At 41.0% G+C, this 530,469-nt stretch overlaps 5 protein-coding genes, 1 long non-coding RNA gene and 3 pseudogenes across 13 annotated transcripts; 5 read left to right on the forward strand and 4 right to left on the reverse strand.

Moving 5' to 3' along the window:
* The first annotated feature begins 17,902 nt into the window (after positions 1–17,902).
* Positions 17,903–74,532, forward strand: MFAP5 (microfibril associated protein 5). 5 transcript variants are annotated; one of them, XM_087926059.1, is made up of 8 exons: positions 17,903–18,049; positions 18,227–18,289; positions 20,386–20,424; positions 23,845–23,883; positions 26,310–26,336; positions 46,648–46,735; positions 65,211–65,284; positions 66,071–74,532. In XM_087926059.1, the coding sequence occupies exons 1-8, from the start codon at positions 18,043–18,045 to the stop codon at positions 66,205–66,207; spliced, it is 474 nt and encodes a 157-aa protein (XP_087782185.1). In that variant the 5' UTR covers positions 17,903–18,042; the 3' UTR covers positions 66,208–74,532. The 5 variants fall into 5 exon arrangements, with proteins under 5 accessions (XP_087782185.1, XP_087782186.1, XP_026569012.1 ...); XM_087926060.1 differs by having other exon boundaries at positions 17,903–17,963; positions 18,226–18,289; XM_026713227.2 differs by having other exon boundaries at positions 17,903–17,932.
* LOC148127190 (uncharacterized) lies at positions 37,057–37,737 on the reverse strand (annotated as a pseudogene).
* Positions 37,995–38,683, reverse strand: LOC148127191 (uncharacterized; annotated as a pseudogene).
* On the reverse strand, positions 49,982–53,666 carry LOC148127192 (uncharacterized). Its single transcript, XR_015742050.1, has 2 exons — positions 53,571–53,666; positions 49,982–51,020 (listed from the first exon to the last, which is right to left on the reverse strand). It is a non-coding gene; the product is annotated as an uncharacterized LOC148127192 (long non-coding RNA).
* Positions 74,533–163,895: 89,363 nt separating the features above from the next.
* On the forward strand, positions 163,896–222,760 carry AICDA (activation induced cytidine deaminase). 2 transcript variants are annotated; one of them, XM_087926057.1, is made up of 5 exons: positions 163,896–164,036; positions 191,055–191,202; positions 210,140–210,410; positions 220,988–221,103; positions 221,372–222,760. In XM_087926057.1, the coding sequence occupies exons 2-5, from the start codon at positions 191,062–191,064 to the stop codon at positions 221,423–221,425; spliced, it is 582 nt and encodes a 193-aa protein (XP_087782183.1). In that variant the 5' UTR covers positions 163,896–164,036; positions 191,055–191,061; the 3' UTR covers positions 221,426–222,760. The 2 variants fall into 2 exon arrangements, with proteins under 2 accessions (XP_087782183.1, XP_026569033.2); XM_026713248.2 differs by having other exon boundaries at positions 163,986–164,218.
* Positions 222,761–236,903: 14,143 nt separating this feature from the next.
* Positions 236,904–390,696, forward strand: PHC1 (polyhomeotic homolog 1). Of its 2 annotated transcripts, XM_087926042.1 has the most exons (16): positions 236,911–237,196; positions 283,658–283,799; positions 303,628–303,786; positions 322,039–322,149; positions 323,486–323,563; positions 335,065–335,214; positions 337,124–337,279; positions 337,800–338,292; positions 339,095–339,810; positions 340,286–340,430; positions 350,386–350,591; positions 351,747–351,861; positions 352,257–352,365; positions 352,508–352,655; positions 387,906–388,137; positions 389,734–390,696. In XM_087926042.1, the coding sequence occupies exons 3-16, from the start codon at positions 303,673–303,675 to the stop codon at positions 389,886–389,888; spliced, it is 2,928 nt and encodes a 975-aa protein (XP_087782168.1). In that variant the 5' UTR covers positions 236,911–237,196; positions 283,658–283,799; positions 303,628–303,672; the 3' UTR covers positions 389,889–390,696. The 2 variants fall into 2 exon arrangements, with proteins under 2 accessions (XP_026569049.1, XP_087782168.1); XM_026713264.2 differs by lacking the exon at positions 283,658–283,799 and having other exon boundaries at positions 236,904–237,196.
* On the forward strand, positions 355,457–378,914 carry LOC148127193 (uncharacterized; annotated as a pseudogene).
* An 805-nt stretch (positions 390,697–391,501) lies between the features above and the next one.
* M6PR (mannose-6-phosphate receptor, cation dependent) lies at positions 391,502–419,245 on the reverse strand. Of its 2 annotated transcripts, none has more exons than XM_087926056.1 (7): positions 419,220–419,245; positions 415,646–415,827; positions 411,689–411,855; positions 411,492–411,601; positions 410,289–410,437; positions 408,232–408,358; positions 391,502–392,984 (listed from the first exon to the last, which is right to left on the reverse strand). In XM_087926056.1, the coding sequence occupies exons 2-7, from the start codon at positions 415,801–415,803 to the stop codon at positions 392,862–392,864; spliced, it is 834 nt and encodes a 277-aa protein (XP_087782182.1). In that variant the 5' UTR covers positions 415,804–415,827; positions 419,220–419,245; the 3' UTR covers positions 391,502–392,861. The 2 variants fall into 2 exon arrangements, with proteins under 2 accessions (XP_087782182.1, XP_026569050.1); XM_026713265.2 differs by having other exon boundaries at positions 415,646–415,804; positions 419,199–419,245.
* A 72-nt stretch (positions 419,246–419,317) lies between these two features.
* On the forward strand, positions 419,318–467,636 carry TMEM52B (transmembrane protein 52B). Its single transcript, XM_087926058.1, is given in 7 exon segments — positions 419,318–419,446; positions 448,595–448,697; positions 449,134–449,177; positions 452,765–452,803; positions 459,831–459,997; positions 465,648–465,848; positions 465,851–467,636. Coding segments are annotated over 6 exon segments (573 nt in total). The 5' UTR covers positions 419,318–419,446; positions 448,595–448,640; the 3' UTR covers positions 465,916–467,636.
* The last annotated feature ends 62,833 nt before the right edge of the window (positions 467,637–530,469 follow it).

Raw genomic sequence — 530,469 nt, forward strand, 5'->3', positions numbered from 1 at the left:
ATTTTCACCCATTATCTCTAAATAGGCCCTGTTTCTCTATATTTTGTTTCTGTCCTTTATAACTTCTTTTCCTTTCTTTCTTCCCTCTCATCTTCTCCCTCCCCTTTTTACCCCCTTGTCTCTCTACTTCTAATTCTCTCTTCTGCATTTCCCTCTTCTGTTGCTTTCTGATTTTATACTTATTTTTCACTCTATTTTTTTTGGAGTTGTTTTTCCTAATCTTAAACTTTCCATTCTCTTTCCCTCCTTTCCATTTTTCCCCACATCTAAGATTACTTGTTCATTAAAGATGGCTTATTCTTTGTTGCAATCTTCTTGTTCTGCAGGCATTTCTTGTCTCTCATAATTCCAAATCTCCATTTCTAAAAACTGAAATACAAAGCCAAAAGAACCTCTCCCTTCTTGTGCATCTTCTTTGTACTTTTTAAGTTCCATTTTCAGTTCTTCTAAAAGTGGAACCATTTTAAACAGTTTTAAACAACCACCCAATTGATTTTAGTCATTCAAATACAATAACCAAAATTCCAGAAATCATCAAGTAATCCAAATAGTCCCAAGTTATTTCTCCTTATTTCTTTTTCCACTTTCTCTTCCTGGGGTTTTTGTTGCGATATTTCAGTTAAAATGTATCTTTTGGAAGTCTTATTGAGATTTTGCTGTAAGTTATTTTTAATTTCAGGCAGTCTCCTCCCTTCCAGATCCTGCCCTTTTATCCTTTTTCTCTCCTTTCCTGTTTTCAAAAGCTTTTGATTATCCAGAAATCTTTATTATCTCTTTGACTTTTTATTTTCAGCATTAAATGCCTATTTATGTCAAAGTGGATTTTTTTCCAATTTCTTGCTTAAGTCTCTTAGCTGTCAGTATAGGGAAAGGAGAAAAAAAAACCCAAATCTTTTCCCTTTCTCTCTCCTTCGCAGCTTAAAAATCTTCTTAGGGAACAATATTATTGTTTTTTTTAATAGTTTCAATTCCAGGGTACCTTATTTGTTGCTTTTGCTGTTTGACCCAGTCAACCAAAACTTTCTCTTCTTATCTTCCTCCTGCACATTCTTTTCCGGTCGAGTTCTTTGTGGTGGCCATTTCTGACCACCACTACAACTGCCTTCGGGAAAGGGAGTAATGGCCAGCTGGGGAGGAGAGATGCGGCTCTCCTCAACCCTGCAGGCAGTCTCCCCCTTCTTCACCACCTCTACGGGGTGGCTTAGCCCCGAAACCAGCTGGGTCAGGGCGCTCCAGCGGTGAGTACAGATCGAAGCCTCGCAGAGATGAGGTTTCGGTCTGTCACCGAAGAAGCTCAAACCGGAAGTCCCATTATCACATCCTTGATCTTCTGCCTCCAGCATCTTCCTGTGTCAATTCTTCCAAATGTAGGTGCCTGCTTGCTTTTGCTTGACACCTGGGATGATCTTCATGTCTTGGATAACTCTACTGGGAATTCCCAACTCCTGACATTTTTTACTTATCCCTCCCAGAACACCATCATGATGAGGCAGCAGAGCAGGATTTGGGGGGGATTATATAAATTACTATTTAATAAATTAAATGCATAAATGAACAAAATATTCTATTTCTGGAACAAGTCGGTGATATTTATTTCTTTATTTATACCTTATTTTTCTTTCAAAGCTGCACTCACAGTTTCTTCCTCCTGTTTATCCCAAAACAACTATTTCAGAAAAACATGGAAGCTTCATTAGATATTATATTCTAATATATATTTGGGAGCACAAGTGTATATACACACCTTCACTGCCATTTTTATTTCAAACTAAAAAAATTTCTGAGCTCATTCTACACATATGCCCATACATACACACATACAACCTTGTCTTTCACATTAAAAAAATAAAATAAAATATGGAAAATATAGAAAATATAGAAAAATACCTGAAAAAATATAGTGGAAAAGTACTCATATAATTGAGTCCTTCAGTGAACAGTATCACCTAATAGAGAGAAAAAGAATCATTTCAAATCCCCATCACAAAAAGAAAATGCCCACCTGACTTCTCATTCAACCCATTCTCACTTTCCTTTTTAAAATGGCAGTGAAAGTCCACATCCTTACACCTGGAAAAATCAGAGCATAATCAACCACTAACTTGGATTTCTTTGGACTAGAGCCCAGATTAGGGAATATATTGGAGGTTCTCTCCTTATTGACATTTTTCCCAGATCTTTTAAAGCTATTGATTCAATGCTATGTCTTATTTAATTTTATTTTAAAACTATTTTATCTTGGAAAGTGCCCAAAATCCAGAACCGGCAACATGAAGAACAGTTGCGTGATTTAGGTTTGGCTCATCTAAAGAAAAGAAGAATTAGGGGTGACATGATAACAGTAGTCTACTATTTGAGAGGCTGCCATAGAAACAATGTGTAAGGTCCAGACTCTCTCTCCTTCAAACGATAAGAATGAACTTCTGAAAGCTGAGCATTTCAAAAAGAATTCTTTATTGAAAAGGAAGTTATCCAGGTACTAGTCAAAGCAGGGTCTAATATGTCTCCAGGCATACAGCATAGATAAAGGGAATTAGAACCCCTCCCTTTAGTTTGATGTGGATTTCATCAATACAAAGAAGCAACATGTTAATTCCCACCCCCTTTTTTTCCTGGATACGTAGTTGAGAAAAATTTCCCAGGAAGTTTCTTTTGGAACTGGAATTTTTATGGCCTTTTCTCCTCTTGTTATCTCTCCAAGTGGTGACAGGTTTCCAGGCATCTAGGCTCCAGTCCCCAGTTGTATATCATGTGCAAGTTATACAGATTCAATACAAGACTTAAGATATTCAGGTTACATCAAAAAGGATTACTTGTATCAACTCCCCCCCTTCTTCTTTCATTGAAAAATGGCAGATACACAGATCTGACATATTGCCCTCCTCAAAAAATTGAGAAATCCACCTGGAAGACATAAAACATGTGTCACATTTATACCTTAGGATGGTTTGTGAGTGTATTTCAGGTAGAACTTCCATAGTAATGTGGGTGCTTTTACATGTCGTTTGGCTACCCACTCATTTTGTGAGGAGAGAAGGTGTTTCCAAGCTAGTAAATATCATGTGGATCCACGGTGAGTGCACAAATCAAGGATGTCTTTAATTTCAAAATGTTGTTCCCCATGGACCATAATGGGAGTTGAAGGGGGGGGGGTCTAAGTTTTGAAGTGATCTCTGGTTTGAGTAGGCTACAGTGAAATACTGGATGAACTTAAGTGTTTGGGAAGTTGAAGCTCTGCAGTAAAAGGATTGATAATTCTGGAGATGGAAAATGGGCCAATGAATTTAGGTCCCAGTTTCTTAGAAGATTGCAATGATTTTATGAACTTTGTAAACAAATACACTTGGACCCAACTTTGAATGGTTTAGGATCACAGCATTTTTGTCTGCTTTGAGCTTTAAAAGCTGCTCTAGCCTTTTGTAAGGCTAGTCTGACCACTGGCCAAATGGATTGCAAATTATTTATCCGCTCCTTAAGGGAGGGAATTTCAGGTTCCTTGGTAGGTAGTTCTGGCATGGGGTTGAATTCTTGTCCTGTGGCTACCTGGAGTGGGGTGAAACCAGTGCTATTGTGGACCGAGTTATTGTATGCTACCTCTGCAAAAGGAAGAAGGTCATTCCAGTTGTCCTGCTGGTAATTAATAAAGCATCTTAAATATTGTTCTAATACGCTATTAGTTCATTCTGATCACCGTTAGTTTCCAGATGATTTGAAGAGGACAACCCCGGATGAAACCTAATAGGTTTAAAAATGCCCGCCAAAATGTGGATGTGAATCGTACACCCCTATCTGAGATAATCCATTGGGGAGCTCCATGGAGGCAATAAATGTGTATTAGAAGCATCTTTGCCAATGCCTTGGCTGTTGGGATCTTTTGGCAGGGTACAAAATCAACCTGTTTTGAAAAAAGGTCAGTTACAACCCAAATAGCAGTATTTCCTGCACTTTCACGGAGCTCCACTATAAAGTCCATAGAGATATCTCTCCTGGGAGCTGAAGGTTCTGCCACTGTTTGTAAAAGTCCAGGGGATTTTCCTTGTCTTCTTTTTGCAGCAGCACAGATAGATCAAGCAGCACAGATCAATATCTTTTTTGAGAGATGGTCACCAGAATTGTGTTTTGATGAGGTGCAGGGTTTTTATAAATCCTAAGTGTCCAGCTATTTTTGAGTCGTGGCATCGTTTCATGAGGTCCATTCTCTGGCTGGCAGGGATGTAAAGATTGTTTCCTACCCAGGCTAGACTGTCTTTGAGTAAGCAAATGTTTTTGTTAGCCTGGAGCCAATCATCCTTAAGTAGTGCCTCCTTAAATTTGGAAGTCATTGCATTGTCAGTGGTTCTTTCTTCCCTTGTGCTCAGTTGATTTTTGTTCAGTTTCTGACAGTTTCTTGAAAATATAAGCATATAGTTGCAACTCTCCATGTTTATTCTTTTGAAGTAGAACTGCTCCAACTGCTACATCGCTAGCATCCACATGAATGACAAATGGTTGTTTAGGGTCTGGGTGTTTCAGGATTGGTTCTGCTGAGAATAGTTATTTAAGTTTTTCGAATGCCAGTTGGCATTCCATCATCCAGATAAGGCTTCGGCTTCTCCCCCCGCCTTCATTTTTAACAAGCTCATGATGGGGAGGGCAATATTTGCAAAAGCTGGAGTGAACTGATGGTAAAAGTTTGCAAAGCCCAGGAAGCTTGCAGTTGTTTGCGAGTATGGGGCAGCTCCCAATCAATGACAGCTTTTACTTTTTGTGGTTCCATCTCTATTCCCTCGTGGGATATTCTGTGTCCCAGGTAATCAATTTTTTCTTGATGGAACTCACATTTAGAGAATTTTGCATACAGTTTGGCATTTTGGAGTTTGGTGAGAACCGCTCGGAGTAACTTTATGTGCTCTTCTTTTGTTTCGGTGTAGATTAAAATGTCATCAAGATAAACTAGAACCCCTTTGTACAGAAAATCATGGAGAACCTCATAATTAGTTGCATAATTACAGCAGGCACTCCTTGTAGTCTGAAAGCGAGCACTTTAAATTGGTAGCATCCCAGTGGGATGTTAAAACCAGTCTTCCACTCATCCTCCTCTCTTATTCTGATGCGATAGTATGCCTCTCATAGATCTAACTTTGAAAAAAAAATCCTTTAGAGAGGTGAGCTAGCATGTCCTTCATGAGGGGAAATGGGTATATATTCTCCATGGATATAGTGTTCAGGGTACGGAAATCCACACAAAGGCGTAGATCTTTCTTTTAAAGATTTAAAATCTTTCTTTTCATGGAATAATACTGGGGCTGCTACTTTTGGTTGGGTAGGTTTAATGAAACCCCTTTTTAGATTGTTTTCAATAAATGCTCTGTGTTCATTTAGTTCTCTGGGGGACATGCAGTACATTTTTGGTTTTGGAAATGTAGCCCCTGGCAGGATTTCAATGGCACAGTCTGTGATGTGATGAGGTGGGAGTTCATCAGAAGCCTCCTCGCTAAATACTTGGGCTAAATCCTGGTACTCTTTGGTGATGTTAATGAGTGCAGCAGGCTGGCCAGCCATGGGTGGTTCTCTGTTCTCTTTTCTTTCCTCCCCGCCCTCTCTGGGATGTTTGCAAATGCTACATGTTTCTGGAAATGTACAGTTCCTCTCTTCCAGTTTATTTTTGGATTCCAGTTCTGTAGCCATGTGAGTCTTAGGACGAGTGGCCCTTCCATGCCTGGGGCTACAATGAACGTGAGCATCTCACTATGGTTCCCCAGTTCTATTTTCAATGGTTCTGTGGCAAAACTGGCAGGCCCCCCCCCCCCTCTCTATAGTCCCATCTAATTGGCAGAAAGCAATTGGGGTTTCCATTTTCCTTAGGTGGATTCTCAATTTCCCTACTAGGGTGGGGTTGATTAGGCACCAGGTGCATCCCGAATCCAGTAACGCTGCTACTTTGTTCCCTTTCCCTTGGCTCAGTATAAACTGTCTTAGGGGGTAGAGTGAGTGGTTTGATTGGGTTGCTTACCAGCAGGTCATCTTCTGGATCACTTTCAGATTGGCTCAGGTCTCCTTGGGGCATTAGGAATTCTTTCTCTGGGTTTGTGGGGGACTGAAACCTCATAGCTTCTCGGCTTCTAAGAATGGTTTCTTTTCCTCGGGGGTTGGATTTTCCAGGGTTCCCCCCGATGGGTGGTCTGGCTTTCTGGCAGGGTTTTTTGAATGGCATTCTGCTGCGCAGTGCCCCTCCTTTCCACACTTAAAACAGCCAGATGGTCTTGGAATCATGGTGGTTTGGGGTTTAAAAAACTCCAGCTTCCCCTGGGGTGGGGATCTTCTCCAAACCCTGCTGCTGCAGTACTGGTTACGGGCCATGTCTATCTCCGCCTCCTCTGCCATCTGGTACCATTCATGCAGAAGGTTTGGAGCCCCATGGGCCAGGCAGCTAGTGTACAGGTTGTCGTTGAGTCCAGCTTTGAACCAACAGACTAGGATATCTTCAAGCCAGTTGACTCGGCCAGTCAGGTTGTGAAATTCCTCAGTGTATTCGGCTACAGGGTGATGGCCTTACTATATGACCCTAATGCGGTCACAGGCTTTTTGATTGATGGGAGGATCTTTGAAGCGGTGGCATAGGGCTGTCATGAATCGATCAAGGTTCCTCAGCTCTGGGGCGTTAACGTTGTGGAGGGTTATCATCCATCTGGTGGCTGCCCCTTCTAGGGCCAGGGTGACAACTTGCACTTGGGGCCCCTGGGTCAGGAGATTCCGCTCGTATTCTTGCATATAGGTGAGGACTTGTGCCAGGAAGAATCCCATTTTCTGGGGGTACCCATTGAATTTCGCCCCCAAGGGTAGGATCTTTCTCTGCAGTTGTATGTCTCTGGGTTGGCCAGGGTTAATCCTCTGCTCTGGAATGGCAAGGGGTCAGGTACTTGGCACTGCTGATGGTCCTCTGGCTTGTTCCATTGCTCGATCATTCTCAGCTGGATCGGGGTGATGGCTCAGTTTCTCTCAATTTCTGGTTCACTCGCTCTCCTTCATTGATGACCTGGTTCATCCCACACATTGAGGCCCTCCAGGGCTTCCCTCATGAGACAATTTATGTACCATTTCAGTTGGTTATCTTCTAGTGGTTCCTTGACCCATTCTTCCTGATCAGAAAGGGCCTCCAGCTCCATTTTCCACCTGGGTTTACGGTTACCACATGTGAGGATTACTCTCTTGGTTCTTCCATCCCAGCTGTCTCTCTTCCCTATGCCTATAGGCCATCAGGGCTTCATGGAATTTTCTCAGGCAGCTTCGATGTCTTTGATGGGATACATAAAGCCAGTGTCTGGCTGGGTAGTTGCCAAACTTTCTCCCCAGCATTCAATTTCCCCTTGCTCCTTGCTATGTTCAGACATTTTTACATGGTTCCCTTGGTAGGCTGAAGTTCTTTTTTGGAAAGAAGAAAATTTCCTCTCTGGGTTGGCCACTATTGCAGACCCTGCTTTCTGTAAGGCCCAGACTCTCTCCCCTTCAAACGATAAGAATGAACTTCTGAAAACTGGGTATTTCAAAAGGAATTCTGTATTGAAAAGGAAGTTATCCAGGTACAAGTCAAAGCAGGGTCTAATATGTCTCCAGGCATACAGAATAGATAAAGGGAGTTAGAACCCCTCCCCTTAGTTTGATGTGGATTTCGTCAATACAAAGAAGCAACATGTCAATTCCCCCCCCCCTTTTTTTTTTCTGGGAATGTAGTTGAGAAAAGTTTCCCAGGAAGTTTCTTTCAGAACTGGAATTTTTATGGCCTCTTCTCCTCTTGCTATCTCTCCAAGAGGTGACAAGTTTCAAGGTGTCTGGGCTCCAGTCCCCAGTTGTATATCATGTGCAAGTTATACAGATTCAATACAAGACTTAAGATATTCAGGTTACATAAAAAAGGATTACATGTACCAACTCCTCCCCTTCTTCTTCCATTGAAGAATGGCAGATACACAGATCTGACACAATGGTTGGAAATTAATCAAAGAAAGAAGCACCCAGTAATTAAGGAGAAACTTCCTAATAATGAGGACAATTAACCAGTGGAACATTTTGCCTTCAGAAATCATGGGTGCTCCATCAGTGGAGGTTTTTAAGAAGAGACTAGAAGAATCACTCAGTGCTGGGATTCAGCTGGTTCATACCAGTTCAGGAGAACCAGTAATTAACTTTCTGAGTAGAAGGAGTAGTTTGACGAAATCAAATGAAGAGTAGTTTGGTGAAATCTCCTTCCAACAGCCTGTTATAGGAAAATTCCAATAAAGAGGAACAGACAAACTACAAACAATAATTCTTACTTTAAGATCAGAGGTTTAGAAGTTCTGGTTTGAGCTTCTTCGGCGACAGACCAAAACCTGCGATTGTGTGCAGTTTCAATCTGTGCTCACTGCTGGAGTGCCCTGAGCTGGCTGATTTTGGGGCTAAGCTGCTCTGTAGAGGTAGTGAAGAGGGGGGAGACTGCCAGCAGGGTCAAGGAGAGTCGCATCTCTCCTCCCCAGCTGGCCATTACTCCCTTTCCCAAAGGCGGTTGCAGCGGTGGTCAGAAATGGCCACCTCAAAGAAGAACTCGACCAGAAAAGAATGTGCAGGAGGAAGATAAGAAGAGAAAGTTTTGGCTGACTGGGTTGAATTGAAAAAGCAACAATATAAGGTACCCTGGAATTTGAATTATAAAGAACAACATTGATTCCAAAGAAGACTTTGAAGTGGCGAATGAGAGAGGGAAGGGAAAGGATTTGTTTTTTTTTTCTTTTCTTCCCTATATTGACAACTAAGAGATTTAAGCAAGAAACTGGCAAAAATCCACTTTGACATTAACAAGTATTTAAGCTGAAAATAAAATGTCAAAAGGATAATAAAGATTTCTGGATTCTCAAAAAATTTTAAAAGAAGGAAAAAAACAAAAGGGTGGGATCTGGAAAAATGGAGGAGATCACCTGGAAGTGAAAGGAATTAACAGTGAAACTTTAACAAGATCCCTAAAAGATACATTTTAACTGAAACTTTGTAACAAGATAAAACCCCAGGAAGAGAAAGTGGAAAAAAGAAGCAAGAAGAAACAGCTTTAGATTATTTGGATTACTTGGTGATTTTTGGATTTTTGGCTATTGGATCTAAAGGACTAAAATTAATTGGGTGGTTGTTTAAAAGTTTTTAAATTGGTATCACTCTTGGAAGAATTGAGAAGGAACTTAGAAAACAGAAAGAAGATGCACAGGAAGGAAGAGGTTCTTTTGGCTTTGTATTTCAATTTTTAGAAATGGAGATCCTGAACTATGAGAAACAACAAGAAATGCCTGTAGAACAAGAAAGGCGGGACAAAGAAGAAGCCATCTTCAATGACCAAGTATTTCTATGTGTGGAAAAGAAAGGAAAGTGGGGAAAGATAGTGGAAAATTTAAGATCTGAAAAACAACTAGACTAGTTTGAAAAGTAATTACAACATTAGGAAGAAACAGAAGAGAGGATTACAGAAGAGAGAATCAGAATTAGAGAGAGAAGGGGTCAAAAAAGGAAGGGAGAAGAAGAGGGGGAAGAGGGAAAGGAAAAGAAATTATAAAGGACAGAAACAGGACATAGAGAAACAGGGAAAGCGTACAAGGATTAAGGGTATAAGCCTATTTAATAGATACAGAGATAATGGGTGAAAACTTAATTGAAAGGGGGATTCTGCAAGGGTACATAAGATAGTATTGTTATATTAGAAATAGAAATGAACTTTGAAAATATGAAACAAGTGTGATTAAAATGATAGATAAAATACTCCTTGTAATGGAATGGAATGTTTAATAAATAAATGAAATAAAGAGAATGAGAGAATGAAATTAGGAAAGGAGGGGAACATTTTAATTATTATAAATGTGTTATAAAGATTTAAGTGAAGAGGACTATGAAAGAAACATGAAAAAATTATGGAAATATTATAAGTGTTCCTAGAAGTATGGCACCCTATTGAAAAGAAATGTTAAAGATGTCAAAGATTATAACTAACATTAATGATAGAGCTGAATTGGAATAGAATAAATATTTTATTTATTATTGTTATACAGTATATATATTTTCTCTTTAAGAACTTAGTGCATATTTTAAGAATGTACCAAGCAGAATTCAACTGGAAGTTATGTGTTATATTGAATGTTATAATTGTAAAGGCATAAATTGAAGTTTAAATAAGAGTTGAATGGATAAAAATTAAAAGATACAAAGGTGTCATACTCCAATTAGTAATTACAGGGAAAAATTTTCTTTAATGAGAAAAGAAAATATGAAATTGAAATAGGACAGACAAAGTATAAATATAATGACTAGAAACTTAGAAAAGATATATATATAATTGTTGTGATTGGAAGGATCGGTCCTGTTGGGAGTTTTGACTCTGATGACTGTTAGATCATGGATTGACGTCAGAACCAGGAAACGTTAATCTGAAGGGCAAGCCAGTTAATTAGCATGTTGCCTTAATAGGTATAAAAGGACACAGCTGAGCTGGTGCCTTTCACCAGAAACAAAATGACTATTTGAGTGAGGACGTTACAGCAAAGAGCTCTGAGGTTGAGGATTTATTGCCAGGACTGGTTTGCCGGACAGAGTAAAGATTTATGCTGTGGTTTCTGCCAGCCGTTATCTTGTAAGACTTCTTTCCGTTTGATTTAATTGTGAAACGGCTGCTTTATGTTTGTTCGTTTGAATTTCCAAGAGGAGACATAACATTATTGTTTCTGGCCCAAACAAACCATCTTTAAAGCAAGATGGATTCAAATCAACTGCAGCGTTTGGTAGAGCAGCAACAACAACAAATTAATCAGCTACTGCAAAGCAATGTGACGCTTCAGAATCAGGTAACACAATTGCTGAATTATGTTTCCAGCTTACCAAGCCCTGCTGCTGTTCCCCCTGCCCCTCCTGTGAGGAAAAGCCCAGTATCCATGCCGGAGAAATTTTCTGGGCAAATGGACAGGTTCCCGGCATTTATGGGTCAATGCCAATTGTTTATCTCTCTGAGGCCTGAAGACTTCCCAACTGACCGGTCTAAAGCAGGATTTATTCTTAGCCTTTTATCTGGGCAGGCTGCTAATTGGGCTACTCCCTTGTTGGTTCAAGATAGCCCGTTGTTGAATGATTTCCAGGGTTTTCTTCAACAAATGAGAGTGATGTTTGAGAACCCAATTAAGATACAAACTGTGGACAGACGGTTATGGGACATTAATCAGGGGAAACGTTCCCTGCAGGAATACGTTGCAGAATTTCGTTTGCTGTGTTTGGACTCTAACTGGAACAAACCGGCTCATATGGCTGCATTCCAGGAAGGCTTGTCTGATGCCATCAAAGATGAGCTGGTCCATGCAGAGAGGGCTTTAACTTTGGATGCATTGATAGTTCAGTGCTTACGAATTGAAGCTCGTTTACAGCAACGTGGACGCAAACGGCTCGGTATGGAACCATCTTCGTTTTCTCGTGCACAACCCACGCCACTGAGAGTTTTCCAACCCATGGTTAATGTTGAGGAGCCGATGGAGTTAGGCGCACTCCGCCCTCGCTTAACGGTGCGAGAACGTTCGAGAAGGTTCCAGGAAGGCTTGTGCCTTTATTGCGGGGGTCTGGGACATTTTGTTAATTCCTGCAAACGGAGAGGGACCCGCAGACCCGTACCTGAAACCACTCTTGGCTCGTCAGGAAAACAGGGTAGACCTGACCTCAAGGAAACCCTAGGTTGGACACATTTCACATCCCCACCTCAAATTGCTGAAGTAAATCCTGGCCCTCCTCGGCATTTACTTTTGGACACTCTAATTTTTCTACAGTCACAGAAGGAGGGAATTCCCGCTGTTGTGTTGGTGGACTCAGGGGCTACAACCAGCTTTATCGACCAAGCTTTTGCTATGCACTATGGGATCCCATTGGTTGCTGTACATCCACCCATTAAGGTGGAAACCGTGGATGGGCGTGAGCTCAAGTCTGGGCCCATTCGTTTCGCCACCCAGCCAGTGCGTATGATCATTGGGGATCATGAGGAGGCAATAAGTTTTTATATCACCTCGAACCTTCATCTCCCTTTGGTGCTCGGAATGTCCTGGTTGCGTTTGCACAATCCGTTGGTGGCTTGGTCGCAGAACGGTATTTCTTTTCCAAGTCTCCAATGTGTAGACCACCTGAGACAATTGGAACGAGCGACGCCTCCATTGGCTGTGGGAGACAGAGTGGGGTTGTCAACGAAACATCGTCAAGTTAATCATCAGACTCGGGGGAAGGGCCCTGCGGTGGGGGATAGTGTTGTGATTGGAAGGATCAGTCCTGTTGGGAGTTTTGACTCTGATGACTGTTAGATCGTGGATTGACGTCAGAACCAGGAAACGTTAATCTGAAGGGCAAGCCAGTTAATTAGCACGTTGCCTTAATGGGTATAAAAGGACACAGCTGAGCAGGTGCCTTTCGCCAGAAACAAAATGACTATTTGAGTGAGGACGTTACAGCAAAGAGCTCTGAGGTTGAGGATTTATTGCCAGGACTGGTTTGCTGGACAGAGTAAAGATTTATGCTGTGGTTTCTGCCAGCCGTTATCTTGTAAGACTTCTTTCCGTTTGATTTAATTGTGAAACGGCTGCTTTATGTTTGTTCGTTTGAATTTCCAAGAGGAGAGATAACATATAATTGAATTTAAAAAGGAATGAGATAATTAAAAGTAAGATTGAGAAAACTAAGGGAAGGGAAAAATTACTGAGAAAATGTTAAAATAGTAATAAGATATGGAATAGAATACAAAGATGAATATGAAATTGAATTTGTGTCTCTATGGAGAAGTGATAACCCGGGTCCATGCTATTCTCAAAAAAAGAAAATTTACTTGTATTATGTTTTGTGAAAACCCAAATAAAATTTTTATAAAAAAAATAAGATAATTGTTTCTAATAATTTGGAACTAAATAAATAAATAAGAGATATAATAGCAATAATGCACTTACATTAACAAGCCATTGCAATGAGGTCCAGACATATAGCAGTTCCTTCAAGGATTGCTATTAGGCAGAGGACACCATTATTGTCTCAAGCTGCATTTTTTATACTTTCTTTTTTACTGACATACATTCCACAGTTTCACTTCCCTGTTCTTTCTTACTGACCGTCACCTTCTATAAACACCTGTGTACATTTGAAGCTCTCAGACACTTGTTACTTTCATTTCCTCATTTCCCAGCGACACGACTTTTCCTGCTCTAAATATATCCATTTAAGTACATACTCTGCAGAAGCATATCACACAAGTCAGCATATTATAGATATCTCTAGCAAATTTTGCAATTATGTTAGTTTAAAACATTGGTTCATCAAGGCCCACAAGACTCCACCTCGGCCTTATTACCTGCAACTTTCCAATGGATATATTCCTCCCCTTTCAATCCTCCCTTTCTGATCATGAGATCAACACAAACCAAAGTGTCCAAAACATTATATGTATATAACTAAAGTCAAAATTTGTGTATAAACATTCTTCATTTAAGATGAAGGCAGACAGTTACTTTGATTAGGAGCATTTCAGCAAAATATCTGTGGAGGGATTGCATTAGGCAGGCTGAAAGGTCTGCAGCCTTTTCATGGTGGCATGCATTGGCTTGCTGTCTGACTGTTCAGGTAGATCTCTTCATTAGTGTCCTGAAAAAGGGTGTGTGTGTTAGCACCAATTTTATTGAAGGGGTTCTAGTCAATGTAGAGGAAGAAGAAGAACAAGAGATTCAGTAAGTACAGAAGTGGCAGTATGAGGAACAACTACCATAAAAGGAATCAAATAGGGCTTGGAGGCTGTAGGTGTGGGGCAGGACAGTGATGATTCAGACCAAAGGCACGAGTCCTTTCCTGATGCAGGCTGTTTCCTGCAATCATTGCTGGGCTTCCATGAAACTGTTCTTTTGCTATTCGTTGATGGTAGGCAAAGGTAAGGTTACTCGATGTAGGCATGGTTTTAGGTGAAGGTTGTATGGAGAGCGGGGGTAGAAGTTGCTAGCACTTGCTTCCCTGTTGGGCAAAGCTTCAGTCTTTGCCTTGTTGCAGCCAGGTGACCTGAGCTGAGGGGCTTCCTTGTCTAAGGCTGATACCTTCTTACAGTGTGAAGTGTGCACCCAAGAGGCCAGATGTTGACACTTCACAGCAGCATTGGTGGTCAAGATGATCTGGAATGGACCCTTCCAATGAGGAGCCAGGCAGTTCTTACATTGAAATACCTTCACCAAGGAGCGCACTTCAAATTTTTTAGCAAGGGCTCTCTGCCCTAATGACTGGCTGGGTGGGTGTGGCTGGGTGGGCATGGCATGTTGGGTGGGCATGTGATCAGGTGGGCATGGCTAGGTGGTCATGTGACTGGGTGGGTGTGGCCAACTTGACACCACTTCTTTGCCCTAATTACCTAAAAAAAGATATATACAAAAAAGTTATTTATTCTTTCATGCATTTAATACTTAAATAAGAGACTGAGTGAAACCAGGCTTAATAGCAGTGACTGTGAGAGGGATCTTGGAGTCTTAGTGGACAACCAGCTAAATATGAGCCAGCAGTGTGCAGAGGCAGCCCAAAAACCAATGCAATCCTAAGTTGCATTAACAGAGGGATACAATCAAGATCAAGCAAGGTGCTAATACCACTCTATAAACTAAAGCCTTAGTAAGACCACACCTGCATCCAGTTTTGGTCACCACACTATAAAAAGATGTTGAGACTCTAGAAAGAGTGCAGAGGAAAGCAACCAGCATAGTTACATCGCAGGGAGTTAGAAGAAGAGAAAAGTTGCTATTATAGTTTAAATAAATGATAGGAGGAGAAGTGGAGAGGAAAGATAGAGTAAATCATAGAGAAAGAAAAAAATGGAGAAAGGAAAGATTGGAGAAATAGGAGGAAAACAACCCACAGCAAACTTGGCATGCAGAGAGAAGCTCAGCTGCACCCGAGAGGCCTACCCAAGAGCCTGGAGGCCCATTGAAGTGAGGTGAACAGAGAGGCAAAACAAACCAACAAAGTACAAGGGAAGTCGGTGAGTGAGTGGGGCCCAGCTCTGGAGCAGGGAGGTAAACTATCCATGGGGCAGAGAGGAGAGCCACTGAGGGCAAAGCAACGACCAGCAGAAGAGAAGTTCCTCATTTCCGACTTTCCTGCTCTAAATATATCCATACAAGTACAGACTCTGCAGAAACATATTGCACAAGTCAGAATATTATAAATATCTCTAGCACATTTTGCAATTATGTTAATTTGAAAGTTTGTTTCATCAAGACCCACAAGCCTCCACCTAGGCCTTATTACCTGCAACTTTCCAATGGATATAGTCCTCCCTTTTCAAGCCTTTTGTTTTTCCCACCTTACGGAGTTAATCCTGTCAGGAAGGAGGCATTCTGGTGTGCCTGTGCATGTTGTTTCTAGCCTAATCCTGCTTATCTTTATTGACCTGCTTAAGTGTTTTCAGAAACTGCCTCTGGGGTTAAACCTTGGTACATTGTAACAGCCCTAAATGGTTCTTGGCAATATGCCCAGACTTTCTATAGTCTGAGAGGCTTCTCTGGAGTTTTTTCCTTTGCTGGTACTTTTATTTTGGGCTTGACATTCTTAAAGGGGAAGGGTTGTTTTAAGCTTTTTACACTGCTTTAGTGGATCCAGGTACTGTCCTTTTGGGTGTACTTCCAACATGGCTGAATCCCCTCCCAGCCACTCCTATCCCCAATTACAGGTGGGAGGGGGCGATCACGCCCCTCTTTCTTCCCTGGATCCATAATCTTCTCTAAATGGAGCAATCTGGCTAGTCTATGGCTTGTTTGTTCGTTTGTTACAAAAAAATTACCTCAGCAATGAGGTAATCTTTTTGGACCGCAACTGATTGCTTGATCAAATTAAGTAATGACTGAGAAGCAGGATGCAAGCTTGGCACTCTCTTTGGTTTTTTTTTACTGCCTTTCTGGGGGCATGTGATCTTATCTTGTGAGGTGAGTGATATCAGCTGTTATCTTTAAGTGGTGCAAATGGATCTAAGGTTTGCTTATCCTGGGTGGGAAAGGCTCCTTTGTCAATTCACTGAGCACAGGAGTCTCTTGTGTCTTGGGATTCTTCAATCATCCAGGTCATGGTTGCCCCAAAGGTGCTTTTTTCAAGAGGCAGCTGGACTTTCTTGGTTGCTCACTGATAGTAAGATTTTTTTAAAATAGGAGGTTGGGGTGTGGATCCTCCATCCAATTTGTTTTAGTTTTCTCTCATGATAATAAGGCTTAGTAGCATGGCACCAGGCCAGGAAGTTTATTTAGATATCTGTGGCATGTACTAATTTTATTGTGATCCCGACAACTTTGTGAGTGCAGAACCTGGGTCCCCTAAATACTTCATTAATTTGTTTCTTTAGCTCGGCATTATGTAGCCCAAGTATGCCCATCCACTTTCTGGAGAGCTTAAATGACCTCTCTGCTAAAGGGTTTCACTTTATGAGCAAGAGTTGGCTGCTGACAGCTACTGCATTTTAACTATTTTAATTCCTCAAGGTGCTCTGGTACCCTGCCTGATTTGTAGGTTGCAGGTATTGCTGATGAAAAGGAAGGACAGAATGGTTTAGATTTCCATGATGGCTGTGACTGTCATTGATCTTCAGTGTGTATTCCCCCATTTCTAATCTAATGATTGGTATTTAGGGCAGCTTTTTGAAAGCAAAGAAGCTTTTTGTAATTTTGTACAGGTAGTCTTTGATTTACAACAGTTCATTTAGTGACGATTCAAAGTTACAATGGCACTGAAAAAAGTGACTTATGACCATTTTCACACTTGTAACCATTGCAGCATCCCCACAGTCACGTGATCAAAATTTAGATGGTTGACAATTGTCTCACATTTATGACTGTTGTAGTCTCCCAGAGTCATGTGTTCCTCTTTTGCAACTTTCTGACAATCAAAGTCAATAAGAAGGCCAGATTCACTTAACAGCTGTATTATTAACTTAAACTGCAGTGATTCACTTAACAAATTTGGCAAGAAAAGTTGAGAAATGGGGCAAAATTCACTTAATAGATTACTCACAGCAACATAAATTTTGGGCTCAACTATGGTCATAAGTCGAGGAGAGGCTGGACAATGTGAGGTGCCCCTGAGTGGGCCACGCTCACCCAGTCATATGACCACTCAGCCACGCCTACCTAGCCAGTCATTAGGGTAGAGAACTGGTTACTAAATTATTTGAATCCTACCATTGCAATCACATACCTGTAATGATATAGCTTCTCCTGCTTGAGCAGAGGGCTGGACTAGAAGACCTCCAAGGTCCCTTTCAGCTCTATTCCATTCCATTCCATTCTATACTTTTTCTTAACCTCCCCACCCCCCAAAAAACCCCAGCAAATAATGTGATCCAAAGCATAATTCTCTGATCCCAAAACATTTTGGTGCCTAAGATGGAAATTCCCGTAGTGGTCTCTGTGAAATTAATTATGATTGAAATTGTTAACATTATATTTGTCTGAATGTTCCACTGCCTGGGCTTGGCTACCTTTCCTGTCTTAAGACCAGTTATGGTTTATTTCTGTTTTTTCAGGAAAGGGTTATGTTGTATAGGAGATAATTTTCCTGGAAAAACAAATGCTTATTCACTGTTCCAAGAGCAGGGTGAACCAGGACATGCATATCAGAGAGACAGTGGGACTCCATTCCTATCCATTTTTCATCCAGTGGGAATAGGAGGAGCTGAAGTCTTTGCAGTTACAATAAACTCTGGAATGAGATCATGAAAGATTCCTCCCCCCACACTTTTCTCCTCATTCCATTGAGATGATGATATTGAAGCTTTCTAACTTTTCTTAATTAAATTTTGAAGACAAACCAAATAAGAACATTTGGGAGTGGTTAGGAACTCTGGCCAAAATAGGGGATTAGTTGAAGGGGAAAGAAGCACATCTGCAGTGAAAAGAAGCAGAGTTCATGGACAGCAGTGAGTGGAGAGGGTTGTATCCCAAAAACAGAGGGTGATTTTCGTAGGAAATTGCAAATGCAATTAATTTAACAAAAATCAGAAAATAAATGAATGGATAGGAGAGAAGGATGGAAAGTAATGTAATGTTATTTTCAACTCAAAGTATTTGGTTTTCAGATAGAGCAGTTGAACAGCTTAGAAAGGAGATTAAGGAACCTTTAATTGCCGTTGTACATCAGTGAGTGAAAGGGAAGGATCTGTAAGATGTAGGTCAGGAACTTCCATTTATTTTTATTCTTTCTCACTTTGCAGGGATGGTGGCCTGTGGAACTCAGATGTTGCTGTGCCTTCTAGCTACGGTTGTCCTGCCATCTGGTGAGTAATGTAACACTGGCAAAGTACAACACTTCTTCTGTTCCACCTTAAATTTGTGTTAGCCAGTGGTATATTTTTTAAAAAAATGGATTACTTCCAGAGGCAGGATTTGTAGAATGACTTAACTACAGATTATGGAGTCTTTCCTTTTCTCTTTAGTGTAGTTTCTATGGTAGGAAAAATGATGGATTGAAAGATTGGAAAATCCATGTGGATTATGATACCATCTCTCCCCTTCCCTGCACAAAATGTGAAGGAGGCAAGATGTTTACACAGCCTGAGACTTACCTGCAAGAGCTTCCTTAGATAAACTTGTGAGTTTATATAGTGTGTGTTCTTACCAAACCAGAGAAGCTACCCTACACCTCAGTATATTGTGAAAATGAATTATCAATTATCATTTATTTTGTTACATACTGAAATGAAACAGTCAGCAGTTATTCAGATTTCAAGAAAAAAGCTCTATGTGTTATTTGCATCTTACAAGTGATATACATTAACTTCTCCCAGAGGATTCTGTAGGAAAAAGGAATATAGTGGGCACTAAGTTGGGGTCCTGCATGGCTGTGAATGTGTGTCTTTAAATGTGGTTGAATTCACAAGTTAAGTTTTTCATAATGTGCCTTGTTTGATTTGGCTCAGTACTTTGTGTGAGCCATGATGTGGTTTAAAAATGTATTGTTAATGCTTAATGCATTAACAAGCTTGTTATCCCAATGGTAGGTTATTCAAGAAATCATGGTAAATAAACCATGGTTTAATATAATGTGTAAATCCTCCTTGTGTTGCCTCTATTGCTTCACTTATACTGCGTGATCTCAGAAATTGATTAAATTCATAGACCTACTTTAAATTAACTGTTTTTGAGCTTTCAATATAATTATTTTAAGAATTTTTTTCTAAGAAATTATTGGGACCTATTCTACGGGATGGCTGGAATATTTCAAACAGAAAATGCTTCGATTTATGACTCAGTAGCAACTCCAATTATTCATTCAAAGACACAGGATGATTAAACTAATATAAAACAATATATAGCTGTGGTTTTTGTTTGCCAATTCCTGAATTCTTGAACATAATTCTACTTTATAATTTCACCCTATACAGGGTGAGTAGTGCCTTTGCATGCCCAACAAAATGTCTTTTCTGAGGAATAATAGTTTCCAGGATATCTTTGCTGAATCCATTTTTTGTTTTTGTTTTTTTTGGAGCTGAGAGTTTTTTGGTGTTTTTAATAAATGTTTATTTTTAAAAGTGTAGATGATGGCATTTGAGCTTGGAAAAAAACACACTGGCAGTAAGTCCAAAGAAATTATGGCACCCCAAAAGCTACAAGCCTATCTGCCAAATATGAAAATTTCAAATTGTCCCCATCTCTGCTTCTATTCAGTATTAATTTAGCTACTAGAATATTATGGGCTGAATCATCTAACACAGAATTGTTGCGTAATTCAAAATTTTCTTTTTCTTCAGAATTCAAGATAGATATGGGGACTTTTTATGTTTGGAAACTATTAGTAAGATAAGGAGAAGAGAGTTAGCTGTGATATTTTACAGTAATGCTAATTTTGATTAGAGAAATTTACTCTCATAAGAATATGGCCATCAAACATTTACTAACAAGGAAAATTATGTCTTTTGCCATCATTATATATTGCAGTCATGATCCTTGACCACTTCCCTTCTTTTGCAAGTAGCAAAGATAGAGAGAACTAATACATCTTCCCACTATGCTTTTCCCCTCATAAAATGAGAAAATTCATTCTCCTGCTCACAGATATTTTAATGTAAAGAAAAAATAAATTATAAGAACCAATTGTGTCATCTATGTGATATCTTGCTTTAACTATATTTTCTAAGTATCTTGGAATAGATGTTGTTCCTTGCAGCTCCCGGATCCAAATGCTACTGTTTACCATGAAAGTTAAACTATACAAAATGAAAACCAATAATGGGATTACAATGGCTAAGATAATACTTCTTTAGCAGCCTGAAAACAGTTCCATAACCCAAAAAGTAAGGGAAAGAAACTATGGCTTTTTTGTAACAATTATTTTATGTTCATGTATATAAATAACATTTTTCTTTCTATTTAGAGTGGCTTTTGCTGGGAGTTGTTGCTCAAACAACAGCAGGTACATTTTAATTGGTTTTGTACTAATACCTAAATTGATTTGTAATTTTGGAAATTACAAATCAATGGAAATTCTGACCTAATTTCATTCATAATATCAAAGAGGTTACTCTTTGATATAATATAGATACTTTGATATCTATAGCCATCAAGGCATCAAGGCTAAGGCATCAAGCTAAAAATCCAGAGACTAGGAATTTTAGTCCTGTTTGTAGGTACAAATCTAGCTGGGCGATCTTTCTCACAGCCCCAAGAAGAAGACAATGGCAAACTATTTCTGAAAAACCTTGCCAAGAAAACTTCAGGCACGAATCTAGGCAATCACCGGGAATCAAGACTGCTTCGAAGATGCACACACATACACACACATTTTTTTGAAAAGTGATTCAAATAACTGAATCCTTCATTCTGAAGAATTATGGGTTTGGCCTCAGTGTAAATCCATAGTTTTGTTTAGAGATGTGAGTTGAAAATAGAGGCAGCTACTCTATATTCTCTTGTACTATCTGCTCTGTTTCCTAAAATTCATATAGTTAGAGATCTGAACTGAAGTTGATCAAACTGTTAAAGATGAAAACTTTTCCCTATGAGTGGAATTTTTGGCTGAAATTGCTACTAAATTTCTTATTTCAATCAGGCTTAGCTGGAGGATGATCTCATGTTTTTCTCTTCAGATTTCATAATTCATTTCTTAATCCACTTTATCCTCTTGTAACTGCACTGTACGGTGTAGCTTAATGATTAAAAGCTTTGCTCTCTTTTTCATTTTTTAAAATTATTATTCACAAATTGTAGTTAAGCTGATTCATTCTTTTCAGCAGCCTGCTCCAGGTAATGAAGCTTCTCTATTAATACCTCCTCTTGTTGCCTTGTCTGGAGAAGGGCTTTCCTGAGTGGGCTGCCACTTTTTAGCAGGTTCTTTGTTTCCCTGGGTCTTTGCTCTTTTTCTTCTTCCTTATCCTGAGTATGGGATTTACTCAAGTCTGCTGTAAGGACTTTGGTGGGGGTGCCTGTAGCCCGATGTTGTGCTTGCAGAAAGACAGCTATATCTTTTCTCAGTGTCTCTACATTGTGTTGGATGGTTGTTAGTTGTTCAAATATTGAGACAACTGTTTATGCTGTGAGAAGCCATTGCTTTGCCATAAACTTTGTTATATTCTCCCATGGTAAGCTCTCCACACCCTGAATTAGTTTGTTGCTAAACCTTTTAGTCTTTATCTCAGTCTCCATATCGACTGTAGCTGGACTAATTGTTTGTGAAAACATCTGGCTGTCATTTTGCCCCCCCCCTCCCTGATCGGAAAAGTCCAGTATCTGCTGTTTTGTCAGATCTCCTTGCAGGTCCTGTTCTAACCTCTCAAGGTTGTTGGAAATGAAGGGGGGGGTGTAATTTTACTCAGGATGGGATTTTACTAGTTCTGACCAGTTCTATAGAACCCCTTGTTAACTTTCTAAGCAGTTCTGAGAACTGGTTGTTAGAAGAAATCTCCTTTTGTTTTTTTCCATCCTTATTACATTCTTGGCAGTATGCCTAGACTTACTATCTCTGGAGAAGATTTTTTTTTCTTTCCTGGTACTTTCTTAAAGGGGAAGGGTTGTTTTAAGCTTTTTACACTGCTGTTGGGAGGAAATACTCCCCTGGAAATACTTCCAGCCAGCATGCAATGATCAGCACTTTGAAGAAATGATTGCGGAAATAAGGTTTTTTAATGACAAGGAACCAAGATGAGTGACATTCAGTAAGGCTTCTTAGCTAACTAGAAAGATTGACATTCAAATGTGAGTTTACATACCCTTTCTAAGTTTTGGTCTAAAACTGGTTTTTGGTGAAGTTTAATTCTGTGCTTGGTGATGTTTAATCCTGTGTTTATTGATGGGATAATTTTTCCTATTCAGCTTTGTTTGGAAGGAAAAAGGTTAGTCTCTGTTCTTGAAAAGAAACTGGGTTGAGAAATCTGGCTAGTTTCTGGGTCTATTTGTTCTGGTAATTGGTTTAACAAGCAACAGCTACTTAATTATTTGTATTGTGTTTGCATTTTTTCCTGCCTCATGGTTTCTTTTTCTGTCTGGGGAAGGGGTCTTCCTTCACTGCTTTAGTGGTATCTGGCACTGTCCTTTTGGGGTGTACTTCCAAGAGGCAGGATGCAAGCTTGGCACTGATTTTTTTTACTGCCTTTCTGGGGGGCATGTGACCTTTCCTTAAATATGAATGATTTCCTTAGGATATCTTGTGAGGTGAGTGAGATCAGTTGGTATCTTTAAGTGGTACAAATGGATCTAAGGATTGCTTCTCTTGGGTGTGCTCTTTCTGGAGTGCTTAAATGACCTCTCTGCTAAAGGGTTTTGCTTTATGGGTAAGAGTTGGCTGCTGATAGTTATCATTGCACTTTAACTATTTTAATTTCTCAAGGTGCTCTGGCACCCTGCCTGATTTGTAACTCTGGCTTGCAGGTATTTTTAATCTAATGATTGGTATTTAGAGCAGCTTTTTGCAAGCAAAGAAGCTTTTTGTATTTTTGTACAGGTAATCCTTGACTTACAAGAGTTCATTTAGTGACCATTCAAAGTTACAATGGCACTGAAAAAAGTGACATGACCGTTTTTCACACTTATGACCATTACAGCATTCCCACTGTCATGAAAGCCAGGCGAGGAGAAGCACCGCTCAATGTGAGTGAAGTTGAGTTGGCCACACCCACCCAGTCACATGATGAAGCCACACCCATCACAGAAGCCACAGAACCAGTTGTTAAAATTTTTAATCCCACCCCTAGTTTTACTTACAGATCTCTTGCCAGCAAAGTGCTCCTCAATTCTTGTTTGTTTTGCAGTCTTCAATGATGGGAGAAATCCCGGGCTGGTACCATAGTGCTTCTTCCTTTTTCCTGTGCCTTATTGACTAATAACAAAAACTTTTCTCTCTGTGCGTGGTCTACACTGTTATCTTTTCCAAAAAATATTATTTAAATAAAAAAGAAGAGTACTAAAAATGGGAGTACTAAAAGTTGATAAAATAAATTAAAACTAAGAGGAGCTTCTGCAAACATGCTCCAGCAGCAGCAGCCAAAGCATAATTGCAATACAAATCTTTACATCACATATATCATAGCTTCTTCCAAAGGGTCTTGGCATACGTAGTTTGGAGAAGATATCAATTCCTCTCTTACTCCACACCTTTTTTCTTTTCATTCATTCCTTTCTTGCTGTCTTTATTTATTCTATTTTTCTCAGTCAGACCAGGAGTCACTTGCAATACAAAAAGCATGAATATTCTAGCTGTATTTCAGAATAAAAAAGTAGAGTGAAAGGGCAATAAAATGAAATGGGAATAAGATTTGATCAGCACATCTGACTATGCTAACATGTTAGTCAAATGTGCATTGCTGTCACTGCTGCATTGTTGCAACCAATCTTGTTTCAGGGCCTCTGGAATCACCCACAGATCCAGACAATGACTTGGGTGAGTTGTTGTTATTTTTTCTACATCTAGGGTAAGCATCTGGGCCAACTCCAGAGGTTGCATTCAGAAGGTTCTGACCAGTTCTGGAGAACAGGCAGTGGAAAATTTGAGTAGTTCAGAGAACCGGTAAATACCACCTCTGATTGGCCCCGCCCCATCTATTCTCTGCCTCCCAAGTCCCAGCAGATCGGCTGGGTCTTCTTTTGTTGCCCTGCACAAGAGAATGGAGCTGGAAAGCACGTTAGTGGGGTGGGGAGGGAATAGGGATTTTGCAGTAACCTTCCCCCAGGAGTGGGGTGGGAATGGAGATGTTACAATATCCTTCCCCTGTCACGCCATATCCACCAAGCCACATTGCGCCCACCAAGCCATGCCTGCAGAACCGGTAGTAAAAAAATTTGAATCCCACATGTATGGCTTTCAACAGAGTTGGAAGGGACCTTTAAAATCTTCTAGTCCAACTCACTACACAAGCAGGAGACACTATACCATTCCAGATAAGTGGCTGTCCAGTCTCTTCTCAAAATCGTCCAGAGATGAAGTCTCAAGTTTAATGAAGTCTGGCTCTCTCATGCCCACAACTTCCCCTATACTGCCAGTTCTTCACGTGGATCCCAGTTTTGAAGATCTGCACCACCCCCTCCAAAAGACTACCTCATACTGTTCCCCAAGGGAAGTGATCCTTGGGGAAAGCATGATTGTCCACAGCCCGGTGCTCTTAAGGATCTGCCATGGACTGCTTATCTTCAGACCGTATCCTTTTCTGTTGACCGGCCTCTGTGGCCTACTCTAGGCTGCTATTGGTGACATGAGACCTTTATTGAAGTGGCTTCAGAGAATACTCTTCTGTGACCTCTGCATCATCACTACTACAGGAGCAAAAAAACCTGAATATTTTTAATTCTACATTTGTTAAGCCTGACACAGGCAGCACACATAGGGTCAATTCCAAAATCTACAGTTTAACTAATCTATATAAAAAAGAATAGAGAAGGGCCTGCTCTCCCCTGCAGCCAAAAGAGGCCTGAGAATCAAATTGAACATAGGAATTTAGCATAACCAAGTGAAGCCAGAAAATTGTCAGCACCAAAGTGACACTCTAATGCATAAAATATTAATTCCATTGTGTAGCACCTTAAGCTGCCCTTGCACTGTCTCAGCTGTGGGGAGACATTGAGATATATGTGGTTGCATACTCAGGAAATGATTAAAAGGTCATTCCTGTGTCTGGGCAAAAAGACTATAGGTTTCTCAGAAAGATAGTCAGGCAAAAGTTGAAGTTTCCCCCACTTTACCACACTGCCACCCCGTGTCACTTTGACTTTTAGTCTGTCAGAACTTGAAACAAATGTTAGCAAATACAGTAGTTAAACCTGCTGACCTGGCCATCTGTCAACTCTCACCTCCCCTCTGTCCAGTCCCAGTACATAATAAGGAAGAATAACTGTAGGATGCTTTCCTGCTGCCTGGTCTTGTCTAATGGAGAAGAGGAACAAAGCCAGGGGAACCCATTTGCATTTAAGTTATGAATTTGGACTTTGAACATGAAACGCTATTTCCACATTTGAAATTTAAATTAAACACATTAATTTAGAATGTGTTATCTCTATGGTATACAAATACCATACAACCATTGAATATTCTGTGAAATCACCTTAAAATATAATATATAGCCCAGCTGTTGCATTGATTTCTCATACAAGCAAGATTCTAGATTTAACTGTCTAGTCTTCTTCAAACTGGGTTTCATTCCTGGTGATATTATGGATGCATCAACCTGGTTTACTGAGCTGACAGTATTTGAAGTGAATAGCATTTTATATCAATATGAATTTAATTTAATTTTAATTTTAATTAATTTTATTTAATTAATTTTATTTAATTTTAATTATTTTACTTACTTAAATTAAATAATTAAATTAGTTATAACTTTAATTACTTTTACTTAATTTTAATAATAAAATTAAAAATATTTTTATATTTTGTATAATTAATAATTAAATATAATTTTAATAATAAAATTAAAATATAATATATAGCCCAGTCAGCTGCCTTCTAGATTTAACTGTATTTCCCATGAATCTCAGTTATGCTTAGCCAGTTGCACAGTATCCTCAGCGGTTTGTGCTGTTAAACATTGTATGTTGTTTGAACTGATTGATAAATAATATTGTGATGCTTATTATTCAATTATAAATGGAATAGTCAATAAATATTTAAATATTTGAAAGGGTTATTTCTGTTTTGGCATTTGTTTTAATGTATTTGATTTATTTGCTCTACAAAACGTCTCCCTCAAAATGAAGTCCATTCCTGGTGTTATAATGGATGCATCCATCTGGTTCACTCAGCTGACAGTATTTGAAGTAAATAGCATTTTATATCAATGTGAATTTAATTTTATAATATTTCCTTTTTTGTTTCAGTTGATAGTGGTCCAACAACATATCCTGGTAAGTTTAGTTTTATCATTTCTTCCTTGGTACCCTCCCTCCCCTAATATGATTTCCTTTCTTAAGCTGAAATTTAACAACCAAGGGCTTGCCTTTGATGTTTTTGATATTTGCATCTTCTTGGAGACTTTGGAGAATTCAATGAATTTTTTAAAAAAAAACTCTGGGAGTTTAGAAGACAAGAACATTTCTCTCTCTCTCTCTCTCTCTCTCTCTCTCTCTCTCTCTCTCTCTCTCTTATATCTATATCTATCTAACGCCCGCTAGAAGCCCTTCTGTCGGTATGTTTTGGAAAGAAGTGGCAATTTTTGTTCCAAACTGATTTTAGTGAGAGTTAAAATAAAATATCTCTTATAGCCACTCAACAAGTGTCAGTTTCTTGAATAAACTCAATAAACAGCTTGTGGCAATTCAAACATTTATTATATAATTTAACATGATATGTTTAATCCATCTACCTTTTTTAAAGATAATACATCATTTACTTGTTATGCTTATAACATTTTTGTTACATAAAATTATTGTTACATAAAAATAAGGTCAGCATGTTCTGATGCCTAAGAATGATTAAGAATGGCAACAATTAGGATCAACTTGGGGTGATGGGAGGGAAATTTTATTTTAATTCTCACTAAAATCAGTTTGGAACAAAAGTTGCCACTTCTTTCCAAAACAATATACCAACAGAAGGGCTTCTAGCAGGGGATGGAATGTACCTAACAAGGACCAGGAGGAATATATTTGGAAAACATCTTGCTAGGCTTATCCAAAGGGCTTTAAACTAAAACTGGACAGGGAAGGAGAGCAATTTATAAGACCAAACCCAAAGGATAAATCTCTCTATAGCAAATCAGACAATGAGGAAGGGAAGGATAAGAAGGAAGGGGTGAGAGGCAGGAAACAAACACATGGTTCAGTATAATAAGGTCTCCTGCCCTGGAAATGGGGTTGGACTAGAACAGGGGTCCCCAACCCCCAGTCTGTGGACTGCTATCAGTCCACAGCCTGTTGGGAACCAAGTCGCACAAGTGGTGAGTGAGTGTGTGAAGCTTCATTTGTGCCTGTCCAAGATCCAGACTGTAAACATGAAACCATCCCACCTCCCACAGCTGGTCTGTGGCTCCAGAAAGGTTGGGGACCACTGGAGTAGAAGACCTCTGTGGTCCTTTCTAGCCTTATGATTCTATGAACCCAGGGAGATATTAGGAAGGATATACCATAGAGGGAAATTCTAGAGCAGGATCCCCCAACCTCCAGTCTGTGGATCGGCACTGGTCCCTGGCATGCCAGCAACCAGGCCACGCAAACAAATGAAGCCCCATCCATGGGATGCAGGTAACATGCAAAACCATATTCCCTCCAGTCTGCAGAAAACCCTCTCTCCACAGAACTGATCTCTTCTAGAGGAAAAAAAAAATAGGATGCATCGAAAACTCTGAAGAATGAGATACTAAAAGTCAAAAAAAAAAATCCACAGATTAAAAAAGTCTCCAGACAAAACCAGCATGGTTGCACCAACAGCTCACTGACAAACTGAGGAACCAATAGGACAAGTATAAAAATGTAGAACAAGGGGCACATAACTACAATAAAATACTACCAAATAGCTCAAAACTGCAAGGATGAAGTCAGAAAACCTATGGGCTAGAATGAACTAAGAATTGCAACAAATGCCAAAAATATCAAAAAGGGTTTCTTCAATATGTAAGGAACAAGAAGAAAGTCAAGATAATGATCTGTTCACTAATGGCAGAAGATGAGAAGAAGGTAACAGGCAAGCTCTTGCCTCACAATCAGGAGGCTGTGAGTTCAATCCTAGGTAGAGGCTAATATTTGGAATAGACTCTCCTGCTCAAGCAGGGGGTGGACTAGATCAGGGATCACCAACCTTTTGGACCTCAGGGACCACCAAATTCATAATTTTAAATCCCGTGGACCAGAGACCCTGGGAAAATCCCCCCAAAAGTCTGCAGGAAAATTCCCCACCCCGTTTTCCTACCGATCATTATTTGGGATTGCAGGATACCGTCTCCAACTCCATTCTCAGGAAGAGAGATAGAGTGACGTTTGGCTTCATGCAAGAAAAGCAGCAGAAGCAGCAGAAGACTTTCTTTCTCTCCCCCAAATTCTGCCAGAAATGAGCCTTTGTGAGACTTGTCGCACCGGAGCAGCCTTTTGGAGCAGGATGCCTTGGACGGTCCCAAAGACTTATTTCTGGTGGAGTTTGGGGGACAGAAAGAAAGACTTTTGCTGCTTTCCTTGTGTGCAGCCAAAAGCAGTAGAAGAAAGAGGCAGAAAGAAGCAGCCAGGTGGCCAGGCGAGGTGTGTGGGGCGAGTGGGGCAAGTTCCCCCATCCGCCCTTTCCCCTCTCCCCTCACTACTTCGTGTTGTTCGCAATGCAGGTGATACAAGCCTTGTGTTCCTGCAGGCCATGTGGGCGGTGTAGCCTTGTGTTCCCGCGCAGCCTGGATTAATTGCTTTGGGGGGGTTGTTTGGGGTGACATTTCTCTGTGGACCACCAACATTTTCTTGTGGACCACCAGTGGTTCCTGGCCCACTGGTTGGCAACCACTGGACTAGATAACCACCACAGTCCCTTCCAACTCTGTTACTCTATGTTCTAACAAGGAGAAAGCAGAACTGTTTAATACCTTCTTTGCCTCTGTCTTCATACAAAAAGAAAAAATACCCCATGGGAGACAGAATAGGAATCTAAAACTAAATACCTAAATAGGCAAGGAATTGGGTAAGATAATACTTATCCAAATTGGATGAGTTCAAATTATTGGAAGCAGATGGTTTACATCCCAGGGTTCTGAAAGAGGTGGCAAATATGATTTCAGAATCACTGAGTTAAATCTTTCAAAGGAAGTATCTTGCAGTATCTAGGAGAACTGTGAGAGGACTGGAAAAGAGCTGATATCTTCAAAAGGGTTTAAAAAAAAGAATTTAGGAAACTACAGACCAATCAGCTTGACATCAATAGCCAGAAAAATCCTGTTAAAGATTGTTAAGTAGAGTATTATTAGCATCTAGAAATGAACAGGATGATTCCTGAAAGGGTTTTGTTTTGTTATGTTTTTATTAAAAAAACAGATCACATCAGACAAACCTGATTGCCTTATTTGATAAAGTGACTAAATCAGTGAAATGCTGTGGATGTACTATACCTAGACTTCAGTAAGGCATTTGCAAAGTAGGCCACAATCTCTTTTTTTTTTTTTTGTAGAAAAACTTTATTAAACAAATAAACAAACACAAAAACAAACAAGTCTTACATTAAAAATTTGAACGTGATATAGTTTCCTAACATCAACCATTGCCATTACCGCTAAATCCAATAGTAGTATTATATAATTTCCATCTACATGCTTTAAATATAAATATAATCATTCCTTATTCTCATGGATCTTCCTCATCTCTAGCCAACCATAAAATTTCTCCCATGATTTATAATAATCCGAATCTTTCTTATTTTTTAGTTCTTTTGTTAATTTATCCATTTCTGCGCACATTGTAATTTTCCTCAATATTTCCAATTCATTTGGGATATCTTTACTTTTCCAATTATGTGCATACGCCAACTTTGCTGCAGTAATTACATAGATCATTAAATACAGGTTTTCTTTATCGTATTTCCCAGTGTTAATTCCTAGCAGAAAGAACTCAGGCCTATATTGTATTTTAATTCCACACATTTCTTCTATCCACTTATGTAGATTTTGCCAGTATTTTGGGGCCTCTTTGCAACTCCACCATAAGTGATTGTTATGACTCCCCTTCGAAATTCAAACGAACAAAACAGAAAGCAGCCGTTTCACAATTAAATCAAACGGAAAGAAGTCTTACAAGATAACGGCTGGCAGAAACCACAGCATAAATCTTTACTCTGTCCAGCAAACCAGTCCTGGCAATAAATCTTCAGCCTCAGAGCTCTTTGCTGTAACGTCTTCACTCAAATAGTTATTTTGTTCCTGGCGAAATGTACCAGCCCAGCTGTGTCCTTTTATACTCATTAAGGCAACGTGCTAATTTACTGACTCGCCCTTCTCATTCGCTCCAGCTGATTTTGCCTTTTCAACCGTCTTCTATTTTTTACATTTAACCACAAATTTTCCAAGTTCTCATCTCCACTAGAAGACTCTCTCAAAACTTCCCTGTCAACCATTCCCGGCTGTTGATCAGATAAGGAACCAGAGGAGGTCAAAGGTCCTGACAATTCTAATACATCAGGTCTGTCATCCTTTGTCACGTCCATCTCCTCATCCTGGTTATCAGTCCAATCAGTAAGCCAGGCCGGTTCATATTGTTCTGCCATAACCTCTTCACTTGAACTCATATCAATCACAGGAGCTGAATCCAAGCCCGGAGCCACAACAAGTGATAATAAGTTCCTATTTCTTTATTACATTTCCAACACATAGTGGAAAGTTTGGGGTTCGTTTTTGCCAATCTTGATGGTGGTATGTGTCATCTATAAAATAATTTATACAAATTTTCTTTGAAAAGGGTATTGCTAGTGTCATTTTTTTGTTTCTATTCCATAATTTTTGCCAATCATCTAGATTAATGCTATAACCAAAATTTTTCATCCATACCACCATCATTTCTTTTATTTTTTCTTCTTCCAATTTAAATTCCAATAAAACTTGATATATTTTTTAAATCATCTTCTGCTCAGGTCCTAATAAAATTTCATCTAATTTTGTCCTAGTTCTACTAATTCCCCATTCTCTCTTATCTTTTAAATATTTTGATTGGAGTTGCAAATAAGCCCACCATTCGACCGCAATTCCTTGATTCTTCAACTCTTGTCTAGTTTGTAGTTCCCCTTTTTCATTTAATATCTCTTCATAGGTGATGATTTTTCCTTGTCGCAAAAGGTGTGGATGCATCAGTGCCTCCAAAGTTGATAGCCAAATAGGTGTTTTCCAATTCAGGATATTTTTATCTTCATCTGAAATTCTAATAAGTCCTGCTTTCTTTAGGTGTCCTTTTAATTTTTCCTCTGCTGGATATTCTACCTCTATATATAGTTTCTCGTAATATTATCTCTCTTTTTTCATCCTTTTGGTACCGAATGTCTCCTTAGTCATTTCTTAATTTAGTAATCCACCTTTTTTCTTTTTCTTTTTTTCAATTTATACGCTAATCAGTGCCCTGGATTATTTGCATTCTCAAATTGGTATTGTTTTGCCATTTCTAATTGGTGGGCTAGCTTTTCTTTCTCTATTAAGTTTATTTTACGTTTTAATAGTTCCATTTGTAACTTAAGTTGTTTCTTCTGTGGTGTCTCTTGTAATTTCTTCTCCAGATCTTTATATTCCTGTTCAAGTATTTTCTTTTGTTGTTTTTTCTCTTTATTTTTTTTTCACCATGTATTTTATTGCTACTCCTCTTATCAATGAATAAATTATGAATCACAATTATGGGGGGGGAAGTATTGTGGGGAAGTAACTTCTTCTTTATTTTCATCAAAGAAAAATTCCAATTCTTTTTTTAGTGTCATGTTAAATAATTTCTCTTTTAGGATCAACCTTTGAAGTGTCCATCCTATACTTTGCTTTTAACTCTTTCAGCTAAAACTGATCTTACTATGATCTGCCAAGAAATTTGTCTCAATACTAATTTCAGATAATTCCGAGTTTAAGTTTTTGGTCATCCACGTCATGTCAGACCATGACTGATGCCAGTTAAAATAGTATGTATATTGTTTTTTCCCCAAGTTTCTTTCTCTCCATGCATCACAAATATTGAAATCCTTCCTCAAATCCAAGAAAATTTGTGGTAATTTCTTTCTTTTCTCTAATTTTGTGTTATTTCCCTTATAATCTAATAATCTATCAACAACTGCATTAAAATCTGCCATAATCCAAAATTCTTCATATTGCAGCTCTTTAAGTTTATAATACAATTTTTGAAAAAATGATTCCTGTGGGCCATTCGGTGCATATATTACTACCAATAGAATGTTTCTATTTCCCAATTCAATTTCAACCATCAGAATCTTACCCTCATTATCTTTATAAATTTCCTTAGCAGGAATCCATTCCTTTATGCATTCCTTTAATGCAACCCCTCTTTCCTTTTATACATCAAAAGCAGAAAAAAAATTCCCTTTTTAAAAAATTTTCTAGCAACTATTTTTGTTTTTTTAAGATATGTAATTCCTATGGTGTTATTATAACAACCTTTAATGCCTGTAGAGTTTTAAACATTTTTTTCCTTTTTACTGGAGAATTTATGTCATTAACATTCACTGATATCAGTTCACACCTATGCCAATTTTTATTGGTTCCTTTGTCTAGTGCTCCATGTAATTCTAATCTCCTTAGGTTCTTTATTTTCCTCTGTAGATTCACTTCTTCCATTCCTTCTCTCTTTATTAGTTACTGTATCTCCTTTTGTATTTGTTACTTCCCTTTTCTTTCATTCTCGCCCATCTCTCTCCTGTATTGTTTCTTCTGCTTCATCTGCCATATTGAGTTGTTGATCAAAAACGTCTTCCACTTTTTCAAGGGTATCCAGCCTAAATCTCTTTTCCTGCCATGTTACCATGATACCGTCCAGCACCAACCACCTAAAATTTACATTATATTTTATCAATTTTGATGTTAGAAAATGATAACTGTCTTAAAGCAAATTCCAAAGAGAGTAAGAGATCTATCTTACCCTCTTTGGAATTTGCTTTAAGACAGTTAATTGTTTAGCCGCATATTCAAGTGATTCATCTCTTGTGTAAAATTTCATCTCGCATGGATTTTTTGACTAGTCTAATATGGACCTCTCTTGGGAGGTTAAACCTCCTTGCATAATTTGTTTGAACTCTATAGAGTTCATCTATCTCTGTAAATATCTCTTCCTTATCTATCCCTAACATCTTTGCCAGTATGACAGCCATGACCTCTAATAAATATTCTCCTTTTTCCTCCTTCACATTTTGAAATCTTAGGTAATTTTATTTTCTACTTCCAAAAAGATTACTGTTGTCTCTAATTTCTTTCTAGTTTATCTGTTAAGTTATTTACCCTTTTTTCTTCTTTACCCATATTTGTCTCAATTTCTACAATTTCTTCTTGATTTTTCCTGACCTCTTGTTGAAAAGCGTCAGATTTTTCATCTAACTTTTGTATCTTTTCCTTTAATTCTGATCTCACCCCCCCCCATCTCATTCTTCATATCCTCATGATTTTTAAGCATCATCTCTTGCATATTCATCATTAAACTTTGTAGGTCTTTTATAGAGTTTGATCTTTCTTTTGGAAGCATTTCATCAATAGCCTTCTGTGTGGAAGGGCTTGCTGTAACTGTTGTAGTTATCGTTTGTGTGGGTATTTTCCTAACAGTACCAATCCTAGATACATTTGAGGTGCTTGACATATTAAACAATCTTGTCACTATGTTATTTTCAATCCACCACTCCTACTTTTTCTTCTTCTTCCCCAATCCCTCCACCTCCCCCACATTTCCTCCTCCCCCTCTCTCCCTCTTATTTCTTTCCCCTTAATAGCACAGTTTCAGTATAATTCTCCTGTTATTATCCTCCAGTAATCAATTTCTATAATACTCTGTAACAACCTTAAAATATCAGTTCTCTCTACTCAATTTCCTTTAAATCTATTATTCATTTATATTAACAGTAATACTATAATATCTTAATGTTATGTCTCACCTGTATCCACAGGTGAGCAATCAAAACTCTAAAGTTCCAAAAATACAAGCAACCGAAAGCAAACCCCAACAAGATAACTGCTGAGGTTTTTCCAGTCCTCGGCAGTAATTCTGAAGTCTGTTTGGCAATCCTGAAGTGCCTATAAATCACAATGCCTCAGAGAATCTTCACAGTACTTTCGCTCCAACAATACACTCTGCTTCTGGCAAATTTTTCAAGCCAATCCGTTTCCTTTTATCCCCTAAAGAGGGCGTGTTAGTCTCATTAATCCCTGGTTTGACGCTTCTTTCCCAATTGAGATTGACGTCTCAATCTCTCACATCAAGCCAAGATCCCTCAAAGCCCTCTTTCTCACTTGAAACCTCTCGCACGTTTTCCTGATTATCTGTTCCCAGCTGCTGTGTAATCAGAGAGGGATCTTCGGAGGAGGACTCTGGCCCCTTCAATAAATTAGGTTTGTCTCTCATAGCTAAGTCCACTTCCTCATCCTGGCTACCTTCAAAATCACTCAACAATGCAGGCTCAAATCTCAGTGCCAGATCCTCTTCACTCAAGCTCACATCTGCTGATGGACCAGATTCAAATCCTGGAGTCACAACATCTTAATATTATAAATCTATTAAATAATTACTTTCAAAAATTCTATATAATATATACTTTATAACAATAATACTTTGTATTAATATTAAAGCCCTGTTAGAAAGTCTTTTAACAAATATTTAAATATATCAGCTTTTCAAATATCTTATACCGCTTAATTTTTTAAGGTATATCAGTATATTGTCATCAAAGAAAAAAGAAAGAAAAGAAGACAAAAACAGGGAAGGGAAGAGGGAAAGGGAAGGGAAGGGAGAGGGGACAGAGAGAGAAAAAGGGGGATAACTAAAAACTTCAATTTCAATTAAATGATTATTAAGGAAGGCACCAATTATCACTCTGAGTCCTTTCCTAACATATCTTCACACTGTAACAAAAAGAGAAGGAGAAAAAAAAAGATCCAGTATTCTAACAGCCACCCTTCTCTCCTCTTTAACTTTGTTGCAAAGAGTTATTATGTATCTTCCATCCAGTCCCCTTTTTTCTTTTTTTCTTCCCTCCCCCTCTTTCCTGATACAGTGTCTCTCTGTCTTCTTTAGATTCACTGTGTCACTATCCAGTCTGCGCCCATTTTCTTAGGGAGATCTTTTTCCTCTTTTCTTTTTAAGCCCCTCCAAAATCTCAATCTAGGGTCCAACCAGAAAAAATAAGCAAACTAATAAAATAATACAAACTAACCAAGAGAATCAAATAAATTAATAAAGTACAATAGAACAAAATCTGGAAAAAAATAAAAAATCACCCCCCAACTCCCACTCCCTGGCCTGATAACAGCACATCACATGAGCCATTTTATAGGCTCCATCCCACTCTGGGTTCCCCAGGTCCACTGGCAGAACCAGGTCTTCAGTGCCTTCTGGAAAAGTATTAGAGAGGGGACCATTCTAATCTCAGGGGGAATGATGTTCCAGAGAGAAGGAGCCACCACAAAGAAGGCCCCTCTTCCTAGTCCCACCAGGTGTATCTCCCTCAGGGATGGGACCTGAAGCATTCCTGCCTCCCCCTACTTCAAGTAGATGTGACTAGCAAGAGATGTTCCCTCAGTTAACCTGGTCCAAAGCCATGAAGGGCTTTAAAGGTGACAACCAGCACCTTGAATTGTACCCAGAAACAAATCAGCAACCAATGCAGCTCCTGCAGGAGAGGTGAAACATGTGCACACCAAGCTCTGCACAAAACCATGTTGGCTGCTGCATTGTGCACCAACTGGAGCTTCCAGATGCTCTTCAATGGCAACCCCATGTAGAGTGCACTGCAATAATCAAGACGGGAAGTAACTAGGGCATGAGTGACTGTGAGTAGGGACCATTGATCCAGGAAAAGGCGTAACCAGGGGTGGGATTCTACCAGTTCACACCTATTTGCTAGAACCAGTTGTTAACATTCTAAGCAGTTCGGAGAACCGGTTGTTAGAAGAAATTACTGGCCTTAATCCTGTAAGGAAGGCAGGGAGGAAACATTCTGGTGTTCCTTACAGAAACTGCCTCTCCATTAACCCTTATTACATTCTTGGCAGGACTAGACTTCCTGTCTCTGGAACTTCTCGAGTTTTTTTTCCTCCTTTGCTGGTACTTTGCTTGTGTGGAGTGACCATTCACAGTTACAAAGGCACTGAAAAAAGTGACATATGACCATTTTTCACACTTACGATTGTTGCAGCATCCCCACAGTCACAAGAGGCCAGGTGAAGGGATGTGTGCCTCGATGTGAGTGATGTTGAGTTGGGCCATGCCCCAGCCAGTCACATGACCACCAAGCCACACCCACCAACTAAGCCACACCCACAGAACTGGTTGTTAAAAAATTTGAATCCCACCACTGGGCGTAACTGGTGCTCAACCTGCAGTTGCGCAAAGGTCCTTCTGGCCATGACTGCCACCTGCTCTTTGAGCAGGAGTCATGAGTCCAGGACAACCCCTAGATTATGCACAGGGTTTGTTTAGGGAAGTGCCACCCCATCCAAGACCAAAGATGGCAATTCTCCCTGAGCCAATGAACCCTAAACCCAGAGCCTTGCAAAGGTTTAGTTTCAACCTGTTGCTCCCCATGCAGCCTCTAACAGCCTCCAGGCACTGTGAGAGGGAGGACACAGCAACATTTAACTCACCACGGGCTTAGACATACAACTGGGTATTATTGTGATACCTCAGTCCATGGCGACAGATGATCTCACCCAGCAGCTTAATATAAATGTTGAACAGGAGCGGAGAGAGTATCGAGCCCTGCAGAACCCCGTAAAGCAGTGGGTGAGGGCTGGATCTCTCCCCTCCAATCAACACTGACTGAGAGCTGCCGCAGAGGAAGGAAGTGAACCAAGACAACACAAGGCCTCCTATTCCCATCCTCTGAAGCAGCCTCAGGAAAATCCCATAGTAAGTGGTATTGAAAGCCGTTGAGAGGTCAAGTAGAGCAAGGATGGATGCATTACCTACATCCCACTCCCACCAGAGATCATCCAAAAGTACGACCAATGCTGTTTCTGTCCCAAATCCAGGCCTTAATCCTCACTGGTAGGGGTTGAAATAATCCATTTCATCCAGAAATTTCTGGAGCTGCTGCATGACCACCTTCTCAACAACCTTCCCCCAAAAGGGAAGATTGGAGACCAGGTTGGAAATTATCCAACTGGGTGAAGTCCAGCAATGGCTTCTTAAGAAGAGGGTAGACCACAACCTCTTTAAAGTACTGGGGCGCTGTCCCCTCCTGTAGGGAAGCATTAATCACTGCCAGAGTCCACCCACCTATCACCTCCTGGGAAGCTTTCACAAGCCAGGAGGGACATGGATCTATAACAGAGGCACTCCCCAGGATCCTGTCCACTTCCTCAGGAGCAACAGGATCAAAGCGTTCCCAGATAACAGGGCAAGAACCTGCCTCAGGAGCTTCCACTGGACCAGCAACCACACTGGCATCTAACTGGGAACTAAGCTGAGCGATTTTGTCTTCCAGAAAATCGACAAATTCCTCAGTGCGCCCCTTCAGGTGGACCTCAACCTCCTCCTTCCCCAGGAGGAATGGGTCACTTTAAAGAGGGTCACTGGGTGATTATCTGCAGACACAATTAGTATGAAGTATTTATACTTTGCTGCATGAATCAACACGAGGTAGGCCTTAGTAGCAGGTCTTACCCATGTTCAATCAAGTTTACCTCCTGTCTTCTGCCAACGGCGGTCTAGACGTCTCCTCATGCATTTCATCCCTCTCAGTTCCTCTATATACCATGAAGCAAAGAGAGGTCTATGGGTGAGGAGAGGTCACAAGGGTGCAATCCTATCCAGAACCTCAGTCACCTTCCTATTCCAAACAGTTACTAAGAGCTTGGCTGGACTGCACAGTACATCTGCAGTTATAACCCTCAGCTCCTTCTGGAACCCAACCAGGTCCATTAGTCAATGGAGGCAGACCAATCTAATAGGTCCTGCCTCCCTGTGGGGTGTGTGTGCAGTTTTTGAGAAACGCATTGTCACCAGACTGTGATCTGACCATGACAAAGGGACAAAGGACAGGTCCACCAGTTCTAGGTCACATAGCCACTGCTCCAAAAAGAACACCAAATCAGCTGTGTGACCACCCTTACTAGTCGGGATGATCTGGGACAGGCCCATGGAAGTCATGGTTTCCATGAAATCTTAGGCTACCTCTGCCCCCACCCCCAGAGAAGGCAGGTTGAAATCCCTCAGAATGATAACCCTGGGGAATTCCACCGCCAGCCCTGCGGTGAGGTCCAGGAGCCCAGGTAGGGAAGCCAAGCAGCAGAGAGGCTGGAACATCAACAGCAATCCCACCTGATCCGTTGAGCCCAACCTAAGAAAAAGGGTCTCACAGCCAGGCACTTGTAGAACAGTGCCTCTGGAAGCTACTAGAGATTCTCTGGAAACAACAGCCATACCTCCTCCCCAGCCCTGAGGTCTAGACTGGTGCCATGCTCGATAACCCAATGGGCACATTTCTACAAGGGGAACACCTCATTCTGGGCCCAGCCAGTCTCAGTTATACAAGCCAGATCAGCCTTCTCTTTGAGGATCAAATCGGCAATAAGGCTAGCCTTATTGCAGGCTGATCTGACTTTTAAAAGCATCAGTAAGACAGGGCCACCACAGATCTGTTGACCAGGAAAATGAAGTGAGGGCAAGGGGGTAGAAATGAGACTGGTACTAAATATTAAACATTATGTAGTCATCAATGGAATGAAATACATGGAGGGAAATACAGAGGGGGGTACCTCAAGGTTCTGTTTCAGGGATAGTGCTCTTTAATATTATTTATGATGTGAGGATAGAAGAAGAGCTCATCAAATTTGTAGATGGAAGTTGGGGGGAATTGGAAGATAGAGTGAAGATTCAGAAAGATTTTGACATCTCGAGCATTAGACCCTAGCTAACAAGGTACATTTCAGTGGTGAGCAAAGTAAGGCCCTGCGCAACATCAGGAAAACCAGATGCATATGTATAGAATAGGAGGTACCTAGCTCAATAGCAGTAACAGTGAGAGGGATTTAGCTATCATAATGGGCAACCATTTAAATATGAGCCAGCAGCATGATGCAACTGCCATATAGTGCATTAGTAAAGCCACAGTTGGTATACTGTGTCCTGTTCTGCTCACCATGATATAAAATAGATGCTGAGGTGTTTGAAAGATTACAGAGAAGAGCAACAAAGGTGATAAGAGATCTGGAGATCAAATTCTTTATTTTTTATTTTATTTGGTTTGTCAATTGCTTACAAGATAATAGGTATACATTATGAATACATGGATACATATAAGAAAAATAAAAGAAACAATAGGACAGGGGCGATAGGCACATTGGTGTGCTTATGCACGCCCCGACCTCTTAGGAAAGGGGTGAGGTCAATAGTAGAAAGTCTAAGGTTAAAGTTTTTGGGGTTTGGGGAAGAAACCACAGAGTCAGGTAGAGTATTCCAGACATTGACCACTCTGTTGCTGAAGTCGTATTTCCTGCAATCAAGTTTGGTGCGATTAACCTTGAGTTTGTATTTATTGTTTGCTCTTGTATTGTTATGGTTGAAGCTGAAGTATTCATTGACAGGTAGGACATTGCAATGTATGATTTTATATACTATACTTAGATCGGACCGAAGGCGGCATAGTTCTTGGTTTTCTAGGTCTAGAATTTCAAGTCTGGTGGAATAAGGTATTCTGCAACGAGTAGAGGAGTGGAGAACTCTTCTTGTGAAATATTTCTGGACTTTCTAAACTGTGTTAATATCATATACATAATGTGGGTTCCAGACTGATGAGCTGTATTTGAATATTGGTCTAGCAAATGTTTTGTATGCTCTAGTTAGTAGTGTAATATTACCAGAGAAAAAAGCTACATAAGATTAGGTTAACAACTCTTAATACCTTTTTGGCTATGTAGTTACAGTGGGCTCTAGCACTTAAATCATTTGAGATGAGTACTCCAAGATCCTTGACAAAGTTTGGATCATCAACAAGGTCTTGACTATTCAGCCTGTATTTTATTTTCTGATTTTTTTTGCCAATATGTAAGACAGAGCATTTATTTGTTGAGATTTGAAGTTGCCATTTGTTTGACCATTCTGATACATAGTTGAGATCTTTTTGAAGGGTAACAGTATTGTCTGTGGTGTTGAATAGCTTTACATCATCAGCGAAGAGAACACAGTTGCTCTTAATATGATCACAGAGGTCATTTATGAAGAGAGTTGGTCCTAGAACACTGCCTTGGGGGACACCACTGTTGACAGGTACAGAATTTGATAGGACGCTCCCAATTCTGACCATTTGTTGTCTGTTTGACAGGAATGCTTCTATCCAGTTATGCAGGTGTCCAGAGATACCATAAGATTTTAGTTTTAGGAGTAGGTTGTCGTGTACCACTGAATCAAAGGCTTTACAGAAGTCTATGCATCTATTGCTTTGCCCTGATCAAGTTGTGTAATCCATATGTTTTTGCAGTGTAAGAGTTGCAGATTGCAGGATAGTTTTTTTCTGAAACCAAATTGTTTATTAGAGAGTACGTTGTTTGTCTCTAAGTGGAGGATAATGGATTGGTTAATAATTGATTCCATGACTTTGCAAGTGATGCAACATTAAGAGATTGGTCTGTAATTTTCAACTAGGCTGGGCTCTCCCTTTTTGAAGATGGGGATGACCGTGGCTTGTGACCATAGTTTTGGCAAGGCGCTGGTCCTGAAAGATTTTTCAACTTTTATGCTTAGAGGTTTGCCTATGGCAGTGGATAGCTTTTTAAAGAAGTAGGCACATATTCCATCCGGTCCAATAGGTAGAGATGGTTTTAGATTGCATAGTGCTTTTTCAACATTGTCTTCTGTAAAATCGATATGTATTAGATCATTGCAGTTGTTTGTGGTTCGACTAGGAAATACTGAGCATGATCCATTGCTGTTTAGAAATACTGAGCCAAAGAATGTGTTAAAGAGGTTGGCTTTGATGGTGTCATCGTTGCAATCTTTACGATTAGGTCCTTTCAGGGGTGGGATGGACCTTGAGTCTTTTAGTTTGTTGTTTACAAAATTGTAGAAAGCGCGGGTGGAATTGGTGCGTAGAAGGTTTTCCTCTTGTTTAATGTGATAATTGGTGCATTCAGTCTTTATCTGGTGGCATAAATTTTTTTATCGGCTTTTGAAGTTGGAAACGTGACCAGATTTGTTTTTCCGCCAAAGTGATTTCTTTTTGGATTGAAGCTTCCTTATTGTTATGGGTAATCTGGTTTTTCTGGTTTTTGGAGTTGTTATTGGTACATATAGTTTGATGACTCTTTTGACTTCAAGTAAAAATATGTTGTAATGGTCTTCAACAGTATTGCATCCAGTGAATAGAAATTGCCAATCAAAGGATGAGAGATCATTGTCTATAAGATCATAGTTGCCTTTTTTGAAGTTATAATTGGGGATCACATCATTGTGTTGATTTATGTGTGGACATATGTTGAGACAAAAGTCAATCATGATGTGGTCACTGTTGGAAAAGGGTTCTTTGTATTCTGTAAATTGAAACTATTGCAGAAGATGAGATCGAGGCAGTTATTCAGTCTAGTATTGTTTGTTACTAGTTGTTCCAGTCCCAGGTTTGTTACAGCATTGTAGAAGGTTGCATGTATAGGTTCAGTTTTACATTCGTTTAGGGTCCAGTTAATGTGAGGTAGATTGAAGTCACCAAAAAAGATAAAAGTGTGTGGGCAGGATGTTGCCCATGTTAGTAGTGAATTTAGCTTGTTTACATGTTCGATGTCATAATCAGGGGCTCTGTAACATAGTAAGAATCTAAATGTGATATTTAAGGACGGTTCACAGACGATGGTCTCAGGAAGAGCAAGCTCTTGGGTAATTTGAATTTTTTTTTAGATGTAAGGACTTTTTATAGAAGAAAGCAACACCACCTCCTCTACGGATTTCACGATCTGATCGGTAAACATGATAGTCTCTTACTGTGGTAATGGAGTCAGGGAGAGAAGCGTTGAGCCATGTTTCACAGACAAATATGATATTGATTTTAGCCATATTTAGTAAGAGGAGAAATTCAGGTATTTTATTCACAAGGCTTCTTTCATTGAGTAGCTTGCATTTAAGGCCAGTTGTGGTTGGAATAGAGGTAGTTAGGAGCGTGTGTGCCTCGTTTTGAGTGATGGTGGGTTGGATGAGGTAGGGTTGGATGTGGAGTTGTGGGTTGTGTGACTTACTTTTGATACAATCAGCGCGGTAGTCAACATAGAGATCCTTCTCTCCATTGTCTAGACCGGTGGTTCCCAAACTTTTTCAGTCCACCGCCCCCTTGGTGCTACAAACTCATCCTCAGTGCCCCCCACCCAGGGGTGGGATTCAAATTTCTGTGGGCATGGCCTAATTTGAAGGTGTGGCTTGCTGGTCACATGACTGGGTGGGTGTGGCTTGTTGGTCATGTGACTGGGTTGGGCATAGCTTGCTGGTCACATGACTGGCTGGCATGGCTTGCTGGCTGGGCATGGCTTGCTTGTCACATGACGGGGTAGGTGTGATTTGGTGGTCATGTGACTGGGTGGGCGTGGCCAGGTGACTGGCAAACCAAATACAAGTGGTCCTCACTTAATGGCTGGTTGTTTAGCAAGTGTTCTAATTTTTGACTGGCATCCCCAGAGTTTTTGGAATTTTGACAGCCATGCACACACATACACACTCCCTTCTAACCCTGCTGGAGCAGGTCATTAGACTAGAATTGGCAAAGCATCTCTGATTAGATTCTAGCAGTGAATAAAATCTAATCAGAGATGCTTTGCCAATTCTTGTTGATTCATTTTATTTGTATCTCTTTATTTTATGTTGCTGAATTGCATTGACATGTGTGTCCCTTCTTGTGCACAACCCAGAAGCTTTTATGATTTTTTGCAGCAAAAATTATCGACCTCTGGCTTTGCTCTACTTTTCAAACATGCCGACACTGCCGCGTTCTAGGTGCCGACCCCACAGGTCCACCCCATTGAGCCCACTGCACTGGAGGGATCTGCCCAAGCAAGTCAAGTCAATGTGGTGAGCCTGAGAGAGGGAGAGAGAGAGAAAGAAGAGAGAGAGAGAGAGAGAGAGAGAGAAGGAAGAAAAGAAAGAGAAAAGGGACAAAGAGGGGGGATGGAAGGAAGGGACAGAAAGAAAAAGAAATAAAGGAGGGAGGGAGGAGAAAGATAATGAGATATCTATTCTAGTCCAATCACCTGCTCCAGCAGGGTTAGAAGGGAGTGTGTGTGTGTGTGTGTGTGTGTGTTCTCCTTGTAATATACCAGTACATTTTGGTTTTGCTTTCTACAGAATTGGCACTGTAATACATTGGGGAAAAGTAATTTTTAGAATGGAGATCTGGTCCAATGAATCCTGTTTAAAGCCTCAACAAAATGTGAGAGCTTCCTGATAGTCTTGACCATGTTTTGTCCACAAAACTTTTAATAGAAGCCAAAGTTGTTTCAATGTGCTGGCAAAGATGTTTCAATGTGGAAAAGGACCTCAGTCTAAACTAGGCCTCATTTCAATGTGATGAATCAGGTCTCTCTCTCTCTCTCTCTCTCTCCCCCTCCCTCCCAGACTGGCTTTGCTCTACTTTCCCAATGTGCCTGCAGGGCTGGAACTTCAAACATGGATAGATGGATGGATAGAGAGAGAGAGAGGCAGACAGACAGAGAGAGACAGGTAGGTAGGTAGATAGATAGGTAGATAGGCAGGCAGGCAGGCAGACCTTTTGTATGAATGTATGGATAGGTAGGTAGGTAGGTAGATCTATATTGGTAGGTAGGTAGGTAGGTAGGTAGACAGAAAGACAGGTAGGCAGGCAGGTAGGTAGGTAGGCAAGAAGGCAGGCAGACAGACAGGCAGACCTTTTGTATGGATGGATGGATGGACGGACAGACAGACAGAAAGAACGAATGCGACAGCAGTGGCACTTTGAGAAAGTAGAGCAAAGCCAGAGTGGGAATTGAATTCAAGTTGCCAAGATTGAGAAAGACAGGCTGAATATATCAACCCAGCCATTCTGTTTTAGAGTTTAGCATGCTGTTTGGTTCCGGGTTAGTCAATGAATAAACCATGGCTAAGATCTTCCTGCTCCTTAATGCAGCTGCCCCTCTGCCCCTTCTGCAGCCCCCTGCAGCTGCCCCTCTGCCCCTTCTGCAGCCCCCTGCAGCTGCCCCTCTGACCCTTCTACAGCCCTCTGCAGCTGCCCCTCTGACCCTTCTACAGCCCCCTGAAGCTGCCCCTTCTCCAGCCCCCTTTGGCATCCAATTTTGTAATGCCAACCTCCCCAGGGCAGCGATGCAGCCAATCTCACCCTCTTTGCTTCAACCCAAGGTCCACTTCCATCGGGCCAAGCAAGGGGAGGTACTCTGCACACACTCAGAGACTCCCAACTTCAGTGAAGCGTTCCACCCAACTTTATGCTCCACCCGGGAGGAGGAAGGCGTGTGGAAGCAGCCCAGACCAGGGGAGGCAGAGGGAATGATCGCTTGAAAACTAAGCAAGCAACCAAGCGCAGGGCTTGGTCAGAAGAACTGGGTTGCAGAGGGAGGCTAGGTTGTAGGTGCGGGACAGCCACGTAGAGCCGAACCGAACCGAGCCATGCACCTTGGAGAGCTGCAGCTATACCCACCTGCATCCTGCACGCAAGCCTGGATGGCTGGAGAGGCAGAAGCCAGGCGGGCGCTGCGCGCTCCCTTGTTCTCCTCCGGGGAAGGGGGCCCTAACGCCAGACCACCCACCCCTTCCACTGCACGCCTTGGGAGGGTTTTGCTTTCGGGCCTTCTGGTGTGCCTCCGCCGCTTCCACCAAAGAGGGCAGCCTGCAAGCTAAGGCACCCTCTTTCCACCACCTCCCACCTCTTCCCCCCCAGGCTTGGCAAGGCTCACCGCGCATGGGTTCCACATTCGAGGTGCCAGCTATGGAGCGATGAAACAGTCAATGGGCTGCGTGGCCAGCAGTCAGTGAACCTGGGGGGCCAGAACCTTGAATGTCCCCCTGCCACCTCTTAGCCCCCCCTTGCCTCTTACTGCCCCCCCAAGGCATCCCACCCCCCCAGGAGGCGGTACCACTGGTCTAGACATTTTGAGTTCCTTGCAGAGTTCACAGGAGCAGATTCTTTGCAGTATGGATAAGTCTGGTCTTGAGCGAAGTTTTGAAGTTCTGGTCTTGAGCGAAATTCTGTCATTAACAGCTAAGGGAACTAGGTAAGTTTAGACTTAGGGGTAATGATACTCCAATACTTGAAGGATATGACAGGAAAATTGATTTATTGTCTAAAACATTTTAGGGCAGGATAAGAAATGGATGGAAACTAGTCTGAGAGAGAGATTCAACATGGAACTAAGGTGAAATTTTCTGACAGTGAAAACAATTTAGTCAGTGGAACTACTTGCCTCCTGGAATTTTGGAAGCACAATTGCTGGTGGCTAAAAGAAAAAGATTGGACTACCGTTTGTTCGGGATGGAATACGGATTCTGTCTTTGGGCAGAGGGTTGTGCTAAAAAACCTCCAATGTCACTTTCAGCCTAACAATTCTATGGTTCTAAACTTCACTTCATCTTCTGAAAGCATTTTTCATCTCAGCTAAGCAAACATGGCAAGAGGGATTCCCTATTACCATTTCCTCTTCCTAAGCCCTCAAAAGCAATTTAAATATGATATGCAATTGTCTTCTCTCCTGCCACTCTTGCAGTGCTGAAAAATATTGTTATTATTAGACTGTTATTCCATCTTTTCTTTATCTATGTAACTCAAGCAAAAACCAAAGAAAACAAACAAATGGCTATCTGATGACACTATCAAAATAGCTGTTTTGAATATAACTTTTACAGAATTATAGAATAATAGTTTGAAGTGAACTTGGGAGCCCAACCTTGTTCAAGCAAGAGACCTTATATGATTCCAGACAAATAGCTATTCAATCTCTTCTTAAAATCCTCCAGCGATGGAGCATTCATAATATCTAGAGGCAGGACATTCCACTGATTAATTGTTGTCACAATTAATAGGAATGCCTGATGGGAATGCTTTGGAGAATATCCTCTTTGTGATAGCCCTTCAATATTGCTATCTTGTCATTCCTAGTCCTTATCTTTATTAGAGTACACATACCACATTTGTGCAACAATTCATCATACACCTTAGCCTCCAGCTTCTAATCATTGTTGCTTTTGTGTTGTTTTGTTCTGTTCATTTCTAGTAATAGCTTTGATTGTTTCTAGGTGTTCACAGATTCATTGCTTGATTATCTTTTCCAGGATCTTCCCAGGTATTGATCTCATGCTGCTTAGTCTGTAGTTTCCTGGATCCATTTTCCCCTTTTTTGAAGATGCCTCCTCTCAGTATTTGTTTGTTTTATTTAAAATAAACTTTTGTTCATTTTAAATAACAGGTTACAATTTCAGTGTGCAAATGCAAATCATACTTGTGTAAGTTGGTTCCAGTTTCTTTAAACATGATGGATTGCAAATATTTAATGTGATTGTAATATTATCTGGCAACCATTTCTGAGGCATTTTTATGCAATTGAGATCATTTATTGGAACTGTGGTTTGCTCCCAGAATGCCGTGAAGAGCAGTTTCCTTGCACACGTCTATACTCTGTTCACAAGCCTGTGAAGCAGTGCATCAGTTATTTGTGTGTCACAAGGTAAGAGAAAAATCTATGCATATTATTTGTTAAGAAAAAAAGACATACTGTTTTAGATTAGGTTATGAAAAGTAGGGTTGATGCTATTAGTGTTGCATGGTATTTTGGCAAGTTAGTGAATCTGAATATTTTAATTTTTTTCTTTTTCTTTTCTTTTTCTTAAATAAAGTTTATTTAAGTTTCATATATTTAAAACATTTAAAAAGAAACAAACATATAAACAAATATATATACATGTATACATTTTGCAGCAGGTATTGAGCATTGGTTACATTTTTCTTTCTTTTTTTCTTTTACCCCATAACATTGATGTGATCTACCTTGTTACAATACCTTCCTCGTTCTTTTAATGTTTTAATTTCACAGAATACTTTATGATTAAATGCACGTCCTTCATAGTTCCATAACTTATTCAGTTGTCAAATGTTGCTTTTTCTTTAACCATTCATACCAACAGTTCCAAACTTTATAGTATTCACTATCTTTGTTGTTTTTTAGTAATTTGGTTAGGCTATCCATCACTGCACACTCATGAATTTTTTTAATGACCATCTCCTCTGAAGGGACAATAGACAGTTTCCAATTTTGTGCATAGCTTATTCTGGCTGCCATTATAATGTGCAAGATTACTGATAGGCAAAATTCTTCTCCCAAACATATACCATTTTAAAAAGCTCTTAGATAGAAGTGTTCATTTTCATGTAGACATTTTCTACAGATATAAGTCTTAAAGATTTGCTATCCCCTACACTCCAAAGTTCAAATTGTTCATTTTTCAGCAGTAAAGAGGGTGAGATGTTAACTATATCTTCACACACACACACACACACACACACACACACACACACACAGAGGGGGGGAGAGGGAGAGTTCTGAATATAAAGTTGATTTTTAATTATCCCAGCTCTTTACCATGTGGCTTCGGAAAGTGGGTACCCCTTCCATTGTACTAGGTATTGTAATCTCCCCTTGTACAATCTGGAATCCAAAATCCCTTTTATTTTTTAATGTGTCTCCCTTGCACTACAATTGGTTTTGGGGTTGCCCGGTCCACTGGCCTTAGCTGGGAGTCTACTGTGGGGTTTAACAAGCTGCTGTGAAAAACCAGGTGCACTTTCCCTAGCAGGCACGGGAGTTTCAGCTCCATTGTAACTGGGTTAATCACTTTCACTATTGGGAAAGGTCCTATAAACTTTGGTCCCAACTTTTTGCAGGGGAGTTTTAGCCTCAGGTACTTGGTACACCTTACTCCCTATTTGGAAAGGCTTTTGGGGGGCTTGATGCTTGTTGGCTTGTGCTTTATGGGTTTTTGCTGCTTCTTGAAGAGCCCACTTCATGTTTTCCCAGGCTTTCTTCAGTGACTCCATCCATTCATTTAAAGAAATGGAGGAGGGTAGCTTCCTAGGGAGTTCAGGCATGGGGATGAACTGCCTGCCACTTGTGATCTGAAAGGTGCAAAGTTTTAGAAAGCTGAAATGGCCTGCTTGCTTTGAATTGTGGCTCCTCTGGAGAACCCTGGAGGCATAAGCTGTTGGGGACATACAGGCTAGTCCTCTCCCTAAGGGTTAGCATTCCTCGGTTATCCTTGTACCATGGATCAGCTGGCAGTTTGATTTTTAGCTTTTGAGTCAAGCCCCTGCCATCTCCGGCTCTTTGTCATGGGCTTGCCCTCAGGTGGTGGTTTGTGTCACTGGTTGGGAGTACTCAGGGATGTACTTCAGGGTAAAATTGAATAAGTTGAAGTATTGTGCCCATTGAACTTGCTTTGGGGAGAATTTCCATGGGGTTCTAAGGGCCTCCAGGTTTTTGTGATCTGTCCAAACTTCAAATGACACTTGGTTTCTCTCAAGGAAGTGGTGTCAGGTCAACAGGGCCCATTGGACTACATAAGCCTCCTTCTCTCATATTGCCCACTTCCTTTCAGTCTCTGTTAATTTTTTGGAGATGTGACCGCAAGGTTGCAGACTGCCCTCTGCATTCTTTTGGAGGAGGACTGTGGCCACTTCCACATCGCTGGCATCTGCTTGGACTATAAATGGATGCTCTGGGTGTTTGAGGATTGGCTCTTTTGCAAATAGTCTTTTAAGTGTTTAGAATGCCTTCTGGCACTCTAGGATCCATTGCAATGGATAACTTGGATGGGGTTTAACCCCCTGTCCTTCAGTTTTTAACAGTTTGGTAATTGGGAGAGCAATTTCAGCAAAAGGGGGAATGAACTATCTGTAGAAGTTAGCAAACCCCAGAAAACTTTGGTGCTGCTTGTGGGTGCAAGGGGGCTGTTAGTTTAGGACAGCTCTGATTTTACCTGGGTCCATTTCTACTCCCTCTCCGGACACTCATTATCCCAGGTAGTCTACACTGGACTGATTCACATTTGGATAGTTTTGCATATAACTTGGCTGTGAGGAGTTTCTTGAGTATCTGGCACACCAGTTTGAGGTGCTCCTCTAGAGTCTCAGTAAAAATGAGAATGTTATTCAAATAAATAAGGACCCCTTTGTACAAGCGCTCATGCAGCACCTCATTTATTAGTGGCAGGGCTTCTTGGAGGCCAAATGGCATTACTTTAAATTAGAAGCTTCCTAAAGGACAATTACTATAAATGCTGTTTTCCATTTGTCTCCTTCTTTGATTTGTACCCAGTAGTATGCCTCTCTCAAGTCTAATTTGGTGAATATTTTTCCTTTCACCAGGTCTTTCATGAGGGGGAGTGGATATATATTTTCTATGCAAACAGTGTTGATTCCACTAAAATCCACATGTAGCCTAATTGACCCATATTTTTTCTCCTTGAAGAGGACTGGGGTGGCCACCCTTGATTTTGCTGGCTGTATAAACCCTCTAGCTAGGTTCATATCAATGTCCTCCCTTAGTTCCTTCATTTCATTATGGGTCATGGAGTATATTTTTTGCTTGGGTACCTTTGCTTTGGGCACAAATTCTATGGCGCAGTTGGTTGGGCAGTATTGCTTTCCCCTTCCCTGAACACTCCTGCTAGATCTTGGTACTCCCTGTGGATTTTGGGCATCCCTGGGAGCTGTTCAGACATGACTTTGGCTTTCTCGTCTTGCTTAGTGTTGCTAAGCCATTGGACAGGTCCCCCAGCAGCAGTTTCAGGGGGAGGAAGTGGGCCTATTCCCAGCCTTCAGTCTGCAAAGGAAGATGAGCTGGAACTGGAGCTGATGGAGATTGAGGGGGTGGCTTCTGTTCTGACCCACGCCCTTTTCCAACAAATCAAACACAATCCAAAGGAAACACAAACCTTTTAATGCTTCTGCAAAATAATTAGCTGTGATAAGGACAAGCCTTGCCAAACTGTGCAAGACTTGCCAAAAGATAACAGATAAGGAATAATTTGCAATACAAGAAACTTCATATACAAACTCAAGATACTGGAAGGTCTGTGAGGCTGGAGTTTCAAAACATCTTTGCCTTCTGCAAAGAACTTTGGTTTCACAGCTGGCTTTTATCTTCTTGAAGGAGGGGCCATTAACCTGCAGCCTTGCTCCTGAGTCACCCATGCTGTTGTAGCTGCTCCTTCCTATGAGCAATCCTGCACTCACACGCACTTGGCACAGGCTCCCCGGGAACCTCCTCATCACTGCTGCCAGCCCCCACAATCTCTGAAGGCAGCAGTCCACTCCCTAATGGTCCTGCCCCCTCATCTGAGTTCTCTCTCTCCTCAGCTGTCTGCACCTGCTGCCGGCTAAACACAACAGCTTCATCTGCTTCAAAGGAATGTGGGGAGGAGTAGGCTGAGGCAGGCCAAGGCCTTTCAGGATTGGGATGGCTTGTAGGCAGGGAGGAATTGGGGCAGGATGACCAAGAGAGACTAAGAAGTGAACATGAGACATAGAGCTCAGATGGTGAGCAAGGATCACCCCTCCTTGAGTGGCGAGAAGATGGAAACAGTGCTGACCCGACAACTTGGGAGGAGAGCACTCCGCCCCTCTTTACAAGGCACACCATTTGTTGGGAACAAACACTGAATTGGTAGAGTTTGGTGTGTGGGTACAGACATTTGGAATTTGCAGGGCTGCTTGCTTCTTCCTTACTTGTGAACTCAGTGTCTTCTTCCTGACTTCGTGAATGCATTATCTTGTTCCTGACTTTGTGGACTCCTTGTTTGTCCCTTGGTTCATGGACTCCTTGTTTGTCCCTTGGTTCATGGACTCATTGTTTGTTCCTTGTTGTTCCCTTAACAATTTATGGCAGGATGTTAGTAAAGCAAAAAGCTGAACATGACAGATCTAACATTTTGCCATCCTTTTCAGAGATGTCAGTCCTGTAGAGGAAACAAAAGTGGGAGGAGACAGAGAAACAAAGAGAAATACCAAATTAACTGATTTTCAGTGAGGTTTGTCCATGTATTGTTCATGGAATTTTCTGAGGATTTTGGAGGTTCGTATACTGTTTTGGAAGGTGGAAAGTCTTTACATGACATTAGGTGTTGGATTTTCCCCTAGTGCGTGTGTGAATCTAGGATTATTTTGACCTCAAAATGTTGCGACCCCTTGATCACCGGGTGGTGGTTTAGTTGCCAGGCATACAGGAGAGGTGGATGCCACCTTTAGTAGACTACAGTGGAACACTGGGTGGATATGTCTGAAAGGTTTTGGAAGTTCAAGTTCACTGGTTACTGGGTTGATGATTCTTTTTATGGGGAAAGGGCCAACATATTTTGGACCAATTTTTTTTTGAAGATTGTCTGGATTGTAAGTTTTTAGTGGATAGACTCTGATTTTAAACTTTTTTGGTTTAGAACATTTCTTGTCACCTTACTTTTTGTATGACTCCCTCACTTCTTCAAGTGCCTTCCTGACTATTGGCCAGGAGTTTTGCAGCTGTGAAATCCATTATTTTAAAGAATCTATTTGGGGGTGGCTTGGGGCAATTCAGGAATAGATACAAAGTCCTGCCCCATGGCCACCTTGAAAGGGGTAATTCTAGTGCTACTATGCATTATTATAAGTTACTTCAGCAAAAGAGGGGAGACTCACCCAATCATCCTGCTAATTACTGTAGCATCTGAAGTATTGTTCTAGGACTGCATTCATATAAAGTGATGTTTCACAAGGTATAGGGCTTTTACAAAGCCAAAGCACCCAGCCAATTTTGAGTTGTGATTTTTCTAGAGAACTACTATGCATTGACTTTCAGGACATACAGTTTGGTTCCTACCCAAGCTAAGCTGTGCATTCATTTGATAGGCTTGGACCCACTTCAGGGATGGGATTCAAATTTCTTAACAACTGGTTCTGTGGGCGTGGCCTAATTTGTGGGTGTGGCTTGGTGGTCATGTGACTGGGTGGGCATGGCCAACTCAATGTCACTCACACGGAGGGGTGTCTTGCCTGGCTTCTCCTCACCCCTCCCCTCCCAGCCAGTCCTCGCTTCGTCTTTCATGTTATGGTGAAATTCCCCTTGATACTCCCAATAAGATGAGATTTTGCTATCAGAAGACCTAATGGACATTTCCAAATATTGTTTATCACCATTCTCTTGGAAAGACTGAGTGGAGAGATTTATAAAGATTAACAGAGTTGGAAGAGACCTTGGTGGTTTTCTAGTCCAACTCCTGCTGAAGCATGAGACCTTATACTATTATGGACAAATTTCTTCTTAAAAACCTCCAGAGATGGCATACCCACAATTTCTGAAGGCATCCCGTTTCTCTGATTAATTGTTCTCACTGTCAGGAAATTTCTTCTTATTTCTAGGTTGGATCTGCTTGATAAGTTTCCATCTCACAGTTACTTCCAGTTGAGCCAGGCACCACCTATTCTATACATTTTTTCTTGTCTGTGTAAAATCTTACTTTACTCTCTGTTAAATATTTAAATTGTTCTACAGTGGTATTCAGTTTACTACAATGATTTTTGCAAAATGCATTAAAGCTTGAAGAATACATCTCTGCTTATACTGATAAAGATGATTCTTTTTGAACATTAAAGCATACAGTCAAGCAAATATTTCCAATCCTTGAAAACACATTTGAAAGGTATTTTCAAAGCAGTTAGTGGATGTCTTACCATTCTTTCTCTTCTCCTCTATTTAAATTTTTCTGCTTTATATATTTTTTTCTTTGGCCTTATTGCAATATTACAAAATTTTCACAGATCATTCACAAAGAACCATTTCTAATTTAACTGGAATACAAAACAATCTTTCTGGTCAGGAATTCCTTGAGTCACACTCACACCCCTCAGCTCCTCAACACTTCTCAATGTTTTTCTTTCCTTTCTGTTATGTGCAGAAATGTGCTTCTCTTTTATTGCTTTTTTCAAATTAACCCTCCCCTGATGCCTACAGCTGCATTTAATTCAGGTAAACCCAAAAGACAATACTTCTTTCCTAAGTTGTCAAAATGGAAAGTGCTCCAAACGGACTTACTCAGGAGGGTAATATTAGCAATTCATAAACATAATTATCTTGCTCTCAGAAAAGATTATTTAAGCAATGCATGATTAACTGCGTAGCACCCTCCTCCCCCAGCCAGCATGGACACAGCCGCGTGACTTTTTCCTGGCCAGGGGAAAGAGGAGATCGTTTCCTTTTCCCCCAGCCAGCACGGACATGGCCATGTGACTTCTTCCTGGCCAAGGGAAGGAGGAGAACGTTCCCTCCTCCCCCAGCCAGCACTGACACGGCCGCGCAACTTCTTTGTAGCCAGGGGAAGGAGGAGAACGTTCCCTCCTCCCCCAGCCAGCACGGACATGGCTAGCTAGCTAGGTCACGGTGAAGCAAGCCAGGTAAGCCTGGGGAGTGGGGGTGGGGAGACAGTGCAACGGCCTGGGAGTCAACTCTACCGGGACTTGCTTATAGGCTCACTTACTCAGAGAGATCAGGACCGCAGTGGAAGGCAGGCAGCAATGGCGGGGTGAGATAAGGAATGACTGCGTGGGGCAAGTGTGCGGGCAGGAAGGGGCAGGGCCAGCCAGTGGCGCAACTTACCGGTTCTCCAAACTGCGCAGACTCATAACAGCCAGTTCTATAGAACTGGCCGAACCAGTAGAATCCCACCCCGAACCACTTGTCTTTCTCTAGTACTACTTTTAGTGCACTGCGCAGGTCCTCTGCTATCTGGAGTATGGCTCTCGAGATGGGATAACTGGTCTGATGATTTCAGGTTAAGAGCTATTGTGGTCGTATAGAAAGAGCATTGGCTAGAACGTTCTTCCCCCCAGCAGGTATCCCAATGTAATATTGAACTAGTTGAAATACTGAACCCAGTGGACTTGCTTGGGGGAAAACCTCCTGGAGTTTTTTAGGGCCTCCATTTTTTTGTAGTCCATCCATACCTTGAAGGAAGTTCCTTCAGGTGAAGAGCGCCCAGTGCACTGTGTACATCTCACACACTACCCATCTGCATTCAGTCTCAGTGAGTTTTTGGAGTATAAATCAATATATACTCAAGATAAACCAAAACTCCCTTATAAAATGCTTATGCAGCACTTCATTAATCACCTGCATGAAAATGGCGGGAGTTCCTTGGAGCCTGAATGGCAAAACCTTGAAATGAAAACATCCCAATGGACAATTAAATGCTGTTTTCCATTCATCCCCCTCCCGGATCTGGATCAGGTAATAAGTCTCCCTTAAGTCTAGTTTGGAAAAAAGTATCCCCTTCACCAGATGGGCCAGCATGTCCTTCATTATAGAGATTTTCCTTACAAATAGTTTAAATTTCTATAATCCACACATAAGTGTAACGAGCTGTCCTTCTCCCAGAACAGGACTGGGGCGGTCATTTTGGGTCTCACCAGTTTGATGAACCCAAGTTTAAATGCAGTGTTTGTTTATTCAAGAAACAGTTTGTTAAGCTTAATGGAGTGGCAAATCAAAGCAAAAAAAAAAAAAAGGTGCTATAAAGGATTTTCCTTTCTGTCTTCAAATAGCCCCCATCATTGCATGTAACTCAAAGTCTTCTATAGATACCTCAATTTGCATATCTTGACATCAAGTTATACAGAGGAAATGGAAACTTTGAGGGTGGGGAGATAAAACTATCCCCCTTTTCAGATGAAGTAAACTAATATTCTGCTCCCCATCCCCACCCCACACCTGATCCTGCAGTTGGGCTGTGTGCTCCCCCTCACACACCCACACCTACATGATTTTAGGTAAGGAAATACGACATCGTTCAAGGCTGGCTGTGATGGTTGTAAGTCAAGGATTGCCGTCAAATTGGAAAGCAGTAGTCCTCAACTTTATGACAGTTCATATAGTGACCATTCAAAGTTACAGTGCCACTGCTGACCATTTTTCACCCTTATGGCCATTGCAAAATCTCAATGGTAACGTGACTTACAGTTAGATGTGTAGCAACTGACTCGCATTTATGATGGTCACAGCGTTGTGGGGGTCACACGACTGTCTGACAAGCAAGGTCACTGAGGGAGCCAGCTTTGCTCAACCATCGTCTGACTGATATAAACAATGATCCACTTAAAAGCGGTGCCAAGAATGGTCATAAAATGGGTGAAAGCTCACTGAACAACTGTCTCACTTAGCAACAGAGATTTGGGGAAGCCAGATTCACTTAGCAACTGTTCAAGTTACAACGGCACTGGAAAAGGGACTTATGACTGTTTTTCACACTTAATGATCATTGCAGCATCTCCATGGTCAGGTGATCCAAATTCGGACACTTGGCAACTGCCTCATAGTTATGATGGTCTGTGTCCCAGAATAATGCAACCCCCCTTTGCACTCTGACCAACAAAGTCCACGGGGAAGCCGGATTCACTTAATGACCATGTGACTCACTTAAGAGCTGTAACTACTAGCTTAACAATGGTGGCAAGAAAAGTCATAAAGTGGGTGAAAACTCACTGAACAGCTGTCTTGCTTTGCAATGGAGAATTGAGGCTCAATGGTGGACACACAGTAAGTCGAGGGATACCCTTACCCTTCCCTTATGAGTGTTTGCTCTCAAATTCTCAATCTGGTCCACAGTGATTCACATCCACTGTTGGAGGATGGGTTGAGTTAAAATGTGTCAAAACTCACTTTAACAATGGTCTTGCTTAGCAACCAAAATTTTGGGTTCAATTGTGGTCATAAGTTGAGGACTATCTCTGCCTCCCTCTGCATGGCAGCTTTGTCCTTATAAACTCCTTCCCTTTTCTGGGAATTTTCTTATCTGTTAGAGGCACCAAATTAACCCAGATAACATAAGGTCTCCTGCTGGAGCAGGGGGTTGGACTAGATGACCTCTTAGATCCCTTCCCAGCCCTGGATTGCTGTGCTATTTCAAAGCATCCTTTGAAGCTACGTCCAGTACCAGGGTTTGTGGTCCTTTTTCTCTTCTTCCTTCTATCCATCCATCCATCTGTATCTCATTCACTTTTCCTTTCCTTTCCTTTCCTTTCCTTTCCTTTCCTTTCCTTTCCTTTCCTTTCCTTTCCTTTCCTTTCCTTTCCTTTCCTTTCCTTTCCTTCCTTCCTTCCCTTCCCTTCCCTTCCCTTCCTTCCTTCCTTCCTTCCCTTCCCTTCCCTTCCCTTCCCTTCCTTCCTCCCTCCCTTCCTTTCTTTCTTTCCCCTTTCTTGGGGCATTGGCAATTAGCTGATTGGTTGGTGGGGAACTGTCTTGGGTGCCCAAACACCCAAGGCAAACTGTACTTCAATGAATGGGCCACGCCGAAGGGCCTGGGACAGAGGGGCCATGACACATTGGCCAGGGTGAAAGGATGGGGATGGACCAGCCAAGGAAAAAAGCTGGTGGATAATAACATGGAGGCAAAACCCTGGAGGAGAAGTAGGAGCCTAAAAGTCCTAGACCCTAGAGGTCCATTTGCCACCATCACAGCTACCTCCTCATTCTGTGGTATTCCAGTCTGGTGGGGTTCCTCACTCTGGATTAATTCATTATTAGGGAACTGGAGGGTATCCTCTATCCAGCCCACCTTTGGGTTCCACTTCTTTAACCAGATTAGTCCCAGAATTAGGGGCCTGTCCATCCCTGGTATCACATTGGAAGCAATGGTTTCCGAGTGATTTGCCATTGTTGGTTCGAGTGGTTCAGTGGCAAACATGGCCGTGGCACCCCCCCACAATGGATCCATCAAGTTGGCAGAACAAGACTGGAGTTTTTAGTGGCATTAGTTGAATGCCCAGTTATTAGGCTTCTCGTGCATGCCAAATCCAGCAATGCTTTAAGTCTCACTTTTCTCCCCATTAATGGAATTAACAGTTCTATAGGGGTTGTAAGGGGTTGTAAGGGATTCGACAACCTCACTTACCAAAGGGTCTTCATAGTCATTCTCTGACTGATCAGGTTCTTCCCCCAGAGGGGTTGGAGTTCCTTGCACTGTAATTAATTCTGGAGGGAACTCAACAATTGCATGGGTTTTTAGGGTGGTGTCTCTGGAATGTGGTGGTGACTTTGAGGGTTTCCGTCCAACCTGCTTGTCTCCTTTCTGGGTGGGCATCCTCACATGGCACTCAGCTGCGTGGTGGCCTTCTCACAATTGAAGCAGGTGGCTGAGCGTGGCAGGGCAGAGCAAGGTTTAGTTCCCTCCCTTCTCTCTTCCGGTGGGGATCTCTTCCAGGAGGGGCTTGTGCAGTACTGGTTTAGAATTTGGTTGACTTCAGCTTCCTCAACCAAGACACACCAACTGTGCAGGAGGACCAGGGCTCCACGGGTAATGCAGGCATTGTACAGGTCATCGTTTAAGCCATCTTTGAAGCAACTCATGAGTATTTCCTCTGGCCAATCTATGTGACAAGTCAGGTCACAAAACTCTTTGATGTACTCAGTGACTGGATGGTCCCTCTGTCTGATGTGCCTTATGTGTTCTCTAGCCTTGCGATCAGCTAGGGGATCCTCATATCTCCGTCTCAGGGCTGTCATAGAGGTTGAAGTTGCAGAGCTCCAGTGCATCTGCGTTATGGAGGTTCACCATTCAACATGCAGCTGATCCTTCAAGAGCCAGTGTGACAACCCTGACTTTAGGTCCCTTCCATACTCCTGCATGTAGGTCAGTACATGTGCGAGGAAAAATCCCAGTTACTGGGGATCTTCCTGTTGAGTCACAGGCCTTGCTTTGCATTGAGATGTCTCCTGGGCGGATCTTCCATGGTGGCAATAGGTTCACCAGTAGCCCCTGCTATTTCTTTAGATTCACCCTGTTGTGTCTGTGCAGCAGCAGACACAGAATAGCCTGCTGTTAGTAGCCTGGGAAAATATAGTTATTTAATTGTCTAATGGCGTGGCAGGCAACTGCTATATAAGGGAGCCTGCCAGCCATTAGCCCTCGTGGTGTTGCAATTGGAATTGAGTACTTGCCAGTAAACATTGATTGCAGATTCATTGTCTCTGGCTCCTTCTTCCCCACAACATAACAACTGGTGATGAAGGTGGGATTTCCAAAGAGCCAGCCAGATCACTACAGGCTGCAGAATCCAACATCCAGCTGATCAGCACTTTCCCCATGCATTTGGAATCAACAAGGAGAGCCTGCAAAGAGAGAGAAGCAGGAGCACTGTCAATTGAAGATCTGGGGAACTTCCGAAGCTACCGCACCTCAGGAGGACCAGCTGAGGAAGCAATCACCATGGCTGATCAAAGAGCTGACAATGTCAGGCAAAGCCATGTGACTTGGAGCATGCCCAGTCAGTTTCACTATAAGTAGACCAGCGCCCCCCAATCATCCAAGTAGATCAGGCCATTCAGATCATCCAAATAAACTAAGTTGTCCAGATCATCCAAGTAGACCAGGCCATCCAGGTCATCCAAGTAGACCAGGCCACCCAAGTCAACCCAAGTAGACCAAGCCACACAAGACAGAAAAAATGGTGAATACCCAGAAGTTCACCCCTTTTGACCCGGAATTAGAATCTTGGGACCCTTATTTAGTACAATTTGACTGCAACTTAGAGGCAAAATGAGCTTACCAACATTACAGACAACCGAAAGAGAGCAATCTTCCTTAGCAACTGTGTCTTCAAGATGGCTCGTGCCATCCTCGTTTCAGATCCCCGTGGGCCATGTTAATACAGAAACTGACCCAGCACTATGCTCCCAAACCTTCCTGCCTTGCAAGGCGGCACACATTTTACCGGAAAGACCAAGCGGAGGGTGAGTCCATAAGTTGCTTTATGTCTACACTCCGAAAAGATGCCTTGTATTGCGAATTGGCCGAACAGCTGGAGGATCTGGATGAGATCCTCCAAGACCGGTTAGTGAGTGGTGTCCAAGACATAAGGCTAAAAAGACGCCTACTCACCAGGGGTACCCTCACACTAAAGGAAGCCCTAGACAAGGCTGTCACCTCAGAACAGTTGGGAAGGTCCATGGAAGAAATCCAAATGGGAAAGACAAACATCCCAAAAACTGCAAGGCAGGCCACCACTGTCTATCCCGAGGAAACTGAGGACATAGGGGGAGATGAGGACAAAATGAGAGTGGCACCCCCCAGGCACAACAGAGACGGGGAGCATAAGATGGCGCAGTGCATGGGTTGTGGGGGAAACCACCCGAGGGCAGCATGCTGACATAAAAACACAATCTGCAGGCAATGCAGAAAAAAAAGGACACCTAGCACACATCTGCCATGCACCTTTTCCAAAAGCCACAGCTCCAAACACAGAGAAAGGCAGCTTGAACCATCCACACAGCGGGAAGCAGAGCCAAGTAAAAGGGAAGAACAGGGAAGGGGACTGTTTCACTGTCCACACAAACCCTCGACCCATGGAAACAATAAGCCACCAATCTGGAAGCATTCCAAGCAAGAAAATACATGTGACTGTTGACATCGAGAGGGCACCATGTAGGATGAAGCTGGATACGGGGTTGGCTATGACCATCATATCACAGACCACACTAGATGACATCCTAGACAAGAAGCTCAAGCCCAGCCGCGTGATGCCCCAGGACTATCAGGGAAACAACATTCCCACCGCAGGCAGCAGCAAATTCTTTGTCAAGAATGGCCAGTTTACTGGATACCTACCATAAGTCATCACCAAGGGATCCTTGCCTAGCCTTTTAGGACTGGATTGGTTTGCATCCTTGGGGGTCACAGGTGTCCATGCAATGACTACAACAATGGCTAAAGACTTGACTAAGGAATTCACAGGTGTGTTCGATGGCGCATTGAGGAAATACAAGAGCAAGCCAATATCCTTCAGCCTAGACCCACAAGTGGCACCCATTAGACTGAAACCAAGACGGGTGCCATTTGCATTGAAACCAAAGATTGATGAACAGCTGGATTAGTTGGTCCAGCAAGAGGTCCTAGAACCTGTTAATCACGCGCAGTGGGAAACCTCAATCATCATGTAACAGCAGCCAGCGCCTCTTTGTTGAGCTGGCTGTAATTTCTCTCTGCCCCTGACAGCGTTCTCGAAAAAAATGCAACAGGCGTGTTTGTGCTGTCTGGGAACTTGTGGCTCAGGTTGGCTCTGAAACCATATGGAGAGGCATCACAAGTCAGGGTTAGCAGTGGGGTCTCATTGTACTGAACTAGTACGCTGTTTGAAGTTAGCATGTCTTTGAGCTGTTTGAAGGCTAGTGCTTCCTTCTGACCCCAGGCCCATGGAGTTTTCTTATCAACCCCACTGCTAACCCTGACTTGTGATGCCTCTCCATATGGTGGAGAGAAATTATTTTCATTTTTTTTGAGAACACTGTCTGGGGCAGAGAGAAATTACAGCCAGCTTGACAAGGAGGTGCTGTCTGCTGTCGCAGGGATTAAAAGATTCCACAAGTACATGTATGGATGGAAGTTTGAACTTATAACTGACCACAAACCGTTATTAGGCCTCCTCGCGGGTGACAAGAAAACACCGCAGATCCTGTCCCCACACATGATTCGGTGGACTGAATTCCTAGCGGCCTATCAGTACAAGTTCATATACCACCCAGGCTCGAACATAAGCAATGCGGACACACTGAGTAGATGCCCGTTGGCACAACAAGTGGAACACCCTCGTGACAGTACTACTAGTCAAGACTCTACAAAGGGAACTGATCATTGCCACTAAGGTGGCCAAAAAATCCAAAGAAGACCCAACCATAGCACAGGTACTGACCTGGGTGTGGGCAGGGTGGCCTAACAAGCCAACAAGTACAGCATTTAGCCCATTTAAAGCGAGGCAACACAAACTATCAGTACAGAAGGGTTGCCTACTGTGGGGGATCTGCGTAGTGATACCCCAACAACTGAGAGAATCGTTGCTGCAGACACTACATGAAGGAAATCCCAGGATGGTCCGCATGAAGGCATTGGCTTGCAGTTATCTGTGGTGGCCATCCATGGATAAAGACATTGAACAGTGGGTCGCCTACTGCAAACCATGTCACCCCCCTGTCACACCACCATGAGAATGGGAGATGCCAAGAGGTCCATGGTTCAGACTACATGTCGACTTCACTGGGCCAATACACAATAAATACTTTTTAATTATCATCGACGCCTCGTCCAAGTGGTTGGAGGTGGCTGTCATGAGCAATACCACTACAGATGCCACAACCAATGTATTATACAAATTGTTCACCACCCATAGCCTGCCAGATATGTTGGTCTCTGACAACGGGCCACAGTTTATGGCCAGGCCATTTGAACTATTCCTGGCTAACAGGGGGTATCTGCCACATGCTCACCACTCCATTTCATCTTGCAGGAAATGGTCAAGCAAAGAGGATGGTCCACACAACAAAAGAGGCCCTAAGCAGAATGGGGCAAGGCAATTCACAAGAAAAGCTAGAGAGATACTTTTTAACCCAGCACATTACCCCATGCATGGCAGAAGCCCAGTGGAGCTGTTAATGGGGAGGAAATTGAGAACACAGCTGGATAGGATACAACCCAACTACGGGGCAGACAATCAACAAAGAGATGAAGAAACAATCAGACAGTTCCAACAAGGCGAAAGGGTGTACAACAAAAACTATGCTGAAAAACCTATTTGGGTACCTGGCCACATACTTGATGTCACGGGGCCCCAGTTGTACCATGTAGAGCTCAGCAACAGTAAGGGGTGGTACAGACACATCAACCAGCTGAGGAGAAACCTGGCATGACTGACTGATAGCAAATTGGAGGACACTGAACTACAGGGGGACAAGGAGAGAGACTTACCGGAGAAGGAGATCGCAGTGCCTGAGGTGACACTTGTCATGAACCCCTTACCAGCTGAAGTCCTCAGGGACACATCCAGTGACTCTGAAATTTGACAAAGACACTGATGTGTGTATTGAGCAACCCAGAGTCTGGGAGGATGGGAGGTCAAATCGATCCTGGAAACGACCAGCCGACTTAAAGGATTATGTCTGTAGTTAAAGTTATGGTATAATAATAAGTAATAAGTTAATTAAGTAATAAATTAAACGTTAATAAAGTATACTAGTTAGTAGTAAGTAATAATAGAATAATAGTATTAAAGTACCAGCTGGATGGTGAGGGGGTGTTGTGTCTGCGCAGCAGCAGACACAGAATAGCCTGCTGTTAGTAGTGTGGGAAAATACAGTTATTTAATTGGCTAACGGCATGGCAGGCAACCGCTATATAAGGGAGTCCGCCAGCCGTTAGCTCTCGTAGTGTTGCAGTTGGAATTGAGTACTTACCACTAAACATTGACTGTGGATCCATTGTCTCTGGCTCCTTCTTGCCCACAACATAACACTCCCTGGGGTTGGGGATCCCCTTCGTTCATCAGTAGCCTCCTTTTGCACTCCTATCTTGCCTGCAGCACAAGCTGGGGTGCCCTGGATCCACATGCCTGGATCCACATGCCATGAGGTTCATGGCTTCCCTCAGGAGTTGATTGGACCGGTCTGGGGTTTCTTTCAGTTCGTTGTTGTGGCTCTAACCCATTGTCTCCTCTTAGTATATTCATAATTTCTTCTTTCACTTTTCTAATCACAGGCATATGGCCAGCTCTCTGCACTCTCCCTAGCTCTTGCTGATTAGTGACTTTTCTTTGTATTCATCACTTTTACTTGTCCCAGCTCATGGAGTTGGGACCCAGCCATAATTTGGGTGTTCTACAGGTTTGATTCTCCAGTGTGGCATGCTCTCAAAACTCCATCAAGTTGATCTCCACTTTGCTGGCAACTCAGAACCACACTTGTAGGTTGTGCAGTCCTATTGGGGTATGCAGTTTTGGTATAGCTCTTGGTTCAGCCCTTCTCGGAAATAGGAAACCAGCATATGCTCAGGCCAGTCCCTCAAGTGGTTAGCTAGGGTGTGGAAGTCTTGGATGTACTCTATCACTGGCCTCTTTCTTTGTGTAAGGGTGTGGATACAGGATTACATGCATCAGGCTACCACAGAGTCCTCGAATCACCCATAGGTTCTGCATGAATGCATCCAGCTCACCCAGCTCTGGTGCCTGCTAGCATGCAGGGACACTAGCCATCCAGTAGTGCTGCCTTCCAGGTTGGATGCCACTGTGTAAACCTGGCCTGCATCATCTAGGTAGATTCCTCCATAACATTCCATGTGATGCCACATCTGGGCCAAGAAGTGGGCCAGCTTATCTGGATACCCATCTCTTACCACAATGTACTCAGGTGGTAGGGACACTGCTGCTGGTGGTGGAGGAGGAAGAACCCTAGCTTCTCCTAGGATCACAAGGGCTGGGTGCTGCCATACCACTGGCTGCAGGAGGAGATGGGTTGGTTAGCAATTTCACTCGCCTCCATCACAGCCACCACCACTGCAGCACCCTTTGATCTCTAGCCTGCCAAATCTTTCCCCCTGCTGCTCCATCAATAGGCTGCTGGTGGCCATTGGAAGTTTCTACTCAATCAGCTCATCCCATTTGACCAGCTTCAGTTTTTCAGCTCCCTGTTTGGAACCCATGCCTGCTGGCTGAACCCCTAACCCAATCTGCAACACTGCTTCTTGAGCCAAGGTTTTCCCCAGCTTCCTCTCCTCCTCCTCCTTGTCTGTCATTGGTATCACAGGCTTACTGACTTCGTAGTGGTGTCCAGGGTAGGCACTACCATGAGAATTAACTTAATGTCAACCATCCCAGTTGGCACATTCTAAAAAAGGACCTCCTGGCCTTGATTTTACCAAGAATAAACTTTATTGAAAAATCCATATAGGTACAGAAAAGTCAGTTCTGACATTTTCCCATGAAAACCAGTATAGGTAAAAACTCCATTCTTCTCTGGGCCATCCTTAGCTCATTGTCCACCAATTAAATGCAATTCTTTTGTTTTGGGAAAACAATCTGTGTCTTTTAAACAGTTCTTAGAATTTGACCTTGGTAGGTAACTGTTCTCATGTGGCAGAAACCTCTCACGCATTCTTTAGCCCTCCCTGCTCCCTAGGAATCCTCCTGTTTCTGTTTTTCAAACTATGAGTTGAAATGAGGTGCAGGTAATGATGAAACTGAGAGTCAGCTTTGACACCTGCCTGCTGCTCACACAAATGGAGTGAGCACAGATGCTCTTGCCAACTGCTCATACAAGTGGATGCACATGCAAGCTCACTTGCCATTTCTGCAGCCCAGTTCCATACATCTCAAGGGCTAGTAATGGGCCATGGGCCAGAGTTTGGTGACCTCTGGCCTATCTCTCACTGATCATTGAGTACTGATCACTGAGTCTGATGAGGACATACCCCTCTCCTCTGGTACCTATGCACTGTTGTTCGGGTCCATTCTTGCAATAGATGAGTCCAGCTGTTCCACTAGAATCTTCCCCCTTTGTGTATTAGATCTCAGAACATATCAGCTTAGAGCCCTGGCTTTGAAAAAGAAAAAGCCAACAGGCTCTCTGCCACTTCACTGAACACCCCCCGCCCTTCAAATGCCAGTTGGCTGTTATTTAGCTCCAGTTGATGTGCAACTTGTTTCTTGAAGAGAGCTACTAACTCATGTTCAAAAGAAGCCTTCTAAAGCCGGTTGGCATCAGTGCAAGGGAGGAGGGATGCAGTAAGAAAAGCTCAGTCACCACCACCCCATCACGCCACTCCACCCCATGTAGTGCTGCAATTAATGAGTGATTTTCTTAGTGATCAATAACATTGAGGAAGATGGCCAAGCCAAAAGAATGTAACAGCCCCTTTACTTAGTGCAATCTATGGAGGAACTTAGGAAAACACACTCTAGCCATGAACACTGGTTTTTGGAAAATTCAGAAGCGTTTGGCATTTGCAGTTCAGAAAGCAAAATCTAAGTTTGTTTTGTTTTTTTGACAGTTTTCATTAGCTAGAAAACTCTTTACTCTGCAGAAGTCTTGCATCTGCTAAGCTAGGATACTCATAGAAGGAAAACAGCTGGTATAAGATGGTGTGTTTAAGCAAAGGCATAACTATCTCTTCTCTTTATACTGCTTTCCCACTCCAAAAGATACACTTTAGCTGATTGGGTGAGCTATGCATATTTGTGTGTAAGGTAAAATAGGTCCTTATATTAGCAATTATAGTAGGTTATACTTTGCTATTTAAATGCTGGGTTCTCAGGGATTTTTTGTTTGTGTTGTCTGTCCTTTTTGTCCTCTGCACTGCTGGTGGCAGTGTCCGTCGGGCATACATAATAAACAAGGAGATCTGCTCTCGTATTGTTTGCAAAGAAGATGAAGCCATGCAAGGTAAGTGACATGAGAAAAAAGGATATTTTTATCAAAAATTCCAATATTAGAACAATGCATAGAAAGAAATGATTGTGTCTCTTTTAAAGGAGGAAAAGTCATTCTTATCAGAGCTGTATGGTTATATAATTCTAGTAACATTCAATTGTCAGTGAGACAATTTAAGAAGCCTGCTAACAAATGGGGGGAGATGCAGAAATGCTAAATATGCAGAATAGGCAAGGGGTGGGGGGGGGGAGAGGGGGGGAAGGAAGAACCAGGATTTGTTTAGGTGATTATTAGGTACATACTGTTTCCAAAACAAGTTTCTGGATATTCTCCAGTTGTGTCACAGTGATTCTAAGTGTATTTGAAGTGTACTACATTCCTAAACAGATATAAAAATAAATAAAATAGAACAGTGGTCAGCAAAGAAAAACATTAGATTTGCTTGAAGATTTTCAAACTGCTCTGAATATTCCTCAATGACCAGAAAAAAAATTAAAAATGCGTAAAACACATAAAGAAAAAAAATATTTAAAATATTCTATTTATATTTGTTTTTCCTGAAACCTGGGAGACTTTTATGCAAATGAAATATTACAGACTTCAGGACAAGTACCTGTGAAATTCACAGATTGAAAGCTATCCTTAAAATATATGTATTAATTAGAAACTGAACTGGGTGCCCTCCCCCACATTCATATTTAGTCATGATTTTAAAGCTATGGATCCATAAAATTATTCTTGCAAATGAAGCTGCATGTGTCAAATGATTAGCTCTTTCTTTTTCTGGTCCATGTCTAGAGGAGATTTGCCGCCAGCTGGCTGGCCTGCCACCACGCCGCCTACGCCGTTCTAATGAACCTCGAGGACCATCTTGTCGACAAGCAAAGGGCCAATCTCAGAACACGCTTGATTCTCAAGTGATCAGGAAGCTGTAGGAATGAGATGAACAAAGAAGAACTGAGATCATACTGGAAACCCATTCCAAACTTACCTTTTCACACACAATTCCTGTCTCAAAGGGTGCTTCACTAGCATAGGGACCTTTCATATCAATAGGTCATCTTTGAGATGTTAGTACTTAGACCCTCCTGTGCACCTGCTTCTAGGTTATTTTAACCTTGGACTCCTTATATAAGTCCTACCCAAAACCCACCTTAAAATACAAATACAAAATACTTGTTTTTTTCAGTGACTTCCCACCCAGTTTAGAACTAGCTTGTCTACAGAAAATTGCAGATAAATTAATATAATTTGTATGGATGATGCACTTATACTCTATTCTTTATAGGGTTTGTTTGTTACTCTGAAAAATTAAGGATAATAACCATATATTGAATTTACCACTTGTATATCTTATATACCTACTTGAAGAGGAGACACTGAAACTATAGAATCATAGAAAGTAAGGATCCATATAGACCAGGGATGTCAAACTTCAAGGCCCGGGGGCCAGATCCAGCCCAAAAGGTGCTTAGATCTGGCCCACGGGGCTGCCCTGGAAACAGTAAAGGACTGGTCCATGGTGCCTCTGCAAGTGAAAATGGAGCTCACAAGGGCTGCCCATGGCTCTCCTGAGCTCCATTTCCACTGGCAGAGGGTAGCAGGAGTCCGTTGCAGCTGAAAATGGAGCTCAAAAGCCCATTTTCTCTGGTAGAGTCCTCGGGCCACCACATATGCCCCTTACACAAGTGATGTTGAGCTGGCCACACCCACCCTGGTCATGCCTACTCTGGCCCCCCAAGGTCAAACACAACCCTGATGCAGCCCTCAATGAAATTGAGTTTGACACCCCAATATAGACCACCTAGTACAGGCATCCACTACTATAGCATCCCTGATATAAACACTCTGTATAAACACTTCCATTAAGAAGAAATTACTATTTCCTGAGGCCATTTGATCTACTCACTTCTAGGATATTTTGTCTTAACATCCAATCAGAAGCTACTTCATTTATCTAACTATTTTTAGTTCTGTATTTTGGATCAACTTTGAAAAGATTCTACATAACAGCAGTCATTCAGATGTTTGAACAGCTACCATGTCTGTCTAATCTTCTCCAAGTGAAATATATCAGACACTTTCAACTACTTCTTGTAAAGTTTTCCTCCAGGCCCTAATTCATCTGATTGTTCTCCTCTAGACTTGCCAGTGTGACTGTCAGTGTGAGAGTAAGTGTGATTGTCTTTCCTAAGACATACCGGTAGTACCCAGAACAGGATGCAACATTTTGTATAAAATCTGAAAGAAAGAACTTTTTTATTAAACCTCTGCTTACTCCTCATATTTACTCCTCAATATATGGATAACATAACAAAGTGGTTTCCTTATATGTCTTCTGAAGCTGCTTCAACAAGGGTCAGCAATAAGCATTGCTCATAGTTGACAATTAGCTTTAGTCACCAACACAATGGCAATCAGTAGTAATCAGAAATCTCTCCTTCTCCTTGGCCCTTTCTCTCTTCTGCTTATGCTCTTCTGCAGTCTATTTCAACTTTCTCTGCCAAATTCCCATTGCTCTCCATCTCCTCTTATAGCTCATTACATATCCTATAAACTTATCACTGGCTTTGTGTGAGAAGAAAATTCTGCTTCTCTCAGAATGAGATGTAGATGGGGATGAAATATATTGAGAATTGTCAACTAAATACTTATACTGCTATTGCAGTGGGAAGGAGGGACATTACTTAAACATCTATCTCTGTTTCATAAATCTTGTTCACTGCTCCACAGTAAGGAGACTGAGAATATAACATTGCAGGCTGAGAACCTAAATTTATGTTAGGTTTAGATTAGAAAGGCCCAATCAAACAGCAGAATTAGGAATAAATTCTAGTGTTCTAAAAGGCAACTTTGGATCGTCTCTCACTGCTTCAGATTCTAAAACTACCATTCTATGGCTGCATCTAGAAATAACTTTGTTCTAAGTGTGATGGAAACTGATATTCGAAATATCTCCATTCCTTGATTTTGCCCATTCTCTTTAGTCCATCCTAAATGCATACTTGAGACTGGTTTTCTATTCCCCAGCCCTCCCCCCACCAATTAATTGATGGCTATCACATAACATTTTGATTCTTAATGCTGTGCCAAAATTACTGCTATCCAACGGGCAACTATTATTTAAATTTTAAATCAAAGTGAAGTTGCACTGGAGACAGGAAAGAGACAAAAGCAAATGATAGAAGAATTGAGAGAAAAATATTGGGATACTTGAATATATAGTTATATTCGATTGTTCACTAGGATTCCAAAGATCTCTCTCAAAGTTACTGCTATTAACCCAGGTGACCCTAATTTATGCTTGTACATTTGGTTTTTCTTGCATAAGTATAAAACATTACTTTTCCTTCCATTGAATTTCATTTTGGCAGATAGGGCACACCAGGCTCTGTGTTCAAGTCTTTCAAGATCCATTGATCCAGATGACACTAAACTTGCAGGAATGGATCTCGACAGACTTGAATATTGGGCCCAAAATGAAATTCAATAGTGAGAAAATAAGGTTTTACATCTAGGCAAAAAACAACAGCCAAATGTATAGGCACAGATTAGGTGAAATCTGGTGGAATAGCAGTAACTGGGAGAGGGATGTTGGAGTCCTACTTGGTAATATGAGCCAGCAGTATGCGGCAGCAGCCAAAACAGCCAACACAATCCTAGGTTGCATTAACAGTGGAATAGAATCAAGCTAGGGGTGGGATTCAAATTTTTTAACAACCGGTTCTGTGGGCATGGCTTAGTTGATGAGTGTGACTTGATGGTCATCTGACTGGTGTGGCCAATCCAACATCACTCACATTGAGGGGTGCTTCTCCTCGCCTGGCCTTTCATGACAGTGGGAATGCTGTAATGGTCGTAAGTGTGAAAAACGGTCATGTCACTTTTTTCAGTGCCATTGTAACTTTGAATGGTCACTAAATGAACCCTTGTAAGTCAAGGATTACCTGTACAAAAATACAAAAAGCTTCTTTGCTTGCAAAAAGCTGCTCTAAATACCAATCATTAGATTAAAAATACCTGCAAGCCAGAGTTACAAATCAGGCAGGGTGCCAGAACACCTTGAGAAATTAAAATAGTTGAAGTGCAATGATAACTATCAGCAGCCAACTCTTACCCATAAAGAGAAACCCTTTAGCACAGAGGTCATTTAAGCTCTCCAGAAAGAGCACACCCAAGAGAAGCAATCCTTAGATCCATTTGCACCATTTAAAGATACCAGCTGGTCTCACTCACCTCACAAGATATCCTAAGGAAATTGTCCAGATTTAAGGAAAGGCCACATGCCCCCCAGAAAGGCAGTAAAAAACATCAGTGCCAAGCTTGCATCCTGCCTCTTGGAAGTACACCCTAAAAGGACAGTGCCAGAAACCATTAAAGCAGTGAAGGAAGACCCCCTTCCCAGATAAAAAAAACCCATGAGGCAGGAAAAAATTCAGACACAATAGAAATAATTAAATCACAATGGTAGTTTTTGCTTGTTAAAACAATTATCAGAACAAATAGACACAGGAACTAGCCAGATTTCTCAAGCCAGTTTCTTTCCAGGAACAGAGATTAACCTTTTTTCTTTCCAAACAAAGCTGAATAGGGAAAATTATCCCATCAATAAACACAGGATTAAACGTCACCAAGCACAGAATTAAACTTCACCAAAAACCAGTTTTAGACCAAAACTCAGAAAGGGTATGTAAATTCATGTTTGAATGTCAATCTTTCTAGCTAGCCAAGAAGCCTTGCTGAATGTCACTCATCTTGGTTCCTTGTCATTAAAAGCTTCTTTCTGGCAGCTCTGCTTCGTTATTCAATTATTTCTTCAAAGTGCTAACTCCAAAAGGGGAGTATTTCCTCCTAACAGCAGTGTAAAAAGCTTAAAACAATCCTTTCCCCTTAAGAAAGTCAAGCTGTCAGATTTCCAAGTGAAATGGCTACACATATGTCAATTTCGGGCTTCACACAAGCAAAGTACCAGCAAAGGATAAAAAAAAAAACTTCCAGAGAAGCTTCAGAGACAGGAAGTCTACTCCTGCCGAGAATGTAATAAGGGTTAACGGAGATGCAGTTTTTGTAAGCAACAACACCAGAATGTAAGGAATGCTTTCCTTACAGAATTGGGCATGTAAAGTAGAAAAAAACAAAAGGAGATTTCTTCTAACATCCGGTTCTCTGAACTGCTTAGAAAGTTAATAGCCAGTTCTAGCAAATAGGTGTGAACCAGTAGAATCCCACCCCTGAATCAAGCTTATATGAATAGCTGTCATCATCATTTTAGCCATTGTCTATTCACTGCAGGATGATGGCCGCTTATGCGGTCTTGAGCTTTCTTTTGCCAATTGGACCTTGCTAATGTCGTCAATCCATCCATGGATGCTTTTTATCTAGTGGGATCCATTCTATGATTGCTTTGGTCCACCTGCCATCAATTCATCTTGCTATGTGACCACTGATTTCCATTTCAATTCTTTTACTGTCTTGATATAACAGCATTAGTATCTCTTTATAAAGCCTTAGTAACACCACACTTAGAATACTGCATCAAGTTTTGGTCATCATATGATAAAAAAGATGTAAAGACTTTGGAAAGAGTACAAAGAAGAGCAACAAAGATGATCAGGGGGCTGAGGACAGAAGAAGTATTCAGCAGGTTCTGACCAGTCCTGGAGAACTGGTAGCAGAAATTTTGAGTAGTTTGGAGAACTGGCAAATGCTACCTCTGGCTGGAGATTTTACAGTATCCTTCCTTTGCCATGCCCACCAAGCCACACCCACAGAACCAGTAGTAAAAAAAATTGACTCCCATCACTGACTGAGGCTAAAATATATGAAGAAAGTTGCAGGAATTGAGTGTCTAGTCTACTGAAAAGAAGGACTAGAAGTAACATGATATCAGTGTTCCAATATTTGAGGGGCTGCCACAAAGAAGGTAGGGTTAACTTATTCTCCAAAGCACCAGAAGACAAGACAAGAAATAATGGATGGAGACTAATCAAGGAGAGAAGAAACCTAAAATTAAGAAGAAATTTCCTAACAGTGAGACCAATTAACTAACAGAACTGCTTGCCTTTAGAAATTGTGGGTGCTCCATCACTGGAGGATTTTAAAGAGACTGGACAGCCTTTTTTTCTGGAATGGTAGGGTCTCCTACTTGAGCAGGGGTTGGACTAAAAGACCTCCAAGGTCCCTTCTAATTCTGTTATTCTGTTTTGTTAAGTGAAAAATACTATCGAGCAGACCCTGTAAGATAGAAGGATGGTATAATAAAAGCTTTATCTAGAACTTCCTTGGCAATAGGTCTGTATAACTAATGCAGTATGGCTGGAAATGGACAATTGTTTCAAAAAATTGAACTGGATATCGTAGAGTATTTCTTATTGTTTACTCTCTTCATCATTATCTTTGGGCAATTTGATAGTGGAGAGACATAAACAGGAGTTACCATATCTTGAGTTGTGGGGATTCCATATAAAAGTGTGGAGACTGCCTTATCCTGAAGCATGGGCATTGGTCCATCCTACCCAGTCCTGTTTTCTCTGATTGATAGTAGCTGTCCAAGATCTCAGGAAATCCTTTTACACCCCTCCCACCTTCTCTTTTTTAAAATTTAATTTGCTAAACTGTTTTTCCCTTCTCCTTCCTTCTTTCCTTCAGAAAGAATCTTCTTTCTGAAAAGAATGTAATTTATCACTGATTTTTGTCTTCAACTGTAAGAATTTGAATAAGCAATTAATTTTAAAATCCTACAGAAAAACTGGATGTTTTTCTGTGAGAATTTAGAGTTCCTTGGTGAGACCCTTCATATGACATATATAGAACTCTCACCTTTCATTTTTTTCCAGTAACAATGGTTTCCTTTACAGTTATACCAAGCACAGCAGTAAAGGAAGCATTACTAGTCCTATTATTCTGGCATTTAACATGCCTTCTGCCTTTTAATTCTATTGAGCAGATAACAGATAACCAGAGTTGGAAGGGATCTTGGAGGTCATCTAGTCCAACCCCCCGCCCAAGTGGGAGACCCTACACCATTTCTGACAAATGGCAGTCCAATCTCTTCTTGAAAGTCTCAAATGATGGCGCTCCCACAACTTCTGAGGGCAAACTGTTCCATTGGATGATTGTTCTCACTGTCAGAAAGTTTCTCCTTGTTTCCAGGTTAAATCTCTCTTTGTTCAGTTTCCATCCATTATTCCTTGTCTGGCCTACAGGCGCTTTAGAAAATACCTTGATCCCTTCCTCCCTGTGGCAGCCCCTCAAATATTGGAAGACCGCTATCATGTCTCCCCTGGTCTTTCTCTTTACTAAACTAGCCAAGCCCAGTTCCTGCAACCGTTCATTGTATGTTTTAGCCTCCAGTCCCCTAATCATCCTGGTTGCTCTTCTCTGTACTTTTGCTAGAGTTTCAACATCTTTTTTATAATGTGGTGAACAAAATTGGATGCAGTACTCTAGGTGTGGTCTTACTAAGGCTTTATAGAGTGGTATTAGTACCTCACTTGATCTTGATTGTATCCCCCTGTTAATAACTTAAGATTGCATTAGCTTTTTTTGGCTGCTGCTTCACACTGCTGGCTCATATTTAGCTGGTTGTCCACTAAGACTCCAAGATCCCTCTCACAGTTATGAATGTTGCCATTGGATCCTAGAAGTGCATCTCATTTATTTACCAGTGCTAATCCCAGATCCCAGTGATATGGCAGAATGGCATTTGCTTAGTACTGTCACTATGTGATACAAATCTACAAAAGATGACATTGTCTGAGCCTTCTGTGAATGAAACCTCTTGCTTTCAGATGGAATCTAAATGTTTGATTATATCAACTTACTAATAAAGAGAAAAGCAACAGTTGAGCAGCCACTATAATATCCTCTTGTATTGATGAAATTGAATAATGCAAAATGAGTAGTTCTAGTGGTACCTCCATGGCATTTGTGCAGAAAAGCTTCCCAGTGGATTGTATCACAAGACCTCATCTCCACTAATGTAGTAGGTGCAAGTTCAGTTTAAAGGGCTAAAATAGTTGCTTCTTCCGGCAGCCCCACTAATGAATTGCATAAAATACTTATAGTATGTGCCAGAGGTGGTATTCAGCAGGTTCTGACCAGTTCTAGAGAACTGGAGCGGAGATTTTGAGTAGTTCGGAGAACTGGCAAATACCCTCTCTGATTGCCCCCCCCCCTTATTCTCTGCCTCCTGAGTCCCAGCTGAATGGCCGGGTCTTCTTTTGTTGCCCTACACAGGAGAACAGAGCTAGAAAGCAGGTTAGTGGAGTGGGGAGGGAATGGGATTTTGCAGTATCCTTCCCCTGCCACACCCATCAAGCCACACCCACCAAGCCATGGCCACAGAACCAGTAGTAAAAAAATTTGAATCACATCACTGGTATGTGCCATTTTGTACCAGCAGAAGATCTTGAAATAAACACATAAGAAGGAAGTCATCCATTCATCACAGAAAGAAGCAGGGGCAAATGTCTGTACAAAAGCAGTATTTCAAAAACAGGTAATATGGAATCATTTTCTGTATTGTGTTTGTGAGGACAAGTTGTTTTAAAATACTTTGGCAACTTTTGATGCCAATGTATTTTAGAACAGATCACATGACCACATCATCTTCTGCACTCGATAACTCTTGACTGAATTTATGAGTAATTTGTATTGTTTATTATCAAGAAATAGGAAAACTCATTTTGTGATTGCCTGCTCATATTCCCAAGCAATTCTTATTTACTGTAGCTAATAAATGAAGAATTAGTATATGTGACTTTGGCTATATGTTAGGAATTGTCTTTAGCTTTTGATAGTAACAATAAGGAGAAATGGGTTTTTTTCTTATCACTTTAGGAAAAAGAATTGTCTGTTGCATTTCTGCATAACATCTAGTTACTATTAAGCTAGAGATACAGTTCTAATCAGAAAAAAAGAGAATACTCTGTCACATAGAAAATATCTACTTTAAAAAAAGTTTTTACTTTTATATGAGAAGCTGGTGTATCTATGTTGTTAGAGATACATATATAATAACTTTAAATCTGTTCTAAATGTGAACTATAGAATCAGATGTACTTTTAAATGTATTATATAGCGATTACACGCCATATTTTGAGAGAACACAGGTTATTTCTTATGCAGCTTCACTGGTCTACTTTATTCAGTTAGGATGATGAATTTTAGTGGAATTTGTAGAAAAGAGAAACTATATAAATAACCTGTACTTTGTAGAAAATTTACACAAATATATTAAAAGATAATTTGAGTTCTGATTCCTTTTGCTCTAGTGTATGATCTGTCCTATAGTTTTATTTTATCACAGTTCACTAAATAACTCAGTCTTCTTCCCAGAAGCAGCAGAATTCAAGGAGTAAACCAGGCGTCCAGGCTCTTCAAGGCCTCACTGCTTAAAACAAACCACTAAAGAAAAAAGGCACATTCACATCTGTCATTATGAAATAGGTAAAAAGAGGTGGTTCAATTGCTAAATTGGCAATTTTCTGACTACAGCTGTCTCCAGAAAATAGATATGTGCATTAGATTTGAACTGAAAGAAAGAACGGGAGAGGTTCTGTGACTCTCTGAAAGTGATTAACTCTGAATCAATTGAAGATGTTTCTAAAATTGATGGTGACGGTATGTTCGTTGCACTACAGAAAATCAGACAGTGGCTACTTTCACATATCACATGAAGCCAAAATGTGGTTTTTTGATTTTGTTATTAATCAAATTTAGCTATGTAATGTGCAAAGAAAATATAAGAAAATAAAAGTCAAACTTTTCTGAATTGCCTTTATATAGGTTTCCCATTTGATATTAAAATACATGCTGATTTACTTGATGTCATGGCTGCCATTCTGTCAACTTCGCAATACATCTGCCAGCCTGACATTAGTAAGGAGGTGGGGAGTAGAGAGATTGGAATGTGAGTAATGTGAAGCGGGGGTTGAGAGCCAAGCTGTGCTGACCAAAAGTGAATGCACCAATCCAATCCAAGGCCAAACAAAAGAATATGGAGAAGAAGAAGGTGCAAATGTAAGGTCCATTGCCCAAATAACTTAGAGAGTGTGATGTCCTACTCACTCACACAGACACATAACAGTGGCTTAGTGAGTTTATTAATATTTCCCAGCAATTCCCTTCATCAAAAACCTACAACTGTCACAATTAAGTTCAGCAGAAAGCAGACTGATGCTAGTCACAGCCAATGAGTCTACAAGGCACTTGAAAGTTTCAGAAAAGTGCAGAAGGCACTGTTCCTCATCACTGAAAGGCTGCTTTCCTTTTCCTGAAGCCTCAGGGCTGTCCTGCTGCAGCTGTGCTCAAGCCAAATACCTCTCAGTTAACTGTTTGTAGCCATTGACCAACTCTCCAGACATGCCCAGATCTGGTTCATTCTTCTCTGAGCTAACATCTGGAGAGGTATCTGAGGAAGCATCCAGGGGAATCATCACACTATTCCCCCTGGTATGGCCTGTCCTCCTACAGCCTCAAGGACCAGGTTTCTGCAGATAGCATGATTGGAACCAACGGAGCAGTCTAGGGGCATGCATAACATTTGCTTCCTCCCAGGACATGTCTTCAGGGCCATAACCCTTCCAGTCCACTAAATATTGCAGATGTCCCCAGCAGACACAGGAATCCACAATGTGCACCATCTTATATTCCAGCTGTCCCTGCACTAACACCTGCTCTGGTGGGGGAGCCAATGTCCATTGAGGGCTGGCTGGCACAGAAGGCATGAGCAAGAACCAATGGAATACCAGGTGGATGTGCATTCAGACGGGGAGGGTCAGACAATATGCCATGGGTTGATGACTGCTTCCACCAGGAATGGGCCTAGGAAGCAGTGGTCCAGTTTGTGGAGCAGTCACATTGTGGTAATGTGCTAGTTGGAGCAACAGACATGGTCACTGACTGCCAAGAGAGGCACATCTTGGTGTTGATCTGCAAACTTTTTATAGTCCTCCTTGGCCCACTCCAATTGTTCCTGCAACAGTTGGTGTATGGCAGTGAGTTCTTACAAGAAATCTGTGGCTGCATGCACCAGTTAATCTGTGATAGTCAGAGGGAACAGACATGGATTAAACCCATAGGTCCCCAAGAACAGAAACATGCAAGTCAAAGTGTGCTGAGTGTTGTATGTGAACTCTGCCAGCATCAGCAGATCTGCCCAGTTGTCCTGCTGGAAATTAATGAAGCAATGCAAATACTGCTCTAGTATGGCATTCTGTCAGATGGTGCTGCATTCAAAATCCAAGAAAGAAATACTTAGATTCCATTAATTAGAGAAAAGATATCTTTTACTGGAAGTCAAGTGAGGCTGTGGGAGGAGCTGCTGGCTGCCTGTGAAGGAAGCAGAGGGTGAGTAGAAAAAAGAGAGGCAGTGTCCATTCAGTCTCCATTCAAAATCCAAGAAAGAAATACTTAGACTCCATAGATTAGAGGAAAGATATCTTTTACTGGAATTTGAAGTGGAAGCTACAGGTAGAATTCTGAATCTAAGGAATTAGGCGCGCAGATCACATATACAAAGGGATGGAATTGTTCCCACCACCAAAAGTTCAAAAGATTCTTCCAATTAAAAGTTCTGAATATGATCATGTGGGCATCTTCAGGTGGTGATGAGGCCTCTGTCCATTGACCTTGACATATTTTGATAAAGATTCGCAGTTGCGCAAAGGAAAGAAGGCTAAGCAAGAAAATAGAAACTTAAGAGCAGGAATTTATACTCCTCCCCCACTCCTCATTTATACAACACAAGAATGTAACACCTCCAGCTCTCTTCTCAAACGCAACCCCTCCCCCCGTTACTCATGGTAGCCGAAAGATGCAAAGCAGTAGAAAAATAGAAAAGATCTTGAAGGTCATGGGGCCCTTGTTTGGACTTACCATGCAGTCATCTTCCGAGTCGGAATCACTCTCTACAAGGAAGGTCGGAGGTCCCAGCTCCTCCCTTGCCGGAGAGGCGACTTCTACAACCTCTCCTGTCTTTAGTGAGGTTTCGTGAGGCTTGGCTGGGGGGGGGGTGTTCAGGTTTCCTCCCTCCTCTCTACGCCCCCTTTGGATCCAATTTGACCCTGCAGTCTGCAATCCGGTGGCCCTCCTTTCCACATCGAAAACAGGCAGTGGATCTGGGTCTTGACATCACTCCTCCTCTCAGAGGTTTAGGGGCCTCTTGGAAGCATGGGGGGGGGGGACGGCTTTCTCCACCCAGAACCCCCCCTGCATCTGCTTTGGGTCAAATCTATCTCCACTTCTTCTGCCAGCAAGTACCACAGTTGCAAATCATTAGGGTCCCTTCTGGAGATACACATCTGGTATACGTCTTCATTTAGACCATCCCTATAGGCTTTTATCAGGGCTCCCTGGGACCAGCCTCGGATATGGTACGCCAGCTGTCTAAACTCTTGGGTGTAGTCAGCCACTGACCTCCTCCCTTGATTTATGGTTTTCATCCTGATTCTGGCCTTTCTCTCCGCCAGTGGGTCCTCAAATCTTGCCCGCAACGCAGTCATGAATACGTTGTAATTCCGCAGTTGGGGGGAGTTATCATTATGCAAAGTCACCATCCACTCTGCAGCTATTTCCTCCAGGGCCCTGGTAACACATCTTATTTTGGCTGCTTCAGAGGTGAACTCCCCCCCATACTCCTCCATATAGCTCCAGACTTGTGCTAGAAAGAAACCCAAATTTGGGGGATTCCCCCAAATTTCACTTCTAACGGAGGCAGCTTGGGAGCTATGCGTCTTCTAGGGATCACACCTCCCGCTGGGGCCCCTGGGGCTGCAGCCGGTTGCTACGCTGGTGCTGGCTGAGCTATGGGGGTGGGGGCAGCCTGGCTGTCTCTGGTTGAACTTGCTCCCCCTTCCCCCTCATACCTTGGAGCGATGTGAGGCTGACCAAAAGCTTCATTAAGGAGTTGCCTGGCTTGATCCAGCAAAAATTCTCTCTTTTCCTTCTCTTGCCATGGCTCGTCTCTCCCATGCCTTCGGGTCATGGTGATACCAGGGGGGAAGCTCTTCGGGATCCCTCCAGCTGACACCCAACAACCATCTGGGCCTCTCAGCTGGAATTTCCTCCAGAGTAAGGTCAGCTAGCAATTCGGCTGCTGGCACCTCCGGTATCAGTAATGACTGCCCCCGCACAGCTCCCAGATCGTCCTCATCACCAGTTGGAGATGACATGATGTAAAAACCCCTCAGAAGAAAACTGGATATTTTCTCCAGGTGGGCTAGTGAGCAGATTCAGAATAATGTCAGTCTGTACTCCATTCAAAATCTAAGAAAGAAATACTTAGACTCCATAGATTAGAGGAAAGATATCTTTTACTGGAATTCGAAGTGGAAGCTACAGGTAGAATTCTGAATCTAAGGAATTAGGTGCGCAGATCACATATACAAAGGGATGGAATTGTTCCCACCCCCCAAAGTTCAAAAGATTCTTCCAATTAAAAGTCCTGAATATGATCATGTGGGCATCTTCAGGTGGTGATGAGGCCTCTGTCCGTTGACCTTGACATATTTTGATAAAGATTCGCAGTTGCGCAAAGGAAAAAAAAGCTAAGCAAGGAAACAGAAACTTAAGAGCAGGAATTTATACTCCCCCCCACTCCTCATTTATACAACACAAGAATGTAACACCTCCAGCTCTCTTCTCAAACGCAACCCCTCCCCCCATTACTCATGGCAGCCGAAAGATGCAAAGCAATAGAAGAATAGAAAAGCTCTTGAAGGCTGACAGGCAGTTTGAATTGCTCCCATTGCATTTCAAATTTCCAGAGGTTGTGGGAGGAGCTGCTGGCTGCTTGTGAAGGAAGTAGAGGGTGAATAGAAAAGAGAAAGATAGCGGCCTGCGCGCCTAACTGCGCGCGAATCATGTAACTATAAACCAAGAATACCAATAAGACATTTAGAGTAAGCGTGCTTGAGATTGTGATTTTATTTTATTTCAAAATGACTGGCTTAGTTCAGTGTAATACTTGTTTTACAGCTGTCTTTTGCAGTACTCTTTTCAAACTTGGATACTGTTATTAATATTTCCCAGCAATTTGTAAAAAAAATTACCAGTTTACATGGACAGATTACCTATTTAGAATCTCTAATCTGTGCTCTCCAAGCAGAAATTAGGTGCCCAATCCAGCCATCTATTGAGCTGCCATGCTACCAGCCACCACTACCACAAAGATCCTACAGGAAAAGGGCAGTATGGACAACCGTGGGATCTGGCAGGGTGAGAGCTGTGGACCATAAACACAAAACTTTTGCTGTGTCCCAGCATAACAGATACAATGCCCTTGCTGACCTTAATAGGGACACTAAAGTGACAGGTCAAGGTAGTTGTGATAATGATAACTTAAGTAAGTCAGGGATCATGGTCCTAGAAGAAGAACTTACTTTGGAAAAGAGAAAGTGTGAATCTGGTATTACGCACCAGTCACACAAGAAGAGCAAGGCATCCAAAAGAGAAGCCACCTTCTGGTTGGGGACTCAGTTGTAAGGGATGTAAATTTAGGAAAGAATACTGAGGTTTTGAAAGAGGTCAGGTGTCTACCAGGTTGCTACTGCCAGCAGAGACAAGAAGATAGTCAAGAATGCCAGCAAGGGCTGTGATGTTGATGTTATTATACATCTTGGTACAAATAATCTGTCCCAGAATGATGTACTTTCTGTTCAGAAACACTTCCAGAGCTTGGGGTATGAACTTAGTAATATGGACTGTAGGCTTATCTTTTCAGAGGTTCTACCAGTATACAAGGAACAAAAAGGGAAAGGGCAGCGTGTAGCCGAGTTTAATGTGTGGGTAAAGGAGTGGTGTAAAAGGGAAGGCTTTGGTCTTATTAGTCATGATGTCTGCAGCTGGTCCAATGAAAAACTGTACAAAAGAGATGGTTTGCATCCATCAAAGAAAGGGACTGAGTTACTTGGCATTAAATTCACAGATTTCCTGGATAAACATTTAAACTGAACAGTGGGACAGAGAATTAATGGATTCAGAACATCTCTGTCCCCAGCAACCTAAAACTAATAAGGATACCAGTGCATGCAAAATAGATGTTTGTGCAAGTAAGATTATCAACCTTGATGCCAACCAAAACCAAGCATTTAATAGTGAGTGCCATATCATGTGCACTAATCAAACAGGTGGCAAGAAAGTAGGGACAGGCAGGCACAACACAGGTTATGTAGACAGGAAACACAATGTCAGACATAAAAATCTCAAGTGCCTAAAGTCTGGGGAACAAGCAGGGTGAACTCGAACTACGAATACATGAAGGTAAATATGATATAGTTGGAATAACAGAAACTTGGTGGGATGAAACCCATGACCCATGAATATACTGGTAGAAGGATACAAACTATTCAACCCCGCCCCCCAAACCCCATAAAAGAGCAGGTGGAGTTGCACTGTATGTAAAGGACCACTATATTGCTACAGAAATGCATGAAACCAAAGATGAAAATCTCCTAGAATGCATATGAGTCAATATAAAAGAAAAAAAGAATGACATGGCCATATGTGTATATTATAGGCCACCCAGTCAAGCAGAAAAAATAGATGTCCTTTTTGCCAGCCAACTAACAAACATATGCAGGAAACACACAACAATATCAATGGGAGACTTCAATTATCCTGATATCAATTGGAAAACTAATTCTGCACCAAGTGAGAAATTAAATAAGTTTCTAACCAACCTAGCTGACAATTTTGTTGTGCAGAAGGTACAGGATGGAACTAGAGGGACAGCCATACTGGACTTAATTCTTACAAACAGAGAAGAAGTGATAGAGGGAGTTGAAACTGCAGGAACCTTGGGTGAGAGTGACCATGTCATACTAGAATTCAACATAACACAAACACAAGCAGCAGAACATAATGACACCAGAGTCTTGGATTTTAAAAGAGCTGATTTCAATAAACTCAGAGAGAACTTGGGAAAGATTCCATGGATGAAAATCCTGAAGCGGGAAACAACTCAAGAATCTTGGAAAATTCTAAAAAGTATGATCATAAAAGCCCAGACCAGCACAATACCACTGAGAAAGAAAAACAAGAAATCCAAGAAGAAACCAGCATGGCTACACAAAGATCTCTTTGGCAAATTGAAGGACAAAAAGGACAAGTACAAAAAATGGAAAGAAGGACATACAACTAAAGCAGAATATCAGCAGATAGCCAGAAACTGCAAAGATGAAGTCAGGATAGCAAAGGCTCAGAACGAACAAAGACTTGCAACAAAAGTCAAAGATAATAAAAAAGCTTCTTCCAACATATAAATAACAAGAAAAAAATCAAGGAAACAGTCGGTCCACTAAAGAGAGAAGTTGGCAAGGAAGTAACAGGCAACAGAGAGAAAGCAGAACTGCTTAACTCACTCTTTGCCTCTGTCTTCACACAAAAAGAAACTATAGCTCAACCCACCAAAAACATAACTGTAAAAGACAGATCAGAAATAAAAGTTAAAAAAAGCAAAACAATAGTAAGAGAACACCTGTCTGATCTTGATGAAAACAAATCACCGGGCCCTGACGGATTACATCCCAGAGTTTTAAAGGAGCTGGCAGAGGTCATCTCAGAACCACTGCACCATATCTTTCAAAAATCCTGGAGCACCAGGGAACTACCAGAAGACTGGAAAAGAGCTGATGTGATTCCCATCTTCAAAAAAGGAAAAAAAAAACAGACCCAGGAAACTATAGACCAATCAGTCTAACATCAATACCCGGGAAGATACTGGAAAAGATAATAAAAAAACAGATCTGCCAACATCTAGAAACAAGTAAAATAATAACTAGCAGTCAGCACGGGTTTGTTAAAAACAGATCATGCCAAACCAACCTTATTTCATTCTTCAACACAGTGACTAAATTAGTAGACCAGCAAAATACTGTGGACATAATATATTTAGATTTCGATAAAGTAGACCACAACCTACTTCTTAGTAAGCTAGAAAAAAGTGGAATAGATAGCACCACCACTAGATAGATTCGCAACTGGCTGGCAAACCATTAAGGACTACAATGAGTAGTCCTTAATGGGTCTAAGTCTACATGGAGGGAAGTAAGCAGTGGGGTGCCACAAGGTTCCCCCTTAGGCCCAGTACTCTTCAATATCTTCATTAACAACTTAGATGAGGGAATAGAAGGAGAACTTAACAAATTTGCAGATGATACTAAGCTGACAGGAATAGCTAACACCCAAGAAGCTAGGCTCAAGATCCAGATGGATCTTGACAGACTAGAACACTGGGCCATATCTAATAAAATGAAATTCAATATAGAGAAAAGTAAAGTCCTACACTCAGGTAAGAAAAACCAAAAGTACACATATAGACTGGGTGAAACAAGGCTCAATAGCAGTAACTATGAGAAGGATCTTGGAGTCTTAGTGGACAACCAGCTATATATGAGCCAGCAGTGTGCAGCAGCCACCAAAAAAGCTAATGCGATCCTAAGTTGTACTAACAGAGGGATACAGTCAAGATCAAGTGAGGTACTAATACCACTCTATAAAGCCTTAGTAAGACCACACCTAGAGTACTGCATCCAGTTTTGGTCACCACATTATAAAAAAGATGTTGAGATTCTAGAAAAAGTACAGAGAAGAGCAACCAGGATGATTAGGAGACTGGAGGCTAAAACATACAACGAACGGTTGCAGGAACTGGGCTTGGCTAGTCTAGTAAAGAGAAGGACCAGGGGAGACATGATAGCAGTCTTCCAATATTTGAGGGGCTGCCACAGGGAGGAAGGGATCAAGCTATTTTCTAAAGCTCCTGTAACCCAGACAAGGAATAATGCATGGAAACTGAACAAAGAGAGATTTAACCTGGAAACAAGGAGAAACTTTCTGACAGTGAGAACAATCAACCAATGGAACAGTTTGCCCTCGGAAGTTGTGGGAGCGCCATGCATTGAGACTTTCAAGGAGAGATTGGACTGCCATTTGTCAGAAATGGTGTAGGGTCTCCCACTTGGGCGGGGGGTTGGATTAGATGGCCTACAAGGTCCCTTCCAACTCTGATTATCTGTATCTGTAAGTGGTAGCAACAAAAGAATTCTGAATCTGAGAAAATGAGCATGTAAATCACATATACAAAGTGATGGCAACCTTCCCACCCCCAATAGTTCCATTGGCTCATCCAATTAAAAGTTGTGTATAGCATCATGTGGGCATCTCCAGGTGGTGATGAGGCCTCTGTCTGTTGACCTTGACATATTTTGATAAAGAGTTGTGACTGCTCATAGCATAGGATAGAAGCCTAAGCAAGAACCTTTCCCTCCCAACTTATACAGTTCTGTTTTGTAACACCTCCAGCTCACTTCCCATAACCATGTCCCCCCTCCTCCCCCCGTTATTTATGACAGCCAAAAGATGCAAAGCAAAGGAAGAAAATCTTGAAGGCTGACACATTCACTCATTCATCTCTGGTTGACCTTGGTGAGCATGTCCACCACCACCACTACTGTTGTGACTCCTTGTGATATTGAGAAATTAATGATAGTCCATGGATATGCTTCCACAACGGCCCCCCCAGCATGGACAGTGGTCGTAGCAGACACGGGGATCCTGGTGCATTCTTTGCTTGCCAGCACTCCAGGCACCTTACCACATAGGTCTCCAGGTTTTGGCAAATCTGCAGCAACCAGAACACCCACCCCATCAGGTACAAAGTCTTAAACAAGCCAAAATGTCCTGCCACCAGATTGTCATGACATTGGTGAAGGATTAGGTTTTGGGAGGGCTCTTTCAGCACATAAATCCTTCCACAAAACTTCAGTAAGTCGTCCGAGCATGACCAAAGGCCCAATTGTGATAACCCGTAGTCTCTCAAAATAACCCAAAACTGAAAACATACATTAAAGTCCAGTAATGCCTTCAACTTAACTTCACTGTTTTATTAGGCACAGTTTAAAGTCACAAAAGTAAATAATGAGACAAAAGGAAACCAAAACCAAACCGCTTTGATGAGAGTTCCAAAGCAAGCCAAGATAATTAAGAATACATTCCAGGAAGATAACCGAGGAGAGTCCATGGCAGGGGTGGGCAAACTATGGCCCGCGGGCCACATCCAGCCCATTGGTCTGTCCAATCCAGCCCGCCCCTGAAAAAAATCACTGGGCGTGGCGTATTGCCCTGCGCCGCATGGCACCCAAAGCTGCAAAACAGTGCGGAGCGCTCTTGAGGTACGAAAGAAAAGAAGAACTTTGCAAAGGCCTTGGCTGGGAGTTCAAAATCACCTTCGAGTGTGACCTCTCCGAAGGTGAGTCCCCACCGATCCCCCCTTTTTTTCCGGGGCTTCCAGGCTTAAACTTTGCAAAGGCAAAGTTTGCAGGCGGGAGCATCTTCCTGCCAAGGAGCGGGAAGGGTTCTGCCTGGTGGGCGGGCGGGCTGCTTGGAGTGGGCTGCTTGGAGCCACCTAAAGCTAGGCCACTGCTGGTGGAGCCTTGCCCTGCCTTGGTGCCCCATTTCCCGGCTCGGCGGTCCTGCTCGGGCGGCACTTTAAAAGCCTGCTCCCAGCACCCGAGCAACTTCCCAGGAACTTGCGGCTTCCTTTTTCCTTGCGGGCGCTCACGCATGGCCCCGAGCCATGCTGTGGAGGAGAAACCTGGAGCGCCGCTGGGTCGCCTCCTCCAAGCATCCCACCCGTCCACTGGGTGGAACCCTTCCCGCTCCTTGGCGGGAAGACGCTCCCACCTGCAAACTTTGCCTGTGCAAAGTTTAAGCCTGGAAGCCCTGGAAACCCGAGCAACTTCCCAGCAACTTGCGGCTTCCTTTTTCCTTGCGGGCGCTCGCGCCTGGCCCCGAGCTGCGTGGTGGAGGGGAAGCCCAGTGGGGAGGTGGGCTGCTTGGAGGAGGTGACCCGGCGGCGCTCCGGGTTTCCCCTCCACCGCACAGCTCGGGGCCAGGCGCGAGCGCCCAAGAGGAAAAAGCAAGCCACAAGTTCCTGGGAAGTTGCTCGGGTGCTGGGAGCCGCCATCGTGGTGAGCGGCTCGTCGGGCACATACGCGAGGAGGAGGGCTTTTAAAGTGCTGCCCGAGCAGGACCACCAAGCCGGGAAACGGGGCACCAAGGCAGGGCAAGGCTCCACCAGCAGCGGCCTAGCTTTAGGCCCACCTTGGATACCCCTGAGCGTGGTTTGCTCTTTGTTCTTTCCTGGGACTTGCGTTTGGAAAGCGTGGAAAGTAGTAGCAGGAGCAGCCACGGTGTTACTTTTTCTTATATATAATATATATTTATATATATATATATATATTTTCTGAGGTTCTCGTGGGTATTAGTATGTGGATTATTCGGGTTATTCGGGTTTTCTCCCGTGTAAGATTGGAAGTATCTAGGCAACATTTCGATGAAGTCTCATTCATTATCTTCAGGCTTCTGTCTTCGGCTCTGTGCTTCTCTGAGAAGTCTAGTTTTTTTCTATATTCTTTTTTTTTCTATAGTTTTCTATATTCTATATATATTTATAAATATATTTATATAATTATAAATATATTTTTCTATATTCTTATATATAATTTGCTGCATTTTATAATGGGCCATTTATAATATATATATATATTATATAATATTATATAATTATATAATTATATAATTATATAATTATATAATTATCTATCATCTATCTATCTATCTATCTATCTATCTATCTATCTATCTTTGGTTGTTCGGTTTTCTCCCGTAAGATTCGAAGTATCTAGGCAACGTTTCGATGAAGTCTCATTCATCATCTTCAGGCTTCTGTCTTCGGCTCTTGCTTCTCAGAGTGATGTGAGATTGCAGCTGCTTCTTCCTTTTAACTGCTAGTGGGGGTGGGACTTGATTGGGTGGGGGCTTGGCTGTGTTCTGATTGGGTGAGGGTGTGTTCTCATTGGTAGGGGGTTTGGCTGTGTTCTGATTGGTTGGGGGGGTTGGCCGTGTTCTGATTGGTTGGAGGCGTGTTCTGTTCAGGTGGGGGCTTGGTTGTGCTCAGGTTAGTCTTAGTTGCTGGGGGATTTGAGTTGGTGAGCTGTGATCTTGCTGTTTGGCTTCAAGTTCGTGGTCGTGCTGCATCTTCATAGTGGGTGTCGGTTTGCTTCATGTATGGCTCGGAGGGGTTTGAAGTGGGTAGTGAAGCAGCTGCAGTGCAGCTTCTGGTCCATGGTTGTGTCTCATCTTCTGTGTGGGTGTGAGTCTGCTTTCTGCATGGAAGTGTGGTGGTGGCATCTTGTGTGGCCCTCATGGGTGTGCGTCTGGTGTCATTCTTCATGTTAGGTACTCGTCTGTTCATGAGGGCGGGTATGCATATGGCTGGTAGGCGGGAGGTGTCATCTCGTTTATTCATGCTGTGTGGGCGTTTTTCTATCTCTATGGCTTCTCTGATTATTCTGCTGTTGAAGTGTTCGGTTTTGGCGATAGTTCTGGTATTTTTAAAAATCAGCAAGATCCTCCAAATATTTTTAAAAATCAGCAAGATCCTCCAAAAACACAACATTAAAACAGCATTCTGCACAAACAGAAAAATATCCACCATCCTAAGAAACCCCAAAGACAAAATCGAATTAGAAAACCAAGGAGTATACGAAATCCCTTGCACTGCCTGCCCCACCACATACATTGGACAAACTAACAGAAGAATAAGTGCATGCATTGAAGAACATAAGAACTCAATCAAAAAAGAAGAACCGACCTCTTCCCTGGTCCAACACCTCAAAGCCACAGGACATGAGATTGACTTTAAAAATCCACCAGACTATCATGACACTGATGTAAATAAGGCCTTGAAGAGGACCTCCAGGCACGTAAATGTGATCACAGAACTGCAACAGGTCCCCAATATACACCCAAGGAGTCTCTTGTCTCTCATTCTCATCCAATTCTTGATGTCAAGCTGCCACAAATGGGAACAGATGCAGTCTCTGTCCGTCATCGCACCCCTCGCTGCTGAAGCCTAGCATCGATATGAAGACACAGATGCATGAGCTCCTGAAGGGTGCGAGGGCATTCAGTGCGCGCCAACTCATCCAGGAGCTGCAACAACAAACCTTCCTGGAACTGGTCTAATAGTGCTGCCTCATTCCATTGTACGTCCTGGGCAACCACCCGAAAACTAGCAATATAATCCATGAGTGAGCCATGCCCCTGCTTCAACTCTCTCAAACATCTATTTGCTGTTTGGCTCCAAACAGGGTCCTCAAACATGGCCTGGAATTGATGGCAAAACCCAGTGTAATTGTCCAACACCTGGTTGGGCTGGGTCAACAGAGGTGTCACCCAACATGCTGCAGAGCCTGACAACAAACTAGTCAAAGCCCCCACCTTATCCCGGTCAGTGGAGAAGTCCTCAGGCCGAAGCCAAAAAATGCTGGAAATTGGGCCAGGGAACCATCAAATTTATCTGGCACTGCCACTGGGCATTTGCGGCATGGCCAGGCAGCTTGCATCAGTGCAACCTGTGCAATCAAAAGAGCCACTTGCTGGCTTAACTAGGCAATCTCTGCTCTGAGCTGATCCATGGTCACCCCACAAAAAGCAAGTTGAACAAGAAATAAGTTGAAGGGGTGGCTAGAGTCAAAATGTGATGACCCATAGTCTCTCAACATAACCCAAAACTCAAAACATACATTAAAGTCTGGTAATGCCTTCAACTTAACTTCACTGTTTTATTAGGCACAGTTTAAGGTCACAAAAGTAAATAATGAGGCAAAAGGAAACCAAAACCAAACCGCTTTGATGAGAGTTCCAAAGCAAGCCAAGATAATTAAGCATACATTAAAGGAAGATAACCAAGGAGAGTCCATGGGAAGAACGCCAACAAAGATAAACCTCTTTCAAAGGAAACACTACATTTGACTCCAGCAATTCTGACTATGGAGTTACACCCTTATATACATAGCTCCCAGCTGCAAGCCATGAGGAGGATCATGGTAATCTCCTCCCGAGTAGACCTCGCTTTTCCCTGATCCTCTCCTCCCTGCTTGCCCTAGGATGGATAGGGGATGGGCCTGGATCCTCCTCATCCTCAGAGTCAGTCTCCACCAGGGGCATGACACCAATGGGCCTCTGACCAAATCTAATTCTGCTTCTTTGCCCTGGACAAATGAGTCTTCACACTGTGCCAGCTGTCAACCCTGAAGCTAGCTAGACAGTGGCCATTTTCCTGTTCTACAGGGATTTTTCCTTTCTTCAAAGCTTCAATGCTGGCACAGAGTGGAGATAAGGGATAGGGAGGGTGGGTTTAGAGATAGATGGGGTGCTATAACCAAAACAGCATTCTTTTCTCTGAGAATCAAGGTTCTATGTGCAGGTGGTTGGGAGGTAGAGACTGAGGCCAACTAACATTTGGACTGTGTGCTGATTGGACCATGTGACTGACACCTCTGGGGAAGTGAAAAACTTTTGCTTTTAATTTGGGGGGGGGGTGAACGGTGGGAACTGATCTGATTTTCACCAGCATTGTGCCAATTTGACATGCTGTAATAAAATGTTCTTTGAGGAAACCTTGTGCCTCAGACTTCTTTCATTTGGGGTTGTGTTACTTGGTACCATAACATTAAACTGGATCTCCTAAATTCTGAGCTCTGTAGAGCTGCTATCTGGGGTCCTGAGCTCCAGCTGCTTACTCAGTCTACTCGGACAGAAGAAAGACTCAATGAAGATGGAGAAGAAGACCAAGGAGGCCATGGTCAATTGCAGATTCTGCGGTAGCCCATGCCAGAACCTACTGACCCCATCGGGGACTCTGCAAGTGGCCGTGGTGGTGGCAGATGTAGTGCACCAGGTGGTCTACCAATCCATGGACCAGACCAAATGGTCCACCATGGAGGAACTCTACTGGATGGAGAAGGACCTCTGTCAGATCTGTGTATCTGTCATTTATTCAATGGAAGAAGAAAAGGGGGGGGGGGAGACTGATAAAGAAATCCTTCTTGATGTAACCTGAATATATTTAATCTTATATCAAATTTGTATAACTTACACATGATACAACAGAGAGATAAAACACAGATGGCCAGAACCTATCACCTCTAGGAGAGACAGCCAGGAGATGAAGAGACCATAAAAATTCCACAGTGAGATGTGTCCTGGGAAACCCTGGAAAAGATCGTTCTAAAAAAGGGGTGTGGGGGAATTAACATGTTGGCTCTTTGTTTTACTAAATACACATCAATATAAGGGGAGGGGTTTTAAACTCCCTTATCTATCTCTGCATGCCTGAGAGACCTTAGACGCTGCTTTTAACCCCTACATGAATTGTCTCATCTCAATAAAGGATTCCTTTTGATACATTTTGATACTTTCAGGAGTTCATTCTAGTTGATTGAATGTGAAAAAGTTCTGTAGCCTGACACAAAGCAGCCTCTGCAATAGAGGTCAGCCCAGAGAGGAAATAAAAAAAAAACCTTCACTCTACTGAGGGGACCCTGCAAAAAAAAAAAAAAGGAAAGTGTCTGAGTACAGCAAGGACTAAGGGGAAGCCGAAGGCTGGGGAGAAACATCAACAGTTACCCAGCCAGACTCGGTGCACCCCATTGAAGTTAGCGAAGCTGCCTGCGAAACCTCCACAAAGCCCCGGTAGTCTATAGGCATAGGAAAGAGAGACAGCTGGGATGGAAGAACCAGGGGAGTAACCCTCACCTGGGGCAATCATAAACCTGGATGGAATTTGGAACTGGAGGCCCTATTGGATCAGCCAGATGGATGGTGACACTCCACAACATCAATGCCCCAAAATTAAGGAACGTCAACCACTTCATGATGGCCCTATGTCACCGCTTTGAAGACCCTCTCGCTGATAGAAAAGCCCGAGACCGTATGAGAGTTGTAAAGCAAGGCCGTCACCCAGTAGCTAAATACACTGAGGAATTTCATAACCTGGCTGGCCGAGTCAACTGGCCAGAGGATATCCTAGTCTGTTGGTTCAAAATGGACTAAATGATGACCTATACACTGCCTGCCTGGCCTGTGGGGCCCCAAACCTCCTGCATGAATGGTACATGATGGCAGAGGAGGCAGAGATAGACATGACTCGTAACCAGTACTGCAGTGGCAAGTTTTGGAAAAGATCCCCACGCCAGGGGAAACAGAAAGTTTTCAAACCCCAAACCACCATGACTCCAAGAACATCTGGTTGCTTTAAGTGTGGAAAGGAGGGACACTGTGCAGGAGAAGGCTGTTCAAAAACCCCTGCCAGGAAGCCAGATGACCCATCAGGGGAGAAACCTGGAACACCCAGCCCTCAAGGAAAGGAGACTGGCCGGAGAGCTGTGGGATTCCGATACCCCCCAACCCATAGGAAGAACCCCCAATGCTCTGAGGGGACCTGAGCCAGTCCGAAAGTGATCCGGAAGACTACCCGCTGGTAAGCAACCCAATTGAACCAATCACTTTACCCCTAAGACTGTTTATCCCCAGCCAAGGGAAGGGGGAGGAAGTTGCAGCATTGCTGGATTTGGGATGCACCCGATGCCTAATCAACCCCTCCCTTGCAGAGAAATTGGCAATCCAACTGAAAGAATTGGAAAATCCCATCGCTTTCTGCCAATTAGATGGAACTATAGTGGAGGGGGGAGAGCCAGCTAGGTTTACCACAGAACCATTGAAAATAAGACTAGGGAACCATAGGGAGATGCTCACATTTATTGTAGCCCCAGGAATGGAAGAGCCGCTAGTCCTAGGTCTCACATGGCTGCGGAAATGGAATCCAAAAATAAATTGGAGGACAGGAACCATACAATTCCAGAGAGATGTAGTATTTGCAAATAGCTCAGAGGAAAGGATAAAGAAAGGGACAGAGAACAGAGAGTCAGCCATGACCGGACAGTCAGCTGAACCCATTAACATCCCCAACAAGTACCAGGATCTGGCCCAAGCATTTAGCGAGGAGGCTTGTGATGAACTCCCACCCCATTGCACCACAGACTGCACTATTGAAATCCTACCAGGGGCTAAACTCCCAAAACCACAAATGTACTGCATGTCTCTCAGAGAACTAAAAGAACTCAGAGCATTTATCGATAAAAATTTAAAAAGGGGCTTCATCGAACCCACCCGACCAAAAATAGCTGCCCCAGTGTTATTCCATGAAAAGAAAGATGGCTCAGCATGCTTGTGCATTAATTACAAAAAACTGCATGCAATTTGCATAGAGAATATGTATCCACTCCCCCTCATGAAGGACATGTTAGCCCACCTCTCAAAAGGAAAAAAATTCAAAGTTAGACATACGAGAGGCATATTACCGCATAAGAATAAAGGAAGGGGATGAGTGGAAGACAGCTTTTAATACTCCATTGGGATGCTACCAATTTAAAGTGCTCCCTAACTGCAAGGAGCGCCTGCCATGTTTATGCAATTGATCAATGAAACCCTTCATGAATTTTTATATAAAGGGGTTCTAGTGTATCTTGATGATATTTTAATCTACATGGAAATGATGGAAGAACACATCAAGCTACTCTGTGTAGTCCTCACAAAACTCTTAGATGCTAAACTATATGCAAAACTCTCTACATGCGAATTCCACCAAGAAAAAATTGACTACTTGGGGTATAGAATATCCCACGAGGGAATAGAGATGGAGCCACAGAAAGTAAAAGCTTTTATGAACTGGGACCCACCTCATACCCACAAGCAACCACAAAGCTTCCTGGGGTTTGCAAACTTTTATCGCCAGTTCATTCCAGCTTTTGCAAACATCACCCTCCCTATCACAAACTTGCTAAGAACGAAGTGGGGGGAGAAACCCAAACCAAGGCAACCCCTTATCTGAACAATGGAATGCCTAGTGGCATTCAAGAATATCTATTCTCAGCAGAACCGGTCCTTCAGCACCCAGATCCCGAACAACCTTTTGTCATCCAAGTAGATGCTAGTGATGTTGCAGTTGGAGCAGTCCTCCTCCAAAAGAATGGAAATGCGCAATTACAACCATGAACTTATACATCGAAGGAACTGACGGAAACTGAGCAAAGATGGGCCATATGGGAGAAAGAGGCATATGCTGTGCAGTGGGCAATGCTCACATGGAGACATTTCCTGGAAGGAAACCAAATCCCCTTTGACCACAAAAATCTGGAAGCCCTGAGAAACCCACGGAAACTCTCTGGAAAACAAGCAAGGTGGGTTCAATATTTTAAACAGTTTAATTTCACTCTCAAATATTTTCCTGGGAGAAAGAACTTCTTAGCAGATGCACTGTCCAGAAAACCCCAATACAACAGCAAAAAGATTGAGGTTATAAATCCAATGATCCAACGACTCAACTAGCAGCCAAAGTAATCACCTGGGCACAAGAGAAAAAAAAAACTGACTGATGACACAACAATGTCAATATTTAAGGACAATTAAGGACAATGTCAATATTTAATACTTAAGGACGACTGGCTCTAAGCTAACAAAAACACCTGTTTACTCAAAGATGGACTGGCCTGGGTAGAAAACCAACTTTATGTCCCAGCAAGCCAGAGAATGGACCTCATGAAACGCTGCCACGACTCCAAAATAGCGGGACACTTTGGGTTTATAAAAACCCTGCACCTCATCAAAAGACAATTTTGGTGGCTGTCCCTCAAAAAGGACATTGAAAGCTATGTTGCGAGCTGCCCCACTTGTGCTGCTGCAAAGAGAAGACAAGGAAAATCTCCTGGACTTTTACAAACAGTAGCAGACCCTTCTGCACCCTGGAAAGAGATTTCTATGGACTTTATAGTGGAGCTTCCCAAAAGTGCTGGAAATACTGTCATTTGGGTTGTAACTGATCTTTTTTCCAAACAGGTTCACTTTATTCCATGCCAAAAGATCCCAACTGCCAAGGCGTTGGCAAAGATATTTCTAATACACATTTATCACCTTCATGGAGCTCCCCAATGGATTATCTCAGATAGGGGTGTTCAGTTTCACATCCAAATTTTGGCGGACGTTTTTAAACCTATTAGGCTCCACCCAGGTTGTCATCATCAAGTCACCCAGAAATGGATGGCTCGACGGAGAGAGTGAACAGCGTATTAAAACAATATTTAAGATGTTTTATTAATTACTAACAGGACAATCAGACTGACCTTCTTCCTTTTGCAGAGGTAGCATACAATAACTCGGTCCATAGTAGCACGGGGTTCACCCCATTCCAGGTAGCCACAGGCCAAGAATTCAACCCCATGCCAGAACTACCCACCACAGATCCTGAAATCCCCTCCATTAAGGAGTGGATGGATAATTTACAAGCCATGTCGCCAGTGGTAAGATTATTTTTACAGGAAGTTAGAGCAGTTTTCAAAACTCAAGCAGACAAAAAACATTGCAAACCTAAACCTTTCAAGTTTGGGGACCGTGTATATTTGTCCACAAAATTCTTAAAATCATTACAATCCTCTAAGAAATTAGCATCAAAATTCATTGGCCCATTCCCCATCTCCAGAATTATTAACCCCGTGAGCTTCAACTTCCAAAAACACTTAGGCAGATTCATCCAGTATTTCACTGTAGCTTGCTCAAACTGGAGATCACTTCAAACCTCAGACCCCACCTTTCCACACCTCCAACCCCCATCATGGTACATGGGGAACAACATTTTGAAATTAAAGATATCCTTGATTCATGCACTCACCATGGATCCACACAATATTTAGTAGCTTGGAAACACCTTCCTTCCTCGGAAAATGAGTGGGTAGCCAAATGACATGTAAAAGCACCCCCATTATTATGAAAGTTCCACCTAAAATATTCTGATAAACCATCCTGAATTGCAAATATAATGCATGACTTTTGTTTTTTTTCCAGGGAGACCTATCTGTTTTTTAAGGAGGGCAGAATGTCAGATCCGTGTACTGTCATTTCTTCAGTGGAAGAAGAAAAAAAAAAGGGGGGGGGAGACTGATAAAGAAATATTTTCTTGATGTAACCTGAATATATTTAATCTTATATTGAATTTGTATAACCGACACATGATACAATGGAGGGAGAAAAGCCAGATGGCCGAAACCTATCACCTCTGAGAGGCACAGCCAGGAGATGAAAAGATCATAAAAATTCCACAGTGAGTTATGTCCTGGGAATTTCTGGAAAAGTTCGTTCTAAAAAAAGGGGGAAAATTATGTATGCCCTGGGAAACTGTGAAAAAGATCATTTCTACAGAAGGGGGTTTCTATGCCTGAGGGACCTCAGACACTGCTTTCAATTCCTATATGAATTGTCTCATCTCAATAAAGGATTCCTTTTGATACGTTTGGTTTTTCAGAAGTTCATTCTTGTTAATTGAATGGGAAAAAGTTCTGTAGCCTGACACTATGTCTCTTTCCTCCTGGTCAAATATCACCAGGTAGGGCCTATTAACTGGGGCAGGGATAGGTCCCAGTGCAAGCCCAGGTGGCAGCCTTCCCCTCCAGTGCCATTGCCACTGCCAACACCAGCTCTTCCCCTTCCAGCCCTGGTGGCAGCTTCACTATGGTTCCGGGTTGGGTTTGATGGAACTCCAAGCAATCTGGTCTTCTCCCTCAACTGACTGTGGGCACACCTTGACTGCTATGGGGATGACTACCATAGTGACCGAGAGATAGTCACTGACATCAGTGACAATCTGGAAGGGGAGGCCATGGAGTGGGTGACTCCACTACATGATAAAGGTGCCCTGGAGCTGGGGAACATCAGTGATTTCTTGCAGTTGCTAAAGAGCAGATTCAAAGATGTAGCCCAAAGCCAAGAAGCAGAAGCAGAAATCAAAACAGTGAAACAAAAGAGTCATCTGGCTAAAGAATATGACCAGAAAATCCAAAGGGTGGCCAGAAAACTGTAGGACTGGTCCAAGTGCCTCTTAGTGCACTATTTCAAAGAAGACTTGGACAAAGATCTGCTAAAGATCTGCCTCTGCTAGGGAGCTCCTGACCACATCCACAACTGGTATCAGATGGTCATAGTAATGGATCTCAAGTTTGCACCAGCCAAAGAGGAGGCAGCGGAGAAGAAGCCTAGGAGACAACTTGGCGAACAGCCCAGCATCCATCAGACCAAGGAACGACCAAGGGGACCCTCCATGGCAGCAATCAAGTGTTTCCAGTGCTGCCAAGAGGGTTATCAAGCATCCGAGTGCCAGCCCCAGCCCCAGCCCCTGTCCCACAGGCCAGGGCTCCAGCTCCCACAGACCAAAGAAGCCATCCTGGAAAGCTGCAGAGAAAGGAAAGTTTGCCCACCAAGCTGTTGAAGTCTCCCCTTCCCCTCAAGGGGAGGGGGGAAGTCCAATCCCTGGGAGACCATCACCACTGACTGGTGACAGCGACAACAGCGAGGACGACCTGATGGTAAGTGAAGCCATCCACCCCTTCACTATAAAGTCCAAACTAGTGGTGCTAGAAATGGGAGTCCAGGGCGAAATAGAGGCCATCATGGGATGCACCTGTTGCCTGATCCACTGTCCACTGTCCTCTCCACTGTCGCCAAACTTGGCATAAAGATGAAACCCCAAGAAAACCCCATATGGTTTGAATAAATTGATGGGCTGCTGATAGGGGAAATCCCAGCTATGCTAGTTATAGAGCCCATAAGGCTGGAGAAGGGCTGCTACTGGGAACTTATTCAATTCATGGTGATGCCAAAATGACTGAGGCTGTCATTCTGGGGTTGGCATGGCTGTACAAATGGTGCCCCACCATCTCCTGGGAGGAAAGCTACAGAACACTAATGCAAGCCTTGGGCCCCAAAACCTCTCACAGCTTGATGGGAAGAGGAGCTCTCCAGTGCCTGAATAGGACTAGGCAGAGCAAAACAGTTGCTGCCACCTCAGATCAATGCCCTGAGATCCTCCAGATCCCCAGAGATTATCACAACCTGGCAGAAATGTTTAGCAAGGAAAAATGCAACATTTCTCCCACCCCAAACCCACAGATTGCACCATAGAGTTCGGGCGGGGGGGTGGTGGTCAAGCTGTCCAAACCAAAAATGTACTTCATGACAACCAAGGTAATGACAGAATTAAGGGAGTACATTGACACTAATCTAGCCTGGGGATTCATACAACCAGCCAAGTCTAAGATAGCTGCCTCAGTCCTCTTTAAAGAGAAAAAGGATGGGTCAGTGAGGCTCTGCACTGATTTTAGAGGAATAAATGCAGTACGTATGGAAAACGGCTTGGATATCATATCGGCTTGGATTACGAAAGGGGCATCCATGTCTGGGTGCTTTAGTACCGGCTCAGCGGCAAAAAGTCGTTTCAGCTTCTCAAAAGCAGCTTGACACTCCATGGACCACTCTAGCGATCAACTGCACTTCAGTTTCACACACACACACCCTGGTTTTTAGGAGATTTGTAACGGGCAGTGCAATCTTCGAAAAAGCCAGGATAAACTGACGGTAAAAATTAGCAAATCCCAGGAAACTTTGCAATTGCTTTCTGGTGGGGGGAGGGGCCCATTCCAAAACCCCACAAACTTTCCCCAGATCCATTTCTATGCCATCATGTGATATGCGATAGCCTAAATAGTCAATTTTCTCTTGGTGGAACTCACACTTGGATAACTTCATGTATAGCTCTGAAGCTCGAAGTTTTTTAAAAACTGATCGCACTAATTTCACGTTTGAGAGTCTCAGTGTAGATAAGAATATAATTCAGATAACCCCTTTGTATAAATGTTCATGCAAAACCTCATTTATCATTTGCATGAATACAGCAGGTGCCTCCTGTAGACCAAATGGGAGAATGTTGAATTGGAAACATCCCATTGGGCAATTAAAAGCAGTTTTCCATTCATCTCCCTCCTTGATTCGAACTTGGTAGTAAGCTTCTCTCAAATCGAGTTTCGTAAAAAATTTTCCCTTTGGCTAGGTGAGCCAACTTGTCCTTCATCAAGGGGAGAGGGTACATGTTCTTCACTGAAATTGCATTTAAATTTCTATAGTCAATGCACAGACAAAGCGGGCCATCTTTCTTCTTGTGGAATAATACTGGGGCCTAGCAGGTTGGATGAACCCATGTTCAAGATTTTTATCGATAAACAACCGCAGCTCCTCTAGCTCCCGAGGTGTCATCGAGTACAGTTTGGGTTTTGGGAGCTTCACTCCTGGTAAAATTTCAATACTGCAATCATTGGACGATGGGCAGGGGGTGGGGGGGAGCTCGTCCAATGCCTTTTCACTGAATACCTCCTTTAAATTCCAATACTCTTCAGGGATTGTCTCCTCCCCCCTCAGGTTCTCACTGCCCATGGATGCCAACTCTGTGGAATTCTGGGAGTTTGGTTGAGATTGCCCCTTCCCTTCTGGGGGTTGGTCAGTGCATATGCGTAATGATCCCCTCCTCCAATCCACTTGGGGGTTCCACTTCCGGAGCCAGGGCAAGCCTAGTAGTAAGGGGCGCTCCATCCCAGGGGCGACAATATTGTCATTTCCAGTTGACAAAATGCTATGGGAGTTTTTAAAATTCTTAGCCTTAAACCCAATTTCTCCACAACTTCTGAGCTGATTATGTACCTTGTGCACCCAGAGTCTAACAAGGCCAACATTTCCTCTTGGGCTCCCAATGTGGGTACACTTAATCTCACTGGGATGGTCATTGGGCCCTTGTTTGGACTTACCAGAGGGTCATCTTCAGATTTGGATTCACTCTCACCAGAAGAGATCTGAGTTCCCAGCTCCTCTCCTTTCGGAGGAGCGATCTCTACAACCTCTTCTGCTTTAAGAGCCATTTTGTGTGGCTCGACTGGAGTTTTTTCATGTTTTCTTCCTCCCCCTGGCATACCCTTCGACTCTGGCTTGGTGCGGCAGTCTGCAGCCCGGTGACCCTCCTTCCCACATCGGAAGCATGCGGTGGTCTTGGGTTTTGCTGCCAATCCTCCCTTCTGAGGTTTTGGGGCTTCTCAAGGGCTGGTGGGGGAGGACTTGCTCCAACCAAGGCCACCCCTGTGTCTGTTTCAGGTCAGATTGATCTCCACTTCTGCTGCCAACACGTACCAGAGCTGCAGATCACTGGTGTCTTTTCTGGCAATGCAGCTTTGATAAACACCTTCGTTCAACCCATCTTTAAAAGCTTCTATCAGGGCCCCCTGAGACCAGCCTTGAATATGGCATGCCAGCTCTCCAAATTCCTGGGTGTATTCAGCCCCTGATCTCCGCCCCTGATTTATGGTTTTCATTCTAATCCTAGCCTTACGTTCGGTTAGTGGGTCTTCAAATCTGGCGTGCAACGCTGCCATGAACAGATCGTAATTCATCAACTGGGGGGCATTATCATTGTGCAAAGTTACCATCCATTTTGCAGCCGTCCCTTCCAAGCCCTGGTAACACATCTGACTTTAGCTGCCTCTGAGGAAAAGTCCTTGCCATACTCTTCCATGTGATTTCACACTTGAGCCAGAAAAAACCCTAAATCCTTGGGATCCCCTCCATATTTTACTTCCAACGGAGGCACTTTCGGAGCTCGGTGCCTTCTGGCAATTGTTCCCCTGCTGGGGGGCCCTGAGCTGCTGCCATCTGTTGAACTGGGTTGATTTATGGGGACAGCTGTCTGGGCTCGCATAGCTGTGGCTGCCTCCCCTTTTTCCTCTGTCGGAGGAATCAGGTTGGATTCCTCCGACAGCTTCATTCAGAAGATTTAGGGGTTGAGCAAATAAAATATTTTTTCTTTGTTCCTCTTGCCACGTTTCTTCTCCCCGACACTGTCGAGTAATGGTCACCCCTGGAGGGGATTCTTCCCCTGGTTCCTTCTAGCTGACCTCCAGGGACCATTTAGGTTTTACGGCTGGTTTCTTATTGAGATGTAGCCCGACTAGCAGCTTGGCCTCCCCTGCAGCATCTAGAAGCAGGGAAAGTAGTCTTCTAGTGGTTCCCAAATCTTCTTGGCCACTGACTGGACTGGACATTGTTTTCAGACCCCCTTGGAAGAAAAACTATTAATTCTCCCGGTGGGCTGGTAAACTGAGATTCAGAATAATGTCAGCTGGTGCTCCATTCAAAATCCAAGAAAGAAACACTTAGACTCCATTAATTAGAGAAAAGATACCTTTTACTGGAAATCAAGTGGTAGCATCAAAGAGATTCTGAATCTGAGGAATTGAGCGCGAAAATCACATATACAAAGTGATGGCAACATTCCCATCCACAATAGTTCAAACTGTCCATCCAATTAAAGTTGTATGTAATGTCATGTGGGCGTCTTCAGGTGGTGATGCAGGCATCTGTCCGTTGACCTTGGCCTATTTTGATAAAGATGTGTGCTTGTGCATAGCATAGGAAAGAAGCATAAACAAGAAACTCCCCCCCCCCCAACTTATACAGTATATTCTCAAAAACCTCTAGCTCACTTCCTACAACTGTTTTACCCCTCCTCCCCTGTTACTTATGATAGCCGAAAAGGAAAGAAATCTTGAAGGCTGACACTTGGATTATCTAAAAGAAATAGATTAACTTTTGAACTCAAAGACTCCTGGTCACTGGATTTATAGCTTGAAACATGAGGCTTGGCTTATTGTTGGACAATTAGGACAAAAAAAGGCAGACTTGGAAAAATAGAGAAATCTACAGCTGTTGTTGGTCGGAAGGATAGCCATAAAAAACATGAATATCCTACCGAAATTGCTATTTTTATTTCAAGCAATTTTATTTCTGATAAAACTAGGGCAAACGTTCTTTGAGGACTTAAATAAATTGATTCTAACGTTTGTCTGGCAAGGCAAAAAAGCAAGAATCAAACTGAAAATGTTACAAGACACTAAAAATAGGGGGTGGGCTACCAGATTGGGAGTTGTATTACATGGTGTAATACAGTGTTCACATGGTTGAAAGAATGGATAAATTTGAAAAACAAAAGAATATTAACATTAGAAGGTCATGACTTAAAATTGGGGTGGCATAAATTTATGTGGTATGGGAAAGGTAAAATACATAGATATTTCCAAAGGCACTATATCAGGAATGCTCTACTTTCAGTATGGAAAAGAATCAAACAGAATCATTACATGAAAATACTGGTCTGGCTATCCACGATGGAAGCACTAATACATCCAAATGTTCTTGAACTGGAAAAAATCATAAGGTATAAAGATATCCTGAATGAACAAGGGGCCCTAAAATCAAAACAGGAACTAAAAAATAAAGGAATCGATTTGGCCTGGTGGCCACATATTCAAACACAAACGAGACACAAGAAAGATGTAGAAATATATGGATTCTATAAAGAACCCCTAGAACCCTTAGAATTAGATCAGATATTTCTAGGGACAGATGATAAAGTAAAGAAAATATATAATTACCTATTGAACTTTAAAATGGAAGAAAAACATGTAAAATAAACTATGATAGTATGGGTCAAAAATTTTGGATGTACTATAGAATTAGACAATTGGGAAAAACTTTGGGAAAGAAACTACAAACTAACAATGTCAACAACATACAAAGAAAACCTTTACAAAATGTTCTACAGATGGCATTTGCCAACAAGCAGAAAAATGAATTGTCAGAGAAGATAGATCTTCAGGCAGTTAAGAAAGTAAAAGACTTGGAAATTTATTTAACAGCTAGATGTGCAACCATCAAAGAAGACAACTACATAAGGTTAATACAACAAATTAAATTGGACTTGGAGAACTAGAAAAACCTGCAGCTGTCAATGGTAGGAGGAATAGCAACTATAAAATGAATATCCTGCTGAAGCTACACTTTTTATTTCAAACGATTCCTATAAAACTTGAGAAAAAAATACTTTGATGAACTAAATACAATAATTTTGAAATATGGGTTTCCGGTTGTGGCACCACGGCGGTATGTGGTGAGGAGAACAAGTTCAGTTCCCTTGATCCCAATCTGCATGCCTAGAGGCCTCCTGGAGGGCACACAAATCTTGGAGGGATTTGTGAAGGAGTGGGGAAGCCCAAGGAGTAGCAAGGCAGAAGGCAACCGCCTGCTTCATCAAAAGGAAGCCCCTTTTGCTCCGGCATGTGAGTGACCTGTCATTTTTAAATGGCGGACCCAAATTGCGGCAATCACACTGAATGAGGAAGATAGATTTGCAGCAGTGGCAGTGGTAGCAGCATCAAATTGGCTTGCAGTGATCTATTGCTGAAAAGGCGGAGAGTGGCTTCAGAAGAGGGAAAGACCCTAGATGATGGATGGCAGAACAGTGAGTCTCAGGCAGAGGTCTGATAGCTAAGTGGCGACGTGGCAGTGACAGCAGCGGAGTTCGGAAAAAAGAGAATATAGCCAATTTGTTTATTTAACTGAAGTGATTAGATTGGAGGAGCAGATACATCAGGAGGATCAAGATTGTGATATTTGAGACTTGGTGTGAGAAGGAAGATCGGTGGAGGAGAGACACAGCGTGAGGAACAGTCTAACAACTAAAATGACTGTCAGTACTCTAATGGACAGCAGAGACAGAAAGGAAGCTGATACAATAGACCATGACTAAGCAAAATGTGTATGAACTGAAACTGATATTAATTTGAGCAATAATTGGATAAACTGATAAATGATTGATGCTGCTAGATGACAAATGAACTGATTATTAACAGTGGATTTGATTAACTGATTAATGTAATATATTGTATAAAAATTTGTTATGACACCCCTTCAAAATTCTAACGAACAAAACAGAAAGCAGCCGTTTCAAATTAAATCAAACAGAAAGAAGTCTTACAAGATAACGGCTGGCAGGAATCTCAATCCACAGCATAAATCTTTACTCTGTCCGGCAAACCAGTCCTGGCAAAAAATCTCTAGTCTCAGAGCTTCTTGCTGTAACGTCCTCACTCAAATAAGTCACTTTGTTCCTGGCGAAATGTACCAGCCCAGCTGTGTCCTTTTATACTCATTGAGGCAACGTGCTAATTTACTGACTCGCTCTCCTCATTCACTCCAGCTGATTTTGCCTTCTCAACCGTCTTCTGTTTTTTACATTTAACCACAAATTTTCCAAGTTCTCATCTCCACTAGAAGACTCTCTCAAAACTTCCCTGTCAGCCATTCCTGGCTGTTGATCAGATAAGGAACCAGAGGAGGTCAAAGGTCCTGACAATTCTAATACATCAGGTCTGTCGTCCTTTGTCACGTCCATCTCCTCATCCTGGTTACCAGTCCAATCACTGAGCCATGCCGGCTCATATTTTTCTGCCCTGACCTCCTCACTTGAACTCATATCAGTCACAGGAGCTGAATCCAAGCCCGGAGCCACAACAAAAATTAATATATTGATAAAAAGCTGATGGTAATATTTTCAGGTTTTATATTTCTTGTTTAAAAGGTAAATAGGGTACTTGTATATGAATATTGATACATGTTGATAAACTATATTACAAAGGATTTGGGTATCTGTGAAGTTAGAATCAGACTAGAAATTTATTAGAGAGATAAGTATTTTAATGAATTAAGTCAAGGAAGGTAGATTTATTATAATGTACAAATATAGTATTATTTATAGGAATATTATAAATATTTAATAACATTAACAAAATATTAACAAATTAGTGCAAAACTTTGGTCAAAAGATATATGTGAGCATAAAGTATTGTATTGTATTGTGTTGAATTGCATGGATAGAGTGGATAGAGAAACATGTGTGAAAACAACTGTGGATGGTGAAGTGGGAAGAACTATATAGTAAAATAAACAACATGACAAGCCTCACAACGACATCGAAAGGAAGAAAAACAACATAAAGTTCAACATTGTCCACTGCATCACCATCTGGCCAGAAATTGATCGAAGAGATGTTTAGCATGGAAAAGACAGGTAACACCTCTAATATGCAAGTGATGGAACCAACATTGTTAGCCATACAGGAAACAATGTTAAAAATGCAGGAGACGATGTTGAAGAACCATACGGAACTAAGGACAGAGATGGGAGAGATGAAAGGTGATACCCATACATTAGATGAAAAAATAGGTACAATCCAACAATCAGTAGAAAGAAACAAGCAAAAAATAAAAAAATGTAGAAGTTAAAGCAGAACAAATGGAAAAGAAGTTGGAAGTGATGGATAGGAAAGTAATGGCGATGAATAAGGATCTGGAAGATTTGATAGTGCACCTAGAAATGGAGCACTAAGATGAGGTAAGATGAGGCTAGAAAATAACCTTTTTATAGGTTACATAGCTTCATCTCCTGTTTTTTTAGTGATTTTCACACAAAGGAGACTCAGATAGATAGGCTGAGATGGGCAAATTTCCTGGAACATTATCTGTAAAGGTGGCACAGTTCCCAGGTTGGCAGTTCCCCTGGAATAATTTATGATCTTTGAAGATGGCTCAGTTCCCAGTTTACAATGGAGCCCAGCCGGGAATCAAAAATTTAAAACTAGCTGCACTCTATACATGCTCTTAATGAATATTTTGATTAAAGCAGACAATTGACACTAAAATTTGACTCCATCAGGAGGATTTACAACAAGAATGTGAAGAATGCATAGCTATTACCAGCCCAACAGGTAAAATCACAAAAATGTTGCAAATAACTTTTTCTTCTAATTTTTGATAAATACAGTAAGGTGTAAATGGTGGAGTTGTGTAAATCTGATTTTCAATTTTATTTTCAGAATAACTTATCTCTTCAATGTCCCTTGCCTGACTATGTAAGCTGTATTGTTTTGTCTAATGATCCTTGCTTGCTTGCTTAATGACTTCTTCTTTTCCTGTCCGTCCACTGTTTTCTCCTTATGGTGGATGAACGAGAGGAGTGATTGCTTACAGGGATCCTCATGATGATACCTGGAAAGTGTCCTGCTATTTTAACTTTAAAAACTTTTTCTCAATAGCCTTTTGATTTAATCTCTGACTCTCATTATGTGTGTTAATTTAATTTTAATCTTTCAGGTGTTTATATTACGCCCAGGATTGTCCCTAATCTTATGACCTTATTTTTAATTTTGCAACAGCTACTACATATACGTAGTCACTTACCCCTTTCTGGCCCTCTTTCTTAAGGCTATAGCTTTGCTGATTCTTTTTCAGTCACTCTTTTTTCCATCAAAATGCTAGGGGCCTAGCACAAGTTTGCCATATTCCACTTGATCAAGTCAAGCTGATTGTTTCATCATCAACTTTGGCAAATGGATGTTACCTACTAGGCAAGCCCTCTTTTTATAACATGATATTCAGCTTTTTTGCAATTTTGTACAACCTGGAATATAGCCATAATGGAACATGCTCATAGGCCTGTCTCCACAAATAAATAAAAAAGGAGGGAAAGGGTCTCTAAAAAAGTTTTAAAAGTATTATTTACCTTAAATCAATTGAATGCAATTGAATGTTTCCATTTACCTTAAATTAATTGAATGTTTTTATTCAAAATTTAACTATTTGGGGGTAAGGGCGCTAGGCTGTGTTGTTGTGTTTGCTCCTACAGGATCTTTGTGGATTCCAGCTTGTTGTGTCCATCCAGTCAAGGATGTCTACACCAATCCCCGGATCCAGTCCCAGAAATGTGACTTTACAGACGCCACAGTGTCCAATCCAGGCTCATTTGTTTATGCTTGATTGTTTACAGCTGTTATTTGGCAACAATGGCTGTTATTTCACACAGAGACTCACTTGAACAAATGAAGTAAAACTTATGGGTGCAATTGGCTAACATCACACAGAAGAATGTATTTTGCTTATCTGAAACTTATGATATGGAAAATTTGCTTTCTACCTGTTTAGTTCCTGTCTCCATTCCTTCTGCAGTAATTCAAAACTTCAGGATTTGCTGCCTATTATGCAATTGCTTTACACACCCCAATGGTAGCAGTCCCTGTAAATATAACTTGTGCAAAAGTAGTTAATTGTACATCTTCAAGTAAAAACCTCATTGTGATCACATTAGCTGACCTACTTTGAACTGCACAGCTACTGAAGAGACTTCCTTTCACTTTGCTCATGTTTGGCTGTCGCAAGGATGTTTTTTTACATGTGGTAAAGAAACTTTTAATTATATTCCTGCTAATCTTAGTGAAGCACAATGCTGCCTCAGCTGACTGATTCCTGTTTTGCTTTCTAAACAAATTCATCACTCGAATTGTTCTCAACAGAGGGTCACTGTCAGTCTGTGCTCCATTCAAAATCCAAGAAAGAAATACTCAGACTCCAATGATTAGAGGAAAGTTTTTTCTTTTACTGAAATTCAAAGTGGAAGCAACAGGTAGAATTCTGAATCTAAAGAATTTGGCGCGCAGCTCACATATACAAAGGGATGGAATTGTTCCCACCCCCCAAAGTCCAAAAGACTCTTTCAATTAAAAGTTCTGAATATGATCATGTGGGCATCTTCAGGTGGTGATGAGGCCTCTGTCCATTGACCTTGACATATTTTGATAAAACTTTGCAGCTGCGCAAAGGATAGAAAAAGCTAGGCAAGGAAATAGAAACTTAAGAACAGGAATTTATACTCCTCCTTCTCCTTTACAGCACAGAAATGTAACACCTCCAGCTTTCTTCCCCTCCAATTCCCCCCCCCCCATTACTAATGACAGCGGAAGATGGAGAGCAGTGAGAAAGATGCACAGCCATAGAAAAGATGTAGAAGATATCTTGAAGGCTGACAGTCACACTAGATAGCACTTGTGACTCTGAAGCAACCTTACTTAATAAAGCAGAATATATAGTGCTAGCTTTTTCTATAGTGGGTGTGCCAGCAATTGCTGCTCATGCTCATCTTAACATTAACTCTGTGGCATGTAATTTAGCAAAAACAATTAATGCTACTTCTTCAGCTATCTCAACAATCAACCACAAGATGCAAGAGTTGAGGGAGGCTATTCTACAAAATCTATATTGTTTTAATTTGTTTGATGGGTCACGAACCATCCAGCACCAGCTTAATATTTTACACAATTTGGCCTCGGATTTGAAAATTGATAATTTAGAATCTTGGTGGGAAAGCTTTTGGGCTTGGTTGCCCACAGGCTTAATGGGAAAAATGCTATGCTATGTATTCATTATTTGTGCTTTAATTAGTGAGTGCTGCTTTGTTCAATGTCTCCCTTCTCTTTGCAACATATGTATCACAGCTTTTCACCCTAAAACCCTCTCCTATATTGTCTAAGGGTCAAGTATATGCCCTGTATAAACAACTGCAAACATTCTCTTCTATTGATTATTATAAGTCCCTTACTAACCTTTCTTATGAATATGCTTTATCTAAACAAAATAAAAAAGAGTGAAATGAAGTAGCTATTGAGATCCTATAGATGGCACTAGATGCTAGCAGCAAACTGCAGCATTTAGAACCTATATAGGTCTCTTTGTTCTTGGTACAATCTCCTCCTCTATCTGTTGGGTTGGAAAGTCCCGGACTTTCCAGACATATAGGTGATCTTATTTACTAACATCACCACTAGTCTTAAGGATTAGTTGGGAGGTTGTACCAATGTGGTTGAGAGGTTTCACCCATGTGGGATCTATTCTCCAATCCAAATACTGTATCTATGCTACTCTTCCTTGCTTGTAAAAATGGTATAAAAGAATAAATGCTGCCCAAGCAGTCAGACATCTTGGCACACTGCACAATGACTGATCTTTGAAATCCATCAAAGCTGTAATGAGTTATTAGGCAATCAAGAGAAGATCAAAATGAATCAGGAGTTGAAAGAACAAGGAATTAAAATTGATTGGTGGCCATACTTACAAATACAAGATAGATATAAAAAAGCCCTAGAGGAAATTGGATTCAATAAAGAACAACAACAATTAGATAAAATTTTAGCTGGAACAGAAGAAAAATTTATAACTAAAATGTACAAATATTTATTGGGATTTAATATGGAAGAAGAAATTGTAAAGGGTTCTATGATAGCATGGGCTCAAAACTTTGGATATAGTATTGAATTAGATGAATGGGAGAAATTATGGACTAGAAATTACAAGTTAACAACATCTATGGCCTACAAAGAAAATTTATATAAAATGTTCTATCAGTGGCATCTGGCCCCAGCAAGATTGACCAAGATACATCCCAACACAAGCCTAAAATGTTGGAAATGTGGACAAAAGGATGGTATCTTCTATCATATGTGGTGGCTATGCCCCGAGACCAGGAACTATTGGGTTAAAATAAAGAACTGGTTACAAGAGATCACCAAACATCAAATTGAATTCAAACTAGAATTTTTTCTATTAGGAATAATCCCAGGCCAATACCCAAAAAAGATTAAATACATTATATTCCATATCCTGATAGCATCCAGAATAGCTTTCAGACAATTACGGAAAGGAGCTAATATTCCTTCAGAGGATTCAGTTATACAAAAAATAATAGGAATAGAAAGATATGTATAATTCTTTATTGGCCAAGTGTGATTAGACACACAAGGAATTTGTCTTGGTACAAATGCTCTTGGTGTACATAAAAGAAAAGATACATTTGTCAAGAATCATAAGGTACAACACTTAATAATAGTCATAGGGTACAATAAGCAATCAAATTATACTAGGAAACAGTCAATATAAATTGTAAGGATACAAGCGACAAAGTTACAATCATACAATCATACAAGTGGTAGGGGATGGGTGATAAGGAGTGATGAGAGGATTAAGAGTAATAGTAATGCCGACTTCGTAAATAGTTGGACAGTGTTGAGGGAATTATTTGTTTAGCAGAGTGATGGCATTCAGGAAAAAACTGTGCTTGAGTCTAGTTGTTCTGGTGTGTAGTGCTCTGTAGCATCGTTTTGAGGGAAGGAGTTGAAACAGTTTATGTCCGGGATGTGAAGAGTCTGTAAATATTTTCACAGCCCTCTTTTTGACTCATGCAGTATATAGGCCCTTGATTGAAGGCAGGTTGGTAGTAATTGTTTTTTCTGCAGTCCTAATTACTCTCTGAAGTCTGTGTCTGTCCTGTTGGGTTGCAAAACCAAACCAGACAGTTATAGAGGTGCAGATGACAGACTCAATAATTCCTCTGTAGAACTGTATCAGCAGTTCCTTGGGCAGTTTGAGCTTTCTGAGTTGGCGCAGAAAGAACATTTTTGGTTGTGCTTTTTTGACAATGTTTTTGATGTTAGGTGTCCATTTTAGGTCTTGTGATATGATAGAACCTAGAAATTTGAAGGTCTTTACTGTGTTGTCTAGTATTGCAAGAGGTGGTAGTATGGGAGGGTTTCTTCTAAACTCTACCACCATTTCTACATTTCTAATGTGCTGAAATGGATAAGCTCACACTGGAAATGAAAGACAAAGAGGATTCTGATTATTATGCAATATGGGATAAATGGTATGTGGTTAAAAATAGATATAAAGATTAGGAAGAATAGATTATTGTAAATAAAACAAGAGACCTTAAGAAAGTAGTAATGTAGAAGTCAGTGGTAGGATTCAATTTTTTTTACTACTGGTTCTGTGAGCGTAGCTTAGTGGGTGTGGCAGGGAAAGGATACTGTAAAATCTCCAGTCAACGGTTGTATTGCCAGTTCTCCGAACTACTCAAAATTTCTGCTACTGGTTCTCCAGAACTGTTCAGAATCTGCTGAATACCACCTCTGGTAGAAGTGTATATAATAAGGTATATAAATTATATGTATTTATCTATATTAAAATGCTGTAATGAATATAAATAAGATTTGTATTTTTTGAAAACTGCAATAAAATAATAATAATAAAAAACTATAATTTTTGAAATATGTCTGGCAAGGAAAAAGAACAAGAATAAGACTGAAAATGCTCCAAGAATCAAAAAACAATGGGGGCTTTGGGTTGCTGGATGAAACAATGAGTGAAAGAAACAATGATAACATGGAAAAAAAACTTTGGATATACAGTATTATAGAATTAGATAAATGGCAAAAACTTTGGGATAGAAATTATAAATTGACAATGGCAACTACTTATAAGGAAAACCTGTATAAAACGTTCTACAGGTGGCATTTGCCACCGGCAAGGCTAGCAAAAATGTTTAAAGACATTTCCGCCAAATGTTGGAAATGCAATCAGATACCAGGTTCATATTATTATTATTTTTAAGCAAATTTTATTGATTTTAAAGACAAACAAAACAAAACATCATTAGATATTAAAAACATAAAACCTCTTTCCATTATAAATCTTTACAAGGCAGGTAACACATTATTTTATATCACATACTTCTAATTTACCCCATTTCCATGTAGACACATAAATTCCCTTTAACAAATTTCACATTATTTCTCTTTACTCTTATTCGATCACATTTCTTTTCTATATTTATCTGCTATTCAATCATCATATTTATATTTCCCTCTGGCTTGTTTACAATTGTTCTCATCTGGCATTCCTCCGAGATTTTATTAATTCTCAATTAAGCATACGCACACAAAACACAAAAACATAAAACTTCCTTTTAGAAAGTAGCTTGGCCCCAATTACCTCTTTTTGTATGGACTTCAATTAAATTCATGCTCTTCTTGTATACCATTACCTATCTTGTTTACCATTCTGTATCTTCTATATAACTCCTCCCCACTTTTCCCTCTTCTTAATTCTATTTTATATATTTCATCTTGCTTTAAGTCAATACTTTTATATCTTTTGTCCATTTTTTCCCATTTACATCTATCTCATTCCCAATATAAAAAAAGATAATTTCTCCTGAAATCACTAATCAGAGTATGATGCCTTTCTATTATTCCCCTAAATTGAAATTTGAAATAACACCTAAGTCTGATTCTGCTTAGTACATTCTACTATTTCAAAAACAGATACTACAATAATAAATCTATAATAACATCAGCACATTAGCCCGTTAAACTCTATAATTAAACTAATATTTTAAACATTTCCTTTAATATTTTATTAAAACTTAAGGTCATTCATTATTAAACATTTTAACATTGTACTTTAATATTTTAATCTTTTATTGAATCTTATAAAATTCTAATTTTCTATTTTTAATACAAATACAAATACTACAATACTATGTGTACTTTGCAGAATCCCCCCCCCCCTTTTTAAATCATACATTACCCTTTGTCCCTAAATTTTTTTTCTTTTTCCCATCTTGTTTTATACCTTTGTGACTTTCCCCCCACCTTTTCCCTTTCTTTCTTGGCCCACCTAGACTTTTTACCCACTCCTCTCCAAACCTCCACCTTCTTGGCTTCCCCTCTCTGTTGTATTCTTCTTTCCTTTTGCTTTCTAGTATTATATTGTTTTTGCATCTTATTTTTCTCTTTCACAGATATTTTTTTAAGTCTTAAGCCTCCTCTCTTTCTCCTTTCTTTCTTAATCAAACTATTTAGTTCATTAAAAATGGCTTCTTCTTCCTCCGCTTCTTCCAGCTGTTGTTGAATTTGCTGACACATAGCAAGCACCATTTCTAAAAAACAAAGGGCTTCTCCCATAGCGTCCTTGCCTTCTTTCCTTATTTTTACATATTGTTTTTTTAGTTCATCGAGAGATAGAGCCATTATAAACTTTTTCTTCTTCTTTTTCTTTATCCTCTTCTTGTTATTAAGCCAATCAAAATATTTCCAAACTTAAAACAATTCCCCAAAGTCCCAAAGTCATCAAACAGTCCAGGCAAAGCACAAACTTCTTCCTTTTGCAGTTTCTCTTCCTGGGGTAATGTCAATTAGGGGAAAAAAACCAATCTATATTTTAAATCTTTTCTGCAATTAGCTTCTGATCTCTTAATCTTCAAGGCATCTCCTCCAACAAGGACTTAATATAAAATTTTTTTCCATGCCTCTCCCTTCCCACTTGTAACAAAGGGCTTTAAATTTTTACCTTCTGTTAGAAAGCAGATTTTCCATGTCCATTTGTTAGTTCCATAAGGGAGGGAGAGTAACTTTCCCTTTCAGCACTTTCCTTTGCCACTTTAGAAAACCTCCATTGGGAACATTGTAGCATCCAAAAAGTATAGTAGTTTTCCAGGTATTAAATATGTCCTTAAAGTCCCGGTTCAGCCAAGAAAAACTTTCATTTTGAAACTTCCTCCTTCTTCCTCCTGCACATTCTTAAGCCAGTTGCCGGCTTCTTCGTGGCAGCCATTGAGACCGCCGCTCCACCACCTTGAGAAAAGGGGGTTATTGCTGGCTGGGGAGGGGGTCTGCAATACCCCTCAATCCCTGTCCGGATCCCCCCTATCTTCAGCTGCCCCAACAGGGCAGCCTTATCCTCCAGATCCATCGGGATCGGAGGCACCAAGACGGCTAGCACGGCAGGGATCGTGGAGAATCGCGAATCCCTGCCGTCACCGAAGCCTGGGAAACCGGAAACCCAGGTTCATATTATCATATGTGATGGACATGCCCAAAGGAAAAAAAAATGTGAACGAAAATACAATAGATACAAACTCAAGGTTAACCGCACCAAACTTGACTGCAGAAAATATGACTTCAGCAATAGAGTGGTCAATGTTTGGAATACTCTACCTGACTCCGTGGTTTCTTCCCCAAACCCCAAAAACTTTAACCTTAGACTGTCTACTATTGACCCCTTCCTAAGAGGCCTGTAGGGGGCATGCATAAGCGCACCAATCGTGCCTACCATCCCTGTCCTAATGTTTCTTTTATTTTTCTTATAAGTATCTATCTCATGTATGTAAAACTATGTTTATTCTTATATCTGTATCTTGTAAGCAATTGACAAATCAAATAAATACTAAAATACTAAATATATACATGGTTAGAAAAAATGATAAAGCCTTGGTGGCGCAGTGGTTAAAATACAGTATTGCAGGCTACTTCCGCAAATTGCAATTTGGTAATTCAAATCTCACCAGGCTCAAGATTGACTTCGCCTTCCATCCTTCCAAAGTGGATAAAATGAGGACCCAAAATTGTTGGGGGCAATATGCTGACTGTGTAAACTTACTTAGAGAGGGCTGTAAAGCCCTATGAAGCAGTATATAAGTCTAAGTGCTTTTGCTATAAAGTAATACATAGATTTAAAGCCAGAAATATTTTTGTTAGGTATATGACATATATTTATATGTCTACATGTCTTGACAGTGGCAAGAATTGTATTTGCACAACATTAGAAAAACTAGGAAACCCCTACAGATGAAAACATAACTTAAAAAATATTAGATTGTGTGGAAATGAATAGGTTAACATTAAAGATAAAGGATAAAGAAGACACAGAATATTTTTCAACAGAGGCAGGGCTGGCATTGTGGTGATACGATACGCGATCGTGAAGCTCCAAGATTGCCATCGATATCTCTGCCGATGGATGGTCCTTTTGGACCTAAACCATCCCATAGAGACAGTGATAGAGAAGGGCACATCCTGCTGATCCCAGTGAACTGCAAAGTACCTGGTAGATCCAGGAGAAGCCCTTTTTTCCGGCGGCAGAGAGGCAGCCATCAAAACTCTGGAACAGGAGAAAGTTGGAAAGAAAGTGTGTCAGTTTGGTGAGATAATTTCTATTCACTATTGAGAGAACACCCTAAAAGACTAAAAGGAAAGTAAAAACTAAAGACAGAAGAGGTTAAAGCGGTGAGATTAAGCCTGAGTCAAGTTAGTGGGGTTTTTTTTTTAAATTTACTGTTGGATTTTTTACAAACATTCTTGAATTTTAAAATGGACTGGGTTTTCTTTCTTTCTTTTTTTAAATAATTATTTAATAATTCCTTTCTTTTGTTTTAGACATTCTGTCTTTTTCTTTTTTTAATGCCTTATTGTATTTTTTAATTTCTTTTCTTTTTCTTTTGTTTTGAATATAAGGAGAGAAGTGAAAGTCGAGGAAACCACCCAGAGGCTTGGAAACATTGTTTTCTTTTTCTTGTTTGAGTGTTTGATAACTCTGAGAAAAGCAAGAGCTGGTGTTATATTTCAAGGACTCAGCCTCTTTATTGATAAGATAGTGGGATGAGCATGGAGGATTGTTTATACAGATGCTCTTCTCGGATGCTCTCGGTGGCTGGAGTCTGGAGTTGAAAGAAAGAAGATTGCAGTGACCTTGGAAAGAGAACTGTAAATTTTGTTTGGAATTTAACAAAAAGCTTTGGACATTATATAGTGGCAGTGTTTCCTCTTTGACAGCTTGTTTTTTTTCTTCTTCATTTTTGTTTTCTTTTGGTGTTACTTCTCTACTTTCCCCCTTATTCAGTTATTTTTAGCTGGACTGTGGCCTTTTGGAGGAGAAGTCTGTATGCTTTTTTTTTTTAAGAAGGTGTATTCTTTTTTCTCTCTTCTCTTTTGGAAATATTATTTCTATGCACAAACATAAATATTTTTTTCTTTTCTCTTTTTCTTTTTTTTGTTTGAGATCATTAATTGTATTTGGTCTATTCTACTCTATTTAATTGGATTAAGGTAAAGAAGAACCTCAACCTTTTATTTTTTGTCATTGGCCTGCAAAAAAAATTGGTTTTTTTCCTTTCTCTTTTTTAAACAACTGGAACTAATTGGATTAAGGTATACAAGAACCTGAAGATTGTTCTTTTTTTACTGTTATTTGGGAATATATCTGCCCTCCATATAAATGGATTAAGGTATAGAAGAACCTGAAGACCTTGTAATTCTCAGTGATTGTATAGTTTATTAATTGTCTGGAAATGAGCAGAAAGATAATGGCCACTGACTCTTTAATACCAACTTCCTCTTCTTCACCATCTGGAGGTCAAAGATCAATACAGACAATGTTGCAGTAGGAAAAGGAAAAGGAAGTGACATTGCAGATGATTACGCAAGGAATTCAAAAAATACAAGTAAGAACAGAGAATATTGAACAAAGAACAGAGAATATTGAACAAAGAACAGAAAAAACAGATGAAAAAATTGAGAACATCCACCAAATGATGATGAAATATGAGGATAGATTTCAAAAAATTGAAGAAAAAGATGAACAAAGAGATAAGAAAATTGGATATATTGACAGCAGATTGTGCATGGTTGAACAAGACAAGAGTGGAATGTTGAGATGGGAGATAGATAGATCTGAATTTTATCTCAGATTTCAAAATATAGAAGAAGAAAAGGGAGAAAATTTGGCAGAAATAATGATAAAAATCCCGGCAGAAGCATTGGAGATAACCAAAGAGAAGATGGTGGATGGAATAGATGAGGTGTTTTGAGTTTTACAAGATATGCAGTGAGAAACAAGCTACCAAGAGAAGTTCATATAAGATTTACCAAGAAAGCAATTAAAATGCAAATATTACAGATGGCAAGAGAGAAAAGACTGAAATATAAAGACAAGGAGATTGTGGTCCTGAAACAAATACCAAGAAGAGTGAGAGACATGAGAAGAAAATATCAATTCTTGACTAAAATACTACTTTAAAAAGGTGTTAATTACAAATGACTGATACCAGAAGGCCTCATGTTTACATGGCAAGGACAAAGACACAGAATAGATTCAACTGAGAAAGCGGAACTATTTTATGCAGAATATTTTAGAGGGAAAGAGGATGAGATAGGAAGAGAAGAGTCATTAATTGAATTTCAAGAGGAAGATATAGTAGTAACTGAAAAGGAAGAAGGTGTGGTAGGTGGCAATGTGGAATCCAAAGAACAATGAGAAGCAGGATCTACTAGAGCAGCAAACCATTCTTATAAAGTATAAACACGGAAGAATTTTTTTTAACTACAATTAATATAAATGGACTTAATTCAGCTATTAAAAGAAGGAAAACATTTCATAAATTAGAGAAATTAAAATTTGACATAATCTGCCTACAAGAAGTACATATTAAAAAGCAACACAAACAACTATTGATACAGCCAAAATTAGGGAGAATATTTACTGTGTTGACACGATGTAAGAAAAGAGGAGTGGTTTTATGTATTAGAGATACAATTCCAGTGGAACAGATCTATACAGATGATGATGGAAGAATCTTGATGGTGGAAATAATAGACAATAATATGAAAATACTTTAAATAGCACTTTACCCTCCAAATGATAACCAAGAAGAATTTTATAGAAAATTACATATGAAAATAATTGAACTGGACTATGTTAATATTTGCATGATGGGAGACTTCAACGGAATAGTTGATGAGAAATTGGACTATAAAACAAAGAAACAATAAAATAAAGTAGAAAGACTCTTCCAAAATCCTTTTTTAAAATGATAGATGAAATAAATTTAAAAGACCCTTGGAGAGAAAGAAATGCTAAAAATAGACAATATACTTTTTATTCAAATAGACACTCATCATGGTCTAGAATAGATATGATATGGATGTCAATGGAATTGATTTCCAATATATAAGAAATTGATATAGAAACGAGTACTTGGGCAGACCACAATCCAATGACAATTAAATGGAAAGGACAAAGAAGAAGATCTAGATGGACCCTAAACAATACTATATTAAAAGAAAAGGACTTTGTACAGAAAATGGAGAAAGAATTGGCTTTCTTCTTCAGAGAAAACAGAAAAGAAGACACATCAATGCAGAATCTTTGGGACACAATGAAGGCTTATACCAGAGGCTTGATAATAGACTATACAAGGAAAAGAAATACTATGAAAAGACAAGCTTTTAAAACATTAGAGGATGATTTCAAGAGATTTGAAAAAAAAAGTTACAGAAACTTCCACAAAAAAGGACATTAAATTAAAAATGGACACAATTAAACATAAAATGGGGCTAATGGAAAAGGAGGAGGTAGCACAAAAAATTAGAGGTGCTAAACAGAACTATTTTGAAAATGCAAATAAACCAGGTAGAGAGAGAATAAAGAAAAATAATGCAACTAATAGATGACCAAGGGCAAGTTTGCTATGGAAATAAAGAGAGAGAAAAAATTATACTGGATTACTGGTCAACCAAGAGACATCCAACTGCAGAGGAAGATCCCAACCTTGGGGGTAAAATTTGATGGAGACCCCCAGAAACTGGGATTTTTCCTGGCACAAGTGCTCACCTGCATGCAAGAATATGGGCGGGATTTCCCAACCCAGGGGTCCCGAGTATGAATCGTCACCCTGGCCCTTGAAGGGGCAGCAGCCAGATGGATGGTGATGCTCCACAATGTCAATGCCCCAGAATTAAGGAACCTCGATCGCTTCATGACAGCCTTACACCACCGCTTCGAGGACCCCCTCGCTGATAGAAAAGCCTGTGGCCTCATTAGAGTCATAAAACAAGGCCATCATCTGGTAGCAGAATACACCAAGGAATTTCATGACCTGGCCGGCCGGGTGGACTGGCCAGAGGATATCCTAGTCTGTTGGTTCAAAGATGGACTAAATGATGACCTATACGCTGCCTACCTGGCCCATGGGGCTCCGAACCTGTTGCACGAATGGTACATGATGGCAGAGGAGGTGGAGATAGACATGACTCAAAACCAGTACCGCAGTGGCAAGTCTTGGAAAAGATCCCCACCCCTGGGGAAACGGGAAGTCTTCAAACCCCAATCCACCATGACTCCAAGAACGTCTGGTTGCTTTAAGTGTGGTAAGGAGAGACACCATGCAGCAGAATGCCATTTGAAGACCCCTGCCAGAAAGCTAGGCCACCCAGCAGGGGGGAAACCCGGAACATCCAGCCCTTGAGGAAAGGAGACTGGCCTGAGAAGCCAAATAGATGTGAGACTCTGATCCCCCACCAACCCAGAGGAAGAACTTCCAATGCTCCGAGGGGACCTGAGCCAGCCCGAAAGTGATCCAGAAGATGACCAGCTGGTAAGCAATCCAGTTGAACCAATCACCCTACCCCTGAGACTGTTTATCCCCAGCCGAGAGAAGGGGGAGGAAGTTGTAGCATTGCTGGATTCGGGATGCACCCGATGCCTAATAAATCCCTCCCTTGCAGAGAAATTGGCAATCCAACTGAAAGAAATGGAAAACCCCATCGCTTTCTACCAATTAGGTGGAACTATAGTGGCGGGGGGAGCCAGCCAGGTTTACCACAGAACCATTAAAAATAAGAGTAGGGAACCATAGGGAAATGCTCACATTCATTGTAGCCCCAGGAATGGAAGAGCCGCTAGTCCTAGGTCTCACATGGCTGCAGAAATGGAATCCAAAAATAAATTGGAGGACAGGAACTGTACAATTCCAGAGAGATGTAGTATTTGCAAATAGCTCAGAGGAAAGGATAAAGAAAGGAACGGAGAACAGAGAGTCAGCCATGACCAGACAGTTGGTTGAAACCATTAACATCCCAAATGAGTACCAGGATCTGGCCCAAGCATTTAGTGAGGAAGCTTGTGATGAACTCTCACCCCATCGCGCCACAGACTGTGCCATCGAAATCCTACCAGGGGCTAAATTCTCAAAACCGCAAATGTACTGCATGTCCCCCAGAGAACTGAAAGAACTCAAAACATTTATCGATAAAAATTTAAAAAGGGGTTTCATTGAACCCGCCTGTCCTAAAATAGCTGCCCCAGTGTTATTCCAAGAAAAGAAAGATGGCTCAGCACACTTGTGCGTTAATTACAAAAAATTGAATGCAATTTGCATGGAGTATCCACTCCCCCTCATGAATGACATGTTAGCCCATCTCTCGAAAGGATTTTTTTTTTCAAAGTTAGACCTATGAGAGGCATATTACCGCATAAGAATAAAGGAAGGGGATGAGTGGAAGACAGCTTTTAATACTCCATTGGGATGCTACCAATTTAAAGTGCTCCCTAACTGCAAGGAGCACCTGCCGTGTTTATGCAATTGATCAATGAAACCCTTCATGAATTTTTATATAAAGGGGTTCTAGTGTATCTTGATGATATTTTAATCTACACGGAAACAATGGAAGAACACATCAAGCTACTCCGTGCAGTCCTCACAAAACTCTAAGATGCTAAACTATATGCAAAACTCTCTACATGCGAATTCCACCAAGAAAAAAACTGACTATTTGGGATATAGAATATCCCACGAGGGAATAGAGATGGAGCCACAGAAAGTAAAAGCTGTACTGGACTGGGACCCACCGTACACCCGCAAAAAACTGCAAAGTTTCCTGGTTTTGCTAACTTTTATTGCCAATTCATTCCAGCTTTTGCAAACATCACCCTCCCTATCACGAACTTGCTAAAAACAAAAGGGGGGGAGAAACCCAAACCAAGGCATCCCCTTATCTGGACAATGGAATGCCAAGCGGCATTTGAGGAACTCAAACGTGTATTCCCAGCAGAACTGGTCCTTAAGCGTCCAGATCCTGAACAACCTTTTGTCATCCAAGCAGATGCTAGTGATGTTGCAGTTGGAGCAGTCCTCCTCCAAAAGAATGGAAGTGGACAATTACAACCATGTGCTTATACATCCAAGAAACTGACAGAAACCGAGCAAAGATGGGCCATATGGGAGAAAGAGGCATATGCTGTGCGATGGGCAATGCTCACATGGAGACATTTCCTGGAAGGAAACCAAATCTCCTTTGAAGTATGGACTGATCACAAAAATCTGGAAGCCCTGAAAAATCCATGGAAACTCTCCGAAAAACAAGCAAGGTGGGCTCAACACTTTAAATGTTTTAATTTCACTCTCAGATATTTTCCTGGGAGAAAGAACTTCTTAGCAGATGCACTGTCCAGAAAACCCCAATACAACAGTAAAAAGATTGAGGTTATAAAACCAATGATCCAACTGACCCAACTAGCAGCCAAAGTACCCAGGCACAAGAGAAAAAAAAATCATCCCTGACTGAAGACACAATGACGTCAATATTTAAGGAGGCACTACTTAAGGACGACTGGCTCCAGGCTAACAAAAACACTTGTTTACTCAAAGATGGACTGGCTTGGGTAGAGAACAAATTTTATGTCCCTGCAAGCCAGAGAATGGACATCATGAAATGCTGCCACGACTCCAAAATAGCAGGACACTTTGGGTTTGTAAAAACTCTGCACCTCATCAAAAGATGATTTTGGTGGCTGTCCCTCAAAAAGGACATTGAAAGCTATGTTGCGAGATGCCCCACCTGTGCTGCTGCAAAGAGAAGACAAGGAAAATATACTAGACTTTTACAGACCCTTCTGCTCCCTGGAAAGAGATCTCTATGGACTTTATAGTGGAGCTTCCCAAAAGTGCTGGAAATACTGTCATTTGGGTTGTAACTGATCTTTTTTCCAAAAAGGTTCACTTTATTCCATGCCAAAAGATCCCAACTGCCAAGGCATTGGCAAAGATGTTCTTAACACACGTTTATCGCCTTCATGGAGCTGCCCAATGGATTATCTCAGATAGGGGTGTTTAGTTCACATCCAAATTTTGGTGGGCGTTTTTAAACCTATTAGGCTCCACCCAGGTTGTTGTCATCAAGTCACCCAGAAATGGATGGCTCGACGGAGAGAGTGAACAGCGTATTAAAACAATATTTAAGATGCTTTATTAATTACTAACAGGACAATCGGACTGACCTTCTTCCTTTTGTAGAGGTAGCATACAATAACTCAGTCCATAGTAGCACAGGGTTCATCCCATTCCAGGTAGCCACGGGCCAAGCCCCATGCCGGAACTACCCACTAAAGATCCTGAAATCCCCTCCCTTAAGGAGTGGATGGATAACTTACAAGCCATGTGGCCAGTGGTAAGATTATTTTTACAAGAAGCTAGAGCAGTTTACAAAACTCATGCAGACAAAAAACATTGAGAACCTAAACCTTTCAAGATTAGGGACCATGTATACTTGTCCACAAAATTCTTAAAATCATTACAACCCTCTAAGAAATTAGGACCAAAATTCATTGGCCCTTTCCCCATCTCCAGAATTATTAACCCTGTGATGGTAGCGCTTCAACTTCCAAAAACACTCCAAAAACAGATTCATCCAGTATTTCACTGTAGCTTGATCAATGAGTAGGTAGCCAAACAATATGTAAAAGCACCCACATTACTATGACAGTTCCATACTGTGATAAACCATCCTGAATTGCAAATGTAATGCATGATTTTTGTTTTTTTCTAGGTAGACCTATCTGTTTTTTAAGGAGGGCAGGATGTCAGATCCGTGTATGTGTCATTTCTTCGGTGGAAGAAGAAAAGGGGGTGGAGGGTGATAAAGAAATCCTTTCTTGATGTAACCTGAATATATTTAATCTTATATCAAATTTGTATAACCCACATATGATACGGTGGAGGGAGAAAAGCCAGATGGCCAGAACTCTCACCTCTGAGAGGCACAACCAGGAGATGAGAAGGTCATAAAAATTCCACAGTGAGATTGTACTTTGGGAATCTCTTGAATAGTTCATTCTAACAAGAGGGGTGGGGAGGAATTAACATACTGGCTTTTGTTTTACTAAATACACATAGAGATAAGGGGAGGGGTTCTAAACTCCCTTATGTATCCCTGTATGCCTGAGAGACCTCAGACACTGCTTTGAACTCCTACAGGAATTGTCTCATCTCAATAAAGAATTCCTTTGCAATACGTTTGGATACGTTTTCAGAAGTTCATTCTAGCTGAGTGAATGGGAAAAGTTCTGTAGCCTGACACTGGATCATCACATTTTGTCTCCAGCCACCCCTTCAACTTACTTTTGCTTTTTGTGGGGTGACCATGGATCAGCTCAGAGCAGAGATCGCCCAGTTAAGCCATCAAGTGGCTCTTTTGATTGCACAGGTTGTGCAGATGCAAGCTGTCTGGCCACACCGTAAATGCCCAGTAGCAGTGCCAGATAAATTTGATGGATTGCTGGCCCAATTTCCAGCATTTTTTGGGTAGTGCCAGCTTTATATGAGCCTTTGGCCTGAGGACTTTTCCACTGACTGGGATAAGGTGGGTTTTTTTATTAGTTTGTTGTCAGGCTCTGCAGCATGTTGGACGACACCTCTGTTGACCCAGCCCAACCAGGTGTTGGACAATTATACTGAGTTTTGCTGTCAGTTCCAGGCCATGTTTGAGGACCCTGTTCGGAGCCAAAAAGCAAACAGATGTTTGAGAGAGTTGAAACAGGGACGTGACTCACTCATGGATTATATTGCTAGTTTTCGGGTGGTCACCCAGAATGTACAATGGAATGAGGCAGCACTGTTAGACCAGTTCCAGGAGGGTTTGTCATCGGAGCTCCTGGATGAGTTGGCACACACTGAATGCCCTCGCACCCTTCAGGAGCTCATGCATTTGTGTCTTCGTATTGATGCTAGGCTTCAGCAGCGATGGATGTGACGACGGACAGAGACTGTATTTGTTCCCAGCAAGATGGTGCCCCTGGTGGAAGTGCCTTTAGATGAGCCCATGCAGTTGGGGGCTGCCCACCCTCGCCTGACCCAAGTAGAAAAGGATAGGCATTATTGTGATGGGTTATGCCTCTATTGTGGCAATCGAGGCCATTTTGCACCCAAGTGTCCTGTTAAGACATCCACAGCAGCGACATCAGTGGTGGCAGGAAACAAGTATCACCTGGCTTACGAGGGTCTGTAGGTCGGGTTTCAAAGTCCCTAGGCCCACCATCTTCACCATTCTTGCCATCCTCGTCATGACATATTCAACATCTCCACCCCAGTCATTGGTGAAGCATCTTGTGCTGACAGCAAGTGTGTTTGTGCCTGGTCATGGAGTGGCGGAGATCCAAGCCTTGGTCAACTCAGGGGCCATGGCCAATTTCATGGATGCTCATTTTGTCGAGCAGTGGTTCATTCCCCAGCAACAGGTGTCCCTGCCAGTAATGGTGGCGATGATAGATGGTTGGCCTCTTCGTTCAGGACCTGTGGTTGCTGCAACCAAACCCCTTCGCATGTGTATTGGGCAGCATGTGGAGGAAGTCGTGTTCTATGTTGCCGCAGTACCTCATTTTCAGGTGGTGCTGGGATTGGAGTGGTTACAGGCCCATGATCCACAGATTGTCTGGTCATCTAGAACTGTGCAATTTCTTGATAGGAAGTGTGCTAACCATTGCTTGAGTTTCTGTATAGGGGATGTGTTTACACCCGTGGACTTGGATCTCCCTGCTGAATTGGTGGACTTTGCTGATGTGTTTGGGGAGAAGGAGGCAGATCAGTTGCCTCCGCATCGATCGTATGATTGTCCAATTGACTTGTTGCCCGATGCGAAATTGCCGGTGGGTCAGATATATGCCCCGTTGGAACTGAAGTTGGCTCCATTGCAGGATTTTATTGACAAGAACTTCTGGAAAGGGTTTATCTGGCCTTCTACCTCCCCGTTGGCTGCACCGGTGCTTTTTGTTAAAAAGAAATCGAGGGAGCTACATCTGTCCTGTGATTACCGCAAGTTGAATGCGATCACAGTACGGAATCGGTACCCGCTTCCCCTTATCCCTGACCTGATTGAGCAGCTTTGTCAAGCTAAGATCTTCACAAAGTTGGACTTGCATGGGGCCTAGAACCTGGTTTGCATTTGTGCAGGAGACAAGTGGAAGACGGCTTTCCGGACAAGGTACAATCATTTTGAGTATACCATGATGCCTTTTGGAATAACCAATGCTCCAGCTGTGTTCATACATTTCATGCATGATGTTTTCCGTGATTTATTGGATCAGTTCATGGTTATTTATCTAGATGACATTTTAATTTACTCAGCCTCCCTGAAGGAACACTGGCAACATGTGTGGCTGGTATTGCAATGCTTACGCGATAACCACTTGTTCGCTAAGCGCGAGAAGTATCAGTTTGCACAAACCACGATCGACACCCTACCGGGGTGGAAATGGACCCAGAAAAAAATCAAGTTGTTACAGGTGTGGGAATTTGTACAGCAGGTTAAGGATGTGCAGTGATTGTTGGGGTTCGTGAACTATTAACACACATTTATTCCCCACTTTGCTCCTTTGACTGCTCCCCTTTCTAATCTGCTCAAGAAAGGGGAGAGGTTTCATTGGGGTACTGAAGAGCAGGCAGCTTTCGATGACCTGAAGGTTGCCTTTGCTTCTAAACACCCTGATCCATTCCAGCCGTTTGTGGTGGAAACAGGTGCTTCCGATGTGGCTGTTGGTGCAGTGCTCCTCCAGGCCTATGCTCCTGCAGGCACCTTGTTGCCTTGTGCTTATTATTACCAAAAGTTGTCGGCTCAAGAGCACAACTATACGATTTGGGACAAGGAGCTATTGGCGGTTAAGGTTGCTTTTGAGACATGGCAGCACCACCTGGAGGGAGCTCGTCACCAGATCGAGGTTCGGATGGATCATTGCAATTTGGAACACTTACATACAGCTCAGACATTGAACCAACATCAGGTGAGATGGTCAATGTTCTTAGTCCGATTTGATTTCCGGGTGACCTATGTTCCAAGTGGAGGGAATCAAAGCGCTGACACCCTATCCTGGAAGCCCAGGTATAACTGAAGGGAGGACAAAATCTTGCCCCAGATGATGATTCCGTTGGAGTGGTTTGCAGCCATCGAGGAACCTGTGGATCTTTGAGTAAGGATTCAGGAGGCGCAGTGGCAGGATCCATTTGTGGCAGCTCAGCATCGAGAATTGTATGAGAATGGGAGACAAGAGACTCCTTGGGCATATTGGTGACCTGTTGCAGTTCCATGATTGCATTTACATGCCTGGAGGTCCTCTTCGTGGCTTCATCAGTGTCATGATAGTCTGGCGAAGGGATCCTTTGGAGTGTTCAAAATACTGCACCTCATTTCAAGTACATTTTGGTGGTCTAGACTTAAGCATGATGTGTCAAGATATGTGGCTTCCTATGGGATCTGTTGACAGGCCAAGTGTACTCCTGGTGTGCCTCCTGGTCTCTTGTAGCCATTACCCAACACTTGGGGGAGCAATTTCTTTGGACTTCCACACTTAGTTTCCTCAATGTTCTCATCCGCCTGGTCCTGGGGGAGGGGGCCCTGCAGGGGGGATAGTGTCATGCCCCTGGTGGAGACTGACTCTGAGGAAGAGGAGGAAGAACCAACAGGGAGTGGAAGTGTGGCTCCAGAGGTGGAGGAGGAGCCTGGGGAAGGGCAGAGGCCGGCTGATCAGTCAGAGGAGGACCCAGGCCCATCCCCCATCCATCCTAGGTCATGCAGGGAGGAGAGGATCAGGGTAAAGAGAGCCATGATCAGGAGGAGAGGGCCATGATCCTCTTAATGGGTTGCAGGTGGGAGATTTGCATAAGAATGTTGGCCTGCCTGCTAACAGATGCTAGAGACAATTAAGTGTTTTAGTTTGAACGAAAGTTTATCTTGGTTGGTGTTCTTCCAAAGGACTGTTCTTGGTTATCTTTCTGAAGCTGGCAATTATTTATCCCAGTCTGTCGAGGAACTTGACTTAATGTCAGTCTGTGCTCCATTCAAAATCCAAGAAAGAAATACTTAGACTCCATAGATTAGAGGAAAAGATTCTTTTACTGAAATTCGAAGTGGAAGCTACAGGTAGGAGTCTGAATCTGAGAAATTAGGTGCGCAGATACAAAGTGATGGAATTGTTCCCACCCCCCAAAGTTCAAAAGACTCTTCCAATAAAAAAGTTCTGAATATGATCATGTGGGCATCTTCAGGTGGTGATGAGGCCTCTGTCCATTGACCTTGACATATTTTGATAAGGATTCGCAGTTGCGCAGAGGAAAGTAGGCTAAGCAAGGAAATAGAAAGTTAAGAGCAGGAATTTATACTCCCCCCCACTCCTCATTTATACAACACAAGAATGTAACACCTCCAGCTCTCTTCCCAGATGCAACCCCTCCCCCCGTTACTCATGGCAGCTGAAAAATGCAAAGCAGTAGAAAAGATCTTGAGGCCCTCCTAGAAAAAAGACATTAGTCCTGTAAGAGAGAACAACATGAAAACATTGATTAACAATCATATACATTTCTAGGGTTTATCAGGATACTTTGTGTGAAAGTCTTTGATCAGTTTAGGGGCTCTAACATCCTTCTCGTTCACCCACTCAGCTTGGGAAGATGAGAAATGTTTCCAAGCTACGAGGTATTGGAGGCCATCCCTCCACTTACGAGAGTCCAAAATCTCTTTAACTTCAAAGTGTTGTTCACCCTCAATCAGCAATGGTATAGGAGGATCAGTCTGGGTTGGTCTCAAACCAGAAGTGTGTTCAGGTTTCAACAAACTTACATGGAAGACTGGGTGAAATCGTCGCAGAGTTTTTGGTAGTGTCAATTGGACTGTCACAGGATTTACAATTCGCTCAATTTCTTTGACTTTTGAGAGGTTTATAAGTATTTGGTGGACAGGAAAACTGTGTCACCCACTTGATAGGACTTCTGTGGGGCTCTCTTTTTATCAGCAAATTTCTTATGGGACTGATGGGCATCATCCAATGCTTTGAGAGCGACTGGCCAGTTAAGCTGTAGTTGAGATATCCATTCGTCTAATGACTGGATATTAGGTTTTTCACGAGGAAGCTCAGGTATGGGCACAAAGTCTTGTCCCGACACCACTTTAAAGGGGGTGAACCCGGTACTACTATGAACAGAATTGTTGTATGCCACCTCAGCAAACTGCAATAAGTCAGCCCAATTATCCTGTTGATAATTTATGTAACATCTGAGGTTTTGTTCTAGCACAGCATTAGTCCTCTCACAGGCCCCATTGGATGGTGGGCGGAGCTTAAGCCCTGGGTGGAGCCTATCAATTTCAGGAACTCCTTCCAAAAGGTCAAGGTGAATTGAACCCCTCAGTCAGAAATTATACGTTCAGGGACACAATGCAGCCTATAAATGTGCAGTATGAACAGTTTAGCCAACGATTTTGCAGAAGGAATCTTAGGGCAAGGTATGAAATGCGCCTGTTTGGAAAAGAAATCGGTTACTACCCAAATAACGGTGTTTCCGGTACTCTCGGGCAACTCTACTATAAAGTCCATAGAAATGTCTTTCCAAGGAGCTGTTGGCCTGGCCACATTTTGTAACAGTCCTGCTGGCTTGCCAGGAGGCCTTTTTGCTGAAGCGCAGACTGAGCAACTAGCCACATAAGTCTCAATGTTCTTTTTCAACGAAGGCCGCCAAAATTGTCGCTTAACAAGGTGTAAGGTTTTCACAAAACCAAAATAACCAGCCGCCTTGGAATCATGGGCCTGTTGCAGTACTTGGCTTCTCAAGGTCTCTGGTACATACAGTTTTGCTCCCATCCAGGCCAAGCCATTTCTAACTGTACAGTTATTTGAATTCACCAGGAACCACTCATCCAGTTTCAGGGCTTCCTTTAATTGTGCCATCAAATCACTCGACAAATCTGTTTCTTGCTTCTTCTTTTGTGCTCTAGTGACCACCGGGGCAGCTAGCTGTTTGGTAGAAACAATCGGACGTATCACTTCCTGACGAACACTGTTGTATTGAGGCAGTCTAGATAAAGCGTCCACCATTAAATTCCTCCCCCCCGGAATATACTTTAGTGAAAAATTGAACCGTTTAAAATACTGGGCCCACCGAACTTGCTTAGGAGATAGTTTTCGAGGTGTTTTTAAGGCCTCCAAGTTCTTATGGTCAGTCCATACCTCGAACGGGTGTTTCGCTTCTTCCAAGAAATATCTCCATGTCAGTAGAGCCCAGCAAACTGCAAAAGCTTCCTTTTCCCAGTCAGCCCACCTTCTTTCAGTTTCAGTCAGTTTACAGGAGGTGTAGGCGCAGGGTTGCAGAGTTCCCTTTTCATTGATTTGAAGTAAGACCGCCCCAACTGCCACATCACTCGCATCGGCTTGGATCATGAATGGGGCATCCATGTCCGGGTGCTTTAGCACTGTTTCTGCAGCAAACAGTCACTTCCATTTCTCAAAAGTGGCTTGACACTCCATGGACCACTCCAGCAGTTTGCTGGGCTTCGGTTTCACCTTGCCTTTGGTTTTCAGGAGATTGGTGATAGGATTGCTATCTTAGCAAAGGACGGGATGAATTGTCGGTAGAAGTTAGCAAATCCTAAAAAGCTTTGAAGTTGTTTTTGGGTGCACGGGGGCACTCCAATACCGCCCGCACCTTCCCTGGATCCATTTCAATACCCTTGTGTGAAATGAAATACCCCAAAGAGTCGATTTTCTCTTGATGGAATTCACATTTGGACAGTTTAGCATACAATTTAGCAGCTCGCAGTTTCTGTAGCACTGAACGCACCAGTCTCACGTGTTCATCCCGAGTCTCTGTGTAGATAAGGATGTCATCAAGGTAAACCAAAAACCCCTTGTATAAATGTTCATGTAGGACCTGATTGATCATTTACATGAATATGGCTGGAGCCTCCTGTAAGCCAAAAGGAAGAACATTGAACTGGAAACAACCCATCGGGCAATTAAAAGTGGTCTTCCACTCATCCCCTTCTTTAATTCGGATTCAATAATATGCTTCTCTCAGGTCCAATTTCGTGAAAAATTTCTCTTTAGCCAGGTGGGCCAACATGTCCTTCATCAGGGGGAGGGGGTACACGTTTTCCACAGAAATTGCATTCAGGTTTCTATAGTCAACTACCAGATGCTTGGAGCCATCTTTCTTTTCATGGAACAGTACTGGGGCAGCTACCCGAGGTCTAGCGGGTTGGATGAAACCACATTTCAAATTTTTATCAATAAACGATCTCAACTCTTCCAATTCCCGTGGTGTCATCGAATATAATTTCGGTTTTGGGAGCGTTACCCCAGGCAGAATTTCAATACTACAATCTGTTGACCGATGAGGGGGAAGCTCATCTGAAGCCTTTTCACTAAACACTTCCTTTGGGTCCCAATATTCTTTCGGGATTTTTTCCTCCCCCTCCAAGTCCTCGGTACCCGTGGAGGCTAGCTCAACTGGACTCGGAAGGTTCTGTTGGGATTGCCCCCCCTCTTCCGGTCACTGATTGGTGCATATGCGCAATGACCCCTTCCTCCAGTTCACATGGGGATTACATTTGCGGAGCCAGGGCAATCCTAGTATTAACGGTTGCTCCATCCCAGGGGCCAAAATAAAACGCAAAGTCTCTTTATGCTCCCCCATGGTCATCTCTAGGGGTTCCGTTATGAAGCATGCAGGGCAACCCCCTGCCACTGATCCATCCAATTGGCAAAAGGCTATGGGCGTTTCTAAAGTTCTCAGTCTGATGCCCATCTCCTCAACTACTTTCATGTTGATTACACATCTCGTGCACCCAGAGTCTAGCAAGGCTAACATCTCCCCTTTGGTCCCTGAAGTTGGTGCCCTTAATTTTACTGGAATGGTCATGGGGCCCTTGTTTGGACTTACCAGGAAGTCATCTTCCGAATCAGATTTGCTCTCTTCGAAGAAGGTTGGAGGTCCCAGCTCCTCTCCCGCCGGAGGGGCAACCTCTACAACCTCCCCCGTTTTTAGCTCAGTTTTGCTTGGTTGGGGGGGTTTCAGATTTCCTCCCTCCTCTCTGTGCCCCCTTTGGATCCAGCTTGACCCTGCAGTCTGCAATCCGGTGGCCCTCCTTCCCACATCGAAAACAGGCAGTGGATTTGGGTCTTGTCATCACCCCTCCCTTCAGAGGCTTGAGGGCCTCTTGGAAGCGTGGGGGGGATGGCTTACTCCATCTAGAGCCCCCTGCGTCTGCTTCGGGTCAGATCTATCTCCACTTCCTCTGCCAGCAGGTACCACAGTTGCAAATCATTAGGGTCCCTTCTGGAGATACACATCTGGTATACATCTTCATTTAGACCATCTTTGTAGGCTTCTATCAGGGCTCCCTGGGACCAACTTCAGATATGGTATGCCAGCTCTCTAAACTCTTGGGTGTAGTCAGCCACTGACCTTCTCCCTTGATTTATGGTTTTCATCCTGATCCTGGCCTTTCTCTCCACCAGTGGGTCCTCAAATCTTGCTCGCAACGCAGTCATGAATATGTTGTGATTCTGCAGTTGGGGGGAGTTATCATCATGCAAAGTCACCATTCTGCTGCTATTCCCTCCAGGACCCTGGTGACACATCTCACTTTGGCTGCTTCAGAGGTGAACTATCCCCCATATTCCTCCATATAGCTCCAAACTTGTGCTAGGAAGAAACCCAAGGCTTTGGGATTTCCTCCAAATTTCACCTCTAACGGAGGCAGCTTGGGAGCTATGTGTCTTCTGGGGATCACACCTCCCGCTGGGGGCCCTGGGGCTGCAGCCAGTTGCTGCTCTGGCACTGGCTGAGTTATGGGGGTGGGGGAAGCCTGGTTGTCTCTGGCTGAGGTTGCTCCCCCTTCCCCCTCATACCTTGGAACGATGTGAGGCTGACCAAAAGCTTCATTCAGGAGCTGCCTGGCTTGATCCAGCAATTCTCTCCTCTCCTTCTCTTGCCATGGCTCGTCTCTCCCATGCCGTCGGGTCATGGTGATTCCGGGGAGAGGCTCTTCAGAATCCCTCCAGCCAACACCCAACGACCATCTGGGCCTCTCAGCTGGAACTTCCTCCAGAATAAGATCGGCTAGCAATTCGGCTGCTAGCACCTCCGGTATCAGCAATGACTGCCCCCCACAGCTCCCAGGTCGTCCTCATCACTAGATGGAGATGACATGATGTAAAACTCCCTCGGAAGAAAACTGGATATTTTCTCCGGGTGGGCTGGTGAGCAGATTCAGAATAATGTCAGTCTGTGCTCCATTCAAAATTCAAGAAAGAAATACTTAGACTCCATAGATTAGAGGAAAGGATTCTTTTCCTGAAATTCAAAGTGGAGCTACAGGTAGGATTCTGAATCTGAGAAATTAGGCGCGCAGATCACATATACAAAGTGATGGAATTGTTCCCACCCCCCAAAGTTCAAAAGACTCTTCCAATAAAAAGTTCTGAATATGATCATGTGGGCATCTTCAGGTGGTGATGAGGCCTCTGTCCGTTGACCTTGACATATTTTGATAAGGATTCGCAGTTGCACAGAGGAAAGAAGGCTAAGCAAGGAAATAGAAAGTTAAGAACAGGAATTTATACTCCCCCCACTCCTCATTTATACAACACAAGAATGTAACACCTCCAGCTCTCTTCCCAGACGCAACCCCTCCCCCTGTTACTCATGGCAGCCGAAAGATGCAAAGCAGTAGAAAAGATCTTGAAGGCTGACATTTAATATGGTTTGTTTTTGGTTTCTGCTTCGTTATCTGCTCTTTGACTATGAACTGTATTTATTGCCTTTGAAATGTTATTTGAAGTTAGTTTTACTTCTCCACTGTGAACAATTTAACAGTGAAGCCAAGCTGAAGGCATTAAAGGATTTTTAGTTACAGTTTGGATTTTGGTATATTTCTGATATACCCTGGGTCATCACAGATACTGAAATGATGCTAGAAAGCAACATAACGATGAAGGAGTTAACTGAAGCACTTAAAAAACAAAACAATGGAAAGGCACCAGATCCGGATGGACTCCCACCAGAATTTTATAAGACATTACAGGAATCGTTGAATCTTCCATTGTTAGAAGTTATGAATGAAGTCATGTTAAAGAAGAGGATACCCAAAGCATGGTCAGAAGCATATATTACACTTGTCCCAAAGGAGGATGCTGACCCACAACAAATTAAGAACTATAGACCTATTTCCCTGCTAAATTCAGATTATAAAATCTTCACTTCAATATTGGCAGAAAGACTTAAAAGATATTTGAGTAATTTTATTCATGCTGATCAAAATGGATTTCTGCCAAAGAGACAAATTAAAGATAATATGAGAATCATTCTGGACACTTTGGAATACTACGAGGCACACCCTGAAAAACAAATGGCTTTGATATTTTGACAATGTGAATTGGCGATTTATGTTATTACAGCTGGAGCAGATGGGCTTTGATAAGAAATTTATTCAAGCCATAGAAGCTATATATCACAAACAAACAGCAAAGGTAATGATAGAGGAGGAACTGACAGATTCTACTGACATAAGGAAAGGGACAAGACAAGGCTGCCCACTATCACCTCTGTTGTTTGTGTTAACTTTAGAAGTGTTAAATAGAAATATTATCCCCACACATGGTTGGGAAAAATGACAAAGAAACACATAGACCTGAAATCAGAGATATTTTTATTGGGGTTTTTACGGAAATATATAGTAGGGAATTGAAATATTTGATTGTAAATGTATTAACAGTGGCTAGGATTGTATTTGCTAAAAATTGGAAAAATGGGAAAATACCAATGCAGGAGGAAGTTATCAAGAAAATAATGGAATGTGCTGAAATAAGTAAATTGTCATTTGAAATTAGAGAACAAGAAGATAAACAATTTTATAAGATATGGGATTTATTTTATCAATGGTTAGAAACAAAAATATGGAAATGAAATATGTTAGAGAATTTTACAATATAAGGATAATGGAATTATACAGAATATAATATAAAGATGTATTACTATTGAGTGGATTTAGAATGATAATATGAATTGTTATATTATAAATTAATTTAAAATTTTGAATATCTCGCATAAAATGAAAGAATAATAGTTTGGTCAAATAAATGATTAAACAATGATAATAATGTAATATATTAGATTGATAATATAAGATAATATAAGAATTTATACAAACAATTGTAAATGAGGACTATGGAGAGGATGCACAAAAAATTTGTAACCAACCAACACATTGCATGTATGTAACTGGAAGATGGTTTTATGTTTTATGTTTTGTTTGTGTATGTTTGTCCAAAAATAAATTTTTTTTTTAAAAAAAAGAATATTTTTCAACATGGGATTTGTTTTATCAATGGTTAGATAACAGGTAGAAATTAGAAGGTAGAAGAATACCACTATGTATAAGTAAATAATATTATTACTATTATTATGTATAACTAAATTGACCCATACTGTTGTGGTTAGCCGGCAGCAGGTGCAGACGGCTGAGGACTCAGATGAGGGGCCAGGACCATTAGTGAGTGGACTGCTGCCTTCAGAGATTGTGGGGGCTGGCAGCAGTGATGAGGAGGTATCTGAGGAACCTGTGCCAAGTGCACGTGCGCGCAGGATTGCTCGTAGGAAAGAGCAGCTACAACAGCACGGGTGACTTGGGGGTAAGGCTGCAAGGTAATGGCCCCTCCTTCAAGAAGATAAAAGCCAGCTGTGAAACGAAAGATCTTTGCAGAAGGCAAATGTTTTGAAATTCCAGCCTCATGGACATTCCAGTATCCTGAATTTGTATTTGAAGATTCTTGTATTGCAAATTATTTCTTGGCAAGTCTTGGCAAGTCTTTTGGCAAGTCTCGCACAGTTTGGCAAAGCTTGTGCTTATCACAGCTAATTATATTGCAGAAGCATTAAAAGGTTTCTGTTACCTTTGGATTGTGTTTGATTTGTTGGAAAAGAGCGTGGGTCAGAAAAGTTTGCCTTCTGCCCCAAACGAAACCTTTAAAAAAAAAAAAACTTTACTGATTATACAACTAAAATAACAAACACATACACAACATAAAGAGGGGGGAAAAAGGAAAAGAAAAAGAAAGCGAATAAAAGCAAACAATTCCATTATCAACAATCTGTGGTTCCTTATTTGTTATCATTCTTAGTGTCATGTTTACAAATAAGTCTTTTTTTTTTATATAAAATTTTATTAACTTTCAATGAGAATACACAAACAAAACATAAGACATAAGAACATAAAACATCTTTTCTAACAGCTATTTAACAAAACAAATAAGACATCTCATTTAAGTACAATATAGTTCTAAATTATCACATTTCCACACACAGCTTAATATGCATCTTATATATTCAACTTCATATCTCATTACTGTTTTCCACCTTCTTACTATTTCTTCCTTTATTTCTATTCAATTTTATTCATTAAACTTATACTTTCATATATTTCGTATTACTATATTTCATATTGTTACTATTTCATATGTTCTTATCCAACATTACTCCTCAATAGACAAATGTAGACTAACAAACACATAACATAAAAAATATAAATCTTCTTTTTAGAAAGCGGCTTAACCCCAGGTTATAACTTTTGGTACAGACGTAAATTAAATTCATGCTCAGCTTATATACTATTTCATATCTTATTTAAAATTCTATATTTTACATATATCTTCTCCCCTCTTTTCACTCTCTTAATTCTACTTTATTTATTTAATCTCAATTTAAATCATTACACTTGTATCTTTTGTCCGTTCTTTTTCAATTATCCATTTATCTTTCTCTTAAACACAAACTTTTTCCTGTAATGACTGGTTGAAGTATGACACCTTTCTATTTCCCCCGCAAATTCAACACTTAAAATTAAACATTATCTCTATTCTGATTCTGCTTAGTACATTCTACATGACATTTTAAAATAAAAAACATAATAATCTTATAATATATTAAAAATAGTGTTCCATAACAAATTAGTTAATTAAACATTAGTTACACAATCCCTACAATATTCTATTAACACATATTTCAAATACAAATATAAAATACAGTCTCGTGTACCTTTGCAGAATCTCTATTTAAATTATATTTTACCCTTTATCTCTGAAAAAAAATTGTTTATTAACATCTTGTTTAAAATCTTTATAACTTCCCTTCGCTTTGTCCCTTCCTTCCTTATCAAATCTAACCTTTTTACCCCCCCCTCTCAGTCTCCAACTTTTTAATCTTCCCTCTCTGTTGTATTCCCCTTTTCCGTTGCTTTCCATCATTATATCGATTTTTCACCTTACTTTTCCCTTTCTTAATTGTTTTTTTAAAGCTTAAATTCTTGGTTTTCTTCTCCTTTTTACCCTTTTTTAAAATCATATGTCCATTAAAGATGGCTTCTTCTTCATCGTCCCAGCCTTTTTCTTGTTGCATTTCCTGGTAAGCAGAAATCGCCATTTCTAAAAAGCAAAAGATAGATCCAAAAGAGCCATCTTCCTCTTCTCTTAGTCTTTCAAACTGCATTTTCAAATCTTCAAAAGATACCATTGTAAAAAGAAAAGGATTTTTTTTTAAGCAATCCAAATGTTTTCTTAGTCTTTCAAAAGATAGTTAAAGTCCCAAAGTCATCAAACAATCAAAATCAGCACAATCAGCACAGTCTGTTTCACTTTCTTACTTGCTCTTCCTGGGGCAGAATTCAATTACATAATTCCAAGACCTTTTTTGGAAGTTTTATTGCGATTTAATCTCTAATCTTATAAAACTCCAAGCAGTCTCCTTCAACAAACGTTAGTATAAATCATTTACCTCTCTTCCTTCCCACTTGAAGCAAGAAAATTTGAGTTTTAAAGTATCAGTATTTAAGAATGTAATTTCCCCTTGGCTTCAATTTTGAAAGTTAGTACCTTCTGCTGCCAAAACGGGTATTTCCGATTTCCATCTGCTGTCTCCGTGGGAAGGAAAGTGAGGAGAGAAAAAGCTTTTCCCTTTACTCTCCACCGCAGCTTAATGATCCTCTGGGAAACAATATATCACTTGAAAAGCCAAAGTTCCAGGGTATTCAGATGTTAATTGTTGTCCCAGTTCAGCCAAAAGCTTTCTCTGTCTTCTCTCTTCCTTCAGCACACCTCCTGCGCAATCTTTTTCTGGATGCCAGCTTCTTAGTGGCGGCCATTAGACTGCCGCTGCATCATCTTGAGAAAAGGAGGTTAAAACTGGGTGGGGAGGTGGTCTTGCGACACCTCCAAACCCCTTCCCAGATCCTCCCTATCTTCGGCTGCCTCTACAGGGCAGCCTTATCCTCCAAATCCATCTGGATCGGAGGCACCAAGGCGGCGAGCACAGCAGGGATCACGAAGAAACGCAAATCCCTGCTGTCACCGAAGCCTGGCAACCCGGAAGCCCTCAAGTCTTATTGCAAATGTGTAATTACTACCTCTATTGCAATTGAACAATATTTACTAATATATTTCCTATTTTTGTTCTATCCAATCATACCAACATTGCCAGCTTTTATAATATTCTGGTGATTCTTTATCCTTAAGTGCTAGGGTTAGTTTATCCATCTCTGCACAGGCTGTTATTTTCTGAATTATCATTTCCTCTGCTGGAATGTCAGCTTGTTTCCAACACTGTGCGAAGGCTAATCTGGCTGCAGTAAGAATGTGCAATATTATATATTTAGCTTTTTTAGAAAGTTGTCTATTAAATATCCCTAATAGGAAGAATTCTGGTTTTAATTCAATTTGCTCCGTCATTATTTCCTCTAACCATTTTTTTATTCTACGCCAGTATCTTTGGGTTTCAGTGCAGGACCACCACATATGAAAGAATGTTCTGTGTTTCTTTTTACATTTCCAGCAATTCAGATTCATGTTAGGAGACATCTTCGCTATTCTTGAAGGGGAGAGGTACCATCTATAAAAGATTTTATAGGCATTTTCTTTATATGTTGCTGATTTTGTGATTTTATTATTCCTGATCCAGACCTTTTCCCATTTTGATAATGTGATGCTACGTCCTATATTTCTACTCAAAGCTATCATGTTGCCTTTGACTACTTCCTCTTCTAATAGGTAATTATAGAATTTAGTTATATTCTTTTTATCTGGACCTAATAAGATTTTATCTAGTTGTTGTAGCTTACCATAAATTCTGAAATTTTTCTTATCCTGACTGTATCTATTTTGAATTTGCAGGTAAGCCCACTGGTCTACTCATAGCCCTTGTTCTTGGAGATCCTGCCAAGATTTTAAAGTTCCTTGTGCATCTAGAAGGTCTTTGTATTTTATCATTTTATTAAGATCCAAATTATTTGGATGTATCATTGCCTCCATTGCTGAGATCCAAATTGGGATTTTTAGATAATGTTTTTATTTTTATTTTATTCCAATTAGCCAATAAAGAGTCTCTAATTATATGTCTGTGGAAATAATTCTGTTTGGTTTTTCTGGTGTCCCATAAAAATATATGCCACCCCCTCTGTAAGTCATGGCCTTCTAGGAATAGGATTCTTTTATTTGGCAAGTTTACCCACTCTTTCAACCAAAGTAAGGAGGCTGCACTATAGTATAGTTCCCAATTTGGGAGTGCCATACCCCCCCTGCTCTTCATATCTTGCATTGCCTTTAGATTTATCGGTTTTTTGCCTTGCCAAATAAATTTGGTGATTATCCTATTAAGTTCCACAAAATAATTTTTATGTATTTTTATTGGTATTGTTTGGAATAAATAGATAAATTTAGGAAGAATGTTCATTTTAATAGTAGCAATCCTCCCTAATAGGGAGATTTGCAATTTAATCCATAGCTCTTAGTCTTTTTTGACTTGTAATAATTTACTATAATTATTTTCTATTAGGGTTTTGCAATGAGCTGTCAGCCAAATTCCTAAGTATTTAATTTTTTTACCACTTGTAAAAAAAAGAATTTTTTTTTACCACTTATCCTTTCCAATTTGAATTTCTGTTTTTCTGTTAGATTTTTAGTTATTAATTTTGTTTTTTCCTTATTAATTTTAAGTCCTGCAACTTTCCCAAATTGATCTAAATCTTTCAGTAGTTCTTGACCTGTTTCAATTGGTTCCTCAATAAAAAAAACCACATCTGCAAATGACTGCAGTTTGTATTCTTCTTTCTTAATTTTTAGCCCCTTTATTCCTGGGTTCTGTCTAATTCGTGTAAGCAATGTTTCCAACGATAATATGAAGAGCAGGGGAGATGATGGACACCCCTGCCTAACTCCTTTCTCTATTTTTATTGAGCGCATATACTCTCCATTAATTATAATATTCGGCTTTTGTGAGTCGTAAATTGTAATCATGATGTTTTCGAATTTCATGCCTAAATTCAAATTGTAAATTTGTTGAATTAGAAATTGCCAATTTAGGTTGTCAAAGGCCTTCTGTGCGTCCAAGAATACAAGGGCTATTTATTTTTCTGGATGGGCTTCATAGTATTCCAAGACATTTAACACTATTCTTAAATTGTTCCTAATTTATCTATTGGGAAGAAATCCATTTTGATCTTTATGTATATATTCATTCAGTATTTTTTTTAAGTCTATTTGCTATAATTGCAGTAAATATTTTATAATCAGTATTTAACAGAGAGATTGGCCTATAATTTTGTATGAGTCGTGAATTTGAGTCTTCTTTCGGGATCAACAAGGTCAGTGTCTCCTTCCATGAATTTGGCATTCTAGCTGCAAGTAGAACCTCATTATATACTTCCACCATGAGAGGTCCTATTTGTTCTCCTATTTTCTTATATAGTTCCCCTGGAATCCCATCAGGTCCTGGGGTCTTATTGTTCTTTTGATTTTCTATTGCTTGTTTTTAGCTCAGGCCACATAATATCTCTAATTAACATTTCCTTCATCTCCACCCTGATTATTTTATCTTTTGTTGTACCCAAATAGTTTCTTATCATGTCCTCATTTGCCTCCTTCTTTTTATAAAGGTCTTCAAAAAATTTATATGCAATTTCTTTTTTCTGTCCTTGTCAGTGTATGCTCCCTTCAAAATCCAAGAAAGAAATATTCAGACTCCATGGATTAGAGCAAAGTTATCCTTTTACTGGAAATTAAAGTGAAAGCTACAGATGGAATTCCGAATCTGAGAAATTGGTGCGCAGATCACATATACAAAGGAATGGAATGGTTCCCACCCCCCAAAGTCCAAAAGACTCTTCCAATTAAAAGTTCTGAATATGATCATGTGGGCATCTTCAGGTGGTGATGAGGCCTCTGTCTGTTCACCTTGACATATTTTGATAAAACTTCGCAGCTGCGCAAAAGGGGATAGAAGCTAGCAAGGAAATGGAAAGTTAAAGACAAGAATTCATACACCCTCTCCCCTTGCTTACCCACAGTAAAGGAATTCAAAACACCTCCAGCTCTCTTCCCCCCAAGTCACCCCTCCCCCCATTGCTAATGACAGCCGAAAGAATTAAGCCTGGCAGCAGAGAAGATGTAGCCGAAGAGATCTTGAGGCTGACATTCGGACCCCCTAGAAAAAGGACATTAGTCCCTGTAAGAGAGAACAACACAAAAATATGTTAACAATTGCATACATTTCTATGGTTTATCAGGGTACTTAGCATAAAACTTCTTTAGCAATTCAGGAGCCTTAATGTCTTTCTCATTCACCCACTAGGCATAGGATGAGGGAAAATGTTTCCAGGCTACAAGATATTGGAGACGGCCCCTCCATTTCCGAGAGTCTAAAATTTCTTTAATCTCGAAGTGTTGTTCACCCTAGATCAACAATGGTACGGGGGGATCAGTCTGGGTTGGTCTCAATGTACAGGTATGTTCGGGTTTTAGCAAGCTAACGTGGAAAACCGGATGAATGCGACGAAGAGTTTTTGGTAGAGTCAACTGAACAGTCACAGGATTCACAATCCGCTCAATAGGGAAAGTGCCCACATACTTAGGACCCAACTTCTTCGATTTCTGAGTGGTCTGTAAATATTTAGTTGAGAGGAACACTTTGTCACCTACTGGATACGACTTCTGTGGAGCTCTCTTCCTGTCAGCAAATTTCTTCTGGGACTGGTGCACCTTGTCCAAAGCTTTACGAGCGACCGGCCAATTAAGCTGAAGTTGAGATATCCAGTCGTCCAACGACTGGACATTGGGTTTTTCACGAGGAAGTTCAGGTATGGGCACAAAAACTTCCCCCCTGGCCACTTTGAAGGGGTTAAACCCAGTACTGCTGTGGACAGAGTTGTTATATGCCACCTCCGGAGATATTGCTCCAACACGCCGTTAGTTCTCCCACAGGCCCCATTAATTTGGGGGTGGTGGGCGGAGCTTAAGCCCTTGGTGGAGCCTATTAATTTCAAAAATTCCCTCCAGAAGTTCGAGGTAAATTGAACCCCTCGATCAGAAACTACATGCTCAGGGACACTATGCAGTCTGTAGACATGCATAATGAACAATCTGGCTAGAGACTTCGCCAAGGGAATCTTGGAGCAAGTTATGAAGTGTGCTTGTTTGGAAAATAAATCGGTCACCACCCAGATGACTGTGTGCCCAGAACTCTCGGGTAAGTCTACTATAAAGTCCCTGGAGATTTCCTTCCAAGGAGCAGTTGGCCTGGCCACATTCTGCAACAGACCTGGTGGCTTACCAGGTCTTTTGGCTGAGGCACAAATTGGACAGTTTGCCACATAAGTCTCAATGTCTTTTTTCAATGAAGGCCACCAGAACTGCCGTTTCACCAGGTGTAAGGTTTTCACGAAACCAAAGTGACCAGCTGCCTTGGAGTCATGAGTCTGTTGTAGCACTTGGCTTCTCAAAGTCTGTGGTACATACAGCTTCGCACCCACCCAGGGTAAACCATCTCTAACGGTGCAGTTATTCGCATTCACCCGGAACCACTAATCTGTTTTCAAGGCTTCTTTAAATCGTTCCATCAAGTCATTGGACAGATCCACCTCTTGCTTCCTCTTTTGCACTCTGGTGACCACTGGGGCGGCCAGCTGTGTGGTGGACACAATCGGCCTTATCACTTCTTTACGAACACTGTTGTATTGTGGCATTCTAGATAAAGCATCTGCCATAAACTTTTTTCCTCCCGGGATGTATTTCAGAGAGAAATTGAATCACTTGAAATATTGAGCCCACCTAACTTGCTTAGGGGACAACTTCCTAGGTGTTTTTAAGGCCTCCAGATTTTTATGGTCAGTCCATACCTCAAATGGGTGCTTCGCTCCTTCCAGAAAATGCCTCCAAGTTAGTAGGGCCCAACGGACTGCAAAAGCTTCCTTCTCCCAAACAGCCCATCTCCGTTCAGTGTCAGTCAACTTACAGGAGGTGTAGGCACACGGTTGTAGTGTCCCTTTCAGTCTCACCGCACTCTCTGCTATAACAGTTCCTCCTTTCGTTTAAAAGTCTTACAGGTCACTCTCTAAATTTCATATAGTCTTTTCATTTAATAGATCTCCTCCACTTATTACAGCTCCAAGCCAATAATCCAAAAAGAGTCCAGTAAGTTATTAGGTTTCGTTCAAGGAATATTTAAAGTTATGGTAAAGCTGTTTGTTTCCTCATTTCGGATCTCCCTCCCACCCAGTCTCAGATTCGTCCCTCCAATCTTCCCAAAATCCACAAATCAAGTCTCTCACACTTCCTGAAAATTAAGCTTGTTCTTTTTTCCCCCCATTTATTGTCAGTCATTGAAATCTCTTCGATTTTCTTATCTTCTCTAGCCGATCGCTTGAGTCTTTACCCTCTTCCATCTCACAAGCCCTTTCACTTTCACCGCCACTTGTATCTACTTTGTCAGCGGCTTTTGAGCTTCGCTCTGACTAATTTTCTCGAATATTCCACGCTCAATCAAGATAGCAAATTCTTTCACTCGCACTCCTCATTCACCACAGTCTGTCACTCACTCACTTCCTCTTGTATGTAAAGATCCAGACCATTACTAGAAGTCTCTTGATGTCAGTCTCTACAGGGTCTCTCTGCATCGCAATGAGAATTGCCTTTTCTGCACCGCAACTCGAGTCTCCCCACACCAGCACATTTCTCTACAGGATACGTGCACCCCAAGGGTCACTCCAACAGCAAGAAAAGGTAACATAAAACCCAGAGCGAGCTTCAGCACCTCCATTCGTCCATACCTCATCACCGGAAGTCCCCAATGAAACCTATTTTTTTTTACTGCAAGATGGATCAGCTTCAAGCAGAGAATGCTCTGTTGCAACAACAGCCGGCCTTATTAGCTAATCAGGTAGGTCAGCTCCAGGCTCTGGCTGCTCCACCTCCTCCTCCTCAAAGAAAATGCCCGGTTGCTGTGCTGGATAAGTTTGACGGCAACCAGGCTATGTTCCCATCATTTTGGGGACAGTGCCAGCTATTCATTAGTTTGAGAGCAAAGGACTTCCCCACTGACCTGGATAAGGTGGGTTTTGTAATTAGCCTGTTCTCTGGCTCTGCAGCACACTGGGCCACCTTTGTTGGTACAGGATAGTAATCTGCTGAATGACTTCCGGAGGTTTTGTGACCATTTGCTGTTGATGTATGAGGCCATCAAGACCCAGACTGCTGCTTGTCATTTGAAAGACTTGCAGCAGGGACAGCAAACCTTGCAGGAGTACGTCAGCGAGTTCTGGCTGCTTAGCCAGGATTCTGCCTGGAATGAGGCAGCACTTATAGACACATTCCAAGACAGACTGGTGAATGAGTTGCAGGATGAGCTGGCGCAGGTGGATTATCCCTCAACGCATTGATTCACCTGTGTCTGAGGATCGACTTCCACCTGCAGACGTGGAACCATTGCCATGCTTCCCAAGAGACTCCTGTTGTGCATGAGACTCCATTCCCATGAAGCCCATGGACCTAGGTGCCACCAGACCCCACCTGTCTGTGATGGAGCACAACAGATGCACACCAAAGGGTTGTGTCTATACTGCGGTGAACCCGGGCATCTGGCTGGTTCATGCCCCAAGAAGCAACGAGGGGCATCAGCCCCAGTGCCTGTTCCCAGGACCCAGCAAACTCGGTAAGTTCCTGTGTCTGCTTCCCAGACCTGGAAAACCTTGTCGGGAAACAGGCAGAGCCTGATCTAGGAGAGACCCTGGGCCGGGTGCACACAGGACTTGAGTCACGTCCCACAGACATGGATTCTGGACCCCCTCGGCATTTGATCCTGTTGACCCAAGTGTTCCTGGCCAATAGTTCCCAGGGGATTCTGGTGCACACTCTGGAGGATTCTGGCACCACCACGCACTTAATGGATGTGGCCTTCACAGCACAGTATACAATCCCCCAGTGGTCTGTAGAAACTCCTCTGCTTGTCAAGACCATCGATGGCCAGGTGCTTTTGTCTGGGCCTATCAAGGCCAACACCCAGCCCTTGCATCTGACTATCAGCTCGCATGAGGAGGCGATCCAGTTTTACCTCACTTCCGGATTGCATTTTCCTGTGGTCTTGGGCTTGGCATGGCTTTGGACTCATGACCCCCAAATCCCAGAACATGATCACGTTCCCAAGCCTGCAGTGTGTGGACCACACCTGACCATCACCTGTGCAGGACAGGTGATGAGTCCTCCTGAGGTGTCCATGCCTTCGGAACTCAAGGACTTTGTAGATGTTTTTAGTGAGCAGGAGGCAGACCAATTGTCCCCACATTGGCCTTATGATTGCTCCATTGATTTGGTGCCCAATGTGCACCAAAGGAAGGGTCCTGTGTGCCATTTGTATTCCATGTCGGATCCAGAGTTGGCCACGTTACAGGATTTTTTGGACAAAAACTTCACTTGGCCCTCGTCATTGCCTCTGTCTGCCCCGGTCCTCTTCATTAAGAAGACAGGTGACTTGTGCCTGTGCTGTGACTACTGTCCAGTTGAATGGTGTGCAATTGGTACCCTCTGCCTTTGATTCCGGAACAGATGGAGCAGCTCCGGGAGGCTACCATGTTCACAAAGTTGGACCTGTGTGGGGTGTACAATTTGGTGTGGATCCGGCCTGGAGATGAGTGGAAGATGGCGTTCAGTACCAGGTACAGGCATTTTGAATATACGGTCATGCTGTTTGGTTTGACCAATGCTCCCGCCGTCTTCCAGCATTTCATGAATGACATTTTCTGGGACCTCCTTGATCAATTTGTGGTGGTTTACCTCGATGACATTTTGATTTATTCCAAATCGAGGGACAGCCACCTGCACCAATTGCGCCTGGTTCTGCAATGGCTCCGGGAGAACAGCTTGTACACCAAGTTGGAGAAGTGCCAGTTCTTCCAGTCTACCATCGAGTTCCTGGGACATTGCATCTCTCCGGAAGGCATTTCCATGGAGCCGAGTAAGGTTGAGTCGTTGCTTAGTTGGCAACCTCCACGGCAAGTGAAGGATGTCCAGAGACTCCTTGGGTTTGCCAACTATTATCGGACCTTCATCCCTGGCTTCATTTCCCTGACTGTGCCTCTCAATTGGCTCCTCCAGAAAAAGGTTCCGTTCTGGTGGGATGTTCCTGAGCAGCAGGCGTTCCAGGCTTTGAAGCAGGCCTTCATGACAGAGCCGATCCTGAAGCATGCCGATCCATATCATCCGTTCGTGGTGGAAGTGGATGCATCTGATGTGGCGGTCGGTGTGGTGCTCCTCCAGGCTCACGCCTCTGGTGGTACCCTTTTCCCTTGCACTTATTTTTCCAGGAAGCTCAATCCTGCTGAGTGTAATTATACCATCTGGGAGAAGAAGCTACTGGCCATTAAGGCAACATTTGAGGTCTGGAGGCACAATTTGGAGGGGGTGTGCCATCAAGTAGAAGTCTGGATAGACCATAAAAATTTGAAATTTTTAAAGACTGCCTGGAAATTAAATCAGCGCCAGATCCAGTGGTCCCTTTTCTTTGCCCGCTTTAATTTCCATGTCACCTACATTCCAAGTGGTCGCAACCAACAGGCAGACGCACTTTCCTGGAAGCCCGAGTACTTGTCCAGAGGATCAATTCCAGCTCCAGACGGTGCTGCCCATAGTGTTGCTTTCTGCTGTGCAAGAGCCAGTGGACTTACAGGCGCAGATATGGGAGGCTCAGCAGCACGATGCTTGGGAGGTTCAGCAGAAGCAAGAGGTGGGACCCAATTCGCTATCATCATTCGAGGAGGAACTCTTGCACTATTGTGACAATCTCTATGTCCCAGCAAGGCCGCTCCGAAGACTTATCTTGTTGCAGTGCCACAACAACCCTGTGGCAGGGCACTTCAGCCTTTTCAAGATGTTGCACCTCCTGTCTTGGACTTTCTGGTGGCCACAACTACGAAACAACATGCAGTCCTATGTGATGTCTTGCATGCGATGCTGGCAGGCCAAGTCAGTGACAAGAGCTCCTCCGGGACTGTCCCAGCCCTTGCCAATTGAGACCTTGGGGTGCCCTGTCGATGGGCTTCTTGATGGATCTGCCCCCCTCATCGGGATTCACCATGGTGCTCATGGTGGTCAACATGCTGACCAAAATGGCACACTTCGTTCCATGTCGGGGTTTACCCATGGCTGGCGCTACCACCCACATGTTTATCCAGCACATCTTCCAGCTACATGGACTCCCAGATCGGGTGGTGTCGGATGAAGGAACACAGTTTACTGCTCAATTCTGGAAAGGGCTGATGATGGCTTTGGACACTAAAATCTGTTTGTCATCTTCTCACCATCTGGAAAACAACGGTGGGATGGAGAAAGTGATTGGAATCCTGGAGCAGTACCTGCACTGCTTTGTCAATCAGCAACAGGATAATTGGCGGACTACTTAGCAGTCGCAGAGTTTGCATTTAATAACACACAGCACACCTCCATGCAAACCACCCTGTTCCTTGCCAATGTAGGCTACCACTCTCGGTTCTTCTCCTTGACGTCAGTCGACTCACCAGTTCCGGAGGTGAAGGATTTCTTGTCTGAGTTGCAGCTCATTCACCAGTTGGTGTGATGGTATTTGGAGAAGGCTAAGGAAGACTACTAGTGAGTTGCGGACCGCTTTTGGAGAGCAACGCTGCCATTGGCTGTGGGGGATCGGATGTGGTTGTCTACTCAGCATTTTCTGTTAGACCGGCCAGTGAGGAAGCTTGCCCATCGGTACCTTGGCCTGTTTCCTGTAGAGGTGGTGATCAACCTGGTTGCCTACCATCTGATGTTGCCTCACTTGCTACGGGTCCATCTGGTTTTCCTTTAAAAAAAAAAAACAATTTTATTTCGGTTTTCACAAAACAAAGTAAAATAAAACATTTTTTTTAGTGAACAGCTTGGTTCCAGGTTTTCAAATCTCCATACAGATATAATCTCAGTTACATATTCATCTTTCACATTCAATTTCATGTCTTTAAATATTCTTTATTAATTTTTCCCCTCAAATACTTCCCTCAGGCTTATTTTATACTTCTCTCATTCATATCTAAATCTGTTACATATCCTTTTCAAGGTTTTCATATTTTCAGAATAATTATACTTATACTTATATCTGTCCTTTGTACAATTTCAATCCATATTCACATTTCAAACATTACACAACAAAGTTTCCCCTATAGTTGCCCATTAAAGTGTGTCACCCTCATATCTTATAGTTGATTCCCTTTCACATCCCATTAACTATTCTACTTCTAAATTATTCCATTAAACAATTATAATTCTCATCACCTAATAGCTATATTATAACATAAATCCCTTTTTAGTCAGATTCCCTTTAAATTACCTCTAAACCATTTTAAATTTAAAAGAAATAAAAATAGAAAGGAAGAAGGTAATTAATCAATTCAAATTCATCCTTAAAAAAAAGACTAGTATTATTTCCCTTACAATCCTTCTCATAATTCATTTCAATCATATTTTATAAATCCTTAAGATACATTAATATAATTCAATTGTATTTTACATATTTTCATTTTTTATTTGATCTGTTATCGAACATTCCATTAAGTAACAATCCCAGTTTCATCTTCCATTTTAATTACATATATTTTCCTGTTTTCTACATCATTTCTTATTTCTAAAATATTTATACAATCCCTTATCACCATGCAGAATCCTCTATTTTAGTTGTATATTCAGCTATTATCTCTGTGTCTATCAAAGTATTCCGTTTAATTCTTGTTCATTTCCCATATTTCTTTATTTCCTGATTGTTTTTTATAACTTCTTTTCCCCTTTATTTTCCCCCTCTTTTTCTCATTCCAATTTTTGTCCCCCTCCCTCTTTAATGCTTCCTTCTGTAATCCTCCCTTCTGCTCTTTCCTTATATTTTGTTTATTTCTCACACGTTCCTTTTTCTGGTTGCCTCCTCTAATCTCCAATTTTTAAGTCCCCTTTTCCCCATTTTAAATTTCAAACCTCGTTGTCCCAATTTTTTATTAAAGATGGCCTCTCCTTTATTCAAGTCTTCTTCTTCCTCTGAAGCTCTTTGCTGATCCTCATAGTCCAAGACCACCATTTCCAGAGATTGCAGAACAAAGCCAAAGGATTCTCCTTTCACTTTCAGTTGTTCCTTCATATTTTTTAATTCCATTTTCAGTTCCAAGTAAAGTTGTACCATCTTTCAACACTTCCCAGTACTTTTAGACAACCAAATTCTATAAGATTGCTTCCCAGAATAAATTTCAATTATATCCAGTAATAATCCAACGTTCAAAGTTTCCAAAATCATCAAACAGTTCCAGAACAGTTTTTTCTTGCTTCTTTCTTTGTTACAAAGTTCCAAGCTCCACTTTCACTTTCCAGGGGCTCTATTTGATTGTAGCAAAATTTCATTTACTTCGTTATTCTTTAAAAGTCTTTTAAAAGTTCACATTCATTTCTTTTAGCATCAGGTGGCACTCTTTAGTATGTCCAGGTTCCACCCCCCTTTTCCTTCCTCCGCTTTTTGTCCTTTTCTGGCTTTTAAGTTTAAAAAGCTCCTTGTTTGCCTTTTGACACTTTCAATTTCAGCTTTAAGTTTGCTTATTTGGTGTCAGGATCATTTTCACTATTTTCCTCTTCTAACTTTTCTCTCAAAATTCAAAGCCACTTCCAGTTGTCAGATTGTTTTTTCCCCCTCTTCTTTGCCGCAGCTTTAAAAGTCTTTTCCAAAGAGTTCTTAAGTATTTTAGCTCCAGGTCATGACTTGTATTCAGATCTTAATCCTGCTTAGCCCAGTCACCCAAGCTGTCCTCCTTCCCCGTCCTGCACAATTCTTGTCCACTCAGATGTGATGGCCATTTTGGCCACCACTGCATCCACCTTCAGAGAGGAGTTTTATGCCTCGCCAAGGAGGGGGAATGCAGCTCCCCTCAACTCAGCTGGCATTCTCCCCTTTCTCTGCCACCTCTACAGGGTGGCTTCAGCCCCAAATCAGGTAGATCGGGGTCCTGCTGTGGCGAGCACAAACCAAAACTGCAGACAGTTGCAGATTTCGGTCTATTGCTGAGGGAGCTTAACCTGAAGTTCGCTTCATCTGGTTTTCCATCGCTCCCTTCTGGTTCCTGAATGGCCGGCCTGTCCGCTCCACCAAACTGATCCTTCCCCACCAGCACCACACAATGGAGAAAGTCTGTCCAAGTACGAGGTCACCAGTATTCAAGACTCTCAGTGGCTGAAAGGGCAATTCCAATACCTGTTAGAATGGAAGGGGTATGGACCGGAGGCATTCACTTGGGAGGATGTGACTTCCATCCATGCTCCAGCTTTGGTGGATGCATTTCACACACAATTCCCATCTCGGCCACATCCAGACTGTCATGGACATACCAGTATCCTGAGTTTGTATTTGAAGATTCTTGTATTGCAAATTATTTCTTGTTTGTTATCTTTTGGCAAGTCTCGCACAGTTTGGCAAGGCTTGTGCTTATCACAGCTAATTGTTTTGCAGAAGCATTAAAAGGTTTCTGTTCCCTTTGAATGGTGTTTGATTTGTTGGAAAAGGGCGTGGGTCAGAATACATACAGTACATTGTTTATTAAGCACTTATGTATAGCAAAGAAAAATGTATAAATATTTTTTTAAAAATGCAAGCTGATAAACGCCATGGGTCCCAGGAGCCATTCCAGGTCAGGAGCATGGTCTATCACTCAACAAAGTACATAAAATTAAAGCTCCCATACAAAAGCTAGGACTAAAGTTTATTGGGCCTTTCCCTATAGTGAAAGTGATTAACCCTGTTGCAGTTCAGCTTAGTCTCCCTTGCCTGCTAGAGAAAGTGCATCTGGTCTTTCACAATAGTTTGTTGAAGCTAGCAGTAGGTCCTCTGAATAGACCAGTAGATCGGCAGCCCCAAAACCAATCGGGGTGCAGGGGGAGAAGCACTATGAGATAAAAAATATTCTGGATTCCAAATTGCATAGAGGCAGGCTGCAGTAGAAAGGATACCCCCTCTCTGACGCCACTTGAGTTAAGAGCTGGGGTGAAAAGCTGGAAAAGCTGGTTAAGCAGTTTGATGATGAGTACCACCAGAAACCTAAGGGGATTCCAGGAGGTGGATGGGGCGGTTAAACTGATTTGTATTTAATCTCTTTGTGCTTTCTTCTTATTGCAGGAGAAGAAAGCTTTTCACTTGAGTGGGGGCTGCCTTGTCAACCCTGAAGCTGATCTGACCAAAGCCATTTTGCCCACTTCAGTGTTGCCACACTGGAGCTGAGGGACAGGGAAGGGGGATTTGAGATTGAGGGGTTTCTGTAGCCTTGGGAACCAAGGACATTTTCACACCTGGATGGAGCAAGGTGGAGTGATGCTACCTGATTGCCAAACTGCACCACGATTGGACCATTTGGCTGATTGTCTTGAGAAAGGAAAAAAACTTTTACTTTTAATTAGTTGAAAACCGTGGGAGTATTCAAGTTGGCTTTCATCAGATCTATGTCAATATGATATTTCCAATAAAGCTATTCTTTGAGGAATCAACTGACCTTAGAGTTTTGCTTCATATGGATTTATTATTAGGAACCCTGATACTTGTCTTCATAAAGTAGTCTTTTTCTTCTCAGACAAATCTATCTAGTCTTCTTTCTCAAAAAAGTTCTCAGCTTTATTTATATCCAAGAAAAAAAGTCCCAAAGTTGTTCTGTTAGACTTTGTAAATTAGGCACTTCCTGTGAAGACATGGCCAGCAACCGACACACCCAGAGAATCTCCTCTCTCTGCACTGTCATTTTTCCAATTCAACAACAGAAAGAAGCTTCCTTTTGTCTACTTAATTCTCTGAGGTTAAGGAAAGTCCCAGAATCATCCCTCAAGATCCTCCAATAACAGCAACAGCCTACAAACAGTTTTAGAAGCTGGGCTTCCAGAATAACTGGTGAGTGAAGTTGGGAGGTAGGGTCAAAATCACATGTCAACTTGTAAAGCATTCCTGGCCTGCTCTTGAGTTGCCATAGGCAGGAGGGAGGGAAAACTGACAGAGCAGCAGCCACAACCAGAAGCACATTCCACGCACACCTTCTTCAAGGCTGTATCCCAGGCTACTGGGACCAACTGGAGAGGCCTGATTTCTACAGTCCATGAAAGTGCTCTGTTGGAGAATGTGATTCTCACCCTGGGGGAAGGGGGAAACAGGGTCATAGGTGGGCAGAGCTAACTTCAGTGCCAACATGTTGCTCCTAATAAATAACTGGATTTCTTTTGAAACTTGGCTTGAGGCTCATAGTTTAGTTAGGGCATCCGTCGGAACCCTGACAGCAAGTCAGTTCTCTACTTTGAACTAATCAAAATTACCGGAATTCCTGGCTGGCCCTTGGCCTCTTTAGTCACTCCCCGACATCTGGGCTTCTAGGAGAGAAACTCAGGCAATCATGGCAGAGGGTGGGTTGTTTGAAGAGACCTTGCTCCAGGCAACCCTGGGAGAGGCAGAGCTGGCCTCCAGCCAGGGACAGCAAGGAACCAACAGCATAAATACAACCGAACTGCCTGTTATCACCTTTTCAGCCTGAAGTTCTCAGAACATATTTGCACCTTGATATTGGGCTCACAGTTGAACTGGACTTTGGAAGGGGCCTCAAAAGAAGCAGTTTAATCTAATGTTCTGACATGGAAAATTCAGATTCTGCCTACATTCTTTCTGCTATCACTGTCTTCCAATAAAAGTTCCTTTTAAAAGTACTTTTGTTTCAAGAGGAGACTGGTGAGGCAGAACCTTATACTAGGGTTCAGTAGTGGGGACAGCCAGTTTGCTGATTCAAAGATAATGGTTAGCACTTCTATTCTATTTGGGAAAAGTTTCAGAAAGGACTGTGGTTATTGTGTAAAATACTTGTGGCCTCTCCATTCATTTTTTATAGCATGTGTATTTTACAGCTAAATTTCTGAGTTCAGAAAATATCAACTGCTTAGAAACTGGTGCAGTTTCTGAAGACATTTGCAAAATTGCTTAGCTTTGTGTCCATTTCAGATAATCTTTTTCATTTTATTTCCCTGTCTCCATTTTATTTTGAACATCCAATGGTGTTTATATCTAAATACCTTTATATTTTAAAATAAAACTGTCAAAGGAAACATGGGAACAGTGAATGGCTTGTCTCTTGAAATTGTGGATGCTCCATTACTGGAGGTTTTCAAAATAGATTGGACAACCAGTCCAGAATGATAATAGGTCTCCTGCATATTGAAGGTTGGACTAGAAGATCTCCAAGGTCCCTTCCAACCCTATTGTTCTAGGTTCTCTTTGTCACTTGCTTTTGCACTGGGAAATGGATGAGATGCATATGTCCTATAGAAAAATCCTTCCTCTTTCATGGGCTTTGTGGGCTGAATGGATGAATTCTGCTTTAGGTTGCTGCAGAGTTTCTTTATTATCTATTTGATTTATATCCTGCCTTTTTAACAGTGTTGGAAGAATTATCCTTCTGGGTTCAGTTCCAAGTGGGGAAGAAAGACACTGGAAACATGGTGACTGGAAAAATGGTTTAATGGTGGACAGGATAAACAGATAACAGATAATCAGAGTTGGAAGGGACCTTGTAGGTCATCTAGTCCACCACCACCCCCGCCCAAGCAGGAGACCCTATACCATTTCTGATGGATGGTAGTCCAATCTCCTCTTGAAAGTCTCAAGTGATGGTGCTCCCACAACTTCTGAGGGCAAATGTTCCATTGTTTGATTGTTCTCACTGTCAGAAAGTTTCTCCTTATTTCCAGGTTAAATCTCTCTTTGTTCAGTTTCCATCCATGATTCCTACAGGATCAGCCTGTAGGATTCCTACAGCCTTGGGTGAAGAAAGAAGGGAAAAGGGCTGAGATGCTAAATGGAAAGGGTTTTATAACCTCTGTTGGGATTTGAATTTGTGCTTGTATTCTGATTGGTTGTCAGACTTCCATGGGGCCATGCAGGGGCAACTCTGTAGGCTGTCCTGAGTCCCAGGCGGTTGACCCTTGCTGGATGATGATGTAATGAAACGGCTTTGGGCAATTTCTATTATTGCTCTACTTGGGGATCTTTGTTATGTAAAATAGACTGGCCTAGGCTAGAGTAATGGTCCATTAGCAAAGGTGGGGGGTGAGCTTTTGCTTCTGAGGTGAGTTTCTGCTTCTGAGTTTCTATTCTTCTTAGGGGAAATATTCTGCCTTTTTAATATTTCCTAAAATATTTCATTTTTCTAGGAGAGGGGTGGGTGCTAACTTCCTACAATAGGATTTCAAGGCATCGTGCATAGCATTCTTTCCTCCTACTTTTCTTACAACCCCCATGTGCGACAGGGTGGGGAAATAAGGAGGAATGACTGGTCTTGAAGTGTCTACCAATACATCACACCAGTTCTCCATCTTGCTGTCTTATTCTCAGTCTTTTGATGCTCCTTGGATCTTTGAATGCTCACCATTGTTTTATTTTAGTAGAACAAAATAGTTCTGAACAATACAAAAATATAGATCCACTTCTGAAATAGATTTTGCATTGTGCTCATTTCCATCAAGCAGAATTTGCAACTTGCAATCACGGTTCCCCGTTTTGTCTTTAGCAAGTGGAGAAAGTTTAACTGAAGTTTTCACTTTAGAGGAAAGGAAATGAATATTCAGATGTGGCTAAAATGTGGCCAACTGTAGCTGAAAGCGGTCGATTCAAAATGTGATTTCTGAGCAAGGTGATGAGTGGAAAACAAACAGCTATTTATATATCAACCAGATTGCACTACTTCCTGTTGATTAAAAGAGTCAATGTGTCCCTCCCCTTCCCCGTATTTGTCTTAGATTTAGTTCTTTTTGGTGTTGATTTTTCTTAGTTTTTCCTTAATTAATTCTAGAGGGAGAATTATTAGTTCAAGAAGAATTAAGGAAGTGCCCCAGAAAATCAAATGCAGCCAACTGGTAGGGGGATGAGAAGTGATGGACTGATTCTCTCTTTTTAGTGGCAGACAGTAACTTTCATAGATTTTCTAACTTAACAAGATGTTTGCTTTTTCAAGGTTCCCCTTCACTGAAATCAGGGGAGGGCTCTATATTGCCTCAATACTGAAGTAATGAAATGGCTTCTCTTAAGAATAAAGCAAACTGTCTTGCACGAAAAGCCTCTTGGGATCCTATCCTGTCTTCAGAACATCCTGGTTTGAGTCTATAGCAGTGATGGCTAACTTTTTTGTTGTCAAGTGCTGAAAATGGGCACTCATAATGCAATGCACATGTGACCCCCTGTGTCCAACCCCTACCCCCTGCACATGCGTGCCAGACCCCTGTGCTCCCCTGCCACCTGCGCATGTATGCAGGACCCCAGTCCTCCCACCTCCCAGTGCATGCACACACATCTCCCGCATGCACCCCACTTCCCACACATGCGTGGCAGATACCCGAAAATCAGCTGGCTGGCAGGACGCGCACATGCATGCGCAATGAAACTGAGCAAGGGCAACAACTCACATGCTCACAGAGATGGCTCTGCATGCCACTTCCAGCACACATGTCATAGGTTCGCCATCACGGGTCTAAATACTAACCTCAACAGATTCATATCAATGCAGTTTTTCATAAATATAACCCATTACACCATACAGTAGTGAACAGTGGTGTGAGAAAGTTAAACCTCTCCTGGATAAAATGCAATCTGTCCGTGTCTAGAATTTATTTCTGTTATCACCACACCAGGTATAATTGATCGATTATATGCCATCCTGAATCAGAAAGACAGCATTATAAAGTTGTCATCTTAGGTACCCAAGTTTTATTCTAAGACTATTTTCCTATAGACTAAGTGTTGCAAGTATTCAATTAATGATAAGCCCTAACTGAATCATAATAGCTATAAACATAACTAAGTTGGAAATAAAATGTAGGCATTTCAACCCTTTTGCTATAACTATTAGCTATATTTGTTGTTGTCTGTTGTATTTATATGAATTCATGTATATATATTGGGGATGGGGGGATTGATCACATTCAAAGCTAAAGAACCAATCGACATCAAATAAATTTTCAGCACGGGAGCACACAAGCTCCAGTGAACTGTGTAACTCCACCTCAGAAAGACTAACTTATAATAGGGTTCACCCACCTCTTGATTCTTCTCATTTCTAGTCAAAGGGATACTCAGGCAAAGAATTGGTGTGCTTGGTGACTCAAAGAGATTCCCCACAACAACCCTGTACAATCATGGACAGGTAAACCCATTCCTTCTGCCCTGGGCAAATTGCTAAAACCATCAATTCACTTGTTATGAATTTACTGTTTCTCCCCTTCTGACTCAGCTTTCCAGATGGCTTCTTCCATTAATTAATTAATCAATTCTCTGAAGCCACCAGTTGTTCTTTTTGTTTTTTGAAAATTGTTTTCTCTCATTATTGTTTTTGACTTTTCTCTGTTAAGGTTTCTCTATCTTTCTTGCACATAGTTGGCTTTATACTTTGTTTTTTTAATGCAATTTATTCCATAAAGTTATAAAAATGAGGTAGACTGCTAATTATTGTTATTTCCCTCAACTCATTGCCTTTTTACAGAAGTTTAAAAAAAAGGCAGAAGCCATCCTAGGACCTTAGTATCAACAAGGAGGGATTTAAGTAGGACAAGGGAGAAAGGAGAGAGACATACTTAAACTTTGCTTCCTTTCTTACGAAGATGAATTTAGTTGACAGATTCAACAAGACTGTGAAATTCAGATCTTCCTGAATCAGGAACAGTTTGTGTAATGAAGATTCATGATACATCATACGTTTCTAAAGTAAAGATGAGTGGGTCTAAGTTTAAATTTTCTGTATAGCGACAGGCAGAAAACAGTTGTCCTATGTGTAAATTTCTTCTGGGTAATTTTATTTAAAAGCAACATTTCTGAATCAGAGCTATTCATAAATATCTATCTGTCAACATCCTTCTTTCCCAATATTTCATGCAAAATGGAACTGCAGCGTAGGTTATTTAAATGTTTATAATTTAAAACATTTTAGTTAGATAAACAGATTTTAAACATGCTCCTTTCAACTGGCTGATTTTCCACAACTGGTATACAGTGTTGCCTTCTAGACTCCTTTTATAATATACCTAGCCTTGGATTTGAGATCTATAGTTAGCAAGTTCAAAAAAATCATAATAATATTATTCATGAAACATTTCAACCGTTATGTGGGTGTTTGCATTATCTCTGAGAAGAATAGCTTTCATTAGTGTCCCTTGGTTGCCTGATTTCTTTATATTGAATGTAATAGTGGGTAAGAGAAGTAGATCCCCTATGATGTCTGCAACAAGCACAAAAATAGATCTCATTTTGTAATTGAAAATTTGTACTATTATTCAAATTCCCCTCCCCCCAGCAATCTGTCTCATCCTGTGCCCTCTATAAAAATTACTCTTTCAGGAAAGGGTGAAATTTTTGCTAGATCTGGACATTCACCAAGCAATTATAAGAGTTAGAAGATACTAGTTAGGCCACTGGCTCAATGCAGTGGAATTCAAATTGAAGTAACCCTGACATTTGACTGTCAAGGTTCCACTTAAACCCAGGAAGTAATGGGGAACATATCACTTCTCTGAGTTCCACTTTAAAACTGTTATTTGTCTCAAGAAGGGGAGTCTCTGGTTTTTTTCCCAGTATTCATTGAAAAACTCCTTTCTTGTAATTTATTAATAATCTGAACAAATTCCTTATAATTAATATTTTCCCAATTAAAACTGGGCAAAAATTGCCTTTTGAAATTCTATACTGTATTTGGGGTGCATGGTTTCTCTATATTCTCTACTTAGTTATAGGGCTCATGAGGCCTATAACTGGGATGAGTTACCATTTTTCAGTCTACATAAAATGCAGCTCTGAATTTCATGAAATAAAAAATAATCTTAAAAGGACTTTCTTTAATTGCAGGAATATGCATGTTTTGATTTGACATTTCATTAATTGAAATGTATAGCTCTGGAGTCAGATCCTTGAAAAGTACCAAGCCCATTTCAATCTTCTCAACATTACCCATCAGAGAGCTTCAATAATTCAAAGCAATTTCTCTAGCATTTATAGCAAGGGCATAGTTTTTCTCTTGAGTTAAACTGAAAGCTCATCTTCATAATGGGGAACAAAGATACCTTAATAGCTGTTTTTAAGAGCTGGGTCCTTGCAAAGTTTATTTATTTATTTAGAAAATTTATATCACTGCCTATTTGCGTATGGCAATTCAAGGCAGTTCACATAGATAAAAACATCATATAAAAGAAATAATATAAAAACAATAAAATAATAGAATAACCCCCACCCCAGCAACAACACAGATTCATACTAGCTATTTGATGGGCTCCATCCTCCTCTGGGTTCTTCAGTCCCCCTGACAGAACAACATCTTCAGTGTCTTGTAAAAGAGTGTTAGAGTGGGGGCCAGTCTAATCTCTGAGGGGATGATGTTCCAGAGAGAGGAAGCCACAATGGAGAAGACAGAGATGGGATTCAAATTTTTTAACAATCGGTTCTGTGGGCGTGGCTTAATTTGTGGGTGTGGGTTGATGGTCATGTGACTGACTGGGCATGGTCAGGTGGCCATGGTCCTCACTTAATGGCCGGTTGCTTAGCAAATGTTCTAATTTACGACTGACTTCCTCAGAGCTACTTGACCTGTTTTTGGAGTTTTGACAGCCATGCACATGCACACACACACACACACACACACACACACTCCCTTCCAACCCTGCTATTCTATGATTCTGTAAGGATCTCCTGCTAGAGCAGAGGGTTGGACTAGAAAATGACCTCTGAGATCCCTTCCAGGCCAGCCCTAGATTGTTGTGCTGTTTCAAAGAGTCTTCTGAAGCCAAGGTTTGTGTCCTTCCCTCCTCTCCTTTTTTTCTCTCTCCCTCCCTCCATGTATCCATCCATCCATCTATCTCATTAACTTTCTCCTCCCTCCCTCTCTTTCTTTTTCTTTCTGTCACTTCCTTCCATCCCCCTCTTTCTTTGTCAATCCCTTTTCTTCCTTTCTTTTCCTTTCTCTCCCTTTTTCATTCCATTCTTTCTTTTCTTTCTTGTCTCTTCCTTCTCTTTCCCTCTCTCTTTCTCTCTCTTTCTTTCTCTTCTCTTTCTCTTTCCTCTATCTTTCCCTCTCTTTCTCTCTTTCCCTCTCTTTTTCCCCCTCTCTCTCTTTCTGTCTCTGCATCTCTCTCTCTTTTCTCTCTCTCTTTCTATCCCTTCCCTTCCTCCTTCCCTCTCTCCTTCTAAAGCTAGGAGACCCATCTGAAACAAACACACACACACACACACACACACACACATGCTTCCAATGAAGTACCTGACAAGGGTTCTTCCCAGCCAGTCTCACAGAGTCCCAGGGCATGGACGGATGATCGGACCCAGTCCTGTGTTGTCCAAAAAGGCTGGCAGGCAAGGCTTCCAGGTCCAACAAAGGGGCTATGAGAAGGACTTCCTCCCCTCCCTCTTTTGGGGAAAGGATAGGGCTGGGAACTTCAAGTGAGGCATGTGCTGCACCCTTGCCTACCCCGTCAGCAGCTCTGGGCTAGACAGCACTTTGGCTTTCCTGACTGCCTGCAAACTTCCCTTCCTCCCACGGCTGGTGGCAGAGAGAAAAGTGAGCCAGCCAGGGTAGAGCCAACACCACTTGGCTCCCCGCTAGCCTGCATCTTGTCCCCTGCCCGAATTCTATGCAGCTACTGGGGCTCACTGCAACTGGGGGTGTGGGAGGTGATCATGAAGCACAAGCCTATGCCGCCCCCATTGCCCCTTTGCCAGCCGCCCCTCCCTCGCCAGGCTGGGCATTTTGGCCAAGTGTGGGCTGCCACTGTGAGAACAGTGCGAGCTCCATGGACTGGAAGATAAGGCTGATGGAGGGGAAAGAAGAGCAAGCCGGAGGCTGGGGATGGGGGGGGGCAGTTAGCTAGGGCACGAGTGCTGCATGTGATGGAGTCATGGCACTGGTGGTGAAGCAAGCCAGGCAGGGATGGCTTAGGCTGGGGGCTGGGGACTGGAATCAGGAGTCGACTGGGGCTTGTGGTGGCAGTGGCAGCAAGGGTGAAGGTGGCATTGGTGGTGTGGAGGTGGCAGGCTAGACTGGCCCAGGAGTCAGGGCTCAACTGGGGCTGGCGATAGCAGTGGCATGTAGGCAACTGGGGCTTGCAGAGCCTCACTCACCTAGGGAGATCACAGATCAGATTCAGATCAGGCAGGGTCGGGGGAAGGCAGGCAGCGATGGCTTGTGGGTGGGTGAAGGCAGGCTGCAGGCAGCAATAGTGCATGGCCGAGATAAGGAGGGGAGGGGAGGGGCCAGCCAGTGGCACGATTTGCTGGTTCTCCAAACTGCACAGAATTGTAACAACCAGTAGAATCCCACCCCTGGGAGAAGGTCCTTCTTCTGGGCCCCACCAGATGTATCTCCTTAGGAGATGGGACACACAACATTCCTTGCTTCTCCACTCTAGTGGGTCAGGTAGATGTGACAGTTCCTCGGAAAACCTGGTACTGAGCCATGAAGAGCTTTAAAGGTGACAACCAGGACCTGAATTGCACCAGAAAGCAAATCAGCAGCCAATGCAGTTTCTGCAGGAAGTGATACATGTGCACACCAAGGTCTGCACAAAATTTTGCGGGCCACTGCATTTTGCACCAACTGGAGCTTGTGGATGCTCTTCAGGGGCAGTCCCATTGTAGAGTGCATTGCAATAATCAAGACGGGGAGGTGACTAGCAAATGAGTGACGATGAGTAGGGATTGTTGTTCCAGGAAAGTGTGTAACTGGCGCGCAACTCACAGTTGCACAAAGGCCCTCCTGGCCATGACTACTCTTTGAGTAGGTGTTGCAATTCCAGGAGAACCTCCAGATTATGCACAGGGTCTGTTTGGGGCATAGTTGTTTATGTCATTCGCAGCCCACTGCAAAATAAAATTAACTTTGGGAACTCCAATCTTAAAATGGTGTTTTTCCTAACAAACACTGATATACAAATAATCTAGGATTCACTGGTGACAATATTGGCACTGAAGGCAGTAGTGAAATTCAACTAACTTAACAACTGGTTCTTCGTAATGACCGGGTGGGTATGGCTTGGGGGGTGTCATGTGACTGGTCATGTCCAACTCAATGTCACTCATGGCAAGGTGGGGCAGCACAGGCAGGCCAAAGTGGCAGTGACAATGGCTGGAGCCTTAGACTTACCTTTGTGCAACAACAGCCACAGTGATTCTCCAATGCCTCATTTCTTGCTGGGTCTTGCTGCCCAAAAGTCAGGGTTTTTGAAAAAGATTTTTGCAACAGGAAACAGTGGGCAGCTACTTCCAGCCTTTGTTGGTACAGCTGGGCACACCTCTGCCCCAAGACACTGGCCTACCACCGGTGCTGCCTCTTTGCTGGCACAAACAGCCTACAGCTGCCTCTTTGCTGGTGCAAACAGCCTGCAGCTTCCGCCTCTTTGCCGGTGTGAATGGCCTGCAGCCACCACCTCTTTGCTGGCTCAAACCACCGCTACCGCTGCCACTTTGGTTTGGGCCAGCAAAGAGGCGGCAGTGGGAGGCTGTTCACACCAGCAAAAAGGTGGTGGCAGCAGGCCATGCATGTTGGCAAACTGGTAGCGGTGGCAGGCCATTCACGCCAGCAAAGAACAGTGGTGGCAGGCCATTTGCACTGGCAAAGAAGCAAAGGAAGGCTCACCAGGCAGGCAGGGATCTGGGCCACATGGGAGGCTGGGGTGAAGGCAGGCAACTGAGCTGGGCCACGGGGTGCCACGTGGTTGAGGCAAGAGAGCTGTGAGTGAGTGAGCCAGAGCAGCAGCAGCTATGGTGCAGCCAAGGTGGGATAAGGAGTGGTTGGGACTCCTGGGAGGGGGGGGGGCAGGGCCAGCCAGTGGTGGGATTGACTGGACAAAACTGCACAAAAAGTTAACAACGAGTTTGCTTGAACCAGCGCAAACTGGCTGAATCCCACCTCAGGGCCTAGAATCTGTCCAGCTTCTGTTGGCTGCTTAAATCTGCTTAAATCTCTTTGTTTAGTCATTCATTGGTGGCCACTTCTCTCAATATGATAATCTTAGATTGCAACAGAGATTGGGCATCTTGTGTATGCAGAGACAACTAGCAATAGCACTTAGGGCTGGGATTCAAATTTCTTAACAACTGGTTCTGTAGGCGTGGCCAAATTTGTGGGTGTGGCTTGGTGATCATGTGACTGGGTGTGCATGGCTTGCTGACTGGGCATGGCTTGGTGGTCATGTGGCTGGCTCAGTGTGGCTTGTATATAAATATTGTAAATATTTATATAAATATTGAATCTTTTTATGAAAAAGAGCAACTTTTACCCAAAATCAGGCAAAGCAGGCAGGCAGATTGAGTTGCTTGCAGAATTACAGATTCACTCACAGATTTACCTTTCTGCGATCTGCTGCCTGCAGTGAAAAATAGAAGCTTCACTCCTAAGGAATGTTCAGCTCTGTTCTCAGGCTACTTCTCCCTCCCCAACCCCCTGAATACCACCCCTGACTGGGCCTTGGGGAAGCCTCCTGGGTGAAGGCAAAGCTATACAACAGTGATTTAGATTAGCTAGAAAGCATGAAATCCAACGATTTCCTGCTTTCTACCCAATCTAAATCATCTAGCACAGCTGATAGCCGGAACAGCTGATTGTCGGGGGGAGAGGAAAAATAGCAACTTACCAAAAATTAGGTGAAGGCACAACACAGGCAAATTGGATGGCGCACATGCCAGGTAAGGAGTGATTGGGCGTGGCGGGGCCAGCCAGTGGCATGATTTGCCAGTTCTCCAAACTGCGCAGAATTGCAACAACCGGTTCTATAGAACCAGTCATTACCAGTAGAATTCCACTCCTGCACTTAGACTTATAGTGCTTTATAGACCTCTCTAAGCAGTTTACAGAGTCAGCATATTTCCCCCAATAATCTGAGTCCTCATTTTACCCACCTCAGAAGGATGGAAGGCTGAGTCAACCTTGAGCCTGGTGGGATTCGATCTGCCAAATTGCAGGCAACTGACTGTCAGCAGAAGTAGTTTGCAGTACTGCACTCTAAATGCTGCATCACAGAGGCTCTTAACTATATAACTACCTGTGTTATATGCAGAGACAGCTACCCTTGCTTGATTTGGCATTGTAAGACTGCTTTTTGTAAATAACTCTGTTCATCAAGGGCTCCTGGGTGCTCACTGAGCTTGTTTGTTTTCTTCTCAAGGATAGCAGGAATGACCATTAACATGCCCATGAGGGTCTAGGACAAGTTGGATACAACCAGCTTGGTGCAAGCAGCTTGACATGGCCAGTTCACCACCTCCAAGTCCCCTCTGCCAATTCACTGTTCATTCCCATCATTGAGAAAATAGGAAAAACAGTTAGTTTTCAAAACTGAAGTGTTGTAATTTGTACTGAATTTCACCTGAAGCAGAAATCTGTGGCACAATGGTGTAGGATCACAGTGGTATAATGCCAATTTGGAAAAAGTAATCAAATCCTCATATAGAGTCATCTACTGTTCTCTCACAGTCAGTAAGTACAATATGTTTTTACCTATGGTGCATCAATTACAACTCCAAAATAGAAGGTCATGACAATAAATAGTTCTAATAGAGGAAATACCTGTATATGTGCCTGGTCTTCTAATCTGGAAACATAATTTCATAAGTGGCAATGATCATGATGTTATCCATTCAGTCATGTCTGACCTTTCTATGGGTCAGTTGTCTCCACATCTTCCAATCTTGCACTATTTCTTTGAGTTGTTCTGTCTGGTGTCAGCTTTGATGGTGTCCAGCCACCTTGTTCTTTGTGGCTTGGTTTCCTTTTTGCTACTGTCTCTTCCAAGCATAATTGCTTTCTCCAGTGAATTCCCTTTGCTTTATAATAATGCTTTGTATAATGTAGTCATAATTATTTCTATTATCCTGTATTAGATCACATAGAATTACATAATAAAAAGGTTGAAAGGGACCTTGGAGGTCTTTTCCCAACCCTATTCCCAAGGCAGTAGTCTTTATACCATCCTAGACAATGGATATACAATCTTTTCTTGAAAACCATCAGAGATGGAGCAGTCATAAGTTCAGGAGGCAAGGTGTTCCATCAATTGTTTTCACTGTCAGGAAATTTCTCCTTAGTTCCCGGTTAGCTTTCTTGTTCTACTTCTTGTGCTGCCCTCAGTGCTTTGAAGAATAAGTCAACCTGCTCTTCTCTGACTATCCCTCAGGTACTAGAAGATAGCTATCATGTCATCACTAATCCTTCTCTTTGTTAGGCTAGACATACTTAGTTCCATTAATATTCAGCATATGCCCCTTGGCATCTTTATTGCTCTTCTCTGCACTCTTTCAAGGTTCTCAGCATATTTTTCTTGTGATGACCAGAACTAGATGCAGTATTTAAGTGTTGCCTCTTTAGTGCAATATAAAGCAGTACCACCACTTCTCGTGATCTGTTAATACAGTGTAAGACTAATTTGGCTTTTTTTGCAGTTGCAGCACATACTTAAGTGGTGGTCTGCTAGGACACCTAGATTCCTCTCACAGTTAGTAATGTTGATCCAGGTGCTACCTATTCTATATCTGTGCATTTGATTTTTCCTGCCTAAGTGCAGAATCTTACTTTTCTCACTGCTAAACTGTATCTTATTGGATAAGGCCTATTAGAAAAGGCTGTTAAGATCCTTCTGGATCTTAAAGTGTCAGGAATTCCCCACAACTTCTTGTCTGGAAATTTGATGCGATCTCCTTCTATCCCCAAATCATTTATGAAGATATTGAAGAACATTGGGCCCAAAACAGAAGCTTGACGCATGCATCCCTCCATATATAGAAGACTCCTGCTATAGGGTAAGAAAAACTAAGCCACTGTAGTATCAGTGATAATTTGCACAGATGTAAATTATTATTTTATTATTTCTATTGTATATCTTTATACATAATGTATTCTGTAATATTTTTATTGTAAAGAGGGAAATAGAGACAAAGAGAAAGAGAAAAGAGAAAGAAGAGAGAGAAAGGGAGATGGAAAGAGAGCGAGGGAAAGAGAGCGAGGGAAAGAGAGGGAAAGAGAAAGAAAGAGAAAGAGGGAGAGAAGGGAAGTCGGAGGTTATCTTCTAGTTCAATCCCCTGCTCCAGCATGAGATCCTTACAGAATCATAGAATAGCAGGGTTGGAAGGGAGTGTGTGTGTGTGTGTGTGTGTGTGCATGGCTGTCAAAACTCCAGAAACCGGTCAAGTAGCTCTGAGGAGCTCTGAGGAGGTCACTTGCTGAGCAATTGGCCATTAAGCGAGAACAACTTGTATTTGGTTTGCCAGTCACATGGCCACCTGACCATGCCAGAGCCAGTCAAGTGACCACCAAGCCATGCCCACCCAGTCACATGACCACCAAACCACACCCATAAATTAAGCCAGGCCCGCAGAACTGGTTGTTTAAAAATTTGAATCCCACCCTGGCTTATGGTTATAATAAATTCTATTACATATGTGCTTCTATTTCCCCAATTTAAACTTTCCACTTATTTCTATTGGTTTTCAATATAGTTACTATATTGCAGAATATTGTCTCTCTATCCATCAACTCTCAGCCTTTTTAGAATTTCATCATTTATTGATTTTTTGGTGATTCTTTTATGTTTCTCTTTTGAAATCCTATGTCTTTCTAGCATTTTTGCATGTGTTAATAGTTCCTTCTACATTGCTCCTTATCTCCTTCAACTGCATCTTTTGAATATGCATCCATATCCCTTTCATTATTTTTGAAAAATCATCCTTTCCCCCTCCTCTTTTCTGTTGTAGGCTCTTAAGGGATTATCTATTTTATTTTTAGTATTTATTACTATCTTTTCAGTGTTTTTATCTGCTTTTTATTTATTTTTACCTTCTTGTAGTATATTTTGCTTTGCCTCCTCTGCCACTCCTTCTAAATTCTCAGCTGACTTTTGTGTGTTATATTCATCTTTTCCCACCATTTGTTGAGAGCCTTCTACTTTCACATCTTTATCTTTAAATATTCCCATCAGCTTCTTATAATTCTTTGTCATCGTTTCTAACATCTCTTCATAGAACTTTATTATCTCCTACTGGGTCATTTTGTAACCATTTAATATACCTCTAATATTCCAGTATCCCAATATCTAGAACCCCTCCCCCAAAAAACAATTGTTAATAAAAGTTAGTCAATGCTAAAATTATTCCTCCAAGTCTCCTAAATTTCTGATCTTTAAATGCTATAAATTGGTACTTTTCAGTCTTTATAATTTCCAATTTACACCTTCCCAATTGTCCAGATTGTGAAGTCTTATTATCTTTTCTTCTTTTCCATTTTTCCTCTTTTCAGTGTACAGTTCCAATAAAGTTTTAGTGTTTAATTTGATTTGCCTTATAAATCTTCAAAAAGCTCAGTAAATATTTCCCAGCATTCAAATCGGCTATTAAGATAAAGTCAAGATCAAGTAGCTTTCCAGACATTCACTTTCTCTTTTCACTTTCCTTTGGATTTTAACATTGCAGTAATCTTCTTTCTCCAGTAGATGGCTCCCCTGCTCTCAAATCCAGCATTAAGAGAGTGTAAAAAAATGAAAACAGCTGATTGCATCCAGTCAGGGGTGCAATCAGCTGAGATTAAATTTCAGAAAAGTAATTTCTCCCAATAATCACTTTTCCCAATGTTATTCAGCTTTTCCAGGCTTTCTATGTTTTAAATCATCCTTAGGTATTTCTTTTACTTCTATGTCTTTAATCTTAAATCTTCCTCTTTAATTTTTAATCTTTACACATTCTCCATAAATCCAATTGCCATTTGGAGATTATTTCTTGGAACATTTTACTTAAGTTATCCTTCTAAGGTAACAGCTGGAAATTATCTCATCCAGTTCACTGCTCAGTCCACACATCGCTCCAGCAAAAAAATCTTAGTGTCCCAGTTCTCCCAGCTTGTGAAAGACCAAGAAAATGGCTGTCTTCCCTGCTGCCAATCAGGAGAACTTTCTTTGGATCCGTGAGGGAATTGCGGTTTCCTCGTGATCTACGAAGTGCCTCTCTTTTCTTCCCCCCGCCTCCAGGGAGGCTTAACCCCATAGGGTCTCCCAGCAAGCAGTTGCCAGCTGCATTTCTGTCAGAGTTTGCAGCAATCCAACCAACACACAAGTAAATAATTCAGAAGGATTCATTTATAGAAGAAATTTGTTTATATACAATAATATAAAGGATGATGCATGTGTACAATACCCAGAGCCAGAACTCAGAATCCAGAAGTCATCATCACAGAAGCAATATAAACACAGAACCAGAGGCTGTCATACAGATTAGTGAAACTAAGCCACACCCAGGCTCCAAGCTGTCTGGATCACCAAACAGTCCTATGTCTGGTGTTACCATGACTATTCCAATTTATGAACCTTGTACACTGACAATCCTTCCTTCATGACTGCAATAGACATAAAACTGATTGTTGACATGGTATACTTAGACTTCATCAAGGCATTCAACAAAGTAGACCACAACCTACTTCTTGGTAAGCTAAAAAAAAGTGAGATAGATATTGTGGTTGTTCATACCTGTAATGTTGCTAAAGTGGACCTATGTGTAGAAAACAAAAAAGAGGAAAAAAGAAAAGAAAAACAAAAGTATATTTCCTGAGTAAAGCAGCAGAGTATGTTGTTGAATGACTGAATTAGATGTGGATTCTCCAAAAAGGTAAACCTCAATGTTATTTTAAATTAAATTAATTAATTAAATTAATATAATTGTTTAGCTTTTAAGTATTAATAAATATATAATTAATAAAGTGGGGCATGGTTTTATCCCTCTGTTACATTAAAAAACTGAGTGGCAAACTATGGTGGGATTCTAAAATCTGTAACCAAAACTTTCCAGAATGTAAGTTTAGTACCTCTGTTTAGAGTTTCAAAACCACTTTCACCAGTTATGTCACTAGATATAACAGACATAACTTGGTACAGTATGGAAACCACAATTAGCCTTTACTGGAAGTAATAAAACTAGTCTAATAAAAGGAAATAGTATTGAGACTAGGTAGGGAAAATACCACATGCTTTTCATAATCAGTATACTGAATAACAGAGTTGGAAGGAGCCTTGGATGTCTTCTAGTCCAAACCCCTGCTCAAGCAGGGGACCCTATACCATTCTAGAAAAATGGCTACCCAGTCTTTTCTTTAAATCCTCCTGTGATAGAGCACCTACAACTTATGGAGACAAGCTGTTCTATTAATTAATTAATCCATTCTCCCTAACAGAAAAATTCTCCTTCATGCTAAGTTGGATCTCTGTTGCAGTTTGAAGTGATTATTTACACAAGTAAATAATTCAGCACGATTCATTTATAGAAGAAACTTCTTTATATACAATAATATAAAGCATGATGAATCATGCATGTATACAATATCCATGTAGCTCTTGCAACGTGATAGCAAGAACAAGGACATGAAGCAGAAGCACAGAACAATCCAAAGACAGAATACAGAATCAATATTGCAAGGACAAACAAACTCTTACAGACCAGTTAAGCTAAGCCACGCCCAGGCTCCAAGCTGTCTCACATGGCTCACAACAGACCCTGTTTCTTAGTCACCAAACAGCTAACTTGTTATGGCTATCCCAGCTCATAATTTCTTATACACTGACACTCGTCCCTTTATGACTGGAGTAGACATAAAACCGAAAAACAATATTCTTCCCATGGTGCACTTGTCTTCTGAAAAACAGTGAAGCAAGCTAATTAATTTACATTTGATGGCTTCTCTTACATTACAATATTTAATATCTACATGCTTGTTTCTATTTTTTATTCTGTCACCTGTTTCCATTTTAATGCAAGCAGCATTATCTGTTACAACTTCATTTACTTTTACGTTTAAATCCTGTAACTTCTGTACATACCAAGTTACCTCTGAACAAAGTTCAGATAGAGCAATTAATTCTGCCTCTGCAGTAGAAATGGCTACAGTTGTTTGTTTTCTGGACTTACAACCAATTAAAGTCTCTCCAAATAATACCACAATCCCAGAATTGGACTTTCTGGTTTTTACATCATTGGCATAATCACTGTCAACATAACACTTCAACTTCAATTCTTCAGATACCTGTATTTGAAGACCCAAATTCACGGTTCCCTTCAAATACTTGAGAATCCTTTTTACATACATCCAATGCAATTGTGTTGGTGCAGCAGTAAAGCGACTTAAGATGCTTACTGCACAAGCTATGTCTGGTCTGGACTAACGTGACAGATATAACAAGCTCCCTATTCTGACTGATATATCTCTTGATCACAGGTTTCATTTTTGTCCTCACCTAAATAGTTATGAAAATCTGTTCTCATAGGTGTTGGAGCAGAATTACAATCCTTCATGTTGTATCTCCCCAACAGCTGTTCAATTTTCTTCTTTGACTGAGAACATAACCACCTTTCTCAGTTTTTTGTATCTCTATACCAAGATAATTTTGTATTTCACCCAAATTTTTCAATTCTGTAAATTGGGCTTGCTTAGAGAATAAGTCAATAACAGTCCAAATAATTGTATTCCCTCCATTCTCAGGTAATTCTATGATAAAGTCTATCACGATTTCTTCCCACGGCTTTGTTGGTTAGCTCCTTGTTGAAGGAGGCCAGGGGGTTTCCCAGTTCTGTGTTTCATCATGGCACAAATTGAGCAGCTTTTCACATAGTCTTCAACATCAGGTTTCATTTTTGGCCACCAGAACTGTCTCCTGACTAAATGCAGGGTTTTTAAGAACCCAAAGTGGCTCCCCAACTGTGAGTCATGGCTACGCTTCAGTACCATTAGTCTTAGATTATTGGGTATATAAAGTTTTATCCCTTTCCAAGCCAATTCCTCATTCATTGTCAAATTGATTTGATGCTCCACAAACCAGGGATCGATCAAAAGGGCTGCTTTCAATTCAGGCATCTGGGGCTGTGGTTGGCTTGGCCTCAGGTGGTTACTTGGCCTGCAGGTTGGGCTTTTGATATCATACTCTGCACTACTTCCTCTCGGCAACTGCCAAATTGGGGTTTTCTCAAAAGGGCATCCACCAGTATGTTTTTCCCTCCTGGGATATATTTCATGTTAAAGTTGAACCACTTGAAGTATTGAGCCCAGTGGACTTGTTTAGGTGATAGTTCCCGAGGTGTCTTTAGCCTCGAGGTTCCTGTGATCAGTCCACACCTCAAACGGCTCCTTCACCCCTTCCAGGAAATGCCTCCAAGACAGCAAAGCCCATTGCACTGCAAACGTTTCTTTTTCCCAAACCGCCCTCCTACACTCTGTGTCTGTCAACTTTTTGGACACATAAGCGCAAGGCATTAGCTGGTTATGAGAGTCCTTTTGGAGAAGAATGGCTGCGACAGCCACATCACTAGCATCAGCTTGGACTGTGAAAAGTCTGGTCGGGTCCGGATGCTGGAGAATGGGCTCAGCTGCAAATAGGCATTTTAAAGTTTCAAAAGCTTTCTGACAGTGCATTGTCCAAGCGAAGGGTTGACTGGGCTTCAGTTTGGTGGGGGAAGCCCCAGTTTTCAATAACTCTGTCAAAGGGAGGGTGACCTTGGCAAAAGAAGGAATTAATTGTCTATAAAAATTGGCAAAACCCAAAAGGTTTTGAAGTTGCTTAAGTGGTTTTTTTTTGGGGTTGCCAGTCTGGGGCCGGTCTCACTTTTCCAGGGTCCATATCAATTCCCTGGTTGGATACTCAGTAGCCTAGGTAATACAGTGACTCTTTGTGGAATTCGCATTTTGACAGTTTTACACATAAATTGGTAGCTAAAAGTTTTTTCAGCACTCATCTGACCAATTTGACATGTTCTTCGATGGTTTCACTGAATATAAGGTAGACAAGGACCCCTTGGTACAGGTGTGGATGAAACACTTCATTGGTGAGTTGCATAAATACTGCGGGGGTCCCTTGGAGCCCATAAGGCATGACTCGGAATTGGAAACTAACCAAAGGGCAGTTGAAGACAGTTTTCCATTTGTCTCCCTCCTTTATATGGACTTGGTTGTAAGTTTCTCTCAGATCTAGTTTTGACAGGTGATTTAATAAGTCTTTCTTGAGGGGGAGGGGTTATGTCAGCTGGTGCTCCATTCAAAATCCAAGAAAGAAATACTTAGACTCCTTTAATCAGAGAAAAGATATCTTTACTGAAAATCAAGTGGTAGCAACAAAAGAATTCTGAATCTGAGAAAATGGGCGCGTAAATCACATATACAAAGTAATGGCAATGTTCCCACCCCCAACAGTTCAATTGGCTCATCCAATTAAAAGTTGTGTATATCATCCTGTGGGCATCTCCAGGTGGTGATGAGGCTTCTGTCCGTTGAGCTTGACATAGTTTGATAAAGGGTTACAGCTGCGCATAGCATAGGATAGAAACCTAAGCAAGAATGTACCCCCCCCACCTTATACAGTTCTGATTTGTAACACCTCCAGCTCACTTCCCATAACCATTCCCCCCTCCTCCCCCCGTTACTTATGACAGCCAAAAGATGCAAAGCAAAGGGAGAAAATCTTGAAGGCTGACATTCGGCCCTCCTAGAAAAGAGACATTAGTCCAAAAAAAGATAAAAATAGAAGGTAATAGAAAATATACATGTAACAGCAACATACTAATTTTTTAGGGTTTATCAGGATATTTAGTACGAAATGCCTTGATAAGTGGTAGGAGCTCTAACATCCTTCTCATTCACCCACTCAGCCTGGGAAGGAGGAAAATGTTTCCAAGCAACCAAATACTGGAGTCGACCCCTTCGTTTTCGAAAATCCAAAATTTCTTTAACTTCAAAATGTTGTTCACCTTCAATTAGCAATGGTACAGGGGGATCAACCTGAGTTGGTCTCAAGTCTCAAGGTATGTTCAGGTTTTAATAAACTAACGTGGAAAACGGTGGATCCGTCGAAGAGTTTTTGGTAATTTCAGTTGGACTGCCACAGAGTTCACAATTCGTTCAATTGAGAAAGGTCCAACATATTTAGGTCCAAACTTTTTTGACTTTTCTGTGGTCTGCAAATATCTGGTGGATAAAAAGACCTTGTCACCCACTTGATATGGTTTTTGTGGAGTTCTCTTTTTATCTGCAAATTTTTTATGAGCTTGATGAGCATCATCTAATGCCTTACGGGTAACCGGCCAGGTAAGCTGGAGCTGTGTTATCCATTCATCTAATGACTGAATGTTAGGTTTCTCCCGTAGAAGCTCGGGTATGGGTACAAAGTCTTGTCCCGAAGGCACTTTAAATGGAGTAAACCCAATACTACTATGTACTGAATTATTATATGCCACCTCAGTGAATGGCAATAGGTCAGCCCAATTATCTTGCTGATAATTTATATAATATCGAAGATATTGTTCCAATACCAAGTTAGTTCTCTCACAAGCCCCATTGGTTTGTGGGTGGTGGGTGGAGCTTAAGCCCTGGGGAGAGTCCAATAACTTCAGGAACTCCTTCCAAAAGTTTGAGGTAAACTGGACACCCCTGTCTGAGATTATGCATTCAGGAACCCCATGTAACCTGTAGATATGTAAAATAAACAGTTTACCCAATGTTTTTGCAGATGGGATTTTATATATACTTGTTTGGAGAACAAATCAGTTACTACCCAAATAACTGCATTCCCCCGACTTTCAGGTAATTCCACTATAAAATCCATAGAGATTTCTTTCCATGGAGCCATTGGTCTAGCCACATTTTGAGGAGGCCACATTACCAGGAGGCAATTTGGCTGAGGCACAGATAGGACAACTAGCTACATAAATCTCAATGTCCTTTTTCAAGGTAGGCCACCAAAATTGCCTTTTAACCAAGTGTAAGGTTTTCACGAATCCAAAATGACCAGCGGCTTTAGAGTCATGAGCTTGCTGTAATATTTGGTTTCTCAGCTTTGCTGGCACATATAATTTGGCCCCCACCCATGCCAATCCATCTCTAACCGTACAGTTATTTGAGTGAGCAAGGAACCAATCATCAAGTTTTAGAGCATCTCTTAATTGTGCAGTCAAATCATTTGATAAATCAACCTCCTTCTTTTTCTGGGCTCTGGTAACCACTGGAGCTGCCAACTGTTTGGTTGGGACAATCGGCCATACCACTTCTTGGCAAGCACTATTATATTGAGGTAATCTAGGTAAAGCATCCGCCATGAAGTTCTTCCCCACTGGAATGTACTTCAATGAAAAATTAAAGCACTTTAAAGTACTGCGCCCAGCGAACTTGTTTGGGAGACAGCTTCCGAGGCATTTTCAAAGCCTCCAAATTTTTATGATCCGTCCACACCTCAAATGGGTGTTTTGCCCCTTCCAAGAAATGCCTCCAGGTTAACAGAGCCCAGCAAACTGCAAAAGCTCCTTTTTCCCAGATGGCCCATCTTCTTTCAGTTTCAGTTAGTTTATGGGAAGTATATGCATACGGTTGCAGAGTCCCCATCTTGTTTGCTTGTAGTAACACTGCCCCAATTGCTACGTCACTCACATCGGCTTGGATTACAAAAGAAGCATCCATGTCTGGGTGCTTGAGTACTGGTTCAGCAGCAAACAGTCGTTTCAGCTTTTCAAAAGCGGCTTGACATTCCATGGACCACTCCAGTAGGCTTTGGTTTCACCTCCCCTTTGGTTTTTAGGAGATTTATGATAGGCATTTCAATCTTCGCAAAAGCAGGGATAAATTGATGGTAAAAATTAGTGAATCCCAAGAAACTTTGAAGTTGTTTCCTGGTGTGGGGAGGGGCCCATTCCAAAATGCCACAAATCTTCCCCGGATCCATTTCTATGCCATCATGTGAGATGCGATAACATAAATAATCAATTTTTTCCTGGTAGAATTCACACTTGGATAACTTTGCATACAGCTCAGCAGCTCGAAGTTTTTCCAGAACTGACCGCACTAGTTTCACATGTTCATCAGGATCTCCGTATAGATAAGTATATCATCAAGATAAACCAACACCCCTTTGTATAGATGTTCATGCAACACCTGATTGATCATTTACATGAATACAGCAGGGGTCTCCTGTAGGCCAAATGGAAGAATGTTGAATTGGAAACAACCCATTGGGCAGTTAAAAGCAGTTTTCCATTCATCCCCTTCCTTAATTCGAACCTGGTAGCATGCTTCTCTCAAGTCGAGTTTTGTAAAAAATTTCCCTTTGGCCAAGTGGGCTAACATGTCCTTCATCAAGAGGAGGGGGTACAGGTTCTCCACTGAAATAGCATTCAGGTTTCTGTAGTCAACACATAAACAAAGGGAGCCATCTTTCTTTTCATGGAACAATACTGGGGCTGCTACCCGGGGTCTAGCAGGTTGGATGGAACCATGTTCCAAATTCTTATTGTTAAATGATCGCAGCTCTTCTAGCTCTCGCGGTGTCATCGAGTACAGTTTTGGTTTTGGGAGTTTCACCCCAGGTAAAATTTCAATACTACAATCTGTTGAACGATGGGGGGGGGGAGTTTATCCGAGGCCTTTTCACTGAATACTTCCTTTAAGTCCCAATATTCCTCCAGAATTTTCTCCTCCCCCTTCAGGTTCTCGGTGCCAGTGGAGGCCAGTTCAGTGGGATTCTTGAGTTTCAGTTGAGATTGCCCCTCCCCTTCTGGGCGCTGGTCAGTATGGATGTGCAATGACCCTCTCCTCCAATCAACGTGGGGGTTCCATTTCTGGAGCCAGGGCAACCCCAGTATTAGGGGCCGCTTCATCCCAGGAGCCGCAATAAAACACAAAGTCTCTCTATGCTTCCCCATCGTCATTTCTGTTGGTTCCATTATGAAATGTGCAGGGCTGCCCCCAGCTACCGATCCATCCAGTTGGCAAAAGGCTATGGGCGTTTTTAAAGTCTTTAGCCTTAAGCCATTTTCTCCACTACCTCCGAGCTGATTACGCACCTTGTGCACCCAGAGTCTAACAAGGCCAGCATTTCCCCTTTGGCTCCCGATGTGGGTACCCTTAATCTCCCTGGAATGGTCATAGGGCCCTTGTTTGGACTTACCAGTGAGCCGTCTTCCGATTCGGATTCACTCTCTTCAGAAGAGGTTGGAGTTCTCAGCTCCTCTCTTTTCGGAGGGACGATCTCTACAACCTCCTCTGCTTTTAGCGCTGCTTCACGAGGCTTTGCTGGGGTTTTTTCAGGTTTTCTTCCTCCTCCTTGTGCCCCCTTTGGTTCTAGCTTGGCATGGCAATCTGCAGCCTGGTGACCTTCCTTCCCACATCGGAAGCAAGCAGTGGTCTTGGGTTTTGCTGCCATTCCTCCCTTTTGAGGTTTTAAGGCTTCTCGAGGGCTGGTGGGGGAGGACTTGCTCCAACCAACTCACCCCCCCCGGCATCTGTTTCGGGTCAGATCAATTTCCACCTCTGCTGCCAGCACATACCATAGCTGCAGCTCACTGGGGTCTCTTCTGGCAAGACAGCTTTGATATACATCTTCATTTAACCCATCTTTAAAAGCTTCTATCAGGGCTCCCTGGGACCAGCCTCGAATATGACACTCCAGCTCTCTAAATTCCTGGGTGTAGTCGGCCACTGATCTCCGCCCCTGATTTATGGTCTTCATCCTAATTCTGGCCTTACATTCAGCAAGTGGGTCTTCAAACCTGGCCTGCAGGGCAGTCATGAACAGGTCATAATTCATCAGCTGAGGGGGCATTATCATTATGCAGAGTCACCATCCATTCTGCAGCTGTTCCCTCCAGAGCCCTGGTAACACATTTAACTTTGGCTGCTTCTGGGGAAAAATCCCCTCCATATCCCCTCCTCCATATGGCTCCAGACTTGTGCCAGGAAGAATCCTAACTCCTTGGGATCCCCCCCCCATATTTTACTTCCAACGGAGGCACCTTTGGAGTTCTATGTCTTCTGGCAATTACCCCTCCTGCTGGGGGCCCCTGGGCTGCTGCTGCCTGTTGCGCTAGCCTGGGTTGATTTATGGGAGTGGCTGCTCTGATTCTTCTGGCTGGGGCTGCCTCCCGCTCCTCTCCCTCATACCTTTGATCAGTTTGAGGTTCTCCGATAGCTTCATTTAGAAGATGCATGGCTTGAGTTAGTAAAAAATTCTTTCTTTCATTCTCCTGCCATGGCTCCTCTCTTCCACACTGACGGATAGTGGTCACTCCTGGAGGAGGCTTTTCCTCAGGATCCTTCCAACTGACTCCCAGGGACCATTTGGGTTTTACAGATGGCTTTCCCCCAAGATTTAGTTCTGGTAACAAGTCAGCTTCCCCTGCTTCCTCTAGAAGTAGAGAATCTTGTCCTCCAGTTGCTCCCAGGTCTTGGTCGCTGGCTGGATTTGACATTGTGTTCAGACCCCCTCAGAAGAAAATTTATTAATTCGCCAGGTGGGCTGGTAATGTGGAGATTCAGAATAATGTCAGCTGGTGCTCCAATCAAAATCCAAGAAAGAAATACTTAGACTCCTTTAATCAGAGAAAAGATATGTTTTACTGGAAATCAAGTGGTAGCAACAAAAGAATTCTGAATCTGAGAAAATGGGTGTGTAAATCACATATACAAAGTAATAGCAACATTCCCACCCCCAATAGTTCAATTGGCTCATCCAATTAAAAGTTGTGTATATCATCCTGTGGGCATCTCCAGGTAGTGATGAGGCTTCTGTCCGTTGACCTTGACATAGTTTGATAAAGGGTTGCAGCTGCACATAGCATAGGATAGAAACCTAAGCAAGAATGTACACCCCTCCCAGCTTATACAGTTCTGGTTTGTAACACCTCCAGCTCACTTCCCATAACCATTCCCCCCTCCTCCCCCCATTACTTATGACAACCGAAAGATGTAAAGCAAAGGGAGAAAATCTTGAAGGCTGACAGGTTACATGTTTTTTATGCATGCGGCATTTATGCCCCTAAAATCAACACATAATCTCAAGGTACCATCTTTCTTTTCTTTGAATAGCACTGGGGAAGCCAACCTAGATTTGGCAGGTTCAATGAAACCTCTGTCCAAATTGTTATCGATGTATTTTCTTAATTCAGTCATTTCAGTTGCTGTCATGGAATACATTTTTGGTTTTGGCAGTTTTGCCCCTGGTTCTAACTCTATGGCACAATCAGTGGCTTGATGGGGAGGTAAAACATTGGATTCCTCTTCACTGAACTCCTCAGCCAACTCTCTGTATTGTTTGAGGACTTGCGGGGCACCTGGAGGAGAGTCTGAGGCGGTGGCTGCTGCTTCAGGTTGGGGATCCCTATTGGGTCGTAGTTTCTTCATGGGAGAAGGGGGGCAGTGGGCCAACCCCAATTATGATTTTTCGGTATCTGTCCTCCCACTTGATGTTAGGGGCCCATTTATCTAGCTAAGCAAGCCCAATATGACAGATTCTGACATATTTGGAGCCACTACAAAGCGTATGAGTTCATGATGTCTGCCCATCTCTGATTAACTCTGTCATTTGCGTGGCCGGGATTCCCCAATTAAAGTCCCATCTACTTGTTCAAACCTGATTGGGTATTTTTTGTTTTTATTCCTAATTGTTCAACAATGGGGAGACCAATAAGGCATCTAGAACACCTGGTATCTAGTATGGCTTCTATCTCCCCTGCCTCCCCTGTGTCAGGCACCACTAACTTCACTTTGACTGTAAAAGATGTGATGGCAGCTGTAAAAGGTGTGATGGCAGCTGTAAAAGGTGTGATGGCATAGGGTCGTCTTCATCATCGGCTTCTCTTGGGAGAATTTCTTGGGTTGGTTCATTGCTCCCTTCTGTGTGGAGGGGACCTTCTACAGTGTATCTAGCAAACCAGCTAGTGTCTGGAGACTTCTGCTGATTTTTTTCGACCCCTGGTGGCTGTATTAGGCCTTGGTTGTGGAGCCTCTGGAAGGAGCCAAACAGCAGGAGCCAAACAGTCGGCTGCTCTATGGCCTTCCTGGCCACAACAATCACACTTTATTATTCTTGTGGGTTGGGTAGGAGCAGCTTCAGCAGGTCTGGTAAGAGACTGCCTGGCCACAGCTCTCCTAGGAGGGCCTTCAGGTAAGGTTTTTTTTCTGTGGAATAATCTCCTTGTCTAGTCTGAGGAACTTTGCATACCAATCCTGCAGAGTCTTGAGTATTCCTCTAATGTTACAGGCCTTTTTTTTACTTATGGGTAAATAGTGTTCTTGAAATAGTGCAACAGAATTCTTTCAGGCCTGTCCATGAGGTGACTTGCAACCCTTCTAAAGTCCCATACAAAGTCTTGTAAGGATCTCTTGCCTTGTTTCATTTTCATTAATTTGACCTCCTTTTCTCCCACTCTGTCAGGATTCTCGAATCAAAACCTTAGATCAATGAAAGCATTGACATCCTGTAGTTCTGGGACTTGTTCATAGTGCAATTGAGCCACCCAATCAGAAGCATCCCCCTCATTCATCCCATCTGTTATTGCAGTGACCAGATCGCGATCTGTGGCATATTGGGCTCCAAACTGATTTATGTGGGACCAGATTCGAGTGAGGAAATAAGCAAAAGGTTCACGTCATCCATCAAAAGTTGTTTAAAAGCCTGGTCTGTTCTAAGGCGGGAGGTGGGATCACCATAGCAACTGCAGGTTGAGCTGGAATGAATGGAGCCTGATGAGGAATGTATGAACTTTGAAGGGGTACTCCAAGTCCTGGATGAGTTGGAGCTCTCTGGAAGAAGGGCCTCTGCAGGGTTGCTCTGAGGGGGGGCTGATTAGGGCCCTGCCATGAAGAGGCCATTTGTTGCCTCCTTCCCTGTGATGGGAAGAGGGTGGTGGTGGCTGCTGTCTGCTGCCTATGCAGATCTCTTTGCTGAGAAAGAATCACTGATTTTCTTTGGGGCCAGGGTGTTCCCTGACCAGATGGTGCAGCAGGTGTGAGCATCCACTGGCATTGGACCCACCCTTGACCAGGATAAAATCCCCACCCTGAAGGAATACTCTCTGTGGGGGGTAATCTCCTTTCTGGTTGTGGAGGGGAAGGGCTTGGGGTTTGTAACATACCTGTTTAGGTAATTCCCCGTTAGGAGAATGAGTGCATACAGGGAGACGTATAGAGACTAGTATTGGAATAATACACACAGAGCACACAGATACACTGTACAGTAAATATAGGTTTTTAGTTCCAGAAAGGTTTAAGCAAAGTCCAAAATAAGCAGTCCAAAAATCATTCACAGGTAAATCAGTCAGTTTTTCAATCCAGGGATAATCGAAATGTCAAATTCCAGTGTCAAAAACAGTTCAGTATCAGACTTACATCAAATCCAGTAATATCAGTCAATTAGGAAAAATGGAGGAACGGCAATATTTTCCAACAGAAGGAAACAGAGATACACTTACACTCTCTTCTGAGACTCAGACTAAACAATCCAGGTTTCTGGCTCCATCTTATGGCCATTTGAGAAACCACACCTAATTACAGTTTTGCATTTTCTTAAAGATATAGTTTCAAAATGTTTATCCTGGTTTATATATTTCTAACCCAAATACCTGTTAGGTGACTTATATTCCTAACAATACCCAATGCAGGCTGCATCTGCCATCTCTCCCTTGAAACTTGAGCTTGCCAGGCTAGGCTGCTTCACTGGCCATCTCCACCCAATGCCAGAGTGAATTCCCCTTCCCTTCTCAAACTGCAGAAGGTAAAAGTGGGCTGCGTTATGATCCAGCTCATCTGGAGAGGTTGTGGCTGTGAGACATAACTTTCCCCCTTAAGCTGCTGGAGCTGTTCTGGGATTCCTGCCAATGACTGGCTTCGGGAGGGAGGCCACTGGTTGCAGTCTTGGGAGGTATCTGATCCCAATGCCCCCCTGCTTCTCCACTCTGTCTCTCGAGCAGTCTGTAGAGGGCTTGGGAAAGAAAGTCATTCAGGCATCTTTTCCCACTCTTAGATCCAGCCCCATTTAGCAGCTCCTCCATGATCTTTGGCTGGGCTCCTAAATTCCATCTCTCTTCTGCAGCTTCTAATGTCTGCATCACCTCTTCAGAAGGGGGGCTGGGGGCATCAATTAGTCTTTTGGTGTCCAACCCCCAAAGCCCCTTCAGTCTCTTCTTCCATCTTAGCTGAGTATTCGCACTGCTCCATTTCTGGAATCAGTTCTGGGGCTCAGCATCCCTGATAGCTCCCCTTTTAGGGTGCTGGAATTTGTTATAGTTTCAAGATAATGTCAGCATTCCAGCAAACCTCCATTCCAATCAGTAACTCCAAGAAAAACATAATCTCAAAAGTACCTTTATTAGAATAGTAAATGGCACATCTTCGGAATCTCAAAACTAAAGGTTTCCTGGAGTTTCCACAATGTCCCAAACTACGATCCACCCCCTTTCCTCCCATCATCACATCATATGGACCAATCACAATCTGTCCCAGTGTAAGATCCTTTTTATCTGCTGTGCCACACTTAATAACCTTGAACTAAGAAAAGAATTTTATTTTGTCTACTTAGAACTACTCAGTTGAAATCACCCCCCCTCCCACTTTCTCAGGCTATGTGGCAGTGTGGGATATGGCTTCCAAAGCTGTTTCTTTTATTTTTCTTATATGTACCTGTTGTGACTCCAGAGTTGGAATCTGTTCCGTTGGCAGATGTGAGCTCAAGCGAAGAGGAAATGGCAGTGAATTATGAGCCGGCACTGCTGAGCGATTTGGATTGTAGTCAGGATGAGGAAATGGATTTAACTAGGAGAGATGAACCTGATTTAATAGAGATGTCAGGACCTTCGACCTCCTCTGATTCTTCTCCTCTGTCTGAGCAACAGCCAGGAATAGCTAACCAGGAATACATGCAAGAGTTTTCCAGTGAGGAGGAGAATTTAGAAAGATCCTGGTTAGATGTGAGAAACAGACGGAGGATGAGGCATCAATCTCAATTAGGGAGGAGGCGTCAAGGCAGTGACTAATTAAGGAGATTAACACGCCCCCATAGAGGATAAAAGGAAACAGCTTGGTTGGCAAGCTTTGCCAGAAGCAAAGTGATTTATGGGAGTGAACACACGAAGAGAACTCTTTGAGGCTTTGGGATTTATAGCCACGTCAGGTTTGCCAGACAGAGTTTGGATTTATTGCTGAGGACTGAAAATACTTCAGCAGTCCTCTTGTGAGAGTTTGCTTTTTGGTTTGTGATATTTCTGGAACTGCTTGTTTCGTTTTGCTCACCTGCTTTTAAAGGGGAGACATAACATGTACCCATTCATGTGTTCATAACTATGTATGCCTATTTTCTTGTAAGCGATTGACAAATCAAATAAATCAAATCAAATAAGTAGCTTGTCCATCTGTTGTCTCTCTTCTTTGCAAACAGTATTTTTTCAAATGATCCTTATCATCACATATGAAACACCACTGCCCTTTTTCTTTTCTCTCAGAAAATCTTTGCTGGGTTGTAATCTTGTCTCTTCTACTCTGGTGTCCACAGAAATCCTGTCTGTTTTGGAATGTTCAGACATCTTGTCTGTTGTTTTTCCCCCCCCGCTCCTTGGGCCTCCACCTCAGAAATTTTTCCTCATGGCTTTTTCTAAAATGGTGTTTGTTTTCTTCAGAAAGCAAACAGTCCTTTAGAGCTTCTATTCGTAAGTCTTGTTCTGGTTTGCACTCAAAAACTGCTGAAACAATGTTGCACATTTCATCAAGACTGTTTAACACCAACAGCACCCTCTGAGATTCAGGAATGTTCATTACACACTGTTCCAACTCAATAAATAAAGTTTGCATGCTCAACACTTGCTTGTGGCTGCAGCCTGGCTCTCTATAATTGTATTTATAATTGCACAATATTACATGCTGATGCATTCAGATGCACACTTCTCAATTTCAGCCAAACCTCATTTGCAGCCTTTAAAGCTACATTCAAAAATTGAATGTAGCTACATTCAAAAATTGTTCATCTTCTAAACTTAAGATGATGTAGGCCAGTGCCTTATTATTCTTCCTTTGATCTGCTGCTGCTAATGGTACCTGGTGTGGATTAATAAAGAGCTCCTAAGCTTCCAGGAAGCATTCCATTTTTGCAGCCCAAATAATATAATTCTTCTGTCTCAATCAAGGCAGAGAGCTCTCCATCCTGCAAGCTTCCTTAGCCTTGTTCTCTTTTTTTAAACTTAGGCTGTCCTTCAACTTAATTACAGTTCAGTCTTACTGTGTTCTTGGTGTGTTCTGGTCCCATACTCTGTCAGAGTTTGCAGCAATCCAACCAGCACACAAATAAATAATTCAGCAGGATTCATTTATAGAAAAAACTTGTTTATATACAATAATATAAAATATGATGCATGTACACAATACCCAGAGCCAGAACTCAGAATCCAGAAGTCACAGAAGCAATATGTTGAGGTAATTCCCCGTTAGGAGAATGAGCGCATACAGGGAGACGTATTTCAGAGAAGTGGTTGAATAATACACACAGAGCACACAGATACACTGTACAGTAAATGTGGGTTTTTACTTCCAATAAAAGTTTTAAGCAAAGTTCAAAATAAGCAGTCCAAAGTCATTCACAGGTAAGATCAGTCAGTTTTTAGTCCAGGAGAATCCAATAACAAACTCCAGTGTCAAAAACAGTTCAGTAACAGACTTACATCAAATCCAGAAATATCAGTCAATTAGAAGGAACGGCAATATTCTCCAACAGAAGAAAAAACAGACTCACCGAGACACTCTCTTCTGAGACTAAGACTAAGACTAAACAACCCAGATTTCTGGCTCCATCTTATGGCTGTTTGAGAAACCACACCCAATTACACTTTTGCATTTTCTTAAAGATACAGTTTTAAAATGTCTATCCTGGTTTATATATTTCCAACCCAAATACCTGTTAGGTGATTTACATTCCTAACATTCTCCCCTTTTGGGTAGGACAATATATACAACCTTACATTCTAAGGGCATAATCTTCACAGCAAGCCTTATGCGTTATAGAGCCTTGGCACCTCCTAAACTTGGTTTCCAATTATGTCAGCAAAAACAACCTCTAAAGGTTCTTTGGTCTTAAGCCCATTAAGTCAGTTTGCTGGAGTAACCTTGCTTTTCTCCTGGCTACAAGCATTACAGTTTAAATACTTGCTACAGGGTTTCAATTTTACTCCCTCTGACAATTCAACAGTTTGTTTGAGCATTTCGAAATTAATGTGCCCTAGATGTCTATGCAGTAAATGTATACATTCATCATGTGGCTTAACATTGTTATAAACTGAGTTAGCCATCTGCAACTGGTCATCATGTATCACATATAAATCTGTTGTGATTGGAAGGATCGGGACCTGTTAGGAGTTTTGAATCTGATGACTGTTAAATCGTGGATTGACGTCAGAACCAGGAAACGTTAATCTGAAGGGCAAGCCAGTTAATTAGCACGTTGCCTTAATGGGTATAAAGGACACAGCTGAGCTGGTGCCTTTCACCAGAAACAAAATGTCTATTTTGAATGAGGACGTTACTGCAAAGAGATCTCTGTTTGTTTGAATTTTGAATGGGAGTCCTAACAGTTTTTGCCAGCCGTTATCTTGTTATTTTCCTTCAGTTTGATTTGTTTGTGAAACGGCTGCTTTGAGTTTGTTCGTTTGAATTTCCAAGAGGAGACATAACATTATTGTTTCTGGCCTGAACAAACCATCTTTCAAGCAAGATGGATTTAAATCAACTGCAGCGTTTGGTAGATGTGCAGCAACAGCAAATAAATCAGCTCCTGCAAAGCAATGTGACGCTTCAGAATCAGGTAACACAATTGCTGAATTATGTTTCCAGCTTACCAAGCCCTGCTGCTGTTCCCCCTGCCCCTCCTGTGAGGAAAAGCCCAGTATCCATGCCGGAGAAATTTTCTGGGCAAACGGACATGTTTCCGGCATTTCTGGGGCAGTGTCAATTATTTATGTCCTTGAGGCCTGAAAACTTTCCAAATGATCGGGCCAAGACAGGATTCATTCTTAGCCTCTTATCTGGGCAGGCTGCTAATTGGGCTACTCCTTTGTTAGTTCAAGATAGCCCGTTGTTGAATGATTTCAGGGTTTTCTTCAGCAAATGAAAGTGATGTTTGAGAACCCAATTAAGATACAAACTGTGGACAGGCGTTTGTGGGATATAAATCAGGGAAACGTTCCTCCAAGATTACGTTGCAGAATTTCGTTTGCTGTGTTTGGACTCCAATTGGAATGAACCGGCTCATATGGCTGCATTCCAGGAAGGTTTGTCTGATGCCATCAAAGATGAGCTGGTCCATGCAGAGAGGGCTTTAACTTTGGATGCATTGATAGTTCAGTGCTTACAATTGAAGCTCGTTTACAGCAACGTGGGACGCAAACGGCTCGGTATGGAATCATCTTCGTTTTCGTGCACATCCCACGCCACCGAGAGTTTTCCAACCCACGGTTAATGTTGAAGAGCCGATGGAGTTAGGCGCACTCCGCCCTCACTTAACGGCACGAACGTTCGAGAAGGTTCCAGGAAGGCTTGTGCCTTTATTGCGGGGGTCTGGGACATTTTGTTAATTCCTGCAATCGGAGAGGGAACCGCAGACCCGTACCTGAAACCACTCTTGGCTCGTCAGGAAAAAAGGTAGACCTGACCTCAAGGAAACCCTAGGTCGGACACATTTCACATCCCCACCTCAAATTGCTGAAGTAAAACCTGGCCCTCCTCGGCATTTACTTTTGGACACTCGAATTTTTCTACAGTCACAGAAGGAGGGAATTTCTGCTGTTGCGTTGGTGGACTCAGGGGCTACAACCAGCTTTATGGACTGAGCTTTTGCTACGCACTATGGGATCCCATTGGTTGCTGTACATCCACCCATTAAGGTGGAAACCGTGGATGGGCGTGTGCTCAAGTCTGGGCCCATTCGTTTCGCCACCCAGCCAGTGTGTATGATCATTGGGGATCATGAGGAGGCGATAAGTTTTTATATCACCTCGAACCTTCATCTCCCTTTGGTGCTCGGAATGTCCTGGTTGCGTTTGCACAATCCGTTGGTGGCTTGGTCGCAGAACGGTATTTCTTTTCCAAATCTCCAATGTGTAGACCACCTGAGACAATTGGAACGAGCGACGCCTCCATTGGCTGTGGGAGACAGAGTGGGGTTGTCAACGAAACATCGTCAAGTTAATCATCAGACTCGGGGGAAGGGCCCTGCGGTGGGGGATAGTGTTGTGATTGGAAGGATCGGGACCTGTTAGGAGTTTTGAATCTGATGACTGTTAAATCGTGGATTGACGTCAGAACCAGGAAACGTTAATCTGAAGGGCAAGCCAGTTAATTAGCACGTTGCCTTAATGGGTATAAAAGGACACAGCTGAGCTGGTGCCTTTTGCCAGAAACAAAATGTCTATTTTGAATGAGGACGTTACTGCAAAGAGATCTCTGTTTGTTTGAATTTTGAATGGGAGTCCTAACAGTTTTTGCCAGCCGTTATCTTGTTATTTTCCTTCAGTTTGATTTGTTTGTGAAACGGCTGCTTTGAGTTTGTTCGTTTGAATTTCCAAGAGGAGACATAACATAAATCATTTTCTAATGTAGCAGTAACACTTTTACCCTCTTTCTCTATTATACAGTTATCTCCCTTAAAGGTTACTACATTACCAAGATTAACTAAATACCTTACTGATAATAAATTAAATTTCAGTTTAGGTACATATAACATAGTTAAATGTTTGCTTATACAAGAAAAATATGTAGTACCTTCACCTGATGGTTTAATCTTCCATCCATTTGTCAGTGATACATGTTGTTTACTCATGGACATCTTTACAAACCTTTTTCTATCTTTAGTAATGCACTGCGATGCTCCACTATCAACAACCCACAAATCATGGTTTATAGTTGAATTGCTAGACATAGCTAAACTAACATTCTTCTTAGCCTTCTGGTGATTACCAGTATTCTGTTGTTTTCCCTTCTTACAGAATTTTGCTATATGTCCCCTAGCCCCATAAGAAAAACATTTCTAAACAGTATAGGCAGTTGAAGACAAATCCTCTTCTTGTGGTTGTTCCTTCCTCAGTTGGTCCCTATCCAGCCGTCTTCTTGCTTCTTCTAACAATCTTCCAGTTATGTCAGTCAATGTCAGTTTATCTCTGGGCAGGACTTCCAGTGAAGATACATAATCATCATAACTTTCATCCAATGAGGAAAGAATGATGTAAACTTGATGCAGTTCTGAAAATATCAGTTCCTTTTCATGTAGCTCTTGAAAAGTTCTTTTCATGAAGTTTAAATGAGCTAACATATCTCCACCTTTCAGAAGACATGCTCTAAACAGTTTATGTGTAAGATGTATGTGTGCACCTACACTGTCACGAACATAAATCCTCTTCAAATTCTCCCAACACTTAGCAGAAGACTCTTCTCCATGAATATAGACTAGCTGCTGGTCACTCAGTGTTAGTCCAATTATACAAAGAGCTTGTTCATTGTTCTGTCAGCAAGCTTCTTGGTATCATCCTCATTAGCTGGATCCCAAGCATTTACATCCAATGGGTCTTGAACTACATTCCATAAACCTTCTCTATGCAGAAATAGACTCCACTTCATAGACCAGGAAACATAGTTTGTTCCATCCAACTGGGTTATCAGTGATAGACATGTTGAAGTGACTTGTGCCATCTTTACCAGGATAGTAACCCACAATTAAACATTAAACAGCTGTCTGTATACAGTACTGTGCATTCACACCAACTCTCAGTTATCTGAGCCTGGTATGGCCTGGGCCCATAACCAGTGTTGAGGTAATTCCCCGTTAGGAGAATGAGCACATACAGGGAGACGTATTTCAGAGAAGTGGTTGAATAATACACACAGAGCACACAGATACACTGTACAGTAAATGTGGGTTTTTACTTCCAATAAAAGTTTTAAGCAAAGTTCAAAATAAGCAGTCCAAAGTCATTCACAGGTAAGATCAGTCAGTTTTTAGTCCAGGGATAACAAACTCCAGTGTCAAAAACAGTTCAGTAACAGACTTACATCAAATCCAGGAATATCAGTCAATTAGAAGGAACGGCAATATTCTCCAACAGAAGGAAAAACAGACTCACTGAGACACACTCTCTTCTAAGACTAAGACTAAGATGAAACAACCCAGATTTCTGGCTCCATCTTATGGCCGTTTGAGAAACTACGCCCAATTACACTTCCATTTTCTTAAAGATACAGTTTTAAAATGTCTATCCTGGTTTATATATTTCCAACCCAAATACCTGTTAGGTGACTTACATTCCTAACACAATATAAACACAAAAGCAAGATATTATAGAGGCACTCATATATATACAGATCAGTGAACCTAAGCCATGCTCAGGCTCTGAGTCATCTGGGTCACCAAACAGTCCCTATTGGCTGACCTGTTACTATGTCTATTCCAATTTATGAACCTTATACAATGACAATTTCACAGAGCCCAACAGAGCTCCTCTATTTTCCAGGGATCAGGGTTCCTCAGTTCTGGGGTGTTGACATTGTGGAGCATCACCATCCATCTGGCTGCTGCGATAAGGGGTCAGGTCCCTGGTATAGCTGCTGGTTCTTCGACTTGTCCCACTGCCCGACCATTCTCAGCTGGATCTGGGGTGGCGGCTCAAGGCCCCTCAATTCCTGGTTCCCTCACCCCCCCTACATTGGTGTCCTGATGCACCTCTCACATTGAGATCCTCCATGGCTTCCCTCACACACGATGATCTCTGATAGGGCCTCCAGCTCCAATTTCCACCCAGATTTATGATTACCCTGGGTGAGGGTTATTCCCTTGGTTCTTCTGTCCCAGCTGTCTCTCTTTCCTACACCTGGAGACCACCGGGGCTTTGCGGAGGCTTCACAGGTAGCTTCGCTATCCTCGACGGGGTGCACCAAGTCAGTATCTGACTGGGTAACTGTCAGCATTTCTCCCCAGCATTCGGCTTCCCCTTGCTCTTTGCTGTATTCAGACATTTTTCGTCTTTGCAGGGTCCCCTCGGTAGAGCAAAGGTTCTTTTCAGAAAAAAAGAAATCCTCTCCGGGCTGACCTCTATTGCAGACGCTGCTTTATGTCAGGCTACAGAACTTTTCCCATTCACTTAACAAGAATGAACTTTTGAAAACCAGACGTATCAAAAGGAATCCTTTATTGAGATGAGACAATTCATGTAGGGATTTAAAGCAGCATCTAATGTCTCTCAGGCATGCAGAAATAGATAAGGGAGTTTAAAACCCCTCCCCTATCTTGATGTGTATTTAGTAAAACAAAGAGCCAACATGTTAATTCCCCCACCCGCTTTTTAGAACGATCTTTTTCAGAGTTTCCCAGGGCATACCTAATTCCCCCACCCCCTTTTTAGAACAATATTATTCAGGATTTTTCAGGACACATCTCACTGTGGAATTTTTATGGTCTCTTCCAGAGGTGATAGGTTCAGGCCATCTGGGTTTTGTCCCTCCATTGTATCATGTGTAGGTTGTACAAGTTCAATATAAGATTAAATATATTCAGGTTATAGCTGGCTTTATAGGCAAAAGGGAGTTCTTTGTCAGTGTTCCCCCTTTTCTTCTTCCATTGAAGAAATGACAGATACATGGATCTGACACTGTAATTGGTTGCTATAAGAGTAAAGGGGGAATTTCCTTGTTTTTCACATTTTCGCCCTGTGTGTTGTGTGTGCTCTCTGTGATTTACCTGATGATGTTCCTCATGTGTTGATTTACTTGACTATGCTTCTGTTTGTCTTTCTTATTTACTGTAAATATATTTATTTATATAAAACTGCTGGTTCTTGTCAGTGTCTCTGAAGCCATTTGGACACCAGCTGCAAAATTTCCTGACAAATGATCTGACAGAAGATAAATTCTTTTTTGCTGGAGGTATTTAAGTGGAGGATAGATAGCCATATGTTGGTGTGGGAAGAAATATCCATCTAGTTCAATTCCAAGCTGGGTGAAAGACACTGGAAACATGGAGGCTGATTGGAAAGATGGTTTATTGATGTAGCAGAACCACATGAGTTTGTGGTTCTGAGCAGCTGACAAAATGGAGTTGAGAGTAGGTGACTTTTATACGTTCTTTGGACTTTGGACTTTGCACTTGAACTTCCTGTTCCTATGCAAGAACATGTATTCTACTGTGTTGTGACTCGGAGGTTTGAGCCTGCTCTGTTAGAAGACACAGACTTGAGCCATGAGGAAGAGGAGGATTTGGCTCTGAGGTTTGAGCCTGCTTTGCTGGAGGATTTGGAATTGCCTTCCTCCGCAGGACCTTCTTCCCTGGTTGTGCCTCAGGTGACAGCAGATAATCAGGAGAGCATAGCGGAGCCTCTGGCTGAGGATCAAACTGAGGAATGTTGGTTTGATGCGAGGCAAAGACGCAGGCATAGGCATGAGATGCAACACAGAGGGAAAGGACAAATCAGGGACTGAGATGAGAGACTGACACGCCCCTCAGGGAATAAAAGGGGGCATGTTAGCTCTGGATTCTCGTTCGGGACAATTTGTTAATTTGGGATAGAAGCTTTGACAAATTCTGTGTGTGGCGTTTGCCTGTGATTTATGTTCTTGTTTTATTATCGGACTTGGCAGGCAGCTCATGGGAGACTGCCAAGGATTTCTCCAGCCAAAGGAATTTAACCCCATCGTTACTGGTCTTGTCTGCTTGTTTATATTCCTTTGGAAACTTGGACTCTCACCTCGTGGGCACAGGTGAGACATAACACTATTGGCTGTTGTCAGATTCCTATGGGGTTATGTAGGGGTTATAGCTGGCTTTATAGGCAAAAGAGGAAATGCCAATCCTAAGTATTTGTCTGAGCTAAGTTTGGTTGAAGTTTGGACTGCTCTGGGTATGCGTGTGTAATGAAGGGGCTTGTGTTCTGAAAGGATGTTGGGCAATTCCTATTGTGGCTTAATGGCTTTGCCCTGTGTTGGAACTTGAGTGAGGGCTAATCCTACCATTCTGCCTTTGTTCAGACTTTGCTGCAGGGAGTTTCAAAATATCCTGTCTTGAATGGATTTCTGCAATATTTGCTTTGCCTATGAATAGAACTATCTAGATATTTGTCTTCCTTTTTCAATAAGCTCTTTATCTCTTAAATGCTGGCATCTACTGTGGGCTATTAAGGAAAGTGGGGGTTGCTTTCTGCCTCTAAAAAACTTGTTCCATTTCTCCCTTTGGGGAAATATAATATTCTGCCTTTTTCAAAATATTCCCCAAAATATTTCATTCTTCTAGGAGGGGGTAGGTGCTGACTTTCTACACTGAGGATACTATAGTTGTGGATCCTTAGCTCTTATATTCTGCAGAACTTTAATGGACAGTGAAGTAACTGCCTTCTATGACTTCTTTTGAGGACTGGTGGGTGGTTTTTTTCTGCCAGCAAGGGCAGAGTGAGGGAAAATGAAACTGGTGGATTCTTCAATTTCTATATTACCATCCTGCATTATGTCTCTAGGAATGGCACTCCTCACCAGCCTTGTTCTGGAAGCACAGTAAAGCTCAGTGGGGGTGATGGAAAGTGCAATTGTGTTGACATTCTTTTCTGCCAACTCAGAGACAGGGAGGATGTGCATTTATGCAGCCATGAGGAAGCTCCCCTTTTCCTCTACTTTATTATCCTAATCAGAAGACTGACATCCTTAGGCTTTCTCTTTGAGTTTCTACTTAGGATGGGAAGGATAGAGAAAGAACCCACTTGACTGTTAGGACAAGAAAGTCAGAAGTATTGGCTTTCTGTTAGAGCATGTAACATCTGTAATAAACTTTACTTGTCAGTTTGGGTTTTAGTAGGTCCTATTGAGATGTGAATGTTGAATAAAATGAAGAATTGAGGGATTCTAACCAGGGTTGCCTCACATTTTTAGCCACACAGTACTGTTTTGGCCACAGACTTTCTACATTAAAGTTAATAGTCCTCCTCTGTATTTCCTCCTTTTATAGATTAGAGCTGTTGTAAACTGTTTTGCTGCTTGAATGTCATTTGGGGGGGGGGGGGGCACTTCTGAATACATGTAGAAAAGACATGCAAGAATGGAATGGGCCAGAAAGCATCCTTTTAAAATAGAATTGATGGCAAAATGTGATAGAGAAACATGAAAAAAACTACATTTAATGACCGTTACTCTGTGAATATTGGATGGATGGATGGATGGATAGATGATGTGTCATCAAGTCAGTACCAATGACAACCAAATTCACTAATCATGTACGACAAAAAGGGACTATAGAAAAAATTGGGCTTCCAGTTTATTCATCATCAGAGTGGAATCCGCAATTGTGCGCAGTTTCGCTCCGAGCTCACTTGCTGGAGGGGTGGTGAAGAAAGGGGGAATCATAAACTGGAAAAATGAGAAAATACCATCACAGGAGGAAATTATTAAGAAAATATTGGAATGTGCTGAAATGAGCAGATTGACATTTGAAATTAGAGAACAGGATGATAAACAATTTTATAAAGTTTGGGATCTATTCTATCAATGGTTAGACAACAAAGTATAGTAATGAAATATGTAGACTTTTAGAAAATACTAAATATATAAAGATGTATTCTTTTCTTATTATATCTACAAAAAGTTTTTAGGATAGATTTGGGATGATAATATGAATTGTCACAAAACAAATTAAGTAAAATATGATCATTTTCCAAAGCATGAATGAATAAATGTATAGGCAAATGATTGATTAATAATGATACCAATGTATTTAATATTGGATTGAAAATATGAGATCATATACAATCTAATTGTAATTGAAGACTATGAAATGGAAGCACAAAAAAATTTGTAAACCAACTGGCACACTGTATGTACATATATGAAAGATGGCCTGATGTTTTTATGTTTTGTTTGTTTATGTTTGTTTTAAAAACCAATAAAAATTTTATAAAAAAGATTAAAAAAAACTATAACGAAAAAAGAAAGAAAGGGGGAATCACTTGGAGGGTCGAAGGGAGCCACAACTCCCCTCCCTGACAGGAAAAATTCCTTCCAAAGGCAAGCTATAGGGGTGGTCTAAAATGGCTACCACGAAGACGAAGAGCAGGCCGGGAAACTAAGACTGTGCTGGAGCAGAGAAGCAGCAAGTGGAGTGTGAACCAGGCAAAATGCAGGGGCTTTAAGGTACCCCAGTATTAAAAAATAAAGGACTATTTTGGAGGAAAGTGTATGGAAGTGGCAACTAGAGAAAGTGAGAAGGAAATTGGATCTTATAAAAATGTATTGAATTATTGTAATGGATTAATTTGGAGGAGAAAATTCAAAGGAAAATACTTGAACACAAAAAAGGCTTGGAAATTAAATTGGACAACTATTGGATTTTTGGCACTCAAGGGGCATAATTAAATGCTGGAATTGAATGTGTTGAAAAGAAAAGAAGTAATAGCTAATAACTGAAATTAGCGAACTTAATAAGAGTACTATATTTAACAAAAAAAATAAAAGTAAAGGAAGGACTGGATTGTGGAAAAGAACCAAGAGCACCACCTGATGGTGCAGGGAACATTTCAGTGACTCTTTGAAAAGTGCTTGGTCTTTCTAAGAAATTGGACTTTGGAATTTAAAAGAAAGTAAAAGAAACTCCATTATAATAACATAAAAACTCTGGAAAGTAACTTTAGAATATTACAAAGGGGAAGATATTTGAAAACATTGTTATAGAACCACCCAGCGATTGTGGGAAACAGCTAGGAAAGGGCCAACTAGAAGACCTGGAAACAAAGACCTCAGGACATTGATTGTTGAAAATAAATTTAAAAGACACTAGCTGAAATAATATACTGGACTTTGGGATTGAATACATTTATTAAGGAAGAGGAAAGAAAAGAAAAAAAGGAGCAGGCATAATGGAGGAATTATTTGTTGAAATAAGATTGGACTTGCAAGATAGAAAGGAAATGATGAAAATTAAACTTGAAATGTGCAACAATGAATTACAGAAATTAGAAATGGTGACTCAGCTTGTAGAGGAACAAAAAAAAACAGAGGGGGAGGGGTTTAATAAAGAAGACACCAGCTTTGAAGAACAAAGGGAACAACAAAAGGGAGAATGGTTCAGAAAATTAAAAAAAAGGAGAGGGAAAAAGCAGAAAAGGGAAGTACAAAAGAAAAATCGAAAAAGGGAGAGATTTAATAATTAGAATGAGAAATGGAGGGGAATAAGAATCGGGGAAAGGGGAATTAAGAGAAAGGACCAGAAAATAAAGAGAAACAGGAAGCAAACAAGGATGAAAAGGAATTACATTGCTAGGAGAGTGAGAGATAATGGGTGAAAAAAAAAAGGATAGGGAAGGAGATTCCGCAAGGTAATATGTTGTGATATATAAGTATTGAAAATAGATAAGAATGTAACTGATATGGTTTTTTCTTTAGCCCTCTTTTTTCTCTTCTTTTTATTAAAGGATTATCGCTACATTAGACATGGAACTTAATGAAATAAATATGGAAATGGGAATTTATAATAAGAATATTATATATTTATTGATGATTAGTGATGTATGAGAAAAAGAAAAAAAGAAATGATGAAATGAGAATCATTATGGAAAGATTAATATCAGTTGCTATAATTGATTGATTAGATTAATATTCTTGTAATGTATAGATGATTTATAAGGTGATTGAGAAAATGTAATGCAGAATCTGACAAAAATATATGTATGTGTGATATATAGTAAATATGGAGATTGGTATTAAGGTAGAATGAAGATAGTTAGTTCGAATTATTAACCAAAGGGTATTAACCCAGGGGTGGGGTTGAAGATAGAATAAGGACTGATAAAATTGCAAATGTGACAGAAAAAGGTAAAATGGGAAATGAACATAGAAATGAGATAAGAATTTTAGATAACATTGTAAAATAAGATATGAGAATATCCTAAGAAAAATGAAACAAGCTATAACATGAATTGGAATTGGATAAGTTTAATACTTAATATTTATAAGGATAATGTGATATGAAATTGGATAAATAAAATGAATAGGTAACTATGGTCATGTTTGCATTGAGATGTGAAACCTGGAACCACACTGCTTGCCAAATGAGAATTTTTTGTTTAAAAAAATAAAAATTGGAGAGGAAATTGAATAATGAAATTACTAGGTATGTTTAAATGATATGGTGGTTGGCATTAGAAGAGAGTATTGAAAGGTTGAAAATAAGCAATGAAGGTTGAAAAGTTGAAAACAAGCAATGACTTAATGTGAATATGTGTATTTAGAGACATGATTGGTATTATTAACTTTGGTTATACTAAAATGTATGATATATTGATGCCACACTGTTTGTGTATTTTTGTGTAGGTGTAGATTGAAATAAAAAAACTTGTTTAAAAAAAGAAAAATAAAAAACTTCCAAAACTTACAGGGGAACATGTTGATCTTGTCATGCTAGTATATATTAAATTAACTATATCCATTGATTTTCTTTTGACTTTTTTGTATGTTATATGCTTGAATATATATGGTATATTCTTTTGCCTAACACAAAATGATAACACTTTAGTTGACTATCTGCTTCTGAGTACCTCAGTTTTATTCTCATCTTTGGTCAAGTTCTTGATTTGTCCTGTGGCTCCCCATATTGTCCTTAGTTTATAAATATATCCTGTTAATTTTCTTAATGTTCCTGCCTCCCTGCAGTCTTCTAATGAAGCAAAAGAAATTTGTCTACCATTTCAAGAACATGAGATGGGCTAAAGGCCGTCATGAAACATACCTTTGTTATGTAGTAAAACAGCGGAATAGTGCCACATCCTGCTCCCTGGATTTTGGATATCTGCGTAATAAGGTAAAGGTTTAGCTCACATTGAGTCTTTTCTAGTAGGGGCTTTCAACAGTGAAAGCAAGGGGAAAAACTACCTTAGACAGCTTGTGGTCAGGTAGCTCTAGGTTCCTGCATGTTTTATTACAGTACATCATTTTACTTATTCAAATACTGGTCTTCCTGTGAACCAGTGAAAGGGCTGTGCATAGAGAATAGCAATGCTTCACAAAGCACAACTGGAGTGAGTTCTTGAAATGCTAAAGCAGCTGTTCAAGGCAGCTATTGTATATATCTGTGTGCATGCATAGACCACACATCTGGGGCCACCAGCAAAGTCTAATGACATAGATGGGTGAAGAGAGCTTTGAAAAACCTTTGGTGGGTGCAATTATCATGCATTGAGGAGTATTAACATGCTTCATGAAGGGTTTATTCTGAATGCTTTGGAGAGCATTAGTATTTATATTTTAAATTATTTTATTATTCCATGGTTTTGCTAATCCATCACTTCCAGATTAGATAAATTGCAATATAATATTGATGATATAGTTGTGATTTTTGCATAAAAAATCCTACCATCCTTCAGCTATTTTTGGAACATTGGAAAGAATGATTGTCCAAAAGATAGAGGAAGGAACTAGAGGGATAGCCTATTTGAGAAATCAGATAGGTTCCTAGCCTACCTAGCTGACAACTTTGTTGTCCAAAAGGTAGAGGAGAGAACTAAAAGAATAGCCATTCTGGACAATTCTTACCAACAGAAAAGAATTGATAGAGGGAGTTGAAACCGCAGGAACCTTGGGTAAGAGTCACCATGTCATACTAGAATTCAACATAACACAAACACACGCAATAGAACAGTGATCACCACCCAGTGGGCTGCAGCCCACTGGTGGTCGATAAGAAAATTTTGGTGGTCCTCAGAGAAATGTCCCCCCAAAGCAATTAATCCAGGCTGCGCAAAAAACAAGGCTGTGCCGCCCACATAGCCCACCCACCCACTGGCCCCCACCCAGGGGTGGGGTTCAAATTTTTTAACAACCAGTTCTGTGGGCATGGCTTAGTTGGTGGGCATGGCTTGGTGGTCATGTGACTGGCTGGGCGTGATCAACTCAACATCACTCACATCGAGGCATGCATCTCCTTGCCTGGCCTCTCATGACTGTGGGGATGCTGCAACAGTCAAGTGTGAAAAACAGTCATAAGTCACTTTTTTCAGTGCCATTGTAACTTTGAATGGTCACTCCACACAAGCAAAGTTCCAGCAAAGGAGATTTAAAAAACCCCAGAGAAGTTCCAGAGACGGGAAGTCTAGTCCTGCCAAGAAAGTAATAAGAGTTAAAGGAGAGGCAGTTTCTGTAAGCAACCCCAGAATGTTTCCTTCCTGCCTTCCTTACAGGATTAGGCCAGTAATTTCTTCTAACAACTGGTTCTCCAAACTGCTTAGAATGTTAACAATCGGTTCTAGTGAATAGGTGCAAACCTGTAGAATCCCACCCCTGCCCCCACCCTTCAGCTGAGTGCAAATCTGTAAAAAGCAGCGCAGCCCTTGCCAGCCAGAACGAGGTAATGAGGCTGTTGCAGCAAGAAGGGGCTAGCAGCACAGGTGTGCTGAAGCTGCTATGGAGATTGCTGGCAGGTGCAGGAGTGCCGTGCTATTTGCATTTATGCAGCGCTCCCGCACCTTTCAACTCACCTCACCTGGCCTGGGCTGTTCCTTGATGGCAGCGGGCTATAGGGATGGCCCGTGGCAGGAAAAGTCCTGGCTGATGGTGGTTGGAGGGGGTGGAGTAGGCAAGTCTGCACTCACCATCCAGTTCAGAGTTCTGGAATGGGGCAGCATCATTGTCATCAGTTTTCTCATCCCACTCAGTAATCTGCTCTGTTAAGGGTGGGGCACAGCACAATGGCCAGGTGCTTGGAACCCTTCCTCTTCCTCCAACCTGGGCTCACTGCTGGGGGGTGGGGGCCTCCTCAGGAGATGCCTTGCCCCATGGGGAGAGCCACACGCATGCTCCAGGGAAAGGCTTCGAGGCCTAGAGGGAGGAACCCTTCTCTGCTTGGAAGTGGCAGGAGAAACCTGGCACTTAGACTCTGGAAGTCCTCTTGTGTGGAGGCCAAAGGGGGTGGGTGTTATTAGGAGCCCATCTTCCTTGGAGCTCTTTTAGTCCAGGCATCTGACCTTCGCTGCCAGCTTGTTGCAGGACCGACAGGAACTCTGGCTTGGCTTGAGCTGAGCGCCTTGGAAGCCCCATAGTTTGCCTCATTGCTGTTTGTGCAAGTGAAAGCTCGATCTTTTCTGGGCTTGATCCCCCCCATCCGCTCTCACTGGGGCAAAAGAGCAGAGATCAGGGAAGGCACAGGCACAGGGGGGTGTCAAGCCCATGAAAGCTTGAGCTCTCTGCTGCACAAACAGTGATGAGGCACACTATGGGGCTTCCAAGGCACTCAGCTCAACCCAAGCTGGAGTTCCCATCCGCAACAAGCCGGCAGCAAAGGTTGGATGCTGAGACCAAAAGAGTACCAAGGAAGATGGACTCCTAATAACTCCCCCTTCAGCCTGCACACAAGAGGACTTCCCAAGGCTAAGCTCCAGGTTTCTCCTGCCACTTCCAAGCAGCGAAGGGTCCCTCCCTCCAGGCCTCAAAGTCTCTCCCCAGAGTGTGCGATTGCTGGGCTCTCCCCCACAGGGCAAGGGCATCTCCTGAAGAGGCCCCCAACCCACCAGCAATGAGCCCAGGTCAGAGGAAGAGGAAGGGGCTCTGGGTGCTTGGCCATTGCGCTGTGCAGGGCAGAGCCCCAAGAGGGATGAGAAAACTCACAACAATGATGCTGCCCCATTCCAGACCTCTGAATTGGATGGTGAGTGCAGACTTGCCCACTTCGCCCCCTCCCACCACCACCAACCAGTACTTTTCCTTCCCCAGGCCATCCCTACAGCCTGCAGCCATTGAGGAAGAGCCCAGGCCGGGAAAGGCAAGCTGGAGGGTGTGGAAGTGCCGTGAAAATGCAAGTAGCACGGCACTCCTGCACCTTCCAGCCATCTCCATTGCCACTTCAGCCCGTCTGTGCCACCAGCCCCCTCTTGCTGCAACAGCACCATTACCTTGTCCTAGCCAGTGAGGGTTGCACTGCTTTTTGCATGTTGCACCACCCACAAATTTGCACATTAAAGGTTCCAGCCCCTATGGCGGAAATTTCCAAACCCCCCCCCCATGGGCTGGTCCCATATTCCAGAGCTGCAGTAGTCACAAGACTGGCCCTTTGGTCATCCCAGAACAGCTCATCCATGGCAGACTGGTGCATAGGCCAGTCCTGTGACTACTGCAGCTCTGGAATATGGACCGACTTTCCCACCAACGTCAGCAAGCCACTGTCAGTCAAAATTCATATTAGTGTCCCATGGGAATTGAAATTATGAGTTTGTTGGTCCCTAAGGTCCAAAAGATTGGCGATTCCTGCAATAGAACATAATGATACCAGAGTCCTAGACTTTAAAAGAACTCATTTTAACAAGCTCAGAAAAAACTTAAGACAGATTCCTTGAATGAAAATCCTTAAGGGGAAAACAACTCAAGAAGATTGGGAAACTGACTTCCGGCTGTATTTCTGGTACCATTGGAAGTGAGGACTGTGAGCTCCATGGCCCCGCTTCGAGCTCACCCCCTCAGAGGGCTCCAATTGAAACCATAGCCACCCTGGAAGGGTGGTGAAGTAAAGCAGGACTGCCTGGCATCTCTCCTCCCTGACTTGGAACACCCCCTCATCTGAAGACAAGATGCAGCAGCAACCCAAATGGCTGCCATGAAGCTGGGGACAGTCTGAACACCTAAGACAGTACAGGAGCGAAGAGACGTGGAATGATGTGCAAACTGGGTGAGATAATACTTTTTGCTAAAATCTGGCCCCAAGAAATCTGAGGGGGATATATCTTTAGAACTACTTGTCATAGCAATGTACAAGCACTTTGAAAAAATACTGGAGAATTTAAGAAAAGGAATTTTGTTTAAAAAAAGAAAATTAAACTCTCAAAGCAAAAAGATATAGTATGGAGAAGGCGTATTAAATGCTGGAATTATGGTCCCAAACTTCTTTTTTAATTAATACAGTTTATTTACTGGTTTTACAATTTATAATTGAAAATAATCAAATTGGACTTGTCAACAATAAAACAGAAAGGCTGAAACAGATTGAAGCAGAGAGCACCATCTGCTGATGGAAGGAGAATTATACAACTTGTGAATAACTATTTCAAGGATTGAAAATATCTACAGAATTACATGTATCTACTCTCAGACCACTGGAGACTTGAATCTCCAACAAGCAAAGTAATAACTAGCAGTAAGCACAGGTTTGTTAAAAAGAGATCATGCCAAACCAATCTTATTTCATTCTTTAACATAGTGACTAAATTAGTAGACCAGTGAAATACTGTGGACATGATATACTTAGACTTCAGCAAGGCATTCAAGAAAATAAACCACAATCTACTTCTTGGTAAGCTAGAAAAAAATGGGATAGATAGCATCACCACTAGATGGACTTGCAACTGGCTGACAAACTGTACTCAATGAGTAGTCCTTAATGGGTCTAAGTCTACATGGAGGGAAGTAGGCAGTGGGGTGCCACAAGGTTCTGCCAAAGGCCCAGTCCTCTTCAATATCTTCATAAATGACTTAGATGAGGGAATAGAAGGGGAACTTAACAAATTTGCAGATGCTACTAAGCTGTCAGGATTAACTAACACCCTAGAAGATAGGCTCAAGATCCAGATGAATATTGACAAACTTGAACATTGAATCCTATTTAACAAAATGAAATTCAATATAGAGAAAAGTAAACTCCTACATTTAAGCAAGAAAAACCAAAAGTACACATATAGACTGGGTGAAACCAGGCTCAATAGCAGTAATTGTGAGAGGGATCTTGGAGTCTTAGTGGACAACCAGCTAAATATGAGCCAGCAGTGTGCAGCAGCCACCAAAGAAGCTAATGCAATCCTAAGTTGTATTAACAGAGGGATACAATCAAGATCAAGTGAAGTACTAATACCACTCTATAAAGCCTTAGTAAGATCACACCTAGAGTACTGCATCCAGTTTTGGTCACCACATTATAAAAAAGATGTTGAGACTCTAGAAAAAGTACAGAGAAGAGCAACCAGGATGATTAGGGGCCTGGAGGCTAAAACAAATGAAGAACAGTTACAGGAACTGAGCCTGGCTAGTCTAATGAAGAGAAGGACCAGGGGAGACATGCTAGCAGTGTTCCAATATTTGAGGGGCTGCCACAGAGAGAAAGGGGTCAAGCTATTTTCTAAAGCACCTGTAGGCCAGACAAGGAATAATGGATGGAAACTGAACAAGGAGAGATTTAACCTGGAAATAAGGAGAAACTTTCTAACAGAGAGAACAATCAACCAATGGAACAGCTTGCCCTTGGAAATTGTGGGAGCATCATCACTTGAGACTTTCAAGATGAGATTGGACTGCCATTTGTCTGCAATGGTGTAGTGTCTCCCGCTTGGGCAGGGGGGGTTGGACTAAATGATCTACAAGGTTCCTTCCAACTCTGATTATCTGTTATCTATTATTTGTTCTCTTAAACAAAAACTTTACCTAAGAGAACCCTGAATATTATTGAATATATAAAAGTGACTAGAGGAGGTGTGGATAACCCCCTGATATATTTAAATTGATTAGACTGATTATTGATGAGACATTAAAACGGTGACCTGAAACCTTTGTTTTTGAATCAATAATTTTTGGATAATTGACTAAAAAGGAGATTATTAAACAAAGATGTAATGCAAAGTGAAAATGAGTGGAGATTCAACAGAATGGAGCTAATGTTTCAAAGTATTAAAAACCTTATACAGGAACAATACAAGGAGATGGTGGAAATATTTGATCGTATAGACCGAAAACTGAAAATATTATGTAAGGGACAATGAGTAAAGTCCAGGACAACGAGGAAAAAATAAAGCCAGCAGAAGAAATGGAGAGGAAAGCAGAGTTGAGAAATCAGCAAAAAGAAGACAACAAGGAGATATTAAAAGGAACAATGATTTGGGAATTAATACAGGATGAAAATACTTTAAAGGATCCAAAGTGGAAGTGGGAGGAACAGGAAGATATTGTGGAGGGGGGAGATAAGGGTTCGCACAGACAGTCTTAAAACTAGACAGTGGGAAAGGGTAGAGAGGAGAAAAGGTTAGATTGTATAGGCAGAATATAGACTCAGAAGTAGAACTAGAAGTAGATGGAGGTAAAGACTTAAGGGAAGAATATGGGAGGCAAGCCCCCCCAAAAGAGAAGATGGATAAGTGGGGGAAAAGGGTAAAAAATCTTGAATGAATATATTTCAATAATGTGTATTAATATGAGAAGTATATAGGCTGCATAATTATTTTGTACATAATTTAATAGACATTAGGATGAATATTTTAATATAAATAAATGTCAAGAATGAAATAGGGGAATTATGGGAAAATTATGAATAAGAACTCAGCATTAATTGGAAATTTAGAGCTTGAATGTTGGTATTATTAAACATGTATAAAATATGATTAGCAGTGAAATGATAAAACTAAACAATGGATGATTAGAAAATGAAAGAATATATTTTAATGTAAACATATGTATTAACAATAGAACAACACAGATTGGAGGCTTGGAAAAAACATGAATGAATGTATGTTAAATGTTTAAATGATTGTGATTGGTATTAGAAGTGTATACTGAGACATTGAAAAAGGAAAGAATGAAGGAGGAAACTTCAACATAAATAGATGTGAAGAGCTCAATAAGGGAAATACAAATAATAGAACAGGCAAAAGATGGGAAACAGAAAGGACACATCTTTGTATATTATAGCATAATGGGGGGAAAGTTAAAATAGAGACAGAAATAAGAGGGGAATAATAGTATATATATTTTAGTAGATTAAGATATATAGTATGAAAGAATAAGAGGAAAGTTTAGTAATGGAAGGGTGGTTGTAAGGATATGTGTAATTAATATGAAACAATGAATGTGAAATGTAACAACTATGAGTAATAATATTATGTTCATTTGTATTGAAATGTATGATACCCAGCTATCACACCATTCATACATTGATATGTATAAACAATAAAAATAAAAACTTGGGGAAAAAAGCTTGGGAAACTCTGAAAAATATTATCATAAAAGTCCAGTCCAGCACAATACCGATGAAAAACACAAACAAGAAATCCAAGAAGAAACCAGCATGCCTGCACAAAGATCTCTCTGACAAATTGAAGGACAAAAAGGACAAGTACAAAAAGTGGAAAGAAGGACACATAACTAAGGCAGAATATCAGCAGATAGCCAGAATTTGCAAAGACAATGTCAGGAAAGTAAAGACTCAGAATGAACAAAGACTTGCAACGAAAGTTAAAGATAACAAAAAAAAAAAGTTTCTTCCAACATATAAATAACAAGAAAAAAATCAAGGAAACAGTTGGTCCACTAAAGAGAGAAGATGCAAAGAAATAACAGGCAGCAGAGAGAAAACAGAGTTGCTTAACTCATTCTTTGCATCGATTTTCACACAAAAGAAACAATAGTCCAACTTACCAAAAAGTGCAGAAAAGAGCAACCAGGATGATTAGGGGACTGGAGACTAAAACATAGAAAGAGTGGTTGCAGGAATTGAGCATAGCTAGTCTAGTAAAGAAAAGGACCAGGTGAGACATGATAGCAGTGTTCTGATATTTGAGGGGCTTCCACAAAGAGGAAGGGATCAAGCTATTTCCAAGGCACCTGAAGGCCAGACAAGGAATAATAGTTGGAAACTGATCAAGGAGAGATTCAATCTAGAAATAAGGATACGTTTTCAGACATTGAGAACCATCAACCAATGGAACAGCTTGCCTTTGGAAGTTGTGGAAGCCTCATCACTGAAGACTTTCAAGAAGAGATTGGACCACCATTTGTCAGAAATGGTATAGGGTATCCTGCTTGGGTGGTGGGGTGGACCAGATGACCTACAAGAGTGGCTGCCAACCGGTGGGATAAAATTTTGGTGGTCCGCAGAGAAATGTCACCCCCAGAGCACCCCCCGCCAAAGCAATTTAATCCAGGCTGTGTGGGAACACAAGGCTGCACTGCCCATATGGCCCGCGGGAACCCTCCCTTCCCACTCACTCCTTATCTGGCAAACTTGCCTACTAAGTTGCTATTTTTTTCCCCCCAACCATTAGCTTCTGCTGTGCCGGGAGATTTAGATTAGCTAGAAAGCAGGAAACCATTGGATTTCTTGCTTTTTAGCTAATCTTTAGATCTTCGGCTCTGCTTTTAAGGAAAGCCAAACCTCCCTTAGGACTGAAGGTTCTATTATTCAGTTGCAGACTCAGATAGCTGATGGAAGAAACAAAGATCTCTAAATGAATCTGTGATTCTGTGAGCAACTCAATCTGCCTGCCTGCTTTGCCTGATTTTGGGTAAAAGTTGCTCTTTTTTAAATAAAAAATTAATATTTATATGCATGGTGTGTTGTGAGTTAATTTTGTGAGTTTGCTTGCAAGCAAATTTTATGTGACAGACTCTGGTAGCCAATGGCAGAAAGATAGATCTCTGAATATGTGATTCTGTGAGCAATTCAATCTGCCTGCCTGCTTTGCCTGATTTTGAATAAAAATTGCTCTTTTGTTATAAAAAATTCAATATTTACATAAATATTTATAATATTTACATACAAGCCATGCCCAGCCAGTCACATGACCACCAAACCACACCCACAAATTAGGCCATGCCCAAGAATCGGTTGTTAAGAAATTTGAATCCCACCTCTGCCTCTGTGTGCTTGTGTGTGTGTGTGTGTGTGTCTGTGTGTGTGTGTGTGAGAGAGAGAGAGAGAGAGGTTAGATTAGATCTCTCTCTCTCTCTCCCACCAACATCAGCAAGCCACCGTCAGTCAAAATTCATATTAGTGGTCCCCGGGATTTAAAATTATGAATTTGGTGATCCCTGAGGTCCAAAAGATTGGTGACTCCCAACCTACGAGATACCTTCCAACTCTCTTAATCTGTTAATTTGATTATTTCCTGGACCAACATTGCCCAGACTTTGGCAAAAAAGTGAAGTTGCTTCTAGAGACATTCTGCTTTCCACTCCGAAGTTTCCAGGTGACATTTCATTTGTGTAATGGGTTTCCATTAACCAATTAAAATGTTTTCCTTAATTCACCTTGGGAAGAAAGATTTCATTGCAGTCTTCTCATGAATTCCTTTAAGATATTTGAAGAGTGCTATCCCACATTCCCTCTTTTTTCAAAAGAGATAGATTTTAATATATTTCAATAGCAAAGACAGCCTAAAATGGTGGACAGCAAAAAATTGAAGTTCTGTTTCATAGAACTTGGTGGCAGATGCCTAGATTGTAGAAGCAAATAATGGTGGTGAAAGAAAGAAATTTTGATTTCAATATAGTTCCTTCTAAAAACATAAGATCTTGCAGTGGATGTTTTGATATCTTTTCAGGTTCTGCCTATTCTATCGCTTTGGGCAAGGTGCTTAGAGTACAATGTACATTACATTGATTGTGGCTTGTGATTGTCCAGTGTTTTTGATCCACCAAATTTTCTATGGCCTTAGCTTGATCCATCCTGATATTTTCTATTATCTAGACAGCAGTAACACAGACTTATATACCACTTCACAATGCTTTACAGCCCTCTCTAAGTGGTTTACAAACTCAGCATATTGCCCCCAACTATATAGGTCCTCCTTTTACCAACCTCAGAAGTATGGAAGGCTGAGTCAACCTTGAGCCTGATGAGATTCAAACTGCCAAATTGCAGGAAGCCAGCAGTCAGCAGAAGTAGCCTGCAGTATATTCTAACCACTGCGTCACCACGGCTCATTCCTCCTCTTTTTTTATTAGTCCAATATGTTGGCCCCTCTGCTAAGATCTGAAAAACAGTTGTTTTCTACCCTAAATTTCAAATTTTCATACCTAAATGAATTAGCAAGTGATATAACTAAAACCCATAGCAAATGCCTGACCTTCAGTTTTGTTAAAAAATCTCCATTCTTGTTTCTTAATACAATGCCATAATAAATACAAAGTGCTCAACAGTCCCACTAAGCAATAACTGCAGAACAATATGGCTCTTATTAAGAGTTTAGGATAGCAGCAAATAAATATGAGTTACAAAATGAAGAAATGTCATTTTAAGCTCCATCAACATAAGTATATCTATGTTGTATAAGTAATTTCTAAATCAGAAGAAATTGTTCTATTTTATTCTGCTTGGTTCAGATTTCATCTTGAATATTATATCCTATTCTAGTATTGCATTTCAAAGATTCAGGGAAATTAAAACATGATTGGTAAAGAGCAACAAGGATGACTTTTAAGAAAAATGATGGAGTTGGATAGGTTAGTCTTGAAAAAAAAATCAGATGTGGGAGTAGTACACATTAGTCAAATATTTTAAAGAATATCATATTGAAGATCAGTACCTCTTTTCTCCAATGAGCAGCTCTGAGCATCCAGCAGCGGGAGGTGCTTAGACTTAGATTGGATAGGCTGGACTTGATTGATAGGACGCTCCTCCTCCTCCATGTACTCCTCCTTAGCATCCCCAGTTTTAGCTCAGCCTTCATGAGGTAGTCAGGTTGGTTGCTTCCTTGGCCAGACTAGGACAAATTAAACAGGTTTGAATTGACAATTCTAAATTATTAGTCTATTACAATTCAAAATTGTTTGGCATTTCTAAATCATAAATCTAATAGAATTCAAAAGTGTCTTTCTAATAACATTATTCCAACGGCAAATTGGCAATACTGCCATCGGAATACACATCGGCTCCCCAGGGAGCCCTCAGCTGCTTCAGCAGCTATTAGAAACCACATCATCTTGACATCGTAAATCACTTGTCATCACGAAACCCTGCTATGCCGCTTGGAGAGATGAACAGCCAGTATAAATGATCGAAGCTTTTTTCCTGCTTCCCCGATCAGAACGCCTAAAGGAGGGAGCTTTAGAGCTTAAATTCTCCTTAGATCACCTTGCTTTTTTCTAGTTAGCTTCGCATCGGCTTACAATAAGAGTGATGGTTGCTGCTATATTTTGGCACCTAAAGTAACTGTCGGCGCCATTTTGTTTAAAATAATTCCATTGCATTATCTGTTGAGAGGCCATTTCCCCTCACAAGGCTCTCTCAGTGAGGGTCCAGGGGACATTTACGCCAATTGCTGACTTCTTTCTGAGGTTGAATATCGGGTTTCTTTTTAAGTTGGCAGCACTCACAGAAAATAGCAGCACAGTAACAGCAAGCACCAATGCCTGGGTCCACCTGTACAGGAAGCTGTTGAGGAAGAGTGACTGCAGGATCATTCAATTGTAATACAGGCCCTGAAAGGTGTTCTCAATTTGGCTTCACAATTTGATTCCAATATTCAGTCATCTAATTATAAGTCTGGTAACAGCACAATAATTTTATATTTAGTTGCTGTGCAAAGATATAATGAAAATATTATTTATAATAACTATAGTTGTTTATAATATATATTATTTTATTATTATTATTTACAAAAAAGGGAAACAAACATCAAGAGGGTTCCCTGCCTCTGATTAGAGCAGGCCCCTGGACTAGCCAACAGTCCATAATATCACATATACATGTACCTGTACCTGTACCTGTACCTATACCTATACCTATACATATATATGATGGTCATCCCCATCTTCAAAAAGGGAGACCCCAGCCTAGTTGAAAATTACAGACCAATCTCCTTATGCTGCGTCACCTGTAAAGTCATGGAATCAATTATTAACAATCCATTATCCTCCACTTAGAGACAAACAACCTATTCTCTAATAAACAATTTGGTTTCAGAAAAAAACTATCCTGTAACCTGCAACTCTTACAGTGCAGAAACATATGGACTACACAACTCTATCAGGGCAAAACAATAGACGCAATCTACCTAGACTTCTGTAAAGCCTTCGATTCAGTGGTACACGACAAACTACTCCTAAAAATAAAATCTTATGGTATCTCTGGACACCTGCATAACTGGATAGAAGCATTCCTGTCAAACAGACAACAAATGGTCAAAATTGGGAGCATCCTATCACATTCTGTACCTGTCAACAGTGGTGTCCCCAAAGGCAGTGTTCTAGGACCAACTCTCTTCATACTCTACATAAATGACCTCTGTGATCATATTAAGAGCAACTGTGTTCTCTTTGCTGATGATGTAAAACTATTCAACACCACAGACAATACTGCTACCCTTCAAAAAGACCTTGACTATGTCTCAGAATGGTCAAACAAATGACAACTTCAAATCTCAAAAAAAAAAAAAAAATACCCTGTCTTATATTTTGGCAAAAAAAATATCAGAAAATATAATACAAGCTGAATAGTCAAGGCCTTGTTGAGGATCCAAACTCTGTCAAGGACCTTGGAGTACTCATCTCTAATGATCTAAGTGCTAGAGTCACTGTAACTACATAGCCAAAAAGGCATTAAGAGTTGTCAACCTAATCCTATGTAGCTTTTTCTCTGGTAATATCACACTACTAACTGGAGCATACAAAACATTTGCTAGAGCAATACATGAATACACCTCATCAATCTGGAACCCGCATTACGTATCTGATATTAACACAGTTGAGAAAGTCAAGAAATATTCACAAGAAGAGTTCTCCACTCCTCTACTCATTGCAGAATACCTTATGCCACCAGACTTGAAATTCTAAATCTAAAAAACCAAGAACTACACCGCCTTCGGTCCAATTTAAGTATAATATATAAAATTATACACTGCAATGTCCTACCTGTCAATGAATACTTCAGCTTCAACCACAGCAATACAAGAGCACACAATAGATACAAACTCAAAGTAAACTGCACCAAACTTGATTGCAGGAAATACGACTTCAGCAACAGAGTGGTCAATGTCTGGAATACTCTACCTGCCTCTGTGGTTTCTTCCCCAAACCCCAAAAACTTTAACCTTAGACTGTCTACTATTGACCTCAACCTTTCCTAAGGTGTCTGTAGGGGGCATGCATAAGTGCACCAACGTGCCTACCATCCCTGTACTATTGTTTCTTTTTTATTTTTCTTAGATGTATCCATTTCATGTATTCATAACTATGTTTATACATATACTTGTTATCTTAAAATCGCTTGACAAATAAAATTAAAATAAATAAATAAATAAATAATACACACACACACACACACACACACACACACACACATATACATACATAGATACAAATATATACATAGATACAAATATCTATATATATTGCCTCGTGGGCTCTAGGTCAGGAATTGCAATGGCAAGCAAAAGTAACCCCAGAGGGCAATCCAAGCCATCATCTCAATCACAAAGTAAATCAAAACATCCTATGGAGACCTCTAAGGCTACAGAAAGGATGCCAAGAGACGCTAGATAAGCATATTAAAAAATGCATGAGGGAGGCTGAACAGAAATTTCAGTCCTCTTCTCCAGCCAGGCTGGTCCCAGTTCCAGACACCTTGCCACTACCCCTGGATCTCTCAATGACATCCAGAAGGGCCTCAGATGGACTGGTTCAACCCAGGCCTTCAGCATCACTACCTGCCAAAGAGGCCCCAGAGGCAATTTTTACCCCAACAGCTGCAGGACTACACCAGGATGACCTCCTTCCAGAGGATATCCCTGACAAAATGAAGGCCTGGATGGAGATGGTGATTAGATGGGGCATCACAGCTGGGGTACAACAGATGATGAAGGCATTAACGATCCAGTCACTATGCAGAACGGACCTTCATTACCAGCAGGTACTTCCTTCAGAAGAGTATTATATAATTGAAAATACACATTCACACAATGTACAGGATAAGGGTGAACTAAAGGACAAGATGGAACTGTTGTGCCTCCGAGGTTTGAACCAGGTCAGTCAGCAGATGTAGGCTCGAGTGATGAAGAAGATCTGGCATTGAGATTCGAGCCTGCATTGCTGAGTGACGTTGAGAGGAGTCTGGGGGAGGAGGAGGAGTTGAATCTGAGAGATGAGCCTAATTTATTAGAAGTTTCAGAGGCGTCTTCCTCTTCTGGAACTCCCTCCCTGATTGCACCTCAGGTGTTAACTGTTAATCAGGAAAGTGTGCCAGAGGCTTCAAGTGATGATGAAACTGCTGGATGCTGGCTTGATGCTAGGACTAGGAGAAGATTGAGACGTCAATCTCAATTAGAAAAGAGACGTCCAGCCAAGGATTAATTAAAGAGACTGACGCGCCCCTTCAGGGGATATATAAGGAGTGTGGTAATGCCTCTCCCCTGCTTGAAGCAAAGTGCTTTTTGGATTCGGAAGAATATGTTTGAAGCGGCCGTCGTGATTTATGGACAATTCAGACTTGCCAGATAGATTCCAGGAAGACTGCCAAGGACTGTGAAAACAGAGCAGTAACTCTTTTGGGTCTGGTTTTGTTTTGCTTGAATATTTGAACTTTGGATTCTCACCTGTGGATACAGGTGAGACAGAACATGGAACATGTTGAGGAAGGATCTATTCACAACAGTGACCAAAACCTGTCAGAGGCAGATCCCCTGAAAAGGAGCATGTCAGACAATGAAGGCATTAAGCCAGACCAACCAACCTTTATGGGTCTGTTCCACCATCAACTTTTCAGATCTCTGTTGTTCAAGGCAAAATCTACTTCCCACCTTGATATTCCATCCCCCTTGGCTCAACAATCTGTACTGCAAGGGGAGTCAGATGATATGATCTTCTCCCAACCAATAATGGAAGAGGAAGTCAAACCTGTTCTGCAGATGTTCTCGGACCTCGTCCAGAAATAATGGGCCTCTTCAGTGGCATATCCCCCTCCTACAGGATATGATAGACATTTTTTAAAATTTGGCTTCTGATTTCTCTAAATTTCTCAAGGCTTTTATTCGCTACTTTTTCTAGTCCCAAAGAGTTTGGGGGAATGGAGGGCAATTTTAGATTTAAAACAACATAATCGTTCCCTAGTTTATAGGAGGTTTAAAATGAGTACACTGCAGCCCATACTTCTGAGCACAAGAAAGGGCGACTTTTTAACCTCCATTGATTTAATGGAAGCCTATCTCCACATTCCAATTAGACCCTCACATAGAAAATTTCTTAGATTTTGTTATAATAATCAGCATTTTGAATACATTGCCCTGCCCTTCGGGCTCATCTGCCCCAAGGATCTTTACAAAAGTTCTGGCAGCTCTGGCCATCCATCTCAGGGGAACCCGTGTTAGACTGCAGTGTTACTTAGATGACATCTTGTTATCATCATCTTCATATGAACAGGCCAAATTAGACACCCAGATCACCTCCAACAGCATGGGTTCTCTATTAACTGGGCAAAGAGTCATCAATATCCATCAACTAGCTTGACTCATTTGGGCATGATTATTAATACAGTTGAGGGAAAAGTTTTCTTATCCCCAGAAAGGCATGACAGTATTAGGAAGCTGGCTCAAGAAATTGGAACCCTTAAGCATGTTCCAACAGCAACTTTATCTATCTTATTGGGGGAAATGATATCTTGTATTTCTATCAACCCTTGGACCCGGTTCCATGTCAGAACCCTCCAATGGTACCTACTACCGTACCAACGGACAGGAAGAGGCAGCTCTAGGGCCCATGTCATAGTGCCACCAAAAGTTCTGCTATCTCTGTACTGGTGGACCGTTCTGACCATCAACAAGGGTTGCCCCTTCAAAGAACCCCACAGATTTACCATCACTACGGATGCCAGCCTATTTGGATGGGGAGCTCACTTCCAGTCTCTCACGGCTCAGTGGTGTTGGTCGGCAACAGAATGAGCACTCAACATAAACTGGCTGGAACTCAGAGCGGTTCACCTGGCACTTCGGAATTTCCTTCCTCATATTCAGGAACAGAACATCCTTCTACTTACCGACAACATAATGACAAAAGCCCGCATAAACAGGCAGGGGGATACTCACTCAAGACAACTAATGAGAGAAGCAGAGAGACTGTGCCTTTGGGCAGAAAAGAACTTGGTCTCCCTAAGAGCAGAACACATCTCTGGCTTGGCAAACACCCAAGCAGACTGTTGAGCAGGGCCACAGTCGATCAATCAGAGTGGCGCCTGCACCCGGCTTTGTTTCAGAAGCAGTACAGAAATTTGGGCAACCGGTCATAGATCTGTTTGCTTCTCCTCTGAACTCACAGCTTCCGAGGTTCATCTAGAGGTACCCAGCCCAAGGAATGGAGAACATCAACGCTCTTCGTTGTCGGTGGCCCCCAGGACTTTTGTATGCCTTTCCCCCTCTCCCAGTGTTTCCCAGGGTGATCCAAAAACTGTTGAATGAAAAAGCAGAAAGGCTGTTGGTGGCACCATACTGGCCCAGGAGGTCATGGTTCGCGGACCTCAGGGATCTGTCAACACAAGATCCTTGGAGGATTCCCACTCAAAGGGTCTCACTCAGCCAGGGTCCAATTCTGCACCCGGACCCTCAGTGGCTCCACCTAACTGTATGGAGGTTGAGCAGAGACATCTGAGGAGTGAGAATCTCTCATACAGAGTGATCGAAACGATTCAAGTGGCCCGACACCCCTCAACAAATCTCATATACAATGCCACATGGCACATTTTTAATAAATGGTGTGTAAAATCCAACATTGATCCCTTCTCTCCATCAGTGGCACAGCTATTGGACTTCCTTCAAGGGGGCCTTAACAAGGGCCTCTCACTGAACACCTTGAGATGACAGGTAGCAGCCCTGGCTTCAGTAGTCACCTGGAAGGGTCTAAGATCTATATCACATCACCCACGCATACAAAGTTTTCTTCATGGCGCAACAAATTTATGTCCTCCTGTAGTGCATTGCTATCTGACATGGGACCTTAACAAGGTACTCCTTTCGACCCACTGAAAACCACGAGTCTCCACTTTCTCACCTACAAGGTGGTTTTCTTGGTGGTGATAACATCAACACGTCATATATCTGAGATACCAGCCTTATCAGTTCGACAAGACCTCTGCATTTTTCATTCTGACACAGTGATTCTTTGTCCAGACCCGACATTCATTCCAAAAATTAATTCGGCTTTTCACAGGGCACAAGAATTAGTCCTTCTGAACTTTTGTCCGAGTCCGTCTCAGGGGTTAGAACATCAATGGCATCGACTAGTTGTTAGGAGAGCTCTCCATTCGTACATACACTGTATGACTGCCTTTAGAAAGACTGAGGTGCTCTTCATTTCCTTTCAGCCAACCACTCAGGGTCATAAGGTATCACCTTCAACTATAGGCAGGTTGTTGAAAGCCACAATAGCTAAGGCATATGAGACTCAATTATTACCAGTGCCCAGAGACATAACAGTGCATTCCACTAGGAGCGCCGCAACTTCAGCAGTCTCAGTCACACAAGAGCCAACAACAGAAATATGTCCTGCGGCAACATGGGCTTCACCATCACCTTTCATTAAACACTACAAAATTGATGTATTTGCCTATGCTGAGGCTCCCTTTGGTAGGAGAGTCCATAGGGACCATGAGGGGACTCCAAGACAGACAGAGACCCTTCCATAGGACAAGCCAAGCTTTGGTATGTCCCACTGCTGGATTTTGGAGCAGCTCATTGGAGAAAGGGTGTTAGTACTTATCTGATATGCCTGTTCTCTGTGAGCTGCAACGAGCATCCAGAACCACCCAATTTCCATCTGGTGGGTTCCTGGTCTGGCCAATGACTACAAAAAAAAGAGGGCAAGCTTTCTCTCTCTTTGTCTTCACAAAAACTGGGGACGCTAAAGAGGAGTACGTGGAGGAGGAGGAGCATCCTATCAATCAAGCCCAGCCTATCCAATCTAAGTCTAAGCACCTCCCACTGCTGGATGCTCGTTGCAGCTCAGAGAGAATGGGCATGTCAGGTAAGTACCAACGCCCTTTCTTTCCTTGCAGAATACAGAATAATGGATTTAAATTGCAGAAAGCCAGATTCAGCTGAATATTATGAGTAAAAAAAATATGTCATAAGACCAAAATCTTTGGCTATATTCCATTTTAGTTTTCCTTAAAATTACCTTGAATCATTTGACCACATTCATAGCATCTAAAGCAGCGGTGCCAAACTCGCATCACATTGTCATCACATGACATATTGTGACTTTTTCTCCTTTGCTAAAATGGAGGTGGGCATGGTCAGCATGTGACGCATCCAGCCCATGGGCCACGAGTTTGGCACCCCTGATCTAAAGAGTTTGTCTTTTTCCTGCTATGAAAAACCCATTGAGGGAGAAAATGAAATAGCTGCCTTTTAATTGATAGTTCTAGGAATTGTTTCTGGTAGTATCTCAATGCCAGCATGATCAGTGTAATGGGACTAGATGCATGATGTATAAAAACAAGACAGATATCTTTAAAAGGTTAAAGAAAGCTCTAGACCTTAAATCATATTTATGCAGAAATCTTATTTGAAATGACCTCCTGATTAATTTATCACCCCAGAAGTGCACCTTCATCACACATTATTTCATTTTCTCTGCCAATTATCTAAATATCTTCCCAATAGAACCAGCAAATTTATTTATAAATGGCAAAACAATACCTGGAGTGTGTTAAATTAAAATCTGTTGTCTTCACTCAGAAATATTATACGCTTCATTGCAATTGATCGAGAGAGAGAGAGAGAGAGAGAGAGAGACAGACAGACAGACATAAACAGACAGATAGGCAGACAGACTTATTTCCATGTATGAAGGAAGGTGGATATAGGAGGAAAACAATCAGATATATAACTTTTCACTAGCAACTTGACATGTTGTCATCAAAGAAAATATGTTACTCCTGATCACACAATTTTGATTTGTAGATTGAGTAACTCAGTCCTGATCTGGAGAACCTCCTTGGGTTTTTTTTGTAGGTTCTGCCTTTCATTTTATGATGGTCATTATCCCAGCTTTTCTGTATCATTGCTATTTAGTCAGGTTGCCATGTTGAAGTTCTCTTCCTGCGTTATATTTCCACTTGGGATCTGGATCCAAGGCACTGCTATCGTATTACTTGGTTCACCTCCTGGAGCCCATGTTATGATTGTGCCCGGCATGTGGCTGACTTCTTGTGTGCATATCCTAACCTGACACTGCGCATTTTTGCTGCCCGTTTGTACTTCTGTGAGGAGCGCAATGCAGAGCCTGAAGGGTTGAGACGTCTACACCGTGCAGGAGCTCAGATTGCCATCATGACCTTCAAAGGTAAGGTATTGCAAAATGATGGGATCTAGAATAATAAATGTGATTGCAAAATATAGCCAACACAGTAAAGCAGATATGTCCAACACACAGTCCATGGGCCACATTATATTACCTATACATTAACTAAATTATATATATTTTATAAAAGGCCCAGGATGATTCCTCTTCAGTTAATGCTGCCCTGGCAAGCTGAAAAGATTGGACCACTTATGCTGTCAAGGAATAATTGGCATTATGGCATCTGTGATAATTTCTTACAAAATCCATGGAACTGTAAAAAAAAAAAAACTAAAATAATTGAAAATTGTAGAATTGAAAATTGACTTTTTGTAAAATTTTGGTCTGTTTGACTGCAATCTTATGAAATTTCAAAAGGAAGGCCAAAATTTCAAGAGGTTTCAGAAGCAAAACTACAATGATACTACAAGATTTTAGGAATACTGTACATTGTCAACAATTTTTATATTTATTTATTTTTCCTTTTTTGTATGATATTCATATCACTATTTAAACTTACATGATGTTTCCAAAATGCTTCTGTGATAGATAGAAAAACACCCCAAACCTCACTAGGAAAAAAAAAGTCTAGTGCTAGTGCTAGGAGATTCAATTCTCAAGGGAACATAACCTGCCATCTGTAGATCAGACAGTCTATCCAAAGATGTTGTCTCCCTGGAGCAAAAATCAAAGAAGTGGCTGAGAACCTTATCAAAATAATAAAACCCACAGACTACTACCCCTTTCTATTACTACATGTAGGGACGAATGACACAAAAAAAGGACTTGAAATCAATATTAATTTTTTTATTGAAAATAAACATTAAAAATATTGAACTTTCTTTGACATACACTTCAGTCTTTACATTTTACATTATAAATATCATAAGGAAACACAAACATTTATATACATATACATACACACACACACACATATATATATATATATACTTTATACCTTTATAGATCTTATTCTTATATCTCATTTCTATTTCGCTTTAAATTCTAATTTCAATTTTATGAACTTCCTTTCATGTCCCTCCATATGAAGAATTTGTTCCATATTTTATAATATTCTAATTTATTCTGATCTTTCAATTCTAGTGTTAAACTATACAGTTCCCATTCCAGGAAGTCTAATCCTCCTCTTTTCTTTGCATCTTGAAAATGTTTCAATTTAATCCTTGGTCTCTTACCCTGTCACAAAAATTTTGTTCAAATCTTTGGGGGAAAAAATCCAATTTAATCGGTATATTTTGAAACAAAATAAGACTTTTGGTAGTATATTCATTTTAACTGTTGATATTCTGCCTATTAGTGACAGTTGTAAATTATTCCAGTTTTCTAGATCTTTTTTGATTTGTTTCAGTAGAGTCTCATAATTATCTTCTTTGATCGTTGAACAGTGTGCCAAAATGGTAATTCTTATTTTTTGGACGATTTGGATATCTAATTTCTTGGCCAAATTTTCTTTTTGTTTATTGGTCATATTCTTAGTATAATTTTCATTTTGAATTATTATGAGCAGCTATGCAAGAAAGTCAGGGACTTGGGTGCACAAATAGTTTTTTAATCTGTACTGCCAATGAAACGACAACATCTGCTAAGAGAACTAAGGATTCTGGAAGTGAATCACTGGCTTTGTTTTGCCAATAATACCCTTGGATTCCTGGACTATGGTCTGTACTATCTCCATGATGGACTTTTGTCAAGGGATGGGCTGCACCTCACAAAGATTGGGAAGAATGTTTTCAAAAAACAACTGACTCAACTTATCAGGAGGGCTTTAAACTAAAATTGAGGGGGGATGGCTGACCAATCTTTAGGATCTCCAGGACCTAATTCCAAGCAAAAACTCCTAGAAAGCAAGTCAAATAATGAAGTAAAGAGGGATAGGAAGGAAGACAAACACAAACACCAAATAAGAGACACAGGAAGCATACCCAGTGTCAGACATAAAGATCTCAAGTGCCTATATACAAATACACAAAGTCTGGGGAACAAACAGGGTGAACTCAAACTACTAATACATGAAAGTAGATATGATATAGATGGAATAACAGAAACTTGATGGGATGAAACCCATGACTACAACATACTGCTAGAAGGATACAAACTGTTCAAAAAAACCAGAACCCATAAAAGAGGAGGTGGAGTTGCACTGTATGTAAATGACCACTATATTGCTACAGAAATGCATGAAACCAAAGTTAAAAACCTTCTAGAATGCATATAGGTCAATATTTATTTATTTTATTTTATTTATTTGTCAATTGTTTACGAGATAAGTAAAAGTGTATACATAATTATGAATACATGAAATGAGTACATATAAGAAAAATAAAAGAAAAATAAAAGAAACAATAGGACATTTTATATGAAATATAAAATATTTCATATAAAATAGATATATAAATTTATTTATTTATTTATTTATTTGATTTGTCAATTGCTTACAAGATACAAGTATAAGAATAAACATAGTTTTGAATACATGACATAGATACTTATAAGAAAAATAAAAAGAAACAATAGGACAGGGACAGTAGACACGATTGGTGAGCTTATGCATGCCCCCTACAGGCCTCTTAGGAAGGGGATGAGGTCAATAGTAGACAGTCTAAGGTTAAAGTTTTTGGGGTTTGAGGAAGAAACCAGAGTCAGGTAGAATATTCCGAACATTGACCACTCTGTTGCTGAAGTCCTATTTTCTGCAATCAAGTTTGGTGTGGTTAAACCTGAGTTTGTATCTATTGTGTGCTCTTGTGTTGCTATGGTTGAAGCTGAAGTATTCATTTGCAGGTAGGACATTGCAATGTATGATTTTATATATTATATTTAGATCAGACTGAAGGCGGCGTAGTTCTAGGTTTTCTAGGTCTAGAGTTTCAAGTCTAGTGGCATAAGGTATTCTGCAATGAGTAGAGGAGCAGAGAACTCTTCTTGTGAAATATTTCTTGACTTTCTCAATTGTGTTAATATCAGATACATGATATGGGTTCCAGACTGATGAGCTGTATTCAAGTATAGGTCTACCAAATGTTTTGTATTCTCTAGTTAGTAGTGTGATATTACCAGAGAAGAAGTTACGTAGGATTAGGTTAACAACTCTTAATGCCTTTTTGGCTATGTAGTTACAGTGGGCTCTAGCACTTAGATCATTAGAGATGAGTATTCCAAGGTCCTTCACAGAGTTTGGATCCTCAGCAAGGTCTTGACTATTTAGCTTGTATTTTATTCTCTGATTTTTTTTGCCAATATGTAAGACAGAGCATTTATTTGTTGAGATTTGAAGCTGCCATTTGTTTGACCATTCTGAGACATAGTCAAGGTCTTTTTGAAGGGTAGCAGTATTGTCTGTGGTGTTGAATAGCTTTACATCATCAGCGAAGAGAATGCAGTTGCTCTTAATATGATCACAGAGGTCATTTATGTAGAGTATGAAGAGAGTTGGTCCTAGAACACTGCCTTTGGGGACACCACTGTTGACAGGTACAGAATTTGATAGGGCGCTCCCAATTTTGACCTTTTGTTGTCTGTTTGACAGGAATGCTTCTATCCAGTTATGTAAGTGTCCAGAGATACCATAAGATTTTATTTTTAGGAGTAGCTTGTTGTGTACCACTGAATCAAAGGCTTTACAGAAGTCTATGTAGATTGCGTCTATTGCTTTGCTCTGATCAAGTTGTGTAGTCCATATGTTTTTGCAGTGTAAGAGTTGCAGATCACAGGATAGTTTTTTTTTCTGAAACCAAATTGTTTATTAGAGAATAGGTTGTTTGTCTCTAAGTGGAGGATAATGGATTGGTTAATAATTGATTCCATGACTTTACAGGTGACGCAGCATAAGGAGATTGGTCTGTAATTTTCAACTAGGCTGGGGTCTCCCTTTTTGAAGATTGGGATGACCATGGCTTGTGACCATAGTTTTGGCAAGGAGCTGGTCCTGAAAGATTTTTCAAAGATTATGCTTAGAGGTTCGGCTATGGCAGTGGATAGCTTTTTTAAGAAGTAGGCACATATTCCGTCCGATCCAATAGATAGGGATGGTTTTAGATTGTGCAGTGCTTTTTCAACAATGTCATTTGTAAAATTGATATGTATTAGATCATAGTAGTTGTCTGTGGTTTGCTTTGATGGTGTCGGCGTTGCAGTCTTTGCCATTAGGTCCTTTCAGGGGTGGGATGGACCTTGAGTCTTTTAGTTTGTTGTTTACAAAACTGTAGAAAGCACGGGTGGAATTTGTGCATAGAAGGTTTTCCTCTTGTTTCATGTGATAATTAGTGCACTCAGGTGTTTTTTTTGAAAACAATTTTATTGTTTTTTTTAAAAACAAACAAAACATAAAAACATCAGCTCTCTTCCATACATTTATACAAGCAGTGTGTCGGTTGGCTCATCAGTTTTGTGCATTCATTTCGTAGTCTCAATTACAGTTACATTACATAATAACTCATATTATCAATCCAAACTTATATATCCTCATATCACTATTAAAAAATCATTTGACTATGATTTTATTCATTCATACTTTATGAGATAACTATAATTTAGGTAGTTTATTCTATAACAAATCATATAATCATACCAAATCTATCCTAAAAACCCTTTATAGATATGATGTCAAATAACAAAAGAAAAAGAAAAAACAAAGATATTCCTTATTATCTAACATTCTAAATATTCTATTATTGTATTTTATCATCCAACCATTGATAGAAAAGGTCCTCTTGCTCTCTAATTTCAAATGTGAATCTACTCATCTCAGCACATTCCAATATTTTCTTAATAATTTCTTCCTGCAATGGTATTTTCTCATTTTTCCAATTTTTAGCAAATACAATCCTAGCTGCTGTTAATACATTTACAATCAGATATTTCAAGTCTTTACTGTATGTATCTGGTAAGATTCCCAATAAAAAAAACTCCGGTTTCAAATCTATGTGTTTCTTTCTCATTTTTTCCAACCACATGCGGATTTTAGTCCAATATTTTCTAGCATCCTCACAAGTCTACCACATATGGTAGTATGAGCCAGGTATATGATGACATTTCCAGCATTTTTCAGATTTATTCTTGAACATTCTTGCTGTCCTTGTCAGGGGAAAGTGCCACCTGTAAAACATCTTATACAGATTTTCTTTATAAGCTGTTGACATTGTCATTTTATAATTTTGCAACCATAGTTTTTGCCATTTCTCTAAATCAATCCCATATCCAAAATTCCTCCCCCAAGCAACCATAGTTTCTTTAACTTGTTCTTCCTCTAGCTTAATTCCCAGTAAATAACCATATAGTTTTTTAATCACCTTTTCATCAGTACCTGTCAAAATCTTATCTAAATCAGTCTGTTTATCGTAAAATCCCTCTGTTTTAGAATCTTCATCATACCTTGAGTGTATTTGCACATATGAAAACCAATTCATCTTTATACCTTGTTCCTCTAGATTTTGTATCGATTTAAGTTCACCCTTTTCATCCAATAATTCCCCATATCTAACTGTTTGTTCCTTCTTATAGATTATAGGATAGGAAAATGCTTCAATAGTCGATAACCAAACTGGAATTTTCAAATAACATTGTCTTTTTATCTTCTCCCAGTTCAACTGCTGTTGGGTTGGCACGCTTTTTTATGGTATAAGGGAACTAAAACACAGTGTTACTTTAGAAGACATTATATACGGGAGTTCACCTTCTTTCTTACCACTTGATTGATTGCTATCAGGTTTATGCTTGGGATTAGGTCTTGAAAATTGTTCTCCCTCAATTAATTTAATTTAATTTAATTTAGATTAAATTCTGCTGATTATTAGACATAGAAAGGTAATGTCAGGATTCTGGCAAACACACCCAAAGGAATAAAAACTTCAAGGCAAGCATTTTCCTCAAAGTATAGATTTATTAGGCATGTCATATTGGCACATCTGGGGAAAACCTAACTCTGGAGGACTCTGGAGTTTTCCCCACCCAAATCAAGCCCATCCTCTTCGGTCACATAGCCATCACATGGTCCAACCAGGTCACAGTCACCATCTTGGCTGGCTTCGGTCCACACCTCTCCAACACCTGGTAAAACATCCTTGGCTCCCATGGGAAAGAATGTTGTTTTGGCTACACATCCCCAATTATCTCCATCTCCCCCCTTCAGTTCTCGCAGCTCGAACTGGCCTGGCTGTGGCAGCCCTGAAGATGCTCCCAAAATGGCTTCAGCATAAAAATGGCTTCAGGGCTTACTGGCTGCCCCACCCCTCAATTGAGGAGGACCCCCTGTAAAAGAAACGCAAGGGAGGTTAATCCATGTCATCTTTAATCTCCCCTTCCCCTGCCCCCTAAGTGATCCCTTTGGCTTATGAGGGTACTTGTCATGAAACTGTTTAATCAACCTGTCAGCTTTCACACCCCAGCTTTTTATCCAAGTTGCTTTAGAAAGTGGGTATTCCTCCCAATGAACTAGATATTGCAGGCAATCCTGATGTATGTGGGAATCTAAAATTTTCATTACTTCATAGTGGGTCTCTCTCTGCACCACAATCAGTTTTGGGGCTGCCTGGTCTACTGGCCTTAGTTAGGAGCCTGCGACTGGTTTGAGCAGATTGCTATGAAACACTGGATGCACTTTCCCTAGAAGTATGGGAGTAAGCTGAACAGCAACAGGATTTATCACTTTCATTATTGGGAATGGCCCTATGAACTTATGCCTGTTTCTTGCTTGGCAACTTTAGTTTTAGTTTTAGATACTTAGTCAACAAGTATACTTTGGAAAGGAGGATGGGGGAGCAGCATTTATTGGCTTGCTGTTTGTACTTTTTTTCCCGCTTCTACTAAGACTTGCTTCATGTTTTCCCACCCTTGCTTTAACTGCTACATCCATTCATTCAGGGACACAGAGGAGGGGGGCTCTCCTGGTAGCTCAGGCCTGGGGACAAACTCCATGCCACTGGTGACTTGGAAAGGTGTCAGACCAGTGCTACTGTGCACCCCGTTGTTGTAGGTTACTTCTGCAAAAGGCAGCAGCTCTGCCTAGTTAGATTACTGGTAGTCTATGTACCACCTAATGTACTGTTCTACCATTGCATTCTTTCATTCCACCGCCCCGTTCATACTCAGATGAAAAGCCAAACTGAGCTCCTGGGTGGCTTCTATCACCTGTAAGAATTCCCTCCAAAACTTAGCTATGAACTGGACCCTCCATTTGAATTAATCCTGTGGGGCATCCATTGTAGCCTATATATCTGTTTTATAAACATCTTGGTTACTTTTCTGGCTGAGGGCAACCGGAACAGGCTGTGAAATGGGCTTGTTTTGAAAATGGGTCAATCATGGTCCTAATTACCATGTTCCTGCTGCTCTCTGGGAGCTAAACTATGAAGTCCATGGTGATTTCTTCCCAGGGATGACTCGGGTAAGCCACTTGTTGGAGGAAACCTGGGAGTCTTCCAAGTCTCTTCTTCATAGCAACACAGGTGGCACAGCTCTTCACATAGTCCTCCACATCTGCTTTCATCCTCGGCCACCAGAACTGCCACCTAGTCAGATGCAGGGTCTTAAGTAACCAAAGTGCTCTGCCAATTTGGAGTCGTGGCTGACTGTAGGACGGAGTCTTAAGCTGGCAGGGACATACAACTTCATCCCTTTCCAGGCTAGTCCATCCTTAAAGGTCAGTGTGTCCTTGTTGTCATTTAGCCATGGATCTGCATGGAGCACTGCCTTCAAGGCTCCCACCATCAGGTCTCCTCCAGCATCATCACAGCGCTTTGCTTTGGAGGCTGCCAGCATGCAGGCCTGGGGGATGGGTTCAGGAGCCAGGCACTCTGATGCTTGATGGCCACATCTTGAAGCACTTAATGGTTGCTGCCAATGCTGGCTTTAGCTCATCTGGCTGCCTAGTAGTGGTCCAGCAACCCAGGGTCCGCTTGGTTTTTTTCTCCAGTGTGGTTTTTCAGTGCAGGCGGATTTTGAGATCCATGGCCAACACCATTCTGTACCACTCCTGTATGTGCTTGGGAACCCCTCTGAAGCCACAGGCTTGCCACAGGTTCTGATCCAGGGCTTCCTTGAAATGGTAGACCAGGAGTTGCTCAGGCCAGTTTCTCAGGTTCCCCACCACTCTCTGGAATTCCCACATGAATTGGGGCAGCCCTTTTGCTTGAGGTCCTTAATCTCAGCCTCTGCCTCTTGCCCCTGGGTTGTGTCTTCAAAGTGGGTTCTTGGCATCTGCAGGAACTCATCAGATCATCGAGTTCAGGAGCTCCCTCATTGTGTAACTGGGGCCACCCTCTCGGCTTCCTTTTCTTCATCCATTGTCGGAGATGTCAGAGATGATCTCCTGGTCAGACTGGTACTGGGCCCCATATTGATCAAGGTGGGACCAGATCGGGTTCAAGAAATATGCCAGCTTCTCTGGGCTACCATTGAAAGTAGCTCTGAAGCATAGGGGGCAGCTTTGGAGTTGGTTAGGGCACTGGAGCTGGCATCCATTGGCACTGGATCCACCCCTAGCCAGGGCAGTATGTCCAGCCAGGAGGGATTTGATCTGTGGGGAGCAGCCTGAGAGGCAGTAGATGGCTGCCTGGCCTCAGAAGACCAACAGGATCCTGCCACAGCCCCGGACTGGAGTGGCCTAGGGGCCCTGGTGGCTGGCTGATAGTGGTCATGGTTTGAGCTGTCAACCTGGTAGATCAGGCCTGGCGAGGGAGGCTCCAGTGTGGTCTGCTCTGCTCTGAGTGGAATGAGGAAACTCGACTCTAACCAGTCATGCTCCCTTGGAGGGGAAAGGTGAAGGTCAGTTGGGCCGAGACCAAGCTGGGAAGGCCACTGGTGAGCAGTTGTCCCATGCTGCCAGTGTTCAATTGGTCAAACTTCTCTGGCAACCCAGCCAAGGATTGGGTCCTTGAAGCCACCTGGAGTTCCCACTCTCTGGATTCACTGAGGCCTTGCTGTCAGGTTTCCAAGTGATGAAATTCATTTAAAAAGAAAAGAGCAAAGTCCATCTTCCAAAACAATTTCTTTTTTTTAGGAAAACATCAAATTGGCAAAGTCTGTTGTAATTCCAGATCTGACACAACCCGGAATTACACCACATAATATTGGAAGTTAGAAACAGCCCCCAAACGTCACATTCTCCAATAAAGTAAATCAACGTTGCCTGGTGTCATCAATCTCCACCTCAAGGCCTCAGCAGGGACAGCTCATGTTTCCATGAGAAGAAGAACCACCTTGCCTAAACAACTCTATCTCCACTCCTTCCCCCTTAGGAATGTTGCAAGCCCGAAACCCTTCCTCTCATAATCAGCGAAGAGAAAGAAAGAAAAGGAATATATAATAAGGCTAAATAAAATGGCTATGCATAGATCAAATTTGGCCTTGACTCTCACTGTCCTCCACTCTAGGACTGTGGTGCGTTCAGCTCAAGCCAAGGCTATGTGAGGCTCCTGGAAGACTGGCTGGCCAGCCAAGTCATCCTCAGCCCAGTATAGCTCCTGGGGCACCTGCTATTTCATCAGCTCTTGGAGCACTTGGAGTCCAGGGCTGCTCCTTGGTGGATGAAACTCTTGAGCCAATGGCCAGAGCCCCTGTCCTTGGGTTGTGCACCCAGATGGTGTTCGACTTCCACTGTGGCCACTGCCAATTCAGCCTCCATGGATAAACTGAGGCTCCCAGAGCTGTCCCTGCATGCTCCACTGGTTCCTATGACTATGCTGACTTCTCTTCCACATTCTTCTCCACCTTCTCTGAGTCTTCCCATTGCCTGGTCACCTGGGTAAGTGGTTTGGGCTCAGGACCCTGGACAGTGGCCCCGTGATTACGGGGAGTTTCTTTAGTTGGATTTTCTATTTGGAGAGTCAGGTTAATGTCAGGGCTCTGGCAAACACACCCAAAGGAATCAAAACTCCAAGGCAGGCATCTTCCACAAAATATAGATTTATTAGGTATGTCATATTGGCACATCTGGGGGAAACCTGACTCTGGAGGACTCAGAATTTTCCCTACCCAAATCAAATCCCAAAGTTCTTCCCCTGTCACAAGTCCTTCTCATGGTCCAACCAGCTCATAGCCACCATCTTGGCTGGTTTTGGTCCATGCCTCTCCAACACCTGTTAGAATATCCTTGGCTCCCACAGGAAAGAATGTTGTTTTGGCTACACATCCCAATTATCTCCATCTCCCCACTTTCGTTCTCACAGCTCAACTGGCCTGGCTGTGGCAGACCTGAAGATACTCCCAAAATGGCTTCAGCATAAAAATGGCTTTAGGGCTGACAGGTAATATCATACAATGAAATTTAGGGAATATCTGTGTTATGACCTTGAAGCAAAATAAACTAATTATACCTGGTATGATTATACGTTCAGATGAATATAAAGGCTGTACAAATCCTTCAAAAGATTAGCATGGGGAGACAGGTGGGAACAATTTCCAAAAGAGCCAAGTGAGCCAGTGAAGACAGTGTTGCTTTATTTCAAAAGAGTTGTTTTATACATGCTCCCGTAAATTCTCAAAGCAACTCTTTCAAAAGATTTGCACAGCCTTAGGAAATATCATCAACTGAATTTGAATGTTTCATGACTCTTTCTTATCAGACTATTTTTACTGTTGGAACACCTTTGTGGAAAACCGCAAAAAACCCTTCAAAGCCTGGGTAGGACTTCATGAAAATTCTGTACGTCTTACCAGACAACTCCGGCGTATCCTTTTGGTGAGCATTTACTTCTCCCACAGAGCTTCCTTCTTCTTTGCTGCTCTTCACTCACTTGTCATTTCCCACTTCTCCTCAGTGTAAGCAGAATCACTGCCCTCTATTTGCTCTTCTCTTCTCATGCCTTAATTTTTCATTCATTCCCTTCGCTCCACTTCCCAGCTTTTTCTACATTTTCTTGATGTTTTCTTTATTACTGTCCTTCTTTGTTATCTTTTCTCATATTCTCACAATTGCTTTTGGATCACTTATTTCTCCTGATTCACAGCCTCTTTATGAAATTGATGACCTGCGAGATGCTTTCCAAATCCTTGGATTTTAAATTCCTGCTTGGGGAGAAATGAAGATGAACAGATCCCAACACGTTTTGTGATGTCTTCAACATCAACTTTTTCTCCCAGTTCTTTCCTTCCTACCATAAGTATCAAATTCTGAAAAAAGCATATTTTTTAAAAAAAAGGCAAGGTCTTTTGAATGATCTTCTTTTGCATACTAGGACTGGGCTTGTTGTACTTTGTCCTCCATGGGAAGAAGTAAAACTAATCAAACTGTCCAAGGCATGTGGCCACATTTATTATTACTATCACAAAGGTCAGCCAGATAAATGGACAATTTAGGAAGATAGCCATTTGTACTACACAATAGGATTTAATTAAATCTCCTAGAATTAATGATAGATGTGGAGGTCAAATATTAAACTTTCAAAATTGCCAAGGTATTTAGCATCCAAAAAACCCTCTGAGTTTACATAGAAGAAAAGATTTTGTGTTTATTTTCACGGTCATAGTCATGTGCACTGAAGATGGTGTTCGATTTCGTTGTACGAGGTGCACTGACAATAAACTAAACTAAACTCTTACAATATTGGACAACACAATATCAACAGTAGAGACCTTCTATCAGACCTTGCCCAGTCTCTCTCAGGAAAGTAATACTCATGACTCCATTTTAATTGAAACAGAGGAACTTTTATTAAAAGAAATAGATTGCAATAAGGTCAGGAGAAATCTGGTGTTCCTGGACAAAATACAAAGCTATTCTTTTCATTTCCCATTCTCTCTCCCCTTGACCAGTGACCTGGCCAGCCAATGCTGGAAAGATGTTTTGAGAAACTCTGAGGTGTCAAACTGGTAACATTCCATTCTCAGGGTGAACGGCTTTGAAGATCCTGGTACAAGCCAGCTTAGCAGTGATCTAGTCTTTGAAGTTATAGCAATAAATCCCCATCCTCCCTTTCCCTACCTACTTTTATGGCAGAACACCAGCAAGGCACTAAGCTGGTGATGATGGACCCTGACACCTTCAAGTTTCCAGGTCCTATAATATCTCAGGACTTAAAATGGACAGCTAACATCAAAACATCATCAAAAAAGCACAACAAAGAATGTTCTTCCTGCACCAATTCAGAAAGCTCAGACTGCCCAAGGAGCTGCTGATACAGTTCTACAAAGGAATTACTGAGTCTGTCATTTGTACCTCTGTAACTCTCTGGACTGTAAGGACTGCAGAAAAAATAATTGCACACTATATAGAACAGATAGATAACCCAGGACAAAAATCCTCCACAAAGAATGTAGTTCCATCTTTCTTTTACAACCTGCAGATTCATAAACTTTGCCCTGAATAAATTCTCCCTCCACTGGAAAAAAAAGTTAAATGGTTTGTCTTTTAAGTGTACAATCCATTTTTCAATGGAACATAGTATTATTTCCACTTACTCACTTAACATTTCTTTTGTTTAGTCCTTCCCATTCTTACCATTTTAACGAGCGTGTGTTGGTGATAAAGGGGTAATATTGTTGATAGCAGATTCATTTTTCATTTCTGAACAATGGAATTAGTAATTTTTGATCAGATTATCAAGACAGATATCCTATCTCCCAGCAGTGAAGATCAAAGATGTGACCTGGTGGCTTGCTAAAATATTATCCCTTTCTCCTCTTTTATGTGAGGACAAACGATATGACAATGAACTTGAAAACATTGTTAAAAGACAATAAGCAGCTTGCACGAAAGCTGACTAATTATACAGGAGGAGTATTTATCTGTATTTCTAATAGAAGGCTGTTGGAAGAAATACCCTTCTGGGTTCAGTTCCAACTGGGGAAAAGACACTGGATTCATGGAAGTTGCTTGGAAAGAAGGTTTATTGATGAACAGGATCATATGCCTTGGAGATCCTGCAAAAATGGTGCTGAGATGCTGAGAGTCCCTTGGTTTTATGCCCTCTCTGGGCTTTGAACTGGCTTCCTGTTCCTGTGGCAAGAACTGTATTCTGATTGCTTGTCAGACTCCCATGGGGCCATGCAGGAATAGCTTGGTTGCATCTTGCTGGGTGATGCAATCTTCCCAGGTGCCATGTGATGAGATGAGTAGAGGCCTAATCCTATCATGCCCTGATCCCATCACCCTGGAGCTGAAGTGCAGGGAGCTGCAGGAAGCTGCTTTGTCTTTAAAAACATGTTTCTCCTTTTCTCATCCATGGAAATATAATATTCGGCCTTTTAAAATATTTCCTAGAATATTTCATTCTTCTAGGAGAGGGGTGGGTGCTAACTTCTGCAATATCCCTCCTTTTTGCCAAAATATGTTGGTGGAACACACGTTATTGGCAAAAGATTAAAAATTGATCAGATCAGGGAGACTTAATGGGTGCTTTTAATTTTTCTGGTGCAAAGTTGAAGGCATTGATAGAGGAAACAGAAAAGGATTCCTTCAGTGGCTTCCAAAAGCTTTCAACCATGAAGGTCTAGCAGCCAGGGGAAATGTTCTGGAAAGAAATTTACAGTATCCAATTTTCTATGCCAATTATTTTCAGATGTTTGATGCACTTTCTGTGAGCTTACAGTCAGGTTTCAAGCAAGCACAAGTCCCAAAGTTCTTCACAGCCATATTTTTCCTTTAAATTCCTACAGGCTACCTATTTCTAGACAAAGAACCTGTCCTAGCTCTTAGTTTCCAGGGTTTGTGAGGCCAAATTGAAGTTAGTCACTGTTCAATCCAGGCTATTTAGTATTTTTAAAATTACACACAATGAGCCCTGGGACACCTACTCATGAGACCACCAGTGCAACATATCCTGCTTTGCTGGGTAACTGGGCAGCATCATTTGTGAGTCACAGTCAGGGCTTGGAGTTCTCTTTTCTGCTATCTCTTCAAGTGAGGGAATTGCCTGAGAGGGATGCCCCCTCCATGGGATTAGCATGGAGATATGACTGCTTGGGCCTTCGTGCCACAGAGCAAAACAAAAAACAAACACACATACACAAACAAACACAAAAAAGGAGCTACGAGAAGCAAAAGGAAGCTAGGAGCAGCTTTGTGTGGAGGTAGGTGAAGGGGATAACCTCTGTCTAATTCTGAATTGTGTGTCTCTGTGTGTGTGCTTATGTATGCAGCTATTTTTACAATACAAACATGCTGGACAATTTTCCCTCCCACCAGACAGAAGTCCAAAGTGTTCAGAACTTGCTGTGGCAACCACTCTCAAATACAATCCTTACATGAGTACATTAAATTGACTACAATATAAATGAGACAAGAAAAAAAATTACAATGAATTTCCACCCTCCCCCCATAATCTTTTCAACTGTCTTCTGCGGATCAAAAAGAGTCTTTTAGTGTTTTACTGGTTCATCTCAGGGTCCTTTCTTTCATGTCTTTGGGTGGCATTAGGCTTGGCCTGGTGGTATGGGTGATCAGTCAGGCTTGGAAAGGTTTGCTCCACTTTGGTTGCTGTGATGACTTTCTGATGGAGGGCTGGATCCAAACCCAATTACTGGTTCCAATGGATGGAATGTCTCTACATGTTGCAGGGATGAAAGACATAAGAACAAGGCCCCCTCCTCCCTTTTGTGGGTAATCCTCCCAGGAAAGGCATTGTTTACAGGATGAGAAATGAGGGGGAGTGGAGTAAATAGCTTGCAGGCAGGGTTTGAGGGAAGAAACCCACCCGTACTGTAGTTATTAAACAAATAAATCAATTTCAACAAAATGGAGACACAACAGATGAGAAAGGAAAAAAACTGGATTTACGTGCTTCAGGAAAAGGATAGACAGATGAAATCATTTAAACACACAGTAGATGCAAGAATGAAACTTCCTGTAAATTAACTTAAAACATTTGCTCATAACCTTGGGTTTTTCTTAAAAGCACAGAGAGGAAAAAAAATTGAACTCAGTTTTCTTCATTATGTTCTGTGGGCCAGACAAAATAGAATGAAGGCTTTTTTCCCCTTTCCCTTCAGTGCTCCCAACTCTTTTCTAATAATTTAAAATTCATATCTTTAGGGATCTGAGACATTTAACAGTTACAATTACCTCAAAGACACACAAAGACTTACACACACATATACACACAAAGACAAGAAAAACAAAACCGAAAAGGAAAACAGAACTCTCAGGTTTATACAATCTGTTCATTCCCACCATAAATCTCAGTTAAATTAGGGAAAGTACAAATCTTAACAAACATATCATGTGGTTGCATGGAAGACAGAGAGGAAGAGAGAGAAATAAACAAACAAAATAAACAAAACAAATAAACCCCCCAACAGTCCTATTTATATATTTCCCTTTTCTTTTAAGTACCTTTATTTAGCCAAATTGGTTTTCCAGCTTCATCCCTGAGCAAAGCCCACTTCTTACACAACCTTTTTTCTTTTTTTCATGCCCACCTGGACAGGCAACTATCTCTTTTAGTCCCAGGCGTCAAGCAAGTCTTTCATTGGGGAACCTACAATGACCCTCAAGCTAGAGCATCCCATGTTTCCCCTCCGGTGCAGGGATTCAACTTGGCTCTGGCGGGTCCTGGCAAACTGAGTCTTCCACTGAGACAACCGCCCTGCCAGCAGTTTTCAGATCAAAAGGGATCCGGAGTACACTGGTTCTCTATCAGAGTACAGACACCTCCTGTTAGGGATTCTCCTGCCTAGCAGTTTTCAAAACAAAAAGGGGTCTCCCTGCAGTGAGTACAGATACCTCTTGTTACTTGCTTTTTCCTCACTCACAGTTTTAGGATTCAGAAGAGTCCTGAAGGACCTCTGCTTGCTTCTAGAGATAAGGGCCCCTTCCTTTCACAGGGCTTTGCTCAATGACTTGCTCGCTGGTTGCCCCAGTTCAACTCTCTCATTCACTTTTCCATTCCATTCCATTTCACACTCTCTCCTTTCCCTAACAGAAGATTTTGTGCTCTGAAAATGCTAAACATAACTTTTTTGAAAATGCAAATAAGCCAGGAAGATGGCTGAAGTATAAATTGAAAACAGAGAAAAGGAAGAAATTGATAAATAGCCTGGTAGATGAGAAAGGAACTTTATACTATCAAAATGAGGATTAAAAAATAATAGTTCAAGATTATTATGAAAAGCTGTATGAGCAAGAAAAAGTTTCAGAAGAGAAAATTAAACATCATTTGGAAAAAGTGGAATTACCAGAAAAAGTAAAAAGTAAAAACTGTGTTAAATGAACGAATATCAATGATGAAATTATCAGAAGCAATCAAGAAATAAAAGAATAATAAAACACCAGGACCAGATGGGCGGCAGGCAGAATTTTACAAATGGTTACAAGATACTTTAGGCCCATCAATGTTGGAAGTCTATAATGAAGTATTGATTGATGAGAAAGTACCAAATTTGTGGATGGAAACAAATATTACTTTGATTTCAAAAGAAGATTCAGATTTAATGCAGATAAAAAACTATAGGGTCATATCTTTACTGAACACTGACTATAAAATATGTGCTTCAATAATGGCAGAGACACTAAAAAGGCTTCTAAATGAACTTATATATTCAGATCAAAATGGCTTTTTGCCTAAGAGGCAGATTAAAAACAATGAGAATAATTTTAAATACAAAAGTAATAAACCATAAACAAATGGTGATGGTAAATAGAGATATGACAGAGAATATAAAAAAGGCAGAAGACAAGGATTTCTACTATGTCCTTTACTATTCATATTGACATTGGAATTGCTAAATAGAAATATTAGACAAGACATCAAAATTAAAGGTATGGAAATAAAAAAGGAACAATATAAATTAAAGGCATTCGCAGATGATTTGGTCTTTATCTTGGAAGACCCACAAGAAAATGGACTCAAATTAATTAGGAAAATAGAAGAATATGGTAAAGTTGCAGGACTGCAAAGAAATAAAGAAAAAACCAAAATAATAGTTTATGGACATACAACAACAAAAAAAGAACTTACGAGGAAAATAGGTATACAGATAGTCAATAATTATTATAAATTGGCGCAACAAATTAAAATGGATTTGGAGAAGTGGAAAAATCTACAACTATCACTGATGGGAAGAGTAGCCACCATAAAAATGAATATCCTGCCAAGATTACTATATTTATTCCAAACAATACCAATAAAACTGGAGAACAATATTTCGAAGAATTAAATAAAACAATATTAAAATATATTTGGCAAGGGAAAAAAGCAAGGATAAACTTGAAAATGTTGCAAGATTCTAAAAATAGAGGTGGTTTTGGGCTACCAGATTGGGAATTGTATTATCAGGCTTCAACACTTACATGGGTGAAAGAATGGATTGGATTGACATGATCTTGAACTAGGTTGGCATGCTTTTTATGGTATGGAAAAACAAAATACATAGCAATTTTCAAAGACACTTTGTTAGGAATGCATTATTCTCACAGAGGAAGCAAGATCCAGTTGAGTTTGGGAAAAGGACCCTCTCTCTCACACACACACAGGCATACACACATTTCCCACATTTTTCTGGGCTATAAAATTAAAATTTAGAAGTACCCACCTTTTTTCCAAGCAGCCTTTGAGCTCAACATTCAAAATCCCTTTAAAACCCATTGTTCCAAATGGCCAAGATCCAGGAAAACTCACCCACACACTCAATGGGTCTGCTGCCAGCAAAGGTCTGCATACCTGGACCAAGTCCGTTTGTCAGGTTAGCTTGGAGTCCTATCTGGGGTCCAAATTATTGGAAGAAATATTCTGGGTTCAGTTCCTGGGCGGGGGGACGGACACTGGATTCATGGAAGTTAGAATAGAATAGAATAGAATAGAATAGAATAGAATAGAATAGAATAGAATAGAATAGAATAGAACAGAACAGAACAGAATTCTTTATTGGCCAAGCATGATTGGAAGTTGTTTGGAAGTTTCTTGGAAAGAAGGTTTATTGATGAACAGGATCACATGCCTTGGAGATCCCGCAAAAAGGGAAGAGATGCTGAGAGTCCCTTAGTTTTATGCCGTCTCTGGGCTTTGAACTGGCTCCTGTTCCTGTGGCAAGAAAAGTATCCTGATTGGTTGTCAGACTCCCATGGGGCCGACTTCTGGCTATACTTCCATCATAATCGGAGTGAGGTCCGCGATCGTCCACAGCTTCACTCCGAGCTCTACTCGTTGGAGGGTCCCAAGCGGGACCAGAACCACCCTGTAGGCGTAGTGAAGAAATACATATCGATTTTACAGAAGACAATGTTGAAAAAGCACTATGCAATCTAAAACCATCTCTATCTATTGGATCAGACGGAATATGTGCCTACTTTTTAAAAACGCTATCTACTGCCATAGCTGAACCTCTAAGCATAATCTTTGAAAAATCTTTCAGGACCAGCTCCTTGCCAAAACTATGGTCACAAGCCATGGTCATCCCAATCTTCAAAAAGAGAGACCCCAGCCTAGTTGAAAATTATAGACCAATCTCTTTATGCTGCATTACCTGTAAAGTCATGGAATCAATTTACTAACCAATACATCATCCTCCACTTAGAGACAAACAACCTACTCTCTAATAAACAATTTGGTTTCAGAAAAAAACTATCCTGTAATCTGCAACTCTTACACTGCAAAAACATATGGACTACACGACTCAATCAAGGCAAAACAATAGACGCAATCTACATAGACTTTTGTAAAGCCTTTGATTCAGTAGTACACAACAAACTACTACTAAAACTAAAATCTTATGGTATCTCTGGACACCTGCATAACTGGATAGAAGCATTCCTGTCAAACAGACAACAAATGGTCAAAATTGGGAGCGTCCTATCAAATTCTGTACCTGTCAAAAGTGGTGTCCCCAAAGGCAGTGTTCTAGGACCAACCCTCTTCATACTCTACATAAATGAACTCTGTGATCATATTAAGAGCAACTGCGTTCTCTTCGCTGATGATGTAAAGCTATTCAACACCACAGACAATACTGCTACCCTTCAAAAAGACCTCAACTATGTATCAGAATGGTCAAACAAATGGCAACTTCAAATCTCAACAAATAAATGCTCTGTCTTACATATTGGCAAAAAAAATCAGAAAATAAAATACAAGCTGAGGATCTGTTGAGGATCTGGGATTTCTGGTTTGAGCTTCTTCGGCAACAGACCGAAACCTTGTCTCTGTAAGGTTTCGATCCGTGCTCGCCGCTGGAGCGCCCCAAGCTGGCTGGGTTCGGGGCGAAGCCACTCCGTAGAGGTGGTGAAGAAGCGGGAGACTGCCTGCAGGGTTGAGGAGAGCCGCATCTCTCCTCTCCAGCTGCCCATTACTCCTTTTCCCAAAGGCGGTTGTAGCGGTGGTCAGAAATGGCCACCACAAAGAAGAACTCGACCAGAAAAGAATGTGCAGGAGGAAGATAAGAAGAGAAAGTTTTGCTGGGTCAAACAGCAAAAGCAACAAATAAGGTACCCTGGAATTGAAACTATTAAAAAAAAAACAATAACATTGTTCCCTAAGAAGATTTTTAAGCTGCGAAGGAGAGAGAAAAGGGAAAAGATTTGGTTTTTTTTCTCCTTTTCCTATACAGACAGCTGAGAGACTTAAGCAAGAAATTAGAAGAAAATCCACTTTGACATTAATAGGCATTTAATGCTGTAAATAAAAAGTCAAAGGGATAATAAAGATTTCTGGATAATCAAAAGCTTTTGAAAACAGGAAAGGAGAGAAAAAGAATAAAAGGGCAAGATCTGGAAGGGGGGAGACTGCCTGGAACTTACAGCAAAATCTCAACAAGACTTCCAAAAGATACATTTTAACTGAAACATCGCAACAAAAACCCCAGGAAGAGAAAGTGGAAAAAGAAATAAGAAGAAACAGCTTAGGACTATTTGGATTACTTGATGATCTCTGGATTTTTGGTTATTGTATTTGAATGACTAAAATCAATCGGGTGGTTGTTTAAAACTGTTTAAAATGCTCCACAAAATGGAACTTAAAAAGTACAAAGAAGTACAAAAGTACAAAGAAGATGCATAAGAAGGGAGAGGTTCTTTTGGCTTCATATTTCAGTTCTTAGAAATGGAGATTTGGAACTATGAGAAAAAACAAGAAATGCCTGCAGAACAAGAAGATTGCGACAAAGAAGAAGCCATCTTTAATGAACAAGTAATCTTAGGTGGGGGGAAAAAAGGAAAGGGGGGAAAGAGAATGGAAAGTTTAAGATTGGGAAAAACACCCCACACCCCAAAAATAGAGTGAAAGATAAGTATAAAATCAGAAAGCAACAGAAGAGGGAAATGAAGAAGAGAGAATTAGAAGTAGAGAGACAGGGGGTAAAAAGGCGAGGGAGAAGATGAGAGGGAAGAAAGAAAGGAAAGAAGTTATAAAGGACAGAAACAAAATATAGAGAAACAGGGCCTATTTAATGGGTGAAAATTTAATGGAAAAAGGGATTCTGCAAAGGTACATAAGATAGTATTGTTATATTAGAAATAGAAATAATTTTAGAAAATATGCAACAATGTATGATTAAAATGTTTGATAAAATAGCTATTGTAATTCAGTGGAATGCTTGTTAATAAATAAATGTAACAAAATGAATATTTAATGATTTACAAAACATAGGTGAAGAGAAATAAGGGAAAAATTAATTATGGAGATTATATGTGTCTTGAAGGAAGTATGATATTTAATTGAAAAGAAATGTTAAAGATGTTAAGATTTTAATGATTATTAATGATAGAACTGAATTGGAATGGAATGAGGGTTTATAATTACATATATTATAATTATAATCTTTTTTAAAAAAGAATATAGTGTGTATTATAAGAATGTACCAAGCAGAATTCGATTGGAAGTTACGTATTATGTATTATATTGAAGGTCATAACCTTAAGGTATATATTGAAGTTTAAATAAGAGTTGAATGGATGTAATTAAAAGATATAAAGGTGTCATACTCCAGTTAGTAACTACAGGAGAAAACTTGTTTAATGAAAAAAGATAATATGAAATTGAAACAGAACAGACAAAAGTATAAATATAATGATTTGAATTGAGTTGAGATAATCAAAATTGAGAAAATTAAAAGACGGGAAAAACTATATAGAAAATGTAGCATAGTATAAGATATGGAATAGAACACAAAAAGGAGCATGAAATTGAGTGTTGTGTCTGTATAAAGAAGTTCAACCGGGGACCATGCTATTTTCAAAAAAGATGTTTTACTTGTATTTTGTATGTGTGAAAACCCAAATAAAACTTTTATTAAAAAAAAAAGACCTTGTTGAGGATCCAAACTCCATCAAGGACCTTGGAGTACTCATCTCTAATGATCTAAGTGCTAGAGCCCACTGTTACTACATAGCCAAAAAGGCATTAAGAGTTATTAACCTAATCCTATGTAGCTTTTTCTCTGGTAATATCACACTACTAACTAGAGCATACAAAACATTTGCTTGACCAATACTTGCTCATCAGTCTTGAACCCGCATTACATATCTGATAGTAACACAGTTGAGAAAGTCCAGAAATATTTCACAAGAAGAATTCTTCACTCGTCTAATCGATGCAGAATACCTTATGCCACCAGACTTGAAATTCTAGACCTAGAAAACCAAGAACTACGCCACCTTCGGTCTGATTTAAGTATAGTATATAAAATCATACATTACAATGTCCTATCAGTCAATGAATACTTCAGCTTCAACCATAACAATACAAGAGCACAAAATAGATATAAACTCAAGGTAAACCGCACCAAACTTGATTGCAGGAAATATGACTTCAGCAACAGAGTAGTCTGGAATACTCTACCTGTCTCTGTGGTTTCTTCCCCAAACCCCAAAAACTTTAACCTTAGACTGTCGACTATGGATGTCACTCCTTTCCTAAGAGGTGCATAAGCGCACAAACATGCCTACCATCCCTGTCCTATTGTTTCTTTTTATTTTTCTTATATGTATCCATTTCATGTATTCATAATTATGTTTATACAGGTGAAACTTGAAAAATTAGAATATAATGCAAAAGTTCATTTATTTCAGTAATGCAACTTAAAAGATGAAACTAATATATGATATCGACTCATCATAGGCAAAGCAAGATAGTTCAAGCCATGATTTATCACAATTGAGATGATTATGGCTTACAGCTCATGAAAACCCCAAATCCAGAATCTCAGAAAATTAGAATATTGTGAAAAGGTTCAATATTCTAGGCTCAAAGTGTCCCACTCTAATCAGCTAATTAAGCCATAACATCTGCAAAGGGTTCCTGCGCCTTTAAATGGTCTCTCAGTCTGGTTCAGTAGGAATCACAATCATGGGAAAGACTGCTGACCTGACAGTTGTGCAGAAAACCATCACCGATACCCTCCATAAGGAGGGAAAGCCTCAAAAGGTAATTGCAAAAGAAGTTGGATGTTCCCAAAGTGCTGTATCAAAGCACATTAATAGAAAGTTATGTGGAAGGGAAAAGTGTGGAAGAAAAAGGTGCACAAGCAGCAGGGATGACCGCAGCCTGGAGAGGATTGTCAGGAAAAGGCCATTCAAAAGTGTTGGGGACTTTCACAAGGAGTGGACTGAGGCTGGAGTCAGTGTATCAAGAGTCACCACACACAGATGGATCCTGGGCATGGGCTTCAAATGTCGTATTCCTCTTGTCAAGCCGCTCCTGAACAACAAACAATGTCAGAAGCATCTTACCTGGGCTAAAGAAAAACAGAACTGGTCTGTTGCTAAGTGGTCCAAAGTCTCCTTTTCTGATGAGAGTAACTTTTGCATCTCATTTGGAAACCAGGGACCCAGAGTCTGGAGGAAGAATGGAGAGACACACACTGCAAGATGCTTAAAGTCCAGTGTGAAGTTTCCACAGTCTGTGTTGATTTGGGGAGCCATGTCATCTGCTGGTGTTGGTCCACTGGGCTTCATTAAGTCCAGGGTCAACGCAGCCATCTACCAGGAGATTTTGGAGCACTTCATGCTTCCTTCCACAGATGAGCTTTATGGGGATGCTGACTTCATTTTCCAGCAGGACTTGACACCTGCCCACACTGCCAAAAGCACCAAAACCTGGTTCAATGACCGTGGGATTACTGTGCTTGATTACTGTGCTTGGTTTAAATAAAAACTGTGGGACAATTGGACACAAAAATAAAATAAGCAAAAAAAATGAGCAAAATATGCAAAGAAATAGTGTTGGAACTTCAAAAAAGAAAATATAAACAGAAGCTTGGACTTATGGAATAAAATACAGAGCATGGAAGTGTTTTTTGAAATGGTGACGCAAACTACAGAAGAACAAGGAATGCAGGAGGAGGAGGGGTCAAAAGAGAAACCAACCAAACGGGGCAAAGGGAGCAACAAACATAACAAAAGGACAAAAAGGAAATCAAAATTAAAATGTTAATGATGGATGTAATAAATCAAGGGGAGGTATTTTGAAGGTAAAGCAACAGGAAAGGCAATTACAGAAAGACAATTTGGAGAGGGTGGGGGTAAAACCAGATAACCAGAAAAAGAAACAGTGGAAAGTAACAGAGAAAAGAGGAATGAGCAAGATAAAGGGTCAAAAAATGATAGAAAATAGAAGACAAGCCAGGGAGAGAATAATTAATATAGTAAGGAGAGTAAAAGACAATTGTCGAAGAAGGGAAGGATAAGGATTCCATGTGAATGGGTACTTTATTAGTCAATTATTGACTGATAAATTTGAAATGAACACGTATCATAGAATTATTAAAGATACATAAATATATTAGAATAAAAATAAGGAATTGGAATATTTATGAAAATAAGAATTTATTATAGGATTGTTATTTAAGATATATAATTGTTTAAGGAATAGGGATGGAAATGTCATGTGGAGAACATATATGTATGTATATAGTATATGGTAATAGATAAAAATGATTATATTGTTGTTAGAATCTATAATTTGTTAAATAAAAAAAAGATAGAAAGTATGATTTGTGTAATGTAATTAGAGAGGGACTTAGTATTAAAAATACAATGGTGGCAAAATTAATATTAAAAAGGGGATAAATACTGGATAATATAAATTAAGAACAACTTAGGAATATTAATTGAATGATATAATTTTATAAAACTTGCAAATATGATTACAAGAACATGTATAAAATGATATTAAGAATATAGAAATTGATATAAAGTAATATATAAGAATATTGAATTATAAAATTGGTAATATGTAACAATATGAATATGAAATCAGATAAGAAAGTTAATAGTTGGAATATGTAATTATGGTCATGTTTGCTTTAAAAAGTTAAATACCTGGAATCACATTGTTTATCCAAAGATGTCTTTAAAGAAATAAAAATAAAAAATGTATACAAAACAAAGAGACTCCCATGGGGCCATGCAGGGGTTGAATCTTGCTGGATGATGCAATCCTCCCAGATGCCATGTGGTGAGATGCGTAGAGGGCTAATCCTATCATGCCCTGATCCCATCACCCTGGTGCTGAAGGAGGGGTAGGGGCAAGGAACTGCAGGAAGCTGCTTTGTCTTTAAAAATATGTTTCTCCCTTTCTCATCCAGGGAAATATAATATTCTGCCTTTTTTATATTTCCTAGAATATTTTATTCTTCTAGGAGAGGGGTGGGTGCTAACTTTCTACAAGACCAACATCCAATGAGAGAATGGAGGGATTTAGAAGTTACTTAGGGCTATCAAGAGAACTTTGCATTCCTAGACCATGGCCTACATTGTTTACAATAAGGGATTTTGGCAGGGAATGGCTGCACCTCATAAGAATAGGTAAGAATGTGTTTGGAAAACAAATGGTTCAGCTTATCTAAAGGGCTTTGAACTAAAATAGGAAGGAGAGGGAGATCAAACTTTCTGATCTTTAGAACCTAATCCCAAGCATAAATCCCAGAATAACCAGGGAGTGGTGAGAAGGGGAACTCAGATATAAACAGGAGACATAAGAAACAAATGCAGTCAGCAAACAAAAAGACTCAGATACTTATACACTAATGCTCCAAGTATGAAGAACAAACTGGGTGAACCTATAGCAGATACATTGTTGCCATTATCAAAATTTGCGATGAAACACATGATTGGAATATACTGTTGGATTTAAATTATTCAAAAGAAACAGACCTAACAAAAGAAGAGGTGGGTTTGCGTTATATGTAAAAAAATAACTACACAAAAACTACAGAGAAATACACAAAAACAAGAATGAAAATCTTCTTGAATAGATATGGGTTAATATAAAACATTGTCATAGGTTTATACTACAACCACCAAACCAAGAAGAGAAAGTGGATGAACTTTTTGCTAATCGGTTAGCTATGGTGTACAGTAAATACACTATAGTAGTAATAGGGGACTTTAATTACCCTGAAATCAACAAGTGGGACAAGTGGAAGCTCAGATTCCTAATGAACTTAGCAGACAACTTTGTTATCCAAAAGATAGAAAAGGTAACCTGAGGGTCAGCTATACTGGATTTAATTATTAGTAATAGAGATGAAATAATTGAGGGAATGGAAGTTGCAGGAACTTTGGGGGAAGAGTGACCATGTCATACTAGAATTCAACATAATTCAGGCACAAATAATAGAACTAGCGCCTTAGACTTTAAGAGAGTTAATCTTCAACAGACCTAACCCTAACCCAAATTCCAAATAGCTTTGGAAGGATTCTATAGATAGAAATCTTAAAAGGGAAAACAAATCAAGATGCCTGGAAAACTTTGAAAAATGAGATTACAAAAGTCAAATCTAAAAGAATGCCACAGAGAAAGAAAAACAAGGGACTCCAGACAAAACCGGCATGGTTTCATAAAGAACTCTCATAAACTATGAGACAAAAAGGACAAGTTACTAAAACAGAACACCAGCAAATACCAGCACTTGAATTTGCAAGGATAAAATCAGGAAACGCAAAGCTCCGAATGAACTAAGTAAAAAAAAGTGGGTAATGCTCTTAAACGTGTTTAAGAATAAAATAATTAGAAGTCTGGTTTAATATTAAGAAAACGACATAAGGTCCCTTTAACTATTTAAATGGATTAATTGCATGTGTTGGTGGGGATTTAAATGTGCTCAATGTATTCAAAGCATCCCATGTTGTTCATTTGTTTCTGAGCAATTTTCAGGTAATTTCAGGTAACGTTGATTAGAAGCCCTCCGAGATCCTTTTCAACCCTACATGTTTATGAATTTAGTATTTCCCTTTAGTCCCCATTTTAACAGCTTCGTTCAAACCCCGCGTACTTCCCGCTTTTCCTTGAAACGGTGATCTAGTAGGGCCACGCCTTTCTGCCTCCCTCCCTTTCTTTAAGGCTCGTGAATTCTTGTTCCCAGAAATTCAAGAAGTCAAGAAAAACGCATCCTTCTAAGCTGTATCCCCTGAACTCCCAAACGCAGCGAGGAGAGCAGCAGAAGCTTCACGCACTTCTGCGCTGCCTGCAAAAGAAATAAAGACCCGCCCAATACCAACGAGGATCGACCTCGAGCGCCCTCTCTCCATCACCATGGCAACTGCAAACCTCGCTAGTCAAGGGCTCAAGGCGAAGGCAAGTCATGTGCACCGGAAGAACCGCCTGTTGGCGCCCCCTTTGGCAGGAAGTGGGTAAACGAAAAGACAAGGAGGGGGCCTGAGCCTGGGAAATTAAAGGCTCGGCGGAGCTGGTCGGTTTATATCGGAAAGCGGCTTTGACTTCAGGAAAGGCGATCTGCCGAGGGGGCGCGGTGGCAGCCCTTTGGGCCCCTCCCCTCCTTCCTGGGTTTTTTCGCGGCCGCCGCAGACTCCCGGCTCCGCCCCGCCCTCCCGTCGCTGGGAGGGCTGGTCTGGGTCGTTGGCGCGCCCCCTTCGGGGTAGACGCTAGGCCCAGCTGGAACCAGAGGTAAGAAAGTGCTGCCGGACCAGGACCACACCTGCAGGTCACTTTTGCTCCTGCAGCCGTTGTGATTCCCGCCCCCCCTCCTTTCGCCCCATGCAGTTTCGGACCATTTTTTGTTAGTGTGCTTCTTGTTCGTGGTCTGTTTTTCTCAACTGTCTCTTGCTTGTTCATACAATGAGTAGCGGTATCCCGGGTCAATTGCTCTGTCTTGCTGTGCTCCTGTCTGGTTCCTTTGATAGCTGCACTTGAAACACGTGTTTCCCGCGTTAATATTTTACCTGCACAATCTTTGTAGGGCATTCTGGTAAACAATGCTTGCAGTACTTTTCGCAGAATGAAGACTTTAGACCCTACCTGGTCCTTCTCTGCCCGCCTACTCCTACCATCTATTAAAAAATCTTACTGGAACCTAGAGAAGTATGTTGCTTTCTAGTTAACTGCTGAAAAGCATCTGACCGACGACTTCTATAGAATAAGGCTCATTTAGATTCTTATTGATTAAAAGCGTCAAAAGGCAAGGGAGATAACTCCGGAGCTGGCTAACAAACTTTCAAAATCTACTCAGAAATTCCGCTCAGAAATTCAAGATTTTATTGGGAATGAATAAATGGCAGATAAAAGGTATGAAGAAATGCATCAATAAAAATTAAAACATAACTCATCTCTAGTATCTAGATATCCAACTTAGAATTAAGGAGAAATTTTCTGACAGTGAGAACAATCAGTGGAACAACTTGCCTTAAGAAGTTGTGGGTGCTTCATCACTGGGGGTCTGTGCTTGATCAGGAAGTTGGGCTAGAAGACTTCTAATGTCCCTTCCAACTCTGTTATTCTGTTACCTGTTCTTTCCCTAGGATTTATCCTAATTAAAACAAGTTTTATTTTTTTCTCTTGGAGAAAAAAACATTAGGTAATTGAAAAACTAAACTGCAAATTGTGCCAAAACCAGTTGACAAAGATATGATTCATCCTTTTAAGGAGAATGGAAATGCAAACAGTTGAATATTGATTCGGGAGGCATGGGGGAATTACGTTATTTCTTTCAAAAACATTTCCCCTGCTTCTAGCAACACAATTTCTGATATTAAAGAGGTTCAGTGCCTTTATTATAAGTTTCAATAGAGAAAATACAATGAATATCTTAAGAAAAGGTTCTCTAAAGTTATAGCCATTAGCACCATTTGCTTGCAGAAATGACAGTGTCTGCCAGAGTACATGGGCTAATTTTGCAATAGTTTTGGAATTGTTAACTTTACATTGACATGAGTCAGTGCAGAGAGCAGGACCCCTATTGATGTTTGAAAGTTTGCTCTTTTTTCCAGGGTTAGGGGTTAGAATGTTCAGGTGTAGGAGGGAGAGATACAGAAGAAAAAGTAAAATGCATACATTTTCAAACAAAGTCATTAAAAGGTGAACTAATATTGTCACTGAATTGTGTATAAAGTGCTAGGAAAGAATATGTTAACATCACTTCATTGCTGATTTGCAGTCTGAAACCCAGAGCAACATATAGGCTCCAAAAACTCTAGTACGATTCCTAGAGATCTCTAAAAGTTGTTACTAAGGATAAAGATTTTAAAGTTAAATTAGCTCATTTTTAGAAGGTTAGTTTTTGTTCCGGGCTACCTATTACTTTTTTGAGCACAATTAGCACTCAAACTCTTACTGGAAGAAATGTCCATCTGGGTTCAGTTCCAAGTAGTAAGAAAGACACTGGAAACATGGAGACTGCTTGGAAGGATGGTTTTAATGGTGGACAGGACCACAGTGAGGTCCAGGGCAAAAAAACACATGGTTGAGAGAGGGAGAGAGATTTATAATCTCTGTTGGGCTTTGAACTTGCTACCTATTCCTGTGGCAAGAAATGTATCCTGATTGGTTGTCAGACTCCCATGGGGCCATGCAGGGGTAACTTTGTAGGTGGTCTTGAGACCCAAGCTTGGTTGAATCTTGCTGGGTAATGTAATCTTCCCAGGTGCCCTGTGATGAGATGGGTAGAGGGCTAATCCTATCATGTCTTGAGGGCCATGTCTTAATTCCATCACCCTGTAGCTGAGGGGGGTGGGGCAGGGAGCTGTTTTGTCTTTAAAAACATGTTTCTCCTTTTCTCATCCAGTGAAATATAATATTCTTCCTTTTTAATATTTCCTAGAATATTTCATTCTTCTAGGAGAAGGGTGGGTGCTAACTTTCTACACTCTATAGATATTGTAGTTCCCTTTTTCCAGAAAAAGAATTCTGCAGTGTTTGGCAGAGACAAATTGTATAAGCTTTAAAATAATTTACTTTGGTTTGCTGATAATTATAAGTTTGAAAACCCATTGTTATGATCAAGTTTCAATAGTCCTGTAGCTATATATTGAACTAATTCAGGTTTCTGAATTATCTTTGAAGATAATCTCATTCAGTGTTTTGCAGCAAACAAGAAAATATAAACATACAGATACAGATTAACAGAGTTGGAAGAAATCTTGGATTTCTTGTTTTTCTTTTTCATCAATATTGTGCTGGACTGGGCTTTTATGATCATATTTTTCAGAGTTTCCCAAGCTTCTTGAGTTGTTTTCCACATAAGGATTTTCATCCAAAGAATCTATCCCAAGTTTTCTCTGAGCTTGTTAAAATCAACTCATTTAAGTCTAGGACTCTGGTATCATTGTGTTCTATTGCTTGTGTTTGTGTTACATTGAATTTTAGTATGACATGGTCACTTTTATCCAAGGTTCCTGCAGTTTCAACTCCCCCATCAATTCTTCTCTATTTGTAAGAATTAAGTCCAGTATGGCTGTCCTTCTAGTTCCCCCCTCTACCTTTTGGACAACTAAGTTGTCAGCTAGGTAGGTCAGGAATCTTACTTGATTTCTCATTTGGTGCAGAATTAGTCTTCCAATTGATATCAGGGAATTTAAGTCCCCCATTACTATTGTAGTGTGTTTCCAACATATATTTGTTAGTTGGTTGGCAAAAAGTACATCTATTTTTTTCTGCTTCGTTGGGTGGCCTGTAGCATGTACAACTCGGACAGGGGTGTCAAAATCAATTTCATTGAGGGCTGCATCAGGGCTGTGGTTGATCTCGGTGGACCTGGCAGGCATGGTTGACTGGGTGGTGTGGCCAAGTGGGTGGGAGTGGCCAGGTTGATGTCACTCCCCAAACTGCTGGCATGTTTCTTCTTTGCACTGGGCAGGTCCAAAGCCACGCTGGCCCAATGTTTCCTCTTTGCATTGTGTAGACCAGGCCGAACCATGCTGGCCTGAGGTTTCCTGTTCACATTGGGTAGAGTGGGCCACCACGACATGGGCCAGCCTCTTACATTTTTTTTAATTGTAAACGCATTGTGATTCTTCGCTCCTTGGGAGGGGTATCTTGACAGGAATCTTGGGAGCTGGGTATTGAGGGGGGAGGCAAACAGGTCTATCACCGGTTTCCCGAATATCCTTGTTGCCTCTCTGAACAGGGATGGGTGGAGGCACCACTCCGATTGGTCTATGGTGGCCCTGCTTAACCAGTCTGCTTGGATATTTGAGGGTCCTGATATGTGCTCTGCCTTGATGGGCAGAAGGTTGGTCTCTGCCCAGCGACAGAGGCGCTCGGCTTCCTTCATTAACTCGATTGAATGTGTGCCCCCTTGTTTGTTGATGTGTGCCTTGGCTGTGACATCTGTCAAAATGAGGACATGTTGCCCGCGTACCTGGGGGAGGAAGCTGCGCAGGGCCAGGAGAACGGCATGGAGCGCCAGCCAATTTATACTGCACGATTGTTCTATTGCTGTCCATCTCCCCTGGGATGAGAGAGACCAGAAGTGGGCTCCCCATCCGAATAGGCTGGCATCGGTGGTGAAAGTCAGCCTTTGAGGTTCCTTGAAGAAACAGCCCTTGTTGATGAGTGGTCTTGTCCACCAGAGGAGGGACGTGAGGACCTTGGGAGGAACCCTGACCGGGAGCTTGGAATTGCTTCTGCCGGATCTCTGGTACGGGAGCAGGAACCACTGTAGGGATTTGGTATGAAGATGGGCCCAGGGAACAATAGAAATGCAGGAAATCATTTTTCCCAATAATTTTGACAATTCCAATAAGGGCACCCTCTTGCGATGCCTAGTTTCCTTAACCAATTTCTGAATACTAAGGAGTCTTTCTGAAGACAGGTAGACCTTACCTTCCACTGTGTTGATAAGAGCCCCCAGGTGGGTTATTCGGGTAGAAGGAGCTAATTGGCTCTTCCAATTTATGAGGAACCCATGTTCCTGAAGGGAATCTAAGGTGGCCTGGGTGTCCCTCACTGCCTGATCGATAGATGGTGATTGAATCAAAATATTGTCTAGATAGCATTGGAGATGGATGGGGCTATTTCTGATATGAGCCGCCAGGGCTACCAGGACCTTGTAAAGGTCCTGGGGGCGGAAGCCAGTCCAAAGGGAAGGGCCACGTATTCGAAGTGTTGGTTATTGTAACAAAACCTTAGGAATTTGGAATGGGAGGGCCGAATGGCAATATGTAGGTAAGCTTCTGTTAAGTCTATGGAGGTGAGAAGGTCCCCCTGTCTGATACCCAGTAGGATAGACTGTAGGGTGTGCATTTTGAACTTGCGATATGTTAAAAAACGGTTAAGTCGCTTTAGATCTAGTATGGCCCTCCACCCCCCTGAGTGTTTTGGGACGACGAAAAGGTGGAAATAAAAACCTCGTCCTTGTTGGTCAGGCTGAACCAGTTGTATGGCACCTATACTAAGGAGATGCTGGATGGCGGAATCCATTAGGCTGCATTAGAGAGGGGGGATGACATAAAAAAATTTGGGGGAGTGGAATGGAACTCAAGGGCAAGGCTGAAATGAACGGTGTCCCTGACCCAAGAGTCAGAGGTAGACGAATTCCATTGGCTGGCAAACGCCTTCAGCCGCCCACCAACGGGAATAGAGTCCCTTAGGCTATCTCGAATGGCGGAAAGGCCTACTTCCGGAGCCCCAGAAAGGCCTTTTATATTGGCCGCCCCTCCTACTCCTATCTCCTGAATCGAGTCTGTCCTGGGATTGACTCAGTCTGAACGAGGGAGGCCTCTGATATCTGGGAGAGAAGGGGGCCTGATAGGAGGGCCGAAAGGAGCTCCTCCGAAAGGGCTGCAGCAACCTGGAATCTGACCTTCGGGTGAGGGAGGGGAGGAATTTTTTCTTGTTCCAGGTCTCCATATAGGGAGGGGCTGGACCGAACAGTTTGTCCCCCACTATGGGAGAGAAGGCCAGCTTGGCCTTGTTCTTAAGGTCCGCCTGCCAGTGCTTGAGCCAAAGCAGCCAATGGGCCTGGACGTGCGATGTAATTGCCCTAGCAGAAAATTTAACTGTGTGATAGGTGGCATCCGCCGAAAACTCAGCTGCGGCGGTGAGCTTAGCAATGTCCTGGTGGGCTCTGGTGTTGGTAGCGGGGACATGTTGCTTGAGCTGGCGCAGGCATCGAATTGATGACCTTGTAAAGAAAGATGTGGCTGTAGCCGATCTGATGGCCCATGCGTCCCTGCGCAGGGCCAGCTCGGCCTGCTTATCTTCTGGTTTTAGGGCCTCTAAGGCATCAGTTGGAGTCGAGGAGGAAGCAAGGCCCACTATGGGCTCATCGACCTAGGGGGTGTTCAGCAATTTGGAGAAATCAGGGTCCAAATTAAAGTATTTCTTGTCGTGACTGGAGGGGGCTGGAGGAACCTCTACAGACGCCAGTTGTTTTTGCACCAAGTCTGCAAAAACAGGTGGAGCTGGAATAACCTCAGCTTCCACCACTGGCTGGTTAAAAATGAGATCCTCCGGTTCCTCCGCAGAGGGGGCGGGGTGGTCTGAGGAGGATTGTGAGCTTAGACCAGAAATGTTCTTGGCCTTGAACAATAAAGATTTGAATAGCTGCGGTTTAAAGAGGCCCGCGAAATCGGGCTGGTCAGGGGTGAGCCCTTCGTCCTCAGACATTTGGTCCTCTAGAGGGTCATTACTGAAAAAGGCTCGCTGTAGTGCATAGAGCCCAGCTCAAAGTCACCTGGATCCAGGAACTGGTCACCTTCTTCCTCCCCCTCTATCGCCTCCTCCTCCTGCTCCTGAAGTGGGGACTCCCTATGCAAGGGTACCTGAGTCAGATGCTGGTCAGATCTAGGCAAAGACTCACAGAGTGGGATTCCTGGTCAGAGCTGGCCGGATACTGACTGGGCCTGGCGGCTTGTTGTATGCCAGCAGCGATGCCTTAGCGAATAGCCAACGCCATCCAGGATCTTAACTTTTCAGGGATCTCTTCTATGAGAGACTTCTCTTGGCGGAGACCAGCTGCTGTCGGGGTGAAGGTGGCTTCTGGAGCCCTTCTGGCTGATGTTCCGGGAGTTGGAGCCTGTTCCAGAGGAGGTAAGCTGCGCCTGGATGAAACAGAAACATCGGGGGGGGGGTTGGGTAGAGGCAGAGGGGCTGGAGGAAGGGAGAACCTGAGGCACCTTGAGCGCTTCTTTGGATCTCCAGTCTATTTCTTTTTGTAGGGCCCTGTGGCGCCTTAGGGCGTCCCTCTGGGCCACTTTGGAGGTTTCCTTAGCCTGCTTGCACAAGTGGTGTGTTTTGGCTTTTGCCTTCAAATAAGCTCCTGTCGAGGTATTGCCATCTGCCATTGCAATGACTTAAATGTGGCTGGAGTAAGTTAAAGAAATGATATGAGGTGGTTGGCATGCCCAGGGCCCGATCTAGCAAGACGGTGTCCCTGATCAATATTACTTCCCCCTTTTAGAATAATTTGTCTTTCTAGTCTCTCCTTTTTAAATATACATACATACATACATACATACATACATACATGTTATGACTCCCCTTCAAAATTCAAACGAACAAAACAGAAAGCAGCCGTTTCACAATTAAATCAAACGGAAAGAAGTCTTACAAGATAACGGCTGGCAGAAACCTCAATCCACAGCATAAAACTTTACTCTGTCCGGCAAACCAGTCCTGGCAATAAATCTCCAGTCTCAGAGCTCCTTGCTGTAACGTCCTCACTCAAATAGTCACTTTGTTCCTGGCAAAATATACCAGCCCAGCTGTGTCCTATTATACTCATTGAGGCAACGTACTAATTTACTGACTCGCTCTCCTCATTCGCTCCAGCTGATTTTGCCTTCTCAACCGTCTTCTGTTTTTTACATTTAACCACAAATTTTCCAAGTTCTCATCTCCACTAGAAGACTCTCTCAAAACTTCCCTGTCAACCATTCCCGGCTGTTGATCAGATAAGGAACCAGAGGAGGTCAAAGGTCCTGACAGTTCTAATACATCAGGTCTGTCGTCCTTTGTCACGTCCATTTCCTCATCCTGGTTACCAGTCCAATCACTGAGCCATGCCGGCTCATATTTTTCTGCCATGACCTCCTCACTTGAACTCATATCAGTCACAGGAGCTGAATCCAAGCCCGGAGCCACAAAACACACACACACACACACACACACACACACACACACACACACACACACACACACACACATATATATATAGAGAGAGAGAAAGATGTAGAGATGTAGAGATATGTATATGCAGCCAAAGAGGAGAGAATTGAGCCGTACCTCAGTGATAATATTTTTAAGTTTGAAAATATTATACTGTCAAATATGAATCAATGCTATAATCAAGTTTGGTTGTTATATTTCTATCCCTGCTCCTGGGATAACGAAAAAAGCCAATAAGCCGAATTTCGAGACGCCTAGGCCCAGTTGAATTAAGGTTAGGGCCTGCAGCAGCCTCTCTGCACAGGCTGACACAAGGCCTGGGTGCAGCTGCTGTGCTGCTGGAGAAGCTGTGAGGTTGGCCAACAAGACTCCAATTTAATACAAGCCAAAATTGGTAATCTGGAATGAAAACTGCAAGAAAAGGCCAGGCGGGGCCTGCTGCTTTAAAAAATTTCCACTCACAGCTTCAGTAAATACGAAAACAAAATGGCACGCGCCATGAGGCAGCCTCCAAAATGGCGGCCGCTAAAACTACGCGCCTCCCAGCAGCGTTTTCCCCGCCTGGGAGATGAAGCCAAGGGCTCAGTTAGAAAGAAAAAGTAAAGCAAAGGCTTCTCCTGAGCAATTAAAGAAACGGCGTTCGAGGGTGGGGGGGAAAAAACGCGGTACGGCTCTAACGGAGCAGATCGCCATGAAACACTTTGAAACGGAGCGAAATTCGAAGCGACAATTCGAGGCAGAGGAGAGAGAGAGAGAGGGATTGGCTATGGGAGGTAGTGCGAAAAATCGCTACTGACCCTCCCTTCGCCTCCCTTGGGGGGTGAAAAACTACGCTTTCCCCTTAATGGCAAGTATGCCAATTTAAACAAATGCGCAGGGGCTAAGGAGAGAGAATCAAACCTGAGATCTGAGTAGTTAAAGAGAATTCCAAATTTCCTGCTTCGGCCAAGGAGCAATGAGAGAGCACAGCCTGTCTCGCACAAGGCTGAGCAAAAACTGAGGAACACCCTGGAAGAGTCACGTGATGAAGGAGGGGCGTTCCTCAAGTCGAGCTTAGCCTAAGCAAGCAGAGACTGAAGCATCTCCCATCTCTGGATGCTCCGAGCAGCTCATAGGAGAATGCTGTTTCCACCAGCAAACAGGACTGTCTGGATCGTCCCCATCAAGCTCATATATCTTCTCTTCCCTTCCTCCCTGCTCTGCTCACTCACCGGCTCATCTCTTTGTTCTCTGCCGATCTTGTGCTGCCCTCAGTCGACTGGCTTCTCTGCCCACAGCTGTTTTTCCTCCCTGCTTTGCAGCTGGCCCCACTTGATCACTGGCTCACCTCTTTATTCTCCACTGGTTGGCTTTGCTGCTTGCAGTCAGTTTGCCTCTCTGCTCTCCTCACTTCGATTGTCCTCTGGTCTCTTGGGTAGGCCTCTCTTGTGCAACTGGATTTATCTCAGGTGCAGCTGGACTTCTCTCTCTGTTACTTTCTCCAATCTTCCTTTTCCTTTCTCTAATCTTATTTCTTTTTCTATGACTTATCGTTCCCTTTTCACCTCTCCTCCTACCGTTTTATTTTATTTTAGTAGCAACTTTTCTGCCCATGATGTAACTATTCTCTGTTGTCATCTTTGGCCTAGAAATAATTATATCTGGTATCTCAACAATCAAAAACAGTCTGGTAGTATCTTGTCAAATTAGCAAATTATTATAAAGCACTTCAGAACAATCTTAAGCTGATAAAAATTTGCTTACTGGCTGAACTCTGTTATTCTTTTTTCCTTTATTTATTAGATTTCTTTGCTGTCCATGTTGCTTTTAAGTGTCTCTGGGCAGCTTACAAGATCAAGAATAAGACCATGACAAATAAATATTACTAATAGCAGTAAAAATTATAATTAAAAAAATGGAGAGGAAGGGAGCAGGAAGTGTAGGGGAGGAGGTGGGATCTATTCTAAATCTGTCAACCATCTCCAGCGTAATACACTCCCATTGGGATCCCAAGTCCAGAGACTGAGGCAGAGGCTGAGGCAGAGGCTGAGTTAAGGCTCTTAAGCCATTTGGGTTGCTCGGATTAAGCTGATGCCTGTTGTCTCCTCATATTCTCCTGGCACCATGAAAGGGTACCTCCTGTCAGCTTTGGAAGCCATATTGACACCAGGTGCTTCTACCACATTCTTGAGCCTGAGAAAATGGGAGGTGGGAATTTCTTGGAGTGTATGTGGTTAGACATAATAGCATTCTTCTAGGTCAAGGTCATGTTATTCTGCACCTGGGTGACGGGGCATCTCAAGTTGGGATGGATGGTGATTGGGGCATGTGATGCAATGATGGGTGCAGGGGGTGGATTTGTAGTTTTTACTTATTGCAAGGAAACCCGGAACTTTCAGATTCGGGATTCCCCAGATGTGCCTGTTTACTATCCAAATAAAACAGAACTTTTGAGAAGATGTTTGTCTTGGAGTATATTTGTTGGAGTGGAGGTTTTCTGGAATGCTGACATTATCCCAAATCTCTAAATAGCTACCAGCACCTCAAAAAGTGCTGAGCCCCAGTACCGATCTAAAGCTTGGGCAGTGCGAAGACTCAGTGAAGATGGAGAAGGAGGAAGTCACAGAAGGAGCGGTGGGAATGGATACCGGAGGACTGATTGAGACCCGGAGTCCTTCTGAAGAATTTGTGCAAGCCATTGAAGCTGTAGAGGAAAGACAAAGGCTAGGCACTCGGCTCAAAGAAATGGATTCCTAGAGAAGCTGCCAGACTGAACTGAATCCAGAGATGGGACTGAAGGAGAAACTGCCTGAACACCTTTCCTACTCCAGCCCAACAAGGTTGGGCCATGAGCCAGAATGGAGAAGAGTGTGGGCTTCTGAATCTAACAACTCCTAAGACTGGAACCTGTTGCCTCCATCCCATAGCCAATCATTGGCAGAGCTTCCAGAGCACTTTGAGTGACTTGTTATGTCCCACAGTCACAATCTCTCCAACTGAGCTAGAACTTAACTCAACCCACGTTCACTTTTCCTGGTTTAGGACCTGACAGTGGAACCAGCATGGCGTCAGCAACATTCCTCTTGGGTAGAGGTGGCTGAAGAATCAGCACGGCAGGCAAAAGCAGCAAGGGAGAGACAGCAGATGAAGCCAACATTTGGGATGTTACAATGTCCAATTCCTCCCCCTCGCCAGCCAGCGGTGAGGCTCACAGCAACAATCCCAGCGCAACAATGAGGTCAGTTCCAGCATCAGGCTGCAGCCACCACCCCCGTTTCCAACACGGCAACGAGTTCAGCAGACAGCCCCTATTCAGCAGCCAACAGCAGTAGCACAGCAGATTCCAGCTCAGCTGCCTCTCGAAGTAGCCCTGCAGGGGCCCCTCCTGCCACTTGCAGCAGCTCAGCAGATTCCAGCTCAGGCGCCCCTCAGAGTATCCCTGCAGGGGCCCCTTCTGCCGCCTACAGCAGCACAGCAGATTCCAGCTCAGCCAGCAGTCACCATGGCGATTCCACCAGCCAGACCAGAGTCACCAAGGTTTAGAGCAGTGGTTCCCAAAGTGGGCAGTACTGCCCCCTGGGGGGCGGTGGGATGCCTTGGGGGGTGCTGAGAGGCAAGGGGGCAGTAGGGGGGTGCTGGAGGTGAGAAACAGGGCACAATTCAGGGGTGAGAAAAAATCCCGCCGCTACTGCGTTCAAGGTGAGGCCCCGCAGGATCACCTCACTGACTTGCACGCTCTGGTGCAAGGAGCTCAATGGGGTGATCCTGGGGGCTTCACCCCGAACACAGCATTGGGAAAGGAGAACAAAAAGCCAGAGTGGCTTTGCTCTCCTTTTCAAACATTCCCCCCCCCGCTGCCGCCATGTTCAGGGCGAGGCCCTGCAGGTCCACCCATTGAGCCCCTTGCATCGGAGGCACCTGCCCAAGCAAGTCCAAACGGAGCAGTGTACAAATTCAATGGGGTGAGCCTGAGAGAGGGAAAGAGAGGAAGAGAGAAAGAGAGAAGGAAGAAGAGAAAGAAAACGGAAAGAAAGAAAAAGGGACAAAGAAAGGGGGGATGAAAGGAAGGGACAGAAAGAAAAAGAAATAAAGCAGGGCGGGAGGAGAAAGATAATAAGATATCTATTCTAGTCCAATCACCTGGTCCAGCAGGGTTAGAAGGGAGTGTGTGTGTGTCTGTGTGTGGTGTTGTTCTTGTAATTTACCAATACATTTTGGTTTTGCCTTCTTCAGAATTGGCACTGTAATACATTGGGGAAAAGTAATTTTTTAGGGTGGAGGTCTGGTCCAGTAGATCCTGTTTAAAGCCTCAACAAAATGTGAGAGCTTCCTGATAGTCTTGGCCATGTTTCGTCCACAAAACCTTTAATTATAGAAGCCAAAGATGTTTCAATGTGCTGGCAAAGTTGCTGGCAAAGATGTTTCAATGTGGAAAAGGGCCTCTAAACTAGGCCTCATTTCAATCTGATGCATCAGGTCTCTCTCTCTCCCTCCCCCACTCCCTCCCTCCTCCCCCTTTTTCCCCTTTTCTCTTTCCTTCCTTCTCTCTTTTCTCTCACTCTCTCTTTCCCTTCACCCCATTGATTTGGTGCATCGCTTCTCTCAGACTTGCTTGGACAGGTCCCTCCAGTGCAGTGGGATCAAAGGGGTGGACCTGTGCGGCTGGCACCTAGAACATGGCAGTGCTGGCACATTTGAAAAGTAGAGCAAAGCAAAGTCAGTTGTTTTTGCTGCAAAAAAACACAAAAGCTTTTGGGCTGTGCACAAGAAGGGACACACATGTCAATGCAATTTAGCAACATAAAATAAATACAAATAAACAAATGAACAAGAATCGGCAAAGCATCTCTGATTAGATTTTATTCACTACTAGAATCAGAGATGCTTTGCTGATTCTAGTCCAATGACCCGCTCCAGCAGGGTTGGGAGGGAGTATGTGTATATGTGCGTGCATGGCTGTCAAAACTCTAAAAACAGGTCAAGTAGTTCTGGGAAGCCCAGTCATAAATTAGAACACTTGCTAAGCAACCAACCATTAAGTGAGGACCACTTGTATTTGGTTTGCCAGTCACCAAACCACGGCCACCCAGTCACGTGACCAGCAAGCCACGCCCACCCAATCACGTTACCGGCAAACCACACCCTCAAATTAGGCCACGCCCACAGAAATTGGAATCCTGCCCCTGGGTGGGGGGCATTGAGGATGAGTTTGTAGCACCAAGGGAGCAGTGGACTGAAAAAGTTCGGGAACCACTGGTTTAGAACAACTTTTGATGGCAAGCCTGAGAAACTTGCTTACTTCCTTAGCTGAATCTGGGCACATATAGATCAATTTGGAAACCAATATGGAACAGACCGTGACCTAGTTTCCGCAATTGCAGATGGGATGGATGAGGGACATGCTTCTGCCTGGATAGCCCAGCTACACAATGAGGGCAGAACTAAATGATGCAGATGCTTTTGTCGAGCTGCTCAGGACTAGATTTGAAGGCCCTGACAGAGTAGGTGAAAATGAAGATAAATTAAAGGAGATGAAGCAAGGTAATTGATCCATAAAAGACTTTGTATGGGACTTTAGATGGGTCACAGGTAACCTCATACATTGACCTGACAGGATACTTCTGCACTATTTTAAAGAAGCAATTGAAGTCAGAAAAGCCTGTGGCATATGGGGGTACCAGAGCGACTGCAAGACTGGTATGCCATGTCCATTATTCTGGATAGAGAAATCCATCCACACTGAAAACCTCCCTCTGAGAAGCTCCCTATAGGAGAACTTTGGCCAGATGTCTTCAGACTAAACCTGCTGAAGTCACTCCTACACAACCTACAGGGATTATCAAATGCTATTGATGTGGCCAGGCTGGTCACTGGGCTTCCAAATGTCCGGCTTCCAAATGTTCCACAACCAAGGCCCAGTACAGCTGCCAGAGGTAGGGGTGTCCACGGAAGCCCCCAGACACCAGTCGGTTTGCCAGACAAGCTGTAAAGGTTCCCCACCCCACAGAAGAGAGCAAAGAAACTGTTCCCAGAAAGACAAATGATGAAGAGGACCCCATGCAGCCATCCCCCCTTTTACAGTTAAAGTGAAGTTGATGGTGCCTGAGACTGGAGAGGCTGGGGAGTTAGAAGCAGTAATAGATACAGGATGTTCCAGATGCCTGATTGGGCTCCCTATCGTTGAGCAATTAGGGATAAAAACTAAATCCCTAAAACACCCAATCAAGTTTGAACAAGTAGATGGAATGTTAATTGGAGGAGCCCCAGCCACCCAAATTACAGAACTGATCAGATTAGAAATGGGAAAGCATTGTGAACTCATATAATTTATAGTAGTTCCAAAAATGTCAGAATCTATCATATTGGGACTTGCTTGGCTTGATAAGTGGGTCCTTCCTATCAGATGGGAAGATGGGTACCGGAAGATCATAATTGGTGTTGTCCCCCTGACCCCTGTCCCTCCTGAAAAGAGACTGCAACCCAACAGGGGCCCACAATCAGAAGCAGCAGCTACCGCTTCAGATTCTCCTCCAGGTGAACCCCAGGTTTCTAAAAAATACAGAGACTTCACCGAGGCTTTTAGTGAGGAGGAATGCAATGTTCTCTCCCCTCATCGAGCCACTGATTGTGCCATAGAATTAGAATCTGGGGCAAATCTGCCCAAAGCAAAGATGTATTCCATGATACCAGCCGAGATGACTGAGTTGAGGAAATACATTGATACCAATTTAGCCAGAGGCTTCATTGAACCAGCAAAATCTGGGTTGGCAGCCCTGGTACTATTTAAAGAAAAGAAAGATGGTGGTCTGAAATTATGCATGGATTTTAGAGGCGTCAATGCAGATACCCTCTCCCCCTAATGAAGGACTTGCTAAATCACCTGTCCAAAGGCAAAATCTTTACCAAGTTAGATCTGAGAGAAGCCTACTACCAAGTCTGCATAAAAGAGGGAGATGAGTGTATAACGGCATTTAACTGCCCTCTGAGGAGTTTTCAGTTCCGAATCATGCCTTTTGGACTCCAAGGCCCCCTCACTGTATTTATGCAGCTGATCAATGAAGTGTTACATGAGCATTTGTACAAGCATTTGTCCTTGTTTACTCGGAAGACATCCTTATATTCAGCAAGACCATTGAAGAACATGTCAAATTAGTCAGGCAAGTACTGAAAAAAAGTTTAGCCACCAAATTATGTGCAAAGCTGTCAAAATGCGAATTCCTTAAAAAGTCTTTGGACTACCTGAGCTGCTGAGTATCAAATCAGGGGATTGAAATGGACCCTGGAAAGGTGAAGGTGCTGCTAGACTGGCAGCCATCAAAAACACGCAAACAACTTCAAAGCTTCCTGGGTTCTGTGAATTTTTATAGACAATTCATCCCTTCATTTGCCGAGGTTGCCCTTCCTTTAACAGAGTTACTGAAAACTGGGCCTTCCCCGACCAAACTCTCACTTGGACAATGAACTGTCAGAAATCTTTTGAAACATTAAAATGCCTTTTTGCCTATCCTCCAACATCTGGATCCGACCAAGCCTTTTGTAGTCCAATCCAATACCAGTGATGTAGCTGTTGTGGCGATTCTACTTCAAAAGAACTCTCAAGACCAACTAATGCCTTGCGCTTACGTGTCAAAAAAGTTGACGGACACAGAGCATAGGTGGGCAGTTTGGGAAAAAGAAGCTTTTGCAGTGCAGTGGGCTTTACTATCTTGGAGGCATTTCCTGGAAGGAGTTATGGAGCCTTTCGAGATGTGGGCTGATCATAAAAACATCAAGGCTCTGAAGATCTCTCAGAAACTTTGCCCTAAACAAGTTATCTGGGCTCAATACTTCAAGAGATTCAACTTTAACTTGAAATATACCCCAGGGGGGAAAAATTTATTGGTGGAAGCCTTGTTGAGAAAAGCCCAATTTGACAGTCGCCAGGAGGAAGTAGTGCAAACTATGATATCAGGAGCCCAACTCACCGGCCAAGCAACCACCAGAGGCCAAGCCAATGGTAGCCCTAGACTCCTTGAGGACAAACTGACAACCAATTTGAAGACAGCACTTTTAAACGATCCATGGTTTGCTAAAAATGAAATGGATTTGACAATGAATGAAGGGTTAGCTAGGAAAGGAACCAAGATTTATGTACCCAATACTCTAAGGTTGATCATACTAAAACGTAGCCATAACTCGTGGTTGGGGGGACACTTTGGGTTTCTAAAAATCCTACATTTAGTCAGAAGACACTTCTGGTGGCCAAAAATGAAGACTGAGGTAGAGGACTATGTAAAAGTTGTTCAATTTGTGCCACGAAGAAACATAGAACTGGGAAACCCCCTGGTCTCCTCCAACAAGTAGCTGAACCAACAAAGCAGTGTGAAGAAATTGCAATGGACTTCATTGTGGAATTTGGTGATCCAGCTTTTTTCTCTCTGCTTCCTCAGTTTATAGGCTAACAATCATCCCGGTTTACTGGCATTCTCTAAACAGTTTTGTTTTGTCTTTTTTAATTGTAGCGCTAATTCTTCTTTCTCAAGTAAGTTAATTTTGTGTTTAATTAAATCTGTTTGTTTTTCTATATTTCTTTTTTGTGGCTCTTCCTGGAGTTTTGTTTCCAATCTTTTATATTCTCATAGAATTCTCTGTTGCTGTTTTTTTCCTTTATTTTTTCTTGCCATATATGCTACAGCTACCCCTCATGTAAACTTTCGCTGTGTCCCAGAGGATTTATAGGGATGTATCTTCTTTCTTGTTTTCTTTGAAAAACAACCCTATTTCTTTTTCCATTTTAGATCTATAGTCATCTTTTAAAATTGATCTTTGCAAAGGCAAATAAATTTTATTAAGTTTCCAAATTTTAAAAATATAAAATAAAACTTTATACATTGTTATCAACATCAAGACATCTTTGCATCTCCTCACATTTTTCAATATATGTATTTACTTATTCCTTTACCATTACATCTTACTCTTACTATAAATCAATATCTTTTATCCTTACATCTCAATCTTCTCCATGGTATATTTACATATTTACATATTCCCCCATTCTTTTCCTAATTGCCATTTTCTTTTCTTTTTATTTCTAAACCACTCATACCAGGCATCCCAGGCCCTATAATTGAATTTTCTGTGTTTTATTTTCATCATTAGCCTGTCCATCTCTATACAATCTATTATTTTTTTTATAACCATGCCCTCTGGTGGAACCCTTTTTTCCTTCCAGAGTTGTGAATACGAAATCCTTGCAGCTGTTAATATATGTAACATAATATATCTATCTGTTTTATACCATTTTTGTGTTGTTATACCTAATAAAAAAGTTTCTGGATTAAATTCAGTTTTCTGATTCATGATTTCTTCTATCCATTGTCTAATTGTATTCCAATATTTTTTCACTTCTTGGCATGTCCACCAGGTATGAAAATAAGTGCCTTTTTCTTTTCCACATTTCCAACAATCTGGGTCTGAATTAAACATTTTTGCCAATCTAGCGGGAGGAAGGTGCCATCTGTAGAACATTTTAAACTGATTTTCCTTGTGTGCTGTGGATATAATTAGTTTGTAATTTGATCCCCACATTCTCTCCCAATTTTCCAGGTCTATATTGTGGCAAACGTTTTTTTCCCATACCCCTATTGTCTCTTTGACCACCTCCTCTTCCATTTTAAAATCTAGTAGAAAGTTAAATATTCTTGAAATCATTTTCTTTTCCATTTCTTGTAGAATTTTATCTAATTGATGCTTTTCCACGCAGAAACCAAATTGTTCTTTGTCCTTCTGATATCTCGCCTGAATTTGCATGTATGGCCACCAATCTATCTTTATATTTTGTTACTGTAATTCTTGTCTCATTTTAAATCTTCCTTGTGTTTCTAATAGGTTTTTGTAATTCCTCTTTTTTCCCAGATCCATTGCATTTGGGTAGATTTGTGCTTCCATAGTTGACAACCAGTTCGGTATTTTAGTGTAATGATTCTTTTTAATCTTGTTCCATGTCCGAATTAATGAATCTCTAATCATGTGTCTCTGAAAATAGGCATGCTGTTTACATTTCCCATCCCATAGGAAACTATGCCACCCTCTCTGCAAGTCGTGACCCTCTATCGACAATACTCTTCTATTTTCCAGGTTGATCCAATCTTTAATCCATACCATAGCTGCAGCCTGATAATACATTTCCCAGTCAGGGAGTCCAAAGCCACCCCTTTCTCTTTTGTCCTGTAACAATTTCATTTTTAATTCTAGCTTTTTTCCCATCCCAAACAAATTTATTCGATCTAATTCTCTAAAAAAAGGTTTTATCCAATCTTATTGGTACAGTTTGAAAAAGATACAGCATTTTTGGTAGAGTAGACATTTTAATTGCCACAATTTTCCCCAGTAGAGATAGCTGTAATTTTTCTCACATTTCCAATTCTTTTTTGATTTGTATTATTAATTTGTCATAGTTATCTTTTTTGATTGAAGAGCATCTTGCTGTTAACCAAATGCCTAAATATTTTACCTTTTTCACACTTTGCATTCCCAATTTTCCTTCTGATTCTTTCTTTTGCTTATCTTTTAAATTTTTAGTCAATAATTTTGTTTTGTTTTTATTAATCTTAAGTCCTGCAATCTTGCCAAATTCCTCTATTTCCTTTATTAATTTTACTCCTCTGGATCTTCCAGAAAAAATACTATATCATCGGCAAATGCCTGTACCTTATAATGCTCCTTTTTAATTAAAGCCCCTTTGATTTTGACATTTTTCCTAACGTTTTCCAATTAGTTTTCTAAGGTAAGAATAAAGAGAAGGGGTTGATAGTGGGCATCCCTACCTTACTCCCTTGTTGATCTTGAATGTTTCCGTTCTGTCACCGTTTATTATTACACTGGACATCTATGTCATATAAATTGTCAAAATCAATTTAATAAATTTATTGCCAAATTGCATGCTTTTTAATTGTTGTATTATGAACTGCCAGTTAACATTGTAAAATGCTTTTTGCACATCGAGGAAGACCATTGCCAATTGTTTTTCTGGGTTTGCTTCATAATATTCTATTATATTCAATACCATTGTGGTCTTATTTTTAATTTGTTTATTCGGTAAGAATCCGTTTTGGTCGCTATGAATGATCTGAGTAAGGGTTTTTTTCAATCTTTCTGCCATTATGGATATAAATATTTTATAATCAACATTTAAAAGGAATATGGGCCTATAATTTTGAATTAATTGATCGTCCAAATCTTCTTTTGGGATCAATGTTATGTATGTCTCCCCCCATGACTTAGGTAATTTTGCTGTCGTCAGTACCTCATTATAGAGTTCTAATAATTGCATTTCGAATTTTTCTTGGAGCGTTTTATACAGTTCCCCTGGGAGACCATTCGGTCCTGGTGTCTTATTGTTTTTCTGTTTCAGGATTGCCTCTTGCAGTTCTCTTAATGTTATTTCCCTGTTTATCTCTTCTTTATCCTCTTCCAGGATCACAGGTAGACCTTTTCCTTCTAAGTAATGTTGGATATTTCCCTCTGGTACGCCTTCCCTACTATATAATTCCTCAAAAAAACTTTTAACAATATGTTTTTTCTGTTCAGTTTGATGTTATAGCATCTTTCAATTGTTGGATTGCTTTTTTTTCTTTTTCTTTTTTAAGTCTATAGGCTAGCCACCTTTCCAGCTTATTCAAAATAATTCTGTTTTATCTTTTTCATGTCCTGTAACCATTCATCTTGTGCTAACATATTCAATTTATGTCTAATCATTATCCTCTCCATATTTGCTGTCTTATTATGTGGTGTTTTTTCTAGTGTTTTTTTCTAACTCCTTAAGAGTATCTAGTAGTTTAGATTGTTCTCCTTTTTTCCCCTTATATCTATCTACGTGTATTTTATGAAATTGCTAGGCCCCTGATATATGCTCTAGTCGTGTCCCATAGATTTGGAATTGATGTTTGTTGTTTTTTTGTTTTCCTTCAGAAAGAATGCCAATTCTTTTTCCATCATCTTAACACATTCTTTTTCTTTTAGGATCTCCTTGTTTAGCATCCATCTTCTGTTTTTTTTTAATCCTTTCCAAATTATTTTAATGGGATTATGGTCCACCCATGTGTTAGATTCAATTTCTATTTCTTTTATATTACATTCCATTTCCCCATTTGTCCATAACATATCCAATCTTGACCATGATGTGTGTGGTGCTAAATAGTAAGTATACTGTTTTTTGTCTAGAGTTCTTTCTCTCCATATATCTTTTAATCCTAATTCTTCTGCCATTTGATAGAATACTTTTGGTAATGTTTTCCTTTTCCTTTTCCCCCCTGGATTTTCATTATTGTAATCTTTTCCTAAATTTGCTATTGCATTGAAATCACCTAGCAGGCATATGTTCTCATATTCCTGTTCTACTAATTTTCTGTATAGTTTGGTGTTATGTCTCACCTGTATCTACAGGTGAGAATACAAAGTTCCAGAGTTCAAATATTTCAAGCAAAACAAAACCAGACCCAAAAGAATTAACTGCACTGTTTCCCAGTTCTTGGCAGTCTTCCCGGAATCTGTCTGGCAATTCGGAATTGTCCATAAATCACAACGACCACTTCAAACGTATTCTTTCGAATCCACAAAGCACTTTGCTCCAAGCAAAGATTGAGAGTCAGCATGCCTCCTTAAATCCCCTGGATGGGCGTGTCAGTCTCTCTAATCAATGCCTGGCTTGACGTCTCCTTTCAGATTGTAACTGACGTTTCAATCTTCTCCTAGTCCTAGCATCAAGCCAACATCCGTCAGTTTCTTCCTCGCTCGAAGCCTCTGACTCATTTTGTGGATCAGCTGCTGGCATGAACGAAGTCGAAGGTTCTGGAGAGGACTGTCTCTCCGACACTCTCTCATCCTCCTGGCTCACATCTGTGTCCTCTGATAATTCAAACTCCACATTCAGAGCAGGCTCAAGCCTTCCATCTTCAGAGACATCAGAATCAAAACTTCCAGCAGGATTGGTCCTTCCAGTCACAACACTATCCCTCACCACAGGGCCCTTCCCCCGAGTCTGACGATCAGGATGTGGTTTTGAAGGGAATTGTGCATGATATATCCGAATAAGGTCCGGGGCATGCACCTTGGACACATCCTGCCAAGAACGAATCTCCGTTTCATTTTCCAGTCTCCCCACGAAGTACTGGAATCATCCCTTCAGCCATCGTGAATCATAAATTCCGACCACTGTAGTATCCGTAACAGGTTCAGTGCTGGTCCTAGATGGAGAACCCATATCTTCTGGAGAACGGAGAGTACACGATGGGGTGTCAGGTACTAACAGGGAGCGATGAAAAACAGGGTGAATGCGCATGGAGCGTGATAGGGTGAGCTGATAAACCACGGGATTAATAACCGCCTCGATAGGGAAGGGACCAATAAAGCGATGATCCAACTTCCTAATCGGACGATCGACCTGAAGATGTTTCGTTGACAACCACACCTTGTCACCCACAGCCAACGGAGGCGTCACTCGACGTGAATGATCTGCGAAATGCTTATAGTCTGCTTTCGCTCGTTCCAATTGTCTGGAAATTAATTGATGCACGGCATATAACTCCGACAAAAAATCTTGTGCTTCTGGAACTGGAGAATCTGCGATCGCCAGAGGGAAAAACCTCAGATGGTAACCCACATTTGCGTAGAAAGGCATCATGTGAGTGGAGGTGTGCCGAGAATTGTTAAAGGCAAACTCTGCCAATGGAAGATAGGTCACCCAGTCGTTTTGCCGTTGATTAACAAAACATTTAAGTTATTGGGCGAGGATGCCAATTACTTTCTCAGTCCCGCCATCGGTTTCCGGATGGTGCGCCGACGCTAAAGATACTTGTACTCGTAGTGCATTCATCAGGCTTTTCCAGAATTGAGCGGTGAACTGAACACCGTAAACGGTGAGCCATGTCCGGTAAGCCATGTAAATGGAACACGTGTTGTATAAAAAGCCGTGCAGTAACATGAGCTGAGGGTAATCTTCTACACGGGATGAAATGGGCCATCTTAGTGAGCATGTCAACCACCACAAGTACCGTCGTATAACCTGATGATGAGGGCAAGTGCGTTAAAAAGTCCATAGAGATCACCCCCCCCCAGGGTCGGTTCGGAGTCGGAAGTGGTTGCAAAAGTCCAGGAGGTGCACGTGACGCAGCCTTCGCTTGTCGACACGTAATAGAAGAGGCAACGTAAGAAAAGACGTCATGTCGAACTCGAGGCCACCAAAAAGTCCGTGTAACCAAGTGAAGAGTTTTAAAGAAGCCAAAGTGGCCAGCAGCAGGATTGTCATGACATTGAGTCATGATGAGGGCTCTAAGTGTCCTGGTGGGTACGTATAATAGACCTCGATGATGTAGCAAGCCCTCCTCTAGAGTCCATGGGGAGTCAGGTTCAATTTCCCTTATTCTTTGCTGTGACCAAGTGTCTAAGCACTGTGCCTCTCTTACTCGAGCCCTTAAATCCACCGGATCCTAAATAACGGCCAAAGATTCCGGTGGTAGCACCATACGTGGAGGAAGAGTGTCCTCGGGGCCAATGTACTCGGGTTTACGAGACAGGGCGTCCGCTCTCCGATTTTGTCCACTGGGAACATATGTGACTGAAAAGTTGAACCTAGCAAAAAACGACGACTACCGGATCTGTCGTTGGTTCAACTTCTTGGCAGTGGACAAATGTTCCAGGTTACGGTGATCCATCCAAACCTCCACCTTGTGCCAAGCCCCCTCCAGATGATGTCGCCATGTCTCAAACGCAGCCTTGATGGCCAGCACCTCCTTCTCCCAAATGGTATAATTGTGTTCAGAAGTTGTGAGCTTCCTTGAATAATATGTGCATGGGAAAAGAGGTGCGCCATCCATTGGGGCTTGTAACAACACCGCCCCAATAGCTACGTTAGAGGCATCTGTCTCGACCACAAATGGATGATGCGGATCAGGATGCCTCTATATAGATTCAGCAACAAAAGCTTTCTTTAGAGCCTCAAAAGCCTGTTGCTGTGGGGGCCCCCACTGGAACGGGACCTTCTTATGAAGTAGCTGGGTGATGGGATCCGTCGGCTTGGCAAAGTCCGGGATGAAGGTCCTGTAGTAATTGGAGAACCCCAGGAGACGTTGCCCATCCTTTACTCAATGAGGGGGTTCCCAACTACACAAGGCCTCTACTTTCCTCGGGTCCATGGCAATGCCCTCGGGAGAGTTGATATGCCCCAAGAACTCTATGGAAGTCTGGAAAGAGGGGCATTTCTCCACTTTCGCATAGAGTTTATGCTCCCGAAGACGTAATACCTGACGGACTTGACGAAGGTAGCTCTCCCTGGACCGAGAGTAGATCAAAATGTCGCCCAGGTACACCACCACGAACCAATCAAGCATGTCCCGTAAAATGTCATTCATTAAATGGTGGAAAACTGCGGGGGCGTTGGTCAATCCAAAAGGCATTATGGTATATCCAAAATGTCCGTATCGGGTGCCAAACGCCGTCTTCCACTTGTCCCCCTTGCGCATCTGCACCAGGTTGTAGGCCCCTCGAAGTTCGAGCTTGGTGAAAATAGTAGCCTCCCGCAACCGCTCCATTAACTCTGGAATGAGCGGCAAGGGGTAACTATTTCTCACCGTGATAGCGTTCAATCGACGGTAGTCACAGCACAAACTCAACTCCCCCGTTTTCTTTTTTACAAAAAGAAAGGGAGCAGAAAGAGAAGACAACGATGGTCTGATAAATCCCCGGGCCAAGTTATTATACAGAAACTCGAAGAGCAGCCAATTCGGGCTCAGACATGGAATATAAGCGACCCTTGGGCAGTGGGGCATCAGGTAAAAGGTCCACGGGACAGTCATATACGCGATGCGGTGGTAACTGATCCACCTCCTTCTCGCTGAAAATGTCGGAGAAGTCCGATAGCTCTGGTGGTATGGAAACAGCAGGGGCGGCAATGTCCTGACCAGCGCAGATATGTCTCAGATGATCCACGCATTGGAGACTTGGGAACGAAATGACGTTCTGCGCCCAAGCCACCAAAGGATCATTCAGTCGTAGCCAGGACATGCCAAGAACCAAAGGGAGATGGAGGTCCGAGGTGATATAGAAGCTAATCACCTCCTCGTGGTCTCCGATAACCAAACGCAGCGGCTGGGTAGCAAAGCGAATGGGTCCCGACCTAAGCTCACGCCCGTCAATGGTTTCCACCTTGATGGGTGGTTCCACAGCAACCAATGGGACATCAAAGTGCATTGCAAAGGCCCGGTCCATAAAACTAGTAGTAGCCCCCGAGTCCACCAACGCAAGGAATCTCCTCCTTCCGGGACTGTAAGAAAACTTGCGTATCCCAAAGTAAATGCCGGGGAGGGCCAGAGTTCACTTCAGCTTCAGTTCACTTCAGGTGGTAGTGTGATACATACCCGAACTAGGGTTTCCCCGAGGTCGGGCCTACCCCGTTTCCCTGACAGGCTAGGAGTAGATTCTGGCACTGGTCTTTGTGTTCCCCTCTTATTACAAGAATTGGCAAAATGTCCCGGTCCTCCACAATAAAGGCACAAACCTCCCTGGAACCCTCGTGAGCGTTCTTGCACCGTCAACTGAGGGCAGAGTGCACCCAACTCCACCGGCTCCTTGGTCCTGGTCATGATATTATAAGATACTAATGGCGCAGGTTGTACTGAAGATTGCGACATTGAGTGGGAGGGTGGTTCCCTAACTGAGCGTTTGGTCCGGCGCTGTTGTAACCGGGCTTCAATGCGCAAGCATTGTACCACTAGCACATCCAGGGTTAAAGCCCGCTCCGCATGCACCAATTCATCTTGGATTTCATCTGCCAAGCCCTCCTGAAATGCATCCATGTGGGCTGACTCATTCCAAGTAGAGTCCATGCAGAGCAGACGAAACTCTGCAATATATTCTTGCAAAGGATGTTTCCCCTGGCAAATGTCCCTCAAACGTCTAGCCACAGTTTGGCTTTTTATAGGATTTTCATACATAACCTGTAATTGTTGCTGGAAACCCTGGTAGTCACTTAATAAAGGGCTATCTTGTATCAACAGAGGAGTATCCCATTTAGCAGCCGGTCCTGATAAAAGGCTAATAATAAACCCCACCTTAGCCCGGTCATTAGGAAAATCTTCAGGCCGTAATGACATGAATAATTGTCATTGTCCCATAAATGCCGGGAACATATCTGTCTGTCACAAAAATTAATCTGGCACAGATACCAGGCTTTTCCTAAGAGGAGGAGCTGGGAGAGAAACTGGAGCCTGTAATTGCGTTACATGATTAACCAGTTCAGTTACCTGTTGTTGTAAAACCTGGTTAAGCTGCAAAAGTTGATCTATTTGTTGTTGCTGCTGCTCTACCAGTTGCTTTAGTTGTGTTGGGTCCATCTTGGTTATAAAATGGAGTCGGGGCTTGGAGCAAAAATGTTATGTCTCACCTGTAACTACAGGTGAGAATACAAAGTTCCAGAGTTCAAATATTTCAAGCAAAACAAAACCAGACCCAAAAGAGTTAACTGCACTGTTTCCCAGTTCTTGGCAGTCTTCCTGTAATCTGTCTGGCAATTCGGAATTGTCCATAAATCACAACGGCCGCTTCAAACGTATTCTTTCGAATCCACAAAGCACTTTGCTCCAAGCAAAGATTGAGAGTCAGCACGCCTCCTTAAATCCCCTGGATGGGCGTGTCAGTCTCTCTAATCAATGCCTGGCTTGACGTCTCCTTTCAGATTGTAACTGATGTTTCAATCTTCTCCTAGTCCTAGCATCAAGCCAACATCCGTCAGTTTCTTCCTCGCTCAAAGCCTCTGACTCATTTTGTGGATCAGCTGCTGGCATGAACGAAGTCGAAGGTTCTGGAGAGGACTGTCTCCAACACTCTCTCATCCTCCTGGCTCACATCTGTGTCCTCTGATAATTCAGACTCCACATTCAGAGCAGGCTCAAACCTTCCAACTTCAGAGACATCAGAGTCAAAACTCCCACCAGGATCAATCCTTCCAGTCACAACAGTTTGGTATAAAATTTTTCTTGATTCTCATTTGGCGCATATATCACTGTCAATAACATTTTCTTATAATTTATATAAACTTCTAACATCAAAATTCTACCCTTCTCGTCTGCAAATACCTGTTTTGCTTGTAAATGTTTCCAGATATATATTGCTATCGCCCTCTTTTTTTGTTGGGCTAGAGATACGTATAAATCTCCTAACTGGTGCTTCTGACAGTTTACTTTGATGTTTGTGGATATGTGTTTCTTGAAGGCATATACTATCTAAGCTCAATTTCTGTAGTTTAGTTATCGTTTTTTTCCTCTTAATTTGTGAATTTAAACCGTTGATGTTAATGGAAATCAATTTGATTTCTTCCATCTTACTTGGTAGTTGTTTCTTGTTGAAGCTTATTTGCTGTTGTTTGGTGTCTCATTCTTACACCTTCTGTTTCCACTTCTTCCTGCCCTCTTTCCTCTTGTTCTGTTTCTCTTTCCTCCACCCGATCTGCTTCTTGGCTCCTATTTTCCACTTCCTCTTTGCTGTTCTGGTTTTCTCCTGATACCACATACAGTTCAAAGAATTCCCTCACTTTTTCTATACTGTCTATTTTAATTTTTTTATCCTGCCATGATATTAACATTCCCTCTGGGATGAGCCATTTGAACAGGATGTTATTTTTATTCAGTTGGGTGGCCAGTATTTCTTTCTGTGTTCCCTTATTCTTCTTGGAATTTGTTTCAATGTTACAATTTCTGTTCCCTTGAATATTAGCGGTTCGTCTCTTGTCACTTTGTATATCTCATCTCTCAGTTGTTTCTTTGAGAATCGTATATGAACCTCTTGGAAATCTAAAAAATCTTGTATAGTTGGTATGTATTCTATATACCTCATCCATTTCCCTTTGAACCTGTTGGCCCTCTTTTTGTAACGCTTGTGCTATGAGATCTGCCATTAATTTGGGCAAGTCCTCCCCCCTTTCTTCTGTTACATTCTGAAATCTGAGGAAGAAACCAGCCTTTTCCATCTCCAAATATGCAATTGCCTCTTCTAATTTCCTGTTCTCTCCCATTAATTTCTGTTCTAGCGATTCTACTTTCTTATCTGTTTGTTCGACCTTTGCCTCCACTGCTTTCATTTTATGTTCTGTCTTTACCACTGTTTGTTGGATTGAACTTATCTTCTCGTCTAGTTTCCATATTTTACCTTTCATTTCCCCCATTTCAGTTTTAAAGTCTGTGTGGTTTCTCACCATCGTTTCTTGTATTGTTGTTAATTTCATTTGAATTGTTTACATATTTGATACCTGACTCGCCTTCTCAGGATTCAGCATGCCCTCTATTGAATGTTGTCCTTCTGGTGATGTTATCGTTGATATTGGGTTGGATGTTTTTTTCTTCCCAATCTTAGGCTTCCCAAATCTTAGGCTTCCCAAATCTACCTATTTTCTCAAGAAAGTCTTTCAATATTATCATTTGTTGTATCAACTCCCTTCTGCATTTTCTATGTTCATCTCTTCCCTTTTATCTTATTCTAATCCCTTCAGTTTATCACTACTCTAATATACTTAATAATGTCTCTCCTTAATTTTATGCACACTTTATATATATGTATGTATTTATACAACATATCTACTAAATATCGTCATTGTTTATAATTGATGATAGTCTGTAACCCTCTTAATTTTCTGATCTCATTTAATCCTTTTAATAAATTAATTAAGTATAATTCTAAATATAATAGCTTATATGGTAAACATATAATTCAATAAATATAGGTAAATATGTGTTTGTTTTGTTATATACTATATCTTATAATTTTCTTATAGTTCAGTTAAGTCTATGACTCAATATACTAGCTGTTAATTAGTTGTACATCAATTAATTAGTTGTTATCCGAGGTATCAAATTGTGGAAAGATATAAAGGATATATAGGGTATAGCGGTTACAAAGAATGTAGCGATCTATGAAATACGATACATAAATTAATTCTTCTTGCAAGCAATCATATATATATATATATATATATATATATACACACACACACACACACACACACACATACATACATACATACACACACACACACCACACATACACACACACACACACTCTCTCTTAAGTTTTCGCGGGTATTTATATGTATGGTATTCAGCTTTGTTTGGGTATTTTCCCACATCATTATAGTTGTGCTTTTAAAGTTGTAGCAACGTTTCGGCAGGATCTCATCTGCCATCAGGCTTGTGTATTGTGTTAGTCTGTGAGTCAGGCTTCCACAGCCATATCTGTTTTAAATTTGGTGCTAGCCTACTGCTGTGTTAGAATGGTTTTTTTCTTCATCCTGATTGGTTGGGAGTCTTGGTCTGTGTTTATTGGTCTTGGAGTTTGCTGTGTTCTGCTTGATTGTTGTTTCTAATATCTTCTCTCTGTTTTGTAGCATTTTTTTTAGATTGGCTGGCAACATTGTGTTCTCCTTAGAGCTGCTCGGAGCATCCAGAAGTGGGTAGTGCTTCAGTCTCTGCATTCATAGGCTGAGCTTGATTTTGAGGAACGCTCCTCCTCCTTCCACGTGTCTCCTCCATAGCATTCCCCAGTTTTTGCTCAGCCTCGTGCGAGACAGCCAGTGCATAGACTAGCTCCTTGGCCGATTCAGGATTTGTTGTCTTCAATCACAATTTCTTCTGATTTCAGGTTCAATTTGTTTTCTCTCTCATTTAGCTCTGCGCAAGTGGTCTGTTTGTTTGCCATTCACCCTAGGGAAGCGCTTTTTGCGCCCCCATGGGTGGCAAGGGGGAGACCCATTAGTGCCTTTGCACTACCCCCCTTCCCAAAACCTTACCCTGCCTTCTTTGTGTGCTGCTTTGCCTTCCTTTCGCAATTTGCAGTTTATTTTCAGTTCGGATTGCTTTGTTTTTTAGTTTATTCCCCCCCTGAGAATGCTGTTTCAGCAAGGAAGGGCTAATCCCCCCCACTTCCCTGCCTCTCTCCAATTAAGAGCCTTGGCTAGCTCTTGGAGGAGAAATCCGCACTGAGCTATCTGCGGAGCCCTCGCACAATTGCGGCCACCATTTTGAAAGCCTCCTCGTTGCCACCGGCATTTTGTTTGCAGTTTTCCTTGCTGTGTGTGCTCTCTGCTCCACGTTACAGGACCCCTAGGCCTGTTTCTGAGTGATTTCACCTCTGCCCTTGCATTTGCAATTGAGGTTCTGACTATTAATTCTGGTTTAAATTGTTGGCTTCACCACAGCTCACTGTTAGCTGCGAAGTTGCAGCAGCAACCCCCGCCCAGTGTTGCCTGGGAAGGAAGGTTGCTAAAGGCCCTAGTTTTTCTCTGCTTTTCTGGGCCTCAGGCGTTCTCCTTTCGGCTGATTGGATTCGTTGTTTTTTGTCTAATTGGTTACCTTTATACAAATATAATAATAGTAAAAATAAATAAATAAGTAATAAAATGAAATGAAATGAAATAAGTAAAAAAATAAAATAAAATAATAAAATAATAATAAAATAAAATAAAATATGAATGGGGGTGAAATATTATCAGGGCTCCCAGTCTTGCTACAGATTGGCCCCTGGGCGCGCCAGCCGCCTTCAATCCGACTCATACCACATTCTGCAGTACTAGTATTCTCACAGAAATGGCAGAGGGTAATACTTCTAGAGGACCTTCTCTGAAGGCTAAATCTAAGACCCATCACTTGCGAAGGCAGGCTAAGGAGACCTAAGTGCTCTCTCTCAGTTGTCAAACTGTTCTGTTTCCTCCTCTCCCTTTCGCTCCGCTATCCCCTGCCATTAGCTGCTGTATTCACTCTCTCCAGAGACTCACTCTGTCAAATTCTTTCACAGGGCTCTCTTCTCTCATCTCTCAAAAACTGTCCTGGTCTGCCATTCTTCTGATGTCTTGTGTTGATCCACTTTCCTGCTTCCCAATCGCAGCTGGCTGTCACAGCTTCGGACCTGCTGTAGATGCCGAGTTTCTTTCGTGCTGGATTCAAAGGGCTTCCCCTCGTCACAGTGGGAGGTTGCTTTCCTACACTCTGCTCCTAGGCTTTCCCTTCTAATTCATGTGTCTCTCCAAGCTTCACGATGCCTCTGAGAGCTTCCAAGCACGAAAATTCGGATACAGGATTCCAGAGCTAGCTCTCCTGCTCCGCTCCGCTGTGACCTCACCACCAGAAGTCTCTACCCCTCTCTCTTTTTGTTGATCTAATGAGACAAATGTGTTTTCCTAATTTCTTGCAGTCTAATAAATGTTTCTGTTTTTCTTTTATATGAACTTCCTGCAAGGCTATTATATCTACATTTTGGTTCTTTAATTTGCTAAAAAAATTCTTTTCACTGGAGAGTTTAGTTCATCATTAAGATCTTGCATTCTTCTCTCATCTCTTTCCCTAAGTCTAGATCTTGTGCTTCTTGTTGTTCTAGTCCTTTGTTTTTTTTATCTCTTCTCTCATAATCCTCTGTATTTACTTTTGTTCCATTTCCTTTGTCCTTAATATATAATGAGCTTCCTTCCCTATTCGGTCTTTCTATGTGTCTTACCTCTGCTATGTCTTTTTCTTCTATCTCTTCTGTTTCTTCCTCATTGGTAAAATATTGATTGTGGAATTCTGCTTTGTCAACCAAGTCTAGCCTATATCTTTTTTCTTGTCAAATGACCATAATGCCTTCTGGAATCAACTGCCTGAAATTTACGTTGTATCTGGTCAGTTTCATTGTCAAAAATTGATAGGGTCTTCTCAGATCCCTTACCCTTCTTGGCACTTGTTTGAGTACTGTTATCTGTTTTCCTCTATATTCGATTGGCTCATCTCTTGTTCTGTGCAGTATCATCCCGTATTGATTTTTTTTAACAAATTTAATATGTATCTCTTTTGGGAGGTTGTGCCTCCTCGCGTAATTGGTCTGTACTCTGTATAGTTCATCTATCTCCGTTATCATTTCATCTCTTTCCGTTCCGAGAGCCTCTGCAATTAAAACGGCCATCGAGTCCAGTAAGTCTTCTCCCTTTTCTTCCTTTACATTTTGGAAAAGCAAATAGTGGGCTGCTTTTTCTGCCTCTAGGAAGATCACTGTTGTTTCAAGCTCTTTGTTCGCTTGTATTAATTTTCATCAACTCTTTTTTCTTCCTTTTCCATTCTTGTTTCCATTTTTCATAGTTTCTGTTCATTTCTTACTATTCATTGCTGAAATGCTTCAAATTTTCTGTCCATTGTCTGTATTTTTTCTTTAAATTTATCTCTTGTTCCTCACCACTCCTCTCTCTCTTTATTTTTTTAGCTCTTTGTGGTTCTTGGTCATTGTTTCTTGCATTCTTGCATATTTAATAACATAGTTTGCAGGCCTTTGAACGAGTTTGATCTTTCCCTTTGTTATGTTTCCTCAATCGATTTTTGATTAGAAAGGCTTGATGACATTGCTGACGTCTGCAGGGTTGTTTTCTTTCCTACTCCAATCTTTGTTATGTTAGTGATATTTAACAATCTTTTCATAAAGTTGTTTTTTATCAGATACTCCCACCTCTTTCCTCCACTTATTAGACCCTTCACTGCTTTATATCTTCAGTTTCCTTCCATTCTGTATGTTGATATATAGATATTGCTGTTTCACCAAGAAACGTGCCTCACTCTTCAATTTATATCAATAATGATCCTATAATATCTTTAACAATGATATTTCTTATTAACAATATTCTTAATTCATTGATTGATAATTAATTACTGGTTAATCAATTACTTATAATATTAATGTATATAACACAATTAATATTAGTAAGCTTACTTAGAGTAGCTATCAATCAGAAATAATAATGGTGATGATAGATATTAATGTATAGTAATAGCAGTGATAGTACTAGGTAATAGTATATACACTGCTCAAAAAAATAAATGGAACACTTAAACAACACAATGTAACTCCAAGTCAGTCACACTTCTGTGAAATCAAACTGTCCACTTAGGTAGCAACACTGATTGACAATCAATTTCACATTGTGCAAATGGAATAGACAACAGGTGGAAAGCAGAGGCAGTTAGCAAGACATCCCCAATAAAGGAGTGGTTCTGCAGGTGGTGACTACAGACCACTTCTCAGTTCCTATGCTTTCTGGCTGATGGTTTGGTCACTTTTGAATGCTGGCGGTGCTGTCACTCTAGTGGTAGCATGAGACAAGAGTCTACAATCCACACAAGTGGCTCAGGTAGTGCAGCTCATCCAGGATGTCACATCAATGCGAACTGTGGCAAGAAGGCTTGCTGTGTCTGTCAGCGTAGTGTCCAGAGCATGGAGGTGCTACCAGGAGACAGGCCAGTACATCAGGAGATGAGGAGGAGGCCATAGGAGGGCAACAACCCAGCATTAGGATCACTACCTCTGCCTTTGTGGAAGGAGGGACAGGAGGAGCACTGCCAGAGCCCTGCAAAATGACCTCCAGCAGGCCACAAATGTGCATGTGGCTGCTCAAACGGTCAGAAACCGAATCCATGAGGGTGGTATGAGGGCCCGACGTCCACAGATGGGGGTTGTGCTTACAGCCCAACACTGTGCAGGACGTTTGGCATTTGCCAGAGTACACCAAGATTGGCAAATTCGCCACTGGCGCCCTGTGCTCTTCACAGATGAAAGCAGGTTCACACTGAACACATGTGAGAGATGTGACAGGGTCTGGAGATGCCATGGAGAACGTTCTGCTGCCTGCAACATCCTCCAGCGTGACCGGTTTGGCAGTGGGTCAGTAATGGTGTGGGGTGGCATTTGTTTAGGGGGCCGCACAGCCCTCCACGTGCTCGCCAGAGGTAGCCTGACTGCCATTAGGTACCGAGATGAGATCCTCAGACCCCTTGTGAGACCATATGCTGGTGCGGTTGGCCCTGCATTCCTCCTAATGCACAACAATGCTAGACATCATGTGGCTGGAGTGTGTCAGCGGTTCCTGCAAGACGAAGGCATTGATGCTATGGACTGGCCCGCCCGTTCCCCAGACCTGAATCCAATTAAGCACATCTGGGACATCATATCTCGCTCCATCCACCAACGCCACGTTGCACCACAGACTGTCCAGGAGTTGGGGGATGCTTTAGTCCAGGTGTGGGAGGAGTTCCCTCAGGAGACCATCCACCACCTCATCAGGAGCATGCCCAGGCGTTGTAGGGAGGTCATACAGGCACGTGAAGGCCACACACATTACTGAGCCTCATTTTGACTTGTTTTAAGGACATTACATCAAAGTTGGATCAGCCGGTAGTGTTTGTTTTTTTCACTTTAATTTTGAGTGTCACTCCAAATCCAGACCTCCATGAGTTGCTAAATTTGATTTCCATTGATAATTTTTGTGTGATTTTGTTGTCAGCACATTCAACTATGTAATGAACAAAGTATTTAATAAGAATATTCATTCATTCAGATCTAGGATGTCTTATTTTTGTGTTCTCTTTATTTTTTTGAGCAGTGTAATAATTAATTTCTAATAGGTAAGACAAAAGCAAAAATATTAACGGTAAACAATAATAGCAAATATAGTAACAATACTAGGCAATTCAGTATGTTAATGATTCCACAACTATTTGGGGGAAAATAGTATTTATCCCTCCTCGCCCCCTTTTTTCCCCACTCACTTTTTCAGTTCCAGTTTGGTTTGTCTCTCAATGACCAGCAGGTGTCTCTCAATCTCAGACTCTCAGTCTCTTTCACTGTACTACAGATGCTGTGTCATTGTCTCTTTAAGAGTCCATTTTAGTTCAAAGATTTAGCTCCAAAAATGCCAATCTGTCAAAACTATTTAGTTCACTGTCCTGCTCCTTTTGTTGGGCCACAATAACACACCAATAATATTTCAAGTCATCTTATCACTCCAAATCTTTTGCAATTCCCTTCTTTCTAGTTTCCTGGTATTATTCTCTGTGCTTTCAGCAATCTCTTCACCCGCAGTAAGTTTCACCGCTCCCTCCGCCTTTAGCTAGGGCTGTTTCTACCAGTTCTCCTATCAGCTGCTCGGAGCATCCAGAGATGGGAGGTGCTTCAGTCTCTGCTTGCTTAGGCTGAGCTTGAATTGAGGAATGCTCCTCCTCCTCCTCCTCCTCCTCCACGTGACTCTTCTAGGGCGTTCCCCAGTTTTTGCTCAGCCTCGTGCAAGACAGGCTGTTCAGCTCTTTGCTCCTTGGCCGAAGCAAGAAATCTTGGAGTCTCATAGCCATTTCTTTCAGCTTTAACTTCAGGTTTGATTCCCTCTCCTTAGCCCTGCGCAATTGCTCAGTTTGGCACTCTAGCCACTAAGGGGAAGCGCAGCTTTTTCGCCCCCAAGGGAGGCCAAGGGAGGGGCAGTAGCCCCTCAGCCTAATATACCCCCCCTCTCTCTGCCTGTATTTTCATTGCCGCTTTGTTAATTGCTCTGTTTCTTAGCGACTTAGGTTTATTTGCTCCGTTTGAGCCGTTCTGCAATTCCCCCCACTCTCGAACGCCGTTTTCTCTTTCCTTTTCTGTTGTTATTTTAAGGAGAAAGCCTATTCTCTCCTTCTAGTTCCTTGCTAAACTGAGTTTCAGTTTAGCTTGCCAGGTGGGGAAATGCTGCTGGGAGGTGCGTCGTCTTAACGGCCGCCATTTTGGAGGCAGCCTCATGGCGCGCGCCATTTTGTCTCTCCCTTTAAACGCTGCGAGTGGTTTTTCCGAATTACCAGGCCCCCGCTTGGCCTTATCTCAGTGTTTATTTCAGTTTTCTCCTTTTCCGGCTTGCATTTAATTGGAGTAATTGTTGGCTCAACCCCACAGCTCTCTCCAGCAGCGTGGCAGCCGCACCCAGGCCTCTTTCTTTGTCAAGCTTGTGCAGAGAGGCTGCTGCAGGCCCTAATTCTAATTCTACCAGGCCTAGGCGTTTGCGAAATTCGGCTGATTGGCCTTCAGTTATCCCAGGAGCAGGGATATAACCATCTGGAATATAATATTGATTTCTAATCTCACAGGATAATATTTTCATACTCAAAATATTATCACTGAGGTACAGCCCAATTGTTGTTTTTCTCTTTGACTGAATAATCATATATCTACACACCCACACACACACACACACACACACACACATATTAAAACAACAAGAACAACTAAATTTTACCAAAAGGGGGAAGTAATATTGATCAGGGACACCGTCTTTGCACAGATCGGGCCCTGGGCGTGCCAACCGCCTCACATTGATCTTACTACATTTAAGGCATTGCAATGGCAGATGGTAATACTTCTAGAGGATCTTTGAAGGCAAAGGCCAAAACCCACCACTTGTGCAAGCAGGCTAAGGAGATCTCCAAAGCGGCCCAGAGGGACGCCCTAAGGCGCCACAAGGCCCTGCAAAAAGAATTTGATAGGAGATCTAAAGAAGCACTCAAGGTGCCTCAGGTTCCCCCATCCTCCAGTCCCTCTACCTCTCTTCAACCCCCTCCCCCAGATGTTTCCTTCTCATCCAGGCACAGCTTGCCACCTCAGGAACAACAGGCTCAGATTCCTGAAACATTGACCAGAAGGGCTCCAGTGAGGTCCCTACCTAGGTCTGAACAGTGTCTGGCTCAGGAGCCCTTGCATAGGAAACCCCCCCTCCAAGGGCGTGAGGAGGAGGTGGAAGAGGGGGAGGACGAAGGAGATCAGCTCATGGATCCAGACGACTACGATTTGGGGTCCATACACTATAGCGAGCCCCTATCAGACATAGACCCTCTAGAGGACGAAATGTCCGAGGACGAGGGGCTCACCCCTGACCAGCCCACCTTCGCGGGCCTTTTAAAGCTGCAACTATATAAATCCTTATTGTTTAAGGCCAAAAATCTTTCAGGTCTGAGTAAGCAATCCCCCTCACTCCACCCTGCCCTCTCTGGGGAAGGACCCACGGTAGAGGCCGAGACTATTCCGGCTCCCCCTATCCTTGCAGATCTGGTCCAAAAACAACTGGCATCTGTAGTGGTTCTCCCAGCCCCCTCTAACCATAACAAAAAATTCTTCAATCTGGATCCGGATTTCTCTAAAATGTTGAACACCCCCGAGGTCGACGAGCCCATTGTGGGCCTGGCTTCCTCCTGCACTCCGACTGAAGCGTTAGAGGACCTAAAACCGGAGGAAAAGCGGGCCGAGCTGGCCCTGTGTAGGGCCCATCAGTCAGACACATGGGCCATAAGATCGGCTACGGCTGCATCTTTCTTTACAAGGTCCTCAATTCGATGGTTGCGCCAGCTCAAACAACATGTCCCTGCTTCTAACACCAGAGCACACTAGGACATTGCTAAGATCACCGTCGCAGCTGAGTTTTCGGCGGACGCCACATATCACACGGTCAAATTTTCTGCCAGGGCAATTTCATCGCACATACAGGCCCGCAGCCTGCTATGGCTCAGACACTGGCAGGCGGATTTTAAAAACAAAGCCAAGCTGGCCTCCTCTCTCATAGTGGGGGACAAACTGTTCGGCCCATCCCTGGACCCTTTACTTATGGAGACCAGGAACAAAAAGAAGTTCCTCCCTTCCCTCACCCGAAGGTCAGATTCCAGACAGTTGCAGCCCTTTTGGAGGGGCTCCTTTCGGCCCTCCTATCAAGCCCCCTTCTCTCCCAGATATCAGAGGCCTCCCTCATTCAGACCGGGCCAATTCCAGGATAGACCCGACTCTGGAGACAGGAGTAGGAGGGGCAGCTAATACAAAAGGCCTTTTCAAGGGTCTGGAAGCAGACCTTACCGACGTCCCAGATAAACATAAAGACTCTACCCCCATTGGCAGGCACCTAAAGTCGTTTGCCAGTATATGGGACTCTTCTACTTCTGACTCTTGGGTCAGGGACACTGTCAGATTTGGCCTTGCCCTTGAGTTCCATTCCACCCCCCCGAACTTCTTTATGTCATCCCCCCTCTCCAAAGACCCGATCAAATGCAATCTGATGACTTCCGCCATTCAGCACCTCCTTAACATAAGGGCCATCCACCCTGTTCAACCCGACCAAAGAGGTTGGGGCTTTTATTCCCACCTCTTCATCATCCCAAAACACTCGGGGGGATGGCGGGCCATCTTAGATCTGAAGCGACTTAATCGCTTTTTAACTTACCGCAACTTCAAAATGCACACCCTTCAATACCTTCAATCCCCATACTACTGGGGATCAGACAAGGGGACTTCCTCACATCCATAGACTTAACAGAAGCTTACCTCCATATTGCCATTCGGTCTTCCCACTCCAAATTCCTAAGGTTCTGTTACAATAACCAACACTTTGAGTATTGGCCCTTCCCTTTGGACTGGCTTCTGCCCCCAGGACCTTTACCAAGTTCCTGGCAGCCCTGGCGGCTCATACCAGAAATACCCCCATCTGTCTCCAATGTTATCTAGATGATATTTTGATTCAGTCATCATCTATCGATCAGGCAGCGAGGGACACCCAGGCCACCTTAGATTCCCTTCAGGAACATGGGTTCCTCATAAATTGGAAAAAGAGCCAGTTACTTCCCTCTACCCGAATAACCCACCTGGGGGCTCTTATCAACACACTGGAAGGTAAGGTCTACCTGTCCACAGAAAGACTCCTTAGTATTCAGAAATTGGTTAAGGAAACTAGGCACCGCAAGAGGGTGCCCTTATTGGAATTGTCAAAATTATTGGGAAAAATGATTTCCTGCATTTCTATTGTTCCCTGGGCCCATCTTCATACCAGATCCCTACAGTGGTTCCTGCTCCCGTACCAGAAATCCGGCAGAAGCAATTCCAAGCTCCCGGTCAGGGTTTTTCCCAAGGTCCTCACGTCCCTCCTCTGGTGGACAAGACCACTCATCAACAAGGGCTGTTTCTTCAAGGAACCTCAAAGGCTGACTATCACCACAGATGCCAGTCTATTCGGATGGGGAGCCCACTTCCAGTCTCTCTCATCCCAGGGGAGATGGACTGCAATAGAACAATCATGCAGTATAAATTGGCTGGAGCTTCACGTCGTTCTCCTGGCCCTGCGCAGCTTCCTCCCCCAGGTACGCGGGCAACATGTCCTCATTTTGACAGACAACATCACAGCCAAGGCACACATCAAAAAACAAGGGAGCACACATTCAATCCAGTTAATGAAGAAAGCGAGCGCCTCTGCCGCTGGGCAGAGACCAACCTTCTGTCCATCAAGACAGAGCACATATCAGGACTCTCAAATATCCAAGCAGACTGGTTAAGCAGGGCCATCATAGACCAATCGAAGTGGCGCCTCCACCCATCCCTGTTAAGAGAGGCAATAAGGATATTTGGGAAACCGGTGATAGACCTGTTTGCCTCCCCCCTCAATACCCAGGTCCCGAGATTCCTTTCAAGATACCCCTCCCAAGGGGCGGAGAATCACAATGCGCTTCGCTGCCCATGGCCCTCGGGGCTCCTCTATGCATTCCCTCCTCTGGCCCTGGTACCCAGGGTTATCCAGAAGCTGCTCCACGAAAAGGCGGAGTTGCCCCTGGTGGCCCCTTATTGGCCCAGACGACCATGGTTTGCGGATCTCCGCACTCTCTCGGTGGCCCCCCCTTGGAGGATCCTACCAGACAGGATTTCCCTGTCCCAGGGGCCCCTCCTACACCCGAACTCTCAATGGCTCCAACTGACCATCTAGAGGTTGAGCGGAGCACTTTGAGGAAAGGGCAGCTCTCAAATAAGGTCATTGACACCATCCTAGCTGCCAAACGACTATCAACCATCTGAATTTATAATACCACATGGGCCATTTTCTGTCGTTGGTGCAGCAAACTTAAAATTAACCCAGTTTCTCCCTCCATAGCTCAAATTTTAGAATTTCTTCAGGAGGGACTTGACAAGGGACTGTCTCCTAACATGCTAAAGCGTCAGGTAGCTGCCCTGTCATCTGTCCTTTTTTACGAGGGTCTCAGTTCCCTCTCTCACCATGCTCTCATCCGAGCATTTCTTAGAGGGGCTACCAACTTACGCCCCCCCCCCCAGTGCACTGTTATCCCACCTGGGACCTCAATAAAGTCCTCCTCTCCCTCACCAAAGAGCCTTTCGAACCTTTGAGGGAGACGGGTCTCCAATTCCTAACATATAAAGTAGTTTTCCTGGTAGCCATTACATCAGCCCGACGTATCTCGGAAATAACAGCTCTGTCTGTCAGGCAAGACCTCTGTGTCTTTCACGCAGATAGGGTGATCCTCCGACCCAACCCCACCTTCTGCCAAAGGTTAATTCGGCTTTCCACAGAGCCCAGGAGCTCATCCTCCCCAATTTTTGTTCCAATCTGTCGCAGGAAAGGGAACAACAATGGCACAAACTCGATGTAAGACGTGCTTTCGTATTTACATCAAACGTACAAAGCCCTTCAGGAAGTCGGAGGCCCTGTTTCTGTCTTTCCAACCCACAACACAGGGACACAGGGTGTCATCTTCTACCATAGGACGATGGATTAGGGCGGCCATAGCTAAATCATATCAATCCCAGGCCCTTCAAGTTCCTAAGGGCATAACTGCCCATTCAACCAGGAGCAGGCACCAATAATCAAAATATGCCGGGCTGCGACTTGGGCCTCACCTTCCCCCTTCATTCGGCACTATAAAATTGACGTGTTTGCCTCTGCAGAGGCTTCATTTGGCAGGCGGGTCCTACAGCATGTTCTTAGGGACCCTAGGGAGATCCAGGACCAGACGGAGTCCTTCCCTTAGGACAGGCCAAGCTTTGGTATATCCCATCTCTGGATGCTCCGAGCAGGTCATAGGAGAAGGGGCGTTGGTACTTACCTGATACGCCCTTTCTATTTGTGCTGCGAGGAGCATCCAGCCCCACCCTAATTTCCGTCTGGTGGGGCCTCTCTCTCTTGGCCAAGGACCAAAAATTGTTTAGGTGATAGGAATAGGAGCAACCCTCTCGCCTTCGCAAAACTGGTGAATGCCCTGGAAGAGTCACGTGGAGGAGGAGGAGGAGCGTTCCTCAATTCAAGCTCAACGTAAGCAAGCAGAGACTGAAGCACCTCCCATCTCTGGATGCTCCTTGCAGCTCAAATAGAAAGGGCGTATCAGGTAAGTACCAACGCCCCTTTTCACTTCAAAATTCTTCCATTCACTCTCCCTTCTATTGCTTCACTCACAGAAAAATTGGGACTCAGATCTGTCAGCTCTGATCCACCGTCTTGGTATCTCACTGCTTGCTTATCCTGTCAGTCTTCTTAGTCGGCCATTACTGGTTGTCCTTCCTACATCCACTCGTTCTGGGCTAATATCCATTCCCCACTGCAGACCACTGCCCACATAGGTTTTTCAGGATGCCCTCACCCAGTGGGTGGAATTCAATTTTTTTTTACTACTGGTTCTGTGGGTGTGGCTTATTTGGTGGGCAGGGCTTGTGGTCATATGACTGGGTGGGCATGGCCCCTCCTCACCTGGCCCCTCCCCTCCCAGCCATTCTTTGTCACCTTTTTTGACTTTATTATCTGCATACTATAGATGTACTTTCATGGACCACTGAAAGGAGGAAATGGCTCACCTGCTTTACTCAAGAGTGTGATAGGCAACAAGGGGCTGCCACAAAGAAAGGGGGACAATGTATTTTCCAAAGAAGCAGAATGCAAACAAGCAATGGATGGAAACTGAACAGAGAGAAGCAACCTAAAACTAAGGAGAAACTTCCTGACAGTGAGAACAATTAACCTGTGGGACTGCCTGTCTCCAAAAGTTCTGGGTGCTCAATCACTGGAAGTTTTTAAGAAAAGACTGGACAGCCATTTCTCTGAAATGGTATAGGGTTCACCCCAAGGTCTCTACTAGGTATTATTCTGACACCTTTCCTAGGATTTCTACTCAGAGTTTGGCATCCTCAGTTTTCTTGCCTGAGCTGGGGGTTGGACTAGAAGACCTCCAAGGTCCCTTTCAACTCTTGTTAAACACATGTGTATTTTATGCTCTGGACTATTGACATTGAATGCATGTAAACCCTGAAAAATACGTGGTAGCCCTGGGCAAAAGAAAGGCAGAAAAATCACTCTAGGTGTAGGGACAGTGTAAAATATTAACACATGATAAATAATGGAAAAATTAAAAATAATAGCACAGAGTTTTATCTCTCTCTCTCTTCCTATTTTTTTTCTTTCTCTACCTTCCTCTCTCTCTCTCTCTCTCTCTCTCTCTCTCTCTCTCTCTCTCTCTCTCTTTCTTTCTTTCTTTCTTTCTCATACACACATATACACACACACACACAGAGCACTTAACAGACAAGCATTTTGGAAGCAGCTCCTTTAAATTTCTCCAAGGCTTGAGTGGATTCCCCCACCCCCTCTGTCAGACCGCACTCCTTCTCACTCCAGCACTTTAACTCACAAGGGGAAAGCGATACTTGCAGCGTCCATGTGGAATCCTTGGAGAAATTTTTAAAAGACCTGCTTCCAAAATGCATTTCTTTTACGTTGCAAAAGTGGTCCAAGGCTCGATTCACCCCCACCCCTCTGTCAGCCTGCACTCTTTCTCACTCCCAACACTTTAACTCACACGGGGAAAATGATACTTGCAGCGTCCATGCCTTTCTTCCTTTTCCCTGGGGAGAAAGAGGACATGGGGAACGGAAAGCTAGGAGAGCGATTGCAAGTGAGCGACCGGGAGACTGGGTTGGGGGCATGGCCAGCCAGGGATTGCCACTGGTTCGGCAACCCATTCCAAGTAATCGCTACCGGTTTGCCCGAATACATGCGCACAGTTTGAATAGCACCTCTGCCCTCACTTTCGGAAGTCCCTCCAAGACTTCCTTCAACTCCAAAGAGCCCCACGAACGGTAATAGTGAGGTTGTGTGTCCGGAGTCGTCCATTCGCACACCCGCTCTTCCTGACAGCCACCCCCCCCTTTGTTGTGCTTTTTTGATGACATTTGATGCTAGGTGCCCATTTTAAGTCTTAGGATATGATATAACCTAGGAACTTGAAGGCCTCTACTGTTGTTACTGTGCTGTTTAGTAATTTAATAATTTATATAATTTATAAATTATAAAGTATTAATATTTAAATTAATATTTAAATTATTTTAATATTAATGTAAATTAATATTAAATTTAAGTCTCTCTGCAATTATTGAAGCATACATTTTATAGTCCGTATTCAATAAAGATACCGGTCTGTCCTTTGGTATGAGCGTGAATTTGTCCATGAATTTGGTATTTTCGCTTCTAACAATACTTCATCAAACACTTCCAACATTGGTTTACTTAAAATATTTTCAAAACCTTTTTAAAGTACTGCTGGTAATCCATCTGGACCCAGTGTTTTCCCATTTTTTTTGTCTCTTAGTTGCTTCTATTAATTCCATCATTGTTATGTATTCATCTAATGTAACTTTTACTGTTTTAGGTACTTTAGGAATTCTGCTTCTTTTAGATATTGCTTTATTTTGTTTTCTGAAACTATCTCCCGGTTGTATAACTTTCCAGAATAATTTTGAATGACTTTCTTTTTGTCCTCATTTTGGTGATACAGATTTCCTTCCTCATCCATTAATTGTTGTATCACGGTTTTTTTCTTTCTCTTTTTTTCAATTTGTATCATCTAGCCATCTTCCTGGTTTATTTGCATTTTCAAAAAAGTTCTGTTTAGCGTTTCCAATTTTTTATGCTATTCTTTATTATATTTAACTTGTGTGTCAACTCATAAATTTATTTAATTTAATTGGGTAACTGCTGGAATCCTGACATTGTGTTTTACTAATTCCATTTGACTTTTTAAACTCTTTTTTGTGGTTCTTTTTGTAGTTCTGTCTCTAATCTCTTATATTTTTCTTCTAATGTCTTTTGATTTTGTTTTTTCTTCTTGTTTTCCTTTCCAATATTGGTTATGACTAAACCGCTAATACATGCTTTAGCTGTATCCCGTACATTTTGCAATGAAGTCTCTTCTTTTCTGTTCTCTTTAAAGAAGTCTATTTTTTTCCCCTGAATTGGATAAATTCTTTATCTTTTAATCATGATTGATTCAACATCCATCTTAGTTTTCTTTTTTGTCTTTTTCATGTAACTTTTATTGGCTCATGGTCTGCCCAGTTACTTGTTTCTATGTTCAATTCTTCTACCTTTTGCCTTCAATTCAGCTGATAACCATATCATATCTATCTTTGACCAAGACATGTGCCTATTTGAATAAAATGAATATTGATTTTCCTTACGATGTATCTCTCACTATGCGTCTTGGATGCCTAATTTTTCAGCCATTTTGAAGAAAGCTTTTGGTAACGTTTTCCTCGCTTTTTTATTCACTTTTCTAGTTTTATAATCTAGTTTCGCATCAACAATTGTGTTAAAGTCTCCCACTACACAAATATTTTCGTACTCCAATTCTACTATGTTCTTATGTAGTTTACTATAAAAGTCCTCTTGTTTACTATTTGGTGCATAGATTGCTACCAGGAGTATCTGTTTATGATTCATTGTTACCTCCACCATCAAAATCCTCCCTTCTTCATCCACAAATATTTGCTTAGCATTTATTGTTTCTTTAACATACAGCACTACTCCTCTCTTCTTATGTTGTGATGAAGAAGTATATAGTTTCCCAATTCTGGCATATTCCAATAATTTATTATGTTGTTTTTAAATATGTACCTCTTGTATGCAAATTATATCCAGCTTTAATTTTTCTAATTTACTAAAAATCCTTTTCCTTTTTATAGCCGAGTTCAATCCATTTATGTTAATTGACAATAGTTTTATTTTTCCTTCCATTATTTACTTAAAAATAGGTTTTGTTGTTCTCCACACTGCTACGAGAGTCCAGGTTAGGGTAAACGCCTCCTCCTTTGTCATGGGGGATGAGTTTGTCAAGCTGATAAGGCCTGCCTCTGTTGCCATGGCACCCAGCTTTCAACTCAGCCCTTCGTCAGGAAAGGACATGTCTCTAGAGCTCTAGCTTAGCTAGCGAACAAAAACCGATCAACTAAAGACTTTAAATTAACCATCCGCTACTCCAGGGATCCAGTGGAGCCTGCACCATCGCAGAGAGCAGGGATCCACTCTCCTCCAGTGCCAGAGGTCCGACGCCAGGACAACAACCACGGACATTGAGTATTGGTGTAAGAGCCTCAGCTTGTACCGAGGTTTCATACGCTGGCCCAGGACTTCGCACAGCAGTAGTGAGGGTGATTTCTAGCGCCCATCAGCTGTTTATCGGGCACTTTATCACAACGCCTCTCAGCTGTGCCAGAGGAAGATCCGACCACTAAAAAATCTCAGGCCTTAACCCCACAAGGTATTTATGGCCCCACAGCAGTGATCCCAATCCCCTGGCCTACCTAACCAGGGAGAAAGAATTGATAGGCTGCTTCCAGCACCTACATTGATGGGCAATTAGGAAAGTGGAGGACACTCAGGCTCTGTCAGAACTTCTAGGCCACAATGAGGCCCACTGCTCCAAAAATTCTCGGGCTGTCCAAGAGAAAACAACATGCAAAGCTCCATTTAGCTAAGTGAGAGGCGGTGGCCAAAATTAAGTCCAAAGCCTTCGCTACTAAAAAGGCCTCAAAAACTCAGCTTAAGGCCGGAAAAAGGAGACATGAGGCCTTGGAAAGGCAGTTTGCCAAAAGCCTGGAGCAATTGGGTGGGCAGAGCCAACTGTCTCCTCAATCTGGAGATTTGCAGGCCAGCCCACAAACTATCCAGGGCTGGAGAGGCAGAACTAGGCTCTACTCATTGTCTATAGGCTTGGTCTCCAGATGGGGCTCCTGAGGCTTTTTTTCCTCAAGATTTAAGCAGAACTGGCCCTAGTTTCAGTCAGCCTTTTACATCTTGGGGCGGTCATAGACACGATCTCCTGCGAAGTCTTCCTTTCCCCGGATCGGCAAGAGAATCTACAGGCCTAGTGAAGCAAATCCGGCATCAGCATATGGTTCCATTGTCTCTGCTATCTCAGCTCCTAGGAAAGATAGTTTCCTGTATAGCCATAGTCCCATGGGCCTGACTTTATTCTCAGACTCTGCAGTGGTTCCTGTTACCATTCCAGTGTGCAGGCACCAATCATTCATCAATCAGAGTTTGCGTTCCTCCGCCAGTCTTATGATCTTTTTGGTGGTGACTGTCTGGGGCCATCAGCAGGGGACATATTTTCAAGGAACCAAAAGGCTCACGATCACCACAGATGCCAGCCTTTACAGCTGGGGGATGCACCTTCAAATTGAGATAGCCCAGGGTCGGTGGTCTCAGGGAGATGGGACTCACCCAACCAATTGGCTGGAGCTCAGGGCTGTCCACCTAGCTCTAAGACATTTCCAGGACATGGTGACAGGGTCTCAAGTATTGATAATGATGTGGCCACCAAGGCCCCTGTCAACAGACAAGGGGGGATTCAGTCCAAGTCCTTTATGCAGGAGGCTGAGTGCTTGGGGCTTTGGGCATAGAGACACCTGTCTCTCAGGGCAGAGCACATTTCGGGGGTTGACAACATTCAGGCAGACAGGCTCAGTCGAGCCAGAGTTGATCACTCAGAATGGTGTCTTCATTCGTCCTTGTTCAGGGAGTTGTCGGAGAGGTTTGGCCCTCCATTAGTGGACCTGTTCACCACCCCACAGAATGGTCAGTTGGAGAGATTCTTCACCAGGTGTGCCACTCTGGGGGCGGAGAGGACCAACACGCTTCGGAGCAACTGGCCTCCAGGGCTCCTCTATGTCTTCCCACCTCTTCTTCTAATTCCAACTGTCATTCAGAAGATGTTGGAGAAGACGGAGCTAGTGCTCCTGGCGCCTCATTGGCCCAGGCACCTCTGGTTCGTGGATCTCATGAACTTGCCAGTTTCTCGACCATTGAGGCTCGTGCCCGACATGATTTCCCTCAGCCAAAGGGCGTTAATTCATCTGGAGCCTCATTGGCTCCAGTTGGCTGCCTGGTGTTTGAGTGGAAATCACTGATGAAGGACAATCTGTCATCTAAGGTAATAAAGACCATTCAAGAATCTAGAAGACCGTCTACTAATCATATCTATGATACTACGTGGAGAGCCTTCTGTGTTTGGTGCTCTAAGACGCACCGGCATCCATCTTCAGCCACAGTAGCAGATGTGCTGGAGTTTCTCCATGAGGGTCTGGACAGGGTGCTATCACCAAACATGCTCCGCAGACAAGTTGCTGCCTTGTCTATGGTGTTGTCTTGGGACAACTTTGATTCTCTCATCATCCGGCGGTACAGAGGTTTTTGAAAGGGGCCTCAAACCTGCGCCCACCAATGGTACATAGATATCCTACTTGGGATTTCACAAAGGTGCTCCAGGCCGTTACGGGAGCACCTTTTGAACCTTTAAGGTCGATAGATTTTTGCTTCTTGACTCTCAAAGTGGCCTTCCTGGTGGCTATCACGTCAGCCAGGAGGGTTTTGGAGTTAGTAGCTCTTTCTGTAAGACAGGACTTAAGCATCTTCTACCAGAATAGAGTGATGCAATGCTTAAACCTCACCTTCATTCCAAAAATCAACTCATGGTTCCATAGGGCACAGGAACAAGTCCTCCCGGACTTCTGCTCTAATCCTCACCATGAGTTGAAAAGGAAGTGGCACACGCTAGATGTGCGAAGGGCTCTCCGCATATATATTAAAAGGACTTCAACATTTCATAAGACGGAAGCTATGTTTGTATCCTTCCAGCCTGCTCCTTTAGGGACCAAGGCTTCCCCATCCATGATGGGCAGGTGGATTAGGGCTTGTATCACTACAGTTTATGAGACTCAATCTCTCACAGTGCCCAAAGGACTGACGGCTCACATTACCAGGAGTGCGGCCACATCATCTTCCTGGGCTACCCAGGCCACCATAGAGGAAACCTGTAGGGTGACAACTTGGGCATCGCCTTCTCCATTTATCCAGTACTATAGACTGGACACCTTCGCCTCCACAGAGGCAGCATTTGGCAGGAGGGTGCTCCCAAAAGTACTTCCAGAATGGGAGGATGTGGACCAGACGTAGACCCTTCTTAGGACATGCCGGCTTTGGTATGTCCCTAACCTGGACTCTTGCAGCAGCGTGGAGGAGAACAGGCGTTGGTCTTACCTGAGATGCCCCTTTCTATACATGCTGTCCAGCCTCACCCTGGATTCATCTGGCCGGGGTTGGGAGGGGTTCTTTTCAAATTTTCTGTTTTTCAGAGACACATTACATCTGTCAAGTTACTTCACCAAAAGCTGGGTGCCATGGTCTTATCAGCTTGACAGACTCAGCCCCTATGATGGAGGAGGAGTTTATCCTAACCTGGACTCTCTAGCAGTGTGTATAGAAGGGGCATCTCAGGTAAGACCAACACCTGTTCTAGTTGCTCTTATCTCTCTCTGTTCTTTTGCTTTTTCCCCTTCTCTCTTTGCTATTTCCTCTGCTTCTCTTTCATCTTTCTTTTGTTGTATATCTCTCTCCCCAGTAGCTTCTACTTGTTGTCTGTCCTCCTTTCCCCCTCTTACTATCTCTTCTCCTTGTACTCCAAAATAGCGGTCATAAAATTGTTCTGCTTTTTCTATGGAATCTAATATGTGTCTTTGCTCCATCCAACTCATCAATATTCCCTCTGGTATCAGCCATCTAAAATTTACTCCATTCTTGATAAGCTGTTTTGTCAAAAATTGATATTCCCTTCTTATCTCTCTTACTCTATTGGGAATCTATATAGAACCACTATTTCTTTCTCATATTTTATGGGTTCATCTCTTGCTCTTTGTAGTATCTCTGTTCTCATTGGTTTTTTTTAGTAATCTTACATGTACCTCTCTAGGAAGTCTATTTCTTGTTGCATATCTAAATATTTCATCCATTTCAGAAAACACCTTTTATTTGGATCTCTCTAAAACATTTACCAGCAGCTCTGCCATTATTTCCGCCAAATTTTCTCCTTTTTCTTCAACATTCTGAAAGCGTAGATAATAATCAACCTTATCCATCTCTAATAGTATTATTGTTCTCTCCTGATTTTTGTCTGCCTCTTCCACTATTTTTTCTGTTCAGCTTTCTCTTCCACTTTCTGAATGCGTTGTTCATTTTTAGCCATTGTTTGTTGAAAATTTTCTATTTTATAGTCTATTTTACCTCTCCTTTCCTTGAGGTCTTCATGTATAACTTGAAGGAGGGCTTTCATATTTGCCTGAATTGTGTTAATCTTTTCTTGTTGAAGCATTGCATCCGATGATCTTTGACCTGCTGAGCTGGATGCAGTGGATGATTATGCTGAGGATGGCGCAGATGTGGTTTTCTTCATTTTATAGTGCTTTAATTGTAATTGTAATTTAATTATAATTCCAGAGACACATGATTATAATCTACAAAGCGAAGGCGATGAAACCATTATTTGTAATCCAAAATAAGGGTGAAATTGAAAGTATAAATTGTAATCCAAGAGTTATTAGATTACTAGTCCTTCATTCTTCAAAAAGTGTCCAAAAAGTAAATTGTAATCTACATAGGCCCACCAAACCCCAGAGTTCCACCAGTCAGTTGCAGTGTATCTTCAAAGGGAAGGTTCACAGAACAATAAAAAAGAAGAGGCAAAGTATTTACTGTTCACTTTGTCTGTTTAACTTCTGCTTAAATTTCAAGAGCTGCACTTACTTAAACAGTCTCAGTGTTTCATTCTCTGTCTCAAGTGTCTAGCATAAACAGCTTGCTAGCACAGGTGTTATTTATTTTTGTTTTTTAAACAATTTTATTTCGGTTTTCACAAAACAAAGAAAAATAAAACATCTTTTTTTAGTGAACAGTGTGATTCTAGGTTTTCAAATCTCCATACAGATATAATCTCAGTTACATATTCATCTTTCATATTCAATTTTATGTCTTATCACTACTTTAAATATTCTTTATTAATTTTTCCTCTCAAATACTTCCCTCAGGCTTATTTTATAACACTCTCATTCATATCTAAATCTATTACATATCCTTTTCAAGGTTTTCATATTTTCAAAATAATTATATTTATACTTTTATCTGTCCTTTGTACAATTTCAATCCATATCCACATTTCAAACATTACAAAACAAGGTTTCTCCTATAGTTGCCAATTAAAGTGTGTCACCTTCATATCTTATAGTTGATTCCCTTTCACATCCCATTAAAAATTCCACTTCTAAATTATCCCATTAAACAATTATTCTCATCACTTAAAAGCTATATTATAACATAAATCCCTTTTTAGTCAGATTCCGCATGGTACTTTCCTTTTAAATTACCTCTAAACTATTTTAAGTTTAAAAGAAATAAAAAAATAGAAAGGAAGAAGGTAATTAATCAGTTCAAATTCATCCTAAAAAAAAGACTAGTATTATTTCCCTTACAATCCTTCTCATAATTCATTTCAATCATATTTCTCCCCCCACCTTCTTTGCCGCAGCTTTACAAGTCTTTTCCAAAGAGTTCTTAAGTATTTTAGCTCCAGGGTACCTTGTATTCAGATGTTAATCCTGCTTAGCCCAGTTACCCAAGCTGTCCTCCTCCACTCCTGTACGATCTTGTCCAGTCAGATCTTCCTCTTTGTGATGGCCATTTTGATCATTGCTACATCTGCCTTCAGAGAGGAGTTTTATGCCTCGCCAAGGAGGGGGAATGTGGCTCCCCTCAACTCAGCTGGTGTTCTCCCCTTTCTCTGCCACCTCTACAGGGTGGCTTTGATCCCAAATTAGGTAGATCAGGGCCATCCAGCAGCGAGCACAAACCGAAACTGCGGACAGTTGCAGATTTTGGTCTGTTGCCGAGGAAGCCTAATTGGAAGCTCTCAGGTGTTGTTTGTTTTGACAGCCATCTTTTATCTTCTTTCTTTCAAGGCTATATCTTTTTCCTTTTTATTTCACTTCCACTTTTGCCAGCAGGTGTTACTGTTGCTATGCTTCTCTCCCCTTTGTTTTATATTGTATTATCCAGACTGGGATTTTCAACAAAAAAGGAAGTTCTTTAAGTCCAAATTTTATAATCCCCCAAAGCTTTCCAAATTACCCAGTATTATGTTTGAGTTCCCAGTCCAGCTTCCTAATTTTAAGGTTCTTTCACTCTCTTAAAAATTTTTCCCCTTCTTTCTGGTTTTAAAAATGGCTCTCTGGCTTTCTTGCTGCTTTTCTTGGGAGGTGGAAGAAGAACAAATCCACCTCCTCTTTTTTCGTCTCACTCTCTCCCGGGCTCAGTGGGCTCATTCCTCAATAGCATTTAGAAATTAGAAATCTCTTACCCAGATCATTCATACTGTTCCTCAGTCTTTCACGCTTTTTCATCAGTCAGTTGTCCTGGCTTTGTTCAGATACGCAATGGCCATCTTTTTCTCCTCGCTCGATTTAGAGCCTTCTCTGGATCAATCAGGAAGTTTGTGGGCTTCCTGAGATCAATGGAGTCTGTTCTCTCAGAACCTCCTTGCAGTTGAAATTTTGACACAGTCTCGAGGAATCCAGAAAATGTCATGTTGCTTGGACGTCATCCCCGTCCCTTCTCCGAGGCCAATGGTACATTTTCATAACCTTAGATATTCTTGGGAGAAAAGAATAAAACAATTTTTAGTAATGGAATTTTATTCTGAATTACCTGAAAAGCCAGATAGACTCCTTGCATTAAATTATTATTTAATTTTTAAAATTACATTTCATCTCAAAAATAGATTTTATTGAATTATACTTTCAACTTAACTTTTATCAACAAATGAAGCTCTATAATTATGTGTAAGTTCCTGTCCCAGCTGGTTTCTCAGGAAAGCATGACTTTTGACTTCATTGAACTGAACCAGAACTTTTACTGAGAGACAGTGGTTGTAATAAAGTCAGGTGGGATTCTGAAGGTCCTGCACAAAGCAATTCTTCAGTTTTCCCAAACCCAACCCCCCTGACCAGTCCACCGGCAGTCAGTGGAATGCCACAAGGATGTTTTGAAAATGCTGAGGTGCTAAGCAAAGGACAGGTCACACTCAGGGTACAATGGCCTTGGAACCAGGCTGGAACTGGCTGAAAAGGAGTCTGCTCCATCTCTGAAGACAATTCGCCTTCCTGTCATGCCCCTGTCGGAGTCTGAATCCCAGAAGGAAGACGAACAACTGACAGGGAGTGGGAGTGTGGCTTTGTTGGCTGTGGAGGAAACTAGGGAAGGGCAAAGTTTGACTGGGCAGAGGAGGAAAAGGTAGAACAAGGGAGGGGGAGTTCAGAGGAAGACCCAGGCCCATCCCACCTCATCCTAGGGCACGCAGGTAGGAATGGAGAAGAGAGCAACATGGGTTGTGGGGTTTACAGGGGAGGAAAGGGGCCTGATTCCCTTCATTAGCACAGCTAAAAAAAATGCATGCTGACTGCGGCAGCTGCTGTGAACAAACATGAATTTATCTTGTGTTGACTTTGCTTATCTGTGTTCCTGGCATCTTCTCAACTGTGTTGAGTTATTGCCGTACCTTCATGCCTGGAATTCTTATTCCTGCCCTATTGGACTAATTACCTCATTTTGATTGGACTTATAGTTACAGTTTTTGTTTACCACGTTTTAGACTTTATTCTTTGCAGCCAAAGGCTGTTCCTGGGAGAGTTTTTCTCCAGCTAGAATGTAACCAGGACATTGGGGGCAAAGTTGGAGCTAATCAAGGGACTTCTACTGATTATCTGACTGTGTTGCCTTTGTGCCATGCCCCAGGTCATCACACTCCCATGTTTCCCCTGAAAATACGACCTACTCAGAAAGTAAGTCCTAACTTGATTTTTTACACATGTGCCCAATAGAAGCCCTAACCCCCAAAATAAGCCCTAATTAAGACCTTACCCACTCCCAGGTGTACAAATAAAAATTAAGCTAGGGTGGGGATATGGGAGGTTGGAGCTGCTCTACTACTTACCTTCGGATAGTTGCAGCCAGGCCTTGCACACCTTGGCCCATTTTTCCTGCAGCCAGCAGGGCTTTCCTGAAGGCCAGATTGATTCAGAGCTCTGTTATCGGCTACAGAGGCCTTTCCTGAAGGCCTCTCTAACTGATAACAAAGCTTTGGATCAATCCAGAGCTCTATTATCAGCTGCAGAGGCCTTCAGGAAAAACTTGCTGGCAGCAGAAGAAAAGGGCGAGGTGTGTGAGGCCTGGCTGCAACTATCAGAAGTCAAAGAAGTTCCTGAAGGTCTCCAACAGTGAAAAGGAGGCCAGGGGTGACGCACATAAGTGAGGTGAGTCAATGGACAACACCCTCCTGAAAATAAGACCTGGTGCCTTTTTTGGTGGCAAAAAAATATAAGACGGTTTTATTTTCAGGGAAACACAATAATTCCAAAACGGTTACTGGAAAAGCAAAAGTACGTGAAAAATTCCAGCAAGCCTTCCTCTCCCCCCACAACGGAATGGCAGGACATGATGGTGGACCTGACATGCTGCCCCCCTGAACAGCGACATTAGTCCTGTAGAACAAAAACCAAACAGGGAGAGAAGAAGGATAAAGCAGGAAAATTTTATTTAGCTTTATCAGATGATTGATTGCAGAAATGCTTTAAATGCCTAGGAGCCCTAACACAGTGATGGTCAACTCATTCATTCTGGGCTTATGGGAAATCCTTCCAAGCTACTAAAAATTGAGGTTTTCCACTATGCTTACTGGAATCCAGAATCTCTCGGATTTCAAAATGTTGTTCCCCTTCAATCATTAATGGCTCAGGGGATGGTGGAAGCTTAGGGTAGTGGCTTCAGGTTTTAATAAACTGCAGTAAAATATGGGGTGGACCCATCAAAGGGACTTGGCCAAGTCTAATTCTATGGTTACAGGGCTAATGGTGTGTTTGATGAGGAAAGATCACACAAACCTGGGTCCCAATTTTTTAATGGTTGTAGTGACTGTAGATAATGGGTGGAGAGGTAAACTCTGTTGCCAATGTTGAATGGTCTGGGTGCCGCTAAATTCTTGTCAGCTTGTTTTTTGTAAGCCTCTCTTGCTTCCTCCAGGGCTTTCCTCACCACCAGCCATATATTTTGCAGCCATTGGGAGGGGGATCAGATATTGGATTAAACTTCTGTCCTGTGGCCACTCTAAAGAATGAACCCCCATGCTACTGTGCAATTATACAATTATACGTCACTTCAGCAAGAGACAATAAATCAATCCAGTTATCTTGCTGATAGTTGATACAACATCTGAGGTATTTCCAATACCAAATTCATACATTCTCACACACACCCCATTTGTTTGGGGATGGTGACTGGAGCTAAGTCCTTGGTCAGTTCACCCCCCCCCCCCCATGCCATGCCTGTAGTAACTGTGGTAGTGACTGGGGTCATCGAAGCTCCCACCATGGTGTCTAGTGCTGACACTCGCCCCCTATATTCCTCCTCCTGGGTCTGCTGGGGTTTGCTGGTGGTAGTCATGGCATGGGGGTTGTGTGTGTTCAGTATTTGGAAGGCCTTCATCATGAATCGCATGGCTTGCTTCATCAGGATGTTGGCATGGTCGGATTCTTCGCTTTCCTCCTCATCCTTGAGCTCTTCTAGCTCTGGCTGCTGCTGTCCCTATTGGCCACCATGGCTGCCTTGGGTGAAGGTCACCACTTTGGTTCTTCCTTCCTAGTCTTCCTTCTTTCTGCCTCCGATGGACCACTATCTCAGAATGAGTGGGTTGACCATTGCCACATTAGGGCCGCTAGGCTTTTTTTTTTTAAAAAAATATAGTTTATTAATTTTTACAATTAAAACCAGTCACAATACATACACAAATAAGCAAAAGAAAGAAAGAAAGAAAAGAAAGAAAACAGAAGAGGAAGAGAGGGAAAGGATTTTAAGAAAAGAAAGAAAGAAAGAGGTTACAGGATTAAAAGTATTCTTATTTTAACAGTTTGCAAGATCTTCTTTTGTTTTCATCACCTTAACTTGTGTCATATAACCACACCTGTTTTTAACTTATATTGCTACCTCGTTATTATGTATTGATACTTTTCTTTTATGCCTTATAATATATTATTTATCTTTGGTCAATCTAATTATACCAACAATTCCAGCTGTCATAGTATAGTGAAGTGTTTTTGTTTTTTAGCGCCAAAGTCAATTTATCCATTTCTGCGCATTTTGAGATTTTTTCAATAATCATTTCTTCTGATGGAATTTGGTGTTGTTTCCAATGTTGAGCGAAGGCTAATCTGGCCGCTGTTAAAATGTGTATTGTTATGTATTTGGTTTTTTTGGAAATTTGCTTATCAAAAATCCCTAGTAGGAAGGATTCTGGTTTGTATTCGATCTGCTCTTTGGTGATTTCTTCCAACCAAGTTTTGATTTTCTTCCAATACTTTTGGGTTTCTGCACAGGACCACCACATATGGAAAAAGGTTCCTTCTTTTTTCCTACACTTCCAGCAATGCGAACTCATGTTGGGGTGCATCTTCGCTAACCTCGAAGGGGGAGATGCCATCTATAAAACATTTTATAAAGATTTTCCTTGTATGCTGCCGATTTGGTAATCTTATTGTTTCTGCCCCAAACTTTCTCCCATTCCGCTAATGTGATGCTGCGCCCTACGTTCTTACTCCAAGCAATCATATTTCCTTTTACGATTTCTTCTTCTAGTTCTGTTTCTAATAAGTAGTTATAAAATTTTGTTATGTTTTTTTATTTGATCCTAATAAAATTTTATCTAACTGTTGCAGTTTGTTATTAATTCGAATTCTTTTTTGTCTTGTTTATATCTGCTTTGAATCTGAAGATAAACCCATTGATCAATTTTATGTCCTTGCTCTTGAAGATCCAGCCTCGGTTTCAAATTTCCTTGTGGGTCTAATAAGTCTTTGTATTTAATCATTTTGGTAAGCTCCAAATTGTTTGGGTGAATCATTGCCTCCATTGTTGAAATCCATACTGGTACTTTTGTATAATGTTTTTCCTTATTTTCCTCCAAATTGTTAATAGTGCGTCTCTAATTAAATGTCTATGGAAATATTTTTGACTGGTTTTCCCTACGTCCCATAGAAAGGCGTGCCACCCCTTTGTAAATCATGGCCTTCTAGAAATAGTATTCTTTTATTGGTTAAATTCACCCAATCCTTCAACCAAACTAATGAGGTGGCCATATGGTATAACTCCCAGTTTGGAAATGCTAACCCTCCCTGCTCTTCATATCCTGCATTGCTTTTACATTTATTCTGGGTTTTTCCCTTGCCAAATAAATTTCAGGGTTGTTCTATTGAGTTCTTCAAAAACTTTTTATGTAATTTAATTGGGATCGTTTGGAATAAATACAAAAATTTAGGGAGAATGTTCATTTTAATAGTAGCAATTCGGCCTAGTAGTGAAATTTGAAGTTTCCCCACGATTCTAAATCTTTCTTTACCTGATGTATCAGTTTATCATAATTGTTTTCTTTAAGTGTCTTACAGTGTAGGGTTAGCCAAATTCCTAAGTATTTCACTTTCTTTGTCACTTGTATCTGCATTATTTCTTCTAGTTCTATTTTCTGTTTTTCTGTTAGGTTTTTGGTCATTAATTTGGTTTTTTTTTTGTTTATTTTAAGTCCCGCTTACTGCTCCAAATTTCTCTAATTCACTCATCAATTTTGGTCCCCTGTCTTTTGGTTCTTCAAGGAAGAAAATCATGTCGTCCGCAAACGCTTGCAATTTATATTCCTCTTTCTTAACTGTTAATCCCTTTATATCTGAATTCCGCCTAATTCGTGTTAATAATGTCTCTAATGCTAATATGAAGAGCAGGGAGAGAGTGGGCAACCCTGTCTCACTCCTTTTTCTATCTTTATTGGGGGTGCATTCCCCATTCACTATTATATTAGCTTGTTGTGTCATATATAGTTGTTATAATATTTTCAAATTTGGTACCCAGATTCAAATTATAAATTTTTGAATTAAAAATTGCCAATTCAAATTATCGAAAGCTTTTTCTGCATCTAGAAACATGAGTGCTACTTGTCTCTCTGGGTGGGCTTCATAAAATTCTAGTACGTCTAATACTATTCTTAGATTATTCTTTATTTGCCTAGTTGGAAGGAATCCATTTTGATCTTCATGTATATACAAGTTTAGCAATCTTTTTAATCTGTTTGCTATAATAGAAGTGAATATTTTATAATCAGTATTTAAGAGTGAAATCGGCCTGTAATTGTTTATATATCTGGGATCTGTATCCTCCTTCGGGATCAGCGAGATCAGTGCCCCCTCCATGAGTCCGGCATCCTAGCTGCTAGTAAACGTCATTAAAAACTTCCACCATAAGTGGTCCGATTTGATCTGCTATTGCCTTGTACAGCTCCCCTGGGATCCGTCTGGGCCCGGGGTTTTATTATTTTTCTGGCTCTCTATTGCTGATTTCAATTCCGATTCAGTAATGTCTTTATTTAATAGTTCAGCCATTTCTTCCCCAATTGCCTTATCCTTTACTTCATCTAGATAATTCCTTATTCTATCTTCACTGACATCCTCTCTTTGTATAAATCTTCAAAGTATTTATGAATGATTTCTTTTTCTGTTCTATTTCCTGGTATGTATCTCCTTTGCTATCTATTAACTGGTATATCAGTCTCTTCTCTTTCTTTTTTTTCAATTTATAAGATAGCCATCTTCCTGGCTTGTTGGCATGTTCAAAATAGATTTGTCTAGTTAAGTTCAAATTCATAGTCATTTTCTCTTGATCAATTAAATTCAGTTTGTGTTTGACTATACTTATCTGATTTTGCAGTTTGGATTCTTTTGGGTTATTTTGTAGAAGGGTTTCTAGCTCCTTAATTCTCTGTTGTAATTTGTTTTGTTGGGAATATTTTTCCTTGTTTCTCTTAGCATTATAAGAGATTGTTGTGCCTCTTATAACCGCCTTCATCGTATCCCAGACATTTTGTTTCGTGGTTTCTCCGTTATCATTTTCTTTAATAAAAAAAATCAATTCCTCCTTTAATTTATTAATATATTCTTTCTCTCTTATTAATTGAGTGTTTAAGGTCCATCTTTTCTTTGGTTTTGCCCTGCCCTTCCATATTACCTGTATTGGATTATGGTCTGCCCATTCATTAGGCAAAATTTCCACTTCTTTTGTCTCATTTGCTATCTCTCCACTCATCCATGCCATATCAATCCGTGTCCATGTTTGGTGGGGATTTGAATAAAATGTAAATTGTCTTTTTCAGGATGTAATCTTCTCCATATATCTGTCAGATTTAGCTCTTTCATCATTTCCTACAAATCTTGGGGAGCTCTCTCTTCCCTTTTTATTCTTCCCGGCATTACTGTGATCCTTTTGGAAATCAGCAATGGAGTTGAAGTCCCCTACCATACAAATATTTCTTTTTGCAATTCAACCAATTTTCCATATAGGTGTTTAAAAAACTCTTTTTGGTCTCCATTTGGGGCATATATTACTACTAAAAGAATTGGAATATCATTAATCCAGATCTGCAAACCCAGAGTCCTTCCTTCTAAGTCCGACCATATTAGCTCAGATTTCAAATCCTCTTTCACATATACTGCGATTCCCTTCTTTTTCTCCTCATCTGCTGGTGTGGTAAATAATTTTCCTAATTTGGGCATTCTAAATATTTTTCATCCTTCTTCTTTATATGGGTTTCTTGCAGGCATGTTATATCTGCATTATGTTTAATTAATTTAGATAATATCCTTTTTCTCTTAATTGTTGAATTTAAACCATTTATGTTTATTGATAGTAATTTTTTTTCTTCTCCCATCTATTTAGTTTTGTTTTGCTCTTTGTCGTGTAACAATTCCTCTCTTCTTGCGCTTGTATTGATGTAGTTCCTTCTGTCTTTTGTTGTGGATAGGTATTTTCTTGGTTTCCTACCGTTCCAGTTCTATTTTTATGTCCACTGTATTCTTCTTGAAACTTTGTGTCCAATTTCTCCCTACTACTTTGCTCCTGTGGGCCCACCATCCGTTCGTAAAAATCCTGGGCTTTTTCCATAGTATCTATTTTGATTTTCCTCTCTTTCCACGACACTAACATTCCTTCTGGAATAAGCCATTTAAATGTGATTCTTTTTTATTTAAATATGCTGCCAGAAATTTATAGTCACGCCTTTGTTCCCTTATTCTCCTCGGTATCTGTTTAAGAATCACAATTTCTTTCTCTTTGTAGGTTATAGTTTTATCTCTTGAGGTTCTATATATCATGTCTCGAACACATCTTCTAGTGAATCGTATATGTACTTCCCTAGAACAATTGTGGCGTCTTGCATAATTTGTATTGACCGGTAGACTTCATCAAACTCTTTTTGAATTTCATCTTTATCCATCTTCAATAAACCGGCCAGTATTTCTGCCATCAAGTATTCCAGGTCTTCTTCTTTTGATTCTGTCACATTTTGGAATCTTAGGTAAGTTGCTGCCTTGTCCATTTCTAGGAGGACAAGGGAGTCCTCCATTTCTTTGCTCATGCTTCTGAGATCTTCATCCACCCTTTCTAATTCCCTTTCTGTTCGTTCGGTTCTTTTCTCTACTTCTTTTATTATAACTTCGCTTTTTCTCCAAGGCCTGCTGCAACACCCCACTTTATCCTCTACTTTGGAAATGTCCGCTTTCATTTCTGTCTTTAGTTTCCCCATTTCTTCCTTCAATTCATTGATATCTGCCCTTGTTTCACTGTGGTTTTTAATCATTGTTTCTTGCAATCTTGTCAATGAGTCCTGTAAAGTTAGGAACATTGCTTGGATATTAGCATTCGAGATGCTAGTTGACTTCTCTGTTGGTAGTGTTTCCTCTATTGTTTTTTGTGCCATGGGTGAAGTTGTTGTCAAAGTAGTCATTATTGTGGGATTAACCTTCCTACCAGATTTCAAAGCAGTGGTAGTTGTAGTAGTCATTTCCTTTAAAATTTGTTTTTGTTGTTGTACAATATTGAATATATTATTCCAAATTGGCATTCAGTATTCTTAGTTCTGTAACTAAAAGCGCTTCCATAATCAATACTCTGACAAACCTAAATGGGCGTTGGTATAATTACCTGAGAACGCCTTTCTATCTATGCTGCAAGAGAGTCCAGGATGGGTTACACTCCTCCCTATTATGTTATAGAGCTGAGTCTGCCATATATAAAAGCCAGCCTCTAGCCAGATCTCCAGCTTTGGCGAAGGTACTTGACAGACTCTGAGTGTCTAAGGAAGCAAGGAACACACATGTTATAAATAACCCCACACCCAATCAACACTGGCCATCATAAGGGTGAGGCTGGACTCTCTTGCAGCGTAGACAGAAAGGGTGTTCTCAGGTAATTATATCAACGCCCATTCTCATCCACGCTGTGCTGAAAGTCCAGGATGAGACCTACCAAAGCCAACATGTCCATGGGAGGGCCCATGTCCGATCTGTTTACTCTGTCTGCGGGACAACCCTCTGAAGTACCCTTTGTCCAAAGGACACATCCACTGAAGCAAAGGAATCAATTCGGTAATGCCTACTGAAGGGTGATGGAGATGCCCAGGTAACCATTCTGCAGAACTCCAGCGAAGTCTGAGTAGCCCAAGCGGCTGAAGTAGCAGCACTCCTAGTAGAGTGCACCGTAAGACTAGTAGGCATCAGAAGGGACAAAGTGTGGTAGGCTTTGGCAATACATGACCTGATCCACCTGCTTAACGTAAGAGAGGAGGCCTTACAGCCCATCAAATTGTGGGAGAAAGACACAAATAAAGCTTTGATTTTCCGAAATGAGGACGTACATTTGATGTAAATATGTAAAGCCCTCTTAACATCCAGTTTATGCCATTTATGTTCTAGATCATGGTTAGGATTAGGGCAAAAATCTGGTAATACAATTTCCTGGACCCTATGAAACCAGGTATTAACTTTAGGGACAAAGGTGGGGTCTAAATGAAGGACCACCCTGTTGTCATGGAAGGAACAGAGATCCTCCCTGACTGATAGAGCTGCAAGGTCAGACACCCTCCTAGCCAAAGTAGTGATGACTAGAAAAACTACTTTATAGGTTAGTAACTGGAGGGAGGGGATTGAGGGGATTGAAAGGGGACCCCATTAACACCTGCAACCTACTTTATAGGTTAGTAACTGGAGGGAGACTGATCTGAGGGGTTTGAAAGGAGACCCCATTAACACCTGCAAAACTTTGGGAAGCTTCCATGTGGGATATCTGTGGACCATTGGTGGACGAATATTAGTGGCCCCTTTCAGGAACCTACGCAGAGAAGGATGATGTGACAAAGATGAAAAATGGTCCCAGTGGATAACTTTTTTTTTTGAAAATTTTATTTGGGTTTTCACAAAAACAAAATACAAATAAAACATCTTTTTTGAAAATAGCATGGTCCCAGGTTATCACTTCTTCATACAGACACAAAACTCAATTTCATGCTCATTTTTATATTCTATTCCATATCTTATTACTATTTTATATTTTCTACATAGTTTTTCCCCTCTTTTAATTTTCTCAACTTTGTTTTAATTATCTCATCTCAATTCAAATAATTATATTTATACTTTTGTCTGGCCTGTTTCAATTTCACGTTATATTTTCTTATTAAGCAAATTTCTCCCTGTAGTTACAAATTAGAGTATGACACCTTTATATCCTTTAATTTTATCCATTCAAACTATTATTTAAGCTTCAATGTATACCTTTAAGATTATAGCATTCAATATAATACATAACTTCAAATTGAGTTCTGCTTGGTACATTCTTAAAATAGAGTCTATATTCTTAAAAAGAAAAAATTATATATATATGTAAATAAAACACATTCCATTCCAATTCAATTCTATTATTAATATGCATTAAAATCTTAACATCTTTAACATTTCTTTTCAATTAAATATCATACTTCCTTGGGAACACTTATAAACTTTCCATAGTTAATTCTTTTTTTCCCATATTTCTCATTTATATTTTTATAAATCATTACTAATAACTAAAAATGTTCCCTTTTAACTCTCTCAATCATTTTAATTCATTTATTTATTAACAAACATCCCACTACATTACAGTAAATATTTTATCCATCATTTTAATCATATTTTCTAAAATTATTTTTGTTTATAATATAACAATGCTATCTTATTATGTACCTTTGCAGAATCCCTTTTGCAATTAAATTTTCACCCATTATCTCTAAACAAGCTTATGGTTACAATCCTTATATCTTTTCTCTGTTTCTCCATTTCTTGTTTCTGTTTTTTACAACTTCTTTTCCTTGCCTTCTTCCCCTTCTTCTTCTCCCTCCCCTTTTTACCCCCTCGTCTCTCTACTTCTAACTCTCTCATCTGTAATCCCCTCTTCTGTTGCTTTCTAATATTATACTTACCTTTCAAATTGTTCTTCTTTTTGGTTGTTTTTTTCTAGTCTTAAACCTTTCACTCTCTTTCCCCCTTTTCTTTTTTCCCCCCACTTAAAATTATTTGATCATTAAAGATGGCTTCTTCTTTGTCCCAATCTTCTTGTTCTGCAAGCATTTCTTGTTGCTTCTCATAGTTCCAGATCTCCATTTCTAAGAATTGAAACACGAAGCCAAAAGAACTACTCCCTTCTTGTGCAACTTCTTTCCATTTTTTAAGTTCCGTTTCAGTTCTTCTAAGAGTGATACCATTTAAAAAACTTTTAAACAACCACCTGGTTAATTTTAGTCATCTAGATGCAAAAACCAAAAATCACCAAATAATCCAAATAATCCAAGGCTGTTTCTATTTGCTTCTTTTTTCCACTTTCTCTTCCTGGGGTTCTATTATTTTGTTACCAAGTTTCAATTAAAATGTATATTTGAGGAATCTTGTTAAAATTTCACTGTAAGTTCCTTTTAATTACAGTTCCATTCCTTAATTCCAGGCAGTCTCCTCCATTTTTCCAGATCCTGCCCTTTTATTCTTTTTTTTCCTCCTTTCCTGCTTTTAAAAACTTTTAAATGTCCAGAAATCTTTATTATCCCTTTGGCTTTTATTTTCAGCTTAGATGCCTATTAATGTCAAAGTGGATTTTTTTTCAATTTCTTGCTTAAGTCTCTTTGCTATCAGTATAAGGAAGGGAAGAAAAAAAAACCTAATCCTTTCCCTTCTCTCTCTCCTTCGCAGCTTCAAAATCTTTTTTGAGAACAATGTTGTTAAGTTTAAATTCCAGGGTACCTTATTTGTTGCTTTTGCTGTTTGACCCGGTCAACCAAAACTTTCTCTTCTTATCTTCCTCCTGCACATTCTTTTCCAGTCGAGTTCTTCTTTGTGGTGGCCATTTCTGACCACCGCTGCAACCGCCTTCGGGAAAGGGAGTAATGGCCAGCTGGGGAGGAGAGATGCGGCTCTCCTCAACCCTGCAGGTAGTCTCCCCCCTCTTCACCACCTCTACGGGGTGGCTTAGCCCCGAAACCAGCCGGCTCGGGGCGCTCCAGCGGCGAGCACGGATCGAAACCTCGCAGAGATGAGGTTTTGGTCTGTCGCTGAAGAAGCTCAAACCGGAAGACTCCCCCAGTGGATAACTGTTGATAGGGCTGCCACCTGGTGGCGGAGAGTGTTGGGAGAAAATCCCTTATCCAACCCATCCTGAAGGAATAGTAACATCTGCTAAGGATGCTGAGGTGGGAACCCGCCAGCCTTCTGGCACCAATTGCAGAAAACTTTCCATGTGGCATCATAAATGCATATCGTGGAAGGTTTGCGTGAGGCCTGAATGGTGAGGATGGCTCAATCAGGAATGTTCAAATCTCTCAGGTGTTGCCACTCAAGCACCACATGGTAAAGTGGAACCATTGTGGGTCCGGATGCAACAAAGGTCCCTGGTGCAGAGAGACCCTGTGGTCCAGGATTCTCCAAGGGTGAGCAACTGATAGGTTCACAGATCCGCAAACCAGGGTCTCCTGGACTAATGAGGCACCAAGAGAATCAATTCCACCTTCTCCAACATCTTCCGAATGACTGCCGGAATGATCGGAAGAGGGGGGAAGGTGTAGAGGAGACCCGGGGGCCATTTGCTCCGAAGCACATTGGTCCCCTCTGCTCCCTGAGAAGGAAATCTGGTGAAGTATCTGCTTATCTGAGCATTCAGGGGAGATGCAAAAAGGTCCACAGAGGGAGTGCCGAACCTGAAGGATAGTTCCCTGAACAGAGAGGGGTGGAGACTCCACTCCAAATGGTCTACCGCACTCTGACTCAGCCAGTCAGCTTGAGAGTTGTTGACCCCAGAAATGTGGTCTGCCCTGATGGACAAAAGGTGCCTCTCTGCCCAATGCCCTAGGCGTTTGGCTTCCCTCATCAAGGCCCTGGACTTTGTTCTCCCCTGCCGGTCGATGTGTGCTTTTGTGACCACATTGTCATCACCAACTTGTGACCTCCTGTCACCCTGGAAATGTTTGAGGGCCAGGAAGATAGCCCTGAGCTCCAACCAGTTTATCAGACAGGACCCTTCTGTCTGTGACCAACAGCCCTGGGCCATCCTGTATATTGGTGTTGCTGTCTGCCAGTCGCCTCAGGATGCTGTTCCTGTCATTGAGGGAATGCCCTCTGAGATGGGAGAAGCGAGGGGAAGGTTCGGCCTGAAAAGATAAAGGACAGAAGTAAGGAGCTGGTCGGAAGTCCACCCCTATCGAAGAGAGGACCTTCCTCTTATCCCTGGTCTCGACCAGGTATGGATCTAGGGCCTCACCAAAGAACTTCTCACCTGTACAAGGAGCCGATGCCAGCTTCCACTTATGTTGTGAGTCGGATTGCCAGTTCCAGAGTCAAAGTAGACGTCTCGCTGTGACTGAGGAGGCCATGGCTCTAGAGGCAAACTTGGTTGAATTCAGAGTGGCATCTGCTGTAAATTCAGCTGCTGTAATGATTTTGTTCAGGTCTTGATGAGATCTAAAATCAGACAGAGGAAGGTGCTCCTGTAACTGATGCAGCCAGCGGAGTGAGGCTCTAGTAAAAAAAGACGCTGCTGTCAAGGCCCGAACAGCCGAAGCCGAGGCCTGGTGGTTACATTTGAGCGTTTACTCTGATCTCTTGTTCTTGGCCTTGAGCACATGGAGAGGCTCCCTGAAGAATACCTAGAGAGCCTCTGTCGCTCTATAGGCCACAAGAGCCCCGAGAAAGGGAGAGACCCAGGAGCGAACGGCAGCCTCGAGGGAACAGCTGGGAGGCGCTGAAAGGCTATTGCTGTGGCTTGTGGCAGCCAGAAATGCCTGGGACGATTGTGTGGGAGGTTTCTGAGCTCTTCCCTTGTCTGCAGCCTCCCAAAGGCAGCACCAGATCCCTGATGCTGCCGGAGAGCGGATCCCCGCTCTACAGCTGGCACAGCTCAATCGGAGCCCCGAGAGCTGTGCCGAAGGTTTTAAAGTGAAAAACAAATCCTAGCAACAATCGCCAACTATGCTTCCTAGACATGAAGCTCGATTGACTAAGGAGCTGAGTCAAAGCTGGGGATCTGGCTAGCGGCTGACTTTTTAGAGCAGACTCAGCTCTATGATGTAATAAGGAGGAATCTAATTCATCCTGGACTCTTGGCGCAGCGTCGATGAGAATGAAATGTTCCTGCTTTATCCTTCTCTCCCTGTTTGTTTTGTTTTGTTCTATAGGACTAACATCAGTGTTCGGGGGTCATGGCTCACTCCATTCATCTTTTTAAAAGATTATCTTTCCCAAGGAGAAGCAGCCTTCCTTTACAGAAGCTGTGTGATGCCAACTTCCCCCACCCAATCCCTGTGCATCCTCCACATAGGAAAGCTGTGAAGTATATTAGCCAATTCTCTTTCAAAAGGCAGAACTTCACCCTTTGGAAATAAGTGGCTGATCTGCCATGTGGCCTTTGTATATAGAGGCCATGTTTTTCCAGAAGCAGGCAGCATTTGGGAATTTCTAAAATTCTTCTGGGAGGGCACGAATGGCCTTTGTATTAAAGAAAGGTAACATGATGGTAACATGAGCTTATTGGAAAAAAGTGGAGTTTGGCATGATGGAGAGGAGAAGGGTTAAAAATGTATCCAGCAGAGCGGGGATCTATGCAAAGGGTGCCCCAGGATGGTGGAGGCCCGGGCAGGCAACATCTTATTTGGAGATACCATCCGCTTACTTTGCTTAGTGACCACAATTTACTTCTACTTCAGCTTCCCCATCTGACTATCTCTCCCCAATCTCTGCCTTTTTTACTGTAGTTCTCTTTGCTGCCTATCCCTGCGCTGCACTTAATTGATCTTTGCCATCTTCCTCTGTTGCTGGCCCAGGTGCTGAGCAAGGATGCAGCCCAGATTGTAGGCAACAAATATGGGAGGATGGCAGAGTTTTGTCTTTCAAAGGGAACTTGTCAGACCCAGCTAGAAAGATGGTAGAATGAACAATGAAGTGTAAAGCAGCATACTTCATACCAAGACAGGGTAGAGGTGATAGCTCACGTGGTAAAGGTTAGAGGTTGTGTGAGAGATGCTGTTTGGGGTAGCCGTAAACTGGAGAAAGCAGAGGGGATGAAGGCTTCCTGGAGACACAGTGCATGCTCTGCAGCTTGCATTGGCAGCACTCCTGGAGATCCTCAGGCTTCAGCAAGGAGTGGAAATAAGCCAAGTGATGGCAGAGCATCCCCACAGGTCTTCCCTTTGCTCTAAGCCTAGCCTTCCTCCAGAAAAGTCTTGTAAATGGCCAGTATTTTCTAATATGCTAAAGCCTACAGATACGGCAAAGCCCACAGAACTCTGCAGTTCACTCAAAAGTGCTTTTGGAGAACCAGCCTACAACGTTTCAGTGAGGGGTAATGATGAGTCAGCACTGACAGAACCTCTCCAGCCTTTTGCTCATTCTTGGCCCAAACTTTTTAATGCAAAGCCCAGCTTCTAATGTGAACTACAGTCTGCGCTGCACTTCCTCCAGTTCTACTACCCTAAATAGCGCCTCTGGGTGAATATTCCACATTCACCCAGAAGCCACTGCCACCTCTTCAGCCTTGTCTCTGGTAATGGAGAGCACTTCATCTTGCCATCCCATCTTTATCCCTGTCTGAGAGCTCCCTTGTAGATGAAGTGTCACCATACTGCCGCACTTACTATGTGCATCCCAGAGCCACACCCTCATATGCCTTCTGGATCCAATCAACAGGAGGAGGAAGAAGATGGCAAAGGACAGATGGGAAGTGGGGGAAGTAGCAGGGATATGTGATGGAGTGCAGAGTGGCCAAAAGGCAGAGATGTAGAGGAAATAGGTGGGGTGGAATTGAACAGCTGCTTCAGTCATAAATATGAGTAGGCTGCCAATGCTTGAATTGGATCATGTGACACTTCAGTGGCCAGAATTTAAAGGACTGGGTGTAACTACCATTTGTAGCACCAGTATAACTTTAAATGGTCGTAAATTGGGGGTTATATATAATATAGAAATGATAATTGTTAAAACTGTCAAACCTTTCATAATTTGCTATTACTAGAAATACAATGCTTAGCAATCTTCAATATTAGCTTTATTGTTGTGATAGGTGAGCATACCTAACTTTACTTTGCATAGGACATAGAAGAGATTAAGGATGTATTTTCTCTGCATGAAGAAGGGTTTTTTTATTTATGTAGACAAAATGATTGTTCCCTGCATTTCTTATATGGAGAATATGTTCCATGCAGGATTAAAACAAAATTACTTCCCAAGGAGCTTGATGTCCTGTGAGCCAGAAACTGGGACTCAATAGTTCAGCAACATTTAGAAGTCCATGGGATAGGAGAAAAAAAATGCACCCCAGCTAATTGCCTCAGATTGAGGTGTTTTATATTTATATTTTGAGACCTTTGGTGCATAAGGAGGTCAATTTTTGGACTTCTCATATGAGTTAATATTGAAACATCTATAACATTTTAAAAGTACATCATTTAATTAGTTAAGCTTGCAAAACATACTTTGGATATTAGGAATCTTGCCATGAAATTCCCTGTGTGAAAATAGAATTCCATGGCTCATCAAATGTCTATACATTCAAGCTGTACTGTATAAGAATGTGATACCATAATTGTGTTTTTATATACCTTTATTGTTTATTGTTAAAAATTAACATTTGTCTCATCACTTCATTGTTTTTATTTTGCCTTATTGTTGAAGGAACAGTTATTTTGTAAAACAAATCTTGTGTAATTTTGGATGATTAGTATATTACTAACACTCGCTCCATCATACAGTAGGTATATTTTGATACGGAATATTTCAGACAGAAAATATTCATATAAGTTTGTAATGTAGGCATATTTTTCACGTAAAATAATCCTAATTCCTTCTTCTAGAGTTTGAAACAAAACTTCAGACAGGAATCCTTGGGACCTGACACAATGGAGACGGAAAGTGAGCAGAATTCAAATTCAGCCAGTGGCAGTTCAGGCTCTGGTGGAAGCACTCGCCCTCAGATATCGCAAATGACACTCTATGAGCGGCAGGCAGTGCAGGTGAGAGTTAATCTTTATTCTTTAGAAATGTAATTGTAGTATATATCAAGATTGTTTTAATTCTGAGGAGGTTACCCAAGGAAAAAATATGGCTCAAGAAAGTGGAATTCATCAGAAGATGGGCTTCAACTCCCTGCATGCTAGTATGACAGAACAAAGACTCAGATTAATATTTTGTTTTAGATTAAGCAGTACTTCCTTTTTTTCAGAGCAGTTCCTCATTTACCCCAGTAGTCTATGGTCTTCCCATCTGGTAACCTTTGCTTTGGGATAACGTAAATAAATATTAAATCACTTTATTTCCTTTTGTTCTTCTTAGATAAGAAATGGTGAATGTATGATGAGATAAGGCATTATTCTCAATGGCCAATGCTAGGTAATGGTAAGGCCCTCTGTCTTTTAAATCACTTCAGTATGCTCTTTCACCAGGACAGAGGTAATATGAGAGTAATGGAAGAAAAGACACTGAACTATAGGACTTTCATGTTGCTCCATGAGCAATAACAGTTTGCTCCAAAAGCTTCTGCCAAACAGCAGCTGGAAGATCAGCTTAGCATGTACTAAATATAGCATATAAGAATTGATTATTTCCTTGAAACAATAGACACCTTTTCCTTCATAAAGGAAGGGACAGTCTCGCTGTGAAGGACGAAGAATTCTGGTATTACCTCTCATTTTCTAAAAGATAGTAGTACTGCTTCTTACCTTAAGAGTCACTGTGATTTAGAGGTTAAGGCACCAGGCTAGAAATCAGTAGACTATGAGATTTAGTCACTCCTTGGGCATGAAAGCCAGCTAGGTTATTTTGACCACTCTCTTTCATCCCAACCTATCACACAAAGTTGTTATTGGAGGGAAAATAGGAAGAAAGAGTATTGGTATGTTTGTCACCATGAGTTACTTATAAAGTAATAATGATGGGATTTTTTTAAAAAATAGGCCCAGTAAATTTAAAGCAAACTTTAAACCAAAAGTTGCTTTGCGTTATATTGCATTATAATCATTATAGTCTACTGTGAGAAATGTTAGCTAGGGAGCTAAAAGAAAATTGGGGTGATTCCACACCTAGTCTCTGGATTGCTTATGGACTAACTGTTGAAAATGTTACAATTCTGGTCTAGTTGCATTCTCCATTGTAAATAAGATCTTGAAATTATTATCTTTTTTATAGCATATGTTTTTTTTCTCCATAAACATTTTTTTTAAAAAAGTTTTAGTGTTTTTTTTTTTAGACAAACATAGACAAACAGAACATAAAAACATCAAGCCATCTTCCACATATGTACATACAGTGTGTCGGTTGGTTTACAAATTGTTTTGTGCATCCACTTCATAGTCATCACTTACAATTACCTTGTATATATTCTCATATTGTCCATCAAATATTCCTAAATACATTAATATCATTCTTAATCAACCATTTGACTATACTATTATTCATTTTTTGCAAGACAATCCATATTTTACTTGATTTGTTTTATAACAATTCATATTATCATCCCAAATCTATCCTACAATCATTTTGTAGATTAATTTTAAAAAAAACATCTTTATATATTCATTATTTTCTAAAAATCTACATATTTCATTGCCATGTTTTATTGTCTAATCATTGATAGAATAGATCCCAAATTTTATAAAATTGTTTATCATCTTGTTTTCTGACTTCAAATGTCAATTTACTCATTTCAGCACGTTCCAATATTTTCTTAATAATTTCCTCCTGTGATGGTATTTTCTCATTTTTCCAGTGTTTGGCAAATACAATCCTAGTCGCTGTTAACACATTTACAATCAGATATTTCAATTCTTGTATTTCAGAATACTGTATATTTCAGGTAAAATTCCCAGTAAAAATATATCTGGTTTCAAGTCTATATGCTTTTTTGTCATTTTTTTCAACCATGTGTCGATTTTAGTCCAATATTTTTTGGCATCTGCACAAGTCCATCACATATGAGCCAGGTACCTGATGACATTTCCAACATTTTTCAGATTTGTTCTTGAACATTCTTGCTATTCTTGTTGGAGGAAAATGCCACCTGTAAAACATCTTATACAAATGCTCTTTATAAGCTATTGACATTGTCGTTTTATAATTTTGAGACCACAATTTTTGCCATCATTTTGCCACCATTGCTAAATCAATCCCATATCCAAAATTTCCCCCCAAAGCAATCATTGTTTCTTTAACTTGTTCTTCTTCTAATAAATTTCTAATAAATATCCATACAATTTTTTAATCACCTTTTCATCAGTACCTGTAAAAATCTTATCTAAATCAGTCAATTTATAATAGAAACCTTCTGTTTTAGAATCTTTATCATATCTAGAACATATTTGCGCATATGAAAACCAATTCATCTTTATACCTTGTTCCTCTAGTTTTTGCATAGATTTAAGTTCACCCTTTTCATTCAATATTTCACCATATCTGTTTGTTCCTTTTTGAATATTATAGGATAAGAAAATGCTTCAATAGTCGATAGCCAGACTGGAATTTTCAAATAACATTGCCTTTTAGTCTTCTCCCAATTTAACCAAAGAGCCTCCCGTATATAACATTTTCTAAAGTACCCCTGTGTTTTAGTTCCTTTGTACCATAGGAAGGCATGCCACCCCAACAACAGATCATGTCCTTCTAATGTCAACAATCTAGTATTTCTTAATGTTATCCATTCCTTAACCCACATCAGATTTGTAGCTTGGTATTAGGCAGACCAAATCCTCCTCTTATTCTAGCTTCTTGCAAGAGTTTTAATTTTATTCTCGTTTTCTTACCTTGCCGTATATATTTCAACACAATTTTATTTAAATCTTTAAAGTAATCTTTTCCAGGCCTGATTGGAATTGTTTGGAACAAATATAAAATTCTGGGTAATATATTCATCTTGATTGTTGATATTCTCCCTATTAATGACAATTGTAAGTTTTCCCATTTCACCAAATCTATCGCTATCTGTTGCTTGAGTTTAATATATTTATTCTCTTTAAGTGTGCTACATCTTGCTGTCAAATGTATCCCCAAGTACTTGATCTTATTTGTTACCTGAATTTTCAAAATATCCGCCAATTCTTCCTTTTGTCTTAATAACATATTCTTTGTCAAAATCTTTGTTTTATCTTTATTTATTTTCAAACCAGATACCTTTCCATACACCTCTATCTTTTCTATCAGTTTTAATGCTGTTTCTAATGGATCTTCTAAAATGAAAACTAGATCATCCACAAATGCTTGCAATTTAAATTCTTCCTTATTAATTTTCATCCCTTTTATATCCTTTTCTTCTCTAATATTTCTATTTAGCACTTCCAAAGTTAACACAAACAACAGAGGCGACAATGGGCAGCCTTGTCTTGTTCTTTTTCTTATGTCAATAGTATCCGTCAATTCTCCCTCTATCATTACCTTTGCCGTTTGCTTATAATATATAGCTTCTATTGCATGGATAATCTTTTTACCAAAGCCCATCTGCTCCATCTGTAATAACATAAATCGACAATTCACATTGTCAAAGGCCTTCTTTGCATCTAGAAATATCAACGCCATTTGTTTTTCAGGGTGTGCCTCATAATATTCCAAAGTGTCCAAGATTATTCTCATATTGTCTTTGATTTGTCTCTTTGGCAGAAATCCATTTTGATCAGGGTGAATAAAGTTATTTAAGTATTTTTTGAGTCTTTCTGCCAGTATTGAAGCAAAAGTTTTATAATCTGAGTTTAATAAGGAAATAGGTCTATAGTTCTTGATTTGTAGTGGGTTGGCATCCTCTTTTGGGACAAGTGTAATATAAGCTTCTGACCATGATTTGGGTGTCCTCTTCTTTGATATAACTTCATTCATAACTTCTAACAATGGAAGATTCAATGATTTTTGTAATGTCTTATAAAATTCTGCTGGAAGTCCATCTGGGCCTGGTGCCTTTCCATTATTTTGCTTCTTAAGTGCTTCAATTAACCCCATCATCGTTATGTTGCTTTCTAGCATTATTTCAATCTCTTTAGGTAGCTGGGGTAGATTAGCATTCTGTAAGTACTGTTTAACTCTTTCATCGTCAATATTCTCTAGTGTGTATAGTTTCCCATAATAGTCTCGTATAATTTTCTTCTTCTCTTTACTTCCATAGCAAGCTTTGCCTTGATCATCTATTAATTGCAGTATTTTCCTTGATTCTCTCCTTTCTCAGTTTATATGCTAACCATCTACCTGGTTTATTTGCATCTTCAAAATAGTTCTGCTTCGCCACTCTGATTTTCTGTGCTAATTCTTCTTTTTTCCATTAATTCCATTTTATGTTTAATTGTATCCATTTTTAACATAATGACCTTTTTCTGTGGCATTCTCTGTAACTCTTTTTCAAGTCCTTTATTTAGGCTAGTCTTTTTGTAATATTTCTTTTCCTTGTATAGTCTATTATCAAACCTCTGGTATATGCCTTCATTGTATCCCATACATTCTGCATTGATGTGTCTTATTTTTTATTTTCTTTAAAGAAAAAAACCAGTTCTTTCTCCATTCTCTGTGTAAAGTCTTTTTCTTTTAGTATAGTATTATTTAACGTCCATCTAGATCAATGGTTCCCAAACTTTTTCAGTCCACCGCCCCCTTGGTGCTACAAACTCATCCTTGGTGCCCCCCACCCAGGGGTGGGATTCAAATTTCTGTGGGCGTGGCCTAATTTGAGGGTGTGGCTTGCTGGTCACGTGACTGGCTGGCATGGCTGGCTGGCTGGGCATGGCTTGCTGGTCACATGACAGGGTAGGTGTGATTTGGTGGTCATGTGACTGGGTGGGCGTGGCCAGGTGACTGGCAAACCAAATACAAGTGGTCCTCACTTAATGGCTGGTTGTTTAGCAAGTGTTCTAATTTATGACTGGCTCCTCAGAGATACTTGACCCGTTTTTGGAGTTTTGACAGCCATGCACACACATACACACACACTCCCTTCTAACCCTGCTGGAGCAGGTCATTGCACTAGAATCAGAAGGCATCTCTGATTAGATTCTAGCAGTGAATAAAATCTAATCAGAGATGCTTTGGCGATTCTTGTTTGTTTTATTTGTATCTCATTATTTTATGTTGCTGAATTGCATTGACATGTGTGTCCCTTCTTGTTCACAACCCAGAAGCTTTTGTGATTCTTTGCAGCAAAAATTACCATCCTCTGGCTTTGCTCTGTTTTCAAACATGCCGACACTGCCGTGTTCTAGGTGCCGGCCCCACAGGTCCACCCCATTGAGCCCACTGCATTGGAGGGACCTGCCCAAGCAAGTCAAATCAATGGGGTGAGCCTGAGAGAGGGAAAGAGAGAGAAAGAAGAGAGAGAGAGAGAGAAGGAAGAAAAGAAAGAAAAAAGGGAAAGAAAGAAAAAGGGACAAAGAAAGAGGGGGGATGGAAGGAAGGGACAGAAAGAAAAAGAAATAAAGAAGGAGGGAGGGAGGAGAAAGATAATGAGATATCTATTCTAGTCCAATCACCTGCTCCAGCAGGGTTAGAAGGGAGTGTGTGTGTGTGTGTGTGTGTGTGTGTGTGTGTGTGTGTGTGTGTATGTGTTCTCCTTGTAATTTACCAGTACATTTTGGTTTTGCCGTCTTCAGAATTGGCACTGTAATAACTTGGGGAAAAGTAATTTTTAGGGTGGAGATCTGATCCAATGGATCCTGTTTAAAGCCTCAACAAAATGTGAGAGCTTCCTGATAGTCTTGGCCATGTCTTGTCCACAAAACCTTTAATTATAGAAGCCAAAGATGTTTCAATGTGCTGGCAAAGTTGCTGGCAAAGATGTTTCAATGTGGAAAAGGGCCTCTAAACTAGGCCTCATTTCAATCTGATGCAACAGGTCTCTCTCTCTCTCTCCCTCCCTCCCTCCCTCCCAGACTGGCTTTGCTCTACATTCCCAATGTGCCTCCGGGTCTGGTGCTTCGAACATGGATAGATGGATGGATGGAGAGAGAGAGAGAGAGAGAGAGACAGACAGACAGAGACAGGTAGGTAGGTAGATTGGTAGATAGGTAGGCAGGCAAACCTTTTGGATGAATGTATGGATTGGTAGGTAGGTAGTTAGGTAAGTAGATTGGTAGGTAGGTAGGTAGGTAGATCTATATTGGTAGATAGGTAGGTAGGTAGACAGGAAGGCAGGCAGACAGACATTTTGGATGGATGGATGGATGGATAAATAGATAGATGGATCTATATTGGTAGATAGATAGGTAGGTAGGTAGGTAGACAGACAGAAAGGCAGACAGATAGACAGGCAGACCTTTTGGATGAATGGATGGATGGACGGACAAAAGAAAGAAAGAATGCAACAGCGGTGGCACTTTGAGAAAGTAGAGCAAAGCCTGAGTCGGGATTGAAGTCCACACAAGTTGCCAAGGTTGAGAAACACGGGCTGAAAATATCAACCCAGCCATTCTGGTTTAGAGTTTAGCATGCTGTTTGATTCTTGCTTAGTCAATGAATAAACCATGGCTAAGATTTTCCTGCTCCTTAATGCAGCTGCCCCTCTGCCCCTTCTGCAGCCCCTTGCAACTGCCCCTCTGCCCCTTCTCCAGCCTCCTGCAGCTGCCCCTCTGCCCTTTCTCCAGCCCCCTTTGGCATCCAATTTTGCAATGCCAACCTCCCCAGGGCAGCGATGCAGCCAACCTCATCCTCTTTGCTTTAACCCAAGGTCCACTTCCATCGGGCCAAGCAAGGGGAGGTATTCTGCACACACTCAGAGACTCCCAACTTCAGTGAAGCGTTCCACCCATCTTTATACTCTGCCCGGGAGGAGGAAGGCGTGCGGAAGCAGCCCAGACCAGCGGAGGGAGAGGAAACGATCGCTTGGAAACTAAGTAAGCAAGCAAGCAAGCAAGCACAGGGCTCAGTCGGAAGAACCGGGCTGCAGAGGGAGGCTTGGTTCTAGGTCTGGGAAGGCCACGTAGAGCCAAACCGAACTGAGCCATGCACCTTGGAGAGCCACAGCTGCACCCACCCTCATCCTGCGCGCAAGCCCGGCTGGCTAGAGAGGTGGAGGCCGGGCGGGCGCTGCGCGCTCCCTTGTTCTCCAGGGAAGGGGGCCCTAACGCCAGACCACCCACCCCTTCCACTGCGCGCCTTGGGAGGGTTTTGCTTTCGGGCCTTCTGGCGCGCCTCCGTCACTTCCACCGGAGAGGGCAGCCTGCAAGCTAAGGCGCCCTCTTTCCACCACCTCCCACCTCCCCCCCGTAGGCTTGGCAAGGCTCACCGCGCATGGGTTCCGCATTCGAGGTGCCGGCTAGGGAGTGATGAAACTGTCAATGGACTGCGTGGCCGGCACCTCAAACACCCCCCTGCCATGTCTTAGCACCCCCCTGCTGGCCCCCTTGCCTCTTATCACCCCCCTAAGGCATCCCACCCCGCAGGGGGCGGTACCACCCACTTTGGGAACCACTTATTTTCATACGTAATTTTCTATAAAATTCTTCTTGATTTTCATTCGGGGCGTAGATTGCTGTCAGGAGTGTTTTCATATTGTTGTCCATTATTTCCACCATTAAAAGTCTTCCACCATCATCCGTATGGATCAATTTTGCTGGAATAGTATCTTTGATGTATAAAACCACTCCTCTTTTCTTGCATTGTGTCAAAGAATAAATATTTTTCCAAACTTTGGCTGTATCAACAGTTGTTCAGGTTGCTTTTTAATATGTACTTCTTGTAGGCAGATTATATCAAATTTTAATTTCTCTAATTTATGGAAAGTTTTCCTTCTTTTAACAGCTGAATTAAGTCCATTTATATTAATTGTAATCAATTTTTTCTCTTCCATGATTATACTTTATAAGTAGGTTTTGCAGCTCTAGTAGATCTTGGTTCTCGTTATTCTCTAGCTTCCACCTTTCTACCTACTGCACCTTCTTCTTTTTCAATCGCTGCTTGACAGTCTTCTTGGAATTCAATTAATGACATTTCTTTTTCTGTGTCCTCATCTTTCCCTCTGAAGAATTCTGTATAAAATAATTCAGCTTTCTCAATTGAGTCAATTCTGTGTCTCTGTTCCTGCCATGTAAACATTAAACCTTCTGGAATCAACCATCTATAATTCACCTCTTTTTTGGGTAGGATTTTAGTCAGGAATCGATGCTCTCTTCTTATCTCTCTCACTCTTCTGGGTACGTTTCAGGACAGTCTCCTTATCTTTATATTTCAATGTTTTCTCTCATGCCACCTGCAACATTTGCTTTTTCTGTAAATCTGATATGAACTTCTCTTGGTAAACTATTTCTCATTGCATATCTTGTGAAAACTTGAAAGATCTCATCTTCTCTTTAGTTATTTCCAGAGCTTCAGCAAAGATTTCTATCATTATCTCAGCCAAGTTTTGTCCTTTTTCTTCCTCTATGTTTTGGAATCTAAGATAAAATTCTGATCTATTCATCTCCCATCCCAACATCCCACTTTTATCTTGTTCAACCATGATTAATCTGCCATCAATATCTCCAATCTTCTTATCTCTTTGTTCTCTTTTCAGTATTCTCTGTTCTTGCTTGTATGTTTTGAATTCCTTGCATTATCATCTGCAGTGTCACCTTTTCCTGTTCTTTTTCTTGTTGTAACATTGTCTGTATTGAGTGTTGTCCTCCAGATGGTGAAGAGGAAGAAGTAGGAATTGAAGAACCAGCTGCTGTTAGTTTCATGCTCATTTCAAACGATTCAAAATCTTCAGGTTCTTCTAGACCTTAATCCGCTCGTGTAATGACCAAGTGTAATTCCAAGTAAAAATAGTGAAGTAAAAAGGAAGCAGGATAAAAGAAAGGTTTCTTCAGGTTCTTGTACACCTTAATTCAATCAATTAGTTAAAAAGCAGGAAAAACCCAAAAATGGAAGAAAAAAACATAAACAGAAAAAGGAAAAATTGTTAAGTATTGTAGGTGGCAGAAAAAAAAAGAATAGAAAAGAAAAAATAAAGTTCTTCAGGTTCTTCAACACCTTAATCCAATTAAAAAAGTCTCAGGTATGAAAAGGTATAAAAAAGGGGGCCACAGAAAATACCAATAAGGAAGATGAATTAAAAAATGGGAAGGGAGAGAAAGAAAAAGAGACTACTCCCTTAAAAAGAAAAAGAAAAAATTAATACTAAGACTTTCCCTTTAAAATAAAATGCAAAGATAAAAAATAGACTCCAAAAGCAAAAACAAAAACAAGTACCTAAAGGCCAAAGGTCCAAATGACTATCAAAAATAATAAGCTAATGAGGGGGTTTGTTAAAGTGGAGAATAGCCCAGCTTAAAAAAAGAGGAAAAGAACACATTGTACCTATTTAATTATCCAAGGCTTTTTGTTAAGTTTTTTAACTCTCTTTTCTAGAATTTTATCATCTTTTTTCTGTAAATTTCAACACCAGACTGCAGCCACTGATAGAAACCCAGAGGAGCACCTGTAATAATACTCTCCCGTGCTTTTCCCTCTATCTTATCAAACAGGGTCAAAGTCCTTGACAAGAAGCCTCAGTTCTTTTCAGCTTTGTCTGGTCAAAAAAAAAAAAGAAAGAATATTTCTAAGCCTCTAGTTGGCATTGTTACAAATTTTCCTCTACTTTCACTTTCCTCCTCCTTTTCCAAACCAAATGCAATAAAAAAATAATTAAAAATGAAGAAAAAACTTAGAAGAAGAAAAAAACCTGAAAGGGAATCTCTAGCCTAAAATATTATAAAAACAAAAAGGAAAAAAGACAAAAAAGAAAAAGTAAGGTAAAAAAGAAAACCAGTCCAATTTCAAAGTAAAAAATCATACATTAAAAGTCCAGCAATAATAAAAAAATATTAATTTGACTTCCTGTTAAAATCTCCACTTAATCACTTTTGTCTTAAATTTTACAAATTCTTTCTTTTCCTTAGGGTGTTCTTTCAAATCTTAAAGCAAAGAAAAAACTCTCACCAAACCGGCACATTTTCTCTTTCCATTCTCTTCCATTTCGGAGCTGTCCCAACTTCAGCAGCTTTAATGGCTGCCTCTTTGCCGTTGGCAAAAAGAGCTGTTCCTGGATCTGCCAGGGACTTTGCAGTATCCCTGGGATCGACAGGGTGCGCTCTTTACATTCACTGTCTCTTCGGGACGGTTTAGATACGTTTGGACCATCCAGGAGCAAAGATATCGGTGGCGATCTCAGATCTTCAAGATCGCACGCTGTATCGTTGTGACGCCAGCTCCGCCCACAAGCTCTTCTCTTTTTCTTCATAAACATTTTGAATACAGTGTATTGTCAGGGCATATCATTTACAAAAAAGCAAAGAACAGAAATATTAAGATATATACTGATAATAATAGTAATAATAATAGTGTAACAGAATAGTTTTAACTAGATTTCTCTTTGTATTAGCTTATTTGTAATTCTGTTGATTATATTAGCATATTTGTAATTATAAATTATAATTCTGATGATGGGAAATGGGCCAATTAATTTTGGTCCCAGTTTCTTAGAAGGTTGTAGTGATTGTAAGAACTTTCTGCATAAATATATGCAGTCCCCAACTTTGGAGAGTTTGGGTTCAGTTTCATTTTTTTGTCAGCTTGAGCTTTAAAAGCAGCTCTAGCCTCTTGTAAGGCTAATCTCACCACTGGCAAGTGGTTTAAAAATTGCTTATCCACTCCTTATGGGAGGGGATGCCAGGTTCTGTAGTGGGTAGCTCTGGCATGGGGTTGAATTCTTGTCCTGTGGCTACCTGGAATGGGGTGAAACCAGTGCTACTGTGCATAGAGTTATTGTAAGCTACCTCAGCAAAAGGCAAAAGGTCAGTCTAGTTGTCTTGTTGGTAGTTTATAAAACATCTTAAATATTGTTCTAACACCCCGTTGGTCCTCTCAAACCTCCCCCCATTTGTCTGGGGGTGATGCAAAGAGCTCAACCCCTGGGCGGAGCCTAACAGGTTTTTAAAAGCCTGCCAAAATTTGGAAGTGAATTGAACATCCCTGTCCAAGATAATTCATTGGGGAGCTCCATGTAGGTGATAAATGTGTACTAAAAACATTTTTGCTAGTACCTTAGCTGTTGGGATCTTCTGGCAGGGTATAAAATGGACTTCTTTTGAAAAGAGGTCCGTTACAACCCAAATAACTGTGTTTCCTGCACTTTCAGACAGTTCTACTATAAAATACAAAGAAATATCTGACGGTAAAATTTTCAAAATCCAGGAAATTTTGTAGTTGTTTGCAGATTTGGGGCGGCTCCCAATCGATGATGGCTTTTACTTTTTGTGAATCCATCTATTCCCTCGTGGAATATTTTATATCCCAGGTAGTCAATTTTGTCTTGCTGAAACTCACATTTAGAGAGTTTTCCATAGAGTTTGGCAGCTTGGAGTTTTGTGAGAACTTCTCAGACTGGTTTTATGTGCTCTGCTTTTGTTTCTGTGTGAATTAAAATGTCATTGAGATAAACTAGGACCCCCTTGTATAAATGTTCAATTAGTTGCATAAATACAGCAGGGGCTTCTTGTAATCCAAAGGGGAATACTTTGAATTGGTAGTACCTCTGCAGGGTGTTAAAAGCAGTTTTCCACCCAGCCCCTTTCCTAATTCTGATACAGTAGTATGCCTCTCGTAAATCTAGCTTTGAAAAGATTTTTCCTTTAGAGAAGTGGGCCATCATGTCCTTCATAAGGAGGAGTGGGTACATATTTTCCATGCTGACAGTGTTTAAATTTCTATAATCAATGCAAAGGCATAGGGTGCCATCTTCTTGTGGAATAATACTTGGGCTGCTATTTTCGGTTGGGTGGGTTTGATGAAGTCTCTTTTTAAATTTTTGTCAATAAATGCTCTGAGTTTGTCTAGTTCTCTGGGGACATGCAGTATATTTTCGGTTTTGGAAGTTTAGCCACCGACAGGATATCAATGGCACAATCCGTGACACGATGAGGTGCAAGTTCATCAGATGCCTCCTCGCTAAATATCTCAGCCAGATCCTGGTATTCTTTGGGGATGCTAGTGGACTCAGCAGGGTGGCCGGCCATGGCCTTTTCTCTGTTCTCTTTTCTTTCCCCTTTTTCCTCTGGGATGTTTGCGAATGTTACATGTCCTTGGAATCTTATGGTACCTCTCTTCCAGTTTATTTAAGGGTTCCACTTGTGTAGCCATGTGAGCCCTAGGACTAGTGGCCATTCCATTCCCCGGGCTACTGTGAACATGAGGGTCTTGCCATAGCCTCCCAGCTCCATTTGTAATGGTTCTGTGGCAAAGATGGTTGGCTCCCCCCCGCTACAGTTCCATCTAGCTGCAGAAAGCTATGGGGGTTTTCATTTTCCTTACATGAATTCTTAATCTCCCTACCAGGGTTGGGCTGATTAGGCATTGGGTATATCCTGAGTCCAATAATGCTGCTACTTCCTCCCCTTTCCCCCGGCTGGGGATAACAGTCTTAGGGGTAGAATGAGCGGTTCATTTGGGTCGCTTGCCAGTGGATCGTCTTCTGGATCTCTTTCAGACTGGCTCAGGTCTTCTTGGGGTGCCAGAATTCCTTCCTCTGGGTTTGGAGGGGAACCTGGTCTCTTGGTTTCTCAGCGTGGTTTCTTTTCTTCTGGGGGTGTGTGGATTTTGCTGGTTTCCCTTGTGATGGGCAATCAGGCTTTCTGGCAGGAGTTTTCAAACAGCACTCTACTGTGCGGTGCCCTTCCTTCCCACACTTAAAACAACCTGATGACCTCGGTGCCATGGCAGTTTGGGGTTTGAATGGTTCCCACTTTCCCTGGGGTGAGGATCTTCTCCAAGCTCTGCCGGTGCGGTATTGGTTTCGGTCATGTTGATTTCTGCCTCCTCTGCCATCAAGGCTCTCTCCGTGAGGGTCCAGGGGACATTTACGCCGATTGCTGACTTCTTTCTGAGGTTGAATATCGGCTTTCTTTTAAGTTGGCAACCCTCACAGAAAATAGCAGCACAGTAACAGCGAGCTCCAAGACCCGTGTCCGCCTGTGCAGGAAGCTGTTGAGGGCCAGTAACTGCAGGATCACTCAATTGCAATGTGGGCCCTGAAAGGTGTTCTCAATTTGGTTTCACAATTTGATCCCAATATTCAGTCATCCAATTATGAGTTTGGTAACAGCACAACAATTTATGTTTAGTAGCTGTTCACAGATATAATAAAGATATTATCAATAGTAACATGTTAATAATATTAATACTAATATGAATAATAATACTTATAATAATAAGAGATTGAATTTACCAACAGAAAAAAAGAAGGGGAATCAAATATCAAGAGGATTCCCTGCCTCTGTTCAGAGCAGGCCACTGGATGAGCCAGCGGTCCATAAATATTGCATACATACATACATACATACATACACACACACACACACACACACACACACACACACACACACACATTTTATATATAGATAGATATCTCACCTCATGGGTGAGAAATTACAAGGGCAACCGAAATAACCTCAGCGGACAATCCAAGCCATCACGAAGTATGTCAAACATCCTAGAGAGACCTCTAAGGGTGCAGAAAAGGATGCCAAAAGATGCCAAAAGGCGTTAGATAAGCATATTTAAAAATGCATGGGGGAGGTTGAACAGAGTTCTCAGTCCTCTTCCCCAGCCAGGCTGGTTCCAGTTCCAGGGGCCTCAGAGGGACTGGTTCAACCCAGACCTTCAGCATCGTTACCTGCCAGACAGCTGCGGGACCACGCCAGATACCTCCTCCCAGAGGATATCCATGACAAAACAAAGGCATGGATGGAGATGGTGATTTGACGGGGCATTGCAGCCAGGGCACAGCAGACATTAATGGTTAGGCAGCCTCCACACTCTAACTTCGAGTCTCACTCAATTCAGTCACTATGCAGAACGGACCTTCACCTCCTTCAGAGGAGTGTTTTATAATCCAAAATACACATTCACACGATGTACAGGATGAGGGAGAACTAGAGGACCAAATGGAACAGGTTGAGGAAGGATCTACTCACGACAGTAACCAAGACCTGTCAGAGGCAGATCCCCTAAAAAAGGAGCATGTCAGACATTGAAGGCGTTAAGCCACACCAACCGACCTTACAGGTCTGTTTCGCCCTCAACCTTTCAGATCTCTGTTGTTCAAGGCAAAAACTACTGCCCGCCTTGATATTCCATTCCCCTCGGCCCAACAATCTTGACCGCAAGGGGAGTCAGATGATTTAATCTTCTCCCAACCAATAATGAAAGAGGAAGTCATTCCTGTTCTGGAGATGTTCTCGGACCTCGTCCAGAAACAAGGGGCCTCTTCAATGGCATATTCCCCTCTTACAGGATATGATCGAAAATTTTTAATTTGACTTCCAATTTCTCTAAATTTCTCAATACCACAGTAATAGATGAAACAGTGGTGGCATTTTCATCCTTCTCTGCAATTCCAACTGAAGCAGAAGAGGCTCTCAAGCCAGAAGATAAATAGGGCCAAGTTGTCTCTATGTAGGGCATGTCAATCAGATGCGTGGGCCATGAGAGCGGCAACTGCTACATCCTTTTTCACTAGATCGTCTCTCAGATGGCTCTGGCATCTGAGGGCAATCATCCCAAATTCCAATATCAGGGCACACAAGGACATCGCCAAGCTAATAGCAGCCACAGAATTTTCTGTGGACGTTAAATTCAATTCTATCAAATTATCTGCTCGAGCCATGGCATCTGAGGTTACTGCTTGTCAATTGCTATGGTTCAGCCATTGGCAAGCAAATATCAAACACCAGTGGAAGCTTGCTTACTCTCCAAAATCGGGAGATGAATTGTTTGGTGCTGCCCTTGACTCACCTCTGATAGAGACAAGAAGCAAGAAAAAGATCCTCCCCTCTCTTTTTTGTAGATCAGAAAATAGACCTTCCCAGCCCTTTTGGAGGGGTTCCTTCATACCCTCTACCAGGGGCATTTCTCTCCAGATTCCAGAGAGCATCTGGATACAAGAATAACCAACGGTCAGATAGTTCTGATCTTGGAGATAGATACTGAAGGGGAGGGCAGACCAAAAGAACCTTTCAAGGGACAGAGGCTTCCGACGCACAAAATAGGTTTCATGACTGTGCCCCTATTGGTGGAAGGCTCAGGCCTTTCGCAGACAGATGGGATTCCTATACCACTGATTCCTGGGTTAGATTCCAGAAGATTAGGCCTGGCTAAGGAATTTCCATCTACTCCCCAGATCCTTTTCATGACATGCCCTCTCTCCAGGGATCCTGTTAAAAGGAGCCTGATGGAGACAGCTATTAATCATTTATTGGAGATCCAGGCAACCCGACCTGTGGCACTGGATCAGCAAGGGTAAGGCTTTTATTCACTATTTTTTTCTAGTCTCAAAGAGTTCAGGGGAATGGAGGGCAATTTTAGATTTTAAAAGACTTAATCATTCCCTAGTTTATAGGAGGCTTAAGATGCAGTCCATCCTTCTGAGCTTCAGAAAGGGCGACTTTCTACCCTCCATTGACTTAATGGAGGTCTATCCCCACATTCCAATTAGACCCTCACATAGCAAATTTCTTAGAATTGTTATAATAATCAATGTGTTGAATACGTTTCCCTGCCCTTCAGGTTATCCTCTGCCCGAGGACCTTTACGAAGGTTCTGGCAGCTCTGGCTGCCCATCTCAAGGGAACTCCTGTTGGACGGCAGTGTTACTTAGATGACATTTTGTTATTATCATTTTCATATAAACAGGCCAAAGGGGAGGCCATAGCATCGGTCATCACCTGAAGAGGCTTACGGACCATTTCTCATCACCCACACATATTCAGCTTCTTGCGCGGGGCTACAAACTTACAGCCTCCATGTGGTGCATTGATATCCCAAGTGGGACCTCAACAAGATCCTTACCGTGCTCTCGAAAACTCCTTTTGAGCCCCTGAAGACCACTTTCTAACATACGAGGTGGTTTTCTTGGTTGCCATTACATCGGCCAGTTGAATCTCGAATCTAGCCGCCCTGTCAGTTAGACAGGAGCTCTGTATTGTTCATACAGACAGAGTGGTTCTTAGTCCAGATCCATAGATAAATTTGGTTTTCCGCAGACCACAGGAACTGAAATTCCTGAAAGTTTGTCCAAGACTGACACTGCAAGGTCTCTTCTTCAACGATCGGTTGGTAGCTGAGAATACAATTACCAAGTCCTATGAGACACAGGCTCTTCCTGTACTCAGGGGCATCACTGCTCATTCAACCAGGAGCACTGCAACTTCAACAGCCTGGGCCACAAGCGCCAATAGAGGAAGTTTACAAGGCGGCAACATGAGCCTTTCCGTTGCCTTTCATTAGAAACTATAAGATTGTTGTCTTCGCCTCTGCGGAAGCTGCTTTTGGCAGGAGAGTGTTACAAAGGGTCCATAGGGACCAAGAGGGGAATCCAAACCAGATGGAAGCCCTCCCATAAGACACACCAAGCTTTGGTATGTCCCAATCAGTGGGTGCTCTGAACAGCTCATCGTTGGTACTTATCTGACATGCCCTTCCTCTGTGAGCTGTGAAGAGCATCCATCCCTACCCTTATTTGTCTGGTAGGGTGCTATTCCAGCCAAGTATTAAAAAGGGTGAAGGAGAAGAAAGGTTTTCATCACTTCGACTTCACCAAAACTGGGGATGCTAGGGAGGAGTCCCGTGGAGGAGGAGGAGCGCCCTCACAATTAAAGCCCAGCTTATCAGACAAGCGACAGAAGTATCTCCCAATCAACAGATGCTCTTCACAGCTCACAGAGGAAGGGCGTGTCAGGTACCTACCAACGCCCCTTCTCAGGGCTATCTTTCAGCATTGCAATCCACATGACCCTCCCTCCCTCAACATTCCCCAAGAGGTGAGAATTTTCCAGGCATCTGAGGTGCTAAGCAACAGTTATAAATCAGGTGAAAGGCTATACAAAAAGACAAGGCAAGAAATAGGATGCCTAGATACATAGAGAGGAAAATGAACCAAGTGTAAAAATTCAAACCACCCCGCTTCTTCCACCAAAGAATGGCAGATACACGGATACATCTTTATATTTAACTCATAAATAGCAATGATCTTTCTTCATCTAATTTCCACCTTTTATCTCTAACCACTTGTAAAATCTATTCCATATTAAGTAATATTCTGTGTCTTCTTTATCCTTTATTTTTAATGTCAATCTATCCATCTCTGCACAGTCTAATATTTTCCAAATTACATCCTCATCTGATGGAGTGTTCTCATTTTTCCAATATTGTGCAAATATAATCCTTGCTGCTGTCAATTGCAAGACTAAATATATAGTCCCTTTATCATAGCCCTCCGGCATTATACCAACAAAAATATTTTTGGTTTCAGATCCATATGTTGCTTGATCATCTTTTCCAACCATGTATGTATTTTTGTCCAACATTTTCTTGCTTTCATACAAGTCCACCACATATGATATTAGGTACCTGGGGTCTGATTACACTTCCAACATTTGGCAGACATATTGCTAAACATTTTTGCCAATGTTGCCAGTGGCAAGTGCCACCTATAAAACATTTTATAGAGATTTTCCTTATATGCAGTAGCCATTGTCAGTTTATAGTTCCTATCCCAAAGTTTTTGCCATTTATATAATTCTATAGTGTAACCAAATTTTTTTGCCCATACAATCATTGTTTCTTTGACTTGTTCCTCTTCCATTTTATAACTTAATAAATAGTTATATATTTTTTGATCAGTTTTTCATCTGTCCCTAATAATATCTTACCAAGTGCTGCTGGTTCTTTGTAAAAAATCCCACATTTTTGCATCTTTCTCATATCTTGATAAAATAGATTTTTCCGAATTAATAAGGTTTGGATGTATCAATGCTTCCATTGTGGAGAGCCAGACTGGTATTTTCATATAGTTTTGTAATTTAATTTTTTCCCATACCAGAAGTAAAGCATTCCTCACATAGTGTCTTTGAAAATATCTATTATGTTAATAAATTATTATCTTAATAACCTCTGATTTCCCAGTTTGATGTGGTGATCCCTATTTGTTTTTAGGGGACTGGGATTTAATTTGCTTTCATTTAGTTTGTAGACCAATGATTCTTAAACTGATTGACCTGACTACTTCTTTTCCTTGATTCAAATAATGTCATTATCCATAAAAAAAACCTCACAAGCATCTTATGCTTAGATAAGTATTTATTTATACAAAACAAGCCAATATAAATAGTTTGTTATCCCTAGGATATGTCCAAAGTACCCTCTTGAGAATTACTTCCAGTTTAAAATTTAAAAGAACCACTATTGTAGATTATAGTTGTTCCATGTTCTTACTTTAGATTTCTTCTTTATTGCAGGCCCTTCAAGCACTACAGCGACAACCCAATGCAGCCCAATACTTTCATCAATTTATGCTTCAACAACAGCTCAACAGTGCTCAACTTCACAGTCTGGCTGCAGTCCAGCAGGTGAGAAGTCAGGACTTGCTAACTAAAAAATTCTGTTTGGAAAGAGACAAATCTCAGGACTAGAACTTCTGAGTGCCACCAAAAGCTCCAACTTTTTCATCATGCATTTCAGCATCTGCTTGAATTTGGATAATTGATTTTGAGAATATTAATATGCAGATACTACTCAGTTCTCGCTCTACATTAATCTCACAAATGCTATGGAACTTCTGAATCAACGTTTGGAGATAATTTTCAACAGTATTACATTGGAAGAATAAGAATTTCCCAATTTGGTCAACAGCCACTTGCTACTGCATACCAAATTTGAGGAACAAAAAACAAGATGGCCAGTAAGCTGTGAAAAAAGTTGAAGAAAAGAGGTACAAGTTATAAATTGTAGTGGCTGAATTCTTAAGTTGACAGAGGACATTCAGCTGGCAAGTGGCTTCATTTTAGTAGACAATAAAGATTCTTAAATGTGTTGAGTGTCTGAAGCTTCTTTTGAGTTAGAGCCATATTATCCACTGTCCACATGAGAGTGCAGCTTGTCTTATAACCCATTGTAATTAAAACCATATCCTGCCTCTCCTATAGCTTAATAGATAAGTAGCTTGAATTTCTTGGGCTTGGAGTTAGGTGGCAATTGGTTCTTGACAATGACCATTGCTGAGGGCAAACAAATTGAGGCTGAGATGAAAAAAAGGAAAATATTCTGATTAGGGAACTGCTGTCTTAGAAACTATGGGTTTTTAAATAATGTATATACAACTTAGCTTTCCATAGATTTACTGCTAACTAGTAACAGTCAATAAAAATAATTAGGGACTTAGAAAATGTTACCTACCTTTCATTATTACGTGTTAATGGTACAGCATCTGGTTACTGTACTGTACTTAGGGCCATTTTTCAAAGGGTTATGAGCTGATGGAAACTATAGCCATTCACATATCTAATGATATGAGGTAAGTAATTCATTCATATGGCAGTTGTAGGATGCATTCATACTGTACTATTAAATATGAAGTTTATCCATCCTTATTTCTGTCTGCTGAGCTTTAGGCCTTTTGGAGAATAATGAAGAGAGCTTTTGATTCTTACTGATTGCTCACCGTATAAATTTTTGCCATTTCCATGACTTAAAAAACCTCAAAAATTGCTCAGAGTAATTGAGAATAATGTAAGGGTCAAATCAAGAAATAGTCTGTTAAAACAATTGAGGTCTCTATCATAGTTTACCCTTACAGAAAGAATATATACTAATGACAAGTTTAATTTCTCACTTTTTGTCTTTTTATCAGGGAGTACTTAATATATGGTATCTTAATTCTAATTTTTTGAAAAACATTTCTTGTAGGCCACAATTGCAGCCAGCAGACAGGCAAGCTCTCCAAACACAAGCTCCCCTCAGCAGACAGCCACCACCCAGGCTTCAGTAAGTAGAATGATTCATGATTGTTTGTTTGGATACATTCTTGATTATGAATAAATATTTTCATACCTACCGTATTTCTCCAACAATACAGCCCCAACCAATAGGAAGGCCCAGCATGATTTCTAGGCATGAGGTGAAATTAAGCCCTGCCCCCCAAATTTAGGCCTATTTAAACCATGCATTTCCCCACCATTTCTCACATCATTCATTAGAATTACACGAAGTGAAGAGAAATGCGGGGGAAGGGCGGGGGGAGAAAACTTGCCTTTAGGAGCGCCCTGCAGGTAGCCTAGGCTAGAATACCCTGATCGACTACCGATAGAACATCAGCCGATAGAAGCTCCCCAAAGGCAGCGTCACCAGCCATTTGTATCGGCCAGTGGAAGTTCCCCAAAGGCAGTCATCAGTCGCTTTGGGGCGAGGCATGGCTGCCCATGGGGCGCTCCTCACAGGAGCACCCCACACTCACTCACCTCGCCATGAGGCTGTTTCTATCGGCCGATGGAAGGTCCCCAAAGGCAGTCACCAGCCGTTTCTATCAGCCGATGGAAGTTCCACAAAGGCAGAGTCACCAGTCGCTTCGGGTGAGACGACCCCAAGATTCTCACTGCATTTCTGCTTCCTCAGCCAGCCACTCTTCTTCGTTCTCTCAGATAGCCCTATTTCCCCCCTCCCCCGATTTCCCACTGCAACCACTTGGATCGCAGGAGGGTCGCTAAAGAAGCTCTTGTCTTCTCCTGTCCCACTCTTTTAAACTTCTCTCTCCAGCCTTGGAAATCCTCTCCTGGGGACCCCATCCCAGCTCCAACCCTGCTTAGCTTCCAGCCTAGACAAGCACCCCCCAGGTGCGCTCTGGGAATCCAAGGACTGGTTCTGCCCCCCCATCTCTGACTATTGAGCAGAGCAGGCACTGGGTGGGCAGGGAGGGGGCAGAGGGGAGGGGCTCCTGGGTTTCTTGGCTACTGTTAGGAATGTAAGTCACCTAACAGTTATTTGGATTGGAAATATATAAACTGGGATAGAAATTTAATACTATATCTTAAGAGAATGCTAAACTGTAATTGGGTGTGGTTTCTCAAACGGCCATAAGATGGAGCCAGAAACCTGGGTTGTTTTAGTCTCAGTGAATTTCTGTTCCTTTCTGTTGGAGAGTTTTGCTGTTCCTCCAAATGACTGTTACTGATCGTTGATGTAAGTCTGTTACTGAACTGTTTTCATACTGGACTTTAATATTTGGATTATCCCTGAACTGAACACTGATTGCTTTACCTGTGAATGACTTGGACTGCTTATCTTGGACTGTGCTTAAACGTTTATTAGAAGTAAAAACCTACATTTACTGTACAGTGTATCTGTATGCTGTGTGTGTGTTATTCAACACTACTCTCACTACGTCTCCCTGTATGCGCTCATTCTCCTAACGGGGAATTACCTCAACATTGGTTATGGGCCGAGGCCATACCATGTTCAGATAACTGAGAGTTGGTGTGAAAACACAGTACTGTATACAGACAGCTGTTTACTGTTTAATTGTGGGTTACTATCCTGGTAAAGATGGCACAAGACACTTCAACAAGTCTATCACTGATAACCCGGTCGGATGGAACAAACTATGTTTCCAGGTCTATGAAGTGCAATCTACTTCTGCATAGAGAAGGGTTATGGAATGTAGTTCAAGACCCACCGGATGTAAATGCTTGGGATCCAGAAAATGAGGACGATGCCAAGAAGCTTGCTGACTTTAAACAGAACAACGAATGAACTTTTTGTATAATTGGACTAACACTGAGTGAGCAGCAGCTAGTCCATATTCATGGAGAAGAGTCTGCTGCTAAGTGTTGGGAGAATTTGAAGAGGATTTATGTTCGTGACAGTGTAGGTGCACACATACATCTTATACATAAACTGTTTAGAGCACGTCTTCTGAAAGGTGGAGATATGTTAGCTCATTTGAACTTCATGAAAAGGAACTGATATTTTCAGAGCTGCATCAAGTTTACATCATTCTTTCCTCATTGGATGAAAGTTATGATGATTATGTATCTTCACTGGAAGTCCTGCCCAGAGATAAACTGACATTGACTAACATAACCAGAAGGTTGTTAGAAGAAGCAAGAAGACGGCTGGATAGGGACCAACTGAGGAAGGAACAACCACAAGAAGAGGATTTGTCTTCAACTGCCTATACTGTTAGAAAATGTTTTTCTTGTGGGGCTAGGGGACATATAGCTAGATTCTGTAAGAAGGGAAAACAACAGATTACTGGTAATCACCAGAAGGCCAAGAAGAATGTTAGTTTAGCTATGTCTAGCAATTCAACTGTAAACCATGATTTGTTGATTGATAGTGGAGCATCGCAATGCATTACTAAAGATAGAAAGAGGTTTGTAAAGATTTCTATGAGTAAACAACATGTATCATTGGCAAATGGATGGAAGATGAAGGCTTCTGGTGAAGGTACTGCATATTGTTCTTGTATAAACAAACATTTAAGTATGTTATATATACCTAAACTAAAATTTAATTTGTTATCAGTAAGGGCTTTAGTTAATCTTGGTTATGTAGTAACCTTTCGGTTTATAACTGTATAATGGAGAAAGAGGGTAAAACTATTATTGCTAATCCAGATAATGATTTATATGTGATACATGATGACCAGATGCAGATGGTTAACTCGGTTTATAACAATGTTAAACCACCTGATGTATGTATACATATACTGCATAGATGTCTAGGGCACATTAATTTCAAAATGCTCAAACAAACTGTTGAATTGTCAGAGGGAGTAAAATTGAAACCCTGTAGCAAGTATTTACACTGGAATGCTTGTAGCCAAGAGAAAAGTAAGGTTACTCCAGAAAACAGACTTAATGGGTCTAAGACCAAAGAACCTTTAGAGGTTGTTTTTGCTGATATAATTGGTCCTAAGAAACCTAGTTTAGGAGGTGCCTGCTATATTTTGAGTATTATGGATCATTACGATACAGTTTCTGCTATCTCATAAAAAACAAAACAGAAACATTCCAAAATTTCTGTAACTGGCTAAGGTTTGCTGAGAGAAAAATGAGAAGTAAAGTAATTACTTTAGTTACTGATAACAGGACTGAATTTGTTAACAAAAGATTCCAAACTATGTTGAAATTGGCTGGTGTCGAGCATAAACGTTCTGCACCTTACAGAACACAACATAACTCGTTTGTAGAACGAGGCAAACATTACAAGCCATGGCTCGCACTATGTTATCTGACTCAGGTTTACCTGAAACTCTGTGGGGTGAAGCCATAATGTGCAGCAACCATGTTTTGAACAATGTAGTTAACACAACAACTGGAGAATTACCATTCATTTGTTGGCATGGTAGAAAACCAAATTTAAGTTACCTACACACATTTGGAGTTCTAGCATGGGTGCATATTCCCTCACAAGTAAGACTGAAAGAACAACATAGAGCTAAGAATTTATTTTTTGTAGGTTACTAGGCCAACCATAGGTCATTTAGATTTGGGGATCAAGGCACAACTCATGTTTATTGTAGTGCTAGTGGAAAATTTCTTGAGCACGTTGGGTGGGATAAACTGGAACAGGAATCCAGCAATGATATTATTATTGACACCCAATAAAAGATAAAATCAGTAAACCACGAATAGCCATTCAAGAGGAAGCACAGGAGGAAGTAGTAGAACATGCACAGGAGGAGGTAGAAGAACAGGAGCAGGTGGAACAGAAGAGTCCACCAGTAAGCCCTGTATTACCAAGACATTCAACCAGAGTAACACGACCACCTGATAGATATCAGGCTAGTGTTGTATGTCACGTGAGTACAGTTCCAAGTAACTACAGTGAACTAAAACTGTATCCTGCTAAGGATCAGGCTGCTTGGCAGAAAGCAATGGATAAGGAACTGGAATCATTAAAAAAGTTGGAGGTATATGAAAATGTTAAGTTACCATCTGGTAAACATGCCATAGGATGTAAATGGATAAGCTAAAGACAGGTGTGGATGGGACTGTTACCCATAAAGCCAGGTTAGTAGCACAAGGGTTCAGTCAGACAGCACACGACTACAATGAGGTGTTTGCACCTAGTCTGAAGGCTACTACATTAAGGGCAGCATTAGTGTGGGCAGCTAAGGAGAAATACATTATAAATCATTTGGATGTAGAGACGGCATATCTGCATGCACCGTTGCAACACACTATTTATTTAAAGAAACCTTTAGGTATTAAAAATGATAATACAACTGATTGCTGGAGATTGAAAAAGAGTATGGCTTGAAGCAATCAGGATATGAGCGGAACCAATGTATAGTTAAAGAATTAACTGAGGTTTTGTAGTTGGCATGGCTGATCCATGTTTGTTTAAAAGGGAAAATAATGGTGTAAGTTCACTGTTGCTATTGTTTACTGATGACATAGCATTAATCACCAAAACTGAACAAGAAGCTACTAAAATAATTTCACTGTTAGAGAAGAAATTTAAGATAAAACAGGAGAAATCAAACAATATCTTGGTTTAAAGATAGATAGAACTAGGGGAGGGTACAAGATCTCACAGGCAGATAAAATTAACCAATTACTAAAAAGTTTTAAAATGGAACTTTGTAAACCGGCTAAAACACCGATGAGCCAGGAGTTTAGTCACAGTGATGTTTAAAGTCCTATTTTTGATAAGAACATTTGTCAGTCCTTGATTGGTAGTTTATCTTATCTCAGTAATTGGTCAAGGCCAGATATTGCAGACAGTGTAAATCAATTAGTGAGATTTAACACTGAGCCAACTGAAAGGCACTGGCAAGCTGCTAAACGTGTGTTAAGATATCTGAAACAAACAATGCATTATTCATTGAATTTGGAGCCTAAAGATGAACTGAGTTTAACTGCATATGCTGATGCAAGTTTTGCTACAGACACAAAAACACGAAAATCTACATCGGGTACTGTAGTATTATTGGGAAAAGTGTTGATTGGATGGAGGTCTGTTAGAAACATCTAAGTTTGTCAACAATGGAGGCTGAATTCTCATGCTTACCTTTATTATGTACAGATTTTGTTTTGTATAAGCAACTATTGATTGATATGGGAATTGATGTAACAGATTCTATTGTTGTTTACGAAGATAACCAATCGGCAATACAGATGGCTTCAAATATTGCTGTTAAAACAAGAACGAAACACACAGGTTTAAGATATTTATATGTGAGACAATGTGTGCAAAGTAAGATGATTAAGCTAGAATACTGTATGTCAGAAAACAGCAGATCATTTTACAAAGGTCCAAGGCTCTATAAAGCATAAGGCTTGCTGTGAGGATTATGGACTTAGAATGTAAGGTTGTATATATTGTCCTACCCAAAGGGGAGAATGTTAGGAATGTAAGTCACCTAACAGTTATTTGGATTGGAAATATATAAACTAGGATAGACATTTTAATGCTATGTCTTTAAGAAAATGCTAAACTGTAATTGGGTGTGGTTTCTCAAACGGCCATAAGATGGAGCCAGAAACCTAGGTTGTTTTAGCTTCAGTGAGTTTCTGTTCCTTTCTGTTGGAGAGTTTTGCTGTTCCTCCTAATGACTGTTATTGATCGTTGATGTAAGTCTGTTACTGAACTGTTTGATACTGGACTTTGGTATTGGATTATCCCTGAACTGAACACTGATTGCTTTACATGTGTTTATCTTGGATTGTGCTTAAATGTTTATTGGAAGTAAAAACCTACATTTACTGTACAGTGTATCTGTGTGTGTGTTATTCAACACTACTCTCACTACGTCTCCCTGTATGCGCTCATTCTACTAATGGGGAATTACCTGAACAGCTGGGCTGGGTGAAGAGCATCCCAGTGAGCCCAAAGGCTCTGGGTTGGAGGGTTGGAGCTGGGATGGGGTCCCCAGGACAGGGTTTCCAAGGCTGGAGAGCTTTTGGGGAGCTTCCATCGGACGATAGAAATGGCTGGTGACTCTGCCTTTGGGGAGCTTCCATCAGCCAATAGAAACAGCTTCGTGGCAAGGGGAGTGCGTATGGGCGCTTGCCCCAAGGCTGCTTCTACTGGCCAATAGAAGCAGCTGGTGACTCTGCCTTTGGGGAGTTTCCAATGGCTGATAGAAATGGCCTCATGGTGAGGTGAGTGTCCATGGGGTGCTCTAGGTGGGGGTACGCGTGGGGGAGGAAATTAAGTCACCCCCGAAAAGACGTCCTAGGTGTTTTTTCGGGGCTCAAAAAAAATAAGACCTGGCCTTATTTTATGAGAAACACGGTAAGTCTGGCAGTTTGGAGTCTGGAAAAAGTGTTTGCTGTGTGGGTGAAGAGATATATTAGAATGGAAAATGAAAAGTATCTGTTTTGGAGAAATAATGGTTAGTGTGTGTGAATGAAGACATTTTTAATGGGATACTTGCCTACATGAGGAGGAAACTGAAGTTTAATTAGGGTCATCAGGGAAAAATGGTTTTCCTTTACAGCAGTTTTAGATTGACTTTGGTTTTGCATGATGGTATCGTGACTTAGAAGGCTACTGTGCATGTCTTCCAATTATTGATGTTTTGAGGATATTGTGAGAGATTTCTGAGAGTACTTGCATGAAACCAAAGATGAAAATCTTCTAGAATGTATATGGGTCAATATAAAAGAAAAAAAAGAATGACATGGCCATAGGTATATACTATAGGCCACTCAATCAAACAGAAAAAGTAGATATCTAGGATTCCGGTTTGCAAGGTTTCGGCGGCGGCAGGAATCTGCGTTCGTGCGCGGTTTCTGCTGCGCTCACCACTGGAGTGCCCCTGATCCAGCCGGATTTGGGGGCTAATAGTTACCCCGTAGAGGTAACTGAAGACAGGGGAGATCCAGCAGGGGTCCAGGGGAATTGCAACCCCCCTCCTCAGCTGGCTTAACTCCCTTTTCCGAAGGCGGTGGAGCGGCGGTCAGCAATGGACGCCACAAAGAAGCTTTCATCCAGATAAGAATGTGCAGGAGGAAGCTGAGAAAGTGAAAGTTCTGGCTGACCGGGATAATAAATAGTATTTAAATACCCTGGAATTTTAATTTCGTCAAAGATACATCGTTCCCAAAGAAGATTGGGAAAAGCGGCGGATGAAAGTTAAAAGGGAAAGTTTGTTTTTTCTCACTCTCCTTCCTTACGGTGATAGCAGATGGAAATAGGAAAAACCCGTTCTGGCACCAGCAGGTAATTAAATTTGAAAGTTAAAGCCAAGGGGACATTAAAGATTTCTGAACACTGAAAAAAAATTTTTTTTTTTTTTTGCTATAAGTGGGAAGGGAGAGGAAAAGAATTAATATTAAGATTTTGCTGGAGGAGGCTGCTTGGAACTTATAAGACTCGAGTTAAATTGTAACAAGACTTCTAAAAGATACATTTTGGAACTTTGCACTTGAACTGTACCCCAGGAAGACAAAGTATAAAAAGAAGAAAGTGCTAAATGAAACAGTTCATGTGTATTTGGATTGCTTGGTGACCTTGGGACCTTTGGAAATTATTATTTGAAAGACTAAAAACTTTTGGGTTTTTTAAAAAACTTTTTCACAATGGCATTACTTGTTGATGAACTGAAATTGGAATTTAAAAAGCTAAAAGAAGAGGAACAAGAAGGGAAGGGCTCTTCTGGATCTGTTTTTCATTTTTTAGAAATGGCGATTTCTACCTATCAGCAATTACAAGAACAAGAAGGTTGGGATGAAGAAGAAGAAGAAGCCATCTTTAATGAACAAACAACTTTAGTTGGGGAAGAAAAGGGAAAGAGGGGAAAGAGAATGGAGAATTTAAGACTTAAAAAAACAACCAAAAAAGGGAAAAATAAGGTGAAAAATCGATACACTGTCAGAAAGCAACAGAAAAGAGGAATACAGAAGAGGGTGGAGATTAAGAGGGTGGAGATCAAGAGACAGGGGGTAAAAAGACTAGATTGGAGAAGAAAGGAGGGGGGAAAGGAAGAGAAGTTACAAAGGTTTGAAACAAGATGTAAAAAACCAGGATTTATTCAGAGATAATGGGTAAAAATATAATTAAAAAAGAGATTCTGCAAAAGTACATAAGACTATATTGTTGTATTTGTATTTGAAATAATGTTAGAAAACTGGAACATTATATGATTATAAAATGGGATAAAATATTAAAAGGAATGTGTAAAATGTTTAAGATTTAATGATAGAGTTTAATTTGCTATGGATTATTGTTTTAATTATATTATAAACTTATTATTTTCTTATTTTAAAATATAGTACGTAGCTTTAGAATGTACTAAGCAGAATCAGAATGAAAATGATATATTATTTTAAGTGTTAAATTTAGGGGAAAGATATAAAGGTGTCATACTTTAATCAGTGATTACAGGAGAAATTTTGTGCTAATGAGAAAAGATAATAGATAATTGAAATAGAACAGACAAATGATACAAGCATAATGATTTAAATTGAGATGAAATAAATAAGATAGAATTAAGAGAGTGAAAAGAGGGGAGAAGCTATATAGAAAATGTAGAATGGTAAATAAGATATGAAATGGTATATAAAGTGAGCATGAATTTGATTTATGTCTGTACAAAAAGATGTAACCCGGGACTAAGCCGCTTTCCAAAAGGAAGTTTTATGTTTTCATGTTTTGTGTTTTGTTTGTGTATGTTTGTTTATTGAAAATTAATGAAAAATTTATTAAAAAGAACAAGTAGATATCCTTTTGCCAACCAACTAATAAATATATGTTAGGAAACACACTACAATAGTAATGGGGGACTTCAATTACCCTGATATCAATTGGAAAACTAATTCTGCACCAAGTGAGAAATCAGATAGGTTCCTAACCAACCTAGTTGACAACATTGTTGTCCAAAAGGTTGAGGAGCGAACTAGATGGACAACCATACCAGACTTAATACTTACAAACAGAGAAGAAATTATAGAGGGAGTTGAAACTTCAGGAACCTTGGGAGAGAGTGGCCATGTCATACTAGAATTCAACATAACACAAACTCAAGCAATAGAACATAATGACACCAGAGTCTTAGATTTTAAAAGAGCTGATTTCAATAAACTCAGAACTTGGGAAAGAATCCTTGGATGAAAATCCTAAAGGGCAAAACAACTCAAGAATCTTAGGAAACTCTGAAAAGTATGATCATAAAAACTCAGACCAGCACAATACCACTGAGAAAGAAAAACAACAAATCCAAGAAGAAACAAGCATGGCTGTACAAAGATCTCTCTGACAAATTGAAAGACAAAAAAATGGAAAGTGGGACACATAACTAGGGCAGAATATCAGCAGATAGCCAGAATCTGCAAAGACAAAGTCAGGGAAGCAAAGGCTCAGAATGAACAAAGCCTTGTAACAAAAGTCAAAGATAATAAAAGTTTTTTCCAACGTATAAATAACAAGAAAAAAAATCAAGGAAACAGTTGGTTGACTAAAGACAGAAGATGGCAAGGAAGTAACAGGCAACAGAGAGAAAGCAGAGCTGCTTAACTCATTCTTTGAATTCTTCACACAAAAAGAAACTATAGCCCAATGAATCAAAAACAAAACTGTAAAAGACAGATTAGAAACAAAAGTTAAAATAAGCAAAAAAAAAATAGTAAGAGAACGCCTGTCTGATCTTGATGAATACAAATCACTGGGACCTGACGGATTACATCTCAGAGTTCTAAAGGAGCTGGGAGAGGTCACAACTTTCAAAAATCCTGGAGCATCAGGGAACTACAAGAGGACTGGAAAAGAGCTGATGTGGTTCCCATCTTCAAAAAAGGAAAAAAAAACAGACCCAGGAAACTACAGACCCAATCAGCCTAAAATCAGTACCTGGGAAGATACTGGAAAAGATAATAAAAAAACCCAGATCTGCCAACATCTACAAACAAGTAAAGTAATAACTAACAGTCAGTACGGGTTTGTTAAGAACAAGTCATGCCAAACCAATCTTATTTCATTCTTCAACACAGTGACTAAATTAGTAGACCAGCAAAATACTGTGGACATAATATATTTAGATTTCAGCAAGGCAATCGACAAAGTAGACCACAACCTACTTCTTAGTAAGCTAAAAAAATGTGGAATAGACAGCACCACCACTAGATGGACTCGCAACTGGCTGACAAACCATACTCAATGAGTAGTCCTTAATGGGTCTAAGTCTACATGGAGGAAGTAAGCAGTGGGGTACCACAAGGTTCCGTCTTAGGCCCAGTTCTCTTCAATATCTTCATTAACGACTTAGATGAAGGAATAGAAGGGGAATTTACCAAATTTGCAGATGATATTAAGCTGGCAGGAATAGCTAACACCCAAGAAGATAGGCTCAAGATCCAGATGGATCTTGACAGACTAGAACACTGGGCCATATCTAATAAAATGAAATTCAATATAGAGAAAAGTAAAGTCCTACACTTAGGCAAGAAAAATCAAAAGCACACATATAGATTGGGTGAAACCAGACTTAATAGCTTTAACTGTGAGAGGGTTCTTGGAGTCTTAGTGGACAACCAGCTAAATATGAGCCAGCAGCGCAGCAGCAGCAGCCAAAAAAGCCAGTGCAGTCCTAAGTTGCATTAACAGAGGGATACAATCAAGATCAAGTGAGGTACTAATACCACTCTATAAAGCCTTAGTAAGACCACACCTAGAGTACTGCATCCAGTTTTGGTCACCACATTATAAAAAAGATGTTGAGACTCTAGAAAAAGTGCGGAGAAGAGCAACTAGGATGATTAGGGGACTGGAAACTAAAACATATGAAGAACAGTTACAGGAACTGGGCTTGGCTCATCTAGTAAAGAGAAGGACCAGGGGAGACATGATAGCAGTGTTCCAATATTTGAGGGGCTACCACAGAGAGGAAGGGGTCAAGCTATTTTCTAAAGCACCTGTAGGCCAGACAAGGAATAATGGATGAAAACTGAACAAGGAGAGATTTAACCTGGAAATAAGGAGAAATTTTCTGACAGCGAGAACAATCAATTAATGGAACAGCTTGCCTTTGGAAGTTGTGGGAGCTTCATCACTTTCAAGAAGAGATTGGACTGCCATTTGTCAGAAATGGTGTAGGGTCTCCTGCTTGGGTGGGGGTGGTGGACTAGATGACCTACAAGGTCCCTTCCAACTCTGTTAATCTATAATCTTTTTTTCCCTCTCATTATCTACTGTTCTCAGAAATAATGGGCTGTGCACCCACCATCTGTTACTTTCCTTGGTGATTCTCAGTTTTGGATCTTTGATTTTGTTTCATTACCAATAATTGCTCACAGGATATTAACTATGTTATATGAAGATGATGAGAATTATATCTAGCAACATCTGGAGATCAGAAGTAGGGAACTATTATTCCAGAACATATCTGGACTCCTGAAAGCTACAGAAAAGACATGAAATCAGAGTATGTGAGTAATTTCTGGACCTGCTTTGGTGTTTTTAGTCACAAAGTTCAGGTACCATTTACAAATTGCTTCCCTTTTGGTTTCCATTGCTATTTTTTGCTGGGTTTTTTTTTTTTACAGATTAATCTGGCTACCACATCAGCTGCACAATTAATCAGTCGCTCACAAAGCGTGAGTTCACCTGGTGCCACGACACTGACACAATCAGTCCTTCTAGGAAACACCACTTCACCACCTCTTAACCAGTCACAAGCTCAAATGTATCTTCGGGTAAGAGTGCAAGCATTGTTTTCATTATAAATCCTCTTTATCTTCTTGTAGTTTATCATCTCTCTCTGCTTTACAACAAACCAGCTGTGAGTTAGCAACCTCTATTCCCTTGAACACTTCAGTGTATATATACTGCAGGGACAAAGGATCATTTAGAATTTTATCTTCTGTGATTTTAGAGACCTTTAAAGGGAGTTTCAGGACATTTTATCAGAACAAAAATGTCATCTTTCGGCTGTAGCTCTTACATTTGTTTTAAAGATGCTCTAGAGAAAATACTCCCATTCTGCTATTTAGGGAAGATTTGCTGGGAAGATTTGGCTCTTCATCTAGGCCAGGGGTACTCAAATTTTTTAAACAAGGGACCAATTCACGGTCTCTCAGACTGTTTGGGGGGGCAGAGTGGTTGGGGGGCTAGGTGGTCATGTGACTGGGTGTGCATGGCCAATTTCACAGTCCAATCTTCAGTTGCACTCTGCCAGCCAAAAATATTGGCCTTACCTTCCAGTTCCAGCAGGGCTTGCGAAAGTAAGTCCTGCGCTCGGCTGGCGGGTGGGGACTGGTGGGTGGGCGGGACAATGTGGGCAGGCAGCCTTGTCCCACACGGGCCAGGTTAATGGTTTTGGTGGGCCATATGAGGCCCGCGCGCTGTAGTTTGACGACCCCTGATCTCGGCCTTCAATGGTACCAGTGATAGCTCTCAATTGTGTTTGCCATATTTTTTCTTTATTTTTTATGTTTTGTTGTAATTTCTTCAATTGTTGTAAGTCACTCAGAGTGATTGAGAGTTGAGTAACAAACAAGGGTAAGAAGTTATTATGACTGGTTGCACAATCAGTCAGATGTTTAGACTGGCTTTTATTATTTATTAATATAATTTCCATATTTGTGGGGCCCAGACACTCTCTCCTTCAAACGATAAGAATGAACTTCTGAAAGCTGGGTATTTCAAAAGGAATTCTTTATTGAAACGGAAGTTATCTAGGTACTAGTCAAAGCAGGGTCTAATATGCCTCAAGGCATACAGCATAGATAAAGGGAGTTAGAACCCCTCCCCTTAGTCTGATGTGGATTTCGTCAATACAAAGAAGCAACATGTTAATTCCCCCACCCCTTTTCTGGGAACATAGTTGAGAAAAGTTTCACAGGAAGTTTCTTTCAGAGCTGGAATTTTTATGGCCCCTTCTCCTCTTGCTATCTCTCCAAGAGGTGACAAGTTTCCAGGCATCTGGGTTCCAGTCCCCAGTTGTATATCATGTGCAAGTTATACAGATTCAATACAAGACTTAAGATATTCAGGTTACATCAAAAAGGATTACTTGTACCAGCTCCCCCCCCTTCCATTGAAGAATGGCAGATACACGGATCTGACAATATTCTTGTATCAGTATTCTAGTTTACTATCTTTCTTGTTTTTATGACTATATGGAGGGTAAACCATAATTTTAATAAGGCTACTTTTGAAAGAAATGTACTCTCTCTCCTCCCATTGCCTGTTTGGGTATTAATTGCATATTTGTGAAAACTTGCTTGGTTTCAGATTTTCGTTTTAGATTTAGTGAATGTGTTCTGTTCATTATAGTTCTGTGATATGAAAATACTGTTTCTTAACTATCACAAATAGTACAGGTCCTTACTTTTGCTATCCATCCTTCATTATTACTTGTGAACTAATGGATAAATCGTTAGGTATCTGTTGTTGGCACAATAGTGGGGAAAAATGATAATTTGTCCTCTGTAAGTAAGTAATGTCTGTTTTTTATCTGATGAAGACTGCAAATACAGAATGAGTTTCTGTTGGAGACCCTAGATCCATGACAGATTATAACATTTTTGCTTTTGGTTCATTTTCTTTCTTCCTCTCTCTTTTACTGTCCCACCTCCACACCATCTAATCTTTCCCAAACAGCCACAGCTGGGGAATCTGTTGCAGGTGAACCGGACCTTGGGCCGCAATGTACCTCTTACTTCCCAGCTCATCTTGATGCCAAATGGGGCTGTGGCTGCTGTTCAGCAGGAATCACCTTCCCCTCATGCTCCTGGGATCCACACAGACACAGACCAGGTCAGTAACACCCTTTTCTGAGGGCTCCCGTGACCAGCCTGACATGTCCTAATTTTATGTGTATACTTAAATTTCACAGTGTCACTAATGGAGCATTAATTTTATGCTTTGTTCTTGTTTCATAACGGCATTCATCATTTACTACACACATCATTGTTGTAGAGAGAATTTATCCAGTTGAACAGCTATACTAATGTTTATGTCTGTTGTATCCTTGATCTCAGAATATGTACTGGAGTTTGCTCAGAACAGTATTTATATGGGGGAAAGATGTTTTTATCTAGTTCTGCCCAGGAAGTGCCATGTGATTTTAATTTTAAAGAGAAGAGATTAAAACTTTGCCAAAGTAACCAATTCTTTTATAAATTACTTGATCCTCTTTCCCTATGGTATTTAACAATATTGGCTAATATCTTTTGAACCCAGGAGAAATTGGGCAGTTTTCCTGCAGATTCAATTTCAGGACACTGCCCTTTGAAACCTACAGTAATGGCTTATTCTTTTTCCTTATATTTTCCAGGTGCAGAATTTGGCTGTCAGGAGCCAGCAGACTTCAGTAGCTAATGCACCACTCCAAGGTTCTACTCCAAAGGCTACTTTGCCAGGGAATTCCCAGTCTTCAGTACTACCCCATGCTGGCCAAACATTGACAGTAACCCAAGGATCTTCTGGCAATGTAGGCCAGTCACTCAATCTAAGCCAAGGTGCAGCAGGAAGTAATGGCATTTCTGGAGGTATGGCCTCGTCAGTAGGCAGTCATGCTACCACTGGGTTGAACCAGTCAACTTCATCCGGCCCAGGATCCAGCTGCCAAAGGAAAGGCACTGGTGTGGTTCAGCCTTTACCAGTACCTTCTGCTCCCCAGGCAGTGACTGTGAGCCAAGGAAGTCAGACAGAGGCAGACAGTATGGCAGCAAAGAAAGCTGAAGGTGACGGTAATGGGCAACAGACTGTGGGCATGAATCTGACCAGGACAGCTACACCAGCTCCAAGCCAAACTTTGATCAGCTCTGGTATGTTACATGTGATTCTTTTCTTTGTGGGAAACCTGCCAATGAATTCTTGAACTTTTTTGTATTCTTTGACAAGGTTCACTGCTTTTATAATTGCTACATGCCATAGGAAAGATAGACTTTAATATGGTGTAGCCAATTGGTACTACTCACTGCTGTGTTGGATTAGATTGGAGCAAAAGTTCTTGTTCCTGGTAAAGAGAGCTGTGTTTTATCACACTGTCTTCATTCTCAGCAAGTGAACAGACAAAATTGTTTTTTGCAAGGATGAGAAATAAATCTATCACAAGGGCAACTTGTCCTTCTCTACCAGTGATATCAAGGATTGGACATACATAGTTCCTTTACAACAAGCAATGTTGCTCAACCTTGGCAACTTTAAGATGTGTGGATCTCATCATATGGCTGGCTAAATAATTGTGAGAGTTGAACTTAAAGTTGCCAAAGTTGCAAAGAAATATTGGCATAGAAAAAAAAAATGCTCCCGGTCTCTGCCTGCTTGGTGGAAAGGGTTAATCTTTGATTTGTGAATGTCTTTCTTCATCAATATTAAGAAGAGAACAGAAGGAAAAGGTTCAAGATACTGTCAACGAATCACCTTTTGCAGTTACATAGGTACGGTGAATCACCTTTTGCAGTTAGAGTAGGTACAATGAAATGGTTTTTAATTTGCTAGGTACTCTTAGCTTCTCATTTTCTTCATCTTCCCTAATTGTTATCTTTTAGGTATGGGTATCTGACTTCATTTTCTTACATTAAAGTACGTAATGATGATGCTAATGCTTTTTCTTGCTGTTCACAGCTACGTATACCCAAATCCAGCCTCATTCATTGATCCAGCAACAGCAGCAAATTCACCTCCAGAAGCAAGTGGTGATTCAGCAACAAATTGCTATCCATCACCAGCAGCCATTCCAGCATCGTCAGTCCCAACTCCTGCACACTGCTACACACCTCCAACTGGCCCAGCAGCAGCAGCAAGCTCCACCTATGACCCAGCAGCAGCAGGGGCCACCACAAATTTCACAACAAGCCTCATCTCTTCATGGCCAACAGCAAGCCCAAACTCTTGTTGTCCAGCCCATGTTGCAGTCACAACCTCAGCCAGTGCAGCTCCACCAGGACAGTCATTGCCAGACAGTCACTAAGACCTCTGTCCCTATTCAATCCAAGCCTCCCACAGCCCCTCTGAAACACTCACAAATTGGTGCGGCCAAAATGTCAGCTTCCCAGCAGCCCCCCCCTCATATACCAGTACAGATGGTAGGAAATCGTCAGCAAGGTTCAGCTCAGGCTCAGGCATTAGGGCTTCCTCAGATGAACACAGCTGTGCAGTCCCCCCGGGGTGTGCCAGCTGTAGTGCAGCCAGTATCCCAAACCCATACAGTGTCCTCATTAGCACAGATCTCTTCCTCTTCTTCCTCTTCTTCGGTATCATCATCACCACCACCACCTTCTCTTCAAGAAGCACTTTCTCCGCTCATTGCTGGAGCCAATGTAGCACAGGGCACAGTGCAGGTGAAGAGCACTACTTAATCTCCAATCCTTACTCAAGCATCAGCCACAGCATATTATGTACAGCCAGTCCAGTTATCAGTAAGTGGCCCCTTGCCAGTGTAGTGGGAAACAGAGTTGGAGGGGAACAGGTATAAAGGGCTAATTTCCCTACACAGGCTCATCACGCTAGTCTGTTATTTTAAAAAAATCATTTTGCATCTGAGGTTTTCATAACATCTAGTCAAATAAGGTGATTTTTAAATGAGTAATTTCCTTAAATTTTTAGATAAGTGAGACAAAAATTGTTGGTTTCTTTTGAGGAAAGGTGCAGTTGAAAGAGATAGGTAATCTCTGTTGTTTGTGGTTCTGCTGTTGCTTCTTTCCATACAGCCTTGATTTGATGGCTGGAATCCTGGATTTTAATAATACTTAAAATAAATTGTATAATATCTTTACTAAAATATATGTAACATTTCAAAGTGTTTCTCCTACACAGAGCAAGCCCCAGGCTTTGGCAGTCAAGCGCAAGGCAGAATCTGAAGAGGAGAGAGAAGACTCTAGTACACCATCTTTACAGGCTGTCAGATCTTCTCCTGTGGCTGAGAGCCCCAAAATCATAGAAGATAAGGGTGGCCTTGGAGGTGAGGAAAGCAGAGCTATATTTTTCATTGTTGTTGTGGTTCACACATAAGGATTCTGTGCCTGTGCATTAGCCTAATAGGATGTTCTGAACTATAGGATTTCTCCCAGTCTAAATAGTATAATATACATAAAGACATCACTCCTACTTTTCAGACTTCAAGCTCAAGGAGATGTTGCATTCAGAATGCTTGACTTCTGGGTATGCAAGAAACCATTGGACCTAGATCACTATGAGAAAAGGCAAAGAATAGAAGCTCAAATCTGAATCTGGTACTGAGTTTGCCAATCCTGCCACTTCAGTTATGATGGAGATGTTCTTCCTATTCTGCAGCTGCTATTTCTGTTAGCCTTTCCGTTATTGATTGCATAGAAACCAGTTTGTGACTGAGAGTCAACTCACTGATTTTTGTCTCATGAGGGAAAATTTGTGAATATATGCTCCCTGAGCGCATATGTATGTATGTATGTATGTATGTATGTTATGTCTCACCTATATTCATAGATGAGAAGACAAGGTTTCAGAATTCAAAATATTCAAGTAAGAACACAACTGGATTCAAAAGGGTTAATAGCACTGTTTTCCAGTCCTTGGCAGACTTCCCGGAACCTGTCAGGTTAATCAGAATTGTCCATAAATCACAAGGCCACTCCATAGGTATTCTTTCGACTCATCAAACACTTTGCTTCCAAGCGAAGTTTGAGAGTCAGCACGCCTCTTTAAATCACCTGGATAGGCGTGTCAGTCTCTCCAATCAATGTCTGGCTTGACGCCTCCCTTCAGATTGACGTTTCCTGGTTCTCCTAGTTCTGGCGTCAATCCACGATCTGTCAGTTTCCTCGCTGGAAACTTCTGTCTCATTTTGTTGATCATTTGCTGGCATGAACGAAGTTGAAGGTTCTGGGGAGGATTGTCTCTGCGACAATCTCTCATCCTCCTGGCTCACGTCTGTCCTCTGATAATTCAGACTCCACATTCATAGCAGGCTCCAACCTTCCATCTTCAGAGTCATCAGAGTCAAAACTCCCAGCAGGATCGATCCTTCCAGTCACAACACACACACACACACACACACACACACACACACACACATATATATATATATATATATATATACATACATACATACATACATACATACATACATACATACACGGCAAATTCACCTCCAGAAGCAAGTGGTGATCCAGCAACAAATTGCTATCCGTCACCAGCAGCCGTGATCTGAGGTTATGCATGATGCATACCAAGTGAATCAGATTTTCTGTAGTTTTAATTTTTTGTGTGATGTTCTCTTTGGATCTGACACAAAAGATATTACAGTAGAAGTATGTTCAGGATCATTTTTCTCTGTCACATCATTATTTCTCTCCCCATCTGCTCATTTGGATTATAACTAGATAATTCACCCTTATCCATTGTAGGCTTCTCTTATCTGAATTTTAGCTTAATATCATCAAGGCATATTAATGGCCAGTGCTAATCATTTCTATCAGGCAAGACGAAATATTTGAGGTATGCAAAAAATGAAGAAAAATGTTTTATTTCATTCCCCCTTCTCCCCTCCAAAAAAGTTACATTCTGGAACTTCTGCCATATCAGAACCTTCTGAAAAGTCATTTTGGCTTGAGACATGGTTGAACTCATGGGTTCAGGCATCTGCCAATACCATCTGATAATTGCAGTAACTTGTTGGTTTATTGCTTCATTTTATTTCCGAGGATAGTTGTAGCAATTCTTACTTAATTTAATCATTCACAATATTTCAAAGTTGGAGAATTTCTTAGATTTAAAAACAAATTCCCCAAAACAACATCTTTTATTAACACAGGTGAATGAGTTTATTGGCAATCATCAAGATACGACCAAGAAAGCTGCTGTCCTTTAAGATCATTTTGAGCAGTGGCCCCCAACCTTTTAAGTACCAGGGACTGGTTCCATAGAGAAAGGTTTTTCCGTGGACAGGAGGGGCGTGCTCCTGCATCCCATGGATGGGGTTTCACTTATTTGCGCAACCCCATTGCTGGCATGACACAGACCATTGCTTATCTATGGGCTGGGGGTTGGGGACCCCTGATTTTGAGTATGATGATTATCTGTTCTCAAGTATATCCTCTCATTTTCCTACCTGAGCCTAGTTCATCTTACATCTCCTAGGGTACGTGGTGTCCTTAACTCCCATCAGATGCTTTGTTCTGGGTATTTCAAACATGATTTTTCAAGTTGTTTCCTGTTCCCTCCTCTGCTTCCTTTTTACATGGGAAGTGTCTTTATCTCCCTGCTTTGTTAGATAGACATGAAAACCTTCAGAAGGGAACTTCTTTTACCAGCCCCAAACAATCTACTGTGTTGATCATCAGGGCATAAGGTAGACTCTCATGCCCAGTAGATAGGGAGGAAAGCTGTGATATCTATTTAAGAGTTTGTAGGCATCCAAAGAGCTTGCTTAGAGGCCATATTGTCTGGGTGATTATGAACAATTTTGTAATAGCTTGTTTAAACAAATGGGGTGGAATAATGTCACCTTTGATTCAGTTTCAGTTACGAGAAAGGAGCACAGCCAGGTATACAATGTTCATGAAACAGACAATATTCTTGAATTCCTAGATATTGAATGTGAATGATGACTGTATAAATAAATTATTCAGTCATTAAGAGAGGAATATCAGTCACAGATCTGTGGTCCTGAAATTGTCTTTATGTGTTTGTGACATTTCTTTTGGTTGTTCAGAAAAGAGCCAAGGCTCTTCAGGAAAGTCTTGACTGCATTCTAATGGAGTTTTTGTTGTAGCTTTCCTAAGCATACTTCACCCTTTTCCTCTATTTTTGCTAGGAACACTATCCACTTTCTAGTTCAGTCTGACTCGATATGTAGTCTATTGGTGTGACAGCCCTCAAATTTTTCAGACTGCACAATGAAATAAATATCATTTCTTCTACTTGCTCACAAACTTATTCCTTAGTTTTGCCCAAGTTTCTCACATTTTAGATTTTCTTTAGTGACTCAATTCAAAGGGCTTTCATTTTAAAGGTGCATTTTGCTGTGATATCTTCAGTTTTGAATTGTTGCATCCAGTTGAGAGTTTTGAAATTTTTTGTAAAACTCAGCTTTTTGTCCGTTTCTCTGTCTTTGAGTTTTCCATAGGTTTTACCCATATTGGTATAAAAACTTTGAAACTATAACTGCCTGCCCTCTTTATTTTCGATCTTGGAAGATACCTTTTTGGATGACTATTATATGACTAAGGCATCTCATGAATTATGGTTTTGGTTGGACTTTTTGAACCTACCATATGAACAAAGTACAGTATTTCTTTTATCTCCACTTTTTAATTGAAAAAGGACTTAATTCTCTTTGCATTTTTCTCAGATTCCCAAATTATCTTGGAAAGGCTCAAGCACATACAGTGTATCTGGTGATTTTCTAACTTTTTAATACTATCTCCTGGTGGAAAAACCAGCATCTGTTTGTCTCCTGCTCTGGACTTTGGAAAGACAGTCTCATTTTTACTCAGTATCTTGCAAACTGGGTGGTACAGGTAGTCCTCAACTTACAACCACAATTGAATCCAAAATTTCTGCTGCTAAGCGAGATAATTGTAAAATGAATTTTGCCCCATTTTATGTACTCATACTTTTGAGGTAATTCCCCGTTAGGAGAATGAGCACGTACAGGGAGACGTATTTGAGAGTAGTGTTTGAATAACACACACACAGCAACACAGATACACTGTACAGTAAATGTAGGTTTTTACTTCCAGAAATATTAAGCAAAGTCCAAAAAAAAAACCAATCCAAAGTCATTCACAGGTAAATCAGTCAGTTTTTTCAATCCAGGGATAATTCAATAACAAAGTCCAGTGTCAAAAACAGTTCAGTAACAGACTTACATTAAATCCAGAAAATGTCAGTCAATTAGGAAAAATGGAGGAACGGCAATACTTTCCAACAGAAGGAAACAGAGATACACTCACACTCTCTTCTGAGACTAAGGCTAAGACTAAACAACCCAGGTTTCTGGCTCCATCTTATGGCCGTTTGAGAAACCACACCCAAGTGCAGTTTTTACCATGCTCTTAAAGAGACAGTATTAAAATGTCTATCCTGGTTTATATATTTCTAACCCAAATACCTGTTAGGTGACTTATATTCCTTACATTCTCCCCTTTTGAGTAAGACAATATATACAACCTTACATTCTAAGGCCATAATTTTCACAGCAAGCTTTATAGAGCCTTGGGCCTTTGTAAAATGAACTGCTATATTGTTTTCTGACATACAATATTCTAGCTTAATCATTTTACTTTTCACACATTGTCTCACATTTAAATATCTTAAACCTGTGTGTTTCGTTCTTGTTTTAACAGCAATATTTGAAGCCATCTGTATTGCTGATTGGTTATCTTCGTAAACAACAATAGAATCTGTTACATCAATTCCCATATCAATCAATAGTTGCTTATACAAAACAAAATCTCTACATAATAAAGACAAACATGAGAATTCAGCCTCCATTGTTGACAAACTTAGATGTTTCTGTCTCATAGATCTCCATCCAATCAATGCCTTTCCCAATAATACTACAGTGCCCGATGTAGATTTTCGTGTATTTATGTCTGTAGCAAAACTTGCATCAACATATGCAGTTAAATTCAGTTCATCTTTAGGCTCCAAATACAATGCATAATGCATTGTTTGCTTTAGATATCTTAACACACCTTTAGCAGCTTGCCAGTGCCTTCCAGTTGGCTCAGCGTTAAATCTAGCTAATCGATTAACACTGTATGCAATATCTGGTCTTGACCAATTACTGAGATAAGACAAATGACCAATCAAGGACTGATAAATGTTCTTATCAAAAATAGGACTTTGAACATCACGATGGCTAAACTCCTGGCTCATTGGTGTTTTAGCCGGTTTACAAAGTTCTATTTTAAAACTTTTTAGTAATTGGTTAATTTTATCTGCCTGTGAGATCTTGTATCCTCCCCTAATTGTATCTATCTTTAAACCAAGATATTGTTTGATTTCTCCTGTTTTATCTTAAATTTCTTTTCCAATAGTGAAATTATCTCAGTAGCTTTTTGTTCAGTTTTGGTGATTAATGCTATGTCATCAGTAAACAATAGCAACAATGAAATCAAACCATTACCGTATATACTCGAGTATAAGTCGACCCGAATATAAGCCGAGGCACCTAATTTTGACACAAAAAACTGGGAAAACTTATTGACTCGAGTATAAGCCGAGTTTTTCAGCACATTTTTTGTGCTGAAAAAAACCCCCTTGGCTTATACTCGAGTGAGATTCCCTCTGAAAAAAAAATGGTGTGGAGCTCCAGAGCTGGGCAGCTGCTTCCCTGCTTCCGTGTTTCCTTTGCAACTTGTAAGCATGGGGGTAATCGGAAGCAGAAAAGTTCTTGCATGAGGATATATTGTTTTTTCTTTATTTAACTGTTTGTAGGGGTGAGAAAAGACCCACCGTCATGTGAGAATGCTCAGACACGAAATCTATCCGCCTGAAAATAAATGTGTGTGTGTGGGGGGGGCATTTTAACAGAGTGAAGACATAGGGAGAAGGCAAAAGCGACGGAAGATCATTCAGGGGAAACTGAGGGGGAGACTCACCCTTGGTCCAGATGAGCCCCCTTCCCCGCCCCTAAGGAAGCAGAGGCAGCCAGCAAGGGCAGGCAAGCCCCGCTTCGCGGACTCCATCCATCCTCACTCCTACCCACCCACCCAAAGCCACGAAGTCCCCCAATCGCTCAGCCCAGAATCGCCCTCCCCTCAGGGGGCAGCAATGACGCCCGGTGTTTCCTGAAACAAGCTCCGCCATGCAATGAAAGCGCCATGGCTCTAGGCTCAGAAAACAATGCGAGCCGAGGTGGCTTCGTTTCCTCAGCCCCAGCTGCTTTCAGTCCACTCGGGAGGAGGAGGAGGAGGAGGAGGAGGTGGTGGCGGCGGCTCGTGTTGTTTTCTGAGCTCTAGGCTCTAGGCTCGCGATCTCAGAAAACAACATGAGCCAAGGTGGCTTCGTTTCCTCAGCCCCAGCTGCTTTCAGTCCACTCGGGAGGAGGAGGAGGTGGTGGCGGCGGCTCGTGTTGTTTTCTGAGCTCTAGGCTCTAGGCTCGCGATCTCAGAAAACAACATGAGCCAAGGTGGCTTCGTTTCCTCAGCCCCAGCTGCTTTCAGTCCGCTTGGGAGGAAGGGGAGGAGGAGGTGGTGGTGGCGGCTCGCATTGTTTTCTGAGCTCTAGGCTCTAGGCTCGCGATCTCAGAATGCCTTTTTGGCTATGTAGTGACAGTGGGCTCTAGCACTTAGACCATTAGAGATGAGTATTCCAAGATCCGTGACAGAGTTTGGATCATCAACAAGGTTTTGACTATTCAGCCTGTATTTTATTTTCTGATTTTTTTTGCCAATATGTAGGACAGAGCATTTATTTGTTGAGATTTGAAGTTGCTATTTGTTTGACCATTCTGATACATAGTCAAGATCTTTTTGAAGGGTAGCAGTATTGTCTGTGGTATTGAATAGCTTTACATCATCAGCGAAGAGAACGCAGTTGCTCTTAATATGATCACAGAGGTCATTTATGTAGAGTATGAAGAGAGTTGGTCCTAGAACACTGCCTTGGGGGACACCACTGTTGACAGATACAGAATTTGATAGGGCGCTCCCAATTTTGACCATTTGTTGTCTGTTTGACAGGAATGCTTCTATCCAGTTATGCAGGTGTCCAGAGATTTTAGTTTTAGTAGTAGTTTGTCATGTACCACTGAATCAAAGGCTTTATAGAACTCTATGTAGATTGCGTCTATTGCTTTGCCCTGATCAAGTTGTGTAGTCCATATGTTTTTGCAGTGTAAGAGTTGCAGATTACATGATAGTTTTTTCCTAAAACCAATTTGTTTATTAGAGAGTAAGTTGTTTGTTTCTAAGTGGAGGATGATGGATTGGTTAATAATTGATTCCATGACTTTACAGGTGACGCAGCATAAAGAGATTGGTCTGTAATTTTCAACTAAGCTGGGGTCTCCCTTTTTGAAGATGGGGATGACCGTGGCTTGTGACCATAGGTTAAGCAAGGAGCTGGTCCTGAAAGATTTTTGAAAGATTATGCTTAGAGGTGTGGCTATGGCAGTGGATAGCTTTTTTAAGAAGTAGGCACATATTCCATCCGGTCCAGTAGATAGAGATGGTTTTAGATTGCACAATGCTTTTGCAACAATGTCTTCCGTAAAATCGATATGTATTAGATCATTGTAGTTGTCTGTGGTTTGACTAGGAAATACTGGGCATGATCCATTGCTGTTTACAAATACTGAGCCAAAGAACATGTTAAAGAGGTTGGCTTTAATAGAGTCGTCATCGCAGTCTTTACTATTAGGTCCTTTCGGGGGTGGGATGGACCTTGAGTCTTTTAGTTTGTTGTTTACAAAATTGTAGAAAGCGCAGGTGGAATTGGTGCGTAGAAGGTTTTCTTTTTGTTTAATGTGATAATCGGTGCATTCAGTTTTTATCTGGTGGCATAAATTTTTGTATCGGCTTTTGAAGTTGGCAACGTGACCAGATTTGTTTTTCCGCCAAAGTGATTTCTTTTTGGATTGACGCTTCCTTATTGTTTTGGGTAATTTTTTTTTTCTGGTTTTGGGAGTTGTTAATGGTACATATAGTTTGATGGCTCTTTTGACTTCAAGTAAAAATATGTTGTAATGGTCTTCTACAGTATTGCATTCAGAAAATAGAAATTGCCAATCAAGGAATGAGAGATCATTGTTTATAAGATCATAGTTGCCTTTTTAAAAATTATAATTGGGGATTTTGTCATTGTGATGATTTTTGTGTGGACGTATGTTGAGACAAAAGTCAATCATGTTGTGGTCACTGTTGGAAAAGGGTTTTTTAATTTGTATTCCATAAATTGAATTCAAACTGTTGCAGAAGATGAGATCAAGGCAGTTGTTAAGTCTAGTATTGTTGTTTACTAGTTGTTCTAGTCCCAGATTTGTTACTGCATTGTAGAAGGTTGCATGTGTGGGTTCAGTTGTACATTCGTTAAGGGTCCAGTTAATATGAGGTAGATTGAAGTCACCAAGAAAGATAATAGGTATGGGAAGGATGCTGCCCATATTAGTAGCGTATTTAGCTTGTTTGCATGTTCAATGTCATAATCAGGGGCTCTGTAACATAGTAAGAACTGAAATGTGATATTTAAGGACAGTTCATAGTCTCAGGAATAGCAAGCTTCTGGGTAACTTGGATGTTTTTTAGATGTAAGGACTTTTTATAGAAGATAGCAACACCACCTCCTCTACGGATTTCATGATCTGATCTTATGGTAAACATGATAGTCTATTACTGTGGTAATGGAGTCAGGGAGAGATGCGTTGAGCCATGTTTCACAGACAAATATAATGTCAAATTTAGCCTTATTTAGTAAGAGGAAAAATTCAGGCATTTTATTTACAAGGCTTCTTGCATTGAGTAGCTTGCATTTAAGGCCAAATCTAAATTCACACATCCTACCCAATTGACACATTGAGTTCACTTTAATTTTAAGATGGTGTTTATGCCCTTCAGAATGTATAGAAAAGTACAGAGAAATAGAAAATATACAGCAACCATCAGTAAACCATGAACATTACCCAGGAATACCAGATAGGTTGAGAAAGAAACTCAGGATTGCCCTGTTTTGAGTCTTATTGGTATAAGAGGGAAGGAAGGGGGGAAACTGTTAGATTTTCAAGTTTTTTTATAGGCTAAATAGAGTTTTAGTATTTCTTGTGTCTGTTTCCTTGTCTTTGCCTACCTGAAAGGACTGACAACTGAGTGAAATGATAAGTGCACTATTGAGGACAGTGGGTGTCTGTCTGTTGGAATGGATATTACATAGGCACAAACCCATATGTGTAAATTCATATAAAACATCAGATTACTTTAGAGGTAAATCACAAGTTTTTTCTAGTTGGGGATTGAGGCATTTGTACTGTGGTGGGATGCAAATATTTTTACTACCGGTTCTGTGGACGTGGCTAGGTGTGCATGGCCTTGTGACTGGAAACCCCCCCCCCGCCCCCGCTCCGGGTTTTTTTTTTTTTTTGCCTCCTGGGTCTCAGGGAAGCCTACTGGGCAAAGCAGTAAGACAGCAAGGGAGATCCCAGCACAGCTGATCATCAAAACAGCTGATCATCGGGCAGGGGAGAGAAAGAAATACCAGTTGGGCCAAACGGTAACATTTTTTACTACCGGTTCGCCCGAACCTGGCCGAACTGATGGAATACCACCACTGATTTGTACATGAACAGAATCTTAATGATGCTATATCAAGAAATATAGTAAGGCCTCTGAATCTTGGGAAATGTTTAGGACCAAGCTTTGTTTCCACATATAATTTTCTCACCTCCATGACTCATAAATATACTGTTCTCTCTGGTCCTCAATCAGCATGTGATTTTCCTATGAGTAGAAATAGACATGAGAAGTTGAGATCAATATGTGAGACCCCTTTGGAAGAAATTATTATAAGCAGTAATTGTCCTGCTATATCATCCATCCTAACTACTATTGAATCTTCAAATTCTGTAAGGGGATTAAATACTGTTTAACAAATATAATGATGCTGACTCCATCATGTCTGCGTTTTCAAAGGTCTTAAGACTTGGTTATGCCTGAGAACCTTGGAAGACCAGCAAACTAGTGAGGTGGCTCCATTATTATTAATATCACCTGTTGTTTTTTAGCTATGTTTTAACATTTTCAATGTTTCAATGTTTTTATTTCAATCAATCAGATAATAGGATACCTAAATATATACCAGTTCAACAATATATGCAATTCCCACATAGAATTATATTTAACAAAGAATATGTGGATTTAATTTTTATAAAACAAATCCTTTTTGTTAAATATACAGCAGTTTTAAATTTTACTTTGTTAATGATGTTTCTGTTTTAGAGAAGACTGACTCTGTCACCAGTGGTACTCTAAATGCATCCCCAGATCCCAACTCTGCAAATCCAACAATTGCTTCTGTTCCTACACTGGCTGTGTTGTCACGTCAGACTGGAGATTCCAAACCCCCACAAGCCATTGTCAAACCTCAGATTCTTACACATATCATAGAGGGCTTTGTTATTCAAGAAGGGGCAGAGCCTTTCCCGGTAAGAAGGTTGTTACCATAGCATTTTGATCCTTTTTGTCATTCTAAATTGATAAATCTCAATTATGGGGGAATAGATGAAAATGATGAATCTTTATTTTTATTTTTTTTGTATTACAGGACAAGTATTAGTTTGCTAGTGCAGCACAGTGGCAGTATTTACAATGACAACATCTATTGATGTTCTAGTTTAGATCTGTGATATTTTTAGCCTAATAAACATAATCAACTACAAACATTAAATCTTCTGACCCCAAGACCATTATAATTGCCCTCTATAAAATTCTGTTGTGGTGAATTAATTTGATATAAAACTTAACAAGCTAAATGGAAAAAAGATTTAGACTCTTGTCTAGGGCATGGTAGTTTTAATATCAGTACCAAAAATTTCATTAGATCTTGAATTATGACTTTTTCAATGCCAACAAAATATTATTTCAGAATTGTTGGACTCTTGCATTTATATAGAAAAGGCTACATAAACATAATAAAATTATAATATATAAATTGTTGTGATATTGGGATTACAAGGAGATTAATGGTTCTTATAAATTCATATTTCTTCCCTGTCCTGTAATTGTTCCATTGAGGTGGTTCATGAGCATATGTACTTTGATATGTTCAGAGTCTTTTGAATTATGTCCCTATTGCATAAAGGTAGACATCTGAATACAGAAAGTAGATTTTCTGTTTCCTATTTATAGCTAAAAGATATATTATTCAGCATTGCAAAGAAATATGGCCCTTAGTTGCTCAGTGGTCTGCAAAATTAATATTATGAACTTTTATTGATATAGATTATAATGAATGATTATAATGAAATCCAGCTATCATTCATTGAAATGTTTATAAGAGAATGTTTATATATGTGAATCCTTTAATAATCCTTTATACCCTGTTTGTTTCTAAAATTGTATATTATTTTCTCTTTGTTTTTGTATTCAATTAAAGTAAAAATACTTTTTAAAAAAATTGGTATGATGTAACATGAGTAAGCAATGTGTTCTTCCTTGCCCTTCTGTACCTGCCAGAATTATCTCCCTGTGGACTTAAATGATACTACCAAAACCAGAGGAAAAAAATTAATTGCATGTAAAAAGTAAAGGCTGTCAATAAAGCTAATGCAAGTTTTTTCTTCCTTTTCTCTTGAATGCAGGTGGGCTATTCTCAGTTCCTTAAAGACTTTGAAAAGCCTCTTCAAGGGGCCACTCCTTCTAGGCAGTCTAACAACCAACCCAGCAACTCTCCTGGAGTAGAAAGTTTAACCGTTGGTGAGTATCTGCTGAGAACTAAGAGTAGATAGAAAGAAATCTCGCATCATGGTTATGATGATATATTTTCTTCCTATTAAATAATTTTCAAATATTTTGTCCATTTTTTTAAAAGCAAGAAGAGGCTGAGTGCCAATTCACATTCTTATGAATTATATGGTTTTCCTTGAAAAGTTACCCAGATTGTTAGCATTGTCAAGTTTAATGTTTACCCAGTATAAAAATTATGTGGCTTCGAGACTTTCTTAAGGGAAAGATTCATGCTTTAAATAAATATTTAGTATAGTTTTTCTGTGGAATAATACATTTTTTTCTCAAATAGTATTTAGGTTTACATTCTATTTTTGCTAATAAATTAGATTGCTAAGGTATCTCTTTATCTGTCATTTCCTCAGATCAAGACAAGAAAGGAAACTTGCTGAAATGTGAGTTCTGTGGCAAATATGGCCCTGCCAGTCAGTTCCGTGGTTCCAAGAGGTTCTGTTCTGTAACATGTGCAAAGAGGTAATGATAATTGGGTATTCTTCAAATTTATGACTCCTAAAAATGTAATTTAGAGCATGAATGCCTAGATACTAAGATTGGAAAAGAAGCTTTATTTTATTTCTAAGGAACAGAAATTATGTTTTATTTCTGGTCATAATAGGTATAATGTGAGCTGCAGCCACCAACTACGTCTGCAAAGGAAAAAAATAAAAGAGCTCCAAGAAGCAAACTATGCTCGTCGTCGACGTGGACCCCGGCGCAACAGCTCTGAGATTGCTCGAGCCAAAATCCAGGGCAAACATCACCAGGTGAGAATATAGAACCACTTCTTTTTCCTACCATGTTTAGGACAGGCGGAATTAATGTGTGCTTCTGTTTTTGTGCCATGGTGCTGGGAGGCATTTTCAAACAGGGACATCTAAAGATGAATGAAGGTTGGGACCATGCAGTATCAGGACAGAGCTTAATGAAGTTTATAGCACAGTGGAAATGGCTCTATCATCTGCTTTCTTTCAGTAACGTTGCTTTAGTTGCTGTGAGAAATGAAGAAGCTATCAGGTTTGCTTACCATCTTATTTTTCTGCAATCCAACAGTGTGCCCAGCTGCTTTTTGGTAGCTACCTGAATGGAAAGAAATTCTTTTCCAAACATGTTTTTCAGAAAAGCAATGATTATTTTCCATTTCAAAGAAATTTATGCTTATGTATATTAGGATAGAGACTTTTTCATTTGTTTTCTAATTGTCCTCCTGTCATCTAGAGCAGGGGTCGCCAACCTTTTGGACCTCAGAGACCACCAAAATCATTATTTTAAATCCCGGGGACCACTAATGTGAATTTTGACTGCCATGGCTTGCTGACATTGGTGGAAGGGAAAAGGAGAGAGAGAGAGAGAGATGCGATCTAACCTCGAGAGCTAGTGATTTTCTTTCTCTTTTGCTCTCTCCCTCACACACACACACACACACCCTCCAAAGCAGCCCCATTCCTAAACTGCTTTGAGCTCTGTTCTCAGAGGGAGTGGTGGTGGTGATATTCTTTCTCTTTCTCTCTCTCCCTCACACAACCCCACCCCCTCCAAGGCAGCCCCATTCCTAGCCTGCATTGAGCTCCGTTCTCAGAGGGAGGGGGAAAGAGATCCAAGGAGGACTGGTGATTTTCTTTCTCTTTCTCTCTCTCCTTCACATACCCTCACCCCCTCCAAAGCAGCCCCAATCCTAGCCTGCTTTGAGCTCCATTCTCAGAGGGAGTTGGGGGGGGGGGGAGAAAGATCCAATCTAACTTCGAGGGTTGGTGATTTTCTTTCTGTTTCTCTCTCTCCTTCACATACCCTCACTCCCTCCAAGGCAGCCCCATTCCTAGCCTGCTTTTGAGCTCCGTTCTCAGGCTGTGTGCAAGGAAAGCAGCAGAAGTCTTTCTTTCTCTTCCCACAAATTCCGCCAGAAATCAGTCTTTGCCAGCGTAGCCTCTTGGAGCAGGATGCCTTGCAGGGTCCCAAAGACTCACTTCTGGCAGAGTTTGGGGGAGAGAAAGAAAGGCTTTTGCTGCTTTCCTTGCAAGAAGCAACCCAGGGGCCAGGCAAGTTCCCCCCTCCGCTCTTTCCCCCCTCCCCTCACTACCTCGTGTTCCTAATACAAGCAGCGCAAGCCTTGTGTTCCCCACAGCCTGGATTAATTGCTTTGGGGGGTTGCTTTGGGGTGGCATTTCTCTGCAGACCACCAAAATTTTCTTGCTGCCCACTAGTGGGCCACGGCCCACCGGTTGGCGACTGCTGATGTAGAAAATAAATAGATCTTTCAAATGTTTAGAGTTTGCTGCTCAGTTATATACAGTAAGTCTCCTGAATCATTATTATCTGGAAAGCAGCTATTATGTCTATTTCTTTTTTATCTTTCCTTGGGATTAATTGTGAAAAATTATATACATTAACCATCACAGCATTAATGCATCTTGAAAATGCTTCTGAATAAAAGCAAACTTGGAAATACAGGTAGTCCTCGACTTCAGGGGTAGGATTCTACCGGTTCTGACTGGTTCTGTAGAGCCAGTTGCTACGACTCTGCACAGTTCAGAGAACTGGCAAATTGCGCCACCTGCTGACCCCGCCTGCCCAGTGGTGGGATTCAGCCAGTTCACACCACTTCAGGAGAACCGGTTGTTAACTTTCTGAGCAGTTTGGTGAACTGGTTGTTGGAAGAAATCATTAGGGCAGAGAATCGGTTGTTAAATTATTTGAATCCTATCATTGCGCCCGCCCTGCCCCTCCTTATCTTGGCCATGTGCCATCGTTGCCTGCACTCTGCCTTCGCCCGCCCACCAGCCATGAGCCATCACTGCCTGCCTTGCGCCGCCTGATCTGAATCTGATCTGTGATTTCCCTAGGGGAGTGAGGCTGTGCAAGCTCCGGTCGCCTACATGCTGCTGCTGCCACCAGCCCCAGTTAAATCCTGACTCCTGGGCCAGCCTAGGCCGCCACCTCCATGCCACCACTGCCACCACCGCCACAAGCCTCAGTCAATTCCTGATTCCAGTCCCGGGCCAGCCTAAGCCATCAACACCATGCCACCACTGCCACCCTTGCCCTTGCCAACACTACTGCCACATATCCCAGGCTGGCCTAGGCCACCACCACCCTCAGCACTCGCAGCCTAGCTTGCTGCCCTCCCCAACATCCCCATCCTCCAGCTTGCCTGGCTTGCTGGTGGCAGAGAGGAAGGTGAGCCAGGGCTGACCCGTCGCCGCTTGGCTCCCCACCAGCCTACATCTCGCCCCCTGCCTGGATTCTCTGCAGCTGCTGGGCCTTGCCTGCTAGGGGTGGGGGTGGGGCAACCAAGGAGCACAACGCTATGCCGCCCGCATCACCCCTTTGCCTGCCGCCCCTTCCCTCTGCTGCCTGCCGGCCCGTGCACTTTGCCAAGTGCAGGCTGCTGCTGTGAGAATAGTGCAAGTCAAGCCGCGCCAGAGTGGATCTTCCTTCCCCACCATCAGCCTTACATTCCAGCCCATGGAGCTCGCACCATTTTCACAACGACAGCCTGCACTTGACTAAAACGCTTGGCCCCACAAGAGAGGGGTGGCTGGCAGAGGGGCAATTCAGGTGGCATAGCCTCATGCTCCCTGGTTGCCTCCCGCAGTCCCCCGGCATCCTTGAGCCCCAGCAGCTGCAGAGAATCCGGGCAGGGGACCTGATGCACACTGGCAGGGAGCTGAGTGGCAACGGCTCTGCCCTGACTGGCTCACCTTTCCCGCTGCTACCAGCTGCGGGAGGAAGGTAAGTTTGCAGGCAGTAGAGAAAGCCAAACCGCTCCCTAGCCCAGAGCTGCCGGCAGGGTAGGCGGGGCTGCAGCACATGCCTCGCTTGAAGTTCCCAGTCCTTTCCTTTCCCCAAAAGATGGAGGGGAGGAAGTCCCACCCGTGACCCCTTTGTTGGACCTGGAAGCCTTGCCTGATGTCTTTTCCGGGCAACACAGGACCGAGCACGATTGTCCATTTGCGCCTGGTCCCTGGGACTCTGGGAGACTGGCTGGGAAGAACCTTTGTCATGAGCGACACTGCCGGGCTCTTGAAAAATACTTGTTTGGAAGTGTGTGTGTATGTTTGTTTGTTTCAGATGGGTCTCCTAGCTTTAGAAGGCGAGAGGGAAGGAGGAAGAGAAGGGATAGAAAGAGAGGGAAAGAAGAGAGAAAGAGAGGGAAAGAGAAAGAAAGAGAGAAGGAAAAGAAAGAAAGAAAGAAAGAAAGAAAGAAAGAAAGAAAGAAAGAAAGAAAGAAAGAAAGAGAAAAAGGAAGAGAAAAGAAGAAAAGGGATATACAAAGAAAGGGGGGATGGAAGGAAGAGACAGAAAGAGAAAGAAAGAGGGAGGGAGGAGAAAGTGAGATATATGGATGGATGGATAGATAGATGCATGGAGGGAGGGAGGGAGGGGAAAAAAGGAGAGGAAGGAAGGAAGGACACAAACCCTGGCTTCAGAAGACTCTTTGAAAGAGCACAGCAATCTAGGGCTGGCCTGGAAGGGATCTCGGAGGTCATCTTCTTGTCCAACCCCCTTCTTCAGCAGGAGATCCTTACAGAATCATAGAATAGCAGGGTTGGGTTAGAAGGGTTTGTGTATGTGTGTGCCCGTGTGCATGGCTGTCAAAACTCCAAAAACAGATCAAGTAGCTCTGGGGAGGTCAGTCTTAAATTAGAACACTTGCTAAGCAACCAACCATTAAGCGAAGACCACTTGTATTTGGTTTGCCAGTCAACTGGCCATGCCCGGTCACGTGATCACCCAGCAAGCCATGCCCATCCAGTCACATGACTACTAAGCCACACCCACAAATTAAGCCACACCCACACAACGAGTTGTTAAAAAATTTGAATCCCACCCTTGCTCGACTTACAACCATTTGTTTAGTGATAGTTCAAAATTATAGTGACACTAAAAAAAATGACTTATGACCATTTTTCAAACAGCTGTTCCAACATCCCTGTGGTCATGTGTTTGAAATTTGGATGCTTGGTAATTGGCATTTATTTATGATGATTGCAGTCTCCTAGGGTCATTTAATCACCTTTTACGCACTTCGGACAAGCAAAGTAAATGGGGAAGATAGATTCACTTAACAACCGTGTTGCTAACTTAAAAACTGCAATGATCCATCTGTGGCAAAAAATGGGCAAAATTCACTTAACAACTGTCTCACTTAGCAACAGAAATTTTGGGCTCAATTTGCCTGTCCTTTTGGTACTAGAATGAGTCTTAGTGTATCAAACCCCACCATACCCGTGGGGGGGAGGTTATGGTGCTGGATTGAGGGATTCTGCCATCTGGAGTGGTGGGGAGCCAAAGACAAGCTGGCTGGCAGGAAGGTGGGCATTGCAAACCAAGCGGCCTGACATCTCAGGAGGCAACTGCTACGAGCTTCCAGGAGGTGGAGGGCGAGCCAACAATCAGCTGTTTGGAGGGGCTGGGGATCGGCAGAATGGAGGCTAATCTTCCCTGCCGAAGAACAGCTGAGAAGACTGGGTGAGGACTGCGGAGGTGAAAGGGTGTGGCTGTCCTCCTCTCCTGGATAAGATGCGCTGGGTGGTAGAGGCTCCCAGTGCTGACTTTACATCAGTTTGCTTTTTGGAACTTAGTTTAGCTACTCAACCATGCCTGGCAGTCTTAATGACTCTGCTCTATTTACATGAGTAGCTTTGTCTTTTGAGCAGTGGTATGTTTGAAATAGAAAATTTTCCAAGTTAACTGCACTCAACTCAGTGGAAACAAATTTCAAAATAACTGAAATGTTGGGTTTTTTATTAAAACAAAAAATAAAATATCTTTACTGTTCTAGACATAGAAAACAATGGGGATTCGGGACAGGAGTCTTGCTTCCTTGTTTTCCACATCTGGGTTTAGATGAACAAGCAGGTCATTTTTATTGATATGAATTCTAAGTTAACTTACAGAAAAATCTTTAAAGGAGCTTATTGAAAGCTTTCTTTAGATTCTGTGGAAACTGTTCAAAAGCACTCAGGCAAGTCTTCACCTTTGAGGAATATTAAATAAAATTGTTGTGTGATATATCCACACAGTAAGTTTCGGCTACAATAAGATAAATTCTATGATATTCTTTTCAGGTTCATTATCATGCCATTCATCCCCAAATGAAAGAGATAAAAAGGATAGTAATTTGTGGGCTTGATTATTTTGGTAAGACTCAACCACATCTTTGATTTTTGCTCCAGGGAGACAACATGCCTCCCTAAATTGATTGTCCAATCTACAGACTGCTGATTCTGTTCTCCTTGAGAAGTGCATCTCCTATCACCAACACTCACCTTTTTTCCTTGGGAAAGTCTGAGCTACTTTTCTTACTGTCACAGAAATACTTGATGATGTCCCTTCTCCAGGTGTCAGATGAAAAGAAAAAATAGTATTTCAGTTGAGAGTAATGAAATATCAGCTTGTAATTAATGTAAAAGATTATAGAAAGGTAGTATTTTGTAATCAGACTGAAGACGTTGTTTCTTTTTTAAAAAATTGTAATCTTATAGTTTGTAATCCACAAAAGAAAATAGAGTAATAATTGCAGATAAATAGAATCTGTAGTGTTTTACTGCAGTTAGAGCAGTTCACAATCCTCATAAATTTGCAATCTTGGTTTGTGGTTAGTGTAAACCATGAAAACAATTATATCAGAGAGTCCATGGTATAAACAGTTCAGAGATTATAATTCTTATAAATCTTTATAAATATGCAGCACATGTGGTTGGAGAAAAAAAACACCTTTGCAAACAGATTTGCACCTCATTCATTTTGCAATTGTATCTTTGAAAGGATATAGTTAATGATAAATAACCATGCAGTTAATACTGGAAAATTAAAACGTACAGTTTATATAGAGAAAAGAAGAGATAATAAATGCTGAATACCTGATTGGCACAGCAGTGCAGCAGCAATAGAAACCATTCGCGGTTTTGGTTTCCCTTACTGAGAATTGAATTGGATTGCATATGCTGCAAAGCGCTAAGCATAGCTGCTTGCCGCAATGGCTTGGAGAACATTCGGCTCAGGAGGGCTCTGCAGCAGCACGGCAATTGGCCTGGTCCCAGCTGGAGGGGGAGACAAATCGGAAGTGGAAGCAGGTAGCCTCCAGCTGAGGGCGCTATCAGCCATGGTGCCAGTGCTTTGTTTCCAGCTCCAGCACTGAGGAGATCGCGTGGGTGCCTCCAGACCTTCTTGCAGGTCCCAGAACTTGTTTGTAACTGGCAGGGTGTGGCTGCAGCCCAGCAGTTGCCTATCCAAGCTGGTTTTCCAGGTAAGGAGACCATTTTTTCTCTGGATAAGGCCTTAATGGTTAAACTGATTGTGATTGGGTTATTAACACCTCATCCCTCCCTCCAGCAGGTTCCATTTTCCCTCTGGCTCTTTCTCATGCCTTAGATAATTCTCCAGGTGAGATGGCAGATAAGGAGCAAGAAAGGGAGCCCAGTCCCTCCACTTCCAGATGCAGAACCAGGGGCAGACAGAAGACAAAAGCCCCTGAGCCCAAAGCACCTTCCAAAAAAAATCAGAGGCCCAGAAAGGGCAAAAGGCATCTGGAAAAAGGTTGGAGAAACACCACCACGTGGCTGGGGAGATCACCTCCCCCCTGAGGACTCAGATCCTTCTGAGCAACACCCTCTTTGCATTTGGAAGCAATGCCTTCTACGTCTGCTAGTGCATCTCGCCCTCATATCTGACCTCTTGATAATTCCTCTGCTATTGGGGATCCAACTCCCTTACAAGAACATGGACGGGCTGAAGGTGATTCCCTAGTCTTGGAGGAATCTCTTCCTCCACTTCCTAAAAGGGCTAGAGCTATGGCTGAGGCATCCAACGCAGAGGATGAGGATGAGGCTGTACCAGCGCATCTGGAAGCCGTCATCTCCAAAGCTATAAGAAGGGGAATTGTAGAGGCTCTCCGAGTAACTAGGAGACCAGCTTCTGAGGCCTCAGACCATTCAGATCTTGAGAGGTCTTTTCATGATAGAGGCAAAGACTCTTTTAGGGACAGGGACTCTCCTGTCCCTTCCTTACACAGTGTTACCTAAAGAGCACATGAAGAAGAGAAAAAGGAGTCTGATTTCTTGGAGGATGAAGATATGGCCCCAGAGAGGCCATCCTTTACAAGCCTTTTTGATGCTCAGAAGTTTAGAGCATTATTGTTCAAAGCCAAGAAAACAGCAAAATTAGGACCTGGGGCTGATGTTGGAGAAATAGAAGGGGATGATATGGTCCCGCCTGGCCAACTTTTTGATGAACCTGCAGTTAGACCGGAAATGGTTCCTGTCCCTAAGCTATTCCTGAATGTTATCCATAAGCAGATGAAAGCCCCAGGTACATCTACAATGTTGTCTGCCAGCGAGCAGTGCTTCTTCACTATGGGGCTTGAACTCACCAGTTCCTTGCAGGTACCTACAGTAGATGTACCTGTAGCTGCTATGATTTCTGCCTCCTCCAACCCTGCAGACCCAGAGGAGGCTCTAAAAGCAGAGGACAAGAACAATCCCCCCAACACACTCACCAGGTGGCTGCATGGGCAGTTAAGGCTTTTTCAGCCACTTCTTTCTTTATGAGGTCTTCTTTAAGGTGGCTACACCAACTACAGGACAGGGTTCCAGCCTCTGATGTTAGAGTTCACCAGGACATTCATAAATTGGTGGCTGCTGCAGAATTCACTGCAGATGCAACTTTGAACAGTGCCAGGTTTGCCTCTAAGGCCATTGCCATGTCGATTGCTGCCCGTAGAATGTTTTAGCTTAAGAATTGGCATTTTGACAGGCGTCCAAAGTGGAAAATGGCTTCTTCACCTATAAAAGGGGACAAGTTGTTTGGAGAAGTCTTAGAGCCTCACCTGGTGGAAATCAGGCATAAGAAGAAATATTTCCCTTCTCTGATACGGCGCTCCAGTTTCAGGGCTGCTCCTTATAACCGTAAGTCAGTGGAGATGGCAGTTCCAGGACTCAAGGGTCTCAGAAACAGCCTTACAACCATCAGAAATGTCCCTAGGACAGAGTAGCCAGAGATAGACCACAATTCTCAGGCAAGCGGTCCTTTCATGGGGGAGGAAATCACTTCTTCAGGCACTCCCGCTGAATGTAGCAGTAGTCCTCCCATTGGGGGCAGACTATCCCATTTTGCTGCCCAAATGGAGACTACTACATCTGATGCTTGGGGACAATTAGTTTTGAGGACAGTTAGACAGGGCCTATTTCTCGAATTCCGATCTCAGCCCCCCAGATCTTTTTTTTTTTGTAAGTTTTATTGGTTTTTAAAGACAAACATAAACAAACAAAACATAAAAACATCAAACTTTCTTCCATAAGTATACAAGCAGTGTGTCGGTTGGTTTACAAATTTTTTTGTGCATCCCTTTCATAGTCTTCAATTACAGTTACATTGCATAATAGCTTATATTATCAATCAAAAGTTGAATATCCTAGTATCATTATTAATCAATCATTTGACAATAATTTTATTCATTCATATTTTGCAAGATAACTATAATTTACTTAGTTTCTTTTATAACAATTCAAATAATCCTTCCAAATCTATCCTAAAAACATTTTGTAGATATAATAGAAAAAGAAAAAGAAATACATCTTTATATATTCATTATTTTCTAGAATTCTACGTATTCCATTATTATATTTTATTATCTAACCATTGATAGAAAAGGTCCCAAATTTTGTAAAATTGTTTATCCTCTTGTTCTCTAATTTCAAATGTCAATCTACTCATTTCAGCACATTCCAATATTTTCTTAATAATTTCCTCCTGCGATGGTATTTTCTCATTTTTCCAGTTTTTAGCAAATACAATCCTAGCTGCTGTTAATACATTTACAGTCAAATATTTCAAATCTTTGCTATATGTATCAGGTAAAATTCCCAATAAAAATCTCTGGTTTCAAATCTATATGGTTTTTTGTCATTTTTTCTAACCACATGTGGATTTTAGTCCAGTATTTTCTAGCGTCCGCACAAGTCCACCACATATGGTGATATGACATTTCCAACATTTTTCAGATTTATTCTTGTCGGGAGAAAATCCCAACTGTAAAACATCTTATACAAATTTTCTTTAAATGCTGTTGATATTGTCATTTTATAGTTTTGAGACCACAATTTTTGCCATTTCTCTAAATCAATCCCATATCCAAAATTCTTCCCCCAAGCAATCATAGTTTCTTTAACTTGTTCTTCTTCTAGTTTAATTTCTAATAGATATCCATAGTTTTTTTATCACCTTTTCATCAGTACCTGTCAAAATCTTATCTAAGTCAGTCAATTTATCATAGAAACCTTCTGTTTTAAAATCTTTATCATACCTTGAATGTATTTGCGCATATGAAAACCAATTCATCTTCATACCTTGTTCTTCTAGTTTTTGCATAGGTTTAAGTTCACCCTTTTCATTCAATATTTCCCCATATCTAACAGTTTGTTCCTTCTTGTAAATTATAGGATAGGAAAATCCTTCAATAGTTGATAACCAGACTGGAATTTTCATATAACATTGTCTTTTAATCTTCTTCCAATTTAACCACAGAGACTCCCGTATATGATGTCTTCTAGAATACCCCTGTGTTTTGGTTCCCTTATACCATAAAAAAGCGTGCCACCCCAACAACAAATCATATCCTTCTAATGTCAACAATCTAGTATTTCTTAATGTTATCCATTCCTTGACCCACATCAAATTTGTAGCTTGGTAGTACAACTCCCAATTAGGCAAACCAAATCCTCCTCGAATTCTAGCATCTTGCAAGAGTTTTAACTTTATTCTCGCTTTCTTACCTTGCCATATATATTTCAACACAATTTTGTTTAAATCTTCAAAATAGTCTTTCCCAAGCCTAATTGGAATTGTTTGGAACAAATATAAAATTCTGGGTAATATATTCATCTTGATTGTTGAGATTCTCCCTATTAATGACAGTTGTAGATTTTCCCATTTCACCAAGTCTAGCGCTATCTGCTGTTTAAGTTTAATATAATTGTTCTCTTTTAATGTACTACATCTTGCTGTCAGATGTATCCCCAAATACTTAATCTTATTCATGACTCGAATTTTCAATAGATCTGCCAATTCTTCTTTTTGTCTTGATAGCATATTCTTTGTCAAAATCTTTGTCTTATCTTTGTTTATTTTCAAACCAGCCACCTTTCCATATGCCTCTATCTTTTCCAATAGTTTTGGTTCTGTTTCTATTTTTTTTAAAAAACAAATTTTATTGATTTTAACAAAAAACAAACAAAACAAAACATCATTAAACATTAAAAACATAAAACCTCTTTCCATTATAAATCTTTACAAAGCAGGTAACACATTATTTTATATCACATTTTTCTAGTTTATCCTATTTCCATATAGACACATAAATTCCCTTTAACGAATTTCACATTATTTCTCTTTACTCTTATTCAATAACATTTCTTTTCTAGTTTATCTGCTATTCAATCATCACACTTATATTTTCCTCTGACTTGTTTTTTTTAAAAAAAAAACAACACAAATTTTGTTGACTTTACAAAACATACAAACAATCAAGGCATATTAACATAAAGAATCTTTCTGGAAGAACCAATAAAACGTGCCAAAGGTAATATGTATATTTACATTATCTGCTCATCTTCATATCTTATCCCAATTTCTCCTTTTCATTCTATTGTCCAGATTATATTTCTTACTAATCAAAATTTTTGCCTTTTAAAAAACAATACACAAACATACATAACATAGAACATAAAAAACATCATTTCTGAAAGCTCCTTAATCCCGGGTTAAAACTCTTCGCACAGACACAAATTCAAAAATCATATTTACTTTATATCTCATTCCATATCTTATTACCATTTTCAATTTTCTATATAGCTTTTTCCCTCTTTTGTCTTTCTTAGTTATATTTTGTTTATCTTATCTCAATACAATTCATAATACTTATCATTCTTTGTCTGTTCTTTTCCAGTTATCCATTCATCTTTTTTCTTTAGATATACTTCTCCTGTACACTAATTGAAGTAACACCTTTGACTCTTTTCCCTAACTTAATAATGCTTAATATAACACTTAAATTATATTGAGATTCTGGTTAGTACATTCTAGAATTACACAGAAAATTTTATAAGAAAAGCAAATACACTACAATTACAAAATGAAAGCCTATAACCCACCATAAATACCATAAAAGAGCTAATCATATATACTAATACACATTTTACTCTAAATACACATATAAAAACACACTTTTATGTACCTTCCAGAATCCCTTTTTCAATTAAATTTACCCATTGTCTCTAAATAGATTTTGTTTCTTTAAGTCTTGCTTCCCACCATTAAGGTTTTTCATCCCCTCCTTTCTCACTTGTTTATTTTTCTCCTTGCCTTTTTTACCCCATTGTCTCTCCTCCTCCCTTTTCTTCTTCTGCTTACCCCCTTTCTGTTGTTTTCTAACCTTATATCCACCTTTCATCTCATTTTTCTCTTTTTGGATTGTTTTCTCTGCCCTTAAAATCCCCTTTTTCTTTTCCTCTTCCTCCTCCTCCCCAAGGAAAACCCATTGCTCATCCAAGATGGCTTCTTCTTCTTCTTTGTTCCAGTCGTCCTGCTGCGTAGTCAATTTTTCATAAGTACATACCGCCATTTCTAAAAATTGAAAAAGGGTGCCCAAAGTATCTTTTCCATCTTGCTCTTCTTTCTTATATTTTTGGTATTGAGTTTTTAATTCATCCAAAAGCAATGCCATCATGAAGAGAAAGACTTCTTCAAAAACAACCACCCAAGTATTTTTAATCAAAAGTAATTCCAAAAGAATTCCAAAGTCACTAAACGATCCAAATAAACTATTTCTTTCAATACTTTTTTTACCTTCTTCAATTTCTCTTTCTGGGGTTACTGATTAATCAAAAGGTTCCCATTAAAATGTATCTTTCTTTAAAGTTCTAGGCAATCTCCTCCTTTTTCAAGCTCTGCTCTAAAAAGTTTTTTTTCCTCTCCCCCCACTTACAACAGCAATTTGCCTTTAAACGCTCAGAAATCCATACCTCCAATGCGGGCTTTCCAATTTCTGAGAGTGTTAAGTCCAAAGTCCAAGGTCCTTTCTCTGATAGTTTTCAAGTTAAAATACCTTCGGTGCCCAGTGTATTTTCCAGTTCTGCATTTAGTATTTCTGTGGGGTGGGAGAGTAAGTAGAAAAAAAGTTTTCCCTTGGCAGCTTTCTCCGCCGCTTTTCTCTTCTTAGGGATACAATGTATCTTTCAGGCAATAAACAATTCCACTCCAGGGTTTTAGAAGCTGTTATTTTCCCGGCAAAGCCAGCACTTTCACTTCTGAATCTTCTTTCTCCTTCTTCCTCCAGCACAATCTTTTCCAGCTGCTGGCTTCTTTGTGGCACCATCGCTAACCGCCGCTCCACCGTCTTAAGAAAAGGAGGTTAAGCTGGGTGAGGAGGGGGTCTGCGACACCCCCAAACCCCTTCCCAGATCCTCCCTATCTTCGGCTGCCTCTACGGGGCAGCCTTATCCTCCAGATCCGTCTGGATCGGAGGCACCAAGACGGCGAACACAGCAGGGATCGCAGAGAGATGCAAATCCCTGCTGTTGCCGAAGCCTGGCAACCCAGAAGTCGCGGTTCTGTTTCTAAAGGATCTTCTAAAATAAAAACCAAGTCATCTGCAAAGGCTTTCAATTTAAATTCTTCCTTTTTAATTTTCATTCCTTTTATATTCTTTTTGTCTCTAATATTTCTGTTTAACGCTTCCAAAGTTAACACAAATAGCAAAGTGATAGTGGGCACCCTTGTCTTGTACCTTTTCTTATATTAATAGAATCTGTCAATTCTCCCTCGATCATTACCTTTGCCATTTGCTTGTAGTATATGGCTTCTATTGCTTGAATAAATTTTCTGGCAAAACCCATCTGTTCCAACAATAGTAACATAAATCTCCAATTCACATTGTCAAATGCCTTTTGTGCATCTAGAAATATCAAAGCCATTTATTTTTCAGGGTGTGCCTCATAGTATTCCAAAGTATCCAAAATTACTCTCATATTATCTTTGATTTGTCCCTTTGGCAGAAATCCATTTTGGTCAGAATGAATAAAGTTATTTAAATATTTTTTAAGTCTTTCTGCCAAAATTGAAGCAAAAATTTTATAATCTGCATTTAATAAAGAAATAGGTCTACAATTCTTAATTTGTAATGGATCAGCCTCTTCTTTTGGAATAAGTGTGATATAGGCTTCTGACCATGATTTTGGTATCTTCTTCTTTAACATAACTTCATTCATAACTTCTAGCAATGGAAGATTCAATGATTCTTGAAATGTTTTATAAAATTCTGCTGGAAGTCCATCTGGGCCTGGTGCCTTTCCATTATTTTGCCTCTTAAGTGCTTCAGTTAACTCCATCATTGTTATATTGCTTTCTAACATTTTTTCAGTCTCTTTGGGTATCTGAGGTAAATTAGCATTCTGTAAGTACTGTTTAACTCTTTCCTCATCAATATTCTCTTGCATATATAATTTCCCATAAAAATCTCGAATAATTTCCTTCTTTTTATTGCCATGGCGAACTTGGCCTTGGTCATCTATTAACTGCAATATTTTCCTTGATTCTTTTTCTTTTCTCAATTTGTATGCTAACCATCTACCTGGTTTGTTTGCATCTTTAAAATAGTTCTGTTTAGCACCTCTAATTTTCTGTGCTAATTCTTCTTTCTCTATTTGAGCCATTTTGTGTTTAATTATATCCATTTTTAGCTTGACGTCCTTTTTCTGTGGTGTTTTCTGTAGCTCTTTTTCAAGTCTTTTATGCTCATCTTCTAGAACCTTAATGGCTTGCCTTTTCCTAATATTCCTTTTCCTTGTATAGTCTATTATCAAGCCTCTGGTGTATGCCTTCATTGTGTCCCATACATTCTGAATTGATGTATCTTCTTTTTTTTCTCAAAAGAAAAAAGCCAATTCTTTCTCCATCCGCTGTGTAAAGTCTTTTTCCTTTAAAATAGTATTATTTAACGTCCATCTCGATCTTCTTTTTTTGTCCTTTCCATTTAATTGTCATTGGATTGTGGTCTGCCCAAGTATTTGTTTCAATATTTATTTCTTGGATATTAGATATTAATTCTGTTGACATCCATATCATATCCATTCTGGACCATGATAAATGTCTATTTGAGTAAAAGGTGTATTGTTTGGTTTTAGCATTTCTTTCTCTCCATGTATCTTTTAACTTTATTTCATCTACCATTTTAAAGAAAGATTTAGGGAGAGTCTGTTTTGCTTTGTTGTTGTTGCTGTATAGTCCAGTTTATTGTCTACAATTCCATTAAAATCTCCCATCATTACTATATTGGCATAGTCCAGTTCAATTATTTTCATGTGTAATTTTTTATAGAATTCTTCTTGTTTATCATTCGGAGCATAAATTGCAATCAGGAGTGTTTTCATATTATTGTCCATTATTTCCACCATTAATACTCTTCCATCTTCATCGGTATAAATCAGTTTTGCTGGGGTGGTCTCTTTAATATATAAGACCACTCCTCTTTTATTACATTGAGTCAAGGAAGTAAATATTTTCCCTAATTTTGGCTGTACCAACAGTTCATATTGTTTTTTAATATGTACTTCTTGTAGACAAATTATATCAAATTTTAATTTCTCCAATTTATGAAAAGTTTTCCTTCTTTTAACAGCTGAGTTAAGTCCATTTATATTAATTGTAATCAATTTTTTCTCTTCCATGATTATATTTTGTAGTTGGGTTTGGCAGCTCTTGTAGATCTTGGTTCACGTTGTTCTTTGGTTTCCACCTGTCCACCTACTGCGCCTTCTTCTTTTTCAGTACCCATTTGGTCCTCTTGGAATTCAATTAGTGAAATTTCTTTTTCTGCCTCTTCCTCTTTCCTTCCAAAAAATTCTGAGTAAAATAATTCTGCTTTCTCAACTGAATCAATTCTATGTCTCTGTTCTTGCCATGTGAACATGAACCCTTCTAGGATCAGCCATCTATAATTCACCTCTTTTTTCAGTAACATTTTAGTCAGGAATCGATATTCTCTTCTCATCTCTCTTACTCTTCTGGGTATTTGTTTTAAGACCAAATCTCCTTGCCTTTGTATTTCAACGTTTTCTCTCTTGCCACTTGTAATATTTGTGTTTTAATGGCTTTTTTTTTTCTGATATGAACTTCTCTTGGTAGGTTATTTTTCATCGCATATCTTGTAAAGACTTGGTATACCTCATCTACTCCATCCATCATCTTCTCTTCAGTTATTTCCAAAGCTTCAGCCAGTATTTCTATCATTATCTCAGCTAGATTTTGTCCTTTTTCTTCCTCTATGTTTTGAAATCTGAGATAAAATTCTGATCTGTCCATCTCCCAATTCAGCACCCCACTTTTATCTTGTTCAACCACTGTTAGTCTACTATCAGTGTCTCCAATCTTCTTGTCTCTTTGTTTATCTTCTTCAATTTTTTGGAATCTCTCATCATACTTCAACATCATTTGTTGGATGTTCTCCACTTTTTCATCGGTTTTCCCTGTTCTTTGTTCAATGTTCTCGGTTCTTTGTTCAATGTTCTCTATTCTCTTTTCAATAGTCTCTGATCTTGTTTTAAGATCTTGGATTCCTTGCATAATCATCTGCAGAGTCACTTTTTCTTGTTCTTTGTCTTGCTTTAACATTGTCTGTATTGAACGTTGTCCTCCAGATGGTGGGGAGGCGGAAGTAGTAGTTGAGGAGCCAGAAGCTATGAATTTCCTACTCATTTTAAGCGATTCAAAATCTTCAGGTTCTTCTAAACCTTAATCCAATTATAAAGTAGCCAATTATAATCCAAAGTGAAAAATAAAAATGGTAGAAAAAAGCCCAATAGTAATTAAAAAAAAAAGGGAGCCAAAATTTCTTCTTCTTCAGCACCTTAATCCAATCGGAGGGTCTCAAATAAAAAAAGTGCATAAAAATGAACCAAAAGGGTAGATAGAAAAGCAAAAAATCCCAAAAAAGAAAGGAGAATTTTTTTTGACTTTCCCTTTAAAATAAAAAGCAGATGTAAAAATATTACAAAAATAAAGGTTTTTTAAAAAAGTAAAGCTGGTAAGGAGGGGTAGCACAACCTAAAAGAAATAAAAAGGACACACTGCACTTTATTTAATTATCCAAGGCTCTTATTATAACTCTCTTCTCCAAAGACTTATCAGCTTTTTTTTTCGTAAGCTTCAACATTAAGCTTCAATTGTTGATAGAAATCCAGAAGAACACCTGCAATAACACTCTCCCGTGCTCTTTCCTCTATCTTATCACATAGCAATGTCCTTGAAAAGGAGTCTCAGATCTTTCTTTATCAGCCTTCTCAGCTTCGTCTATAACATTTTCAATCCTCTAGTTGGCAGTGTTACAAAGTTTCTTTGCTCTCACTTTCCCCCTCCTTTCCCAAGCAAAACGTAATGAAAGTTTTAAAAAAGGAAAAAATATATAGAAAAATATATTTAAAAAAGAGAAATAACTAAAGGGAGCCTCTAGCCTAAAATATTGCAAAATCAAAAAGGAGAAGAAAAGGTAGATATAAATAAGAAAAGAACCAGTCCAGTTAGCAAATGCAAAATCGCATATAGAAATCCAGCAATTAAAAAAAAAAAAAACCTTACTTTGACACTTCTGTTTAAAATCGCCCCTTAATCACTTCTGTCAAAACTTTTACAGATTCTTTTCCTTAGGGTGTCCTTTTAAGTCTTAGTATAAAAAAGTTCTCACCAAACCAGCACACTTTCTCTTTCTGCTTTCTTCCGTTTCGGAGCTGTCCCAACTTCAGCAGCTTTAATGGCTGCCTCTTTGCCGCTGGCAAGAAGAGCTTCTCCTGGATCAACCAGGGATTTTGCGATATCCCTGGGATCTACAGGATGTGCTCTTCACTATTGCCCTCTCTTCGGGATGGTTTAGATCCGTTTGGACCGTCCAGAGGCAAAGATATCGGCTGCGATCTCAGACCTCCGAGATCGCATGCCGTATTGTCGCGACGCCAGCTCCGCCCTCCAGCCCCCCAGATCTTTTGTGCTTTGTTCGGTTTTCATTTTCTTGCAGGAAATTGATGGAGCAGGCTATACAACATCTTTTGATATCAGGGCCATCCAAATGGTCCCAATTAATCAACACGGCAAGGGATTCTATTCCCATCTGTTTGTGGTTCCCAAGGCCTCTGGGTGGTGGAGAGCCATTCTAGATTTAAAAAGGCTCAATAAATTTTTGCTGTACAAATGTTTCCGGATGCATTCGCTACAAACTACACTGCTCAAAAAAATAACACTTAAACAACACAATGTAACTCCAAGTCAATCACACTTCTGTGAAATCAAATTGTCTACTTAGGTAGCAACACTGATTGACAATCAATTTCACATGCTGTTGTGCAAATGGAATAGACAACAGGTGGAAAGCAGAGGCAGTTAGCTAGACATCCCCAATAAAGGAGTGGTTCTGCAGGTGGTGACCACAGACCACTTCTCAGTTCCTATGCTTTCTGGCTGATGGTTTGGTCACTTTGGAATGCTGGCGGTGCTTTCACTCTAGTGGTAGCATGAGATAGATTCTACAACCCACATAAGTGACTCAGGTAGTGCAGCTCATCCAGGATGGCACATCAATGCGAGCTGTGGCAAGAAGGTGTGCTGTGTCTGTCAGCATAGTGTCCAGAGCATGGAGGCGCTACCAGGAGAAAGGCCAGTAAATCAGTAGACGCGGAGGAGGCCATAGGAGGGCAACCGCCCAGCATTAGGATCGCTGCCTCCACCTTTGTGCAAGGAGGGACAGGAGAAGCACTGCCAGAGCCCTGCAAAATGACCTCCAGCGGGCCACAAATGTGCATGTGGCTGCTCAAACAGTCAGAAACAGACTCCATGAAGGTGGTATGAGGGCCCGACGTCCACAGGTGGGGGTTGTGCTTACAGCCCAACACCGTGCAGGACGTTTGGCATTTGCCAGAGAACCCCAAGATTGGCAAATTCGCCACTGGCGCCCTGTGCTCTTCACAGATGAAAGCAGGTTCACACTGAGCATATGTGACAGACGTGACAGGGTCTGGAGACACCATGGAGAACGTTCTGCTGCCTGCAACATCCTCCAGCATGACCGGTTTGCAGTGGGTCAGTAATGGTGTGGGGTGGCATTTCTTTAGGAGGCCGCACAGCCCTCCATGTGCTCGCCAGAGGTAGCCTGACTGCCATTAGGTACTGAGATGAGATCCTCAGACCCCTTGTGAGACCATATGCTGATGCGGTTGGCCCTGGGTTCCTCCTAATGCAAGACAATGCAGGACCTCGTGTGGTTGGAGTGTGTCAGCAGTTCCTGCAAGACGAAGGCATTGATGCTATGGACCGGCTCGTTCGTTCCCCAGACCTGAATCTAATTGAGCACACCTGGGACATCATGTCTCGCTCCATCCACCAACGCCACGTTGCACCACAGACTGTCCAGGAGTTGGGGGATGCTTTAGTCCAGGTGTGGAAGGAGATCCCTCAGGAGACCATCCACCACCTCATCAGGAGCATGCCCAGGCATTGTAGGGAGGTCATACAGGCACGTGGAGGCCACACACACTACTGAGCCTCATTTGGACTTGTTTTAAGGACATTACATCAAAGTTGGATCAGCCTGTAGTGTTTTTTTTTTCACTTTAATTTTGAATGTAACTCCAAATCCAGACCTCTTTGGGGTTGCTAAATTTGATTTCCATTGATAATTTTTGTGTGATTTTGTTGTCGGCACATTCAACTATGTAATGAACAAAGTATTTAATAAGAATATTTCATTCATTGAGATCTAGGATGTCTTATTTTTGTGTTCCCTTTATATTTTTGAGCAGTGTATTTTGGCTAGCGTCAGGGAGAGTGACTTCCTCACTTCTATAGGTCTAACTGAAGCTTATCTTCACATCAGAATTTGCCAGTCAAATAGACAGTATTTATGCTTCACTTACCAGGGTAAACATTTCCAATATAGGGCGATGCCCTTTGGACTTTCCTCTGTGCCCAGGGTGTTCACTAAAATCTTAGCAACCTTGGTGGCTCACTTGAGGACCATTCCTGTTTGAATAAAATGTTACTTGGATAATATTTTGATCCAATCTTCCTCTAAGGACTGGGCTCTAAGGGATCTACAGACAACTGTTACTGTTACAAGACCATGGTTTCTCTATTAACAAAAGGAAAAGCCATTTTTCACCTATCACGGGTTTATTACATTTGGGAGCTAGGATTGACACATTATTTTGCAAAGTGTTTCTCATAGGAAACGATAGACAGTTTACAATTCATGCCATTGGAGGCAGTGAAGCTCTTCCCCCTTGGCTTTTCTTTCCCAACTATTAGGGAAAATTATTTCTGCCATCTCCATTGTGCCTGGGCCAGCCTTCATTCCAGAAAGCTACAATGGTCCCTCTTGCCCCATCAAAAAGCGGGCAGAAGTCATTCAGCCCTCAGGGTCTCTGTCCCTGTGTCAGTCAAAAGATCGTTGTCATGGTGGTCCTCTGCAGCCTTACATCAAGGACAATTGTTCAAGGAACCTTCCCATAGGGTTATCACCACACATGCCAGTCTCTCCAGCTGTGGAGCCCATCTTGACTCACAATTGGCACAGGACCAGTGGTCTTTCTTAGAGAAAAAGGAAGAGTATTAATTGGTTGGAATTGAGGGCTGTGCGATAGGCTCTCAAACACTTTAGAAACAGCATACATCACTCTCATGTTCTTATTTTGACAGACAATACAACTATCAAAGCACACATTAACAGACGGGGGTACAAGATCTCTAGCCTTAATGTTAGAGGCTGAGTATATGGGGAGTTGGGCTGGAAGGAATCTCCTTTTCATCACATCTCCCGGGGTGTGTGTGTGGGGGGGGGGGGGATAATGTGCAAACTGACTGGCTAATCAGAGCTAAAATTGACCCCTCAGAGTGGAGTATTTCCCCTCTTTTATTTCAGGAGCTGGTTCAAAAGTTCGGACTTCCAGTGGTGGACCTGTTCGCCTCTCTGTCCAATGCCATTTCCCAGGTTCTTCATCAGTTTTGCAACTCAAGGGGCAGAAGGGACCAGTGCACTCAGGAGCAGTTGACCTCAGGGCCTTCTGTATGCCTTTCTCTTCTGTTGTTGCCAGCGGTAATCTGAAAAATTTTGGAGGAGGAAGCGGAGGTCTTACTGTTGGCTCCTTACTGGCCCAGACGCCCCTGGTTCGCAGATCTGGTGAACCTCTCGTGCTCCCACCTTTGGAGGATCCCTCCTCTCAAATTCACTCTTCACCAAAGAGAGAGATTACACCTGGACCCCCAGTGGTTCCATCTGACTGCATGGCGGTTGAGCGGAGCGCACTGAGGAGGCAGCAGATTTCAGAGCAGGCCATCCAAACCATTCTAGCGGCCAGAAGACCCTCCACTAACAGAATCTACCAAGCCACTTAGAAAGTATTCTGCCAGTGGTGTCACAAAAATAGGATTTCCCCTTCCTCGGCCTCAGTGGCCAATGTTCTGGATGTTTTGCAAGGAGGTCTAGACAAAGGCGTCTCAGCTAATACCTTCCGTAGACAGGTGGCAGCTCTTTCTTCTGTTTTATTCTTGCATAGGAAGGGTTCCCTGTCCCAAAATCAGACCATTCGCAAGTTTCTAAAAGGGGCCTCTAACATCAGGCCACCAATGGTTCATAGGTTCCCTACTTGGGAACTTCCTAAAGTCCTGAAGGCCTTAATGTCACAGCCTTTTTTGAACCACTTAAATCAGTTTGCAACACCTATCTCTCAAGGTGGCATTCCTTGTAGCTATCACTTTGGCTAGGAGGATTTCAGAGTTGGCCACTCTTTCGGTCAGGGAGGATTTGTGTGTCTTCCATACAGACAGAGTGGTGTTACGTTTAGATCCATCTTTTATCCCTAAAGTTAACACCAAGTTCCATAGGGCTCAAGAACTTGTTCTTCCAATTTTTTGTCCCAATCCTTCCCATGACCTTGAGCAGGCATGGCACACTTTGAATGTATGAAGGGCTTTAAGGACTTACATCCAGAGGACAAGACCTTTCTGCAAGTCGGAGGCACTGTTTGTGTCTTTCCAACCCAGTTCGTTAGGGTTAAAGGTGTCTCCAACAACAGTGGGCAGGTGGATTCAGGCCTGCATAGTGAAGGCTTATCACAACTCGGCTCTTCCGGTGCCTCCAGGAGTGACAGCTCATTCAACCAGGAGCGTGGCACGACGGCGGCATGGGCTACTCAAGCGCCCATTGAGGAGATCTGCAGAGTGGCCACGTGGACTTCACCATCTCCCTTCATTCGCCATTACCGTCTTGATGCCTTTGCTGCGGCTAATGCCGCTTTTGGCAGAAGGGTTCTACAAAGTGTGCATGAACACTGATGTAAGTATGACCAGACTCTTTCCCCCGGGACTGACCGGCTTTGGTATGTCCTAACCTATCTGGACTCACGTAACCACAGATAGGAAAATGAACATTGGATTACCTGAATGTTCCTTTTCTTCTGTGGTGTAGTGAGTCCAGCCCCCCACCCAGGTTTGTCTGGTCTGGGGGGAGCAATAATATGTGTCTTTTTATCTTGCAACTACAGTACCACGTCCGGTCTGCCAAGTGCTTCATCGAAAGCTGGGGTGTGGCCACAGCATAGGGTGGAGTTTCAATTTTGGAGCAGACTCAGTCCACAAGTGCAGGATCTGATATTACCCAACCTATCTGGACTCATTACACTACAGAAGAAAAGGAACATTCAGGTAATCCAATGTTCGTTTTCCAAAGCATCTGAAGATAGGATGAGAAATGATGAAACTGATCAAGAAGAAATCCAATCTAGAATTAAGGAGAAATTTCCTGATAGGAGGAACAATTTATGAGTGGAATGGCTTGCCTCCAGAAGTTGTGGGTGATCCATCACTGGAGGTTTTTAAAAAAGATTGGGCAGCTGAGACTTCCAGTTTGGCGTCGCAACAGTATGGTTGATGGATAGCAGAGCTCTGTGAATCCCACCCAATTCTTCGTTGTGGGGGGGGGGCTAAAGAGGCTAAAGTCACCCTGGAAGGGTGACAAATAAAGGAGGGGTCCCTTGCTGATCATAGGAGAGCGGCAGTTCTATGTGATCCAAGGTGCCCTCCCAACCAACAAAGAGTGATGGCCATTATGGCCAACTGAAGCTGGGGCAACTGAAGAAAGAAATGAGCTGGAGCACTTTGAGAACAGTGGATTGGAACTAGGTGAGACGTGTTTTAAATTTTTTATGAAGATCCACTTTAAATAAAAGAACTTTTGAAAGACTCCAAAGCACTGAGATAGCAGCGAACTAACATACAGAGGAAAAGCAACCCAAAAGAGAAATGAAATGTTAACGGAAGAATTTGAAGTTTTAAAATATTGAAAGTGTGAACTAGAACTTGTGGCATTATAAGTAACCCTAATCTGCTGGAAATATGGACTGAATGTTGGAAGAAACTATAATGAAAAAAGGTTATTTTGCTCTTATTACTGAACTTTGACAATCAGTTGGACTCCTTTTAGTACTGAGAACTAGAGTTGGTGCCATTTACTGGCTAATGATATTACTGTCAGCTTTGGAAGCTATATTCCACGCTTCCACAAGCTTGAGAAAGTGGGAGGGGGTGGATTCAATTGAGTAGCTTTAAGTAGACAAAATAAAATTCTTTTGTTAGTTCAAGGTCATTGAGTATGGCACAGGATGAAATAAGAATATTACTTTTGGACAGATCGTGATTGGGCCATGTGATGTGATGATGGCCAAGGGGGGATGGATTTGTAGTTTGGGAAATTGTGGGAAGCCTGAAAACTTTCAGATTCTGGATTCCACAGATGTGCCAGTTGCTATTCTAATAAAGATACTTTTGAGATATGGTTGTCTCAGAGTTACTGATTGGAATGGAGACTTGCTGGAACGCTGACATTATCCCAAATCTCTAACGAACTCCAGCACCTCAAGAAGGGGCTGTCCAGGGTGCTGAGCCCCAGCACTGATTGCAAAAATGGAGCACTGTGAAGACTCAGCAAAGATGGAAGAATTGGAAGGAGATACAGAAGGGACTTTGGGGCTGGACAGCAGAGAACTAATTGAAGCCCCCAGCCCTTCTTCTGAAGAGGTGATGTAGGCATTAGAAGCTGCAGAAGAGAGACGAAGATTAGGCATCCGGCCCAAGGAGATGGACTCATGGAGGAGCTACCAGATGGAGCTGAATCCAGGGGTGGGACTGGAGGAGATGCTGCTTTAACGCCTCTCTTTCTCCAGCCCTCTGAGACTGGCCCAAGAGACAGAATGGAGATGTGGGGGGACGCTGGGATCAGACACCACCCAAGACTGCAACCTGTGGCCTCCATCCCGAAGCCAGTCATTGGCAGGAATCCCAGAACAACTCCAACAACTTAAGGTGGAAAGTTATGTCTCACAGCCACAACCTCTCCAGACAAGCTGGGTCCTAACGCAGTCCACCTTTACTTTCTCTAGTCCGAGAAGTGGAAGGGGAATCACTGTGGTATTGGTTGGAGGTGGCCTGTGAACCAGCCCAGCCCAGCAGTTCCAAGTTTCAAGGGAGAGACAGCAAATGCATCCGACATTGGGTACGTTATAAACCCCAAGCCCTCCCCCTCCACAACCAGAAAGGCGATTACCCTCTGCAGAGAGTATCCCTCCAGGGTGGGGATTTTATCCTGGTGAAGGGTGCCAGTGGATGCCAGCACCCATTGCACCACCTGGTTCAGGAGCACCTTGACCCCAAATAGAAGCAGCGATCCCTTCACAACAAAGGGATCTACGCAGGCAGCAGAAGGTAGCCACCCACTCTTCCCATTGTGGAGAAGAATGCAACAAATGGCCTCTTAACAGCAGGAACCAATTCAGCTGCCCCTTGGAGCAACCCTGCAGAGGCCCTTCTTCCAAAGAGCCCCAACACAGTCACCCCTTGGGTTCCTACATTCCTCAGCAGGCTCCATGCATTCAAGCTCAGCCCGCAGTTGCTATGGCAATCCCACCCACCCCCTCAGACTAGACCAAATGGCTTTTAAAGCAACATTTGATGGACAACGCAAACATTTTGCTTATTTTCTCACTCGGATCTGGTCTCATATAGATCGGTTTGGAACCCAGATCATGAGCTGGTTGCTCCAATCACAGATGGGGTGATTCTGAGGGGGATGCTTCCGATTGGGTGGCTCAATTGCGCTATGAACAAGCCCCAGAACTACAGGATGTCAATGCCTTTATTGCACTCCTTAGGTTTAGGTTTGAGAATCCTGATAGAATTGGAGAAAATGAGGACAAAATAATGGAAATAAAACAAGGCCAGCGACCCTTACAAGACTTTGTATGGGACTTTAGAAAGGTCACAAGCCACCTTATGGACTAGCCTAAAAGAATACTTTTGCACTATTTCAAGAACGCTATTGACCCAGAAGTTTAAAAAGCCTGCAACATTAGAGGAATACCTGAGACTCTGCAGGATTGGTATGCAATATCCCTCAGGCTGGACAGGGAAATCAACCCACCCCAAAAAACCCATCCTGAAGGCCCTCCTAGGAGGGTTGTGGCCAGACAGCCTCTGACCAGACCTGCTGAAGCTGTTCCTGCCCAACCCACAAGAATGATAAAGTACTATCAATGTGGCCAGGATGGCCATAAAGCAGGTGACTGTCTGGTTCCTGCACCTGTTTCACAAGCCCCACAACCAAGACCTAGTACAGCTACCAGAGGTCAGAGAAATCCACGGAAGCCTCCCGATACTAACCAGTTTGCTAGACACACTGTAGAGGGTCCACTCCGCACAGAAGGGAGCAATGAACTTCTGACCAGAGAAATTCTCCCCAGAGAAGCTGATAAAGAAGACGACCCCATGGTGAGTGCTGCCATGCCCCCTTTTACAGTCAAAGTGAAGTTGGTGGTGCCTGACATAGGGAAGGCAGGGAAGAAAGATGCTGTAATAGATACCTGGTGTTCCAGATGCCAGATTGGCCTCCCCATCGTTGAACAATTAGGAATAAAGACTAAAGCCCAGAAACTCCCAATCAGGTTTGAACAAGTAGATGGGACTTTAATTGGGGGAGTCCCAGCCACCTAAATGACAGAGTTAATCAAACTAGAGATGGGCAGACATCGTGAACTCATACGCTTTGTAGTGGCTCCAAAAATGTCAGAATCTGTCATATTGGGACTTGCTTGGCTGGATAAATGGGCCACTACCATCAAGTGGGAGGACGGATACCGAAAAATCATAATTGGGGCTGGCCCACTGCCCCCCTTCTCCCACGAAGAAACTACCACCCAATAGGGATCCCCAACCTGAAGCAGCAGCCACTGCCTCAGACTCTCCTCCAGGTGCCCCCCAAGTCCTCAAACAATATAGAGAGTTGGCTGAGGTGTTCAGTGAAGAAGAATGCAATGTTTTACCTCCCCATCAAGCCTCTGATTGTGCCATAGAGTTAGAACCAGGGGCAAAACTGCCAAAACCAAAGATATATTCCATGACACCAGCCGAAATGACTGAATTGAGGAAATACATTGATAACAATTTGGACGGGTTTCATTGAACCTGCCAAATCTTGGTTGGCCACCCCAGTACTGTTTAAAGAAAAAAAAGATGGTGACTTAAGATTATGTGTGGATTTTAAAAGTGTGAACAGCGTGTGCATAAAAAACATGTACCCCCTCCCCCTCATGAAGGACTTATTAAACCACAAGGTCTTTACCAAGCTAGATCTGAAAGAAGCTTACTACCAAGGAGGGAGATGAATGGAAAACTGCTTTCAACTGCCTCCCTGGGTAGTTTCCAATTCTGAGTCATGCCTTTCAGACTCCAGCCCCCCCCCCCCCCGCCCCCACAGTATTTATGCAACTCATCAATGAAATGTTACATCCACACCTATACAAAGGGGTCCTCGTCTACCTGGATTGAATTGAATTGAATTGAATTCTTTATTGGCCACATGTGATTGGACACACAAGGAATTTGTCTTGGTGCAAATGCTCTCAGTATACACAAAAGAAAAGATACATTCATCAAGAATCATAAGGTACAACACTTAATGATAGTCATAGGGTACAATAAGCAATCAAATCATACTAGGAAACAGTCAATATAAATCGTAAGGATACAAGCAACAAAGTTACAGTCACAAGTGGGAAGGGATGGGTGATAAGGAGTGATGAGATTAACAGTAATAGTAGTGCAGACTTTGTAAATAGTTGGACAGTGTTGAGGGAATTATTTGTTTAGCAGAGTGATGGCTTTCAGGAAAAAACTGTTCTTGTGTCTAGTTGTTCTGTTGTGCAGTGCTCTATGTTTTGAGGGTAGGGGTTGAAACAGTTTATGTTGGGTTGTGAGGGGTCTGTAAATATTTTCACAGCCCACTTTTTGATTCATGCAGTATACAGGTTCCCGATTGAAGGCAGGTTGGTACTAATTTTTTTTTCTGCAGTCCTAATTATCCTCTGAAGTCTGTGTCTGTCCTGTTGGGTTGCAGAACCAAACCAGACAGTTATAGAAGTGCAGATGATAGACTCAATAGTTCCTCTGTAGAACTGTATCAGCAGCTTCTTGGGCAGTTTGAGCTTTCTGAGTTAGTGCAGAAAGAACGTTCTTCGTTGTGCTTTTTTGATGATGTTTTGCTGTTAGGTGTCTGTTAGGGATATAAGTCACCTAACAGGTATTTGGGTTAGAAATATATAAACTAGGATAAACATTTGCAAAAGAGATTGCAAAAACTGCAATTGGGTGTGGTTTTTCAAACGGCCATAAGATGGAGCCAGAAACCTGGATTGTCTTAGTCTTAGTCTCAGAAGAGAGTACGTCTGAGTGAATATCTCTGGAAAGTATTGCCATTCCTCCATTTTTCCTAATTGACTGATATTTCTGGATTTAATGTAAGCCTGATACTGAATTGTTTTTGATACTGGACTTTGTTACTGAATTATCCCTGGATTGAAAACTGACTGATTTACTTGTGAATGGCTTTGGACTGTGTTTGGACTTTGCTTAAACCTTTCTGGAAGTAAAAACCTACATTTACTGTACAGTGTACTGTGTGTGTATTATTCAAACACTTCTCTCAAATACGTCTCCCTGTATGCGCTCATTCTCCTAACAGGGAATTACCTCAACAGTGTCCATTTTAGGTCATGTGGTATAATAGAACCGAGAAATTTGAAGGTCTCTACTGTTGATATCGTGTTGTCTAGAATTGTAAGAGGTGGTAGTATGGGAAGGTATCTTCTAAAGTCTACCACCATTTCTATGGTTTTGAGTATGTTAAGTTCCAGATTGTTCCAGTCACACCACGAGGCAAGTTGTATAATCTCCTGTCTGTATGCAGATTCATCGTTGTCTCGAATGAGACCAATCACTATTTTTTCATCTGCAAACTTCAGTATTTTAACAGATGGATCGTTTGAGATGCAGTCATTGGTATATAGGGAGAAGAAACGTGGAAAAAGCACACAGCCTTGAGGGGGGGCTGTGCTAATTGGACAAGTATCAGATGTGATTCTGCCTAGTTTCGCCTGCTGCTTCCTGTCTGTTAGGAAGCTTATGATCCACTTACAAGTGTGTTCAGGTATCGCTATCTGGTTTAATTTAGTTAGAAGAATGTCTGGAATGATGGTATTGAATGCTGAACTGAAGTCTACAAAGAGAACCCTTGTGTAGGTATTTAGAGATTGAAGGTGTTGTCGGATGTAGTGCAGAGCCATATTAACTCCATCATCTGTTGATCTACTTGCTCAGTATGCAAAGTGCATGGGATCTAACTGCGAATCAATGATGGTTTTCAGGTGGGACAGCACAAACCTTTCAAAGCTTTACATAACTACAGATGTAGTTCCTTAATGGAGGGCCTCTTTGGCATTGGGATGATAGTAGAGCGTTTGAAGCAGGAATTGTTTTGAAGATTCGGGTGAAGATGGGGACCAATTGGTCAGCACAGACTTTTAAGCAAAAGGAGTTATCTTGTCTGGCCCTGGTGCTTTTCCTGGCTTTTGTCTGTGAAATAGATCTTGCACTTTTTCTGTGATCACCAGAGGTTGTGAACCCAATGGGTTGGGGCCAGTTGTAGGAGGCTTGGCTGTTGTTGGTGTGTTTGAGATGGGAGTTGTGGAAATAGGTGGCTGTAGTTTCCTTTCAAAACTGCAGTAAAACACATTCAGGTCATCTGCTAGTTGTTGATTTCCTTCTGCCTCAGAAGGAGGTTTGCTATAGCCAGGAAAGTTTTTAAGTTTTCCACGTTTCCTGGTTCATTTGTTGAGAACTGATTCCCTAACTTTTCAGAGTAGCTTCTTTTTGCTGCTCTGATCTGTCTTGTTAATATGTTTCTGGCCTGATTGTATAGTACTCTGTCACCTTTTCTGTAGGCTTCGTCTTTGGAACGACATAGCTGTTTAAGTTTAGCTGTGAACCAAGGTTTATTGTTACTATATATTTGCAGGTTCCTTGTTGGTACACATAAGTCTTCGCAGAAGCTGACATATGATGTTACAGTATCTGTGAGCTCATCTAGGTCTGCAGAGGTATCTTCAAAAACTTCCAATCAGTGCAATCAAGGCAAGCCTGGAGCTTCAGCTTTGCCTCATCAGACCAAGTTCTGATTTAATTGTTGGTTTCATGGTTTTAAGTCTTTGTCTGTAGGCAGGTACAAGGTGAATCATGATCAGAGTGTCCCACAGCTGCTCGTGGTAAAGACCTATAAGCATCTTTTAATGTTGTGTAGCAGTGGTCTAAAGTTCAGTATTTTTGCCTCTGGTGGGACAATTTACATGCTAGAAATATTTTGGGAGCTCTTTCCTCAAATCTGCTTGATTGAAATCCCCTAAAATGATGGGAAGGGAATCTAGGTGTTTGGCTTTAGCCTCCATAATTTGATCAGCTAGAGTTTGTAATGCCTTGTTTACACAAGCTTGTGGAGGAACATACATAGCTATTAGTAGAAATGAGGAAAACTCATGTGAAGAATAAAATGGCTTGCAGTTGATATGTAGACTCTAAATTTTCATCACAAAATTTATATATTATGACATTCTTATATTCAGCAAAGCCATAGAACATGTCAAATTGGTCAGACGTGCTGAAAAAACTTTTAGCTGCCAAGTTATATGTAAAGCTGTCAAAATGCAAATTCCATAGTCACTGGATTATCTGGGCTACCGAGTGTCTAACCAGGGGATTGAAATGGACCCTGGTAAAGTGAAAGCAGTGCTAGACTGGCAACCCCCCAAAACATGTAAACAACTTCAAAGCTTTTTGGGTTTTGCAAATTTCTATAGGCAATTTATTCCTTCATTTGCTGAGGTCGCCCTCCCTTTAACAGAGTTATTGAAAACTGGGCCTTCCCTGACCAAACCAAAACCCAATCAACCCCTTGCTTGGACAATGGACTGTCAGAAATCTTTTGGAACTTTAAATCACATATTTGCGGCTGAGCCCATCCTCTAGCACCTGGACCCGACCAAACTTTTTATAGTCCAAGCTGATGCTAGTGATGTGGCTGTCGCAGCAATTCTTCTCCAAAAGAACTCTCAAGACCAGCTTATAATGCCTTACGCTTATGTGTCCAAAAAGTTGACAGACACAGAGCATAGGTGGGCGGTTTGGAAAAAAGAAGCATTTTCAGTGTGATTGTCTTTACTATCTTGGAGGCATTTTCTGGAAGGAGTAAAGGAGCCTTTTGAGGTGTGGACTGATCATAAGAACCTTGAGGCTCTAAAGACACCTTGAAAGCTATCACCTAAACAAGTCCGCTGGGCTCAATACTTCAAGAGATTCAACTTTAACATGAAATATATCCTGGGGGTGGGGGGAGAAAACATACTGGCGGATGCCCTGTCAAGGAAACCCCAATTTGACATTTGCCAGGAGGAGGTAGTGCAAACTATGTTATCAGAAGCCCAATCTGCAGGCCAAATAACCACCTGAGGTCACACCAACTGCAGTCCCAGATGCATAGAAGACAAACTGACAACTGAGTTGAAAGCAGCCCTTTTGACCAATCCCTGGTTTGTTGAACATCAAACCAATTTGACAATGAACAAAAGATTAGCTTGGAAAGGGACAAAAATTTATGCACTCAATACTCTAAGACTAATGGCACTGAAACGAAGCCATGACTCGTGGTTGGGGGGGCACTTTGGGTTCTTAAAAACCCTGCATTTAGTCAGGAGACAGTTCTGGTGGCCAAAAATGAAACCTTATGTCGAGGACTATGTGAAAAGCTGCTCAATTTGTGCCACAATGAAACGCTGAACTGGAAAAACCCCTGGCTTCCTTCAACAAGTAGCTGAACCAACGAAGCCGTGGGAAGAAATCGCGATTGACTTTATCGTAGAGTTACCTGAGAGTGGAGGAAATGCCCTGATTTGGACTGTTATCAACTTATTCTCTAAGCAAGAAGCCTGTAATGGACTACCTTCGGCTAAGAAACTTGCGAAACTGTTCGTGAAGCATATAGGCTCTACGGAGTACCTCATAAAGTAATCTCAGACCGAGGTGTGCAGTTTACTGCTAAGTTCTGGAGGGAGTTTTTGAAGTCCATTGGGTCGTCCCAAGGGCTTTCCTCAGTATTTCATCCTGTGTGCAACGGGGCAGCAGAGAGGGTAAATGCCAGGGTGATTAGATGCTATGTAAATTATTAATAGGAGAACTGGGAGGAGCTGTTGCCATTTGCAGAAGTTGCTTACAATAATGCAGTACACTGCAGCACAGGCTTCGTTCTAAATCAACACCGGCATGGAATTTGTCCCTATGCCGGAATTACCTATGGAACCCCCAACATCCATGTCTTTAACGGAATGGATTGACTCATTAAAGAAAGGCTGGGAGGATACAAAAAAAGCTTTGACTGAAGCTGCTGAGGAATGTAAAACACAAGCAGACAAACGTAGATCCCTCCAACCACCATTTAAAGTAGGGGACAAAGTGTTTTTGTGAACTAAATATCTCAAGTTGAGACTTCCCAGTAGGTCCATTCCCTATATCTAAAATAATCAATTCAGTGACAGTCCAATTAAGTCTCCCTCAGCTGTTGGGGAAAATACACCCAGTGTTCCATAGTAATTTATTGAAATCTGCTGTAGGGTCAACTCTAAGGCCGATACCAGCAGCTCCCCCCCCCCCCAAACCTTTAATCGTACAGGGTGAGACACATTATGAAATAAAGAAAATCCTCGATTCTAGATTACACCGAGGGAGATTACAATATTTGGTGTTATGGAAAGGTTACCCTTTGTCAGATGCCACTTGGGTAAAAAGTTGGGATGTACATGAGGATAGATTGGTTAACCAATTCCATGACGAATTCCTGGACAAACCGAAGGGTCCCCTTGGAGGGGGGAGAGGGGGTTAAGGGCATCACATTAACCCCTGGTTGTGTTTAGTTTACTATCTCTTTCAGGAGGTGATTTTCTCAAGGGCCTGTCAGCTTTGGAAGCCATATTCCATGCTGCCACAAGCTTGAGAAAGTGGGAGGGGGGTGGATTCAATTGAGTAGTTCTAAGTAGACAAAATAAAATTGTTTTGTTCGTTCAAGGTCATTGAGGATGAAATAAGAATATTACTTTTGGATGAATTGTGATTGGGCCATGTGATGTGATGACGGATTTGTAGTTTAGGAAATTGTGTGAAGCCTGAAAACTTTCAGATTCAGGGTTCCACAGATTTGTCAGTCGCTATTCTAATAAAGGTACTTTTGAGATATGGTTGTCTCGGAGTTACTGATTGAAATGCAGGTTTGCTGGAACGCTGACAATAACATTGTTACAGGGCTGAAAGACCTTGAAAGTTATAAGGGATAAGAGAAACAAAGTAAAATGCAAATAACATCTAGAAGGCCATCTTGCTTTTTTTTTCTTTTCTTACTTGTCTTTATCTGGCAGTTTAGGTTTAGCTGGTGAGCCTTTTGAAACTCTCTTCAAAGCAACGTGGACTAGAAATGACAGAAATTGCCTTTGAAATTAATACCTGAATTGAGGAATTAATGAGCTATGGAGAAACTTGGTGTGCCACTTTGGATCACAAATATTACTTGATGGAATATTTTACAAGGTGAAAGAAGAAATTACATAGAACCTACAAATTTGAAAAATTTAGAAGGAGCAAAACAGTAGACTTTGAGTAATATAAATACTGTGGACTGAACAAATTTTTTAATACTGACTTTCTGACATTTTTGAACACTTGGGTGAATTACTGAATAATTTTCAGCACACTAAAATAAAGTAAAATAATGCAACAAGGGAGTATTCCAAACGGAAATACTAGTAATGTTTCAAGATATTAAGGAAACTATGACAAAGAACCATAGGGAGATAATGGAATTGATGCGCGATACGGATTGGAGACCAGGAAATTGCCAGCAAAAGATAATGGAAAATGAACAAAAATTCAAATAACAGAGGAGAATTCAGAAGGAGTGGAAGAAAGATGGGAGGAGAGTCCAGTTAACGATACAAGTATATAAGGATACAAAAGAGATAGTAAGACTGGACCAGAGAGATTACTCTTTAACAGGCCAAAATGAAGCAGAGAGCAAAGAGAAAGATCCACTAGCAGAGACGAAAGGGATACAGATAGGTACGGGAAGCAGAGGCAGAGGTGGAGAAGACATTTAGTGTAAACAGAAGTGACACAGAGGGATACAAGGTTCCAAGAGAGGGGCAAGGGAGACTGATAAAAAAAAAAATCAATGAGTTCTAATATCAAAAAGGACAAGAGATGATGTATAAATATAGAATAAATTTTGATATAGGATCTGTTTTATTAAAGCCCAGGAAATAGAGCTAGAAATTAAAAACTGGGAAAAGGTTATTATATTTATTTTCATATGATGGAAGTTATTATAGTTACTATGTACAAGTAAGTATTAGAAGTTAAGATTATTATGTATGCTTAAAAAGTAAAAAATGAGATAATGGCTTGCTAAGATAGAGAAGCAAATTCTACTATTATGTGATCACCTTCAATATTATGATTATTATTGACTTCTGGTTTGAGCTTCTTCGGCGATAGACTGAAATCTGCGATCGTGCAGTTTTGATCCGTGCTCACCCCCGGAACACCCCAAGTTGGCTGGATTCAGGGCAAAAGCCACTCCATAGAGGTGCTAAAGAGGGGGGAGACCACCAGCAGGGTTGAGGAGAGCCGCATCTCTCCTCCTCAGCTGGCCATTACTCCCTTTCCCAAAAGCGGTTGCAGCGGTGGTCAGAAATGGCTACCTCAAAGAAGAACTTGACCAGAAAAGATGTGCAGGAGGAAGATAAGATAAAGTTTTGATTGACCAGGTTGAACTGAAAAAGCAACAATATAAGGTACCCTGGAATTTGAACTATAAAGAATAACTGTTCCCAAAGAAGATTTTTGAAGCGGCGAAGGAGAGAGGGAAGGGGAAAGATTTGGGTTTTTTTTCCCTTTCCTTCTCCATATTGACAGCTAAGAGACTTAAGCAAGAAATTAATAAAAAATTCACTTTGACATTAATAGGCATCTAAGCTGAAAATAAAATGTCAAAGTGATAATAAAGATTTTTGGACATTTAAAAAATTTTTAAAGGAGAGAAAAGGAATAAATAAAAGGGTGGGATCTGGAAAAATGGAGACCACCTGGAAGTAAAAGGAATTAACAGTGAAACTTTAATAAGATTCCTAAAAGATAGAACCCCAAGAAGAGAAAGTGGAAAAAAGAAGCAAAAAGAAACAGCTTTGGATTATTTTGATTATTTGGTGACTTTTGGATTTTTGGTTATTGGACTTAAATGACTAAAATCAATCAGGTGGTTGTTTAAAAGTGTTTAAAATGGCATCACTCTTGGAAGAACTGAAAATGGAACTTAAAAAACAGAAAGAAGATGCACAAGAAGGAAGAGGCTTTTTTGGCTTCCTATTTCAATTCTTAGAAATGGAGGTCTTGAACTATGAGAAACAACAAGAAATGTGTCTAGAACAAGAAGGGCAGGACAAAGAAGAAGCCATCTTAAATGACCAAGTAATTCTAGGGGGTGGGGGGAGGAAAGTGGGGAAAGAGAGTAAAAAATTTAAGATTTGAAAAAACAACCAAAAAAAGAGAACAGTTTGAAAAGCAATTACAATATTAGGAAGAAACAGAAGAGTGGATTACAGAAGAGAGAATTAGAATTAGAGAGACAAGGGGTAAAAAGGGGAGGGAGAAGAAGAGGGGGAAGAAAGAAAGGAAAGGAAGTTATAAAGGACAGAAACAGGATATAGAGAAACAGGGAAAACGTACAGGGATTAAAGGTATAAGCCTATTTCAGTTCATTAAGTTAATAAATGTATTAATTATATATTTTCTTTTAATTTTTCATTTACTTAGTTTAATCCATCAAAATCTATGTACTCTTCCTTATTCAAAAGTTATGAGGATTTAATTCTTTAAGCAAAGAGAAAACTTCTGAAATTGTCTTTATGGTTACCTCTTTAGCATTGGTGAGATTCAAATTTTTTACCGGTTCTGTGGGCGTGGCTGGGGAAGGATACTGTAAAATCTCCAGTCAGAAATGGTATTTTCCGGTTCTCTGAGCTACTCAAAATTGCTGTTACCAGAACTGGTCAGAACCTGCTAAATACCACCTCTGCTCTTTAGTATCCGTAAAGGCTTCCAAGGTGAATGGGATTTCCCATATGCATCTTATATAGTTCTTAATGTTTCTCAAATATGCCAATGATCCACATTTTGGTTCATTCCAATAAAATTATGAGTGTAGTGAATTTATATGTAATAAAAACCATAAAATTCTTACCAAAGAAGGTTAAAAAAATATCTCACACTTAAGCCACCAACCACCCCCAGGGTTTTGTACCACTCCTGCATGGATCCCCGTGCAACTCGACAGGCCAGGTCTTCACACCCATCCAGAAAGCCAGAAGAGTGGGCACCAAGATGTTCCATAGGGTAGAGATATATATTTATTTGGCTACGCTTTTTTATTTCCAATACAAGGTTTTACAATACTTTTTTCTTTTCTTTGTATAGTTTCATGCTCTCTTTTGTGATGCTTGGATTTGCAGGGCCAAGAAGATTCAAGCAGAGGATCTGATAATTCTAGTTATGATGAAACACTCTCCCCCACATCACCAGGACCTCTTTCAGTGAGATCTAGTCATGGAGAGCGAGAGCTTGTCAATTCCAGCATGACTCAGCCCATTTCTGACTTGCATGGTATCAATCCAGTTTTCCTGTCCAGCAATCCTAGCCGCTGGAGTGTGGAGGAAGTATATGAGTTCATTGCATCCTTACAAGGCAAGTCTGATATATTTTCTCCCATGTCCTGAAGAGGAGTGCGATAAATGGTTGTATATTGGACACCTAAATATTGGCATGAATAAGGTATTGATAGATTTGAAATAGTAACTGTATTTGACATGACATTCTCCTATATTGTGAGAAAAACTGGATTTCTTGCTTTGGTGCTGCCTCTTTCTCAGGTTCAGCATGACATTTAGCAAATTCCTAACTTCTCCCTCTCCCTCCTAAAAATGTTGGAGCTGGACAAAGAGAAGTGTTAGAGGAAGCAGTTCACAAAAGGAGCCTTCCTTCCACGCAACTGTTATTGTTGGAGATATCATTTTCTTAGATAGATCTAACAGATATACTATTTGCCTATATCCGGGAACTCTGAAAGGGGATATTATTTATCCTTCTATCCTTTATTATTTTATACATATCTCAAGGTAGTAAACAGACTTAATAATATGTTTTAATATTACAAAATGTTTTTATCTCATTAAATTCTAGTTTTTTCAGTGATAGTGACAGCAGCATTATCTATGCTTCTCATCTCTGTATGGAAATAATATGGGAACTTTGCAGGGGTGTTAAGATAATCAATCATAATAAAGCTGAAAAGGGCCTTGGAGGTCTTTTAGCCTAATCCCCTGCTCAAGGAGACTGTATACCATTTCAGACAGATGGCTGTCTAGTTTTTTCTTAATAACCTCCAGTGATGAAGCACCAATAAATTTGTGAAGGCAAGCTGTTCCATTGGTTAATTGTCCTCACTGTTAGTTTCTTCTTAATTCCAGGTTGCTTCTCTTCTTGATTAGTTCCCATAGTTTCTTGTCTTGCCTTCTGGTGCTTTAGAAAAGAAGTTGATTCTCTCGTTTGTGACAGCCCCTCAAATACTGGAATACTGCTATCATGTCACCCCTAGTCCTTCTTTTCTCTAGACTAGCCAAACCTAAACCCTGCAGCTGTTTGTGTTTTTGTCTTCAGTCCCTTAATCATCTTAGTTGCTCTTCTTTGCACTTTTCCAAAGTCTCAACATCTTTTTTGTAACGCACTATTTCATGTGTGATCTTACTAAGGATTTATAAAGCAATACTACTGTAATATTTCATGTGATTTGGATTCTTTGCCTCCATTTACACAACCCATGATTGTATTAGCTTTTTTGGCTGCAGCCACACACTGCTGACTCATGTTTAAGTGATCGTCCATTAGGGCTCCAAGGTCCCTCTCACAGTTACTGTTTTTGAGCCAGGTTTAGATAGTGTAAGATACATGAGTCACAGCAAGTAGAAGCACCTAGTGTGGTGCTAACATCTGTAAAGTTAAATCAAGTCTGAACTGGATGGGAGAGTAATAAATTCCAGGTTGATAGATTGAGAAGTAAAAAAGGAAGCACACACATACCCTCCCAGAAGGCATCAATGGCAAACTATTTCCTCAATATTGCCACTATTATATTGAAGAAATCAAGCTTGACTCAAGTCATTTTAAATTGTGTTTGAGCATAAAACTGATTCTTACAAATATTGAGTTAATCTATAAACAATATTAAATATGTATATTGTTTCTATTTCTCACAAAATTCTCTCTCATACTTGAATCTATTAGGCTGCCAGGAGATTGCAGAGGAATTTCGGTCCCAGGAGATAGATGGCCAGGCCTTGCTTCTGCTAAAAGAAGAACATCTCATGAGTGCCATGAATATCAAATTGGGTCCAGCTCTCAAAATCTGTGCCAAAATCAACATTCTTAAAGAGACCTAACATGGAATGCAGATTTTTTTCCCCTAGCTGTAATGAATACACTAAATGGAAGAAAAGAATTCTTTTACAAGCCTATGTCATGGTGATACTTGGGGAGGAATAGTCCCTTGGAGGCCTTGAAACATCTTGTCAAAAGCATAGAATATCTTCTGTTGTGCTATGAATTCTTTCTGAGGGAAAAAGGGAAAAAACAGTTCTGTGCTGCAGCTGCTGTGAATCCTTCCTGTCAAGTTGCTGGATTCTCATATTTTTCTCCCAGTAGAATTGTTCTTTCCACATGGTTTCAATTTTCAGGGGACCAATTGGTATTGAATCTTTTCTCTTGCTAAAGGCTTCTGTTTGGAACAGTAAAGAAATGTTTTAAATGGCATCTTTTCTAATTGAAGTGTTGACTGAAGGTAAGTAGTAAATTGATTTCATATAGAATACAGGAGTGAACGTTAATTGAACATTAAAGACTAGAGTTGGCCCAGGTTTAATGGGACTATCCAGAAAACATTACATCTGATAATAACATCAGAGGGTTTAAAGATTTTTAATTTCACTTGTCTCTTGTGGGATTTGGAGAAAAATTACTCAAGAGCCAAAGGAGAATCCAACTCTATTGAAGCTCCAGATGTTTCATCCTGCTTTTTTAAAAAAAAATGTCTTCTTTGGTTTTTGTATCTTACCCTTTCCCTTATGAGAGATCATATGGGACAAACTTTCTGCTATCGGGTTTGTATCTTCTGTCCAAAGTCTGTTTATTTTTGTTTATTAAGCAAATTATTCAGTAAAAGGAATGCTTCATAAACAATATTGCAATCTTCCTGTTGTCTGATTTTTCTCACCAACTTTTGCACAATCAGGTTTGCAGCTTGTTTTGAATTCTCACAAGCTTTGTTATTGGTCCCTGAATTTAAATTTTAGAAATGATTTTCTGATCTATTAGTAAAAGTAAAATGTATATCCATACAAAATCTTTAAAATATCTTTTAACATAGATTCCTGTTCTGGAATCTACATATCTTTAAGTGAACTTTTATTCTAACAATTTAGAATAATATTTAATTTCATTGTTCTGCCAATATATTTGAAACAAATTTGTAAAGCTGTATGTTTAATTTGAATAATTATTTCAAAATGTAAATCTCTTAAGAATAGACAAGGCAGCCTAATATGAATTTAACAGAAAAACTTGGAAAATTTTATTTTCTACTAGAAATGTTGGCATCCTATAAAATGCAAAGCTCACCTTGTACTAGAAGAGTTTACAGTGCCAGCATTGAAAGGTTTTCTTTCTTGAAGTGCAGTTCTATCAGTAAGCTGTTTTTCTATATTCATGTCTAGTATGATCCAAATTATTTCAGCTTTCAACAAATGAAAGAATTATATATTTGTCAGCTTCAGCTTCTAGACTTAGCCCATATTTATCATTAGAGTTGTTCCAGCCCTATTTCCTACCAGTTATTCCAGCCCTATTTCCTCTTTTCATTTGATTTATGCCTGTAAAATGTGTAAATGTCTCCCAAAGGTTAACACAAAACTACATTGAGATCAGGACTTTGTTTTCAACTAAAATGTCTTTAAGCTGTAATTCACAAACTGTTTGGAAACATTTAAGCATACACATATTGTGAAATTTCAAGTCATTTTTAATGTTAAAAGTTGCATCTCTTTAATACAAAATATTTTCAACTTTACTATGAAAAAAATGACATAACCCATTTCTTTTCTCTTATAAAAGAGCCTGGCAAAGAGGGCTATACTATGTCTCAAATCTTATCTCAGCTACAGCACCTCTTCGTAAAAGGAGTAAGAATAGATACAGCCTATAGATATACTTGGAGTTTTACTTCCAAGTAGATCCACCAATTCCACTAAGAAGAGACCAAGTAAAGATGTAAATATTTCCCCTCACTTTCCCAAAAGCTAATATTCCTAGCAAGTTCAAGTGAATTCAGGAGTCCTTAATTGCATTTTATATGCAATTTTGAGAATTTGCATTAGGAAACAGTACAACATGCACCAAAGAAAAGGAAGCACATCCCTGAAGCAAATAGACCTGTCATGCTCTATCCTTTTTTTAAAAAAAGCATATGTAGGAACAGATCAGATTTGACACTATTCATACTTAAAAGCAGAAATATAAGCATTAACATTCACCAGTTTTAAAAAATATTTAGTCCAAACACTAAAATAGTTTGAACAGAATCAGAAAAACATTGTCCACACAGATTTTGAGGTTTTCTACCCTGTCTTTTTTGGTTAAAACTTTTCATTGTTGGACTCTGTGTTTTATATAATTTGCAACAGCTGCCACTGTCCTATTTGTAATGAAAGATGAAAGACCAGCTTTTAAACAGAATGCGTTTAAAACAGCAGTATTAGTTATTATTAAAGTCTGCTCTTTTATATCTGTTTTAAAATATTGCCATTTAAATTTAGATCATTTTAACATGTTGCTGATAGCATCTTTTCTGGCTAACATTCCCCCCTCCCCTTAACGAACTATTCTCCTTTGTGAACAAAATATATATTTCCATTTGGTCTACTATGTCTCCACAGATCTGAAAAAGCACGGACAGGCTTCACTGAGTTATTAAAAAAAATTATAACTGCATAACTGAAAATCAGAAATCAGTGTTTTTTAAGAATAAAGCCTGTAGGAAATATGCAAGTACATTTAGTCACTGTAGCTCAAATCTATTAGCATTACTTCAAACCCTTTCCTCTTCCATTGATTATTTCTTTTCTGTGTATAGTCAAACTGTCCCTTTTGGAAAATGGTTCTGAGTAGTCAGTCCAAAGCTCCTTAGTACAGCTTTATGTTCATAAAACTTGCACAGAATTTATTTATATCACAAATATGAAAAATAGTGTGCAGAATAATAGGTATTTAAAGTGAAAGCAAGTGGCTTACAAGGGTAATTAGATGGGAAAACTGACTGGATGTCATTTGTTTAAGAACTATACACAAATAAAAGGTAAAGATCACATGGGCAGCAAGTGGTCATCTTGCTCTTCTGATTCCTCTCTAAGCTGGTCATCACCAACACCACGATATGCAGCTGGTACATTCTGTGGTCTAGAACGACACATGAAATCACAGCCATCCTGCAAACACATTAAGTAAAATAAGATCAAAAAATAGTAATATCAAACCTGCAACTGAAAAAAAAAAGTTTTATTTCTCCAATTACTTTGCTCTGATTTTGTTTTTTAATATGGAGTGAACAAGAGCGCAATCCTAGCATGACAAAAATGCCGGACTATCTTACTAAATTGGGCATTAGTGATGTGTCAATGATTTATAGCAGAAACTTTAGAAATTGATTAAAAAAACACTTCATGGATATATTTCTCTCTCAAAACTCATTATGATTAGTCTACTTTCCCCAGTTGCCAGTTCCTGAGCAAAAAACAATGTTAAACCAAAATGTAATTAGTTTGGTTTTGGTACTTGTTAATGATTGGGTAGGGGCACCAAAACCCCCAATAAATTGATGGTCTATTATTTCACAATACTACAAGGATCTAGGTTTAATTATTTATTCTATAAGGCATGGAACCAGATAATTCCAATGTCAAAGTAGAGCTTTGAGCATTGAGATCACTTACATTCAAAAGTATAGAGAAGAGCAACAAAGATGCTAACAAGTCTGGAGACTAACCATAGGATGAACAATTGAGAGAATTAGACATCTCTAGTCTAACAAAGAGAAGGTTATGATAACAGTCCTCTGGTACATGAGAAGCTGTCACAGAGAAGAGAGGATCTTATTCTCCAAAGGTCCTGAGGGCAGAACAAGAAGTAATGGATGAAAGCTCATTAGAGATCCAACCTAGAACTAAGAAGAAACTCCCTAACAGAACAATTAATCAGTGGAACTCCAGAAATTGTGGACGTGCCATCACTTTCTTTTTTTTTAAAAAAAAAATTAATTCTAGAAAAAAACATTTGACATACATTTAAAACAGACAAATACATATACATATACATATACATATACACATACACATACACATACACATATATATATATATATATATATATATTTCATTCATATTCTTAAGTTTTTGCGGGTACTTACATGTATGGCATTCAGCTTTGTTCGGGTATTTTCCCATGTCATTCTAGTTGTGCTTTAAAAGTTGTAGCAATATTTTGGCAGATTCTGCCAAAGCGTTGCTACAACTTTAAAAGCACAACTACAATGACATGGGAAAATACCCGAACAAAGCTGAATGCCATACATGTAAGTACCTCGAAACTTAAGAATATGAATATATATATATATATATATTTGTGTGTGTGTGTATATATACACACACACACATTTTACAGCATATATTGAGCAATGGTTAATTTTTTTTTCTTTATCATTGAGGTAATTTGCCTTATTATAGTAACTCCTTCGTTCTTTTAATGTTTTAATTTCTCTATATAGTTTATAATTAAATGCACGTCTTCTGTCATTTCCATAACTTATCCAAATAGCAAATATTACCTTTTCTTTAACCAATCATACCAAATGTTCCATATTTCATAATAGTCACTCTCTTGTTTATTTTTTAACAATTTGGTTAGGCTATCCACCTCAGCATATTCATGTATTTTTTTAATTACCATATCCTCTGAAGGAATGAAAGACAGTTTCCAGTTTTGTGCGTAGGTTATTCTGGCCGCAGTTATGATGTGCAAAATTAAATATTGATATTTTTTCTTCATGTTTAAATCTATCATACTTAGCAGAAAGGTTTTGGGTTCAAGTTTTAAATTTTGTTTTGTTATATTTAAAATCCAATTTCTAATATTTCTCCAAAACTTCTGAGCACATGGGCAAGTCCACCACATGTGAAAATATGTTCCTTGTGCGTAGTTACATTTCCAACAGTTGGGTGGTAGGTTGGGGAACATCTTAGCCAGTCTCGCAGGAGGTAGGTGCCAGCGATGAACCATTTTGTATAAGTTTTCTTTCTACGAGACTGACATGGTTAATTTGTAATTTGTTTGCCAGATGTGTTCCCACTTATCTAATTCAATACTATGACCCACGTTTTTAGCCCAAATTATCATAGATTCTGAGACTATTTCTTCTTTTAATTTGTAATCCAAAAGATATGTTTTACTAATTGTTTTCTTTTCCTCTCCTAGCTATATTTTATCTAATTATTGTGGGGTCATAATAAAGCCAAATTGTTCTCTATCTTTTTTATAATGGGTTTGATTTGTGCAAAGGGCTACCATGCTATCTCCTTTCCTTGAATTTGTATTTGGTTCCTATTTTTAAGCTCTCCAAGTATCATATAGTAAATTTTATACCTGACAATATTTTCATAATCCAATAGATTTGGATATGTGATTGCTTCCAATGTAGATAGCCACAGTGGAACCTTTGAGTAGTGTTTTTTTTAATCTTTCCCCAGATATTGAACAACACATTTCTCACATGGTGCCTTTGGAAATATGAATGTTGTTTAGATTTTCCATCCCACATGAAGGCGTGCCAGCCAAGTTGGAGATCAAAACCTTCTATAATACTAAAAACCTTCTATTTTCTAATTTAACCCAATCCTTAAGCCAGTTTACTATAGCAGCATCATAATATAATTCAAAATCTGGAAGGCCAAATCCTCCTTTTTTCTTGGCATCCTGTAATAATTTATATTTCACTCTGGGTTTTTTCCTCTGCCATATAAATTTAGATATACATTTGTTTAATTCTAAAAAAAAATTCTTTTCCAACTTGATTGGCACTGTCTGAAACAGGAACAACAGTTTTGGCAAAATATTCATTTTTACTATCGAAATACATCCCAATAGCGACAACTGCAATTTGGCCCAATTATCTAAATCTTTAACTATTTGCATTAACTTATCATAGTTATCTTTTTTAATCGACAAACATCTAGCAGTCAACCAGATCCCTAAGTATTTTACTTTATTTACCACCCGCATACCTAATTTATTTGCTAGTTCTTCCTTCTGCTCCTTTGTACATTTTTTTGTTAACACTTTTGTTTTTTCTTTGTTAATTTTTAACCCTGCCACGTTTCCATATTCTTCTTTTTCTCTTAGTAGTATAGGGCTCATTTCTAAGGGTTCTTCTAATATAAATGCCATATTATCGGCAAATGCCTGGAGTTTATATTCTTTTTAAATTTTTAGTCCTCTAATCTCTTGATTTTGCCTGATTTGTACTAAGAGAGTCTCTTCTGCCAATATATACAGTAGAGAAGCTAGGGGGCAGCCTTGTCTTACTCCCTTATTTATCTTTATGGTATCTGTATTTTCCCCATTTATTAATATTTTTGCGGTTTGCATGTTATAAATTGTCTTAATAAATCCTATAAAATTTTCACCAAATTTCATACCTATCACTTGTTTAATAAGGAAGTTCCAATTCAGGTTGTCAAAAGCCTTCTGGGCATTTAAAAATATCAATGCCATTGTCTTGGTGGAGTATACTTCATAATATTCTAATATATCCATAATGGTTCTTGTATTTGGTTTTATTTGCCTATGGGGGAGGAAGCCATTCTGATCAGTGTGGATAATTCTACTTAATACTCTCTTTAATCTTTCCGCCAATATTGTAGCCATTATTTTGTAATCTACATTTTAAAGTGATATTGGTCTATAGTTTTGAATTTTTTGTGGGTCTGGTTATTCTTTATAAATAAGGGTAATACATGCTTCCAACCATGATTTAGGCATGTTAGCATTCTCCAGGGCTTCATTGTACAAGCCATTGTTCATCTCTATTGCTTCTTGGAATTCCTTATAGAATTCTGAAGGAATTCCATCTGGACCAGGGGTCTTATTTGCTTTTTGTGTTCCAATTGCCTTCCTAATTTCTTCTATAGATATTTTATTATTCAAATTTTGCTTCTCTTCATCAGTAATTCCGGGCAAGTTCTTTTCATTCAAATATTGATCAATAGATTCTTCTGGTATTTCTTCCTGTTTATACAATTTCATAAAAAAAAACCTTAGCAATTTCTTTCTTTTCTTGGGTCTGCGTGCATAATTTCCCTTCCTGATCTTGGAGAGCTACGATCGTTCTCTTTTCTTCTTCTTTTTTAATTTTATGGGCTAAACAGCTCCCCGGCTTATTTGCATTTTCAAAATAATTTTGTTTTGCTAATTTAATTTTTCAGGCCAAATCTTACTGTGCATTTAAATTTATTTTATGTTTTACCAGATCAATTTCTTTCTTAATGTTTGAGTTGTTTGGGTCCTTTTGTCTACTTATTTCCAAATCTTTCAGTTTCTCCCTCCATATGTTTTGTTGCTATCTTTTTTCTTTATTCTTTTTTAGTACTATAAGCAATAGTTAGACCTCTCCCATAGGCTTTGGCCGTATCCCAAAGATTCTGTAGAGAGGTATGTTCTCTTTTGTTTATTTCAAAAAATACATTCAATTCTTTCTTTATCATATTCTTTATCTCTTAAAATGGTATTGTTAAATGTCCATCTTCCAATTTTTCTCTTTCCTTTCCATTTAATTTGAATGGGATTATGGTCAGCCCATAGACTTGGCAAAATCTCAATCCTTTCAATATTCTCCATTAACCCAGGGTCCATCCATATCTGATCTATTCTGGACCAAGAGTGGTGGGGGTTCGAAAAAAAGGTTTACTGTTTTTTATTTGGATTTAATTCTCTCTACACATCTTTCAAGTTAAGTTCTCTTATCATATTATTAAAAGACAAAGGGAGTATTCTCCTTTCCTTTCCTTTTTTTTAAGTTCTATAATCTTTATCTTTGTCTGGGACTGCATTATAGTCTCCTACGATGCATACATTAGCATACTAAAATTCTATTATTGTATGGTGAAGCCTATTATAAAAGTCTTTTTGGTTTGTATTCGGGGCATATATTGTGACTAATAACATCTTTGTTTGATTTACATTTATTTCTATAAAGAGCATTCTCCCTTCTTGATCTTTGTATATTTATGTTGCAACCAATCCTTTACATATACTACAATACCCCCTTTTTTTGGTTTGCAAGTGCCAAGTACATTTTACCCAAATTTATATTCTTTAAGAGGTCTGCTTGATTGTCTGGAATATGCACTTCTTGGATACAAGTTATGTCAGCGTTTTGTTTTTTAAGTTTCTCAAATATCTGTTTTCTTTTTGATGATAGATTTAAACCATTTATATTGACTGAAAATAAAGTGATTTCTCTATCAGTGTCACTGACTGTGTAAGGCATTTCTCGTTTCATTTCTTGTTCTAGGCTCTTTTTTTCTTAGTCTGTTGCCTTTCCCTTCTTCTCTATGATTTTGGGGTTCAGAGTGTGAATCAGATTCTTTTTCTCCAGAGAGTTGTTCCTCTTGGCTTCTTGTATTTAGGTCGTCTCTACTTTCTTGTTCTTCCTCGGGTCCTAGGTGTCGTTCACGAAATTCCTGTGCTTTTTCAATTGTATCAATTTTGTATTTTTTGTCCTGTCATGAAACTAAAAGCCCCTCTGGGGTGAGCCACCTAAATGGAATACCATTTCTAATAAGCTCAGTTGATAAAAATTGGTAGCCCCTTCTCTGCTCTCTGACTCTCCTAGGTATTTGTTTCAGTGTAACCACTTCATGATCTTTGTATACAAGTGGTTCATCTCTGGTCTTACTATAGAGCAGGTCTTGTGTTATCTTCCTCGCAAATCGAATATGAACCTCTCGGGGTAGTCTGTGTCTCCTCGCATAGTGTGTATATACTCTGTAGACCTCGTCTACATCATTTTCAATTTCCAGTTTGGGTTTCTGTACAGCCGTCGCTATCAGATTGTCATAACTGCACATAAATCTTCCTTTTTGTCTTCCACCACATTTTGGAACCTAAGATGAAATGATGCCTTCTCTAATTCCATGTGTACCATCGAATCCTGAAGTTTGCAGTAGAGCACTTTCCAATTTTGTTCTGAATCCTCTAATTTCTTCTCCACCATCTCCGTTCTTGCCTCTGCTAAATTTAATTTCTGTTCATTTTTAATCACTTTTTCCTGCATCTTTCCAATCTTACTATTCAAATTTTGTATTTCATTTTTCACTTGTCCTATTTCAGTTCTCATCTCTGTTTTCATATCTTCATGGTTCCTCGCTATCAATTCGTGGGTTTTTGCCATCATTTCCTGCATCATAGTGAGCGTTGCCTGTACTGTCTGCAGGCTTTCAGCTGAACTAGTTTTTTCTGCCAATAGCATTGCATCTATAGATCTCTGCCCCTAGGTGAAGACATTGTTGTTGTAGTTTTCTTTCCTGATTTTACATTTGTAATTGATGTTGTCACCATTTTAACTATCTGTAGCAGCTCTTTCCAATCTACCATCAACTATCCCTAGTAGAGCACAATTTTCGTCTCCTTTTCAGTTCAATAGTAATATTAATACATGTATCATTATATTATTAATTATTAAATTCTATTATGGAAAATCACAATCAGCTCTTATTTCTAGTTTTTCTTATTGAACTTATTCAGCTATTACAATAGTTAAGATAATTCAATATTAATCAAATACAGATATATTTACTCACAAAATCAACAGTCTTATATGCTTAATTAATTAATTTAAAGCAGCCAATTCATTAAAGTAATTAAATTCTTATCTATATCAATTAATCTACTTCCTTAGAGTTCTTAATTATACGCTTACCTCAGAATAAAAATACCTCAATTTCTTACTATATGATTATTATTCAAAGGTCTGAGTTCTATATTTATACAACACACTTTCAATTGTCCAGTTATTCAAAAATTATTAACCAGTATTCTTAACTCAATATTCTAACACATACATATCTATTAAGATTATGTTTACCAATATTACTTAGTTACATCTATGATTGACCAGTTGAATGATGTTCATGGATCTTCTTCTTCTTTTGATAAATACCTTATTACAGTTCCTAGTTCGAGTTCAAAATGTCCTCTTTAAATTTGCACAGTCACTTCCACTGTTTCATTTCTCCTTTCTATTTTGGCTTCTTCTTCTTCTTGCTCCTTTATTCTTTTTCTCCACACAGTCCTAGTTCCACTTATAAATCTTAGTTATCTTATTTCTTCCTTTTTTCTTTATCAGTTATCAAACAAATATTGCAATTATAAGGTTTCTTTCCTCAATCCTTTCCTTAAATCTTTTAAAGTGTCAATTGTTCTCCTTTCAAGTTTTTACTCTCAGCTGTTCTTCCGATCTCTCTGTCTCACTTGGACACGTCACTGTCACTTTCTCTTTCTTCCCATAGTTCTCAAACGTCAATCGCCTGAAAATATAGTTATACAACCCCCTTTTCAACTCCCAAAGTAAAAGTAAACAGTGTTGTCTCACCCTTCAGCTCTTCCGTTTTCAGCGCTCCATTAATCAGCACAAATTACTGCCATTTCTTTAGTTAGTACTCCTTCCGATATTTCTGCCGCTTTGCTGCACTGTTCAGTTTGGAGTTTCAATTTTCAATTTCCCTTTGTAGCATAAATCAGTATTCTGGAAATCTTCTTTAAGTTCACCTTTCCACTACTCAAATTTGCTGTTTTCCACTCTTTGTTTCCTTCCTTCTTCTTTAAGCTGCTGGGCTGCCACGTCTATGGTTCCGATCTGTACGATCTCCCTCTTCTGCTGCTGGTTTTCGGGGGGTTCTCTTGTAATCTCCGGAATCGCGGCACCTCCCCGAGATCTTCAGGCCTTCCACTTTCGTCTGTCTACCCCTCCAAGGTCAAACACGCTCCTGGAAGCCACCAAACAGTGAAAATTGGAGCCTTTCAGAGCAGCGATCCGCTCCTCAGCTCCACATCAATGCAGCGCCCAGCTGGAAGGTAGTATGCACCATCACTTTCAAGAAGAGACTGGACAGCCATTTTTCCAGAAAGTCCTTGGCTTACAACAGTTCATTTAGTGATTGTTCAAAGTTACAACAGCATTGAAAAAAGGAACTCACGACCATTTTTCATACTTGTGAGCCTTGCAGCTTCCCCAAGGTGATGTGATCAAAAATTGAGGTCCTTGGCATCAGACTCATGTTTATGATAGTTGCAATGTCCTGGGGTCATGTGATCCCCTTTTGTGGCATTCTGACCAGAAAAATCAATGGGGAAACCAGATTCACTTAACTGAGTTACTAACTTAACTACAGTGATTCACTTAACTGTGGCAAGGTTGGTTGTAAACTGGGGCAAAATTCACTTAACAAATGTCTCACTTAGCGACAAATTTCAGGCTCAATTGTGGTCATAAGTCAAGGACTACCTGTATAGGACTCTCCTGCTTGAGCAAGGGGTTGGATTAGAAGACCTCCAAGGTTTTTCCCAACTCTATTATTCTATCTTCTGTGTTCTAATTGTAAAGGCTCATTGTACATGACAGAAGCAACATCTGCAGCCTTCCTTCATAGAATATTTCTACCAAAGTTATACCAGGACTTTGGATCTCTGCTCTTATATTGATTCAGCTTTGGAAAGGGCATTGGTGCTTACCTGATATGCCCATTCTCTGTGAGCTGTGAAGAGCATCCAGGCATGGGAGGTGCTTCTGTCTCTTGTCCAATAGGCTGAGCTAATTTCTGAGGACACTCCTTGAGGTTCCTCCTTAGTGTCCCCAGTTTTGGCGAAGTCAAAGTTCATCGCTGTTCTTCACCTTTGCTCTGTAGACTTGGCCGGGAATAGACCCACACCAGACACTCTGGGTGGGGCTGGATGCTTTTCACAGCTCACAGAGAATGAGCGTGTCAGGTAAGCACCAATGCCCCTTCTCCAGGTGAGCTGTTCAGAGCATCCAGGCATGGGACATACCAAAGCTTGGTGTGTCCTACATGAGGGTCTCCATCTGGTTTGGAGTCCCCCCTTTGTTACGTGTGGACCCATTGCAAAACTCTTCTTCCTAAGGCTGCTTTTGCGGAAGTGAAAATGTCCAGCTTATAGTACCTTATGAACAGCGACGGTGAAGCCCACATCACCACCCTACAGATCTCCTCGATCGACACCTGAGTAGCCCAAGTAGCCAATGTCACAGCGCTCTTAGTTGAATGTATTGTAATACCTGTAGGCACAGGCAATGACTGAATCTCGTAAGTCCTGGCAATCATGGCTCGCAGCCAACTGCCAACTGCCAACTGTCAATGATATGATCTTGCTTCCTTGAGTAGAAGGTTAAAAGGAGACGAAGAGCACCTCCATCTTCCTAACAGATGCAGTTCTGTCTGTGTAGATTTGGAGTGCACGTTGTACATCTAATAAATGCCACTGTTGCTCTAGACCGTGAGAAGTTGGGGAGTATCAACTCCTGTGCTCTGTGGAAGGCCGAATTAATTTTGGGATCTAAAAGGACAACTCTGTCAGAATAGAAAATGCAAAGATCTTGTCTCACTGACAGAGTGGCTAACTCAGAAATTTGTCTTGCAGATGTTATTGCTACTAAGAACACCACCTTGTATGTAAGTAGGTGGAGACTCATGGTTCTCAGAGGCTCAAAAGGTTGTTTTGTGAGTGCTGAGAACAACTTGTTTAGATCCCAGGTAGGTTATCTATGGATCACTGGAGGCTTCAAATTAGTGGCCCCACGGAGGAAACTGTGTATTCTTGGGTGATGAGCGATGGATGTTAGATCACCACAAGTAATGACCAAGGCGAGAGCTGTCACCTGTCTACGTGGTGTTCCGTGATAATCCTTTGTGTAAGCCTTCCTGGAGAAAGTCCAGTATTTGCACCACCAATGGAGAGGTGGGGTCTATTTACATCTTGTCACCCACCTGCAGATGTTCCAGGTGGTGGTATATATACAGTTCATGGAAGGATGTCTGGCCGCTTGGATTGTAGAGATAACTTTATTGGAGAGCTTCTCACCTTTCAGGCATCTCCACTCAAGTGCCTTATGGCTAGGTGCAGCCATTGTGGGTCCGGATGTTGAATTGGACCCTGTGTGAACAAGACTCTGTCTGGTGGGATTCTCCATGGGTCTGTTGTCGATAGATCCCTGAGATCTGCAAACCACGGACCAGTATGGTGTCACCAACAATGGTTCCGCTTTCTCCTCTAGAAGCTTCTGGACCACCTTGGGAATCAGTGGAAGGGGAGGGAAGGCATATAGGTCTCGAGGCCAGCGACAGCATACAGCATTGACTCCCTCTTCTCCTTGTGTTGGAAATCTGGAAATGAACCTCAGGAGCTGTGCGTTGAGGGATGAGGTAAAGAGCTCTATGATCAGTTGGCTGAATAGATGTTGGATCTCCTGGAACAGACTCGGGTGCAGGCGGTCAACAGTGGCCCTGTCTGCCTGGATGTTGGACTGTCCCGAGATGTTTTCCCCTTTGATGGAGATTAACTTCCTCTCCGCCCAGCAGCATAGTCTCTCTGTCTCTCTCATTAGTGATATTGAATGCGTGCCCCCATCTGTTTATGTGGGCTTTTGTGCCCACGTTGTCAGTCAGGATGAGGACATGTTATCCCTGGTCAGTGGTAGAAATTTGCAGAGGGCCAGATGGACTGCTCAATTCCAGCCAGTTTATGCTGGAGGCCTATTCCGTCGTGGACCAGTGACCCTGAGCTGTAAGGGACTGACACCCCATCCAAACAGACTTGCATCTGTTGTAATAGTCTGTCTGTGAGCGTCCTTGAAAAAATAGCCCTTGTTGATGTTTGTTGTGGTCTACCAGTGAAGCGATATGAGGACCTCTGATGGAATGGTGACCTTGGACCTGGCATTGCTCTTTCCTGACTGTTGATAAGGGAGCCGAAAACCACTGAAGGGTTCTGGCGTGGAGCCGGGCCCAGGGAACAATACAAATGCATGAGATCATTTTTCCTAATAGTTTGGATAATTAGGCCAGGGGTACTCATTTGAGAGTTCTAACCTCTTTTGACAACTGTCTAATGCTACTCTGCCTGCCCGGTGATAGGGATATCTTCCCAGCCATTGTATCAATTATGGCTCCCAAGTGCAGGAGGCAAGCCGATGGTGTCAAGTGACTCTTGGCCCAATTTATTGAAAATCCATGCTGTTAGAGAACCTGTAGGGTGACCTGAGTTCAGCCTGCTGGCTGGATGATGACAAAATTAATGTGTCATTGAGATAGCATTGGAGCCAACTGGCTTACTCCTAAGATGGCCTGCTAACACCGCCAGAACCTTTGTAAAGATCCGGGGGGCTGAGGCCAGGCCAAATGGAAGAGCTATATACTTGAAGTGTTTTTTTATTATAACAGAATCTCAGGAATCTGCTATGCATGGGTCTGATAGGAATATATAAATACGCCTCTGTTAAGTCTATTGACGTTAAGACATCTCCTTCCCTGATACTGCAAAGGATTGATTACAAGGAGCTCATCTTAAATCTCCAGGAAGTCATTCAGGCCTTTTAAGTCCAGAATTGGTCTCCAACCCCACAAACTTTTAGGGACCACAAATAGATGTGAATGAAATCCTTGCTCTTGTTGATCTGGCAACATGGGTTGGATTGCGTGGATCTCCAGCAAATGTTGAATTGCTGTTTCCATAAGAGTCCTTTTGGTAGGATCCTTGAAACAGGGCACATCATAAAAAAATTCGAGGGTGTGGAGAGGAATTCAAGAGAGAGACCTGATCTTATGGTCTCTCTGACCCAGGCATCTGATGTAGTGGATTCCCATTGACCTATGGAAGAGTTCGGAATTATTTTACTTTGGGCGACAAAAGGACTTGTTTCCTGCCCCATGAAAGGACCTTTTGTTCTGCCCCCCGCCCCCATTTCTGTCCCCAAAGACAGATCTTTCTGTCTGCTGTCCTTGTCTATACCCAAAGGGCCTTTATGATCTTTGGGAATAGGATCCTTGATAGAAGGGACGAAAGGAACCCCTCCAAAAGGATTGGGAAGGTCTACTGTCAGGCTTGTGAAAAAGGGAGGGGAGGATTTTTTTTTATTTCGAGATTCCACCAGGAGTGGCTCCAGGGCAGATCCAAACAGTTTGTCCACTTCAAAGGGAGCGGATGCCAGCTTCCACGTATGTTTGGTGTCCGCCTGCCAATATCAGAGGCAGAGTAGGCTTCATGCAGTGACTTGGGATGCTATGGCTCTTGATGAGAATTTTGTCCGAATTAAAGGTTGCATCTGCAGAGAATTCTGGAGCTGCCATCACTTTCGCTATGTCCTGATGTGCCCTGGTATTTGATGAAGGAATGGAATCTCTCAGGTGATGGAACCACCTTAGGAAAGATCTGGTAAAGAATGAAGTGGCTATAGCCATCCTGATAGCCCATGCATCTGCTAAATGAGCCCTGTGAAGAGCTAATTCTGCTCTCTTATCCTCTGGTTTGAGAGCTTCTTCCGCTTCACTAGGTATAGGTTCGATGGCACAGTGGTTAGAGTGCAGTACTGCAAGCTACTACCATTGCAATTTGGCAGATTGAATCCCACCAGGCTCAAGGTTGACTCAGCATTCCATCCTTCCGACCTGGGTAAAATGAGAACCCAAATTGTTGGGGACAATATGCTAACTCTGTAAACCACTTTGAGAGGGCTGTAAAACACTATAAAGTGGTATATAAGTCTAAGTGCTATTGCTATAGCGGAAGGAGAGGCTAGAGTTATTACAGGTTCATTACGATGGGGGCTAGTAGGCTAGTTGGATTGGGATACGCAGCAGTAGAGGACCAGTTTCTGAACTAATTCAGTGAACATTTGTGGGACTGGAATGACCTCCGCTTCGGTGAAGGTTGTGAAAATATTAAGTCATCTGACTCCTCCTGCGCTGAAGGCGGTTGGGAGGTAGAATTTGGATTGTCAAGGCATGCGGTGTTTTTAGCTTTGAACAGTAAAGACTTAAATAGATGTGGGCAGAATAGTCCCGTGAAAATAGGTTGATCTGGAGCTAAGCCCTCATCATCTGACATGTCCTTCTCTAGCTGCTCTGCCTCAGTGATGATGAATCATTGTCGAGAGGATACTGACATAATTTGTTCCAGCTCATCTATTTGGTCTTCCCTACATTGTGTACCCTGGTCAGGAATATGAGGTGTTGGGAAATTTGCCCCCTGGGAAGGTACCTGAAGTTGAGTTGATCTGCTCTGCTTGGCGACCTTGGAGATTGAAGGTAATGCTCAGGACCTGTTTGCTGTTGTCTTGCCATGAAAGTCTGCTGTACTCGTCCTGCGATGCCTTGTTTGATAGTTTGCTCCATCCAAAGTCTCATATGAGGAGGAATTTCTTGGGAAAGAGATTCCTCTGCTCGAAGACCAGTGGCCATGTGGGTGAATGTAGCCTCAGGAGCCCTACGTGGTGCAGGTATTACAGTTGAAGTGCTTGCTTGGTCTGGCAAGATGTTGCTACACCTGGATTGCATTGACAGATCCAGAGGAGGAGCTGGGATGGAGCTTGGAACAGGAGCGATTTTTGGAGGAGACAATGTTTGCTTATTTTTTCAGCCTCACAAAGGCACTTTTTTTGTCTAGTGCCTTTTGACGCCTCTTAGCGTCTTTCTCAGCAGCCTTTGAAGGCTTTTTTGAGCCCGATGATTTGCTCTTGGTTTTGGCCATGGCCTTTCTGGCTGCCGCTCTAGAGCCTGAAACGATGGAGTCAATAGAACTTCCACTTTCTACTGCAACCCCTGGATACAGGAGCTGTAGAAATGTGAGGCTTAAATTAAGGGTGGTTGGCTCGCCTAGGGGCCTGCTCCAGAACGGGCAGGGACTCCCTCAAATGTAAATGATTTAATCCCCTTTTTATTAATTAATTAATATCCAATAATTTGAATTAATGTCAAATAAAGATACACCTTAACTGCCCAGAGTAGGATCCAACAGCCTAATTAATACTGGGTTGGCAACAGCTTTAATGCACAGGCGGTCACAGGCCTGGGTGCTAGCTGCTGTTCTGCTGACTGGAGCTGGATGTGAGGGATTTGCCAACTGAACTCCTTCAGTGAATCTTTAAGGTTTGTGAGTTGTTGCTGAAGGCCCTGTAAAGCTGTGCTGGAACAGCCCTGTTAGGGATTAACAGTCTAATTAAATAGGCAAGGCACTGATGCTTTTTTAAAAAAGGACTCAAATCTGCTAAATATAATTTGCAGTTTGTAGATACAAACAAAATGGCACCAGCCATTATTTTTGGTGCGCAATAGTTCAGTCAGCACCCCCAACAAGAGCTCAGTAACTTAAAGAATTAAATCAATGGAAATCTTTTAACAGTGCCGGGTAGAGGTAAAAGCGCTAATGCCAACCCCCATGAAGTTTAGGTACACTTTGAGGGGAATCAGCCCAGGGCGTCTGATATTTTAATATCTTGGTGCAAACATGAGCCTGCGCTCATCGTGCCACAACACCCTTTACAAAGGCACGGCAGCCTGTTCAAAAAAACAGCCGAGAAGTAAGGGAAGATTCCAATCTCTCTGCCTTTCGGTCAGTTTGAATGAATAAAGCTGTTGTTTTTGAGGCGCAAGCTCGGGGAGCGCCTGAAGCCTGATTTGGAGCTTTTAGAAGCTCTGCCAGCCAGATTATTTTAATTGCTTCAGCTGCTTCCTTGAGGCTATAATGGTGGCCTGAGGAAAAATGATCAGGTGCTGGCTTGAGCACTCAGAGCGCCGTTGGGGCCCTCGCTGTAGGCTTAAAAGCTCTGATGGCCACGTGGTGTTAAAAACGGCGTCAGTAGCTATATATAATCTTTTGAAAGTCACAACCTTCTATTTGCAGCCAGAAGCTGCGATCAGACCTTTTTTATTATTGCTACTCGCTTTAAGACAATCCAGCCAAGAGAAATATGCCCTTCTCGAATGAAGGCTGAGCAAAAACTGGGGACACTAAGGAGGAGCCTCAGGAGTGTCCTCAGAAATCAGCTTAGCCTATCAGATGAGAGACAGAAGCACCTCCCATGCCTGCTCTCATCTAGAGAAGAGCCCTTTCTTCATTCACCTTATTCTTTTAATAAGCTAATATTTACTTATTTGAATGAATCAAAGTGTACAATAAAATGTATCCGTAATCAAGATTCTTCAAATACTGAGTGTGAATTAATATAACACACCCTTCTATCCTGATTCTTTTTTCTTAAGTCAACTGGGTTTCAATCTAATAAATAATTAGAATATTCATATTTATAACTGTTGCTTTTTCCCAAGATCATGGGGTCATCTTTTGCAACCTTCTGACAAGCAAATCAATGGGGAAGCTACATTCACTCAGCAACTGGGATACTGACTTATCAACTGCAGTGATTCACTTAACAACTGTGGCAAGGAAGGTCGTAAACTGGGGCAAAATTCACTTAAATGTCTCACTTAACAGAAACCTTGGGCTCAATTATCATAAGTTGAGGACTACCTGTATAATCACACCAGGTCATACTTTTCAAGTGTATCTCTTACTGGTGGAAATTCCAGACACTCTATCCATATAACAGCTACTTACAGCTACTAGATTACCAAGATCTTGCCAGAAAGCAAAATGGGGAAACTGTTCCATGCCCTTTGCTCCTACTATCAGACGCTGGTAGAGGAATCCTCCAATGATGTATACTGCAATTAGTGAGGAAAATCTGAAAGAGAAAACAAATACTAACAAAAGATTCACATACAAAATACTGTATTTTTCGGAGTATAAGACACTCTGAAGTATAAGACACACCTAGCTTTTGGGGAGGAAAACAAGAAAAAAATCTGCCTCTGCCTCCCAGCAATTTGCCTCCTTGCATCAAACAGCCTGTTTCAGCTTCAGCACAGCCTGATTAGCACAAGCAGCTGATTGTCAGTTGGCTTGGCCTCCCAACAAACAGCTGTTTCAGGCTGCAGAGATTGTTATAGCCTATTGCCATCTCCGCACCCCCCAATTTTCAGTCTCTGCATCCCATTTTCAGCCGCCACATGCCCCTTATCACCCCATTCTGGGTGGTGGGGATCAAAATGGGCAGAAAATGGGGCACGGGAGGCTGAAAACAGGGCACCCGGAGGCCGAAAATGGGGTGTGTGGAGGCGGCAATAGGCTATGGCAATCCCTGCAACCTGAAACAGTTGATCATCGGGTGGGTGATCCAACCAACAATCAGTTGCTTGTGCTAATCAGGCTGTGCTGCAGCAGGCTGTTTGCTGTAAGGAGGCAAATTGCTGGGAGGCAGAGGCCAAAGGGTGGGGGTCGGTGGGTGAGCGGAGCTTCAGCAACATTTGCTGTATAAGATGCAGAGATATTTCCACCCACTTTTGGGGGTGGAAAAAATGCGTCTTGTGCTCTGAAAAATACAGTATATAACATTATAAAATAAAATACAAATGTATATACGCATGGCAGTTCTAGAGATACCCATGCAGAGACTATCCAGTAAATTGTGGCCCCAGGGATGATCAAGGCCATAATCCTAGAACTTGCATAGATCAAGAAGTGGAATCCCTCTAGATTGGAAATGGAACCAGTTGAAAGTGCAGAAAAACTTTCCAGCCTGGAAGCAGAGGTGAAAGTGACAAGGAGCTACCACAAGCCACAAATGAGAAAAGCAGAAGTTGCAGGGAAAGCTTGGGTGGGAGAGGAGCCAGACCCATCAATTCCTAAAGAATACTGGGACTTGGCCAAAGTGTTCAGTAAAAGGGAGTCTACTACCCCATCACCCCAGACTGTGCAGTCAAGATTGTCCTGGGAGCTAAGATGCCAAAGCCTAAATTTGATGATGCCCTGGGAAATGGAAGAATTCCAGTCATTCATCGACAAGAATTTAACCAGGGGCTTCATTCAGTCAACCAAGTCCCGCATGGCTGCCCCTGTGTTTTTCCAAGAGAAAATAGATGGTTCTCTTAGACTGTGCATTGACTACAGTGGGCTTAATGCCATCTGTGTGGAAAATGTGTACCCCATTCTGCTGAAAATGTGTTCCCCATTCTGCTGGGCCACTTGGCCAAGGAGAAATTTGGACTAAACTGGACTTAAGGGAGGTGTATTACCAAGTGTGGATTAAGAAGGGGAATGAATGGAAAAATGGCATGTTGCCAGTGATAAGCGATACCTCCACTGTTATGTGAACTATCAGCAAAATATCTGGGCTGAACTCTCACCCTTTGCTTAGGTTGCCTACGATAATTCAGTACACAGCAGTACTGGATTCACACCATTCCAAATGGCCACTGGCCTGGACTTTTTCCCTATGCCAGAACTCCCTCAACACACCCCTCAACTGTCATCATTGATTGTATTCGAACCCTGCAGAACATCTGGCCCATGGTCCACAAAGCGCTTTAATTTCAGTTAAATTACAAGTGTTTCTTGAATGGGAATAACCTAATGAACCAGGATCATTTATGTAAATCTCACATGTGCCTTTAGTAATCAGGTATTACTAAAATCTCTATTTAATTTATGATACAAAGTTGCTATTTTAAAATGATTTGATTTGGAATGCTTTTTCACCCTTAAAATTATTATGATAAGTTTTTGGAAGCTATTTAACTCAGAAAAGAACTATTAATTATTTCAAATCAACTTACGTGATTAGCAGTATAGAGCCAATACTAAGGTGACGGTGTACATTGTGATGCAATTCTTCCAGAGGACAAGCCAAGCTGCTCTCTAACTCAAAAACATAGGAACATTGCTTTATCTTCTCCCTCTCTTCTGCCACCATGGTGAAGCCAGTCTGTTTAGAGATGGTAGGAGTATAATGGCACACTAATCAAAGTTCAGCTGCCCCCGTCTTCTTGAGATATTCAGCAACAGAGTGCCCCACAATTCTCACAATCCTATTGTGGCCTGATTCATATACATAGCATGCTGACTGAAACTACTAAGAGGTGTAGTTCAGCACTATCTAGAGGGCTGGAGGTTCCATTTCCTTAGGCCAGGGGTGTCAAACACAAGGCCCCCAGGTCAGATCTGGCCCATGATGTGGTCAGATCTGGCCCATGGGCCATCCTGGAAAATGTAAGGGGCAGGCCTGCGTCACTTCAGCCCAATCTACCCAATCCTGGCAGAAACAGAGGGCCAGCATTGCACCGGCCCAATCTACCCAATGTGAAGAGGAAACAGCGTGTGAGCCTGGCCACTGAGCTGAGAGGCCCAGCGAAGAACTGGAGACTGTGCTTGCATCGGCCAGGCGAACAGGCTGGGTGGGGCTAGGCAGCTGGCCACTGTGTCTGGCAACAGCTGGCCAGTCTGCCTGACAACAGGTAGTAAGACTGGCCAGCTGTAGCTTGTTGGCCTAGCCCCTCCAAGCTTGTTCACCTGGCCTGCGCAAGCACATCTCTTCTCTGGGCCTCTCAATTCAATGCCTGGCCTCGTGCCACACCCAGTGAGCAATGTCAAGCTGGCCATGGCCACCCAGTTGGCCACACCTACCCAGTCAGCCATGTCCACCTGGCCCCCCCGAGGTCAACCACAGCCCTGATGTGGCCCTCAATGAAATTGAGTTTGACAGTCCTGCCCTAGGCTAAGGCATTACTAAATTATTTGAATATAGTCTCCATGATGTGCCTTTTTCTTACTCAATGCTCTCAGTATTACCACATATCTTACAATACATGCAAACATTTTGATATGTAATTTTTATGTGAAATGCATACCCTTTGCTTACTAATCAAAGCTCTGATATTATGTAGCATGGAACCAATAATGCAAATAGTATGGTAAGGGCTGAGTTATGTGCTAGTTTTCTTTAACATAATTCATTTTTGCTGCCCCACTCTTATACTCACTGCTAATGTTGTTCGGTTGCAGATAATCATTACTAAAGCTTTCCTGTCTTCCTGTGTACAATGGCTACCATAGGGATCGCCACCCTGATAGATCAGCAAAATCCAGCTAGCTGCCAAATCAGAAATATAAGAGATTCAATGAGGCATGAATATAATTATAAGAATGCGCAATAGATCTGTTCAAAATTATGTCTTACTTCCGTTTGCAAGATGGGTCTCATTGATTCGTCCTATTACTTTTTGTTTGTTGTCTATCTTGCTGATCTGCACCAGACCAGAATTGGTCATATTGTTGAAGACTTCCCGACATATCCTCAGTCTGTAAATGTACTGGCCATCACCATTCTTGCTTTCTGTTTCAAAACTGCAAAGAAAGGCAATTTGGAACTCATAATATAGAATCATAGGGCTGGAAGTGACCTCAGAGGTCCAATCCTCTGCTCAAGGAAGGAACCTTATAAATGATTCCAGTCAAATTGTTGTCCAGATTATTTTTGAAAACTAGCACCCACATTTACACAGATTTACCCTCATTAACACATTTACAACCACATTTACACCAATATAAGGAAAATAAAAATATTAAGAAAGCTAGCAATATTTGCCTGGAATATTTCTTATAATGCTAATTTTATCTTTGCCTCTCAAATGAAGGAATAATTAATAGCCACAATACAATTAACTGTGAACCAAACTTCATTACAAATAGCACATCATCTCTCCTGTTAGATCAAATGAGAAACATGAACTCCTGAGATACAGTGCATTCAGATCCCCTTCACTTTTGTCAATTTTGTTACGTGCAGCCTGATTCTACAGTTGTTGAAATTCATTTTTTTTTCATTAATCTACATTCAGTACCCCATAATGACAAAGTGAACATGGAACTTTAGAAATGTCTGTAAATTTATTAAAAAGAAAAAAACTGAAATATCACATTGACATAAGTATTCAGACCCTTTGCAACAATACTTGAAATTTAGCTCCCATGACTCCCATTTCTCTTGATCGTTGCCAACATGTTTCTATATCTTGACTGGGGTCGATCTGTGGTAAATTTAATTGATTGGACATGATTTGGAAAGGCACACACCTCTCTATAGAAGGTCTTACAACTGACAATGCATACTGTAACAGAACAAAAGCTATGAGGTCAAAGGAACTGCCTGCAGAGCTCAGAGACAGAATTATTGCAAAGCACAGAACTGGGAACGGCTAAAAATTTCTGTGGCACTGAAGGCTTCTAAGAGTATGGTGGCCTCCATAATTCTTAAAAAGAAGAAGTTTGGCACAACCAGGATTCTTCCGAGAGCTGGTTGCCCGGTCAAACTGAACAATCGGGTGAGAAGGGCTTTAGTAACAGAGGTGACCAAGAACCTAATATATTTAGGTTCCTAATATATTTAAAAATTCAGGTTTTTAAATTTTAAATTTGATTTTTTTTATTTTTATCAAATTTATTTTAATAAAATATTTTTGGAGTAAAAATCTATCTAAAAGTTTTCTATTTAACATACATTAATAATTTAGTTTATTCAGTATGAAACGGAGCTTAGTTATGTAGAATGAGGCTGTATATTCTGCAATATTTACATTTTTTGTAAACTCATTCATTCAAAGAATCCAAGTTCTGCAATATTAAAGATTCTATCAGCAAGAATGAGTCCTTTGTATTTAAAGAGCAATTATCATTTCAGATCCATCATGGCAGCGCCTGTTAGCGGGCATCCACTTACCTGCTGCCCGCCATGTCCCTCACCTTGTTGTGTCACTGCTGCATCACCAGCTGTCTCATTAAAGTGAATGAGACTGTCGGTGAGTCAACTGCAGCTCAGAGGAGGAGCTGCTACGGGACAGAGATGACAGCTGCTCTTTCAAAATTATTATTTAAATCAAGTTGATTTAAATCAAGCCTTTTTACTAGTGATTTAAATCATGATTTAAATTGACTTGATTTAAATCAAATCCACCCTGAGAGATCCTGTGTGGAAATGGGTCAGAGTTCCAGAAGGACAACCATTACTGCAGCCTTCCTCCCATCTGTGCTTTATGGCAGAGTTGCTAGGCTAGGGCTGTCAAAGTCAAGGTCTACGGGCCATATCTGGCCTGCGAGGTGGTTATATCTGGCCCATGGCACTGCCCTGGAAACTGCAAAGAACCTGCCCATGGTGCCTTGGCCTGGCCGAGGCTGACTGGATGCTGATCTACATCCTGGTGGCAGCCATCCGGGCTGGACTGCAGTCAGCCTTAGATCCACAGTGATGCCTTGACCCCCACCCCCGAATGTGCACACAGGAGGTGGCAAGCACGTGGGACCTGTTGTCCCTGGGGACTGCGTTCTGAACGCGTTCCTTTCACCCAAGACGCCAGCCCTCACGTGTTCACCACCTCCTGTGTGCACATCCAGGAGGTGGGGCTGTGGCACAGATTTAAGGCTGGCCACGGTCCAGCCTGGATGGCCGCTACCAGGTTGCAGATCAGCGCTGTGCTTCCATGCCCCACTCACCAGGCTTTCACTGGTACCACCCGCCGCTGCATGGGAATGCCACGCTGCCAATCTCTCCTCCTCCTCCTCTCACTCATCCCTTCCTGAGCATGGAGGAAGGAGATGGGAAGGAGGCAGAATGGGACCTTTAGGCCATGGAGCTTCTGCCTGCCGGCATGTGATGGACTATTGCAGAGGATGAACGGGGAAAATGGCAGGTGAGCAGTGGTGGTGTGCAGCTGCTGGCATTGCAGGGGAGGGGTGCAGAAGCAAAACTGTCCTCTCAGTATGGGGCATAGACTCTGTCCTGGTGTGGAGGCAACAGAGGGGAGGGTAGACAAAAAGGGAAGCTGCTGCTCTGCAGTTTTTCTAACCTGCCAGAAGCTCTGGACAGAGGCTTCCCATTTCGATCTTTCCCCCATCGTTGCCTCTGTGTGGCTCTGTGCTCACTTCTCCCAGACCCGCACACGTTTGTGTATGTGCACGCACGAAGGAGGTGGTGTCTGGCAGCAAGGGCTCACAACCTGCTGCAACCACCTGGTTGTACCTCCAAGAAGCAGGAATGGCAGTGGCACCAGGCAGCATTGGGGGGTAGGCATGTGATGCGGACCAGCGGAAGAGTCTGTTCCATTCCACATGGCTGAAAGGGTGTAGGCAGCTGCCCAGCGCATCCAGCAGGCTGGACCATATGCCTCCCCTCTACATCTCTGCCTCCAGCTACTGCCACCGCCATGGGCCGAGACAAGGTGATGCAGAGGATGAGAATGCTGCCCGCCTGTCCGGTCTGTTTTTGCTTGCGGTTGGAAAGCAGGTCATCGCTGGTCATCTCCTCGGCCTGCTCGTGGGTCTTACCATTGGCATACCCGATGTATCTCGGCACCACAATGAGCTGCTTCTAGCACTGAGGCCACCAGCAGCTCATGCAGCTCCATTAGGCTGTTACTACTGCTGCCCGAAGCACCAGGCCCACCCAAAATGAAGGAGGTGAAGCATCATACCCCAAAAGACTTGAGGCTGTAGTTGCTGTCAAAGGTACTTCAACAAAGTACTGAGTGAAGGGTCTGAATACTTATGCCAATGTGATATTTCAGTTTTTTCTTTTTAATAAATTTGCAGACATTTCTAAAATTCTGTTTTCACTTCATCATTGTGGGGCTCCGAGTGTAGTTTAATGAGAAAAAAATGAATTTGAACAACTGTAGGTTGCAACATAACAAAATTACAAAAGGGAATCTGGATATCTTCTGAATGGACTGTATATTAAAATAGAAAATATGTTACTTGTACAAATTTTCTTTAAATATTTTTTCAGATTTGGTATCTGGGAAGTGTGGAAGCATTCAGAAAGGATTAAAATTAGCATGATGTAAAGATATAACACCTAAGGAGCGTTACATAAAGACAGGATAACCTTTATGTCCAATAGCCTCATGAAAAAACCAGAATCTTGGGTATGGAGAGGTTACAAATTTCTAAAAGCAATTTTTCTCAGAGTTGAACTTTGAGCAAAGTTGAAATTATGAGCAAGTACTAATCTTATATCGATCCATTAATTAGCTCTGATATTCAGCAAGTTTTCTTGTCTCACTACAATGCTTTCTACTTCTGTCATTCAAATGAGTGCAACATTCCCTAGTGTTGTTTGATCTGAAATCTATTGACACTGTACCTTTGATTGAAAAGTGGCTTCAGTCTGTTCATCAATGCTACTTCTTTTGAGGATTCTTGTTCCCGTTCCCCAAGAAGGTCACAAGTCTTTTCTTCAGCCATCACAGTGATTATAATGGCTAGTGTCACAGCATGGGAGAAAGCATGAACCAGGAACATTCTATAAACAGCAGTTTACAGAAAGTGAGGAAAATAAATTTCAAAAACCTATTAATATGTGTGTTAATGCTTCTGACAAAAATTCTGAATTCAGCAAACTGTTTCAGGCTTCACAACTCCAGATTAAGAGAAGAACAGGAAAATAATATGGAGCAATACTGGTCTCATAAAAATAATAACCTGGGACGAGATACTTCTGAAACAAAAGAAATTATGTTTATGGAATGGAAATTTCAATTGCTAGGTATTAGCAATTGCCACTCTTTCCTTAATGTCCATTATATATTTTCTTTAGTGTCTTTAATGGAGGAAAACTTAATTAAGATGGTTCTCTTTCTCACAAAATCCATGCTAACTATCCTCTACCAGTGGATACCAGTGAAGGAAAAAATCTTGCAATACCAATTTCAGAAGGTTATTCAGCTGGACACTGCTAGATCTCTGTGGTAGAACAGCTAGAAAGTTATTCTTTTGTAGTAGGTATAGACTCAGCTGTCAAAATTGAAGAAACCTGAAACCTATACTGCAAAAAATTTCAAGACAGAAATTGTTTGGACCTATACTTGTTAGTTGCTGTAATCAGAGTTATATATATCTTTTATATTTTATATATTTTAACCACTGAAATTGAGATTTATTACTGTATATTAGTGAGATGCAATTTCTGCAGATCTCCTGTAAAATAAAGGATAAAGTAGGAAATTGAATGTTTGGCATTAGAAAATTGACCACAATCTGTGGTCCTAACCATAGTCACAATCTTATTCTTATGGTGGGTATTTTACAAAGCATTCTACTTGCATTTTTGTTTTTTTACTCTGCGTTCCATTTTCTTGATGGAATCTGTGACTACTAGCTTTGGAAGGTCAATACAATTATTCTGGACAAAGAAACTAGTACTACTGGAAGAAATATAATACAGAAATTAATTTGATAACCCCCTGGATTGTACAAAGCCTTTTAAAGTATTTAAAAGTACAAAGTATTTTATAATTTCTCTACAGAGTTCAGAAACTGGAAAAGTCTATGTAATAGATATTCTGATACAAATACACTGTGTGCACAATTATTAGGCAAGTGAGTATTTTGACCATATCATTTTTATGTATATTTTCCACCTCCAAGCTGTATAAAGTTGAATGTTTAGTGGATATCAGTGTATCAGGTAAAGTGAGATCAGCACCCTATGTCAAGGTGTGCATAATTATTAGGCAGTTTCTTTCAGATTTCACTGACTCTGAAGTCAAAAATTGTAAAAGATTTTTCAGAGAGATGCAGTCAGAGGTGGTATTCAGCAAGTTCTGACCAGTTCTGGAGAAACTGTAGCGGAAATTTTGAGTAGTTCAGAGAACTGGCAAATACCACCTTTGACTGGCCCCATCCCCATATATTCATTGCCTCCAAAGTCCCAGCTGATAGGCTGGGTCTTCTTTTGTTGCCTGGCACAGGAGAACGGAGCTAGGAAAGCAGGTTAGTGGGGTGGGGAGGGAATGAGATTTTGCAGTAACCTTCCCCTAAGAGCGGGGAGAGAATGGAAATTTTACAGTATCCTTCCCCTGTCATGCCCACCAAGCCACGCCCACAGAACTGATAGTAAAATCCAACTACTGCAACACTCTTGAAATTGCTAAGATATTGGGACGTGATCACAGAACCATCAAATGCTTTGTTGCAAACAGTCAACAGGGTTGCAAGAAACATGTTAAGGAAAAAAAGGTGTACATTGATTGCCAAAGATTTGAGAAAAATCAAATGTGAATTCTGAAGCTCCTCTTTTTACAGAACTGAGGCTTGGCTGGCAACATTCATCTTTCATATAATAATCATACAGAAGAGCTCTGGAGACTTCAGACCGTCAATTTCTTTTGTGTACTCTAAGCAGTTTGAGATCTATGGATACCAGTACGCCTATGGACACTATTCTCTGCACTTGGCAACTCTTTTTTTACTAAAGTAATAATTTTTTAAAAGCTGAATTTCAAATAAAAAGCCAGCTTCTATCTCTTCATAAAAATTCTTAGTTACATAGGTATTCTTAGAAAAAATGCATTTATAAGTGATTATAATTGAGCAAGAAAAAAAGGCAAAGTTGGCAGAGGGGTTAGTGGTAGAAAAATGACATATTAACAGTTTCCTTTATGGGAAATGTTTTCAGTTCAATACACTCAACACAGCCATTATTTTGTAAACAAACGTCACTGATAGCTCTCAAAATTCCAGAAGTACTCTCTTCACGCACAACAGCTAAAAATTTGTATTGGAATTTTAAAATATAAATTGTCTGTCCATTAACAATGCAAAAATGTATTTGCAAGACTGATAACCTCCAATTTGGCCACATGGTGGAGAATAGTAGTAGTTATAACCATACACAGAATGCATCACGTTTGCATGTAAAAAAAATCACTGCTTAAATTTCTGTAAAGGTACACACTCTGCTTAAAGAAAATATATGCAACAAGTGAGGCAATCAACACAGGCTACAATAGTTGTTCCGAGCAGGGACAAAAATAAATTACTGAAGCCTGGGAAATGAGTCCTTAGTTAATAAAGGTACTGATTTACCACCAGCCTATCAGATACTTTGCAGCAGAGGGCACAGTGACACAAGGAAACAATTAAGAACTTAATAGCCATCCATTAACACCTTAATTAACTAAAGGTTCCCTGTTCTTAGTGTAGTTTTACTATGAAGAAAAATATGACCAAGGATAAACGTTCTGCAAAACCATCTCCAAATACATGGGTTGGCATATTCTTTCAGAATGAGACATGCTTATATGAATGTGTTTTCTCCGAAGTTTGCTTTCCTAATTTTGTTGTTTTAAGGCCAAACTGAATGCAATCAGACAACTACACAAACATTACTGGGGTTTCTGCCTCTTCTTAGAAGAATGTAGCAATATACCAGCTGTTTCCTCAATGGCTTACAATGTAGATTGGGATCTTCTACGTGACATGCAAGTACCTGACTACATCCATCTTTTCCGGCTCGACAAACAATGTATCAAACCACCCAATGGCCACGTGTTTTAGAAAGCACATGCATTAGCTGTGCACATGAAAGCATAGCACTTTGTGCGACTCATTTCAACGTGAAAACCGTGACAGAAACTGCGCAAGTTTCAGAGCTATCCTAAGTAGCAGAAAGGAGCGCCTGCAAAGGCAGCAGAAAACAAGCAACAATGCTCGTCCATTCTGCAAAGCAAAAAGTCAAGTGGAGGAAGGAGTCCATCTAGGGCTGTCTAATACGTTAAGACTCCCGTCTGACGCATATACCGCATCCTACTACTACTTCGGGTAATAGCCCCGAATCTGTTACGAAACCCTGTGATTTTTCGTACTCCAAAACGATACTTCCCCGCCCCCGCCCCCCAGGCGTTCGCTACCGGTACCTGACGAAGAAATGGAAAGAGCGAAGCACAACCTATGCTCATCCTCTGAGGCGCTCTGAATACCGGAACCAATGTAATGTCATCACTGCGAGAGGATTGGCTGCCACCAATAATTTTCTCTAATCAGAGAAAATATACTTCCGGATGGTCCGCCTATATGTCTTTCTCACCCAATAGAAAGAGAAGATGACCAACTCTGGTGCTCCGCCTTCAGTCACCTAATAGCGCCGTGCTCTAATGAAAAAGAGGTAAAAGAATCTGTGTCATTATCCGTCACGGGACCTTCACGTGCCTCTTTTTTTTAATAGTCCTTTCCCGTGGGCGGGATCTAGGTGGGCTTTAGTTTTAAGGTCTTATTCATCAGGCGGTGAGATTTTTGGAACGCCATTGGGTGTCTTAAATTTCCTTTTTGATCTGACCACTAAGGGAATGGCCGTGAGAAACTGATCTTGGGAAAAGAGTGGGCGGATAGCTTCTCCAGCGAGCAAGTTGTTCTCTTTTGTTGACGTTAAAGCCATCATCTTCAGAAACATTTTCCCCGAGGCCATAAAATTAAGTGTCAACTTGGCCGGGCTTTTGGTTAGAAGATTGGAGGGTTTTTTTTGTATAGTTTTAAAAGTTTATGGTGACACTGCAGTTTCATTTGTCCCTACATATATATGCAGGGAGGGTTTATCATCACTAGAGTTGGCAAGTCTTGGAAATTGGGTCACATCCTTGCAGACAACATATGTTTGCTTAACCTGTCCCAAATACTATTAACTCTTTTACCTTGCTATAGAATATCTTACCAATATATGCTCAAGGCAGGAGCCCTTATACTATTTCAGACAAATGAATTCCAATCTTTTCTTGAAAATCTCCAGTGACTGAGCTTCCACAACTCCGGGAGACAAGCTGTTCCATGATTAATTGTTCTGACTGTCAGGAAGTTCCAGGATGGATGTTCTTTAACCAGCTTCCACCCTTTGCTTCCTGGACTGCCCTCAGGTCAGCGGGATTCAAATATTTTTGCCACCAGTTCGGTGGGCATGGCTTTGTGGGCGTGCTTTGCGCACGTGCACACACTTTGTGTGCATGCATGCACCAAACACGCACTTTGCCAAGGTGCAGAAGTGTTCTAACTAACCTCCTGCAAGCCTGCACGATCCCAGTCACTTTAGCAGCTGCTGCACAGTACTGTTCTGTGCCGCGCAAAGCAGCTGCACTTCAAAGTCAGCAGATAAAATTTAGTATGGCAGCCTGGGTAAGCGGGTGGCCCCAACAGCAGAGTGGCGGAGAGAACCGATTCGGTCTCCACTGCTCATCACTACTACCGGCTTGCCAGAACCAGGCCAAACTGGTTGAATACCACCACTGCCTCAGATCCTTTGGGGAATGTCAACCCCCTTAACTCTGTGATTTAGAAGATTATCATGTTGCCTCTTTTCTTTGTTAATTGAAACATATCTCAAATGGTTCCAGATCTTTTATAATCTTTGTTGCTCTTTTCTGCACTTTTTATAGGGTCTCAGCATCTTTTTTGTATTATAGTGACCAGAACTGGACATAGTATTCCAAGTGTGGCCACACTAATGCTGCATAGGTGAGACTATCCCTTGTGCTATCTTGATGCAACCTATTGGCTTTTGGGGAGCTGCAGCACACTATGCTAGTCCACCCCCCATGGTGCACTCTGGATAACACTTAAGGATGAGCTGAGTGGACTAGCAATCCTAAGCAGCCAAAAAACTACTTACTAATAACACTGTAGTCTCCCAGCTAATGTATATAGCCATACGCTAAATAATAAAAAATAATTCTCACCATTGAACTTCTGGTTAGCTAGGGCCCAATTTCCAGGGGAACTGATTAAACAAAAGGAAACAATGAGAAGAAACAATTGGGCATTTGCAAAGTAAATTATGAACTATGATTTCCACCTAGATTTGTTTTGGATTTGGTGGTGTTTGATGTGTTCATGAATGTTTTAGGCAAGAGTGTACAGTAAAATAAACAGTTGTACAATAGTAGACTACAGAATTCTGAAAAAAATCTCTCTAACTTGAGCACTGGTGGAATCTGAACTGGAAGATCTGGAACCATTTGAGATATGTTTATAGATTAACAAAGAAAAGAGGCAACATGATAATCTTCGAAATCACAGAGCTAAGGGGGTTGATCAGCTAAATAAAATGGGTGGTTGAGATGAGTAGCTCCCTAAGTATGTTCATACTGCAATAATTGTGAAAAATATTGTTGGAAGAAATATTCATTTGGGCTCAGTTCCAAGTGGGAAGACAGACATTGGAAACACGGAGATTGCTTGGAAAGATGGTTTAATGGTGGACAGCAAGACCACATGATTTGAGGCTCCTGGCAAAAAAGCACATGGGTGAGAGAGGGAGAGAAATTTATAACCTCTGTTGGGCTTTGAACTTGCTTCCTGTTCCTTTGGCAAGAAATGTATCTTGATTGATTGTCAGACTCCCATGGGGCCATGCTGAGGTAACTTTGTAGGTTGTTTTTTGATTCCCAATCTTGGTTGAATCTTTGCTGGGTGATGTACTGAAGGGGCTTTGGGCAATTCTTATTATGGCTTAATGGCTTTGCCCTGAAGGATTTTGAGTGAGTGTATTTGCTTATGACCTAGCCACCTCTTTATCTCTTAAGTGCTGACATCTGCTGTGGGCTATTGAGGAGGGTAGGGGCTATTAAGAGTGAGTCTGCTTCCTGCCTAAAAAACATGTTTCTCCATTTCTCATCCAGGGAAATATAATATTCTGCCGTTTTAATATTTCCTAGAATATTTCTTCTAGGAGAGGGGTGGGTGCTAACTTCCTACAAAATAATAGAAAAAATGAATTCCATGGTAGGAATTTGGGAAAAATTCATGAAGCTGGCAAAGGATATAATGCCTTTAAATCTCTAATAGAGATACTTTTTAAATGTTTCTGGTAATAGTTTTTAATTTCACATGTAATAAGCATAGCAAGGAGAAATCAAAGTGTCAGAAGAATAATTTGGGGTTCCAACTAGAGTCAGGGTTGCACAAGAAGAAATAAAAATGAGATCCAGACAGCTGTGAAGAAAGATCTATTTATTCTTATACACGCTGCTAAGAGAGTCCAGGAATAGGATATAACTCCCCCTACTGATGTCATAGAGCTGAGTCTGCCACTATAAAAACCATCAGCCTTGGCTGCTTGCCATCTTTTTGACTTGCAGCTTTGTCTCTGGAAGGTTGTCTGAGCTTAAAACGAGTTGGAAAGAGTTTTAAAGAGTTTTAAAAGTGCTTGCAGGAGCATTTCCTTTGAACCTCTTAGATCAGTGTCTCTACAACTCATGACCTTTAAGGTGGTGTTTTTGATCGCCATCACTTCGGCCAGGAAGGTGTCAGAGTTGGCGGCCTTCTCCATTAGACAGGACCTTTGTGTGTTCCATGAGGATAGGGTGGTTTTGAGGTTAGATCCCTCGTTTGTTCCTAAAATAAACTCCGTGGTTTTACCGGGCACAAGAAGTTGTTTTGCCAAATTTCTGCCCAGGACCACAACTTGAGTTAGAGCACAGATGGCATAAGTTGGATGTAAGGTGGACCCTCAAGATCTACATCAAGAGGACTGCTGAATTTAGGAGATTGGAGGCTATGTTTGTGTCATTTCATCCCACCTCCTCGGGGACCAAGGTGGCTCCTTCTATGATTGGCAGGTGGATTCGGACTTGCATCTCCAAGGCCTACCAAGCTTTGTCTCTGACAGTTCCTACAAACATCACAGCTCACTCCACTAGGAGTGTGGCTACTTCAGTTGCCTGGTCTTCTCAGGTTTCACTGGAGGAGATTTGCAGGGCTGCTACCTGGGCGTCTCCTTCACCATTTATATGACATTATAGGTTGGACTGCTTTGCTTTGGCGGACACCTCGTTCGGAAGAAGGGTGCTTCAACAGGTGGTACCACAGTCAGAGTGACCTACCCAGACGTTGACCTTCCTATGGACATGCAGGCTTTGGTATGTCCCATTCCTAGACTCTTAGCAGTGTGTATGAGAATGGCGTTGGTAGAATTACCTGAGAACGCCGTTTCTATATACATTGCAAGAGAGTCCAGCCCCACCCTAGTTCGTCTGGGAGGGGGTATTTTGTTATGTTTACTTGTTTACCTTCCAGAGACACATTATGTCTGTCAAGAATTTTCACCTAAAAGATGGCGAGCAGCCAAGGCTGATGGTTTTTATAGTGGCAGACTCAGCTCTATGACGTCAGTAGGAGTCATATCCCATTCCTGGACTCTCTTGTAGCATATAGAAAGGGCGTTCTCAGGTAATTTTACCAACGCCCATTCTGTTTTGCTTTAGGGGCAACTGCTGAAAAATGAGGTACAGCAGCAAACATTTATAAGGGGAACTTGTTTGGGGTGGGGAAGTGCTGAATTGAGGTGTGAATAGGTTCATGTGTGTGTGTGATATGTATTCTTGTGAATATACAGTTAAGGAATCAGTTCTCAACAAATGAACCAGCAAACATGTTGAAAACTTTAAACATCACTGGCTATATCAAACCTTCTTCCCAGCAGAAGGAAATGAACAACTAGCAGATGACCTGAATGTGTTTTACTGCAGGTTTGAAAGGAAACTACAGCCACCTATCTCCACAACCCCCATCTCAAACACACCAACAACAGCCAAGTCTCCTACAACTGACCCCAACCCATTGGGTCCACAATCACTGGTGATCACAGAAAAAAAAAGTGCAAGATCTATTTCACAGACAAAAGCTAGGAAAAGCACCAGGGCCAGACAAGATAACTCCTTGCTTAAAAGTCTGTTCTAACCAATTGGCCCCCATCTTCACCCAAATCTTCAATAAATCACTAGAGATGTGCTATGTTTCTTCTTGCTTCAAATGCTCTACTATCATCCCAGTGCCAAAGAAGCCCTCCATCAAGGAACTACATCTGTAGTTATGAAGAGCTTTGAAAGGCTAGTGCTGTCCCACTTGAAAACCATCATGGATCTGCTGTTAGATCCCATGCAGTTTGCATACTGAGCAAATAGATCAACAGATGATGGTGTTAATATGGCTCTGCACTACATCCTACAACACCTTCAATCTCCAAATACCTACGCAAGGGTCCTCTTTGTAGTTTTCAGTTCCGCATTCAATACCATCATTCCAGACATTCTTCTAACTAAATTAAACCAGATAGCAATACCTGAACACACTTGTAAGTGGATCATAAGCTTCCTAACAGACAGGAAGCAGCAGGTGAAGCTAGGCAGAATCACATCTGATACCTGTCCAATTAGCACAGCCCCCCCCCCCAAGGCTGTGTGCTTTCTCCACGTCTCTTCTCCCTATATACCAATGACTGCATCTCAAATGATCCATCTGTAAAAATACTGAAGTTTGCAGATGACACAACAGTGATTGGTCTCATTCGAGACAACGATGAATCCGCATACAGACAGGAGGTTGTACAACTTACCTTGTGGTATAACCGGAACAATCTGGAAGTGAACACACTCAAAATCATAGCAGTGGTGGTAGACTTTAGAAGAAACCCTCCCACACCACCACCTCTTACAATACTAGACAAAACAATATCAATAGTAGAGATCATCAAATTTCTAGGTTCTATCATATCACAAGACCCAAATTGGCACCTAACATCAAAAACGTCAAAAAAGCACAACAAAAAATGTTCTTTCTGCGCTAATTCAGAAAGCTCAAACTGCCCAAGGAGCTGCTGATACAGTTCTACAGAGGAATCATTGAGTCTGTCATCTGCACTTCTATAACTGTCTGGTTTGGTTCTGCAACCCAACAGGACAGACACAGACTTCAGAGGATAATTAGGACTGCAGAAAAAACCATTACTGCCAACCTGTCTTCAATCAAGGACCTGTATACTGCATGAATCAAAAAGAGGGCTTTGAAAATATTTACAGACCCCTCACATCCTAGACATAAACTGTTTCAACCCCTACCCTCAAAACAACGCTATAGAGCACTGCACAACAGTACAACTAGATACAAGGGCATTTTTCCCCGAACGCCATCACTCTGCTAAACAAATAATTCCCTCAACACCGTCCAACTATTTACAAAGTCTGCACTACTATTATTATTTATCTTCTCATCACTTCTTATCACCCATCCCTTCCCACTTGTGACTGTATGACTGTAACTTTGTTGCTTGTATCCTTACAATTTATATTGACTGTTTCCTAGTATGATTTGATTGCATATTGTACCCTATGATTATTATTAAGTGTTGTATGTTATGATTCTTGACTCTTGACAAATGTATCTTTTCTTTTATGTATACTGAGAGCATTTGCACTTAGACAAATTCCTTGTGTGTCCAATCACACTTGGTCAATAAAGAATTCTATTAATTTAATTAACTCTATTTGTGTTTACAGACCTTATCCTTTTAATATGTGGATTATGTCTGGGTAACTTATTTGGGAGTTTGAGGAAATTTGGGTAAATGATTTTCTTATAATGAAAAGCTTAATTTATATTCTTTTGCCTCTTGGAACAGGGGTGTCAAGGCCCGTGATGAGGCCAAATTGGGCCTGCGTAGCCATCTTGGAAACTGTAGGGGCCCAGCCCACCTCACTTCAGCCCGCCCATGCCATCCTGGTATGCATGCATATGCACACACAGGCCCAGTTCTCCGTTGCCGTGTGCAGAGAAACTAAAGTAGTTTGTGGGACTAAGGTTAAAAAAAAATAGTTCAGACCTTCCAACTCATGAGATATTTTTTTTTTTTCGTGAGAAGTTGGAAGGTCTGAACTGTTGTTTTTTTACTATAGTCCCACAGACTAGTTGCTCTGCACAAGGCAGCAGCAAAAGGAGCTGGAAAGGTTAGTGAAGACGGATGTGCTGCCCTGGGTGGCGGTGTGTGTGTGTGAGGGTTTGGCCTAGCTGGCCTAGCTAAAGGGCCCTCAGGTAAGGGGTGGGTGGGGTTGGTTCCTGCACCCGGCTGATTCCAATTCCACAGCTGGCCTTACTGTTTGAAGTCTGAATGGAGCCTTCAACTGAGTGAGGAAGCACTGCGGGGCCAGGCTTTTCACACCCACGTCCAGCCCACCAGTGTTCATTGTGCCGGGGCAGGAATGAGACCCTGTCCTGAGGAGCCAGCTGCTGCTTGGGTGGGGAGGATGAGTAGAAGGAAGAAAGGAACAGTGAGGCTTTGCACCGTCTGGCCAGGCAGGGAGCAGGTCAGGCAGTGCTGGCTGGCTGGTTGAGTGCGGTTTGTCAGCCAGCTAAAAATCCATCTCGTCATAATGCTGTCTAATCCACATTTTCTATGTTATGAAGTAATATGTTGTGGTCAACTTGTATCAAATGCCTTACTGAAATCCAAGACGATTATATTGACAGCATTTCACTGACCACTTTGTCAAAAAATGCTTTAAGATTCAGCTGAAGCCATGTTTCTGCTTTGTTTCTTGGTTGCCATTCAAGGAGGAGGGGGGGGGAGAGCATGGAGGGAGAACTCAGAAATGTGATGCCTCAGCTATCTAGCCTACCTAGCCAGTGTGTGAACCAAGGTAGTTTCAATAGACAGTTTTAACAGACAGTTGTCAAAGTTGAGTGGGAGCCTACACCTGGACTGATTGGCCCATGTGACCTGAGGGACAAAGGGGGTGCGGTGGGGAGATCTTATTATTTTTACTATCCCTGTGTGGGAAAAAGTTCAGAGAAGAGCAACTAAGATGATCAAAGGCCTGGAAATTAAAATATATGAAGAACAGCTGCAGAATTTGGGTTTGGTTGTCTAAAGAAAAGAAGGATTAACAGTGACATGATAGCAGTATCCTAGTATTTGAGGGGCTACCGCAAAGAAGAGGTGGTCAAATTATTCTCCAAAGCACCAGAGGGCAGGACAAGAAACAATGGTTGGAAACTAATAAAAGAGAGAAGCAATCCGGAATTAAGCAGAAACTTCGTAACAGTGAGGACAATTAAATAGTGGAACAGCTTGTCTTCAGAAATCGTGGGCGATCCATCACAGGAGGCTTTTAAAAAGAGACTAGACAATCACAATAGAGCATAATGATACCAGAGTCTCAGATTTTAAAAGAGCTGATTTTAATAAACTCTCAGAGAGGACTTGGGAAAGATTCCTTGGATGAAAATCCTAATGGGGAAAACAACTCAAGAATTTTGGGGAACTCTGAAAAATATGATCCTAAAAGCCCAGACCAGCACAATATCTCTGAGAAATAAAAACAACAAATCCAAGAAGAAACCAGCATGGCTCTCTCTGACAAATTGAAAGACAAAAAACGGAAAGAGGGACACATAACTAAGACAGAATATCAGCAAATAGCCAAAATCTGCCAAGACCAAGTCAGGATAGCAAAGGCTCAGAACAAAGACTTGCAACAAAAGTCAAAGATAATGAGTTTCTTCCAACATATAAATAACCAGAAAAAAATCAAGGAAACAGTTGGTCCACTACAACAGAAGATGGCAAGGAAGTAACAGGTAACAGAAAGCAGAGCTGCTTAACTCATTCTTTGCATTCTACACACAAAAAGAAACTATAGCCCAATGTACCAAAAACATGACTGTAAGACAGATTAGAAACAAAAGTTAAAATAAGCAAAAAAATAGTAAGAGAACACCTGTCTGATCTTGATGAATACAAATCACCGAGACCTGACAGACTACATCCCAGAGCTCTGAAGGAGCTGGCAGATGTCATCTCAGAACCACTGTACCATGGGGACTTCCGGTTGCAAGGCTTTGGTGGTGGCAGGAATCCGTGACTCTGCTGGTCCCTGCTGCACTCGCTGCTGAAGAACCCCCCGATCCAATCAGATTTGGGGGTTGTCGTTACCCCGGAGAGGTAACAGAAGACCGAGGATATCCGGGCAGGGGTTTGGGGATATCACAACCCCTTTCCCCAGCCGGCTAGACTCCTTTTTCCTAAGGCGGTGGAGCGGCGGTCAGCAATGGCCGCCACAAAGAAATCTTCAACTGGTTAAGATTGTGCAGGAGGAAGAGTTTGAAAGTGAAAGTTTTTTTGGCTGAACCAGGACACTAAGATATATTCAAACACCCTGGAAATCTGACTCTTTGAAGGATATATTGTTTCCAAAGGAGACTGTCAAAGCGGCAAATGAAAGTGCTGAAAGAGAAAGTTTACTCTCCTTCCTTACGGAGATAGCAAACAGACATTTAAAAACCTGCTTTTACATAGAAGGTAAAAATTAAAAGCTCTTTGTTATAAGTGGGAAGGGAGAGGACCAAAAAAAAATTTATACTAAGACTTTGCTGGAGGAGACGCTTGAAGATTATAAGACCAGAAATTAATTGTAATAAGGCTTTAAAATAAATTTTGGGACTTTGTAACTGATACTGCCCCAGGAGGAGAAAGTGTAAAGGGAAGAAGATGAAATATTTTGTGTCTGTTTGGATTGCTTGATGACTTTGGGACTTTTGGAAACTTCTCTAAGATTAAAAACATTTGGGTTGTTTTTTTAAAAAAAAGAAAAGGAAAAGCTTTTATTATGGCATTATTTGTGGATGAATTAAAAATGGAATTTGAAAAATTAAAGAAGAACAAGAAGGCAAGGGCTCTTTGGGAGCTGTCTTCCATTTTTTAGAAATGGCAATTTCTACCTACCAGCAAATACAACAAGAGGATTGGGAAGAAGGGGAAGGGGAAGGGGAAGGGGAAGAAGAAGAAGAAGAAGAAGAAGAAGAAGAAGAAGAAGAAGAAGAAGAAGAAGAAGAAGAAGAAGAAGAAGAAGAAGAAGAAGAAGAAGAAGAAGAAGCAGCCATCTTTAATGGACAAAAAATTTTAATTAAGAAAGAAAAGAGGAAGAGGGGAAGGAAAATGGAGAATTTAAGAGTTAAAAAAACAACCAAGAAAGAGAAAAATAAGGTGAAAAATTGATACAATGTCAGAGAGCAACAGAAAAGAGGAATACAACAGAGAGGGGAAGCTAAAAAGATGGAGGTTAGGAGATGGGTGGGGGGGTAAAAAGGCCAGATTGGATAAGAAAGGAAGGGAAAAAGGGAAAAAAAGCCACAAAGGCTTGAAACAAGATGGGAAAAAGCAGATTTTTTTTAGACACAAAGGGTAAAGTATAATCAAAAAAAGATTCTGCAAAAGTACATAAGATAGTATTGTAGTATTTGTATTTGAAATAGAAAATTGGAATATTGTAAGACTTAACAAAATATTAAAATATTAAAATGCTTAATAATGATAGATTTCAATATTTAATAAAATATTAAAGGGAATGTGTAAAATGTTTATCTGCTATTGTTTTAATGTTATTATAAATTTATTACTTCATATATTTTTTTTCAAATAATGTATTAAGCTGAATTAGAATGGAAATTATATATTTAACTATATTATAAATTTATCATTTTCCTATTTTAAAATGTAACATGTAGAATGTACTAAGCAGAATTAGAATGGAAATTATGCATTATTTTAAGTGTTAAATTAAGGGGAAAGATAGAAAGGCGTCATACTTCAACCAGTGATTACAGGGGAAATTTTTTGTTAAAGAGAAGATATAAATAGATAATTGGAAAAGAACGGACAAAAGATACAAGTATAAGATTTAAATTAAGATGAAATAAAATATAATTAAGAGAGTGAAAAGAGGGGAGAAGTTATATAGAAAATATAGAATGGTAAATAAGATAAGTAATGGTATATAAGGTGAGCATGAATTTGATTTAGGTCTGTAAAAAAGATGTAACCCGGGGCTAAGCCACTTTCCAAAAAGAAGTTTTATGTTTTGTATTTTGTGTGTTTATGTTTGATTGAGAATTAATAAAACCTTGATAGAAAGAAATATAATTGAATAAAAGTAAAGGGAGAAATAACGAGAAATTTGGAAAAGATATATATGTGCTTAAATGGAAATGTGATAATTTGGAACTATGCTGTACAAAATGTTTCATTTGCTTTGTCAAAACCTATAAGTAGCTTTTAGAAAGGAGGTTTTATGTTCCTATGTCTTATGTTTTGTTTGTCTTTAAAAAATTAATAAAATTTGTTTTTTTTAAAAAGAACCACTGTACCACATCTTTCAAAAATCCTGGAACATCGGAGAACTACCAGAGGACTAGAAAAGAGCTAATGTGGTTCCCATCTTCAAAAAAAGGGTGGGGGGGAAACAGACCTAGGAAATTACAGACCAATCAGCCTAACATGGGAATACCCAGGAAGATACTGGAAAAGATAATAAAAAAACAGATCTGCCAACATCTAGAAACGAAGTAATAACTAGCAGTCAGCAATCAGCATGGTTTGTAAAAACCAATCTTATATCATTCTTCATCATAGTGACTAAATTAGTAGACCATCAAAATACAGTGGACATAATATACTTAGACTTCAGCAAGGCATTTGACAAAGTAGACCACAACCTACTTCTTGGTAAGCTAAAAAAAAAGTAAGATATATAGAATCACCACCAGATGGATTCATAACTGGCTGACAAATTGTACTCAACAAGTAGTCCTTAATGGATCTACGTCTACATGGAGGGAAATAAGCAGTGGGGTACCACAAGGTTCTGTCTTAGGCCCAGTACTCTTCACAAGTACTTTAAGTCATTTATGAAGAGTACCATCTTCATAAATGACTTAGATGAGGGGATAGAAGGGGAACTTACCAAATTTGCAGATGATACAAAGCTGGCAGGAATAGCTAACACCCTAAAAGATAGGTTCAAGATCCAGATGGATCTTGACAGACCTGAACACTGAGCCCTATCCAAGGATTGGCTTCAAAAAATTTAGCAAAGGGTTCTCTGCCCGGTGCAGTGGTGGGATTCAAAAATTTTAGTACCGGTTCTGGGGGTGTGGCATGGTGGGGGCATGGATTGGTGAGACATGGCTTGGAGGGCATGGCTATGTATTCGTGTGATTGGGTGGGCATGGCTATATGGTCGTGTGACTGGTGGCCGTGGCTAGGTTGTCATATGACTGGGTGGGCGTGGCTAGGTTGTCATTGAATGGGTGGCTGTGGCCAGGTTGTCATGTGACTTGGGCATGGCCAGGTTGTCATGTGACTCGGTGGGCATGGCAATTTAGCAGTCCATTAAACAATACACAGCAGCCCCCTTTTCTATCCTTTTTAATACTGCATGAAGTTTTTCCTCTAGGTTTTTTTTTTTTTACTAGGGGGAGAGGTTGGCAATGCCTGGGGAAGGAAATTCATGATTTCCACAGATCTCATGGCTATATTTAAAGGACCAGCTAATGTCACTGGTGTTGGGAGATTCATTGGTGAGGTGATAGTGACTGGATGTGTGATGTTCACTGGTGCAGTAACTGGAGTTGGTAAATTGACAGGTGTGGTGAGTATTAATGGAGAACTCATTGGGCTGGAAGTGTTAACTGTGCTCAAAACATTGGCTGGGCTTCTCATATTCATTGCAGCAGCCACAATGCAAGGAGCTGCTTCTTTGGTACTAAGTGAATTTTGCCCCATTTAACAACCTTTCTTGCCACAGTTGTTAAATAAGTCACTGCAGTTGTTAAGTTAATAACACAGTTGTTAAGTGAATATGTCAGCAGTTTGCAAAAGTTGAAAACATGATCCCGAGACTGTCTGTTGAGGTATTCCCCATTAGGAGAATGAGTGCACTCAGGCAAACATAGTGAGAGTGGTGATGAATAACACACAACAAGCACACAGATACACTGAATAGTAAAATGTAAGTTTCACTATTCAGTGTATCTGTGTGCTGGTTGTGTATTATTCATCACCACTTTCACTATGTTTCCCTGAGTGCACTCATTTTCCTAACGGGGAATACCTCAACACTGGTTATGGGCCCAGGTTCAGATAACTGAGAGTTAGTGTGAATACACAGTACTGTATACAGACAGCTGTCTATTGTTTAATTGTGGGTTACTGTCCTGGTAAAGATGGCACAAGACCCGTCAACAAGTCTATCACTGATAACCCGGTTGGATGGAACAAACTATGTTTCCTGTTCTATGAAATGCAGTCTACTTCTGTGTAGGGAAGGGTTATGGGCTGCAGTTCAGGATCCACCAAATGTAAATGCTTGGGATCCAAATGATGAGGATGATGCCAAACAGTTAGCTGACCTTAAACGGACCAACGAATGAGCTCTTTGTATAATTGGACTAACACTGAATGACCAGCAGCTAGTCCATATTCATGGAGAAGAGTCTGCTGCTAGGTGTTGGGAGAATTTGAAGAGGATTTATGTTCGTGACAGTGTAGGTGCACACATGCATCTTACACATAAACTGCACGTCTTCTGAAAGGTGGAGATATGTTAGCTCATTTGAACTTTATGAAAAGAACTTTTCAAGAGCTACATGAAAAGGAACTGATATTTTCAGAGCTGCATCAAGTTTACATCATTCTTTCCTCATTGGATGAAAGTTATGATGATTACATATCTTCACTGGAAGTCCTGACCAGAAATGAACTGACATTGACTGACATAACCGACGATTATTAAAAGAGGCAAGAATAAGGCAGGATAGAGACCAACTGAGAGAGAAACAACCACAAGAAGAGGATTTGTTTTCAACTGCCTATACTATTAGGAAATGTTTTTCTTGTGGGGCTAGGGGACATATAGTTAGATTCTGTAAGAAGGGCAAATGACAGAATACTGGTAATCACCAGAAGGCTAAGAAGAATGTTAATTTAGCTATGTCTAGCAATTCAACTGTAAACCATGATTTGTGGGTAGTTGATATTGGAGCATCACAGTGCATTACTAGAAATAGAAGTTTGTAAAGACGTCCATGAGTAAGCAACATTTATCATTGGCAAATGGATGGAAGATGAAAGCATCTGGTGAAGGTACTGCATATTGTTCATGTATAAATGAGCATTTACTTATGTTATATGTACCTAAACTGAAATTTAATTTGTTATCAGTAAGGCCTTTAGTTAATATTGGTTATGTAGTATGGTTATGTACATAGAGCTAGGAAATTATTTTTCGTAGGTTACGAGGCCAACCAGAGATCATTTAGAGTCTGGGCTCCAGGCACAGCTAATGTTTACTGTAGTGCTAGTGCTAAATTTCTTGAGCACGTTGGGTGGCATAAGGGGGGGAGATAACTGTATAATAGAAAAAGATGGTAAAAGTTTTACTGCTACTTTAGAGAAAGATTTATATGTGATACATAATGAACAGTTGCAGATGGCTAACTTGGTTTATAACAATGTTAAGCCACATGACGAATGTATACATTTACTGCATAGACATCTGGGGCACATTAATTTCAAAATGTTGAAACAAACTGTTAAATTGTCAGAGGGAGTAAAATTAAAACCCTGTAGCAAGTACTTAAACTGCAATGCCTGTAATCAGGAGAAAAGCAAGGTTATTCCTGCAAACAGACTAAATGTGTTTAAGACCAAAGAATCTTTAGAGGTTGTTTTTGCTGACATAATTGGTCCTAAGAAACCCAGTTTGGGAGGTGCCTGCTATGTTTTGAACATAATGGACCATTACTCATGGTATGGTTTCTGCTATCTAATGAAAAACAAAACAGAAACATTCCAACATTTCTTTAACTGGCTAAGATTTGCTGAAAGGAAAATGAGACATAGGGTAATTACTTTAATTACAGATAACGGGACTGAGTTCATTAACACTAGATTCCAAATGATGTTGAAATTACAGGCCGCAACATAACTCATTTATAGAATGAAGGAGGCAAACATTACAAGCCATGGCTCGCACTATGTTATCTGATTCAGATTTGCCTGAAATACTGTGGGGTGAAGCCATAATGTGTTCCCACCATGTGTTAAACAATGTGGTGAACACAACAACTGGTGAATTGCCATTCACTCGTTGGCATGGCAGAAAACCAAATTTAAGTTATCTACACACATTTGGAGCTCCAGCATGGGTGCATATTCCCTCACAAGTAAGACTGAAAGGGCAACATAGAGCTAGGAAATTATTTTTCGTAGGTTACGAGGCCAACCAGAGATCGTTTAGATTCTGGGCTCCAGGCACAGCTAATGTTTACTGTAGTGCTAGCGCTAAATTTCTTGAGAACGTTGGGTGGCATAAACTAGAACAAGAATCCAACAATGATGTTGTTATCGACACCCAAGTAGTCCCTAACGACAAGATAGTTAAACCATCAATAGCCATTAAAAAGGAAGAACAGGCACAGGAGGAGGTAGAAGAACAGGAGCAGGTGGAACAGGAGAGTCCACCAGTAAGCCCTGAGTTGCTTAGATGTTCATCCTGTGTAACACAACCACCAGATAGATATCAGGCTAGTATAGCATACCAAGTAAATATAGTTCCTACTAACTATAATGCACTGAAACTGTATCCTGCTAAAGATCAAGCTGCTCTCAATGAAATTGAGTTTGACACCCCTGACCTCCAAGGTCCCTTCTAGCTCTATTCTATTCTAAAGGGGTAATAATCTGTAAGGTTGGTTATTTTTGTTGTGTACTCAGTTACGTCTTTAATTTTTGCTCCAGAGACACAATATAATTCCTTAGACTGACAGTCTGGTCTGCAGAATATAATTTCTGTTCCCCTCAGAACTGATTCCTCCTATCACCAATACTCAACCTTTTTTTTCCTTAGGGAAGTCTGAGATACTTTTCTTTCTATCACAGGGGTGCTGGGTTGTACCTCTTTTTTTTAGAAACTATCAATGAATGTTCTTTTGTGGGTGTCTGCATATTTTCTTCTAGGGGGAAGCTATGAAAACAATTATTCAGTTCAAGAGGGGCTTCATTGTAGTGAGTTTACATAGATAGAGAGGGCTTTCCTCTTGGTTATTATTTTCTTCTAATAGATGGATGTTAATGTCACTTTGTTTCTATCCATCTTGCTATTTAGGTACATATATAGGGTCACTTTTTATGGAAGCTGTTTGTTTCCTATTGTGTTCAATTTGGGTGTAGTCTTCTTGTGTAGGTTGGGAATTTTCACTTCATTCATTGTGTTTCAGAGTAGTTAGAGTTGCCTCTAGACCAGGGGTGTCAAACTCAAGGCCTGCGGGACTGGATCCAGCCCATGGGCTTCGATCTGGCTCATGTGGCCAATGTTGAAACAGTGAAAGACTGATCCACAGTGCATCTGCCAGTGAAAACAGAGGAACTAAGTAAGTAGGAAGGGAGGGAGGGTCTGAAGGAATGAAAGGGAAGGAGGGTCTGAAGGAAATCCTGCCTTAGCACTTGGCCACCACAGGTGTCCCTGACATGAGTGACGTTGCACTGACCACATTCCCCCCCGAGGTTAAACACAATCCTGATACAACCCTCAATGAAATCAAGTTTGACACCCTTGCTCTAGACCCTTTACTTTTTTTTCTACCCTAATAAATAATTTCTTCTACTCTAATAAATTCTAATAATTTACAATAGCTGCATACATAGTTTGGGCCTTCTGTAGGCATAAATTGAAACACATGACACACTTTGCAAGTCACTATAATGTGAGTCTTCTATTTCTTTGTTTCTTTGTTAAAAAAAATTAAAAATTAAATATTTTCCCTGTTGTGAAGTGTCAGTTAACAAGGGTTTTCAAGAATTCCTGGCCTTTTGTTTCTCTGCCTTGAAAAATTCATCACTGTTCTTCCCTGTTTTGATGTGCCTGTCTCTTTTTCCTTGGTTCATTATATTTTCTGTTAAATTGTTAAGAATTTCTAAAAACTTAAAATTCACTCCTGCTCATTTGTCAGGTTGGGTCACTGAGCTGCCTCTCCATCTCTCAGCTTGGCTGTGTCTCCTCTCAGATAAGCCACCAGGCCACCTCTCTTTTAGGACACTGGCTGCATCTTAGCTGGGCCACCTTTCAGCTCGGCCGTCTTTATGTTGGGCCACCAGGCTGTTTCACAGCTGGGCCACTTCTCAGTTGAACCATCAGCTGGGCTGCCTGTAACCTCATTAAAAGGATTTTTCCCCAAAAATTTTAAAATTTTTAGTTTCTTTTCAAAGTTACCAAAATTTAGAAGACTTTTTAAAAAGTTTCTATTCTTAAATGTTAGTGTTCCAGAATAATAGAGTAACAGTGCTGTTGAGACTTGCACCATTCTGGACAAATGACTATCTAATCTTTTCTCAGAAACCTCTAGTGATAGGCACCCATATCCTCTGAAGTCAGGCTGTTCCAGTGATCAAATGTCTACACTGTCAGAACATTTTTACCTTTGTTCTGGGAGTTCAAGTTCTTTTGTTGTTCCTTCCTGTAGCTAATCTTGATGTTGCCTTTGTCAATGTTTCAAGTAATGTACCCATAGAAAGCAGAACTCCGAGGCAGGCAAATTCCTCAAAGAACAATTTATTGGATACATCATATTGGCACAAATGGTGAAAGCCAACTCTGAAAGTTCTCACGGCTTTCACCTATTTAAAAGTTAAAGTTCCCCCTTTCCCCCAAGTCACTGTTACACTGTCCAGTCCAGATGCTGGTTAGTTGCTTGGTTACTTCACTCCTCCTCTGGCCAGTCACCTGTGAGATTATCCTTGGTTCCCACTGGAAAATTTTATTGTTTTGGCTACAAAAGCCCATCTAACTATTCCCCCCTCCCTCTGTTGTGTGGCAACCCTGAAGCCTCCAAGATAGCCTCAGCCCAGTTCACTTCAGGGTTGACAACCCTCTTGACAGATGAATAACATTTGGAAAAAAGAACAAAATCTCAGTTTAAAAGAAATATATAGTATCTCAGTTGAGAATAAAATAAATGAAATGTCAGCTTGTTCTTAGTGTAAAAAAAAAGATTGTACACACACACACACACACACACACAGACACACACACACACACCTGGAAAGATCCTGGAAAAGATAATCATAACACAGATCTGTGAACATTTAGAAACAAATAGTTATAACTAGAAGCCATCTTAAGCCCAGTACTTTTAAATATCTTCATAAATGACTTAGATGAGGGACTAGAAGGAGAATTTGTCAAATTTGCAGATGATACTAAACTGGCAGGAATAGCCAACACCCCAGAAGAAAAGTTCATGGTCCAAAAGGATCTTGACAAACTTGAACTATGGCCCAATCCAACAAAATGAAATTTAATGTGCAGAAAAACAAGGTTTTAAACTTAGGCAGGAAAAACGAAAGGTACAAGTACAGAATAGATCAGGGGTGTGAAGACCTGTGGGCTGGATTAAGCCCATGATGTGGTTAAATTTGGCATGCCCTGGAAACAGCAAAGGACCGACCTGTGACACCTTGGCTCAGCCCAGGCCAACCAGGCACTGATCTACAACCCTGTGGTGGCAATTTGGGCTGAAACATGGTCAGTCTTAGATTCACAGGGCTGCCCTGGAGCCAGTGAGGGACCGTCCCTACGTGTGTGGATAGGAGGTAGCGAGCGTGCACAGGGCTAGGCATCCTTGGGGACCTTCTTCTCCCACAGGCTGACTGTGTTCTAAGTGCCTCCCTTTCACCCAGGATGCCAGCCCCTGTGTATATATATGCACAGGGGGCAGGACCGAGGTTTGCTGTGCCAGGGGAGGAATGAGACCCCATTCTCCCACAAAGCCTGCCTGCATTCAAATGGGCTGTCTCCATGCAAATGGGTACTTGGGAAAAGTTCGATCTTTGAGGGCAATTCTTTTGCTATGCCTCTGCTTTTGTCAGCTTGGATGAAGCCAGGGCACCCAAGCTGCTGGTGGGGTGAACTTGGGAGGAGGGGGGAACCAACTGCAGCCACCACTGCTGGTACTGGAATTCAAGTTGTGGCTGCTTGTGATGGGGCCCCAATTGCAACTGGGGCCACTGGCATCACAGACTGTAATGGAGAAATGGTGAAGCCTGCGGTCACTGCCAGTTGCATCAGGGTCCTGGTCACAGCTGCAGCCACTAGTGCTATTGGCTGAAGAATAGGAGAAAGCAGTCATGGCTCCCAGCACTGCCAATAGCATAAATCTCCATCCTCCCAACTTCTCCATCAACTGTTCCATGGACAGACTGCAGCCAGTGGCCAGGAGCTTCCACAGTGAGATCATCCCATTTGGCTAGCCATTTTGCTTTCCACTTGCCACCTCAAAACACGTTGACCACTGAAGGGAGAAGGGAATCTTTGGTCTCCACTGCCTTGTCCACATTTGTTGCCCAGCAGGTCTTTGGCCCTGGAATAGGGTATCCCTCAGTCGCTCCTTTGTGGCTGAGGCTGGTTGCCCAGACTTCTTGGTCTTTGGTTTTGGGTGCACACTGGCTGGTTGTGTTCCTGCTCTGGCCTGAGAGGTTGCCAATTCTTCCTGAGTCGAGGCCTCTCCTGGTTTCTTCTTCTCTTCTGAGTCTTTGCCTGTAGCTGACATCTCAGTGTTGACCTCCTGGTAGGATCCAGGAAGCCTATTTCTATGAGAACTGGCTTAATGTCAACTGTCCCACTGGGTTAGACAGCAAAAGAAAGTCCTGGAACATTTTTTTTACCAAGAGTATAACTTTACTGAAGATTCCATTTGGGTACAGAAGTAGAAAAGCCACCTCTAATGATTTTGTGTGCAAACAGCATAGGAAAACTTTTCCCTTTTTTCCTTGGACCTTGCACTGTTCATTGTCCATCAATCATTCGCACTTGCTTTGTTTTGGAAATGGTCTGTGTTGAATATACATGACACGACATTTACGTAAGCCTACGTAACGTGCAAAGTGGAGTCTGATGTAAGACTCCACTTATTGGTTCAGCTGCTGGCGGGAAGAATGAGCTCCCATCAGTGGCTGAAGTGTTGGCGCTGGCTGCGTTTGCTGGCTTTTTTGTTCTGGTTGTAAATAGTTTTCCTGTAATCCTGAGTCTGGCTCCTTCCTCACCTGCTATCTAACACTGGCAATGAGGATGGGATACTGAAGGAGACAAAGGACCTTGTGGGGCACCGCGACCATCTTCTAACTGACTCATGAACTCTACCGACAGAGAAGCGACATGGCTCATCGACCCCTATCAATCCCATTCGAGCCATCCAAATAGAAATTGTCCTCATACATGGGAAGATTCAACTTAAATCTACAAGGGAACGGAATACAGGCAACATCCGACACAAACAAGAAGGCTTACTTCCTAACCTATTGTGATTCAGAACTCTACGAATTGACCAAGGCCCTCGTTGCAGATGATCTGACAAATGAATCCTGGGATGAAATGCAATGAGCACTGAAGGCACATTTTGATCCTACCCCTTTGTGTTTGGCAAACAGAAATGATTTCTACACTAGGAGCCAAAAAAACAGGGAAACCATAAGTGACTTCGTGACTGCCTTAAGGAAACTATGGAAAAACTGCAAGTTCTCAAATGCAGAAGAGATGATCTGAGATGGTTTAGTCCTTGGATTAAAAGATTTAACCTTGCAAAATAAACTTTTTGCAAGGGAGGGCGTTCTGTTCAAGGAGGCTCTAGAAGAAGTGAAAACTGCAGAAGCTTCTGACAGTTCGGCAGCCTGAGTAAAAAACATCAGAAAAGTCCACGCTACCCGCGCTGCGAAGGGAACACCGGACAGTCCAACCTGTTCCAACAGCAGCAAAAGTGAAAAGGAAGACGTACACCAAGTTAAACCCAGCAAGCCCAAATCCGCCAAGGAGAACAAACTTTGTGGAAGCTGCAGAGGAAACCATCCCCGGGCTACCTGTCAGTTTAGGGATGCGATCTGCAGGTGATGCGAAAGAAAGGGGCACATCGCAGAATCCTGCATATCCACCCAACTATCGAACAGACCGACCCACAGAGTATTTTCCCCAAGCCTAAGGACATACTCTCCAAGCAGACAATACAAGGGACGATGGACGAGTGGTGCAAAATTCAAAAAGCAAGATGGCAACTGTCTAGAAGAAACATACCACACTATCGGGGGGTACACTCACACCAGCATGGCTCACACCAAAAATAAGGAATCAAAGAAGTTCATCACCAAGATAAACATTGATGGAACCTTGTGCCCAATGGAAGTAGACTCTGGGTCATATATATCAATGATTTCCTGGACAGCCCTTAAAAAGATAAACCCCCCACATCAATCGAAGCCAGCTCCTGCAACAACATATAATACTAAAGGACTACCAAGGCTACCAGATACTGGTCCTGGGAAAGAAATTCTGTCATGTGGAATATGGAGATTTTAAAGGACCCCTACCACTGACCATTGTGGACCGAGACCTCCCCAGCCTCCCAGGAAGAGAATGGTTCATGCCCTTACAAATCAGCTTTTCTGGTGTCCTCTCAACTACAATAGCCAAAACAGATGGCTACAATGACCTAGATGCATTGGAGAAGGAATTCCAGGATGTTTTCAGCAGTGATCTGTGCAAGTATAAGGGGACCCCAATTAGTTTTAATTTAGATCCCAATATAGCCCCGATCAGACTGAAAGCCCGGAGAGTTCCATTTGCACTATGACCAAAAGTTGAAGAGCAATTAAATAAGTTGGCAACTCAAGGGATACTAGAACCAGTAGACCATGCGAGGTGGGAGATCCCTATACTGACCCGGTGAAGCCCGATGGGTCAGTAAGAATCTGTGGAGACTACAAGAGTACCCTAAATCTCACGCTGCAACAGAGCGCATATCCAGTACCTGTAGTCCAACACCTGCACTCTTTGGACAAGGGTAAAATTTTTGCTAAATTTGCTAAATCTAGCACAGGCATACCAACAATTACCTGTGGACGCAGCCACTGCAGAGGCACAAACAATAGTAACCCACAAGGGAGCATTCAAGTGCAACCGGCTGCAGTTTGGAGTTAGTATAGCCCCAGGTCTTTTCCAAAGTATAATGAAAAGGCTGTTACAAAACCTGCCAGGAGTAATTCCTTATTTTGACAACATGATAATCTCGGCCGAGGACAAACTGCAACTTTTAAAAAGGGTCCGCGCAGTATTGGAAGGGTTTCAAGAAGAGGGGCTCAAATTAAAAAAGGAAAAATGTCATATCGCCGTCCAAACTGTTGAATTCTTGGGTTTTCAAATTGACCGATCAGGCATCCAACCCACAAACAGTAAACTAAAGGCAATCAAAGAATCCCCCACCCCACAAAATAAAAGAGAACTCCAAGCATTTTTGGGCTTACTACATTTTTATAATATCTTCTTACCACAGAAGGCAACCGTCGCAGAACCTCTCCATAGACTGTTGGATAAGGCTGCGTCCTGGAGGTGCCCACCCCAAAGATGCCGCATTTTTCAAAATAAAAGACATTTTAACTTCTGACACAGTCTTAATACAATACTGCGAAACCCTGCCGTTTCAGTTAACATGCGACACATCACCATATGACGTGTGGGCAGTCCTAAGCCATCGACTACTGAATGGAAAGGAAGCCCCCATAGCATACTACTCTAAAACCCTTTCAAAAGCCAAAAGGAATTACAGCCAGATAGATAAAGAAGCTCTCGCTACCGTAGCAGGGGTAAAACATTTTCACAAATACCTCTATGGCAGACATTTCGAGTTGGTCATTGATCACAAACTGCTACTTGGCATTTTATCTGGAAACAAACCCACACCCAATATTTTATTGCCTCGTAGGTTAAGATGGACATTTTTCCTGGCAGTATATGACTATCGCCTTTTATATAGACCAGGAAAGAACATCGCACATGCCGATACACTCAGTAGGTGTCCCCTGCCAGATCTAGTGGAAGATCCAGCTCCCGCAACACCTATATTACTAGGAGAGCATCTTGAGCGGGGTCTGGTGACAGCTACGGACATCATGAGACTGACCGGCAAAGATAAAACATTGGCGTGTGTTTTGAATTGGGTCTGGCGGGGTGGCTGGATAAGTCAGAAGGGAAGTAATTCAAACCTTTTAAAAACAGGCAGCTAGAGCTGTCAGCATTACGAGGTGTCTGTTATAGGGAGACAGGGTAGTGGTACCGCAACCATTAAGGAAAAGAACTCTAGAATTACTACATGAAGGGCACTCAGGGATAGTAAAAATGAAAGCCCTAGCGAGGAGTTATATCTGGTGGCCAGGGATAGAAAAAGACATTGAAACCTGGGTGGCCACATGTTCACCATGTCAAGTATCCTGACCGAACCCTCCTGCAGCCCCCACCCTTAAATGAGATAAACCCTCAGCACCATGGGGTCACATACACATGGATTTTGCAGGACCCTGCCAGGAGCAAACTTTCTTAATCATGGTCGACGCCTATTCTAAATGGTTAGAGGTGGTCATTATGAGATCCATCATGATTGAGGCTACAATCAGAGTGCTGCAGAAATTATTCACCACCCACGGTTTACCCGACGTGCTGGTGTCAGATAATGGGCCACAATTCATGGCACAGCAATTTGAAAGTTTTCTCACCCAACTAGGAATTCAGCATGCCTTATCTGTGCCAGAACACCCGGCGTTGAACAGGCAGGAGGAAAAAAGGGTCCGAACAAGCAAAGAGTTACTAAAGAAATTAGGCTCTGGTGATGGCAAGAGAAAATTGACAAATGGCTGTTAATCCAACACATAACTCCCAGAGCAGCAACAAATAAAAGCCCGGCAGAAATGCTTATGAACAGGAAATTAAAGTCTACCCTAGACAGAATCCATCCAAATTACACAAATGACAACCCCCTAGACTCCACAGGAAGATGCAGGACATTCACACTGGGAGACACAGTGTACACACACAACTACACGGGAGGGGAAACCTGGGTCCCGGCAAAAGTAATTGAAAGTACTGGACCTAGATCGTACAGACTGGAGGTAGAAGGGGAAAAACATGGAACAGGCACATAGACCAACTGCGAGGCCACCTAATTCAGTCCCAAACCGAAGCTGAGCAACACAAAACACCCCCTGCAACAACGACACTCAGGAAGGATCAAACACCACAGAAATACAGTTTAGCAAGGGAAACCCCAAGGAAAACAATGGGAAACTTAGCTGCAGGGGGAGGAGTCCAGCGTAGTACTTCTGAGGCCTCGAGCTCAACAGAATCGCAATGCCCCCGAAAACTTTCCAGGCGTTTCCAGGGGCAGAGTCTGGAGCAGCAGCAGACCTGTCCATTCAGGCTGTCACTTTGGGAACAAATGAACCACACAGGCCCAGTCGCACCCACAGAAGCCCGGCCTACCTGGAAGACTACGTTTACCGCGTATGTGGCACTTGGTCAGCCTGAACCAAGAAGGGAGTGGTGTTTAAATATGCATGATGTTACATTTACATAAACCTATGTTACTTGCAAGGTGGAGTCTGACGTAAGACTCCACTTATTGGTTCAGCCACTGGTGGGAAGAATGAGTTCCCCTTCAGTGGCTGAAGTGTTGGACAGTTGGCCGGGTTTGCTGGCTTTTTTGTTCTGGTTGTAAATAAAGAGTTTTCCTGTAATCCTGAGTCTGGCTCCTTCCTCACCCATCTATCTAACAGCCTGTCTGTCTCAGACATTCCCAGCTGGTGACTTTAGGTATTGGGTCTGACTCAGGCTTCCAGTCAGACACTTGCATTCCAAATTTCCCTCCCAGGCTTCCCTTACATTCCAATGCCTTTCCTCCCTGCTCCTGTTACTGTTATCTGGTTGCAAGCAGGTCTGCGTAGCAAGTCAACTATGACACTCTCCTTCAAAAAACAAAGAGTAAAGCCACCAAATAGTGGCAAAATCAGCTGTTCGTAGACTAAAGAAAAAGAAACTCACGTTAGTTCAGCACAATCTTGTCTCCAATCTTCCCTTTGGGGGGAAGGTTGTTGAGAAGGTGGTTATACAGCAGTTCCAGATCTTCCTGGATGAAATGAATTATTTAGACCCTTTCCAGTTCAGGGTTCAGGCCTGAATATGGGACAGAAACAGCACTGCTTGCACTTTTTGATGATCTATGTTGGGAGTGGGATAAGAGTAATGTGTTCATCCTTGTTCTGCTTAACCTCTCAGAGGCCTTTATATCTATTGTAGCTTCAAGGTTGGGAATGGGGAGCTCTGTGTTGTCCTGGTTCGCTTCCTTTCTCTGTGGCCACTCTCAGTTGGTATTGATAGGAAGCAACAGGTCCAGAAGCACTACTCTACCACCTTCATTGTACACTAGATCTCTGTCTTCAAAGAGGAGGCAGAGGCAGAGAAAAAAACCTATGAGAAATAAGCAGGAACATTGAAGGACAATGTGATTTGGCTCCCTTTTCAACTTTGTGGTTTTTCCATTCAGCTTCTGAGGTAAATATGAACAGACACCAAGAAAGCATGTACATTTTGTGAATGTCTGTTAATAAAAAATACTGTGTCTTAAGCCTATTTCATAGCTGATTTGCTTGATCTACAGACTGCGGCAACACCACTTTTGGTAAGGAAAATAAAAATAAAAAGAGATGGAAAATCAAAAGGAAATGAATTCTGATTTAGGACGTAGATTTGTAGCATAAAATGTAGAAAACCTATCTTGCTTATGCTAAACAGCTAGAAAAAAAGTCAAATATTTAATTATATGAGGATAGGAAAACAATTATGAATATTATACCAGTTCAAGAAAATGGTTCACTTTGTGAGGATGAAAAAAAGAACAGCTTGCCTCCTGAAGTCATGGATGCTGCAGGTCTTCAGGAAAAGATTGAAGAACTATTTATCCAGAGGATGATAAAAATCTTCTACAATTGGCAGGGGCATGGATTAGGAAATGCCAAGATCCTTTCCAGCCCTATGATCCTATGATTTCTATGAAAGAAAGTAGAATATTTTGACATTGTTTTGATTCTTTTCTCTTTTAAGATTTCACAGGTGAAACTGCAAGAGAATTGTACAAACAATGATCTGGCCAGGAGAGTCTTAGCACAACTGTGGATTGTACACCAGTTATGCCCTTTCCTAGACCAACAATCTCTGCTCAGAGTCACTTACACCCTAGTTATGTCCCATCCTGACTATTGCAATGCACTCTACATGGGGCTGCCCTTGAAAAGTAACTGGAAACTCCAATTGGTTTCAACCTGAAGCACCCCACAGGATTTTGTACAGACTCAAGTATACACACGTTCATCACTCCTGCAGAAGCTGCATTGATTGCCAGTTTGCTTCTGGGTACAATTCAAAGTGCTGCTTATCACCTTTAAAGGCCTACATGGCTTGGACCAGGTTATCTGAAGGACTGTCTCTTCCTAGTTACATCCCCCTGACCCACCAGAGTAGGAAGGCAGGGAATAAAACCTAGAACTACGCCACCTTCGGTCCGATCTAAGTATTGTACATAAAATTATACATTGCAGTGTCCTACCTGTCAATGAATACTTCAGCTTCAACCATAACAATACAAGAGCACACAATAGATATAAACTCAAGGTAAATCGCACCAAACTTGATTGCAGGAAATACGACTTCAGCAACAGAGTGGTCAATGTCTGGAATACTCTACCTGACTCTTTGGTTTCTTCCCCAAACCCCAAAAACTTTAACCTTAGACTGTCTACTATTGACCTCACCCCTTTCCTAAGAAGTCTGTAGGGGGTGTGCATAAGCGCACCAACATGCCTACCATCCCTGTCCTATTGTTTCTTTTTTATTTTTCTTATATGTATCCATTTCATGTATCCCTAACTATGTTTATACTTATACCTGTTATCTTATAATTGCTTGACAAAATAAACAAACAAACAAATAAATAAATAAAAATAAATATTGCAGGTCCCCTCTCCTAAGGAAGTAAAAGTACTTCTAGGTGGAACATCATCCCCACAGAGATTAGGCTAGCTCCCATTTTGATACTCTTTCACAAGGCCCAAAAGGCCTGGTTTTGCCAATGGACAAGGGTGGGATGGAGCCCATCAAGTGGCTTGTTTGATTTATTGTTGTCAGGAAAGGGGTGGGGTTATTAGTTTTACTGTGCATGTGTGTGTACATACACACCCAAACACACTTGTTTTGATTAGCATATAGGCTATATCATCCTACAGGTTCAAACACAATTACCAATATTACCAATAATATTCCAAACAAACAATTTAAAATGAGAGTAGGGTAAAATAGTTACATGATAAAATACATTAATTTAATACATAATTATGTAAAATAGAATAAAATGACATAAAATTATATTTCTGTATCACCCCTGAAATCTACCCAATCAGGCCCACAAATGCCAATCTCAGCTGGACCATTTTAGTCAAAAATTATGTTGTATTAAATGTCGTTTTCTGATTCTGGCCACACATGAGGTATGTTGTTTTAATAATGGGCCTCCCACTGGGCCATACATTTAATATGTGGATCAAGGTAGTTATCTCTCACCCCCTTATACAAACAGCAATCAAAAATATATGGGTTAGATCTTCTACCTCTTCAGCTGTTTTATTGTTGTATGTTGTATATTTCTATTTTTTTGCAAGCTACCTGATGAGAGTGAATGGGTGGCCATATAATTTCTCTAAATAAAATAAAACCACAAACACTGAAAGGACAAGCCATTTGTAAATAAACAAGAGTGCAAACCCTACTCTCTTCTAGCACTGATGATGTAGTCTAGTTGAATAATGAAACATCTGTCATCTTCAAACTGAACCTGGCAGAAGCCATTTTCTTGTTTCACAGTTGCCACACAGTGTGGGAGGCAGGGACAAGGCTGGAATGCTTTGCTAGACATAACGAACTCTCCCATGAACTCTCTCTCTTAAGAGCATTTCCACAGGTGTCGGATGAAGTCGGAGTAGAGTGGCTAAGAAACCTGCCAATTAACCTAACTGGACAATGTGACCTGTGACACTTGCGGAGGGGTTCATTTACTATTTTAATTATATAGGGGAGCATTTATAGTTGGTTTTACACTTAATTGTGCCAATATGATGTACCCAATAAAGAAGTCCTTTGAGGAAGATTCAAATCTCAGAGTTCTGATTTGCTTGGGTTTGTTAGTCGGAACTCTGACAACATCTTCAAGAAAACAACGAAGCTTAGAAAGCTCCAAGGACCCCGTCGTTACAGTATTTGTTTGTAAACATGATAGTAAAGATCCAGTGACCTCTTTTCAAAGCTGCTAAATTATAGCCATTTTCTGGATTAGTGAAATGTCCAACATTATAAGGACCAGACTCTCCCCCCTTCAAAATTAAGTATGAACTCTTGAAAAACTTGTATTTCAAAAGGAATCTTTATTGAAGAGGGAAAAAGTAAATCACCATTCAAAGCAGGGTCTGATAACCCTCAAAGCATGCAACTCAGATAAAGGGAATCCGTCCCCATAGTCCAATGTAGATTTTACCAATCTGCAGATGCAAACATGTTATTTTCCCCTTGTCTCTGAGAAAGCAGATAAGGAGAGGTTCCCAAGAGTTTTCTTCCAGAGTTGGAATCTATATGGCCCCTTCTCTTACCATCTCTCCAAGAGGTAAGAATTTTCCAGGCATCTGGGGCACCAGGCAATGGTTATAAATTGTGTAAAAGGTTATACAGATTCAACGAAAGAATTAGGATATTTTGATTACATCAAGCAGAAAAGAATTAACCCCCCTCCTCTTTTCTTCCATCGAAGAATGGCAGATACACAGATCTGACAAACATGCTGCTTGGTGCATGAATCACTATGAGGTTTGTAGTTGCCTGTTTTAAAAAAAAACTCTAATTGAGAATGGTTGCCGTGCTCCAGAATCCATTGGTTCTGCTTGCTGCCTTTGAAAACTATGTCAGAGTAATGATTCACCAGCTTAACTGCTGATGCAACATAGTTCTAATTGAGCACAAGCAAATTTTCTGATACAACACTGACTTGCCTTTCACGGAACAGGTATTACGTGCCCCAAAGGAAATTGTTAACTATAAACCTGATTAAAATGTGAATGATTATTGAGAAATATTTCAATTTATTCAATAATGGGATGTAGTACATATATTTCCAGCTCAATACATGCACATGTATAAACAGCACAGCACAGGAGATTTAACTGCAATCATGGTGGTTATATCCATGGAAAACAGCAAGTTATTACAAGATTCTGTTTAAGCAGCTTGAGGGAAAATAATTTGAAAAAAAAATTACATTAATTATATGAGGCCAATCACTGAAATGGCAGCAGTTTATTACAGATTAACATTTTAGCATTTCATTGGACATTGGCAGCATGGATGACTAGGTAGATCTCATAAGAATATGGTAGTTTTTGAATTATTTTGCAAATATAAAAGCCTGTCCTTGAAAGAGCATTCTCTGGTAAAAAGCATAAGAAAGAGGCACTACTCTACCACTTTCATTGTAAACTAGACCTCTGTATTCAAAGAGGAGGCAGAGGCAGGAGAAAAAAACCTATGAGAAATAAGCAGGAACATTGAAGGGCAATGTGATTTGGCTCCCTCTTCAACTTTGTGGTTTTTCCATTCAGCTTCTGAGGTAAATATGAACAGACACCAAGAAAGCATGTACATTTTGTGAATGTCTGTTAATAAAAAATACTGTACTACTTTCATAAACATACAGACTGAAAAAGCAAAGCATTGTGTCTTAAGCCTATTTCATTGTTGATTTGCTTGATCTACAGATTGTGGCAACACCACTTTTGGTAAGGAAAAGAAAAATCACGTCGTATGATGGGCAAGTGTACCCAAGTGGCAACCATCTCGGCTTTGGCATGTCTGGCTCAGGTAAGATGTATTAGATTACAAAGTAACAAATAAAAAGAGATGGAAAATCAAAAGGAAATGAATTCTGATTTAGGACATATATTTGTAGCATAAAATGTAGAAAACCTATCTTGCTTATGCTAAACAGCAAGAAAAAAAGTCAAATATTTAATTATATGAGGATAGGAAAACAATTATGAATATTATACCAGTTCAAGAAAATGGTTCACTTTGTGAGGATGAAAAAAAGAACAGCTTGCCTCCTGAAGTCATGGATGCTGCAGGTCTTCAGGAAAAGATTGAAGAACTATTTATCCAGAGGATGATAAAAATCTTCTACGATTGGCAGGGGCGTGGATTAGGAAATGCCAAGATCCTTTCCAGCCCTATGATCCTATGATTTCTATGAAAGAAAGTAGAATATTTTGACATTGTTTTGATTCTTTTCTCTTTTAAGATTCCACAGGTGAAACTGCAAGAGAATTGTACAAACAATGATCTGTGAGTATATGCAGAGTATCATCAATTTCTTATAACTTCAATAAGCTATCTAAGATATATGGATAAAAACTGCTTCAGTTTTTGGATGGAATAGATTTTTGGGAAAAGACTATGAATAATTTTAGGAATGAGCTGAACTGAGAATTTCAAAAATGTATTTTTAAACAATTCATTGCGAGTAAGAAAATAGAATTATGTCCCTCCTTTACCTCCACCAAGTAACGTATTTGGTATGGTGATCATTATACTTTTATAATATTATAAATCTGTAAGGTTTCTAACCTTATTTTTCCAACTGAAAAAGCCCCACATATCTCAAGTGGTACAAGGCTTAAACTGTCTGCAGTTCCTGGATAGAGTTGGAGCAGATGCATGGCTTTATTCTTTAAGCAGTAGAAAGAAGTGTCTATGGATTACAAAAAAATTAAAGAATGGAAAAAATTAGACCACTCTCAGTCACTTTATGAAGTTTTATTAGACTGGTACACAAGAACATTATTAGAGCAATTGCCTCCTCACTCCAAGAAGATAGTTAAAGAAGACATCTGTGCAAAATGCTCACACATACACACACACACACAAGCATATCAAAATATTCGTCCTAAGTATGAGACTTGTAGGATCATTAGATTCTTCTCAAGAAGATGTGATTTATATTTTAAACCTGGTTGAAAATACTAAAGGGCACCAACTTTAGTCACCAACATCAAGGACTTTGAATATTCAGAATAGTACAGATATCCAAACCCAACCTTTTTGAAAATGTCCATTCATTTCTTATGTTAATAATTATTCATAAAATTGTCACATTAAATATTTTTAGGTTTTCTATAGTCCTATACACTGTATAACCTTCACCTCTCTTGAAACCAGCTAATTGTCCAATATATTCTGGAAACAGAACATTTTAATAGGATTTCTTCATAGCACATCTCCTCACATACACACACCACTTTCTTATTGATGCTACTGGGTATCAGATTATATTTGGAAATGAAAGTACACATCTGAAAGTGGGGATAGAATTTTAAAATCAAGATAGATATATTATGCATAGGATTGAGCAGCAGAAGTATGGCTTTTAAAATGCAACTGTTGTACAAGGAACATATCTAATATATTATTCTGAATATTTTCCAATATTGAATTACAGAGTTTGAGGGAGTTTAGCTTTCTTATTTTTTATGTTGACCTAATATGCTTTTAGAAGGTTAGAAAAACATATCATTGAGCTGGTTTTGAATTCTGGCATTCAGCCTATTCAAGCAGCTTGAATGTTCTGGTCTCCTGAGGATGCACTGTAAACTTTGCAAAAAGTTAAAGAGGCATAGCACTCGGGATGGCTGGAATAGACACAGACTCAATACCAGAACTCAGAGAGAGACTTCCTAGGAAAAATAACAGAAGGACTAGCAAGAGCACTTCTCTTTTGGTTGCTTTGGATGGCACTCAGGAGTACATTGAAACTAATGTAGGAGTTAATGCTACGAGTATAAAGAAAGCAACTGGAAAAAAGTACAAGTGCCCAAGTCCTATGTTTGGCCTGCCATCACTCATGGAGAATGGGAGTGAGTGTCGTTCCCCTTAAATCTGCTTATCACCTCATAAAATCCTATTTAAAAGTTCTGTTTCCAGAGTACATTGGATAATTGGCTTGGGGTGGGATTCAAATTTTTTAACAACCGGTTCTGTGGGTGTGGCTAGGTGGATGTGGCCATGTGACTGGGTAGGCATAGTTGGTTTTTTTGCAGCACACACACACCCTGTTAATTTTTTTTCGTCCTGGGCCTCAGAGAAGCCTCCGGGGGGGGGTCATTTTGGGGCCCAGGAAGGCAAAAAATGGAGCACCCCCTGTGCTCCATTTTTGGGCCTCCTGTACCTCAGGGAAGCCTCCTGGGTGTAAGACAGTGAGGGGGATCCTGGCACAGTTGATCATCGGAACAGCTGATCGCCAGGAGGGGGAAAAAAAGAAATATCTTAAGGAGTGACTGGGCGGGGGAGAATGCAGTCAGCAATGTTGGACATGTGCATGATGTTGCGCATGCATGATAAGGACTGACTGGGCAGAGAGGGGAAGATGAAAAGGGGTGGGCCAGTTAGGGGCATGATTTGCCAGTTCTCCGAACTGCACAGAATCACAACAACCGTTTCTATAGAAGCAGTCCGAACCGGTACAATCCCACCCCTGAATTGGTGCTTTCAAAAGAGATAGAGTTGTACAATCAAGATCATTTGGGATTTTGATTGCTTCTAATTTACTAATAAATGTATTTGGATAGCATGAAGTAAATAAACAACACAATGTATAACATTTGAATCTGAGGTATCACCAATATGCTGATGATACTCAGCTCTATGTCTTGGCCCGTGGTGAGTTAAGTGTTGCTGTGTCTTCCCTCTTGCAGTGCCTGGAGGCTGTTAGGGGCTGGAGCAATGGGTTGAAACTAAACACTTGCGAGACCCAGTGGCTCTGGGTTTGAGATTCGTTCACTCAGGGAGAATTGCCATCTTTGGTCTTAGACGGGGTGGCATACCCCAAACAGACCCTGTGTGTAATCTATGGGTTTTCCTGGACTCACAATTCCTGCTCAAAGAGCAGGTGGCAGTCATGGCCAAGAGGGCCTTTGCGCAACTCTGGGTTGTGCACCAGTTACGCCCTTTCCTGGACCAGTGGTCCCTACTCAGTCACTCATGCCCTAGTCACTTCCCGTCTTGCTTATTACAATACGTTCTACATGGGGCTGCCCTTGAAGAACATCCAGAAGCTCCCATTGGTGCAAAATGCAGCAGACCACATAGCTTTGTGTACATGTTTCACCTCTCCTGGAGGAGATGCATTGGTTGCTCATTTGCTTCTGGGTGCAGTTCAAGGTGCTGGTTGTCACCTTTAAAGCCCTTCTTGGCTTGGGACCAGGTTACCTGAGGGAACTTCTCTTGTTGGTCACATCTACCTGACCCATTAGAGCGGGGAGGCAGGGAATGCTGCAGATCTCATCCCTGAGGGAGATATACCTGGTGGGATCCAGAAGAAGGGCATGGTGGCTCCCTCTCTCTGGAACATCATTCCCCCAGAGATTAGAATGGCCCTCTCTCTAATACTCTTCCAGAAGATACTGAAGACCTGGTTCTGCCACCAGGCCTGGGGAACCCAGAGCGGGATGGAGCCTATCAAATGGCTCATGTGATCTATTGTCATCAGGGTGGGAGTGGGGTGGGAGTTGGGGGTGATTTTTTTTCAGATTTTGTTCTATTGTACTTTATTAATTTATATGATTCTTTTTGTTAGTTTTTATTGCTTTTTATTTTAAATATAGTTTTACATTCTGTAAGCCACCTTGAGTCACCATGGGCGAATAGGTGGCAATATAAATTCAATAAATAAATAAATAAACAAGCAAACAAACAAACAAATAAATAAATCTCAGATTCCCTCAAAAGCAAAATGCTTTCAGTGGAATCTTTTCATATATCTGGGTTATTAAGACAAGAATAATCATCTAAATAATAATCTGATTGTGAGAATAAAAAAATCAACCCTCTATTTCTATTGACATTAATATTTTCTTGAACTCCTTTTACTTCCAAAGCTGTTCCAACACAAACTGGGTCCATCACTGGTACATCTGGTAAGGTTAATGGGAAAAGATTCCATGTCATTTATGATGCTTTGAATTTGTTGAGTGAACTTCTTTACTTTTAATATATAAAATATGATAATAGAAACAATACAAATATGAACTCAAATATAAACCATAACAAAGAGAAAATTAGGAATACTTCTCCACACATACACATGATCAAGGCAACTGGATATGTATAGCCTAAAAAAAAAAGGATTGGGGTGACACCTGTCTTCCAGTACTGACACCTTCCAATACTGACATGACACCCATCTTCCAGTACTTGAAGGGCTGTCACAGAGAAAGTGTGGTCAACATATCCTCTAAAACATCACAGGGCAGGACAAGAAGGTCATTAAGAAAGATACAATTAATCAGTGGAACAGTTTGCCTCCAGAAATTGTGGGTGCTTCATCACTGGAGGTTTACAAGAAGAGATTGGACAACCATTTGTCCAGAATGGCCTAGGGTCTTCTGTTTGAGCAGCAGGTTGGACTAAAAGACTTCCAAAATCCTTTCCAACCCTGTTATTCTATGTTATACTTAAACTCATCCCTCTCCTTAGTCATATGACCCAGAAAGGTAAGAAAGAATTTTAGAAGCTAAATTTATGTTTTCCTAGTTTGTTTATAAAATTAAGAACAATCGTCTTCTATAAGATATCAAGTAGAAAGAATATTATGAGCATTCTGTCCTTTTCTGCCAAACTTCAAAAAAGATACATTGGCTTTCCTTTTGGATCTGGAATTGAAGAAGCTATTTTTATACTTCTAACCTGGTTCCACATATGCATGAGGAATATACTTGAGGAAATGAGACATTTCTTTTGTATACAGAGACAGGACCAATGAGAATAAGAATAGAAGGTAGCAGCCCTTTGTAAACTCTCTTGAAGAGAGAATTATTTGGAATTAAGGTTGCATAGGGGAAGAGAGTGGCATCCTGGAATCTTGCTCTCTGCTTGAGAGAGACACGTGCCTTAGGATTTACCTTAGGGTGAATCTACCTGTTTGGATTCTTGAAAGCTCTTATTTTTATCTGTAAGTACATATTTAAAGATGCACTAACAATATTACCTAGCTTGGGTAATGAAATGTCTGCAAGAAAACAAACAAGCTCAGAGAGCATCAAGGACCCCTCAAATACACATTTCTCACCAGCACCACAGAGAAGGATTGAGCTTAAAGGAAACATCGAGGTCCTAGTTATGACTAGGCCAGATAAACATAACTAACTGCATCAGCTTAGCAAATTGGTTTTTGTGTCTTTTGAGAGGAATGAGTTGATACTGAAATGGTATGTCACTCCAGGATTCATCAGTATGCTAATTCTATATGATGTTAATATAATTAAGACTCAGGTATTACAAATAGATTCAAGAGGATAGGCGATGAATGTATAACTTGCATATGTGTGAGGGTGAAGGTTCGTTTTCAAAGCTTGTGGGTTGATTTCCAAACATTTCATTACCAGCCTAGGTAACATCTTCAGCAGAGTTTAGGGGATGTTAGTATTCTTCTGTTTATAAGGGCTTCATGTGGTCAGTAGGTCTTATGATGGTCCCATCAGGTTAGAGTCTTGTGATGGGTCTGGTATGGGTATGAGGGTCCCATGAGGGTCCCATCAGGTTAGGGTCTTGTGATGGGTCTGGTGTAGGTATGATCAACAGCCATACTACCACCATTATGCTCATGAATTCATCAAGGCCTGGCATTCCACGAACAATTCCATCAACAGACAAATTGACCTACTGTCAGATTTGTATATCTGCCATTCTTCGATAGAATAAAAGGGAGCAGGGTTGAATTTGATACATTTAATTCTTTTCCTCTCCATGTATCCTAAATATTCTATTTTTTACATTGGCTTTGTATAACCTTTTACAGGATTTATAACCATTGCTTGGCACCCCAGATGCCTGGAAAAGTCTCACCTTTTAGAAAGATATAAGGGGAGAAGAGCCCATGTGGATTGCAGCACTGGAATATAACTCCTGGGAACCTTTCCTTATCTGTTTTCGCAGAGATGGTGGGATAATAGCATGTTCACACCTGCGGATGGGTGGAATCCACACTGGACTGAGGGGAGGGGTTCTAATTCCTTTTATCTTAATTGCATGCCATAAGGGACCCCAGACCCTGCTTTGAATTTTGACCTTCACCCCTCTTCAATAAAATATTCCTTTTGAAATACAAAGTTTTCAAGAGTTCATACTTATATTTTGAAGGGAGGAGAGGCTGGTCCTTACATAAAGCAGGGTCTGCAATAGTGGTCAACACAGAGAGAATTTTTTTTCTTCCAAAATTTTACTCTACTGAGGGAACCTTGCAACAATGTCTAAATGTAGCAGTGAGCAAGGGGAAGCTGAGTACTGGGGAGAAACCTCGACAACTAACCAGCCTGACACCGGCTCCATATGTCCCATTGAAGACATCAAAGCTCTCTTCAAAAATTCCACAAAGCCCAGATGGTCTAAATGCATAAGAAAAAGAGACAGCTGGGATGGAAGAGCCAGGAAAGTAACCCTCACCCACTGTAGTTGAACACTGGATTTCCGAAATCTGAATACCATCAACATGGAAAATATGTATCCATTCCCCCTCATGAGGGACATGCTAGCCCACCTCTCTAAAGGAATTTTTTTTCAAAGTTAGATCTATGAGAGGCATACTATCGCATCAGAATTAGGAAAGGGGGTGAGTGGAAGACTGCTTTCAACACCCCACTGGGGTGCTACCAGTTTAAAGTACTTCCTTTTGGACTACAAGGAGCCCCTGCCGAATTTATGCAACTAATTAATGAGATGCTCCATGTTCATTTGTATAAAGGGGTCCTAGTTTATCTTAATGTCATTTTAATCTACACCAAAACAAAAGAAGAGCACATAAAATTAGTCTGGACAGTTCTCAAGAAACTCCAAAATGCCAAACTATATGCAAAACTCTAAATGTGAGTTCCACCAAGAAAAAATTGACTATCTGGGATACAAAGATATCTGGGAATAGAGATGGACCCACAAAAAATAAAAGCCATTATCAATTGGGAGGCACACCAAAATTGCAAACAACTACAAAGTTTTTTGGGTTTTGCAAACTTTTACCATCAGTTCGTTCTGGCTTTTGCAAATATCGCCCTCCCCATTATGAACTTGTTGAAAATGAAAGAGGGAAGGAAATCAAAACAAAGGCAACCCTTTACCTGGACAATGGAATGCCAAGCAGCATTCGAAAAACTTAAACAATTATTCTCAGCAGAATCTATCCTAAAACACCCAGACCCAGAGCAACCATTTGTCATCCAAGCAGATGCCAGTGATGTATCAGTAGGAGCAATCCTACTGCAAAAGAATGAATGTGGACAGTTACAACCATGTGATTATACTTCCAAGAAATTGACAGAAAACGAGCAAAGATCGGCCATATGGGAGAAAAAGGCATATGCTGTGTGATAGGCCCTCCTCACATGGAGACATTTCCTAGAAGGGAACAAAATCCCCTTCGAAGTCTGGACAGATCATAAAAATCTGGAAGCCTTGAAAACTCCACACGAACTTCCCCAAACAACTATGTTGGGTGCAATATTTTAAATGCTTTAATTTCACTCTCAAATATCTCCAGGGGGAGAAAACTTCTCGGCCAATGCCCTGTCCAGGAAACCCCAATACAACAGCAAAAAGATTGAAATTGTTAAACCCATATTCCAAGCAACTGAACTAGCAGCCAATGTAATCACCTGAGCACAAGGAAAAAAAGAAACACTTGCTGACAATGCAATGGCTTCCAAATTGAAGGAGGCACCACTTAACGATGACTGGCTCCAAGCTCACAAAAATATTTGCTTACTCAAAGACGATCTAGCCTGGGTAGAGAACAAATTTTATGTCCCTGCCAGCCAGAGACTGGACCTCATGAAATGATGCCACAACTCCAAAATAGCTGGACATTTTGGATTTGTAAAAACCCTGCACCTCATCAAAAGACAATTCTGGTGGCCATCCCTTAAAAAAAAAACATTGAGAGCTATATTGCTAGCTGCCCTATCTGCACCAGCTGCAAAAAGACAACAAGGAAAATCCCCAGGAGTGCTACAAACAGAATCTTCAGCACCCTGGAGAAAGATTTCTATGGATTTTATAGTGGAGTTCCCTGAAAGCAGAGGAAACATTGTAATTTGGTTGTAATGGACCTATTTTCAAAACAAGTCCTGCCAGAAGATTCCAGCAGCCAAGTCATTAGCAAAAATATTTATAGTACATATTTATTGCCTCCATGGAGCTCCCCAATGGATTATCTCAGACGGGTGTACAATTCACTTCAAAATTTTGGCAGGTGTTTTTAAACTTATTAGGCTCCATCCAGGGGTTAAGCTCCTCCCATCACCCCCCAGATGAATGGCTCGACTGGGAGATCCAATGGCATACTATATTTAAGATGTTTTATAAACTACCAACAGGACAATTGGACTGATCTTTTGCCTTTTGCTGAGGCAAAATAACTCAGTACACAGTAGCACTGGTTTCACACTATTCCAAGTAGCCACAAGGCAAGAATTCAACCCCATGCCAGAGCTACGCATCAAGGAACCTGACATCCCTTCCCTTAAGGAGTGGATAAGCAATTTACAAACCACTTGGCCAGTGGTCAGACTAGCCCTACAAGAGGCCAGAGCTGCTTTTAAAGCTCAAGCTGACAAAAAAATGCACTGAACCCAAACCATTCAAGGTTTGAGACCACGTATACTTATCTACAAAGTTCCTACAAACATTACAACCTTCTAAGAAACTGGGGCCAAAATTAATTGGCCCATTTCCCATCACCAGAATCATCAACCCCATTGCTGTAGAATTCCTACTCCCTAAGACACTTAGACAGGTTCATCCAATATTTCACTTCAGCCTACTCAAACCAGAAATCACTTCAAAGATCAGACTCCTCTTCCCACACCTCCAACCCCCATTATGGTGGAAGGGGTAATTTTTGACTCATGCGCTCACCATGGCTCCATACAATACTTAGTAGCATGGAAACTCCTACCCTCCTTCCAAAATGAATGGGTAGCCAAAAAACATGTAAAAGCCCCCACTTTGTTAAATAAATTCCACCTAAAACACCGTCACAAACCATCCTAATACATGCTTTATGTCTTTCAGGTGGAACTCCCATTTTTTTAGGGAGGGCAATATGTCAGATCCGTGTATCTGCCATTTTTCGATGAAAGAAAAGAGGGGGAAGTGTACATTTGATACATTTAATTCTTTTCCTCTCCATGTATCCTAAATATCCTATTTCTTACATTGGCTTTGTATAACCTTTTACACGATTTATAACCATTGCCTGGTGCCCCAGATGCCTAGAAAAGTCTTACCTCTTCAAGAGATGTAAGGGGAGAAGAGGCCATGTAGATTGCAGCACCAGAAGATGACTCCTGGGAACCTTTCCTTATCTGCTTTCTCAGAGATAATAAAATGTTCATACCTGCAGACTGATGGAGTTCACATCAGAGTGAAGGGAAGGGTTTTAATTCCCTTTATCTTAGTTGCATGCCATGAGGGACCCCAGACCCTGCTTTGAATTTTGACCTCCTTTACCCCTCTTCAATAAAAGATTTCTTTTGAAATACAAGTTTTCAAGAGTTCATACTTATATTTTGAAGAGGGGGAGAGGCTGGTCCTTACACCTACAATCCGTCTACAAGCCGCCTCGGAATCCAAATCAATCACACAACCAACCAGAGACAGCACCGATCCTCAACCAATCCATGCAAGCCCAGCACTTCACCTCCCAATGACCCTCACTTGATGTAACCTCCCCATTACAAGACCCATCATAAGACTCTCACTGGTGACTCACATCTGACCCATCACAAGACCCTGACCTGATGGGACCCTCACCTGTCATGATCTCACATCACAACAGCTACTGACCACACAAAGCCCTTGTAAAAGAAGAAACTGACATCCCCTAAAGGCAGTTTTCCTCCTTTCCTTCCTTCCTTTCTCCTTTCAGAGTTTACCCAATCTGTAAAAAAAAATAATGTGCAAATAGTCCTCAACTTATGACAATTGGTACTGGAACATTTGCCACTAAGCAGAATGGTCACTAAGTTGTGCCAAACTTTATATCTTTTTTGCTATGGTCAGTAAGCAAATCATACAGTTATTAAGAGAATTTGGCTTCTTCCATTGACATTGTCAGAGACCCCAGAAAGATTACAAATGGTGATCACATGATTCATGCTGGTTGTCAAGACCCAAATGTTGATTGTATGATCACAGGAATGCTGCAACAGTTCTAAGTGTGACAGCTGGTCATACGTAATTTTTTCAGTGCCATCATACTTTAAACAGTTGTTAAATGAATTGTTGTAAAGGATACTTGTATAGTACATAGTTTTCAGGTTTCTTGAAAATCAGAACTAGAGAAGAAGTAATGCTTGGTGGATTGGAGGACAGAGCCTTAGGAATGTTAGTGAAACAAGTTAGGGCAAAGAACTGCAGATCAGGCAGGTTGATCTGATTGGTATCTCAGAAATGCAACCTGGGAAATGTGAAGCTGAGCACCTGGAAAGCACAAGCGGAGGAAAGAACAGACTTCCATAAACAGGTATATTTTTCTTGACCCCTTGATTCTTACCTTCTGTATAAGATTGTCTTTCTTTTGCCAAAGATCACTAAGAAGGAGATGGTGAAGGAAAAATAAGTGTCTGTTTAGTGGGTCAATTTGCTCTTATGATAAACTTTAATATAGGTATTTGTATGCCATGAATATTCTTTATCAGTGTGTACTCTAATGAATTCATGAGAGAGAGAGAGGGAAAAAATGGATAGTAATTAATGTAACTGAAGTGTTGATAGTGATAGCCATTTGATTCAGTACTGGAGTTAGTGTAGGCCTTCTGTAGAAATTCTAAAAAAAATGTTTATTAGGGAACTTTGTGCATCTCCAGTTTTATAATAACACTATAGTTTGTTAGGTTTTTCCATTATACGAACAAATGGCAAGAGTTCTGATTCTTCTTTGTTCTTTACTTCCAGGCTTGTGGTTGCCATTGGTGGGCTCCTCCTTCTCTGTGGCCTTGTTTCTGTGTGTGTGAGATGCTGCTGTTTTAATTGTCATCAGGGAGAAGATGCTCATCCTCAACCATATAAGGTTACAGTTATTGCTTTTGATCATGACAACACCCTTCAAAGCACCATCACCTGTGAGTGGAATAACAATTTTGTCATCCTGAAGGTTGAAAACAATTATGAAAAATGCCAGTCAGAAAAGTCTTGCCAAAATAGTGTACAGGACATCCCAACTTTTTGAGACAAGTGGGCACTTTTGAAATCCTGAGAGATGTCATGAGTATTTTCAACTAAATGCTTCCTGGGGCTAGCAATTTAGATAATGACTGCAATTGGCATGACAAGTTATAAAACACTTTTTAATGAATATGACTAAAAACAATACCTTTTCTCAAGAACTACGGTAAAAATATATTTCAGAGAAAATAAATAGGTAAGTTCAAGGATTAAGTAACCAACTGCTAAGTAACCGACTGCAAGATGGAAATGATCCCAAATGTTTCTAAAAGACAAAATGTGCCTTTACCATGCACAATTAATTCTAAACGTCCCAATCATATTAATACAATAGTTAAATCATAAGATACCATATGCAATTAATTACTCCATTTCATCTCTCTAGTATATATTTCTGATATCATGATAAAATGTTGGCTAGCCCAATTACTTGTTTCCCCTAGACACGCACAAAAAAAGATTGGCCATACATTACCTGCCATTTTAAAAAAATAGAATTACTTCTCAGAAAGCTTTGGGGACCTAATAAAATAATATTAGAACCTAACATTTTTATAATAATAAATAGATCAGAAGAGGCACTCCTGGTGTCATTAGTAACTGTAAGGACATGTGCTCATACAAATACATTGTGGATCCAAAGCTGACACTCTAGCACTGTCAGATTCATCTGAATCATTACTCTACCAGTTAAGTTCTATTGAACAACCTCGGTTCTTCAGACATAAATAAACATTACATACAGAACAAAGCACTGAAAAGGATGAGCCTTGTAAATCATGCTGTTGAATTGAATCTCCAATCCCAGTCAGAAGTATTAAACTTAATAAGCACTTTTGAATAACTTTGGTAAGATTCAAAGCATATGAAGAGTTTCAACTAGCTTAATAGAATCTCAAACCTCATTTTATCTTTTGAAAACCTGCCAAGAAGCTGAGGTAGTGGTGCCTTAACAGAACCAGAGTAGGAAGAGACCTTGGAAGTCTTCTAGTCCAACTGCCTGCTCAAGCAGAGACCCTATACCATTCCAGATAAGTGATTTACAGACCCCTCACGTCCTGGACACAAACTGTTTCAACTCCTACCCTCCAAATGATGCTATAGAGCACTGCACACCAGAACAACTAGACACAAGGATAATTTTCCCCCGAACACCATCACTCTGCTAAACAAATAATTCCCTCAACACTGTCCAACTATTTACAAAGTCTGCATTACTATTATTATTAACCTTCTCATCACTCCTTATCACCCGTCCCCTCCCACTTGTGACTGTATGACTGTAACTTTGTCGCTTGTAATCTTACGATTTATATTGACTGTTTTCCTAGTATGATTTGATTGCTTATTGTACCCTATCCCGATTATTAAGTGTTGTACCTTATGATTCTTGACTCTTGATGAATATCTGTTCTTTTATGTACACTGAGAGCATATGCACCAAGACAAATTCCTTGTGTGTCCAATCCCAATAAAGAATTCTATTCTATTCTATTCTATTCTATTCTATTCTATTCTATTCTATTCTATTCTATGATTGTCCAATCTCTTCTTAAAACATCTAGTGATGGAGCATCCACTGCATCTGGAGGCATGGTGTTCCGCTCATTAATTGTTCTTACTGCCAGGAAATTTCTCTTTAGTTCTAAATTGGATCTCTCTTTCATAAGTTTCCATCCATTCTTGTTCTATCCTCAGGTGCTTTGGAGAATAGGTTGAGCCCTTCTTCTTTGTTCAAATACTACTATCTTGTCATGCCTAGCCCTTCCCTTTGTTAGACTAAACATTCCCAATTCCTGCAAGTGTTCATCATATGTTTTAGCTTCCAATTCCCCAATCATATTTGTTGTTCTTCTCTGCACTTTCTAGAACAGGGGTATCAAACTGGAGGCCTGTGGGCCGAATGTGTCACATGCAGGCCACACCCATCCCAGCTCTACGAATGTGAAAAATGTCACAAAATGTCATGTGATGACAACATGACGTGAGTTTGACATCCGTGTTCTAGAATCTCAATATTTTAATCCAGAACTGGATGCTGTATTACAAGTGTAGTCTTACAAAAGCAATATAAAGTGATACCATCACTTCATGTACTTTTTTTTAATTGCTAAAAAGTTTTTTATTTTATTTTGACAACCAACATTGACAAATACAAAGATAAAACATCAATAAAACCATCTTTCCATTGTATAATGTGTCGGTTGGTACATATCTTTTATGCACAACATCAACAGTCTTTCCCTTCAAAATGCATAATTAAAGTTCATATTATATAAATCAACTATACATATTATAACTTCTTATTAGACTTTGTTTATAAGTTCATATCATCCTTTTTGAGCAAATCTCAACTTTACAGAACCTAATTCATAATATCATTCATGTCATTGTAATCAATTATATCATTACATTGTCTTATCATTACTTAATATTATGATATTGATACCGAGTTCTATTGCTGTAATCTCCTGGGTCGTTGGCTGTGTTGTAACATCAAGACCCAGGATGTCACAACAATAGAACTCAGAAGGTCATCACACAGCCCATTACCCAGGTCATTATAACACAGGAGGCTGATAGACACACAGCCAATACCTCAGCCACACATGTTCTTACGAAAAAGCTAACCAATCTGCAAATATCAACTCCATCAACCAATCAAGAAATAACAACACAGCCAACCTCCCCACCAGTATTTATAGAGAGATGGCAGCTCTGATCACGCTTTGCTCACACAAGCATAAAGCCAAAAGCACCAGTCTGAAGATGGCGAGTGGGACCTCATCAAAATGTTGCCAAGATACTCTCAATCTTACATGGGAAAAGACCCGAACACACCAAGACCTGCATATATATATGGCACCAAAACCCTAGCCACTATAGAAAACCCCAGTCAAAGAATTATCAGAGACGCTATAGAGATTTAAAAAGACCTGAAAGCATGAATAGAAGAGATGATTCCATCAGACTGTCAATTATTTGGAAGCCTGCACTCACAAACAAAAAAATCTCCACACCATAAGCCAGGCAAACACCTGGCACAAACAGATCTCCCCTGATACCTCCAGCTCAAACACACCCCAACCAGGCACCCAGATGAAACCTAGCTTCCTAATAAATGATAGCCGTTCATTTACTTGGAGCCAAGCCGCACTAAAAGCCTCCAATACAGGAACACAATGTTGCCAGCCAATCAAGACAAAAAAAGCCACAAAACAGACAGAAGATATTAGAAACACCAATCAAGCAGAACACAGCAAACTCCAAGACCAATAAACACAGACCAAGACTCCCAACCAATCAGGATGAAGAAAAAAACATTCGGGCACAGCAGTAGGCTAGCCCCAAATTTAAAACTGAAATGGCTGTGAAAGTCTGACTCACAGACGAACACAATCCTGATGATGGCAGATGAGATTCTGCCGAAACGTTGCTACAACTTTAAAAGCACAACTATAATGACGTGGGAAAATACCCAAACAAAGCTGAATACCATACATATACATATACATATACATATACATATACATATACATATATTTGTTTTCTTAAGTTTTCACGGGTACTTACATGTATGGTATTCAGCTTTGTTTGGGTATTTTCCCACGTCATTATAGTTGTGCTATTAAAGTTGTAGCAACGTTTCAGCAGAATCTCATCTGCCATCATCAGGCGTCTGTATTGTGTTTGGCTGTGTTCTGATTGGGTGGGGGTGTGTTGTCATTGGTTGGGGGTTTGGCTGTGTTCTGATTGGTTGGGGGGTTGGCTGTCCAACCAATCAGAACACAGCCAAGCCCCCAGCCAATCAAGTCACACCCCCACTAGCAGTTAAAAGGAAGAAGCAGCTGCAAGCTCACATTACTCTGAGAAGCACAAAGCCGAAGACACAAGCCTGAAGATGTCAAATGATACTTCGTCGAAACATCGCCAAGTTACTTCCAATTTTACGTGGGAGAAAACCCAAATAACCAAAGATCCACATACAAATACCTGCGAAAACCTCAGAATATCTATCTATCTATCTATCTATCTATCTCTCTCTCTCTATATATATATTTATTTTCTTAAGTTTTCGCGGGTACTTACATGTATGTCATTCAGCTTTGTTCGGGTATTTTCCCACGTCATTGTAGTTGTGCTTTTAAAGTTGTAGCAACGTTTCGGCAGAATCTCATCTGCCATCATCAGGCTTCATCACATTCATCAAGAATAAGATACAACACTTAGTGATAGTCATAAACTTAATAAGCATCAAATCATACTCGGAAACAAATAAAATAATAAAAATTGTAAAGATACAAGCAACACGGTTATAATAATAAGTAAGAAGAGATAGGAAACAAGGATGAGAAGAATAATAGTAATACAGTTTTACTAAGTACTTTGACAGTGTTGTGGGAATTAGTTGTTTAGCAGTGTGATAGCATTCAGGGAAAAACTATCCTTGTGTCTAGTTGTTCTGGTGTGCACAGTGCCCTATAGCATCGTTTTGAGGGTGGAAGTTGAAACAATTTATGTCCAGGATGTAGATATTTTTACAGCCCTCTTTTTGACTTGCGCTGTATACAGGTCCTCAAGGGAAGGCAGGTTGGTAGCAATTGTTTTTTCTACAGTTCTAATTATCTGTTGAAGTCTGTGTCTGTCTTGTTTGGTTGCAGAGCCAAACCAGACCGTTACAGAGGTGCAGATGACAGACTCAAGAATTCCTCTGTAGAATTGAATCAGCAGCTCTTTGGGCAGTTTGAGCTTTCTGAGTTGGCGCAGAAAAAGCATTGTTGTGCTTTTTTGATGACATTTTTGATGTTAGATGTCCATTTTAAGTCTTGAGATATGATAGAACCTAGAAACTTGAAGGTCTCTGCTGTTGATACTGTGTTGTCTATTATTGTAAGAGGTGGTAGTATAGGAGGATTTCTCATAAAATCTACCACCATTTTTACAGTTTTGAGTGTATTTAGTTCAAGATTGTTCTGGTTGCACCACAAGGCTAGTTGTTCAGCCTCCCGTCTGTATGCAGATTCATCATTGTCTCAAAACCTGCCGAATATCACCACTGATCTGTATACAATACAGTTTTTCACCTCTTTCAATCCATTCTTTTGCTCTTTCATTTTTTAAAATATTTTCTTTCTGTTACGTTTTGGTTTGGTTTTGTACTAAGAGTCATTTTCATTCTATGAATAAGTCTGAAATAGTATGGTATTAAGCATGATAGTATATTTTTTTAATTATTTTAAAATATTTTACGTAGCATGTTATCTATTTTTAAAAGCTACATGGTAATGTATTAGTACTGTGCAGAATTTCAAAAGGATGGTCTCTTCAACAAAGAATTAAATCTGTTTCTCAATTCAATGAGCACTTTTGTAGAATTAGTTTAATAGTTCAATCACTTAATCACTTAATCAACATAATAATTTAATAATTTAATTGTTACTGGTTGTAATGTTTTTAGTTGTAATGTTGTACTGTTAGTTATAATTAGTTATAACTGTAGTGTAATGTTTGTTTTAACCTAAATATTCCTGGTATTTACCCTTTCAGCCCTCCATTCCATGTTTGGCCCAGCTGCTCGGAGAATACTAGCAGTAGCACATTCCCACAGTGGAGTGCCAGCAGTGCATCACCCTGCCCAAACAGAGTTTCCCCCAATTTATGAGGAAGCCATACATATGAATAGCTTCACAGTGGCTCAAAGTGGAGAAAGAACCCCAGATTTGGAGCTGATGCCAGAGGAGAAACGGACATAAATACTGAGAAAGAAGTCCAGGAAGCACATTCCATAGACAGCCAAGACTCCCAAGTCGGATGATCAGCAAGTCTTCCAAAGAATTAATACCTTCACACAGATATACAGCTACTTCATATGCTCCTGTTTTTCCAGAACCTCATATCATATTTACCAAATCCTCTATTTTTAATACTATAAATCTAAAAATATGTAGAATAAGAAATATATTGCATACAATATACTGATGCACATATATATTTGTTAACAACATGCATCAAGGAACATGTTTGCAGAAGTTTAAAATATGTTTCTGAAGTACATCTATTCTTCTAGATCAGGGGTGTCAAACTGGATTTCTTGGAGGGCTTGATCAGCATTGTAGTTGTTCTCCACGGGCCAGCTGGTGGTGGTGGTGGGAGATGGGATGGATGGCCTCCTGCAGCACCCTGTCAGCCAAAACTAGTTCTAGATCTACTACTTTCACACCTAAAAGGTATTCCAGCATGCATCATTCACTTTCTAAAACAGTTTTAGGGTTTTCACAACAGTTCCCATACAATGTTTTTAGTATAATCCACGGGGCAGCCCTGGATCCAGCAAGGGGCAGCCCTGCCGCCTCAGCCCTGCTCCCACAGGAGATGGCTAGGGCCCAGGGGGCGGGGCTAAGGCAGTGGGGTGGTTCCTTGCACGCTCAGGGCTGCCCTGTGACCATGTTCCAGCCTGGATGTCAGCCATCAAGTTATAGATTAGCAGCCATCAAGTTATAGATTCCTGGGCAATCTGTGCATCCCATTTTTGGCCTTCCTGGCCTCCAGAAGCCTTCTGGCCAAAAATGGACCCATTTTTGGCTTTCCCCCACCTCCAATACTTCTCTGCCTTATCTTCCAGTTTGTCAGATCTATAACAGTAATACTGCCATTCAATTGGGAGAAGGGGGGGCTTTGAATTCGATTCATTACTATTGCTTGTGACAACTGTTACTTTATAATTTGTATCCTGGTGCTGAAGCACCCTGAGATTTTCTTACCTCTTGGGGAATGTAACGAGCCATGTGGGTTGTTTCACTTTGAAAGCCAGCAGAAGATGGCCATGGGAATGTATGTTTATCTGTTTCTCAGAGCAGACAATATAATAACATCTTCACACCTGTGGATTGGCTAAATCCACATCTGGCTAAAGGGAGGGGCTTTAATTCTATTTGTCTTGCCTAAGGATATTCAGACTCTGCTTTGAATGGTTTCTTTTCACTTCTGCTTAATAAAAGATTCCTTTTGAAATACTTCAGTTCACTTACACAGTTCCAGCTTGCGAAGGTAAGTCTAAAACTCGGCCAAAAGTGGGGGGCAAGTGGGCGGACGGGGCAATGTGGGCAGGGCAGCTTTGTGGTCCTGTGTGGACTGGATTATTGGCTTCGGTGGGCCATATCCGGCTCGCAGGCTGTAGTTTGAGAACCCCTGTGTAGAGTGTTACTTTCCTCTTCACTAAATGCCTCTGCCAAGTCTTGGTACTCTCTGGGAATCTGGAGACTTCCCGGCTGCAACTTAAGACTTTTTCGCCCTCTGGCTGACTGACTGATCCTTCCCCCACAGGGCTGGCAGGGGGAAGGGGGCCTAGTGCCAGTTTTATTTTCTGGTAGCCATCTTCCCATGAAATGATGGGTCCCCACTTGTCCAGCCAGGGCAGGCTTGGGATAACTGTTTCAGTCATTTTTGTCACTACCACAAACCGGATGAGCTCTCAGTGGTGACCCATTTCCAATCACATGGGCTTGGTGACAAGGGTAACAGGGGCTCCTTGGATTAGTGACCAAGGGGCCTCATTTGGAATGCCTAGCTTCTGACAGTGAGAGGCTGATCAGGCAACTAGGTGCATCCCATGTCTATGACAACCTCTACCTTACCCTGGACTCCAGTAGTCTTGACTAAATAGTGAATGGACAGATGGCTTTACTTACCATCAGATTGTCTTCAGTGTTGTTGTTGCCCACAGCCAGCAGTGGAGTCTCCCGAGCCAGAGTTCCCCCTCCCTTTCAGGGGAAGGGGGGACTCAATGGTTTGATGGACAAACTTTCTCTTTTCCGTGGTCTTCCATGGCTTTTTGGGCTTGACTGATGCAGGGATCCTTGTTTAAGGGATGGGGACAGTGCCAGGTATTCTGACACTCAATGGCCTGTTGGCCACAGCAAAAGCATTTGATTAATGTTGTTAAGGTCCCCCTGAGCTGCTCTTCCACTTGGCGGGAAATTGATTGCCAAGCTGTCTCCTGGGCTTCCTCTCTGGTGTCTCTTTAGGGTGCCGGGAGCTCAATGTTAATGGCCACCACCATCTGATACCAATCATGGATGTGGTCTGGGATGCCCCTGCAGATGCAATTGTGCAGTTTCTTGTCCAAGCCCTCCTTGAAGAAGTGCACTAAGAGGCACTCAGGCAGCTTCCCAGCTTCCCAGCAAGCCTCTGGAACTCCCTGACATATTCCTTAACTGGGTGGACTCTCTGCCTGATCACCTTAATTTTGGCCTCTGCTTCCTGGCCCAGGGCCATATGCTCAAATCTTTTCCTCAGTTCCTGCAGGAATTCGTTGACATTCCCTAGCTCAGGAGTGCTTTCATCGTGCAGTTGGGTCACCCATTCTGCAGCCTCTCCTTGCAGGTTTTTGGTGATGGCTGTAATTATCTCCTGGTTGCTAGGATAATTTTCCCCCACAGCAGTCAATTTGAGCCCATACCCAATTCAGGTAAAAGACTAGTTTAGCTGGGTTCCCATCAAAAGTAGCTCAGAAGTGTGGTGGACCAAGCTAGTGAAGGACAAGGTGGCAGCAGCTGAGGCTGGGGCAAGCACCCATTGGGCTTGAACCCAGCTTGCCCTGGGTAATAAGCTCACCGGGGAGGCACCTGCCAGCCTGACTGCTGCTGGGGTTATCCTGGCAGGTTAGGCTGAGCTGGAGGTGATGGCAGAGAGCTGGCTGCCTGGATCATAACACGGTAGACCAATGCCAAATGGGGAAACTCAGCTGTGAGCTAAACTGTGCCAATGGGAATAGTGGGAGAGTCACAGCGAGTAGATTGGTCCCCTGAGGGGGGAAACATCAAAGTTGGCAGGTTCAGGGTGGCTCTCATTTGTTCGGTTGATGAGTCTGCCCGATGCCTCAGAGGATCAGCTGGCCAAGCCTCTCTGGCAGTGACCCCAGGATTTGGTGGTGGGCTGTGGTATGGTACCTCCAATCACCAGCTTAACTGAGGTCCAGAGGGACTGTCAATCTTCACTCAAGGATCATTGTCCTGGCCTCCCATGTTGAGGTAATTGGACCCACTCCTACTGGTATGTGGAATGGGTCCTGGCTGCTGACCTCCACCTGGTAGAGCTCCTGAGTGGCCAGCCATTTGGAGTGGACTTTGGATCAGGTGCCCACCTAGCATGCAATTTCTCCCATTGCTTCTTCCACTCGTTGAATCTCCAAGCGGGTCACTGGGCTTTCCAGGGCTTCTCTCCAAGCCCTGCAGGCACCCATGGCCTCTCTGATCTTCCCTTCCATCTTCCCTGAGTCTTCCTGCTGTCCATGAAGACCAAGTAAGCAGCTCTGGCTCAGGACCCTGGAAAGCAGCTCTGGTTGGTGTTTGGGATTTAGGAGAGTCGGTTTAATATCAGGGTTCCAAGTAATAAACCCATAGAAAGCAAAACTCTGAGGCAGGTAGATTCCTCAAAGAATAACTTTATTGGATAAAGCTATTGCACAATATTGGCACATATCTGGTGAAGACTGATTCTGGAGGTTCCTGCAGTTTTCACCTAATTAAAACTAAAATTTTGTCAATTTCTCAAAACAATCAGCAACATGGTCCAATCACAGTGCTGTCTAGTTGCTTGGTGACATTAATCCGCTTTCCTCTGACCAGGTGTTAGAATGTCCTTGGTTTCCAAGAGAAAGTATTTTGTTTTGGCTACAAAATTCCAGCTATCTAAAATCCCTCCTCCCTATCCCTCAGCTCCAGTGTGACAACATGAAGCAGTCAAGATGGCTTTGGTAAGGCAGCTTCAGGGTTGACACTACATGCTGTTGTTGGCTTCTGCTCATCAATAAACAGGGTCCTTCTTTCCAATCAGCGTCCATTTTATTTTTAGCGCCTTTCTCGCAGCTTGGAACCAGACCAGATTTTTCTTCCAACAAAGGCAAAACAGGCAACAATATACACAGTGGATACAACAATGAATGCATTGGCTTCATTCCCCAATCCCATGATTCTGTATTTTGTTGAAGGTATGCTTTCCATGGTGTTCACGTTGATAGCTAATTTTGCAGACTAGGAAAGTGCAGGTAGTGACAAAATAATATTAGAAGAATTAAAGTAATTTGGTAGAAAAACCTCTAGCCTTTGATTATTATTATCTAAGCTAACTTACGGATACCTTAAAGTTTACTTTGAATTACAGCTTGAAAGAAAACTTATAGAATGATGTATCAGTTGTATTTGACTCCAGATAAATTGGCAAGAATGTAAAATGGGACTTCCAACAAATGCTGTAATCAAACTCCAACTATATTTTACCATAAGTGAGTGTTATGCCTCACCTGTATCCACAGATGAGCAATCACAATTCTGAAGTTCCAAAAATATAAGCAACCAAAAAAAACTCCAACCAAGATAACTGCTGAAGTTTTTCCAGTCCTCAGCAGTAATTCTGATATCTGTTTGGCAAACCAGAAGTGCCTATAAATCACAATGCCTCAGAGAATCTTCACAAGACTTTCAGCTCTAACAAGACACTTTGCTTCTGGCAAATTTCTCAAGCCAATCCATTTCCTTTTATCCCCTAAGGGGGCGTGTTAGTCTCATCAATTAATTATCGGCTCGACACCTCCTTCCCAATTGAGATTGATGTCTCAATCTCCGTCTATTTCTCACATCAAGCCAGAATCCTCCTCTCCTGAAACCTCTCGCCCATTTTCCTGGTTATCTGCCACCGGCTGCTGCATAATCAGAGAGGGAGACTCGGGGGAGGTAGAAGACTCTGACAACTCTAATAAATTAGGTTCGTCTCTCATAGCCAAGTCCACTTCCTCATCCTGGCTACCCTCAGAATCACTCAGCAATGCAGGCTCAAATTTCACTGCCAGATCCTCTTCGTTGAAGTTCACATCTGCCAACGGAACAGATTCCAATCCCGGAGTCACAACAAGTGAGGGTCTTGTAAACATGCTAAATCATATTGAATAAATATAGTAATATTATGCAGAAAAGACTTAGAATGCAAATACTAATGAAACATGAAGGATAAATCAACAGAAAAACAATGGAATCTTATTTCTGTACATGGTGATAGCTGCAAATGTTGTATGTGCCAAATAATGGAAATAAAAAGGAATATCAATATCAGTGGAAGTACAGATTTTGAAATTGAATGAGTTGGTAGAGAAAGCAAAATTAACTGGGTTGATTAGAGACAATAGTTTGGACAAGTTTTTTGTTATATATAAATTTTATTGAATTTACAATTAAAAAATAACATAACAACATTACATATGCAACAGAGAGAAAAGAAGAAGAAAGAAAGAAGAGAAGAGAGAGGAAGAAAAAAAAAACGCTCGGTCTTGCGACCGAAAAAGGAGAAAAAGAAGTATAAAAGAGAGAAAAAAACAAAGAGACGGAAGAAAAAGAAAATACGTTAAAACCAAACAGATATTCTTTTTGACAGTCTGCAAGATCCAATTCTCCTACCTTACTTTAAAATATACACATCTTATCACTATTTATGCTTAAATTACCCATTATTCCTTGAACAGTTTATCTCTGATATAACCAATTATACCACGCATTCCAATTATTATCAAATGCTGAAGACTCTTTATTTTTAAGAGCTATGGTTAAATTGTCCATTTCTGCGCAGTCACATATTTTCTGAATGACCAATTGATCTGTAGGTAAACAGGATGATTTCCAGCACTGGGCAAATGCTAATCTGGCCGCAGTTAGAATATGAATTATTATATATTTCGTCTTTTAGGAAAATGTTTATCAGAGATCCCTAGTAGGAAGAACTCTGGTTTGTATTCGATTTGTTCTTTGGTTATCTCCTCCAGCCATTTTCTAATTTTTTGCCAGTATTTCTGGGCTTCTTTACAGGTCCACCACATATGAAAGTAGGTTCCCTCTATGTTTTTACATTTCCAACATTTTGGACTAGAGTTTGGGTTCATTTTCGCTAACCTCGAAGGGGATAAGTGCCATCTATATAACATTTTATACATATTTTCTTTGTACGCCGCAGATTTCGTAATCTTAATGATTCTATTCCAGATCTTTTCCCATTCTGTTAATGTAATGCTTCTTCCAATATTCCTACTCCACATTATCATGTTCCCTTTCACTATCTCTTGCTCTAATTCTACCTCCAATAAATATTTATAAAATTTAGAGATATTCTTTTTATTTGATCCTAATAAGATTTTATCTAAGTGTTGTAATTTGCTATAGATTCCAAACTCTTTGATATCTTGTTTGTATCTACTATGGATTTGTATATATAACCACTGATCAATTTTAAATCCCTGTTCCTGTAAGTCCTGTCGAGTTCTTAATTTTCCTAAAGGGTCTAATAAATCTTTATATTTAGTCGTTTTTGTTATATCCAAATTGTTGGGATGAACCATTGCCTCCATTGTTGAAAGCCAAATCGGAATTTTTAAATAATGTTTTTTACATATTTTTTTCCAATTAGTTAATAGTGAATCTCTAATAAGATGTCTATGAAAGTACGCCTGTTTAGTTTTCCCCACATCCCATAGAAATGCGTGCCATCCTCTCTGAAGGTCGTGCCCTTCCAAGACTAGAGTTCTTTTGTTCCATAAATTGACCCAGTCTTTTAACCATAATAAGTTGGCTGCCCAATAATATAATTCCCAGTTTGGAAGCGCTAGCCCACCTCTACTTTTTGCATCTTGTAAGGCCTTAATACTGATTCTAGCTTTTTTCCCTTGCCAAATAAATTTAAGAGTTACCTTATTTATATCATCAAAAAAATTTTTGGTAATTTTATTGGGATTGTCTGGAATAAGTAAAGGAGTTTTGGTAAGATGTTCATTTTGATTGTGGCAATCCTGCCCAGTAGAGAAAGCTGCAACTTATTCCAAGATTCTAGATCTTTCTTAATTTGCTGTAACAGTTTATCATAATTATTCTCTTTGAGTGATTTACTATGTGGTGTTAACCATATGCCTAAATATTTGACCTTTTTTGTTGCCTGTATCCCCATGGTTTTTTCTAATTCTTTCCTCTGGTTCTCTGTTAGATTTTTAGTCAGTAATTTCGTCTTATTTCTGTTAATCTTTAATCCTGCTACTGAGCCATATTGTTCTAGTTCTTTTATTAGATTATGTCCTTTTTCCATGGGATCCTCTAGGAAGAAAACCATATCGTCTGCAAACGCCTGTAATTTATATTCCTCTGCTTTGACCCTAACTCCTTGGATTTCAGAATTTTGTCTTATCCGCATTAACAATGATTCTAAAGCAAATATAAATAAGAGGGGTGAGAGAGGGCAACCCTGTTTAACGCCCTTTTCAATGCTTAGTGGGCCTGTTTGTTCACCATTAATTAGTATATTGGCTTGTTGGGTATTGTAAATTGTTGTGATAATATTCTCGAATTTAGTGCCCAGATTCATGTTATAGATTTTTTGTATTAAAAAGTGCCAATGTAAGTTATCGAATGCTTTCTCCGCATCTAGAAACATGAGTGTAAATTGTTTCTCTGGATGAGCTTCATAATATTCTAAGACGTCAATAACGGTTCTTAAATTGTTTTTAATTTGGCGGAACGGAAGGAAACCATTTTGGTCTTCATGAATGTATAAATTTAAAACTTGTTTTACTCTATTCGCTATAATTGAGGTAAATAATTTATAATCGGCGTTTAAAAGTGAGATTGGTCTATAATTGTTGATATATCTGGCATCCACATCCTCCTTCGGAATTAACGCAATCAACGCCTCCTTCCATGAGTCTGGCATTTTGGCAGCCAAAAGTACTTCGTTAAACACTTCCAGCATCAGAGGCCCTACTAAATCTATTGTGGCTTTATACAATTCTACTGGAATCCCATCTGGACCAGGGGATTTATTATTACATTGATTTTCCATTGCAGATTTTAACTCAGACCATGTAATATCCTTATTTAGTAATTCTTTGTCTCCTTCCCCTATTGTTTTATCATTCGTATTCTCCAGATAAGTTCTTATTTTATCCTCATTGATTTCTTCTTTTTATATAATCTTTGAAAATAGTTTAATATAATATCCTTTTTTCTTCTCAATCTCATGTTGTGGGATGCCTTTCTCGTCTATTAATTGGTGTATCAATCTCTTTTCTTTTTCTTTTTAAGTTTATAAGATAGCCATCTTCCTGGTTTATTGGCGTGTTCAAAATAATTTTGTTTGGACCTTCTCAAGCTAACTTCTATTTTATCTTGTTCAATTAAATTCAGCTTATGTTTGGCTAGTATTAACTGATTTTGTAGTCCTTGGATCTTAGGGGTTTTTTGTAATTGTATTTCTAAGTCTTGGATTTGTTGTTGTAACACGTTTTGTTGGGCATAAATTCTCTTGTTTCTCATAGCATTATAGGAAATTGTTGTGCCTCTTATAATTGCTTTCATAGTATCCCAAATGTTCTGTTTTGAAGTTGTTTCATTATTATTATCTTTTAGAAAATAGTTTAGCTCCTCTTTCAGTTTATTAATATACTCTTCTTCGTTTACAATTTGGTTGTTTAGTGTCCATCTTTTTTTATTCGTCTCCTATCTCTCCAAATTAGCTGTATTGGGTTATGATCAGCCCATTCATTCGGTAGGATTTTGATTTCTTTTATTTCATTAGCCAAGTCCAAATCCATCCAAGCCATATCTATTCTGGTCCAAGTCTTATGTGGGTTAGAATAGTATGTAAATTGTTTTCCTTCAAGATTCCGCTCCTCCATAGATCTTTTAAATTTAGCTCTCTCAACATTTCCTTACATGCCGCAGAAAGTTCCTTTTCCCCTTCTTGTTTTTCCCCATATTACTATGGTCTTTCTGGTAGTCTGCAATGGAGTTAAAATCGCCAATCAAGCAAATGTTTCTTTTTCAAAGCCTACTATTTTTTGGTGAAGGTGTTTAAAAATTTCCCTGGTCATCATTTGGGGCATAGATTGCTACAAGTAAAATGTGATGTGGTTTATCCAAACTTGTATAACCAGAGTTCTTCCTTCGGATCCGACCAGATTAATTCTGCCTTTACATCTTGTTTTACGTAAATTGCAATTCCTTTTTCTTGTGTTTGTCGGCCGGTGCTGTAAAAGTTTACCTAATTTTGGACAAATTAGATGTCTTTCGTCATTTTTCAAATATGTGTCTCTTGAAGACATATTATATCTGCGTTATGTTGAATAAGTTTTGAGAATATCCTTTTTCTTTTTGATAATGAATTTAATCCGTTTATATTGATGGAGAGCAACTTCTTCCCCTCCACCATTTATCTACTTCTGCTTAGATTTTTGCCTAGTAATGATTCGGTTCTCTTGTTGTTGTTGTTGTGGGATTTGCTCTTCTCTCCCATGTTGTGGATTATCACTTCCTGAAATTGGAGAAAGTCGTTCCTTTTGGGTTCTGTGATAATATCGGACCTCCTGTGGTCTTGTTTTAGGTTCTTCTTTGGTGGGTTGACTATTCTTATCTGTGAGCTGTTGATGAAAAAACTTGGGCCTGTTCTATCGATTCTATTTTGATTTTCCTCTCTTTCCATGTAATTAACATCCCTTCCGGGATTAACCATTTAAAATGGATTCCTTCTTTATTTAAATCATTAGCTAAAAATTTATAATCTTGTCTTATCATCCTCACTCTCTTTGGAATTTGTTTTAAAATCCTAATTTCTCTGCCTTTATATGATATTGTTTCCTCCCTAGACATTTTCAAAATTAAATCCTCAGACATCTCCTAGAGAAGCGGATATGAATTTCTCTTGGACAGTTGTTACGCCTGGCGTAGCTTGTGCTAACCCTATATACCTCATCAAACTCTTTAATTAGATCATCTTTTTCCTTTCCTAGCCATTCAGCCAATATTTCTGCCATCAAATGTTCCAATTCTTCATTTTTGGCTTCCGCCACATTCTGGAATCTTAAATACGCCATTGCTTTGTCCATCTCGAGGTGGACCAGAGAGTCTTCCGTTTCTCTAAGTACATTTTTAAATTCCTCATCCATCCTTTCAAAGTTAGTCTCCATGCGTGTTGTTCTACTCTCTATATCTTTTATTTTCACTTGTTTCTCTCCATGGCCTGCTGTAGAGACCCTATCTTACCCTCCACCTTCGATATATCCGCTTTCATTTCAGCCTTCAGTTTCCCCATCTCATCTTTCAATTTGCTTATATCTGCTCTAGTTTCTTTGTGATTTTTAATCATCATTTCTTGCATTTTAGATATAGCTTCCTGCAAGGCTAATATGGAAGTTTGTATATTAATATTGGGGACATTGGGCTGCTTTTCCCTATTAAAGACTCCTCGATAGTTTTTTGAGATGTTGGTGGGGTGGCTGTCAACGTAGTCGATAGGGTCGGGATAGCCTTCTTTCCTGTTTTTAAGGCCATAGTTGTTGTGGATGTCATCTCTCTAAGTATTTGTTTTTGTTGATGCACAATTTTAAATATATTATCCCAAATCACCATTCAGTATTTGGGTCCTGTACTTGAAAGACTATTCACGTATTTCAATTTTATATCTCACTCCACAGTCTTTTCCCCTATATCATAAATAGATATCTGCAACAATATTCTAGTCTATGTAATAAGAAAATTGGTCAGCAATAGTACATCAATTAACACTTTAAGGGCTTAATCTTAAATGTCATAAGTAGTCTAAATAATTTATAAATAGATTATATCAACAAAGTTTATCCCTTTTTACTATTAATACTTACAACAGTAAACTCTTAACTCTTTGATAATAGTGTATCCTCCTCTTCCCCCCCCCCAAGTAAGTAAAATTATGTAAAGTATTTAGGAGATACAATAGGGAGGCAGGGGGCAAGATAATAAGAGAAGGGGTAGAAGAGAGATTACCACAGCTTCAGAAAATCAACAAACAAACAACAAGGAAGTCATCTTAAAGAGAAAATAGTACCCACTTAGTAAACTTAAGTAGTACCACGTAATAAAGAAAGCAAATTGGGTGAGCTAAAGTTCCATCTTCCAGCTAGAGGTTTCTTTTCAGCCTTCCAATCAGCAAATGGTGAAATGTGCTGACTAATCTGCAGTCCCAAAACCGTCTTTCCCAGCCTACTGTTCGCCTCTGCCTTCTTCCTCTTGCTGCTGCTTCTTTCTTTGCTTTCCAACTTTTAAATCCACATACAAATCTTCCAAAGTCCAATATAATGCTCAATTTATCTTCTCCTCAATATTAAGTAGATGTAATAGTCATGTTGTGCTCAGATCTGAGGATTCATAAGACTCAATCAATGTCAATATTCTTTCACCTCCATCGCCTCCCTCTTCTCAAATAGAGTCAAAAAGAAAGGTCCAAGAATCAAATAAAGCCCCTCACCAGTTCCGGACCTCCAATCTCCAGGTTTTAGCAATCTCCCTTTTTCCCCAAAGCTTCCCCTTCACAGGGTAAAACTGTGTTTTCCTTCACTCTCCATTATAATCTTTCCATTTTGCCAATTGCTTTTCTGGCCGCTCTCCGCCCGACTTCCAAGAGGTGCTTATCACAACCAGGAGAGAAGAATTTATGCTATCATTCTTCTGTCATTCTACTCCCTTCAGACTTCAAAGAATCCAAGATATAAACCGTTTCTCTGTTCCTGTTACTCGATCTCGCAGGCTGTCACTGCTTTGCTTATTCACTCAAGTGGCAGACCGGATTGGAAGCCGCCATAAAATGACAGCTTACTCTTTAGCGCCGAGCTCGGGAGCTTCCCTCTTCACTGTCGGGGAGTTGCCTTCCCCCCTCTGCAGCTCGAGGATCTCCACGTTGACACGAACCTCTCCGGGGTTCATGTATCCCTGGGGGATCACTCCTGACGCCAGAAAAGGTGTTCGAAGCCTGCACCAGACTTCTTCACCTCCGTTCTCCTGTCCTGCCACTCTGCTTCTCCTTGGACAAGTTTTAAGAGACTGGAAGCTATTTGCAGAGTTTTTGTGAGTTAAATATAATAATGCTTTGAAGTTTATTTTGGAGGGGTTAATAGTTAACAGGAGGTTGGACTAGAAGACCTCCAAGGTCCATTCCAACTGTTAACTTTCTTATAGTGAAAGGTTGACTTAATGAACAGACAGTAGATTCGTATATTTGGGATATTTGTTCAGAATGTGATGTAAAATAGTAATTTAGCAAGCATACATGAAAAATGTATAATTATTTGTAGATCTGTAATGCAAGGAACCAATCATGTTTATTTGAGATGCAGGTATCAGCACTGAACCAGTGTGAACATTGTATCTTACTGTTACTTTTATACTTGTTATATATACTTTTTTCATTGTTTCTTATTCTGTATATTGTCTTTTATCTCCAGGAAAAAATAAACATACATATAGTTTAGTTCAGGGGTGTCCAACCTTTCACCTTCCCTGGGCCACATTAGAAGATGAAAATTTGGTTTGGGCCGCACATAAAATAAAATAACAGTAACAATACCTGATCATCCAAAAAAACCATAGAAAACATAGTTAACATATTAAATTTATTTGGAAATGAAGTTAGTGAGATGTTTTTATTATTTATTATTAATTATTTATTAAAAATTAATTTTTATCACTTTTTTTATCACGGTTTATTTTCCGGCCAAATTTTGCGGGGAGGGGGAGAAAGTTCGCCCATCTCACGCCTACCTCCTCTCCTGCAAATGGCCCGGCTGGATGAGGGAGGACTGGAAGGCAGAAGCAGCAGCAGCGGCGGGGGCAGAAGCAGCAGCGGCGGCGGCGGGGGCAGAAGCGGTGGCGGGGGTAGAAGCAGCAGCAGTGGTGGGGGCAGAAGCGGCGGTGGGGGCAGAAGCGGCAGCGATGGTGGGGGCAGAAGTGGCAGGGGCGGCAGAAGCGGCGGCGGGGGCAGAAGCGGTGGTGGCGGCAACAGCAGGAGGTGGCGCTCTGACGGTGCCCGCCTTTTCTGTTGCTGCTTGGCCTGGCGCTCACCTTGCCCCGCCTCGCACCTGCCTCTCCTCCTCCTCACTGGCTCTGGCATGAAGGTTGTGGTGGGCACTGGGCCGCATTACGAGGCGACCTGGGCCACATGCGGCCCTTGGGCCGCAGGTTGGACAAGCCTGGTTTAGTTTATTGTCATTGCACATCGTACAACGAAATTAAATACCATCTTCAGTGTACTATACAGTAGAAGTCAATAGAGTTACTGTGGGATAGAAGCTGTTTTTCAGTCTATTTGTCCTTTTTATTATTCTGTACCATCTGCCATTCAAACAAAGGTTGCCCAGGATGAGATGGATCTTTGAAAATGTTTTGAGCTTTCTTAAGGCAGCAGGAGCTTTAAAGCTCTTCCAAAGAGGGGAGAGGGCAACCAATGATCTTCTGTGCAGTGACATTAACCCTCTGGAGTGCTATCCTATCTGCCACTGTACAATTGGCAAACCATACACAGGTGCAGTAACTTAAGATACTCTCTATGGTGCAGCAGTGGAAGGTCACCAGCAGTTTTTCATTCAGTTGTTGTTTTCTGAGAAGACTCAGGTAGTGTAATCTCCGCTGGGCCCTTTTGACCAGTGCTGCAATGTGAGCACCCAGGTCAGGTCCTCTTTCAGGGTAACACCCAGAAACTTAAAACTGTCCGCTTGCTCCACTCGGTCTCCATTGATAAGCAAGGGCTGGATGTCTGATCTGTTCCTTCTATAATCCGCTATAAGCTCCTTGGTCTTATTGGTGTTGAGGACCAAGTTATTGTCTCCACACCACAAAAGTAACTGGTCCACCTTATCTCGGTAGGCAGACTCATCCCTGCTGGAGATGAGTCCCACCACTGTTGTATCATCTGCAAATTTAGTAATAGTATTACTAGAGTGAGTGGGAATGCAGTCATGCACATAAAGAGTATAGAGTAAGGGACTCAATACGCAACCCTGTGGTGTACCAGTGTTAAGAATAAGGGCTGAAGAGGTATGATTACCTAATCTGACCCTCTGTGAGCGGCCAGACAGGAAATCCATAATCCAAAGGCAGATTGAATAAGAAAATCCAAGGTCCAGAAGTTTAGACTAATCTGCGTGGAAGAATTGTGTTAAATGCAGAACTAAAATCTACAAAAAGCATCCTCACATAGCCCCTCACTGTTCTAGATGAGTCAGAGCAGTATGAAGAGTAATGGCAATAGCGTCCTCTGTAGATCTATTTCTTCTGTATGCAAACTGGTGTTTATCAAATGTATGCGGAAGACCAGAAATGATGTGCCAGGAGACCAATTTCTCAAAGCACTTCCTGATGATAGGGATGAATGCCACTGGACTTTAATCATTGAGGTTACTGATAGGGATCTTCTTTGGCAGTGGACCAATGGTGGAAGCCTTCAAACAAAATGCAATAGTGGGCTGGGATAAAGACCATTTGAAGATCCTGGTAAAAAAGGGAAGTTATCTTAGGCCTAATTGATTTATATCTTAGAGCAGGGGTGTAAAGCTCAATTTCATTGAGGGCCAGATCAGCATTGTGGTTGTCCTCCAAGGGCCAGGGGTGAGAGGAGAAGCATGGCGGTTATGGCCACCTGGGTGTGGCCAGGGGCGTGGCCATCTTGAGGTTGCTCATGTGGGTGGTGCCTTTGGGGGCCAGGCAGGATTGGAGAGGGAATCTAGGGCTCTCTGGTGGGTGGGACAGTGGGCAGGAGGCTTATCCTACAGGATGAGAAGCAGGGGGCAGAGAACTACAGCTAGAAACTGTTGACCACTGCATGCTCGCCACCCTGTGTGTGCAGAAGGGATGGTTTCCAGCTATAGCCACAGCCTGCTGGCCCCTCAGCTGGTCCATGCTATGGCTCTGGAACCTGCTGCCAACATTGGGCTGGCTGTCCAACCAGCAGGTGGAGACAGAGAGAAGAATGTGATGTGGACCACTGGATGTTTTGGCTTGTGGTTGTAGAGTAGGTTGCCATTGGTCATCTTCTCCTCAGCCCCTTTCCAGGTCTTGCCCTTGGCCTCTATGTGGAGTGTGTTCCCATCACATACCCGATGTAGCAGCCCACAGCAGTGCCGAGGTGCGTCGGGTGCACGAGAACAGTACTTCACCAGCAGGCCTAGCAGGAAGCAGGGGAGGGCATGGTGCTTCCCCATCTGCTACCAGACCCAACAAGCAGTGCCCAATTGGGCTTTCCTGAAATGCAGTAGGTGGCGAGGTAGGAAGCAGCACCCATCCCAAGGCTGGAGGAAGTGGGCCTGTGATGACCCATAGTCTCTCAAAATAACCCAAAACATATATTAAAGTCCGATAAGGCCTTCAACTTAACTTCACTGTTTTATTAGGCACAGTTTAAAGTCACAAAAGTAAATAATGAGATAAACAGAAAACCAAAACAAACCGCATTGATGAGAGTTCTGAAGAAAGCTGTCAGTCTGTGCTCCATTCAAAATCCAAGAAAGAAATACTCAGACTCCATAGATTAGAGCAATTTTTTTCTTTTACTGAAATTCAAAGTGGAAGCAACAGGTAGAATTCTGAATCTAAGAAATTAGGCGCGCAGATCACATATACAAAGGGGTGAAATTGATTCCACCCCCCAAAGTCCAAGATCTTCCTCCAATAAAAAGTTCTGAATGTGATCATGTGGGCATCTGCAGGTGGTGATGAGGCTTCTGTCTGTTGACCTTGACATATTTTGATAAAATTTAGCAGTTGCCCAGTAGAAAGACAGTTGAGCAAGGAAATAGAAACTTAAGAAGAAGAATTCTATACTCCCCCTCCTCCTTCTCATATACAGCACAGGAATGTAACACCTCCAGCTCTCTTCCCTTCCCTTCCAATCCCCCCTCCCCCCATTCCTAATGACAGCCGAAAGATGATGCAGAGCAGTGAGAAAGATGCATAGCAGTAGAAAAGATATAGAAGAGATCTTGAAGGCTGACATTCGGACCCCCTAGAAAAAGGACATAAGAGAGAATAACATAAAATACATGTTAACAACTGCATACATTTCTATGGTTTGTCAGGATACTTTATATGAAAGTCTTTGACCAGTTCAGGAGCCCTAATATCTTTCTCACTTACCCACTCAGCTTGGGATGAAGGGAAATGTTTCCAAGCTACGAGGTATTGGAGACGACCTCTTCATTTCCGAGAGTCTAAAATCTCTCTAATTTCAAAACGTTGTTCACCCTCAATCAGCAATGGTATGGGGGGGATCAGTCTGGATCGGTCTCAGTCTAGAGGTATGCTCGGGTTTCAACAAACTAACAGGGAAAACCAGATGAATTTGACGAAGAGTTTTTGGTAGTGTCAATTGAACTGTCACCGGGTTCACAATCCGTTCAATTGGGAAAGGACCCACATACTTAGACCCCAATTTCTTCGACTTCTGGGTGGTCTGTAAATATTTGGTCGAGAGAAAAACTTTGTCGTCCACTTGATAAGACTTCTGTAGAGTTCTCTTTCTATCTGCAAATTTCTTATGAGACTGATGTGAATCATCCAAGGCCAATTGAGTTGGAGTTGGGATATTCATTTGTCCAATGACTGGACGTTGGGTCTTTCACGAGGAAGCTCAGGTATGGGTACAAAATCTTGCCCTGTGGCCACTTTGAACAGGGTAAAGCCAGTACTACTGTGGACAGAGTTGTTGTATGCCACCTCAGCAAAAGGCAGCAGATCAGCCCAGTTGTCCTGCAGATAGTTTATGTAACACCTGAGGTATTGCTCTAACACTGCGTTAGTCCTCTCACCAGCCCCATGGCAATGGTGGGTGGAGCTTAAGCCCTGGGTGGAGCCTATTAATTTCAAAAATTCCCTCCAAAAGTTTGAGGTGAATTGGACCCCTCAGTCAGAAACTATATGCTCGGGAACACCATGCAGTCTATAGATATGTATAATGAAGAGTCTAGCCAACGATTTCGCCGAGGGAATTTTGGAGCAAGGTATGAAATGTGCCTGCTTGGAGAACAAATCAGTTACCACCCAGATAACCATGTGTCCAGTGCCCTCGGGTGGGTCTACTATAAAATCCATGGAGATTTCCTTCCAGGGAGCAGTTGGCCTGGATACATTCTGTAACAGGCCTGGTGGCTTACCAGGAGGTCTTTTGGCTGAGGCGCAAACTGGACAGCTAGCCACATAAGTCTCAATGTCCTTTTTCAATGAGGGCCACCAGAACTGTCGCTTAACCAGGTGTAAGGTCTTCACGAAACCAAAGTGACCAGCCGCCTTGGAGTCATGGGTCTGTTGTAACACTTGGCTTCTCTGGTACGTACAATTTTGCTCCCACCCAGGCCAAGCCATCTCTAATGGTGCAATTATTCGCATTCGCCAGGAACCACTCATCTGTTTTCAACACTTCCTTAAATCGCTCCGTCAGTTCATTGGACAGTTCAGGAGCCCTAATTCCAGTTCCACTTCTTGCTTCTTCTTTTGCGCTCTGGTGACCACTGGGGCGGCCAGCTGTGTGGTTGAAACGATCGGCCTTATCACTTCTTGATGAACACTGTTATATTGAGGCATTCTAGATAAAGCATCTGCCATAAAAAGTTTTCCTCCCGGGATGTACTTCAAGTAGAAATTGAATCGTTTAAAATACTGGGCCCACCTAACTTTCTTGGGAGATAATTTTCGAGGTGTTTTTAAGGCCTCTAAATTCTTATGGTCAGTCCATACCTCAAATGGGTGTTTCGCTCCTTCCAAGAAATGTCTCCAGGTTAATAAAGCCCAACGAACTGCAACAGCTTCCTTCTCCCAGACGGCCCATCTCCTCTCAGTCTCAGTCAACTTATGGGAGGTATATGCTCAAGGCTGTAGTGTTCCCTTCTCATTCATTTGAAGTAAGACCGCCCCAACAGCCACGTCACTCGCATCGACTTGGATTATGAAAGGGGCATCCATGTCGTGTTTTAGTACTGGTTCTGCAGCAAACAGTCGCTTTAGCTTTTCAAAGGCAGCTTGGCATTCCATGGACCACTCCAATGGTTGGCTAGGCTTTGGTTTCGTCCCCCCCTTTGTCTTTAAGAGATTGGTGATAGGCATGGCTATTTTAGTGAAGGACGGGATGAATTGCCGGTAAAAGTTGGCAAACCCTAAGAAGCTTTCAAGTTGCTTTCGGGTTCTCGGTAGGGCCCAGTCCAATACAGCTCGCACCTTCCCTGGGTCCATTTTGATGCCCTCGTGCGAAATGTGATATCCAAGGTAGTCAATTTTCTCTTGATGGAATTCACATTTGGACAGTTTAGCATACAATTTGGCTGCTCGCAGTTTGTGTAGCACTGAGCGTACCAGTTTCACATGGTCATCCCTAGTTTCTGTGTAGATAAGGATGTCATCAAGATAAACCAAAACCCCCTTGTATAAATGTTCGTGGGGCACCTGATTGATCATTTGCATGAAAACAGCTGGAGCCCCCTGTAGGCCAAAAGGGAGAACATTGAACTGGAAACAACCCATTGGGCAGTTAAAAGCAGTTTTCCACTCATCTCCTTCTTTAATTCGGATTCGGTAATACGCCTCTCTCAGGTCCAACTTCGTGAAAATCCTCCCTTTGGCCAGGTGAGCTAACATGTCCTTCATCAGGGGGAGGAGGTACATGTTTTCCATGGAAATAGCATTTAAATTTCGATAGTCAACTACCAAGCATTTGGAGCCATCTTTCTTTTCACGGAACAACACTGGGGCTGCCACCCGAGGCCTAGCGGGTTGGATGAAGCCACGTTTCAAATTTTCATCAATAAACGATCTCAACTCCTCCAATTCCCATGGCGTCATCGAATATAGTTTTGGTTTCGGGAGCATCACCCCAGGCAGAATTTCAATGCTACAGTCTGTTGACCGATGAGGCTCATCGGAAGCCTTTTCGCTAAACACTTCTCTTAAGTCCTAATATTCCTTTGGGATTTTTTCCTCTCCCTCCAAGCTCTCGACACTTGTGGAGGCTGACTCAACCGGGTTCTGAAGTTTCGGATGGGATCGCTCCTCCCCTTCCGGTCACTGATTGGTACGAATCCGTAAGCACCCTTTCCTCCAATTCACATGGTGATTCCACTTGCAAAGCCAGGGCAGTCCCAATATTAATGGATGCTCCATCCCAGGGGCCACAATAAAGCACAGAATCTCGCTATGGGTTCCCATGGTCATCTCTAGGGGTTCCGTTATAAAATGTGCAGGGCAACCTCCCTCCACTGATCCATCCAGTTGGCAAAAGGATATGGGCGTTTCTAAAGTTCTCAGTCTGATGCCCATCTCCTTAACTACTTTCATGCTGATTACGCACCTCATGCACCCAGAGTCTAGTAAGGCTAGCATCTCTCCTTCAGTCCCTGAAGTGAGCACCCTTAATTTTATTGGGATGGTCATGGGGCCCTGGTTTGGACTTACCGGGACGTCGTCTTCTGAGTCAGTTTCACTCTCTTCAAAGAAGGTCAGAGGTCCCAGCTCGTCTCCTGCTGGAGGGGTGACCTCTACAACCTCCCCCGTCTTTAACACGTTTTCGCGAGGCTTGACTGGGTGGTTTTCAGGCTTCCTCCCTGCCCTCTGCGCTCCCTTTGGATCCAGCTTGACCCTGCAATCTGCAATCTGGTGGCCCTCCTTCCCGCATCGAAAACAGGCAGTGGATTTGGGTCTTGCCATTACTCCTCCCTTCCGAGGCTTTGGGGCCTCTCAGAGATGCAGGGGGGGGATGGTTTGCTCCATACAGAGCCTCCTCTGCATCTGCTTTGGATCAGATCTATTTCCACTTCTGCTAGCATGTACCACAGTTGCAGATCATATGGATCCCTTCTGGAGATGCACATGTGGTATGTATCTTCATTTAGGCCATCTTTGTAGGCTTCTATCAGGGCTCCCTGGGACCAGCCTCGGATGTGGCATGCCAGCTGTCTGAACTCTTGGGTGTAGTCAGCAACTGACCTCCCCCCTTGATTTATGGTTTTCATTCTGATCCTAGCCTTCCTCTCTGCTAGAAGGTCCTCAAACCTTCTCCTCAATGCAGTCATGAAGACATTGAGATTCTGCAGTTGGGGGGAGTTATCATTATACAAAGTCACCATCCACTCTGCCGCTATCCCCTCCAGGGCCCTGGTAACACATCTCACCTTGGCTGCTTCAGAAGTGAATTCTCCCTCATATTCTTCCATATAGCTCCAAACTTGTGCCAGGAAGAAACCCAAATCCTTGGGATTTCCCCCAAATTTCACTTCCAATGGAGGCAGGTTGAGGGCTCTGCGTCTTCCAGGGATCACACTTCCCACTGGGGCCCCCGGAGTTGCAGCCGGCTGCTGCGCTGGTGTAGGTTGAGCTAGAGGGGTGGGGGCAGCCCAGCTGCCCCTGGCTGAACTTGCTTCCCCTTCCCCCTCATACCTTGGAGCGATGCGAGGCTTCTCGAAAGCATCATTGAGGAGCTGTCTGGCTTGATCCAGCATGCATTCCCTCTCTTCCCTTTCTTGCCACAGCTGCTCTCTCGCACGTCTTCAGGTTACGTTGACTCCAGGAGGGGGGAGGTCTTCGGGATCGCTCCCTCCAACACCCAATGACCATCTGGGCCTCTGAGCTGGAACTTCCTCCAGAATAAGGTCGGCTAGCAGATCGGCGGCTGGCACCTCTGGTAGCAGCATCGACTGCCCCCCCACAGCTCCCTGGTTGTCTTCTTCACTAGCTGGAGATGACATGATGTGAAACCCCCTCAGAAGAAAAGTTGATATTTTCTCCGGGTGGGCTGATGGTGAGATTCAGAATAATGTCAGTCTGTGCTCCATTCAAAATCCAAGAAAGAAATACTCAGACTCCATAGACTAGAGCAAAGTTTTTTCTTTTACTGAAATTCAAAGTGGAAGCAACAGGTAGAATTCTGAATCTAAAAAATTAGGCGCGCAGATCACATATACAAAGGGGTGAAATTGATTCCACCCCCCAAAGTCCAAGATCTTCCTCCAATAAAAAGTTCTGAATGTGATCATGTGGGCATCTGCAGGTGGTGATGAGGCTTCTGTCTGTTGACCTTGACATATTTTGATAAAATTTAGCAGTTGCCCAGTAGAAAGACAGTTGAGCAAGGAAATAGAAACTTAAGAAGAAGAATTCTATACTCCCCCTCCTCCTTCTCATTTACAGCACAGGAATGTAACACCTCCAGCTCTCTTCCCTTCCAACCCCCGCTCCCCCCATTCCTAATGACAGCCGAAAGATGATGCAGAGCAGTGAGAAAGATGCATAGCAGTAGAAAAGGTATAGAAGAGATCTTGAAGGCTGACATTCAGATCCATGTTTAAAATAGAGGTCGGTTGAAAACAGAAAGAGAAAGAAGGGGACCAGGTTTATGGGATTACTGAAAACAACTGGGAAACTGTGCACAGACCAAGGTAAGAAAAGTGAACTTAAGTATTGCCTTGGTGGTTAAGAGGATTAGGTAGGGCTGTGAGGTGTATGGACAGACCCTAGCAGTCCTTGGGCTGTATTGAAGATCGAATAAAGGTCTCTATAGATGTTGATCTTTAAAATAAGCCAGCGTTTGCTGGGAGATTCAGGTTGATAGAGAAGAGTTTGGATCTTTAAAAAGCTAGTGTCTGCTGGGAGATTCAGGCTCTCCAGGGCAGAGACAGACCTTTAGTGGCAGTAAGGGATGTCTTTTGCTCTGGCCAGGTGCCAACTGTGTGCGTATTTAAGTCTCACTGGAACAAGTTGGTAAGGATTGTTCCAGTCTGGCAATTCCGGTGGGTCCCAAGAGAAATGTGTGAAAGAGAAGTTTAGTTCAAACTTGCTCTTGAGAGGCCTGGCAAACAATGTGTGAAAAAGCCAGCTTCTGCTGGGAGATTCAAGCTAGAAAAGGAACATGCTCAGGGCAGAGACACATAATAACAATTTAGGTCTTTTAAATTTATTTAAAATTTTTATTTTTAATCCCTTTTAATTATTTAGTACTTAAGGAGATAGAACAATGGGTGTAACTTCGAGTAAAAGTGAGAAGTTCACTAAAACAATTAGGAAGAATCCCAAATTGTAAATAGACCTGAGTAGTCCTTTAGGGAAAAATACTTAGAGGTTTGGAAGCCCCTCGATACAGTACACTAGGGCTGACCAAAGAAGATATGGTTAAGTTATGCTGTTATGTGTGGTAGAAAGAATTAAGAGTAAAGAAGAAAATGTTTATTGCTCTTCCCACCCATGGTTTAGCAAGTAATAAAAAGGTTTTGCCTGTTTAAATGGAAAGACTCAGATAATTTGACTTGATCAATTTGATGTGATTTCTATTAAAAATGCTTACATGTTCATGTATAATATTGCATGCAGAATTGAATGGAATTGAATTGAAGAAAAATTATTTAGACCTGCGTATAGCCCCAATTGAGGCTGCTGCAGTTCAAAACAAAACATAATTGTGACATGTTTGGCCAGCCAGAGAATTAAGTTGCCTTTTGGGATTGGACATAGAGCTGTGGAACCACTCTTTGAGTTGTCCCACTGCTCTGAGGAAAAAAAAACCTACAAGTTGCCCAAAGAAAGAAAAAGTGGAGATTGAAAGGGATAAAACCTCCCCAGGTCTGGAAATGTTGTGTGTGAGAATTTGTCTGTGTGTAATCATGACAGTACACAAAATTATTTAGACAATGGAGCTCATTGGCTCCTGTTAGGAATGTAAGTCACCTAACAGTTAGTTGGGTTGGAAAATATATAAACCAGGATAGACATTTTAATACTGTCTCTTTAAGGGAATGCTAAAATTGTAATTGGGTGTGGTTCCGCAAATGGCCATAAGATGGAGCCAGAAAACTGGCTTGTCCTGTTCTGTTCTGGTGTTTCTGGAGAGTGTTGCCATTCCTTCATTTTTCCCTATTGACTATTATTCTTGGATTTGATGTGAGTCTGTTACTGAACTGTTTTTGATACTGGACTTTGTTATTGCATTATCCCTGGATTGAAAACTGATTGCTTTAACTGTAAATGACTTGGACTGTTTTGTTGAACTTTCCTTAAACGTTTATTGGAAGTAAAAACCCACATTTTACTATACAGTGTATCTGTGTGCTGTTTGTGTGTTATTCTTCACTACTCTCACTACATCCCCCTGTGTGCGCTCATTCTCCTAACGGGGAATTACCTCAACAGCTCTCAGAAAAGAATTGTAAGTATGTAAGCCATCTGATTACAGTACAAATGTGTGAATATGTTGATGGTAAAAAAGTTGGTGTAAATGTGTATTGACCACATCCCAGATTAAAAGGAGAGTAAGAACTAGCATGTGCATGGAAATGAGAAAGGTCCCATGGAGAAATGTGTGTAATTTACTGAAGAGAGAGAGAAAATTATTTTGTTTGAAAGGCTGCTGAGTGGAGAAAAGGGGTGAGATTTCTGTGTAGTATTTTAAAGGTTTTTTTTTCTTTCTTTTCTTGTCCTTGCTGGTTGTAAATTTTTCTTTCTCTTGCTCAAGGACTTTTTGCCTTGAAAGAGCAAGACAAACAAGAAAGAGGGGGAGTGAGGTTTTTGCTCACTTTAACCATTTTTTTTCTGCTTAGTTGAAGCATTGAGCTTTTGCCTGATAAAGGCAGGGCTGGAAAATAACTTTTTATAGGTTACACAACTTGCAAAGATAGTCATTACTGTAGAAACACTATTTCATATCATGATTTTTCTCAGCACTTCTGCAAAGAAACCTTAGATGGCTAGGCTGAGGTGGGCAGTTTGCCTAGAATGTTATCTTTGAAGGTGGCTCAGCTCCCAGTTTACAATGGAGCTCAGCTCAGCAAGAGAATCAAAATTCAAACCAGCTGCACTCTGTATATGCTCTTAATCCATATTTTGATCAAAGCAGAGAATTGACACTAAAGTTTGACTCAAAATACCTCATTTGTTTGTTTATTTGTTTGTTAGCAACACAAGTTGTTGCCCTTTTAGGAATTGTTACAGAGATGAGTTAGAAATTACAATAGGTAGAAAGAGAGTGTCATCACTTGAGACTTTCAAGAAGAGATTGGACTGCCATTTGTCAGAAATGGTGTAGGGTCTCCCGCTTGGGCAGAGGGGTTGGACTAGATGACCTACAAGGTCCTTTCCAATTCTGATTCTCTTTATCTGTTGAAGTTGTTGTTAAATGAGCTATCAGTCAAGGGTAAAAGAACATTATTCTGTTGGGATAGTTGTGTAAAAGTAAAAGAAGGAAGAGATGGACTTTTGGTCTAGCTAGCTAGAAAGTTATTTGCAGACTTGTGTTGACTTGGAAGCCATGATGGCAGTGGTAGGAGAAGAAGAAGTTAGAGAAAGTGAGGGCAATAGAAATGAGGGAATGGAGTAATAACGGGAAAGAAGATGTAGTGGTACAGGCAGGGAGGACAGAGTGAGGAGATGTTTTGGGTGTGCCAGCCTGGACATTTCAGGAAAAACTGTCCGATCCAAAGAAGGGAGGTGCAAGTGTATAATATGATGGCAGAAGATGAAAGTCAATACTAGGGGTGTCAGGAATGATGTAAGGAAGAGGAAGTAGTGTTTTTAATTGACACTGGGGCAGCAAGAAATATATATATATATGTTGTGGCTCCGGGCTTGGATTCAGCTCCTGTGACTGATATGAGTTCAAGTGAGGAGGTCATGGCAGAAAAATATGAGCCGGCATGGCTCAGTGATTGGACTGGTAACCAGGATGAGGAGATGGACGTGACAAAGGACGACAGACCTGATGTATTAGAATTGTCAGGACCTTTGACCTCCTCTGGTTCCTTATCTGATCAACAGCCGGGAATGGCTGACAGGGAAGTTTTGAGAGAGTCTTCTAGTGGAGATGAGAACTTGGAAAATTTGTGGTTAAATGTAAAAAACAGAAGACGGTTGAGAAGGCAAAATCAGCTGGAGCGAATGAGGAGAGCGAGTCAGTAAATTAGTACGTTGCCTCAATGAGTATAAAAGGACACAGCTGGGCTGGTACATTTTGCCAGGAACAAAGTGACTATTTGAGTGAGGACGTTACAGCAAGAAGCTCTGAGACTGGAGATTTATTGCCAGGACTGGTTTGCCGGACAGAGTAAAGATTTATGCTGTGGATTGAGGTTTCTGCCAGCCGTTATCTTATAAGACTTCTTTCCGTTTGATTTAATTGTGAAACGGCTGCTTTCTGTTTTGTTCGTTTGAATTTTGAAGGGGAGTCATAACACACACACACACACACACACACACACACACACACACACACATATATATATATATATATTCAGAAGCAGGTGTTAACTTGCTGGGAAGAGATTCCCTAGCAGATCTTCAATTGAAATTTGAATTTGGGCCAGTAGAGACAATTCCTATGAGGGTTTTGAACCCCACTTAAAATAACACTCAAGAATCCAAACGAAGTAGTTAGGAAAAAGCAGTACTCAATTTCTATAGAAGAATAGAAGGGGTGGCATCCCAGCCCTTACCTAAAAACAAGCAAGAACTAAGGAAATTCTTAGGCTTGGTGGGATACTGCAGGCTATGAAATGATGGGTGTGCTGATCTTACCAAACCCCTGTATGCAAAGTTAATTGAATCTGAACTTTGGAATTTGAAGTGGGAGGGAAATGAAAGAGGAAGCTTTGAAAATTTGAAACAAGCCTTAACTAAGGCTCCTGTGTTAAGTTTGCCAAATTTGTAAAAGCCATTCCATCTCTTTGTAAACACAGAGAATGGAATTGCACAAGGTATGTTGGCTCAGGACTGGGAAGGATAATGGAAGCCTGTGGCATTCCTGTCAAAAATAATGGAAAATTGACCTTTGGGGGAGTCCTCATTATGAGCACCCCACATCAAGTCAGAACCATTCTTCAGCAAAAAGCAGGAAGATGGCTGACTGATTCCCGAATTCTGATATATGAGGCAATTTTGATGAAGGAAACAGATTTGGTTTTAACCACAGACCATAATTTGAATCCAGCACATTTCTTAGCCAACACTAGACCAGTGGATCAATATGGATTAGAACATTATTGTGCTGAAGCAATAGACTTACAAACTAAAATAAGATTTGATTTGGGAGAACACTCCCTTGAGAAAAGAGAGGCAATTAATATCGATGGGTCTTCTAGGGAGGAGCACAGAAAAACATACCAAAGAGATCCTGGAAGCGGGGGTGGGGCGGGGTGTCTGCCTCAAAGCTGGTCTATTCAAGCTTAAGGATTGTATGCCCTAAATCAAGCTCTATGTATTTTGGAAGGACACAGATTCAAGATATGTGTTTGGGATGGTGCATATTTTTGGCAAGTTTGGGTGGAAAAGAGGAATGACAGCAAGGGAAAAGAACTAGTACATGAAATTCTGACTAAGGAAATAATGAGTTCCTTACAAAAACCTAGAAAAATAGCAGTGACATATGTGAATGCACACTGAAAAGAGAACATAGGTAATTCGATTGCTGATGAGGAGGCAAATTGGCTGCGAGTGTGGAGAGAATGGGGGTATTAATTCCTGAGTTAGAATCAGTGGGAGAAATTCCTGTGTTCACTGAAAAGGAACAAAGAGAGTTGCAACAAATAGGAGGACAGAGGGGGAGAAGGGAAAGTGGTTTCTCCCAGATGGAAGACAAATAATAAGTAAACCAATTGCATGAGAGTTGTTGGAAAAATTACATGAAGGAAGTCATTTGGGAATTCAAGCCATCATAGATGAACTTTTGAAATGTTATGGTTGTATTGGAATATACCCTATAGCAAAATCACTAATAGACAAATGTTCAATTTGTAAAAAGGTGAACAAACAAGCCATCAGGAAACAACAGATGGGTGGAAGGTCACCAGCTTTAAGACCTTTTAATGTATTCAAGTAGAACTTACGGAATTGCCAAAGGTGGGGAGAGGAAAATATTTATTGGTCATAGTGGACCACCTCACAGGGTGGATGGAAGCTTTTCCCTGCAGTAATGCTATAGCAGCAGTGGTGTCAAGAGTATTGTTAGATCAAATTAATATTGGAAACACATATGCCATGGAGTAAATGTCTTCCTTTAGCCCTATTGAGAATACAGACCCAACCTAGAAAGGACATTGGAAGCAACATGTACATAAACTGTCCAGATATTTCAATTTCCTCAGGAAACAAGGACTTTTGGCTCAAACACCACCTTTGGAGTTTCCAGTCCATAAATTCCACCACAGTGATTGGGTGCTGATCCAGAGTACTCTCTTCATAATCTACATAAATGACCTCTGTGATCATATTAAGAGCAACTGCGTTCTCTTTGCTGATGATGTAAAGCTATTCAATACCACAGATAATACTGCTACCCTTCAAAAAGATCTTGACTATGTATCAGAATGGTCAAACAAATAGCAACTTCAAATCTCAACAAATAAATGCTCTGTCTTACATATTGGCAAAAAAAAAAAAATCAGAAAATAAAATACAGGCTGAATAGTCAAGATCTTGTTGATGATCCAAGCTCTGTAAAGGACCTTGGAATACTCATCTCTAATGATCTAAGTGCTAGAACCCACTGTAACTACATAGCCAAAAAAGCATTAAGAATTGTTAACCTAATCCTATGTAGCTTTTTCTCTGGTAATATCACACTACAAACTAGAGCATACAAAACATTTGCTAGACCAATACTTGAATACAGCTCATCAGTCCAGAACCCACATTACGTATCTGATATTAGCACAGTTGAGAAAGAAATATTTCACAAGAAGAGTTCTCCACTCCTCTACTCATTGTAGAATACCTTATGCCACCAGGCTTGAAATTCTAGACCTAGAAAACATTGAATTACGCCGTCTTCGGTCTGATCTAAGTATGGTATATAAAATCATACATTGCAATGATTTACCTGTCAATCAATACTTCAGCTTCCACCATAACAACACAAGAGCACACAATAGATACAAACTAAAGGTTAACCGCATCAAACTTGATTGCAGGAAATAAGACTTCAGCAACAGAGTGGTCAATGTCTGGAATACTCTACCTGACTCTGTGGTTTCTTCCCCAAACCCCAAAAACTTTAACCTTAGACTGTCTACTATTGACCTCACCCCTTTCCTAAGAGGTCTGTAGGGTGGCGTGCATAAGCGCACCAACATGCCTACCGTCCCTGTCCTATTGTTTCTTTTATTTTTCTTATATGTACCCATTTCATGTATTCATAACCATGTATATACTTATACCTATTATCTTGTAAGCGATTGACAAATCAAGTAAATAAATAAAATAAAATAAATAAAAAGTAGGAAGAAAGAGAAGTTAACCCCAAAATGGGAAGGACCATTCAAAGTACTACTCACCTCCAAAACCACAATCCGGACGGCCGAGAAGGGTTTGACGCACTACACTCACATAAAAGGCCCTGTGTCTTCACCAACTATCTGGACCAGTGTTCCACATAGAGACCCATTGAAGTTAACCTTGCAGAAACAATAAACTAATAACTGATAAGATTTGCCCCCATAGGTTCTGAATTCAAGTGGAAGGAGTGAAAAGAAGTGATGAGTCCAAATACAGTGGAGAAGTAAAACCCGGAGCTGGGACTAGGAGCAGAAACCCATATACATGGTGTTAAAAATTAAAAATAAGGTTCAATCGTATTAAGTAAAATAATGGGAAAAATATCTTTTTAAGTCAACTTCTCTTTTAAGAAATTTTCATGCTGATATTTGTTATATGTTTGAGAAACTGGTAAAGGATATTTTGAAAGGAGATAATTTACCAGTTCACAGAGACTGATGCATGATGCTGGTGAGTGGATTGGAATTGGGATAAGTATGCCTTTGGTAATATTGTGGGCCTGGATGGCTTATTGTGCTAGGAAAGAGTGGATTCCTATAATGTGTCCAAAAAGATCAGAGAGAAAAGACAGAGACTATACCCCTCCCCGATGTGTTGGTTCTGTGATTGCATATGTCAGCGTGAGTGTTGCTGTTGTATTCATTGTCTTTTATAACAAGAATGTGAAGAATGCATACCGACACAAAAGGTAAAATCACAAAAACATTGAAATATCACACAGCCTGTGGATGCGAGGGGCAGAGTGTCTCATATAGTTATAATGGAGCACAGTACCCTAAATGTACAGAAGAAAAGGAAATATTTTGTTATGACCCTCGCAAGGATCCTAGACAATGGGCTTTGCAAATAAGAAGTGGGGGAAGAAGAAATTAAAAAATGGTTAGGGCAGTCGGGGTGGAAATTTTTAATAATTGGAAGCAAGCCTTATTTATGGCAGGTATGGTTGTATTGGGTTTAATCTGTTTACCATGTCTGATACCCCTTATCAGATGATGATGGTGAATGATGTAAATGAACACACCATTCTTATGAAATTTGAAAATGTTGAAGAGATTAGAGAAGTAATGTTTTATTTTATGTATGTTTGAAAAATAGAAAGGGTAGAATTGTTAGAAATAAGTAAATTCAAAAATAAAATGGTATATAAGATGCTTAAAATTTTCACAAATGGGGGTTGGACTGGATGACCTTGCAGGGTCCCTTCCAATTCTATTAATCTGTTATCAAATGAAATATATCTCTCTGTATATGCATGCTTTGCTTTTATACTTTTTTTATTCCCTGGTTTTTTTTATCCTTAATCCAATTGTACCATTTTTTCCCATACTGTACAATATTTTGAGTCTGCCTCATCCTTTAGTTTTTGGGTAAGTATGTCCATTTTGGCACATTCAAAGAACTTCTGGGTTATCAGATTGTTTGTTGGCATCTGGTTGCCTTTCCAGCATTGTGCTAATGCGAGTCTTGCTGCAGTAATTATATGAAGAATTAGATATTTCATTTCTTCTGTGCGTTCACCTTTTATCATTCCCAATATTTCAGCTTTGAATTCTAATTGAATATTTGTAATTTCTTTCATCCATATTCTTCTTTTTTCCAGTATTTTTTACTTTTAGGGCAGAGCCACCGTGCGTGGAAGAAGGTGCCCCTACTTTGCTTACATTTCCAACAAAGCGGACTTAGGTTTGGATACATATTAACCAACCCTGAGGGAGCCAGATACCACCAATAACACATTTTGTATTGATTCTCTTTATAGACCGCCTATTTTGCTACTTTATAATTTTGCTTCAAGATTTTTTTCCCAGTCTTCCAGGTTGATGTTATGTCCTACATTCCTTGCCCATGCAATCATTGGGCCCTTTACTATTCTTCTGCCAATTCAAATTCTAGTAGGTAATTATACATTTTGGAGATTATTTTTTCATCTGTTCCCTCTAATATTTTGTCTAACTGATTCGGCTTTACCTCTATTCCAAATTCTTCTACATCTTTTTAAGTTGTAAATATGGCCACCACTCTATCTTCATCCCTTGCTCTCTAAGCTCTTGATTTGTCTTTAGTATTCCTTGGGAGTCTAAAACATTGTAGTATTTGATCCTTCTTGCAGTTTCTAATGCATTGGGGTGAATCAATGCCTCCATGACGAATACCCACCCTGGAATCTTCATATAATGTCTATGCTTAATCTATTTCCAAATCTTCATTAATGAATTTCAAATTGCATGTCTATTAAAGTAAGTAGATCTTGTTTCCAGGGTTCCACATGAAGGCATGCCACCCCACCTGCAAATGGAGGTTGGACTGGATGACTTTGCGGGGTCCCTTCCAATTCTATCAAATGAAATATATCTTCTTGTATATACATGCTTTGCTTTTATACTTTTGCCATACTCCATTGTTAAGCCTTTTTATATTTTTATCTTATGTATATGCCTTTTATATTATTATTATGTTGCTGGGGGGGGGTTGTTATAATCTCTTTGGGAAAATGGTAGTCTATGATGAGCTTAGAAAGAGCCCCTGATGAGGGGATGCTACATTCCTTAATGCTAAGGAAAGATGCCACATGGGCAGCCAAAATAAGAGGAATGGAGGGGTACGTATGAAAACATAACAGAAAGAGACAATTCTCCCTGGAGACATCCTAGGATTAGCTGCAACACCTGAGGGCAAATCCAATGAGTTTGAACTTGGGAGGGAATGAGTCTCAAGAAGGAAGGAACTTGGGTGACAAGATGAAACTGTATATAAAGTATGTTTTGAAGTTCTAAAGGTGTAGTTTTTGATTTGAACCTGTTTCTTGAGGTTCTAAAGACCACTGGCACTTTGCAAACCGTGTAATATTTCTTTTTAATAAATCCTCTTTGTTTTCAATGATCTAAGTTTTTTTGTTAGCTTTGAGTTATTTCCAACATAATGAAGAACTAATCTTACAAAAAATAATGAAAAGTGCTGAAATGAATATGTTAACACTGAAATTGAAAGAGAAGACTCTGAATACTTTTTAATTTGGAATAAATGGAATGATTGGGTAACAAACAGAAACAAGAAATAAGATAAGAAATTTAACTGTAAGAGACCTCAAGAAAGTAAAATGTAAATATGTAGAATATATAAGAATGTAAGAACAATAATTATAGTTAAAGCTATTAATCAATATTAGATAAATGTAAATATAATGTGTTAAGATATTTAAGAGAAGAACCTGTATAGATGTCAAGAATGCTGTTGAAATAATGATGGTCTATGTTGTAATAATGGAAACTTAATAAAAACATATTAAAAAAAACAAGGATAGAGAAAGCTCAAACAGCATTCTTCAAAATGAAAAAGGTCTTGCAGACATGAAGTAAGCCTAAGATTGAAAATCAGGCTTGTCAGATGCTACATCTTTTCTATCCTACTCTAAGGACTGGAGAGTTGGTCTCTGATGAAAGCCACTTGAAAAGACTAGAGGCATTTGAAAGATTAACAGGCAGCTGTTATATATAAGTTGGGTTGACAAAATCAGAAACAAGGAGGTGATAAGCAGTCTGGGAAAGCCAAGGTAAATCCTCCAAACCATAAAAAAACAAAAGTTAGAATATTTGGGAAATGTGATGAGACACCTGGAAAAATACGGCGTACTTCACTTAATGCACCAAGGAAAGATTGAAGGCAAATGAGGTCCAGGTAGAAGAAGAACATCACAAAATCTAAGGGACTGGTTTGGACAAAACTCACTTTTCCGTGCTGTTGTTGATAACAATAGGATTCCCAACATGATTGCCAATGTCCAATGATGGATATGGTACAAGAAGAAGAATGTTATTCTAAACTGGCTGGTGTACACAACTAAGGCAGTATTTATTTATTTATTGAATTTATATTGCTACCCATGGCAACTCGAGATGGCTTACAGAATGTAAAATATCAGAATTTAAAATAAAATATCAGCAAATAGCCAGAATCTGCAAAGACAAAGGCAGGAAAACAAAGGCTCAGAATGAACAAAGACTTGCAACAAAAGTCAAAAATAATAATAAAAAGTTTATTCCAATATATAACAAGAAAAAAATCAAGGAAACAGTTGGTCCACTAAAGAGAGAAGAGGGCAAGGAAGTAACAGGCAACAGAGAGAAAGCAGAGCTGCTCATTCTTTGCATCAGTCTTCATGCAAAAAGAAACTATAGCCCAATCTACGAAAAACAACTGTAAAAAACAGACTAGAAACAAAAGTTAAAATAAGCAAAAAATAGTAAGAGAACACCTGTCTGATCATGATGTATACAAATCACTGGGACCTGACATATTACATCCCAGAGTTCTGAAGGAGCTGGCAGAGATCATCTCAGAATTACTGTACCGCATCTTTCACAAATCTTGGAGCACCAGGGAACTACCAGAGGACTGAAAAAGCTGATGTGGTTCCCATCTTCAAAAAAGGAAAAAAAAATAGACACAGGAAACTACAGACTAACCAGCCTAATATCAATGACTGGGGAGATAATGGAAAACGTAATAAAAAATGTATTTGCCAACATCTAGAAATGAGTAAAGTAATAAATAGCAGTCAGCAAGGGTTTGTTAAAAACAGATCATGCCAAACTTATCTTATTTCATTCTTTAACATAGTGACTAAATTAGTAGATCTGCGAAATACTGTGAACATAATATACTTAGACTTCAGCAAGGCATTCGGCAAAGTAAACCACAACCTAGTTCTTGGTAATCTAGAAAAAAGATGGGATAAATAGCATCACCTCCAGATGGATTTGCAACTGGCTGACAAACCTTACTCAATGAGTAGTCCTTAATGGGTCTATGTCAGGGGTGTCAAACTCAAGGCCCGCAGGCTGAATGTGGCCCACAATGTGGTTGGATCTGGCCCACGGGGCCGTCTTGGAAAATGTTGGAACTCAGATAAACAATAAGCCAGAGGTTGACCAAATTAGCTCAGACAAGCACCTAGGATTTGCATTTCCTCTTTTGCCCATAGAGCCAGCTATGACCCCTACATAACCCTACATGACCCCCATAGGAATCTGACAACAGCCAATAGAATACTTGTTCTTATACAGGAACAGGAAGGTCAAATACAAAGCCCAAAGAAGGTATTTAAAAACCCGTCTCTCAACTCCATTTTGTCAGCTGCACCAGAACCATAAATGCTGGTGGTTCTGTTCATCATTAAACCATCTTTCCAATCAGCCTCCACGTTTGCAGTGTCTTTCTCCCAGGTTGGAACTGAACTATATGGATATTTCTTCCCACAAAGGCAACCAAGCCCTATCAGCAATTGAACTGCTGCTGTTTTTTAATCTATTTGGGCAGCCATGGGAGGACAGATGTTTTTTGCTTCAAAGAAGGAAAAAAAGAGGTGAAAAAGGCCTACTTCCCCTCAGATGCAGATAGCTACTTTCATCTTCTATCCCCAAGTGCTTGATGACTGCGTCACTGCTGCTAGCTATGCTAACCAACAATGTTCTATTGCCAAATACAGTCAGAATCCTACACAATAGTTGTGAAGGAAGGACCTTAACCTTAACCCTAACCCCTCCCCAGATAGAAGAAGAAACCATGAGGCAGCAAATAATCCAAACACAATACAAATAATTAAATCACAACTGTTTGCACAAGGGAAGAAAAGCCCTATCTGGCTCATTGCCACAGTTCACACCTCAGGAAAGCTCAAGCATAAACACTTGAGCTAAGCCTAACTACAAAAAATGCAATTAGCACTAGAATGTTGCAAAAGAGCAAACAAAGTAGATGATAGTTGCTTATTAGACCAATTACCAGAACAAATAGACACAGGAATTAGATTTCTCAACCCTGCTTCCTTTCAGAAACAGAAAGTAACCTCCTTCCTTCCAAATAAAGCTGAATAGGGTGTTGGAAGAAATGTTCAATTCCAACACTGAAAACATGGAGGCTGCTTAGAAGGATGGTTTAATGATGGACATGACCACATGGGGTTAGAAATCCTGGGCAAAATGAAGCACAAGTTTGAGAGAGGGTGTTGTGGAGCAGCGGAGATACGAGGCTGAGCCAGAGCGTTCGTTAAGGAAGGCTTTATTCAGGTGAATAAAGGGTTGCCACGTCTGCCAGGCTAACTCGGCAGATCAGCTGGCGGCAACAGCTGATGCCATTTGACAGCTCCTTTTATAGCCAGCTGTCAAACGGCATCAGCCAATGGGAGTGGTTGGCGCTCCCGCTTGAACTGTGGACCTGGTTGGGGACTCCAGCCAGTTCTATAGACACAACACTCCTTTCCCCCGGCCAGGAGCATGCGTAGTCCCACAAATAGGCCGGTCGTCTACGATGGCGGTAGGACTGCCTGAGTTCAGGGAAGTCTCTGGCTGGAGCGAAGTCCTCCGCTCCTGGGAGTGCCTCGGGGACTGCAGGAGAGCGGGTTCGGTCTGCGAGGCCCTGCGGTGGATCAGATAGGCTTCCTTGTTCGGTTCGTTTCTGGCACGTCGTTCGGCTGGGGCGGTAGATCAGTTTGCTCGGTTGTAAGTCCATAGCCCTTCGTTGGTAGACCGGGCCCGGTAGGGAGCTCTCGGCATCGCTCAGGTAGATCGGGCCCGGCAGTGAGCTCTCGGCGTTGTCTGAGTAGATCGGGTCCTGCAGGGAGCTTTCGGCGCTGGCTGGGTAGATCGGGCCCTGCAGGGAGCTCTCGGCGCCGGCTGGGTAGATCGGGCCCTGCAGGGAACTCTCAGCGCCGGCTGGGTAGATTGGTCCCGGCAGGGAGCTTCCGGTGCTGGCTGGTTTGGCTGAGTAGACCGGCCCCTTGGCGGTTGTCGGGTAGGCTGGATCCTTGGTGCTTGCTGGGTAGATCGGGACGCTTGGCTGGATTCGGGAGCCATCGGTTGTGCCTCTCCACCTCCTCCTCAGCTGGTCCACGTGTCTGCGCCACATGCGTCCGTCATCTAGGAGGATTCTGTAGGATCTTGGCCCTGCAACTGACACAACCTGTCCAGGTACCCACAACGGGTCCCCTGCATAATTCCTGGTGTATACCAGGTCATGCAGGGCAAAGTCCCTGACCAAAGTGTTGGACCCCAAGGGGGTGTCTGGGCTGTAATGGGGTTGTAGCCTGTCCAAGGTGGTCCTAAGACGCCTCCCCATTAATAGTTCAGCAGGTGATTTATTTGTTGTGGTGCATGGGGTTGTATGCTGGCTTAGAAGATAACGGGACAGTTTGGAGTGCCAGTTCTCCTGGTCAAACCTAGCAAGTGCCTCTTTTACTGACCTGACTGCCCTCTCAGCCATCCCATTACTAGCTGGGTGAAAAGGGGCTGTGAGAATGTGTCTAATACCTAAGTTGGCAGCGAACATTCCAAACTCACAAGATGTGAACTGGGGACCATTGTCAGACACCACTGTGTCAGGGAGGCCATGGGTGACAAACAAACGGGTCAGAGCCTTAACAATTGCCTGAGTGGTTGTTGAAGGAAGTAGAGCCAAGTCAATCCATTTGGAATAAGAGTCTACTAAAACTAAGAAGGTCCGCCCGTGTACTGGTCCAGCCAGGTCGATGTGCAGGCGAGACCAAGGTCCCCCAGCACTTTCCCACCTGGTAGGAGTGGCTGCTGGTGGGGCAGGCCTGGTAGTTTGGCAGGGTTGGCACGAGCTTACTCAGCTGGAGATTTGGGCATCCATGCCTGGCCACCATACGTAGCTGCGGGCCAGGGCCTTCATCCTTATGATGCCCGGGTGACCTTCATGAAGGACCTTTAAGATGGGTAAACGGAAAGTGGCTGGGATGACCACTCTTGTTCCCCATAACAGACAACCCTGTAGGCTTGACAACTCTTGCTTGCGAATTTTGAAAGGAATGAAATCAGAAGTGTATTGTGTTTCAGGCCACCCCCTCCCCACCCAGTCCAGAACCTGGGCAATTACCCTGTCTTTTTTTGAGTGCATTGCAATGTCTTCAGCTGTAATAGGTAAATTGAGTTCATTTACCTCAAAAATGGCATGAATGGGTGCGGGGTCTTCAACTGGAACTGGCAGGGGGCAGCGACTAAGGGCATCTGCGTGACTCAAGTTTTTTCCAGGGCGATGCACTAATTTCTTTGAATATGCGGCCAGGAACAGAGTCCACCTGGTCATCCTAGGTGACAGGACCTGTGGGGTTTGCTTGTCCCCTGACAAAAGTCCTAGAAGTGGTTTATGGTCAGTTATGAGTTCAAAGTAGTGCCCAAATAGGAATTCGTGAAACTTTTTTACAGCAGCTACTGCAGCCAAGGCCTCCTTATCAATTTGGCTGTAGTTTCTTTCTGCAGCAGAGAAAGTCCTAGAGAAAAAGGCGATTTGTGCCTCAGAACCATTTGGGAGCCTTTGGCTCAGAACTGCCCCAATACCAAAAGGAGATGCATCAGCAGCCAGGACTAGGGGGAGTTGTTGATTAAATTGGATTAAAACTGCATTAGATGTTAGTAAGGATTTGACTGATTTGAAAGCGTGGGCTTCCCTGGGTCCCCAATGCCAGGGGGATTCTTTGTCTAACAGTCTGTGTAAAGGCTCTGCAATGGATGCCTTATGAGGAAGAAATGAAGCGTAAAAGTTCAGCAGCCCCAGAAAGGCTTGGAGTTCCGTCTTGTTGGATGGTGTGGGTGCCTTGTGGATAGCCCTGACTTTGGATTCAATTGGGTGAATACCAGAGGCATCAATCCTGTACCCTAGAAAGTCCACTTGCTTAGTGGCGATGGTGCACTTCTCCCTTTTGAGTTTGAGGCCATGCTGCCTGAACCTGTCTAGGACTGCCCTAACCCTTTGCATGAGCTGAGGCTTATTAGTTGCTGAAACCAAAATGTCATCAAAGTAAGGGACTACCCCTGGAAGCCCTTGAAGGATCCTTTCCATGAGGGACTGAAAAATACCTGGGGCTACACTCACGCCAAATTGGAGGCACTTGCATTTGAATGCCCCGCTATGGGTGACTATGGTTTGCAGCTCAGCTGTCTGATTATCCACAGGGAACTGTTGGTATACCTGGGACATATCCAATTTGGCAAAGATGGTGCCAGGTTCAAAAGTATATAATAGGTGTTGGATCACAGGGACAGGGTATGCGCTGACCTGCAGAAAGCGATTGAGGGTGGTCTTGTAATCAGCGCAGATTCTCACGCTGCCATCTTTTTTGAGTGGGGTGACTATGGGGGTCTCCCATTTAGCAAAATCTGTTGGCTCTAATACCCCTTGCTTTAATAACTTGTCTAATTCTAAATCCAATTTTGGGCGGATGGCAAAGGGTACCCTGCGTGGCTTGAGGCGAAGGGGAATTGCCTGGGGGTCTACAATGAACGAGATGGGGGTGCCAGAATAGCAACCCAATTCATTGCTAAAGACATCAGAATAGTCTGTGAATAGGGTGTCTACTTCAGAGGTTGAGACAGCATGGATTCCAGTTATACTAAGGCCAAGGGAAGGGAACCAATCTAGTCCCAGCAGACTGGGGAGGGCACCATTAACAACCACCAAAGGCAAATGGCCTTTAAAACTTTGGAACTGAACTAAAAACTTGCCTTTCCCGAGGACAGGGATGTTCTTGCCCTGGTAGTCCCGTAGGGTCAGGTGGCATTTCTGGAGCTTCTTTTTGGAAATTCTGAGGTGAATCTTCAGGGTCTCCCAGGAGATGATTGAAAGTGCAGATCCCGTGTCCACCTCCATTCTGCAAGGCTTACCTTCTAAAAAAACAAAAATACTTATTTTGTTAGAGGTTTTAGAAGTGTGGTCTGTGTGGTAGCAAGTATAGCAATCTTCCACTTGCCTTTGGAAATTAGCAGTAGGTTGAGGTCTCTGAGGGAAGGTTCTCCCTGCTTGGCAGATTCTAGCTAGGTGGCCTTTCCTCTGACAGTTTAGACAAGTAGCATTCCTGAACCTGCAGGATGCCCTAAGGTGGGAACCCCCACAGCTCAGACAAATGGGAGGTTGCTTGGGGGTGAAGTTGTTCCTTTGTCCTGCTCCTTCTTGTGGGGGCTTTTGCTGCCTAAGGCGGTTTATGTCTGTTGTGCCTATAGGGTCTTCCTCTAGGGAAACTTCCTCAGAGTGGATAGTGGAACTGCCTGGCCTGATAGGAGTTCCTTGAATCTCAGCTGCTGATTGAGCAGAGAGCTCAGCAGCTTGGGCTTCTTCTATTGCTATGGCCAAGGTTAAGTCTTTTTTGGCTAGTAAGCGTCTTTGAAGCCTAAGGTCCCTGACCCCACAGACAATCTGATCCAAGAGCATGTCTTCTAGGTAGTCTCTGAACCCACACTGTAAGGCAGCTGACCTCAGGGCTGCCATATATTTGCTAATTGACTCCCCCTCAGCCTGCCTTCTGATTCTGAAGGCATGTCTTCTAGCTATCTGGGAGGGTTTAGGGGAGTAGTGGTTGGAAAGAATCTCTTGGAGCTCTTCCCAGGGAATGGTTCTGACAGAACAAGGGGCAACCAGTGCTGTAGCGGTGTCAAAAACCACAGCCCCACAGTAACTGAGAAAGAAAGATTTTTTTCTATGCTCCGCAGCATCTGTGAAGTCGATAGCATCCAGGAAATAGATAAAACGGTTTTTGTACGACTCCCACGTTTCTTCGGCTGGCTTGAAGGGTGGGAATGCAGGATTGGTGTTCATCTTGAGGCGGCAGTGCCTGTCACCTCAGCTGCTGCAAGCTTCGAAAATCGCGCTCTTAGAAGAGCGTTTTGCGGCTGCGCCTGTCAGGCGGCGTCTGTCTCCTCAGCTGAGGAGGCTTTAAATTTTGCGCTCTTGGTGAGCGTCGGCGGCTGTGACTTGAGTGCTCGGTGGCTTCGCTCTTTTTAGTGACCAGCTCAGCGATCGGACGTCTGGTAGCCTCTTATTGCATCCTGTTGTGTTGTGGAGCAGCGGAGATACGAGGCTGAGCCAGAGCGTTCGTTAAGGAAGGCTTTATTCAGGTGAATAAAGGGTTGCCGCGTCTGCCAGGCTAACTCGGCAGATCAGCTGGCGGCAACAGCTGATGCCATTTGACAGCTCCTTTTATAGCCGGCTGTCAAACGGCATCAGCCAATGGGAGCGGTCGGCACTCCCGCTCGAACTGTGGACCTGGTTGGGGACTCCAGCCAGTTCTATAGACACAACAAAGGGAGAGAGATTTATACCCTCTGTTGGGCCTTGAACTTGCTTCCTTTTCCTGTGGCAAGAAATGTATCCTGATCGCTTATCAGACTCTGAAATCCATGCTGAGGTAATTTTGTAGGTTGTCTTGAGTCCCAGGTTTGGTTGAATCTTACTGGGTGGTATAATGAAGGGGCTTTGGGCAATTCCTATCACCCTGGAGCTGAAGGTCTTTTGTGTTATAGATATATTTTGTCTTGTAGATAAGATGTCTCAGTCTTTCTGGGGCTATCAACTGAAGGGAAATAGTAATAAGGATATAGCATTGGTGTTATTCAAGCATTTACTTGTTATTCTGTAAACATTTGTTCCCTGTAACCAACATGCTATATTATGCCTCTGTTTCCTGTAAAACATATGCCCCTGCTAATCTTACCCTTGTTTTTCTTGTAACTGATATGTATCCCAGGCAAGAGCTGAATACAGTTCACACATCAGCTCTAACTTATACCTTTGATTTGTGTTGTTAGTTCCATGTATCAACAGGGGGCCAAGTGGCTAATTGACTAATTGGGAGAATAAAGGAAGGATGAAATAACACTGAAGGCATCTACCTTTTGCAGGAAGTTAGGAGGCCAGAATTGGGAACTAAGCTAATGCCTATAAAAGCAAGCCATACCTTCCCCAAGATGTGGTTATTCCTTACATGCATTGTCTCTGCATGTCCAGGATATAGTTCACCCAGTATTTTGTTTTGGCCATAAATAAAATATGCTTTTTTTGTAAGCCTTGTCTCGAGTCTCACTATCTTTGGCATCCCACTGGCTCAGGGAAACTTCTGATACCTTATATTTTGGTGCCCGGACAGGGATGTGAGGGCTTGGAAGCATTGTTCCTTCAAGGTGGCTGCATTCAGCACCTCATGAGCTGAGCTGCTTTCAGGCTCAGAGTAGCCTTCACTATGGCAGACGAAGGAAACCAGCTGGGACCAGAGGCAAAGTCAAGAGTGCTCCTGGAAAAATTTCTCCACTGACTTTGACCTGGTCATTTGCTGGCAGGCTCTGATTCTGCCTACTCTGAATGCCTAACCAAAGAGGTTTGCAGTGGGGGTTGTGGAATTGAGCTCTTCTAGGTGAGTAGAAATTTATTTTAGGGGGGAGGTAGGGAGTGTTGCCTTGTGTGTGCATAAATGAGATATTGGAAATTCCTACTAGAGTTTTGCCTGCGACCTGAGTCCAATCTGTGTTTCTGAATTTCCACGAGAAAATCAGCTAGAGACAATCACTTTGAAAGGAGTGTGACTGGTGGAATTTTTTTCTTAAACGTCAAACTGGCAGGGGAAGTCTGGGAAATCCTCTTAGCAAGTCAGGCTTCATAGTGCTGATAGAGAGAATCCTCTGGGAAAAAAGAAAATGGGCAACTATACTGGTAGCCTGTTTGGAATAAAGAACGGAGAGCCATGTTCCCCTCTGGGTTATGGGACACATTAAAAGTTTTAGTAGCAGTAAAAGTTGTCTTTAAAAAGAAAAGTGGAGTTCCAACTTGCTCATGAGAGCCCTGGCAAATCATGTGTGAATGAAGGTCTCTGTACATTTTGATCTTTAAAAATAGGCCAACGTCTGCTGGGAAGTAGGTAGAGAAGAGTTTGGATCTTTAAAAAATAAGCCAGCACCTGCTAGGAGATCCAAGCTAGAAAGAGACAGAACATCCCCAGGGCAGAGACAGGTAGTAACAATCTAGTACTGGTAGATAGTACTAATACTATCTAGTAGATAGAAGAATGGGTGTAACTTCGAGTAAAAGTGAGAAGTTCACTAGAACAATTAGGAAAAAATACTTAAGAGGTTGGGAAGCCCCTCCATACAGTACGATGATTCAAATGCTGGAGCTAACCAAATAAAATATTGTTAATTTATGCTGTCATGTGTGGTAGGAAGTAGAAGAAAAGAAATACTTGCAGTGTTATAAAGATTTGAGAAATTATCATTCTCAAAAGAGCCAGAAAACTCTGAAAGAACTAAGAGTAAAGAAGAAAAGGTTTATAGTTCTTCCCACCCAGGGTTTAGCAGGTAATAAAAAGGTAACACCTGTCTAAATGGACTTAGATAATTTGATTTGATCAAATTAATGTGATTTCTGTTAGAAATTCTTGGATATGCACCTATAATAATAGCATGTAGAATTGAATGGAATTGAATTGATTGTGATATGTTTGGCCAGCTGGCAAATTAAGTAAGCTTCTCAGCTTGGGCTTGAAGCTGTGGGAAACAGGCAGTGCTTAGGGCCAGCAGTGGGATCCTACCTGTTTCACTACTGGTTTGGTGATCGCGCATGGTGCATGTGCACCTAATGCGCATGCAACTTTCTCCACACTAGCTGAGGCCTGCAGCGCCAATCAGCTGAGAGCATAAAGAAAAGTGCTGGAGTGGGTGGGATTCTGATTCTGCGCTTTTCTCTTCTTTCTCCTCTCAGCTGATTGTCAGAGAATTTATTTCCTCCTTTCAGCTGAATCGTCGGAAGCTTTTTTTTTTTTTACTACTGGTTCAGTTGAACCAGTCCGAACCAGTAGCATACTGGTTAGGGCCCTCAGTCACAATTATGATTGAAACTACTGAGTTTTCCGACTGCTTCAAGAATGAGTTACAGGTTGACCAAGGAAGGAAAAAGTCTAAATTTAAAGGGACAAAAGCTCAACAGGTCTGGAAATGTTGTTTAATGGCATGTGTATGTGTATGTGTGTAATTTCCAAACCTGCAGGGAGGATGAGATCCTCTAATAATAGTACACAAAAGATTATTTAGAAAATGGAGCTCGTTGGCTTCTAAAAAGCTCCCTGGAATAATTATAATGATTTGTTTGCATAGAAAAATCATAAAATGAAAATTTTGTATGTGAAATTGGTTTACACAAAAAGTCTGATTGTAGTACAAATGGGAGTGTGTGAGAGATGCCCCAGGCTCATAAGGAGCGGAAAGGCGAAGTGATCCTGAGACCTGTTAATTCCTATGTGTTGAGCCCACCCCCAGAGAAATTCCCTTTTGTATAAAGAAACAGTAAGTTGCAAGGTTTTTTGTTGTTGTTATTGTTGTTGTAGTGAAGTAAGTGAAAAGGCAATGGCCAGTGTTTATCTGTTGAAGCTAGAGAGAAATGCAGAGAAGGGTTTTTTTTTGTAAGTTTTATTTGAGTTTTCACAAAAAGAAAAGAAATACAAGTAAAACATCTTTTTTGAAAGCAGCATAATCCCGGGTTACATTTCTTCGTACAGATGCAAATTCAGGTTCCTGCTCATTTTTATATTCTGTCTTATTACTATTTTACATTTTCTACATAGCTTCTCCCCTCTTTTAATTTTCTCAATTTTATTTTATTTATTTCATCTCAATTCAAATCATTATATTTATATTTTTTGTCTGTCCTGTTTCAATTGTCTATTATCTTTTCTCATTAAACAAAATTTGTCCTGTAGTTACTGATTGGAGTATGACGCCTTTATATCTTTCCCCTAAAATTATAACACTCAGTATAATACATAACTTCCATTCGGATTCTGCTTGGTACATTCTTAAACTACACACTGTATTCTTAAAAAAAGAAAAAATTCTATCATTAATATTCATTAAAATTTTAACATTTTTCACGTTACTTTTCAAATAAATATCATACTTCTATGGGAAAAATTATAAACTTTCCATAGTTAATTCCCCCCCTCTTCACTTATATTTTATAAAACATTGATTAATTCAAATGTTCCCATTCCTTCCTAATTCAATTTTCTCATTTATTTTATTTCATTTATTTTATTCACAAACATTTCACTAAATTACACTAACTATTTAATCCCTCTTTTTAATCATATGTTGTTTCCAATTTTCTAAAGTTATTTCTACTACAAATATAACAATACAATCTTATGTACCTTTACAGAATCCCCTTTTCAGTTAGATTTTCACCCATTATCTCTAAATAGGTCCTGTTTCTTTATATCTTACTCGGGACCTTTGTAACTTCTTCTCCTTTCCTTCTTCCTTCTCTTCTTCTCTCTCCCCTTTTTACCCCTTTGTCTCTCTACCTCTATTTCCCTCTTCTGTATTCCCCTTTTCTGTTGCTTTCCAGCATTGTACTTATTTTTCAAATTATTTTTCTTTTCTTTGGTTGTTTTTTTAAGTCTTAAATTCTCCATTCTCTTTCCCCCCTTTCCTTTTTCTTCCCCACAGAGTTACTTGTTCATTAAAGACGGCTTCTTCTTTGTCCCAGTCTTCTTGTTTTGCAGTCTTTTCTTGTTGTTTCTCATAGTTCCAGATCTCCATTTCTAAGAATTGAAAAACGAAGCCAAAAGAGCCCTTCCCTTCTTGTGCATCTTCTTTGTATTTTTTAAGTTCCATTTTCAATTCATCCAGAAGTGATGCCATTGTAAAAATTTTAAACAACCACCCAATTGGTTTTAGTCATTCAAATATAATAACCAAAAATCCAAAAGTCACCAAGTAATCCAAATAAACACAAGCTGTTTCTTTTTACACTTTCTTTTTTTTCACTTTCTCTTCCTCTTCCCCCCTCTTCACCACCTCTACGGCTTAGCCTCGAAACCAGCCGGCTTGGGGCGCTCCAGCAGCGAGCCCAGACAGAATCCACGCACGATCGCGGATTCCTGTCTGTCGCCGAAGCCCTTCAAACTGGAAGTCAGAAATGCAGAGAGGGTTTTGTTAAAAGGATGCTGAATGGAGAAAGGCGGTGAGAATTCTGTGTAGTTTAAACATTTTTCCTCCCTGTATTCCCGCCCCTCATTCAAGAGAAGCAGGCAAAGGGAGGGGAATGTGTTTTTTCTGCTCATTTTAACTATCCCCACCCCCACCTCCTTTCCTCTCTCTCTCTCTCTCTCTCTCTTCTGAACCAGCCTGAGAAAGGCGAGGTAAAGGGTGACATCTAATACCTGCCTTTGAAGTTTTGCAGTCTGCATTGCAGTCTGCACTGGGTTTTTTTGTTATTTTTTGCCTGCATATAGAAAGCTATGCAAAAATATTTTTCTTTTCTGAATACATTTTTTTTCTCTTCTGGATTTTTTTTTTAAATAATTTTTTTTTATTTTTTAATAACAAGCATAAGCATACATAACAAAATAAACATAAACATAACACAAAAAACATAAAAATATCCTTCTTCATAAATTTACATACAGTGCATCGATTGGTTTACCACTTTTTTTTGTGCATTTCCTAGTCACTAGTATAATTATTTCCTAGTCACTAGTATAATTATATTACATAATAGCTCATATTATCAATCAATAATTGTATAACCTAATATCATCACTAAAAAAAAAATCATTTATAATTTTGTTAATTCATATTTTAACGAGATAACTATAATTTGCTTAATTTATTTTGCAATAAATCATAAGATCATACCAAATCTACCTTGATAATGTTTTATAAAGATAATATCAAGAAAAAAAATTTTTTTATGCTAAATCGAATATTCTATCATTATGTTTTATTATCTAACCATTGATAAAAAAGATCCCAAACTTCATAAAATTGTTTATCTTCTTGTTCTCTGATTTCAAATGTCAATTTACTCATTTCAGCACAATCCAATATTTTCTTAATAATTTCTTCTTCTGATGGAGTTTTCTCACTCTTCCAGTTCTTAGCAAATACAATCCTAGCCGCTGTCAATATATTTACAATCAACTACTTCAAATTTTTATTATATATATCAGGTAAGATTCCCAATAAAAAAATCTCTGGTTTCAAGTCTATATGTGTCTTTGTCATTTTTTCCAACCATATGCGGATTTTAGTCCAATATTTTCTAGCGTCCTCACAAGTCCACCACATATGGTAGTATGAGCCAGGTATCTGATGACATTTCCAACATTTTTCAGATTTGTTCTTAAACATTCTTGCAATTCTTGTCGGGGGAAAATGCCACCTGTAAAACATCTTATACAAGTTTTCTTTATAAGCTGTTGACATTGTCATTTTATAATTTTGAGACCACAATTTTCCCCATTTCTCCAAATCAATCCCATATCCAAAATTCTTCCCCCAAACAATCATCGTTTCTTTAACTTGTTCCCCCTCTAATAAAATTTCCAACAAATAAGTGTATAATTTTTTAATCATGTTTTCATCAGTACCTGTCAAGATCCTGTCTAAATCAGTCAATTTATCATAAAATCCCTCCGCTTTAGAATCTATAAGATACCTTGAATGTATTTGCGCATATGAAAACCAATTCATCTTTTTGCCTTGTTCTTCTAGTTTTTGCATTGTTTTAAGTTCACTCTTTTCATCCAATATTTCCCCATATCTAACTGTTTGTTCCTTCTCATATATTATAGGATAAGAAAAGGCTTCAATAGTTGATAACCAGACTGGGATTTTCAAATAACATTTTCTCTTAATTTTCTCCCAATTCAACCATAAAGACTCCCTTATATAATGCCTTCTAAAATAGCCCTGCGATTTAGTTCCCTTATACCACAGAAAAGCATGCCATCCCAGTAATAAATCATGCCCCTCTAGTGTCAACAATCTAGTCTTTTTTAATGTTATCCAATCCTTAACCCACATTAAATTTGCCGCTTGGTAATACAACTCCCAATTCGGAAGGCCAAAACCTCCTCTAATTCTAGCATCTTGCAGAAGTTTTAATTTTATTCTGGCTTTCTTACCTTGCCATATAAACTTCAACACAATTTTATTTAATTCTTCAAAGTAATCTTTACCAAGCCTAATTGGTATGGTTTGGAATAAATATAAAATTCTGGGTAAAATATTCATCTTGATTGTTGAGATTCTACCTATCAATGACAGTTGTAGATTTTCCCATTTTTTCAAATCAAATGCTATCTGTTGTTTAAGTTTAATATAGTTATTCTCTTTCAATGTAGTACATCTTGACGTCAAATAGCGTTATTTAATGTCCATCTAGATCTTCTTCTTTGTCCTTTCCATTTAATTGTCATAGGGTTATGGTCTGCTCATATACCTATTTCTATATTTATTTCTTGAATGTTAGATATTAGTTCTGATGAGGTCCAAATCATATCTATTCTGGACCATGATAAATGTCTATTTGAATAAAAAGTATATTGCTGCGTTTTACCATTTCTTTCTCTCCATATATCTTTTAAATTATGTTGGGTATATGGATACTCCAACTGGTTTGGGTTGAATAAATATGTAAACCTAGGATTAAGTGTCTTGTAGCTTTAAGCACAAGAAACTGCAATGTCATTGTGGGTGCGGTTGCAGGCAGCCATATAGGTAGGAGGGGAAACGTAATAGATCCGGCTTCTGGATGCAACTGTTTGAGTCCGGCTTCTGGATGCAACTGTCTGAGTCCGTCTTCTGGATGCACCTGGTTACTGTTCCTGGTCTGCTGTCTACTGTTGCTGGAAGGTCTATCTGCTTACTTTGGAGGCTACTGTGCCAGATACCATTTCAACTGAACACAAGGACTGTTTGCCTGGTGAGCTGAGGATTCAGCGTTGTTTTTGAGAAAGGTATCGGGATGAGAAGATTTACAAGCAGATAAGGACATTGTATTTACTGTTAATGGACTTGATAACTGGATTGATATACTGGATAATGACATATGGACTGAATGACTATTCTTAATCTCTGTATGAATTAAATACCTATTTAAACCACAAACAGTGTATTTGTCTCAAGTGTGTGTATACTCATGGGCCCAGCCTCTCTCTCATTTGGCTGCCTGGCTTGACTGCTGCTGTGCACTCAGCTCAGGGGTTTATCCCCAAACACTAACAAATTTAATTCATCTACCATTTTCAAAAAGGATTTAGGGAGAGTCTTTCTATTTTGTTTTAATGCTGTCGCTGTATAGTCCAATTTATTATCTACAATTCCATTAAGATCTCCCATCATAATTATATTGACATGGTCCAGTCCAATTAATTTCATATGTAACTTTTTATAAAATTCTTCTTGTTTATCGTTCGGAGCATAAATTGCAACAAGTAATATTTTTATATTGTTATCCACTATTTCAACCATTAATACTCTTCCATCTTCATCAGTATAAACCAATTTTGCTACAATAGTTTCTTTAATATACAGGACCACTCCTCTTTTCTTACAGTTAGTCAAGGAAGTAAAAATTTTCCCCAGTTTTGGTCTTACCAATAATCGTTGATGTTGTTTTTTAATATGTACTTCTTGTAGGCAAATTATATCAAATTTTAACTTCTCTAATTTATGAAAGATTTTTCTTCTTTTAATAGCTGAGTTCAATCCATTTATATTCATAGAAATCAATTTTTTTTCCTCCATGATTATGTTTTATATTTAGGTCTAACAGTTCTTGTGGATCTTACTTCACGTTGTTCTTTGGTCTCCATTTGTCCACCTACCGCACCTTCTTCTTTCCCCGGTCTCATCTGGTCTTCTTGAGGCTCAGTTGCAAAGGTCTCTTTTTCTGTCTCTATTTCTCTTCTTCCAAAAAATTCGTTGTGGAATATTTCTGCTTTCTCAATTGAGTCGATTCTGTGTCTCTGTTCTTGCCATATAAACATTAATCCTTCTGGGATCAACCATCTATAATTCACGTCTTTTTCCAATAATTTTTTGGTCAAGAATCAATATTCTCTGCTTAATCAAACCTATCTAAAAGAAATGATTTTAAAATATTTTGCTTACATTTGTAAATGTTTTTCCATCCAAATGGAATCTGAATCTGGTCCATATTTTACTAAAAGCAGAGAATTGACACTAAAGTTTGACCCAAATATATTTCAGAGCATTGACTCAAAATACCTCATTTAGATTGTTTGTATTATTTTTGAAGCTGTTCTTACCTCCCTCTTTTATGTCTTTATGTCTGTGAATGCTTAGGAGTCAAAGGTGCTCCATCCTATGGCATTGTTTGTTTGCTTATTAGCAACACAAGTTGTTGCCCTTTCTGGAATTGTTACAGAGATGAGTTAGAAATTACAATATGTAGAAAGAGAGTTAAAATACTCAGGACATATGATTAATAAAAGTAGTAGGAAAGGAGGGCAGAGCTGGCATCGCGACGATACGGCATGCGATCTTGGAGGTCTGAGATGGATCTAAACCGTCCCGAAGAGACGGTGAAAGTGAAGAGCGCATCATGTTGATCCCAGGGATACCGCAAAGTCCCTGGTAGATCCAGGAGAAGCTCTTCTTGCCAGCGGCAAAGAGGCAGCCATTAAAGCTGCTGAAGTTGGGACACCTCTGAAATGGAAGAGAACAGAAAGAGAGAGTGTGCCGGTTTGGTGAGAACTTTTTTTTCCTAAGATCTGAAAGGACACCCTAAGGAAAAGAAAGAATCTGTAAAAGTTTTGACAAAAGTGATTAAGCGGTGATTTTAAACAGGAATGTCAAAGTAATGTTTTGTTTTGTTTTTTCTCATTGCTGGATTTTCTATATATGATCTTGTATTTTGAAACTGGACTGTTTTTTTTGTTTATATCTATTTTTTTTCTTCTCCTTTTTGATTTTGTAATATTTTAGGCTAGAGGCTCCCTTTAGTTATTTCTTTTTTTTAAAATATCTTTTTCTTGTTTTATTAATTCTTATTAATCCTGCTCAGAAAAGGAGGGGGAAAGTGAGAGCAAAGAAACGTTGTAACACTGCCAACTAGAGGCTTGAAAATATTCTATTTCCCTGTGACCAGACAAAGCTGAGAAAGAAAGAACTGAGACTCTTTTTCAAGGACATTGCTATTTGATAAGATAAAGGGAAGAGCATGGGAGAGTATTATTGCAGGTGCTCTTCTGGGTTTCTATCAACAGCTGGAGTCTGGTGTTGAAACGTAGGGGGGAAAAAGGTGATAAGTTTTTGGAGAAGAGAGTTATAATAAGAGCCTTGGATAATCAAACAAAGTGCAGTGTGCCCTTTTTACTTTTCCTAAGTTGTGCTATCCCACCTCACCAGCTTTACTGTATTTTCTTAAATCTTTTTCTTTGTAATAACTATTTGGGTTTTTGGCTTTGTTGGAGCTTGTCTTTGTTTTTCTTTTTTTGGAAGTCCAATCTCTACGTTTGCTTTTTATTTTAAAGGGAAAGCCTTAAAAGCCTTTTTTCCCCCTTTCCTGGTATTTTTGTTTTTTTCATCTATCTTTCTGGTTTATTTTTATGTACTTTTTTATATTTGAGATCTTTTAATTGGATTAAGGCGTTGAAGAACCTGAAGAATTTTTCCTTTTCCTTCTTTTTTCTTTTTTTTCTTTTTCTTTTTCTTTAACTATTGATTGGATTAAGTTATACAAGAACCTGAAGAAATGTTGTCCTCCCTTTTTTATTATTATTATTATTGGGCTTCTTTTTTCTACTATTTTTATTTTGAACTATAATTGGTTACTTCAAAATTGGATTAAGGATTAGAAGAACCTGAAGATTTTGAATTGCTTAAAATGAGTAGGAAATTTACAGCTCCTGGTTCTTCAACTTCTACTTCTTCCTCTCCAACATCTGGAGGACAATGTTCACTACAGATAACATTAAAGCAAGAAAAAGAACAAGAAAAAGTGACTCTGCAGATGATTATGCAAGGAATTCAAAATATTCAAGCAAGATCGGAGAATATTGAAAAAGAGAATAGAGAACATTGAACAAAGAACAGAGAACATTGAAGAAAAGAACAGAGAACATTGAACAAAGAACAGAGAACATTGAACAAAGAACAGGGAAAACTGATGAAAAAGTGAAGAACATCCAACAAATGATGTTGAAGCATGATGAGAGATTCCAAAAAATTGAAGAAGAAGATAAACAAAGAGACAAGAAGATTGGAGATATTGATAATAGATTAACGGTGGTTGAACAAGATAAAAGTGGTATGTTGAGATGGGAGATGGATAGATCAGAATTCTATCTTAGATTCCAAAATGTAGATGAAGAAAAAGGACAAAACCTAGCTGAGATAATGATAGAAATACTGGCTGAAGCTTTGGAAATAACTCAAGAGAAGATGATGGATGGAATAGATGAGGTTTATCGAGTTTTCACAAGATATGCGATGAGAAATAGCTTACCAAGAAAAGTTCACATTAGATTTACAAAGAAAGCCATTAAAACGCAAATATTGCAAGCAGCAAAAAAGAAAACATTGAAATACAAAGACAAGGAGATTGTGGTCTTGAAACAAATACCCAGAAGAGTGAGAGAGATGAGAAGAGAATACCGATTTCTGACTAAAATTCTGCTTTAAAAAGAGGTGAATTATAGATGGCTGATTCCAGAAGGTTTAATGTTCACATGGCAAGAACAGAGACATAGAATTGACTCAATTGAGAAAGCGGAATTATTTTATACAGAATTTTTTGGAAGGAAAGAGGAAGAGGCAGAAAAACAGATCTCACTAATTGAATTCCAAGAGGACTGCCAAATGGTGACTGAAAAAGAAAAAGACGCAATAGATGGAAAGGTGGAAGCCAAAGAACAACATGAACTAAGATCAACGAGAGCTGCTAAACCTAACTATAAAATATAACCATGGAAGAGAAAAAATTGATTACAATTAATATAAATGGACTTAACTCAGCAGTTAAAAGAAGGAAAACTTTTCATAAATTAGAGAAATTAAAATTTGATATAATTTGTCTACAAGAAGTACATATTAAAAAACAATATGAACAATTGCTGGTACAGCCAAAACTAGGGAAAATATTTACTTCCTTGACCCAATGTAAGAAAAGAGCAGGGGTTTTATATATTAAAGAGACCACCCCAGCAAAATTGATCCATACTGATGATGATGGAAGAATACTAATGGTGGAAATAATGGACAATAATATGAAAACACTCCTGATTGCAATTTATGCTCCGAATGACAAACAAGAAGAATTCTACAAAAAATTACATATGAAAATAATTGAACTGGACTATGCTAATATAGTGATGATAGGAGATTTTAATGGAATTGTAGACAATAAATTGGACTACACAGCACAGAAAACAATAAAGCAAAACAGAAAGACTCTCCCTAAATCTTTTTTTAAAATGGTAGATGAAATAAACTTAAAAGATACATGGGGAGAAAGAAATGCTAAAACTAAACAATACATCTTCTATTCAAATAGACATTTATCATGGTCCAGAATAGATACGATATGGATGTCAACAGAATTAATATCTAATATTCAAGAAATAAATACTGAAACAAGCACTTGGGCAGATCACAATCCAATGACAATTAAATGGAAAGGACAAAAAAGAAGATCGAGATGGACGTTAAATAATACTATTTTAAAGGAAAAAGACTTTACACAGTGGATGGAGAAAGAATTGTGTTTTTTTTAGAGAAAACAAAAAAGAAGATACATCAATTCAGCATGTATGGGATACAATGAAGGTATATGTTAGAGGCTTGATAATAGACTATACAAGGAAAAGGAATACTATGAAAAGGATAGCCTCTAAGGCCTTAGAGGATGAGCAAAAAAGACTTGAAAAAGAGCTACAGAAAATGCCACAGAAAAAGGACATCAAGCTAAAAATGGATATAATTAAACATAAAATGGGTCAAATAGAAAAAGAAGAATTAGCACAGAAAATTAGAGGTGCTAAACAGAACTACTTTGAAGACACAAACAAACCAGGTAGATGGTTAGCATACAAATTGAGAAAGGAGAAAGAATCAAGGAAAATATTGCAATTAATAGATGACCAAGGCCAAGTTTGCCATGGTAGCAAAAAGAAGAAGGAAAACATTTGAGACTTCTATGGGAAATTATATATGCAAGAGAATATTGATGAGGAAAGAGTTAAGCAGTACTTACAGAATGCTAATTTACCTCAGATACCTAAAGAGACTGAAAAAATGTTAGAAAGCAATATAACGATGATGGAGTTAACTGAAGCACTCAAGAAGCAAAATAATGGAAAGGCACAAGGCCCAGATGGACTTCCAGCAGAATTTTATAAAACATTTCAAGAATCTTCCATTGCTAGAAGTTATGAATGAAGTTATGTTAAAGAAGAAGATACCAAAATCATGGTCAGAAGCCTATATTACAATTATTTCAAAAGAGGAGGCCGCCCCATTACAAATTAAGAACTATAGATCCATTTCTCTACTAAATGCAGATTATAAAATCTTTGCTTCTATATTGGCAGAAAGACTTAAAAAATATTTAAATAATTTCATCCATCCTGATCAAAATGGATTTCTGCCAAAGAGACAAATTAAAGACAATATGAGAATAATCTTGGATACTTTGGAATACTACGAGGCACATCCTGAAAAACAAATGGCTCTGATATTTCTAGATGCACAGAAGACATTTGATAATGTGAATTGGCAATTCATGTTATTGCTGTTGGAACAGATGGGTTTTGCTAGAAAATTTATTCAAGCAATACAAGCTATATACTATAAGCAAACGGCAAAGGTAATGATAGAGGGAGAACTGACAGACTCCATTAATATAAGAAAAGGAACAAGACAAGGGTGCCCACTATCACCTTTGTTGTTTGTGTTAACTTTGGAAGTGTTGAGCAGAAATATTAGAGATGAAAAGAATATAAAAGGAATGAAAATAAAAAAGGAAGAATTTAAATTACAAGCATTTGCAGATGATCTGGTTTTCATTTTAGAAGACTCACTAGAAACAGCATTAAAATTGATAGAAAAGATAGAGGTATATGGGAAGGTGGCTGGTTTGAAAATAAAGATAAGACAAAGATTTTGACAAAGAATATGCTATTAAGACAAAAGGAAGAATTGGCAGATCTATTGAAAATTCAGGTCACGAATAAGATCAAGTACTTGGGGATACATTTGACAGTAAGATGTAGTGCATTAAAAGAGAATAATTATATTAAACTTAAACAGCAGATAGCACTAGATTTGGCAAAATGGGAAAATTTACAACTGTCACTAACGGAGAGAATTTCAACAATCAAGATGAATATATTACCCAGAATTTTATATTTGTTTCAAACAATTCCAATTAGGCTTGGAAAAGACTACTTTGAAGATTTTAAAAAAATTGTGTTGAAATATATATGGCAAGGTAAGAAAGCGAGAATAAAGTTAAAACTTTTGCAAGATGCTAGAATTAGAGGAGGATTTGGTTTGCCTAATTGGGAGTTGTACTACAAAACTACAAATCTGATGTGGGTTAAGGAATGGATAACATTAAGAAATACTAGATTGTTGACATTAGAAGGACATGATTTGTTGTTGGGGTGGCATGCTTTTTTATGGTACAAAGGAACTAAAACACAGGGGTATTTTAGAAGACATTATATACGGGAGTCTCTGTGGTTAAACTGGGAGGAGATTAAAAGACAATGTCATTTGAAAATTCCAGTCTGGTTATCGACTATTGAAGCATTTTCGTATCCTATAATATACAAAAAGGAACGTACAGTTAGATATGGTGAAATATTGAATGAAAAGGGTGAACTTAAATCTATGCATAGAGGAACAAGGTATAAAGATGAATTGGTTTTCATATGTGCAAATACATTCATGGTATGATAAAGATTCTAAAACAGAAGGTTTCTATTATAAACTGACTGACTTAGATAAGACTTTGACAGGTACTGATGAAAAGGTGATTAAAAAACTATATGGATATTTATTAGAAATTAAACTAGAAGAACAAGTTAAAGAAACAATGATTGCTTGGGGGAAGAATTTTCGATATGGGATTGATTTAGAGAAATGGCAAAAATTGTGGTATCAAAATTATAAAATGACAACAGCTTATAAAGAAAATTTGTATAAGATGTTTTACAGGTGGCATTCCCCCAACAAGAATAGCAAGAATGTTCAAAGAATATGTTGTAATGACGAGGCAGTTGAGTTGTTTGATCATGATCAACTGAATCATGATGATCTTTATTGGAGACTAGTCTTGCATTTATACACATTTTTAATTATCCTCCAACATTGGTTAACTTTGGTTACTGCTTAACTTTCATTACTGTTTAGCATAATAGTAATTAACACAATTAATTATCTCTAGTTAAAGTCTAACATATGTTTAATTCCTCTCTCTAATCCTCCTTTAGATTAGTGACTTTGTTTGCCTGAGTTGTATTTGCTTGGAAACATTCTTTACCTGAGGTTTACCATCCGAGATAGGAACATTCCTGCAATTACAACTCTACATATCCTCGTTTTTTATTTTAAATGGAGGATTCAAAGATTTATGAATGTATCGCAATTGTAGAGGAGTAAGAGAGGGGGAAGCAGGATGAAACAATGCGAATAAATTTGGAATACATTGAATAAAACAACAGGTTGCAATTAGTACAATAATAATAATTATAACATAAAAGAAAAACTGTCTGAGCCAAGACCAATCAGGGAGCCAATTGGTTAGCCACTCAAAAGGTGAGTAATGAGCATGGATATTATTTTGAATGTATGATTGTAAATTGGCAAGCTCATCCTCAATAGTTTTATTCAAAGAATGAAAATGCACAGCACATCCATGGTGTCCAACTAACTTACAGAACCCTCCCTGACGGGCTAAAAGATAGTCTATGGCAAAATGCTGCTGTAAGACATCTTGATTTAAGTCTTCTATTTCATGCTGCAAATCACGAATAATAGCAGCAGTAGCATTGATGGATTTTTCAAGTCTGCAGGTGAGACCAAGAATAGATCGTCTGTTTTCTTGAGCAATTATGCCAGGATAAGAGCCTAGAGTAAGGACTCCTGTAATGGCCCCTGCCAATGCACGGCCAAGTGTAGAACCAGAAGACAATTGTATGTCAATAATGACTTCATCATTACATGAAGGCCACAGAGAGGAATGCTGCTGTCGAGTTGACGGGAGTGTACCTATTTGAACAGGTAGAGTAAAATAACCTATAGCTGCACATTGATAATTCTGAGGATGAACATTAGTGGCATATTTATCAAAAAAGAACCACATATTAGGATCCTTAATCTGCCAACCAGCGCATATCGATCCTGTATTAGATTGATCAGAGGCATTAAAAATAGGAAAATTGTCAGGATACATATCAGGAGCTATATAATTCCATACAAAGAAGAAATAAAGGTACCTGACAACCAATAGTAGTTAGAACAATAACTATAATTCCCTAGCTTTTTTAATATGTGCTGAGCAGCATCATAATCAGACCAATTATGAAGCCAAGTGTGTTTAGCGTGACAACAGAAACACAGACCCCTTGTAAACTGACTAACTTTCAAGTAACGCCAACGGACAGAATTCAATTGCATAGGGGGTTTAGAAAATAGCCAGGAGTGTGAAATAGATTGTAGTTGTGAGACAATAAATGTAGAAGACATGATCAAGTTAGGGGTAAAAGAAACTTGACCAAATGCCATTGGGGGCTCATAGTATAAAGTAATATTTGTGCCATGGGTCATAAACATGTATTGGGCATGACAAACCCACAAATTAGGGTTAAGACAAACCACAGGAGTATCATTTTGAGCAGAAACACCATTAACCATAAACCGGAAAATACAAAGTAAAATTGTAACAGAGTTAGCAGTAATAATAGCAAAAACAGCAGCAATAAGAATTTCAGGAGTCTAAGGTAATGAGGCCTGTTGCAATTGTTGTTGAGCTTGATATGTAGTAGATTTAACCTGGCCCCAAGTGATGGGTTGCGGGCGCGTTGACCTTGGAAAACAGACTTCTGTGTTCAGATGAAGATTGAAGTCCGGAATCGGGTTGTGAAGGCCCTGATGCCATGCCATGATATGGACGAACACAGCGCGCTGGAACCCACACTGCTTGTTGAGTAGAAGGATCTTCCACAGCAGCGTAACCGCGACCCCAGGTGATCAGTGGTGTAGGGCCTTTCCAGGTTGGATCTGGAGCTTTAGCTTTACCAAAGGCCTTGCTAAAGATTCAGTAGTTCGAAAATGCAAATTAACAGGTGAGTCTGCAAAAAAATCTAAAAAGGTTAAATAATTCCAAGTATATAATGCTACAGCAATGAGATTTTGAATCTTTCACAGATGGTAAGGGCCAGGTTTGAAATTCCTTACTAATATAAGTGGGGCCATTGTCAGTTTTAAACTGAGAAGGCCGACCCATTACAGCAAAAGAGGATAGGCAATGAGAAATAACATCTGAAGTACGTTCATGTTTTGAAACAGTAACCCAAAGGAAATGTGAATGAGTGTCAATAGATGTATGGAGATAACAGTATGGCTTAAAAGTTGAAAATTGAGTTACATCCATTTGCCAAATTTGTTTAGCTTGGGTTCCTCGTGGGTTGACACCCACTGGAAAGGGAACTGCCAGTTGCTGACAAGCTGGACAAGCACGGACAATATCCCCGGCTTGAGATAATGAAATTTTACATTGCTTTGCAAGCGATTTGGCATTTTGATGAAAATAAGAATGACTATCAACAGGATCAACAAACAAAGACGCAACATCCTTTAAGGATTCATCTGTCTTCCGATTTCCTTCAGTCAAGGCATTAGTTAAAGGAGTACAACTTCGAATGTGTTCTACATACAAAGAATACAAGCGAGTTTCCAAACTATTCTTTAAAGATAAAAACAAGGATAACAAATTCTTATCCAGAGAGAGAGCACAATAAGAAAAGGGAAGAGATTGCATAGCTAAATACACATATTGAGTATCAACGATCAAGTTAATAGGTTGGTCATTGAACTGTAAATTGTAAAGCCAAAATCACAGCAGCCAGCTCAGCACGTTGAGCTGAAGTCTGCATGGCAGTAAATTTAGAATACCATTGTTGTTGAATCTGTCAGACAACCACACCCCTTGTAGGGTCAGTAAAGACTGTAAGAGCTTTAGAAATAGGATTTCGCACAAAAATGGAAGAAAAGGCCGGATTTAAAGTAGTAGTAACCACTATTCTAGGATACTTGAGTAAAGAATACAACAAGTTTCCCACATATTGAGAAAAGGCTATCTGATATGATTCTGAAGTCATCATCAAATGCTCATGTTCAACTTTTGTACGAGTGAAAGCTATGCTAATGAGATCCTGTCCTGTAAGATATAAGGCTCGTTTATGACGTTTAATAATCAAATCCTCTAATGCTGATTGATAAGGATAAATGTTTCTAGGCAGAGTAGCTGACAAATTAATCCATTCATGAATGTTGACCGCTTGTGGGGAGGCATTAGAATAAAGACATCCCGTGGATAAGGGTGTAGTGGGAAGAATAGCTAAGCAAAGTCCTATTGTTAAGGATGTTATCCTGTCCACATATCAATGCTTAAACTTATTCAATATTTCTTGAAGGCATGTTCTTTGAAGATCAGTTAATACAACTAGATCTCCTGGTGATTGTGCTCCCTTCGAAGACTGAAATAAGGGCAACATATCACCAGTTGTAATGTAGAAGAATGGGCGTGCCCAATTAATAATGCCAAGTAATTTTTGCCATTGTACTAATGTATATGATTTCTGTACTTGTAATTCAGGAAGAATTGGAATGGAGAAATTGTGCAACATTCTATGTCCTAAGTAGGTATAAGGTTCTACCTTCTGAATTTTGTCTGAGGCTATATACAATCCCTGTTGTACCACAATATCCATTAACTCTTTTAACAACTTAGATTCATCAAAATCCGAGGCTGCTATCAATATATTATCCATATAATGATAGACTAAATAGGAAGGAAATTTATTCCGAAAGGGTTGAAGGGCATTATCCACGAAATATTGACAAAGTGTAGGGGAATTAAGCATTCCCTGAGGCAACACTCACCAATGACATCGTTTTGTGGGCATGCTATTATTAAAAACTGGGACAGTAAATGCAATTTTTTCTTTGTCTTGAGGCTGCAAAGATATAGTAAAAAAGCAGTCTTTAAGATCAACTACCAATAATTTATAAAAATTAGAAATTAAGTTAGGATTTGGTAGACCACATTGTAAAGGACCCATGGGTTGGATACATTTATTAATTTCTCTTAAATCCTGCAGGAGGCGCCATTTCCCATTTTTCTTTTTTATAACAAAAACAGGAGTATTCCAAGGACTAGTAGAAGGTTCTATATGACCAGCAGCCAATTATTCTTGAACCAATTGTTGTAAAGCAGCAAGTTTTTCCCTTGATAATGGCCATTGTTCCACCCAAACCGGCGTAGAACAGAGACATTTAAGAGGAAGAGCCATCATCAAGAATCAAATGGGCATTAAGAAGAGAAAGGATTTCATGACCCCAAATATTAGTATGAATATCTAAAATGTATGGTTGTAGGAAAAAGGACTTACCAGCAGATGTTGTAACATTAATTTCTTGAACACTCTGCCAAGCAGCTGTAGAATCTCCTATTCCCCACAATGAAGAAACTGTTGTTTTTGGCCACTGTACTGGCCACTGTAAAGAGGAGATGACAGTAACATCGGCTCCAGTATCCAATAACCCTTGAAATGGTTGTTTATTTAGGAAGAGCGTTAACAAAGGACGAGAGGAGTTCAGCTGATGAAGTAAGCCTACAGATAAAAAAGTTGATCCAAATCCTGCATCCACATGATTAGCTATAACAGGATATGGAATTTCACGTGGAAGAAGAAGCAATTGAGCAACAGAAGAATTACAAGGAAGAACTTGAGGAAGATTCACCCAAATCTGAATCATAATGATACCAGTGTAATCTGAATCTATTACCCCAGGCACAACAAAACAGCCCTTTTTGTGTGTAGAAGAACAAGGCAAAATTAAGCCAACTAATCCTGAAGGAAGAGGACCTTTAAATTGAGATGGAACTATTTTAACTTCCAAGGGAAATTTAAACTCAATTTCCTCTTGAGTGATTAAATTGATCCCAGCACTACCTGCTGTGGCTGGGGAGGAGTGAGAGAGACTACTGGAGGAGTCAGAGTGATGGGAAAGGCACGCTTTGGATTCTGGGTGGGTGCCACACCCATTGGCAAGTTTCCCAACTGAAACCAACATTGATTGGCCTAATGAAATCCCTTTGTACAAATAGGGCACTTCTTAGAAGGACGATTCTGAGGCATAGAAGGTGTAGAACGACAGTCCTTCTGAAAGTGGCCAGGCTTCTTACACTTAATATAGTTACCAATTGGTCACTATCCTTTCTGAATAGCAGCTGCTAACATATGCATTTTATAAGTTTGTGATCCAATATCCTGTCAGACTCGCAGCATATCTGCCAGAGTGTAATGAGCAGTAGCCTTTAACGGCTGTAAAGCTCTTTTACAATCTGCATTAGCATTTTCAATAGCTAATTGGCGAAGAAGTTCACCAGCAGCTTTCTAATGATCAAACTGCTGTCTAATTGCTTTGGACAGACGCTCAACAAAATCAGCATAAGGCTCATTAGCATTCTGTTGAATGTTTGAAAAATTTGCTCTAGGTTCTCCAGCTTGGGGTACCTTAAGAAAAGCACAAAAGGCACATTCAGAAACAATAGTTAACGTAGCTGGAGGAAGAACAACTTGAGTAGGAATTGTACCAAACGGTCCAGAACCAAATAGCTGCTCAACTGTATATGCTCCTCCCCCTCCTAAAGCAGCAGCTTGAGCATGTCTCATATATTCACTCTCCCAAGCCACATATTGCATGGATGTTAAAATCATGCGAAATATTTGCTTCCAATCTTCAGGGATCATTGTATAACCATTTTTTATTCCTTCTACAAGTCCTCTTGTAAAATTACCACTAATCCCATAGTCTGTAACTGCCTTTTTAAACTCTCTTAAGATCTGATAAGGCAGACCCTCCCATTCTGCTACTTGCAGTCCAAGCTGTGGCCCCTGACCAGGATGATATTGTACTGGACAAACAGACTGCAAGTTCTGTTCCTGAGACAGAGGCATCCTTTTTACAATTCTCAACCATTTTCTGAAAAGAAGACTGAACAATAGAGTCAGGAGGCTTTTGCCCTGTATCTGCAGGAGCTGAGGGAATTGAAGACATATATTCAGGTGAAGAAGGGGGATAAATGACAGCATTAGTATAACGTGAAGGTGGAGGTGTTAAAAGAGAAAGTTCATTGTGACCAAATTTTTCAATTGCATGTCTACATAAATGCCACACATAAAAAACTTCTATTTTTGCTCGAGGTTCAGTATGCAATGTTTTTCCTATACGTTCCCAATCAGTTAATTTTAAAGACCCCTTTTCTGGATACCATAAGCACTGTGCTGCAATCTCCTGGACCAGCCTTAAGAGATTTCTCTGTGGTACCTCAGTATTATTTTTCTTCAACAAATAGCCTAATTCATCTACATGCTTCCTTTGTTCCTCAGAAAGTGAAGACCCCATACTTACAGAAACCAAAAGGTTGAAGAAACCACAAAGGGTTGAAGGTGCACCAAATCCTTGCCGGATGAAGTAAGAGCGTCCCTGTTCAGGCGCCACTTGTAATGACAAGGCAGTCGAGTTGTTTGATCATGATTAACTGAATCATGATGATCGTTATTGGAGTCTAGTCTTGCATTTATACACATTTTTAATTATCCTCCAACATTGGTTAACTTTGGTTACTGCTTAACTTTCATTATTGTTTAGCATAATAGTAATTAACACAATTAATTATCTCTAATTAAAGTCTAACATATGTTTACTTCCTCTCTCTAATCCTCCTTTAGATTAGTGACTTTGTTTGTCTGAGTTGTATTTGCTTGGAAACATTCTTTATCTGAGGTTTGCCATCCGAGATAGGAACATTCCTGCAATTACAACTCTACCAGAATAAATCCGAAAAATGTTGGAAATGTCATCAGTCACCTGTCTCATATTACCATATGTGGTGGACTTGTGCGGATGCTAAAAAATACTGGACTAAAATCCACATGTGGTTGCAAAAAATGACAAAAAAACATATAGACTTGAAACCAGAGATATTTTTATTGGGAATTTTACCTGAAATATATAGTAAAAACTTGAAATACCTGATTGTAAATGTATTAACAGCGGCTAGGATTGTATTTGCTAAAAACTGGAAAAATGAGAAAAATACCATCACAGGAAGAAATCATTAAATAAATATTGGAATGCGCTAAAATGAGTAGATTGACATTTGAAATTAGAGAACAAGAGGATAAACAATTTTATAAAATTTGGGATCTTTTCTATCAATGGTTAGACAATAAAGTACAGTAATGAAATATGTAGACTTTTAGAAAATAATAAATATATAAAGATGTACTTCTTTCTTATTATATCTACAAAATGATTTTAGGATAGATTTGGGATGATAATATGAACTGTTATAAAATAAACTAAGTAAATTATGGTTATCTTGTAAAACATGAATGAATAAAAGTATAGTCAAATGATTGATTAATAATGATACCAAGGTATTTAATTTTTGATTGACAATATGAGATTATATGTAATGTAATTGTAATTGAAGACTACAAAATGGAAGTACAAAACAATTTGTAAACCAACCGGCACACTGTATGTATACCTATGGAAGATAGTTTGATGTTTTTATGTTTTGTTTGTTTATGTTTGCTTTTAAAAACCAATAAAATTTAAATAAATAAATAAAAATGTAGTAGGAAAATAACACCTGAAGGAATTGAGGAAATCTCTAGGATTGGCTGGATATTGACTTGATTTAATGGATGTTCCCTTGGGGAAGGATTAAAAGAGGGGAGATTTAATTATTTATTGATGATAGTGGATCACTTGACTGGATGGGTTGAGGCCTATCCAGCCATGAGAGCCACCACAGCAGTAATTACCAAAATTATACTGGAATAGATAATACCTAGATATGGGATAGTAGAAGCTATAGACAGCAACTCATTTTTCTGCAAAATGCTTCAATCAATCATAGAGTGTGGAATTCAGTGGGAATGTCACATTCTGTGGAATGCAAATTCATTTATGCCATGGACCGAATGTTTACCCTTGGTCTTTCTCAGAATTCAAACCCATCCCAAAAGGAACGTTTTACCTTATGAAATGAAGTTGGAAGTTCCACAAATGAAACGAAAGATTTTTTTGTAAAAAACTGTGTACTTGGCCTTTCCTCTTCTTTATCTTACCTCAGAAACAAAGGACTACTAACTGAAACACTACCTCACAAATTTGCTGTCCATAAGTTCCAGCCTGGTGATTGGGTCCAGATAAGAGCTGACATGAGGAAAAACCTAGCCAAGCTTGAGACAGGTCCTACCAAGTCCTGCTGACCATTGAAATGGCAGTCTGAACAAAAGACAAAGGGTGTAAAAGGACATGCATGTAAAAAGACCAGTTGATGAACTTAAACAGTAGAAAGTGGTTCCTGGAGAAGACCAGCTGAGAATAAAATTACCAAAAACTGATGTGGTCATGGTGGGTTTTGTATTTTCTCATTGCAGGAGTACCAACTTTTTGATTTTTCCTGCCTGGGTTATTCCATCTGAAGATCCCAAGCGAAGCTGTGAAACTTTGCACCCCACAGGATGTGTTGGTTCTGTGATTGTAACTGTATTACTGAATATTGTTGTTCATCTCTTTCCTGAAACATGTGAATCTAGCTCCCTTCTATCATCTGTGATATCCCCATATTGTTACCAGTTTATCTGTTTAGTAACTGCAATACAGATGTATTGTTTCTTTTCAAACTCTGCCTGCAAGCCTTCCCAACACTTCCCAATGCCACCCAGAAGACATGAAGGAGAGGATACTGAGATGGACCAGTAAAAGACTCTTTTTCAATCCCCAGAAAACAGCTGGAAAGATTATGGGGGGAGGGTGGAAATTCAGTGTAATGTTTTTGTAAAGTCCAGCTATAACTTAAGATCACGATGTGCCAAAAATGAACTTAAGCAGAGGCTTTGAAGAACAAAATCTAACTTTAATTTATCAATAAGGTTAGGGTAAGAGTAAGATCTATCCTCACATACACACAAGACAGATATATGAGGAAGGTTACAAAGCATATACAGCAAGTAGAGTCTTCTTATACCTTTAAGATCCTTACAAATAGCACAACTGCATTGTAACACTTTCTAACTTAGATGTACATCTTTCCTGCAAAAGACAAATGTCTTTCTGGTACTGTTTACCTTTCATTATCCCTTCTCCTATTGTCCTGCTAATTGGTCACAATTGACCACTTAAGGAGGCTATTAACAGCATTCCCATGCTGGGGTGAAATGTATCCATCCAGGAAAACACATGGATTCAGACTGATTTAGATGGGACAATCGTGTCTGCATAGGAGAGGTATGTAACTGATTTGCAGGCATGTGTTATAATTGTTTTACAACCAGTGAAAGGTTAAAGAAATCTTCTCTACAACAGCAAGATAAGAAATGCCTATAGAGTGACAAATGCTTAACAGAGACACTTCTACATATACAAGAAAACAGATGCCTAACATCAAGATAAGAAATGCCTATAGAGTAACATTCTACTTAATGCTATAATATATTTTACTACATTTCTTTATTTATTACCCTTCATTTTCTTTATTGTCTTATTTATATTGTAACCAGTTTAATGCACTCATGTAAGGATTGTATTTGAGAGTGATTGCCACAACAAGTTCTGAACACCTTGGACTTCTGTCTGGTGGGAGGGAAATTATGTTGTATTATGTTATGTTATATTAATTATGTTATGTTGCATGTTGTATTGCCTATATTGTAAAAGTAGTTGCATACACATGCACACACAGAGAGACACATCATTCAGAATTAGATACCTCCACACAAAGCTGCTCCTAGCTTCCTTTTTTGTGGGTTTTTTTTTCCTGCTCTGTGGCACTTTGCCCAAGCAGTCATATCTCCCTGATAATTCCATGGGGGAAGAGACATTCCCCTTCAGACAATTCCCTCATTTGAAGAGATAGCAGAGGAGAGATCTCCAAACCCCAAGTCCTGACTGTGACTCACAAATGATGCTGCCCAGTAAAGCAGGATATGTTGCACTGGTGGTCTCATAAGCAGGAGTCCCAGGGCTCATTGTGTGTAACTTTAAAAATACTAAATAGCCTAGATTGCAAAATGACTAACCTCAGTTTGGCCTCACAAACTCTGGGAATAGGCAGAGCTAGGACAGGTTCTAGACAAACCCTGGAAATAGGCAGCCTGTAGGAATTTAAAAGAAAACCATGACTGTAAATAATTTTGGGGCTTGTGCTTGCTTAAAACTTGTCTGGAAGCTCACAGAAAATGATATCAAACATCTGAATTTGTATGGAAAATTAGATACTGTAAATTTCTTTCCAGAACTGGCATGGTTGAGAGCTCTCCTTTAGGGAGCCACTGAAGGGATCCTTTTCTGCTGCTCTTATCAATG

The sequence above is a fragment of the Pseudonaja textilis genome, chromosome 2 (assembly GCF_049901715.1).
Source record: "Pseudonaja textilis isolate UNSWEBS1 chromosome 2, rPseTex1.2, whole genome shotgun sequence".
NCBI lineage: Eukaryota > Metazoa > Chordata > Lepidosauria > Squamata > Elapidae > Pseudonaja > Pseudonaja textilis.

Bases quoted from the DNA above. Each gene is read 5' to 3' on its own strand.
- AICDA (XM_026713248.2), top strand. From the start codon at position 164,187: ATGACTGAATTAGATGTGGATTCTCCAAAAAG. The intron at 210,411-220,987 runs GTAAGGTATTGC...CTTTCTTATCAG, and splicing joins TGCCATCATGACCTTCAAAG to ACTATTTTTACTGTTGGAAC. The intron at 221,104-221,371 runs GTGAGCATTTAC...CCTGATTCACAG, and splicing joins AACTCCGGCGTATCCTTTTG to CCTCTTTATGAAATTGATGA.
- MFAP5 (XM_026713227.2), top strand. The intron at 20,425-23,844 runs GTACATTTTAAT...ATCTTGTTTCAG, and splicing joins TGTTGCTCAAACAACAGCAG to GGCCTCTGGAATCACCCACA. The intron at 23,884-26,309 runs GTGAGTTGTTGT...TTTTTGTTTCAG, and splicing joins AGATCCAGACAATGACTTGG to TTGATAGTGGTCCAACAACA.
- PHC1 (XM_026713264.2), top strand. From the start codon at position 303,673: ATGGAGACGGAAAGTGAGCAGAATTCAAATTCAGCCAGTGGCAGTTCA. The intron at 322,150-323,485 runs GTGAGAAGTCAG...CATTTCTTGTAG, and splicing joins GTCTGGCTGCAGTCCAGCAG to GCCACAATTGCAGCCAGCAG. The intron at 352,656-387,905 runs GTGAGAATATAG...TTGGATTTGCAG, and splicing joins TCCAGGGCAAACATCACCAG to GGCCAAGAAGATTCAAGCAG.
- M6PR (XM_087926056.1), bottom strand. From the start codon at position 415,803: ATGTTCCTGGTTCATGCTTTCTCCCATGCTGTGACACTAGCCATTATA. The intron at 411,602-411,688 runs GTAAGACATAAT...CTGATTTGGCAG, and splicing joins GACCCATCTTGCAAACGGAA to CTAGCTGGATTTTGCTGATC. The intron at 408,359-410,288 runs GTAAGTTGATTT...TTTCTCTTTCAG, and splicing joins GGCTCTATACTGCTAATCAC to ATTTTCCTCACTAATTGCAG.